Raw genomic sequence first — 473,764 nt, forward strand, 5'->3', positions numbered from 1 at the left:
GCACTTCCATGATACTCAGTCCCTTTTCTTGTCTCATTACAGGAAGAAAAGGCTCACAATTGGCCTGAGAAGGAGCTGATGGAAGGGGATTACCAGACACAAGGCTTCTCACTCCAGATGAGGAAATGATGGTGGACTGGTCTGGAGAAGAGAGCAATTGCTTAGCTTGTGATGTGGAGACTAAGGCAGCGAATTGCATAGTGCGTGTGCTATTCTCCCACCACCAACATTAAATCGTCCCTAACATAAAAGCTTTTATGCACTCACACAACTGATTCACTCTCTTTTCTTATGCAGTCTCGAGTGGCACTGGAAGAACTGTTGCCAATTAATGATTCCTCCAGCTCCATCTCCCATTCCGAGGATAAAGCCAGTCAATCTTCTGAAGATATACCACCAAGCTTTTCACTTGCATTCTCCACCAGCTCAGAGACTTTTACCTCTGTGGATTCTCTATCTAGATTAGATTCAGAAGCACAGTTCTGTGAGCACAACATTGTCCTATCTCTGCAGCTGTTTGAGAAAGAAAGACCCCAGGTCTATGGCATTCAGAGGACTACGAGAGATTAGGCACCTGCTCAAGTCCCATGCTGAAGATGATCCATAGTGTCAATCATAATGACTTAACCAAAATTCACAGACAGGTCCAATAGGCTGGTTTGTCAGAACTGGATTGTAGGAGTTCATCAATGTTGTTGGTAACATTTTGGCTATGACATGTGTGTGTCTGGTTGGCTCCATGGATAGACTGATGGCTGCCAACACTAAGTGTCTGCCAGGTACTCCATCATTATAGTCATTGGTGTTCAGTATTAATGGCAAGGTGAGAGGAGACAAGGGGCATTTACCAGATGTCCTTTCATCTCAGGGAGATTTGATGGAGCAAACGTAGCCCACATCCATCTGTAATTTTGACTGACTAGAGGCTATGTATCTATCAGAAAGTTGAACAATGAAAGAAAGTCTAAGCTCAGCTCATTCATCCTGAAAGTAGGTTACAATTAGGTTCTGTCTGGCTTCTTGTGCTTGATGGTACATAACTCTATCTCACGCTCTTGGATGTCCCTCTAGTCAATGTCCTGATTGCTGTCCTCATCCATAAAGATTTTTATGGATCCCCACTTCTATGCATCTAGGACATATTCCTTTGCCAGCTGCAGTTGTGAAGGTGGAATGATGTGGGACAAACTTTTTGGGCTATACTGCAAGGCCACACCAGAACAATTCAATCATTGAAATTTCATCTTAATGAGGCCAATGGTCTGTTCCATGAAAGCACTCGTGGAAAGGTGGACAGTGTTGTGATTTCTTTTAGTGGGCAGTCTGAGGATTTTGTAAAGGTGTCATGAGCTATGTTGGGAGGCTATTATGCTTATCTTTCAGCAACCATCCCTGTATGGCCCAAGGATCTTAGAAGGAGATTGGAATAGAGAAGTTGAACATTGATGGAGTGGAAACCTGATTCCTGATGAAGGGATTTTCCTGCTTCTCAGATGCTGCCTGACCTGCTGTGCTTTTCCAGCACCATACTCTCGACTGGAAACATTTTCAGTTGGCAAAGTCTGCACGCTCCTAAGTAACATGGCTGCAGCTAATAGTGCCCTGTCCCTGGGTGAAGACAATGATGTTGGAGAATCTCACTGTCCAAGCTGCTTCACATACCTCACCATAATGAAAGAATATTGACTGGAGTAATCTGATCAAAATGTCATCTGTGACACCCCTAGTGCCTTTGTGGGTAGAGGATTGGGAGATTCTCCACAGACTTAATTGTTCCTTGAAATGAGCCTCTGCTTTACAGATTCAAGATAGATGTGACTTCAATGGCCATTGGGATGTGATGGGCCACACAATCCCTCAGAATGCAAAAACATCAGGGTAATAATCTCTGGGGTCTTCAACTACCCCAAAAATTAACTGAGATGCAAACAATATGAAAGACACAGAGGGCACAAAATCCTTGAAACTGCATTAAAGAAACATTTTTTCCAGCACATAATGAACCGCTGAGAGAGAGCACAATTCCAGATTTCGTCTTAGGAAATGAAGCTGTGCAGGCTGGTGAAGTAGCAATGGGTTACTAATTTGGAGATTGTGATGATGATGTATTTAGATATAGCATCATTTTGTAAAGGAATAAAGATAGAGCAGGATGAAAATTGGAGTACAGCAAACTTTACGATGCTGAGAAATGATCTGGCAAAGGGGACTAGTCACAACTACTTAAGGCAAAATCAGTGAGAAATCAATGGGAAACATTAATAAGCAAGGTTCTATGGGCACAGTGTGGACACATCCCCACATTGAAAGAGCGGATTGCCAAATTTAAAAAAAAAACTTCAAGATTAGGGGAGTATAGAGATTACAGAGGTAAAGAGAAAAAGGAAATTAGAAATACAAAGAGAGTAATGAAAAATTATTGGCTATTAAAACAGAAGAAAATCTAAAGATGCTTCATCAGTGCATTAAGAGCAAAAAGATAACTAAGAGAAGAGATGGTCCTTTCAGAGATATATGTGGTCACTGCATGACTGCAGAGGATGAGGGCAGGGTTCACAATGAACGTTTTGTCTCTGTCTTCACAATGGAGGAGAATTTTACAAAGATTCTTGTTAAAGAAATGAAGTGTGAAATGTAAGATAAAATAAGCATAGTCAGAAGAGAAGTGCAACAAAGACTGCCCTTCTTGAAATTAGATATATTCACTGGACTTAGGCTAGATGCAGGTGACTTACCAGAGGATTGGAGGTCTGCGGAAATTGTGCTATTACTCAAGGAGGTACAAAGAATTGGCCAGATAATAACTGGCCTGTAAGACTGATGTGACTGGTAGACATAGTACTTAAATAAATATTGAGACATAGGTTGAATCGTTACATGGAAAGGCACAGATTAATAAGTAAGTGATAATCAGGATTTTGCAAAGTGAAGGTTGTGCATTACTAACAATCTTTTCCTTTGAGGAATTAACAAGGAGGATTGATGAAGGTAGTGCATCAGATGGTTCACTTACATAGATTTTAGTAAGGCATTTGACAAGGTACCACATGACAGTCTGCTAGAAGAAATTAAACCACAGGGGAATGTGACAAGTTAAATGTTTCCTCATTTACAGGAAACAATGAATAATGATTCATTTCTAGTTGTGTTCCAGAGGTTTGATTTGTGTGCCTTGCTGTTTGTGGTACATATTAATACGTTGGACTTAAATGAGGGAGGCATGATTGAGAAATTTTCAAATGACACAAAAAATGGCCAGATAGCTGCTAGTGAAGAGGGTGTCAAGAAAGTACAGGTCTCCAAGCATCAATGGTTTGGTTGAGTGAGCAGAAAAACGATAAATGGAGTGTGAGGTTACACAAATGGAGTAAGTAAACACATAAAAAGTGGGAAATTATTGAGAGGGGTAGAGAAAGTGACAGACTTTGGAATGCATGTCCATTGATTTGTGAAGCTGGCAAGACAGGTAGATAAGCTAGTAAAGAAGACACACAGGAAGCTTTTCTTCATTGGGTGATGGTTTTCTCTCTCTCTTTTTTTCCTTCTTTCTTCTTGGTTATGCCCTGAATTCCCAGCCTCAGTGTGGATTCTGACTCAGCATGGACCCGGTGTGCCAATCTCTTGACCCAGAGTGGTGGTCTCTCAGCATCCCAGTGTGGAAAGCATCGACTTCTGGTCTCGAGATGATTCCAGATCGGTGTCTCCACCTGAAAAGCCTTGAGGTAAAGCACAGCTCGGTCTGGAGTCAATTGAAGGCTAGGTGTCGGTGTGGACTAGGTTGAAAGGACTGTTCTTCTGAACTTATTATTTCTTTAGTTTTCTAATTTACTCCTATGATCTGTAATGCTGGACTTATTATTTCTTTATTTTTCATTTTACTCCTAAGAATTTCTACTTAAGAAGCTGTACCTATGTACCTTTCTACCTAAGATGGTGCCATAAGTGGTGACATTTAATGACATGTGACAACAAATCTAGTTCTAATTCTCATTCTAATTCTAATTCTAATTCTAATTCATCCAGGAACTGTGGCATAATACAAAATTAAATAAGATATTGTCAGTCCATAGCTAATGTTTTGTGTTCAGTTCTCGTTGTCACATCACAGGAAGGACATATTGTGTGTTAGTATTTACAATGGAGAAAGACATGTAAGATAGGGAACTTGAGGAAATTAATGATGATGTCTTGAAAAGAGTTCATATTACAGAAGAGGAGATGCTGAAGTGTTAAAACGCATTAAGCTAGACAAATGCCCAGGGTCTGATTGGGTGTTTCCCAGAATTTTGTGGGAAGCTAGGGAAAGGATTGCTGGGTCTCTTCCTGAGATATTTGTATCATTGACAGCTACAGGTGAGGTGCTGGAAGACTGGAGGTTGGCTAATACTGTAAATTTATTGAAGAAAGGCTGTAAGGAAAAGACAGACAACTATAAATCAGTCAACCCTATGTCAGTGGCGGTTGAGATATTGCAAGGTGTTCTGAGGGACAGAAATTACATGCATTTGGAAAGGCAAGGAGTGATTAGGAATATTAGCATGGCTTTGTGTGTGGGAGATCATGTCTCACAAACATTATTGACTTTTTTGTAGAGGTGAAAAGATTGACAAAGGCAGAGCAGTAGATATTGTCTATATGGACTTCAGCAAAATATTCAACATGGTTCCACATGGTGGACTGGTGAGTAAGGTTAGATCACATGGGATTTGGGGGAGCTAGCCAAATGGATGTAAAATTGGCTTGGAGATAGGAGACAGAGTGTGGTGATAAAGGGTGGTTTTTCAGAATGGATGTCTGTGATCAGTGGTATGCTACAAGGATCAGTGTTGGTTCCACTGCTGTTCATCATTTATAATAATGATTTGGATGTGAATGGTTTGCAAGTTTGCAAATGACACTAAAATAGGTGCTGTAGTGGACAGTGAAGGAGGTTATCTCAGAGTACAATGGACTTGATCAGATGGGCCAGTGGGCCAAGGAGTGGCAGATGGAGTTTAGAACATAGAACAATACAGCGCTGAACAGGTCCTTCAGCCCTCGATGTTGCGCTGACTTGTGAACTATTCTCAGCTTGTCCCCCTACACTATCCCAAATTCATGCATGTGCTTATCTAAGGATTGTTTAAATCTCCCTAATGTGGCTGAGGTGACTACCTTAGCAGGTAGGGCATTCCACGCCCTTACCACTCTCTGCGTAAAGAACTTGCCTTTGACATTAGTCTTAAATCTATCACCCCTCAATTTGCAGTTATGCCCTCTCGTACAAGCTGACGTCATCATCCTCAGAAAAAGTCTTTCTCTGTCTACCCTATCTAATCGTCTGATCATCTTGTATGTCTCTATCAACCCCCCCCCCCTTAGCCTTCTTCTTTCCAATGAGAAAAGACCCAAATCTCTCAGCCTTTCCTCATAAGACCTTCCCTCCAGACCAGGTAACATCCTGGTAAATCTCCCCTGCCCCTTTTCCAATGCTTCCACATCCTTCCTGTAATGGGGATGACCAGAATTGTACACAATATTCCAAGTGTGGCTGCACCAGCGTTTAATTTATATAAATGTGAGGTGTTCCGTTTTGGTAAGGCAAACCAGGACAGGACATATACACTTAATGGTAGGGCCCTGGAGAGTGTTGCCAAGCAAAGAGACCTGGGGTGCAATTGCATAGTTCTGTGAAAAGTGGAATGGCAGGTAGACAGGGTGGTGAAGGTGGTGTCTAGCATGCTTGCCTTCATTGGTCATATAATTGACTGGAGGAGTTGGGATGTCATGTTGCAGCTGTACAGGACATCGGTGAGGCCACTTTTAGAATATTGTGTACACTTCTGGTCACCCTTCTGTAGGTAGGATGTTGTTAAACTTGAGAGGGTGCAGAAAAGATTTTCAAGGATGTTGCCAGGACTGAAGGGTTTGAGCTACAGGGAAAGGCTGAATAGGCTGGGGCTATTTTCCCTGGAGTGTTGGAGACTGAGGGGTGACCTTGTAGAGATTTATGAAATTATGCAGGCATGAATAGGGTAAATAGACAAGGTCTATTTCCCCAGGATAGGGGAAGAGGGGAAAGATTTAAAAAGTATCTCAGGGGTAACTTTTTCACACAGAGGGTATTGTGTATATGGAATGAGTTGCTAGAGAAGTGGTGGAGGCTGGTACAATTATAATATTTAAAAGGCGCCTGGAAGGGTATATGAATAGGAAGTCTTCAGAGGGATATGGGCCAAATGCTGGCAAATGGGACTAGGTCAGATTGGGATGTCTAATTGGCATGGATGAGTTGGACCAAACAGTCTGTTTCCATGCTGTATGACACAATGACTCTATGACATAATTACTCTAGAGGGAGTACAGATGAAATTTATAAGAAAGTTGCCAGGGTTTGATAATTGTAGTTACATGGAAAATTGGATGGACAAGGGTTCTTTTCCTAAGAACAAAGGAAGCTGAGACTTAGTAGAGATGTACAAAATAATGAGGGGTTTAGATAGAGTTGACTGTTTCCCTATTGGAGAGCTCAATTATTAGGGAGTGTAGATTTAAGGTAGAAGGATTTGAAGAAAAATGTTTTCACCCAGAGGGTGGTGAATGCCTGAAATTTGCTGCTCAGTTCAACGGTTGAGGTGGATACATGAAACTCATTTAAAAGGAATCTGCATCTGCACCTGAAGCATTTTAACCTACAAGGCTATGCACCAGATGCTGAAAAGTGGGATCAGCATGGGCAGTTGGTTTAGTCAGCGCACACGGACATGATGGGGCAAGCGGCTTCATTCTGTGCTGTAAGTTTTCTGTAATTCTTTGGTCAAAACAAATTTAAACAAGGGAAGTCTGAATTTCTCATCTTTGTTGCCATTTGGGAGTGCAGAATCCTAAAACTTTCTTCACATGCAGGTGTATTTTGTTCTTCACATTGACTTTCCAAATATATCTCAGAACTGACACAAGAATAAGAATTGCAATGGTTGACACCAATGGGTAAAGCTGAAAATGTGTTGCTGGAAAAGTGCAGCAGGTCAGGCAGCATCCAAGGAGCAGGAGAATCGATGTTTTGGGCATGAGCCTTTCTTCAGGAATGAGGAAATTGTGCCAAGCAGGCTAAGATAAAAGGTAGGGAGGAGGGACTTGGGGGAGGGGTGTTGGAAATTTGATAGGTGGAAGGAGGTTAAGGTGAGGATGATAGGCTGGAGTGGGTGTGGGGGCGGAGAGGTCAGGAAGAAGATTGCAGGTTAGGAAGGTGGTGCTGAGTTCGAGGGTTGGGACTGAGACAAGGTGGGGGGAGGGGAAATGAGGAAACTGGAGAAGTCTGAGTTCATCCCTTGTGGTTGGAGGGTTCCTCGGCGGAAGATGAGGCGCTCTTTCTCCAGCCGTCGTGTTGCTATGGTCTGGCGATGGAGGAGTCCAAGGGCCTGCATGTCCTTGGTGGAGTGGGCGGGAGAGTTGAAGTGTTGAGCCACGGGGTGATTGGGTTGGTTGGTCTGGGTGTCCCAGAGGTGTTCTCTGAAATGTTCCGCAAGTAGTCGGCCTGTCTCCCCAATATAGAGAAGGCCACATCGGGTGCAGTGGATGCCGTAAATTATGTGTGTGGAGGTGCAGGTGAATTTATGGCGGTTATGGAAGGATCCCTTGGGGCCTTGGAGGGAAGTAAGGGAGGAGGTGTGGGCACAAGTTTTGCATTTCTTGTGGTTGCAGAAGAAGGTGCCGGGAATGGAGGTTGGTTTGTTGGGGTTGTGGACCTGACGAGGGAGTCACGAAGGGAGTGGTCTTTTCGGAATGCTGATAGGGGAGGGGAGGGAAATATATCCCTGGTGGTGGGGTCCGTTTGGAGGTGGTGGAAATGACAACGGATGATATGATGTATATGGAGGTTGGTGGGGTGGTAGGTGAGGACCAGTGGGGTTCTGTCCTGGTGGCGGTTGGAGGGGCGGGGCTCAAGGGCGGAAGAGCGGGAAGTGTAGGAGATGCGGTGTTCGGTATGGAACTGGTCCTCCTGGGAGCAGATGTGGCGGAGATGAAGGAATTGGGAATATGGGATGGCGTTTTTACAGGGGGCAGGGTGGGAGGAGGTGTAGTCTAGGCAGCTGTGGGAGTCGGTCGGTTTATAGTAAATGTCCGTGTTGATTCAGTCGCCCGAGAAAGAAGTGGCGAGGTCTAGGAAGGGGAGGGAGGAGACTGAGACAGTCCAGGTAAATTTGAGGTTGGGGTGGAAGGTGTTAGTAAAGTGGATGAACTGTTCAACCTCCTCATGGGAGCACAAGGCAGCGCCGATACAGTCATCGATGTAGCGGAGGAAAAGGTGGGGGGTGGTGCCAGTGTAGCTGCGGAGGATGGACTGTTCCACATATCCTACGAAGAGGCAGGCATAGCTGGGGCCCATGCGGATGCCCATGGCTACTCCTTTGGTTTGGAGGAAGTGGGAGGATTGGAAAGAGAAGTTGTTCAGAGTGAGGACAAGTTCAGTCAGTCGAAGGAGGGTGTCAGCAAAGGTGAAGTGTAGAGATGTTGTGAAATAAAATCAAAGGGGATACCAAATAAAGCAACATTAAATTTTTTAGAGCTATCGGTAAAGTGGAAAATTAAGAAAATCGCAGAGTATCGACATGAAACTAGAATCACAATTAGAATGTTTATGTGTACTTGTTAATAAATATAATCATTCTCTAAAGCTCTTGTTTAAACTACATCACAATACAAATCAATTGTGACACTGAGTACTAGGAGAAGGGTGATGACTAAGTGTGAGAAGTTGCTGAGTTCAGAATCATTTTAGAGATAAATGAAATATAAAATAATCAAGAAATGTAGTCCATGTGCTAAAGACAAATGCATGCTCTCCAGTTATTCACCAAATGCAGTTCAGTTGATAACATGAACTTAAGTTAGTGACATTCGACTTAATGACTGTTAGAATTAGGAAAGTGAATAAACATTACTTAAGAACGTGAAGCAGCTGAGACTGTTAATAGAACATTAGTGGATATGGGAGATATAAGAAGGCTGACAAAGCAGAGGAAGGAAATGGAGTCAGTAGTTGGCAAGCAAAAGTAGCCGAGATTGGAGAGATAAGAATAAATGTTGAAGGCGAGTCAGAAAATAGATAACAATCTGTGTAGAGTTAGCGAAATACATGTAATATCAAAAGATTAAAGTACAGATATCTTCAGACAGAAGCACAAGAACTAAAGTATGAAGACTTAACCACGGCAAAATAAAATACTTGTGAATTGTAAAATAAAAAGACAAATTCTAATCTGAAAATCTGCAGAATGATCAGGAGGTGGAGCATTAGTGAGCCATGTGCAACTGAGTCATGAGCAAATATACTAAATTAATTATGTTACAAAAACTGTCCACTTGTTAGGTGAGAAATAAACCTATTGTGACTGTATAATTGTTCTAATTTGAATGAAACTGTCAAAATTACTGGTCAAAATTAAATAAATTTTGGTGAAATTTCAAATTAAATAAATTTTTGCATTTTAGAAAGTGTTACAGTTTATGTTTGGAAGAAATTAGAATACAAATATAGCATAATATTAGATGAGTAAAAGAAAGTTAAGGCCAAATATTGGCAGCTTAATACAGTAGTTTATTAGTTTCTCATTGTAAAACAATCAAGTCAATTCTAAAAACATGTTTTTAATATAAATCCATTTCTTGGATTGTTCTGAGACAATATAGAACATAGAACATAGAACAATACAGCACAGAACAGGCCCTTCAGCCCACGATGTTGTGCCGAACTTCTAACCTAGATTAAGTACCCATCCATGTACCTATCCAAATGCCGCTTAAAGGTCGCCAATGATTCCGACTCTACCACTCCCACGGGCAGCGCATTCCATGCCCCCACCACTCTCTGGGTAAAGAACCCACCCCTGACATCTCCCCTATACCTTCCACCCTTCACCTTAAATTTATGTCCCCTTGTAACACTCTGTTGTACCCGGGGAAAAGGTTTCTGACTGTCTACTCTATCTATTCCTCTGATCATCTTATAAACCTCTATCAAGTCACCCCTCATCCTTCGCCGTTCCAATCAGAAAAGGCCGAGAACTCTCAACCTATCCTCGTACGACTTCCTCTCCATTCCAGGCAACATCCTGGTAAATCTTCTCTGCACCCTCTCCAAAGCTTCCACATCTTTCCTAAAATGAGGCGACCAGAACTGCACACAGTACTCCAACTGTGGCCTAACCAAAGTCCTGTACAGCTGCAACATCACTTCACGACTCTTGAATTCAATCCCTCTGCTAATGAATGATAATACTCCATAGGCCTTCTTACAAACTCTATCCACCTGAGTGGCAACCTTCAAAGATCTATGTACATAGACCCCAAGATCCCTCTGTTCCTCCACCTGACTAAGAACCCTACCATTAACCGTGTATTCCGCATTCTTATTTGTTCTTCCAAAATGGACAACCTCACACTTGGCAGGGTTGAACTCCATCTGCCACTCCTCAGCCCAGCTCTGCATCATATCTAAGTCCCTCTGCAGCCGACAACAGCCCTCCTCACTGTCCACAACTCCACCTATCTTCGTATCATCTGCAAATTTACTGACCCACCCTTCGACTCCCTCATCTAAGTCATTAATAAAAATTACAAACAGCAGAGGACCCAGAACTGATCCCTGCGGAACTCCACTTGTAACTGGGCTCCAGGCTGAATATTTACCATCTACCACCACTCTCTGCCTTCGACCGGTTAGCCAGTTTTCTATCCAATTGGCCAAATTTCCCTCTATCCCATGCCTCCTGACTTTCCGCATAAGCCTACCATGGGGAACCTTATCAAATGCCTTACTAAAATCCATGTACACTACATCCACTGCTCTACCCTCATCCACATGCTTGGTCACCTCCTCGAAGAATTCAATAAGACTTGTAAGGCAAGACCTACCCTTCACAAATCCGTGCTGGCTATCCCTAATCAAGCAGTGTCTTTCCAGATACTCATAAATCCTATCCCTCAGTACCCTTTCCATTACTTTGCCTACCACAGAAGTAAGACTAACAGGCCTGTAATTCCCGGGGTTATCCCTATTCCCTTTTTTGAACAGGGGCACAACATTCGCTACTCTCCAGTCCCCTGGTACCACCCCCGTTGCCAGTGAAGACGAGAAGATCATTGCCAACGGTACTGCAATTTCCTCTCTTGCTTCCCACATAATCCTAGGATATATCCTGTCAGGCCCGGGGGACTTGTCTATCCTCAAGTTGTTCAAAATGTCCAACACATCTTCCTTCCTAACAGGTATCTCTTCTAGCTTACCAGTCCATTTCACACTCTCCTCTTCTACAATACGGTCCCTCTCGTTCGTAAATACTGAAGAGAAGTACTTGTTCAAGACCTCTCCTATCTCTTCCGACTCAAAACACAGTCTCCCACTACTGTCCTTGATCGGACCTACCCTCGTTCTCGTCATTCTCAGGTTTCTCACATACGCATAAAATGCCTTGGGGTTATCCTTGATCCTATCCGCCAACGATTTTTCATGCCCTCTCTTAGCTCTCCTAATCCCTTTCTTCAGGTCCCTTCTGGCTATCCTGTATCCCTCCACTGCTCTGTCTGAATCCTGTTTCCTCAACCTTATGTAAGCCTCCTTCTTCCTCTTTACCAGACATTCAACCTCTCTCGTCAACCAAGGCTCCCTCACACGACCATTTCTTTCCTGCCTGATAGGTACATACATATCATGGACACGTCGTATCTGCTCTTTGAAAAAGTTCCACATTTCCACCACATCCTTCCCTGACAGCCTATGCTCCCAACGTATGCTCCTCAAATCCTGCCTTACAGCATCGTAATTTCCCTTCCCCCAATTATAAAATCTACCTTGTTGTGCGCACCTATCTCTCTCCATAACCAAGGTGAAAGTCACAGAATTGTAGTCACCATCACCAAAATGTTCACCCACTAACAAGCCCACCACTTGTCCCGGTTCATTACTGAGTACCAAATCCAATATGGCCTCCCCTCTGGTTGGACAATCTACATACTGCGTTAGAAAAGCTTCCTGGACACACTGCACAAACACCGCACCATCCAATCTACTTGATCTAAAGAGCTTCCAATCAATATTTGGGAAGTTGAAGTCGCCCATGACTACGACCCTGTGGCTTCTGCACCTTTCCAAAATCTGTTTCCCAATCTGTTTCTCCACATCTCTGCTGCTATTGGGGGGCCTATAGTAAACACCCAACAAGGTGACTGCACCTTTCCTATTTCTGACTTCAGCCCATACTACCTCCAGAGGCAGATCCCCCTCAAACTTCCTTTCTGCAGCCGTTATACCATTTCTAATTAGCAATGCCACTCCCCCTCCTTTTTTCCCACCCTCCCTAATCTTACTGAAACACCTGTAACCAGGAACTTCCAACAGCCATTCCTGTCCCTCATCTATCCACGTTTCCGTGATGGCCACAACATCGTAGTCCCAGGTACCGATCCACGCCTTAAGTTCACCCACCTAATTTCTGATACTCCTTGCGTTGAAGTATACGCACTTGAGCCCATCTCTGTGTCCGCAAGTAGTCCCTGTCAGTGCTACCTTCTCCACAGCCTCCCTACAGTCTTGGGCATCCTGACACACAGCTACCTTACTTGCTGGACTACAAGTCCGGATCCCATCCCCCTGCCAAATTAGTTTAAACCCCCCCGAAGAGTGCTAGCAAACCTACCCCCCAGGATATTGGTGCCCTTCTGGTTCAGGTGCAACCCGTCCTGTTTGTACAGGTCCCACCTTCCCCAGAATGCAGTCCAATTGTCCAAATATCTGAAGCCCTCCCTCCTACACCAGCCTTGCAGCCACGTGTTCAACTGCACTCTCTCCCTATTCTTTGCCTCACTGTCACGTGGCACTGGCAACAACCCAGAGATGACGACTCTGTCTGTCCTAGCTTTTAGCTTCCAGCCTAACTCCTTGAGCTCTTGAATGACCTCCCCACCCCTCTTCCTACCTATGTCGTTGGTGCCAATGTGTACCACGACTTCTGGCTGCACACCCTCCCCCTTAAGGATTCTAAAGACACGGTCTGAGACGTGTCGGACCCTAGCACCCGGGAGGCAACAAACCATCCGTGAGTCTCGCCCATGTCCACAGAACCGCCTGTCCGTCCCTCTAACTAGAGAGTCCCCTATAACTAGCGCTCTCCTCCTCTCCCCCTTTCCCTTCTGAGTCTCAGAGCCACAGACCCCTTCCATGCAGCTTACACCTGCAACGCTGTCCCCCCCAACAGTTTCCAAAGCTGTATACTTATTTTTTAGGGGAACGACCACAGGGGAACCCTGCACTGCCTGCTTCTTCCCCTTCCCACCTCTAACTGTTACCCAGCTACCTCTGTTCTCCGGCGTAACTATGTCCCTGTAGCTTCTATCAATCACCCTCTCAGCCTCTCGAATAATCCTCAGTTCATCCAACTCCAGTTCCAGTTCCCTAACTCGTTCGGTGAGGATCAGGATCTGACTGCATTTCCTGCAGACGAAGTCGGCAGGAGTATCGGTGGTCACCCCTACCTCAAACATCCTGCAGGAGGAACATTCCACCGCCTGCGCTGCCATGACTGTACACTTTCTCCAAAAACAAGAACACTGAGTCAATAACACTGAGTCACTTACCTGGGGTCTAGAACACACCCACTCAAATACTAATCACTTACCTTCCCGCCCAGCTATGCGCTCCAACCTCACTTCCGCTGCTCCCACTCAAATGACCGTTGGTGATTAAAGGGTAAGTATTTATACTCACAGTTCTCCTTCCTGGCTGCCCCTCTGTTTGCCGTCACTTCCTCTGCTGCTCCCGCTCTTTTTGTGAAGAGAGAAAAAAAAAAACACCGCTGCCCGCTACAGGTAAGTAATTTTGAAACAAACTGTCTTACCTTAGCTGTAGTCTCCCGGGTTCGCCTTTACTCGGCCGCTGCTCCCACTCAAAAATATGTTGATGCACAACAGGCATGTTATATCTTGTAACACACAATTCAATATTCTGCTTTAAATTGGCACTGTGTTCATTCTGATGTGTGTACTCTTTACATCACAAAGTCCCTTTCTCAAAAATTATCAGAAGGTAGTTGGTGTTGACTAAGATAGTGATTCTAAAGGAGTTAATGATCATATTGCATTAGCTGCGCCCATTACATTGATATTGCATTGTCTGTTGGTGAAGGTAAAGGGTTCTACTATAGCTTTGAGAGGGAGCAGATACATCTTCACCAACTCCCCAAGGTCCAATTACATCTGACCAAACATAGTTGAACTTATTGCTATCACGAAATAAACCTTCTTGTTAATTAATAATAACAGCTCTTCTGTAAATAGCTCACAGTGTGTAACTCTACTGCTGATTCCTAGATAGGTATAAGACAAAACAAAGGAGGATTAGTTGCAGTGGACTATCTCAAACAATTCTTCCTTGGTACCACATAGTGGTGGATGTGGGCAATCCCTCAAGGAGTGGTCAGCTGGGAAAATAACACAGTTGGTCCCAATATTTACTCATCTTTCTAAACACACAAATCTTCCACTTAAAGAGAGGCCCAGTCACCAAATTCAGGAAAGTCAAAATAAAATAACTGGATTGTAGTTTATGATGCTGCTCTGTTCTTATTTGCTCCATTTTGATGAGTGGATTTTTCAGCTAATAAGCTGAAAGCATGAAATAGATTTTCCATCAATAAAACTTCCAAATATAATAGATGCTCTAAATGTAAGGAAGATGCTGAAGTGTGTTCAATGTATTTTTTTTATCAGGAAGCAGTTGTTAAAATTGTAGTTTGCATTGAGCAATAGATATGGTCACAGATCAAGGTGCAGTGATTTAGGTATTATTTCGCTGTAAACACAGGGGCTTGGATCTTTTGGACACTGTATTTCCTGCCCTCAACAAAGATTTTGTTGAGGAATTTATGCATCAAAAATGCTGGCTAGCCAGCAGTATTTTACACTTAGAGGGGAGTTAATTGCCTTAGGGTTTAACTTCCAACCACATCTGGACACTAGTTTGGGAGATGTGACCAGTCTTGTGTGAGGGCTTCAGGACCCTGGAGCAACACTTCAATGATGTCAGGGGGATACACATCACTGACTGAAAGCGTGAGTGCAAACACTGTAGCAAAACACTGGACCAAACTACACCAGAACGTTTGAGAGTCTCAGGAGCACACAGCCATGAAGACATAGAGTCATACAGTCATAGAGTCATACAGCAGGGAAACAGACCCTTTGGTCCAACCAGTCCATGCTGAACATAATCTCAAACTAAATTAGTCCCACCTGACTGCACTTGGCCTATATCCCTCCAAACATTTCTTATTCATGTACTTATCCAAATGTCTTTTAAATGTTGTAACTGTACCTGCATCCCTCCCTTGCTCTGGAAGTTCATTCCACAGACTAACCACTCTCTACGTAAAATATGTTGCCTCTCATGTCCTTTTTAAATCTTCTTCCTCTCATTTTAAAAAAAATATGCCCCCTAGTCTTGAAATTCCCTACCCTCAGGAAAAGACACCTCCCATTCCCCTGATTTACACACCTCATGATTTTATAAGCCTCTATAAGGTCACCCCTCAACCTTTTACACTCCAGTGAAATAAGTCCTCGTCGATATGGCCTCTCCTTATACCTCAAACCCTCCATTCCCAGCAACAAGCTGGTAAATCTTTTCTGAACTCTCTCCAGCTTAACAATATTCTTACTGTAATAGGCTGACCAGAACTGGACACAGTACTCCAAAAACGTCCTCACCAACGTCCTATACAATCTCAACATGACATCCCAATTCCTATCGTCAAAGCTCTGAACAATGAAAGCAAGTGTGCTAAATGCCTTCTTAATCACACAATCCACATATGACACAAACTTCAAAGAACTAAAGTACAGATCAATGTATAATGAAGTGTTACTTTGAATTCTAAACTTGAAGATAATTTTTGTCTGTTCTTTCTCCTTGACCACTCTATAAGGAACCCAAACTGATAGTGTGGCATTAAACCACATGACAAAAGAACAACTACTGGAAACACAGACAGCTGCATTGAAGAGGAAACTATTGATGCCAAATTTCAGGTTAAACCAGGATAAAGACAATGCCTGGCTGGCAGACTCCAGCAAAGGGAGGTGTGATGGAATTGTGATGGATGGGTTATTGCTTTTGAGAATCTGGTCAAAGTGATGGTGCGGCCTTTGGGAGTTAGATTTCTCTGACAGGGACAGGCTCTCTTGGATGATGTCCGGTAAGGAGGGATTGTTTTATGAGCAAAGGTTAAACTGATTGGGACTCTACTCATTGGAGTTCTGAAGAATGAGAAGTGACCTTATTGAAACACAGAGGATTTTTAAATGGCTTGATCGTGTAACTGCAGAGAGGATGTTTCCCCTCATAGGTGGTCTAGGACGAGAGGGCATAGTCTTAGAATTAAGGGGTGCAAATTTAAGACAGAGTTGAAGAGAAATTCCTTCTCTTAGAGGGTTCTGAGTTGTTCAAACTCTTTGTAAACTCTTTGTGTATAGAGATAGATTCTTGATCAGTTGGAGGATCAAAGGATATGGGAAGAGGGCAGGAACGTGGATGTGAGGAATGTCAGATCAGTCATGATCCAATTGAATGGCAGTGCAGGCTTGAGGGGCTGAATGGCCTACTCCTATTCTTATTTCTTATGATCTTATGGGTGATCCCTAAAGATATCTCCCATATCTTGCTTGACAGCAGCACATCTGGTAAACATGTCAATAACTAACCAACAATAAGTTTAAGAACAAACTGACTGTCCCTTGCCTCAATAAAATGGAAGACATGTCAGGGCAAGTGAATAGGTGGAAAACTGGTGGTGGGTCTGTCTACTCCAGCCCAAACAGGAAAGCGTGTTAACTTGTTTTAAGTTAGGAAACTGCAAACACTGAAAAGGCAAAATTAGTATCAGACACGGATATCCTGTTGAAACTGTAATTATTTTGCCCCAGGACACAGCCTTTGAAAGGTCATTCAATGCCTGAGATCAGCATTGTCAAATTGCCAATCAACTATTATTAGACTAATATTACAATGTCAAGGTGACCTGCAGGAAAATCACAACAGGACAAACTAACAAGTCTGAACAAACCCATGTGTACTTTCAAGTTCACCATAGACTTTCCCCGTCCATTTTCATGACAAACCAAGGTCCCAATTGAAATTTTAGGATCAAACTTGTCAGAATATGTGTTATAATTAATAGTGGTAAAACCAAATCTAAACTTTTTCCACTCAGCTTTCACCCTACCATGATTATGACTTGCCCCCCAGGATTTAACTTACTGTTGGTTAGGTTGTCCTACACTACACTGGTCCAAATGAGCAAGTTGCAACAAGAGGCAATTGAGGCAAGGAGCTTGCTATTTTTATTCAAAATGAAACCTAAGTGAAAAATTGTCTTAGCCCTTTCGCTGAGGAATGAATGGTTACTGGAGTGCAGTTGGAAATGTAATGTGTTATTTAGATGCTTCTGATTGAGCAGAAATAGGCTTTATTGAACACAACTATGTATAAAAGATGGTAAGAGAGGACATTTTACTTGGAGCCTTAAATCATAATTCTTGTGATCTGACATCATAATGACACAACTCCTTTTGCAAATGTTCAGCTGGTAGACTCAGTGTAAAGGTACAATTCCCTTTCTATTACGTCTCCTGCAAATTCCTTTATAGTACCCCTTCTTTCTATTAACATTACACCACAATCATTTAAGGCTATCACTCCATTTCCAACCCTCCTACCTACAAGAGTAATGTGGTTAAAGAAGTAATCCTTACTTCCAGTCTCATCTCTCTTCGAAGGTGTGAAGGATGTGTGTGTTCTCTTGTTGCTCTCTTTGGAGTGTTCATACTGGGTGGATTGGAATGACAGCTCCTGCAAACCCACACAAAGCCTTGAATGTTGCAGCAGTGAAGACGAATCAAGGAAAAACTGATTCACAATTTGCAGGACTGCACATGATTGAACATGTCAAATTTTCATAGCTTCTTGAGAAGATATCCTTTATGCCTACCTTGCTGTCTGATCTAAAGATGATTTAATTTATCTTTCTGAGGTTGACAATATCACTTCAATACTTGCTGTGATGTAATGGAGGCAGGAACATTTCAGGGACTTCATGAGAAAATAGGACTGCACCCTCATGAACAACAGCATAATCTACCAAAGCAAGACCAATTGGAAACTCTTCTGTGGTACCCTCATTTATTGAGCTATTTGAAAGGGAAGCTTCCTTCTGCAGGTGTTCCCTGTCCCATGTAAGGGACTAAAGATTCTTGTTTCCTCCACTGCTTCTTTTTAAAAGGCTAAATTCTAGCTCATTAAATGTGGCAGTTTTCTTCAGGTATGTGGTCACTGTGATCTTCGAGTCTTAAACATTTCTGTAACAATTACAGTTTCTTCTCAACCAAAGCTACTTACTTCACGTCTAAGGTGTCGCCATAGATATCCGCACTGGCCACTGTTATACCTGTCTTTTTATGATGTACGTGGATCATTCTTTGTTCCAAACTTATTCAGATTCCTCCCCACGACTCTTCCTCTGTGCATTGATAATATCATTAGTGTTGCTTCCCTCTCTCATTTGGAATTGGAAAAATTGATAAATTTCACTTCCAATTTCCACCCTGCCCTCACCTTCACCTGGTCCATTTCCGACTCTTCCCTTCCCTTCCTAGACGTCTCAGTTTCCATTTCTGGGGATAGGTTGACCACCAATATACGACTCCCACAGTTACCTAAAATGTTCATCCTCACACCCTGCTTCCTGTAAGGACTCCATCCCATTCTCCCAGTTCCTCAGTCTCTGTCGCTTCTATTCTGATGATGTTAACTCCTGCAGGGGGGCCTCAGAAAGGTGCACCTTTTCCTCAACCAAAGATTTAAGCTTCCATGGTTGATGGAGCCCTCAGCCTTGTTTGACCCATCTCCCACACTTCTGTCCTCACCCCCTTCCCTCCCAGAACAATGATAGGATCCCTCTGGTCCTCACTTATGATGGCACCAACCTCTGTAGCCAAAGGATTGTAAATTATTTCCATCAGCTCCAATGGGATGTCACAACCAAATGTATATTCCCCTTCTGTCCTTTGTCAACATTCCACATGGACTGTTCACTCTTGGACACTTAGGTACACTCCTCTTCTATTCCCAACATCTTCTTACATTCCCACAGCACCTTCCCATGTAATGGCAGAGGGTGTACTATCTGCCCATTTACCTCCTCCCTCCTCATTATTCAAGGCCCCAAACATACCTTCCAGGTGATGCAGCAATTTACCTGTACTTCATTCCATCTAGTTTACTCTATTTGCTGTTCACAATGTTGTCTCCTCTACTCTGAGGAGATAAAACATAGAATGAGCAGCCACTTCGCAGAACACCTAGACTCTGTGCATACTAGTGACCCCAAGCTTCGAGTTGCCTGCCTCTTCAACACACCACTGTGTTCCCACAGCAACATTTCTAATGTAGGCCTGCTGTAGTGTTCCAGCATGCCTCAGAATAAGTTCAAAGAACAGCATCTTATTTTCCATTGGGGACCCTGTAGTCTTTAACACTCAACATTGAGTTCAATAACTTTAGAGCCTGATTCCATTCTTTCATGTCTTTTGGCCCACTCCACACCTACTCCTGTTATAAGATGGGTTGCTTTTAGCACAGTCACCCACTCCCACATATTCTTATGCCCGTTATCACATTACATGGGTTGCATTCAGCACTGCTAACCTATTTTATCACTCTTAGCTCTTATTATATCTTATTCAACTTTTCTTAGGTCCTGGCCTGCTGTCCATAATTTCCTTGTTTCCCTACCCCTTTCAGATATCTCTTGCTCACTGGGCTCCATCCACACCGATCCATTCACCACACCTGCCTCCCCCTCCCAGACTTCAGTTTCAGCATAAATTCCAAATTTTTTTTTCTCACTACTAACAGTTCTGATGAGGAGCCAATGAACTCAAATCGTTAACTCTGCTTTTTTTCCCATGGATGCTGCCAGACCTGCTGTTTCTGTTTCCTGTTTCAGATCTCAAACATCTGTAGTTCTTTGTTTTATATTAATATGATCCACTTTGGGATTTATGGATTTCTTTTACTCTTGATAACTTTAATATGTTGTACTTGGTTGGCCTTTACTGAGAATTGAGGTCTTTCTCTGAACTTGCCCTATTGACAATCTCTGTGCATCATTCTAAACATTTGCTGCACACAATTGGCTTCTGTCTTACAGGTATGGCACCAACAGCCTTAATGGACACTTTAATGGCCTTGATTTAGTTCTGAAACTCTGAGCACTATTTGTTGCAAAAGTCTAAGAGGTTCCAAGTTTTAGATTTGTGACAATGAATGACGTGCACTGGTTTTCTTTACTGTAAATGTATTCTGAAAAAAAAACAAATCATTGTTCAGAATGCTGGGTGGTGGTTGCCCAACTGCTTCTTTGGCCCTTCTTTTTCCCACTACTTTCAGTTTCTGTTTCAAAATAAATAGCACATCTTCCCCAGCCGCTTGTAAAGCAAGGCTTAAGTTCCTTCAGTGTCTGCTAACTGAACAATCTGTCAAGATATTCATAGAGCTGCACTTATGAAAAAAATTTAAATTGTGCAATTATGCACAAGGTCTAAATAAACTCCTTTCCAATGTCACAGAGCATAGCACATACCTGGTTCCTTACTCTGCTTCTTGCATTTCCTGAGCTCCAGAGTTTAATACAGGATGGTCGGAAGATTCCGAGCTTCAAATATGATATATCTTTTGAAAGTATTTATAGATTCATTCTAAATTAGCTAATTTAAAATCAAGCCTGTATGTCTTGCCCACGAGACATGAAAGATATTATAAATTGCTTTAACAAATATACTTACATGTTTTATTTTCATAATGTACTGTCAGGACAAGAATGGGTGCTGTTGATCATATGATTTGCAAAATGGTCACAGTTATAGAAATGTACAGCAGTGTAATTACAGAACTAAACCATCACCCTTGTTAAATTTCACAGCTATTATACTGAATGAACAATGGGATGATAGGAAACACAGACCTTTTATTTCTGAAAACAAAATAACATAATCTGTAACAACCCCACTGTCTTTGGTGGCACTAATAGCCTTTATCTAACTCCAGAAGTCAACAATGGATTTTGACCACAGGGAATTGAAACTTGACTTGTCAACCTAACTGATTCGTACATGGATAACATCTTATGTGCAAAACCTCTCTAATCTTTGAACAGCTTTAATTATACATTTCTGAACCCTTGACTCAGTATACCTTTAGCATCCACTTCTACAATGCTATAAAGCAGTACTCACAGTGGATAGATATGTCTGTCTCAGACTTTAGCCTCCTCTAAGGCTACTTCTAGAAGATCTTTATACTGCAGATTGGTTCTATGTCTACAAGAATCATCTTGCTGCATCATTTCCAAATTAAAAGCAATGCTGTAATAGTAGTTTTCAGCCATCAGGACCTGCCTGACTGCAAATTAATGAGGAAGGAACCCTCAATGCACTCTTATGTACACATGAATTAATATTTACACTTTTAATTTTAAAATATATAGTTGTAACACTCTTCCTTCCTGTGTGTATCATGTGTTCTCCCTTCATTTTGAAGCCTCTCCCTCTCAATTGTAACAGATTTTTTTTAGCATGTAGCTATCACACCTCAATTAAATTTAGCTAACTGATCAGAAATGAAGAAGAAATCATTCCAAGGCTTTCTTGAGGAGAGAAAACAGTTGGATCACCTATGAAACTCAAGAAAAATAAGAAAATGAGATTTCTAATACATACACACAAACATGAGAAATAAGCAATAACACAAGACTGGGAAGGAGGAGGGTGGCTCTACAAGTAAAAAAGGCGCAGGCAGCTACTGTTTAAACAGTCCTTGAAGTCAACAGTGAAACCAAATTCTTAGTGGTTGACCTATTGTCCTATTTCCTTAGGAAAGGCAATGCTTTAAGATAACTTTGATTTGTGTAGTGATGGTGGCTTTTCCAAATTGTTTTGTCACTGGTATTGGCTTCTGAGATTGAGAGAGAGAGAGAGAAAGAGAGAGAGAAAGTGAAGAGCTTTCAATATCCTTTATCCTGCTTTTTCTCTCCTTGGTCGCTCAAAGTAATCTATTTAAATGTGATTTTAATGTATGTTCCAAATCTCGCCTCTTTACCTTTTTCAAAATGGACATTCTTCAGCTAATCTTCCATCTCTAATTTCTTAATTTATCATACCAGTGTAACTAAAACAAGAAACATATATGCAATAATGGGCGGCACAGTGACACAGTGGTTAGCACTGCTGCCTCACAGCGCCAGAGACCTGTGTTCAATTCCTGCCTCAGGCAACTGTGTGTGTGGAGTTTGCACATTCACCCGTATCTGTGTGGGTTTCCTTCAGGTGCTCCGGTTTCCTCCCACAGTCCAAAGATGTGCAGGTCAGGTGAGTTGGCCATGACCATAGTGTTAGGTGTAGGGGAATGGGTCTGGGTGGGTTGCTCTTCGGAGGGTCGGTGTGAACTTGTTGGGCTGAAGGACCTGTTTTCACACTGTAAGTAATCTAATCTAATCATAACAGCTCTCAAAGTTACAGTGTTTTTTGAATAGAATTATAATACCATTGCGGTTGATTTTGTGTATTGTGTGTTGGTTGCCTGGAATTGAAGGTGGTCAAATAAACTATTTTAGGTCAGTCATGCCCTCTATAACATTATTTTTAAGTCTATGAAAGTCTCAGGTTTTAAAGTTAAGTGACGAAAGTTGAATATTGATAGTCCATTTACGCCACAATCATAATAGTGTGTGCATATGTGTGAAGATGTGTGGACTATTCTTTTTCACCTCCAAATCTTTATAAGATGCTATTTGTTATATCAAAAAGATCACCCAGATCATGGACTCTCAATAGTCAACTTGACATTAATACCTGAGACTTAAACATTTTTACCTAAATGTTTAAAACAGGTCACTGACAGATTACTTACCAGGGCTCATAACTATGATAACTGTAACATTGCTAAAAGGGATGTGGCATCAAAGCTTTTTGTCTCTTATTCTTCAGGACTGATGCACAATAAAACCAGTTGTAGAAAGTGAACTACAATTGAAACAGCATGAGAAGACAGTACTGATTTGATGGACTATTGTTGGCATGAGATGCAGCAGAAACTGTTAATCGGCTCAGTTGACAGTTAACTAGAAGAGATAACAGCTCCAGCAGCATTTCCTTGGTAACCATAACCCAGCATTCTCTCTTCATACTATACAATTGTTGTTTCTTTCCTAAATCCGGTTTTCTTGCACTTCCTGATGAGTGAAAGACAGGAAGTTTTGAGTACCTGTCTGTTATTGCAATATTTAAATTCTGGACGACTACATAATTACCATATACACTTGAGTAACAGTTACATTTTTTTGACTACTTTTTAAGGTCAAATTTATGGGGTCGACTATTACATGGATACTATTTTTGAGCGGCTAAACTTCATGCCCATCAAAATTCATACCGTATCATTAGCAGAAGCCCAATGGAGCTCTAAACGAATAAAGAGAAATAAAAGGAATAAAACAAATTACAGTAATTCTGAAAACCCGGAGCAAAGCGCAACAGCTGGCGACTGAAAGACCCAGAACGGAGCAGGGTGACCGGCAGAATGGAAACCTGGAGCAGAGCACAGTGACTGGCATGCTGACTCATCAATGTTGATTTGTCATCTGTGAAGATCTAGGGTCGACGTTTACACAAGATATATGGAAAATTGCAGATTTTTGGCCAAAAATAGGGGGTTGACTTTTACATGAGATTAACTATTACTTCAGTATATATGGTAAATATTAACTTTGCTTATGATGGTATTAATCAGAATGAGCAGGAATTGAGCTTTATGTCTCCAGCTGGCATCCCATTGGTGCAGAGTGCGGTACTTAATCTCCAATTATTCACTGTATTTTGCATTGCTGTAATTTTTCTGCTGTTTATCTCCTCATTGTGAGCTTAATGAATTCTTAGTGATTCTGGATACAAACATTACTGGTCATAATTGAGATCCAGTAGAAATTTCATGTTTCTTTACTACAAAGTTATTATCATTCTTCATGCAGAATCATAACTTGTTTGCATCATGTGGGAGCAGGAAATACTAGTAAAGTAGGCATTGTTATTGCAAAGATGAAGAAATTATAAATTAAATCTGTACATCAATTTTATGATTCAAAGTTATTTGTAATGATTAACTATGTTTGGACAATTTCCTAAAAACTCCCCATGCATTTCAATAAACCTGGCCTTGAGAAGTTTTGGATAGTGACCAGATTTTTTAATAAATTGATCAGACCACACTCTAATTAAGATAATTATAATTTTTCAGCAGTAATGATAAGAACAATACAGCATTACCAATTCCCTTCTTAAGGTGAAATGCAGCATTGTGTGCAGTTCTGTTGGCCCTGTTACAGGAAGGATGTTATTAAAGTGGAGAAGGTTCAGAAAAGATATACCAGGACGTTGCTGGGACTGGAAGGTTTGAGTTATAAGGAGAAGCTGAATAGGCTGAGACTTTTTTCACTGGAACGTAAAATTATAAACCTTATAGAGGTTTATAAAATCATGAGGGGCAAAAATAAGGTGAATAGCAAGGATGGGGGTGTTCAAAATTAGTGGGCGTATTTTTAAAGTGAGAGGAGAAAGATTTAAAAAGGGCACAAGGGGCAATCTATTTACACAGAGAGTGGCTTGTGTGTGGAATGCCAGAGCAAGTGATGGATGCAGATACAGTTACAATGTTTAAAAGACATTTGGATAAGTACATGAATAGGAAAGATTTGGAGGATATTGGCCAAATGCAGGCAAGTGGGACTAGTTTAGTTTGGGAACATGGTTGGCGCAGACTAGTTGGACTGAAGGGTCTGTTTCCATGCTGTTTGAGTCTATGACTCTATGACTGATATTTGCCACTACTTTACCTTTTACTTGTTCTGTTCTAAGAATCAGCACAATCCCAATCGTTGCAGCTGAACCTCAAGATGTGATTGTTATTTAAACAGAACAAGGTCAGTGAAGCTAGTGTTGATTGAATATAGTCCACATGGTGAGTTTAGGTAAAAAGTTTAGGGACAAAGATGTGAGCAGCTTATAGAACATAGAACATAGAAAACTACAGCGCAGTACAGGCCCTTTGGCCCTCGATGTTGCGCCGATCCAAGTCCACCTAACCTACACTAGCCCACTATCCTCCATATGCCTATCTAATGCCCATTTAAATGCCCATAAAGAGGGAGAGTCTACCACTGCTACTGGCAGGGCATTCCATGAACTCACGACTCGCTGAGTAAAGAACCTACCCCTAACATCTGTCCTATACCTACCACCCCTTAATTTAAAGCTGTGCCCCCCTCGTAATAGCTGACGCCATACGTGGAAAAAGGTTCTCACGGTCAACCCTATCTAAACCCCTAATCATCTTGTACACCTCTATCAAGTCACCCCTAAACCTTCTTTTCTCCAATGAAAACAACCCCAAGTGCCTCAGCCTTTCCTCATACGATCTTCCTACCATACCAGGCAACATCCTGGTAAACCTCCTCTGCACCCGTTCCAGTGCCTCCACATCCTTCCTATAGTATGGCAACCAAAACTGCACACAATACTCCAGATGCGGCCGCACCAGAGTCTTATACAACTGCAACATGACCTCATGGCTCCGGAACTCAATTCCTCTACCAATAAAAGCCAGTACGCCATATGCCTTCTTCACCGCACTATTTACTTGGGTGGCAATTTTCAGAGATCTGTGTACATGGACACCAAGATCCTTCTGCTCATCCACGCTACCAAGTATTCGACCATTAGCCCAGTACCCCATCTTTTTGCGACTCTTACCAAAGTGAATCACCTCACACTTACCTACATTGAACTCCATTTGCCTCCTTTCTGCCCAGCTCTGCAACTTATCTATATCCTGCTGTAACCTGACACATCCTTATCTCAATAATTTAACTTCTTTTTGAGACAGATGCAGTTCAGATCTGTAGTAATCAGTACAGTTCAAAGCACTTCTTAGCTCTGTGTGATACAATTACAAAATTGAGTACTAACCCAACCTAAGTTGCCACTCCAGTGTGCTACCTTTCAGTAAAGATGTTGAAGAAAGGCCTTGTTTAGTTGTTATACTGGTGTAGATGATCAAAATAAATGTGTAATGTCCTGAGGAATTATTTGAACAAAACTCAGCAGGTTTCTTCATATGTGGATCAATAGTCCTGAAGGCAGTCATGATTAACCAGTCAGTAATCTGTGCTGTCTATGGGATTTTGCTATGTGCATTATGGCTGTTATAACACTGTAATCAAAAGCTGTTAGTGATACCTGAAATTCTATAAGATACATCTGAGATGTGATCTGCTGTAATATAATCTCATGCCTTTCCTTTTTCTCCACTAGCTTAAAGGGAGTAAAATAAATTGATAGGAGTGGTTTGGAAAAGTTCCTAGCAATTAAACTAATACAAGACATTTGAGGTGTAATGGAGCATGGCAATCTTAAATATGATCTAAGGTAATTCTGTCACATCCTTATCACTGGAAATAGTTTTTTGAACTGTTTTAAGCAAGACTTCCATGATTATTACAATTATCAGTATAACTGAGTAAGTGATTGTGCTCTCCATAAAGTAATTATAGAAAGTAACATTCTATTTTAAATTTATCATCAATCTGATAGATTTAGTTTGCATACTCTATATAATAGGATTCTAAACATGTTTATAAAGATCTGCTTTGTCTTTGTAAGAAGTGAGTCAGCAGCTAAATATAATCTTCAGGTGGAGCCAGACTTCAGGGCAAAAGGTAATTAGACTGAGGTCTGAAGATGTAATTCAAACCAGGATTTAAAATCAACGAGTACAAAATTACATTTCTTTACCCCCAATTTTCAACTAAGAATGCAGAATTAAAATCACATGGAATACAAAACTGGAGATTTGCCACTGTTGACTTCCTGTTCGTAGGGTTCAAAGTGCTGCCACAAAAGGAAAATCAACTGGCAAGAATTATGCATAGCCTCTCCTTTCCTTAACTTCCCAACTAAGTTTATAATCCTAGGACAGCATAGCTACAGTTTGCAGAAGGGTAGTCTGTAAATAATTTGTGTTCTCTATGAAGGCTGTCACAGTCTTGTTTTGCCTAATGTAACAAGACCTGTAATCTACTGCCACAGATATTTCATCACAGCGTGTGGTACTCAAGATCACTGAAATCCTGAATATTTTTTCCTCCAGCTTGTTCAGGCTGCCATAGAGAACTCAGCAATATCAGTCGTTCATGGTCACTATAATCAAGAGACTCATGGTTAGAAACATGATAGTGCCCACAAACAGGGACACACACCAGCCTACATAACAGCAGCTCCGTATAATATTTTAAATAGTCATTTACAGTATAGACAGTGTTGCTGGAATTGACACATTTAGATGGAGACTAATGTTTTGCGGTCATCAAGACATTCACAAAAATATCAGCGTAAAGGGGAACAACATTTAATACTCAATGAGCAAAGAGAACTGATTAATTGATTGGCAAGTTGACTCTGATTGGTAGAGACATTGCCATGAAGATGACGGAAAAGGTCAATTGCCAAGATTGTTCAATTTTAAATTTAATTTTAGACTAAAAATTATGAGGTGGATGGTTAGGACTCAAAGCTGAGTGAGATATACCATATGTGCAAAGTAAATTAGATTCACATTGGAATTCAGTGCACAGCAGAAAGAGCTTCTTTAAGTAAGGTTTATTCCTAGTACAGTGTTAGCCCTAGCAAGCACAATGCAGAGTATCAGCACTAGGTGAGATTTATCAAACATTGTAAGGTGTGTTAAATCATGCATAAAAAAATGAAAAGTAGGTTTACATGATTGGAGAAAAGTTAAGGCACGGAAGCACTAAGAGCATCTTTAAGAATGTGAAAGGGAATGGATTAGCTTAGACAAATGCGCATCCATTGCAGGTGGGAACAAGAGAATTTATATGGGAGAACTGGGAAATGGCAGAGAAATTAAATAGTTACTTTGTGTCTGTCTTCATGAAAGCAGATGCAGAAAATCTCCAAGAAATAATAAGTGATCAAAGAAGATGTGAAATTGAAAAACTAAAAGAAATTCCCATTAGTAAAAAAAATTACTATTAATAGTTGAAAAGTTAACTGGATTGAACGTGGTCCTCTGGACCAGATTATCTTTTTCCCAGGGTGTTGAAGGATAAGGCTGGAGAAATGTTGTGCCAACCTGTGAAATTAATCTGATGCACATCTAACCTACACTGATCCATTATTGCCCATATGTGTGTCCAAAACCTATTTAAATGCCCTTAACATTGACAAGTCTACTACTGTTGCAGGCAGGACATTCCATGCCCCTGTTATTCACTGAGTAAAGAAACTAACCCTGATATCCATCCTAAATCTATCACCCCACAATTTAAAGATATGTCCTCTCATGTTAGCCTTCACCAACCAAGGAAAAAGGTTTCACTGTCCACCCGGTCTAACCCTCTGATTATCTTATACATCTGATTAAGTCACCTCTCAACCTTCTTCTCTCCAATGAAAACAGCCTCAGTTCCTTCAGTCTTTCCTTGCAAGACCTTCCTTCCATACCAGGCAATATCCTAGTAAATCTCCTCTGAACCCTTTCCAAAGCTTCCACATCCTTCCTGTAATGTCGTAACCAGAACTGTACGCAATACCGCACCAGTGTCTTGTACAGCTGAAGCATGACCTCATGGCTCCGGAACTCAACCGCCCTACCAATAAACGCCAACACACCATATACCTTCTTAACAACCCTATCAACCTGGGTGGTAACTTTCAGGGATCTATGCAGCTGGACACTGAGATGTCTCTATTCATCCACACTGCCTAGAATTTTACTATTAGCCCAGAACTCTGCATTCCTGTTAATTCTTCCGAAGTGAACTATCTCACCTTTTCTACATTAAACTCCATTTGCCACATCTCAGCCCAGCTCTGCATCTTATCTATGTCCCTCTGTAACCCACAACATTCTTCAGCACTATCCACAGCTCTGCTTACCTTAGTGTCATGTGCAAATTTACTAACACACCCTTCTACGCCCACATCCAGATCATTTATAAAAATGACAAACAGCAGTGGCCTCAAACCAGATCCTTGTGGCACACCACTAGTAACTGAGTTCCAGGATGAACATTTCCCAATAACCACCACTCTGTGTCTTCTTTCAGCTAGCCAATTTCTGATCCAAACCGCTAAATCACCTTCAATCCCGAAACTCCATATCTTGTGCAATAGCCTACCATGTGGAACCTTATCAAATGCCTTACTGAAATCCATATATAGCATATCAGCCACTTTGTTTTGTCACCTTCTCGAAGAACTCAATAAAGTTAGTTAGGCATGACCAACCCTTCACAAAACCGTGTTGACTATCCCTAATCAAATGATTCATTTCCAGATGATTTTAAATCCTATCTCTTATAACCTTTTCCAACACTTTACCCACATCTGAAGTAAGGCTCACTAGCCTATAATTACCAGGGTTGTCCCGACTCCCCTTCTTAAACAAGGGAACAACATTTGCTATCCTCCAGTCTTCTGGCACTATCCTGTTGACAATGATGACATAAAGATCAAAGTCAAACGCTCTGCAATCTCCTTCCTGGCTTCCCAGAAAATTCAAGGATAAAGCCCATCTGGCCCAGGGGTCTTATCTATTTTCAGATCTTCCAAAATTATTAAAACCTCCTCTTTGTCAATGTCAATCTCATCTAATCTAGTAGCCTGTATCTCTGAATTCTCACTAATATTGCCCATTTCCAATGTGAATATTGATGAAAAGTATTCATGGAGCACTTCTCCTATGTCCTCAGATTCCACACACAACTTCCCACTACTATCTTTGATTGGCCTTAATCTTACTCTAGTCATTCTTTTATCCCTGATATACCTATAGAAGGCCTAAGGGTTTTCACTGATCCTATCTGACAACAGCTTCTAATGTCCCCTCCTGGCTCTTCTTAGCCCTCTCTTTAGATCTTTTCTGGCTAACTTATAACTCTCAAGTCCCCTAACTGAGCCTTCACGCCTCATCCTCACATAAATCTCCTTCTTCCTCTTGGCAAGAGCTTCAACTTATTTAGTAAACCATGGCTCATTCTCTCAACAACTACCTCCCTGCCTGATAGGTATATACTTATCAAGGACCTGTAATAGCTGTTCCTTGAATAAGCTTCGCATTTCAACTGTGCCCATCCCCTGTAGTTTCCTTCATCATCCTATGCATCCTACATCTTGCCTAATTGCATCATAATTGCCCTTCCCCCAGTTATACCTTTTTTCCTGCAGTACATACCTGAGAATAGCCCATCGCTATTTTAAACATAACCGAATTATGATCACTATCGCCCAAATGCACACCTAGCTCCAAATCTAACACCTGGCAGGGTTTATGCCCTAGTACCAAATCCAATATAGCCTTGTCCCTTGTTGGTCTGTCTACATATTGTGTCAGAAACCCTCCTGCACACATTGAACAAAAACTGACCCATCTAAATTACTTGAACTATAGTATTCCCAGTCAAATTTGGGGAAGTTAAAGTCCCCCATAACAACTACCCTGTTACTCTTGCTCCTGTGGAGAATCATCTTTGCTATATTTTCCTCTACAGCCCTGGAACAATTCAGAAGCCTATAGAAAACTCCCAATAGAGTGACCTCTCCTTTCGTCAGCTGAAACTACCTCAATGGATGAGTCCACAAACATTATCTCAGCTGCTGTAATACTATCCTTGATTAACAATGCCACACACCCCTCCCCTTCTTTTACCATCTTCTCTGTTCTTGAAGAAACATCTAAATCCCGGAATCTGCAACATCCATTCCTGTTCTTCCTCTATCCATATCTCTGAAATGGCCACGACATCGAAATCTCAGGTACCAACCCATGCTGCAAGTTCACCTAGCTTATTCCGGATGCTCCTGGCATTGAAGTACACACATTTCAAACTAACAACTCTGTTTGTTTTGGCTCTCATGTTCCATCCTAGCTCCCTGAATTTCTGCCTTAGATCCCCACCTTTCTTCCTACCTATGTCGTTGGTGCCTATGTAGACCATGACTTGGGGCTGCTCCCCCTTCTCCTCCCCCTCAAGGAATCTAAAAACACGATTAAGGACATCACGAACCCTGGCACCTGGGAGGCAACACATTAATCGTGGGTCTCTCTTGTTCCAACAAAACCTCCTATCTGTCCCCCTAACTATGGAGTTTTTAGGAAGAGAGGAAGGAAAAAATAGATTTGTTTATTTAACATAACTAGTCTAAATCTAATCTGGAGCATATTCACAAGAAGGCTAAAGTTTATGTACTGGTGAAGGTTGCTAGGGAACTCCCAACATTCTCAGGGGTAGTTGGAGCCCAGTTTCACAGTAGGATCTTACAACCAGCAGAACAACTGCAACCAAGAGAATATAGCTGTAAGGGCAGCAGCACGTTTTGAGGATATAAACATTTTACTATAAATTGTGTTTGCAATCATGAAGGTAAAAAATACCGATAATTGATGTACTTATGATAATAGGACAATAAGATAATAAAGGCATGGCACGGTGACTCAGTGGTTAGCACTGCTGCCTCACAGTGCCAGGGTCCCAGCTTCAATTCTAGCCTTGGGCAACTGTCTGTGTGGAGTTCGTACATTCTCCCCGTGTCGGCGTGGGTTTCCTCTGGGTAGTCCAGTTTCCTCCCACATTCCAAAGATGTGCAGGTCAGCTGAATTGGCCATGCTAAATTGACCATAGTTGGCAGGTGCATTAGTCAGAGAGGGGTGGGTTACTCTTCAGAGGGCCGGTGTGAACTTGTTGGGCCGAAGGGCCTGTTTCCACACTGTAGGGAATCTAATCTAAAAGAAAGATATCGGGACATTCAGCTCATAGAGCCTGCTCCATATTTGATCATGGCTGATGTATTTCTCAATCCCATTGTCCTGTCTTCTCTCCGTAACCTATAAGACCATAATGTATGTAGAAATAAAGATTGTCGAGAAAGAAAAGGACACAGCTTAATTGAATTCTTGTTCCTAATGTTACATTTTGACCATCTGCAAGATTCAGCAATGAGATCACCCCACCCCAACACAAACAAAACAATTCAATCATTTATCTCCTGCCTTACTAGAAAATAATAATGAATCATGAATCAATCAATTTACTCTGCGAGGTGGCTTATTCTATAAATTTGTTTATGATATAAAAAGATAAACTTGGACCAATCCTTTTAAACATTAATAAATTCATCAAAGAACTATCTGACTCAAGCATGAATAAGCAGAACTGCTCATAAGGTGTGAAAGTAATTTATGGATTAAATTGAGTGAGAACAGTTGGAGAGATTGGGAGAAATATTCTGTTCCAGAATAAAAATATTGGGAGTGGGATCACAAGTGAGTATCACTTTTGCTCATGGGTGAGATTACTTTCCTTATATGATTTGGTGGTGAAATATACATGTACAAGGAGCACAGTGGATCTTGAGGCAGAGGTACTCAGGAAGTCAAAGTCCCCACTGTTACGTCATGGGGTAGAAGATCTGGATGTCATTGTTATAGACACCAGGACAGGCAGTAATTCCATTCAAGCCTGAATCCTCGTTGCACATCTGTGGAATTCTTTACCACAGAGAGCTGTAGAGGCTGGGACATTAAGCATATTCAAAACTGAGATAAAACATTTTTTTAATCAGTAAGCCTCCTCATTAGTCATGGTAACTGAGAATATCATATGTGTAGAATTAAACCTTAAACATAATTTGAAACATTAAAGCATTGGAACATATCTGGCAAATATCAGGTTTCCATCTGAAACTATTGTCTGTGCATCCTATGCAGATGTGTTATTGTGTTTATTGTTGGTGTCCCAAGTTATTTGCAACACATTGCCCCTTTTGGAGAATATGTCAATGAGGCATTAATATTCCAGACAAATTAAAGTAACATGTGGCTTCCAATGTTGCATGAATGTGGTCTTGCCTGTCCCGAGAGCCTCCAGCATTTTCCCTTCCAGGTTCCAGAGGTCATGGAATATGTGGTGTTATGTAGGCAATGGTACATTCCTGCTAGCACTGATGATCCAACATTGTCTGAATAATACATTTTGCATACGTGGAATATGTTTCAATTAAGATTGAACCATTTATAGGATCATAATACTCACTGCTACTCATTATCCTACTCATTCTCTTTATCATCCTTGAGCTTCCCTCATTTACTCTCAATTTACAGGACCTCAGGATTATCATCCCTCATGTATCCCTTTCTCTTCCCACATTCATTTTGAATCTCCAGGCTTACAATACCGAGATGCTCTGAATGGTCCAATACCCTTGCTATGTTCCCTTTGCTGAGCACTTGTAGTGCTGTCAATTCTCTCCCTCCCTCTCTTCCTCCATCATTTGCCAGTCCTTTAGGACATACTCTCCTCAAGTTCCTGATATTGCTGGAAGAAGGCACGTGAGTTATCCAGCATGCTACCGTTATTGGAGGGTGACCATAGAGAGAAGATAACATGTGAGCCTGGTTCTCAATCCAGCTAACACATGATCATTAGAATATTTCTTTACTCAGGCAATTGTGCTCATCTTGAACACTACTCATTCAAGAGGACTCTCTTCCCACTTTTGCAGTGGGATTGCACATTTTGAGTAATGTTATTGAGATAAATAACATGGTGAGCGTTAACTTCAACATGTGTGGCTACTTTCTCCCTTCCCCAAATGACCCACCAATTTTCCCCATCAGCTTCATTTCCTGTTATCCCTCTCCTATTGCCCTTGACCCTTTAACCATCACCTTCCATGTTTCTTCTTCCGCACTGAGCCTACACCCATTACTGTCTGCTCCATGACCCTGACACCTCCTGTGATCTATTCCACCTCTGCTGCCCATTTCTGTGAGCTCCATTGAGATCATCCATTAATCGCCCATAAATCTGGACCTGCCATCCTACTTTCTTTTTCATTGTCACTGTTCCCTGTAGTACCTACTATCATTAGTTTAACCCCTATTACCTAACCATTGACTGCATGACTTTTAGCACGATGTCTCTCCCACCATCTTTCATGTATAATTTACTCCCAGCAGCGTTTCATTAACTGATACAGCAATGTGTATATTATTTCTCAAAAGATCAGAAATAGGGTGTAGATAAAAATGGTATTGAAAGATTCAACTGACACAGCTTACTATTAAATGCAAATATTACATTCATAGGTACATCTCTGTCTGGGTGGATATTAAGCTATACAGTTACAACGATTAGCATACTTCCACCTGTATGTCATGCTTCAAGTGGCCTGAGTTAAGGTGGAATCTGGGACCTTTAGATCGTCAGGTCACATGTTGTGACACAGCGATAGTGTCACTTTCGTAAATGTATATTGACATACTAAATGTAAGATAACATAACTTGTCTCCTTTTCCAAGATTAAATAAATGCTTCTACCTCAACAGATGTCAATTCAATAATTATACAAACAATAAAAACAGAATTTATGTGATTAAATTTAATTATTCAGACTTTAATGGAACGCTATGGTGGTTTGATAACTCATCCTGATCTGGTGACCATGCAGCTGTCTATATTATTACTATTGCACTTGTTTGGCAGCATGGTTGTCTTGCTGCTTGTTGTTGTCACTCATCACATAATCATCAGAGTTTTCTGCCTCACTGTCTTTGTGAATAATTGATGCATTATGTATTGATTTGAGCTGACTTTGGTTACTTCAAAATGTAGCACCATGATCAGGAATGACTTTGTGTTATCTGAGCTAGTTATATATTGTAGAAATACTTGCTGCTATCCAAGTGTTTAGAATTGGATTCCTAACCCATTCTTTTTCCAGTGCACAGTTTTGATAGTTCAGGATAGTGAAGAAGACATTTGGTATGTTTGAAAGTGTGGTGCTGGAAAAGCACAGCAGGTCAGGCAGCTGAGGAGCAGGAGAATCGACGTTTCGAGCATAAGTCCTTCATCAGGAATGAGGATTGTGGGCCGGGGGACTGAGAGATAAATGGGAGGAGGGTGGGGCTGGGGGAAGGGAGCTGAGAATGCAATAGGTAGATGAAGGTGGGTGGAAAGGTGATAGGTCAGTGAGGAGGGTGGAGCAGATAGATGTGAAAGACAATGGACAGGTCAAGAGGGCAGTGCTGAGTTGGAGGCTGACGATGGAGGAGCCCAGGACCTGCATATCCTTGGTGGAATGGGAGGGGGAGGTGAAATGTTCAGCCACGAGGTACAATTCTGGCCTCCCTGCGATAGGAAGGATGTTGTGAAACTTGAAAGGGTTTAGAAAAGATTTACAAGAATGCTGCCAGGGTTGGAGAGTTTGAGCTATAGGGAGAGGCTGAGCAGGCTGGATTGTTTTCCCTGGAGTGTTGGAGACTGAGGAGTGAGATTATAGAGGCTTATAAAATTATCAGGTGCATGGATAGAATCAATACCCTAGGTCTTTACCCTGGGATGGTGGAGTTCAAAACTAAAGGGCATAGGTTTAAGGTGTGAGGGAAAAGATTTAAAAAGAACTTAAGGCACCTTTTTCATGCAAAGGTGGTACATGGAATAAGCTGCCAGAAGAACTAGTAGAGGCTAGTAGAATTACAACATTTAAATGTCATCTAGATGGGTACATGAATAGGAAGGGTTTAGAAAGGTATGGGCCAAATACTGGCAAGTGGAGCTAAACTTCTTTAGATATCTTGTCGGCAGGGAGAAGTGGGATTTAAGGGTCTGTTTCCATACTGTATAGCTCTATTGACTCTATGACTGATTTCTACTTGCTTACTCTCTGTAAATTTCTTTCATTCTCCTCTGTTTTGAAGAAGAATATACTGTGTCTTGGAACGACTAGACAATTGGTTGGTGGGCAGGGTTATTTTAATTTCCTTCCAAGCTAAGCTGTGCTGGGAATAGTCATCCCTTATCCATTGGTAATGTATAAAATTGCAGCAATGCAATATGAAAATCTTGTTTTGTTGATTAACCTTCAATGATAATTGTTTTGATTATATGTACTGCATGTTCTGCTAGAGCATTTGAACATGGATAGTGGGTTGACAATGTAAAATGGATCACTCCACTTAGTGCACAAGTATTGAAATTGTTTAAAAACTAAAAGAACTGTGAGTGCAATGAATCAGAAACAAAAACAGAAGTTGCTGGAAAAGCTCAGCAGGTCTGGCAGTATCTGTGGAGAGAAATCAGAATTAACATTTTGGGTTGAGTGATTCTTCCTCAGAACTGGTTGAAATGGTTTGCTGGTGAATTATAGTCCTTCGTCTAACATTATTTGCCCCAGGACACGAAATAAAGTGAAAATAGCATTCATCGTGTCAATGATGGTTGCACTTATTGTGTTATTAAATCATTGAACTGTGGAAAAACTGGGGAAGTAATCTGTAACAAGGATGTAATCTCCCCTGTGCACTCTGAATAGGTTTAAGTGCTACTTTCATTTAAGGTGTGGATAGACAGTCATGTCGTTATGGAGGCTTCCTCCACTGTTAGCATTGACATATGCGTTCACGAGTCATTGAATACCCTGATTCATCCCTGACCAGAACAGTTTCACAGGCATCTCATGCAAACAATTTTTATGTGCCCCTGCCGTAACATTGACATAACATCCTGATGCAATGCTTTTGGTATTATAACTTATTCACCAATGAAAATTATTTGCCATAATACACCAAATTCATCTCTGTATGGCAAGATGAATGAATGTCTTCAGGTACTTCTTTAATATTGCCAGGCCATCCCTAAATTATGATCTTGTGCAACTCTTGTAGTTCCTCATCTTCAGCTGATTGCAATTGTTAATCCTGGCTAATTGTCAAAGTGTAGCAGATCATCATTGAGTATGTCTTCAATTTCAACAGTTTTGATTGCATCATGTGTGGCCTGTTCCACCACAGTGGGTGTAGTTTGAATCATATAAATTGTGACTATACTGAGATCTGTCATATTGTTCATCAATACTGCTGTATTGTTGGCATCAACCAGGTGGTAGATTTGAAAAGCCAAGGTGAGCTTTCACATGATGTGGAGGTGCAGTTGTTGGACTGGGGTGGACAAAGTTAAAAATCATACAACAACAGGTTATAGAACAACAGGTTTATTTGAAAGTATAAGTCTTTGGAGTACTGTTCCTTCCTGAGGTAGCTAGCTGTACTTTCAAATAAACCTATTAGACACAACCTGGTGTTGTGTGATTTTTAACTTTCACATTGGCACTGCAGTGTATTTCTGCCAATTTATGGGATTGGTGACCCATTCTGTCCAGTAAGACCATTTATTATAAGCCATATCATGGAGTATCACTTGCTTAAGTACGTTTCTTTAAAAATTTCTAGTGGTATCAGCTTTTGTGTCAGCTATAGCTATTGTTCTGTCTTGAATTTTGTAAATGATTGTAAAACTTTCTAATCATATTCTATCATTGACATGGTGTGTAGGTTACCAATATGAAAAAAACAGGTATTTTTCTGAAATTCACCACATGTTTGATGGACTCAAATCTCATGGATGCATTTGCATTTGTGTATCTCCTGACAATTTTCCTTGCTGGCATTGTTGTGTTGCTGTACCATTTTGTTGGTCAACTGTATTTTGGTCTGAGATCTGACTTGGCCTTTGGAATGAGACTTCCCATGCTTGCGTGCCCAGAATACCTGTTTTGCAGATATCCAGAAAAGCTAGACAGTTGGGGGCATGTGCAAAAACCACATTTTTTAAACAGATTTTGCTGGTTTGCTGCATTTGCCAACAATAGCAATAATTAGAATGCAATTGTTGTTGGCCTGTCAATGTGGCTTCATATTTGTGTCTATCCTTAGAATAGAATAGAATTGGCTTTATTGTCATCCTCAAGTATTGCAGCAATGATGTAGCCCTTTTTCTTTCCAGAAGATCTTTCCTCAAGGAAGGTGTAGAAGGTAAATTGGTGTAGAACGTAAATAGTAAATCAATTCAGTTTTCTAAGAGATCCTCTATGGAAAAGTCCCACTTGTCCTTTCCTGCAGCAGTTTCCAAAAAACTAGTCCATCAACTCTTTGGATTGTCATCTATACAGCATGGCGTGTAGATTGTTAATCCTGAAGTTAATTCTCAACTTGAACTTGACTTCAATTACTTTCCAGATCTTTTTTGGGTCTTTTTGATTGTCTACATGAAGACTAAATGTATTAATTCTATAGATTTGCTCCCTGCCAATGGCAAGTTTCAGAACTTGCTTCTCGGAATCATTTATCACTTGATGTGAAAAATAGCAGTTTTATGTTGTTTGAATAACTGCAATTCAGTATCAGTAACATTGGTTGCTCAGTCCATAACCAACTGTTTGCCTTCCATTTCTCTTTGGAAATCTTCATTTTATTTAGGTAGACTGCAGTGCAGTGTTAATCTATTTCTTTTCCTAATTAAAAGTTTTGCTTCTCTCTCATTTTATTGTTTTTCTACCTTTTCTGCTTCCTTTTCCCTTAATTGTTTTTATTGGTGCTCTAGAGTTTTAATTTAATTAAGAATGTTTGTTGAAGAACTGCAGCTTGTAGTTCAATAACAGTAGGATTGTAGTTGTAAATTTGAGCCACTAGATGGTGGTTATGCCAAATAAGGAATGATGTGATGAGTTGGCTTCCCTCTAAATTTGTGCAGAATTGGAAAAAAGAAATACTTTATTAGTGTAGAACAATGGTTCCCAATCTGTTTAGTAACATGATACACTTCAATTACACAAACAAATCCATGGCACACCCACTTTTTTCAGTTGAATTGATTGCTGATAAACATCACATTTACTCGCATTTACCATGGTTACAGCCTTATTAGAAAGTTTTGCAACACAATACATTCAGCAAATTAAAGAGGGATCAAATACATTAATGCTTCCAATTCACCAGAAAAAAACAGTATTCGACTGCAAACACAGACACATTTACGATGCTTTTGTACAAAATCTCACAGCACATTTGGATAATTCCCAGAGCATACAAGTGTGCTGCAGCACATCATTGAAAACCACTGGTATAGAAAACTGCTTGTCAGATTTTCTTTGCAAGAAGGTGTTGGAACTATGTTGTGAGGAGTATTAAACTGCTGCTTCTTTCAAAATGCTGTAACAGCATTCTGTTGGATTGTTTATTTTAGATTGAGACAGGTCTTCAAACTGAAAGCAACTTTAATCCTGCCTTCACATGTCCTCCCCAAAGGCATGTTAAAAGGTGGAAGGTATTGAATTCACAGGGAGGGTGAAGTGTGGGCACAACACACTCTCCCCTGCTCTGCCCTGATTAAACAAAAGGAAGGAAGGCTTTGGTTGGCCTCCCATCCTGCTGCCAATTGGGGACCAGTCCCTTTAAAGGCCTCTATTCACTGCTGACAGTATTCAAGTAGCCCCAGGTGAAACAGTTGCCATGGTGGAAATTTGAAGACCAAATTCTATTACACTTACTGGTGGATTCCTGAGAGACCCCTTGCTCAGAGGTACTCAGTGCCTGATTGAAAGACCCACGATTAGGCTTCAGAAGGGGGAGGGGAAATGGTAGGTTTAGCCACTCAAAGGCTTTCTTCTATCCTGACTCCTTCCTCCCACTTCCTCGAGGGGCAGGTGATGGCCTAGTGGTAGTATTGCTAGACTATTAATCCAGAGACCCAGATAATGTTCCAGGGACACAAGTTTGAATCCTGCCATGGCATTTGACTTTAATAAAAACAAAAATTTGGAATTAAGAATCTAATGATGACCGTGAAATCATTAACAATTGTCCGAAAAACTCATCTGGTTTACCAATGTCCTTCAGGGATGGCAATCTACCATTTGCACCTAGTCTGGCCTATGTGTGACTCCAGACCCATAGCAATGTGGTTGACTCTTAATTGCCTTCTGAAATGGCCTAGCAAGCCATTCAGTTGGACCAATCACTACAAAGTCTCAAAGAAATCAAACATGATGGATCACATGGTATCAACCTAGACGCTGGAAAGACAACGTCAGAAATAACCCTGTTGACTCTGCAAAGTCATCCCCTGCAGACTAGTGCCAAAATTGGGAGAGCTGGTTAAGCAATAGGCTGACACAGTCATACCTTTCAAACAATGTCCCAGACACCACCAACACCATCCCTTGATATGTTCTGTGTCATCGGCAGAGATGGCGGCACAGAGGTATACAGTCAGGAGGGAGTTGCCCTGGGTGTCCTCAACATTGACTCCAGATCCCATGAAGTTTTGTGGCTTCAGGTTAAACATGGGCAAGGAAACCACTTGCTGATTACCACCCCTGTCCCCCACCCTTCCTCAGCTGATGAATTGGTGCTCCCCCCATGTTGAGCAGTACTTGGAAGAATCACTGAGGATGGCAAGGGCACAGAATGTACAGTGGGTGGGTGAGTTTCATGTTCACCACCAAGACAGCTGCTACTACTAGTCGAGATGGTCAGGTCCTGAAGGACATAGCTGCTAGAGGGAACCAACAAGAGGGAAAAACATACTTGACTTCATCCTTACCAAGCTGCCAGGTACAGATACATTTGTCCATGACAGTATCGATAAGAGTGAACACCGCACAGTCCTTGTGGAGCCGAAGTCTTCACATTGAGAATAACCTTCATCATGTTGTGTGGCGCTGTCACCGTGCGAAATGGGACAGAATTTGAACCAATCTACCAACACAAGACTGGACATCCATGAGGTGCTGTGGGCCATCAACAGTAACAGACTTGTAATCCAGCACAACCTGTAACCTCATGGCCCAGCATATCCCCCATTCAACCATTACGATCAAATCAGGGGATCAATCTTGGTTCAATGCAAAGTGCAGGAGAGCATATCAACAGCAGCACTATTGTAATTAGATCCCCCATTCCCTCTACATTTAATCTACCTTCCTGGCAGATTGTGATGGGCCAGAGCAAGTGGCATTTGAAAGTTCAAATCCAACCTTTCAGTTCACCTGAAGCATATAGGGACATAAGTTGGCTTTATCCCAATTTATATTTGTTTTCACTGGTAAATGAGTTTTGCAAAATTTTGTAGGATCCTCTTAGAAATAACAAAAGGGATGTTTGTGATTGCGGATAAGATGTCTTTTCAGGGTATGGCTAACTTCGATTTTCCTCTGACATTGAGCTTTTCTAAAATGGATGAGGTGTTAGGCAGAGTCAGAAAGCATGATAGTGTATTAGCTTTCAAGGTCTTTATGTTTTGATCCATTCTGTAACGCTGAAAACCCAAATAAGATGACAGGTAAGATAATTTCTGCCTTTTAAGTAGAAAATATTCAAACAGCCTTTATGTTTTTCTATAAATGCGCAAATTTGTTCCCAACTTGCCCAGCAACTTTGAATAACAAAAATGCTGTGTGTTTCAATGGCATCGTGATCATGAAAATGCGATTCAAATTGCAGATCTTATGTTAGAGCTGGATCTTGAAATGGTGACACATATCAACACTTAAATAATGAGGTGTCAGCATTCTGGAGTTCATTCATTTCCAGTATTTAAAGGTTACGATTAGATCCCCTACAGGGTGTAAACAGGCCCTACGGCCCAACAAGTCCACACCGACCCTCCGAAGAGCAACCCATTCCCCTATATTCACCCCTGACTAATGCACCTAACACTATGGGCAATTTAGCATGCCCAATTCACCTGGCCTGAACATCTTTGGATTGTGGGAGGAAACCGGAGCACCCGGAGGAAACCCATGCAGACATGGGGAGAATATGCAAACTCCACACAGACAGTTGCCCGAGCGGGAATTGAACCCAGGTCCCTGATGCTGTGAGGCAGCAGTGCTAACCACTGAGCTACCGTGTTATGAATGATTAATTGTTGCATTTTAAATTTAAAGACTCAGTGAATTAAGCAATTCTTTGTTTTGCAAAATTGCTTGACATATGATAATAACAGCCTTTGTTAGCCTGTGCAACCTGACTTTAAATTTGCATATATCATTTTTGTTTGCTGCCTCACAAAATTTCTGATGAAATATTCTAGGATTATCTAAGCATTTTTTGTGCTCGAGGGTCACCAAGGGACAAATCATATGGCGTCATGGATGAAGTGTATAGTTTAAATAAATATTCCTATTATGTTGCACAATATCTCAACCTATCATATTTTGGTGGTCAATGATCATAAAGAATTTGCAATCAGCTAATGTCTTTGAGGTTTTGCTGTCTTGCGATTCATTCTTAGATGCAGAGCTCCTGTTTGTCTTTCTCTCAGCAGCAGTCCATAAACATCATGACGACTATCTAAGACTTAGAGAAAATATAGACAAGTGATGAGTAGAAGGACACTATTGGTGAAAACAAAACAATGGCATGGACCTAGATGGTCTATTCTGTGTTGTAAATAGTCCTTTACCATTTTGAAAGGTTTCCACTTTTGGTATAATCAACAGTTCAGATCAAATAGGCCTCAGAACTGTCCCACAATTTGCAATTATAGTTTTATTTATAATTCTGGTTAAAGTTCTTTACATATCCCAAAATAGAGTCCTAGAGTCATAGAGTTGTACAGTCTGAAAACAGACCCTTCAGTCCAACTCGTCTGTGCCGACCAGATAACCTAAATTAATCTCGCCTCATTAAATCCTTTCTTTTCATGTACCATACAGGTACCTTTTAAATGCTGTAATTGTATCCACCTCCATCACCACCTCTGGCAGCTCATTACATACAAAGCACCATTTTTTGCATGAAAAAATTGCCCTTTAGTTCCCCCTCATATCTTACCCTTCTTACCTTAAATCTATGCCCTCTAGTTTACCCTGGAGAAAATACCTTGTTTATTCACTCTATCCATGCTCCTCATGACTTTACAAACTTCTATAGGTCACCCCTCAGCCTCTGATGCTCCAGAGAAAATAGCCCCAATCTATTCAATCTCTCCCTTTGCTGATCGATCTTCCATGATCCAATTTTTATCATGCAATATTTTAAACATAAATATTCTTTGATATATTTTAAGAGTAGGGACCTGATACGATTTTACCAGACAGCTGAAAATTAAGTCTACAATATTGGGACATGAGGACTGTAGAATCCAATCCAAATGGCAAGTCTTTTGACTTGCTGATGAATCTGCAAGGGGCAAACAGCTGACCTGGAAGTTGCTGTAGTTATGGCAACCATTCATTCAAATACACAAACAAATTTACACGACCAATTCAGACCGATTAAATGTGAGGCATCATAGAAATGTGTTAATTATTACTTCACAGAATGTATACAGGGTGAAACAACCATGAAATGAGAGCCATTGTTCGACAAGAAAGCACCCTCACGAGAACAGAGTCCCGAAGGATATATGTTCTTTCAAGGATTTTGAATGGCACAGAGACATTATTAAATACTTTAATTAATCTAGGTTCTTCAGTAATATCTTGAACTGACTGTTTTAACATTGCTACAAAATACTTGTATCCTTCATCACATGTGCAAGTGTTCAATAAAGGAGTGGACATATCTCACATCAGCACGAACACTAGTACTACAGTGAGTCATTATTTGAAGGAAGGTGTGGCAAGGCAAAATGTTGAGCTGAGAGAACTGCATTATGTAAAGACGTTTGTATTGTGTTCAATGACTCTGTTATGCATAAACTTTTGCATTGATCTGCACAAACAGGGGAGAATTTAACATTTTTGTGTTGGTGGACCTGAAGTGCATCACAGTGGCACACGGTTTGCACTGTTGCCTCACAGCACCAGGAACCCAGGTTTGACTCCAGTGACTGACTCCAGTGTGATGTTTGCATGTTCGCCCAGTGTCTGCGTGGGTTTCCTCCAGTTTCCTACCACAGTCCAAGTGCAGGTTAGGTGGATTGACCACACTGAAATTGGCCTATAGAGTTCATGGATGTGCAGGCTGGGTGGATTAGATTAGATTACTTACAGTGTAGAAACATGCCCTTCGGCCCAACAAGTCCACACCGACCCGCCGAAGCGCAACCCACCCAGACCCATTCCCCTAAATTTACCCCTTCACCTAACACTACAGGCAATTTAGCATAGCCAATTCACCTAACCTGCACATTTTTGGACTGTGGGAGGAAACCGGAGCATCTGGAGGAAACCCACACAAACACAGGGAGAATGTGTAAACTCCACACAGTCAGTCGCCTGAGGCGGGAATTGAACCTGGATCTCTGGTGCTGTGAGGTAGCAATGCTAACCACTGTGCCAACGTGCCACTATGGCTAATGTGGGGTGATGGGGTGGGTCTGGCTGAGTTGCTCTTCAGAGGTTCAGAGCAGATTTGATGGGCTCTCAGAATTGCACTGTGGGGGTTCTGTAATTCAAAGACATATTACAAGACATACATCTGTTGGTGATTCATAACTGGCTTTGAGACTATCCATTTCAATTGTTTTGAGGATGATTCACTGGTTACATCCAATTGAAATGTAATGTGTTTGAACTGACTGAATATATGAATAACATGGAAAAGAACCCCACCCAGTCTTAGCATAAAATATGACAGCATCATCCAACAAAATGAATGGTGATAACATCCTCTTATAAAATCCACTCCAAATAAATCACAACTTAATATATACAAGATCTCATTAGAGATTTCTAATTCTAACTCCATTCTAAGGGTTTTGAAAAGACTCAGTACAGAAAAAATGAAATCAATTTAACTATAATTATGGAATCTGTTAAGAAAATGCTACTTATTGCATTTGTGCCTTCACATTACACTTATATTCCAAATCAAACATTTAAAAGTTTTGTTTAATCTAGTGCAAGGCAGTGCAATCTAATCTTGTAGCTATAACAATGTTTTTATAGGCATTTATAATAGAGTGGGATGGAATTGTGAGCAAAGCTTATAACCTCATTTGATTGGTATGTGGACAATGGGTATAAAACTGGGTGCCATGCCCTGAATACCATTCCTTGAGCCTACTGGTGTGCCCTTCCCCAATTCTATCAGCACTGGGGGAGGATCAGGAAGCCCCCTTGCCTATGGGACAATTAAGTGCCTTAAGTGCCAATGAGGTAGCCAGCTCTTGAAAGTGGTGCTTTCTTCTCAGATGTGAATGGATAGCCCACCTCAAGCTAACTCTGCATGGCATGCCCTGCCAAGCAGGAGTGAGCTTGTGCCCAAATTTTATGCTGGCAAATGAGAACCATCCCATCTCCATCAAATGCAACCCATTGAGTTCTGCTTACACCTACACAGAGGCACCACCATTACTTAGGTTGAAAAATGGAGCTCTTGTTCCCTTTACAACCCAGGGGAGATGGATGTGCACAGTCATCAAATAATATAGAATGAATAAAGGACATTTGGTCCATCTCATCTGTTACATCCTATGAATGAGCACTGTACAAATATTGAAAGAACTTAGACTTAGTTTTATTTGGTATGGAATGGAGTCAAATAATTTTTAAATAGTGATGTATAACACATGCAGGACTTGCTGTGAAATTTTCAATGATAGAAGAAATGAAAATAATAGAGATGTCACTTTAGGCCTTTAATTTTTATATTTTATTTTTCTCATTGTTATACAGTGTCAGCTGATTTGATGATAGCAATCATTTTTGTGAACCAGAATATACCAGTTAAAATGGATGGTTAAATTTGAAATCAATTAATAAATTTGAAATTAAAAACTACACTCAGTATGGTGACCATGGAAACCATTGTTGATTATTGTACTTGCTTAAATGGTTCTGCAATGTCTTTCAGGGAAGGAAATATGCCATTATTACCTAGCCTGGCTGCATGTCACTCCAGATTCAGTCCCATCTTTACAGAGGGCAGAAGTGGATACTGCAGATGCTGGAGATTAGAGTCAAGATTGAAGTGGTGCTGGAAAAGCACAGCAGGTCAGGCAGCAACCAAGGAGCAGGAAAATCGATGTTTTGGGCAAAAGCCCTTCATCAGGGCTAATATGTGTCCTGCATGCTACAGTTTAGGCTTCAGGGCCAATCTAAAATCTGACTTTCACAGCCTTACCCACGACAATGCATTATTTATACCTTGCAAGAATAGTACTCAAAGCCAGCCATTTCCCATTCCCTTCTGCATTGTCGTAAACATCTAATAACGGAGCAGATCTGATTATCCCAATTTTTATGGGAGGTGAGGGAAGGAGATGGGCAGAACTGAAAATGCTTAAGGCATCTATGGTTAGAGGTAGGCTAGAGGCTAGGGCTTGGGAGTAAGTTGTGGGACTAGAAAGCGAGGTAGGCCTGCAAATGGGATGATGGGGGAGGTGTGCAATTGGGAAGCTAAAAACGAGGTTGGGAATGAGATGCCTGGGATGTGCAGGCCTGCAACTGAAGCTGGGAAATGTGGACAGCTTCCCTTGTGATTCTGGGGCAAACACTTCTGAAACCTTTGGTTCACTGTGGGAACTGTAATACTCATTTAATTAGATCTGACACATTCAACTTCTACTTCTGAGCTGAATTTCCCAACTTACAGAAAACTCATGCACCAGTGACAAATTTCAAATTTAGCTATCAATTACACCATGGTTTGAACAAACCACCAAGACCCTCAGGTTTCCTCATGTGTACTATTGCGTAAATGGCAGCTGACATTCGTGTAATGGATACTGAGGCTGTGATCTGTTCATTTCACATTTTAATATCCCTAGCCGGGATATGAAATATTTAATATTGGGGTGGCAACGTGGCTCAGTGGTTAGCACTGCTGCCTCACAGTACCAGGGTCTCAGGTTCGATTCCAGCCTCGGGCGACTGTCTGTGTGGAGTTTGAATATTCTCCCCAGGTCTGTGTGGGTTTCCTCCCACAGTCCAAAAATGTGCAGGTCAGGTGAATTGGCCATGCTAAATTGCCCATAGTATTAGGTACATTAGACAGAGGGAAATGGGTCTGGGTGAGTTACTCTTCGGAGGGTCGGTGTGGACTGGCTGGGCTAAAGGGCCTGTTTCCACACTGTAGGGAATCTAGTCTAATCTAGCTCCTCACACATCACCCTCTTCACCCTAATCTTCTGTCCAGGATGGCAGGAAAGGTGGGAATTATGGACACCCTTATGAATGACCACAGAATTTAAGCCTAATCAAGAAGGCCATTGCAGTTGTTCTAACACATCATTTTCACCACTTTATTCATTATTGCAATGAATGATTAACCTGTGAGCTGCAACGAAAATACAATTTCATTAGACCTGGTTACATTTATCTGAAATTGAAAAGGGAATATAGAATAGAAGTGGGTAGTAAATTTCTTTGAAATTTCCAAAAGAATGCATTCAGAATAAATCAATATCCTATACCTCTTACTTACTGATTTCCAAATAATCATAACCTAAGACTTTTGGGATCTGATGTGGGTTTTCATAGTTCTTTAAGGTAGACATATAATTATCTCCATGCACATATCCTAAATATTATCTCCTTATCTGAAAAACCTCTATCCTATAAGTGTGGTTAAGAGGTGTTCAGACTACCTGTAATATTAAGCACTATGTTCACTGTGTGGCTATTTCAAACAATGCAGTGGGGAAGGACCTGTGTCACTCAGGTCTGAGCATCAGGTGTGCACGAGTGTCACTAACACCTCCCAAAATATATTGATCCTTGTCATGTCATCTAGCAAATAAACAATGTTTTATTAAACTATGAACTGCTTTTGATGGTTGTGATCAGGTATTTCAACCGTTTCTTGAAGCAAAATCCAGTTGATAACTGCAACAAATAATTACTTGCAGATCCAGTAATTGTTTATTTAATGACGTCATTGGACTTTATTATTGCAGCTATTTGTTTCAACTTCATCTGCCATCTGTGGTTGTTAGTTGTAATTAAGATCTGCCCAGATACAGACACAGTGTCAAACTTTCACCCAATATTCACTCATGTGAAGCACATTGGAATGATTAATTACATCAAATGAACTACTTACATTTAAGTTTTTATTGTTGCCTCTGTCTGGTTTTCACTAAATTTGCTGCTTTTGTAGGAGAAATCAAAAAAGATGTACAATCCAGGTATTATGAAAGAGGAGGAATAGCTGAAAACCTGTCTCAACCACTGATAGAAATGGGCCCTGACTTCACTGTGAAGCTATATCCATGTAGCTTGTAGTTTGATAATGTGCTTGATGTTTCATCCTTGACATATTTCAGGGCTGACAGGACAAATGCATTAACAATACAAGTTGCCAAGCTAAAACATCGGTATGTGTGTACATTTGAAAACCAGCAGTTGAATTCAATGGTTATGGTGGTGGCTCCATTCACTGGCCAAATATCAATGACAACCTCACCATGGCCCGGATGGAAATAAAGGTAATTGAGATAGCTAGTCTGTGTCATGGGCATCTCCAGACCGTTGAAGGTGAAGATCCAACCTCCAGGAGCTGTCAGCCACCTGAATGTTCCAGCATTGTCAACAGGACCAATGGTCACTGCTGGACTTGCAGTAGGCCCCAAATCAGAAGCCAGCAAGCGGAGAGATTGGGGCACAGTGCAATGTCACTGGATGAAGCATCCAGAAGCTCAGCCAATGCTCTGTGGAGATGCATTCAAATCCTGCTTCATCCTTGCTTCTTTTGCAGATCATTTTATATCTATGCCCACTTGTTCCTATTCTTTGAACAAGCAGAAACCGTTTCTCCCTATCTACTCTATCCAGCCTGCTCATGATTTTGACAATCTCAAGCAGGTCTCCCCTTAGCTATTGAACACAGAAAGGGAATGTTGGCAATTCTAGAAATTTCCAGCAATCACCGGAACAAAAGCTAACTTATCATCTCTAAGGAATTCCACACTCTTTATTGAAATCTTACTTTGCTTGATATTTATAATTCAGCAATACAACCCTGTTTAAGAGTTGCAGGTGCAGCACAGAAAACTACATTGCTTCACACTCTGTGAACCATAAATGTAGCAAAACTGATAAGCAAAGTAATTGACTCCTTGTGTGAATAAAGTTCACTCATAATGTTATAGTAGCATGCACCATATAAAGAATACCGCTATAGTATGCACTAAGTGCCGAAGTACTTGGATATAAATAGTGGGGGGTTGCAATTTTCATTGTCCAGTTGCATTCTCTCCCTTTTTCTCCTGAAGTTGCTGACTCTTACAAGAATGATTTCCCAAGTGCTGGCAGTCCCACAGTACATTGTTCAAGTCGACATTTTTGACATGTGAGTTGTCACGCCTCCCACAAATATTGGTTTAAATTTGTGAAAAATGCTCACCTGGACAATCGAAGATAAGCCATGACCTAACATCAAAGCACTATCCAACCAGAGTTAATGAATTGTGTTGCAACTGAGTTAGGAGGAGTGAAATCATTCATTTCTTTATGTCTCTCTTCCACTGATCACAACAAAGTTTAAATTTAAAGATGAGGTGTTACTGCCGATTATATATATGTACATATAGACTGTATAGATCTCAGTATCCAAAACAAGTCAGTTCAGTTTCGCTAGGAACAAATAAAGAACATGTTTACTATAGCCAAATCTGACTCAAGCAGAGATGTAAAAATTATTAACGAAAGCTTTAAACTGTGCAAATATGTACAACATCCTTCTGGAAAAAAAACATATGTACGCAACCTTCAAGATTGTGAAAAAGATAAAACAAATCTCTGCAGAGCATTGTCTTAAAACACTTTAACCAGCAACAACTAAATTAAAAAAAATGTTATTCAACTGAAGTCACTTTCCACACAAGCTGTTGGTACTTGGATTTCTTCCTGGATCAGTTATCACTGGCTGAAGTCATTTTTTTCTAGCAACAGTGATGGTAGTTTCCAAATTTCACCTTTAAGAATCCTTGGTTCTGGTGATAAAGTTTGCCAGTGGGTTTCCAATTCACAAACCTTGATAAAAGGGGCTTCAGAGAAGAGAGGGAGGAAAGACAAAGGCTGGTACTCAAAACAAGTTATATTTCTGACTGTGTTCGGAACCAATATCATTTTCATGCACAAACCATGTCATGTGAACTCTCTCTCTGCAAATTTGACATCTCCATCCAAGTAGTTTGTTCATTGTAAATCTGACATTGTTGTTGCTACTGCCTGTGTTTTTTTCATTTGAAGTGTTCTCTCCAATAAAGTTCTATGCATATGTAATTACATGTCCAGTCATAGATATTCTAAATTGCCATTTCATACATCACATCTTCATAACAACAGTAACAGAAGGACGATGCTTGATTTTTTTTTCCAAGTTATCCTAGGGTCTCTTAGTTTGATTGCAGCACCCCAAAAACTGCTCCAGCTAAGATCAGCTAACATAACACAAAACAGAAATGTTTGGTTTCCAAGTACAGTGTGCTTTTTTAATAATGTTAAGGTAGCAGTATCCTTTGTTGAGAATACAAAATTGTACAGGTCTTTTGGATTTGAAGTTGTTTTACAATTAGACATTTCATTTGCACCCATAATTTGCCATGTTACGGTACAATTTAACCATTGCATTGGAAGCTGAAAGAACCCAAGTATTATACTAACAGCACTAACAAAGATTTATAGAGGGTTGAAAATCTCTTTCATAATCATACAGTATACAAACATTTTATGAATAAATGTTTCAACTTAAGAAATTTCTTAATGAACCTGAACGAGCATAAGTACAGGACCTTATGAAGCCTTTCAATGCATAATTGATTTGTTTGAAGTGGTTAATATAATGTTAAAGGTTTGGCAGTGTGACACAGTCAAAGGGGAGTGCGTCACTATTCACCATTCTAGATCTGGCTGATAAACCTCAATCAATGCAACAACAATGGCCTTAATTTCAATGAATAACTTACATCAAACATTAAGTTTTTATCTGAAGACATCAAGCTGGAGAGATTTCAGGACTCACAAGCACAAGCTGAAAAGGACAAGCCAGAGATATGCACCAAATGCTTACTGTAGTGATTGTAACACGGTCAGCCAGGTGAACCGCATAGTATATGAGGTTCCTGACTGGGGCGGTTAGTCTGGTCCAATCAAGGAACCCTGGCTGACAGATATAAACATTAGTGTCAGAGTTTCTGTTTACTCTGAAAGCTGACTCTGAGGAAACTGGACCAGTGTCTAGTCTTATTCACATGTTAATGAAGGGTGACTTGCTGATGGGATGCTGGCCTCTGTGGGGTTATTTCACTTACGAGAAGGGAAAACTTTTGAGATAGGTGACAACATTGCTAAATGTGATCTTTGAAATTCCAAATTCTGCTGGTGAGTAGACTGAATTATTGTGATAAGATTCCAATTAGTGACTGGACAATAGTGGCATTACAATGTAATCCAGTACATTTTGGCATCTACTGCAAACCCTAAGACGTGAACATCAAACTCAGAACAGAGCAATGATGACTTCCTTGGAGAAAGTACCTACCAAATTTCTAATGTGTGTGACTAAGATGAATGGTATGTTCAGTGAAATCATTTATAGTTTTCTATGAGCAGAATCGGTTTGTGCTACAGAGCAAATTGCATGAGAAGTCAGGCAAGATTATTCTCACTGTTGGATTTAACTTGATGCATTTCCAATCAAATTTCTGGGCAATGAGAAATTTGCTTGGGACTTGCTAGGGGACAATGTTCCCTCTAAGCAGTGCTCCAAGGTACATTCATGCTGATTGGCTTGCCAACACATTCACTTCAATCAATTCAGGAGAGAAATTATTCAGTCAGGGGGTCCTGTTATAGAAATCATAGGCAGATATGACACAGTCAGTTGACTACTTAGGGTGGTCAGGATCAGGACGCTCACCTTATTAGGATTGAGGAAACAATTGTTGGACAATCATCACCTATTATGGCTCTTTCAGCCTTACCAAGGGCTGCTGTTTCCTGGAATGAGAGGAAGGGAGAGATTGAGCAAGGTGAGAGTGGATGGTTATTAGTTTGGGGTGGGGGAGAGATAGTGAGGTGGCTGAGCAAGTGGGTGGTCAGTGCAGAGACTATGCAGGGTTATGAGGGAGGAGTGTAACAGCGAGTGAGAGAAAATGTTGCATATAATAATGAGAATGGTTAAATAGGACCTTTGGAGGGAGGTGTGTGCAATAGCAAAGATGGAGTGTGTGTGAATTAGCAGAGAGAAGATGGTGGTTCCTACTTTGACTGAGTAGAGAAGGTCTACCACCTTTTTCTTTCACTGTTGGGTGTTCCTCCAGATGCCTGAGTTTGCACTGACCTGCGTGGATCTTTGAACCAGACAAGCAAAGTCTGTTATTGTGGCCTCATCTGAATTCTGCAGAAAGTGTATTGCGCTTCTCTGCACTGCCCCATCTTTCAAGACCTCCACAAAGCGAGACACTAATTTACCCTTATCTGCCACATTCAGGGTAAATTAGACAAAGAAAGAACTGCTAATGCTGGAATCCAAAATAGACAAGCAGGAGGCTGGAATTTAAAAATGTGGTGCTGGAAAAACACAGCAAGCCAAGCAGCATCCGAGGAGCAGGAGAATCGATGTTTCAGGCATAAGCACTTCTTCAGGAATGAGGCTGGTGTGCCAAGCGGGCTGAGATAAAAGGTAGGGGGGAGGGAATTTGGGGGAGGGGCGCTGGGAATACAATAGGTGGAAGAAGGTGAGGGTGAGGGTGATAGGCCGGAAAGGGGGTGGGGGTGGAGAGATTGGGAAGAAGATTATAGGTCAAGAGGGCGGTGCTGAATCCAAGGGTTGGGACTGAGATAAGGTGGTGGGAGGGGAAATGAGGAAGCTGGAGAAATCTACATTCATCCCATGTGGTTGGAGGGTTCCTAGGCGGAAGATGAGGCACTCTTCCTCTAGACGGAACGTTTCAGGAAACACCTCTGGGATACCCACACCAACCAACCCAACCGCCCCATGGCTGAACACTTTAGCTCCCCCTCCCACTCTGCCAATGACATGCAGGTCCTTGGCCTCCTCCATCGCCAGACCCTGGCCACACGATGCCTGGAGGAAGAGCGCTTTATCTTCCGCCTAGGAACACTCCAACCACATGGATGAATGTAAATTTCTCCAGCTTCCTCATTTCCCCTCCTCCCACCTTATCTCAGTCCCAACCCTCGGATTCAGCACCGCCTTCTTGACCTGCAATCTTCTTCCCGACCTCTCCACCCCCACCCCCTCTCTGGCCTATCACCCTCACCCTCACCTCCTTCCACCTATCGTATTCCCAGTGCCCCTCTCCCAAATTCCCTTCCCCCTACCTTTTATCTCAGCCCGCTTGGCACACCAGCCTCATTCCTGAAGAAGGGCTTATGCCCGAAATGTCGATTCTCCTGCTCCTCGGATGCTGCCTGGCCTGCTGTGTTTTTCCAGCACCACATTTTTCAACTCTGGTACTCCAGCATCTGCAGTCCTCACTTTCTCCAAGCAGGAATCTGGAAGAACACAGCAAGCCAGGCAGCATCAGGAGGTGGAGAAGTCAATGTTTCGGGTGTAACCCTCTTCAGGACTGGGGGTGGGTGTAGGGACAGCTGCAGTTAAAGGGGATGCGGGGGCTGGGTGGAGAAGAGGGGATAGGTGAAGACAGGTAGAGGGTAGATCTGGTTGGTCAGTGGGAGGAATGAATCTGGTTTGTGGCAGAGAGGAGTGGATGGGAGAGGGAAGGTCTGGGAAGGGAATCAGGAAATGGGAAAGGAGATTATTTGAAATATGAGAACTCACTGTTGAATCCTCAGGGCTTAGGCTGCTCAGGCGGAAGGTGAGGTGTTGTTCCTTGAATTTGTGGTTTGGTTTGTTGTGGCAATGGAGGAGGCCAAGGATGGTCATGTCGGAAAGGGAGTGGGAAGGGGAATTAAAATGGGCGGTGACTGGGAGGTCCAGTTGGCCCTTGCAGGCCTAGCTGAAATGTTCGGCAAACCGTTACTTAAGTTTACATTTGGTCTCCTTGATGTAGAGAAGACCTCATTGGGAGCACCTGATGCAGTAAACTCTAGGTTGGAAGAGAGGCAAGTGAACTTGGTATAACCTGGAAGGACTGTCCAGGACCCTGGATGGAGGGGAGGGGTGGTGTACTGGCAGGTTGTGCACCTTTTCCAGTCACAGGGGAAGGTACCTGGGGGATTCGGGAAGATTAGTGGGGAGAGTGGCTCAAACCAAGGGAACAGTCCTTGCAGAAGGCAGAGAGGGGTGGCGAGGGGAAGTTGTGCTAGGTGGTGGGGTCTAGTTGGAGTTAGGGCAAGTGTTTAAGAATGATGCGTTGGATGCGGACACTGGTGAGGTGGTAGGTGAAGACGAGGAGGACTCTGTCCTTATTGTGTGGGGGGGTTTTGAGCAGTGGAATGGGGAATGGAGGTGGTGCGGTGGAGGGCTGTCTGGATGACAGAGGGGGGAAAAGCACATTGTTCAAAATATGTGCACATCTGGGATGCTGTGAGTGAATGTCTCCTCGTCTGAGCATATGCGGCAGAGAAATTGAGAGAATGGGATGGAGTTTTTGCAGGATATTGGGTGGGAGGAAGTGCAGTCCAGGTGGTTACAGGACACCTTCCCATCCCTGCCCATCTTTGCCTTCCTTAAGGACCATTCCCTTCAACAATCCTTGGTTTGCACCACTCTCCCCACTAACACCATCCCCCCATCCCGAATCCTCAGGTGCTTTCCCCTGCAACCGGAAAAGATGCAAAACCTGCTGGCACACCAACCCCCTCACCTCCATCCAGGGCCCCAAACAGCCCTTCCAGGTGAGACTGAGGTTCACCAGCCTCTCTTCCAACCTGGTTTAGTGCACCAGGTGCTCCTGATGTGGTCTTCTCTACATTGGGGATACCAAACATAAACTTTGGGAATGGTTTGCCGAGCATTTCAGCCGGGCCTGCAGAGGGCAACCGGACCTTCCAGTCACCGCCCATTTTAATTCCCCTTGCCACTCCCTTGGCCTCCTCCATTGCCACAACAAACCAAACCACAAATTGGAAGAACAACAGCTCATCTGCCACCTGGGCAGCCTACACCCTGGAGGACTCGACATTGAGTTCTCTAATTTCAAATAACCTATCCTCCCATCCCCCGACTCCCTTCCCAGTCTCTCCTCCTCCCTTCCACTGCTCCCTGCCACCAACTGGCTTCATTCCTCCCATTGACCAAACAGGTCATACCCTCTATCTGTCTTCACCTATCCCCACTTCACCACCCCCTTTTACTGCAGGTCCCCCTACACACACCCCCAGTCCTATAAAAAGGTTATATCTGAAACATCAACTTCTCCACCTCCTGTTGCAGCCTGGCTTGCTGTGTTCTTCCAGCTTCCTGCCTGTCTACATTTATGATAAATGTCAAGAACTGTACACAGCAGCTCTGGACCAACAATACTTGTCCAGGTGAACAACAGCCTTTTAAAGGTGGCACAGGCACAGAGGAAGTTGCCTATTCCGGAATATCCAGGCAGTGGCGAGTTCTTCCAGCTGTACAGCAAGTGGGAAAGGCAGGCTAGCATCATACCAGAGGAGTGCTGTAGGTGGGTGGAATGTAGTTAGTGAAGCCGGTGTGGTGCGTGAGAAAATCCACGAAGGTTAATCAAGAAAAACTCTTCCTGAAACTCAGCAAAATTAACACTTAGCCAAAATATCACAAGATTTAGGCCTATGTGTTTAAGGCTTCTAATATCATTTCCAAAGAATGACATTACAAAGCATCTACTGGCCATTCAGTCCAATAGGTCCAAGCCAGTGTTTGTTGTCCACTAGAATCCCCTCTAACTAACTTTATCTAACTCCAAGAAAATATCCTACCATATCCTACTCTAGATTATCTGCTTATCTAGGTTTCTTTCGAATGCATTGATGCTTATTGCCTGAACTACTCTTTGTTGTAGTGAGTTTCATAGTTTGAACCAGTCTCTTGGTAAGGAGGTCTTACCTGAAATCGCTATTGGATTTATTTGTGATTATTTTATATTTATGGCTCATAATCCTGGCCTTGCTTATTAGTGGAAAATGTTCTATGTTACCAATCATAAATTATCTTATCAAATCATTTAAAAGCCTTTTGGAAGCATAAAATCATAAACTAGTCTAGTATGAAAAGAGCCACACAAGTCCATACCGTATCTCTATAAAAGCAATTTAGCTAATTCCATTCCGAGGACGGCTCCCTGGACTGTTGCAATGTTTTTCACTTTGGCTACTTATCCAAATGAATTTATTTTAAAATGTGCATCCACCACACTGATATGCAGTGCATTCCAGGTCTTAACCATTAACTAATCCTAACCATGTAAAAGCGCTTTTCCTCACAATGTCCTTTTCTCTAAGGAGAAAAACCTCAGCTTCTAAAGTGTGCTGCCCAGAATTGGACACTATACTTCAGTAAAGGCTTGACTAGCTCTTTATAAAGATTTATCACATCTTTGTTTGTTTTTTGTACTCTGTGCCCCTACTTATAAAGGCTCCAGGATCCCATATGACCTTTTGAACACTTTCCAAAACTGCACTAGCATCTTAACAATTTCTGTACACATACAACCCAGCTCCCCATTTCCCACACCTTCTTAGAATTGTCCCATTTAAAATATATTTATTGATATCATGTCAATTCATACTTTTCTGCATTATATTTCATCTGCCCTTTGTCTGCCATTCTCCTAGCCTGGCTATGGCCAATGAAGTTTATCTTTCTCACCCTTACCCTTCTCCCATTTCAGCTTTCTGCAAAGCTTTATGTCACTGCAAATTTGAAATTGTACCCCCAAAACTACATCAATAATACATATCAACAAAAGTGATGCACCAAAATCATGGGGACTCTAATGTATACCTACCTTCAGTCTGAAAAGCATCAGCTCATTACTTTTCTCTGATTCATGTCACTCAGCCAACTTTATATCCATGTTGTCACTTTGCTTTTTATTCCATGAGTATCAATTTTGCTAGCAACCCTAATTTTTCACACACAATTTGGAAGCTGGTATTTGCCATATTAGCCATTATAGTCTCATCAAACATCTCTGTTACTACATTGAAAACTCAACCAAGTTAATGAAACATGATGTGTCTATTAACAACTCCATTCTGCCTCTCCTTAATTGATTCATACTTGTTCATGTGGTTATTAGTTTTGTCCCAGATCATCATTTCTAAAAGCTTTCTCAAAACAGGTTGAATTAATTGACTTCTTGTCATTGGGATTATCCTTCCATCCTCTATCAGGTCACCCTCAATCCTCAAATGTGTTGAATCTTCATTGATGGCCATAATGTCTCAGTTGGTATTATTCCAGTAGTTTTTTTTTGCACGATCTCCAGTGCCTCTGTATCATTTTTGCAAAACAGATGTGTTTCTGCCCTTCAGGTATTCTCCAACAAGGTACAATGTAAATTTAAATTAACTTTGCTGCTTTTTAATTTTATCTGTTTGGAAATAAACACCAGTACTTTGTTTATTTGATTGTAAAGGTCTGAGCAACCTGTCTCGCTATTATTGAGTCATAGAGGCATAGAGATGTACAGCAAGGAAACAGATCCTTCGGTCCGACTCGTCCATCCCGACCACAGATTCCAACCTAATCCAGTCCCATTTACCAGCACATGGCTCATGTCTCTCTAAACCCTTCCTATTCATATACCTATCCAGATGCCTTTTAAATGTTGCAATTGTATCAGCCTCCACCACTTCCTCTTGCAGCTCATTCCATACATGTACTAGCCTCTGCATGAAAACGTTGCCCTTTAGGTCACTTTTGTATCTTTCCTCTCTCACCCTAAACCTATACCCTCAAGTTCTGGACTCCCCCACCCCTGAGAAAAGACTTTGTCTATTTATCCTAACCATGCCCCTCAAGATTTTATAAACCTCGATAAGGTCACCCCTTATTGATCTCTAAACCTTTGTATCCAAAATCCTCTGGTTCCCTATTGCATTTGGACATTTCTTCCTACGGAATATTTCACCCCCTCATTCTTCAGACCACATATCGACTGTAAAATTCATTGTCAATTACATTGAATTGAATTGCATTGAATTTATTGTCACGTGTACCAAGGCGCCATGAAATGCTTTGTCTTGCGAGCAATACAGGCAGATCACAGAGTTAAGTAGCATAGGTAGTAAATAATAGGAAAACAACGGCAAAAACAAAAACACAGGTACAGGCGAATGTTAAGAGTTTGTGAGTCCATTCAGTATTCTAACAACAGGAGGGTAGAAACTGTTACGAAACCGGCTGGTGCCTGTGTTCAGGCTTCTGTACCTTCTCCATGATGGTAGAGGTTGTAGAAAAACATTGCCAGGATGGGATGGATCTTTAAGAATGCTGGCAGCCTTTCCTTTATAGTGGGCCTGGTAGATGGATTCTATACATAAAAGGTTGTGATTGTCCGGGATACGTGCAGACAGAATGCTCTTGAGGGCATATCTATAAATGTTGGCAAGGATATTTGCCGTCATTCCAAATTTCCTCAGCTGCCTGAGGAAGAAGAGTCATTGTTGGGCCTTTGTAACCAGTGCATCCACATACATACTCATTCTCCAAGTTTACCAATGCCATCCCTGCATAGTGAGGATTTCAGTACAAGTTGCTAAGCCAGTTCACCCTAGGAATTTGAGAAATGTTTTGAAATATTCAATATTTTGCAACATACACTTCAGGAAATAACAGAAGGGAAGCTGGGCTCCATGTTGAATATTCATGAGAAAAGACCATGGTGGCAAAGTTACTGCATGAATGATATTATAGGCAATATCATAATGTTACATAAATGTGGGCCCTCTGCGTCAGAGAGAATCCCAGCTGCATACATGTCTCAATTTCCAATGGCCAATAATTCTACTTGAAATGTGTTAATGTTAAGTGAGACACTTAATAACTGTCAATCGTTCAACTCTGTGCGAGTAAGAATTTCCCAAAATGAAAACTATCCCAACTTTTCACAAATGTACTTATTTCATAATTTTATGAAGCCGTGTTTTGATAATGATTGAAATAAAATTTTGAAATTCTACCAATTTGTTGTAGGCTACTTGTACTATTAAAAAACACTGTACACAAAAGTCACTTGATACAAGGGTTTCAAGGAATACAGCAGCAAGGAGGGACATGAGCTTATAACAGCTGGGAGGAGAGATAATGCGCATGGACAGTCATTGGCTATATTTCAGCTGGAGTATTGTGTTTATTTCTAAGCATTAGACTTTGGGAAGGATGCCAAGACCTTAAGGAGGGTCCACAGCAGGTTTAAGTAGATGGTATCAGGAATGAGGAACTTCCGTTTAGTGGAGAGATTGCAGATGTGCTACAAATGCTGGCCTTGCCACTGATGCCCAAGCTTTATGAAAAATATGAAGAAATAAAACATTAACTGTGGCTTTCTCCTTAGTGCAAAAGGGTTAAGTATATGTTTCATTAAGATGTTTACAATTATGAGAGGTTTTAATACAGCAAATAAAGCAGATCTACTTCACACAAATTTCAGGCAAAAAAGTCTCAAACAAGAACGCATCTTTCCTTGACATTCGATAGCTGAAACTCCTATGATTAACCTCCCTAGGGGTTACCATTGACCAGAAACTGAACAGCCATATAAATACCATATCCACAAGAGTAGGTCAGAGGTGGGGATGTCTGCACTCACCTCTTAACTCCCCAAAGCCTGTCCACCATCCACAGGGCATAGGTCAGGAGTATTATGGAATCCTGTTGCCTGGACGAATACATCTCCAATAACAGAAGATGCTTGACACCATCCAGGACAAAGCAACGCTTTCATTGATTGATCCACCACTTTTCAGGTTCACTCCTTCATCACTGATACACAGTGTCAGCAATGTGTACTATCTCCAAGGCGAAGTGCGGCAAGTCACGAAAGCTCCTCCTACAACAACTTCCAAATCTGTGATCTCTGCCACCTGGGGGGAACACCACAATCCATAAATTCCCTTCAAGTCACACACAATCCGCACTTGGAACTAGATTGGAATTCCTTAGCTGCCGCTGGGTCAAAAACCTGCAACTCCCTTCCTAATAATGCTGTAGGGTAACCAAGATCTGCAGCAGTTCAAGAAGGCAAATCATCATCATCATCTCCTCATTGGACAAATAAGGATGGCTTATAAATTCTAGCTGAGCCTTTGATGCTCTTATCCCATGACTTAGTGAAAAAAATGCAATGTGGGTCATTAATTTAATAAAATTGCTAAAAACAATGAGGGAAAATGAGGAGAAACTTACATAGAGAATTGTTAAGATCTGCAATGCGCATCCTGAAAAGGTTTTGGAATCCGATGTCACTAAAATTTTTAAAAGTGTATATGATACATACCTGAAGAGAGTTATTGAGGATAGCTGTAGTCTGCACCTAACTTAAATAGCTCAAAGTTGACAAAGACATGTAAGGCCAAATGGTATCTCCTTTGCTGTACAGTTATATGATTCTACTCAAGTATTATAAAGTCAAAATATAGTAAGGGTTTACAAACTAATGTATATGTTTGAATATTTGTCTGATCTAATCTCAATTTTCAAAATATTGTTCATGTTCCTCAGTAAATCTCTCACTGTCCCACACATTAACATATTGATTTTCTTCAGTCACCTTTGTTCTGTAAACTTCTCCAATGGTTGATTAGGAACAATGAAGATTCCCTCCAAGAAGTTGAAGAACAAAGCTGATATATTTTATATACCGTTTTTGTTCTTTTGTTGGATTAGAGACAATTTTGAAGGACAGAGAGCTCCCCACATCAATGTTTGAATCTTGCAAAGTAGCTTTTACTGTTACAAGATTATCAAGTTATTTGAGCTACAATTTATCTTACAGGTATACAAATTTGAATGATTGAATAAATGAGTGAATGAACCAATGATTTTATTGTTCCAAGAAGTGCTGGAAAATGAAGGGTAGCCTATCGGTTGCAACCCATGTCTATCTCCTAAGGAGGTCATTATGATTTCTCGCTGTGACACGTCGGAACGGGTGATTGCGTTGAGCATTGTACCCTGTTCTTATGGGGGCATCCTTGAGCACCCTCAAATGTCCGTCATGTTCCTCCTCATCTGAACAGATCCTTTGTGTTCAGAGAGCTTGTCCACAGGGAATGGCTGTTTTAATATATTCAGGGTGGAAGTTAGAGAAGTGTAGCATTGTGAGGTTATCCGTGGGTTTGCAGTAGACTGAGGTACTGATGAGCCCATCCTTGATGGAGACGCATGTGTCCAAGAATGAGACAGATACTGAAGAGTAGTCCATAGTAAGTCTGATGGTAGGATGAAACTTGGCGAGAGCATGCAGATGCTATAACGGATGACTGGACACCATGGAACAATCACTCGACAATGTAGAGTGGCCGAGCAGAGGCTGATCGCCAAGTTCGGTACCCATGAGGATGGCCTCAACCAGGACCTTGGGTTCATGTCACACTACAGGTGATTCCATTGCACTATACACTCTCTCTTTCTCTCTCTCTCTCACACACACACACACACACAAGCACACATACTCATACACTCATGCAGTCCCTCTCTCATACACACGCTCTCTCTCATACACTCCCCACACACTCAGCTTTGCTCACACCCTCAAGGATGCCCTCACAGGCTTGTACTCCATCACACCCACACACATATTTTACCAAACTTTCACACATGCAAACACACACTCTTTCAAGTGCACTCACACTCACATACACACTCTCTCTCTCTCATGCATGTGCAAGTGTATGGGGTGAATTTGTATTTACAGAATTATATTTGCAGATACATTCTATTTTGCTCAAAAAATGTACAACCTGCAGGCAGCCAATGCAGTCAGTCAATCCATGTAATACTTTGTAAATTCCACTTTGGAAATAGAAATGGTTTGACTCAAGATTGGGATACAGCCAGACTCTAATCTCACACCTTTAATACATTTTCTGAGCTGAGATGTCACCTTTTGTTACAAAATCTTAATTTATCTTGAGAAAGTGACCTCAAAGAAGATCTGAGATTTACATATTAATGAACCGAAACCTGCAACCCATTCTGAAAGATGAACAATCCAGGTTTATTCAATATAGCATTTCAGTTGCATGACACTGTAATCCTTGCGATAGATTCTGTGTCTTATGATCTTATTATCCACAACCACCTGATGATGGAGCAGCACTCTGAAAGCTAGTGCTTCCACATAAACCTGTTGGACTTTAACCTGGTATTGTGTGTTTTTTAACATTCTGATTAGCTATTGTAACATCCAAGGAATGTTGACAATAATCCAAATATTTACATAAACCGGTTTTGAACACAGTTCAGAACTAATTCCAATTGCCTATCTCTTACAAATTGGGACAAGAATTAAAACCAGCCAAACACGTTACACATGTACAATCAGAGGGACTAAAACATGTAGTTGTACTCAGCATAAAAAATCTGTTATCTGGAGAATGTAGCAATCATATCTATGGTGATTGCCTCAGGAATGCTCCCAGTTGGAGAAAACCAACTTCTTCTACACTTCAGTAATGTATAATCTGCACTCTTGTATGTGAGTAGCAGAGGGCTTATAGAACATAGTAATATTGTATGTAACGATAGTGATAAAATATGGACAATCATTTTTTGATTTTCAGCATCCACACCTACAGACACAAAAATTATATTAGAAAAGGAAGGCACATGGACTGAAATTGGTTGTGGAGATCACCTGTGAATAGATTGAGGCAGGTTCTGGAAATTAATGTCAAATGGATAGGATAAATAAACAAAGTCTTTTCCCTAGGGTGGGGGAGTCCAGAACTAGAGATGAGTACAGAACTAGGTTTACGGTGAGAGGGGAAAGATATAAAAGAGACCTAAGCGGCAACGTTTTCACGCAGAAGGTAGTACATGTATGGAATGAACTGCCAGAGGAAGTGGTGGAGGCTAATAGAATTGCAACATTTAATAGGCATCTGGATGAGTATATGAATAGGAAGGGTTTGGAGGGATATGGGCTGGGTGCCGGCAGGTGGGCCGAGATTGGGTTGGGATATCTGGTCGGCATGGACGAGTTGGACCGAAGGCTCTGTTTCTGTGCTGTACATCTCTATGACTCTAAATCAACAAAATAGTCAAAAGGACATTGATACTAGTCAACTGAGTCAAGTGTCAAAACTGTAGGTTTAATATACATTTGTATGATAAGGTTGCATATTGGGAGATGAAAGTTTGCCTGCCATTTTCTAGCTTGCAAGAAGACAATTAAGCCAGTCTTGTGAATACACATATCATCCATATTTCAGCAGCTGCTTTTGAGCAGAGCGGAAAGAAAGAAAATGAATTGGTAACAGCAAAGGCAAGAAGACTGTCTCTGTCTGTGTCTGTCCCATACCCTGTTCCACTTCACAGCATCTCACATGCCAGTAATGGTGTTAAAGCAAATTGGAGGAACTTGCATTCACTAAAAATTCAAGGATACTGGATTGGTAAAGTTTGCTCCTGCTGAGGATGCAAGACATCATAGTTTCAAATTGCAATTCCCTTTTCTCTACACATCTACTTCCAAGTTCTTTTATGGCATGCCTTTTTATTATTAATATTTAAACACACACAATGAATAATTTTCTCCAATCACACATCCTCACATTAGTGACTGAAGTTACTTGTTCTTGATGAATTAATCTCTAAAAACATTCTTGGTTCTCTTAGAAGATAGAGTCAAAAAGTGTGGTGCTGGAAAAGCACAGCTGGTCCGGCAGCATCTGAGGAGCAGGAGAGTCGACGTTTCGGGCGTAAGTCCTACATCAGGAATATGAAGAGCTTATGCTCGAAATGTCAATCCTCCTGCTCCTCAGATGCTACCTGACCAACTGTGTTTTTCCAGCACCACAATCTTTGACTGATCTCCAGCATCTGCAGTCCTCACTTTCTCTTCAAGGATATATCGTGTCTTTTCCACATCACTAATACATTGCTAGAGTGGAATAGTAGCTAGGGATGATGGCTGGTCTTTGGGAAGTGACAAACACAAGGACTTGAATTTGAAGCATTAAAGAACAATCAAGGGGAACTTGACTCTCAAGAGAAAATGTCAGAAGTTAAATGTTCACAGCCTCTTGAAAGGAGAGACAAGGAAGTGGAACTCTTTCTCACTTTTCAATCTGCGCTGCTTTCTGATTCAGGAATGTATCTAACAGACGAGAAGTAGATCCAAGGAGAAGAATTAAAGTTGTCCTAAACATCAACACTTCACCACGACTGCTAAGCAAGAAGTAGGCTGTGGTTCACTTCAACATGAAATTGCTGCGATGCAGGCAAGGATAGCTCAGGAACTCCATGAGAAAGTAGGATTATACATGGATAACAGAATGAATGCCCAAAGCAGGACTAATAGAAAAGTCTTGTGTGGTATCCTCATTTGCAGAACTATCTGAAAAGGTGGCTTCCTCCCCTGACCAAGCTCTGTCATCAGATAAAGTCCAAATGTTCTTCTCATTCTTTTGCTCTCCTTCCCTCGCTCGCTCTATCTATCTCTACCTATCTCTTGCTCTCCCCCTCTCTCTGTCTCTCTATCTCTTGCTCTCCTTCTCTCTCTCTCTCTAGCTCTAGTACTAATTTTCAAAGGCTAGGGTTCATTCATTAATTGTACCTGAAAGATGCAGATCTTGCAGTCGGTTTGCAGAAGTTTCTAAATTTTCATTTACTTCCATTATTGATTGTACTAATAAATGGTCACCTTCCTGCTTTCCAGCAGTGGTCTGGCTTTCCAGTCTGAAAATCACGTGTTCATCTAATTTAACTGTTGTTGATAAACCTGCACCTCGTTCTCTGTAATTATAATCTAGCAAAACAAACTGTTCAGAATGTCCACTAGTGGCTGGCTTTCTTTGGCTTCTTCTGAGAGGACTGGAAAGTCTGTTCACTTTCTTGAAATGCTGGGAATGTAGTGTCTTTGCTGCCTGTTGTGTGAAGAATGTCTAATGGTAGAGAGCAGCTCTATTTAATAAACAATTGTAATTATTAGAAATTATGTACAAGGCCTCCAAAATCACTTTTCCATTGAAGCCAAGTGTAGCATTCACCTTCCGTCCTACTCTGATGTTTACACTACCTGAATTCCAAGGTTTAATGGAAGACAGTGAGACGATTTCCAACCTGAACAATGACATCCAAAAGGATTAATGCCTCTGCAAATGCTTGCTGTGGGCTTGTCACATACTCCAGAGACAGTTATTCAGTCACTTACACCCTCTATTCTCAGGACTCATGCTGATTATTGTGGTAATTCAATTTTCTTCTGCTACAACCTTACCCTGGTCTGTCTCCTCACAGTCACAACTAACTATAAAGCTGGCTGGGTTAGATTCCTGCCAGTGCAGTTCCTTTAAGGCTTGAATGGTCCCGTGTTTTTTTTTACCTGCTTGTCATTGATATATTTTTACGTAACGGTTTCTTCCTCATCTCTGTAAATACTTTCAGTTATGTACTACTTTAATTATTGTGGTTGATTCATTTCTTGCTGATACTAACCACGTATTCTGCTGTGGGCCTTCTCCCTAGCTTTCTTCAACTTTTGGGCAGGCTTTTTCATTCTGTTGCTCAGTGCTTAGGTGGGCCTCGAAGTCGGTCACTAGCTAATCCCTAACTCTGTTGAGTTTCACTTTGGTTACCTTCCCACTCAATGTTAGGATTGCTGGGTAGCCTCACAGTTTACTATCATTGGTTTTCATTTCAGGATTTTACTGGCTGACTCAAGTTTCATGGTTTTGGGCAGCATTGCCACTATCTGATAATGGGACATCTACACTTCTGTGAATGAGCTTCCTTCAACCTAACAAGATACAGAAGATGGTAAGGAAGGGATCTTACCTGAAGTTCTATATCCTGAGGCTGCAGTTCCATGTGACCTGAGATCACAATGACAATTGTGCCTTTTGCACAAGCTCAGTAGCTATATCCATGCACCAAAACTTTGCAAAACACATATAGATAATCAAAAGTCACATGTTTAAAAAGACTGGCAAAAAGCCAAAAACCAGATGAGGAAAATTTATTTTATATGCAGCAAGTTGTTGCAATCTGGAATACATTCCCTGCAAAGATATTGCGAGTAGCTTCAGAATTTTCAAAAGGCAGTTGAATAAATAGTCAAAGCAAAGGTATTTATAGGACTCAGGGGAAAGGAAATGAAACTATAAAGCTGAAATAGGTATCATTGGCCAAATGGCCTCTCACTGTGCTCTGTGATTGAAATGTTGTCGATTTATTTCAGACAGTAAAATGCATAATGATTTGGTAAAACATACATAAGTACCCAGAAACAAAGAGATTCTATGTGTCCATATAATTAAATAACTGCAACAGATAGCTGACAAAGAGGGAGATGGGTGGGGAGGGGGGGGGGAAGGATAATTTTATGCTTTTGTATGCATGTGGTGGAATCTTCTAGCATAAGTCAGCATTGAATTTTACAAGGAAACAACCTTGTCTGAGGTAGCTGGAGCTTGAGTACTAATAATGGAGAAAAACCTGAAAGAACCACAGATGTTGTAGATCAGAAACAAAACAGAAATTGCTGAAAAAGCTCAGCAAGTCTGGCAGCATCTGCAGAGAGAAATCAGAATTAACATTTCAGGTCGAGTTACCCTTCCTCAGAGGGCAGCTTGGGAATTAATATAGGAGCACAGACAGGCTGTGATAGCTGAGAGATTGAATTCTTTCTCATGTTATATCTTGTTTTCACAGATTACTAACATATGCAGATGTTTTCTCAAAGGAACTGAGATGATAAATGGGATACATTGTTAGGATATGTGACAAATTGTTATTTTAGATGTTACTTCTGCATTGGTTTGTGGCTATGCATATAAACAAAAATTAGAAACACAATTAAGAACATAAATGCAAGTATTCTACTCTCAAGAGAAATTGATACAAAATGGGGAAAATGAAGACAATTTAGATCGTTGCTCAGTAACATAAGCACACAGACTGGATCTCTGGTCTTTCACAGATAAACAAGGAAATGAAAAGTGACAATGATTTTTTCCTAACACCACAGTCTTGGATATCAAATTTCTAATGGTGAGCAAGAATATACGGGTCATTTTTTAAATGATAGCATGTACTGAGTGAAGGTTCAGCGCTTAGGCCTCAGCAATTTACATAGTCAGTATTAATGACCTAGATATAAGAATCAAATGTATCCTTGTTTGCTGATGATACAGAGATAGTGGGAAAGCAAGCTGGGTGGAGATTGCAAAGGACACAGATAAACAATAGTGTGAGAATTGGGGAATAGTGTGAGGAAATATGGAATTATTCATTTTCGTAAAAAGAGTGGAAAATCTAATTCTGACCAGCAGAAGTTGGTATTTGATAGAATTTGAGTCCATTTTTCTTCAAATCACAGAATGTTTACGTGCAAGAACACCAGGCAGTAAGAAAGTTAAATGATATGTTCACCTCTATTGCAAGTGGCTTGGAGTACAAGATTAAAGAAGTCTTACTCAATCATACAGAGCTTTGGAGCAACCACATCAGGAGCATCGTGTACAGCTTTTGTTTCCAGTTGAAAGAAAGAAGTCCAAATGCTGGAAATCTGAAGCAAAAACAGAAAGTGCCAGAGAAACTCAGCAGGTGTGGTAGCATCTATAGAGAGCCAAAACGAGTGAACATTTTGAGTCCGGTGTCTATTCATCAAAATGCAAGTCTCTGGGAAATATATAAATGCCACCCTTTTCCAGCTACTGTAACTTAGTTTTCAAAATGCTTGCAAAACTGAGTTTATTATTTCTTGTAAATACTTTCCATAAACTTGTAATGCCCTATACATACTCAAGCATTTCACTTACTGTTTGTATCTCTCCTTTACAGGAGAATTTCCTTCTACTGTGGACACTATTAACACCTTTAACAAAACAAACAATTATGGGTGCTGGAAATCTGAAACAAAAGAATTGTTGGAAATTGCTGGAGAAACTCAGCAAGTCTGGCAGCAGCTGTGGAGAGAAAGCAGAGTTAATGTTTTGGGTCCAGTGGCCCTTCTTCTGAAAATGGACAATATGTCAATCCATAATCAGTTTTTAACCATTGACTGTCAATAACAAACAATAAGCCGCTGATAACAAACAAATCCAAATGTTAACACTGCTGTCACTTCACAATTGCTTCCAGACCTGCTGAGTTTTTCCAGCAATTTTTGCCTCGGTTTCAACAATTTTGCTGTACCTCTTTCATGTGCCTCCAGCTTACATCTTCCTGAAAAGAGCAATTCTCTCCATGTTTGTTTCTATTTCATATTTCACAGACTTAAACAACTACTGTGCAACTATTGCTATCCCAAAGCATTGCCTGATTCTGCCACTGCCTTAGCTCAACTTATCTCTAGACTTGACTATTCCAATAATACCTTCCAGTTTCCATGTAAACTCTGGAAACATAATGTAATTTAAAATCCTGCTTCAATGTCCTTGAGTCCCATTCTGGTCACCCATCACTCCTCTCCTCATTAACTGACATTGGCTTCTGGTTAAGCACTGCCTCGAGTTTAAAATTTCATTTTTGTTTTTGAATTGCTCTGTACTCTCCTGCTGCTCTTCAATCCTCAGAAACACTTGTGCGGTTCCAAATCTATAGTTTGACTACAGTCAGTTCTTGTGTAATGTGATGGTTGCATGCAACCCCATGTTACAGAAAAATCACACTTTAGAAATGGCGCTTAAAGTGTTGGCACTGTAATCACGTTACAGCTAACACGTTTTAAAAGCTCATGCTTTAGAAACAGTGTCCCCAATTTGTCAAATGCGTTACAATGAATTCATATTGATGAAAGGCGCGTTATATGAGAACAACCTGTGTTCTCAATTTTGTTCGCTTCATCATTGGTGATCACGCCTTTAGCTCAAAAGGTTCAAGTTCTGAAGTTCTCTCCCCAAATCCCACTACCTCACTTTCTTCTTTTCCTTCTCTAAGATACTCTTTAAAACCTATTCCTTTGCCTAACTTGTATTCATCTGTCATAGTAAACCCTTCCGTGACTTGGTGTCAAATTTTCCTTCAAAACACTTCTGTGAAATGCCTTGGGACACTTTGCTGTATTAAATAGTATATGAAGAAGATGTTGTTGTTGTATAGTTACAATCAGAAGTAAATTGGACAGATGAGCGAGAACAATTATTTCTCATAACCTTCAGACTTCTACTTAATTAGCCATCATTTCAATGGTGAACCACCTGTTAATAGCATTTTACTGCATGTTTTGAAAACAGCAGAGAAAATAATTGTACACAAACTTAAGTCCCAGTTTTGGACTGCACATCAGATTACTGTAACTTCCTCAACAGCTGCCTGGCGAGACTAATACCTAATCTGTGTGTACAGATAGTAAAAATGCAGAGAAGAAATTCTGAGCTCATAGGGAGAGAGTCCAAAATTAGTGTGAAGCTAACAAAGTAAATTTGATAAGGAGCTTCTCCCGTTCTTCAAACCAATCTCCCATCTTGCGAACTACTAATATGATCCAATTATTAGTTACCTTTTGTCAACACATTGCTTCTGCTGGCTGATAGACACAAGGAAATCTAAAGATTCTGTGTATCCAATGTTCACATTTTCCTACAATGAACATCAGGGTAGTTGTAGTTATTGAAATTCTGAGTCTTGACCACTCGAATAAGCGTGAAACCAATAGAGTGTTTAGTTTTAGTTTAAATGCTGTTTAACAGAATGTGTCATTATTTGTCATTAGCTTTTCTTCCCCAAAAATGAAACCGAAAATGCATTAAAAATGTTCAAATTAATTATAACTGAATGATTTATTAAGAGTCTAGAAGAGACTCAAACATGGCAAAAGTAAAATAAACATATTGATTGTTAATGAGAAACTATAACAGGCATTTTATAATGTACATTCCTTAAATTATATCTGAGCATGTTTCACCCAAGAGCTGATCATTTTCAAAACTGCAAATTGTTTAGATATGTATTAAGTTCACAGTACATATTTAAAAACAGACAATATATTGATTAATCATAAATATCCAATCAATTATTCAATAAAAACAGATTACAAGCAGCCAAGCCTGTCAACCACACATAAGAGCACGAGTTAAGCAATAACCTCTTCTACCCAGAGGAGGGTTGTGGTAGACCCAGAACCTGGACTGGGGAACTCAGTGGGTCATTGACTGTGGCAGTGTTCAGTGTGTCATTAGTTGTAGCGGTGGTTGGTGGGTTGTTGGCTGTGGCAGTGCTTGGTGGATCATTGGCCATGGTGGTGTTCGGTGGGTCATTGGCCATGGCAGTGCTTGGTGGGTCATTGGCTGTGGCAGTGTTTGGTGGGTCGCTGGCCATTGCAGTGTTCAGTGGGTCATTGACTGTGATGGTGCTTGGTGGGTCATTGGCTGAGGCAGTGCTCAGTGGGTCAATGGCTGTGGCATTGCTTGGTGGGTCATTGGCTGTGGCAGTATTTGATAGGTTACTGGCTGTGACGGTGTTCAGTTGGTTATTGGTTGTGATGGTGTTCAGTGGATCGTTGGCTGTGGCGGTGTTCAGTTGGTCATTGGCTGTGGTGGTGTTCGGTGCGTCGTTGGTTTTGGTGGTGCTCAGTGGGTCATTGGTCATGCCAACGCTTGGTGGGTCATTGGCTGTGGCAGTGTTCGGTGGGTCATTGGCTGTGGTAGTGTTTGACAGGTCATTGGCCATGGCAGTGCTCAGTGGGTCATTGGTTGTGGTGGTGTTCGGTGGGTTTTTGGCTGTGGCGGTGTACAATGTGTCATTGGCTGTGGCGGTGCTCAGTGGATCGTTGGCAGTCATGGTGCTCAGTTGGTCATTTGTTTTGGTGGTGGTGGTGCCCAGAAAAGGAAACCTGGCTGTGGTAGGCCCGCAGTGGGGACTCAGGGGTCTTTGGCTGTGGCGGTGGTGGAGCCTGAAGTGTGGACTCCACTGTGAGGGAGGCAGTGCTTGGTGTGAGGACCTTTGGCTGTGGGACCTTGCAGAGAATTTGCAAAAGCCATATATTTTATTTGTATCAGAAGGTGAAAGCTTTACTTATGAAGTTTCCTTTTCATTCCTTTTATAGTCTGGAAGCCAGGTGCTGGTGCAGACTAGGGTGGAAGGACTGTAATTCTGAACATTTTATTCCTTTATATTTCCATTTTATTCCTATAATTTTGTATTTTTCTAATTTATTCTTTAGAATCTATACTTAAGAATCTGTACCTAGATATTTTTGTACCTAAGATGGAACCGTAAGTAGCAACTTGTAAACTTTTCACTGTATTCTTGTGAGTACATTTGACAATAAAACAAATTCTAATTCTAATTCCTAACCTCTGACTCATCTTTCAAGGTGAAGGTGACCATTTTCAACATATGCAATGTTAGGGTGAGGCTCTTGTGGGTACCTTGGTAACAGTTCAGGTTGAAATGTGACCAGAAGCTTCCGTTGTGAGTAGAATAGGTTGTGAGCTTCTTGCTTGGGGATTCCTTATTCTTCCATTTTCTCTTAATATTTGATATTTTGGCAGAGGCTTTGCTTTCAAAGGAGTATGTAGCAAATTTTATCTTTGTCCAAAATGGTGCATTAACATAGAATATTTCTAAGTACAGAATGTTGAATTTTACTTCTTTTTTTCATTTAGACTGTTTATTTAATAAGTAATTTGATAATCTTTTTAAAATTTGCTATTAATTCCCTAAAATTGATTTCTTAAATTTCAGCATTCTTGATTACCTCAAAGTAATATTTGGAGTTTATCCTTCCACATTATTTTATATGCCTCAGTTAGCTCCTTCTGCAACTTGGTTCTTTTTTGACTCATAGCCTAAAATAAACACTTGAAGACAAAACTTGACCTTATCAATCACCACTGACAGAATTATGTCATCTTCTCTTTCACTCTTTTCACACTCGGTTCGTATCTCATGTGAGGGAGGTCTTGTAATGTAATGGGTCAAGCCTCTGCCTCTGAGCCAAAGGTTCTGGGTTCAAGTCTCACTCTTAGGCTTGATTGCTGTCATAACCTGACAAAACATGTTGAGTATCAATTTGTCAATCATTTCAAAATAAGCCAATAGCAGGAGAAAGGAAATTGGAACATCTACCTTTACTGTTCATAGCTCTCAGGTACAAATGCATATCAAATTGTATGTTGCTACACCAACTGGAAATCTTTGAGGTACCAAATGACTGAACAGCCATTGCGGATTAGATTGGCATCAACAGCACAAGGTTCAATCCCAGTTCTGGCTCTGGTGGATTTGGGAGGTATTTTGCCCTGGCACTGTTGGTTGGACCTACCTTCAGGTGGAGAATTGAAGAGAATGGAAGCTGTGTGACAACTTTGTTGATGTGAAATTATATATGTAGAGATTATAACGAGGTCAGCCAGGAGGCTAATTGGGGCTGTTAATCTGGTCCAATCACAGGGGGCATTGGCTGATAGATAAGAACAGGAGTGCGGGGCCCGGGTGTCCTTGGAGAAGGAGCACGCGGTGTCCACCAACACCCTGGAGTTGTTCAGGGAGAGGTGGGCGCCGCAGGGAGTGGAGTGCATCATTTCTCCCTCCAACACTATTTTGATTTAGTCCCTACCCTCCCCTTCACTGTTTTGATCACACAGCACTGCCCTTTGATGTGAAGGGCACTGCTTGTCACTGGCCACTTGGGTGTTTTCCTATCTTCCTGGTGGTGGAATTTGAATAAAGATTCGTGCACTTTGTGTCTTTCACTGTATCTCACACCTGCACACACACACACCATGGGTGCTGGGGAAAAAATAAGCACTACCGCACTTAGGTGGTAGTGTGGGGGTTAAAATAAAAGAAAAAGAACAGGAGTGCGGGGCCCGGGTGTCCTTGGAGAAGGAGCACGCGGTGTCCACCAATACCCTGGAGTTGTTCAGGGAGAGGTGGGCGCTGCAGGGAGTGGAGTGCATCATTTCTCCCTCCAACACTATTTTGATTTAGTCCCTACCCTCCCCTTCACTGTTTTGATCACACAGCACTGCCCTTTGATGTGAAGGGCAGTGTTTGTCACTGGCCACCCGGGTGTTTTCCTATCTTCCTGGTGGTGGAAATTGAATAAAGATTCGTGCACTTTGTGTCTTTCACTGTGTCTCACACCTGCACACACACACACCAAAAAAAGAAAAAAAAAGAAAAAAAACAGGTGTGCTTGCCCTTTGATGTGAAGGGCAGTGTTTGTCACTGGCCACCCGGGTGTTTTCCTATCATCCTGGTGGTGGAATTTGAATAAAGATTTGTGCACTTTGTGTCTTTCACTGTGTCTCACACCTGTACACACACACCATGGGTGCTGGGGAAAAAAAAAACCACTACCGCACTTAGGTGGTAGTGTGGGGGTTGGAAAAAAAAGAAAAGAAAAAAAAAGAACAGGAGTGCGGGTTATTAATTTAAAAAAATAATAAAAAAAGAACAGGAGTGCATTGGGATTCGGGGTTTGTCCTCATTTCCCTGTAAACTGGTTCAACGGTAGGGTTTGGGGCCTGGTTTTGCTGCTCCTCTCCCTTGTAAAATTGCTGTCCCTTGTATACAGCTGTAAATGTTAACTGTTTTTTGTAAACTGTTTTGTACTTGTTTCATAAAATATTATAACCAGTTAACAAAAGAACAAGAGTGTGGTCTGCTGCTGGGCCTGGCCAAACTGGCCATAAACAGGTCCAGGCAGAGGGCCGTTGAGGGGGTCGTTAGGGCCGACTGCCTGCCACTCTTCCGCGGTTACGTCAGAGCCCAGGTGTCCTTGGAGAAGGAGCACGCAGTCTCCACCAACACCCTGGAGTTGTTCAGGGAGAGGTGGGCGCCTCAGGGAGTGGAGTGCATTATTTCCCACTCCAACTCTATTTTGATTTAATCCCTGCCCTCCCCTTCACTGTTTGATCACACAGCATTGCCCTTTGTGAAGGGCACTGCCTGTCACTGGCCACTCAGGTGTTTCCTTTCTTCCTGGTGGTGGAAATTGAATAAAGATTTGTGCACCTTGTGTCTCTCACTGTGTCTCACACCTGCACACACACAACATGGGTGCTGGGGAAGAAATAAGCACCACCGCAGTTAGGCGGTAGTGTGGGAGGGTAATAAAAAAAAGAAAAAAATATAAACAGGAGTGTCGGAGGCCCTGTTCATTCTGAAAAATAAGAACAGGAGTGTGGTCTGCTCCTGGGCCTGGCCAAACTGGCCATAAACAGGTCCAGGCAGCGGGCCATGGAGGGGGTCGTTACGGGCAATTTCCTGTCCCTTTTCTGTGGTTTCATTTGAGCCCGGTGTCTACCAATACCCTTAAGCTGTTCAGGGAAAGGTGGGAATGCAGGGAATGGAGTGCTTTATTTCTCCTCCAACTCTATGTTGATTTAATCCCTTCTCTCCCTTCACTTTTTTGATCACGCAACATTGCCCTTTGATGTGAAGGGCACTGCTTGTAACTGGCCACTTGGGTGTTTCCTTTCTTCCTGTTGGTGGAAATTGAATAAAGATGAATACATCTGTTGTCTTTCACTGTGTCTCACACCTGCACACACACAAAAAAATAGATATAACTAGGAGATTTTGAATCTCCTCAGTTCAGGGGACTGACTCCGAACTGGTTGGTGCCACAGTCAGTATGTTCCTGCTGCTATTGAGTAGGAGAATTTCTTTTTCTTTCCCCTTGTTTAGAAAAACAGAAAAAAAAAATCAAAGAGCAGGAGTGTGGTCTGCTCCTAGGTCTGGCCAAACTTGCTATAAACTGGCCCAGGCAGCGGGCCGCAGAAGGGGGGGGGGCTTTATGGTTGATTGCCTGCCCATTTCTGTGTTACACTCAGACCTGGGTGTCCCTGGAGAAGGAGCATGTGGGGTTTACAAACACCCCCAAGATTTTCAGGGACAGGTGGACACTGCAGGGTGTGGAGCGGTTTACTCCCACCTCTGACTCTATCTTGATTTAATCCCCTTTCACTTGTTGATCACGCAGCATTGCCCTTTGTTGAGAAGGGCACTGTTTGTTAACGGACACTCGGGTGTTTCCTTTATTCCTGGTGGTGGAAAATGAATTAAGATTTATGCACCCATTGTTCATTTACTGTGTCCTACACCTGCACACACACAAAAGAAAGGAAGAGTGTCAGACATCCTGTACACTCTGAGAGCTGGCTCTGAGAAAGCTGGATCAGTGTCAAGGCTTTTCCACATGTAAATAAAGACTGACTGGATGATGAGATACTAGCCTCTCCGCTGTGATTTCAATATAGTTTGGTAATGTTGGCCAAAGAGATTCCAGAGAAATATTTCCCAAGCACTGAGATGAGTAGATATTTATGAAATCTTTACACTGAGCTTAGCCATCAGTTTATCGGCCAATCCCAGACCATGAAAAATTACCACCTGTTCGGTGCCAGTCATTAGAAACTTAGTGATAAGTAAAATCATTCAGAATGTTCCAGCCTTGGCAAGATTTTTGGATGTTTCATAGAAAATACAGGGAACAAAAACATCCTTTATAATCATGCATGTAGTTGGAAAAATGTCCCTGGGAGGAAAGTGGAAAGAATTAGCAAATTAAAAAGTTATTAGTTCGGGATAGCTCAAAAAACAATGATGCAACCAATTGAAATCAGAATTTTTTCAGTAAACTTCATATTGTAAGCAACCTTCTTCAAGTAGAAGGCAAATGAAGATAAATGGTAAAAATAAGGTGTCTTTCTATCAGTAATAATATTGATACTTTAAATTTGAGTTAGCTGTCAGGCATGCTATTTCAGTGTAATTATTGCATTGGCAATGTTTATCATGTTTAATCTACAGTAAGACTACAATACTAATCAGAAACCCCCACTACATTTTGTCAGATTTCCAGTAACATTGTGATGTCCACTAGCAATTTTATAAAATCAAGCTTATTACATTAGATTTAAGCAAAGTAAAGAAGCATGAGATGAGAAGAATGAATGTGTCCAGAAAAATTCAGGTATCTCGCAAGAAGAAAAGTTTTCTTTTTTCTTTATTTAAAAATGCCAGTATTAAAAAAAATGCCCAAGTGTAATCCCTTGATGATTATTCAATATGTTTACTTTGTCTTGGCATAAAGGAAGTCTAAATCCTAAATGTCACTTTAGCTTAAAAACGTGATCTGTCATTGTAATAAAATGATCAAAGTCTTGCATGTTTTACAGGATTTCAGAGTATTGTTGATGGATGAATACAAAATGTGAATAGATCTAACAAGGTTATCCCACAGAAACGTTATTTTATACAAGTGGGAAAAATGCTTGAAGATTGCCTGACATCATTTTCAGACAAGTTCTTCAAACGCTTTCATATTTTCAGGAATCTCCTGTGGGATTACTTATGTGTGTTGACCTGGAGGGAAACTGGCTTAATTGAGACAAGTCTAGCTGAATGTGAAGAGTTGAAAGGTAGACCTGGTTATTGATACTGGGGACTGACCAGTTCAGTCCACTGAAATGGATGGGACTCCAACCTGCTCAAGTTGCAGTGGAGTGACATGATCCAGAACAGACCAGCCCAGACCAAGAAGTTTGTTGGACTATGTGATAGAAGCAATTAGAACTGAATTAAGCTAGGTGCGGAAGCAATCTGGAGGAAGAATGCGTTATTGGAAAAAAAAGATATGTAGTCTATTAAAGCCTACACTGCTGACCTTAGAAATTGAGGTTGAAAATGCATGAAGAGGCCCAATAGAAGAATGTATGAGCGAGAGTTAAGAGTTGGGTTTCTGAGAGTCAGGAGGTCTCTGCATAAAATTGTATTGGATGAATTTCTAACGGCAATTGTTTGGATGAGGATGTGACTGTTGATGTAGTTTATATGGATTTCAGCAAGGCCTTTGGAAGGTCCAAATGGGAAACTGATAAAGAAGGTAAACTCTCATGGAATCCATGGTAACTTGGCAAGATGAACTCAAAATTGTCTTACTGAGAGGTGGTGGTAGAGGCTATTTTTGTGCATCTGGAGTCTTGTATTCAGTAGTTTATCACATGGATCAGAGTGTCCCTTATTATTTGTAATAGTCATAAATGATGCAGATAAGTATCTGGGAAGGATGATAAGTAAGTTTGCGGATGACACAAACATTGGCTGGGTGGTTGACAGTGAGGAGAATGGTGTTAGGTTACAGCTAGATATAAATGGGTTCGTCAGATGGGGCAGATCAGTGGCTCATGGAATTTAACCCTGATAAATCTGAGGTGATGCGCTTTGGAAGAAGAAACAAGAGAAGGGATTAGTCAATGATTGGTAAAAAATGAGGAAGCTCAAAGAAACAGAAGGAACTTGGGGTGCTTGTCCACTGATCCCTAAAGGTGGCAGGACAGGTTAACAAAAGTCATATGGGAAACATCTTTATCAGTTGTCGCATATATTTTAAGAGCAGGGAGGTCATGTTGGAGCTGTACAAAACTTTAGTTAGGCCACAGTGGAGTACTGTGTGCAGTTCTGGTCTCTACACTATAGAAAGAATGTGATTGGCCTGGAGGGGTTACAAAGAAGATTCAATAGGATGTTGCCTGGTGTGGAGCATTTCAGCTATGAAGACAGGCTGGATATGCTTGAGCCTTCTTTTGGAGCAGAGAAAATTGATGGTGGACCTGATAGTAGTGTGTAAGATTATGATGGGCATGGACAGGGTGAATAGAAAGAAAATGTTCCCTTTAGTTGAAGGTTTAACAACAAGTTGGCCTAATGTTAAAGTGAAAAGCAGGTAGCTTAGAGGGGATTGAAAAAACTTTTTTCACTCAGAGGCTGGTGAGGGTCTGGAATGCACTGCCTGGGTAACCTCACAACCTTCAAAAAGAAGTTGGGTGAGCACTTGGTCAAACACTAGCCAACATCTCTATCTCAGGCCAGCTGCAGTGCTCTAGTGAAGCTCAGCGCAAGCTGGAAGAACAGTACCTCGTTTTCCACTGGGGAACCAGCAGCCTTGTGGACTCAACATCAGATTCAATAACTTGAACTCTCCCAAGTTCTTACTCTAACCACTGCTCCCCTCCACCCCACCCCCCACCCTGACGTGGCCTTGTTATCAAATAGTCTGCTGTTGCACACATTGGCCATGTTAAATTGCCCATAATGTTCAAGGATGTATACGTTGTGTGCACTAGTTAGGGGAAATGTAGAATAATAGGGTCGGGGAATTGGTTTGGTGGGATACACTTCAGAGGGTTGGTGTGGACTTGTTGGGCCAAATGGCCTCTTTCCACACTTTAGGGATTCTATGATTCAACCCACTGCTAGCCACTAACAATCCCCATTATTAGCTATTCACCCTCCGAGTCAGATCATTATCCACTCCTTTGTCTGTCCAACTGTTCTTCTCTCTCTTTGTGCTCTATCCCCATCTATTATCAACCCCTCAACCCCTCCCCACCCTATCTAATGCATATAAGCAGACATTTTCTTAGCTATCATCAGTTCTGACGGTCACTGAATCTGAAATGTTAACTGTGATTCTCTCCCTTGATGCTGTCAGACCTGCTGAGCTTTTCCAGCAATTTTTGTTTTCGTTTTGTGTTGGATGAGCACTTGAATTTGTCATAACATTAAAAACTATGGGCCTAGAGGGGGAAGTGCGCTTATTGTAGACAGTAGTATACTTTTGGCAGTACAGATGTCATGGGCCAAAGGGCCTCTTCTGTATTGTATGATTCTATGGTTCTATACAAGGGTAACTTTCAGATAACCTGAAAGCATCGGGGAAATTATTTGAGTCAGGTTATGTATATGGGAGTTAGATATAGCTCTTGGCACTAAAAGAATCAGAGGGTATTGGGTGAAGGTCGGAACAATACACTGAGCAGAATTATCCTCTCAGATCATATTGAATGTTCCAGCGGGATAATGGGGTGAATGGCCTACTCCTGTTCCTGTTAATCATGTTTCTCAGGAAACAACATTCAAAGAACAGCATTTCTTCTTGGAATTATCTGATTGTTTATGTTTATCAGTGCCTCGTTGTTAGTTGACGAGGAAAGAAAGTGATTAGATTGCTTGGTTTCCCGTAGTTTGCTGGTTGGTGGATTATAGCCTTTCTTCTGCTCCCCCTTCCCAACCCTTGCTTGGTAGCTCGAGGAACCAGCATTTTCAGGTGGGCGGTTACTTTTGCTTCCTCCAGGTTGACTCCAGTTATGTTCCCAGCCCAGTGAACCTTTAGGGAGGGGGTGGAATGCAGAAGTAAAACTCTCACGGAAGTTTCTGACCCTGCTGAACATTTTATATTGTAGTATATTGACGCCCGAACCAGATTGTGACAATATGCCTTTCGCTTTAAATATCGACTTTTATTGAGACCGTCACTGTTTCTGCCTGTTTTATTATAACCAATGTTTGAACGTGAAACTCTGATACTTATTCTCCTGCTGGTTTCGCACTCGCATACAGGAGTTTTTTTTTTCTTTGTTTGGGGTTACAAAGAGGCGTTCCTAATTGGTGATAAGAAGTTTGCATCAGATACTGTAAAACTTCCTGTGTTATTTTCTCGCCTTTTTCTATTGGACGCAGGTAGTCATATAGCCGAGGGAGCGCTGATGCAAATGTTTGCAGCTCAGTTCTGATCTTTGCCTCTCACGCTGTGTGTTGACAGTGCGGGTGGAGAGGGACCAAGGCGCCGAGAAACACTGAGCTCTTCCACAAGTTGCACTTTCTGCGAAACTTTTGCGACTCGTTAGCAACTCATGAATTCCCCGCGTGGGCCGCTGTAGAGCTTCCAAGCAAAGACAGTCCAGACGGGAGAGCGCAATGTCTGAAATGTCAAGTTTTCTGCATGTTGGGGATATTGTCTCCCTGTACGCGGAAGGCTCGGTGAATGGCTTCATTAGCACCTTGGGGTAAGAGATCATTGAACCTAAAGTACTCACACACACACAAAAAAACTGTACTCTCTCCCCGCTATCTACAACCGTGCACTTTGCAAACCTTCAAGCAGTCCGTGACCAACTGTCAAGTAAATATGTGCAAATTCATCAGATCTCTCGGCAACCAGCTCAGTGACTCTACGAGGTCCTAACTTCCGCCAGGTTCCCGTGAAAGTCCGTGACACTTGAGTTGAAGCGTTGACGCCAGTTTGTTTAGGATGAATGTTTTTAAACTGTAGAAACAGTGTCGCTTTGAATGTATTTCTGTAGTGCAGCTCGGCCTAGCTGCAATGGATGTAACTATCAATTGAGCTGATCTTCAGATTTACTTTGCAACAATGCGATTAGAAATGCAAGGCTGGCTGTCCAGTAATGTAATGTTGTAATATTGCAGATGTTCTTGGTCTTTTTATATAGCATTGTTCCTGGATAAAAGGAAGTTTTATAGAAATCCCTGTTCTCTGAAATCTGTTACCATCTTTACATTTACACTTCCTGCTAACCTGATATATGCTTCACTCTCCTCACTTTCTGACACACATGGCACATTTTGAATACCAATGATTTTTGGAGAATGGGCATAAGCAAGTCCCAGACTTTGGAGCAGTGGTGATTTAAGAACATTCTCTCCAAGAAAAGATTTTGTTTGATCCATGGGGAGACAGCTCCTACCCTACTTCCATCACAGTTACCCTCTTGAGTAATAATTTGGACATGCCAGTGTTGGACTGGGGTGGACAAAGTTAAAATTCGCACAACACCAGATTATAGTCCAACAGGTTAAATTGGAAGCACACTAGTTTTCGGAGCGACGCACCTTCATCAGGTGATTGTGGAGGGCTCGATCGTAACAGAATTTATACCAAAAATTTGCAGTGTGATGCAACTGAAATTATACATTGAAAAATTGATTGTCTGTTAAGCTTTTCATCTGTTGAATACAGTGATAGTTTCACTTCTTTCATGTGTAAATCACAAAACCTTTTTTTAAAAATTGCATTCTCAGGTTAGCTGTTAACAATGGTGATAGCTAGACAATATGTTGAAGGTGTTAGCCCCCTGTGTTCTCTGTCTATGACCTGATGTTTAGATTGATTCTAATCTAAAAAGTGAGATAACAGAGTTTTACATAAATTCATGCAGTTTTTGAGCTCAGAGTTCTACATGAATGTATGCAGTTTTTGAGCAAAGTGCAATGTAACTCTGCAAGTACAAATTCACCCCACAAAATATATGTGTGCATGTGGGTCTTTGTCTGTGTGTGTGTGTATGTCTGTCTGGAGTGGGAGTTGTGAGTGTGAGAAAGTGTGTGTGTGTAGTGAGTGCAGAGTGTCTTAAGTCTGTGAGGGGGTGCATATGTGAGTGTGGGAGTGTGTGTGTCTATAAGGGTATGTGTGGGTGTCTGTGTGCGCGTCTGTGTGTACCTGTGTCCTTGTGTATGTGAGAGTGTGTGTGTGTGTAGGAATATCTGTGTGTGTGTGTGTGTGTGTGTGTGTAGTGCAATGGTGATCACCTGTAATGTGATATGAATCCAAGGTCCCGGTTGAGGCCCTCCCTATGGGTACCAAACTTAGCTATCAGCCTCTGCTCGGCCACTTTTCTCTGCTGCCTGTCCCGAAGTTTATCAATATTTTTAATACGTCCTGTCCTTAAAACCGAATTGTCCTGCATTTGACACAGTGCAAGCTCAAAAAAAAAATCCTGCTTGAAGAACAAAATAGTGGAAATTATAAATGGTCTAATCCACGATAATTAGAGAATTAAAAACTGGGATGTCCAGATAAAAATCACTATTTCTAGTTTACATAAAAGATCATGATAGCTTGCAGTGGTGCACTACAGATTTAACAAATAGCATAGAACGTATGAAATAAATTGTAAAAAAGCAAGATTTGTATGTATATTTCATGACCTCAGGATGTCTCAAAATGCTTATGTCATCACTTGTAGAAATTGGGAGATCCAGTTTGTGGGTAGCAAGCTCCTGTCAACAGCATTGTGCAAATGACTGGATAACCTGTTTTAGTAGGCTGCCTTAAAGCATAAGCCAAATGCTGATGTTTAATGTGGTTCCTTGTCAAACAGAAGCATTTTAACTTACAAGGTTCCAAAGAAGGGGTTTTTAACAAAAGTGAGAGAACACTGAATTGGAGGTAGCATTTGCATCGCAGTTGAAAAATGTTTGGGAGATAGGAGACCGAGGGTGGAGATAAATACGCACACTCTGTTTGAAAGCCATGACAAAGTGTTTTCTCCAGGCATATATTTTGATCCTATAATTATTCACCATATTTATTCATGATTTGGATGAAGGAAAAGAGATTTGCCTATCCAAGTATGCTGAGTACATTGTTAGTAAAGATAGTAAGTAGCACGTGTGCCCTTTTTTATATTTACTGGTTGCTCTCCTGTGGTAGCACAAACTAGAACTCTAGATGCTGCTTGACCACTGGAAGATTTTCAACATTTTCTGTTTATATTTATGATTTCTAGCATTTGCACTATTTTGCATCTGTGGCACTCTGGAGCGTAGTTATTACCCAAGACATAGCTTCAGAGTCACAGAGCTGTATAGCACAGAAACCAACTTGTCCCTACTGACCATATATGTTAAATTAATCTAGTCCCATTTGCCAGCATTTGGCCCATATCCCTCTAAACTCTTTCTATACATGTACCAATCCAGATGCCTTTTAAATGTTGTTATTGTACCAGCCTTCACCACTTCCTGTGGCAGCTCCTTCCAAATGTTCATCACCCTCTGTGTGAAAACATTACACCTTAGGTCCCTTTTAAATCTTTTCCCTCTCACCTTAAACCTATGCCCTCTAGTTTTAATTTAAAGAAAATATTCGTTTGTGGGATGAGAGCATCACTGGCTAGGCTAGCATTTATTGTCAGTTCCAGATGGTAGTTAAGAGTCAGCCACATTGCTGTGGGCCTGGAGTCACATGTAGGACAGGCCAGGTAAGCTGGCAATTTAAAGGACAATAGTGAACCAGCTGGGTTTTTCCTGACAATTGATTCATGATTAGAGTGGTGCTGGAAAAGCACAGCAGTTCAGGCAGCATCCGAGGAGCAGGAAAATCGACGTTGCTGGCAAAAGCCCTTCATCAGGTATGAGGGGCTTCCCGATGAAGGGCTTTTGCCTGAAACGTCGGTCTTCCTGCTCCTCAGCTGCTGCCTGAACTGCTTTTCCAGCTCCACTCTAGTTTAGAATCTGGTTTCCAGCATTTGCAGTTCTTGTTTTTTACTAATTGATTCATGGTCATCATTAGACTCTTAATTCCAGAGTTTTATTGAATTCACATTTCACCATCTGCCATAGTGTGATTCAAACCTCGATCCCCAGAACATTATTGGCATCTCTGGATTATAGCCCAGCAATGGTATTGCTAAGCTGTCGCCATGTTTGACATGGCTTGGATTTTTTTCAAAAAACTTCTGAAGCCTTAACTTAAAGCTACCTCAATCAACAAATTTTCATGACCCTCCTGTTTTATTTACTGAAGTAAGTAGCAGTAGATTGGCATTTGTCAATCCAGAACTCTATACTCTGTTGAGGACAGGCTAGGTCCTTGAGATGAGAAAACCCTTAAAATACTGTCAAGTTACTGAAATATGATGTTTAGAATTACTGTGTTTATAGATAAAATGTACCATGAGTGCCTGATGCTAAACAATGTGAGCCACTGATTATTCTGCAATTTGTTCCAGTTAGCTTGCTTGAACTGACCATACAACTGGAAGTTCTAAACTGCTATGCCATGTGATTTTTATCTGATTATACATTTAAGGACTTTGGGGTCTTTAAGTCCTTACTCATGCAACCAAAGCAACTACAATAAAAAAATTCTGGCCTTACATGAATGATACCATTGTGGAGATATAATGTGTGTTTCATAGCAGGCAATGGCAAACTGTATTCAATTAATTACTCTATCTGACAATATAAGGAAGCTGAATTAATTACATTTACTAATACAATTGGTCATGATTATCCAGTATTCATTAATATTAATATGATTTCCTGGGCATATAGAATCATGGATCAGTTTGAATCTGTGCTATTCAGGAAGGAGAACATAATTAAGAGGAAAAATGAAAGCCCTATTTTGTGGAATAAATGTCTCAATTGTCTGTATTAGTGCATCAACTTGTATCATCATGAACTAAACTGATGAGTCATTGGACATGAATGCAGGCTTCTTTGAAGGACTTATAATTATATTCCAAAGAAAAATTCAGAGGCATATAAAACATTTGTTGCTGAAAAGCGGAACTATGAAATATAAAGCACGCATTTAAACAGTTTTCAAGAAAAGTAACACAGCATTCACAGATTGACAATTGATTTTCTGAAGCAGCAATTTATTTGGGAAAGTTTGTAGATTTTTTGCGCACAGTATTTCTCATCATAATTATCCCTGCTAGAATTTTACAAGTTAAGCTGTCACAGTCAAGTTCACCGACTTATAATTGGTTGAATGTTCCATGAATTTAGCAAAATTATAGGACATGTAAAGTATTCTGCAGTTCTGGGTAGTATCTGTTTATATCATGGTTTAAGGATTTTAATTAAGTATAATTCTTTTTGCTAATGTTAGTTTTTCAGTTCTAAACATGTTGGGAAGTAGGAGCAAGAGTAGACCATTCAGCCCTTTGGGCCTGCTCTGCCATTTTAGAGCATCTACGTCAACACTATCATCTTCTCTTACCCCCATAGTCCCTTGATGGATTTAGTATCTGGAAATCCCTCTAATCTACACAATTCCAAAGGCTTGCCACCCTCTGAGTGAAGACGTTCCAACTCATCTCAGCTATAATAGGGTTTGCCATTTGTTCTGAGACTATGCTCTAAAAATGTAAAATAACATTGTTTTCTATTGATGGCATCGTTGTTAAATGTGATGCAACATCTGATACAAAGTTCTGCAGACTAGGTAAGGCTCACTTTCATTTCTGGCTGCATTGGATTGGACAATACCTGCAAGAGCAGCAAGAATATTATAAACGATGTGTGTACCCTTGGAGGAATGGGATGGGAGAGCAGGTGGAATAGGGGAAGCAGCTAAGACAAAGGCGACTTATTGAGGAAAGGTGAGAGAAAGTGATGGAGGGAATGAAAAGGAGACAAAGGGAGATGGACAGAGGGAGAGAACGCTAGGAAGTTAGAGAAGAAAGAAGGGATGGAAATTCCAGGGTTTTGAGTTCTTACTGTTACTCATTGATTCCTGCTGGAAAGTGCATATGTCTTAACATCGGACCAGAACTAAATTGGCGTGTGAAGAGGAGAATTTTCTAAGCTAATTGGTGACAGACTGGGAGGTAGGAATGCTGGCAAATAGTTGGAGGAGTATGTCAAGAGGTCCTGACATCTGCCTGCTGCCTTGTCATATTGCCAGTTATGGTAAAGTTGGTTGCTCAGTTGCCGACTGGATGGCCACATCCTTACTCTGTAGGCATTTTACTTACAATGGTCTGTTGTTGCATGAGGAGACAGCCAATGAAACCCTGTTGTCTCCCAGTCGGTTTTATAGGGTGGAAGCCTTACTTTGTTGGCACTCCATGTTATACCAAGGTGCCACCCCATCTTCCCACCCTCTAGTGACAATGGCTGCACTGTCAACAATAGTGCCCCCAACTTCACATTAGCTTTTCAAGAGCACCTTACAATTAAGTTGCTCTCTCCCTGGCGTTGAAGATTCAGCGATAGCCATCACTTATAATGGAGCTGCTGGCCTACTATTTGGGCTGGCTGCTCTGAGAGTGGGGGAAAGCTATGTTGCCAATCGTAATTAGTAGCTGCCAGTAGTATGCAACACCAAATCATTCAATTGGCCAAATTTGTTGGTTTCTGATTTAGGCTGTGGTGTCAGGGCTTCACCATCACCCACAAAATTCAAAGAGAAAAACTGCTGATGCTCAGTGTTTGGATTCACACTTGAGAGGATGTTCACTCTGTACTATGACCTAGAATGATTATTTCCCAACAGAGGAAATTAATCATATTGAGTTTCAATGGTCTTATTCATTGTGTGTAAACCCTGACAAAAATGAATTATCTCTCTTTCTGAAGTATTTGCTTGTAAGGTTACAACATAGATATAAGTAGATGACAAGGTACATAACAATTTCTTATTTGCTTTTTGCATTGGCCTGTCTGAATCTGTGTATGTCTAAGTGATCTGTAATATTACAAACAACCTTAAACTTGTTTAATCTTTAAGTCATAATTTTGACAAGATGGAACAAATTAGTTAATAATAACTTATAAGTAGTGAAATGTGCAGTATAAGGTCATTTGAACTTCTCAAAGGGGACTTGGGTAAAATATATAAAAGTGTTAGAATCCACAATTATTTTCAATCTGTGTTTGGAAAATTTTATTACTCGACTTTCATTTTGTCTTCTGATAAAAATGTCTAAATATGGTCAAATGTTGCACTGTGTATTTGATGCAAAGCATATTCATATGGTCATATATTTGTGAATATCCAGCACTCATTCACATTGGAATTTTGTTCCTTCATCTTGTAACCTTTTACTCTGATTGACGATTTAAAAATATTACGATAAATTTGTGTAAACCATGTATTTTGAATTAAATTGACTGAAGATGCTTTCATTTTATGTTTTCAGCATGGAGAGTTTAATGCATGAAGCAATAGCCTCTTTTTGATTTACCTTTAGTAGAGATGAGGTGCTTAAAGAATGTGATGGACAATATTTTTGTACATGACCAAAAATCTGGAGTTCTTCATTTCTCAAAGACTGAGGAATAGAACATGAATATTTCAAGGAGTTAAAGTTGTAGACTTAGAACTGTGAACTCACAACCCAGAGGGACAGGATTATAAAATTTAACTAGCTGCTGGCAAAGTTTTTAATAGGAGTGGTTCTATGCTAAAGAATAGTATTCTTGTATTGGAATTAAGTGAAACTAATTAATACTATTTCATTGAAGAATAGAGCTGAGAGCTGCAAAGGGAATGACACAACTAAGATGACGAGATACCTTGGGGTTTTGGAATCCCAAAGGTGGTGTAAATGTCATCACAGCAAAGGAAAAACTGAAACCAAAACAATTGAAAATTAATTACTCATGAAATAAAAACTTGAAATCAACTCAAGTTTGTTCTACTTGTATTCTGGTTACCCCAGTACAGGATATAACTGTGTCTTAAATGCCCCTGAAAATGGCATCTCTTAATTTTCCTGGCTGGTTACCTCAGACATTTGTTTCTTCTGTTACGTACCCTGAATTTAAATCTAAATCTGAATTGAATGCACAATCAAAACACTCTGGCATTTCTGGAGAGTGCAGTGTGGAGAATAATGAATGATCTTAGGAGAAAAACATTGCCAAGCTTTGCCAAGCTGGTCTGTTAGATTTTGTTCATGTTCCATTTTCACAAATGAAGACTAACTATTGCATAGGATTAATGTAAAACCTCTTTCCTCTTCTATTTGTTAATAATATCTTTTAGTTTTAAAGTACCTAGTTGTCAATCAAAAATCTGTGAACCAGAAAAAGGACTGACCAGTTTATTTACTTTTATTTTGCTGCTCTATATATTCGTTTGATTTCTTAATTATTCTAATAATCTGTGAATGAATTTCATTCAAAGTACCCATTCCTTTCCCACACTTTTCCCTACCCTCTCCAGCCTATACCTGCACTCATCAGCTTGGATGAAAGGAGACATTGCTTTATGTCTTTATTGTTGCAATTTGATGGAGCTACAGTTATGGATTGACATTAAAGCTTTAATGCCATCACTTTTGGCCAGTTGGCTGAGTAGTAAAGTCACTGAAAAAATTCAGAGTGTCACCAGTCACAAAAATATGTACTTATAAGGAAAAATCAACCTGCTTCTAAATTTTCAAATATGAATTTCATTTGTGAGGCTGGCATATTTATAGGATCTGAAAAGAAATGCATTGGAGTTGAAGGAAAAGAGAGTGGAAATATACCAAAGTAGTTTGTTGACCATATGGCATCTGAAATATATCTTTTTTCAAACTGGTTGACTGATTGATTTAAAAATTCTCTGATCAAAGGACATAGGACTTGATTTATAGCAAAGAAATTTTATAAAGCACAATAGCTTGATTCAGAAACTAATTTTAACTTTAAAGGGCCAGTATGGATTTAATTGTGAAGTTCTTCACGGCTAAAGTTTTCTGAGTCTCAACATTTCAATATGTAATTGAAATTGCTCATTAAATTCTATTTCAAAGTAATGGAGTGAAAATAAATTGAATGATTCAGCAAAACTTATGTATTCCATAAATTCTTTGCATTCATAATGGAGGTCAATAACTCATCCATCTTGAGTTGTGATAGTATGTTTGATATTTTACATCAAAACAAGTTAAAGAAAAAACATTGCTCAGAACTTATGTGATACAATATTATTATACAAATATTTTCTTAGGCATTTGATAACAAATGGATCATTGCCTCTGTTAAAATAGTGAACAGTTGAATATCTTTTAGAGCTTTAAGAATTTGCACAATGGATGCACAGCTTGCTTCCCCAGGGTTATACTACATTTCTCTTTGCTGACTTCAAATTCTTCTGAAAATCTTTACTTACCTGAATTTGTACAACTGAATGACATGTTGGATAAGTAAAGATTTAAAGGACATTTGTTAATTTGAGCAACTTGGGTATTGTGGCTCTAGTTGTTCCTCTGCTTTGCTTCCAAGGAAGGAATGGTTTTATGATTCTGTTTCAGCTGTTTTTGGAGTTTTTGTGGTCATATATCCAACTCTGGGCCAGGGCATTGTGCTTAAACCCATAACAGGACTTGATGGCTGTGGAATGTGTTGTACAATGCAGCCAAACAGGTTGACTGTCAATCTGTAAATCTTTTGGATGTCCTGATAAGTGATGTGCAGAACAATTCCTGATCAGCTACGAGTTGCAGTGCAATAACCTCTTCATGTTTAAAGACTCCCTATGCAAGTGTTAATTCTGAGGAACTACCACTCCCACACCAACACAATATTTGTGCTTTATATATCTAAACTGATGTAAAATAATTCCCTTTACAAACATTGGTTACTAAAGTAACTGCATAAAGGCCGCTATCCTGTTAGCAAGTCACCCTTTATTTATATATCCATAGTTCATGTGTTCTGACCAGCCAGGTCAAAGTTAATCCCTAGACTGAGGAGACTTTCTGAATCTCCCGTTTCTTTTATTTAAACCTTTTTTCGCCCAGAAGGTGGTGGAGGTCTGTATTACACTGCCAGGGAGGGTAGATTAGATTACCTACTGTATGGAAACAGGCCCTTCGGCCCAACAAGTCCACACTGACCCTCCGAAGAGCAACCCACCCAGACCCATCCCCTGTATTCACCTCTGACTAATTCACCCAACACTATGGACAATTTTAGGATGGCCAATTCACCTAACCTGCACATCTTTGGACTGTGGTAGGAAATTGGAGCACCCGGAGGAAACACGCAGACATGGGGAGAATGTGCAAACTCCACACAGACAGTCAACCCAAGGTGAGACTTGGACCTGGGTCTCTGGCACTGTGAGGCAGCAGTACTAACCACTGAGCCACCGTGCCACCACAATCTCCTGTTTCATTTTGTCAGACAGGGTGTCATGATTGGCCCAGGTTAACAACCCCAATCAAGGATCTCATTGTCAATGAAATCCTTCTGGTGCTGATTCCAATCACTACAGTTACCATTGCACTAGCTGCAAATTCAAAATGCTGCGTACGTAAACATTTGAAAGTTCATAACAAGGTCTTCAGATATTTCAAGAGATTCTTGTATTTTTCCATTTGTTAACTCTTGCATTATCTGCATTATAATGCACTAATAAAAATATTTACTGCAACAATAATTTGGTTTTCCTTTGGACAGCCAGCACAGCTTGACAGAGGTTATTAAAGGGGGCTGCAGGAAATCATCAGTACTTGAAATTGGAATGTCTGCCAACTGTAAAAACCATGCCACAATATAAATGCATGAGGTAGGATTTGCTGATTTAGTTTGAGGGGCCAAATTCAAAATAGACCCAAATCCCATTGCGTGTTAGGAACCTAACAATGATTTTTTGGAGAATTAGCCCGAGGGTGCAGGAAAGTTCTTGAATCTAGAGGAACAATAGGAGGCCTTGCAGCATTGAAGGAGCAATAGCTTGCCATAACAAGTAAGGGACCAAGACAGGGTAGCTCAAATTAGTGACTCTCTCCCAGCACTTATAACCCTTTTGTGGAGGGTTACCCCTTGACAGGATGGGCCATGACTGGAGTTCTGGGCTTTAGAAGCATCCTGCAGCCCTGTCCCTCCCTGGTTTGCCACCAAAAGTCTCCCTCCAGATATATGCTGTGCTGTTGATATGGTGGAGGACTAACATATTGATAACAAAATTCTAATTGATCCCTGATCAATGGCCTTAATTGGTCCTTTAACCATTTAGCCACGTCCTGCTTGTGGGTCCTGACCTGGCCTCCAGGGAAATGGTTCAAGATGGTGCTTATAAACTGGTATGCTACACTTCACCCTGACCTGTCTTTACTCTTACCCATAGCTGGGTAACATGTCTTGCCCAGAATGTCATGCTGCATTGCAAAAGTACATGACTTTGTATCTGAAATAAAAGTTCTGAAAATGTACTGATCTCCCTGTTAGCGCCACTATTCCAGTGTGTTGGGAGGTAAACAACTTCCTTATTTGAGTCAAATGCTCATCTGATTGACAAGGAGTCAGATGCGCTCCCCAGCCTGTGCTGATGTTAACTAATCTATGTTGACACAACAGTGGGGAATGCACCACTTACCATGGGAGAGTTGTTTCTGATTGCAATTCAATGACTCTTGTCAGAAAAGTGATGTATGGCTGTTCGGTGAGAACAGGATCAGACTTAACTTTGATGATGCCCCACCCTTTCTGAATAGCCTGTGGACACTCAAAGTCTAGACTTACCACTTGTTGTGTGAACTGCTGGAGATTGGTAGTTCTTTATTATGCGTTTCAACCTTATGGCTAAGGAGTAAAAATAAATATTTTTTACAAAATGTTTGCATCTTAGATTAGATTAGATTCCCTACGGTGTGGAAACCGGCCCTTCGGCCCAACCAGTCCACACTGACACTCCGAAGAGTAACCCACCCAGACCCATTTCCCTCTGACTAATTGACCTAACATTATGGGCAATTTAGCATGGCCAATCCACCTGAACTGCACATCTTTGGACTGTGGGAGGAAACCGGAGCACCCAGAGGAAACCCACGCAGACACAGGGAGAATATGCAAACTCCCACACAGACAGCTTCTTATGGAACAAATATTTTAGATGTTTGGTTTTCTTCTCTACCTCCAGCTTTGTAATATTATTAGAAATACAACAGTAGCCAGCTCAGAACTAGCTATAATTATTTATGTATCTACGTGCAAATAAATAGCTTCTTGCTTCAAAATGTTATCATCTAATGTTAGTACATTATTAAGAGAGGCACTCCATTTAATTTAACTGCTATGTCTCTTCTCCGTAACATTGTTTTATTAATGTTTAATTCTGCTTGCTTAAAAATGTGATTTATTGAAGCACCAGAAGCTGGGTGAAGAACTGGCACAAGGCTGATGGACAGTGTTAGGTGTTTGAACTATGAAGAAATACTGGAATCAACAACTGCTCAATAAAGTAGTGGAGACAAAAATGGATGCCAGCATTTTTCTTGGTTCAGAGTCCTTTATTGATGATTAGGAAGGACTGAGGTTTTATTTTACATGAAAGAAGCCACAAAAACAACTTGATCTTAAAGGTCAAGATGCTTAAAAGTGTATGACTCAATCTTATTAAACCAAATTTTTAATTTCTATTTAAGGTTTGAATCAGAATTCGAGACCAGATGATCTCTCTTTGCTTGTGACCTGATTTTGTCTGAGAATTCTTTCTAGCGTTTGTAATTGATGTCCTTGTTAAAGAAGAGGATAATTCAAAAGCTAGAAAAGTCTATTATATCCTGTGAAAAGCTATATACAATTACAAGGTCTGATGACAGTTTATGATATAATATTATGACTTGGAAACTTAGGTTCTAAAGTGGACAGAACCACATGCAGCTTTAAGTTTAAACTATAAATTGAAAATGTGGGAGAAACTCAGCAGGCCTGCCAGAATCGTGTGATGGAGAAAGAGAGTTGATGTCTCAGATCCAATATGATTTTCTTTGAACAGAAGAGGAATCAGACTGGACTCAAAATGTTATCTCTGTTTCTTTCTTCACAGATATCGCCAGACCAGCTGAGTTTATCCAGAATTTTCTATTTTTGCTTTAGATTTCCAGCATACACAGTCTCTTGCTTTTATTTAAAGCTTTATGTATAAAGTTTCTTTCAATATTGTGTCTGTTAAGGAGGACTGTTAGTTTTTAGCATTTAGTTTTCAGTGGAAGCAGGATGTCTGAAAATTTGCATGCATGCATTTAAATGCAGCTTTTAAAAACATTTGAGATGCTTCAGAAATAAAAGTAGAGTAGAGAAAAAAATTGATTGTTGCCTAGCGATGACATATCTTAGACAAGGGAGATAGAGAGAAAATGAAAACAAGTTTCTTTTTAGAAAAAAATCTAGAAAGGTAGTGAGTATGCAAGATTCTTTCAAAGACAAGCAGGTCACTCAGAGAGAAAAGGCCTGTAAGAGAGCAGTGCAGTTTAGCAGTCTCCTAAACACTCAGGGCAGAAGAAAAATTCTGAGTGGTTTAAAGTCTTTAAGGGAAAAAAAAGTCCTAGAAATAAAATTATAAGGTGTCAGAGAGGAAGTCATCCTACAAGGCTGGTAAATTCATGAGTTTAAAGAACACTTACTAATGAGTAATTAAACAATGTAAACAATTTAAGGGTCTCATGAAGAGATCGTTAAGTTAGAAATACTGCATCAAAATGAATGCAGATGTATGGCAGAAAGAAACCAAGTACAGCACTTGCACTGAGCAAAGAACTGTAAAGTGGCAACAGAGTGACCCTACACTGATGTTTGAGTTTCTGTAGATTGTTGTTGTGGGTAAAAAGATTGCACATTTATTTTTGATATTTGTAATAATACAATTTCAACTAGCTCTTATATATTGTAACTTTTTTTTTCCTTTCGATGTAATAAACTTTGATCTTTTGTTTGAAGTGCATTGTCAACCTCTTGTGAATATGTTCACTAACTGACAATCACAGTAACCAAATTGCAAAAAATAAATGTACAGTCTGTAGAGCAAAGTTTCACTCTGGGATATGACATTACCATTATTACCATAGTAACAGGCAACCATACAGAGAAAAACTGCAATATTAAACAATATTTGATCTCAGTTTATATGAAGAACAACTGTGCAGGGTTTCAGATTATAGGGAATCAAGTATTTTCATATTTTATGCCTAAAGCTTTTTGGCTATATCCTACAATTAACATATCCATGGAATCAAACTAATAGCTGTTTATTATTGTTGTGATTGTTTGAAAAATATTGCTATGATTGTTGAATACATTGAAAATAAATACAGTAATTGTGTATTCTGACACACACATGTTTACCCATCATTCATATGCTCAATGACCTTCATTAGCCTGCAGTACACCAAAGCCTTAATTTTAAAATTTTCATTCTTGTGTTTAAATCTCTGTACGGTCTTGCCATTCCTATCTTTAATCTGCCAGAACTCTGCACTCATCTAACTGTGACCTCCTGTGCACCTTCTACTCTCTTTGCCTCATCATTGATGATGGTGTCTTCAGTCATGAAGAATGTTCTTCTTAAATGTTTCCATTTTTCATTCATTCCATTCCAAATCTTTCTTTGGTTCTGTGTCAATTTTTGTCTGATGCTTATCTGAAGGGATTTAAGGTTTCACTACATTAAATAGGTGTTGTTGCCTATTATCCATCTCATCTGATTGCAGGGATTGCAATTCGATCATTCCAATATCTACTTCAGACTCACAATAGTTGGTTGTTGTGCTGCCGTCATTGATCTTTCCAGCTTTATAATCACGTATAAATGAAAAGATTTTGTAATGGAATTTTAAAAGTGACTCAAAGCAAAGTATCGTGTTTTTTTTAGATTAGATTATTACAGTATAGAAACAGGCCTTGTGGCCCAACAAGTCCACACCGACCCGCTGAAGTGTAACCCACCCAGACCCATTCCCCTTCATTTACCCCTTCACCTACGGGCAATTTAGCATGGCCAATTCACCTAACCTGCACATTTTTGGACTGTGGGAGGAAACCGGAGTACCCAGAGGAAACCCACGCAGACACGGGGAGAATGTGACAGCTTGACATCAACAACTTCCAGAGTGGACATGTTTACTTGCATATAATTTGGATTGCCCAAAAGAGTATGCTGTACAACTGTAATCCATGAAACATCTTTGTTTAGTCATGGCTATATTTGAAATAATTGAAAACGAGCCCATTTACTTGGTACAAAGTTGAGAAGGTGACTAACTATGCAACATAGGCTATTCTAATTAATTATCAACAAATGTGATAATATCCAACATAACTGAGTAACCTGGATCTTACTATTTCTGTGATTTTTTGAGATTTTAATCAGTGTGGTCTTCCAATGGAAACTGCCACCTTTTGAACATGAGTCTCCATGTTGGTTAGTCCAGCAACAACATCTTTATTCACATAGCGCTCTTAACACAGTAAAACAACTCAGCGTTCTGGTGGGCAGTTCTATGAGGGAAATGTTGGGCTTCCATTTTGGTATTTTTAGTTGGAATGTTAGAAAATTCAATCCAAAAGATTTGGACGGTGCTGCTCGAATGTATCTCTTCCAATTTTGATATAAACTTCATCGAAATGTCAATGTAGTCGTTGATTTAATTAAATGAAGTCCAATAATTTTAATGAAAGTTCTGATGGTGCAATTATATTGCTATTCCATTGGGTGTTTAATCATTTTATCTTGCAAAGTACTTTTAAAATTACTATCCGATGATTTAACTTCATTTACATGCTGTCAGGTTTGGGCAATCCTCACCATCTTGATTGTATCTGTTCCTTGTTAAATTGTGACCTGTTAAATTGTTTGCCTCAGTTATTCTTTATCTAAATACACTTGGCTTCAGAATGACAAAGGATCTAAATTACAACCTTAATTAATTTTTCAGCTAGATCATATCGAGCAGAAACTGATGTCCTTACATTTTAAAAATATTTATTGTTTTTGCAGATTGGTGGATGACAGATGTGTGGTTGAGCCAGGGGCTGGAGATCTGGAAAATCCTCCCAAAAAATTTAGAGGTAAATTTAGTTTTATCACATAACATTGCATGAAATGTAAAGATTGTAGATAATGTGTTGATAAGCAGGCCTGTTACCATATTATAGGGAATCTAATCTAATCTAATTAGTAGACAGGGTTTACTAATTTCTCTCTTTGGTTAAGCTGCTTTAGAGATACATTGATCTTAATCCTCTTGGACTTTGGGCCTTGTGGCTCAATGATGGGCGATGTTCCTTTAATAATGAACAAGTTGATGATCAGTCTCGTAGATGTTATCTTCTGCATGGATCAAGTAATACACACAACATATAGACCATCAGCCTGAACAATGACATAATTCAGGGGATGCCAATACTTTAATCTCAAATGTCTCCATGTGAGTTCCTATTTGTCCTCCTCGTAGAAGAGGGTGCTTGTTCTAATGAGGCCTTCTGAATCAATATTGTCAGCGGCAGGATGCCATACACATCTGCCATTGGCCTTCCAGATGGCAGAGATCACAGGTTTCAAAGACGCTATTAAAGGAGCCTGGGTGAGTTAGCATAGTGCGTCTTGTAGATGGTACACTGCTGCCACTGAGCGTTAGTGGTGGAGTGAATGAAGGTTGAAGGTGGTGGATTGGGTACCAACCAGTTGCACTGTTTTTGTCCTGGCTTGTTCTGAGCTTCTGGAGAGGGTCATTGTAACAATAGCCATCCAAACAATTGGAGAATATTCCATGACACTTCTGAGGTGGGCCTTGTAGGTGGTAGACAGCTTTGGGGTTTCAGGACATAAGTTACTTGCCATAAAATTTCTAGCTTCCAACCTGATGTTGTAGCTTCATATAACACAAGAGTAGGATTATGAAAAGTATTTAAGCAGATGCTATTAATGGGTAAGATTTAAATTATATCTGCAAATGCTGTGCTTTAGCATGAGCTAACTGCTGTTTGCTTTACATCATTCATGTTCAGCATTCAGGGTCACTTTGGGATAGCAAGGTTCAACTTGCTCTTTGTATTCAATGCTACTGTCCAATTTAATGACTTTGATAAGTTAGCTTAGCTTATACTTGTTGTAAAAGCGAGCAACTTTCAATCTTATCCACTTCGTATACTGACCTTCCCATTTTCTGCAGGCAGTAGTGATTGTGAGTATTGTCTCTTCTTGTCTGCCCTTTTCTTGTTCTTGTCAAACTAACTTTTCAAATGGAATTCCACTGTTATAGTATAAGGATCCTGTTCTCAGAGAATTAACCTGTTGTTTAACAGTGAGATACGTGATAAATGTGCTTTGGCCAAGTTAACTACTTAGCTGTTGTTACACTGCATTGCTGGTTCTTAAACTTTTATAATAGCCTAAGCATTGTGAGACCAAATGTAAACTGAAGGAATGTTTCACCAAGCATCTCAGCCTGGCCCAGAGAAGCTGACCTGACCTCCCAGTCACTGCCCATTTTAATTCCCTTTCCCACTCTCTTTCTGACATGAGCATCCTTGGCCTCCTCCATTGGCACAGCAAATCAAACTCCAAATTGGAGGAACAACACCTCATCATCCGCCTGGGCGGCCTACAGCCTGGAGGACTCAACATTGAGTTCTCCCAATTTCAGATACCATCCCTTCCCATCCCCCGACTCCCTTCTCAGCCCCTCCTTTCCATTCCTCTCATTGACCCTTCCTTCTAACCACCAACCAGATTCATTCCTCCATCGACCACCACGTTGTACCCTCGACCTCTGTTCCCCCATCCCCACTTCACCACCCTACCCCTCCCCATCCCCTTTATCTGCAGCTCCCCTTACACCCACACCCACTCCTGAAGAAGGGTTACACTCCAAGCATTGACTACTCCACCTCCTGATGCTGCCTGGCTTGCTATGTTCTTCCAGCCTCCTGCCTCTCTACCTAAGCATTGTGAAGCTTTCTAAAACCTTTTGGCATTGATTTAAAATTTCAGTCCTAAACCAAGACACCCAATCTTCTGCTACACCCCAACCACCATCAATTTTACCCTTTGAACAACCAAAGTGATCACGAGTTCCTTTGAGTTGTGGCATTCAATCAAGACACATGTCAGGGCCTAATTTTGACATTAAAGAAAAGGAAGAAAAAGCTTTCATCTCCACACATTTCATGTTCTCAGAATGTGCCAAAGGTCTTTAAAACCAATGAAGATCTTTGTATGAGTTAGTACTAATGTAAGTAGTTAATGAAAACCATATAGCCAGCTAGATGTTAAAAAATTCCTTTCCTTTCAGCCAGCAATCATGAAAATGAGACTGTAGACTAGAAAATAAGTCCCTGTGACACATTCTACTAATTATTATTTACCAAGATAGCATAATCAATTGACCACATCATTTTATAGGTAAAAGTGAGGACTGCAGATGCTGGAAACCAGAGTCTAGATTGGCATGGTGCTGGAAAAGCACAGCAGGTCAGGCAGCATCCAAGGAGCAGGAAAATTAATGTTTCGGGCAAAAGCCCTTCATCAGGAGTGGAGGCAGGGAGTCTCATTTTATGGCTCCTTGACCAATCTGAATCCAGTATTAATACTTTTGCTTCTCCAAGAATTCAGTAAAGACAGTTTTTTAGGCTAGCTTCCTTGTTGTTTAATTCTATTCTACTCTCATCCACACTTCGATTTTCAATTTAATAGTGACATTTAGAAAAATACTATACAAATTTTGTGGCACTTAATTTGTTCACTAATTTTATTCATGCACAGTATTTATCACAATCTCTCTGTTATTGCAGCATCTCATAATCAAGTTCTTGTATCCTGTTTAAGGCAAGATTTTTAAACAAAATTGCCACAGAACTTTGTTTGCAGTCATTCAAAAACTGACATCTTTTACATTAATACCAATACATAAATAGTGAATTTCCTGTCGTATTACCCACAGTGAGTCAGAGGATATGGAAAATCATAACCGATAGCTTGCCTTGGTGCGGAGGTTAGTTGGCGTGGAAGGGAGGTAGGAGGATGCCTAAAAACAAGGGAAAAGTAATTGTGCCACCCTGTATATATTTTCCATAATGACAAGCAGCTTGTGTAATTTTCTCCATGGGATTTAGTGGGGAGAGTTTAGTGGTTGCATACTATCTTTAGGAAGCCAAAAAAGTCTTTGCAGCAATTGGTTTGTTGTTAAATCAGTAGAGTTCTGGCATTAACTATTTAGAAGCTGGTGATAATCAAGACAAATTTATGGTACTCAGGTTTTGCTTTGCTATGCAACATCTCAGGATGATTTGCACTGTACTTTAATGTTTGTGCGAAGCAAGTTCAGCTTCGTGACAATGATAAACTAATTATAAATCTGTGGTCAAGGTCTGGCCTGGCTCTGGAGTGAGATTCCCTTGAGGTTGCTCTCACCTGCTGCTTTAGCTTGATATCCAAGCAGCACAATTCTAGTGCGAAACAAAATCTAATTTGCACTGTGATCAGAGAGCATCTGATTTCAATTCTGTTTTCTGTTTCAGCGGGCAGACATTCTCACCTACCTGCTGAACAATGTTGAAATTTCAAACTTTACGCTGCCACATACATGTCAAGCTAAACAGGTTAGTTAAAGTGCCAACTAGGAATCACAAAGTATACGCAGGTTCCATCTGACCAGACTGAATCTGCTGCTCTCAGGCTGCGAATCTGTTTGTATAACCAGAGGGACGTAAGGAGAGAATTCGGGCGTGGTCATAAATATTTGTAAGATAGTGAATCATGCAGTTCCTGACAGGAATGTTAATGAATAGCAAGACACCAAGCAGCAGTAAGAACATGGAGATCACATCCATCAAGAGTGGCTCCATATTGGGAATGAAGAATGAATAAAACAATGAAACATGTGAAAAAAAAAGAGAAGGAAGCAAAGTCTAATACTGAGAAAAGTGGAAGACACTGAAGGACGATGGTCATTTTTTATTAGTAAAGCATAAAATATTAACTTTTGTTTTCTGAACTATTCAGTTCTTCTATAATTAAAAATTGCCCTCACAGATGGCAATTTGATTTAGCATGCCAATTTTAACATTTACAATTGTACTCCAATTTCCTTAACTTTTGTTTCTACTGCTTTATATTTGAACTTTTCAAATACATTTCTAATTTATTTTCAAATGCTGCTGTCATACCACACAACAAAAGTCAGTACTCTATGTTCTAATCACCATCTGAACAAAGAGATATATTTATAGTTTTGCTTTAGTTTCTTCAATGACTAGTTTATGGCTCCATTGGTATTGAATGGGCAGGCAGCAGACATCACTCAGTACTGTCTTAAAATCTTTTATAATTTTGCAAGTGCCAAAGATTCCTATTCATCTTTGTTCATGTGAAAGAAAACAGCTCGTCAAGTCTTTCTTCAAATTTGCAAGTCTGTAATGCTTGGGCATGTTTTAGCTGACTATTTTTAAGTGATAAAATTCATTTGTAGGGTGGAGCAAGAAATATCATTACTGGTGAAAGGAGTTAGGAGGTATGCTGAGTTCAAGTGTCCAATTGTATTAATGTGTTGGTTGATGACTAATAAATGAGAATGACATGTCATGTGTGCTGTGCCTAAAGGCTGGCCCTTGACTCATCATCTGCTGATGCTTCATCCTGAGCTGGCTTCCTGGCAGTGGTGCTTTGTCATCAGCTTCCAATTTCAGAAGGAAGGGCAATGAGGCAAGTCCTAAGTCTATCTCAGATGGAATGAGGATTTGAACTTACATTGTTTGCACTATTTGGAACTAAATGCTGGTATATCTCGTCAACTGAACTAAACAGCTCCATGCACCCCCAGAAAAAGAGGGCAAAGTGGTATACGGAGGTGGCAGTGTTCATGGGCAAAGTTTCAGAGCTTACCGCCTAGATATTTCTGCAATATTGCATTCTAAACCAGTAAGTGCCAGTAATTAGCAACACTGGTGCAATGGACTCAATGTCAAGCCGCTAAACACGTTTTCAAAAAGACCTTTATTAGAACCAGGAAACGGTTTGCTCATTCAAGTGCAAATAACAATGGATTATATGTCATTGCTCATAAACCTTGACAGTTTGTGAAAAGGTGCATTGCAATCTAATGGTTAAAAATGATTGTGCATTCACAGTAATCTTTGGTTCTATGATATTAGAAGAAAGAACTAACCCGTGTGTTGACCAGTTTTCTATCATTATCTTCATTCCAGATTGTGGCTTTTTTTTTAGTGTCTGTCTACTCCCTTGCCTGAATTTTATTTTAAATTTCCTAATGCTGCATGGACATTGCTGGCAAGTCAGCATTTTAATATTGCTTTAAATCAGTCTGTTCAGACATGACCATATTGTTGGAACAGTGGGATTTAAACACTGGCCTAGAGTTCGGGAAATTGGCACTGTGCCACAAGATGAAAGTGAGTACTGCAAATGCTGGAGATTAGAATCAAGAGCATGGTACTGGAAAAGTACAGCAGGTCAGGCAGCATCCGAGGATCAGGAAAATCGATGTTTCAGGCAAAGGCCCTCCATCAGGAATGAGGCTGGGGACCTTGGGGGTGGAGAGATAAATGGGAGGGGGTGGGGCTGTGGGGAAGGTAGCTGAGAGTGCAATTGGTGGATGGAGGTGGGGGGTTAAAGGTGATAGGTCGGAGGGGAGGGTGGGGTGGATAGTTGGGAAGGAAGATTGACAGATGGGACGGGTCATGAGGATGGTGCTAAGCTGGAAGGTTGAAACTGGGGTAAGGTGGGGGGAGGGGAAATTAGGAAATTGGTGAAATCCACGTTGATGCCCTGGGGTTGGAGGGTCCTGAACTTCCTCCAGGTGTTGGGTGGTAATGGAGTGGCGATGGAGGAGGCCCAGAACCTGCATATCCTTGGCAGAGTGGGATGGGGAGTTACAATGTTAGGCCATGGGGCGGTGGGGTCGATTGATGCAGGTGTCCCGGAGATGTTCTCTGAAGCGCTCTGCGAGTAGGTATCCTGTCTCCCCAGTGTAGTGGAGACCTCATCGGGAGCAACGGATACAATAAATGACACGTGTGGAAGCGCAGATGCAACTTTGATGGATGTGGAAGGCTCCTTTGGGGCCTTGGACGTAGGTGAGGGGGGAGGTGTGGGCGCAGGTTTTGTAATTCCTGCGGTGACAGGGGAAGATGCCGGGAGGGGAGGGTGGGTTGTTAGAAAGCGTGGATCTGACATGTAGTCGCAGAGGGAACAGTTTTTATGGTAATCAGATAAGAGTGGGGAGGGAAATATATCTCTGGTGGTGGGGTCCGTTTGTAGTGGCAGAAATGGCAGAGGATGATGCGATGTATATGGAGGTTGGTGGGTGGAAGATGAGGACCAGGGGGTTGTGGTTGGAGGGGTGGGATTTGAGGGTGGAGGTGTGGAATATGGATGAGATGCATTGGAGGGCATCATCAACCACGTGGGAGGAGAAATTGCAGTCTTCAAAGAGGGAGGCCATCTGGTATGTTCCCGATGCAGGCTCGTCTACATTGGGAAGACAGGACGCCTACTCGCAGAGCGCTTCAGGGAGCATCTCCAGGCCACCTGCACCAACAAACCCCATGGCCCCGTGGCTGAACACTTCAACTACCCCCTTCCACTCTGCCCAGGAAATGCAGGTCTTGGGGCCTCCTCCATCACTACTCCCTTATCACCTGACGCCTAGAGGAAGAACACCTCATCTTCTGCCTCAGGACCCTTCACTCCTGGGGCATTGATGTGCATTTCACCAATTTCCTCATTTCCCCTCCCCCCACCTTACCCCAGGTCCAACCTTCCAGCTCAGCACCATCCTCGTGACCCGTCCCACCTGTCCATTTTCCTTCCGCTCCACCCTCTCCTTTACCCCCACCTCCATCCACCTATTGCACTCTCAGCTACCTTCCCGGCAGCCCCACCCCCTCCCATTTATCTCTCCACCCCCGAGGCTCCCAGCCTCATTCCTGATGAGGGGCTTTTGCCCGAAACGTCGATTTTCCTGATCCTTGGATGCTGCCTGACTTGCTGTGCTTTTCCAGCACCACACTCTTGACTGGGCCACAAGACCCCAGGCCAACATTTATTGCCCACCACCATTTGCCCTGAAGAATATGGTGCTGATCTGCCTTTCTGAACCACGATAGCCAACTTTAATATAGATGACTGGTAATTAAGCGTAACCTCGTTAATGTGTTCGGTTTGATCTATTGACTGTCTGAGCCATGCAAGATAGCTCTGGAAGAAGCAGATTCCCCCTGACCTTCCAGTCAGCAGTGAGGCCACCACCTCTGCATTCAATCCTGACCTACATTTCTGAACAGTGAACCTTTTCTTTACTCGGACGACAAAGGCTGAACATGTCATCTCATTTTATTTGAACTCTCCAGATTCTTTAAAGATTCTGGCTTGCTGCCTACTTAATCATCTTAATAAGTGAAACAGAAATAATATAACTTGGGTCACTTTTTGCAACCATTTCAACATGCTAATACTATGTAAATATCCCACCACTTCAACTGAAATGCAGTTTCAACAACTAAAATATCATGTTTCGTGAAGTAGAATTTCAAAACATAAGTGCTGTTGTTCAAACTTATTTTAAATCTCGTTCGTTGTTATGAGGTGAGCGTGGTTGAGGGAGCACAGTGTTTCTTAGCAACCCACACATAGCCTCAGCCCTACCTGAGGGCGGGTTTGGGGTGGGCAGGCTCCTCCAAACTGAGGGGGAATGGTAAGAGGTAGCCTCTGATCTCGGGGGTGGGGGTGAATTTGGGGGGACTGAAGGGAGGGATCCAGTCAGAGGGAGGGTTCCATCGGATGGGAAGGGTCAGGGATGGAGCCACCAGTCTGAGGGGGGAGGTTCATACTGAGGGCACGAGGGATTGGCTCCAATCTGAGGGGACACAGTTGATTGGTTGAAGGCCCCTTTCAGATTCTTACATGGAAAGGGGATGAGCATAAATCACAGGCAGTGACAACACTACCCACCCCGTTGTGGCCATACAATGTTTGCCATTAGTAGAGGAACAGACTGCTCTTTTTCATGTACTTTCCGGCTACCACTCACTATCAACTCAGGGAGGGTGATGGCCTAGTGGTATTATTGCTAGACCATTGATCCAAAGACCTAGATAATGTCCTGAGGACCCAGGAAGGAATCCTGCCACAGCAGATGGTGGAATTAGAATTCAATAAAAATCTGAAATTAAGAGCGTAAGGGTGACAGTGATGACAATTTTTGGAATACCCATTGGTTCACTAGTGTCCTTTAAGGAAGGAAACTGACAGACCCCATAGCAATGTGGTTGACTCTTGAGATGCCTTCTGGGCAGTTAGGGATTGGTCAGCGATATCCTCAATCCATGAATGAATAATAACCCTGAGACAGTTGCTGTAGATCTGTGGTGATGCAAATTTTATGATTGTGCTAATTAGTAGATTTCAGGATATTGAGCCTCAGACTGTGAGACAGTAGCACAAAACTAGGACTGGAATAGGAAATTTTATTATTAGATCATCGCAGTAAAATATTTTTCTAAATTTAGTCATAGGCCATGAGTAGAAGTAACTTTCTGGCTCTCTGTGCTAGATGATTTGGATAAGAAAAAGAAGGAAGCATTTATAAGGTATAGACAGGATAGATTGAGTGAATCCTTTAGAAGAGTATAAAGACAGTAGGAGTATACTTAAGTGGAAAATCAGGAGGGCAAAAAGGGGACATGAGATAAATTTGGCAAATAGAGTTAAGGAGAATCCATAGGGTTTTTACAAATACATTACGGTCAAAAGGGTAACCAGGGAGTGAATAGGGCCCCTCAAAGATCAGTAAGGTGGCCTTTGTGTGAAGCTGCAGGAGAGGGGGGAGATACTAAATGAGTTTTTGCATCGGTGTTTACTATGGAAAAGGACGTGGCAGATATAGAATGTAGGGAAATAGATGGTGATGTCTTGAAAAATGTTCATATTGCAGAAGAGGAAATGCTGGATGTCTTGAAATGCATAAAAGTGGATAAATCCCCAGGATCTGATCAGGTGTACCCGAGAACTCTGTAGGAAGCTAGGGAAGTGTTTGCTGGGCCTCTTGCTGAGATATTTATATCATCGATAGTCACAGGTGAGGTGCCGGAAGACTGGAGGTTGGCAAACGTGGTGCTACTATTTAAGAAAGGTAGTAAGGGCAAGCCAGGGAACGGTGACCATGATGTCAATGGTGGGCAAGTTGTTGGAGGGAATCCTGAGGGACAGGCAAGGCAAGGACTGATTAGAGATAGTCAACACGGCTTTGTGCATGGGAAATCATGTCTCACAAACTTGATTAAGTTTTTTGAAGATTGAAACTTTATTGCTGGAACAGCACAGCAGGTCAGGCAGCATCCAGGGAACAGGAGATTCGACGTTTCGGGCACAGGCCCTTCTTCAGGAATGAGCAGAGAGTGTTCAGCAGGAGAAGATAAAAGGTAGGGAGGAGGGACTTGGAGGAGGGGAGTTGGAAATGTGATAGGTGGAAAGAGGTCAAGGTGAGGGTGATAGGTCGGAGTAGGGTGGAGGCGGAGAGGTCAAGAAGAAGACTGCAGGTCAGGAAGGCGGTGCCGGGCTGGAAGGATCCGGCTGAGACAAGGTGGGGGGAGGGGGGATGAAGAAACTGGTGAAGTCCAAGTTCATCCCCTGTGGTTGGAGGGTTCCCAGTCGGAAGATAAGACGCTCCTCCTCCGACCGTCGGGTTGTTGTGGTTTGGCGGTGGATGAGTCCAATGACCTGCATATCCTCGGTGGAGTGGGAGGGGGAGTTGAAATGCTGTGCCACAGGTTGGTTGGGTTGGTTCGTCCGGGTGGCCCAGAGGTGCTCTCTGAATCGCTCCGCAAGTAGGCGGCCTGTCTCCCCAATATAGAGGAGGCCACACCGGCTGCAGCGGATGCAGTAGATGATGTGGGTGGAGGTGCAGGTGAATCTGTGGCGGATATGGAAGTTTCCCTTGGGGCCTTGGAGAGAAGTGAGGGGGGAGGTGTGGGCGCAAGTGTTGCACCTCCTGCGGTTGCAAGGGAAGGTGCCGGGAGTGGTGGTTGGGTCGGTGGGGGGTGTGGATCTGACAAGGGAGTCGCGGAGGGAGTGGTCTCTACGGAAAGCTGATAGGGGAGGGGAGGGAAATATATCCTTGGTGCTGGGGTCTGTTTGGAGGTGGCGGAAGTGACGGCGGATGATGCGCTGTACATGGAGATTGGTGGGGTGGTAGGTGAGGACCAGTGGGGTTCTGTCCTGGTGGCGGTTGGAGGGGCGGGGCTCAAGGGCGGAGGAGCGGGAAGTGGAGGAGATGCGGTGGAGGGCACCGTCGACCAGGTCGGGGGGGAAATTGCGGTCCTTGAAGAAGGAGGCCATCTGTGTTGTACGTATTTTGAACTGGTCCTCCTGGGAGCAGATGCGGCGGAGACGAAGGAATTGGGAGAATGGGATGGCGTTTTTACAGGGGGCAGGATGGGAGGAGGTGTAGTCCAGGTAGCTGTGGGAGTCGGTAGGTTCCCCCCCGCCGGTCTCTATCACCATGTCCAACTCCGCCCCCACGCCGACCTCTGTCCCCGCCCCCAGGCCTAACCCCGCCCCCGCATCCAGCTCCAGTCCCACACCAGGTCCTAGCTCCCCGCCCTGCCGTGTGTTCACCATCCCTCCAGACTTGCCCCTCTCTGAGGATGAAAGATCAGTCCTCAGCAGAGGTCTCACCTTCGTTCCCACACGTTCTCGGGTCAATGAATTCAATACACGGAGTGACACCGAACAATTCTTCCGCCGCCTTCGCCTCCGTGCCTTCTTCTTCAATCAAGACTCTCGCCCACCCTCTGACGACCCCTTCTCCCACCTCCAACACACCCCGTCCACCTGGACACCCCGTGCTGGCCTCCTACCTGCCCTCGACCTCTTCATAGCAAACTGCCGCCGCGATATTAACCGCTACCTGAACTCCCACACTCCCCCCACCCACTCCAACCTCTCACCCTCGGAACGCGCAGCCCTCCACTCCCTCCGTTCCAACCCCAACCTCACCATCAAACCAGCTGACAAGGGAGGCGCAGTAGTAGTTTGGCGCACTGACCTTTACACCGCTGAGGCCAAACGCCAGCTCGCAGATACCTCCTCCTACCGTCCCCTTGACCATGACCCCACCCCCCACCACCAAACCATCATCTCCCAGACCGTCCATAACCTCATCACCTCAGGGGACCTCCCATCCACCGCCTCCAACCTCATAGTCCCACAACCCCGAACCGCCCGTTTCTACCTCCTGCCCAAAATCCACAAACCTGACTGCCCCGGACGACCCATCGTCTCAGCCTGCTCCTGCCCAACCGAACTCATCTCGGCATACCTCGAAACGGTCCTGTCCCCATTAGTCCAAGAACTCCCCACCTACGTTCGTGACACCACCCACGCCCTCCACCTCCTCCAGGATTTCCGCTTCCCCGGTCCCCAACGCCTCATCTTCACCATGGACATCCAGTCCCTGTACACCTCCATCCCCCATCACGAAGGACTCAAAGCACTCCGCTTCTTCCTTTCCCGCCGTACCACCCAGTACCCTTCCACCGACACCCTCCTTCGACTGACCGAACTGGTCCTCACCCTGAACAACTTTTCTTTCCAATCCTCCCACTTTCTCCAAACAAAAGGAGTAGCCATGGGCACCCGCATGGGCCCCAGCTATGCCTGCCTCTTCGTAGGGTATGTGGAACAATCCATCTTCCGCAACTACACTGGCCCCACCCCCCATCTTTTTCTTCGCTACATTGATGACTGTATCGGCGCTACCTCGTGCTCCCACGAGGAGGTTGAACAGTTCATCCACTACACCAACACCTTCCACCCCGACCTCAAATTCACCTGGACAGTCTCGGACTCCTCCCTCCCCTTCCTAGACCTTTCTGTTTCTATCTCAGGCGACCGAATCAACACGGACATCTACTACAAACCTACCGACTCCCACAGCTACCTGGACTACACCTCCTCCCATCCTGCCCCCTGTAAAAACGCCATCCCATTCTCCCAATTCCTTCGTCTCCGCCGCATCTGCTCCCAGGAGGACCAGTTCAAAATACGTACAACACAGATGGCCTCCTTCTTCAAGGACCGCAATTTCCCCCCCGACCTGGTCGATGGTGCCCTCCACCGCATCTCCTCCACTTCCCGCTCCTCCGCCCTTGAGCCCCGCCCCTCCAACCGCCACCAGGACAGAACCCCACTGGTCCTCACCTACCACCCCACCAATCTCCATGTACAGCGCATCATCCGCCGTCACTTCCGCCACCTCCAAACAGACCCCAGCACCAAGGATATATTTCCCTCCCCTCCCCTATCAGCTTTCCGTAGAGACCACTCCCTCCGCGACTCCCTTGTCAGATCCACACCCCCCACCGACCCAACCACCACTCCCGGCACCTTCCCTTGCAACCGCAGGAGGTGCAACACTTGCGCCCACACCTCCCCCCTCACTTCTCTCCAAGGCCCCAAGGGAAACTTCCATATCCGCCACAGATTCACCTGCACCTCCACCCACATCATCTACTGCATCCGCTGCAGCCGGTGTGGCCTCCTCTATATTGGGGAGACAGGCCGCCTACTTGCGGAGCGATTCAGAGAGCACCTCTGGGCCACCCGGACGAACCAACCCAACCAACCTGTGGCACAGCATTTCAACTCCCCCTCCCACTCCACCGAGGATATGCAGGTCATTGGACTCATCCACCGCCAAACCACAACAACCCGACGGTCGGAGGAGGAGCGTCTTATCTTCCGACTGGGAACCCTCCAACCACAGGGGATGAACTTGGACTTCACCAGTTTCTTCATCCCCCCTCCCCCCACCTTGTCTCAGCCGGATCCTTCCAGCCTGGCACCGCCTTCCTGACCTGCAGTCTTCTTCTTGACCTCTCCGCCTCCACCCTACTCCGACCTATCACCCTCACCTTGACCTCTTTCCACCTATCACATTTCCAACTCCCCTCCTCCAAGTCCCTCCTCCCTACCTTTTATCTTCTCCTGCTGAACACTCTCTGCTCATTCCTGAAGAAGGCCTGTGCCCGAAACGTCGAATCTCCTGTTCCCTGGATGCTGCCTGACCTGCTGTGCTGTTCCAGCAATAAAGTTTCAACTTTGATCTCCAGCATCTGCAGACCTCACTTTCTCCTCTAAGTTTTTTGAAGAAGCAACAAAGAGGATTGATGAGGGCAGAGCGAGAGATGTGATCTATATGGACTTCAGTAAGATTAGATTTCATGGAATACAGGGAAAACTAGCCATTTGGATACAGAACTGATTCAAAGATAGAAAACAGAGGGTGGTGGTGGAGGTTTGTTTTTCAGACTGGAAGCCTGTGAACAATGGAGTGCCACAAGGATCGGTGCTAGGCCCACTACTTTTTGTCATTTATGTAAATGATTTGGATATGAGCATAAGAGGTATAGTTAGTAAGTTTGTAGATGACACCAAAATTGAAGATGTAGTGGACAGCAAAGAAGGTTACCTCAGATTACAACAGGATCTGGACCAGATGGGCCAATGGGCTGAGAAGTGGCAGATGGAGTTTAATTTAGATAAATGTGAGATGCTGCATTTTAGGAAAGCAAGTCTTAGCAGTATGTATACACTTAATGGTAATGTCCTAGGGAATGTTGCTGAACAAAAAGACCTTGGAGTGCAGGTTCATAGCTTCTTGAAAGTGGAGTTGCAGGTAGATAGGAGGTGTTTGGTATCCTTTCCTTTATTGAACAGAGGATTGAGTACAGGAGTTGGGAGGTCATGTTGCAGCTATACAGGACATTATTTAGGCCACTGTTGGAATATTGCATGCAGTTCTGGTCTCCTTCCTATTGGAAGGATGTTATGAAACTTGAAAGGGTTCAGAAAAAATGTACAAGGATTTTGCCAGGGTTGGAGGATTTGAGCTATAGGGCGAGATTGAATACATGCTGTGGGTGGTGCGTATGTGGAATGTGCTGGCAGAGGAAGTGGTGGAGGCTCGTACAATTGCACCATTAAAAAGGCATTTGGATGGATTTTTGAATAGGAATGGTTTAGTGGGAGGGCTTTTGCTTGAAACATCGATTTTCCTGCTCCTTGGATGCTGCCTGACCTGCTGTGCTTTTCCAGCACCACTCTGATCTAAACTCTGGTTTCCAGCATCTGCAGTCTTCACTTTTGCTTAGTTTTGAGGGATATGGGCCAGGTGCTGGCAGGTGGGACTAGATTGGATTGGACTATCTGATCAGCATGGATGAGTTGGACCGAAGGGTCTATTTCCATGCTGAACATCTCTAAGACTCTATGACCTTCTGGTACTTGATGCTGTTATTAAACAGTAACAGGAGAATGTTCAAATTTGGTTACTAATGTTTTTATTTTCCAATGAATACTTAACTCGGTAGCTTATTGACATTACAGCCTGTTCATTGTGCATCTTACAGGGTGCTATATTTGAAAATTGTGAACAGTTCAGCATCAGTTTCTCTTGGCAATTTAAATGGCAGATGGAAATTAGTGCAAGACTCTCAAATATGGAAAATACTAAAGGTTGTGATTTTGAAAAAAATATATCAATAGCTCAAACAAGGTATTAGATTAGATTCCTTACAGTGTGGAAACAGGCTCTTCAGCCCAACAAAGAGTAACCCACCCAAACCCATTTCCCTCTGACTAATGCACATAACACTATGGGCAATTTAGCGTGGGTAATTCACCTGACCGGCATATCTTTGGACTATGGGAGGAAACCAGAGTACCCCCACGCAGACATGGAGAGAATGTGCAAACTCCACACAGACAGTCACCCAAGGCTGGAATTGAACCTGGGACCCTGGTGCTGTGAGGTAGCAGTGCTAACCACTGAACCACTGTGCCACCCATATTAGCATTGAATCTGAGATTTATTTATCCAAGAAATATCTGCGTAACTGCTGAATTTCTTTGCAATTTGAATTATGCCTCCAACCCCTCGATTCTGCAGAGTCTTCCAAGAGATAATTGTATTAAATAACTTTTGTTTGCTGAATCATTGCCAAACTTGAATGGGTGCAGAAAAGATCTATAAGCATATTGCCATGATTGGTGGGTTTGAGCTCTAGGGAGAGGCTGAATAGTCTGGGGCTATTTTCCATGGAGTGTTGGAGGTTGAAGGGCGACCTTATAGAGGTTTGTAAACTCATGAGGGGCATCGATAAGATATAGCCAAGATCTTTTTCCCAGGGCAGGGGAGTCCAAATCTAACGGCGTAATGAAAGTGACCTAAGGGGCAACATTTTCACTCAGAGAATGGTGCGTGTATGGAATGAGCTGCCAGAGAAAGTGGTGGAGGCTGGTACAATTACAACATTGAAAGGGCATCTGGATGGGTACATGAATACAACGGATTTAGAGGGATATGGGCCAGGTGGTAGAAAATGGGACTAGATTAGGTTAGGGTATCTGGTCAGCATGGACGAGTTGAACCAAAGGGTCAGTTTCCACGCTGTACATCTCTATGAGTCTGTGATTTATATCATTTTGTTCTGTTACTTTCCTATGGAGGCAAATAACAAACAGTTCTTTAAATGCGTCCACAGGTCATATAAAAATATAAAAATAGAACTTTTTTTCTAGCAACGCTGAAATTTTATAAATGCTGTTGGCCCTATGCATTTTTAAAATTTTTGCCATTTCTTAACATGCAAAGGCTTGCTACAGTTTTTTGCGCTGGTAATGCCACATTTGGAGTATTGTGTATACAGTTTGGCCTTCTCATGTAAGAAAGACCATGATTGCATTAGCAGCAGTTCAGAGAAGGTTTGCTCGATTGATTGCTGAGATGAAGGGGTTAAATTGTGAGGAAAGGTTGGACAGGATTAACCCATTTCAGTTGGAATTTAGAAGAATGAGGGATGATCTTATTGAAATTATTTAAGATCCTGAGAGGACTTGACAAAGCGGGTGCTGAGAGATTGGAAAGTGGAGGCAGAACTTAAACTCAAAGGCCCTACTTAGATGGACTTGAGGATAATTTTATTTTTATGTCAGAAGATTGTTAGTCTGTGGAACACATCCCCAGAGAGCAGTGAATGCAATTTCACTAAATACTTCTAAGGCTCAGTTGAATAAATTCTTGATTGACAATGAGTAGAGGGGGGACAGGCAGGAAGGTAAATTTAAGACCATATTAGGTCAACCCTGAACTTATCAAATAATGCAGAAGGCCCCAGAGGCCAAATGGTCTATTCTTGCTCTTAGTCTGTATGCATGTAATGATAAATCTCTATAAAACTTTAAGATTAGGAGTATTATGTTCACTTTTGGACTGTATGCTGTGGTGAGTTAGACAGTAGCGAGGCTACAATGATTCATTAGAATTCTACATGTTCTGAGTAAGTACAAATTCAAAGAGTTGAAAGCATGTGACATTTTCTTGCTGGAAGAGGAAGGATTAATGTGTAATTTGATAGAGCTGTTTAAAATGATGGTGACAGAAGAGATCAAAACAGATCATGACAAGCAGTTGAATCTTGAAAGAGGTACCATCAATATGAGATTGAACATGAGATTTAGACCAAGATTTTTGAGAACATTTTGATACAAAGGGTATAGAATTTGTTACTGATGTTGGGGATTGAAGCATACGGTGTGCTAATATTTAAGAATGGTTTAGATGGGTTGTTCAAGGATGTGAGGAAACTAGGCATGCGAGAACCTTTTTAACCTGGTTTTAATCTTTCACACAGGTGATCTCTCAATCTTCTGACAAAAGACGTATTGTATGCAGTTTTTGTCTCTTTATTTAAGGAAGCATGTTCTGGCCATGGAGTGAAAGTGACAAAGGTTTATCTGACTAATTCCTGGATGGTAGGACTGACATATGAAGGGAGACTAGATTGGTTAGGAGTATGTTCACTGGCATTTGGAAGAATGGAAGGGGGATATCACAGAAACCTAAACAAATTCTAACTTTACTCGACAAGGCAAACATAGTAAGGATGTTCCTGATGAATGGGGAGTCCAGAACAACGAGTCAAAGTCTAAGGATACAGGATAGACTACTGAGGACTGAGATGAGGAAAACCTTTTTTTCTCCCAGACAGTAGCAAGCCTGTGGAATTCTCTAATACAAAAGGTGGTTGAGACCAAAACACTGAGTGTTTTCCAAAAGGATATATTGCCTAGGCTTTAAGAGATTACAGGGTCTGGGGAGAAAGCACGATCAATGTACAGAGTTGGATGATCAACCAAGACCAAGTTGTATAGTGGAGCAAGCTTGAAGGGCTGAATGGCCTACTCCTGCTCCTATTTTCTATGTTTGCAAGGCTTTCATTTTCTGCCTAGGGGTCAGCAATCACTTGACACTGGAGTTTAGCTCCCATTGGGGGCAAGCCCAGACAGCATGTCATTTCACAGAATCACAAAATTCTTGCAGTGCAAAATGAGAATATTAATATTAATTATCTTCAGCCTTTGGACAAGCTTTGTGTTCTTTTTAACTCAAACTAAGTAATCGATGTAGGATCAGTATCTTGTACATTTGCCTTGTCTTTGGTGAATGGTGAAGCACTGGTGGTTACAATTGACCTCAGGGAAAGCTGAACAGAAAGATCCAATGATCTCTGTCGCATGGATTGTTTTGTTTTTCAGTTAGTTTGAATCTCATGTCAAGTCAAAGGATTGTCCAGGCAGCCATTCAAATATCCTTGTAACATCAAAGTCTAAACTCCCTTGCTGGCATCTGTCAGATCCCCAAACTTGCTTTAGATTTAGGATCCATGCACTTTGTGTCCAGAGACTGCTTCTAGTCCCAGCAGTGGCTGCTATTCCATCCTGGCACTGCTGAGGCCTACAGAGCTCATGGCTAATCAGTCAGACTGGCAGTTCTCCTTGCTGGCACTTATTGTCCCTGAGGTGTGGAAGCCCCAATCTTAACGAAGACAAATTGCTTCCAGCATATTGTTATTGTGAGGCAGTTGCATTTTGATAGATGTGGTACCAACCTATTGGAGTGTGGGAAATCCTTCTCTCTCCACTCTCTCCCCAAAACAAAAATTTGGTTACAATTCATTTGACAAGGTGTGAGTTTTTTCAGGTGTTTTGAAAATGTGCAAGGGCAGAATCTGTCATATCTAATTGTTTGCAATCTGTGAAGACTTCCAAGCTGTGGAAAACTGTAGCATTATTGGCAACAACTTCTGAGTTTCCACGGAGTCATACAGCATGGAAACAAACCCATTGGTGCAACCAATCCACACTGGCCATAATCCCAAAAATTAGTCCTACCTGTCTGTATTTGGCTCATATCCTTTCAAACATGTCTTATCCATCTAGTTCTCTAAATTTCTTCTCCCAGGCAGTGGTGAGCCTGTGGAATGCTCTAATATAACTCAGTGGTTAGCACTGCTGCCTCACAGTGCCAGGGACCCAGGTTCGATTCCGGCCTTGGGCGTCTGTCTGTGTAGAGTCTGCACATTCTCCCTGTGTCTGCATGGGTTTCCTCCGGGTGCTCCAGTTTCCTTCCACAGTCCAAAGATGTGCAGGTTAGGTGAATTGGTCATGCTAAATTGCCCATAGAGTTAGGTGCATTAGTTAGAGGGAATGGATCTGGGTGGGTTACACTTTGGAGGGTCAGTGTGGACTAGTTGGGCCGAAGGGCCTGTTTCCACACTGTAGGGAATCTAATATTTAAAGTGATTGAGACTACAACATTTAGTGTTTTCAAAAAGGAGTTGGGTATATTGCCGAGGGCTTAAGAGATCATAGGGTGGGGGGAGAAAGCAAGATCAATGTACAGAGTTGGATGATCAACCATGACTACAATGGCTCAGTGGTTAGCACTGCTGCCTCACAGCACCAGGTTCCCAGGTTCGATTCCAGCCTTGGGCAACCATCTGTTCGGAGTTTGCACGTTCTCCCTGTGTCTGCGTGGGTTTCCTTCCACAATCCAAAGCATACAGGTCAGATAGATTGGCCATACTGAACTGCCCACAGTGTTTGGTGTGTTAGTCAGAGGGAAATGGGTCTGGGTGAGTTACTCTTTGGAGGGTCGGTGTGGACTTGTTGGGCCGAAGGGCCTGTTTCCACATTGCAAGTAATCTAATCTAAAAGCTTGAAGGGTTGAATGGCCTACTCCTGCTCCAATTTTCTATGTTTGCAAGGCTCTAATTTTCTGGCTAGGGGTCAGCAATCACTTGAGGCTGGAGTTTAGGTCCCACTGGGGGCAATCCCTGACGGCATGTAATTTCACAGAATCACAGTCTTTTAAACATTGTTACTGGACTCAATCCACCACTTCCTCTGGAAGTTCATTCCACACACGAACCATGCTATGTGTTAAAAAAAAAGGTTGTTCAAAATGTTTTGCTTTGCTTTGTGCAGACTCCAGAATTTGTGATCAGTTTCAGAGAATAAATGATGACAACTGCTAACAGTTCCACTGCCATTCATATCACAACATTCAAACAATTAGTTTTAGATCTACATCCTGGTAGATCTAAATGATGTTGCCTCGAGAACATTGGCGGAAATACTGAGTTCCTTGTGATGTCTCCTCACCACCCACCTCAGACAAGGCCAATTTAAAAGATACTGATGACATATTCATTACTTAGCTCGAGTTAAAGGAACACAAAGATTGTAAGTATTCTAGGATTACGGATGAAGATTAGGGATGTGAAGCCCAGGATGTCTAAATGTTCGCAGATGCATCCACTCTTCCATCAAAGACATAGACTGAAGGTGGTATTAAATCTCCCCATCAAAATTTGCATTTTTTGGTAGATAATTTCCATGGCATACAAAGGGTTACACAGTACTTTGAAGCCACTGGTGGAAATCCAGTCCCAAATGCACTCATAAAAGTTATATTCAAATACTTAGGACACTGGCCTAGCTGCAAATCCATATAAAATTGTATAACATGGAAACATTTACGATATTCAAAGTGAGTATAGAGTTAGCTACTTCTCCATCTCTTGCATGCTGCTGTCACAATGCTGCCAGATTCTTCATGCTCATTTGCAGAGAAATGGAGAAGTAACTTAAATAAAACTTGAGAATGCTGACTTAAAGTCACACCTTCAGGCAGTGCTTGCATTACATAATATTATGTGATGTTTGTGTAGTTGTATGAATTTCTACATCTAACTGAGTGCAGATTGGATCAGGATGATAGTATGAACACTGAGCCTCGAGGGGAGTTCTGAATTTGCTATTCTCTATTGTGTTAATGTTCTTCAATTGCAAAATCATCCAGGTGGCTTTCAATCATAGCAGCAAGACATTGTAATTTCGAGGTAAAAACAATGACTGCAGATGCTGGAAACCAGATTCTGGATCAGTGGTGCTGGAAGAGCACAGCAATTCAGGCAGCATCCAACGAGCAGCAAAATCGACGTTTCGGGCAAAAGCCCTTCATCAGGAATAAAGGCAGAGAGCCTGAAGCGTGGAGAGATAAGCTAGAGGAGGGTGGGGGTGGGGGTGGGGAGAAAGTAGCATAGAATACAATAGGTGAGTGGGGGAGGAGGTGAAGATGATAGGTCAGGGAGGAGAGGGTGGAGTAGATAGGTGGAAAAGGAGCTAGGCAGATCGGACAAGTCCGGACAAGTCAAGGGGACAGTGCGGAGCTAGAAGTTTGAAACTAGGATGAGGTGGGGGAAGGGGAAATGAGGAAGCTGTTGAAGTCCACATTGATGCCCTGGGGTTGAAGTGTTCCGAGGCGGAAGATGAGGCATTCTTCCTCCAGGCGTCTGGTGGTGAGGGAGCGGCGGTGAAGGAGGCCCAGGACCTCCATGTCCTTGGCAGAGTGGAAGGGGGAGTTGAAATGTTGGGCCACGGGGCAGTTTGGTTGATTGGTGCGGGTGTCTCGGAGATGTTCCCTAAAGTGCTCTGCTAGGAGGCGCCCAGTCTCCCCAATGTAGAGGAGACCGCATCGGGAGCAACGGATACAATAAATGATATTAGTGGATGTGCAAGTAAAACTTTGATGGATGTGGAAGGCTCCTTTAGGGCCTTGGATAGAGGTGAGGGAGGAGGTGTGGGCACAGGCTGTACAGTTCCTGCGGTAGCAGGGGAAAGTGCCAGGATGGGAGGGTGGGTCGTAGGGGGGCGTGGACCTGAGCAGGTAGTCACGGAGGGAACGGTCTTTGCGGAAGGTGGAAAGGGGTGGGGATGGAAATATATCCCTGGTGGTGGGGTCTTTTTGGAGGTCGGCGGATGATTTGGTTTATGCGGAGGTTTGTAGGGTGGAAGGTGAGCACCAGGGGCGTTCTGTCTTTGTTACGGTTGGAGGGGTGGGGTCTGAGGGCGGAGGTGCAGGATGTGGACGAGATGCGTTGGAGGGCATCTTTAACCACGTGGGAAGGGAAATTGCGGTCTCTAAAGAAGGAGGCCATCTGATGTGTTCTGTGGTGGAATTGGTCCTCCTGGGAGTAGATACGCCGGAGGCGGAGGAATTGGGAATACGGGATGGCATTTTTGCAAGAGATAGGGTGGGAAGAGGTGTAATCCAGGTAGCTGTGGGAGTCGGTGGGTTTGTAAAAAATGTCAGTGTCAAGTCGGTCGTCACTAATGGAGATGGAGAGGTCCAGGAAGGGGAGGGAGGTGTCAGAGATGGTCCAGGTAAATTTAAGGTCAGGGTGGAATGTGTTGGTGAAGTTGATGAATTGCTCAACCTCCTCGCGGGAGCACGAGGTGGCGCCAATGCAGTCATCAATGTAGCGGAGGAAGAGGTGGGGAGTGGTCCCGGTGTAATTACGGAAGATCAACTGTTCTATGTAGCCAACAAAGAGACAGGCATAGCTGGGGCCCATACGTGTGCCCATGGCTACCCCTTTGGTCTGGAGGAAGTGGGAGGATTCAAAGGAGAAATTGTTAAGGGTGAGGACTAGTTCGGCCAAACGAATGAGAGTGTCGGTGGAAGGGTACTGTTGGGGACGTCTGGAGAGGAAAAAACAGAGGGCTTGGAGGCCCTGGTCATGGCAGATGGAGGTGTAGAGGGATTGGATATCCATGGTGAAGATGAGGCGTTGGGGGCCGGGGAAACGGAAGTCTTGGAGGAGGTGGAGGGCGTGGGTAGTGTCTCGAATGTATGTGGGGAGTTCCTGGACTAGGGGGGTTAGGACAGTGTCGAGGTAGGTAGAGATGAGTTCAGTGGGGCAGGAGCATGCTGAGACAATGGGTCGGCCAGGGTGGTCAGGCTTGTGGATCTTGGAAAGGAGGTAGAACCGGGCAGTGCGGGGTTCCTGGACTATGAGGTTGGAAGCTGTGGGTGGGAGATCTCCTGAGGTGATGAGGTTCTGTATGGTCTGGGAGATGATGGTTTGGTGATGGGGGGTGGGGTCATGGTCGAGGGGGCAGTAGGAAGAGATGTCCTCGAGTTGGCGTTTGGCTTCAGCGGTGTAGAGGTCAGTGCGCCAGACTACCACTGCGTCCCCTTTATCCGCTGGCTTAATGGTGAGGTTTCGATTAGAGCAGAGGGATTGGAGGGCTGCGCATTGTGAGGGTGAGAGGTTGGAGAGGAGGAAGGGGGTCGACAGGTTGAGGCGGTTAATGTCCCGGCGGCAGTTGGAAATGAAGAGGTCGAGGGCAGGTAATAGGCCAGCGCGGAGTGTCCAGGTGGATGCAGTGTGTTGGAGGTGGGCGGGAGTCCTGATTGTGAAAGTAAGCTTGGAGGCAGAGGCGACGGAAGAAGTGTTCGATGTCACGGCGTGTATTAAATTCATTGATGCGTGGACGGAGGGGGATGAAGGAGAGTCTTTTGAACGCCCCTGGTGCTCACCTTCCACCCTACAAACCTCCGCATAAACCAAATCATCCGCCGACATTTCCGCCACCTCCAAACAGACCCCACCACCAGGGATATATTTCCCTCCCCACCCCTTTCCGCCTTCCGCAAAGACCGTTCCCTCCGTGACTACCTGCTCAGGTCCACGCCCCCCTACGACCCACCCTCCCATCCTGGCACTTTCCCCTGCCACCGCAGGAACTGTTAAACCTGTGCCCACACCTCCTCCCTCACCTCTATCCAAGGCCCTAAAGGAGCCTTCCACATCCATCAAAGTTTTACCTGCACATCCACTAATATCATTTATTGTATCCGTTGCTCCCGATGCGGTCTCCTCTACATTGGGGAGACTGGGCGCCTCCTAGCAGAGCACTTTAGGGGACATCTCTGAGACACCCGCACCAATCAACCAAACCGCCCCGTGGCCCAACATTTCAACTCCCCCTTCCACTCTGCCAAGAACATGGAGGTCCTGGGCCTCCTTCACCGCCGTTCCCTCACCACCAGACGCCTGGAGGAAGAACGCCTCATCTTCCGCCTCGGAACACTTCAACCCCAGAGCATCAATGTAGACTTCAACAGCTTCCTCATTTCCCCTTCCCCCACCTCATCCTAGTTTCAAACTTCTAGCTCCGCACTGTCCCCTTGACTTGTCTGGACTTGTCCGACCTGCCTAGGTCCTTTTCCACCTATCCACTCCACCCTCTCCTCCCTGACCTATCACCTTCATCTCCTCCCCCACTCACCTATTGTACTCTATGCTACTTTCTCCCCACCCCCACCCCCACCCTCCTCTAGCTTATCTCTCCACGCTTCAGGCTCTCTGCCTTTATTCCTGATGAAGGGCTTTTGCCCGAAATGTCGATTTTGCTGCTCGTCGGATGCTGCCTGAATTGCTGTGCTCTTCCAGCACCACTGATCCAGAATTGTAATTTCTAGGCTGACCTCCAGTTTAGGTTTATTCCTTTGTATTATGTGCCATCTTGGAGCCAAGTAGCAGTCTTAAAATATTGACGTATAACGACAAATTAGAGACCGACACCTACCTGGCCCATTTATCTCTCTGGAGGAGAAAGTGAGGTCTGCAGATGCTGGAGATCAGAGCTGAAAATGTGTTGCTGGAAAAGCGCAGCAGGTCAGGCAGCATCCAGGGAACAGGAGAATCGACATTTCGGGCATAAGCCCTTCTTCAGGAATGAAGAAGGGCTTATGCCCGAAACGTCGATTCTCCTATTCCCTGGATGCTGCCTGACCTGCTGCGCTTTTCCAGCAACACATTTTCAGCCCATTTATCTCTCTATCCTGGAGCGTCCCTGCCTTCATCCCTGTTGAAGGGCTTTTGGCTGAAATGTCGATTTTCCTGCTCCTCGGATGCTGCCTGACCTGCTGTGGTTTTCCAGCATCACTGTAACCTAGACTCTGATTTCCAGCGTCTGTAGTCCTCACTTTTGCCGACCTACCCTGCAGCCATCCTCTGTGAATGTAGCTTTTCATACAGCTAGGTTGGGATAATAATGACTGCTGCTAGAAACACTTACAAAGCAATAGTGTGCCAAAGTTGTTAGCTGTAAGTGTTTCTGTTGCTGAATTCTGTGTGTTCAATATTAAGTTCAACTCATTGTTGAGCCTTTATATCATCTCCCGCAGATATGCTGCACTTCTGCCCTCTGAATAGTGTACAATATAAGCAAAGACGTTTGAAGGGGAGATGACTTCAAAATGCTGCTGCTCCTCTTACCATGATTCCCGCAAATCATTCCACATCATATGGAGTTTGGTTACTGTCCTGTTGCCGGCACTTGTCTAGCATTAACCATCATTTTTGGTCCTTGCAGCTGCTGGTCAGTTTGTCAATTATTTTTGACTCTTAATATAATAATTTGCCTACAGAGTTGCGAATTCATTTAAGTACATCCACAGCTGTTTAAGAGCTACAGATGCACTAAATATTTAATCGTTGGCACAACTCAGACTTGGGATTCACACTGCATATTTAATTTGTATATTCTAGGCAAAGTGACCTTGATGGAATTTTAAAAAATAAATACAACATTTGTCCTGGTAGCCAAATAAGAATCTCTGATGCATAATCTTCTGAAAAAAATAGAAATTTCCTTAAAATGTCAGTGATTATATTGCAGAAGGGCTTCAGTAAATAATACTAGAAAGTTCAGTCTATCTGATAACTACATGCTGGCATCGGCAGTGTTGGGCATTTGGATATGAATTTGCATGTGTCCAATATAAACATTTAAAACTGACGTCCTGTGTCCAGTAATCTTCCCATTGTAAACTCTGTACAGCCAATAATTACATAGCTTTATGGTAGACCCATTGGTGCTCCAAAGCTGTGCAAATACAACTCACTCAATGAGTAAATACATCAGGAAGAACTCATGCATGAACAATACTAGGAAGCCGTGGTTTGAATTAGATCTGTTTCCTTATGGTTATTGTAGCAGTCGAGTTGCATTCCAACTGTTTGCTGCAGTGTGCAGCATTTGAATGGCTCATTTGTATGACATGTGTGACAAGGTTCATTACGTGGGACTGAAGTTGGCATGCTGTCCAAATTGAAGTAAAAACTGCACAGTGGTGCGGTGTTTTGGAGGTGGTAATAAGAGTGGAATGCAAACAGTGGAATTGCCATGTGTGCCTGAAAATCATTTATGAAATTGCTGCCTAGGATCATTGCAAATGAATACAATGGTCAATAGAAAGCTCTCTTAATTCATGAAGAGGAGATCCTTGTTATTGCAAAGGAACATCTTTATAAAATATTGTTTCTCAGCTGACACTAACCTGACATTTTCTTTCCTCAGTTATTTTTACCTTCCTGTATGTAGATCACCATTTTTTCATATGAGAAAACTCAGGGTATTAGACAAGGGGCAAATAGTAGTTGAATCAGGTACCTCTGTGTGTCTCCAGTTATAGCCTGTAACTTATCCCCATGTCTTTTCCCCCACATTTACTGGCAGTCGCTTTAGACAACTAGGTTCTACATTCTACAATTCCTTCCTTAAAGCTCTCCATTTCTCTGTCTTCCTTTTGTTCCTTGAATACATACCTTAGAGCCAACACATGGACAAAATGGCACATTTGTTGGTTTTATTAGTTAGTTCTGTCTGATAATGCTCCTGGAAGCTTTCTTGCTTTATTTTATTAAAGTAGACATACAAACTACCTGAATCACATCCTGTCTTGGACTGACAAGTCACAAGTAACATTCATGCCATGTATGTGCCAGGCAATGACTGACTCAAACTAGAGAAAATTTAACCATCTGTCCTTGATGTTCAATAGTATTACCATTGTTAAATCCCTCCCCCACCCCTTCCTCCCCCAGCAACTTCCTGGTGGTTATCAACAACCGATTAACCATATAGATACTGTGGTTATAAAAGCAGTCGAGCTGGGAGTATGTGGAAATACCTCACTTTTTGTCTCCCCAGTGTCTGTCCTTCATCTACAACCCACAAGTCTGGAGTGTGATTGAATACTGATCACTTGCTTAAATGTGTACAGCTTCAAAAATACTCAAGAAATTCATCATTACCCAGGACAAGGAAGAGCACTTGATTGACACCCCATCTACCACCTTCGACATTCACTCCATTCACCATTAATGCGTACTGACAGCAGTATGAACCATTTTTAAAGTTTTTTCAAAACCCACACCCTGTATCACATAGCTGGCATGGGAACAACGGCTTCTGCAAGTTCCACTCCAAGCCGTACGCCATTGAAACCTGGAATTATGTCACAATTTCTTCGTGATGCATGGATTAAAATCCTGGAATTCTTTTTCAAATAGCATTGTGAATGTGTCTACACTCCAAGTACCTCCGCGATTCAAGAAGACTGCTCAACATGCCTGTTCTCAAGCCCAATTTGGAATGTACAATGGATAATGCTGGCATAGCTAGTGGCACCCTCTTCCCATGAGCGAATATTCATTTTTTAAGTTTCCTTATCTAATTTTGCCATACATATAGTTCAGTAAGGGTTATCTTGATTGCTTTCTGGGAAGAAGGTGTTGTTGTTTGTTGAAAGATTGTGTGTTGCATGCTGTTTTCAGTTTAGCAGACTGACAGGTAGCATCATTGAAAGATAGAAAATTCTGAATGGTCTGTCAAGGTGATACTAAGAAGTTGCTGTCCCTGGAAGGAAGGCTGAAGGGTGCATCGCCTCCATATAGGATGATTAACTGGGGCTGAGATAAGGAGTCATTTCTTCACCTAGATGGCTGTAAATCTTTGGAATTTCTGACTGCAGAGAGCCATGGATGCTCAGTTATTCAGTGTATGTTCAAGATGGGATCAGTATCTTTTTGTACTCTTAAGTTATTCAAGGTATTTATCGGGTACGAAAGTAGAATTGAGATCAAAGATTGGCCTTAACCTTATTGAATTGTAGAGCAGATTTAAAAGACCGAAGGCCTACTAAGGCCTTTACCCGTTCTATTTTTATGATTCCATTAGAGTTATGAGGAAAGATCAGATAAATTTGAATCTAGACAGGTCGGTAAAAGGGATCCCATTAAGTTTTATAAGGTATTAAATCATAAAGATATAAGAGACGACAGAATATGACTCCAAGTTGTCCAGCATTTAATAAAATAGAGTCGTGGAGTCATTGAGATGTACAGCACAGAAACAGACCCATTGGTCCAATTCATCCATGCTTTTCAGACTGGAGGCCTGTGACCACTGGAGTGCCACAAGGATTTGTGCTGGGTCCACTGTTTTTCATCATTTATATAAATGATTTAGATGTGAACATAGGAGGTATGGTTGGTAAGTTTGCAGATGACACCAAAATTGGAGGTGTAGTGGACAGCGAAGAAGCTTACCAGACTACAATGGGATCTTGATCAGATGGGCCAGAGGGCTGAGGAGTGGCAGATGGAGTTTAATTTAGATAAATGTGAGGTGCTGCATTTTGGAAAGTCAAATCAGAGCAGGACTTATACACTGAATGGTAAGGTCCTGTGGAGTGTTGCTGAACAAAGAAACGTTGGAGTTCAGGTTCATAGCTCCTTGAAAGTGGAGTCACAGGTTGATAGGATAGTGAAGAAGTCATTTGGTATGCTTTCCTTTATTGGACAGAGCATTGAGTATAGAAGGATTTGAGCTATAGGGAGAGGCTGAATAGGCTGGGGCTATTTTCTCTGGAGCATCGAAGGCTGAGGTGTGACCTTATGGAGATTTATAAAATCATGAGGTGTATGGATAGGGTAAATAGACAAGGTATTTTTCCTGGGGTAGGGGAGCCCAGAACTAGAGGGCATAGATTTAAGGTGAGAGGAGAAAAATTTAACAGGGACTTAAGGGGCAACTTCTTCACACAGAGGGTGGTGCGTGTATGGAATGTGCTACCAGAGGAAGTAGTAGAGGCTGGTACAATTACAACAGTTAAAAGGCATCCAGATGGGCATATGAATAGGAAGGGTTTAGAAGGGCATGGGCCAAGTGCTGGCAAATGGGACTAAATTAGGTTATGATATCTGGTTGGCATGGACGAGTTGGATCTTTCTGTGCTGTACACGTCTATGACTCTATGCCGACTAGATCTTCTAATTTAATCTGGTCCCATTTGCCAGGTATTGGCACATATTCCTTCTAAACCCTTCCTATTCGTGATGCCTTTTAAATGTTACAGTTGTACCAACCTCCATCGCATCCGCTGGCAGCTCATTCCATACATGCACCACCTGTGTGAAAAAGGTTGCCTTTTAGCTCCCCTTTAAATCTTTTCCCCTCTCGCTTTAAACCTACGCCCTCTAAGTTTTGTACCCCTCTACCCTAGGGAGAAAAATGTTGGCTATTCACCCTATCCATGCCCCTCATGATTTTATAAACTTCTATAAGATCACCCCTCAGCATCCAACGCTCCAGGGAAAACAGCCCCAGTCTATTCATCCCTTCCCTGCAGCTTTAACCCTCCAACCCTGGCAACATCCTTGTAATGTTTTTCTGAGCCATTTCAAGTTTCACAACGTCTTTCCTATAGCAGGGAGACCGGAATTGAGCATAGTGTTCCAAAAGTGTCCTAACCAAAGCCCTGTACAGCTACAACATGACCTCCCAACTCCTATTCTCAATGCTCTGACCAATAAAGGCAAGCATACCATATGTCGTTTTCACTATGCTGCCTACCTACAACTCCATTTTCAAGCAATAATGAGCCAGCATTTCTTTTATCAGCAACACTCTCCAGGACCTTACCATTATGCCATCACCCTGATTTGCCTTACAAAAATACAGCACCTACCCTTTCTCTAGATTAAGGTCAGCATCTGCCATTTTTTGGCCCAATAGCCCATCTGATCGAGGTCCCATTGTACTGTGAGGTAACCTTATTTACTGTGGACTACATCACCAACTTTTGTGTGATCTGCCAATGTACTAACCATCCCTCCTATATTCACATCCAAATCATTTACACAAATGACAAAAAGCAGTGAACACAGCACCAATCAAATGAATAACAACCTAATTTATTGGAAATACAATTTGAAATCTAAATTGGAAATAATATTTTTGTTCAAGAGACAAGCATTTCAAATAATTTCATGCATACAATAATGGAATCAGAGATCGGGTGATTTAAAATGCTGTAATGCCATGTTAGCATATTTGTGGCATTGCAATTCTTGTAATCCAAAAGTCATGTGTTCAAATCCTACCATTGTGAAATTGGATGTGGTAAGATTTGGTAAATGTTGTAGTCACACTAAAAATAAAATGTCCATTAAGCCTCTGAATCACTGATATTCTTTGGGGAAAAAAGAACTAGCATTCCTACCTAGGCTGACATATACATGGCTTGAGTCTTAGTCCATGTGCCTAACTGTTAATGCCCTCATGGCAGCTAGGAATGAATAATAAATGATGACCCTGGTAGTTTCAGCTACATTGCTAGTGGATGGTGTTCAGTGTGGGTTTGACATTGGGCCAAATGGTTTTTGCTTGTTCTTGAATTTAAACATGTCTCTGGATGCGATTACAGTGCTACAGCAGGAAATCAAGTATTTACCACAAAATATTGCCTCTGCCACTATCTGAACTTGTGTAACAGTTTGAAGTACCTGATATATAGTCCACGATAAACTAGACATTGTTAAATTTCTGACATGTAGCATCATCTCAACCATATTGCTGCACACCTTGGTAGTTAGTCATTGAGCTTGCAATTTATTTCTGTAACACATAAATCAATAAGCAAGGACTTTGTATCATACTTTAAACAGAGTGGGTCACAAATAAAATTGATACTGTCAAAAATGTATACAGTTTAAAAAATATGTATTTGGGGAATCTTGGTCATATTCTTTTTGAAAAAGGTCAGACACTGGACAATATTTTAGACTTCAACCTATTTATCTGGTGATTTCTATTTGTGTAAAAATTCAATCTCGTGTTACATCATGTGTTATTTCTTGCTCTCTATTCCGTCTCCTCTTTAGACATTTGCAAACCTGCAAGATTAATTTCACACATCATACAATCTTGCAATAAAACTTACTGGACGCTCACAGAATGTTGTTCCGATTAGAAATTCAACTCATTGAGGTTTGATTATCTTATATTGATGACAGTCTACTGATATAATAAGCCCTCACAAAAAAAAGCCATATTAGGAGTTAGCTAATGGTTTGAGTTAAACAATGAGAATTTAGTTCTCAAAAATTTGATGAGACATTTTTAGATCAGTTTTATGCTATATAAAGGCCAGACAAAGGAAATCCATTTAGCATCCAGCAGAGTCTGAGATTCTGCTATTTGCTACAGCATTGAGTTCTGCTTCAGAGACCCACAAAGGTAGAAAATTAGTTGATAAGAAACTTGAAGCAGACACAGACCAACGTAACAGATAAGTTAGAAACATGATAATACTCTGAAAACTTGTAGCAACCCATGTTACTGCTCAGACCCTGGAATAAATCAGAATGAACAATCACCAGCTAATTGATCTTAGTTATAACAGGCGTACGCTTTGTATTTTCCTTCAATTATGCAGGAGGGATCTAAGTCCCTTTTTTAATGAAATACAAATTTAGGCATTTTATATAATTTGTAGCTAATTTTTAGTGTCAAAGTAAGGAGGCTATGCTTCAGTTATATAGCTCATCAGCCAGACTACATCTCAAATTCTGTGTGCGGTTTTGCTCTCCTTATTTAATGAAAGATATAAATGCGTTGGAGATGGTTAACAGGAGGATTTGTGAAATGGGTGGATTGCCTTACGAGAGTTAACCGTATGGGTTGAGCTTGTTTCCACTGGCGTACAGTAGAGTGAAGTGCAATTGATTGAAATTTCTGGGATCCTGCATAGTCTTGATAACATGGATATGTAAAGGATATTTCCTTTTGATAGCCATCCAAAACTCGGGGGTACTGGAGAAGCCTTTCCTCAAAATATTTTAGATTTGTTGAGGTCTGTGGAGGTGAGGAGGCTGATGAAGTGAGAATGTTTGAAAGTTCATCTTCAACATTTGACGAAAACACACACCCCGACTTCCTTCAGAAAGAATATGTTGTTAAAAATGGAATAAGACAGTCTTGAGATATTTCAAGTGCCAGGCAACTGCCTCCTTTTAGGATTAGAGAAGATGCTGTGTTGATGCATCACTGGGCATAGAATATTACATAGATCGATAAGTCAATGGGAATGGCTCCCAAACGGTGTCAAGAGGAGGATGGAGTATGTTCAAACTGAATGGACCACTCCTGAAGATATAGTCCGTCATCCACTGAAGTGAGTAAAATTAAACAAATAAGTGCAGATGCCAGGAATCTGAAAAGGAAACAAATTGATGGAGATAATTCAGGTCTGGCAGTATCTGTGGAGAGAAAACAGTGTTAACATTTCAAGTACAGTGATGGAGTTCTGAAGATGGTGTTAGCGCGGATTAAATGATATCAGTCCGAGCCCAGAGTGCGGTTCAACAATCGGTAATGTTTATTGATACAGTAACACCGGCGGAGACCAACCGAGGTCCGAATCTCGGCTGCTCTGCTGTTCCCGCGCGCTGCTACACATTATATACCTTTCGTTGTCAGGATGTGAGGATTTTGAGTATGAATGGGATGATAGTTCCCCATCATCGCTGGAGTAGGTGGAAATGGTGGGTTTCCTGCCGTCCCAGGAGAGTTGCAGTGTACACACAATAGGGTGCTAATTGGATTATGTAAACGGGTTCGGGTGCTATCTGCTTGTCTCTCTCTGTGAGGGCTGGGGGCTAGCACCCCCCTTTGTTCCCTTGGGGTGCTGGTGTGTATTAGTCTGTTTGTTCCTGTCTGGTGGATGCCTGTCCTTTGTGTCAGGATGGTTCTGTATTGATGAATATGGGTGTGTTTAAGTCAGTCTCTTGATTTGATTAGGAGATGGGTTTCCATATTAATTAGCTCCGGAGTTTCGGTCTATGAGTCATGGTTAGTATTTGGCCTAGTGTGGATTTGATCTGTCCTCTGGCTCCCATCTCCCGGTCATGTGGGCGGACCGGCAGCTGCTGAGTTCTGTGGGTTTAAGCTGCGGCTGCCGTTTAAAACACAAAATGAATTCCTATAGTTTTACCGATGTAGGCAGAGTCCTGCGGCTCTGATGCCCGCTTGCAATGGGTCACTGGATTAAAAGCGATAACTCTACTTTGTCACTACAGATATAGCCAGACATGCTTTATTCAGCAATTTCCATTTTTGTTACCAAAATTGATACTTGCTTTCTCCATTTTGAGTAAACATTGGAACCAAGATAGACAAACTCAGGTTCTTCCATATATCTGAGCACTGGGAGGCCCTGAATGTAAATCTGGCCATTGCTAAATTATTTGATCTCACCACCAGTATTTATACAGCATCTTTCTCAGATCTTTGAGGCATTGGTCAAGGACTGCACGTAAAGAGAACACAACCATTCTCATTCTTCAGTGCAACACATTTTCCACCAGTTACCCATCACTGACAGGCAGCTCAGAGGCTGCAGTGACATTTGCTGCTCACAATGCTACAGATGGTACTCAAACTGGAAAGATGTGTTACGACACAGTTCTGGAGCAGGTGGGATGTGAACTTTGGCCTTCTGGCTCAGAGGGAGGGACACTACCACTCCACCACATACTGTACAGTGGCCAGAGGAGACTGCATGTGTAGGTCAGTGCCATACCCAGCCTGTGACAATTTGGACCACACCAAGTTTCCTATTGCTTGGCCAATTCCATATCTGTATTGCTTCAGTCTCCTTTACTTCAAGTTACAAATTTTACCAGGAGTGTTTGTGTGACACTTTATGTCTTTTGGAAGTTCATGTACTTCACATTAATAACATTTATCCACATTAAGCTTCTCTGTTCTCTCCAAGCACTCAGGCAAATTAGTTAAAAAGAATATGCCCTTAACAAGTCCATACTGCTTTTGTTTAACCTGCATTTAGCCGACTGAGAATTACTTTTGTGCTGATTTATTGTTTCTGCAAGCTTCCCACCACTGAGGTTAAACTGACTGATAGGCAGTCACTGGATTTATCTAAACATCATTTTGTGAACGAGGGTGGAAAGTTTGCAACTCTCCGATTCTGTGGCATCCCCAGGAGTCTCAGGAAATCTGGAAATTTATGGATTAGCCCACATCTGCCAAGACGCCACCATCTACAACTGCCATGGACAAATAATTTAAAACAGGATTTTGATCTTTTGACAGCCAAGTGCAAAGAGGGGTAACCTGTCCCTATATGAGCCTATCCCCTATATGAACCTTTCATGCAGTGCAGGACTGACGCAATCATTCACAGTAATTAACAACTTGGTCTGATAAAATTAACTAAACCTCTTTGCAGACACACTTCAGTGCAAACCTTGCAGAGGTTATATGGGAGGTTATCCCTTTGTGCAAGTAATCATAAAATCAGCTGAGTGACAGGCAAAATCAGTTTCCTGCAGATTCATGTCAATTTGTTTAGTTTCCTTTCGCTTACCTTGTGTGATCGCAGTGAATGTCAGGATCTGCCGGAAAGAAATAGGGAGTAGGAGGGATCTTGGGTGGGGAATGCATCTCAGGTAATAGAAGATATTGAGTTATGACCCTCTTTACGTGATCAGTCACAGAAAAGAAAAATCACATTCCTGGCTGATTGCTGCTGTTTGAGATTATTAATACTGTGCTCATATAAGTAAGTCTTTACATTGCTTCTAGTTTGATATTTGGGTAGTGTATCTAAATCTAGACTAGAATTCTCTCAAGTTGACTTGTCACTATTAAAATTGTCATTGTTACAAAAACTTATACATCTGGGCCTCGATAATCTTTTCATTGAAGCTTTCTTCAGGCTGTGTTGAATCATCTATTAGCCTAAACCATGGAATTATCTGAAATGGGGTGTGAGCATACCATAGCTCAGATGAATCCTCATCATAACAACGCGCAATATGCTCTAATGCTGAAGATATCACAAATTGCTATTCACTCAGCCACTTTGTCACAAACATTTTGAACTTTCAGCCCTTCTAGTTTTTTTTTTGCAAATTTTAATGGAAAGTTGCAGACTAGCACCCAGACAGCTCACCAGGTTTATCCAGAAATAAAGACAGCAAGTGCTGGAGAAACTGAGCAAGTCAGATAGGATCTACTGAGAGGGAGACAGAGTTAATGATTCAAGTCCAATGTGACTCTTCTCCTTTTGAGCCATAATATGAGCTCTTGTTTTTCTCTCCACAGTCTGTCTGCGAATGTTTACAGAAGCTTGTTTTTCCTGCAGAATTCCACGATCTGGAGTATTTTGCTTTTATCGAGGAATAGTTAGGTAAACAAGATTAAACATATTTACTGCAAGCCAATGCATTTACTGCACATCTGATTGACTTACTTAAGCATTCCACATTTTCTCATTAAACAATCATTGTGAACGATGTCTGCCTTCCTAGATGCTTTGGACTCATCAGCAAATCGTATAGATGCTTTGTCCCAAATCCTCCTGTGCTTCACATTAGCTTTACATAATTCTTGACATCTGAGCCATTCACAATTGCACATTTCGGAAAGCAGGGAAATCAATATTTTATTGAATAGTTTAATATAAATAATCTGTTCTGGTTTACTACCAGTGTGTGTAACCAATGCTGAAGTGCATAGCTTTGTATAAAGTACTCAGATCCTACTTGCATGGTAGAATGCCCATATTCAGGACAGAAGTTAGGAAACTCTTCCATACATAAAAATGATGGTATAGAAACTCTTACACAAACAGCAGTTGATGTTAAATTGGCTGTTAATTTTAAATATGAGTTAGGTAATTTTTTTTGTCAAGCAAACGTTTTAAGGGATATGGGCCCAAGGCAAGCACATGGAGTTAGGTCATAGATCAGCCCTAATCTCACTGAATGGCAGGACTGACTCAAGAGGCTGACTGGTCCACTCCTATTCCTATGACGAGCATATGTAGGAATGTAGAGTTGAGGTTAAAATCAGATCAGCTGTGATCTTATTGAATGCTAGCAACAGGTTGAACGCATTGAGTGGCTTACTCTTGTGCCTTGGTCATATATTTATGATTTAGATTAGATTAGATTAGATTAGATTACTTACAGTGTGGAAACAGGCCCTTCGGCCCAACAAGTCCACACCGACCCACCGAAGCGCAACCCACCCATACCCCTGCATTTACTCCTTCTTACCTAACACTACAGGCAATTTAGCATGGCCAATTCACCTGACCTGCACATCTTTTGGACTGTGGGAGGAAACCGGAGCACCCGGAGGTTATAAATTAAGATGAAGAATAATATTGCTTCGTCAAGAAAAATATCAACTTTAAATGATGATCTGAGTTATATCGACATATAATAATTGTTTCTCATGTAGGAGTCAGCCCATTTTCCATTGGGAGGGAAATTTAAACAACACTCCTCTCTTTGGATTCAATCATATTGCTTATTCAAGCTGGCATTATCTTTTTAGAGACATTAGTTCTTATTTACATCTCAAGAAGACTGGAAATTAAATCGGAAAAAACAGTATTAACTCTTCAGGAAATTTGCAACATCTTCACATCCCATCCTTTATCCAGTACATGTCATGTTTTGTTTCCCACTTGAATATTCTAAACTTAAAAGGCCTCGACAGAATTATACTGTAACAGTCTAATCGTTAAACTCCAATCTTGTTTGCTTGCCAATGCACCAATGCATTGACATACTAGATGATGGTGTTTAACATTTCTAAGTGATTAAGAATCTAAATTGCTTTTATATGTTTAGTTTGTTTTTTTTCTTGACAATGATAAAGACGGGACTGAGGTAGATGGGTCTAATGCAAACCTAATGTATGGGAGTGTCTCAATTCCTAATTTAGGTGGAGAAGCAATTACTGTAGGAGGTATCTGGAATTAACTATATTTAAAATGTTATGACTAAGAGGCAAGAATTCTACAAATGAATTTGAGGTAGATAGGATAGTGCAGAAGGCATTTGGTATGCTTTCCTTTATTGGTCAGAGTATAGAGTATAGGGGTTGGGAGGTCATGTTACGGTTGTACAGGACATTGGTTCGGCCACTTTTGGAATATTATGTGCAATTCTGGTCTCCTTCCGATTGGAACGATATTGTGAAAGTACAAAGGGTTCAGAAAAGATTTACAGGGCTGTTTTCCCTGGAGCATTGGTGGCTGAGGGGTAACCGTATACAGGTTTATAAAATCATGAGGGGCATGGACAGGGTAAATAGACAAGGTCTTTTCCCTGGGGTGGGGGTGTCCAAAACTAGACGGCATAGGTTTAGGGCAACAGGGGAAAGATATAAATGAGACCTCGGGGCAACTTTTTCACACAGAGGGTGGTGCGTGTGTGGAATGGGCTGCCAGAGGAAATGGTGGAGGCTATTACATTGCAACATTTAAAAAGCATCTGGATGGGTATATGAATAGGATGGATTTGGAGGGATATGGGCTGGGTGTTTGCAAGTGGGATGAGATTGGTTGGGATATCTGGTCGGCATGGACAAGTTGGACCGAAGGGCTTGTTTCCGTGCTGCACATCACTATGACTCTATGACTCTAAGTTGTGTGTTACCTTGGCTCAGTCAGTAGGTCTCTTGTTCTGAATCAGATATGTGTAAGAGTAATGTGCGCTGCAGTCTAGGACTTGAGCACTTAATCCAGGATGCTTCAGAGTGGTGTTTAATCAGAAATACAAACTTCTTCATAGGAAGTGAATGAGACCTTCTTGCCTGTCCATTAAACCTCCTGTTACCACACTCTTTAAAAAAAAGATGTATGTATCATTTATCTCTATTTTCTTTGAGATTTTTCCACCATAGACAATGCATTTGAAAGTAATACATTGAATGTTAAACATTGGGGTCTTTGAGAAAGGGATTACAAGGGATTGTGCTAAGGTGAATCTTTCTCATTTCTGATTTCCATGAGTCAAATACAGCAGTTTAGATATCATTCTCTAATGGCTGCTTTACTGTTCTAAATTTTAGCATCTCTTGACCTTTTTCAAGGCAGGTTTGCTATCGTAATATCTCTTCCTCCATCTTGCATCCTCATTCCATTGATATTGAGATTCCATCACTATGGAACTACTTGACACCCTTGGTTATTTCTTAAAACAGCCAGTTGCTGAGTTTGAAAATCCAGGCTTATTGTTGTGAGATTACTATTTACTTATTTGCCTCTTCACTTTTATACTTTTTAACTGTGGTAATTGTGGGCTTTAAGCTTTTCATTTTGGTTTGTCAATCAACCGTGTTATTAGGCATTTTAAATTTCTATTACAAATTTATTTCTATTACAAATTTCTATTACAAATTCTGCTTACAATTTAACAACTTCTTGTAGTATTGAATGGAATGCAACATCTCTCAGAGGTTCCCTCTTGTCCCTTTTGTATCTGTGTGAGAACAACCCCACCTTCTTCGGTCTATTCGTATAATTGTAATCTCCTAGCCCTGGAACTATACTGTTGAATCTTCTCTGAATCTTTCTCATCCATCCCAACTTGTGACATGCAAAATTAGACCCAATGCGTGGATTCTTCTCAACTTAGTGTTAGTGCAATGGAGGGACCATTATCAGATTAGGAACCCAACTGCCTGCAAATCCCACCCAGCAGTTGCTCTTTGTCAGAGTAAGCCAGTTGTCACCCTACCAAATCCCACAATCAATTTAGGACGGCAGGTGAGATGATAAGTCCATTCAATCAAGGGAAAGATTTCTAAGGCTCTGTGACATGGCTAAGAAAAGCTCACCAGAACTTAGAGCCTCAGGGAAGATCACTCCCTGGGTGTTTCACTTATACCTGGAGGAACTGCTGCTGGATCTGAGGGGCTGCAGTGAAGACTGAGGACATGAGGAAGTGCGCAATTAGATTCCCTACAGTGTGGAAATCGGCCCTTCGGCCCAACAAATCCACACCGACCCTCCGACGAATAACACACCCAGACCATTTCCGAGGGGTTGGGACTGAGATAAGGTGGGGAGAGGGGAAATGAGGAAGCTGGAGAAATCTACATTCATCCCGTGTGGTTGGAGGGTTCCTAAGTGGAAGAGGAGGCGCTCTTCCTCCAGGCGTCGTGAGGTCAGGGTCTGGCGATGGAGGAGGCCAAGGACCTACATGCCTTGGGCGGAGTGGGAGGGGGAGTTAACGTGTTCAACCACGGGACGGTTGGGTTGGTTGGTGCAGGTGTCCCAGAAGTGTTCCCTGAAACGTTCCGCAAGTAGGCGGCCTGTCTCCCTCAACACAGCACCGCCCTCTTGACCTGCAATCTTCTTCCCGACCTCTCCCACTCCCTCTCCGCCTATCACCCTCACCCTCACCTCCTTCCACCTATCGTATTCCCAGCGCCCCTCCCCCAAATCCCCTCCCCGCCTACCTTTTATCTCAGCCTGCCTGACACACCAGCTTCATTCCTGAAAGAGGGCTTATGCCCGAAATGTCGATTCTCCTGCTCCTGGGATGCCGCCTGGCCTGCTGTGTTTTTTCAGCATCACATTTTTCAACATTGATAGCTAAAATACGATTGAACCTTTTATAGTGTTCAGGCTTAGCCCCGAATACCTTCTATGGACATCCTTAACACTGTGATCTTCACTCATAGGTCTGAGTGTTTTGGGCTAGATTTTCAAAGTTCCCTGATACCTGGTTAATTTCCAAACCCCAAACTGGAACTGCATGGCTTGCACAGTCCTATTTGGACAGAAGGTGAGCCCAGTGCCAATTAGTGATGTCAAGCATTTCCAGGAGGCAGGAGATGTTGGCATGTATGAATGACAAAGCAGATGGGCAGTAAGATGGGACCTGCTGCTTCTTTGTAGAAACTTGGAGAGCCAACAGCCAGCCACACATGAAAATATCCATTTGGCCAAATGGATGGTATTGCACATGATCTGGCACAAGGTCCCCAGGTCCTGAGTCTTCTGAGTGTTTAAAACATGGAGATCACTTTTCTGTGCACTGAACCTGACAGCTATACACTACAGTGCACCAGGCTGTTCACATTCACTGAATTCACCATTGAACATTGCATCCTCACCCTCCTGACCTAGTAACAATCTTTCAAGGAACTCAATGAGATGTTAATGGACATCACATGTCCCTCTTCTGCCCTTCTTTTGGAAATGGGAGTAGGTCATATTGGTTTTAGGATCTAGGGAACCCATCAGGCTCCACAATTTTCAAATTATGCCCTTACCCAATCCCAACTATGCTGACAGTTGAAAATCTGGCTGCCTTATTGTTTAAGAAAGGTGGTAAGGAAAAGCCAGGGAACTATAGGCCAGTGAGCCTGACATTGGTGGTGGGCAAGTTGTTGGAGGGAATCCTGAGGGACAGGATTTATATGCATTTGGAAAGGCAAGGACTGATTAGGGATAGTCAGCATGTCTTTGTGCATGGGAGACCATGTCTCACAAAGTTGATTAAGTTTTTTGAAGAAGTAACAACGAGGATTGATGAGGGCAGAGAAGTGGGCATGATCTATATAGACTTCAGTAAGGTGTTCGGCAAGGTTCCTCATGGTAGACTGGTTAGTAAGGTTAGATCACATAGAATACAGGGTGAATAAGACTTTTGGATACAGAACTAGCTTGATGACAGAAGACAGAGGGTGGTGGTGGAGGGTTGCTTTTCAGACTGGAGGCCTGTGAACAGTGGTGTGGCACAAGGATCAGTGCTGGATCCATTGCTTTTTGTCATTTATATAAATGATTTGGATGTGAACATCGGAGGTGCAGTTAGTAAGTTTGCAGATGACACCAAAATTGGAGGCATAGTGGACGGTGGAGAAGGTTACCTCCGTCAACAGGATCTTGATCAGATGGGCCAATGGGTTGAGGAGTGGCAGATGGAGTTTAATTTAGATAAATGTGAGATGCTGCATTTTGGAAAGGCTAATCATGGCAGGATGTATACACTTAATGGTTAGGTCCTGGTGAGTGTTACTGAACAAAGAGACCTTGGAGTGCAGGTTCATATTTCCTTGAAAGTGGAGTCACGAGTAGATAAGATAGTGAAGAAAGTGTTTGGCATGCTTTCCTTTATTGGTCAGTGCATTGAGTATTGGAGTTAGGGAGGCCATGTTGCAGCTGTACAGGACATTGGTTAGTCTACTTCTGGGATATTGTGCGCAATTCTGGTCTCCTTGCTATAGGAAGGATGTTGTGAAACTTGAAAGAATTCAGAAAAGATTTGAAAGGATTTTGCCAGGATTTGGAGGATTTGAGCTACAGGGAGAGGCTGAATAGGCTGGGGCTGTTTTTCCTGGAGCATTCGAGGGTGAGGGGTGACCACATAGAGGTTTATAAAATCATGAGGAGCATGGATAGGGTAAATAGATAAGGTCTGTTCTCTCAGATGGGGGAGTCCAGAACTAGAGGGCATAGATTTAAGATGAGAGGGGAAAAATCTAAAAGGGACCTAAGTGGCAACCTTTTCAAGCAAAGGGTGGTGCGTATATGGAATGAGCTGCCAGAGGAAGTGGTGGAGGCTTGTACAATTACAGCATTTAAAAGGTGTCTGGATGGGTATATGAATAGGAAGGGTTTAGAGGGATATGGGCCAAGTGCTGGCAAGTGGGACTAGATTAGGTTGGGATATCTGGTTGGCATGGACGAATTGGACTGAAGGGTCTGTTTCTGTGCTGTGCATCTCTATGACTGAATGGCTGTATGTTTGGTTGCAATTGAGAAAGCCATTGGATTTCTCTTTCTCAAGAGTGTGAATGAACACAGTGACAAATTCATTCAGGTCTTTAAAAGTAGAAGATGATATTTTAAATTGAAACGTCCACCTGGTTAAATTAAAGCTGCTTCGTAGTCATTGGAGAGAGTATGCATTGTAGTTTTTTCATAGCTAACCAAAGAAGTGCTTTTAGTTGAAAGATCCATTTCCATAGGTTAGCCAGTTACTGATGCCTTGTCCTTAGTATTTTATGCAGTAATCATTTGTGACATGACCTCACTTTGTGATTGGAAAGCATTGTTTGTTAAATCAATTAAATACCTTTTTTTTAATTGAAGCCAATTGTTCAATTGAGTTTTTTGTAAATTAAGAGTGAAAAGATTTAATATTCAGTCACACTCTTCAAATTGAGTTAAACATTACAGAAGACCTATTTAAATAAGGATCCCTCAAACAAAGAAAACCTGACAAATTAATACTAGTGGTCATTTCCTTTAATGTTTTGCACATTTCTTTGGACTGCTGCTATCTGTGTCACATTGTTAAGTACTGGGATTTGTTGCTATGTGACAGTGGAACCGGATTCAGGAACAGCATGTTTGCGAGAGGTAGGGAAATAATGTTTTGGCAGGGTTTCAAGGGAGTATCCATTGAAGAATGATTTTTTTTTGTTTGCACAATGATCTAAAGGAAACCAATTCAAAGTAAATGGGAAAATAATTCCTCAGCTGAACTGTTCATCCATAACTTTACTGAAAGAATTGAGAAGAAATTTGTGAGGTTTCTCTGCTTTTTTGTTGTTGCACTACAGGAAAATAAATAAATTGCACATTCCTTACCATCAGTGGATAGATATGTGTGTGTATATATATATTTTGGGTTCAAGTCCTACCTGCTCCAGAGGTGTGTTATAACATTTCTAAACAGGTTGGTTAGAAAATATATAGAGTTATTAACTAATCATAGTTATCAATCAGACATGGGGAAAACTCAGTGTTTGAAGACTTCAGGAACAATTGATTTGATGTTACTTGCACCTCCCGAACATACAAGATTTAATGTCATGTCTCAAAATACTCATATATTATACCTTAAAACATATTCTAGCAGAACTATTAACTGGATTATTCCAAGATTTGGTGTTCAAGAATGTGAAGGAGATAGAGAGGCAGAGGATCTTAATAATGTTATTCCAGAGTCAAGTCTCTCACAATACAGAGATTCAGCAACTCCTCTTCATGCATGGCACTTTTGAGTGCTTGGGAAATGAAACAGCTTGATAGCGCTGAAGAATAACTGCCTGCCCTTGCTGCCCAGGGCTGGATATTATAGGACACAGTTTCCCATTTGCTTGACTAAGAAATCAGTTACAAGCCGGTCCACAAAAGTGCTGGCTGCCCCGGAGTCATTTTACGCTGCGAGGGGCATTGAGTGACTTGAAGTGAGAATTGTGGCTGTGAATGGGGAGGATATCCTACCTTAAAAAGCTGTTGGTCAATCTGATTGATTTTAGAGATGACTAGATACTATGGGCACACTTTCGTACCTGGACATTGGCTAGGCCACTTTTGGAATACTGCATTGAATTCTGGTCTCCCTACTATAGGAATGGTGTTGAGAAACTGGAAAGGGTTCAGAAAGGATTTACAAGGATGTCACCAAGGTTGGAGGGTTTGAGCCATAGCGAGAGGCTAATTAGGCTGGGGCCACTTTCCCTGGAGTGTCAGAGGTTGAGGGGTGACCTTATAGAAGTTTATAAAATAATGGGGGGCATAGTTAGGGTGAGTAGCCAAAGTCTTTTGCCCAAAGTAGGGGAGTTTAAAACTAGAGGACACGGGTTTAGGGTGAGAGGGAAAAGATCTAAATGGGACCAAAGGGGCAACTTTTTCATGCAGGGTGGTGGATGTATGGAATGGGTTGTCAGAAAAGTAAGGTACCTAGATAATCCGTATTCAGGAGCAGACAGAATCTGAAAAAACAACCAGAGGAAGTGGTAGAGGCTGGTACAGTTGCCACATTTAAAAGGCATCTGGATGGGTACATGAATAGGAAGGATTTAGAGGCATATGGGCCAAATGCTGGCAAATGAGACTGGATTAAGTTAGGATATCTGGTGACATGGACGAGTTGGACCAAAAGATTTGATTCCGTGCTGTACATCTGTATGACTCTATGGTGGCTGAAGATTGAGACATTGGTAGTGGTACACTGATTGAGGAGACATGCAATGGTGTGAGTAGTGTGTACATCTGTGCATTCCATTGCTTGATCAAAGACTTAGAGGCATAGAGATGTACAGCATGGACATAGACCCTTCGGTCCAACCCGTCCATGCTGACCAGATATCCTAACCCAATCTAGTCCCACTTGCCAGCACGCGGCCCATATCCCTCCAAACCTTCCTATTCATATACCCATCCAAATGCCTCTTAAATGTTGCAATTGTACCAACCTCCACCACTTCCTCTGGCAGCTCATTCCATCCTCTGTGTGAATAAGTTGCCCCTTAGTCTCTTTTATATCATTCCCCTCTCATCCTAAACCTATGTCCTCTAGTTCTGGACTCCCCAGGGGAAAGACTTTGTCTATTTATCCTATCCATGCCCCTCATAAATTTGTAAACCTCGATAAGGTCACCCCTCAGCCTCTGACGCTCCAGGGAAAACAGCCCCACCTTGTTCAGCCTCTTCCTATAGCTTAAATCCTCCAACCCTGGCAACATCCTTGTAAATCTTTTCTGAACCCTTTCAAGTTTCACAACATCTTTCCAATAGGAAGGAAACCAGAACTGCATGCAATATTCCAACAGTGGCCTAACCAATGTCCTGTACAGCCTCAATATGACCTCCCAACTCCTGTACTCAATACTCTGACCAATAAAGGAAAGCATACCAAATGCCTTCTTCACTATCCTATCTACCTGCGACTCCACTTTCAAGGAGCTATGAACCTGCACTCCAAGGTCTCTTTGTTCAGCAACACTCCCTAGGACCTTATCATTAAGTGTATAAGTCCTGCTAAGGTTTGCCTTTCCAAAATGCAGCACCTCACATTTATCTGAATTAAACTCCATCTGCTATTTCTCAGCCCATTGGCCCATCTGATCAAGATCCTGTTGTAATCTAAGGTAACTCTCTTCACTGTCCACTACATCTCCAATTTTGGTGTAATCTGCAAACTTACTAACTGTACCTCTTCTGCTCGCATCCAAATCATTTTTGTAAATGACAAAAAGTAGAGGACCCAGCACCGATCCTTGTGGCACTCCACTGGTCACAGGCCTCCAGTCTGAAAAGCAGCCCTCTACCTCCACCCTCTGTCTTCTATCTTTGAGCCAGTTCTGTATCCAAATGGCTAGTTCTCCCTGTATTCCATGAGATCTAACCTTGCTAATCAGTCTCCCATGTGGAATCTTGTCGACGCCTTACTGAAGTCCATATAGATCACATCTACCGCTCTGCCCTCGTCAATCCTCTTTGTTACTTCTTCAAAAAACTCAATCAAGTTTGTGAGATATTATTTTCCACACACAAAGCCATGTTGACTATTCCTAATCAGTCCTTGGCTTTCCAAATACATGTATATCCTGTCCCTCAGGATTCCCTCCAACAACTTGCCCACCACACACGTCAGGCTCACCAATCTATAGTTCCTTGGTTTGTCCTTGCCACCCTTCTTAAACAGTGGCACCACGTTTGCCAACCTCCAGTCTTCTGGCACCTCACCTGTGACTATCGATGATACAAATATCTCAGCATGAGTCCCAGCAATCACTTCTCTAGCTTCCCACAGAGTTCTCGGGTACACCTGATCAGGTCCTGGGAATTTATCCATCTTTACCCGTTTCAAGACATCCAGCACATCCTCTTCTGTAATCTGGACATTTTGCAAGATGTCACCATCTATTTCCCGACAGTCTATATCTTCCATATCCTTTTCCACAGTAAATACTGATGCAAAATACTCATTTAGTATCTCCCCCATTTTCCGCGGCTCCACACAAAGGCCGTCTTGCTGATCTTTGAGGGGCCCTATTCTCTCCCTAGTTACCCTTTTGTCCTTAATGTATTTATAAAAACCCTTTGGATTCTCCTTAATTCTATTTGCCAAAGCTATCTCATGTCCCCGTTTTGCCCTCCTGATTTCCCACTTCAAGCAGTTGTTAGCCTTTGAACTCAAATTAGAAATAGAAAGTGCTGGTTTGAAGTTCTGAAGAAGAATCATATTGGACTTGAAACGTTAACTCTGTTTCCACGTCCATGTACACTATCAGACTTGCTGAGTTTCTCCAGAACTTTCTGCTTTGATTTCAGATCTCCAGTATCCACAGTACTTTGCTTTTCTTTACACTTTGGATGTTGATTGAGGACATGTGCTTGCCTGACTGATGAAACAGGGTGTTGGTTATGACAAAGTGATGTTCTAATTATGTCAGGAGGAGGACTTCACTGAAGTCAGCTTTCTCTGCTCCATTCTTGCCAATCACATCCTTTCAGAGATTTTCATCTTTCCTGACTACATGTTGAAACCTCTGAGGAGGATCATTTGTTGCCTGCTGGGACTTGGTCTGGGGTTTACTCAAGGTCAGTGTAGAATCTCTCTTTAGCTTTATCTGTTGACTTAGCTATGGAACATATACATTGATGATTCCTCATTGGGGTGAACTGAACAGTCAGAAGGTACTCGCTTATCCAAAGGGGGAAGACATCAGATGAATTAGTGTTTAATGTTGAAGCTCACCTGTGGAGGCCACTCCTCCTCTCAAAGACTCTTCTAGGAAGGGGCGCACTGTCATCCTTGCTCATTCACTTGGTCTTCTGCTGCATGTCATGTGCCAGTAAGGATAACAATGTTGATGTGAAGATTTCTGACTTTCATAGTAATGTGCAGTGCTCAGGTTTGTCAGTATTAGAATTGTCCATTACATGCTCACTGCACATCAGCTACCACACAGCAGAACAGGGCCTAAGTCCAATCATAGGAGGGTTGAGATGATTTTAAGCTAGACTTTGCTGTGCAATATTATCGTGGTCTGTGCATGATCATATGCAAGTAACTAGATAATCTGTACTGCATTCAGGAGCAGACAGAAGCTGAAGAACCAGTCAAACCAGTCAATCGCGCTGTGGCATGGCAGGACAGTGAAGTTTTTCAATCATAAGCAATGATTGGGGAAGGGCAGAACACTGATTCAAAGTATAAGATCATCAAGACAGAAATTACGCCATAGGCCTGGAGATTATCTCTGCTAAATTTAATCTAAAACTAAATCAGTCCAACCTCAGTCATTTGACATGAGAATGCAGATGACACTTGTTTTGGCACTCACCCAGAAGCTGAGCACCTGACCATTGTGGACTTCTCCAAATCCTATGTGAAAATGGGCCTTTCACTAACCATCCAGAAACTAAACAACCAGCTCCTCAGCAAATCATTGACCCATCAAAGAAGATCACCACTGAGATAATGGATTATATGATCCACAACTTGTGAGTCTCCTTTTGGCAAAAGTATGATGTGGGGGTGCTGGTGTTGGACGGGGGTGGGGGTGGACAAAGTTTAAAAAAACATAAATGGTAGGTTTATTTGGAAGTACTAACTTTCGGAGCACTGCTCCTTCATCAGGCTGGTATTGTGTGATTTTTAACTTTGACCAAGGCAGACATAAATGTTGAAATTCATTATTGTCTCCACTGTGGCCAAATAAAGACAAGAATGTTTAAGGACTAGAATCTCACACTGAAGAATGAAGTTATGCTTTTCTGGGCAGCAATGATCTCTATGTGCTTTGGTGACTTGAACAATCTACAGCAGACACCACAAAGTACAGGAGAAGTGCCACCAGTGGTGCATTCTAGAGATTCACTAAATCCAGTGGTAGGTCAAACAATCCTCTCCTAAGTCAACATGCCCAGCATTGGTCTCCACTGAGAGGGGTATGTGAGTTGTATGTGTGACACCAACTCATTACTTTGAACTCAGTAGCTGAAGCAGACTCCAGGAGGACAATGGAAAGACTTTTGGCATTGTTCTCAAAGTTTACTTAGGAAGATCAGACATTTCTGCCAATTCATGGCAGACCCTGGCCTGTGACTGACCAAAATAAAGAAGGTTTATTCAGGAAGACACCAAACAGATTTGAGAGATTTTGTCAGGAACACACAGATATTGTCAAAATACCAGAGAGCACAGACAAACCTCCAAATACCCGAGTTACTTCACCTTTAAACATTTGCAGCCTACATGTTGTAGAGACTGCAGTTCGTGCATTGGACTTTTCGGCCATATCTAATCTTGCGAAACCAGAGCAGAAGAAAGTAATTTCTGATCGCAATGGTCTGCCCAAAATATTGAGGAGCTGAATTTAAAAAAAAATAATGCCACCACTTATCTGTTCATGCGACATTAATAAAATTTTCTCTGACTATATTGTCATTGAGCAGTGGATATTGGGCACATTGCCTTAGCCTGATTTCCTATGTAAAGTGAATGACTATAGTGGACTAGGGAAAAGTAAAGAAATAAAAATATAAGGCAAAGTGATTTTTTTAACAGAAGTTAGTTTTATGAAAGGATATGTGCTTGCTGTTCCAGTAATACACCTCAGCTCCTCAAATGATAAATTACAGTGAAACATCCTTTATCCATCATAATGGAAAGGATCCCATGAGGATCGTTGATATTTTGTTTACCTGCCTGATGCAGTCATAGTCTAGCAATGAGAATTAAGCCAATAAAGATATCGGAAGATGCAGGAAATAGAGGAGATGAAGTGAAAATATCATAAGGTATTTGTGCAATAAAGCAAACTCTTGTAGAAAACTTGGATCAATTAAAATTCCGGCAAAGAATACAGATGACAGATAATCGAAATTTCACTAAAGGGGTTCCAAGGTATGGCGATCCTGCCAAATCTTCTTCATTCGAGCCGAGTGTGTCTAAGGACTTTCTTGGAACTTGGAATAAGAGAAGTTTTATTTGAATTAGATATGAACAATACTTCTCACAGTTTTACTTTCCAAGAAGCAATATGATCAATGCTTACTGCTCTTCCAAAGTTAAGGTGCCTCTTTCGAATTTAAAGGAATCATTGGTCTCAGCTTGTCAGACATAGAGCATGTCATGACAAACCTATGTGCCGACAAACATCAAAACACAGGAACTGCATTTTAGCTGCACTTTTTGGAAACCTGTTCAAATTCATTTGAAATGTTTTTCATGTTTTTAATGTTGGAAGAAGTGACTGTTTTATTGACTCCTTGATCGATGTTGGAATTGCGGCATCTGACACTGTTTAGGCAGCAAAATATCCACTGAATATGTTTAAAAGGCTCTGACCTCTAATCTATAATACAAATGAACAGCACAGGAATCCAAGCATGAAACAGACAGCCTAATAGCAACTGTTAGGGAATGAAATCTGCCATCCTTACACTTCTGGCCTACCTGTGTCTCCAGACGTGGTTGACTTTTAAGTGCCCTCTGGGCAATAAGTACTGGTCTCGTCACCAATGCTCACCTCCCACACATGAACAGTGAAAGATATTCAGATTGCGGAATTTTAGTGTCACAAATTGGAAATACAAACTGAGAGTGAGGTCAGCGATCTTGATCTGGGGTCTTGGTGATCAGTGGAACCAACATAAAACTTTAAAGCTAAAGAAGAGTATAAAATTAGATACAAAAAGAGGAACAATGTGGAATCATCCCTTTCTGATAAATGGCAAAGCAAGTCATGGAAGGGATCTGTCAAAGGGGACAATGAGGGATAGGGGTTGGTCATTGCAAGGGGCCCTTTGAGCTTGCTTCCAACCCCATTGACCCCTCTCCCTGTGAGTTACACCCCATGACCTCTTCACACCCCACCCCAAAGGCAACTTTTGTGCCTCCTGCTCATGCTCCCAGTTGCTGTTGGCTTCGTACTGACCGACTGTTTCAGGCAGAGTTCGACAGTAGTCCTGGGAAGCAAAAGGCAAAGTAAGAATGTAGTTTTTAAAAAAAATCCAGAAGCTGTTTATTATGTGCTACAGTGACACTCTACAGCTTTGGTTGTTCTATTCCTTGACATCAAACCAAATTAAATCTCATCAGGAATATAATCTCTTAAAACTGGAAACATTTCAAACATCAAACTGCTTGAGGTAATAGAACAGGAAATTTGAGTTTTTAGTGTCTGATTTTTAGTCTCAGAAATGTGTCAACCTTCTGTCCAGATATTAACACACTGCTGTCTATCCATTTGCTCTAAATTCCAATTGAGCCAGTGACTCAAAATGAAAACAGTACTATCTTTGCAGAAAACATTTTTATTAGCATTTCCCAGCAAAACAAAACTGTGCTGGACAACAACAAATGCAGAAAAATCCAAAAATTTGATGGTGTCCCGACTCTTTATGATCCAAAGGACTGTAATTTTAAAGCCTACGCGAGAGAGTAGTGGTTGATAAAGTATGGCGCTGGAGAAAGCGCAACAGGTCAGCAGTATCTGAGGAGCAAGAGAGTCCAAATTTCGGGCTTAACCCTTCATCAGGACTGGGGAGGGGGAAGGAGGTTGAGAAGTAAATGGAGGGTGTGGGGCTGGAGGAAAGACGGTTGGGATAGTGATAGGTTGGTGAAAGTAGGAGGTGATTGAGGTACGTCGGTGGGAAGTGTTGAGCAGATAGGTGAGAAGGAAAATGGACAGGTAGGTCAGGCTAAGAGGGCAGAGCCGGGTCAGAGGGTTGGTTCTGGGAGAAGATGGAGGGGAGGTTTGGAAATTGGTGAATTCAATGTTAATGCCACATGGTTGTAGGCTCCCAAGGTGGAAGATGAGGTGTTCCTCCTTCAGTTTGTTGGTGGCCTTGTTTATGTGGTGGAGGAGGCCCAGAATAGGCATGTCATGGTGAGGGTGGGAGGGGGAGTTGAAATAGGGTGGAGTGGACCTATCTCTGTCCCAACGATCTTACCCACAGCCCCAGCCTCCCTCCACCCATTTATTTCTCAGCCCCTGCCCCCTCTCCAGTCCAATGGTTCAGCATGAAGCATCAACTCTCTTGCTCCTCAGATGTTACCTGACATGATGTGCTTTTTCCAGCGCCATACTTTATCGACTCTGACGTCTCCAGCATCTGCTGTCCTCAATATCTCCTCAGAGAGTAGTGGTCACAATTGGCAGCCAATTTTAAAGATGCATTGACCACTTCAAATACATTGGACATTTATTTCCATTTCTGACTCTTTTAATGAAAACCTGATAGTTCCAGCTTATGTACACTATAATAGGTCAGGCACTTCCTGTATATTGGGCGGCAAGGTGGCTCAGTGGTGAGCACTGCTGCCTCTCAGTGCCAGGGACCTGGGTTTGATTCCAGCCTCGGACACCTGTTTGTGTGGAGTTTGCATATTCTCCCCGTGTCTGCATGGGTTTCCTCTGGGTCCTCTGGTCTCCTTCCACAATCCAAAGATGTGCAGGTCAGGTGAATTGACCATGCTAAATTGCCAATAGTGTTAGGCACATTTGTCAAGGGTAAATATATGGTTGGGAAATAGGCCTGGGTGGGTTACTCTTCAGGGGGTCACTGTGGACTTGTTGGGCCGAAGAGGCCTGTTTCTATACTGAAGGCAATCGAATCTATGTAATATCTTGAAACTTTATTGAGATAGATTGTTATGTTATCTGGTTTACAAAGAAAGGTCACAGAACAAGTGAGCAAAACAGATTATCACTTTTTTCACAGACATGGGAAAAAGCAAGTCCTTTCTATTTATCCGTACGTGTCAGCAATCATGACTGTGAATAGCAACAATCAGATTCTTTCCTATTACAATGAAGTTATTGTTTGGAGATGAAAGTTACATGGAATCAGTTTGGTGAAACTTAAATCGTTGTTTCCTTTTCTAACCTTGGACTGAACAACATGAAACCTGTCAAAAATACTGAGCTTTAAGGAATAAATTAAATGTCTTTGGATATGACCCTGTCAACCAGAATCTGAGGTGCATTTATAATACAGCAGTAAAAGGCAACAATTGAAATTTGCAGACATTATGCAAATTTAACATACATTCTGCAGAAAATAAACTTAAACATGTTGCAAGCTAATACAGATCTTTAGAGACAGACAAAATCTGTTTGCTGTTAGAGTGGATCTTTAAGATTTTCACTGAAGCAGAAACCATTCTCATTGTGAAAGCTGATCATGTTTGTGGAAAATTCTTAACTTGTGCATACTTGAATAAGAAATTGATTCATTTCATGTTCATATCTGCAAGATAAAATTGATTTTGCCCTTTTTGGATCATGCTTTTTATTCATCGACTTTTTATTCTAATTATTTCATCAGAATTTGAGGTAAGGAATGCAGATGACTCATAAATACTCGTAAATGAAACTGAAGACTGCAGCAAACATCTAGCACATAGAATCAATGAGCTGAGATTTTATGGTTTCATGCTGATGAATTAGAAGACGTGAAATTCAGCATTTGACCTTGTTACCTAGTTATCCACCCTCAACTCTGAGATTTAATGATAAATTAGGGGAGTGCCAGGCCACCTGTCTTCAGTTTACGGAACCCCTGAAGTGACTCATTCAGTCACCACCAGCATCTTAGTGCAGGTTGTGGTGGGAAGGCCGTCGGTCCATGCCATGTGGGATGTTCAGCTGTTTTTCTTGCCTAACTGGTGTTTGACAAAGTAGCGGAGTTCTTTACTTTGGGGACCCATCCACCAGAAGTCAAAGTGGTGGAGGGCTGCTATTGTCGGAGAGAAGCACGGGAACTCAGTTGAGAGGATTAAAGACATCAAGTTGGGATGCAGTTAGGATCACAGTTGTGAAGTAGACAGCAACTCAGTATGTACAATGGAGTGAAATGTTAGAGATGGGGCAGGTGTCATCGAGTGCCAGTAGCATCCTGGCTTTAATGGTGGGGAGAATCAAAGAACTGCTATATCTGGAATGTTTATGAAATGAATCAGTGGTTGTGATAGGAGGATCAGTAATGTGGGGAAGTGAAGATTTACATAGACAAGTTGGTAAGGACTGAGGAAAGTTCAAAGCTGTTGGAGATGATGAGGAGCTACCAAGAAGGGAACGTGTACATATTCACTAATAGTAAGCTGAGTGGACATTCATTGAGGAATGACTATTGTTTCCTTTCATTGTATTGTAAATAACAAGTAAGCAATGTAATTGAGAATGGCTGCCACTGTACCCAGAATATTTTGTTGTGTGAAGGAGTGAGCTTCAATTGTGAATGATGTTGCCCTTCAAAGAGCAACAGTATCACACAGTCCCTTGCCCACTAGTAAGAATCTCATGTTGCCCCTTGAACACTCAGCTGGAAAATGGGATTCTTTGCTCTTGACCTTTCTCCTTACTGCCAATCTCACGTGATTCTCCATATTATTGCAAGACAATTCTGCCTGTGATGTCTGAATAAACCATTATTTTTAAATGTTTAAAATCTCTATGTTGCAGATTGCCTGTTCAAAGTATGTCCTATGAACCGCTACTCAGCACAAAAACAATACTGGAAAGCAAAACAAGCAAAGCAGGACAAAGATAAAATTGCAGACATTGCATTGTTACAGAAGCTTCAGGTAAGGCATCTATTCCTTATGTTCCTTGCATGAATTTCTGATTTTTCAGCATCCTTTTTCAGAATAGATATTTAAAAAAAATGTTTCTACTGGATAAGATTCCAAAATTCTGGGTTTGAATTTTTGCAATTTAAATAGTGTATGGACTTGGCGTTTGTTTCCAGACATCTTCTAGAACTATTATCACCAGCATGCAAAGTCCTTGTCCACTAGATCTCCAGATCTCCATTGGCTAAGTAGGTTACTAATTATTCTCTGTCCAACATGTCTGTGGCAGTTGACGGGAAATGGGCAGGGCAGCTGCAAATTGTAAGTGCTTGATTAAGTGTCTAGCTGGGCTTTATCGGTTGTGCCAACACCAAGAATCCTGACAGCAATGTGTGCAGATGACTCAATACTTGCATCGATGGCATGATCCAATCATTTGAGAGCATTCTTTGTATTTGCCATTCAAACGCCTCATAGGCAAAGGTTCTACCATGTCCACCTTGTTCATAATAGGTGAATACACCCAAGTATGATGTGATTAGTTGAATCCTGCTTGATAGTTTGCTGAATTTTAGATAATATGGTGATCTGTCAGAATTTCTGCAGTGTAGTCAGCACCTTTGCTGAAAAGCCAATCGAATATTTACCAATCTTTTAAAGGCAAAGTTGAACTGGCCTTACTCAGGTCGTCTTAACTGTTGTCCTTTCCAGCTTCAGGTCAAAGCACAATCTCTTTTAATTTTAGAATAGTAATACATTTCTTTGAAATGTGGAAATATGTATGAAACCTAGAAATCCTGTCAAGAAGCTTCTGTTTGATGTCTGTTGGTCTCTTGTTTCATTGTCATTTGATAGATTTCTGAGAGAAACCTCATCCCTATTTGTTTGTTACTATGCTGGGTTATTCTAGCATGAAGTCATTTCATGAAGTTGTTTTCATATACTTGCCCTTTTCAGATTCTGATGATCCAATGGATTCATACTGATCTGGAACTCAAACCTTCAAACTCGTGTGCATTGGCCAATGATACTGAGGGTGATAGTGGGGGAAATACAATTTGCTTCACTGTAGCTGGGATACTGATTAGAAGTGTCACTGTATGTCTTGTTTCTGATCATTATTCATTGATCCAAGCTAGAATATTCCAAGTTATAACCAGGTCAGCAGTGATCTATTCTATGGTAGAATTTTGTCCAGTACCTCTTTCTAAAACCAGCCCCACCATCTTGACCAAACCTGACTGGCTTCCCAGAAGGAGAAAAACAGTTTAACTGAAATGATTAAAAGAGTTGCCAATTGGTATGTGAGACGAGTGGAAACAGGGTCATTCCAGTTGCTGAGCATTTAATGATTCTATTGGTAGGAATCAGTGATCAAATTTTGTAACTAGTCAGCACCTGCAAGTTGGAAATAGTCATTTTCCTGACCAATATTCTCGGATGCAAGTCATCTAGCTCTGGTGTCTTGTCAACCTTAAAGACAGACAACCTACCAATTACCACCTTATCGAATTCACACTATTCAGATGTTTGAACTACCTCCTGTTTCACCATGATCTATGTAGCATTTTCTGATTTGGTAAGTACAAATGCAAAATATTAATTTACTTTTATGCCACTGCTGTAATCCCTGGCTACAACTGTAACTACCCTTTGTAGACGATCATCAGCATCACTCCTCTTTTTTTATAATTTAAAGGTCTGTACAAGACTCTTGATTCCACTTTATGTTAGCTGCCGGTCTCTTCTCATATCCACTCTTTGATTCTCTGATTTGTTTTTTCAAGTCACCTCTGACCAATATTTGGACTGGTTCTCAATTCTCTAATCTACCTGAGATGTGTCATAAGCATTCATATTTTGTTTCATTTTAATCACTAACTACTTCATTGTTCATGAATGGTTTGCTATACTCCTTGAAAGGACTGTACCCTGATTGTACTTAATTTAACTTCCTTGCTATCTTTCTTGAAAAATTAAAAGAACCATCTTTAAAGGTGACAGATAAGTTACAGTTTGTCTGTTAATCTTTGATCACTATTTATCTTGCTCACGTCCATTCTGATCCCACGGAAATTGACTTTTCCTGAACGGATTATTTTTACTCGGGATTGCTTTTTCTCCTTTTCCATAGTCAGTGTAAATAAGCCTTGAGGTACAATGATCACTGCTTCCTAAGTGCTCCCCTGTTGACATTTGATCCCTTTGGCCCACCTCATTCTACGAACCAGGTTGCCTTTCTAGTTGGAAATAAGCTGCTATAGAAAATCACACTTTAGAAACTACCGCCCATCTCTGTCTTTATACTACTGCTACTACAGTCAATCTTCAGATTATTGAAGTCTGTCGTTAGAATTGTTCCATAATTCTTGCATTTTTGTGCAATTTCCTTGCAAATCTATTGCTCTACATTTTTTTCCACTAGCTGTTAGCCCAAACTCGATACTCAGTAATGTAGCTGCATCTTTTATTTTGTTCCTAAGCTCTAGCCAATTAGTTTCTGTCATTGATTCTCCGGGAAATCCTCTCCCTCTACTCCTGCCATATTCTCCTTAGTTAACACTGTCACCCCTAATCCTTTCTTGAACACTCTGAATCCAGGAATATTTAATACTTAGGCCTGCCCTTCTTTAAGCCAGATCTCCACTCTTGTCACAACATCATATTCCCATGGAAACTTTCATTTTCAATTTCCAGACAATTCCCATGGAGACTGCTGCGTCTATGATTCCATGGATTTCAATATGTAACTGTACTCTGTGCTGCTGCAATGATTTTCTGGCCATCACAGGACCATGATCTGATGATCCTCAACTCCACTTTCCTGCTCTTTCCTCCTAAAACTTGGTTCCCTTACTAATTAAAAATCTGTCTATCTCAGCTCTGAATAAGCTTAATTTCCCAGCCTCTACAGCCCACTGTGATGAAGAATCCCACTGATTCACTATCCTTTGAGAGAAGAAATTCATCATAATCTCTGATTTAAACGGGTGACCCCTTATTCTGAGACTATGTTCTCTGGTTCCCAGATGCTCCCACAAGGGGAAACCTCCATCCTGTTAGGTTCACTAAGAATCTTAGATTTCAGTAAGATTACCCCTCATTATTTTAAACACCAATGAGTAAAGGCCTATGATTTCTCCTCATATGACAGTCCCCAGACCTCGACTCAGCTTAGTAAACCTTCTCTGGGCTGCCTTCAGTGCAAGTTTATCTCTCCTTGGATAAAGGGCCCAAATGTTTCCACTATATTTCAACTGTGGTCTGACTAGAGCCTTGTTTCGTAATAGCAAGACCTCCTACATATAACTCTATTCCCTTTGAAAGAAAGGCCAACATTTCATTTGCCTTCCCGATCGCCTGCTGAACCTGGATTCTAGATTTCGTGATTCATGCATGAGGACGCCTAGATCCCTCTGTTCTGTAGATTTATCTTGTCTTTCTCCATTAAAATAGTATTCAGCTCCTCTCTATAATCTCTCTAAATTCTGCCATCCAATTGTTGGTAGGTGCTTAGCTTGAAGGAAAACTAATTGGTGGGGGTCAAAAGCCCACAAGCAATGTTTTCTTTGTGGAATGGAGCAAGGCTAAAGTTGTGGAAACTTGTGCTAACTTGATGATAAAGTTTGCAGTTTGTGAAAAGCTGGAGTTGTGCTTATGAGTCAGTGCTGAAGTGCACTTTCCAAGAATCCAGGGGATCGTAGCCCTAGGAAAAGAATGTGGACCACCAGAAAATGAGTTGTTGTTGAGGCAGCCTATTTCAGAATGGCTTTGCAGAGAATTTCAGGACCAGGTTGTTCAAAGTGAAGAATCATAATTTGTGAAGTTTTAATAACGTTTGCTGACCCATAGTGTCATTAATATTGGGGGTGATGGTGAGGGGAATTGCTGAGAAATCTATGGGATCTGATTGTTTGCATTTGCTGTTTGATTTATTCCATGGAATGTACTAATGACATTTGTTACGTATATTTGCCTTGTGTGATGTTTGACATGTTAGAATATATTTCATAGAGTCATACAGCACAGAAACAAACCTTTCAGTCCAACCAGTCCATGCCGAGCATAATCCTAAACTAAACTAGTCCTACCTGCCTGTTCTTACCCATATCTTCCAAACCTTCCTATTCGTGTATCTATTAAAATGTGTTTTAAACATTATAATTGTACCCACATCCACCACTTCCTCAGGAAGTTCATTCCACATGCACACCACCCTCTGTGCAAAGAAATTACCCCAATGCCTTTTTTTAAATCTCTCTCCTTAAAAATGTGAGAAATCCTAAGAAAAAGGCAACTACCATTAAATCTATCTAATTATCTTACAAACTTCTATAAGGTCACCTCTTAACCTTCTATGCTCCAGTGAAAAAGGTCCCAGCCTTTCTTTAAAAGTCATCCTGATAAATCTCTTCTGAACCCTCTCTAGCAAAATAATACCCTTCCCATAAATGGACCCAGTACTTCATAAGAGGCCTCACCACTGTCCTGTACAACCTCCTTTCCAACTGCTATCCTCAAAGGACTGAGCAATGAAGGCAAGTGTGTCAAACACCTCTTTAACCACCCTGTCTATATGTGATGATGCAAACTTCAAAGAATTATGTACCTTTACCCTTAGGGCCCTCTGTTCCACTGCTCTACTCAAGGCCCTATCATTAATTGTATAATCCCCACCCTGTTTCTTGTATCAAAGTGAAATCTTGCATTGATCCAGATTGAGCTCCATCTACCATTTTTCAGCCCATTGACCCATTTCATCAAGGTCCCTTTATAATCGTAGAAAATCTTCTTCGCTGTCTACCGTGCCACCGATTTTTGTGTCATCCATAAATATACTAACCATCTATCTTTGCACAACCTAAATTTTGTTTTGTCACTAAGTATTTTGTGTTTGCTTGAGTAAGCTAGTTATTCTTTGTTGACGAAAGAAACTGGCTAAACAGTTTCTACTACTCAATCAGATGCAGTCTAAAACCTGTATAATTGGCCATATCACTGCTCTGATTAAATATAAAATTAGTTCAGTGGAGAAGTGGAATAGGAAAGAGTAGATGTACCCCTCCAAAATTTATTTTATCAAAAGGAAATGACCTATTGACCTTTATTACAGTTGGTGGGGAGGATGGCGATTGAATTGCAAGATTAAAGAACGCTTCCTATGTTATGGGGCTTTGAATAGCACATTGAATATTGCATGAACTTTTAGTCTCCATATTTACAGAAGGCTAGTCTTGCACTGAAGGCATTATTGCAAACTTTGTATTGGTCCATTGGATGGGAAAGTTGTCCAATGATGAGAGGCCGAATAAATTGGATCTGCATTCTTTGGAAAAATGAGGGGGATCTCATTGAAACATTCAAGGTTATGGAGATGCTGTGACACAATGGATGCTGAAATATTGTTTATTTGGCGGGAGAATCTGGAACAAGAGACCACCAGTCCTAGAGTAAGGGGCTGATCATTTTGCACTGATTTGCGGAGAAATTCCTTCGTTTATCATGGAAAGTGTAGTACTTTAGGTGATTACAAACCTTTGGGGGAAAAAAAATCTATTAAACTGTTTGAAATAAATGCTTTTTCACATCATCATGATTCAGCAAAACTTCATTAGGATGATTAATTGTGGAGTCTGTCTTACCAGTGCCTGTTGTCTGTCAAATATGACAACTGTAAATACCTGAGGGAGTTTTATTCTTGTGTACCTCTCTGGTGACTGCACAAAAAGGAGCCATGCTGAGATCATCCTAACTGCTGGTGAGATGTAGCTGGAAGTCCAAAACACTGCTTGACTAGGATTTCAACGACATTGATTAATTATTCCTTAACAGGATAAGAGCATTGCAGACTAGGCCAGCACTTAGTGCCCATCCCTAATTGCCGAGGGGGTAAGAGTCAGTTACATTGCTGTGGGTCAGGAGTCACGTGTAGGCCCGACTAAATAAGGATGATAGTTTCCTTCCCTAAAGGATATTCATGAACCAGATGTATTTTTCCTGACAATTGGTAATGGAATTATAGTCATCATTGGACTCCAATTCAAAATATATGATCTGCTGTGTAGATTCAAACTCAGATCCCCGGATCATTATCCTGGTCTCTGGATTAACAGTCCAGCAGTTGGCCTTCCCCTTCCCATGAAAAGGACCCAGTAAGTTATTTTACACCTTCCCAATAGCTGAGGAAAGCCATGGAAGATGTATAGATTAGTTTATGTATGTAAATTACATGACAAAGAATAATTACTCTTCCAAATGCTCAAAAAATAATTTCTGGAACAATTGTTGATGAGGTGGTCCTGTATCTCTCCAGGTATTGGCAATGACCTTTTATGCCACCTTATTTCCCTCATTGGTGTCCATTTCATGCTGATGTGATGGAAACCCTCTGTTTTCTCTTTCTTTCAGAAAGAAAGAAGAATTGTACTTTCTATTTTTTTGCAGTTTCCCTGCATGCAGATGCTTGTTGTTGAAATCCTGGCATTTACTACAGAACTCCCTAAATCTATTAAGGCATCTGAAGTAGATCTCTAAAATACTGACTGACTACATGAAGTGTCCCAAGGGACTATTTGTCAACTGTTGAGTTTTGAAGCAAGATTAAAACAATTTGGTAGTATTATAGGGTGTATCCCCAGGTCAGCAAACAATAAGACAGGAATATTTCAGTGACTAAACAATGCAAACATTGTAGATTAATATAGAATAAACGAATCATGGCAGCTTCCTGAGTACTGACTAATAAACATTAACGTGTAAACTTAGTTACTTTGCATTGCACACTATCTGCTTGGGTGCATTTAATAGCACGTGTATGGGTGTGTGGTGGTGATAAATCATGTCTGCCACTGCTTGGTTAAAAGAGCCAGAGAGTTATCCACAGTTCCCCTCAATCAACATTACAAAAAACAGGCCATTTTGTCATTGTCACAATGGTATTTGGGTGGGTTTGCTGTTCGTGTGCAAATTGGTTGCCACATTTCCTACTTTCCAACAGCGACTGCACTTCATTGCTTCCAAAGTGCCTTAAGATTGATTTCCTTCCTTCCTTCCTCCTTTAAGATTACATAAAGACATAAATATTCACTTTAAGTTGGAACAACAATTTGGCACCTGGAAATAAAAGCCTTCAAAAACTGCTGTGCTGTTTACTGGATGAAAGATCTGCAGGTTTAAAGCATTTGTAAAAAGCTGTTCCTTCCATTGTATTCTCCTAACTCTGGTGGTGCTGGCTGTGGCGATTCCAGTGCTCCAATGTAGCAGCAATTGTTTTTTTTCAGATATAAGAGCAGCAACGAAGGAAAATGACAAGTGTCTGATAAACCAAGCTCACCAGATACCATTCACCTGTGACAGGGCAGATTTGGGATTTGCATCCTCAGTGGTGGGCAGGTTTTGCAGAAGAAGTTACTGACCATGTTTTTTGAGGAGATGTTTCAGCAGAACATATCACTTTTTAATTTTGTTAACAGTTCATCTCATTATTGAGTATTTCGAAAGTTATTCTTCAATGTGATAAATGTGCTTACTCATGACTTATTTGATGTTGGTGCTGAAGTTACCTTGTTCAATAGTGCTAGTAATTGAACAGAAAACATTCTGTATTATTGCAACTGCTGCACTGTCCCTGTTTTTCCAGGCCTGAGACTGAGAAGAACTGCTGTCACATTGAGGGGAAAAGTGAGGGCGAGAGGACCAAAATTTAAAATGACATTCCTTTTGCTTTCGTAGTTGTTTCAACACGAGGTTATAGGAATATATTTTGTAAATTAATAAGCATAGATACTTTTTGATATATCAAAGTTTTAAAATCCATGTTTTATTTCTCAGTCCACTTTTCTTTTCTTGGATCTATATCAAATGATAGAATTGAATTAAATAGATTCTTCACTACTAGACCTTTGATATAGTGGAATCTCAATTATTTACCACGCTTAACTAATGGCTAGAAATTTCAGAGACCTGATGATGCTGTTGGGTATTTCTAATTTAAAAGCGTAATTTGTACAGGCTAATGCCCACATAGCGTGGGATTTATATCAGATGTACTTCTTTGTTTATAATTATCATTATCTGGCAGAATTTTCACAGGGCAAAGTTTTTAGTTTTGAAAGACATCATGTGTTGGCACAGTCTTCATGTGTCAAAGGGCCTGTGCTGTACTGTTCTTTAACAAAATCTTGTGTGAGACAATCTGATTTTTTTCCATTATATTTAATTCTAATTTCTTTGTAGACTTCAGAATGCTTGAAAAAAAGTTGCTTTGTACCTTCCTTCAGTCCTTTACATTCCAGTGTTTCAACAGATAGAAATTTGGGAAAAGATTACACCAGTGCAAAGCATAAATGTAGAAGTAAAGTTTTACTTGCAGACGTGAAACTTCTACAGTACTTATCTGTGTTGTGGCGAGGTATTATCGTGTTGTGTGTACTGTACCTACTTCTGAGCCATAAGCTGTTAGTTCAAGCCCTGAATGTAGGCCTCAGGATATGATGCCTCATCCAGCAAGCACATTGTATTACAGACCTCTTTGCAGTCCCTGGATCAGGGTGCTTAAGTGGCCCTTTAGTAGTTTTTAACTGACTACAGAGTCATCGATTCAGAGATGTACAGCACGGAAACATACCCTTCACCTCCAACTCATCCATGCAGACCAAATATCCCAACCTAATCTAGTCCCACTTGCCAGTACCTGGCCCACAGCCCTCCAAACCCTTCCTATTCATACACCCATCCAGATGTCTTTTAAATGTTGCAATTGTAACCAGCCTTCACCATTTCCTCTGGCAGCTCATCCATACATACACCACCCTCTGCGTGAAAAAGTTGCCCCTTAGGTCTCTTTTATATCTTTCCCCTCTCACCCTAAACCTATGCTGTCTAGTTCTGGACTCCCCCACCCCAGGGAAAATACCTTGTCTATTTATCCTATCCATGCCCTTAATGATTTTATAAACTTCTAAAAGGTCATCCCTCAGCCTCCGATGCTCCAAGGAAAATAGCCCCAGCCAATTCAACCTCTCTCTATAGCTCAAATCCTCGAACCCTGGCAACATCGTCGTAAATCTTTTCTGAGCCTTTCAAGTTTCACAAATCCTTCCGATAGGAAGGAGACCAGAATTGCATGCAATATTCCAAAAGTGGCTGAACCAATGTCCTGTATAGCTGCAACATGACCTTCCAACTCCTATACTCAATATCTGACCAATAAAGGAAAGCATATCAAATGCCTTATTCACTATCCTATCTGACTGTGACTCTACTTTCAAGGAGCTATGATCCTGCACTCCAAGGTCTCTTTATTCAGCAACCCTCCATAGGACCTTAGCATTAAGTATATAAGAGCTGAAAATGTGTTGCTGGAAAAGCGCAGCAGGTCAGGCAGCATCCAGGGATCAGGAGAATCGACGTTTCGGGCATAAGCCCTTCTTCAGGAATGGGTTTGCTTTCCCAAAATGCAGCACCTCGAATTTATCTAAATTAAATTCCATCTGCTACTTCTCAGCCCATTGGCCCATCTGATCAAGATCTCATTGTAATCTGAGGTAACCTTCTTCGCTGTCCACTACACCTCCAATGTAGGTGTCATCTACAAACTTACTAACTATACCTCCTATGTTCCATCTAAATCATTTAGCGTCATAGAGTCATTGAGATGTACAGCACGGAAACAGACCCTTCGGTCCAACTTGTCCATGCCGACCAGATATCCCAACCCAATCTCATCCCACCTACCAGCACCTGGCCCATATCCCTCCAAACCCTTCCTATTCATATACCCATCCAAATGCCTTTTAAATGTCGCAATTGTGCCAGCCTCTACCACTTCCTCTGGCAGCTCATTCCATACACGTACCACCCTCTGTGTGGAAAAAGCTGCCCCTTAGATCTCTTTTATATCTTTCCCCTCTCACCCTAAACCTATGTCCTCTAGTTCTAGATTCCCACATCCCAGCGAAACGACTTTGTCTTTTTATCCTATCCATGCCCCTCATGATTTTGTAAACCTCTATAAGGTCACACCTCAGCTTCCGACACTCCAGGGAAAACAGTCCTAGACTATTCAACCTCTCCCTATAGCTCAAATCCTCCAACTCTGGCAACGTCCTTGGAAAGCTTTTCTAAACCTTTCACGTTTCACAACATCTTTTTGATAGGAAAGATACCAGAATTTTATGCAATATTCCAACAGTGGCCTAACCAATGTCCTTCTTCTATCAATGTTCTACAATTTTCATTGTTGATATGGGAATTTATATAAATAATGAAAAGTTGTGGACTCAGCGCTGATCTTTGTGGCACTCCACTGGTCGCAGGCCTCCAGTCCTTACTACCTTGAATAGTGGTACCACGTTAGCCAACCACCAGTCTTCTGGCACCTCACCTGTGACTATTGATTATAAAAATATCTCGGCAAGGGACCCAGCAATCACTTGCCTAGCTTCCAACAAAGTTCTAGGGTACATCTGATCAGGTCCTGGGAATTTATGCATTTCAAGACATCCAGCACTTCCTTCTCTGTAATGTGGACATTTTTCAAGATGTCACCATCTATTTCCCTACATTCCGTATCTTCCATATCCTTCTCCACAGTAAACACTGATGCAAAATACTCATTTAGTATCTCCCCCATCTCCTGCGGCTCCACACAGAGGCTGCCTTGCTGATCTTTGAGGGGTCCATTCTCTCCCTAGTTACCCTTTTATCCTTAATGTATTTGTAAAAACCCTTTTTACCAAAGATATCTCATGTCCCATTTTGCCCTCCTGCTTTCCCTTTTAAGTATACTCCTACTGCCTTTATTCACTCGATCTATCCTGTCTATACCTGACATATGCTTCCTATTTTTTCCTCACCAAACCCTCAATTTCTTCAGTCATCCAGCATTCCTTATACCTACCCACCAGCCTTTCCTTTCACCCTAATGGGACTATACTTTCTCTGGATTCTCATTATCTAATTTCTGAAGGCTTCCCATTTTTCAGCTGTCCCTATACCTGTGAACATCTGCCCCTAATCAGCTATTGAAAGTTCTTTCCTAATCCCCTGAAAATTAGCCTTCCCCCAATTTAGAACTTCAACTTTTAGATCTGGTCTATCCTTTTGTATCAGTTAAGGGAGGAGATTGCAGAGCCATTGGCCTTGATTTTTATGTCCTCGTTGTCTACAGGAGTAGTGCCAGAAGACTAGAGGCTAGCAAATGTGGTTCCCTTGTTCAAGAAGGGGAGTAGGGATAACCCTAGTAACTATAGGCCGGTGAGTCTCACTTCTATTGTGGGCAAAGTCTTAGAGAGAGTTGTAAGGGATAGGATTTATGAACATCTGATAGGAATAATGTGATCAAGGATAGTCAGCATGGTTTTGTGAAGGGCAGGTCGTGCCTCACAAACCTTATTGAATTCTTTGAGAAGGTGACTAAGGAGGTGGACGAGGGGAAAGCGGTAGATGTGGTGTATATGGATTTTAGTAAGGCCTTTGATAAGATTCCCCATGGTAGGCTACTTCAAAAAATACGGTGGTATGGCATTGAGGGTGAGTTGGAGGTTTGGATTAGGAATTGGCTGGCTGGAAGAAGACAGAGGGTAGTAGTTGATGGTAAAGGTTCATCTTGGAGTGCAGTTACTAGCGGTGTTCCGCAAGAATCTGTTTTGGGACCATTGCTGTTTGTCATTTTATAAATGACCTGGAGGAGGGGCTAGAAGGTTGGGTGAGCAAGTTTGCGGATGATACGAAAGTCGGAGGAGTTGTTGACAGTGAGGAAGGATGTGGCAGGTTACAGCGGGATATAGATAAGCTGCAGAACTGGGCAGAAAGGTGGCAAATGGAGTTCAATGTAGGTAAGTGTGAGGTGATTCACTTTGGTAAGAGTAACAAAAAGATGGGGTACTGGGCTAATGGTCGGATACTTGGTAGTGTGGATGAGCAAAGGGATCTTGGTGTCCATGTACACAGATCTTTGAAAGTTGCCACCCAAGTAAATAGTGCGGTGAAGAAGGCATATGGCGTACTGGCTTTTATTGGTAGAGGAATTGAGTTCCGGAGTCCTGAGATCATGTTGCAGTTGTATAAGACTCTGGTGCGGCTGCACCTGGAGTATTGTGTGCAGTTTTGGTCGCCATACTATAGGAAGGATGTGGAGGCACTGGAACGGGTGCAGAGGAGGTTTACCAGGATGTTGCCTGGTAGGAAGATCGTATGAGGAAAGGCTGAGGCACCTGGGGTTGTTTTCATTGGAGAAAAGAAGGTTTAGGGGTGACTTGATAGAGGTGTACAAGATGATTAGGGGTTTAGATAGGGTTGACCATGAGAACCTTTTTCCACATATGGAGTCAGCTATTACGAGGGGGCATAGCTTTAAATTAAGGGGTGGTAGGTATAGGACAGATGTTAGGGGGAGGTTCTTTACTCAGCAAGTCGTGAGTTCATGGAATGCCCTGCCAGTAGCAGTGGTGGACTCTCCCTCTTTATGGGCATTTAAGCGGGCAGTGGATAGGCATATGGAGGATAGTGGGCTAGTGTAGGTTAGGTGGGCTTGGATCGGCGCAACATCGAGGCCCAAAGGGCCTGTACTGCGCTGTATTTTTCTATGTTCTATGTTCTATTTTAAAACTAATAGAATTATAGTCACAGGCCCCAAAGTGCTCCCCACTGACACCTCAGTCACCTGCCCTGCCTTATTTCCCAAGAGTAGGTCAAGTTTTGCACCTTCTCTAGTAGGTACATCCACATACTGAATCAGAAAATTTTTATTGTACGCACTTAACAAATTCCTCTCCATCTAAACCCTTAACACTGTCAGTCCCAGTCTGTTTGGAAAGTTAAAAGCTCCTACCATAACCACTTTATGATTCTTACAGATAACTGAAATCTCCTTACAAAATTGTTTCTCAATTTTCTGCCGAGTATTAAGGGGTCTATAAAAGAATCCCAATTAGATGATCATCCCTTATTTCTCAGTTTCACCCAAATAACCTCTCTGGATATACTTCCGGGAATATCCTCCCTAAATTCAGCTGTAATGCTATCCCTTATCAAAAACGCCACTCCCCATCCTCTCTTGCCTCCCTTTCTATCCTTCCTGTAGCATTTGTATCCTGGAACATTAAGCTGCCAGTCCTGTCCATCTCAGAGCCATGTTTCTATAATTGCTATGATATCCCAGTGCCATGTTGCTAACCATGCTCTGAGTTCATCTGCCTTCCCTGTTAGGCCTCTTGCATTGAAATAAATGCAGTTTAATTTATCAGTCCTACCTTGTTCTCTGCTCTGTCCCGTCCCGCCCTGACTGTTTGACTCGTTTCTTTTCTCAAACATTCCAGTTTCAGATTGATCTCTTTCCTCCCTATTTCCCTGGGTCCCACACCCCCACCTTACTAGTTTAAATCCTCCCAAGCAGCTCTAGCAAATCTCTCTGCCAATTCAGGTGCAATCCATCCTTCCTGTACAGGTGACTTCTACCCCTGAGATTCCAATGATCCAAAAATATGAATCCTTCTCCTGTATACCAGTTCCTCAGCCTCCCATTCATCTGCTCTGTCTTCCTATTGCTACCATCACTAGCTCATAGCACTGGGAGTAATCCAAATATTACTACCCTCATGGATCTCCTTTTTAAATTCTTGCCTAACTTTCTTTATTCTCCCTCCAGAATCTCATCCTTTCCCCTTCCTATGTCATTGGTTCCAATGTGTACAATGACTTCCTGCTGGTCCCTCTGCCCTTTGAGAACATTCTGCACCCTCTCCCAGACATCCTTGATCCTGGTACCAGGGAGGCAACACACCATTCTGATTTTTCGCTGCTGGCCACAGAAACATCTGTGCCTCTGACTAGGAAGTCACTGAAGTGTTTTGCGTGAAGGTGGGGCTGGAAGGTCATCCATGGGTCCTTCTTCCTGGTTCTTAGTTCAGCAGAGGTGAGAAAGCATCAGGTCGTAGCAAGAACCCACCTTATTTTACAGGCCTCCCATCTCCTTCCTCATTTATGGCAGGTTGGACGAAGGTCTCCTAAGTGTTGATGGTCAAGGAAGGCACACACTCGCACATGCACACATGGACACCTCGCACTCCTTGGGAGGTTATCAGAACAGCTACTGTGGATCCAATTGGTCTAAAACAGTGTGGTGCTGGAAAAGCACAACCAAATAGGCAGCATCCAAGGACTCTGATCTGCCACGTGTTTTGATTCTAATCTCCAACATCTGCAGTCCTCACTTTCTCCTGGACCTGATTTGGTGCCAACAGCACTGTTTTTTAGTCCTGTTCTGGCTGGACTGGAGTCAGGGCCTGCCTCCTTGCCTTACCTGTGATGTCAATTGCTCTGCTGTAGATTACATGTTCCCTCAGCCAGACAACTGAAGAAGCATCTATGTTGACTAAAGCATATGAAAGTTTGCAGGTTGCAGTTTGATTCTTTTCAGAGTGATTTCAGAGTCAACCACAGATTTCCTTCCCTAAACCTCATTACCAAATCAGATGGGCTTTTCCAAGAATCAAGTATTTTCATGTTCACAATTAATGAGACTGACATTTCCTTCCAGCTTTATGAATTCATTGAATTTAAATACCATTCTTTGCCTGGAATTCCCTAGCAGCATTATGGTGGTCCTTCCACGACTTGGACAACAATAACTCAAGAAAGAGGCTCACCATCATTTTCTTAAGGACAATCAGGAGTAGGTGACAGCCCTTGCCATTTAAGCTGATTTTTCATAATAACTATATGTAGAATTAACAGAGGCCAGGAGCAGATGATACATCCTCTCTACTTTAAAGGTCTTATAAAACTTTTTCTTAGTTTTTCTCATTTCTTAGTTTGATGATTCATAATAGTTGGTCCATTGCAATAATTTATTTTAGATATATTTAGTTTAATAAATAATAGTTCTTCTCCTATGATACTGTGTTTAGAATAGCCACAAATACAGCTCATAATTGATCCGAGAACAGAAAAATATTGGCTGGGCTTTATTATCCAGAAATAGAAAAACCATTTGTGAGGTGATTGAAGCACTTAATATGGTAAGGTTGGAAGTTTAACACTTATGCTTACCTCTGACTGTAAGAACAGTGTATCAAGCTTGTTTAGTTTGTTCAAGGAATGGCAAATAATCAACAAATGAGAAACTGCATGCTTATGGTTTGCATCTGTTGTTGCATCCCTGTAACTGGTGGTACCGAGGCAGTAATATCAGTGACAGCTTTTCTGTTTACCGCTGTAAACCTTACAGGAACAATGATATGGTTTCATGAAAATGAAGTTGTCAGTTTCTGGCAATAGTTTTGAAATGTTTTTGATTTTAGTTTCTGAAATTATTATGAACTGATGAAGGTCATTTAATTGGGTGGTGGACTCAGCTTTACTAAAGGAGGTTGGTCTTGCTTTTGTGGGTTATTTGGCAAGTCAAGTTTCCTTTCACTTTACCTCAGTTGTTTTCCTATCTAAGAATCTTTGTTCATCAAACAGAGAGCTTTCTGATTTTTGTCATGAATTTTGTATACATGACATATTCTGAGACAGCTTTGTAATACTGTTTTTGGGACACAGATTACATTATTGCATTGCTGTTTATGAAGAGTCACAAGTAATTTGCAAAGATGCACCTTTAACCATAGTTGAAGAATGTCCATGTGTCTGCTATAATTAGCTGGGCAAATCCAATCCCTCTTGCCTACTGGGTTCAAATGAAACAATCTAATGAAAATTGTGCATGGTACAATTTAACCATTTTGATTCAGGAATGTTTAAACAGTTTCCCTTTAAAATAGTTTTCTACGACATGATTTAGAGATAAGACATTTAATAAATCTGAGATTTCAGACAAAGTTTGATTCTGGCAGTCCAAAATTAAGCATGCCTTTACCAAATCTCAGAATGTGTAAGCATTGAATTCTGTCGCAACACTGAAACTTATCCAATGATTTCATACCCACTCTATCAGTTGCTGTTGTGATCAGGAAAGTAATTAAGAAATTTTTGTTTTATTTTGTGTTGATGTGAATAAGTTTTATAAGACCTTTAAAGTAGAGAGGATGTATCATCTCCTCCTGGCCTCTGTTAATTCTACATATAGCTATTATGAAAAATCAGCTTAAATGGCGAGGGCTGTCAAGCTTAAGTGCTTGTCAACAAAAGTTGAAATGTAGCAAGTACATGCATTACGTACACACTCCGAGGATAAGCAGGTTCTTGCCCTAACGACAGCATGTTTGGGTATTCTCATGCTAAAGACCGTTGTTCTCTGAGTAGCTAATCAGTGCTCTTGAGTCATTGGTGTTGTCTGAAAAATTTGAGGAAAAATTGTTTCAGATCTAGGCTAGCAGTGGAATGCTTCATGTTCATTTTGTTATGAAAATGTGGGTGTACTGTACCTTTAAGAGAGTTAAAAGCTAGCAGAACTACCAGACAGTACCAAGTGCTCTGAATAAGATACAAGGTAACATGTAGTCCAGCAGCTAGCATAGCTGGTTGCTTGAAGACAAAAATGAATTCAAATTTAGCCAATTAGTTTAAATTATATCCCCAAAAAACCCAAACTCCAATCAAGTTTGAATTTAGTATATTGACAATATTAAAGCCAATGACACAATCTGATGCTTTGGGGGTAAAAAGCAGGAAAAATTGAACAGTTGAGGGAGAACTGCCAAAAGACCAACAAATGTAGGCTGCTGGTCAGAACTCTCTGAAAGGTATCTATGTAGACAAGGAGTTTGCACAGAGAAAAACAACAACACACACCTGGAGAGCAAATTTGCAAAGAGAAAATTCGACAACTATAGAGTCATAGAGTCATAGCGATGTACAGTTGGCTGTACAGCTGCACAGATGTACTGCTGGCTGGCTTTGAAATTTGAATTTTTCAGTAAATCTTAATCGGGGTTTTATCAGACGAGTATTATAGAAGGGAAAGTAAAAGATAGGTTAGAGGAAGAAGTTGTAAATAGTTGTTCGTTAATTATTCTCTGTTATAATTTAAGTAATAAAGTTGTTAATTTTTACTTTAAATAGTTCTTGGCCTCTTGGATTTTCAGAGGGATAAATCTTTACTGTGTTGCTGGTTTAAATTAAGCATGAGGATTTACACTGTAACTTTACCGTTTCAACAGAATGTTATAAATCTCTGGATGTCTCATTGATAGTAAGGAAAAGATGTTGCAATAACTTCATTTTCACCTCAATTTTCTTTTCACAGCATGCAGCTGAGCTGGAACAGAAGCAGAATGAAACGGAAAACAAAAAAGTACATGGAGAGGTGATAAAGTATGGCAGTGTAGTGCAGGTATGTGCCTTCTATAATAACACATTACAGTTACATTGCGCTTTTGCTTGAGAAAACATCCTTAGACATGAAGAGAATAAATGAATGATGAACAAAAAGTAGGGCCTTGGGGAAGCATATCAAAGCAGTGTCTTTTAAAGAAGGACAAAGGAAGAGTGGAATGTGTTAAGGCAGAGGCTTTTTGTGGAGCAAATAACTAAATGAGGAGATGAGATGTTTATAGCGGTTAAAAATGGGAGGCGGGTTGGGAAATAACTTGGGTTATTGAGCTTGAGAGACACAAAGACAAGAATCAATGTTTCATTAGCAGGTGAGTGAAGACAGGAGCAAATGCAAACTTTGTAACCTCTGTCCTCGCAAACCTGAGATTTTCTATGCTCCTCCAGTTCTGACCTCTTGAGCATTCTGCATTGTAATCCATGCACTATGGGTTATGTACCTTAAGCTACCTGAGTCCTTAGCTATGGAATTCTCTTCCTAAACCTCTTTACCTCTCTTTCTTTAAAATGCTGATTGAAATCTTTGATCAAGTTTTTGCCATAACCCCTAATTTCATTTTTTTTTTACAGTTTGCTGTGAAAGTTTGCTTTACAAACTTTCTGACAAGCATCTTTGGACATTGTGTTCAAGGCACTATATAAATGCAAATTTGATGTTCTTGAATTTGTTTGTTCTTTTGTAGCTATTAGTGAAATATCTGAGGTTGATATTGAATAAAATGGTGGCAATTGTAATCAGAGATGTGTCTCTGTAAGCATTTAATACCAAATTCTCCCACTTGTTGTTTGAACAGGATTCAATTTGCCAAAATGTTTCCGCATTTCAAACATATTTCAGGGTGTTTTAATTCTTAATGTTTTACACTGTTATTGATTATGAATCTAAACTGACATGTTTAGAATAATTCTCAATTCCTGAATGAGTGTGGCTGTCAACTGAAAATGTATGTTTGAGAAATGATGTTTATGTGTTACTTTTGCTCAATTTCAGCGTTGACTAATCCACCTTCTTGGCCTAATTTATGCTTCATGCAATTTTTCCCATTTGTGTCAAAATTAATGTGTGATATGCTCAACACTGACCGACTCCTGTCTTTTGGCCATAACAAGTTACAGTCAGCTGCATATTACAACCTTTTGAAATGCATACCGGTTTACACAATGATAATTATGTAGTGTTGGTAGCAAATCCTACCAAATGATACATGTCAAAGCAACTTCTATATAATAATACTTTTAAAAGCAATACAATTGCACTCAATTAATCATAAATATTCTGTACCCCTTTTCATTTTACTTAAAACTGGTGTTTTGGTGGTTACTGTTGCTGGTTTATTATACCAAATTAAATATTTAGTTTGTTGTTCTAAAACTCAATCTGCTGTCATAGTCCTAAATAGAGTAGAGAACAAGTGCTTTGGAGAATTGTTCTAATTTGAGAGCAGAGGGTTGATGGGAGTGGTCAAAGTTGTCAGTGGTGGGGAGAATAATGCCCTCATGCTAATCATTAATTGTTAAGCGATGCACATTAGATCAGTTATGACTTTGAAGCCATTCATGGTTCTGGTGTTATGGTTGGCAGATGTTATGGTTCATGAAGATATCGAGAACTTTAAAGAAAGAAACTTGAATCTTCAAGCTGAAAGTGAACTTTCACGTGTACATGGTGAGAAGTGAAAGTTGACAGAATGATATGGCAAGATGTTATATTTAAAGACTCTTAATGTAACAAACAGACTAACACCATCGCTGACTAAATATTCTTTTGTCAGCAACTTCCACTTTGAATTACAATCAGAACTTTGGCTTTTTAATTCTAACAAAACCAATAAACCCACTTCACATGTATACGCAATACTGTCCCTTTAGTAGTCTTTCAATTTTCCCTGAACCAGTCCAAAGTGATTTTTAGCTCCTGAGAGTTACTGCCATTCTTATCTTTTCCCAGTCTGATAACTTTTAATTCTAAACTGTCTTCCACAGTTTTCCAGATAATTCTCCCTTTCGCACAAATTAAATGAATCCTCCAGCTTTATTTCAAATTCTCACAAAGTTGATCCTTTGACTCCAAGGGTGTGTCTGAATGTTTCAGGAATACCTTAGGAACCCTTTGCTTTACAAAGCTCAACTCTGCAGTAAAGACTGTCACATTGGCTTTGTATGCTGGTAGAAAGACTAAAATTCCTTAAGACCCCCAAGTTTGTTTTATCTTGGAAGTAAATGGACAGTTTAAAGCATAATTGTTTACAACTTGATATTCTGAATACCTTTTTGAGATCTTGAAGACTAACAGGCTAACTAAGGTAAATACAAATGTTGCTGCCATTGTCTGTAAGTATGAACACCTCATACCTTCCTTCCAGAAAACGGACCCTTCCTCTCTTCAATATTTAATGTCCATGTCACAAAGGCCTGTTGCTATGCAGACCTCAGAACAAGTCATATAACTCCATGTTATCCTCGATTGATGACACGGCCCCCAAAAATAACAACATCATAAAGCTCATATTTATAACAGTAGTATGCCAGAATATTTATTTGAACCCCTTAAGTTTCAGTTCCTATCACTAACTGAAACTTATAAGATAGAGAATATCAAAGTTTCTTTCTTGTTTCATCGGGCAATGGAGAATCCTGAGCATCTACTGGTCTGCACAGTTGTTAACACACTCAGTGACTAAGAATATATTTGACACTGTTATCCAGGTATATGAAGGACACATGAGTTTGGAATAGGATTACCTATTTCAAAGAATAGAGACTTGCGTTAGTTCCAATGCAACTTTATTACACTGCAAATCTTGGGGAGTGACAGTGGTTGCAAAATAAGAGCTTTTACTTCTAGCACTGTTGCGAGAGTGATTTACAGTGGCACTAGTTTACATGAAAATTTTCCATATTAAATGTGCACAGGAATTCACAATTGAACTTCATATGCATAAGATTAATATATGTATGTAGCAACAGTCTCTACATACAGAGGAACATATGAAGACGGAACATGAGGAGGCCATTCAGCCCTTTGAGCTTGCTCTGACATTCGATGAGATTGTGACTGATCTGATTTTAATCTCAACTCTACAGTCCTGTATATTCCTGAGAATTCTTCAATTCCTTGATAATCAAGAATCTATTGACCTCTGCTTTAAATATAATTAAAGATTCTATATCCACTGCCTTTTGAGGAAAGGAATTTTAAAGATTCACAACACTCTGATGGAAAAATATTTCTTCATCTCTTTCTTAAATAGATGGCTCCTTATTTTTAAACTAAAACTCCGAGTTCTGCATTCTCCCACAGGATGAATTATTCTTTCCACAACCACCTGGTCAAGTCCTTTCAGGATTTTATATGTTTTAATTGTATAAACTGACTTTTCTAAACTCGAGAGAATACAGGCTTAGCCTGTCAAGCCTTTCCTCATAAGGCAATCTGCTTATTCCAGGCATTTGTCCATTAAAGCTTCCGTTAACTGCTTTCAATATATTAAAATCCTTCCATGAGTATATCTTCTATCCATGCCAATATGTTGCCACCTACACCAGGGACTTTTATTTTCTGCAAATTCTTTTAATTAGTAAATGCCTTCTGGAAATCTGAACACAATACATCCACTGGTACCCCTTTATCTACAGTGCAAGTTACTAATTCAAACGTTCCAATCTTGGGCATCATGGTGGCTCAGTGGTTAGTACTCCTATCTCATAGTGCCAGGGGCGTGGTTCAACTCCAGTCTCAGGTGACAGCCTTTATGGAGTTTGCAAACCCTCCCTGTGTCTGAGTTTCCTCCGGATGCGCCCGTTTCCTCCCATGGTCCAAAGATGTGCTGGTTAAGTGGAGTTGCCATGTTAAATTGCCCATAGTGTCCAGGGATGTGTAGGCTAGGTGGATTAACCATGTAAATGGTCATAGGAGGTGGGTCTGGGTAGAATGCTCTTTGGAGGATCACAGTGAGCTTGAGTGGCCTGCTTTCACACGGCAGGGGCTCTATGGTTCTCTGAATAATTTAGTTATACATGATTTCCTTTTGACTCTGTCTAATTTACTTGAACTTATAACATGCCCTGTTATAACATCTTTACTAGCTTCTAACATTTTCCCTATGACAGATGTTAAGCTAATTAGCTTGTAGTTTCCTGGTTTGTGCATCCCTCCCTTTTGAATTTTCCAATCTCAAGGAACCTTCCCCACATATAATGAGTTTTGGAAAATTAAAACCAATGCATCAACTATTTCATTGACTGCCCCTTTTTAAGACCTTGGGATGAAATGCTTTGTGACCTGGGGATTTGTCAACTTGCAGTTACAACAATTTACTCAGTACTACTTCCCTGGTGATTGTAATTTGCTTGAACACCTCCATCCTTTTCAATACCTGATTTACAACTATTTTTGGATATTATGTGTATCCACTCTAGCGAAGATTGACATATAATAACTGTTCAATTCATCTGCTATCTCTTTATCCTCTGAATACCCCAGACTCAGATGCAGGCATGTTATTCAAAAACTTCTTGAAAATATTTTGACTTAATTAAGTTTGTGTGGATAGTTTTTATTACTATGAATTGCAATTTACAACCTTGCCACAAAATATATGTCATGGGCTCTTGTGAAGTCTATGTTAAACTAAAATAAATAACTGCCACAAGAACTTGCTATTGTAGTTGACTATGCATTCTGGGTAGTTTTATTCTCCTAAAATATCTCAACAATCAGCAGGTGAGATCAAGTTCAGCAACGCATTTGTAGGGCCCTTACTTCCTGCATTCAACATCACAATAAAGGGAAATGTTTATCCAGATGTAAAATGTACTTGCTTGTGTTGAGTAATGCAAGCACAGCTAACTTCAGGAAATTTATTCAAGATGATAGGTGCATTTTCACCTCATGAAAATAAGCTTTTGACACGCGTGTAATAGACTTTGTGACAATTGTTTTGTCTAAATTCATTGTTGTAATTCCTCCAAATTATTGATGGAAGGAACTATTCTTTGAGACCCAGGAATTGCAAAATTGTTCGAATTTGATTGTAGTTCCTTTCATTAAAGACAGCTATCTGAATGATTCTCAGAAACAAATTACAAGTATTACAAAGTATTACAAATACTTGTAATTCTCAAATGCATGTTCAAATGAAGTGACCTTGTACATTTAGCCAGCCATTTCCTCAAAACATGTAAACGAAAGCAGCAGCTACTGAGATGAAGCACCATCAGATATTTTTGATTCACTACCTTTGAAGGAAAGCATTTGCATTGGCAAAATGTCAGACTTAAACCACAAGGGTCTATTTATAATTGCAGTTTAGTATGTTGTACTCAGTCAATGTGAATGAGCTCATGTTATTTTTGCAGATGACTTGTAATGCAACTATTGTTTACAAGTAGTAGAACTACTGAATAACTATCCATTATTGTGAAATTTACTTTTTCATTTACATAATTGCAAACAGGAAAGCTGCCTCCTGTATATGGGCAGTGAAGAGTGACTTTGGCTGTGTTTGAGGATTAATTAGGATAAATGCCAACAACATTCAGAGCTGTTACTGTACATAATGTCCTCAAATTGATTGGTAATGCCTTTTGACCTCAGTGTACACTCTTCAAAAGCATAAAGAACAAGGCTGCAGAACGTAAGAAGAGGAAGTATTGACTAACATGCTAAAGATAATAAAGTATGCAGTCAGATGCTTGCTCTAGTTTTCTGCTTCCTTCTTCTTTTAAGTCTCCTCCTTCCTATTTCACTAAATGGTTCCAAATCTTAATGGCTCCAGTTCAATCGAAAGTGCATTGTCCAAGTGATCAGTCATTATCTGAGTTTAGGCCAAGGGATGGTTTTTTTCCCACAGACCCACTAATGTGATTGTTGAAACTATGGACGATCTTGGAGAAACACTATAACTGGACAGAGTGTCAGGTAACATATCTCCAGGCAGCATTCCCCTAATCTTGCTTCTTCCAATCAGAAACCATGAAGCATTTCCTGTTGAATCTTTTCTAAAGCTATGTTTGTCGTCCACCTCCTTCTCACAACTAATTGCACCAACTATCCTCCAATAGTTACACCTCAAGTGCTTGTTTCCAGGCAACTCTACTTGAGTCTACTCTCATTTGTAAAATGAACTTGAGAACAAACTCCATTTAGCTCCACACACACATTGCTGGGAGACAGACAGCTTCATCCAGATATTTAACATCTTTATGAATGTGAGGATATTAATTCAAGCAACCACAGTCCATCAGTAATTCTTATACTTCGAAAAGATGTTGTGAAACTTGAAAGGGTTCAGAAAAGATTTACAAAGGATATTGGAGAATTAAGCTAAAGGGAGAGGTTGAATAGGCTAGGGCTGTTTTCCCTGGACCATTGGAAGCTGAGGGATGACCTTATAGAGATTTGTAAAATCATGAGGGGCATGGATAAGATAAATAAACAAAGTCTTTTCCCTGAGGTGGGTGAGTCCAGAACTAGAGGGCATAGGTTTAGCGTGAGAGAGGAAAGATATAAAAGAGACCTAAGGGGCAACTTTTTCATGCAGAGTGTGGTATGTGTATGGAATGAGCTGCCAGAGGAAGTAGTGGAGACTAGTACAATTGCAACATTTAAAAAGCATCTGGATGGGTATATGAATAGGAAGGGTTTGGAGGGATATGGGTCAGATGCTGGCAGGTGGGACTAGATTGGGTTGGGATATCTGGTCGACATGGGCGAGTTGGACTGAAGGGCCTATTTCCGTGCTGTAGATTTCTATGACTCTATGTGTATGTACAAACAAAGTAGTTTCTTACATCAGTAGTTTCATACAATTAATTTTGAGGCCTTTCAGCTACGTTCAACCAAAACATTTGCCAGAAAGCCTGTTGCAAGTGTATTTATAGAATGCCATTAGCATGAGGATTTTCAGAAAGGTGAAAATGCACTTATTCTCTTGAAGTAGATTTTTTAGGTTAGCAGTGCTTCCATTATTCCCTCTTCTGGTTAACCAAAGAACTTTTAAATTTAGATAAAACATTTTTCATTATTTTGACATTGAGAGTTCTTTTCAGGAAGTAAAGGTATTACATATCCTCACTGAACTTGATCTTACCTTCTGATAGCTTTGCTATTTTGGGAAAACAAAGCTACCAGAATACATGATCAACCGGAAGAACAATTTCTTCAGGGAAATAAAGGGTCATTTATTCTGGTTTAATATAGACTGCACAAACTTACATGACATTCAGTGGAATGTCTGCCAGAATCTTGTGTTGCAACTCACAATAATAAGAACTATTCACAAATTGTTAATGAAGTAATAATCAACCCAACCAGATTCCAGCCCATCAGTCTATTTTTAGACAGCAGCAAATCATAGAAGATGTTGTTGACACTGGTTTTCTCCAACAGCTTGTTGATACTCTGTTTGAGTTCCACCAGGATCACTCAGCTCCAGACAGTCATAGCATTGCAGCAAAAAAAAATGAATTCCAGTGTTGAAGCGTAGGTGCCCTTGAGATCCAAGCATTGTTCAGGATAAAAGGTGAGGTTGCTATCGTCCCAGGATACCATAGGACTGCTCTCTCATTAGACAGAGGCAACTGGTGATAAATTCAACCTAAGGGTCACTAGACCTCAGGTGAGGGATGAGGTTGAGAAGGTGGAACCTTCCCGGTGATCACTGTGGGAAAAAGGAGACCAAGTAAAATTGAAGCCATTTTGAAACTCTATTTGTTGTAGTCATATCAAGCTTAGAGGAAGATGGTTTGGTTGATGGGAAGTCAACTATTTCAGTGCAGTGACATTGCTGCAGGATTTCCCCATCAGAGTACCTGGGCCTAATCCATCTTCAGCTGCTTTCTTCCATCAGAAGGTCAAATTGCAGATGGTGACTGATAATTGCTCTTTGTTCAGTTCCACCATATCTTCTTGTAAAAGGAAGCACTTTGTGCCTGCACACAGAATGATATGGAGAAAATACAAACTTTGATTGAAAAGTGACAAGCAGCATTGACATACAGGCCCTGGGCAATGTCTATCTTCAGTAAGAGAGAAGGGTCTTACCACCTTCCCTTAATATTTAATAGCATTATCGTGACCAAATGATCCAGCGGTAACATTGTGGAGCATCAATATTGACTAGAAATGTAATTTGACATGATACACCAAAACACATGTCTACAAAAGTAGATCAAAAGCTGAGTATTTTGTGGTGCAAATTACTCACCTCAATAATCCACATGGTCTTAATGCCACCTGTGAGCAACAAATCAAGAGTCTGATAAAATGCTTGCTACTTGTATGGATGTGTGCAACTCCAACCACACGCAACATCATCCAGATAAAGCAGCTACATAATTAGAACTCACCACTTCAGTTATTTACTCCTTCACTGTTGGAAGTCTGCTAGCTACCAACCATTCCCTGTGTCAGTCCATCCTGTCACCATCCTGATGGGGGATGCATGGCTAACATCATGATTATGCCACCCAATTTAACATAATACTCTGGATTTACTCAAGTTGGCTATTGGCTCGCAAGGGTGAGTCTTCCTGCCCAGTCAGGGGCAGAAGGGTCTGGTTTAGGCCATTCAGCTCATCCACAATGTGTTATCATTGCAGGTCAGGCTTCTTTCTGGTCTCTTGTTTTGCTGTCAACTTTCCTTCTGGGATGGTGACCCGCCCCCATAAATTTCAGAGCTTGACCACTCCTGTGAATTTGGTGAGAGAGTAGTTTAGTGTTAAGAGCTACTCATTGTCTCTAACTATGCCCAGAATCTTAAAGGGGTCTGAACGACATTGGCAACAGTGAATCTTTGGCAGAATCAAGCTGATCAGGGCCATCTCAGTGTTGGGAGAAACTTGGCCCAACGTTTATACTTTTGACAAATGTCATGTTGAGTTTCTCACTAGATGGTGCTAAGTTGTCAATTAAAGGGGAATATTACCTGTTAAGTGCCTTAATGGTGAAATGTACCTCCATGATAGTCAGCATCCTATCTAACCAGCCAAACGTTAAGTACGGAAAGCAGAGTGGGAACCATGCGATTGCACGACCTCCGTGTTGGACACCGGTTAGCAACAACTCAAGGCACTTTCCATGGGCACTTGCTACATGCACAACACATCTACAGACATTGATATCCAATGAATGTCAACCTGTAAGAACTCTCATGGTTCATCTCAATCCATTTATAGGACACTTCTGTATTTCAGTGCTGCACCTCAGGCTGTGCCAGCAACTATCACTACAATATGATGTGCCCAGGGGTGTGCCCCCATTTCATGGACTGGACCAGGCTGCATTTTTTTAAAATAATTCAATTGTGGGTTGTAGGTGTCATTGGCTGGCCTGTTCTGGGTTGGCCTTGAGAAGATGGTGGTGAGCTGCCTTCTTGATCCGTTGCAGTCCACATGCTGTAGGTTAATCCACAATGTCCTGAGGGAGGGAATTCCTGGATTTTTAACAAACGACAATGAAGGAACAAATATATTCCCAAGTCAGGATGGTGAGTGCCTTGGAGGGGAACTCCAGGTGGTGGCATTCCCAGATATCTGTTTCCCTTGTCTGTATGGAAGTGTTGTGGGTTTGGAAAGTGTTGCCTAATGAGCCTTGGTGAATTTCTCTAGTGCATCTTACAGAGGTTGCTGCTACTCAGCATCGGTAGAGGAGGGAGTGGATGCTTGTGGATGTGATGCCAATCAAGCACTTTGTCCTGGATGGTATCTGCTTCGAGTGTTATTGGAGCTGCACTCATCTAGGCAGGTGTTCCATCACAGTCCTGACTTGTACCTTCTCGGTCGTGGACAGGCTTTGGTGAATCAGGAGGTGAGTTATTTATTGCAGTATTCCTAGCCTCTGACCTCCTCTTGTAGCAATTGTAGTTATATAGAGTCATTGAGTCATAGAGATGTACAGCATGGAAACAGACCCTTCGGTCCATCTTGTCCATGCCAAACAGATATCCAAAATTACTCATCCCATTTGCCAGCACTTCGCCCATATTCATCTTCATATTCATAACCTTTCCTATTCATATACACATCCAGATGCCTTTTAAATGTTGTATTTGTGCCAGGTTCAACCACTACCTCTGGTAGTTCATTCCATACATGCACCACCCTCTATGTGAAAAAGTTGCCCCTTAGGCCTCTTTTAAATTATTCTCCTCTCACTTTAAACCTATGTCCTCTAGTTCTGGACTCCCCCAACCCAGGGAAAAAATACCTTGTGTATTTACCCTCTCCATGTCCCTTTTGTTTTTATAAACCTCAAGAATGGTAATAGTGGGGGAATCAGTGACGGTAACACCACTGAATGTCAAGGTGCAGTGGTTAGCTTGTTTGTTTTGTATTGCCATTTGTGTGATGTGAATGTTACTTTTCACTTGTCAGCCCAAGCCTGGACATTGCCTAAATCTTGTTGCATTTGAACATGGACTGCTTCAGTTACTGAGGAATTGCAGATGGTGTTGAATATTGTGCAATCATCAGTGAACATTCCGACTTCTGAAACAAAAACAGAAATTGTTGGAAAAGCTCGGTAGGTCTGGCAGTCTCCGTGGAGAGAAATCAGAGTTAAAATTTCAGGTCCAGTGATCCTTCCTCAGAACTGAACCACTTCTGACCTTATGATGGAGGGAAGGTCATTGATGAAGCAGCTGAAGATGGTTGGGCCCAGGACACTACACTGAGGAGCTCCTGCAGAGATGTCCTGGAGCTAAGATGACTGACCTCTAACAACCACAACCATTTTCCTATGCGCCAGATATGACTCCAACCTGCAACCTCCACCCTGGGTAGCCATTGCTAGGGTTTTGCTAGATTTGCACAGTTTTGCTCAGGCTCCTTGATGCCACACTCATCAAAGGTGGCCTTGATGTCGCAATCACTGTCACCTCACCTCTGGAATCTTTGGGCTGTTCGCGCACTAACGTTATGCTCACTCACTTTGATCTGACCTGGATGCTCACACCATCCCTGCTTGCATTTTCTTATGCCTTTTTGTGCTTTGCCCCCTCTGCAGGTAATAGCAGGCTCATATTACTTCTAGAACATAGAACATAGAACAATACAGCACAGAACAGGCCCTTCGGCCCACGATGTTGCGCCGAACTTCTAACCTAGATTAAGTACCCATCCATGTACCTATCCAAATGCCGCTTAAAGGTCGCCAATGATTCCGACTCTACCACTCCCACGGGCAGCACATTCCATGCCCGCACCACTCTCTGGGTAAAGAACCCACCCCTGACATCTCCCCTATACCTTCCACCCTTCACCTTAAATTTATGTCCCCTTGTAACACTCTGTTGTACCCGGGGAAAAAGTTTCTGACTGTCTACTCTATCTATTCCTCTGATCATCTTATAAACCTCTATCAAGTCACCCCTCATTCTTCGCCGTTCCAACGAGAAAAGGCCGAGAACTCTCAACCTATCCTCGTACGACTTCCTCTCCATTCCAGGCAACATCCTGGTAAATCTTCTCTGCACCCTCTCCAAAGCTTCCACATCTTTCCTAAAGTGAGGCGACCAGAACTGCACACAGTACTCCAACTGTGGCCTAACCAAAGTCCTGTACAGCTGCAACATCACTTCACGACTCTTGAATTCAATCCCTCTGCTAATGAACGATAATACTCCATAGGCCTTCTTACAAACTCTATCCACCTGAGTGACAACCTTCAAAGATCTATGTACATAGACCCCAAGATCCCTCTGTTCCTCCACCTGACTAAGAACCCTACCATTAACCCTGTATTCCGCATTCTTATTTGTTCTTCCAAAATGGACAACCTCACACTTGGCAGGGTTGAACTCCATCTGCCACTCCTCAGCCCAGCTCTGCATCATATCTAAGTCCCTCTGCAGCCGACAACAGCCCTCCTCACTGTCCACAACTCCACCTATCTTCGTATCATCTGCAAATTTACTGACCCACCCTTCGACTCCCTCATCTAAGTCATTAATAAAAATTACAAACAGCAGAGGACCCAGAACTGATCCCTGCGGAACTCCACTTGTAACTGGGCTCCAGGCTGAATATTTACCATCTACCACCACTCTCTGCCTTCGACCGGTTAGCCAGTTTTCTATCCAATTGGCCAAATTTCCCTCTATCCCATGCCTCCTGACTTTCCGCATAAGCCTACCATGCCTACTTCTGTTAAAAATCACACAACAGGTAATAGTCCAACAGTTTTATTTGGAAACACCAGCTTTCAGAGCCCTGCTCCTTCATCAGGTGGTTGTGGAGTATAAGATTGTAAGACACACCGCATTTATAGCAAAAGTTTACTGTGTGATGTAACTGAAATTATAATTTGAAAAGGACCTGGATTGTTTGTTAAGTCTCTCATCTTTTAGAATGAACATGTTGGTTTCAGTAATTTCATGTGTAAATTGCAGAACTTTTTAAAAAGTTCCCTGCTCAGTGGACTTTAACAATTGGTGTCATGTCGGCTCATTTAAGGTGTGAGCAGCCCTGTGTGAGACTGTCTGTGCCACAATGGTCAGACTGATTCTCATCTAAAAAATGGATTTACGGAATCTTACATGGATTCATGCTGTGTTTGAGTAAAATAAAATGTAATTCTGCAAGACAAGTTTGTGGGGTGAACTTGTTGTGTTTGTGTGTAGGTGTATGTATGTATGTAGGGACAGAGTTATGAGTGTCTGTGAAAGAGTGTGTGTGAGTGTAAAGTGGTATAAGTTTGTGAGAGGGTGCATGTGTGAGTGTGGGAGTATATGTGTGAGAGTATGAGAGAGTGTCTGCGTGAGTATATGGGTCTGTAAGAGTGTGTGTGTGTCTGTAGGGGTTTGTGTAGGTGTGTGTGTGTGCGTGCATGTGCGCTACGGCAAAGGATGAATGGACACTGCACAACAATCAACAGACAGGAATGTTCCCTCCCATCGGAGAACACTTCAGTGTTCTGGAACATTTGACTTTGGACCTTCGGGTGACCCTCCTCCTTTGGGACAGGCAACAGTGAAAAGTGGCCGAGCAGAGGCTGATAGCCAAGTTCGGTACCCATGAGAATGGCCTCAACCAGGACCTTGGGTTCATGTCACACTACAGGTGATCCCATTGCACCACATACTCACGCACACACATGCACACACACTCTCTCATACGTTCACACATACACTCCCACACTCACACATGCACCCTCTCTCAGACTTATATCCCTTTACACTCACACACGTACACACACACTCTCACACCCCTACCCCCTAGCCCCTCACACAGACAGACCCACATGCACACATACACATATAAGTTTGTGGGGTGAATTTGTACTTGCAGAATTACATTTTATTTTGCTCAAAAACTGCATGAATCCATTTAAGATTCTGCAAATCTGTTATTTAGACTAGAATCAGTCTGACCATTGTGGCACAGACAGTCTCGCGCAGGGCACCTCACACCTTAAATGCACTATCTGGGCCGACATGACACCAATTGTTAAGGTTCACTTGGGAAGGTAACTTTTAAAAAGGTTCTGCGATTTACATATGAAAGAACTGAAACCAACGTGTTCATTCTTAAAGACAAAAGACTTAACAAACATTTCAGGTCTTTTTCCATGAATAATTTCATTTACATTACACTGTAAACATTTGCTATAAATTCTGTGTCTTACAATCTCATACTCCACAACCACCTGATGAAGGAGCAGTGTTCCCAAATAAACCTGTTGGACTATAACCTAGTGTTGTGTGATTTTTAACTTTGCCCACCCCAGTCCAACACTGGCATCTCCGAATCATATTATTTCTGTCTTGCTTTGCTGTTTATACAGAAACAAAGCCAGGACGTTTGTCATGGTGTATTGCATTCTCAGTCAAGAGAAGGGGAATAGTCTTCAGTCAGGGAGTCTTGGCGCAGTAAGGGTAGCCTCCAATATCAGCCCAGGGTGACACAGTGGCTCAGTGGTTAGCACTGCTGCCTTGTAGCACCAGGGTTACAGGTTTGATTCCAGCCTTGGGGGACTGTCTGTGTGGAGTTTGCATATTTTCCCATGTCTGTGTGGGTTTCCTCCCACAGTCCAATGATGTGCTGGTCAGGTGAATTGGCCGTGCTAAATTGCCGATAATGTTAGGTGCATTAGTCAGAGGGAAATGGGTCTGGGTGGATTAATCTTGGGCCAAGGGGTCTGTTTCCACACTGTAGGGAATCAAATCTAATCCTGTTTGCCATTCAAATGTCTCCGGTAACAGACGTGATTTCTTACACTATTTTTGCTCATTACTTCACCCTTGACAACTGTTTATCACGAACATTCTGAGTAAGTTTTATCTGCTTTTGAGTGGACAGTTAAATAATAGTCTGAATAGCAGGAAAAAATCTAGGTTTAAGATAGCAAAAAAAATTAATTAATAATTACAAATGACAAACATGTGAAAACAAATTCAAATTTTTAAACACACTCAACCACCTTCATCCTAAATTCCTGTTATTTTACGAGTATTTGTGTAATTGGTGCAGATTGGGTTATTGTTGTAGTCTTTATCCATTTACACTGCATTGACATTTGTGATCGAAATGGGGCCATTTCTGTCTTACTTCACGAATGCGCTGTATATCTATGTGAAGCTGGTGCACTTTACTCAGCATGTGGTTCTGGTATAAGTGGAAAGTATAGAAGTACCAAATGTTGCATGGAAAATGAAAAGTCTGAGACCTTGCCATGATTAGGCTTTTAAAAATATTTGCTTGTAACAACTTAATCTTTTGTGCCACAGCAAATTATTCAGTTTTCTATTGGAGTCATAGAGATGTACAGCATGGAAACAGACCCTTCGGTCCAACACGTCGATGCCGACCAGATATCCCAACCCAATCTAGTCCTACCTGCCAGCACCTGGCCCATATCCCTCCAAACCCTTCCTATTCATATACCCATCCAAATACCTTTTAAATGTTGCAATTGTACCAAACTCCACCACTTCCTCTGGCAGTTCATTCCATACACTTACCACCCTCTGCGTGAAAAAGTTGCCCCTTAGGTCTCTTTTATATCTTTCTCCTTTCACCCTAAACCTATGCCCTCTAGTTCTGGACTCCCCGACCCCAGAAAAAAGACTTTGCCTATTTATCCTATTCATGCCCCTCATAATTTTGTAAACCTCTATAAGGTCACCCCTCAGCCTCCAATGCTCGAGGGAAAACAGCCCCAGCCTGTTCAGCCTTTCCCTGTAACTCAAATCCTCCAACCCTGGCAACATCCTTGTAAATCTTTTCTGAACCCTTTCAAGTTTCACGTCTTTCCGATAGGAAGGAGACCAGAATTGCATGCAATGTTCCAACAGTGGCCTAACCAATGTCCTGTACAGCCACAACATGACCTCCCAACTCCTGTACTCAATACTCTGACCAATAAAAGAAAGCATACCAAACGCCTTCTTCACTATCTACCTGTGACTCCAATTTCAAGGATCTATGAACTTGCACTCCAAAGTCTCTTTGTTCAGCAACACTCCCTAGGACCTTACCATTAAGTGTATAAGTCCTGCTAAGATTTGCTTTCCCAAAATGCAGCACCTCGCATTTATCTGAATTAAACTCCATCTGCCACTTCTCAGCCCATTGGCCATCTGGTCCAGATCCCGTTGTAATCTAAGGTAACCTTCTTTGCTGTCCACTAAACCTCCAATTTTGGTGTCATCTGCAAACTTACTAACTGTACCTCTTACGCTCGCATCCAAATCGTTTATGTAAATGACAAAAAGTAAAGGACCCAGCATCGATCTTTGTGGCACTCCACTGGTCACAGGCCTCCAGTCTGAAAAACAACCCTCCACTGCCACCCTCTGTCTTCTATCTTTGAGCCAGTTCTGAGTCCCAATGGTGAGTTCTCCCTGTATTCTGTGACATCTAACCTTGCTAACCAGTCTCCCATTGTGAACCTTGTCGAACGCCTTACTGAAGCCCACATAGATCTGCCCTCATCAATCCTCTTTGCTACTTCTTCAAAAAACTCATTCAAGTTTGTGAGACATAATTTCCCATGCACAAAGCCATGTTGACTATCCTTAATCAGTCCTTGCCTTTCTCAATATATGTACACCCTGTCCCTCAGGATTCCCTCCAACAACTTGCCCACCACCGTCGTCAGGCTCACTGGTCTGTAGTTCCCTGGCTTGTCCTTCCCACCCTTCTTAAACAGTGGCACCACGTTAGCCTACTCCAGTCTTCCAGCACCTCACCTGTGACTATCGATGATACAAATATCTCAGCAAGCGGCCCAGCAATCACTTCTCAAGCTTCCCACGGAGTTCTAGGGTGCATCTGATCAGGTCCTGGGTATTTATCCACCTTTATGTATTTCAAGACATCCAGCACTTCCTCCTCTGTAATACGGACATTTTGCAAGGTGTCACCATCTATTTCGCCATTTACTATATCTTCCATATCCTTTTCCACAGTAAATTTTGATGCAAAATTCTTCAGTTGCACTGAAAAAGTCCCAGACCCTTGAACTGCCGCAGACAGTTTTTTTTAAAAAAAGGGAAACTGTATGTTGGAGAAAGTGAGGACTGCAGATGCTGGAGCATACAGTCGAAGAGTGTGGCGCTGGAAAAGCACAGCTGGTCAGGCAGCATCCGAGGAGCAGGAGAATCGATGTTTCGGGCATAAGCCCTTCTTCAGGAATGAAGCTTGTGGGCCAGGGGGCTGAGAGATAAATGGGAGGGGAGTGGGGCTGGGGGAGAAGGTAGCTGGGAATGCGATAGGTAGATGAAGGTGGGGGTGAATGTGTTAGGTCGGAGAGGAGAATGGAGCAGAAGGTGGGTGGAAGATGGACAGATAGGACCATATAAGAGTTCGGTGCCAAGTTGAAAGGTTGGGATTGGGATAAGGTAGGGAGAGGGGAAATGGGGAAACTGGTGAAATCCACCTTGATCCCGTGTGGTTGGAGGGTCCCAAGGCGGAAGATGAGGCATTCTTCCTTCAGGCGTCAGGTGGTTAGGGTTTGGCGATGGAGGAGACCCATGACCTGCATGTCCTTGACAAACGACTTGCTGTTTGTCCAATATCCTGCAATCCACCAGCGTCCCTGGTGCCTAGGGCCATATCTAAAAGCCTATTGTGCACCTGTCCAAGCACACCTGTCCAAGCACTGTCAGTGTAGGGCTGCCCTGTACCAATCCTGATATCTGCGCCAGAGTTGGCAGACAGGAGGATAACAGTTGTCTGCAGTGTGGCAGGGAGTTGAAGGCCCTGCCGATGGGATGGTACAGATATGGGACTTCTCTTCTCCCAGGCCATGCAGTGGTGGAAAGAGCATGAGAACTTACCGGCCCTGGTCCGAAGTGTCACCAGGGTTAAAGAAGTCTCAGCTGTCTCGAAGAATGACCAGCATGAAAGGAAGAAAGTCAATGTGTTTCTCCACTTTGTCAGCGTAAATGCCTTAGGGGACTTAAAGTGTTCAACCACAGGGCAGTAGTGTTGGTCAGTGCTGGTGTCCCAGAGATGTTCTCTGAAATGATCTGCAAGTTGGTGTCTTGTCTCCCCATTGTAGAGGAGACCACATCGGGTGGTTTCAGAGAACATCACTGGGATACCTGCACTGACCAACTCCACCGTCCCGTGGCTGAACACTTTAAGTCCCCCTCCCACTCTGCCAAGGACATGCAAGTCGTGGGCCTCCTCCATCACCAAACCCTAACCACCCTACGCCTGGAGGAAGAACATCTCATCTTCCATCTTGGGACCCTCCAACCACATGGGATCAATGTGGATTTCACCAGTTGCCCCATTTCCCCTCCCCCATCTTATCACATTCCCAACCTTGCAAATTGGCACCACTTTCTTGAACGGTCCTACCTGTCCATCTTCCTTCCCACCTTCTGCTCCACCCTCCTCTCTGACCTATCACTTTCACCCCCACTTTCATCTACTATCACATTAATGGCTACCTTCCCCCCAGCCCCACCACCCTCCCATTTATCTCTCAGCGCCCTTGGCCCACAAGCCTCTTTCCTGAAGAAGGGCTTATGCCTGAAACATCAATTCTCTTGCTCCTCGGATACTGCCTGACCTGTTGTGCTTTTCCAGCATCACACTTTTTGAAACTGTATGTTAGTCTTCATAGCGAGAGGATTTGAGTACAGAAACAAGGATGTCTTTCCATAGGGCATTGGTGAGGCCACACCTAGAACGTTGTGTGCGGTTTTGGTCCCCTTATTTCAGGAAGGAAATTTTTGTGACAAATGGAGTGCAGGAAAGATTGATCAAATTGATTCCTGGGATGACAGAACTGATGTATGAGGAGAGATTGAATCAGTTAGGACTGCATTCATTGGAGTTTAGAAAAATGGGGGGGGGTATCTCATAGAAATCTATAAAATTCTAATGAGATCGACAGGTTAAATGCAGGACAAATTCTATCAAGGTGGAGGAGCCCAGAACTAGGGATCATAGTTTAACAATAAAGCATAAACCTTTTTGAACTAAGGGGAAGGGAAATTTTGTTATCCAGAGAGTGCTGATCCAATGCCAGAGAAGGTGATTGAGGCTAAAATATTATGTGTTTTCAAGAACGAGGTATATATATCTTGTGGCTAAAGGGATCAAGGAATATGGGGGAAGATGGGATTTCGGTATTGAGCCCGATGGTTCCCCACGACCAGATTGAATGGCAGAGCAGGGTCAAGGAGTCAAATAACCTACTCCTGCTCCTATCTTCTCGATTTCAGTGTTTCTATTCTAATAGCTTGGGATTTGGCAAAGATTCAGGAGAACAGGAATGGACTGGACAGAAAGTCTGCCCCACCCTAAGACAACTTTTAAGAATTTATGGCTGCTAAATTTCAGAGAAATATTGGACATACTTTGGCTGGTTTACATGCACTCGTGTCAAATCTAGCACTTGGCTGCATCATAGGCTACATAGTTAAGATGTGTAATAATATATAGCTTCTCAGATATTCTTCCCAAAAAGTGGCATCTTATCTTTGATTAGAAAAGTGTCAATGTTAGAAATGAAATACAACTACGAGAAACTATGAATGGGTAATTTATTTTTTAAACAAGTCAGCATTGTTTTGAAATTCATACTTCTTTTGCAGGGTTAGTGACATTTCTGGATCACTTGTCTGTTCGCCCACAATGTTCTTTATATTATCTTCAATTGCTGTCTTTTTAAGTGAAAATAAGTGGGTATGCTTTCTAGAAAGATGCCTGTTTGAAACTGCATGCCATCATGTGTAGGGATACAATGTGGCTTTGTTCTGTTTACTTGTACATTCATATATTTTGGCACCAATTATGCATGAGCCAACTCTAGCATTTTGTGTTATTGTTCAAATTCCATTTGAAGTAGGTTCATAGTGAATAGGAGCTTCAATAATCAGGTCATTATTTTGTCTAAGTTGAAATGTCCATTCTTTTGCATGAACTGAATAGAGATGTTACCTTTACACATGGGCGGCATGGTGGGTCAGTGGTTAGCACTGCTGCCTCACTGCACCAGGGACCTGCATTTGATTCCACTCTCAGGTGACTCTCTGTGTGGAGTTTGCACATTCTCCCCGTATTGGCGTGGGTATCCTCTGGGTGTGCTGGTTTTCTCCCACAGTCCACAGATGTGCAGGTCAGGTGAATTGACCATGCTAAATTGCCCATAATGTTCAGGGATATGTAGGTTAGGTGCATTAGTCAGGGGTAAATGTAGTGTAATGGGTGGGTTACTCCTTGGAGGGTCGGTGTGGACTTGTTGGGCCAAATGGCATTACCACACTGTAGGGATTCCATAAAGGTGTATTTTACTTTGGAGGTTATATCAATTTCTTATTATCCAGAGCCAGAAAATTATACACTGTCAGACAACGGCATTTAGGCAAAAAGTATTGGCTAAATTTACTTACATACAATACAACAACACAACGTTATGATAATGAACATACTTGACTTTCACAAAATTTAAATTGTTCTGGAAATAATAATATACATAAGATTTTAAAGTCCTTGCCATTATTATTTAGTAGAATTACTTCTGCTGTTTTATGTCTACAGAATTCTACAATTTCCTTTCTGTCTTTATGTGGAAGTGGAATGAAGCCCTCCTATGTTTTACACAATTCTTTTGGGGGTTCAAAGGCAAGATATGGCATCCACCTTGTTAGGGGTTCCCTTCTCACTGGCAGACGCTCATAAAGTTGATCAATCTTACTTAGAGAGAAATTGAATTGATGGCAATATTTTGTTGTCTTGTTGAGTTGATTGTTCCTGACTTCTGGCCAAGGCTTTGAATATTGCACATTGAAATCCGGATTTGGTTGAAACCGGTTTGGTAATTATCAGTGAGAATCATATTTACTTACTTGGCATAATTGGTCATATTAATTCGAGGTGATGGTGTTATGTAATATGTATGTTATAGATTGTCCTTGTGCATTGCATTAAAATTTTACAACTAATTTCCTCAGCTGTCTGCTCCTCATAGGCCACAGATAAAAGATGAAATAGTTTCAGGTAATTTTTCAGATTGTTTCCAGCAGTTCTTTTGATGGTCTGCTGGTTCAGCTGCTCAGTGTCTGTATAAATTTCACTGTGGTCCTGTGTAAATCATAAAACAGGGCTTCACAGACTCAGCGTCAAGACCCCAGTTGGAGTTTCAGGTTGAGATATTGGGGTCAAGGGTCTGAGACAGGGATGGCAGATTCCTCTTCTTCTGTTCTAGTTAGCCTTTGCCCCTCCCACCACTCTCCAAAGGGTTGAGACAATTTGCAAGCCTCAAAATGGTATGACAGTGGGAAATGGCTTGGGAAGCATTTTTGAAAAAAATATCCTGAATTCAAAAATTATCTATAAGTAAGAAAACAAGTACAACACAGATCCCTACACACTTTGTAGAATGTAAAGTGGAATCTTGACATTCCTCTTTACAGCTTCAATCCAATTGCAACAAAATTACACGTTCTAATCATGAAAGAAAACTATTTACATTCCCATTCAGTCTAAGAGGGTATCTCAAAACTTAATCGACCCTTGTTATGTTTAGGCAGAAAGACCTTCAATAGTGGTCTTCCCTCACTGAGCATTGGGAACAAATGCACCAACCTTTAGTGTGCCCCTTGACACATAGTGCTGGACCTTGGAATGTTCCAGTCTGCAACAATTGTTGTAGATCAACTATTTACATTTGAAGACCAATAGATTTTGTACAGACCAAAGAGCGTCTTTCACAGAGTTGTTGGTCCTCCAGCTGCAGTTGATGATTGTCTAAGTGTGCATCCTCGGGAACAGACATATAGCATAGAGTCCTGCGTCACGGGAGCTGCTGGGGACAAACGTTGACAAAAACCACTGCACCTCTCTCCGGTCCTTCTTTTCATTATAGAATCTGACTTTCATTAAAATTGGCTTCCAAGTGAAGCTAATGAGCATACAGCATTTCTGAAGGCACTTATTTATTTGATTTATTATAGTTATGTGTACCTTGGTATAGTGAAAAGCTTTGTTTTATGAGCAGTGCAGGCAAATCATAGCAGACAAGAATATACAGATCACAAGGGTGCTTAGACAGAATGAGACATACAGGTTACACTGCACAAGGGGTGCACAAAGCAAGCTCAACATTAACAAGATTAACGTTAAGGGGGCATAGCTTTAAATTAAGGGGGGGTAGGTATAGGACAGATGTTAGGGGTAGGTTCTTTACTCAGCGAGTCGTGAGTTCGTGGAATGCCCTGCCAGTAGCAGTGGTGGACTCTCCCTCATTATGGGCATTTAAGTGGGCATTGGATAGGCAAATGGAGGATAGTGGGCTAGTGTAGGTTAGGTGGGCTTTGATCGGCGCAATATTGAGGGCTGAAGGGCCTGTACTGCGCTGTATTCTTCTATGTTCTATGTTCTATGTTATTTGAAGTGAGAGAGTCCATTCATCAGTCTGGTAATGGCTGGGAAGAAGCTGTTCTTGAACCTGTCGGTGTGTGTGTTCAAGCTTCTGTATCTTCAGCTTTCCGGAAAAGGTTGTAGGAGAGGATTACTGAGGTGGAAGGGGTTTTTGATGACATTGGCAGCCTTGCCATGGCAGTGAGAATCAAAAATGGAGTCCATGGATTGGAGGTTGGCTTCTGTGATGGTCTGCACTTTGCTCACCACCTTCTGCAGTTTCTCACAATCCTGGACAGAGCAGTTACCATGCCAGGCCATTATGCACCTGGATAGTATGATTTCTATGATGCATCTGTAAACGTTGGTGAGGGTCCATATGGACATGCTAAATTTCTTCAGCGACCTGAGGAAGAAAAGACATTGTTGTGCCTTTGTGACTGAGATGAGGTAAAAAGGGAAAAATTAAAAAATGACAATAAACAAATAAGAAAGTATATTTTGGTATTAGATAAGTCAGAATTATTTTAAAAAAATGTAAGAGATTTCATATGTATGTGGAAAGCAAGGGAGTAACTAAAGTAAATGTTGGTCCCTTCTAAGTAGAGAGAAGAGAAATGAATAATGGGGAAGAAAGAAATGGCAGAGACAGTGAGCAAATATTTTGTGTTTGGCTTTATAGAAAAAGATACAAGTTTCATTCCATAAATGGATAATCACTAAGGGGATGAAAAGTGTGAGGAAGATGAGGAAATTAATAAAACAGAGAAAGAGGTATTGGAGAAATGTTTGGGTCTAAAATCTGACAAATCCTGAGAATCCAATAGCCCACTCTCTGGGGTTTAGGAAGTATTGCTGCAGCGATGTTAGATGCATTAGTTATGATTTTGCAAAATTCTGTATGTCTGGAATGGTTGCAACAGATTGGATGTTGGAAATTTTTTAAAACATTAATAAAACAAACAGAGGATTACAGGCCAGTTAGCTTAACATGAGTGTTTTGGAAAATGCTGGAATCTATTCTTAAGAAAGTCTTTACAATACACTTAGAAAAACAGTATTATTAGAATTAATCAGTATTGTTTTGCTTAAAGGAAAGTCCAGTTTGAAAAATGCATTTTATTTTGAGAATGTAATGATATATTAAGGCAGAACAAAGTGAACCAGAAGCTGTAATGCAGCTGGATTTTCAAAAGGCATGAGGGGGTGCAGCACAAAAAGTTAATAAGCAAGATAATGGCTCATGGGGTTGATAACATATTAGCATAGATAAAGAATTGATTAACAGACAGGAAGCATAAAATGGGTAAAAATGGGATATTTTCAAGTTGAATAGTGAAGTATCACAAGAATTCATGTTCGGGCCTCAGCTAAGTCCAATCTATTTTAGGGACATGGGTGAAGTGACAGAGAGTGAGTTATCTAAGTTTGTTGATAATGCAAAGCTAGTTGGAAGGGCAGTTGTGGGGAGAATACAAAGAAGCTGAAAAGCAACAAAGACATGTTAACTGATGGGTAATGAGGTGGCAGATAGATTATGCTTAGGGAAATGTGAAGTTGCTCTTTTTGGTAGAATAATAGAACAACAGGATATTTTAAAAAGGCAGGAAACTTGTAAATGTTGATGTTCAAAGAGACTTGGGTGTACTCATGCAAGGTATGTGAAAAGCTGTAAGGTACAGCAAGCAATTAGAAAGGCAAATGGTAAGTTGGCCTTTATTCAAAGGCAGAGCAGTATGCTCTGAGGTTATGCTCACGTCAATTGGTGCTTCTGGTTTCAGGAGACAATATTGTGCAAAAATATTTGGAGGGAATATTACTAATAGGGTAGATGCTGAGAGAATTCCTCCACTCGTACAGTCTCAGGATAAGGTGCCAATTACTGAGGACAAAGATGCGGAGAAATGTGTCAACGCAATGCATTGTGAATCTTTGAAACTCTTTTGCATCAGAAATGTGGAGTCTCCATTGCTATAAAGTCAAAAATCCCACGACACCGGGTTATTTGAAAATGCAAGCTTTTTGACCTTCCACTCCTTTCACAGGCAGCTAGTTGGAGTGGGGGCTCCAAAAACTCGTGGTTTCAAATACTGTATGCCTATTGGATCATAACCTAGTGTCATGGGATTTTTGACTTTGTTCACCCCAGTCCAACACCAGCACCTCCATTCCATTGTTATAGTTATTGGGTCTCTCCAGGAGTTGGAAAATGGAGAGTGGGCAGGCAGGTGGAGCTGAAATCCAAGATCAGTCATGATTGTATTGGATGTCAGAACAGGTTCATTGGGCACATTGTCCACTAGCGGCTCCCATTTCTTGTATGTTTGGAATGCTGGTGTACAAAGTAGTAGGTAAGGGCTCATGCCCGAAACGTCGATTCTCCTGCTCCTTGGATGCTGCCTGACCTGCTGCGCTTTTCCAGCAACACATTTTCAGCAAAGTAGTAGGTAACTCAACATTCTTTAAAGGTCAGTATTAGCTGGTTATGCCAGGCATATTGACATCACATTGTGATAGACTGACTGCTATTGACAAAAATACGATGATGTTGGGAATCAATTGGATATCTGAAGGATATTGAGTACAGTCTGATTGAAAATAGCATGTTTGCCTCATTGATTTAATTTTGAAAGGTTGTCAGTCTTTTTTTGAAAATAAAAAGCAAAGATTATGGATATCCACTGATATGCGTGAATTCCAGGCTGGATCAAGGTTTCCCCAGACTTTGGCTAATGTTGCTCAATATTTTAGTGCTTTAGCAACATTGCCGCTGAACTCCAGCAATATTACTTTTGAATTCCAGATGAAATGCTGACCAGTTTCTAAAAGCTCCTGATTATTTATTGCAGGAATCATTTTTAAGCACTATCATGTTTGATGTAATTTCTATCTCATTAATTGATCCTCTTCCACTTCAAAATGCAGCATACAGTGCATCAGAAAGGAAAATAAAAGGAACAAATGTCGAAGGAAAATGAGTATTAAATTTCTAAATATTTACTTGTTATTCAGGTCAATATGTTAACATTAAATAGTCGTCCATACTACACAAGAAGTATAATTATAAAACAATGCAGTATTTGATGGTTGATGAAGTGTCTGAATTTTAATTGATGCTCCATTCTGTGCAGTCCAGAAGATAACCCAATGCTCCAGTGCATTTGTAAAACAGTCATTGTTGGCATTTCTAATTAAATGTCTCATAATATTGGAAACGCTTCTGAATAAATATTATTCTGTTCCCCGAGTTATAATTTGTTTTTCACTTTCAGCTGCTGCACATGAAAAGCAACAAATACTTGACTGTGAATAAAAGGTTACCAGCACTTCTGGAGAAGAATGCCATGAGAGTCACCCTGGACGCGACAGGAAATGAAGGCTCCTGGTTATTTATTCAGCCATTTTGGAAGCTAAGGAGTAATGGAGACAATGTAAGAATATACCTACAATGGCATAGCAGTACTGACTGTTTTGGTGGTAACTAAAATGAACAATAAATGTTTAGGATTTATCATGTTTTAATGTGTCAAAACAAACTACTAGTCAAGAACATGCTGGAATGCAAAGTTTGCCTCCAGCTTTTTCCCAATATCACCAGTCCCTTTCTCCCTTACCACAAGCAACACACCAATGGAGTTCATAGGCTGCTTTATCGAAAAATGGAAACCACCTATTCACCTACCTCTGCTTCTTTCCCTTTTGTTGTCTGTCAAACTAAACTTAATTAGACTCCTGCTATAGTCCTAATGTGCTTTGTCCTAGCTTTTCTCTGATTTACTTCTGCCCTTTCCAAGCTCTGTGTTCCCTGAGACTCATCTCCAACTCCCTTGACCCCAATTTCACTATACTCGTGGCCAGCTAACATCCTTTACTGGGCAAGATTCTAGTTTCCCCTGCCTAAGGTCCTGTCCCACTCCCTTTCAAAATGACAGCTTTCATCCTTTCCTCAAAAATCCTCAATTTGTAAATTGTTGCCTCACTTCCAACCTCCCTTTACCCTCAAGTCTGTCATGAGCTGTTGTCTTCCCTGTCAATATACCACATTTCCTCAGCCACTGAACTAAAATAGCTGTAAGTAATATCACAGATGAATATCACAGTTTGACTTCACTAAAGGTATCCTACTTCAAATCCTCTGTTCCATTATCCTGGTCTGAGGAATTATTTTAAATTCCAATTTTACCTCCTATTCCATTCAGAACATCTCTGGCAATTGCTTCCATTCCCATCCACCAACTATGACATGGGATTCTCGTAAAGATTTATCTTTGGTCTTTTTCTAGTCTCTAATTACATAGTGCTGCTATATTTCTGGCCCCTTTCCAACAGCTCACCCAATATTTCATTGCTGTGTATTGTTGCACTGCTTGTCAAACATCCAGAAACGATGTATTTCTCCAATTAAATAAAATTAGCTCAGAGCTATTGTCATCCGCTATAAATTTCCTGCCCATCTTACTGATTCTATTCATCTTCCCTGGTCGCTTATTCACAACCTTGGCATTCTGTTTGATTTCATGTTGAGCTTCCAATCCTATACCCTCATCATTACAAGACTTTTTTACTTTTGCCTATAGCAGGTACAGAGGAAGTTACAAAACTGAAACTTCTCTTCAAGTCACACATCATCCTGATATAGAACTATTTTGCTGTTCCTTCAATGTTAGTATCCTGGAACATCTTTCCTAACAGCACTATGGGTATACTAACATCATATCAGCTGCAGCAGTTTAAACTGGTTCACAACCACCTTTCAAAAACATTTAGGACTAGTAAAATAAATGTTGACCCAGACAGCAACACCCACATCTGTAAAAGAAGAAATTGTGAAAAATAAACTTTATGAACTCTGAAACCTCCTCAAGCCCTGCAAGAAAATGTCGAATGTTCCCTCTCTCATCTCTTGTCCCGCCCCTATTTTCATGCTGTTATTCATGGTCAAGCATTTCACTGCCACACTCTGGAATCCTCTCTTTAAGCCTCTTTTCCTCTGTCTTTAAGCTCTCCTTCCCCCACCTTTGAAGCAACTAATTTGGGCATAAGGTCTATTTTTATCTGATAATACTTTTGGATTTCTATTGCATTAAAGATCACAGGCCATTTGATTCCTTACATTCTTAGCTTCTAGCAGTTTGGATCACTCAATATTCCAAATTGGCAAAAGACAAGAACACCAGAAAGAAGGAATATCAGAAAATATGAGAGAACCAAAGATAGGAGAGAACTGAAAAGGTGCAGGGAAAATGACGGAGATAGAGGATCAAAAAGGTACTTTGAGGAAGAAAATTGAAAAGGAGGATCAAGAGCAATAAAGAAAATTCTGTTGGCGAGTTTTGAGAAGATTTGTAGCTCAGGTTGAGGTTCTGGATGTAAGTTTGCTTGCTGAACTGGAAGGTTCATTTTCAGACGTTTCATCACCATACTAGATAACATTTTCAGTGAGCTTCACCGGAGGCTCACTGATGATGTTAACTAGTATGGTGACGAAACATCTGGAAACAAATTTCCAGCTCAGCGAGCAAACTTACATCCAGAAAGTTCTATTCACAAGAGCAGAGAGAATGAACTGCTTACCTCTGCAGTATTTATTTAAACAGCTTCATGTGTGGGCACAAAATACTTATCCATTTCATGCCAAGTTCATGAAAGCAGACAATGATGTACTACTTTGGAGTATATCATGGTTGAATTAATAAATTATTTATTAATCGAGAATTGCAATGATTTCAAAACAGTTTTTGCATGACAGTAATTAAGTTTCATTTTAATTTTCACATTTTACTAGTAATGATTAGTGATTATATTATGAATTTACAAATTTTATGTTGGCAAATAAGTTTTCAATGGTGCAATTTTCTTAATGTGAAGTGATATTTGTGATTTGTAGTGAATACCAACATGATGCTGTGTTTCAGGTGGTGGTTGGAGACAAAGTCATCCTAAATCCAGTCAATGCTGGACAGCCGTTACACGCTAGCAATTATGAGCTGCTTGACAACGCAGGCTGTAAGGAGGTAAGAACCCAAAGGAGGAAGGGAACTTCCGAAGAAAAATAGTGAAAAGAAGAGAAAAGAACTGGTTCACAGTAAAAGATGGAAAGAATAGGCAGAGAAGGAGGCTTAAGGAACAAAAAACAAAGAATAGAGAGGAGCAGGAAAAATAAAGTTGAGAATAGAGAGAGAGGGAAAGCTAACAGTCTGTATGGATGCAGCACCCTGTAGTATTTCCTCATATTCTGATGTATGTATTTTAGTCTAACATTCTCATGCTGTCCTCATGTAAAATTTCTCAGACTTCTGAAGTTTCCAAAATTGGAGGGTTTGAAACCACCAACTCCCATTGCCTTGCTGTCACAGAGTTACCAAATTGGAGACCTCCTGCTAAAAAAATAGGTCAAAAGACACATTGGCATGCACAGAATGAGAAACTTCATGAGCCATATTCAATGGTGTGTCATTCTATGATCCTACCAAGGAGGTTTTCAATAGTGCAAGATTAACTTGAGAGTGAGTAGATGCTATGTATGTAGTATTGGGTTATTCTGGCTACAAGTCAGGAATCAGGTTATGCAATTGGTACATGGAAAAATGGATGATTTCTGTAACTAAATGTTAGGAATTGAATTTTATACAAAATCAACTATTACTTCAGCATATAGAGTATATTTTTGTTTAAGAAAGAAAACTTTGAAGAGACAATGTTTTTGAATATACTATGAAATAAAATGATAACATATAACATTTTTGTGCAAATATGAAATGTGTTTGGGAGTGGAGGTAAATTGTACTCCACTTCTTTTGATGCAAAATTCAATTGCAAGCAAGATTCTGCCACTCATAGAAATAATGCAAAATGATTTGTAGAGACAGGTAGTCAATGGGTTGTTTACAACAAAAGGTGATGATTGTTTTCTTTCAAAGATATTTCATTATCTTTTATCTTTTTTAACTGTAGGTAAACTCTGTGAACTGCAACACAAGCTGGAAGATAAACCTTTTCATGAAGTACAATGATGATATGGAAGATGTTTTGAAAGGGGTATGAGTTATGAAACTTTGTTGGGAAAAGTTATTTCTGCAGGATAATTGTGATAATACACAACTTATTAGGTTAAAAATTCTGATCACTTATTATCAATGGGCAAAGCAGATGACCAACATTATTTTTCGCAAACCTTTCTTGCAATCTTTATTTGAAGCAGAAGATACAGAAACCCCTTCCAATGGCTTTGTGGATGCATCTACACCAAATCAACTGCAGTGGTTCAAGAATACAGCCTACCACCACATTGTTAAGGGCACTGAGCAGTAGGAAATAAATTATGGCCCAACAGACGATGGACAAATCTCGTGAGACTGTGAGGAAAGAGCAAAATTATGGTATTAGTTTTGTGTTGATAAAGGAAAGAACCAGCAAAAACACAATAGGGAAATAGCCTCCACCTGTTACATTGCTGGAAAGGCGCAGCAGGTCAGGCAGCATCCAAGGAACAGGAGAATCGCGTTTCGGGCATAACCTCTTCTTCAGGAATAAGGAAAGTGTGTCCAGCAGGCTAAGATAAAAGGTAGGGAGGAGGGACTTGGGGGAGGGGCATTGGAAATGCGATAGGTGGAAGGAGGTCAAGGTGAGGGTGATAGGCTGGAGTGGGGTGGGGGCAGAGAGGTCAGGAAGAAGATTGCAGATTAGGAAGGCGGTGCTGAGTTCGAGGGATTTGACTGAGACAAGGTGGGGGCAGGGGAAATGAGGAAACTGGAGAAATCTGAGTTCATCCCTTGTGGTTGGAGGGTTCCCAGGCAGAAGATGAGGCGCTCTTCCTCCAACCGTCGTGTTGCTATGGTCTGGTGATGGAGGAGTCCAAGGACCTACATGTCCTTGGTGGAGTGGGAGGGGGAGTTGAAGTGTTGAGCCACTGGGTGGTTGGGTTGGTTGGTCCGGGTGTCCCAGAGGTGTTCTCTGCAAGTAGGCAGCCTGTCTCCCCAATACAGAGGAGGCCACATCGGGTGCAGCGGATGCAATAGATGATGTGTGTGGAGGTGTAGGTGAATTTATGGCGGATATGGAAGTATCCCTTGGGGCCTTGGAGGGAAGTAAGGGGGGAGGTGTGGGCGCAAGTTTTGCATTTCTTGCGGTTGCAGGGGAAGGTGCCAGGAGTGGAGGTTGGGTGGGGTGTGTGGACCTGACGAGGGAGTCACGGAGGGAGTGGTCTTTTCGGAACGCTGATAGGGGAGGGGAGGGAAATATATCCACCTCCAAATGGACCCCACCTCCAGGGCCACCTCCAAATGGACCCCACCACCAGGGCAACCTCCAAACGGACCCCACCACCAGGGATATATTTCCCTCCCCTCCCCTATCAGCGTTCCGAAAAGACCACTCCCTCTGTGACTGCAAGATCTGACCACTGCCAATGATATTTAAAGGGATCATCAATTAATTGTAGTTCAGCTGTTAGATGCTTTATTTGAGTTGTTGCTTTGATGCTATAAGTGTTCAATGCCTTCTTTGGTTTGTTTGAAATTGTAGCAGTCTCTAGTGAATAGTGTAGCGAGTGTTAAAGACATTTTTGCTTATTTGCAAGTTAGCTGCTCAAAGACATGGATCTGATTTACAGAATGACTTGGGAAATTACCAGAAGTTGCAAATACTGGATAAGCTACTTTAAAAAGGAAGGCAAAGGAGGATTTTCACAGGAGGCCATGTTTGTCCACGTTTTCAGGAAGCAATTTTCTTAGCTGATCCTCAGGCAAGAACGGAGTCCAAAATGTTTGTGTTTCAATAAGGGATCCTGGCTGAAATCTGCAGCCTGCAGGCAAGGAGCAAATTGCCAGTGGAAGATGTCAATAGCACCAAACATGTGTGCATCTGGCATATTGTGGGATGGCAGTGGAAAGATTTAGGTCATCCCACAATATGTTGTGCACTCCTGTCTTCCAGACCTGGACAAAACCCTCTGCTAAGTCAGTGCTGGACTCACCCATGCTCCTTGATACTGACTACAGGCTTTCTGGCAGGTTTCTCAATGTACTACGCATGTTGTTGCACATACCCATCAGCTTCTTCTGTAGGTTGCCTGATTGAAATCCTCAGAGCTGAAAAATGTGTGGCTGGAAAAGCGCAGCAGGTCAGGCAGCATCCAAGGAGCAGGAGAATCGACGTTTTGGGCATAAGCCCTTCTTCCTGAATAATCACAGCAATGATTGAGGTGGGAACTGAGTGGGCTGGGAGTGATATAATGATTGGAATACCGAGATGTAAGAGACTCCTCATCATTCCTGTAGATTGCATCAAATTTAATGACAGGACATGCTGAATTGTTCTCTTTCATTTGGGACCATAGTCAGTTTTGAGGCTGGATAGCAAATAAGTGGGAATATCTGCACTCTAGGCCACAGGGTCAGACATCAGAAGGGGAGTTGACATGAGGAGGAAGACAGATATAAGAGCTTGGATTAGAGGGTGTTCTTCAATCTCAGGCATCCATGTGAAGGGTGGTTTATAGGTTTACATATTCACTTGAGGGCTCAAAAGAAGGCAGTCCTGCTTTTCCTTGTAGTCAAGCATCATTCAGGAAACACCAAGCCATTCCATTTACTCATTCACTTCCCCTTTTAGCTGCAGAGTCTCCCAAGCCCCAGGAAATTCAGCATAGAATTTAAAATAATGGCACAGAATGCGTCATTCAGGCCATTCAATTACTTGAATTGGGAAATACTAAAGCACAGCAGGTCAGGTCGCATCTGAGGACTAAGAGAGTTGACATTTCAGGCAGGACCCTGATGCAGGCTCCTGCCCAAAACATTGATTCTCCTGCTCCTCAGATGCTGCCTGACCTGCTGTGCTTTTCCAGCACCACCCTTTATCAACTCTGACTCTCCAGCATCTGCAGTCTTCACTATTTCCTATCGACAACCAGCCTCCAGTGAGATTAGAAGTTAATGTGTTAGTCCAGAGTTGTCATCAACTATTTGGTCTTTTAAATTTTTAATCTCCCTCCACGGGAAAGCAATTATGTTCCTCCTGGCTCCACATTAAGACATGTTTTTTAAAAAAGTTAATTTGCAGGTCTTCAGCATTCCCTCGAGGTGATTGTTAAGCCACTGTAGAGCCAGTAAAACCAGTTGGGGCTTGCTATCTTTTGACTTGTTAAAACAAAACAAAAAGGTTCCAGGAGTTGTACAGGGACCTCTTAAAAATTGAAATAAGATCTGCAGCCATTACCCTAATAAATAGCCCATAATGAATTTTGTAGTAATCCAAATGCACGAGTAGATCAGACACATTAGGTTGCATTTCATGCTTTCCTTGTTACATCTGTGTTTCCACTGTCATTTACAACAATGTTAGAACCTAATGAGAAACAAAATAAAATTCAGTTTTTATTTGTAGAAGTCATGTAGTCATTAGAGAAATAAACCCGTTGTATTGGTAAGTGTTATTTATAGAACTTAGCTCCAGTGTGCAAAACCCTGCTAGACCATTGTTCCTGTCAATAAACCGTGTATATAAATAGGACAATGATTCAAATAATTGAAACTGCCTTTGTGATTTGAATTGTTGTTATTTTTCTGGTGAGTTATCTCACCTCTAGCACCCAATCTCTTGCATCTAACGGTTGCAACCATCATAGCCAGTCTGCATTTTGTGGTCAGGCTTCTGAACTTTTACTTTTGTTTCTACTTCCTACATCTGTCCTGAAGCCAAAATTTATTATAATCACATTCTTCCCCAAATACTCAAAAGCAAGAGACATTTTTGTTTAAACTTGAAGGGGAAATAACAAAGGAAGCTTGATGTCACCATTCCCTTCTTTGTTGTTTTTTAAACTTTAACACAATGGTCATTGATTGGCACATCCCTCTGGTTTCTCAGTTGTAAAATTGTTAATTAATTTGTTGTTAATTCAGTCACAATCTTCCAAGATTTTACTGGAGTGAGCAATTTCTAATGTGCTGTCTGGCTAAACTGATAAACGCCTGGTTTAGTTTTAGTTAAAAAGCACCCAAACTTTTGCTGGAAATGACAGCTAATAATGACGCAAATAGAGCACCCAGGAATTTAGAATTTTGGGTGAACAGTTGAAACAACAGTGTTTCTCCAGTTCAATAAGGATAAAAAAAGTGAGAAATAAATAAATTAGAGGGAATAAATACACTGTCAAATTGGATAAAGAACATAAAGGGAAAGGAAAGAAAGATTGTTTTGAAAAAGTGAGGAATAAAGGCAGAAAGGAAACATAAGAAGAAATCATTTTTTTAAAAAATGACCCTCTTTTAATTCCTAAAAAAATTCATAGTCTTAAGGAATGAATGTTTTCACTTGTAATGATTCACTTTCTGGGCCAGTGAGGTGAACTGATGGTAATTAATAATGTTCACTTTGTTAACAGGGATAATCACTCTTTTAATGACAAGAGATAATTCACAGCACTGAGTTAAATGAGCAATTTATGTGCAAATGCAGCAGCTTTATGAAATCTGTGCAGTGGTTGAATGTGGGGTGGGCTTTCTTTTTGCAAACTTTATGGTGGAATGGGATAAATCAGCCAGCAAATCAGAGTAATTCACAATTCATAGAATATTTCTTTCTGGGCACAATTTACATTACTATTTTGTGAATTAATGAAGCCATGTGTCATTCAGATGGCATTCATTTTCCAGAAATAATGCTGGCACAAAATGTTCTGTGTTTCTTTAGTGGAGAAGACAGTGTTGACAGGAGAGAATCGTTGTCCTACCCTAGAGCTTTCTTCGCTTATGTGTGAATGCTTTATTCTTGTCCCTTGCAGGGTGATGTGGTAAGGCTGTTCCATGCAGAGCAGGAGAAATTTCTGACGTGTGATGAATATAAATCGAAGCTGCATGTATTTCTACGCACAACACTGCGACAGTCTGCCACCTCTGCAACAAGCTCCAATGCACTCTGGGAGGTTGAGGTAATGTTGACTCGAGGGAAAATGTTCCTCCATGTGTTACATATCATCCACAAAGTCATATAAACATTAGTGTATTGGCAATAATTGTGATGACGATATAGCTCCACACTAGCATTTGGGTTAATTTAAAAATGAAATGCCATAAAATGCAATCACTTAGATTTAATGCTGCTTGGCAAGCCCACATGATATAGTGCATTTAGAAAATCAAATACCTTGAACCGTTTCTGTCCTAAACTTGTCCAAACTGGTTTCTAATGAGCTGCAATCCTCTTTCAGTGACGTGAAATATTTGTGCTAAAAAGTGAAATGGAGGATTTACTTCAGGCAGGTAGTTGTACCTTGCAGTAACATTTTTCAGTGACAACTGTGTCAGTGAGCATTGACGATAACTGAATGAAAAAAAATTCCTTCTACGCTTGCAACAATTTAGCTCAGCTATTTTGCAACAATATAGGCCATGGGGTGAAATACAAGGGTGCGTTAGCCATAAAGAATTCCTCAGAAATTGAAACAAAGAAACCTTTTGTTCAATAAGAACTTGACAGACATATTGTGATGTCTCATCATCAGTCAGGGAATTTAGGTTCTGCTGGAGTTAATTGAGGTAAAGAGAGAGAGCATTACAACAGTTAGTAGTTCAACAGATAGATAATTCCTGAGGAATTTCTTGTGATTTGAGATCAGTGCTCCTGTTAGATTGGAAAAGTTCTCAGTTTACCCCTACATCATTCTTCTCTCCCAGATGGGAGAGCAATGGCTAACTCCTACTAATCCATTCCCTGTTCTTGTTGTGTAGGTCATTCTGGCAAATGAACAAAGATGGATTTTGTCTTAATTTTGATAATATGTGATTTCTGTTATGATTTCTGTTATTAATATAGATGATGGAGTATGGTGATTTAAACACTTTTTTCACTTTTTTGTAACAATGTAAGTGACAATAAATTACTATTCTATTGTAAATGTGAAGTTAGAGTAAGCTTACTCAACCTTTTCTATAGGTAGCCATGGTTCCATTTTTCTGTAAGTCAGGGATTGGTGTACAAATGCCTGAAAGAGAAGGTTGGGGACAGCAGTAAACATGAGTTGCACAGGATAAAAAAATGTCCAATGAATAAATTGATCATTTAAAGGCAAAATTAACAAAATTAGCCACAAAAAAATGTGAACCAACAGAGCTAACTATTTGTTTTATATTTTGGTTAAAAAGAGGAAGTGGATAGACTAGATCTGTATCCTGGTCATCAGGGAAGGGATTGGGAATCAGGTTGAGCAATTGATTTCAGTAATGTGAAGCTTTCACCTCTGGTGGGGCACTCTCTGCATGTCTCTGTTTGGCTTGTCCTCTGTGGAATTCATATAAAAGTAGGGATCAGAAGCAAGTTGTTCTTCGGCCTGGGTTTTTCTTTTTTTCCAGGCTGCTGTGTGAATTTTTTTTTTAGAAAGGGGAGAGAGGGAGGGAGCGTGGCAGGCTTGATCTCTGGGCGAATGCACACACTGCCTTTCCTACATTCTTTTAATCTCTTTTCCTCCCTTGCAATATCAGCCTAACACTCGCACCCTCCACCTGCCATCCTCCTTCCATTTTTAATAATACTTCTCCCCCTCCTCTCTGCCTCTCTCCCTTCCTCACCATTCCTTCCTCACTCACCTCCCCCACTATTTCCCTTTGAATCCCCTCACATTTCCTGGGGCTTTACACCACTTTGGCAGCTTGATGGTGGTCCTTCAGGTGACTAGCGCCTGCCTGGGAAAGGCAGGGCCTTGTCTTTTGCCCAACAGTCACTAATATAGAGCCTCATCCCTCACAACCGCTGACAGCTTGGAGCTTCTTTCTGCACAGTGCAGGCAAATGTCCCATTCCTTGCAGTATCACTAGCCACTCCCACCCAAAAAGACACTCCAGTGCTGCTGTTTTAGTATGAAGGCCTCAGCCTGAATAAGGTACTTCTGTTTAAACAGCGCTCTTCTTTTCTAATCAGAGGTGTGTCTCCCGCATTTGCTGCTGATAATAAACTAATTAGGTGGAAATGCAGGAGAAAAGTAGCACCTGATTGAAGGACTGTTTCCTTCCACAATCTTCTAGCTTTTCTCCCTGTATTTGATTTGGTGGACTGGATAGGACCCTTTGGCGGGCTGTAGTTTGGCCTGAGAGTCACCTGTTGACAAGGTTGTTTTCAGGTTATGTTGCAGCGTTGTTAGGGTGCAGATGGAGGCTCTTTGACCCACAGTGGCTGTGCTGGCTCTCTGAATGAATGTTATAACCGAGTGGCACTCTTTCATTTTTTTCTCTATAAACCTGAATATTCTGGATGTAGGTTTGCTCGCTGAGCTGGATGGTTCATTTTCAGACATTTTGTCACCATACTAGGTAACATCTTCAGTGAGTCTCCGGAAAAGCACTGCTAATGATTCCTGCTTTCTATTTATATGTTTGGGTTTCTTTGGGTTGGTGATGTAGCCACCAGGATACATGAACATCAACTAGCCACAAAACAACATGACCCTCTCTTACTAGTATCTTTACATACAGATGAGGAAGGACACCTCTTTGACTGGGACAACACATCCATCCTAGGACAAGCCAAACAGAGACGTGCATGAGAATTCCTAGAAGCATGGCATTCCAACCGGAACTCTATCAACAAACACATTGACTTGGACCTGATTTACCACCCCCTGAGAAAAAAAAACAGGAAATGACATCACCAACCCAAAGAAACCCAAACATAAAAAATAGAAAGCAGGAATCATCAGCAGTACTTCATCCGGACGCTCATTGAAGATGTTACCCAGTATGGTGATGAAATGTCTGAAAATGAACCTTCCAACTCAGTGAGCAAACCTACATCCAGGACCTCAACCTGAGCTACAAATCCCAAAACCCGCTAACCTGAATATTGTTTGTATTCAAATAATTTTTTAATGCCTCAACTGTACCTGATTTCACCACACCCTACACCACATGGGGTGGCACGGTGGCTCAGTGATTAGCACTGCTGCCTCACAGCACCAGGGTCCCAGGTTCAATTCCAGCCTTGGGCAACTTCTGTTTGGAGTTTGCACATTCTCCCTGTCTGTGTGGGTTTCCACCAGGTGCTTTGGTTTCTTCCCACAGTCCAAAGACGTGCAGGTCAGATAAATTGGCTATGCTAAATTGTCCATAGTGTTAGGTGCATTAGTCAGAGGGAAATGGGTCTGGGTGAGTTACTCTTCGGGTGTGGACTTGTTGGGCCAAAGGGCCTGTTTCCACACTGTAGGGAATCTAATCTAATCTAATCTAATCAAACCCTAAGGCAATGCATTCCAGATCCTAACTACTCGTTGGGTGGAAAGCTTTTCTCTCATTATATTTTGTTTCCTTTGTGAACTATATCTGTGCCCTCACATTTCTGTCCTTTTCCAAGAAGGAACGGACTCTCCCAATCTACTTTGTCCAGCCCCCTTATGATTTTGAAAATTTCTGTCAAATCTCCTTTTATACTTCGTATCTCCAAGGAAAACAGCCCCAGCATCTCCAATCTCCCTTCATAATAGAAGGTTCTCATTACTGAAACTATCCTCATAAATAATCTACAGGTAGAAGCTTATTTTGGGTGGTGGGGAGAAATGGATGTTGTTGTGTCAGCTAATGCACAACCTATTTTATTCCATTGACTCCACTAGAACTGAATATTGGGTGTTATGTATGACTGATACTAACTGTGTACCTGTTATTCTAGAGGGAAGGTTGAATTTCTCACTTATCAGAACTTCTGTCATCATCCTTGGCCTGTTAACTTGTGATTTGTCACTTGATTCCTTCTGTAGGTTATATATAATTTATAAAATATTCACCTTGTTTCTTTACTTTATAATAATGACCTATATCTCACTTTTCCCTGTAGGTTGTTCATCATGATCCTTGCAGAGGAGGTGCTGGCCATTGGAACAGCCTCTACAGGTTCAAACATTTAGCTACAGGCCATTATCTGGCTGCTGAGGTATTTTGTTTTCAACAATTAATGCTATATTGGTGAGAAAAAAGTACTTTTCAGGAAACAGTACAACTGTGTTAGATGAAAAAAAATTAAATTATTTGCAAATTGAGAATCTGAAGCAATCTCTTGGACAACTCTGGACAATTAAAGAGCTGATTGGATGGATAATATGATGGATGTATCTCCTGTCAGCTGGCATTATTGTGAATGAAAACGGGAATGCTTACAATTTGACCCATTGATCCCAATGTCATGAAACTGTTATAAATCTTTGTGACTTCTGGGTATTATTACCAGATGGAAAGGTGTTTGATGGGTATCCAGTATGGTGAAAGATGTCATTATTTCAAAAAAGTAAATTGTAAACTCATATGTTGTTGACAGATAGAAATTTCAACACACTGTATCTTTTTTTTTAACTGATAAAACTATTTATTTCTCTAAAAGGGATGACACTTTTAAAATGACTTTGGAGGGAGTGGCTGGTGTTGCAAGTTGTGCCCCCTCTTCGCAGTTTGTTATTTTTCATTGGAGCAAGAACACTAAATGAAATAGGCACAAAGTCATAAATCATCTTTTGAAGATAAATGAATTACTTGCATGAATGCACAATTGCAAGGCCACAGGTTCATCTGCAGAGGGCAGCTTCTGCAGTGCAGCCTTGATATTCTGCTAATGACATAGCAAATTGGTGGCTTGTTCACTTTGTTCACTTCAATGGAGTTGGTTTGTCCAGAAATGTGGCAACTGGATTATTGAAATGATTAGGGTGGACAATCCATTGCTGCTGTGTCATTTTTCCCATTAAAAGCCATTATAAGGCCATTATGTTAATTTTTTAAAATCACATTGGCCCCACATAGTTCAAACATAGTAAATCTCTTCAGATCAATAATCTTTGTTGATTCAAATATTTGATCTTTTCCTATGGCTACAATGGAGTCCAAACCTGTTCACAGTAGATATAAGAACGTAGGTTTGAAGTGGCCAAATGGGCTGACGTCTGTTGAGAGCATTGAACTTTGAACTCAGATTGGCTCTTGAGTACTCTGCTCTGGCAATAACTTGGTAGGTAAATCAAACAGAAATTTAGCTGTGGTTTCGCCTTGGTTTTGTCATTCATGCTATTGCTACTTCTGGCTTTAGTAGGTTTTGCAATATTGTAAGTTTTGTTTGGATATGGCATGACATTAGTCTTTGAACTGGTCTACTTTTCATGTCTTCACTCGGTATATTGCTTTACTCAAGGATTGCCTTTTTGATGATACTATGGCTTTTAGAGATGTATTTTGTCCTAATTCTTTTTTATGGAGAGAGGTTGAGACAGAGGTACAGAATGGTCAGTTCCAAGCCATAAAAAGTAAACAGCTTGTGAGGCTTGGGTTTTTTAAAGTTGCGGCCCTGTGCCTCATCGCCCTGTGGCCCAACATTTCAACTCCCCCTCCCACTTTGCTGAGGACATGCAGGTCCTGGGCCTCCTCCACTGCCTGGAGGAAGAACGCCTCATCTTCCGCCTCGGAATACTTCAATCTCAGGGCATCAATGTGGACTTCAACAGTTTCCTAATTTCCCCTCCCCCCACCTTACCCCAGTTCTAACCTTCCAGCTCCACCCTGCCCTCTGACCTATTACCTCCATCCCCACTCCCATTCACCTATTGTACTCTTTGCTACCTTCTCCCCAGCCCCACCCCACCCCCACCCCCATTAATCTCTCCACTCTGGAGGCTTCCTGCCTCTATTCCTGATGAACGGCTTTTGCCCAAAACGTCGATTTTCCTGCTCCTCAGATGCTGCCTGACCTGCTGTGCTTTTCCAGCACCACTCTGATCTAAACTCTGGTTTCCAGCATCTGCAGTCCCCACTTTTGCCTTTTTTAAAGTTGCAACAATAGAAGCAGCATGAAGGGGTGGTGTCAAGCTCCCATCGAACCAGGATTTTAATTTAACTTTCAACAGTTGCTGGATTTTGAAGCTGGATGTGGAAGCTCTTATTCCTCTCTCTGTTACAGCTAAAAGCTGGAGTTCTTTTCCTACTCTGAGAATTGCATGTGAGACAATCAATTTTGCTGATCCTGCCTTTGCCAGGAGTGTCTTTATGGGAGGTTACTGTGTTGGAACAGCTGCTGTTTAATAGTAAATTAATCTATTGTTCTGTTAAGTTTTCTAAGAGTTAAGTTATTCCAATTCTTTTTTTTTCGTTTGTACTTAATGATAAGAGTAAAGTGTGTCTGCTTCAAGCCTGGTAGTTTGTTCAGAATTGCATCCAGAACATAGTGCTGCCTTCCACTTTCCTTTTAAAGAAAACTAAAGGTTGGGGTCTGAGCCATCTTCTTAATATATTTTGAGGTGTTTTGGACTGGTCCAAAACACATTGTGCATGTCTATAGTGGATTTGTTCAATTTCTATTTTCATTGCACCCTCAATCTTTATGGTTGACTGGAGATAATGTAAAGAGGATGTATGGTGTTGAATTTTGTGAAGTGCTGGAATTTGAGGGTGATTCTCATCTTTCCAGCTTTTCTAATGTGCCTTTCTGGCTAGACTTGGGGTAGCTGGAACACTCCTTAGCAGAAGCTGCATGGTCTCATGGTTTCATTGACTTCAAGATAATATTCACCAGGAAAGGTATTGAGAGAAGTATTGTTTTATTGTGTAGACTCACCCTTTTGTAGACTTCATTTTTGGGTCTCTTTATTTTATGATCTTGCACAGATGTATGAAACTAATGATGGTCCATGAAGTACTAGTGGCTGGCATTTCATATTCACCTGATGCTGTTGTTTTGCAGTCAGCATTCAAATTGTCACAAACCATTTATTGCCTTTAGACCTGACAATGCCAATCTGTTGCATGGTATATAGTGATTAATCAGAATTGGTGACTAACATCCATCTTTGTAGGCTTGCACTGCTACTTTTTAGTTAGGCATTTGTATGCAAAGGAATTTAGTTTCTTGCAGTTAGAGTATGCTTTCCCCACACCTGCGTTCCCTTCTTTTACATGGTGTACTCTACAACAGTTATATTCTTCAAAGTTTGTGAGAAGATTTGTAGCTCGGGTGCTCGTTGTTGTGGTTCTGTTTGCCGAGCTGGGAATTTGTGTTGCAGATGTTTCGTCCCCTGTCTAGGTGACATCCTCAGTGCTTGGGAGCCTCTTGTGAAGCGCTTCTTTCCTCCGGCATTTGTAGTGGTTTGAATCTGCCACTTCCGGTTGTCAGTTCCAGCTGTCCGTTGCAGTGGCCGGTATATTGGGTCCAGGTCGATGTGCTTATTGATTGAATCTGTGGATGAGTGCCATGCCTCTAGGAATTCCCTGGCTGTTCTCTGTTTGGCTTGTCCTATAATAGTAGTGTTGTCCCAGTCGAATTCATGTTGCTTGTCATTTGCGTGTGTGGCTACTAAGGATAGCTGGTCGTGTCGTTTCGTGGCTAGTTGGTGTAGGCTTCAAGAACAACAGTTAGGGAAGTAGTTCGATTGAAGTGAGTACTTTGGAAAGGAAATAGAGAGTAGTCTTTACTGGAATATTTTAATTCATCGCTATACAAAAAGCCACAACTGCTGTGGCTGAACAAGCCTGACTAGTTTTAACCATTAAGTTGTGGTCTGTGTGTCTAATGGAAACCAGGTCCTGAGGCTATTTCAACTTCTTACACATTTCAATATTTAACTACATCTTGAACGTTATTTCACTGTGTCATAATCAGCAACTTATATAATTATATTAAACTACTTGGAGCAGTTTTTAAAAAAATTCTTTCTATTATGTTCAAAGCATTCCTTTTTCTCATGTCATTGAACTTAATCCGATTAATCCACCTGTCTCACTGATGTGAACTGTTGTCAGGAACACAACTAACTTCACTTGAATTTCTTTATTATGTGTAATATTATATTTGCTGTAATTCTGTTTCCTGGGTAATTAAGACAGTGTAATTAAAATAATGTGAGCAAAGGTGATATTTGGGACCCGGAGTAAAACACTTTTGAATAACCATACCAATTAAAGGATTTGAAAAGCATGGTGGCAGAGGAATATGAATACCGTTCAACTGTTTTTTAATGGAATTATGGAAAATGGAGTCACGCTTACTGTTCTCAAAGTAACAAGTTTTCAATCACAAGCCTGATTCGGTTTTAAATGTTCCATACCTCATAGCTGAGCTAGCAGCAAGGGACTTTCTAAAGACTACCTAATTTTATTGAGAGAAGATTATAACATAAACTTTATTGTTTTATTTTTCTGGCTTGTTAATTTTCTGTGCTCTAAGATGGCACCAGAGAGTGGTGACACTAAACAACACTTTTCATTGTATTTCTAATAAAAAAACATTGACAATAAGTAAATGAAATCCAATCAAATTATTGAGACTAGATATCAAATGAAGATACTTTAATACATTAAATTTATAATTAATGGATATGCTACTGTGGGATTTCAGCTCGATAGATTCTTGATTGGTATAATTGTGACAGATTCTTGACAAGTAAGGGAGTCAAAGATTATTGGGGGTAGGCAGGAACATACAATTGAGGCCAGGATAGATCACTGTTGATCTTATTAACTGGTGAGGCAGACTTGATTTGACAAATGACCTACTTCTGCTCCTAAATCATATGCTCATATGAGTTTGTATCCTCCGAGAATTAGCTTAGACCATGGGATTACTCATCCAGTAATATCACTATGCCACCATCTCTCCATGTAAAGTACTGCTTAAATATTAATTTATTACTTTTTTGAGAGAATTGCAAATAAGCCACATAATAGAGTTGTAGAGATCTACAGCATAGAAATAGGCCCAACTTGCCCAGGCTGTCTAGTTTTCACAACTAAATTGGTTCCATTTGCCTGCATTTGGTCCATATTTTCTGTAAGATAACCTTCATGAGAAAAAAAAAGTCCCAGCCTATCCAACTTCTCCTTATAACTCAAATGTTCTAGTCTAGGTAGATCTTTTGTGCACTATTTCTAGTTTTTCTTATAGTAAGGCAACAAGGTCTGCACACAGTACACCAAAGGTGGCCTGACCAATATCTTGTTCAGCTGCAACAAAATGTCCCAACTCCGATACTCAGTGCTCTGGTCTATGAAAGCAAACATGCTGAAAGCATTCTTCTTCACCCCATATTCCTATGAATCCATTTTCATGAGGCTGTGATCCTATATCCCTAGATCCTTTTGTTCTTTAGTACTTACTAGGGCCCTACCATTGACTATGTAAGTCCTGTCCTAGTCTGCAGAAAGGAATTTGAAATGATCCAAGTGACTAATTACCATGTGGGTGATGAATATTTTCTAGTTAGAAATGTTGGTGGTAAAACAACGAAGTTTTATTACATTGTTTGATAATTTGCATCAAGAATTTGTTTTGGGGTGTGACAGTCAGAAGACGTTTTTTAGAACAAGTTGTTTGGTTTGAGTTGTCAATGCAAACCAAGTGGGAAGCTAACGAGCTGAACAACATTTTACCAACCTTATGTTCTTATCTATAAAATACAATGAAGTAACATTTTACATTTAAGCTTGTTTTATGATCTGCATTGTAAATCAGTGCATGCACATTGTTTTGCAATCAAAATGTAATTGGTAGTACATTTATGAAAAGTGTATTTACATGTACAATGGTGTGCTTGATCTAATGATCCAGTTGACATTAACAGTCTATTTTTTCTTTGCTGATTGTGATAAAACAATCCAAGTAACTTCCCTTTTAAGTGCCTAATGGTCCTAATGCAGCATTCCAAGGAAGCTGCCTGAGTTTGGCTATTGTCCTGCCATTTAGTAGTCACTCCAGATATAAATGGATAGACAAAGACATGACTGGCTATTTCATTGCACATAGCATCATTCTTCCACCGAGGTAGACTTGTTACAAAATAAATCACAGTAACACTGCAATTTTTTTTGCTGAGTATTTAATATTAATTATCATTTTTCTTTTAGGAAAACTCAGCCTACAAGGGAGACGCCTCAGATTCAAAATCTGTGGTAAGTTTTACTTTTAATGAGAGAAGCACTGAACTGACAGGAATCCCATGCCTCTATCTATCTCGGTTGAGACAGAAGCTTACTTGTATGATCAACTTTATTGTTCCTGGGAAAAGATGGGGAAATAACTGGGACTCCCTCTTGGCATAACTATCCTATTGATTCCTGTTGTCACATGAGGACAGGACCTGAACACAATTGTGTTGCTTTTCAAGATTGAATAGCTTTATGTCTATCTGTAGGCTCATGTATGAGGAATATTTGGGCAAAATGCTAATGGGTTGGTAACAACTATTGAACTGTGCCAGATAAGGGCCTGTACATTTAGGAAGGAAGAAAAAATCTTGCAGTTCTGAGAATGCTGGCTTCTCAGGTGTCCATGATTTGGAGGTGCCAGTGTTGAACTGGGTTCGACAAGGTCAAAAATCTCATGACACAGGCTGTAATCCAACGGGTTTTATTTGCTTTCAAATAAATCCATTGGACTATAACCTGGTGTTGTGTGATTTTTGACCCTTTCAGGTGTCTTTAAAATATTTAATTTGTGAAATGGCTTGTTTGCCTGTGGTACACTGTGCTGTTGTAGCAAGGTAGAAAGCAATTTGTGTTCCATGATTCCACATACAACATGAAAGTTTTAGATCTTAGCCAATTCAGATCGAGGAGCTGCTTGAATTGTAGCTTTAATGGACCTTGAAGTTGCAGACAACTCTCAGTACTGTGTATACAGGAATGCTGGCAAATGTTGGTAGCTTATAGTTAACTACTTGAATTACATGAAAAGACACAAAGAGCAGAAGATTTGGGTGGAGTGAATTTTATGAGGTAAATTAGATTATGTTTAAATTTGCCTTTTATAATTTACCATTATATGCAAAAGTGACTCTTTTCAGAATAGTTACGTACAGCTGTCCTCAGTATTTATTGAACAAACATTAGGTTGAAAACTTTCTGTGACTGCGTTGTACTTGGTGTTCAGAATGAACAATAGAAATGCTTTAAAATGAATTTTACATTGTCTCAGCAGGGAGAATCCAGAAGCTTAACTCGGAGCAGCAAAAGAAAAGGAGGGGATAATGTCAGATACAAACTAGTGGCTGTACCCCATGGTAATGACATTGCATCCCTGTTTGAACAGGATCCAACTACTCTGCAAAAAACTGATTCATTTGTTCCCAGGTACAGAAGCTCAAAGTTAAACCTTTTATGCTGTGCACGATCTTATACAGGATGTAGGCATGACACACAGTCATCTGATTCACTCTCATTTACTTAAACTGTCTGGCATGTCTTGCAAAAGATCTGGATGTTTCAAAACAAATGGTTTCTAAATTTCTAAACCATACAATTATAACATCTAAATGAGCTTAGGTTTAGTTTCTCTAGAATAAATGCTACAGGTTTGACTGATTTATTTTCTTTTAGCAAATGGAGGAATACTTCAGTTGAGTTGATTGAAACATTGCAGTCGCCCCATAAGGTTATAGTATCAACTTAACTTGGCCATGAAGATAAGGAAAACAGTGTTGTACCCATAGGGAACCTCTTTGACTTTTTTTGGCAAATGCTAAAGCAGTTCAAAGAGACAGCTCACCACCAATTTCTCAAGGACACCTGGGGATGGGCAGTAAAGCTGGCCCAGCCAGTAACAATGCCAGTCCCGTGAGTGAATTAAAGAAGAACCCTATGTTCTAAGCATACATACCTTTATTGGCTTATTATGTGAGTACTTGCTAATGCTGTCAAATCCCATGTGCAGCAACAAATAGGAACTTAAAAGTTTCACACATTCAATTCCGTGTAACAAATTGTATTTTATTTACTGCTGGCTCAGAAGTTTGCATGTGTTGGTGGGCATTGCTATGCTCCAGTAGAGCATTCATTTATTTTGAAATTCTGAGGGTGACTGTTTTGCAGGGGCATGAAGGATGAGTTAGAAAGTCTACAAATGTTCACGACCTCATCCGATTTCTGGTTTTCAGCATTTGTATGGATCAGGCAGGTGCCTATTGCACCAATTTAGTTGGGTACCTGCACTGGCAAACCCAAAGCTGAACGTGGCACACAGAGCTGATCTAAAGAAATCCTACATTTTTTAAAGGAAAATGGTTTATCCTCCAAGAAATAACTCTGTGATTGCCTTGTCGTAAGGAACCTTTAAACTTTAAAACATGATTGCTTCTGTCGTAAACTCATTAAAATATGATACCAGGGTTTGAAAAATAACCATGTGCCAATTGTTGCAAAGATGCAAATGAAAATAAAATATGCTATAATCTATACCCGCAACAATGTTACAAAATCCTGTACTCCCACTGCAAAGTTGTTTCAGAGCTCGAGTTCCACATATTGAAGTTGAAATTGTGAAAAAATGAAGTGAAATAAACTTTGACTGGGGACCTGTACACCATTGTAATTCAGAACATGAATAGTCAAATTTGGAGCATGTGCAGACAGAATTTTATCCTATTTGCATCTACATGCTGTACTTACTGACTTTGACAAAATAAAGTTCAATTGACAATTTAATGCAAAACTGTCCATGCAAAAGAACAACTGCAAATTAGAACTATGCTTTTGGGTATATCATGAGTTTAATTATCATTAGTTTCCTTTTCACTTAAATTAGAACATTTTCCCAAATACATTTATGTTTCCAAAAATTTGACAAAACAGTTTCAGTAACATATGGGTTTCAGTGCTGGTATTTGGAATAATATTTCACAACCACTTGCAATAATGGGTTAGACTTTTATTATGTCAGATGGATGTAAATAGCATTGGTAGCTGATTCTTGGATTCCCAACCCCCTTCTTAGGATTTCCATTTTTTTCCAATGTTATTTAAGAATATGGACTGGTTCAGATCACAAGTTTGCAATCTGCAGTCCTGACCTGGTTTGCTCTACATCTGAGCCATCCATTGTTTTCATGGAACTAGGCCAAATCTTGACGGACCCAAAGGACCCTAGTCTGGGTGTGGGATTTTTTAAAAGGGAAACTGAAATGGTGACATCTATGCTTCTCAATCCACAGTATATCCCACACTCAACCCCTTGACCCCTCATACCCTCCATGCCAAGTTATGCCATCCATCCACCTCCCATGGCCCTTCATTCCCTCCATCCAGAAATCCCCCCCCTCACTCATGACTCCTTTGAGCTGTGTGTCCAGAATACTTCCTGAGCTTTGACTAAGAGCCCAGACAACCTTAAAGTGTTGAAACAAGTAAGACCCAGCTGAGCCCCAGGGATAAATTTCTTGATTGATAGAGTTAGTTCTCTAATTAATTCTGTCAATTTTACAATGCTTATTTACAGAAGATAAAAAAGGTTTCAGATGTTTTCAGTTTCTGCTATTGATACTTTAATGGGTCTGGATGACTGACACATATTGGGCTGTAATAATGTAAATATTTTGTGAAACTTTATAGAGGGATGCAACCTGTTGTCACAATAGGGTTCAGAAACCAACGGTATGGTGGGTGAATTGGTATGGAATGAGCATAGCTTGGCATGGAAACCATGGGAGGCCATGGGGGTCTGCATAATGACACATAGCTTGGCGTGGAATACATGAGGTGCCATGGGATGAGTGGGGAGGTGAAAAGTATGAGGTGAAGTGGATGGGTCTGGGGAAAAGCAAGGGCTGGAGGAGGTTATTGTTTTCATTATAACTGGAATGGTACATACTGCCCCTGCAGCTGACTGTAACCCAGGACATGTCTTGACTCCTGCTAACTGCCTCAGACGTACGAATATAGTGCAATATGCCTACATTTCAAACCCAAACATGTTGCAAAATTCTTAGCTAGAATGTTCCTGTCCTGGAGGCTGCTAACTCAGAAGCAGGAAAGTAAGTTAAGTAGGCGAGATGGTGGTGTCCTAGAACCCCACTACTTTTCAGCTCAATTAAAATTAATTCTGAGGCAAGAAGACCGAAGCTCCACTTTTCTGCCCAACCTCCAAATGAGACCCTTAGATTGAGTCATATAATGACCACTTAAACATCTATTCCTGCTTGGCTGCAATTATTCTAGCTCCAGGCAGAATGAGACATGTCTGCCTTCCCAATTGGATTACCATTGTGGACAGGCTGTCAGTTGAGTGGGATTTCATTTTATCTGCATTAATCTGTGCACAAGTGAGGGGCTGACAATGGTTGGGCAGGAAGGGGTGCATGGTGAGATAGTGGTTTATACAGAGACTTACCATCTCTTTTTCATATATATAATCCCAATAGCACCCCTCTCCCCAAAAGCCCCATTGTAAGAGACATTCAAACAGCACGTTCCTTTTCTTTGGTCACTTTTCCATCCAGGGAGTCTGGGGATGTTGTATTGACAACAACCATGGCCTATTCTGTGGCACTGTTGACTGCTGGAACCAGCATTTTCTAATAGGTCAGAGGCTCTTGGCAGCCGGATCTTCCTCAATCAGGGTCCTAGTGGCAGCAGTATGCCCACCAGGAGCCTGATTGCCAGAAGATCTGGTGGCTTTTATGTCCTGACAAGCACTGGGTTTGCTCTTCTAATCTCTCCCATTTTCAGGTTAAATCCCACCCATTGTCAGTTTCAGGAAAGTGTTGAGTATTTTCAGTGTCAGTTCAGCTGCAGAATTCATGTGGGAAAAATCACACTTTGAAATCAGACTCTAAAATGGCAAGTGAATAGAAATATAATAAACACCGGAAAAAACGCCTGAAGGAACCTTCATAAGGTTGAGAGAAAAATGTGAAGATTCAGGAAAGTCTAACATCAACTATTTCCAGGTTTTACTCCTCATTTGTTCAAAGCCATTGTCTTTGGACTCAATAAAGGAAATAATTCCTGCTAGGGCATTATACTGCATAGATGGAGAACATTTGGCTTCATAAAATTCCAGTGCACTTGATCTTATTTCTCTTCTGCATATTCCTAATCCCTTTACAACCAATTTTACCCTCTCAATAAGCATCAAGAGGTGACCAGATCTAAACTGAAATTCTTTAGGGATCATAGAGCCATGATTGTTTTCCTGGACAGTCACCCACAGTGCATATTCAATCACAGAATCCCTACAGTGTGGAAACAGGCCCTTCGGCCCAACAAGTCCACACCGACCCTCCGAAGAGTAATCCACCCACACCCATTCCCCTACTTTCTTGTCCTATATTTACCCCTGACTAATGCACCTATATATTGAGGAATCATTCAGCTATTGCCCGTTATGTTCTATGAAAATAGGCTGAAAATCATGGTGGGATGTGTGTGTCTCCACGATTCATTCATAGTCAAAGCCAATGGGTGAACTCATCATCTCTGTTTTACAAGACACCAGATTGCTGAACTGCCAACTCAGAACAGAAGCTGGATATCAGGGATTTGTCACTGTTCACAACATTTCTCCTTATTTTGGCAGAGGATTACCATGATTATAATATCCCAAAATCTGTGGCAAATGGGAGAGACTTCTCATCGATTAGACAGAGAATGTCAGCCTTATTAAGCATGAATTTGTTATTTTAAATATTACAGCTGTATTTGTATGTATGCATGCCAGTCACTTCTTACAAGTATTCCTTTTGATGTTTCAGAAATTCGTTTGTGAGGTTGCGACACCTCTGTACCAATACGTGGATTCAGAGCACAAACATTCCTATTGATACCGATGAAGAGAGGCCAATAAGACTCATGGTAGTTATGGCACTCAGGTTCCTTTGCCTAATTTTAAGTTTAGAATGAGAATATATGTTTTCTGCAGCCATAAGTGGCACAATAGCTAGCACATTGATGCTAGCAATCTCTGCGTGATTACTAGGTTTGCTGAATCATAAAATTCTGACCAGACTTCAGAAAACAAAACAGAATTAGTTTCACTGAATGTATCCATGTCATAAGAGGAATGTATTGCTGAAAGTCCCCGTATTACTGTTATATTTTGGTTGTTTACATTGCAATTTCTGGTGAGGCTGAAAAAGAACAAAATTACCTTAATTTGTGTGCTAGGAGTAATTAAAACTTGTATGATACTTGAATAATGAATGAATGTTTTAACTTGGGTTGCAGAAACCTTTGAATTTAGCATGGATTCCATGAAATGGCATGAGGTTAGGAGGAACTAGGTTAGTTCAATGGAGTGTACTCAATGCTGGTGAATTAATGTGATCCAGTACAGTGGGGGGGAATGGATAATTAATATTTTGAAGATCAATATAATGAAAGGGAATGGCACTATTGAAATTGCTTATCTGTTTCATAAAGAAATCTTTCCTTTTTGAAATGTACTTTGTTTTACCAATGCCTGTGTAACATCACATAGCTGAATGAAAGTGTTTACATAAATTTAATGTAAAATTCATTGTGAATCTACAATTTTAAATTGATCAATGGGCAGGATAGTTTGAAATTCATTAAATGCCTCTAGATTTAGGCTAGATTCCTATCCTAAGTAATTGTAAATTCTTTAAAAGTTATCTTCTTTTATTTTAGCTTGGAACATGCCCAAGTAAGGAAGACAAAGAAGCCTTTGCCATTGTGTCTGTTCCAGTTTCAGAGATTCGGGATTTGGATTTTGCAAATGATGCCAGTAAAATCCTAGGGATAATTGTTGAAAAGATGGAGCAAGGAACCTTAAATCATAATGATCGAAGGTAATAAAGTGAGTTAGTGGTAATGTACAAGGAATCTAGAGGCCCAGGCTGATACCATATGGACATGAATTTAAAACTCACTGTGGCAGCTGGACTAATTTGAATTCACATCTAGAATTGAAAATTAATCTCTGTAATAGTGACTGTTGTGAATAGTCTTAGAAATGCATCTGGTTCACTCGTGTCCTTTAGGAACTCCTGCCATCCATTGCAGCCTACATGTGACTCCAATATGATTGGTTCCAAATGGCCTTGAAATTCAATGGAAATTAAGGCTGGGTAACAAATGCTGGCCTTCCCAGCAGTGCTTACATTGTATGAAAGAATATTTGTAATAAGTGCTATACCACAAGACTGTCATTCACAAGTTTAGTCCTATGATTCCCAATGTGTGATTTCTGATTTTACTTGGACTTATCTGGGGAAAGTGTTCAGTGGTGGTAAGAAGCTTAAATTGGAAAGGCTAGTGTAGTGTGTTTGTGTCTGTGCACCTTCGCCTAAGAGCTAGCTTGATTAATGCAGTGGTTAGAGAGTAAGGTTGCCCACTGGTCAGTTAAGTTTCATCCATTTGGAGAAAGTCCCATTAATGCCTCCATTGTAAAATCCTGGGGCATTGTAGATTAATTCTCCTGTCCAGAAAAGTTGTAAATGGTGAGCTAAGCGAGATTAGATGAATGGCTTGTTTGTGAATCTTTGCGTTCTTATCCTACAGTTGTGATTGCGGCAAGTTTGAAATTAATGTTGGGCAAAATCACAATCTTGCTCAAGGCAGATTTAATTTTGAACAACAGCAAAAATAATTAAGCTTGCTCATGTTAGCAAAACCAAAGCTGTGTACCTACCCGGCGAGGGGACAGGATGATTGTCCTTTGTTTAGTTGTTAAAAGCAAACTATTTCAGTATATTGTTTCTGCTTGGTGAGTTTCTAAAACAAAACATATATTTGGCAATTGGTAAGTATTTGTTTTCCCTGCAGCATTTAATAAAATATTTTCCTTGCTCTGCTGCAAATCTGTATTGCATTCTTATTTTGAATGACAATGAATAAGACTCCAAATTGATTGAAAGTGATTGAAATTAAATACTGCCATGCAGTGGCCAAAGTATTTTTTCAACAGTTTCTTGTCAGATTTTCTTAAGGGTTAATTTGATTTTCAGGGGCTTTTTCATTCTCACTATCTCCTTTATTAGATAATGCAGTTGCTTAATAACATTATGTTGTGTTTTTGTGCTAACATATGAAATTTTTAGACCTACACCCTCAATTATCAATTACTGACACTTTATTAAATTCAAAACCACAACATACAAAGAAAACATTAATTTCTGAGACATCATAGTATTTAATTTGGCATAACAGAATCCACATAAGTTAACAAAATTTTTTTTTCAAAATAACTGACTCATACCTACACACAAAAAGCCATCGCCCTAAACACATGTTCTACAGACTGGGGAGATCATAGCTAATGCATTTCTATTTCCTATACACAAAGCTGGAAGATATTAACCAGGCAGTTACTTCATTGTAGATCTTAATCTCAGACATAAATTTAACAATTAGCACATTACTCATTACAGTAGTAACTCCTAAATTTCCAGTCACTTTTGAAGGAATGCAGACTTAAGTGAAAGATACCATATTAGTTTACAAGAAATTCATTACTTCAGTGACTTCAAATATTTCTGGATGATTGCTCCTTTTACTGTTTTAAATTTATTCTCACTATTTTGCAGTTTCCACATTTCTCCTTATGCATGGCCTCTGGGCATTTTTTAAACTATGCATGGAGCACAAACAGTTCTGGGTAACATATCTGAGCAAGGATATATCGGAGTGAATGTGGAATAGATGTATCTGAATGATACTAGAATTCCAAGGATTGAATGACAAGGAAAAGTTACACATACAAGGTTTCTGTTCCTTAGAATTTAGAGGATTAAAGAGTGGGGTAGGCAAGACAAATACTGAATATAGAATCAAACCTTTCAGGGATGGAAATAGGAGCCACTTATTCTTGTAAAGAGTGCTAGAAATTTGGAACACGTCTACAAATGGCAATTGATGCTAGAGAGTTGTTAATATTAAATTGAGGTTGATAGGCTTCTGATTACCCAAGATAATAAGGGATATGATGGGCATAGGGAGTTGTTACATATTAGCCATTTAATTCATTAAATGATTGGAGCAATCTCAAGGGTCTGAAAAATCTACTCCTATTCCTAAAATACCATGCTCCTATAAAGGAAATGTAATTTTATATATGTATTCTTCTATATAGAGAGACAGGTCATATGAGAACAGCTGTAAATTTGATTTAGATCCTGTTTGCAGACTATCCTGATACTTAATAGCATCAAATCCACAATTAAAATAGAGAGGCTTGAATGAAATATGGATAACATCCTCTTTTGGAATTCTACTTACATAATACATCAAGCAAGCAAGATATAAATGCCTTCATTTCAGTGCAAACAGAACTGCTATATAGACTCACCCTGCGCAATCACCTTAAATCGGTTTTATTAGTAACATCATTATCGCCTTGAAAGATTGTATGTTTTCCTTTAACCTTCTGAAGATTACTTTGTTTTCTTATTTGTTTTTTATTACCTTTTTCTCTCCAGTCTTTTCTTTCTCTCAGTTTTTTCAATTTCATTTTGCTCTGTCTGAGGCAATCTGGAGGCTTTACTATCCAATTAGGAATCAGCTGAATTCTGGGATACAACAGGTATGGAAACTCAAGCTGATTCACTTCAAAACAAATGCAATCTGGTCTTGCTCCAACCATTGTAAAAACAGATCAAAATATCGGATTGTTCAACAGCAATTAATTTGGACCTGGCAATGTTAAAACACATTCTGGATTAGTGGTGCTTGAAGAGCACAGCAGTTCAGGCAGCATCCAAGGAGCTTCGAAATCGATGTTTCGGGCAAAAGCCCTTCATCAGGAATAAAGGCAGTGAGCCTGAAGCGTGGAGAGATAAGCTAGAGGAGGGTGGGGGTGGGGAGAAAGTCGCATAGAGTACAATGGGTGAGTGGGGGGAGGGGATGAAGGTGATAGGTCAGGGAGGAGAGGGTGGAGTGGATAGGTGGAAAAGGAGATAGGCAGGTCGGACAAGTCCGGACAAGTCATGGGGACAGTGCTGAGCTGGAAGTTTAGAACTAGGGTGAGGTGGGGGAAGGGGTAATGAGGAAACTGTTGAAGTCCACATTGATGCCCTGGGGTTGAAATGTTCCGAGGCGGAAGATGAGGCAACAAAGAGAAGGGGTAGCCATGGGCACACGTATGGGCCCCAGCTATGCCTGTCTCTTTGCTGGCTACGTAGAGCAGTTGATCTTCCGTAACTACACCGGCACCACTCTCCACCTTTGCACATTCTCCCCGTGTCTGCTGGGTTTCCTCCGGGTGCTCCGGTTTCCTCCCACAGTCCAAAGATGTGCAGGTTAGGTGAATTGGCCATGTTAAATTGTCCGTAGTGTTAGGTAAGGGGTAAATGTAGGGGTATGGGTGGGTTGCGCTTCGGCGGGTCGGTGTGGACTTGTTGGGCCGAAGGGCCTGTTTCCACACTGTAAAGTAATCTAATCTAATCTAATCTAAAAGCCTCTGTTGCACTGGTGGAGTCTGCATGCTCCCTCTCTCAGAGTGTGAACATAACCATGGAAGAGGAGCAGACAGTTGGAGGCTACAATCCTGTCCACAGCCCATTGCCAACAACTACTGATGGCCACTTTGGACAAGCCCAGGAGCAGGCACATGAGGAGACCTTCCATTCTTCCTAGACTAGGAGCATTGGGCAAGCAGAAATTTAAAAGCAGCTCTTTTAAGAAACTAAACAGGGACTGCAACTGAAAATGTTCAACACAAATGTGAAACACAGGCTGCAAAACTTACACGTGGACTGTCACCCGGTGAACATACTTAACCGTCTTTTGCATGGATTGCTGTGTATTTTTAGTTTCTAGACTTGCTTCTGGACCATAATATTTAAACTACTACCAAGCAAATTGTGATTAAGTGGTTGTACATTTTAAATATTCCTATTTAACAAGTGTTTTTCAATACTATTTCAATCATTCACCCTTATCATGTTGCCTTTACTATAAGTGACAAATACAAAAGAGCTGCTTTAAATGTATTACATATGCTCAGTGTTTCATGCAGTTAAAAGCCTACCAATTTTTAAAAAAAATATCCTGCTTACTTCAGGCCATCCCAGTCCTGTAAGCAGTTTCAGTCAGCTATTTACACATTTACTACTTAGCTGATTAAAACTGCCAGAAATCTCCATGATTGAACTCTCTCCCATCGCTGTTAATGTGTGACTAGCTGCTGGAAACTGTCAAGTGAGTTGGAGATAGTCTTCCAAACTTTCTTGATCTGTAGCTTCTCGCTTCACTTTCACAGCTCTCATGATTTCATGTACCGAGCATATTGGAGTGAATAAACCTTGAGGGTTAGTGCCAGAAATTCTGCTGCCTAATCCATGCACACCTCAATCACGTCTTCCAAATCTCCATTCCACATTGAGCTTCAAATGCTACATTCCATGTTCCAAATTGACAGTGTGACCAGCTGCTTAGAACTTCCAGAAGTCTCCATCAGCTATTTATGCCATTAACAGGTACAGAAGATGGACACAATTAGAGAATGGAGACTGTAACAGTCTCATTTAGCTGTTTACACTGTTTTACCATCCGCCAAGTATAATGAGCAATACATGTAAGCCTCAAAACACCCATTTGATGTGGTTGAGATAGATTTAGACCCTGCAAATTTCTCCTTGTGAGTAAATGTTGTTCCCCTGATCTTTGTGCTTTTTAACTGAAATCAACGACAAAGATTTTGAGTTGTTTTTCTGTCCATTGTAGGTTTGCAATCAAATTGTTGGAAGATCTTGTCTTTTTTGTTGTGGAGGTTGCAGACAATGGTCAGAATGTTCTCGACATTGTCATGACAAAACCCAACAGGGAAAGACAAAAACTCATGCGAGAACAAAACATCCTGAAGCAGGTGATTATCATCAATAACGTGTTTGGAATTTGTGTAGATGTAACAATACATTTGGTATGGACTACTAAACATTAGTGTGGCAGCTCCTATGGTAAACATGTCATGTAAAGTCAACACAATGGTTGCTGTTAGCCTATGTTAGAGTTCCTGTATGATTATGAGATCTTTATAGTAACCTTATTATAAATGTAGGAAAAAGAGGATTTATGTATTTGTTAGACTTTGAAGTAATCCCCTTACCCCCAATTTCTGACAACCATCACATAACCATAACCCTTTCCTTTGCAGAGACATATACATCTCCAGATTTAGTAATTTCCCCTTCACTTCCTTAATAAGTCTTTGGATCTAATATTATAAAATTACATGAGTTAATGCAGTAAGTTGCTGACCCACAAAGGAAAGCCTGATTTTTGACTAATGCACAAATAGCTGATGTCAGCATGAACACTCAGTTCTTTTGCATTATGAATAGTAAGCTGGCAAAGCTGCTGTCCTGATGGTTATCCAATGACTGCTGTTGGGATTATGTATGTGCAATCATTAGGCCCAATGCAGCTTGTCACTTATATTGCTTCTGCCACTGAGAATCCCTTGCAGTAAAAGATTAGAATAAGGAATATACTCTGCTGTAGATGTTGTGTTTATTATGTAGAAAATATGGCAAAATTATTGACTTTGTTGCCTCCTGTGCACAGATATTTGGAATTTTGAAGGCCCCTTTTCTGGATAAAGGTGATGGACCTATGCTAAGGTTGGAGGAGCTTGCTGATCAGAAGAATGCACCATACCAGTACATGTTCCGACTCTGTTACAGATTACTTCGACATTCACAGGATGATTACAGGAAAAACCAGGTATGGGGCTCTGACTTGTGTTTAATGGCTTGAACCCAATTCTTAAACATGACCTCAAATAGACATTACTTTCTTTAATGAATCTACATGAGGCAGACGTATAAAATAAGGTTTTTCAACTATCAGTGCTGAGATGGAAAGCAAACACCAAGTGAAGAATATAAGACAATTTTGTTCTGTGCAGCAGTGTGTGCACGGTGGCTCAGTGATTAGCACTGCTGCCTCACCGTGTCAGGGACATTATCAATTACTTCTGTCAGTGCTTTTGGGAATTCTAACAGGAAATAATTGCAATTCACCACTGTCGGTCGTGAGATATCCCTATAATCTTTATAGTTAAGAAAAGAGAAAAATGTAGGTACCGCCACTCTAAAGTTCAGTTCATCATTGATTATAGGAAGACTGTATTCTATCTTTTTCTGTCTGCGTCCAGCTCCTGCTGTTGTATGATTGGCACTGTAGTGCATTAGTATAAACCAAAATACTGCTAACTTAACCAGTGACAATGTAATTGGATTCTCCATGGAAGGCATTGCAGTGTAACCTGTGACATTGTCTGGGACACACTAATCTCCCATGTTCTGTTTTGGTGCTCACACCATGCATAGCCAGGATCTGAAGCAATAATGCATAAAAACTGCCTCACAAGCAACACATGAAAAGAATATTTTGTGACGTGCATGTTTCTTTTGAAACACTAATGGATTAATGGAAGGGGAAGGAAGTTCCTGCATTTGTACAAACCTGTACAGCAGAAAGAAACTTCCTGGTTTCGAGGGCACTAAATCAGTGACTCATAGGCTCTTGCCATGTAGGCTTTGTGAAGGAGAGGAACCTAGGCTGGAACAAATGGGGCTATAATACTAAAGATACTTTTGTTTGACATCTCCCCTTTGTTACTTTATTAGGAACATATTGCAAAGCAATTTGGAGTGATGCAGTCTCAGATTGGCTATGACATTCTGGCTGAAGACACAATTACAGCTTTACTCCACAACAACAGAAAACTGCTAGAAAAGCACATTACGAAAACAGAAGTTGAAACCTTCGTCAAACTAGTGAGGAAGAGCCGAGAACCAAGGTAGGGTGATCCACAGTTTTAGGATTGCTGTAACTGCTCAGTGAACATTAATCACATGTATAACTGCAGCACAGCTACTGGGTGAATTCTGTTTAGTCAAATATTCTGTGAGAGCCTCAGAAGCAGGTTCTCCCTGGGGGGATTCATCAAGCCATCAATGGGTTACAGATGCAGTGCTTTATTGTCAGGGGCACATTCTTTTAGATGCTGGATTAAAATAAGGCCCAGTCTGTTTATCCAAGTGAACACGAAAGGTCCCATTACACAGTTCAAAGAAAATGGGAGAGTTCTTCATGTGCTTTGCACAATGTTTGTGCCTCAACTAAAGTCACCAAAGTAAAATTAGTGATTCACTTTATTCCAATTTTTTTAGAATGTTATTGGCACAGAATGGTTACTATGTCTCCAAATAGCTATTTCAGCCCTTAAGCAAATAATTGGACGAAATGCTTTGTGATATAAAACATGATGGGCTACAATCTTAGTTTTGCTTTACAGACCTAAAACTGACACTGCATATAGAAATAACCTCATTTCCATTGCTTTTTATTGATATCTACAAAAATTCCAGGTAACCCATAGCATCTGCTTTAGGCCCCAATGCAACTTTGTAACTTAGCCCAATAAATCATGATGCAAGTTACTTCAGTATGACTAGAGAAAGTACCTGCAACTTTAAACAGCTGAATACGTTTTGACATATGTAATTGAGTCTTGCATGGTCTTGTAAATGGAACATGCAATTTGTGTCTTGGATTAGCTGCCATTAATTTTGAAAGGAAACAGAAGTGATAGGATTTAAAAAAAAAAATATGATGTAATCAAATTATTCTTAAAATAATTAAAATGAATCTTCACTGTTCATGGTTGCAGAGTTGAAATTTGTGGCTGATTTGAACCAGTCAGGTGTAAGTGTGAAGCAGAAGTATGCATATTGATGGTCTAAGCAACATAGATATGAAGTGAATGGTGAAATGATGTGGACAAAATCATGGCTAAAATAGATAGCATCCAAAAATGGTCATACGGATTGCAATGTAAAATTAACCTATTCAACATAATGCAAGCATTCTGCATCTTTGTATTGCCTGTTGATCGTCATAATTACTGCAGCCAGTTCTAATGTTACTGCTCATTAGTTACAGTGACAATAGAGGCCTTAGAATCATTACTTGCTAGCAGAACTCTGCCTTTTTAAATAGGAGATGTGTTGCGGCTGTTAGCATCATTCCATATAATATTGTCTGTAAGTACAAAGATCTGAAGAGTTAAAGGGCCAATGAAATAAACTATATTTTTTGTCAAACACCTGTCACTAATTCTTTCTGGTTTCTAACAGATTTTTAGATTATTTATCAGATCTGTGTGTGTCAAATCACGTTGCCATTCCAGTCACCCAGGAACTTATTTGCAAGTGTGTATTGGATCCTCAGAATGAAGATATCCTCATAAAAACTGAGTGAGTTACAGCTTCTTTTCTCAGCAGCATCATCAAAGATGTACCATATTCTTGTTTCTTTTTGGTTTATAAAGGAACAAAGATGATTCACATTTTGAATGAAACAAAGAGCTTTGTGTATAGAGCTTACATTCTTGAATGAAAAGAGCAAAAACATTCTGTAGAAAACAACTGATATAAATATCATCCTGTTTTCAGAGCATTCTTGATTACTGCAATTAATCAATATTGCTCCAGTTATTGTAGCTTGTACTTCTAATGAATATCTCATTCTGTTCACCAATAGTGGATTTGTTGTTGCCAATTTATGAATACTTCAATCCTTTTGTCCTTTTTTTAAAACAGCAGCAAAATAGTCTGCAGTAGGTTAGAAATTTTGGTCTCCCTGCTATTGGAAGAATGCTGTGAAACTTGAAAGGGTTCAGAAAAGGTTAACAAGGATGTTGCCAGAGTTGGAGGATTTGAGCGATAGGGAGAGGCTGAACAGGCTGGGACTGTTTTCCCTGGAGCGTCAGAGACTGAGGGGTGACCTTGTAGAGGTTTATAAAATCCTGAGGGGCATGGATAGGGTAAATAGACAAAGTCTTTTCCCTGGGGTGGGGGAGTCCAGAACTAGAGGGTATAGGTTTAGAGTGAGAGGGGAAAGACTTAAAAGGGATCTAAGGGGAAACTTTTTCACACAGAGAGTGGTGTGTGTATGGAATGAGCTCCCAGAGGAAGTGGTGGATACTGGTACAAATAAAACATTTATAAGACATAGGAGTGGATATATGAATAGGAAAGGTTTAGAGGGATATGAGCCAACTGCTGGCAAATGGGACTAGATTAATTTAGGATATCTGGTCAGTATGGATGAGTTGGACTGAAGGGCCTGTTTGTGTGGTGTAAACCTCTATGACTCCAGTGCCATTTGATCCATGATGAGATTTTCTCATGGGCTTTGTGCCCCAAAGCAGATTGAGTTGACTTTTCTGTTCCATAATGCTCTGACACCTCTTGTCCGGGGATATTCTCCTCTCCAGATAATGAAACACGTGAAAGTAAATTGCAACAAATAATTATGCAGGCTTTTTTTTGTTGTTAAGACACATTGTTAAAGATGTAGAATGAGTTCTGTGCTGCCATTGACCTGACCTGATTAGTCTGGGAGTGTCTGGGAGGTGTTTGTGGTTGTGATTTGTTTTATTCCTAAATGTTTATGCATTGGCAGAGTGCCAGTTAAAACATGTTTTTTCTAAGATTTTCAAGTCTCTTCCATTCTTGCTTACAAATTGAAGAAGATCCAACAAAATTACCATCTTTCAGTTTAGACGTGGCAAGCAAAATCCCTCGAAATGAAGGGGAAATTTATTAGGAACATAAGGCCAGCCTCTTGAACCTAATAAGCCATTCATAAGGTTGTAATTTTAACTCCAGCTATCTCCCTTTGTTCCATAACTCTTCATACACTGAGGGAATATTCCATTACAGCATTAAGATGTAAAGAAATATCCTGAACTTCCACATTTATTTATTTCTCCCACCTTTTTATACTTATGCCAGCAACTTGGAATGTTTTTAAAGCTTGAGGTTTTCTGTGCTGAGCCGTTCAGCGGTCTGTCGTGTCCACGTGTTTCAGTAATTTACAGTTGTATGTTTTCTTCAATTCAGGTAACTATGAACATTTAACCACTTCCAAGGGGAAAACATGGGATATTGCCCAATTACATGTCAGATGCCAATGTGATGTGGAGAAAGGAAACAGCAACTTCAAACTGCTCTTCAGCTTTCACCTTGGTTGACTATTCCCTTGCAGTTCAGTTCCCACTTGGTTCAACTCCCATTTGTCCCAATGCAGCTAGTGCAGTCCTTGAGATGCTCCCACAATGCAGGGGTGTTGGCAGTAGTAGAACACACAATTCTTCTGGAACTGACAGAAGCAATCCATCTCCTCACAGTTCCATGTCAGCAAGTCTAAATGTACCATTACTGGTTGACTTTGATTACATTCCCAAGGAAGCATGTACGTGCTTGCTCTGCTTGTTTATTTCCCAGATTGCTAAGTAGGTTCTGAGTATGTCATCAGATCCCCAGTTTGCTAGCTGAATCAAATGACACTCTCGTCACTCCAGAGGAAGGTGCATTTCAAGATGGTGTCAGTGAGCAGAATCATCCCAGGCTCTGAATGATGTGTGCTATGTTGAGAAATTTGGGAAATTGTGTGAGATGTTGAGCAAGGCTTTTCTCAACATCAAGACTAACAAGCTGCATTTTCCCAGAGAGAAAATTCTTGTTGTGAGCAGTGAGGAGCCTGTAATTGGGGATTATCACTCATCCTTTCCTTCATTACTACATATCTGATATCAGACTTCTATTCTCCTCACCTACCGAATAGTAACAGTAAGAAGTCCTGACATGAAAAGTCAGAGCGGATATATGGCGACTGTAGCTCACTGCTTTGGTATTTGGGCCAGTCATTGAGCTGCCTGATCACTTTGAGCTGGAGAGCTCCAGCCAAGTGCAGATTTGACAGTCACATGCCCCTCCTTATCTGCTTATGGGGTCCAGTCCTCAAAATGGGATTGATTCTTCCACCCATTCTATTTGGTGGCTGCTAACTGCATTTGCTGTCTGGCTGTATTATGGTTAAATGTACTAAAATGTAACTTTGGTTTACAGCAACATGAGGGCTAAGGTCAAAGGTATGGTCTCACAATCCCAGCCAACAACAATACTGAACAAGCCAGATCTCTGAATCAAACTTGGTTTGTTAGGCCATAAGTTTTGTTTTTTTGCAGTTTGGGTATGATGATAGTCAGTCACTGAACCTAGTCACAAGATGATGCCAACGTACTTTGAACAAATTTGAAATAGTCCAAAAAGTATGGATCACCATAATGAAAAATAGTCAATCTGAAGTCTGAAGAACAGTTGTGAAAGGTATGGAGGGATAATTTGGCAAGATTTGACTAGTACAGTCTCATAACTGTAAGCAAGGTGGGAGAATTTAACACAGAGTGCTTTATGTAGTTGCATGCCACTGCCAACACAGTTATACGAGACTTTGACATTTTGTCTCATGCTTGTTTTTGTTATTCAAATTAAATAGTTTGATTATGTTCTAGATTCAACATCACGTGGACCTACCCTGTTTTGTGAAGGAAAATGGATGGAAATCCTTCACAAAGCGGCAGTATCACTTCTCTCATGTTTGTCTGCTAAAAGAACTCACCTCAATTTATCCGACACAATGCATAATATCCAGAAACTGCCTAAGCAACATAATGTTCATTCGAAGGCAGATATAAAAGTTGTTCAGAAATCCTGAACAAACCATGAGCAAAATTTATCTCCTTATTCATTGTCAGCATAATTGGCTAAGCTTATGGATTTTTGGCATATTTCATTGTGGGGTGTTGTGACAACTAACAGGATGTGAGGCATCTCAAGTTGAAACTTTATTGCTGGAACAGCACAGCAGGTCAGGCAGCATCCAGGGAACAGGAGATTCGATGTTTCGGGCACGAAACGTCGAATCTCCTGTTCCCTGGATGCTGCCTGACCTGCTGTGCTGTTCCAGCAATAAAGTTTCAACTTTGATCTCCAGCATCTGCAGACCTCACTTTCTCCTGTGAGGCATCTCAACCTCTGCTTTCAAGTCCCTGCAATAGATCATTTTCTGAGACTAATAATGAGGTGCAGATCAGAACATTATAACTGGGATGTCACCTTGTTGGTGATCCAATGTCATCCTCAGTTTGAAGGAGAGCTGTCACTGACTACCAACTGCAACTGAGTTTGCTATTTAGTTAAAACCTTCTTTCACAGAGTTTCTTGTATGTTACAACTGAAAGACCACATACTGAAATATAAATAGAATAAATGTTGAGTTAAAACATCAAACTGAGGAATCATAATATATTCAGGTGGATATGTCTGCATTAAAAGAAAACAGTAAATTTTGTCAGTGCCTTAATATCCCTGTTTCAAGCAACATTGTCACAAAGGATTATCTGGCTTTTTTTTGTTAAATGTTTGTGGGGCCTTGCTGTGTGGAAACACAACTATGTGTTCCCATACAATATGAACTATCTTTCATTAGAAAGCATTCTGACACTTGTTGAGGGTCAAGATGCAATACACATGCGAGTAGAAGTATGAGTGTTTTAATTTTGCAATGCAGTGTAAAGCACAGAGAAGCTGAATACTTTGTTACATATTTTGCTTATAGGTTGAGGCCAGTGAAGGAAATGTCTCAGTCTCCAGAGTATATGAGTATGGAATACTTTGAAGACGAAGTTTGGTTGATCTGGACAGACAAAATGAACGAAGTTCAGGAGAAAAGCATCAGACAGTTAGCGCAAGAGGCCAGAGCTGGTAATACACATGATGAAAATGTCCTAACTTATTACAGGTAATTAGCATTATTTTTTGCAAAAGTACACCTTTGCATTGAGGAGCAGTAGTGTATGTAATTGTTAGTGAACTGTGTTTTAAACCCATATGTAATGATTAGATTTTATGAGGGTCATTTGGTAATTATTTTGTGGCAAATGTAAAAGTTGCTTTTTTATGTCTAAAGAATTTATTTAATCCTAGAATTGACCTTTCTGTCAGCGCTTGCCCTTCTGAAGGGGCATGGATGCCTGGCTAACAGGAACAGGCATCTTAAAGAAAACTACATTTTAAGAAGTGAACTACTGAATTTTTTAATGTTGCTTTATTGACATCTTCATTTTCATACCTGTTGTTGTTGCTCATACTAGACTTCTTTTGTGTTGTGACTGTTATTTTCAGCTCAATTTGTTTATGTTCCCTGAAGTAAATAGCTTTTAAGTGTTGACCACATTTTGTGTAGATATATATAAACCACATCTCTGAAAAGTATTAATTTTTTGAACCATTTAGCAGCTTTTGGGATCACTTTATCTGTTCCCAGCCTCCAACTTGCCACATCTATAAATATAACAGTTTGCTGCAATCTTCTTGAATATAGGACAAAAGGGTTGCTGGTCTATTACCATAGATGTCACTTTACTGCATTCACTCATCAACTATAAGAGATATACAACATAGAAAGAACCCATTATTCCATCATGCTTGTGTTGTTAGTACAAACCAAAACTAATTTTTATATCCTGCTCCTTTCCCATAAATTTAGCTTTTCTGTTTCAAATATTTGTTCCATTTCCCTGAGAAGATGCAACAGTTTTTTTGCCTCATTCAGTTTCTGTGACAAAGCTTCCATGCTACATTAACCCTGTGTATGAATAACAAACACTGAAAAAGGTATTCCCTGTTAATTTCTAAACAACACTCAAGAGGTTTAACACCATCCAGGTCAAAGCAGCACATTTGATTGATGCCTCATCCATCTTTACAGATTACAGTACTAATGTGTTTAATAACTTAACTCTTAATAACTCACTAGCTGTTGATAGCATACAAGCTTTGAACAACTTATTTATTTTTGATACTTATCCCCTGTTCACCAACCCTCCAGCCCACTGCTTCTTTCCTCAATACTTCTAGACAGTCCATCTCTCCTACTTGCTGCCCCTCCCATTTGCTGTTTCCCTTCCCTGACCATCATCTTGCTGAACCTTCCACTGGCCAACCTTCCTATCACCGCCTGTCTCCTACTTGTTGCTCCTCCCACTTGCTGCCTGTCTCTCCTTCACCACCTCTTATACATACAGCCTCTCTTGTTGATAAATTAAAGCCAATGATAATTGAGCAGTACTGAGTAGGCAACAAACACAGAAAAGGTATTTGCCAGTAATTTCTTTTCACAACCTAAAATCCCAGACCACATTTGGACATCACACCACACTCTCTTGAGTTTGAATATAAAATCCCTGAGCTTCTGTTGACTTCAACTTGAAACCTTCTCCTCATCTCTTCAGGGTGAATCTTTCTATGCGCAGATAGAAATATGCGCAATATCTGTTTAGACAATGTTCCTTTACTCAATTATCTGCGCATCGTTGAAGAGACTACTGGTAGTAAGCCAGCTCTGTCAGCTCCTTAGTCTTTTAATCTCCACAATTCTCATTTCTTTGAATTGTAATTCCTCACTAACACTCTGGTAGTTAACCCAAAAGCAATCCGACTGGAATAGCAGCACCTGTAATGGATCGTATTCACATCTGTCTGTCTGAGGGTCCTATGGTACAGTATAGCATTCCTACCTCCTAACCAGGACACACAGCTTCAAGTCTCACTTGCTCCAGAGGTATATCATAACATTTCTGAACAGGTTAATTAGAAAATATCTGTCTGACCGACTCTGAGAGTCTATATGTAGCAGGACCAGCTTCTTCCTACTTTGTCTTGAATTGTTAAAAGCCTGCACTTCACTTTCAATAAGTTTCACTTTGATTTCCTGCCTTAATAACAAACAGAACACAGCATGTTGGCTTCGGACAGACTTTGCATGAGGTCACATTGTCTTGTCTTTGGGCAGATTTTTTAAGTGATCACATACCTTCTCCAAACTACTACATTTTACATTAAATGGGGTAATTTAAAAATACAAACGACTTATTAAGTCCAGAATTCAAAACAGATCTTTATCCCTAATATTACCCAGTCATCTGTTCTCTGATCTTTTGTCTCTGTTTTCATCTTGTATACATTTATCCACTCAGCAAATTAGATATTTAGACAGCATTGATTGGCTCTTCTATGGGTTCTTTATACAAGCTGAGATCAACTTCTATTTAGTATACAGCAATGTTTATTAACAGATGATACATGATGGTAAGGTTACAGTGCTATATGCTCCATGCAGGATATGTTCTAACCTTTTAGCAGCGTACTAGCATGTGACTACTAAGGTCACAGTTACATCACAGCTTCCCTAAGGGGGCATCTACTGCACTTGTATATAAAATAAAAGTTCTGTTTGGACAGTCTCAGTTAAATTTTGAGTGGATATGACCCACAGTACAAGGCAACCTCAAATTCCACAACTGTTGACAGTATAACAGAGACTGGTATCGAAAATGCTCCTCTAAAGTTCAATTTGAAAGGCATTGCTGAGACAAATGAATGTTCCTAATATTTCCTAATTTTTATGTTTTAGGTATCAGCTGAAGCTCTTTGCAAGGATTTGTCTAGATCGTCAATATTTGGCAATTGATGAAATTTCCAAGCAGCTGAGTGTGGAGTTGATATTTCTCTGCATGGCAGATGAAACGTTACCATTTGATATACGGGCCTCATTCTGCAATCTGATGTTGCATGTCCATGTAGACCGAGACCCCCAGGAACTGGTAACGCCAGTGAAATTTGCTCGACTGTGGACTGAAATACCTACAACAATTAGTATCAGAGAGTAAGCCCACTTCTGTATGCCTGAATATGTTTACTTGAAGTTGTTAAATCTTGGGTTGAACAAACTCGGAGTAGGAATTGAGTAATCTGGGGAGGGTTATAAATTATAGAGCAGCATAGGTTATTATAGTCTGGATCTCCTTCGAGTGATGATCGCAAAGTGTATGTTGTTATTAAGCAACACTCTTCTACTGAAACCATTAACTCGGTAAATTGTTGAAAGTGTGAGCAGATAATGCAAGGGCAGATGGACATCTGGTAGCTTAATGAATGGATTTTGATAAGAACAGGAATGAGTCAGAAGGAAATGAAGTGAACTAATTTCAAAGCAGTTAGGGATAACAGGTTGGCCTGAGAAAAAGAAATAAAAGAGGGCCAAAGCTAAAATTTAAAAAAGGTTGCTTCATATAATAGCTGTCACCATTTGAGGCAGTCAGATTTCATACTTTCAACTGTTCCATCTTTAATAGACCAGATAGTTTATTGGCATTGCATTAACAATTATCACGTCATTAAAAAGATACCAGTACTACTAGTTACCAAATTGCACGTATTGCATTTAATGGCAAATTTATGTGCAAATCCAGAAATTCTTATTATTGAACAGGGTAAGGGCTGCTTGCAGAAAGCAAATAGCTGCGTGTTAAGTTCCAAAGTTTGCGACTTAGGCTATGGTGAATCTATTGGTCCAAGAGAGGGTGGGGTCAGGTAGGAAATGGAAGGTCATTTAACTAGAAGGTGATGGGGCCTTTAATCTCTGCCTGAATTAAGTTCTGGGTGGAAGGGTCCATGGCCAACATCCTGCTAATTGAAGCTCTGAAGTGGCCAATTAATGTGCACTCAAAGGCTTCAATCTGTCTCTGCTAGAAATAACCCAGCAGCAAGCGTGCTTTATGGAAGGTGGAAGATTGTGATTGCTTATTGTTTTGGAGGTTTAGGACATGATCAAAGACTCCTGGTGCTTGATGAAGGACATATTTATAGGGCAGCGACTCCCCCGCGCCCCCCCATGACTTTGCTTCCTATACCCCTGGAGCACCACCTCTCCATGCTGACCTGAATCCCTGGAAACCACCCCCACTGAAATTTCCTTTATCCTTGGTCTACTATTGTGTTCCTGACATCAGCTACGATCTTTAATGTACAGTAACCAAGAAAAGAAGCTGTCAGCCTCTTATCAGCTGAAAGCTCCTGCTGGGAAGGAGCTCTACCCCACTGATCTGATTCTGTATGAAGGCCAGCCTCTGTCCTCATAAGTACTTGAAGGACAGGAGATATTTTTAGTTAATTTGGTTTGATTTATTGTTGTCACATGCACTGAGATACAGTGAAAAGTGTTGTTCTGCATGCTCTACAGGCAGACCATACAATACCAAGTGCATCAGGTAGCAGAAAGAGTACACTATACAGAATTATAGCCATAGTAGTCAGGCTAAAGGTTTTGATGCATTTTCAGACAGTGCAAGACTCGGAGGATATTGTTCCCAGTCTCTAATCCCTTGAAGTTGATGATCAATTTGTCTGTTAAAGTCACTGTGCTGATTTAACATGTTGTAATTTGTCAGTAATGCTGTAATTTTTTTTACTTTTTTAAAATGATAACATCATATTTTCTGTCCTAATCTTAAAAAAACACCTTACTCTGGTTAACAAAGAATGAAACCCAGCAGCCATGTTGATGAGGATTAGTGCTAGTGAGAGAAAATTTGACCACAATTAAATTTTTATTTGCAGTTATGATTCCAATTTGAATGACTCACGGGATGACAAGAAAAACAAATTTGCTAATACAATGGAGTTTATGGAAGATTATCTCAATAATGTGGTAAATGATACTCTTCCGTTTTCTAACGAGGAAAAGAATAAGCTCACATACGAGGTAATTATTTTTTATTTGTTTATTTCCTTGCAATTATTTAAAGTTCTAGTAGTCTGAACAATTTTGCCAATCTCATCTACACAGAGAGATATTCTATTAAGTTTAGTATCTAAAGGACCAAATATTATTGACAAGAAAGGTTGCTATTTTTCACTGATTTTCTGCAACAGATAATATTGGAGTGTGATTGCAAGATCTAAAATCTATGTTCTTCAAACTAACTCTCAATGGTTCAACTGCTATTTTGATGCATTGAAGTCCTTGGGCTTGGTTAAAAAGAATAGGCAAAAGCTAGTTGCACCCCTCCCTCAATCTGCCCTAGACTTCTCTCCTTGAATCTTGTCATTCTGTTCTGCCTTTCACTACCGTCTATAATCTCTTCAAAAAACTTTTTTTTTCACCAATCCTTGCAGTCATCTCTTTAGACTCTAATGTAGTTTTGAGTTTATATCCAATTACACTTTATTGGTATATGTCACTGAAGTGAAGATGCTACATAGTAAACTGAAGTCTGGAACTGTACACCTAATGTGTGTCCTCGTTTTAGCTCTGGTACAAATTATAAACCTTGGAAAACATATGATTGCTATAGTAAATGGGCCAGCTTTTCAATAGAAGGTAAATGATTAATAGAAAAAACAAGTTTATTTTTCTGGCATTTCTGGCTCCTGTAAATGGTGCATGCATCCATATGTGTTTCTTTTGTAGCATATTTGGGGCAGTGGTGTATTAAAATATACATATAGTAAGAATTTAACAAAACGGTATTTTTACAAGAGGATGTTGTGTGCATTGGGAGCAGCTGAACAACTCAGGTTGTAAAGGCAATAACTTTATAGGATGTGTCACAACCAGTTTTATGGAGCAGTATGTTTTTGAACTGACAAGGGAATAGATCAAACTGGACTTGATGAGCAATAAGCTAAAACTAGATGATAATTTGACAGTAAAGGGAATATCCTGCCAATATTGCTTATAGTGTGTTTTAAATGATATTAGATTTGAGAGAGAAAGGAGAGTCATTAGAATGGTGTTTAAAATTTAAGGACTGCAAAATTAGAAGGACTTAGTAGGCTGGACAATACTTTTGGAAAAGCTTACAGATAAACAAGGGTAAATGTTAAAAAGAAGTATTCCATGCAATGTACAGATCTCTAAAAGGTAAAGGTTGTATTTTTATGATTCATTAGCCATGATCAACAACACTAAATGAGTGTATTTACACCCAGCAGACTGCAGTAGTTTAGGAAGGCAAATCCAAAGGGGGTACATTCCAACCATCTTCCTATGTGCCAGGTATAATTCCAAGCCACAGAACGTTTTCTCCCTAATTCCAATGAACTTCAGTTTTGCTAAGGCTCCTTGGACAAATGCTCTGGCAGAACCCAAATGGAGAGTCAGTGAGTCAATTATTATTGAGCAATTGCCACTTGAGCTGATCCACACAATTAGCAGGATAATATTCTGAGGACATGAGTTGATTGGTCATGGCAACTGGTGTTATTTGCATTTGATTAATTAATAAATATAACATTTTAAAGAAGTTAGTCTAAGGAAAGATGAGTGTAGAACTATCATTGATTGTCATAAAAGCCCATCTGGTTCACTAATGTGCTTTAAGGAAACAAATCTGCTCTCCTTATGTTGCTCAGTTGTGTCAAACCATGAGAAAAAATTGAATAAGAAAAAAACCCAAACAGACTACTGACACTGGCCTGGGTACTGGAAACGACAAAGGAACATCCTGCCTGGTCTGCTTTTCAAAATTCTGAACTGTAACATCTGATAACTTGTGCCAAGATTGTGAGAGCTGTTCCACAGACTATTCAAACAATAACCTGAAGAAATAATACTCACCCAGTCATTGGATCACAGAATGCCAACTGTGTGGGGACTTCAATGTCCACTACCATAAGTGACTTGGTAGTACTACTCCTGACCAAGCCAGATGATCTCTGAAGAATATTTCAGCTACACTGGACCTATGATGGGTGATAAATGCATTAATACAAATGAAATCCTATTTTTTTCCATCCTTTCAAATTTACCTGATGCTGATGCATCTGTCCATGACACTACTTTATTGAGATGAGGTCCTGTCTTTTCACTCAGGGTGCATTTACTCAGCTTGTGTGCTAGTGTCAGTTTGCTAAATGGAATGGATTCAGAACAGGTCTAATGACTTGAAACTGGACATTCCTAAGATGCTGAGTGCTCATTGTCATCAGCAGCAGAATAGTATTCAATTACAGTCTGTAATCCCAACAGATTCCCTGAACTACCATTTGTCATAAAATCAGAGGAACTACTCTAGTTCAATGAGGGTTGTAGGAGATCATGCCAGTAGTTGTGCCAAGCATATTTGAAATGTAGATGCCTACTTGGGAAAGTTATAACACTGGATTACATGCTTATTAAACCCGCAGTCTGTGGACCAGATTAGAGCTTTGTGCTCCTTAAACATCACATTATAGATGGTTGTGAGCAATACACTAGAGAAGGAAAAGCCAAAAATGTCCCGAAACTTATTGATGGGTGAGTTCAGTACGTCAGTGCGAAAACAAGGCTGCAGCATTTGCAACTTTTTTCAGCCAGAATTGCTAAGTGGATATTCCACCCTGGCCTCCTCCAGACACCACACCCATCATAGATGCCAATCTTCAGCTGGTTTGATTTGATATCAAGAAACAGCTGAATCCAGCAAATGTTGTGGACCGCAAACAACATTCTGGCAATATTTCTGAGGACTTGTGCTCTAATTTTATCCATACCCTTAACCAAACTGTTCCAGTACATTTCTGACAATGTGGAAAATTATCCAGTTATATCCTGTCCACAAAACGCAGAAGAACTCTAACCTAGTCAATTATTCTTAATCAAGGCAAATTGATGAAAGGTGTGGTCGACAGTGCTATCAGGCACCTCTCACTCAGCGACTGATGTTCCATCTGAGCTTTGCCAGAGTCACTTGGATCCAGATTCCAATAAACCTTCAGTGAGGTGTGTGTGACTGCCCTGACACCAAGGCAACATTTAACGGAGTGTAGGTGAAGAAGCCTGAGCAAAATCAGTCAGTGGGAGTGAGTAAGAATGATCCGCTGGCTGGTGTCATTGGAAGTGGATTATTCATTCAGGCTGAAAAAAGATAGAAACAAAAGCAGAAATTGCTGTAAAAACTCAGCAAATCTGGCAGCATTTGTGGAGAGAAAGCAGAAATAACGTTTTGGTTTAGTGACCCTTCTTCAGAGTTGATTTATGTTTTCGTATCTGAAATCCAGCATCTGTAGTTCTTTTGGTTTTTTTTAAAAGAGAGAGAAATTTTAAAGAAAATTATCCTAAATTGAGATATTAGCAGAAGGACTAGAGAATATAAGTACAAAATTTGAGTAGAGTATTGCTAGGACAGTGACCCATGGATTTTTTTAAAAAAAAGTAAATTCCTTGCAATATTGGAAGTGGCATTTTGTTCACTTTTATCTCAATAGGAAAGGTCTGACAAAATCTTGTTAATTATGGATTGGCACAGGCGAGACAAGAGAGACCCATGAGAGGTACTATTGTTGTAATGCCTCACGTGTACAATCATCCCTCAAACTGGAAAACAGAGGATGTACAGTCCTGGGCTGCACACAAAATGAACAATTGGCAGTGGTAGTGGTGAGGATAAATGGATCACCCGAAGCTCAATGGACAAAGGAAAGTTGTAGGCGATAACAGTAGGGGTGTGTTGTGAGTGAAATTAAAGAAAATACACACAGTATGGTGAGGTATGAGGAACAGGTAAGAGATAGATTGCAGAGAGTAGACTTCCAGACTATTAAAAATTATTAGCTCAACCAGTGACTGGAAAATCTAGAGACCATCAAAATACAGCAGTTACATTTATGGAACCATGTTTTAATTATAAGGAAGCACAGATTTGAAATAAAGAGAAGCTGGTGCAAATTTTAAAGACATGGCATTGGATATTCCCAGAATAATAGGTTGAGGTACCTGGTGAAGAGAGTGGTAAGTGGGCCCAAAGAGAGGGAAATTAAATGCAATACACTAAATGCGTTTTCTCAGCAAAACTTTCAAGGAGAGAAAGTCCAACACCTTAAAACAAATGCTCTGAAAATGTTAACAGAAACATAGCAATTACAGCTGTGAGGGTGAGCTGAACAGCCAGTGGTCTATTATAGACAGAGAATTGAAAATAATCATCACCTTTTAAACAAATAAAACCACGTTTGGAATTAAAATATCCTTACCACTTAAAGGATCACAAGACCAACTGTATTCCAGAAGGTGACCTTAGTTTGGTAAAATGCGGCAATTAATAAGGGTAGGCAATGGCCCAGTGGTATTATCACTAGGCTGTGAATCCAGAAATATATCTAATATTCTGGGAACCTGGCTTCATGGTAGATGGTGGAGTTTGAAATCAATTTTTTTAAAATATCTAGAATTAAGAATCTATGATGACCAAGAAACCTTTGTCCATTGTCAGAAAAATCTATCTGGCTCGCTAATGTCCTTCAGAGAAGACAATCTACCATCCTCTCCTAGTCTGGCCTACTTATGACTCTAGATGGACAGCAATGCGGTTGACAATCAAATGCCTCTGAAATGGCCAAGCAAGTCGCTTAGTTAAAGGGTAGCTGCGATGCTCACGTCCTACAAGTGAATTTTAAAAAAAGACTGAATGGTTCACACAGGCCTGAATGAATTTGTAACAGTTGAGCTATGGTGACCTTCATTCTGGAAATTTTTATTATATCACCTTACTGATGTGCAATTTATCACAAGAACAATAACAGGACCAAGCTTCACAAAACAAAATTGTTTAAGCGAGTTTCCCAGATCTTGAATTTGATATCCAATAAATGAATTCACAGAGGGGAGACAATGGCATAATGGTAATATCACTGCACTAGTAGAGTCATAGAGATGTGCAGCATGGAAACACACCCTTCGGTCCAACCCTTCCATGCCGACCAGATATCCCAACCCAATCTAGTCCCACCTGCCAGCACCCAGCCCATATGCCTCCAAATCCTTCCTATTCATATACCCATCCAAATGCCTCTTAAATGTTGCAATTGTACCAGCCTCTATCACTTCCTCTGGCAGCTCATTCCATACACGTACCACCCTCTGTGTGAAAAAGTTGCCCCATAGGTTGCCCTAGACAAAATTTATGGACACATGAGTTCAAATTGCACCATAACATGATGATGATGAAATTTGAAATCCATAACAATCTGTCATTATGGCTAGTATGTAAGCACTGCCAATTATTGTAGAAACCTACCTAGTTCTGCCATTCTTACCTGATCTGACCTACATTTGACTCCAGATCCACAGTAATGCGGTAGTCTCTTAACTACATATGGAGTAATGAGAGATGGCCTAGCCAGTAATGCCCACATTTCACGAAGGAAAGCTTTCACATTCCTTTTCCAACACGCATTCTCAATACTGAAATGTAAAATAAGAATAGGAAAGTTAGTTTTTCTGATATTCTAATGGCACTGTACCGAAAGGTTTCTATGATTTGCAGACCAATGCTTGATTACATTGAGCTTGAAATTCATTAAAAGGGTTATCCATTTGCATTTAATTATCTTAAAGAACCATTCATAATACTTGTTACATAGATTAGAAAATATTCTTAATTACTCAGTAGGGCAAGGATTCAAGTTTGCCCTGGGTGTGGGAATATTATAGTGTGTTGTTGATTATAAAATTACTGATCCTCATTTTTTTGCATCTTACTCTAGGTGGTCAGCTTAGCCAGACATCTGATCTATTTTGGTTTCTACAGCTTCAGTGAGCTCCTACGACTGACCAGGACACTACTTGGTATCATTGATTGTAATCAAGATGTCAACATTATAGATGCCATGGATCATGATGAGGGGACTGGTGAGTATTTTATTGCAAGAGTTTCTCAGGATTCTTAGTTAGTCAGTTTGGGACCGGTGTTTGATGAGATTTCATTTGCCACTGGGTAGGATGGGCAAGCCTACCACCTGCTCAATGAAAGCAAACTGAATTATTTTCATAGGCCTCAGTGTTAAAGTAATGAATGTTCATGCACTCAAAACAAGTCACAAATCAGCTTGAATTGGGATTGGTAGAAGAGTTCGGGAATAACTTGTCTTCTCCACAAAGGCTAGCCCATTTGTTAAAATGGGGAAGTGGAAATGTAATGTAAAGCTGCCACAACCCTAATGGACCTTATGGCTGCTCTCTCATTAGAGAGAGGTATGACTAGTGGTGATTTTAACCTGGGGGCCACCACACCTCAAGTGAGGGACAAAGTTGAGAACGTAGGACCTCATGGTAACCTCAAACAGGGTAGAAATTGAACTTATGCTGTTGACATCACTCTGCATCACAAACCAGCTATCCAACCTACTGAGCTAACTAACCCCAAGGGAGACAACAAAGAGTTAGACATTGGTTGTATTGATTATTGTGGAGACAGAAGAGGTATTAACATTTCTTCTGTCACACATTGCTAAAATGCATACCTGCCCAGCTTTGTGAGCAACTTTCACCAATGCCTTTAAAGGACTGCTGACTTGGGCCACTTGGTATTCTGTGTGTCTGGACACAGTGTAGGTTTTGCCCTCCAAACATGAAAATAGTCATGGGGCCCTGTTGTATTACATCCTGATTTACAATATATTGTATCATGAAGCTGCCAGTTGTTTATAGAGAGAGATTTGGCTGCCCATCTGAAGGCCCTAACCACAAGTTGGAACAATGGCAAATATTGGGTGCGGGTAAGGTGCTGAGCTGTCCAATTTTTGCATTTCCAGTTACCTGAAAAATGTGATATAAAGGAATGGTACTAAAATGTACACAAAATTTATAAATCTCAGAAATATAACATATAACTTCACCAGTGTTAATGTATTTTAGTTTGAAATATCCATACAGACACTTTGGAAAAATCAAATTACAAAAACACACAGCACAGAACACATCCTTTAGCCCACAATGTTGTGCCGAGGTTTAATCCTAATGTAAAATATAGTAACTTAACCTACGCACCAACATAAATATAGATATTTATAAAGCACTTCATACCTCTGCAGGTTGCATAGCTTGAATGAACTGTCTTATTTATTATGTATTCTCTACTTAATCTAAACAAAATAATGACTGATTATAAGCGATTATAAATTAGTAACTTTTGCATGAATTCTCATATCATACATAAGATATAACTGTCTTTCCAACGTCAACTCTTTATAAATATGAAAGGAGAATTCAAATTCTGTTGTCGAGGAAGGAAGAATTGCATGAACACTCAGCTCTGACCCAGTTTAAGGTTGAAATTAATTGCTGCAGTCATTGTTAACATCACCAATGTGCAATTTTAAAACTTGTTCCCCACTGTTTTAAGCCATTTATGTTAAGCTGATCAGTGTCTTTATTAAAATAGCAAAGAAATGTCATAAAAATATTTTAAAGCTTTTGGTACTAATGTTGCACAATCCCATTTAAATCCATATATTTTAATTGGAAAGGCTTATCATCTAAAATAAATGTCTCCTATTCTCAGTTCCAGTGCAGGCTTCCCTCCTGTGTTATGATGGGTGGTGCGAAAGCAGCTGCTCATTATGGCTTTAGTCATAATAACAAAGGCAAATGCTTCAGATAGTAAAATAAATTCTTATCATGCAATGACTGGGAGTCAAAATAATAGCAGAGGAGAAGAACATCTCATGTTGATATTTCTTTTAGTGGTTGTTGAATCTACAATAGTTTTGAGCTGTTCAGAGTCCTTCACCAGCTTATTATTTGTTGCTGCTCACTGATAAGAAATAAATGAATTTCTACCTTTTTCAAATTCCAATTTTTATTTTGAACATAAAATTACTTTTCTGGTGGTATAGGAGGAAACAAATGCCAAAAAAAGGTAGATGTTACCCCATATGTAAAAAAGAACTGGTCCCTGTAGTAGTGGATCACATAGCTGTGTAACTTTGCTTTAATATATTCCCATGACATTGTTTGGTTCTTGCTCTGCAAGTCCACCATTCATCAAAGTCCACCTCTTTCCTGTGTTTTAGGGAGAAGTATGAAGAAATCAATCCATGGAGTTGGACAGATCGTGTCCACTATGGTTTTAAGCAGAAAACAGTCTTTGTTTAGCTCTGTTCCACGTTCCAATGTAAACATTGAACCCCAGATAAAGCCGAAAGATATACCTGACAGTAAGAACATCACTGTTATGGATACAAAGCTAAAAATCCTGGAGATTTTGCAGGTATGAGAAACCGTTGAATATACAGTTCCCATGGCAGCCTGTTGTTTTTATTCTTGTTTCAAGGTTCTAATCCCAATGCATTTTTTTCCAGTGAAGGTCAGAGTTAATTGATACATATAGTGTGTTTTAAGTATGCTTAAGAGTCCTGCTGTGTGTACAGATTGATTTGAATTTTCCTAGCTTGAGCAATCTCTCATTAACATCTAAGTGACTCTTAAATGCCACTGTATTGCCACCTTACATTAGAAGAACAGAGTGGCCTACAGTTCTCCTAATATTAGCTATAACCATCATGACACAGAAGTTGAAATTGAAGGAAGCTGAAAGTTTGACCTGCAGAAAAATATACGACTGAGAATTTGCTGTTTGATTGATACTGGAATCAGTCCATGTATTCACACTCAGGATTGGCAATCAATACATAAAGAAAAGAGGGAAAACAGAACCAAAAGGAGCTGTGTCCTGAAATGGAAGCAAATAGAAAATAGCATTTAAAAAACAATAGAATTGTCTGTCGAGCCATTCCTAGTCTGCGTAAAGAAATTAACTCCCTGATGTGAGGGGATATTTGAGAGAATCTGGGGGCTGTACAACTGTATTTGAAATGAGCAGAGGTCACATTTGTAAAGTCAGGAGGAGTGCTTTGATCTGAAAATGCGTGTTTGATGAGTTCTTCCTTTGGAATAAATTGGAATTTGATTAGTGGGTTGAAACATGTCAAATATGTGAAAATCTCATTTGAACATTTTGAACATTTTTTATTATTTGAGTCCCAATAGAAAATAATACTTGCTGTTCTGATAATGCATTTGATTCCCCCTCTGAGATATTCATCGAAGGAAGCAATTCAGTACATTCAAGGGATCAAACTGCTTATGTCAAACATTGCGTTATGTTGTGAGATAGCATGCTATCTAGACATTACAGTAACATCCAAATTATTTTTATGACATTTACTCAACTACATTGAGCTAGTGTTGAAAGGGAATCTGAGGACGATTTAGTCAGAGATTTGAGACTTCTCAGAAGAAACAGAATTGGTGAAAACGGGAAATTGCTTAACTACTTCCTCTTCCTGCATTTTTCTCCTCCATCTCACCTTCCCCCAGTCTCCAAATCCTGCAATTAATTGAAATTGCTTATTTTTCAGTTCATCCTTAATGTCAGGCTAGACTTCAGGATTTCATACCTTCTGTCAGTCTTCAAAAAGGAATTTGTTGACTGCAATCCTGTACCAGAGAGTACGACTGAAGGCACCATTGCAGCATTCATGGACTCAACAGGTAATAAGCAAAAACTTACTTCTCAGGAGCGTATAATTCTTGTAGAAGGACTTTGTTTGTTCAACATGAATGTTTTATAGGTGTCGAGTAGTTTTTCGACATTTTGTTCCCTATAGAGAGGCTTGTTGTGCTTATTGTGCACCTTCAGTTTCATTTTAAAGGAAGCCTCTTTAAAAAAATTGTAGCAGGCATTTTATTAGCTTGTCAGGCAAGATTTCCAGTGGTCACTGACAATCAATGACATGAGAAAGAGCTTGAAGATTTCCTCTGAGTAGTGCAGATATCACCAGCAAGGTTGCCATTTGTTGCCCAGCCCCAATTGCACTGGAGAAGGTGGTGGTGACCTACTGTCTTGAACTGCTCCATGTGAGACAGATGACAGATCAAACAATTCTAATAATATAATATTTACAAAGTTATAATATTTACAAAGTTGATAACCATGCAGTCCAGGAGCAGCTACCCATTTGAGAAACGTCCATAAACTATCCCAAGTAGTCAAGTTGTAGGATCATAAAATCCCTACAGTGGAGAAACGGGCCATTAGACCCAACAAGTCCACACCAACCCTCCGAAGAGTATCCCACCCAGACCCATTCCCCTACCCTCTTACTCTACATTTCCCCTGACTAATGTACCAAATCCACACGTCCCTGAACACTATGGCCCATTTAGCATGGCCAATCCACCTAACCTGCACATCTTTGGACTGTGGGAGGAAACCGGAGCACCCGGCGGAAACCCATGCAGACACTGGGAGAGTTTGCAAACTCCACACAGACAGTTGCCCGAGGCTGGAATTGAATCCTGGTGCTGTGAGGCAGCAGTGCTAACCACAGCCATCATGCCAACCATGCAGTAGGATGTGGTATTGGAATCAATAACTTGTAAACCATTTGTCTGGAATACAGAATACTTTACTATTTTCAGTTTGTCTCAGTAGCAGAACACAAATTCAGTTGGCTCACTGGTGTGGGAAAGGAATTTGAATAGTGACCCTAAATATGTCAACTTATGATTATTTTTCAAATATTCCTAGTTAGTTTGCTGTAACATTTATTGTGGCTAGTTTTTTTTAAAGCTTGCAATTATTGTGCCGATCTCTTTGCTTTTCTCCCATTCTCTAATGTTTTATGTCTTTACCTTTCTCTTTGGCTTTCTTTGCTTATCTCTGTGATAGCTTTTGCTACTATTCCTGTATTTCTGTTTGCCCTTCACTCTCTTTAATATTTTTCTTCTTTAATGCTGCCTCCTCTGCTTAGCATGTTGGCAAGTCTCCTAACTCTTCTGTGATTTTCTGACAAGCTTTGCTTTCAAAATAGTTCTGCATGACTTATTAAAGCAAACCTATCTTCTGCTGATTATGGTTTCGGATCCCCATTATGATTGTAGAACTCCCCTCCCACTCTTCTCCAGCCACTTACCCCAAACAAATTCCTCACACCTCCCCAATTACACCAACCCTACCAAATCCAGACTGCCAGCTTATCCACTGCCTAACTGCTGGCAACAGTTCCAAAAATCTCCAACTGCTTTCTCCTGCCTCTGATTTTCCTATTTATTATTTGACTGCTATTATCATCTGATTGTTGGGAAGCAAAATAAGTAAATTGTAATGAGGTTATGCTAAATTCCACTAGACCTCTGCATCTCAGGTATTGCCAAATTCTTCGACTGCATTCAGTCTCTTCAGGCTCCTCCCACCTCGCAATAAACGTCAGAGACTGTGTGTCTCAACGTTACTCCCTACATATCTCCTGAGCTTTATTATGTCTCAGTCTCTCACTTTCATCTCACTTGACCTGAATGTTTGAACTAAGAGCTCTACATCTCTTAATATATACAGAAATACAGACGTCTGAGGGAGGTGCCTCCAATATTGGGATGAAATCGACCAGGACCTTTTAAAAAAGCAGTGAAATGTAGAATCTGATAGTGAGAATGGAGATAGGAAAAATGATAGGGTGTGGTAAAACAGCTCTGGCTCTATAATTAACTGGCAAAACTACTGTTGTTTTCTCTCTGTAATTTATTGTTACAAGCATGCAGTTTTGATTTAATTGCATATTATTGTGCTGTTTTATAATTTGTTGTTTGGTAATACAGAACTTTACTCTCACTGAAAAGACATATCGTATTTCATCTTGCACTCATCAGTATAATTCACAAGAAATACCAATGTAAAGGGAAGACTATCTTTTTGATATTTATGAGAAGAAAGTGTTAGTTGGTTGACAAATGATTCTGTTAGATGCTGGTCCAGCCAGCGATACCCACAACTCATGAGTAAATTTTAAAAAGCGACTTTGTCTTGGAGAATGCACCATTTAGATGATTGCAGATAATAAACTTCCAACTTGTTTAACTTTAAACCAGACAGGGTGACTCAATTAATCAAGAAATTGCACTAAGAACTGAATCAGAGAATTGCTGAAACAGGAACAATGTGAGTGCATGTTCTTTCTGTCCACAGAGAACAGGACCCTGCATCTTCATATATTTAGCTTCCAGCACTCAGAAATGCACTGCACTGCCAGCCTGATTGACCATCTTAAATTAGTTGTCAGTATAATTCTAACCACCCTCAATGTTTTGATTAGATTAGATTCCCTACAGTGCGGAAACAGACCCTTTGGCCCAGCCAGTCCACACCGACCCTCCGAAGTGTAGCCCACTCAGACCCAATGTTATTTAGCAAATGTTGCTAAATGGTAGAAGCATAATTAATATTGGGCACTGTTTCTTGAGTTTTGAAGTGCAGGTTGATTAGGATGATCAGTACCTTGCTTTTTGGAAACAGCCAAAGAGATAAGCCAATCTTTGGGAAATAGATTACATTTGGCACCCCACCAGAACCGAAATTAATATGTTACTAATGGGGACAATTTTTTTTGGCTTAACAGCAGCACCCTGTTGTGGCAAGCATTTTTTAGGTTACGACTACAATGCTTACGTCAGTGTAATTCGTACCACCCAAATTTTGAGGACTTGGTAGGAGAATAAAGTAGGATTTTATTGGAGACAGGCGTCTAGATTAGAGTGGTGCTGGAAAAACACAGCAGGTCAGGCAGCATCCGAGGAAAAGGAAAATCGACGTTTCAGGCAAAAGCCTTTCATCGGGAGTGATGAAGGGCTTTTGCCTGAAATGTTGATTTTCCTGCTCCTCGGATGCTGCCTGACCTGCTGTGCTTTTCCAGCACCAGTCTAATCTAGACTCTGATTTCCAGCATGTGCAGTCCTCACTTTTGCCTTTTATCATAGACAGGCCTAAGGCCAGGTTCTTCCAAGTGTCTTGTCGCAAAATGTAGCTTATGACCTGTAAATAATTGCAGAAATGCATATTGTTTAATACTGAGAAGTTGTAGCACACACAATATGGCGATCAGTATAGGATCTGAATTTAGTATAATTTCCAATGAGACAAATAAGATGGTAACACAGAAGACTTCAAGCAATAAAAACAAACTACTGCAGATGCTGGGAATCTGAAATAAAACAGAAAGCACTAGAGAAATTTAACTGATTTGGCAGCATCTGTGAAGAGTGAAACAAAATTAATATTTCAAATCAGATATGACTCTTCATGAGAACCCAGACTTCAGATTCCAAAAAAAACAGATATTGCTAATGCCCCAGTACAACAAGCCTCCAAAAGACCTTGTGACAACACAACACTGAAGAGTGCTTCAAAGAATGTCAGAACACCTTTCAAACTTGATAAAGAGAATTGTGGAAGATGAAGAAATCTTCAGCTCAAAGGCAGAGATGTTGTGAGGCTGTGGTCTATGGGAGTGATCCCAAGTCTGAGTTCAGCCAGTGAGTAAACAAACATTGTAGATTTCAGAAGACAAGACTAAAAGTCCCTGATACCAAGGGAAAGCTTTAAATGGCACAGATGTTCAAGCAAAAAGAATGAGAATTTAAAAAAATTAAGTCACAGCACAGATCAGGCATCAATGCCATTCCATGAGGCATCACTGTAAACATAAGAACATAAAAAAGGGAGCACGAGTAGGCCATCTACTGATCTTTTTGTGGTCTCAGTTTAACTTACCTCCCCCTGCTCTCCATAACCCTTAATTCCTTTTCACGTCTATCTATCTATCTATCTATCTATCTTTGCCTTAAAAACATTCAACGAGGCAGCCTCAACTGCTTCCCTCGGCAGGAATTCCATAGATTCTCAACGTTTTGGGTGAAGAAGTTCCTCCTCAACTCAGTCCTAAATCTGCTCCCCCTTATTTTGAGACTATGCCCCCTTGTTCTAGTTTGACCCACCAGTGGAAACAAACTCCCTGCTTCTATGTGATCTATTCCCTTCATCATCTTATACATTTCTATAAGATCCCCACCCCCACCCCCGATTCTTCTAAATTCCAATGAGTATTGCCCCAGTCTACTCAGTCTCTCCTCATAAGCAACCGGTCCAACTCCAGAATCAACCTAGTGAGCCTCCTCTGCACCCCTTCTAGTGCCTGTACATCTTTTCTCATGTACGGAGACTAAAACAGTACACAGTATTCCAGGTGTGGCCTCACTAGCACCCTAAACAGCTGACACATAACCTCTCTATATTTAAACTCCATCCCTCTAGTAAGGAAGGACAATATACCATTTGCCTCCTTAATTACCTGCTGCACCTGCAAATGAACTTTTTGTGATTCATGCACAAGGACACCCAGGTCCCTCTGCAAAGCAGCATGCTGCAATTTTTCACCATTTAAATAATAGTCCATTTTGCTGTTATTCTGACCAAAATGGATGACTTCACACTTAAATAAATTGTACTCCATCTGTCAGACCTTTGTCCCCTCATTTAACCTTCCTATATCCCTCTGCTGACTTTCAGTGTCCTTCGCACACTCATCTTAGTGTCATCTGTGAACTTTGACACACTACATTGGTCCCCAACTCTAAATCATCTATGTAAATTGTAAACAGTTGTGGTCCCTTCACTGATCCCTGAGGCATATCACAAACTGCTGATTGCCAACCAGAAAAACACCCATTTATCCCCACTCTTTGCTTTCTCTTACCTAACCAGTCTTCTATCCATGCTAATACATTACTTGTAACACAATGTATCTTTATGTTCTGCAGCAGCCTTTTGTGCATCACCTTGCCAAATGCCTTTGGGAATCTAAATACATCACATCCACCAGCTCCCCATTGTCTACCATGCTTGTAATGTCCTCAAAGCATTCCAGTAAATTAGTTAAACATGATCTGCCCTTCATGAACCCATACTGTGTTTGCCTGATGGAAGAACTTCTGTCTAGATGTTTTGCTACAGATTAATTTTCCCCATTACAGAAGTTAAGCTAATAGGCGTATAGTTTACCTGCCTTTTGTCGACCTCCTTTTTTAAACAGTGGCATAATTTTTGCTGTTTCCCAATCTGCCAGAACTGCCCCAGTGTCCAGGGAATTTTGGTAAATTACCACAAGCACATTTGCTATTTTACACATCATGTTTTTTAGTATCCTGGGATGCATTCCATCAGGGGAGATAAAAAAAAGCAGAACTAACAGGCCAGGAGAGATGCTCATAATCTGGGAGGAGTGAATTAAATTCCTTTGGTATTAGGCAAGTTGGGAGGAAAAAAGACCCTGTGATTCACAGGAAAAGAAGTCAGTAGCTGGAAGGTTTCAATATGAGTGAATAAGGCCCGTTCATACCTGACACGGAAAGATAATTAGTCTTTGTCTCCTAGAAATGCAGACTATGCTGCAACCTGGAGCTTTCTGCTCATTGCTCAAGTAAATAGAATCAGGAGTTTTATCATTGGACATGAGAGACAGGACCAGGCCAGCACCTAGACAGGCACTGTGCCCCCAACTCTTTCGCCATTACATCGATGACTGCATCAGAGCTGCATCCTGCACCCAGGCTGAACTGGAGCAGTTCATCAACTTCGCCCACAGCTACCAACCCACCCTTAAATTCACTTGGTCTATCTCGGACACCTCCCTCTCCTTTCTTGGCCTCTTTGTTTCCATCTCTGGTGACAGTCTACAGACGGATGTTTTCTATAAGCCCACAGACTCCCATAACTACCTGGACTACCTCCCATCCAGTATCCATGCAAGAATTCCATCCCATTTTCCCAATTCCTTCATCTCTGTCACATCTGCTCAGACAAGGTGAAATTACACTCCCAAGCATCCCAGATGTCCACCAATTTTGAACTACATGCTTTTCCACCCTCTGACATCCAGACAGCCCTCCACCACACCACCTCCATTCCCCATTCCACCACACTAAATTGCCCCCCCCACCAAACACAATAAAGACAGGGCCCCCTCATCCTCACATACCACCGCACCAGTCTCCATGTCCAATGTATCATCCTTAAACACTTCTGCCAACTCCAATTAGACCCCACCACCAAGAACATCTTCCCCTCCTCACCCTTCTCTATCTTCTACAAGGACCGTTCCCTTCGCCAATCTTGGGTTTGCCCCACCGTCCTCGTCAACCCCGCCCCAAACTGCTAGGTACCTTCCTCTGCAACCGTAAAAGATGCAAAACCTGCCGGCATACCACCTCCCTCACCTCCATCCAGCGCCCCAAACAGTCCTTCCAGGTGAAACAGAGGTTCACCTGCCTCTCCTCCAACCTAGTTTACTGCATCTGGTGCTCACGATATAGGCTTCCCTACATTGGAGAGACCAAACGTAAGTTAAAGGAATATTTGACCGAGCATTTCAGCCGGGCCTGCAGGGGCTGACCTGACCTCCCAGTCACCGCCCATTTTAATTCCCCTCCCCACTCCCTTTCCAACATGACCATCCTCAGCCTCATCCATTGCCACAGTGAATCAGACCACAAATTTGAGGAACAACACCTCATCTCCTGCCTGGGCAGCCTACAGCCCGGAGGACTCAACATTGTGTTCTCCAATTTCAAATAACCTCACTTCCCATCCCCTGACTCCCTCCTCCCTTCCATTTCCTCTGACTGACCCTTCCTTCCAGCCACCAATCAGATTCATTCCTCCCATTGACCGACCAGGCTGCACCCTCTACCTGTGTTCACCTATCTGAACTTCACCACTCTGCCTTTTCCCCCAGCCAAAATACTCCCAGACTCCACCCCTCCACTTCGCCCCCATTTATCTGCAGCTCTCCTTACACCCATACCCAATTCTAAAGAAGGGTTACACCCGAAACGTTACGACTCCTGATGCTGTTGGTTTGCTGTGTTCTTCTAGCCTCCTGCTTATCTACTAGACCTGTTACTGACTGTGCAACAGTAGAAGCTCATTGCTTGATACAAATTTTGCAGATCCCTGATCTGATAGCTCATAGAAATTCTGTTCTTTGAAAAATTGACCAACTTTGCTATATTTGCACATTATTTGTTGCAAATCCAACATTATATTCTGGGGCCAAATAGCTGGGTGTAGTTAATCAAAATATGCATCAAGAGTCCAATGGGATATGTTGTGCAGCTTGTGGGAAAGAGAAAGAAGTTCTGGAGCCAAGTTTATGGGTTGGTTTTTTTTTGTGTAGATTTAATTTTAGCACCATGTAGTGCAATGGGAGCTATTGACATTGTTTCTCTTGGAAGCAAAAACTGCATTATAAATCTTTCCTCTAACTTTACCTTGTGCTACAACTTTTCTGATCGCTGTGCAGCTATGTGAGTGCTTACATCTTATTGGGAATGTTGGTTGTGTATGGTCTGTTTGAGTTATCTGGTGCATTCCAGATGATGTAGCAAGACAGCTTGGTGGAGGCTGGTACAATTGCAACATTTAAGAGGCATTTGGATCGGTATATGAATAGGAAGGGTTTGGAGGGATATGGGCCGGGTGCTGGGACTAGAGTGGGTTAGGATATCTGGTCGGCATGGACGAGTTTGGACCGAAGGGTCTGTTTCCATGTTGTACATCTCTATGACTCTATGACAGCTGAAACAATGAACCTGATACTTTTGTCACTGCGACAACACAACCCAGATGGTTGTAATTGGTACCATCCTGCATGGTTCTGGCATCTATTTTATTCCTAGTTCTGAAATCTGATAGTTTGAAGTCTGAATACATCTTTGGAAGAGATTTGTTAAAGGAACAGCAGTACATATTTTTAAAATCAAACCGCTTTCCCGGGTTATAAGATTTCAGTCACCAAGTATCAGTAAACATCTTAGATGGAACATATTGGGTCAAATTTTGCTCCTGGTGTCAGAATCAAAGAATCCCTACAGTGTGGAAACTGGCCTTTCGGCCCAACAAGTCCACACCGATCCTCTGAAGAATAACCCACCCACACCCATTCCCCTACCCTATTATCCTATATTTACCCCTGACTAATGCACTAACCTACACATCCATGAACACAATGGGCAATTTAGCATGGCTAATTCACCTGACCTTCACATCTTTGGACTGTGGGAGGAAACCAGAACACCCGAAGGAAACCCACGCAGACACGGGGAGAATGTGCAAACTCCACACAGACAGTCGCCCAAGACTGGAATCAAAACCCGGTGCTGCAAGGCAGAGGTGCTAACCATTGAACCATCATGCTGTCCCTGTGGCTCAGTGTTCATCATCATTTCCCTTATGAAATTATCCACAACTTAAGAATATTGGCATGGAAATTGGCATGGAAATCCTAAAGTTGCAGTCTATCACTGAGGATTCTAAAACAGACAGTGTTTTAACCTTCCCCTTACCACACCCCCTTCCCTCCTAACCTCCCCACTCCCAAGAGCAGGTGATCTTAAATTTAGTGCAAATTTTAACTTGACCACCACCTATCCCCACCACGACCATTTAAAACCCATTTAAAATTGGTGTAATTTGGTTTTAAATAGTGAGATGATTAAAATTTGTGAAGAACAGAGAATTGACCCTGAAAACTAATTCTATAATTGTGTAGTGCTGTGCTGTTCTTCAGCTCAGACCTTTTTGTGGAATATTTTAGCTTTTTACTTTTATCCCATTTTAATATACCTAGCTTTAATTTTATTTATGTAACCATTATTTTAATATTCCTAGTCTTCCATTTGAGGGTCTGTGAAAATTTTTAATGTACTTGACGGCTTGGACAGACTGGTGATATTACTGCAACTTCAAACTAGGAATGCCCGGTAAAAATACTATGAGCACATATTGTATCACTGCACAGTGAGAGATGAAATTCTCTCAGTTTCACCTAATCCATGTTAAGTGGTCCTTGCAACACCATTAATCGTAAACTGTGGCCCATAAACAGATACCTTTTATCTTAGCAGATTTCCTATCCAATTATATAACTGGCAGAAATCTCAGCATGGAATTGATTTACGTTAAGTCCCATCTCTGGTTAATTTGAATCTTACCGTTAGTAGCTTGAAAGTAAATTAAGGAGAAGGTCTATCTTGCTCACAAAAGTAATTGGATGTTACTTGGTCTCTATCTTTCCAGTTATGACAGTAAACCTCGACCGTATTGGTGAGCAAGCAGAATTGATGTTTGTGGTTGGGTAAGTGCCCCGACAATTAATTTGATTTTATTTTCTTCTAAGTTTTCAGTGATTGGAGTTGTAAACATAAAGGTAGAGTAAATAATCCACTTGGTGATGCATATATTATACCACAAGTATAACGTTATAGACTTTTGATTATGCCATTTTGTTACTCAGCAGTTTCTCGTTTCCAAACAAATTCCCAACCACAATTCTTAGTTAAGATCAGAATATGGGCACCAATAATGCTCCTTTATATGTCATAATTTTTTTTAAAAAGCATGTAACTTATTTTTCTAATCAACCTGTTTAGAGATGTTCTGGAGCTGGAGGGACTTGAACGTGGGCCTCCTGGTCCATGTGTAGGGACACTACCACGATACCATAAGAGTATGCCCAAAAGCTGACAAAAAACGATGATACTGTGCCATTAATTGATTCTTTCAGATGCCTTTTCACTGGGCTGATGTTTCTAAAAGGAAAGCCTCATGTGACCAGCTCCAAGCCTTTCCAATGTTCTTCCTGGCAACTGAAAGCTACCATTCCTGGCCGTTTCACATTTGGCTTGTAGCTGACTGAACAAGACCTGCACATTGGGATATTAATTGCACTAGTTTTGCTCTCATACAGAATAAAAACATTTACAATCTACTGATTCACTGATAATTAATCCTTTGTGTAACCCCAGACAGCAGCTTCAAGTTGTATTTAACAGTTACACTGCTACAACCTATCAATAAGTCTTTTCAATTCCACTGTGTCACTAATCCTTAACTTCACACCTGAACAGAGTGAATTAAGAAAATGGCAAGGAGGCTTGCCTCAGTGGTGTGATGGGTTCATGCTCTACATGATGGAGAAGCAACTTCCAAATGTAATTAAGGATATAGTTGCACTAAGACTCCCAACCTGCTGTGAAAATGCTTACTGTCTTGAAGATGATAATTAATGCTAGAGATCAAAGGCAACTCTCTCACTGCCATATCTCAAGTGATTTTAAATAGGGCCACATTCACAGCGCTACTTAACAATTCCACAAGTGCACATAGTTCTAAACGCTGCAGGCGTTCATTCTCAGTCTTCTCTCTGTGACAGTTGTATTAGATCTTGATCTTGATTTTGTTCATAATTTCATTTATTCTTTGTAGAGAGCCATGTGCTTTGTTTGAGCTCTACCAGGACTAAGCTTAACATAAAGAAAACTGGAACCAGTGTCAAGAGATAGCATGGAGATTCTAGACGAATATTGACAAAACCTTGCCATAGATAGCCAGTTACACCATGAGTGAACATTAACTGTTACCCCTAACAATTGTCAGGATACCATCAGAATAAATATATGACACTTCCATGGTTAATTCAGCAGACCTGCCCCTTATTGATTTCATTCTCAGACTCTGGGCTCTTGTCAGTTTGCTTTGTCAATGCCTTGACTTACTTTTTGATTTTGTATCTAAACCACACCTTAACCAGTACTAAGTTTCTAACTGGCATGTGTCCAACAATAACACTTGGGTGTGGTGGTCCATATTTCAGCAATGGATAGTCATAGGCGTTGTAAACTAGTGCTTTTCAGTGTTTCTGATTTTGTTTTATTTATACATTTTTATTTTATTCAGCAAACACAGCAGTCCACTAGAGGTGGATGATGAAGGGGGCACAATGTTTCTGCGGGTACTCATTCACCTTACTATGCATGATTATCCCCCACTCATTTCTGGATCTCTGCAGCTTCTTTTCAAACATTTCAGCCAAAGACAGGAGCTGCTGGCTACTTTTAAACAGGTGAGAGATGGCTTGTCCTAACAGGGACAGATAAATAACTAAGTTGGGTTTGGGCTTGAGGCAAGAAATATAAAATAGAAAATGCTGGAAACACTCAGCAGGCCAAGCACCATTTGTGGAGAAAGAAACAAAGTTGATCTTTTAGGTTGATGCCCTGTCAGCTGATATTTCTTTTGTATTGAGACTATAGGAATTAGCCTGTTCATTGGTTTGTATATTTTCATTTGGATGTTGCCAGACTACATAAAGCAAAGCGGCTTGTTGTGGAGGAAGGTCAAAAAGGGCACACACTTTGCACAATTTTAACGGGGATGCAAAGGCTTTTCCAACTTCAACAGCTGCACTTCATGCCATAAACTTTCTGCAATGCCAAGCAATGAGAGAGGGCAGGAAATTTGGGCAGCTAGATGGTATGGCATTGGCAGTAGGTCCAGATAAAGATGGTGGTGGGCAAACACAGTGTGGAAGTTGGGGCAATCGCATCATCTATTGTCTCCTGATAGGTTTGACCTGATCTTGCTCTTCAATTAAAACTGTAGATGGGGTCCGAGTGACCTCACTGGTCTGTGAGCTACATATTTATACAAGATGTCGAGATGACGGAATTGGACTGGAATGGACAAAGTCAGAAGTCACACAACACCAGGTTATAGTCCAGGTAGACCTGACAAAGGAGCAGTGCTCCAAAATTTGTGATTTCAAATATTGGAATATAACCTGCTGTGTTGTGACCTCTGACTTTATTTATACAAGAATAAGCTGAGCTAATTGAGGTTGATACTGTTGAGTGGGAAAGACTTATGAGGGGCTAAAGACAATAGTTTGGAAGGGTTCAGGAATGGGAAGCAAGTGAAGTGGGGATAATTTCATAAGGAACCTGTGAAAGGTCAAATAATTTTGTTTGTTTTTAAATAGCAATGCTTGAAAATATTTAAGATCAGTTTTGTAATTCATTTTATACATTGGCATCAAATCATGTTTTTCATATTTCACCAAGAAGCACAAATATTAGATCTCCCAAATTAACATCCAAATTCAGATTTGTTTTGTAGTACCACAAGTCGTATCAATACCAAAACCTTGTTGCTCATCAAAAAATTCAAAATCAAGACTTGTGCAAACCTGTGCAGAATGTTATTGCAATTTTCTACTGTGTTATTTTAACTGGGTTGGACCCATCTATTTTTAACATGTGCTGTATTAATAGCATTCCAGTAATGTAGGCATGCATCTCAAAACGTGAGTGCATTCTTCCTGACAACACTTATGGATGCAGTATACACAATGAAACACAAGCCTAGATGTTCGAGCTGACAGTTTTTTAACATTATCAATGTATTTTGTGTCTTCTTGAAACGTTCTTAATCAAGGCTGTTCCAGCTCTGATTTATTGAATCTCTCTCCCAGTTGCATCCAAACTCCCCTATCTGCGTGAGTGCTTTTGTCTTTAGATCTAGCACAGCCATGTCCAGTACAAAGACTGTATTTTCCTTACTTTTCTGTAGTTTGTGTTACTGACTGAAATGGTTAAAGAACCGTTTTTAAAAACCATGGCTTGTTGAAGGATTGCTGTTCTTTTTATTAGCAAATAGTCTTGCACTCATTGTAAGTGCTGTTGCACAGCTGCATTTTCAAACAGTAGTGAAAGTCCTGGCTAAAGTCTGTATGCAAATGAAGGTTTAGCTCGTAAAAAGTAATCTGTGGACTAATGACCAGATATTGATGTGAAAGACCTCCTGTTAACCAACAATTATGTGATCAGCTATAACGTAGCTTAACAACTTCAGGTGCGAATGTTCAGGAGAAACTGTCAGACCTTTGGATAGGAAGAAACATTTTTTGCTCTGCAGTGGAAAGTATCACATGTCTCAAGATAGCCAGTTTATTTCCCTTTTTCAGTTGCTGTAAGCTGTGACTTTTAATTGATGGGACAAAGACCTTTATAATTATGAATCAGTCACCTTGCAGGCAGAGAACATTGAACTGTCTTCCATCCAATACCCATCTTTCTTTCTTCCTTGTCTGTGTCTGACTGTATGTGTGTAGGTAGCGGGAGGTTTATAAGACAGTTAACATTTAACTACTAGAGTTATGTGTTGATGGTTTGTAATTGTGTATCCATAATTAGAATCTATTTACTTGTAATAAATAGTAATTTTTGTTAAGAACAGAAACCTTTCTGTCAACTTGGGTCTGAAAGACAGGTAAATTGGGAATTCTGTATACTTTTTGAAAACTTTAACTTTAGTGTCGATTCTGGGAATAACAGGACTTGATTTCTTGCATGGTACCCCAATGAGGCCGAACTCAGATAAATAAGAAACAAAATCCTGTTTGATGATTAGTGTTAGCTGCTAAAGAATTTAATGTCCCCTTAAAGTTCCACTTTGGAAACAGTCACGCATCACATCAGGTATTGTTTCTAAATTTAATATATTTTAAGATTTCAAGCATATTTATTTAAACCATTATGAACAAATAATGGGATTGACACAAGCAATTATATATTTACAATAGAACATGTTTCAGCTAACTTGCCAAATAGGCATGATAATAGGCACAAAATTGTCTTTTGTTTTCTGCGATGTTTCCAATTATTTAAAGTACACAGTGAACAAATCCAGTGATTTCAAATTCCTTTCACGACTTGTCATGGTTTGTTTGTTTCCTGATATTTGGCTGTCAGATTTAAAAAGCATTGCTGTCACGCAGTTAACCAAACAAATCACGTTGTCTGTGTTTTCTTCCTTCAAGTCACAAATTTTCCACAGGGATCTGAACTGAAGTCCATGATTAAAATGCTTGAATATAGTGACTGGATTTAAAGAGACATTTGCTAATTAAAACTGGAAAAATCTGGATATTGTTGCCATCACAAACAGAAGCCTGACAATCACACTATATGTTATTATCATAGCAAAGGAAATCATTGAAAAAGTTGCTTAAAATATTCCAACATCACGATTCCATTGTTATTGGTTCTCTTTCAAAGAACTTTTACATAGATGAAATAAAAGTGATGCCTTTGTTTTTGCCCTCTATTGGAAGGGTATTATTAAATTAGAGAGAATTCAGAAAAAATTTACCAGCATGTTGCCAAGTCTGGAGGATTTGAGTTATAAGGAGAGCCTGGATAGGCTGGGACTTTTTTTCACTAAAGCATAGGGGGTTGAGGAGTGACCTTACAAATGTTTGTAAAATCATGAGGGACATAGATAATGTCAATGGCAAATGTCTCTTCCTTAGGGTGAGGGAGTTCAAAACTAGGGTGCATATTTTTAAGGTTAGAGGAGTAAGATTTAAAAGGACCTGAGGGGCAACTTTTTCCATACAGAGAGTGGTTCGTATGTGAAGTGAACTGCCAGAGGAAGTGATAGATACAGGTACAGTTACAACATTTAAAAGACATTTAGATAGGTACATGAATTGAAAATGTTTCGAGGGATATAGCCCATATGCAGGGAAGTGGGACTGGTTCAGTTCAGGAAACATGGATAAGTTGGACTGAAGGGTCTCTTTCTGTGCTGTAAGTCTCTTTGATTCTCCGATTCTATGATTTTACCCTGTTAGGTCCAGCTTCTTATATCACCTCAAGATGTTGATAACTACAAAGTGATCAAATCTGATTTGGATCGCCTTCGTACAATGGTGGAAAAGTCAGAGCTCTGGGTGGACAAAAGAAGCAACAGAGGAACAGAAGGGAAAAAACCAACATCAGAGGTAACTATCCTCCTACTGACTATTGGTTCCCTGTCTGACAATGTTTCATGTTTACAAATTCTTCTTCTTTTCAAACCTCTGTGGCTTTAGTCCTCCCCATCACTATAACCAACTCCAGCCTTCTGAGATCCCTGCACTCCTCCAAATCTAGTCAATGACCTCAATTTTTATTGCTCAATCATTCATGGGATGTGGCTGCTCATCCATAGCTGTCCTTGAGAAGGTGATGGTGAGCTGTTTTCTTCAATCACTATAGTCTACCTGGTGTAGATTGATCCACCATGCTGTTAGGGAGGGAGATCTAGGATTTTCACCAAGTGAGTATGAAAGAACAGTGATGTGTTTCCAAGTCAGAATGGTTAGTTGCTTGAAGGAAACCAAACACCTGCTGCCTTAGTCATTCTAGATGGTAGTGGCTATGGGTTTGGAAGGTACTTATAAGAAACTTTGGTGAATTTTTGTAATGCACCTAATAGGTGGTACATACTGCTACTACTCAGCGTGGAAGGAATGAATTTTTAAGGATGTGGTGCTAATCATGTGGGCTGCTTTGTCCTGCATGGTGCCAAGCTTTAGCTCAGTTGACTGGATGACTGGTTTGCACTGCAGTGATGCCAACAGTATGTCATCTGATGGGCCCATTTGAGAAGGCCTTATCTTCTCAATCTTGCTCAATGCACGGTGATTTTCAGGTTAAACCAGCACCAGTTTTCTCTCTCTGATGTGAGAGTAGACCTATGTTTATTTGGGTCTATGGTGATTTGGCTATACCAGTATTCTTGGAGTTGCACTCATTCAGGATAGTGTGGAGTATTCAATCACATTCCTGATCATGATGGTGGACACGAGATGGATTCCTTATTGCAGGATTCCTAGCCTCTGACTTGTTCTTGTGGTCACAGTTTTTATGGCTGTTCTAGTTCAGTTTCTGGTCAGTGGTAACCCTTTAGGTATTGATAATTGGGAATTCAGTGATGGCAATGCCATTGAATGTCATGTAGTAATGGTTAAATTGCGTCTTGTTTGGTATGGTCATTGCTTGAACTTGTGTGGTACAAATGTTACTTTCCATTTGTCAGCCCAAACCTGGATATGGTCCATGTTTTTTCTGATTTTGGCCATGGACTTCTTCTATATCTGGAGAATTGCGAATGGTGCTAAACTTTGTGTAATCATCAATGAACATGCATTATTCCAACCTTATAATGGATGGAAGGTAATTGTTAATGCTGAAGATGATTGGTCCTATGACACTCTCCTGAGGTGCTCCTGCAGAAATGTCCAAAGCTGAAATGACTGATCTCCAACAACCAAATCCTTCTTCCTCTGTGTCATGTATGACTCCAACCAGGAGAGAGCTTATCCATTGATATCCATTGATTCCAGTTTTGCTAGGACTCCTTGATGCCATGCTCAGTCAATTGCAGCCTTCATGTCAAGGGCAGTCACTTTCACCTCACCTCTCTAACTCAATTATTTTGTTCATGTTTGAACCTAGTCTTTAATAAGGCCAGGAGCCGAGTGGCCCAGGAGAAATCCAAATTTGGCATCAGTGAGCAGATTATTGCTAAGCAAATGTTGCTGTAAAGCAATTTGATGACCCCTCCCATTTCTTTACTGATAATTGAGAACAGACTGATGGGACAGTGATCGGCTGGGTTGGATTTGACCTGCTTTTTTGTGTATAGGACACAGCTGGGCAAATTTTGACTTTGTCAGGTAGATTCCAATATTGTAACTGTACTGGAATAACTTGGTTAGGGGCAGAGCAGGTTCGGGAACATATGTCTTTCGTACTATTGCTGTAATATTGTCAGGGCCCATACTTTTGCAGTATCCAGTGCCTTCATCTGTTTTGTGATATAACATAGACTGAATTGAATTGGTTGATGACAGGTATCTGTAATGCGGAGGACCTTTGGAGGAGGTTGAGATGAATTATCCACTTAGCACTTCTGGCTGAAGGTTGTTGCAAATACTTCAGCCATAGTTTTGCAATGGGTACCCCCTTCATTGAGAATGATGATATCTGTGTAGCCTTCTCCTCCAGTGAGTTGTTTAATTGTCCACCATCATTCACGACTGGATGTAGCAGGACTGAAGATCATAGGTCTATTGGTTGTCAGACAGGTTAATGATATCTTTCTATGTCAGTAATTAAACTGTGCTGTGTTTTGTCATGATCTGTTTCAACATCAGAGTGTCAGTGTCTGGGCATTGATGGGCTATGAAAAAGTCATTTTGTAAGCTGTTTAAGCCTGAGGAGAATTTTGCCATTTTTCTAATCTCTTAAAAATCAAACACATTTTTATGGGAGAGTCAAATCTTAGCTTGATGACAAAATAAATTGTGCAAGAAAATTTACCAGTGTTAGTTAAAACAACTGCAAGAAAATGACACATTTACACAAACCCACGATTATCTTCATTTTCTCCTCAATGTAAGGTATTTGTGATTCATTTTCTGATTAAAACACGTTCTATATTTGCACCTAATTTTGGGGCCATGTGTTCCAAGAAGAAGGGAGCTCTTAGATGGGGCGGCGGCGGGGGGGGGGGGGGGCGGGGGGTGGGGGGGGGGGGGGTGGATAATTATTGCCCTCCCAAAAGAGGTGAGTTTGGACCAGTTAAAAGTTAAAATGTTCAGAATAAGAAACAGGAACATACTCTCCTACTTCAGAATTTTAACAAATGGAGATCTGGCACACATGGCCAACCTACTTGAAGGAGATAACTTAAAACCTACTAAAGAAGGTGTATGCCTTCATTTTAACCCATTAGGAGAAAGTGAGGACTGCAAATGCTGGAAATCAGAGTATAGAGTGTGGTGCTAGAAAAGCACAGCAGATCAGGCAGGATCCGAGGAGCAGGAGAATCGATATTTCGGGCAAGAGCCCTTCATCAGGAAATCTTTCCTGATGAAGGGCTCTTGCCTAAAATGTTGATTCTCCTGCTCCTCGGTTGCTGCCTGACCTGCTGTGGTTTTCCAGCAGCACACACTCGACTTCATTTTAACCCATGTCAGTCAGCTTTTCCAGTCCTCTAGAAATCCAACAGATTAAAGGAAGTGAGAAGACCTGGATCAATCAGATCAACAATTGTTTCAGCACTGCTTGTAGGTCAGGAGGGACAAGGAGGCATTTCTTCCCAGTCCATCAAACTTACTTAAACAACTCCTCCTTCCATGACCTCTGTCACTCCACCATGCTGCTGTTTCTTTTTCCTTGACTCTCCCAGATCTCTAATCTACTCCCAGCACCTCTCCCCAAATCCCTGTAACCTTTGATCATTCTGACCATCCCAATCATGTTCTACCCACCAGTCCCATCTTCAGAATCTCTACCACTAGGCCAATCAGTAGAAGACAGAGGCCTTGCACAACAAAACTTTCCAACCTGATAGGTACCTCAGTTTATCAATTACTTCTCAGTGGCTGCATCTGTTTATTATAAAGAGCACATACACTACTGAGGAAAGTGGGAATTTGGATTCTAGATCATAACTGATGTCCACATTAGTTCCAAAAACCTCACTTTGTGAATATCAGGGTCATTGTATCTTATCTGGGCAAATCCTTGAATGAAGATAGAACAGATGACTTTTTTTTTGTCTCATTAACATGATTAGATTTGCTGGATATTTGGAAGGAATGTTTGATAGATGAATAGAAAAGAATAGGGATATCTGGGCGTACTCTATTCCTATATGATACTCACTTACACTGACAAGTTATGATATTTTAAACCAGTTTGTTTGAGTCTAAGCTAAGTGCATATTTGATGCAAATGTAGAGGAAACACCAGGTCAGGAATTCAATATTAGTTGAGTTTCTTTTATTATGCATCATGTTGCACTAAATAAAAGCCAAAAAAAACTTGAAGGAAAATTTTGTTCAGCTGTAATGTTTATAATTGTAATACCATCCCTGGGCCAACAAGTGGTGATGTTGTACTGTAACTCAGGATATGTACAGCAGAAGAGATCTCAGCTTCTTAAAAGGATACAAACAGAAATCGTTATTCATCACAAAATTCCTAGTTTAAGAGAACACCGAATACCCTTGTGTTCCATTGGATAATTCATGATGTTCAACAATAATTTGCACCTTTAATGCCCCATATGGATAATACTGTTGATTGAAGATGTGAAATAAAAGAGTGGGCCAGAACAATTTGACTGAAAGTTCAATAGACAAAAGATCCCAGAATGGGGATTGGGCATCTGCATTTATAGGTAACAAATATTGGGCTGACAGCTAATAGACAGTGCACAAATGACTTTTCATGTTCTGCAGCTGGTGGGCAATGTTAGAAATGCAAACTTGGAAAATGACTCCATTTAGGATTTCCTACCTGGTTCAGAATTAATAATTCCTGTTGTGATGTATTAGTAAAAGCCAATATTCATGGATGTGTGTACACTATTGTTGGATCTGTTGAATTTCTGGGTGTTACTTTTCCATTTGATGCTGCCATATTATTGTTCATGTTTTAGGAGCCTGCTGATGATGCAGCTATGGAGAAGACATTAGGAGGGAAAACTAGTGGCAATTATCAAGATGTCAAAGAGGTGAGCCTATTTTGGAAGGAGTGGGATAATAAACAAAGTCTGTCAATCCCCCTGACCTCCCAGCACTACAGACAAACTGCCATTATACCTCTTCCTAGGTCTCACACTATTTATTTTTGAACCATCACTTGGAGAAGATGCAGAAGAATATTTCCAAGATGACTTGCTTTTTTTTTCCCTATCCTACTCATTCTGTAGGATGAAACTTACATGCTGACTAATTCTTCTATATGGTTAAGATGGAACCTGAACAGTGGATCTTATCTGCTACTTGTCTGCTAAATCATCTAGTTTGTTTGGGTCTAAGTGATGTGCATATCTGACGCAAATGCAGAGAAAATTCCAGATCAGGGATTCAGTATTAGTCAAGAGTTTCTTTTATTATGCATCTTAAATAAAAGTAAAAAAAAAACCTTAAAAGAAAATTTATCTACCTTACCTACCACACTGCTTATTCTAATAGGCAACGCAGGAATGATATTGCTAAAGTTTTTGAGTCAAGCTAACAGCCAGGCCTCTCATCAGGGAAACCAAAGCAACAAACTGGGGAAATTAAAGGAATGAGCAATGGAAAATTGGTAAGAAAGAGACTGTTTGTCAGTTGCCCCAGTGATATAGCAGTTTCACATCGAAGCAGTTTTATAAACCTTTTAGTAAAGAAGGTGAGAGTTACCCAGTACACATGCTGTTGTTAATTCATGTTGTTAATTCCATACAAATTTATCCGTACTTTCAGATTTTGGAGCGACTGAATAAAATGTGTGGAGTTGGAGAACAAGTTAGAAAGAAACAGCAGAGGCTGCTGAAAAATATGGGAGCTCACAAAGTGATGTTGGATCTGCTGCAGGTACCTTATGACAAGGTGAGAAAATCATCACATACAGAGCTGATTTTGACAATGTTTTCATGAGAAAAGTGAACAGGACTGATAACCACGTAAGTTAACTGCTAGGCAGTGAATGGTTAACTTTTGCCAGAGTTATTTTTTGCTGTCATACTTTTTGACTTGATTTTATTCCAAGGTTATGCTCCTTAATTTTCCTAATCTCTGAATCATCCCTCTCTGGATCAGGAACAGTTCTGGGGTGAGTGAATCAGCTAGTCCATTGCTCATCCCTTCCTCAATCCATCTTCAATATACATTACACATCAACCACATTTACTCTCCTTATCATTTAGGATTCTTTGATTTCTTAATAATGAGTCCATTGCTTCCCTCATGCTCAATGTGATTCCGAATGAAAGTTCTGTTTGATCCCTTCGGGCTATTAGTCCACCTCATTGCTTGTGTACGAGGTGAGGTGAGCTTTTCTGGGGTGTTAGTTTTAATCAGCAGAGGGGTTCAACCTCTGTGTGTAACAGTTTGGGTGCTCTCATTCCAATAAAACAACATCCAGGCTTAATCCTCTCAAAGTTGCACAGGGACAAAAGGAAGTGATACGATGCTCAACAAAGACATCATTGAACCAAGTCAGAGTGAGTGGAGTTTGCCAATCATGTTAGTTTCCAAACCAGATGGGACTCAATGATTTTGTGTCGACTATTGGAAGGTCAACATTGTAACTAAATTGAACTCATACCCAAAAGCAAGGTTGGAGAACTCTGTTGAGAAAGCTGGACAAGTCACTTGCATCGCAAAGTTGGATTTACTGCGTGGTTATTGGCAGGTACTTTTATTGGAGAAAGCGAAAGAAATTTCTGTGTTTGTGGGCTATAGCAATTCAAAGTGATTCCCTTTGGAATGAAGAAAGCACCAGCCACATTGTGAAGGCTCGTGAACTGAGTTGTGGCAGGATTAAGTAATTGTGCTGTCTGTCTTAATAATTTAGTGATCTTTAGCCATTCATGGAAAGATCACATGTTGCAGTTGGTAGAGCTTTTTGCAAGATTACAGAAGGCAAAACTGGTTATCAATCTAGCAAAGACTGAATTCACGAAGGCAGAGGTGATGTTCTTGGAATATAACATCGAACATGGAAGGATGACTCCAAGGAACACAAAGACAGTATGGTGGCACCACTAACGGATTTGTTAAAGAAGAACAAAAAGTTTTGGTGCACAGAACATTTCCAGGAGGCATTTGAAAATCTAAAAGCCACACTGACCACCACACCAGTTTTAGCCAAGCCAACCTTTATAAAATCCTTTAAAGTTGCTGTCAACACGAGCGATATCAGGGTTGGATGTGTATTGTTGCAGGAACATGATGATGGAATTGAACGGCCCATTGGTTACTTTTTGAAGAAACTCAATATTCCTCAGACAAAATATTCCACTGTTAAAAAGGAGTTATTGATGTTGTGGTTCTGTTCGCCGAGCTGAGAATTTGTGTTGCAGACGTTTTGTCCCCTGTCTAGGTGACATCCTCAGTGCTTGGGATCCTCCTGTGAAGCGCTTCTGTGATCTTTCCTCTGGCATTTGTAGTGGTTTGAATCTGCCGCTTCCGGTTGTCAGTTCCAGCTGTCCGTTGCAGTGGCCGGTATATTGGGTCCAGATCAATGTGCTTATTGATTGAATCTGTGGATGAGTGCCATGCCTCTAGGAATTCCCTGGCTGTTCTCTGTTTGGCTTGTCCTATAATAGTTATTGAGTTTATAACTAGCCTTACAGCATTTTAAGGTTTACATTACAAACAATATTTTGGAGATGGTTCTATACACCAATCACAACTCTTTCATTTTTTGGAAAGAATTAAGGACAAAAATTCAAGACTATTTCGATGGAGTCTGATATAAGCTTTTCATTTACAAATTTTGCATGTAGTAGTTTAGAAAAATGGTATTGCAGACACGTTATCACAGGCTTAAAAGAAAATGAATATAGATAAGATAGAACTGGTACAGTCCAAATGATATACCTATATGCATGCAGAATCCGTAAAGAGTGTGTAACTTTAGATTACTGACATATGCATTTCATAATAATGGTATTAAGAGTTAGAGAAAAAAAAGAAAAAGGAAGGTATCTTTTCATTATGATGGTTCATATTTTTCCTAAGAGGGGAGGTGTTATGAGGCGAGGCAAGCTTTTCTGGGGTGTTAGTTTGAATTAGCAGAGGGGTTTGACCTCCGTGTTGTAATAACTTGGAGATTAACATCTATCGTCTTTTCAATTCCTTGATCTCTTCCACAGTTCTTCTCTGATTGACACCTTCCTTTATCTTGCTGATGCCCAACAGTAAGTGAAAGGGCAATAATTGATCAGATTGGATTTGTCCTGTTTTCTGTGGACTGAACCTATCTGGGCAATGTTCTGCATTGTTGAGTGTGTTCTCAAATAATGGCTAGGGATTTGGCTGATTCTGGAGCCAAGTCTTCAGTACTACAGCCAACATGTTGTCAGGTTCTGAGTCTTTTTGCAGTCTTCAATAAGTTATATAATTTACCCACAAAACGCTGTTCACTGCATTTTCAGTATAATCATCAGTATATATTCTTTGAATAAGATTGAAGATTGTGTTTTGTTGCAGAATGATACAAAAATGTGTGAGATTTTGAAGTACACTCACCAGTTCCTTCAGAAATTCTGTGCAGGAAGCCCTGAGAACCAGTGTCTACTTTACAAGCACTTGAACCTGTTCTTGACTCCTGGGGTAAGTTACCTCAAACTAGATTTTTTTTTAGCCACTATGCAAAAGCAGTTATCCCTTTCAAAGTGCCTGTATCTCAAGTTTTGTTTAAGTAAAAACTGTCTCTGAAATGAATTTCATGATAAGTCTTTGTGCCAAAATGTACATTTGGACCAGATTTTCCTGCAACAATGAGGTTAATGCTAACTGTCTCCAAAAGTCCCTGTTTTTCTATTTAGAGTAGCCCACAGCAAGCACAGAACAAATTAGATGCACAGCAGTGATCTAAAGAGTTGTGATGATAGCAAATTTATTACCTGGGGACATGGGAGCATTCCAGTGAGCAAAACCCTGACTTCTTAAATTAATGTTACTCTTCAGCCCACAATCAACTGACATTCTGTTGAGTGCTTGCCTGCCCCTGACAGAATGATTGATAAATAGTTGACTGGGAGGCAACAGTTCAGACATTGATGACCCTGCAGTAATGAATGAACTTTTATATCTAGTGACTCTTAGTTAGGATTACCAATTTTGGCCTGCTGGATTCCTGGAACATTTCTTCACTTTAATAATCACGTGTTTAATTATGTTGTTTTCTCCCCCCACTGTTCTCAAATATTATTGCAATTATTTACTGTCTTGGCATTACCAAATCCAAATAACATTGAACTTGTCTTATACTGAGCATTTTTAAATCAAGGAAATAACACCAAAGAATAAAAAGATGCATGGGGTAAATAGTGTTTGAATGAAATTTATTTCTGGGATATTTCTGCAGTACTGACAGTAATGAGAGTCATCTAGTAAATAGCACTGATTCCACAAAAACATCATCCATGTAAATAATTAAAACAGAAAATGCTTAATAAAACTAGCATCTGTGGAGATTTAACGGGCACCATTGTCCATTTACAACTGGGTTAATCTCAACATTGGCGTGGCTGATTCCCATTTAACGGTCCTTAACTCACCATTTTAGGACCTCAGTTGGTGGTGGGGCAGGAAATGCAGTTATGGCCCTGAAGTAGTCAGAATTTAATTCTGGCAGATGCAAGAAGACACCAGGGTTTGGGTATGCCATCTCCCATGCCTAATTATGTGCTTTTCTCACCTCCAAGCTTACCATCTCCAGTAGCACAAGATACTTCCCTTTTTGTTGTTTTACTGCTGTTATGAAAGGACACAGACACAATTCCCAGTAGATGCTTACATCCTTTGTCTATTTCTTAATTATACCCATAAAAACTTCAAAGCCTGCTTATTTCCTGCTATCATCTCATATCCTTTTAAGTTGAGTATCCCCTGAAATTAATTCAGTAGAGTGTAATATAAATGTTTATATAAACAATGATTATGCTACACATTCTAAAATATCCTTCTTCTCTCATGTTATCTTGACTCTCATTTTCGATCTTTTTTTCTCCTGGTTTAATTACTTTAGGTTTCCCTTTGCTATAATCCTGAGCTGTAGGGAGAGGCTGAATAGGCTGGAACTGTTTACATGTAGCATCAGAGCCTGCGGTGGGTGTGGGGGGTGTGGTGACCTTATCGAGGTTTATAAAATCATGAGGGGCATGGTTAGGGTAAACAGACAAGGTTTTTTCCCCAGGGTGGGAGAGTCCAGAACTAGAGGGCATAGGTTTAGGGTAAGAGGGAAAAGATACAAAAGGGCATCTTTTCAACGCAGAGGGTGGAGTGTGTATGGAATGAGCTACCAGAGGAAATGGTGGAGGCTGGTACAGTTACAACATGTAAAAGGCATCTGCATGGGTATATAAATAGGAAGGATTTAGAGGGATATGGGCCAAATACTGGCAAATGGGATAAGATTTATATAAGATATCTGGTCAGCATGGATGAGTTGACCAAAGAGTCTGTTTCTGTGCTGTAAATCTCTATGATTCTGTGACATGAAACACAATTTCTGCCTATTAAGCTTTTCTGTTCCTTTTCTTTTATCTTAGAATTATTGAAGGAGTTGGAATAGCACTTGGGGCTAAAGGGATCAAAGGATTTGGAGGGAAAAGCAAGAGTAGACTATTAAATTGGATGATCAGCTGTGATCATAATGAATGGAAGAGCTGAATGACCTACTGTGCTGCTATTTTCTGTTTGACCTCTGCACCCTCTTTTCTCACCATTTTAAATCGTTGTAGCTGCCTTATTCATGCTTGCCACTCAGACAGACTGAATTGAGCCCTATCGAACAGAACAGTTCTTTCCTGTCTTACAGCTGGTGCCGCAGTCCCAGGAAATGAACCCCTCTTTCCACACCTCTCCTTAAGTCTGAAGTTTATGTATCTGAAATGCTTATCTCTAGGTTAATTTGAACAAGAGATCAACCTATTGAGACCTTTAAGGAAAAGCTCCTAGCTGTCTCTGGCAGGAGATCCTTCCTACTCTTTCCTGTGGTGATGATCCCAAAATGGAAGCAAACAATTGAGTCCTCCATGTTTCTCTCCAATATCTTTTCAAACCAGCTCAAGATGTACCCTCATCGAGTAAGCCATATATTATGTGGGCCAATCAATGCTGCTTATCAAAGGATGCTTTGCTGCATTAATTAGTGAATGTTATGCGACATCATTACCTCCTTTCTTCCTCCAAAGTAATGTGATCAGTATTCTTGCTATCCTTCCTTCAGTCTTCATGTTCTAAATGTCCCACTTAGTTCACAATCCTCTCTGTTAATATTGGACTCTCCACTACGCAGAAAAAATCCACTTGTGCATACGTCTTGAGCCACACCTAAGTACACCTTAGGAAACCAATTGACTATCCTGGTAGACTCCCACCAAAAGCAAGAGGATTGGGAACCTGCCATTTCACAGGGTGTTGTCTGCTGTGGTTACACCAACAAACTCTTTGCACTGTTTTGTTTCTTTAATGCACAAGCTATGAAAGTCTTTGCTTAACTGCAAAGAGATCTACATCAGTACGTTATGGGCACATAGCTTGAATATTTCAATATCACAAGAAAAACAACTTCCACAGCAGCTGCACCAGAGAATTAACTTGCTTGTATGAGTTAGGTTATTTAGAATGTTCTCTTTGTAATGCTAAACAAATGCTTTTAATAGTTTATTTTCTAGGAACCTGTAGAAACTTTGATTCCAAACTAACTGTATTTTGCTTCAAAATATGGTACAGAAAATAAGTCCTAACATCAGACTGAAGAAACAAATGAGCAAAAACTGCCTAGTTGCCTTTGTGACCTAAGGCAGGTGAACTATTCCCAGACTAGTCACCGTTAGAAAAATGTAGCAACAAACATCCAAATAATGGATAACCAACACCATGAGCTACAATTTGATTTTTGCTCTCATAATTTATGGTCACCAGCACTGTAATGCAGGAAAATCATGATTGCTGTCAATTTCACTGTGGACGGTTCTACATTTTTGTCTTTCTGTTAGGTTAATGGGGGGTGGGGGGTTACAACAGCCCCAGAGAATGGTGCAGTTAACAGCAAGTTAAGTGATACATAATTCCTTTTGTTCCTTTCATGGACCCCCTAAGATGAAATAGCATATGTCCCCAGGAATATCTGGGACAAGGCGATTATTTATTGTGTTCCCCATTGAGTTAAGTTTCAACACAACCTGCTGTTAAAAGAATAAGCAAGCATACTGGACTCCATGGAACCCAAAGGCAAAAGGAATCACAATTTGAACTAGACACGAACTATTAGTATCCTGCCAATATCAGCCAGATGAGATTTTATCGAATGTATTTCACACAGGCTCAATATTACTGACGGCGTGTTTCATTTCCATTGATGTTTAGCACTCACAGCTAAGTGTTGTCTCATTGCCAGCTAGGGGACATGTTCAGATCAAATCACTCAGTCTGATAAGGTGAATCTGCTGTGATAGGATCTTGGTTTACCTGGTTTCATTCAGGTAAAACAGCTAAAGAATAGGAATCTTTGACAGTACAGCTCAACAATAACCACAAAGATTTAGATTAAAGGCAGAATGTAAGTATATTGAAACATCCTGAACTGCTTCTTAGGGAGCATTATGAAACAAAGCACACACCAAACCAAAGTTCAGGTGAAAAGGTTGATCTAAGAGCTGGATTTTAAGAACATGGAACCTAGAACATAGAACAGTACAGCACAGAACAGGCCTTTCAGCCCACGATGTTGTGTCGACCACTGATCCTCATGTATGCAACCTCAAATTTCTGTGACCATATGCATGTCTAGTAGTCTCTTAAATGTCCCCAATGACCTTGCTTCCACAACTGCTGCTGACAACGCATTCCATGCTCTCACAACTCTCTGTGTAAAGAACCCGCCTCTGACATCCCCTCTATACTTTCTTCCAACCAGCTTAAACATATGGCCCCTTGTGTTAGCCATTTCTGCCCTGGGAAATAGTCTCTGGCTATCGACTCTATCTATGCCTCTCATTATCTTGTATACCTCAATTAAGTCCCCTCTCCTCCTCCTTTTCTCCAATGAAAAAAGTCCGAGGTCAGTCAACCTCTCTTCATAAGATAAGCCCTCCAGTCCAGGCAGCATCCTGGTAAACCTCCTCTGAACCCTCTCCAAAGCATCCACATCTCTCCTATAATAGGGCGACCAGAACTGGACGCAGTATTCCAAGTGCGGTCTAACCAAAGTTTTATAGAGATGCAACAAGATCTCACGACTCTTAAACTCAATCCCCCTGTTAATGAAAGCCAAAACACCATATGCTTTCTTCACAATCCTGTCCACTTGGGTGGCCATTTTAAGGGATCTATGTGTCTGCACACCAAGATCCCTCTGTTCCTCCACACTGCCAAGAATCCGATCCTTAATCCTGTACTCAGCTTTCAAATTCGTCCTTCCAAAATGCATCACCTCGCATTTATCCAGGTTGAACTCCATCTGCCACCTCTCAGACCATCTCTGCATCCTGTCAATGTCCCGCTGCAGCCTACAACAGCCCTCTATACTGTCAACGACACCTCCAACCTTTGTGTCGTCTGCAAACTTGCTGACTTATCCTTCAATCCCCTCATCCAAGTCATTAATAAAAATTACAAACAGTAGAGGCCCAAGGACAGAGTCCTGTGGAACACCACTCACCACAGATTTCCAGGCAGAATATTTTCCTTCTACTACACTCGCTGTCTTCTGTTGGCCAGCCAATTCTGTATCCAGACAGCTAAGTTCCCCTGTATCCCATTCCTCTTGACCTTCTGAATGAGCCTACCATGGGGAACCTTATCAAATGCCTTGCTGAAGTCCATATACACCACATCCACAGCTCGACCCTCATCAACTTTTCTAGTCACATCCTCAAAGAACTCAATAAGGTTTGTGAGGCATGACCTGCCCCTCACAAAGCTGTGTTGACTGTATTTAATCAAGCCATGCTCTTCCAGATGGTCATAAATCCTATCCCTCAGAATCCTTTCTAACACCTTGCAGACGATAGACATGAGACTGACTGGTCTGTAATTGCTGGGGATTTCCCTATTTCTTGAACTCAGCACCGCCTTCCTAACCTGCAATCTTCTTCCTGACTCTCCGCCCCCACCCCACTCCGGCCTATCACCCTCACCTTGACCTCCTTCCACCTATCGCATTTCCAACGCCCCTCCCCCAAGTCCCTCCTCCCTACCTTTTATCTTAGCCTGCTGGACACACTTTCCTCATTCCTGAAGAAGGACTCATGCCCGAAACGTCGATTCTCCTGTTCCTTGGATGCTGCCTGACCTGCTGCGCTTTTCCAGCAACACATTTTCAGCTGTAATCCTCTCGAGCTGAGCTTGACCCTAGCTTCCTCCACCTTATGTAAGCTACCTTTTTCCTTTTGACGAGAAGCTCCATCGTTCTTGTCATCCAAGGTTCCTTTATCTTACGCTTCTTGCCTGTCTCAGAAATGTTTCTGAGGAGGAAGGCAAGGGAGAGAAACCAGTGTAGAGGAGTATTGCAGAATCTGGAGCTAAGGCAACGGAAGGCACCACCAGCAATGGTCGAATACTTAAACTGGGTATGCTTATGAGACTTAAATTAGAATGCAGATATCTTGGAGACTTTGGTATCCAGACATGATGATAGAGAGGAATTTGAAAATAAGGATGAGAAATGATGTTAAGACGTTGCTTGACCATGAACCAATGTAGGTGAGCAAGCACAGGGTAAATAGGGGATGGGACTAAATGAATTTATGACTGTTTCTCTGCTCAAGTGCTAAATTTTAGTGGATTGTTTGTACCGAAGCAGAATCTTTGAAAGATCCTGTGGGGCAATTTAAAATAGAAGTTGAAGAACTGAAGAGCTGCCTTACACCCATTTCAGTAGGCTGTGCTGATGAGGAAAGTGATGCCAATATTGAATCCAGGATAAACAAGACAAAATCAATCTTGGTGATGATCTAGTATCAATGCGACTGACCTTAATTATATTTAGAGTCATAAGGATGTACAGCATGGAAACAGACCCTTCGGTCCATGCTGACCAGATATTCCAATCTAATCTAGTCCCACCTGCCAGCACCCTCCAAAATCTTCCTATTCATATACCCATCAAATGCCTCTTAAATGTTGCAATTGTACCAGCCTCCACCACTTCCTCTGGCAGCTCATTCCATGCACGTACCGCCCTCTGTGTGAAAAAGTTGCCCCTTGGGTCTCTTTTATATCTTTCCCCTCTCACCCTAAACCTATGCCTTCTAGTTCTGGACTCCCCCACCCCAGGGAAAAGACTTTGCCTATTTATCCTATCCATGCCCCTCATAATTTTGTAAACCTCTATAAGGTCACCCCTCAGCCTCCGACTCTCCAGGGAAAACAGCCCCAGCCTGTTCAGCCTCTCCCTATAGCTCAAATCCTCCAACCCTGGCAACATCCTTGTAAATCTTTTCTGAACCCTTTCAAGTTTCACAACATCTTTCCGATAGGAAGGAGACCAGAATTGCATGCAATACTCCAACAGTGGCCTAACCAATGTCCTGTACAGCTGCAACAAGACCTCCCAACTCCTGTACTCAATACTCTGACCAATAAAAGAAAGCATACCAAATGCCTTCTTCACTATCCTATCTACCTGCACTTCAAGGTCCCTTTGTTCAGCAACACTGTCTAGGACCTTGCCATTAAGTGTATAAGTCCTGCTAAGATTTGCTTTCCCAAAATGCAGCACCTTGAATTAAACTCCATCTGCCACTTCTCAGCCCATTGGCCCATCTGGTCAAGATCCTGTTGTAAATTGAGGTAACCCTCTTCGTTGTCCACTACACCTCCAATTTTGGTGTCATCTGCAAACTAACTAAGTATACCTCTTATGCTCACATCCAAATCATTTATGTATTTGACAAAAAGTAGAGGACCCAGCACCGATCCTTGTGGCACTCCACTGGTCACAGGCCTCCAGTCTGAAAAACAACCCTCCACTATCACCCTCTATCTTCTACCTTTGAGCCAGTTCTGTATCCAAATGGCTAGTTCTCCCTATATTCCGTGAGATCTAACCTTGCTAATCAGTCTCCCATGGAGAACCTTGTCGAACACCTTACTGAAGTCCATATAGATCACACCTCCCGCTCTGCTCTCATTAATCCTCTATTTATTTCTTCAAAAGCCTCAATCAAATTTGTGACACATGATTTCCCATGCACAAAGCCATGTTGACTATCCCTAATCAGTCCTTGCCTTTCCAAACACATGTACATCCTGTCCTCAGTATTCCCTCCAACAACTTGCCCACCACCAACGTCAGGCTCACTGGTCTACAGTTCCCTGGTTTGTCCTTACCACCCTTCTTAAAGTGTGGCACCACATTAGCCAACCTCCAGTCTTCTGGCACCTCACCTGTGACTATTGATGATACAAATATCTCAGCAAGAGGCCCAGCAATCACTTCTCTAGCTTCCCACAGAGTTCTCGGTACACCTGATCAGGTCCTGGGGATTTATTCACCTTTATGCATTTCAAGACATCCAGCACTTCCTCCTCTGTAATAGGGACATTTTGCCATAAACAAAGAAATACATTTCGAGAAACTCCTACCTGGATTTCCCTGGAATCACAGAAAGTCTGCAGCATTTTTAAAGTGGCAGATGGATACTGGATACTGGCACAAACTGAGAGAGATCCAGCAAAGAATGTGACTCATTCGTGGAATCCCAAACTCACCAGGCCCTTTAAACGCCATGCTATCCCCAAACAGACCTCCTGTTCATTGCAACAAGGACCTTTTCCTGATGTGTGTGAGTTAGAGATTTTGAGAATAAACATAAATTTTCTTATCTATGGAATTGTCAAGTCACTTAAATCTCCTGCCCTTGAAATTTGAAATAAAATGTGCCTATTTGTGCTGGTATGGTGTGCCCAACATGAACCTTGTTGATGATATTACTGGTCAAGCAATTACTGGTCCAGACTGAAATCTAGCTTGAAAAATCATATTTTTCTAATTTAGTATGATAATGTTGCACTGGAACACAAGAATGCAATGCTGCAGATTTGGGTTTAATAATAAAACATACATTTATTATAAAAAGCAATGAAGATGAAATAGAACAACGAAGTGTCCTATCAAAAATAGTTTGTTTTTAGATGCTGAATGACCCCTTGCCCTTATTTCAGTGATTGCTGTTGCTGTACAACGTTCATTGTAATAAGATACATTTTACATCATGTGAATTTTTCACTCTTGCAGCTATTGGAAGCTGAAACCATGCAGCACATCTTCACAAACAATTATCAGCTCTGTTCAGAAATAAGTGAAACAGTCTTACAGCATTTCATACAGTGCTGCGCAACACACGGCCGCCACGTGAAGTATCTGGAGTTCCTGCAGACCATAATAAAAGCTGAGGGAAAATATGTCAAAAAATGTCAAGACATGGTGATGACAGAGGTAAAAGCAACTAAAGGCACCTGACAATCTCTGACTGTTTTATTTTCTCTGTTACTCTGAACCGACTCCTAAAGATTACTGTAATTCTGAGCACCATGTGTCTTATCCCAACAGCTGAGCAGTGCCGGGGATGATGTTGCTGTCTTCTACAATGACAAAGCGTCATTTCAGACCATGTTGGAAATGATGAACGCTGCAAGAGATGGTGTAGAGAAAAACAGTCCACTGGCATATCATATTTCACTGGTAGAACTACTCGCAGGTTGTGCTGAGGGCAAGAATGTTTATACAGAAATCAAATGTACCTCACTGTTGCCTTTGGAGGATATTGTGCGAGTGGTAACTCATGAAGACTGTATAACAGAGGTATTGCTGGCTGTTTAGTAATATGCAAAATGAATTAAACGTATGTTCTAGCAATGGTTCCAGTAATCTGGTTAGGATAGGGGATGCATCAGGAAAATCAAGGAGACAAAAAAATAGAATTTGGTAACTGATTTGAAGGTTTTTGCATTTGAGAAAAGAAATTGCAATGAAGTAAACTAGTATGGAGCAGGGTGGATCTGAGTGAGTTATGATTGACATGCAGAATGTAAGAAGGATGTCAGTTAGCTCAGATGACTTGGTAGTGGTTTGCCAACAGTATGGGTTCAGTTCCTATAACAGCTGAGACTACCCTGATGGTCTGTTTACTCATCTCAGACCATCAGGTTAAATTCACCATTAGTTATCTCTCTTTCGAATGCGAGAGCAGCCCTGTGGCCCTCTGGGACTATGTCAACTTAACCTTTAGCTTAGAGTTTGAGAACCTGACTCACCAAACTGAGCATTACAAGAACAATGTACATTGAATGTGACCAGCTAGAACAATCCTTGGTATTTTCTCAGGTCAGTTGTTTTAGCATGTGTTATCAGGAAGACAGGTAGTGCCTATATGGCATGAGGACACTGAAAAAACACTGATAAATTTGATGTTGTTCCTTTGTTTAAGCGTAAATTTGGGCATGGTAGTGGTATTTATAAGTTGGAACCTTAATGCTTGTAGGTTTCTGGATCTAAAGCATAGGGTAAAGAAGAAAGTTGTCCTCGACAAATGTTAATGATTCCCATAGATTTGGCATGTAAGTTGACTCATTTATAAGACAACCCCATCTCTCTGGCCTCAAAAATTATGTTTTGCTTATGCTCAGTCTGTCGGTCACTTCTTCCCTACTCCCACACAACACTTTTAAGCCATTACATCCCATGATCCCATAAGTAGTGAGGCTCAAATTTTCACCCCACAAAAGGATGTTCTTCTTTCTGGTACCAGATAACTGGATGCAATGGAACAAGTAGGTGATACAGGACAGACCGCACATGCTGAATGACAAAGGTGGTGACCATCCATCCTCATGACAGCTGTTCAGTTCTACATGTGGAGTACAAAACAAACCCCATTTTAGAAGTATTTTTTAAGGCTTCAAATGTCGACTTACATGTCAGCATCAATGTTAATGCGCAATTCTCCGACATGAATTATGTACCGGTGTGATTTACAGACCTTTACAGAGGCACCACTCATTAAAGATGAACAACATTTTCTTAGAAACTGCAGACTGCAGTTGCATTTCCCTTTCAGCTGGCAGGAAGCCCTGTTTAGCTCATAAAATATGTTTAGACAATATTTTCTTATTTTTGCTGGCGTTAGCAAAGCTAAAGTACAGGAATATAGAAGTGGCAAGGCCATACCCATCTACTGTTAACTGAGCATTGCAAATGCAGAGAAACAAAATTCTTAAGGGAAAGGATTCAATGGTAATTTTGAAAGACAAAAGTCATAGATTCATGACATGACCGTAGTCTGCTTTATTCCTGTAGATATTTCAATTGACTTATCATTTGTTGTTTTTCTGTACTTAGGTGAAAATCGCCTATGTTAATTTTGTGAATCACTGCTATGTGGACACAGAAGTGGAAATGAAGGAGATTTATACCAGTAACCACATCTGGAAGCTTTTTGAGAACTTCACAGTGGACATAGCTAGGGTAGGTCTGTGAAAGGTTGCCGGAGATAATGCTGAGCATAGAGTGATAATAGAAAATACAATATACCAGAGACTAGGAAAGTAATATGCCATTGCTTGGGAATGTTCTTGAACAGAAGTCTCTGAGGCTTTTTACCTGTTTAGGGCATACAGATGGGCATCATGAATGTGTGCTGGCCATGCTAAAAATAGAAAACACAACTTTATTCATTTGCATAAGTTTTCTTATCTACTCACCAATTAATTATTAAATAAATTCATCTGTAACCTCCACATGCATAAAACCAAAATAGTTTGACTTTTTTTTGACTATGTTGCAGCATATATTGACCTGGGCATTGAGGTTTTGAATGCCAGAACTTAAAGGCTATCATTGGTTGGAAGGCTATGTGCTATCAAAATTCTAGTAAAATCCCTGAGAGTTAATAAGACATGACTCCGTTAACAGATTGTAATTTAGTCCAGTTTAATTCTTACAGAAACATTAGCATTTTTAACAAAAGAGGCAAACGGCAGAATTATTCTCTCTCTGGAGGTGGTGGGAAGTGATAATAATTGCAAAAGTTAACCCTGGAGAGATACACACCCCCTTCTCAACATTCCTTACTTCTATTATGGTGAGAAGATCCATTGGGGATTTTCTTGTCTCACCAGCAATCGATGTCCTTCAGTGGTCAATTGATGGCCACCTAAGGGCCTTAACATACCAGTAGCTAAATTGCCTGATTCCTCAGCAGGCACCAAAAGGGTAACATGTCTGCTAGTTTGGGAGAGGTCTCCATTTACCTTGATGCTGGGCAATCAGAGACAAAGATGTTGTGGCAAGGGAATGGCCTCAAAAGATTACCAGGAGAAAGTGAAGTCTGCCGATGCTGGAGATCAGAGTCAAGAGTGTGTTGCTGGAAAAGCACCATAGGTCAGACAACATCCAAAGAGCAGGAAAATTGATGTTTTGGGCCAGAGCCCTTATTCCTGATACTGCCTGACCTGCTGTGCTTTTCTAGCAACAAAGTCTTGACTCAAAAGATTACCACCCTGCCCTTGTCTTTGACCCTTCTGACTTCTTCCTATTCCCAATATCCCATTCTGCAAGAAGCAAAAGAAAATTAATCTTCTTGCAGTTGCGCCCTAAAATGTAGACCTTGACTTACCATATCTAGGACCCAGAAGCTCCCAGTCTCTGACTGGCCAGCAGTTACTTGCAACCCAGGACTGTTGAGTCCTGCAGTAACGTAAAGGCTTGACAGTCAGTTCTGGCGCACACAGTCTTGTGAGCATTTTTAACTGGTCGGAGCAACATGTCAATCGCGACTGAAAATGGCCCATGCCCTGTTTAGATAGAAAACTGGAGAACCCTCGCCGAAGTTCAACCACTGATTCACAGAATCCCTATAGTGTGGAAGCTGGCCTTTCAGCCCACACTGACCTCCAAAGAGCATTACACCCAGACACTGTCCCCGACCCTATATCTGTCGCCCTGCATTTACCATAGTAATCCAACTAGCCTGGACAGTACAGGCAATTTAACATGGCTAGTCTACCATCCTGTACATTTTGGACTGTAGGAGAAAACCAGAACACCCAGTCAGAACCCACGCAAACACTGGGGAAAAGATACAAACTCCACACAGAAGCCATGCAAGGGTGGAATTAAACTCGGGTCCTTGGCACTGTGAGGCGGTGGTTGCCCTCTTCACTTTTAATTGTTGGTTTTTGTGACCAGTTTGCACATATCTGTTAGGTTTAAATTCAATCAGTTCCACAATTTCATCCAAGTTATGAAAACTTGGGGAGATTAACTGCTGAAGTATTTCACTGCATTATCAGCTTGTTTGCATTTACTTATCGAAAATCAAAAGTAGACATTTCAACGTTGTTCATCAATTATTTAAAGCTTCATTTCAAATTCTGCAAATAATAATTTAAAAATTAAATTTAAAAGCTTTACGCATGTCATTACCATTGTTTAAGTAACTTATAGTTGAAGATTCCTGTAATACAATTTTGACTATAAACATGAAGCATAATTAATCTTCATTATTTGTTCAGAGTCCCAATAAGCTAATTCAAGAGTGAATGCAAACCGTCTTTTTTTTAATTTTAATCATGTAAGGTTTGCAGCAAAAGGGAGAAAAGGCTTTCAGATCCTACTATGGAGAAATATGTAGTGACTGTTGTCATGGATACCTTCAATGCATTCTTCAATTCACCATTCTCTGAAAACAGCACATCACTGCAGGTAACCCATTGAGAAATCTTCATTATTAAGTATCAAGCAAAACAACAATTAGCATCTTTTCACTGATGCCTCTACCTTTGCCTTGTTTCTATCTTGTTCAAAATCTCACAGATGTAGGGTAACAGTAGGTTTCTGGTGGGTTTATGGTTGACTTTTTCCATTGGCTCCACTGATGAAGAGCACTCATCAGTAGCTTCAATAATTAGCTCCTGCCCAATACTAGATGTGTAATTAGCTGGCAAATGGATCTTGCCATCGATAAAAAAAACGAGACCGTACATTCCGTCTTTCACGTAGGAATGCCAATCAGTCTCCATCCAAGAAATGGATTAACAATCGGCAAATGATGCCATTATATATGATTTGAAAGAAGTGTGAAGCAGGTTTTGATTTTATGATTGCACCATCTCATTTCATGCATGATGAGCATTAGGGGTGCTGTGGTGGCAGAATTTTAACTTCTTGAGTCCAGAACTAGAGGGCATAGGTTTAGGGTAAAAAGGGAAAGATATAAAAGGGACCTAAGGGGCAACTTTTTCACGCAGAGGATGGTGTGTGTATAGAATAAGCTGCCAGAGGAAGTAGTGAAGTTTGGTACAATTGTAACATTTAAAAGGCATCTGGATGGGTATATGAATAGGAAGGGTTTAGAGGGATATGGGCCAAGTGTTGGCAAATGGGACTAGATTCGGTTGGGATATCTGGTGGACATGGATGAGTTGAACCGAAAGGTCTATTTCCATGCTGTACATTTCTATGACTCTATGACCAGTAAGGTACGTGAAATGTAGAAGTCAAGATTGTCCCACATGCTACAAGGTTTTAACACCTCAGTGTCACTGACATGTCTCTGCCTAGGAATCTACCTTTTGACAGGTTCTGATTCTAGTCAGACAGGGCCTGCTAAGCAAGAGAATACAGGACTAGGTAGGTCTAATCTCTAACTTCTGGAAGGAGAGAGACTCATGGCTGGCGACTGGTGATTTTAGGTGGAGAAACATGGGAGTTTGGAAGCCTGATGGGAGAGACCAGAAGCCTTGAGAGTAATGTAAAGCTGTCTGATCTCAGGTGTTGACAAAGCAGGTATGTTGGATGCAGCAGTTAACACTTAGCTCCTGAATCAAGCAGTCCTTACCTTCCTTCCACCAGTTCATTCTGCAAGGCCTGACCAGGTAGAAATCATAGATCAACATGAAGCTGCCAGTCTCATGGTAATATATAAATTGCTGACCCTCTTCCAGAGAGCGCTTTGGTTGCTTGGCCTCCCTCCTACTTCTGTAAAGCTGGAAATAGGCACACTGAAGGCAGGCCGAGGTCAGATTGCAGATTTTACAAATTTAACCTTCCATCTAACCTACAGTCAACAAACCTATGCAATTAAAACCCCACCCTCAGGTCTCTGTATCATGAAATTGACAAAAATCACCCTGAATAAAAAATGTGCTCAAATCCTCTTTGCAGCTATTCATGGTGCAGTCTTGGCAGGTTACATAACTGGCAAATAAATGTAAGGAGCTTGTGAAGAAAATGGAACATTTCACATTCTTGCTTCAGCAATGTATTACTGATTGCTTATGGGTGAAATAACAAAATTAACTAATATTGACATATTTTTGTAATTAATTTAGTGCCTCATGCCAAAACCTCTGTAGAGTAATAAACAAATGAACAATTTCTCCAGTTTTCATCCTTAATATGGATAGGCCCATACAGTAGGTTGTTTTATTTTCACCTATGTGCACAACAACTGAATTACTGCTTCTGATTTCTTGTAGACACACCAGTCTATTGTTGTGCAGCTTTTGCAGTCCACATGCCGGCTTCTGGATTGCTCATGGCTGCAGCAGCAGCAAAAGTCATCAGTGGAAACCTGCATTCGGACATTAGCTCTAATGGGTAAGGCAAACCATCGTTATGGTAAGAAATCAAACTTCACAATCAACGAGTTAGGTTATCCAATACACAGCCCATGAACTAGGAACATTGGATCTTAGAGCTAGGAGTAGGAATAGGCCATCCGACCCATCTAGCCTGTTCTGCTCGTCAGTCAGAAAGTTGCAGATCTGGATGTGGTGTAAACTCCACGTTCCTAATTACCCCTCATAACCTTTGACTTCCTATCTGAATCTATTAATTAAATCATGCATAAATTTCATGACCTGCTGCTTTCTGGGGAAGAGTCCCACATAACCTTTTGAAAAGAAAAAATCTTCTCCTGATCATACTATAATTTTTGAAGTATCCTTAACTTCCCTGTGACAGATGTCAAGTCCCCTGGCCTATAGTTTCTTCCTTTTTGTCGCCTTCTTTTCTTGAATAAAAGTATTATATTAGCTATTTTCTAAGATTGTAACCAATGTCTATGCTATTGCTGTGGCCATCTGGTCTTGGGGAGCTGTGAGCCCTGAGATCTAATAATTTTCCCAGTATGTTTTTTTATGCTGGTGATGGTGATTGCGTTAAGTTCCTCTGTTCCATTCACCTCTTGATTGTAAAGCACCTTTGGGAGGTTTTCTAAGTGTTCTATAGTGAAGACAGACACAAAATATCTGTTCAACACCTCTCCCCAAAGGTCCAGCACCAGATCTGGTTATTCTTTTTGAAATACTTTCAGAATTGTTTACCATCTGTTTTTCAATTATTCGCTAGCTTTCTCTCACTCTAATCTTCCTTTTTTTAAAGCAAAAACATTCATTGCTGGTTCTTAAAATCAACAATCTTCTGATTTAGCACTAAATGTTTCTTTCAATTTGATACTGTTTTTAAATTCCATATTCAACCACAGAAGATGCAATCCTTATTTCGTGAGTCTTTCTTTCTTTATTTCTTTCGCACATATTATTGCTGAGGGATATTAAATATCTTAAAAGTCAATGACTGCATTTATACTCGTGAACCAAGTTTCCCAGTTCAATTTAGGTAGCCCTGCTTTCATACCTTCAGGTAAACCAAAGGAGTGTATTTCTCAATGGTAGAGTTTGACATATTGTAAGTAATAGTTTCTTGCATGAACATGCCCACTTGGACCACTATTCTGAACAGGCGGTGGCTGTTTCCTTTTCTCTCCCTGAACTGTTCAGAGATGACATTGTACACCTCTGGAGCAGGTGGAACTTGAACCCAGGCTTCCTGGCTCAGGGGTAAGGACTATAGGCTTTTCTTCCTGCCTTCCCTAATCTGGACATCAATAACCCAAAGCTGCTCCAACAACGGAGTATACCCAATTGTTGTTTATTAAAGCTAGGTACAATACAAACTACGGCAATGATGATAATAGTACATCACAGGCTAACCCGTACAATACATAACAATTGCAAGTGATCCAGTTGACAGGGTCAAACCAAAACAAGTGATCAGCCTGTAAGAACAAATTACTGGAGATGCTGGAATCTGTACTAAAACAACAAATGCAGTGGGTCAGACAGCAAGCTAACATTTTGAGTCTAGATGACTCTTCATCAAAACTGAAGTGAAGTGTGGAGGGAACAGTGTTTATGCTATAGTTTGTGGGGGTAGTGGGTGTAGGGTGCTAGTGGAGAAAAGCTGTCGATAGTTCAGATGAAGTGATCAAAATGTGAGAATGGCAGAACAATGGTGTGTCTAACTGCCAGCCGTGAAATGGCAGTCAGTCCCACTGGGATGAGGGGAAGGGAGAGAAGATGTGATAACAGAATGTAACCAGTTAAAAGGGAAGAAATATTCACAATTTGAAGGTGTTGAACCAATATTACATCCAGTAGGCTGTCAAGTGCCTGGTCTGAAGATGAGATGTTGTTTCTCCAGTTTGTGTGGTGATTCACTAGAAAACTGCACCATACCGAGGACAGCCATGTGGGCTTGCGAGCAGGACTCTGGGTTAAAATGATTGGCTATGGGAAGGTAGGGTTTATGCTCGCACATTAGATTAGATTAGATTAGATTACATTACAGTGTGGAAACAGGCCCTTCGGCCCAACAAGTCCACACCGACCCGCCGAAGCGAAACCCACCCATACCCCTACATTTACCCCTTACCTAACACTACGGGCAATTTAGCATGGCCAATTCACCTGACCCTGCACATCTTTGTGACTGTGGGAGGAAACCGGAGCACCCGGAGGAAACCCACGCAGACACGGGGAGAACGTGCAAACTCCACACAGTCAGTCGCCTGAGGCGGGAAGTGAACCCGGGTCTCAGGCGCTGTGAGGCAGCAGTGCTAACCACTGTGCCACCGTGCCGCCCACATGGACCGGAGGTGTTCCGCAAAGCGGTTGTCCCAATCTGCGTTTAGTTTCTCCAATGTAGAGTAAGGCCACATTGGGTGCAGGGACTACAATACACAAGAGGAGGAACAGGTGAAATGCTGCTTTACCTGGAAAGACTGTTTAGGCCCTTGGATGGGGAGCAGGGAGGAGGTGAAGGGGCAGGTGTTGCTCCTTCAGTGATTACATAGGAAGGTGCTGTGGAGAAGGGGAGTGACATTGATGATTATGGAATGGACCAGGGTCTCCGAGAGGGAACAATCTCTGCGAAATGCAAATAGAGAGAGTGGGGGGAAGATGTGATTGGTGGTGGCATTCTGCTGGAGTTGTCTGAAATGACGGAGAATGATCCTTTAAAAGCAGAGGCTGGTGGGATGAAAAGTGAGGACAAGGGGAACCCAATCACACTGTTGTGAGTGATGGGAAGGGGCAAGGGTAGAAGCACGGTGATAGGTCAGATGCTGTCGAGGGTCCTGTCAACCACAAGGGATGGGAAACCACTGTTACGGAAGAAGCAAGCCACGTCAGCAGTGCTGTTCTGGAAGGTGGCATCATCTGAACTGATGCGATGTCGGTGAAGGAAATGGGAGAATGGGATGGAGTTCTTGCTGGGTGTGGGGTGTGATGAGCTGTAGTGAAGGTCACTATGGGCTTTGAAGTAGATGGCAGTGTGCAGTTTGTTCCCCGAAATGGAGATAGAGAGTTCAAGGAAAGGAAGGAAGTGTCAGAAATGGATGATGTGAAAGTTATAGAGAGGTGGAAATTGGACGCAAATGAATGAAGTTTTCAAGGTCCTGGTAGGAGCATGAAGCAGCACTGAAGCAGTCATCGATGTACTCAGAAAAGGGTTGTGGGAGAGAGCCAGTGTAAGACTGGATCAAGGATAGTTTCCCATAAAGGGGCAGACATAACTGGTAGAATGTGAGGACTGCAGATGCTGGAGATCAGAGGTGAAAAGTATGGTGCTGGAAAAGCACTGCCGGTCAGGCAGCATCTGAGATGTTTCCGGCATAAGCTCTTCAGCTGGACTGGTGCCCATAGCCACTCCTTTGGTTTGGCAGAAGTGAGATAAATTAAAGGAGAAATTGTTCATTGAGAGAACAAGTTCAGCCAAGCAGAGTAGAGTGGTGGTGGATGTGGATTGTTCAGGCCTCTGGTCGAGGAAGAAGCCAAAAGTGCTCAGGCCATCCTGGTGGGGAATGGAATGTAGAGGGCTTGGTCATCCCTGGTGAACAGGAGGCAGTTAGAGCCAGGGAACAAGAAATTGTCAATATGATGGAGGACATCAGAGGAATCACAGATGTAAGTGGGCAGGGTCTGGACAAGTGGAGAAAGGATGGAGCCAAGGTAGGAGGAAATGAGCTTAACAGGGCAGGAACAGGCTGATACAATAGGCCTACCGGGGCAGTCTGGTTTGTGGATTTTGGGAAGGAGGTAGAAGCGGGCTGTCCAGAGTTGAAAGACTACTAGGTTGGAGGCAGTTGGGGAAAGATGTCCGGAGGTAATAAAGTCAATAGCAGTCCTGGCAACAATGGCTATATGTTCGGATGTGGGGTCATGGTCCAAGGGGCAGTAGAAAGAAGTGTCCAAGGGCTAGCATTGAGCGTTTGCAATGTAAAGATCAGTGCGCCAGATGACAACAGCACCACCTTTATTGGGTTTGATAACGAAGTTAGGGTTGGGCCTGAGAGAGTGAACTGTGGGCAATTTCAGGGGGGAACAGGTTAGAGTGGATGAGAGGAGCAGAAAAATTGAGCAATCTCCAGTCATTGCTCAGTTGACTCCAATTCCTGAACTACCCAGCTATCATGCTTAAACATGATCTTTTCCATTGCCTTCGATGCAAGAAGCCCATGTGATCAATTCTGATACTATCCAACCTTCAATGAGTGATCAGTTGACCACTGGCAAACTTCACAAGTATGTCATCTTTGCTGCGGTCAATTGGCTGTTTACCCATTAGGTTCTCCAGTTGTTTTCCTTGGAAGGAGGCTTTTTAAAAGTCTGGCTATTGTCTGTGATGCATAAGTCAGGAGTGTGATGAAATATTCCCCACTAGCCTGGATGGATGCAGCTCCAACAACACTCAAGAAGCTTGACACCTTCCAGGACAATGCAGCCCGCTTAATTGGCACAACGTCCACAAGCATCCATTCCCTCCTCCACCAAAGCTTAGTAGCAGCATTGATTAATATCTACATGATGCATTGTAGAAATTCACCAAAAATCTTCAACCAGCATCTTCCAAACCATGACCACTTCCATCTAGAAGGACAAGGGCAGCAGATATACTCCAAGTCATTTGCCTTCCTGACTTGGAAATGTATCACCGTTCCTTCACTGTTGCTGAATCAAAGTCCTGGAATTCCCTCCCTAATGACATTGAGGGTCAACCCACAGCAAGTGGACAGTAGAGATTCAAAGAAAGCAGCTCACCACCACCTTTTCAAGGGCAACTAGGGATGGACAATAAAAATGCCAGCCAGCAGCCAATGCCCATATCCCATGAATGATGTGGGCAACTCACAGCTGCTTATATAGGCTATTTCTTTGCAGCTTTCATGGGGGTGAATATCAGCCACATCATATTTACACAATACAACACTGTGGTCAACCACACATTGTTTTGCTATCAAATGGTCAACTATCCCCCTGTGTCTGAACACGACCTGACCCAGACATACTGTGTCATCTTCCTGATGAAGGGCTTTTGCCCGAAACATCGATTTTCCTGCTCCTCTGATTCTGCCTGACCTGCTGTGCTTTTCCAGCACCACACTGTCAACTCTAATCTCCAGCATCTTCAGTCCTCACTTTTTCCCAGACTGTGTCTTCTTGCCCAGTTGTGACACTCAACAGAACATATTTCTTCAGAAAACACTAAGTTAACATCAGCCTGATTGACCTTTCAATAGGGCAGGCTTCCCATGACGTTTCTCATCTTAGCTGACCCAGCAAATTAAGAATTATTACCTACAGGACACTACCCATGCTTTCAAGAGCCCTGAACCGATTGCATCTGTGAAAACCAAGCAGTCTGCTGTCCAAAGTACTCACCAAGCCTGGGTCAACTTAGTTTCTGGGATCAGACAAGGCTGAGCATTTTCAGACTATGATTGCCTGACCCCCCCACCATTGACAGACATTGTTTTGTATAAACCTGAAGATTTAATTAAATTATTTGGGTAATTATTTGTTGATGTGGTAACGTATTTGGATGGTACATTTCATGATTTTAAAGGGCCTGATGTCAGTGCGTTTTATTACACCAGTGCTTAGATTGGCTAAATGCATAGGAGTGTCTCCAGGAACTTGTGGAATCCTGCTGCTTAGCTGATCATGCTGGAATAGTTTCCCAACTTGTATAATCTTGTGGTTTCTCCTTTTTAGCAAAAAACCGTTCATTGCCCCTTCCATTAGACTTAGAGAGTCTCGTCCGTACCTTGTTAGACAACCAGTCGTTGGCCTCTCAGAGAGCTGCTCCAAACTGGAAGACGAGCACCCGAGCTTTCCCTCGTGCCACAGGCACACAGCAACAGTGGGACTACAAGAATATCATTGAGAAACTGCAGGTTTGCTATATCTGATAATAGTTGTGTTTTAAAAAAGAAAAACATTTTTTTAAAAACTGAATTGACGTCCATATTATGATTTACCATGCAGTGCCCGATTTTAAAAATGCCTCAAGTGAACACCTAAGAAATCATTGGTGCATCATCCTCATTCTCAAACCTAGAAAATATTGTTTTTTGACGTTTGTTGAATTTTCTGAGATTTTTCAATTCACTGTAATGGCAGTCGAGATTCTGGGCTTTTGTGCATTCTTGGAAATGTGTCCCTTTTATAACTCGGTGAAGTTTTAATTATGTTCATGTCTGTAATCGAAATCCAGCATTCATACAACAGTGTATACCAGACTGAAAGGAGTGCAAAACAGCTGGAATGGTGGCTCCATGTTTTGTGGTCCTCTTTTAGGAATAAAGCCAGGTGGTTCGCTTTTGCTTCTTATAGAATTATTTTTCTTTTGCTCCCTCCTAAATTTTCTTGCTGTTTTGAGTATGTTCTCAATCTGTCATACAAATTCTGTCTGGGCTCACTCCCCTCCTATATTTAGATAGTTGTCATATTGTCTGAACTACTCCATATTTATAGAATAGTGAAAGCTGGTGCTGTGGCAATAGGGATTATTTGTTTTCTGTCCCGAATTGCACATCCTTTAAGAGCACTGTTCCATGTACTTCTCCAATCAATCGTTAAAGCAACTGATTAACACAGTAAAGAGTCAAAATCAGGTATAGATAATCAAACTGTTTTATTTTGCAAATGCCAGGTCAACATGCAGAGTAACAATTACAACAAGCATCACCTAATTTAATAATGTAACTTCAAATCCTTTCTTCTAAGCAAACAATATACTAAATCACACCAACCCATTCTCAAATATTATGAAGGAAGGAATCTGGAATTTGCACATCATCATCCTTAAGTCATTTCAGGTGGGCGATGTACCTTTAAAATACAGTCAAGTTTGCTCACATCAAGGTTCCCTAATTAAGATCAGTGAACACATCCATTTTGATGACTGAAACATAAAGGTTGGCTCGGGCACTAGCAGAAATCCCCTACTTTATTTTGATTATTGCCATGGAAGCTTTCTGTTCACTTGAACAGTTCGAATTGTTTAAGATTCCATCCGAGTACAGTGCTGTTTTATTGTTGCGCTGTATGTTAAATCTGTGAAAGGGAACTAGACCCCAGAATGATTCGAGTTAGTGATGAAAGTGGTGCTGTCAGCACACCTTGGCAACTCAACTCTTGCATTTGGGTTTTTTTTTCATTCTCTGCCTCACCTGGAATTGATGCCCTGAATGACTCAGCTCTCTCTCTAGCTGGAGCTCAGTCATGGTACCAGACTCCCAACAACGGAACGATGCAAAGCCTAAAGAGTAAGTGAATGGTGGCTGCTTCTGAGTAGAAGTACCAAATCTGGTATCATCCCACTTAGTTTTCATGATTTTCCTTACCACACTAATACTGACTAACTTTTTAATTAATAGTGCCAGTGTGAGGTGAATTTTATACTTTTTTTTATTCACTCCAGTTCGAAAACAATTCTTTCGCATAAACAACTTAACTGAATTAATTAATCTAAATTTTTCTGAAGCTTTAAAAGATTTAAAAGGGACCTAAGAGGCAACTTTTTCACGCAAAGAGTGGTGTGTGTATGGAATGAGCTGCCAGACGAAGTGGTGGAGGTTGGCACAATTACAGCATTTAAAAGGCATCTGGGTGGGTATATGAATAGGAAGGGTTTAGAGGGATATGGGCCAAGTGATAGGATATGGGACTAGATTTACGATATCTGGTTGGCGTGGATGAGTTGGACTGAATGGTCTGTTTCCATGCTGTACATCTGTGACTTTGACTCCTATGACTGTCACTATTTGCCAAACCTATCGTTGTGTTATGAGCAAGTTCTGAACTTGTGTTTCTGATAGGTAAGTCCAATCAGTTATGTTGCTTTATCAGTATATAATACATATTATAAGATCACCTCATGAAATCAGTCTTTCTGCATTGCAGAATAGACTGGTGAAAATTAACAATTTGTTCAATACGCAATGGGTTTAAGATCCTCAAGTTAGAAGTATATTATAAGTGATTCAGTGTGGATGTGGCGATGGCACTTGGATGTTTATTTCACCTGAAGAACTGGTTTATTCTTGTTTAATTCTTGGCAGGATATCATAACGACCCTGGAGGATCGCCTCCAACCGCTGGTGGAAGCTGAGCTCTCTGTTCTTATTGATGTCATTCATAAACCAGAGCTTTTGTTTATGGAGGGAACAGAAGCCAGATTAAGGTGTGAAAGTGGTGGATTCATCTCCAAGTAAGTGGGAAAAGCACTATAAATGATTTGAATGACAAATTAATTGTTTATCATTTTGCTGGTGTTAGGTGAGAGAAAATGCTAATCAGGACAGAAGGGGAACTTCCTAGTCTTTGAACAGTATTGTGAAACTTTTACATCCCCTTGTGAAGGTAAATAGGTCTCCACACATTTGACAATGTAGCATTGATTTGTTATTTTGCAGTGTGGAAACCTTGAAGTCCTCAATTGAAGTTTAAATCCTTTCATGAGAAAATGAAATAATTTGCACCCTGTAGTGGAGCAAGTTCTTTCCTTTAGAAATAAGCCTGAAGAAAATTAATGCTGATGTATACTTCAGTGACAATGTAGCAGATTTTTTGCTTTGAGTGACTGATCACTGGATAAAGATAATGGTTGAGTTAGAGTTATTTCTAATGATCTATCACAGTTTGGATTTCATAAAGTTGCAAAGTGAAGCGTGAAGGTTTGTGAACATCATCTGAAATCCAAGAATATTTTACGATCAGTAACTCACTTTAACATGGCCATTATTTTCTGTGATAAGATGTTTTTTTTTATTTTTGAATGGCCAAGCAATAATATTGCTACAAAGTCTGCAAAAGTTCTGCAGTTGTACTTTTGCTCATAATGATCTGGAAGGGAACAATTGTTACTTTTTCTAATTGTTAACAGTACAACTAGAGATCAGGCATTACAGTGGTTTAAAAAAAGACAATTATTAATGTAGTATATACTAAAACATTTTTTAAAGTGTAACATATCAACTCTAGGATACTCCTGAACACACTGTACATATGGTAGCTGAACATGACAATATTGTGAACAACAGAATAGCTTTGATGAAATGATTTTCATCAGGTGGAATTTTTTCCATATTTTAAAAGATGACGACTAGTGACAACTAACAGGCTGAGAAAACTTGCCATTTGCCTTCCATCAGCTCATGAAAAGATGAAGGCAGAGCATAGTCAAGTTTCTTGTGAAATAACAGGCCTTAGTCCTGAGTCACTAGAAGCTGCCACCCAATCGGAGGTCAAAAGCTTGTGAGTCCTAAAGTTAAGGGGTTCAGTGGCAAGAAGGTGAATACGTTCTATCCTTTTCTCGCAGGAGTGAATTTGCAGGGAAGGTGAATTAGGGGCTTTCTGATCCCCTAAATTGTCTCTGATTTCCTCGCCAGGGACTATTGATTGGCCCCTCTCCAACCCAGCAGGATGCTGTCCCTGGTTTCCCAGTTGGGAAATTAGCCATCTTTCTAATCCAACAGGGAGGTAGATGATTGAGTGGGTAATGAGTTGAGATTCTTAAGTGGCCATTAATTATCTAACTAAGTGTCTTAGTTGGTGACTGGTCAAGAAGGTGGCCGATGGTCCTTCTCACCCAGAATTTAATTAGGTAGTATAAGAATAACATGAGTTTCTCTCTATGGCCAACTTACCTCATTGTTTCCCCCCCCCCCCCCGCAAAGGAGGAGTAAAGCATGTCCATAGTACTTAGAGTCATAGGGATCTACAGCAAGGAAACAGACCCTTTGTTCCAACTCATCCATGTCAATCAGATATTCTACATTAATCTAGTCGCATTTGCCAGAATTTGGCACATATCTTCCAAACTCTTCCTATTCATATATCCATCCAGATGCCTTTTAAATGTTGCATTTGTACCAGACTCCACCACACCCTTTGGCAACTCATTCCATACATGCAGCACCCTCTGCATGAAAAGGTTGTCCCTTAGGTCCCTTTTAAATCTTTCCCCTCTCACCTTAAACCAATGTCCTCTAGTTTTAGAATCCCCACAACAGGAAAAGACCTTGTCTATCCATGCCCCTCATGATTTCAGAAACCTCTGTATGGTCATCCCTCAGCTTCTGATGCTCAGGGAAAATAGCCCCAGCCTATGCAGCTAGGAGAAAGTGTGGACTGCAGATGCTGGAGGTCAGAGCTGAAAAATGTGTTGCTGGAAAAGCGTGGCAGTTCAGGCAGCATCCAAGGAGCAGGAGAATCGACATTTCGGGCATAAGCCCTACTTCAGGAATGAGGAGGGTGTGCCAAGCAGGCTAAGATAAAAGGTAGAGAGGAGGTACTTGGGGGAGGGGCATTGGGAATACGATAGGTGGAAGGAGGTCAAGGTGAGGGTGATAGGCCGGAGAGGGGGTGGGGGCGGAGAGGTCGGGAAGAAGATTGCAGGTCAAGAAGGCGGCGCTGAGTCCGAGGGCTGGGACTGAGATAAGGTGGGGGGAGGGGAAATGAGGAAGCTGGAGAAATCTGCATTCATCCCTTGTGGTTGGAGGGTTCCTAGGCGGAAGATGAGGCGCTCTTCCTCCAGGCGTCATGTTGCCATGGTTTGGCGATGGAGGAGGCCAAGGACCTGCATGTCCTTGGCGGAGTGGGAGGGGGAGCCAAAGTGTTCAGCCACGGGGTGGTTGGGTTGGTTGGTGCGGGTGTCTCAGAGGTGTTCTCTGAAATGTTCCACAAGTAGGCGGCCTGTCTCCCCAATGTAGAGGGGGCCACATCGGGTGCAGCCGATGCAGTAAATGATGTGTGTGGCGGTGCAGGTGAATTTGTGACGGATATGGAAGTATCCCTTGGGGCCTTGGAGGGAAGTGGGGGGGGGGGAGGTGTGGGCGCAAGTTTTGCATTTTTGTGGTTGCAGGGGAAGATGCCGGGAGTGGAGATTGGGTTGGTGGGGGGTGTGGACCTGACGGAGTCGTGGAGGGAGTGGTCTTTCTGGAACACTGATAGGGGAGGGGAGGGAAATATATCCTTGGTGGTGGGGTCTGTTTGGAGGTGGCGGAAATGATGAAAGATGATACAATGTACCTGGAGGTTGGTGGGGTGGTAGGTGAGGACCAGTGGGGTTCTGTCCTGGCGGTGATTGGAGGGGCGGAGTTCAAGGGCGGAGGAGCGGGAAGTGGAAAAGATGCGGTGGAGAGCATCGTCAACCACGTCTGAGGGGAAATTGTGGTCTTTGAAGAAGGAGGCCATCTGGGTTGTTCGGTATTGGAACTGGTCCTCCTGGGAGCAGATGCGGCGGAGGCGAAGGAATTGGGAATATGGGATGGCGTTTTTACAGGGAGCAGGGTGGGAGGAGGTGTAATCTAGGTAACTGTGGGAGTCGGTCGATTTATAGTATGCAGCCTCAATCCTGTAGCTCCAACCCTCTAAATCTGGCAACATCCTTGTAAATCTTTTCTAAACTCTATCAAATCTCATAATATCCTTCCTGTAGCAGGGAGACCAGAATTGCATGCAGTATTCCAAAAGTGGCCTAACCAATGTCCTGTATAGCCGCAACATAACCTCCCAACTCCTAGAGTCAATGAAGTGATGAAGAAAGGCAAGCGTACCAAATGCCTGCTTCACTCGAGTTTAAAAGGACACAATATTTACCCTATTAATACAGTTGAAACTTTATTGCTGGAACAGCACAGCATGTCAGGCAGCATCCAGGGAACAGGAGATTCGACGTTTCGGGCACAGGCCCTTCTTCAGGAATGAGCAGAGAGTGTTCAGCAGGAGAAGATAAAAGGTAGGGAGGAGGGACTTGGAGGAGGGGCGTTGGAAATGTGATAGGTGGAAAGAGGTCAAGGTGAGGGTGATAGGTCGGAGTAGGATGGAGGCGGAGAGGTCAAGAAGAAGACTGCAGGTCAGGAAGGCGGTGCCGGGCTGGAGGGATTCGGCTGAGACAAGGTGGGGGGAGGGGGGATGAAGAAACTGGTGAAGTCCAAGTTCATCCCCTGTGGTTGGAGGGTTCCCAGTCGGAAGATAAGACGCTCCTCCTCCGACCGTCGCGTTGTTGTGGTTTGGCGGTGGATGAGTCCAATGACCTGCATATCCTCGGTGGAGTGGGAGGGGGAGTTGAAATGCTGTGCTACAGGGTGGTTGGGTTGGTTCGTCCGGGTGGCCCAGAGGTGCTCTCTGAATCGCTCCGCAAGTAGGCGGCCTGTCTCCCCAATATAGAGGAGGCCACACCGGCTGCAGCGGATGCAGTAGATGATGTGGGTGGAGGTGCAGGTGAATCTGTGGCGGATATGGAAGTTTCCTTTGGGGCCTTGGAGAGAAGTGAGGGGGGAGGTGTGGGCGCAAGTGTTGCACCTCCTGCGGTTGCAAGGGAAGGTGCCGGGAGTGGAGGTTGGGTCGGTGGGGGGTGTGGATCTGACAAGGGAGTCGCGGAGGGAGTGGTCTCTACGGAAAGCTGATAGGGGAGGGGAGGGAAATATATCCTTGGTGCTGGGGTCTGTTTGGAGGTGGCGGAAGTGACGGCGGATGATGCGCTGTACATGGAGATTGGTGGGGTGGTAGGTGAGGACCAGTGGGGTTCTGTCCTGGTGGCGGTTGGAGGGGCGGGGCTCAAGGGCGGAGGAGCGGGAAGTGGAGGAGATGCGGTGGAGGGCACCGTTGACCACGTCGGGGGGGAAATTGCGGTCCTTGAAGAAGGAGGCCATCTGTGTTGTACGTATTTTGAACTGGTCCTCCTGGGAGCAGATGCGGCGGAGACGAAGGAATTGGGAGAATGGGATGGCATTTTTACAGGGGGCAGGATGGGAGGAGGTGTAGTCCAGGTAGCTGTGGGAGTCGGTTGGTTTGTAGTAGATGTCCGTGTTGATTCGGTCGCCTGAGATAGAAACAGAAAGGTCTAGGAAGGGGAGGGAGGAGTCCGAGACTGTCCAGGTGAATTTGAGGTCGGGGTGGAAGGTGTTAGTGTAGTGGATGAACTGTTCAACCTCCTCGTGGGAGCACGAGGTAGCGCCGATACAGTCATCAATGTAGCGAAGGAAAAGATGGGGGGTGGGGCCAGAGCGAAGGAAAAGATGGGGGGTGGGGCCAGTGCGAAGGAAAAGATGGGGGGTGGGGCCAGAGCGAAGGAAAAGATGGGGGGTGGGGCCATCTGGACTACACCTGGACTACACCTCCTCCCATCCTGCCCCCTGTAAAAACGCCATCCCATTCTCCCAAAGTTTCAACTTTGATCTCCAGCATCTGCAGACCTCACTTTCTCCACTCTATTAATACAGACAGGGTAAATGGATTCCTCATTAAGATAATCAAAACTGCTCTGTATAATGGAAGTTGATTGCTAATCATATAATGTAATATTGTGTAACAAAGTTTTCCTATCGACTGCGACTGTCATAATTCTTAAAGTATTAGTTGAGGGATGCAGTAGGCTACAATATATTTCTTCTCTGCTTCTCCCAGTCATCTACAAGGTGATGGAAGGTAGTCATAAAAAATCCAATAGCATTGTGCAAGGAAGAGCAGAGGAGTTCCGATAGTGTTCTGGTTCCAACATTTATCATGCTAACAACTCCAACAAAGGATTAACAAATTAACATCTGCATTCACCTGGATAGCAATAGTGCCTACACTCCGAAATACATCATTAGCTGCAGATAGCACTATGTAAATGTAAGTTCTTCATTTATGCATGAATAACATGCTCACTGACATTCAGTTTGGGTTCTGTCTGAATCAATCTGCTTCACACATCATCATAGCTTTGATATCGAGAAAGAGTGAATTGCAGGAAATAAAATGATTGCAGCTTCACTCAACATCAAGGGGCATTAGACAGACTGTGGCACCAAGAACCTTAGCAAAATCACACTTAATGTGAGTTCAGTGGTTTGAGTCACATTTGTCATACAGGGAGACTTCAGTTGGTTCATCATCACATTCCATGGATTCTGCTCCAGGAGATTCTCACATTAATGTTGTTTAGTCAAATATTTTCAGTTGTTTCCACAATATTCTTCTCTGCACTGAGGTCAAGAATGGGTCTGTACATTCATGATTTCACTCAATCACTTTGATTCATAACTTGATAGCATGCGGCAACCTATAATAAGTCTTGTACAATGTACAGTTTCGGGTTGACAGTTGGCGATAATACCTGTGCTACATAAATGCCATTCAATATCAATAGCTAACTTGAGAAATTCCAACAGTCTCCCTTTGATGATAACTGGTGCCACTATTCTTGCATTGAGGCTATTACTAAGTTAAGTGAGACCTGAAATTTATCAATACACTGGCTACAAGAGCCAAGAAGAGGCTGGGTACTCTGGGATGAATGGCTCACTTCAAGACAGTCTTTGCCCTCAGGCTATGTTGGGAATACAGTGTAACATTCATAACTCACCTGGTCAGGGGAATCTGCAACTTGCAAAAAATCTCAGGGACAGACAAGTTACCTTAATCGACACCCTGCTACTAGACTCTATATGCAATGGTACACCATGGATGCAGGAATTACAATATGCCAAGGTGGCTTTGTTGACATCTCTTTTCTGTGACCTCCATCACCACAAGTAACCAAGAATAGTGATTGTGAGTGCACAAGGAATACAATGTTTAGAAATAATGTCGACCATCGTGATTTCAGCATAACTAGGGGTGGGCAATATGCATGATGTTGGCAAGTTCAGCCACATCCTCTAAACAAAAGAAATGTTTCTAAGTCCTTTCAAGCCTAGACCATGACAGTCACTCTGACAGCTGTTAAAGGATCAGGGTGAAATGAGTTTGAGCAGAGGTACTAGGAGTATTGAAAATGAGACACCCCTGTGTATTAGATCCCAGTTAAATTATGCAAAATTAAATGAATTATGAATGCTGTTCAAGGTGTTTTATAGCTCATGCTTTAAGAAAAAGCAAATTTCTCACAGGAGAATTAACTCTTTAATCACAGCATATTGGGCTACGTGCCCACTCCGGACATTTCTGTATTGAAACAAAACCAAAAAAGTTGTTTTAAGGGCCTGTGTAATTTTTTAAACTATTACAAATCACACACAAGAATATATTAATAACCGAAATAAAGATTTGCATTTATGTAGCACCTTTTGTAATTTTGTTACTCCAAAGCATTTGATAGCCAAGTAAGTATGATTTGTAATTTTGCAACTGTTGCAACATTATGGTCAACACCCATGATATTGTGTATCAGCATCATACATTAAATGTGCTGTAAAAACCATCTCATCCAGCAGGAACCACAGAACTGATTCCAATAGTGTTTCCACAAAGGTAGGCAGAATTATGACGATATTATTGATGCTTGCTAGCCAGTGAATAAAGGTTCTAATGTGCAGTGCCTATGTAACTGTGGCTCACTTTAAATTGAATCTCACAACACCACAGAAAAATCACGAATAGGTTCCAGTATGCTCATGCACATTTACCAAATCAATGTGCAGAATTGCATCTTAGTGAAGTCAAGTACAAGGCATCCTTTCTTCACATCTGATCATTTGTAGATGGAAATAAATGGCCTAACGTCTGTTTATGGCCACTGCTAAAACTTTGGTTTACCGCGAGGCATCTGTTACCAGCGCTGTTTGCCTCTCGGAATAGCAGCACTAAACACCACAAATAAGCACAAAGTAAGCACTCATCATAACTGCTGCCACTCATGAGATCACCATTCTCCCTTCTGACACTAGCACCTGATAAAACTCCCCAAATCCTCAACAGTAGGCTTGCAATCTTCCAACCCAAGCTCCCACCAAATCAGAGACTCTGCAGCCCACCTATATCTCCTCCTGCAGATTCCTGCAATACAACCTGACCTGTTGACCAGAGCCTACCTAAAGCTGTGCATTTATATTATGATGCCAACCTGAGGCTAAAACGTTAAGACACGTTAGAACACAGCAGTTGAGTGAAAATTGCTGACATTATTTTGGTGAAGAGCTCTCTGATTGATTCCTTTATCAATCTGTTTAATTTTCCAGGCTGATTCAACACACAAAGACTCTCATGTCAACAGAAGAGAAGCTCTGCATTAAAGTTCTCCGCAGCCTCCAAGCAATGTTGGTCAAAAAGAGTAGCTATGGAGACAGGGTAAAAACAGTGAAATCTAACTGCATTCCTGAAGGATTATTGCTTATACAAAGCGCTGAGCACTGGTTCAATTACTTCACTAATTCAAACCTGCATGCACATTTTAGGAAGTTTTAATCTGCATTTCATGTTAACTGCATCATTTTTTTGGTGTAAATATCTTAAATCTCATCCAGGGCAAAATTCAAGGATTCTTTTTGCCGAGGGTTTTGGATGAAGATAAACATCAAATGATTTGCTTCGTGGATCAAACTAATTTTGGAGAACTTACTCTCATGAGATTTAATAAGTGTCCCAATCAATGACTTTTTAGATTGTACAAAATCTGAGAAATGTGTCGAACCTCTGGGAAAATGGCCTTCTCTCAATAGTTTATTTATATATTTAACATGCATCACTGATGTTTTGTTCACAAGTACTGATGGGACATGAATTAGGTGGAATTTTTAGTGACCTGATCCACAATGAGTGGATTGGTCAGCGGTGGGTGACCCACAATTCGAGATCCCAGTCTTGACTATCAATGATCCTTTCTCCTGTCCAATGTGCACTGTTCTGCAATTCTTCCCCACTGAAAGTCTGTTCTGTCAATGATCCTTTCTGTATGCAGAAAGCATCATTGTGATCTTCCCAGCATTTGTTAAGTCTGCATGAGATCAATCTGGGATGGAGAGGGGTGTGCAGCCTCAGTTATATCCAAAAGAGGGCAGTTTGAAGGTAGCTGAGGTCAAGAAATCCATCTCTGAAACTTTAAGCCCTAATCTGAGCCAAACCTGCCCACTTCCAAAGAGATCAAATTTGGAATGTTGTGTTTGTTGGAATTATATTACATACTTGAGTGGTTTACACATCTAAAGACTGGGACGTAGGATTGTTCTTACTAGTGTCTTCAAGAAATTGAGATATAGTCAGTTCTGCAATAACGTTAATGCAAATTGGCTGTAACGCAATTGGTGAGTAAGGAATGCTGTGTCTAAAACACGAACATGTAAAATGTGTGTTGGCTATAACACGATTAGATCGCCAATACTTTTAAGTATTATTTGTATTGCGTGATTTTGTATAGAGTGGGGTTGTACAGTAATGCGACTATTGCATTACAGAAGAAATGACTGTACTTAGTCATAGTCATGCAGCGTAGAAACAGGCCCTACAGCCCACCATGGCTATGCTGACCAACAATGCCAAACTGCACTAACCACATTTACCTGCACTTGGTACATTGCTTATTATTCCCTGGCATTTTAAGTGATCAACCAAATACTACTTCAAGTTGGAAGAGTAACTCCCTTCTCTGGGAGCATTTTCCATATTTCTACCTCCCTCTGGGCAAATACAATTTTCTTCACATCCCCTCTAAACCAATCTATTCCTCACCTTAAGCTTACTCCATCTGGGAAAAAAATTCTCACAGTCTACTCAATCTATTCCTCTCTTAATTTTGTATACCTCAATCAGATTCCCTCTGCTGCCCCCCCCAGCCTACTGTCCTCCAGGGAAAACAAGCCCAGCCTATCCAGTCTCTTCCCATAACCGAGACTTTTCATCCCAGGCACCATTTTGGTAAGTCTCCTCCGCACCCTCTCCACTGCAATCATATCCTTCTGATAGCATGGCGACTCGAGCTGCACACAATATTCCATCTATGGCCTAATCAATGTATTATAAAGTTGGAACAAGATTTTCTTGCTCTTATATTCTACATCCCAGCTAATGAAGGCAGGCGTCCCATATGCCTTCTTCACCACCCCTGCTTACATGTGCTGACATCTTCAGAGATCTATGGACTTATACACCAAGATGTCTTTGATCCTTAGTACTCCCATGGGACCTACCATTCATTCACCCATTCAGTTTGGCACCATTTTGTGTATTAAATAGCATGTTACCCACATTTCAAATTAGGAATCAATATTTTCCAGTTGAAATACAGTGATTATTGTTCTTCATTTTAGTAGCCGGTGCCTTTGGTAAAATATACATGTGTCTTTCTTGGAAAGAAATCCCATTTTCTAGCAATTTCGAAAAGGTTCTGGTGACAGAATTTGAGTCACCTCGTGCGGAACTCACCTCAGTTTATCACACGTACACTCAACAGCTGAGGGCTCAGCTTCTCTGGACTGAATTGTGGCTGAAGTAGGGTCAAACAATATATACAACGTTCTAATTCAATGGAACATTACTATTAAGATGAGACATTTCTTGATCCAGGTAGGAATGGCACTGTGGGGGTTGTGGAACTGTTTGTATGTGCAATTGCAATGCTCATCACATGATTATTTTTCTGCAGGGTAACGAATTGAGAAAAACTCTTCTGAGTACCTACCTCTACAGTAAAAAGTCAAGCTCAAAAGGCGACTCCAGCGATTTGTACTTTACAGGTACTTACTGCCCAACATACAAGTAATTCGCATTTACTGAGGCTACATTTCATAATGATATTCCACAATAGTGGAGACTTGATTATATACCATAGTGGGAGAACCCCCACTACCTATATGTAGTGAGTCAACACACATAAGGGTAAAGGATAAAGTATATATCAGGGGACTTTAGAAAATTACAACCATTTTGCTATATGAAGTGTGGTGGGCATGGCTCCCTGGTCTCATTAGATAGTTTGGTTCCTAGCAAGGAGATGGAGTGAATTTCTTTAGAAGTCCAACAAGAAACATAGAACATTCCAGCACAGTACAGTCCCTTCGGTCCTTGATGTTGCGCTGACCTGTGAAACCAATCTGAAGCCCATCTAACCTACACTATTCTATTATCACCCATATGTTTATCCAGTGATCATTTAAATGCCCTTGAAGTTGGTCAGTCTACTACTGTTGCAGGCATGGTATTCCAGTCCTTACTACTCTCTGAGTAAAGAATCTACCTCTGACATCTGTCCTATATTCTCGAGTAGAGTGGTGCCCTTCATCAGGAATACAGGATGAAGGGCTTTTGCCCAAAATGTCGATTTTACTGCTCCTCGGATGCTGCCTGAACTGCTGTGCTTTTCCAGCACCACTCTACTCCAGAATCTGGTTTCCAGCATCAGCAGTTATTGTTTTTACCCATCTGTCCTATATCTATTACCACACAATTTAAAGACTCCTCATGCTAGCCATCACCATCTGAGGAAAATAGCTGTCACTGTCCACCCTATCTAATCCTCCGATCATCCTGTATGTCTCTGTTAAGTCACCTCTCAACCTTCTCTCCAACGAAAACAGCCTCAAATCCTTCAGCCTTTCTTTATAAGACCTTCCCTCCATACCAGGCAACATCCTGGTAAATCTCCTCTACTCCCTTTCCAATGTTTCCATATCCTTCCTACACTGCAGTGACCAGAACTGTTTGCAAGACTCCCAAGTGTGGCTGCATAGAGTTCTGTACAGCTGCAATATGACCTCATGGTTCCGAAACTCAATCCCTCCACCAATAAAAACTAACACACCATTTGCCTTCTTAACAACTTGGGTGGCAACTTTCAGGGATCTGTGCACATGGATGCTGAAATCTCTGCTCATCTACACTACCAAGAATCTTACCATTAGCCCAGTACTTTGTATTCCTTTTACTCCTTCCAAAGTGAATCACCTCACACTTTTCTGCATTAAACTCCATTTACCACCTCTCAGCCCAGCTCTGCAGCTTATCTATATCCCTCTAACCTGCAACATCCTTCTGCACTGTCCAAAACTCCACTGACCTTGGTGTCATCCGCAAATTTACCAACCCATCCTTCTACGCCATCATCCAGGTAATTTATCAAAATGACAAAACAGCAGTGGACCCAAACAGATCCTTGCAATCCACCACTCATAACTGAATTCCAGGATGAACATTTCCCATCAACCACCACCCTCTGTCATCTTACAACTAGCCATTTTCTGATCCAAACTGCTAAATCACTCTCATTCCCATGCCTCTGTATTTTCTGCCGTAGTCTACTGTAGGGAAACTTATCAACACTTCTTACTTTTCCCAGTTTTCTTGGGGTAACTTGTTTATCACCTTCATAATTCCATGTTGTTGCTGTCTTTATTTTTAAAAGTTCATTCATAGGATGTGGACATTGCTGTCTGAGCCAGGATTTATTGCTCATCTCTAGTTGCCCTTGAGAAGGTGATAATGAGTTGCCTTCTTGAACCGCTGCAGTCCATGTACTGTAGCTAGATCCATTGCATTTAGGGAGAAGGATCCACATTGATTTGCCTCCACCAGTGACAAGGTTGTTCTGTGGCCATCAAATCCTGGAGTGGGAAGTGAACTGCAGGCGTATTGCCTCAGAGGCAGGAGAGCTAATCGGAATCAATCCAGCTCCTGTCCCATGGAAGTATTTGTCCAGTGAAAATTCTGCTGGATCGTATATCTAATATTGTACAGAGTGTGTTTTAAATTTTTAGATAATAGATATTAATAAGAAACTGCATTTACAAACAACTACATCAAGTGTATGTGCTTTTTTTTCATTCATTCATGGGATAAGCGCATCACTGGCCAGGCTAGAATTTATTACCCATAGGGTAGTTAAGAGTCAGCCATGTTGCTGTGGGGTTGGAGTCACATGTGGACCAGACCAGGTAAGGATGGCAGTTTCCTTTGCTAAAGGACATTAGTGAACCAGCTGGGTTTTTCTAACAATCAACTCATGGTCATCGTTAGACTCTTAATTCCAGATATTTATTGAATTCAAATTCCACAATCTGCCACGGTGAGACGTGAATCTGGGTCCCCAGAACATTATCTGGGTCTCTGGATTAACAGTCCAGTGATAATACCACTAGGCCATTGCCTCCCCGTTATGCTAATCCAATCTTTCATTTGTAATGAACATTAAGCATTTCCAACAATAGTTACAATATACCTTTAAGGAACCTTTACTTATTTCCATTTTCTGCATCCTTCAGAGTTGGAATACAATTTATAAGCTATTACAAGATGGTCATTGCGACCTAAAACCTTTCTTCTTGTATAAGATCCAGATAAATATCAAGACTGGAACTCGATTGCTCCAATCCAGTGTCGCCTGGACAGGGAAGGAGCCACAAAACTGGTTGCAGATCTCATCACAAGCTCTAAAAGTGACAAGGTTTTCCAGGAGAGTATTTTATTAGCTATTGCCTTGCTAGATGGAGGAAACACTGAAATTCAGGTAACAATCCAATCTGATGATAATAGCCTGAACTTTGTGGTTATAATGAAGCTCATACTGTCAGAACTTATTATATTCATGATTTGTAAAATTGTCAGCAACTTCTGGGACCTGCTCGATCTCAGTTTCAGGCAGAAATCTAGGAGTTGCTGTTGGTGATACTCTGCTGTGCCCCAAGGTGCACTGTTAGATTTTACAGGTGTAATCAACACTGAAACTTCAATTTGATGTGAACTTTAAGTTTTCCACACTATTATTGCTGGAAAGAACCATTGGAAATATTCAGCCTTGCTGAATGAGGTGTGACTGAGTTTTTACAAGCATACTAAATCAGGATTATTGTGAAACTGTGTCTCTGACGCAAATGAAGTGCTTTGATATGAATGAATAATGTTCCTTCACAATGATATTTAAAAATCCCTTGTTTTTTTCTTAAAATAGCTTTTATTTTTCACATTCGTTATGACATTTAAGTTTCTGCATGCTGAATTTCATTTCCCTTTATGCAAAGTGACTTGTAATCCATATGGTTTACTTCTTGAAAGCAAAATACTGTGGATCCCAAAAATCAGAAAAAAATATGTTGAATGCTGGAGAAAGTCAGCAGATCAGGCAGCATCTATGGAGAGAGAAAACAGATCGGTGTTATTCTTCCTCCCAAACCTGAAACATGAACTCTGTTTCTTTCTTGACAGATGTTGCCAGACCTGCTGAGTTTCTATCGCATTCTCTGTCTGTTTACTTCCTGGTTTGCTGGCTCTGTAAATTCTCCAGTCTGAGTGAATGACCAGTCCACTTGTAAGGACGCTTAAATCTTCCACAAAGCAGCCAAGTTAAACCTGGGACTTGGGTTAGATATGAAAAGTACCTCTTCATTCAAAAGACCATCCTGCCTCCTTTGAGCAGATTTGTTGCCTGTCCCTTGTGCTGAGCTTCAAATGTACTTGTGCTGGCTACCTTGGTGGTAGAATTCCACAGCAGCAGGATGAGACCCTTAATTGACCACCTCAGGATCTATATTGGCCTCTAGACACAGGTCCTTGACCTGCCATGATTGACTGATTTAGATGGAACTGAGAAGGTGACTGCCATTCTACATTCCAATCCCACTGAACTTTATGACCATCTTCCTCCTACCATCCCCTAACCCCCCCCCCCCCCACCTCCCTATTTATCTCTAAGCCCCCTTCCCCTCCACATTCTTGATGAATGGCTTATGCCAGAAACATAGACTCTTCTGCTCCTCGGATGCTGCCTGGCTTGCTGTGCTTTTCCAGCGCTACACTTTTCAACTCTGAATCCGTCTCCTATTCCACCTCCTTGTCTGTTTTTGAAGATAGACTCAAATTATAAACAATAATGATGTAATCACATGTCCAGCATCATTCCCATAAACTATCTTCATTAGTCTGAGCCACCAGAATCAGTTCTTTGCTTCATCAGTGTTTCGGTTATGTGGCAGACTGGTAACTGTGGAATATTGTTTGTGCTCTTGCCCCAGACCTGTGGCCTTCCATCTTTTCAAGTATATGGTGCTGTCTCTGAGCTAGTGCTTGTCAGGATTAGATCAAGTGACACTGTACTTTCAGGAACGCTGGTATTGACCAGAGGGAAATGGGTGGCAGCTGGCAGGAGTTATTCGACATGTAGGGTAGAAGAAAGCTAAGAAGGGAAATAGAGGATAAAGTTAAGAGAATTCCTGCATAACTCCTCCTCCGTGCCAATTGCTGGACAGTGTTGGACAACATCTCTTCCTCCGGAGTTGAAAGGGAGTGCAGGTCTCCTCCATTCACCACCTCTTATCATATTGTGCTTGAACCTCCCAGCAGAAAGAGAAGGGTATGTGAAAAGCTGGTTGTACAGTGTATGGAGGAGCGTGAAGGAAAACAGGAGAGGTGAGAGCTGTCAGTCGTGAGGCTGCAGAAAGTGGAAGAATGCAGAGAGAACAACTGAACAGTAATGTAATAATGCTGATGGTATCATTGATCATTTTCCAACATTGCCGCAATGTGTATTGGACATGAAGCTCTTGACATTGAAGTCCTTCTATATGGAATGTTCTTCACTATCAAAAAACAACACATGGCCTCCAACTGCTCCCACTTGGATTTGCATCCTCCAAATGGCATTTTAGATCCTAGGGTCTGTTAAACAAATCTTGCAGTCAGATTTGTGTTCACAAGTGTTCCCTCCTGCTTGTAGTGACCCTGCACCTCCTCTTTGAAGTGCACTGAATGCTTTCAAGTTCAGTCAAAAATACTTTATTTCCCATCTGTTTCCCACATCCATAGATGTATAACTAATATGCAGTGCTGATAATGCTGAACGTGCACATGATATGAAGGTTTCAACACATTTTCATCTGCCCCCAAGTGAACAGTCACAGGAATCCCATGTAGCACCTATTCCATGTCTATTCTTGACTGTGATCAAATTTATAGACTCAAAACCATCATGAAGTTTGTTTTTGATGATCATTAATGCTATTTTTATGGGGTAAAATAGCAAATACCACACATGGTGTCATCACCAAACAAAAACTCTGTTGGAAAACAAACACTCGATAATTGATAAGGAATACAGTTATGACCTGAATTGTCCCCATTAATAAAGCTTTTATACTCTAGGACTGTGTCTGGCTGAACCATGCACTTAGATCAAACCGAAGAATAATTTTGCTTCATTTCACTCCTGGAGACCAGAAAGTGATAGTAAATTTCAAAGCTTGTGATTTATGTATAGGTGTTGACAGCATGAAAAGAAAAAAAGAACTTTTATTTTTCCCCAGAACAAACTGTTCTTAAGAACTCTGCTTGATAGCAAACAGATGCAATAACTCTCTTCTATAATGACTGACAGATTACAAGTTCTAAAAATACAATCTGTGTTGCGCTGATTTAAACTTAGAGCAGATTCTGGATGGCAGGTGGCAGCGAGTGGTAAATACACAGTGGTATTTGTTTTACACCAATGGCTTTTAATTCCTGGGCTTTGTTTAAATGCAGCTAGTCCACTTCACATCAATAATGGGCAGCACGTGGCTCAGAGGTTAGCGCTACTGCCTCATAGCGCCAGGGACCCAGGTTCGATTCCAGCCTCTGGTGACTGTCTGTGTGTAGTTTGCACATTCTCCCCGTGTCTGCATGGGTTTCCTCCGGGTGTTCCGGTTTCCTTCCACAAGCCAAAGATGTGCAGGTTAGGTGAATTGGCCATGCTAAATTGCCCACAGTGTTCAGGGATGTGTAGGTTAGGTGCATTAGTCAGGAGTAGTTATAGGGCAGAGGAATGGGTTACTCTTCAGAGGGTGGTGTGGACTTGTTAGGCCAAAGGGCCTGTTTCCACACTGTAGGGATCCTAATTCAAAGAGGGCTCAAAGTGACTACCAGAAGACAAAGATCAGATGGCACAAATACAGAAAATTCTGGAATGTCTCAGGCAGGTCTGGCAGCATCTATGGAAAGAAATCAGAGTTAACATTTCAGGTCCAATGACCCTCCTCCAGAACTGAGAAACTAAGAAATGAGTGGTATTTATGCAGAAGGTGGGATAGAGAGTAAACGATAGGTGGAGATAGAGCCGAAAGAGAGACAATAAAAGTTGGATAGACAAAGGAATGGTTAATGATCAGTCTGGGAAAATGGGGACTATTAGTGGCTGACAATGGGCAGTGTGTAGTAGCAGCCCATGTGATGACAAGGCCTGCTGTGTCAGGGTGGAGCAAAGCATGAAGAAAGGTGCTCAAGCTCTCAAATTCTTGAGCTCAGTAATGAGTCCTGAAGGCTGCAGAGTTGCCAAGTGAAACATGAGGTGCGTACATCCAGCTACACTGAGTTTTGCTAGAGCACTGCAGCAAGCCTGAGACAGATGTTGGCCAGGGAACACGGTGGGGTGTTGAAGGGGCAAGTAACTGGAAGCTCACGGTCTTTTTTGTGGACAGAATGTAGGTGTTCTGCAAAGCAGTCACCCAGTCTACGCTTCCTTTCCCCAATGTAACACACCACATTGTGTGCAGCAAAGCAATAGACTAGATTGAGAGAAGTGCAGGTAAAGCGCTGATACATCTAGAAGGTGTGTCTGGGGCCATGAATGGTGAAGACGGAGGAATTAAACAGGCAGGTGTTACACCCGATGCGATTGCAGGGGAAGCTGCCATGAGGCTATGGGGACATGCAGGGAGTGACGGAGGAGTGTACCAAGTATCCTGCAGGAAACAGTCCTTGCGGAATGCTGACAAGGGAGGGGAGAGAAATATGTGCCTTCTGGTGGCATCCTGCAGAACTGTCAGCTAATGATCCTCTGGATATGGATGTTCGTGGGATGGTAGGTGAGGACAAGGGGGACCCTATCCCTGTTGTGGGAGGGGAGAGAGGGCATGAGGGCTGAAGTGCAAGAGATGAGTCAGACACAGCTGGGGGCTCTGTCAACCACAGTGTTGGGGAATCCTTGGTTGAGGAAGAAGGTGGACATTTTGGAGGTCACCTTCTTGGAGAAGGAGTAACTGGGAGAAATGGAATAGCATCTTAACAGAAAGCAGGGTGTGAGAATGCATATTCTAGGTAATTGTGGAAGTCAATTGGTTTGTAGTGGCTGATCTATCCCAGAAATGGAAACAGATGTCAAAGAAAGGAACATAGGAGTCAGAGATGGACCAGGTGAAGGAAAGAGTTGGGTGGAAACTGGAAATGAAATAAATAAACATTTTTAATTCCGGATGAGAGATGGAAGCAGCACCAATGATGTCATCGATATAACAGAGAAAGCGTTATGGATGGTGACTGGAGTAGGACTGGAACAAGGAATGTTCTACATACATATCCACAAAGAGATAGGCATAACTGCAGGGAATCCCTGACTGACCCCACAGTTACCTTAACTATATGCCACCACCAGACACATTCCCCTCCCCTCCCTTGTCAGCCTTCCAACAAGGATAATTTCCTCCAGGACATCCTGATCCACTCTTCCTTCACTCACAACAGATCCCCATAGCCTCCTCGCACCTTCTTCTGCAAGCACAGAAGGTGAAACACCTACCTGTGTATTTCCTCAGTATCCAAGGACCCAAACATACCTTCCAGTGAAGCAGCACTTTACCTGCACTTCACTCAATCTCATCTCCTGCATTCGCTGCTCACAATGTGGTCTCCTCCACACTGGGAAAAGGAAGCATAGACTGGGTGACTGTTTCGCAGAACATCTACATTCTCTCCGCAAAAAAGACCCTGAGCTTAGAGTTGCTTGCCACTTCAACACCCTACTATGTTCCCTGGCCAACATCTCTGTCTCAGGCTTGCTGCACTGGTCCAGCGAAGCTCAGTGCAAGCTGGAAGAGCAGCAGTTCATTTTCTGCTTAGGAGCTTACAGCATTCAGGACTTAATATTGAGTTCAACAATTTTAGCACCTGTCCCATTCTTTCCCCCACCCCGCACACCAGGCCTTGTCATCACATGGCTGTTCCCACACACGACCCATTGTCAACCGCTAATAGTCCCCATTAATAGCTGTTCATTGCCCCAGCTTTTAATGACCTTTTAATCTGTCATATATCTGTCCAACTGTTTTCCTTCAGTATAAATACCAATTGTTTCCTAGCTTCTCAATTCTGGAAGGTCATTGGACCCAAAAAATTAACTCTAATTTCTCTCCACAGATGCTGCCAGACTGGCTGAGATTTTCCAGCAATGTTTGTTTTTGTTTCAGTTTCAGATTTCCAGCATTCCCAGTTCTTTCCGTTATTTTTGCCCAAAGATGAGGTGGTCGCTGCTTGCAAGTTTCTTTTGAAGTGGCAGCAAAAGGGTTTTGGGAAGATCCAACATGGAGAGAGTTCATGGTCATAGCAGATTGCCAATTTCCTTATGGAGTCCAGAGAAACCTTCCTGCTCGGGCTGCAGTTAAAATGATAGCAGCATCCCCTAACTTAATAAGACCTTGATTCACATAAATTCAGGAATCTTCAGAGAGGCACCTCATCCCCTCCAGAACTCTGGAGGTTTCTATTAGACACAGTGTGAAAGGGTTGAATTTTGAGTGGGTAAATAACTATTCTTGTTTAACTGCTCAATTACCTGATTTCCATCAAGCAGGGAAGGTTTAGATCAACTTCTCGTAAAATTTGGAGATGAGGTAGCAAAGTACAAATTAAATAGAAATTTTTGTCAAAAACCTGATGAGATACTTGGAGTCCTGGGATATTACAGGCCTTCGCTGTACTGAATAAAATCAAAGTTAAAAATCACACAACACTAGGTTATAGTCCAACAGATTTAATTGGAAGTACTAGCTTTCAGAGCGCCGCTCTTTCATCAAGTGGTTGTGGAGTACACCTGATGAAGGAGCAGCGCTTCGAAAGCTAGTGCTTCCAATTAAACCTGTTGGACTATAACCTGGTGTTGTGTGATTTTTAACGTTGTACTCCCTAGCCCAACACCGTCATCTCAAAATCATGACTGAATAAAATCAGTTGTCACAGAACACTCAAATCATGGGGCAATTACTTGCTCAAACTCCAAAAGTCTCCATCCTTCCAATCTTCTTTATTATCATAATCATGGTCATTTTCTTTAATCTTGCCTTCAGTCTCTCAAGTATCATCAATCAATTGTTCAGTCACCATTTTCATGCTGAAGAATAGTCTGGACATCTGGATGTCAGAGGAAATTGCTTTTGGTTTTTAAAGCTTACAATGGATTCTTCCTCCAAGCTATGGATGAATGATTGACCACAGCCAATGAGTGTTAAGACAGATGAGATTAATATTCACCCAGTTCCATTCCTTTTCTGAATAGGTTTCTTAAACAGATGTAAGTAACAGGAGCTGACTTCTGACCTGACCAGAATCTGAATCTCAATTGCATTTTCAAAGTAACATTTATTGCTTTTATAAAATATCATATTATTGCTGTCTGCTGTGTTTTTCATAATTTCACTATCTTTTTACACCAAACTGCCTGTGAATGTATTGGTGACATTTTCTCATTTTGTTTTGCTTGTCATTTCTGATTTATTTCCATCTTACCAAAGTCTTAACTTATATCACAATACATTTAATGTCTACTTTTGCATTTTTGCTATTTGATCACACTGTAAATTAAATCTTTTGTGTTTTTGAGTTATTTTGTAGGAGAAGTAAGGGAGTTTTATCTCCATCTACTGTCAATCAAACATGTCTTCACAGATATTGCTGCAGAAAGTGACCTTTTGGGTTGAAGCTTATGACCTTTAGCTTTCAATTTCCTGTATCATGTGAATGTTTGTGATTTGAGATACAACATGTTTGCTAATATGTACAGTCAATCCATATTTTGTTTCTAGAATTCCTTCTACAGCCTTATGACTAGCGACAATAAATCAGAAAAGTTTTTCAAGGTGCTTAATCAACGTATGAAAGTTGCCCAGCAAGAAATCAAAGCAAATGTTTCAGTCAACATGAGCGATCTGGGAGGCAAAGTGGCAAATGTGCATGAGAAAATGAATCCTATCCTTGCAGCTGGTCATAAAGGTTAGAGCATCCTTATTGATACTTTCACTGTCCTGTTAAATCCAACACAAACTATGAAGCTGGGAAGGAATTTAAAAAAAAACAGAAAATGCTAGAAATACACAGAAGGTAATATTTGTGGAGAAAGAAACTGAGTGGATGTTTTAGGTCAGTGGATTTTCATGAAAGAAGAAATACATGTTTAAAATTCATTTGAATACAGATGTCATGAATGACATCTCCTTTCCTGAATTAGCCTGAGGCAAATCCAGATTGTTCACAATCTTGGATTGATTTGACCCTGAGGTGAGTTTCTGACTGCAAATCCATGCCGTCATTAAATCCAATTCTTTCCACCTCAGTAACACCACCTCAGCTTTAGCTCACCTGCTGAAACTGTCATCCATGACGTTGTTACTCCTAGACTTGACCATTCTAATAAATCACTTATGTGAATGGAGTCTCATTGATATCCATCATTTAGGGTATTCTAGGAACCAGCTCCTGAAAGCTGCTGGCCTACCTCTATCCCTACTGACCTCGTCAAAAATTGCTGAGGTTCCCATGCATCCTCCTAGCTGGTAGAGATCACCGGTTTAAATGTTGCTGTCAAAGGAGCAGTGGTGAGTAGCTTCAGTGAACTTTCTACATGTTGTTTTCTGCTGCTACTATTTGCTGGTGGTGAAGGGAGTAAATACTTAAATTGGTGGATGGCATGCCGATCAAGTTGTCCCCTTTGTTCTGAATGGTGCTGAGCTTCCAGAGTGCTTTTTGATGCCACACCTATCCAGGTAAGTGGAGATTATTCCATGACTTGTGCCTTGTAGGTAGTGATGGACTTTTGGGAGTTAAGAAGTGCATTAATCTCCACAGAATTTCCAGACTCTGACCTGCTCTTATAGCTACTTTATAACTAGTCCACCTCAGGTTCTGGTTAGTTGTAACTTCCCAGTATGTTGATAGTATTGAATTCAGTGATGGCACTGCCATTAAATGTCAACGGAAGATAGTTGGAATCTCACCTGTTGGAGATGTCTAGCACTTGTGAGGCACAGAGATTTATTGTCACTTACCTGCCCAAGCCTAAAATTCGTTCAGAGTCTTCCTGCTCATGGACAGATGTTTCAATATCTGAAGCATTGCAAATGGTATTGAACAATGTGCAATCACCAGTAAAGATCCCCATTTCTGACCTTATGATGGAGGGAAGCGTTTGTATGATTATTGAAGCAACTGAAGGTTGTTGGGTTGAGGGCACTATATTGAGGAAATTCTGGAACCGAAATGATTGACTGCAGTCAGTCACAACTAATGACTAGTATAATTCTAACCACTGGAGAGTTTTCATTCTGATTCCATTGACTTCAACAATTTTGCTCAGGCTCCTTAATGCTAGACTTGGTCAAGTGCTGACTTGATGTCAAGTAGATGTCAATGGAGGAGTGAGGGATATGCCAAGCCACGAGGTTATAGATTAGATTTTATAGAGAGGAGTGATCATGTACAGTTAACATCACTAGTCTAGTTATTCAGAGATTCAGACAAATACTCTGCATATATCTCAAATATCTGATACACCTACAAATCCCACCAGTTGGTGGCATTTAAATTCAACTATTAAATTTGGAACATACAGCTAGTCCCAGTAATGGTGGCCAAGCTGACTATCATTGACTGTTGTATAAACCCATCCAGTTTACTGAAGTCCTTTAGGAAGGGAAATCTGTCTGAATAAAACAAAGAACTGCTGGAAACCTGAAACAAAAACAGAAAGTGGTAAAGAAACTCAGCAGGTCTGTTGGCACCTGTAGAGAGAAAACCAGAGATAACATTTTGAGTCCAGTGATGCTTTGTCAGAATCTGCCATCTTTACCTGGACTAGCCTACATATGACTCTAGACTCACAACAGTGTGGTTGACTCCTAACTGGCCTTTGGAATAGTCTAGCAAGCCACTCAGTTCAGGGGCAAAGGATGATCACAAATGCTTGCCTTGTCAGCAGTACCAACATCCTGTGTAAGGATAAAGGTAAAAATGTTTGTGGTATTCTGCTGTTGCTGATAGCCCTTATGTATGCCCAGTTTTGAGCTGCTATATCTTTTCTGGATTTAGCACAGTGGTAATGTCATAAAATCCATTGAGGATATCCTGAGAATGCAAATGGGACAGAATCATAACAAGAAAATTGAATTGATAATTTTTTCCTATTCTTTAAGGGCAGATGCATATGTGCTGGGTTGCATTGTAAAGGCAAGATCCAGTAGGTTTGTATTTCCCATCTGCTGCAGGATCTGCTTTACAGAAATGTCCTTCAGGACTCAACCAGCTCGGTTAGTAGTGGTGTTAATAAGGCAACATTGGGGTTGGACGTACCTCATCCTGAGGATACTCTATATCTTGCCTTCCTCAGTCCTTCCTCCAAGTGATGTTCAACAGGGCAGAGTACTGGACTCGTTGACTGATAGTGTAATGTGAATCGTGATGATTTATTTATTGTCACTTGCATTTTGTAGTGAATAATACAATAAAATACAGTGAAAAACTTCAACAGTCAGCACAATCCAGCACTATTTTGAATAGTTTAAGAGTAAAAAGGATAAAAGACATAACTGAATGAGAGTCCTTGATCCTGAACCAGTTCACCGACAACACCTGAGCTGCCACCCCTCCTCTTTGGCCTGCAGGTGTCCCCGCTCTGGGCCTACTGCAACACGGAGCCCCTGGACTATGCTGCCAGACCAGATCACTGCTGTCTCACCAAGAATCTCACTCTGGCCACCCTCCTTCAAGCTGTTGCCTCACTGGCACCACCATCTCCGATCGCTTTGCCGCCACTGCCGCTGCTAGCCCCGAATGCTGGGAGGATGCCCCAGCTGCTGACACAGCCTCCAATCACCATGAAGAGCCAGATCCTCCACAGCCTCTAGCTGCCAGGATAAGCCACAATTCTGCACATGGCCTACTCTAGCTGTCATGTTGATTTCCCAGCTAACTTGCCACAAAAGGCTCCAAAAGAAAAATGAAAGAAAAGAAATGAAAAGGAAAGAGCAGAAGTAAAAAGATAGCACGTGGGGTAGATGAACCCCAGGCAACAGCCTGCCTGCAATCATGCTACTCTGCCGCCATTTTGAATCCTTGTAGTCAGCAGGAGCTCCTTGGCTGTGTTTGACCTGAAACCTTGAGACTTGGTTCAGAATCAATGTTGAGGACTCTCAAAGCGAAAAGTACCACTCTGCCTTTTCTGGGTCTGTCCTGCCAATGGGACCAGACATGTCAAGGTGATGGTTCTGGCTGTCATATTGTTAGGGAGTATTTGGTTATTATGACTGTGTCAGACTGTAGCTTCGTTCTTCTGTGGGAGAACCCTCCAAATGTTGGTATAAATCAGAGACATTAACAAGGTGAACTTTGCAGGATTGAAAGGGCTAGTTATCCCAATAAACTGCAGCTTGCATAGATTCAGTAAACTCTGTCTCAGGAGTGACTAGTTTTCCAAATGATAATTTTTTAATGAGTAATATGACTTTGTAGTTGCTGAGGCTATCTTGATCTAAGTAATCATAATAAAGAAGAAATAGGCAATTAAATGGAATTATATCATGAAATCCTCAATGCCTTGGACTCATACTGTGCAATATTAGTAACAAACACATTAACACCTTACCATAAAACTCCTCTTTTAATGAAGGCATTAACATCTGTTCTTGTAATGGATGAAGAAGTTTCATATAGACATTTAATGTGTTTGACAGTAATATTGGATAGTGCCAAAGGATTTTGTTTCTGTTGAATTTCAATCATTGCTTGTTTCCCCTTAGGAAAAGATGTCCATCTTTTGATGGCAACTACTCACAACAGGTCACAGATGAACACGTTAGGAGATGCAGCGCATGGACAAAAGGATGCTGAAATCAGCCCAGCGGTAGCAATAATGCAGCCCATCCTACGCTTACTCCAGCTATTGTGTGAAAACCATAATAATAACCTCCAGGTTAGAACACCTGTTCTTTATAAGTTCCCTCAGTGATGCTAAAATTGTGATTAACTTTAATGTCCATGGTGTTTCGGTCAGGGTCTTCAAAAGTTTTAGTGGACCGGTGGACAAATTATAAGACGAGTCACATTAGCAGATAAATAATTCATGTGACATTGGATGGTGTGCCGCGTCTTGAGTGTTGTTAGAGTTGCACCCATCCATGCAAGCGGGGATATTCCATTACATTCCTGACTTGTGCCTTGTAGATGGTGAACAGGCTTTGAGATTCAGAAGGTAAAGGATTCCTAACCTGTCACCTGCTGTTTTCAACTTTCCATTGGCATCTATGATTCCCCATAAGCATACTCTTCATCACAGTTGTGGCTTTGTACAATGTTAGTACAAATCACAGAATCAGAGGCACACTGTTGACAATTCTCTTTTCTTTGAAATCAATGGCTATACAATCATGGGTAATGTGCCGGTAACACTTTTGAGAGGCTGCCCATATGGGCCTCAATGCACTTGTCAATGGGTTTCCCATGAACATATTTATGATGTTACCATAATGCAGCAGTGTAAACTAGTAAATGTAATAACATTTCTAGCAAAGTTTGGCATATGAAACAAAGTAAGAAACAAACAGAGCCTATTTCGATTACTTGGTCACTGGCTTTGCCACTTAAGCATATGCATGAATGTTAAAAATTATTCTCTTGATACTAACATTTTAGTTTTAGGAATTACTTAAGAAGTTTAAACAACATCTTGGTCAGCATCTAAACCTTGCACTTGATCAGTGGTAATCTTTTTTCTTGATTGATAATGCGTTTCCTCAATAGAATTTCCTCCGTTGTCAACACAACAAGACAAATTACAACTTAGTCTGTCAGACTCTGCAGTTCTTGGATATTATGTGTGGGAGCACCACTGGAGGCCTGGGGCTGCTGGGGCTGTACATCAATGAGCATAATGTGCTACTCATTATACAGACGCTGGAGACACTAACAGAGTACTGTCAAGGACCATGCACTGAAAACCAGGTACACGTTAAGTCGAGCATTACTGAACTGTGCGATGTGGTGCAGATGTGAGTGTCAGTTTCCATTTGAGATATTGGTGCATCGTAAGCTGACACAAACTGTAAAACAAAAATCTGTTTTGCGTCAACATTGCTTACATGGACTCTGATTTTCTTACCTGGGTCTGGTGCACAGAGGCAGGAGAACTCACGGCTCCATATGCCCAACATTCAAACCTGCCTACCCATATACTCTCCCTTTTGGGTCCAGAGGGGCTGGCAATCTGGATCGCATACCAGGCTAGCTGGCCCAGGAAATGCTGTGGACATGCCAATTACTAAAGCAGACTGTTCCCTGGAGCTGCAGCTTTGTGACCAGAACAAAGCAAAAGCATAACATATAAAAGCGTCCTCCAATTCTCACCTCTTGCAGCCCCTCCCCCACTGCCATTCAGTTCCCAGGTCACCCATAACCCCATGCCCTGTCCATGCTGACCAATGTTGACTCTTGCCACCTTAGCCTTTCTATCCATTTCTCATGACACTTCATACTCCCTACACTACCCTACTGGCACACTATTTAACCAGACCAACTTAATGCCTACTTCTAGCCACCATCTATTCCCTTTCACTGGCCTTGTCTACTCACCTAAGTACCAACTCATGCAGGAGAAAAACTTTAAAGATCTATAACTCAATGTTCCATTTGCAGTTAAGATATTTAGAAGAGCACACTTTTCATAGAAAACAGTTTGACAAATCTTGACAATTTTGCCACTTCTTTATAGACATAATGGACCTTCTACAGATTTTCCAGTTCTAATAGACTTATGTACCTTTTGATGCATGATCTACTTTATAGTTAACAATGCCAAAGGATACCTGACAACCCCCCTCACTCCTAAGGATGTCTGGGAGATATATTGGTACCATATCCACAGGGATAGCAGCGCACCAAAGGATACACTGAATACCTTGAAGATATGTGTTAATCACAGACCCACTCAGCGCTGGTCTGCTCTGCACACTCCAGGTCCCATACTGCAGAAATACTGAAATGGGTTGTAAGTGGCAGCTGGTTATTTAAATGACCAGTTGTCTCCAGGAACTGCACATACTTGAAAGCCGAGAGGACTCCATTCCTGCCCTGTAGAAATGGGAAGTTCTATGTTTAGGGGAGGGACTTGTGATTTCAGGCCACTTCTACCATTTTCACCGCATCAGAGAAGTCTTCCATCATGGTGAAAATTTGGGCCTGTGTAGTACCATCGGGACATTGCCTGGATTCAGCAGACAAAGACGGATGATGAATATTTCTGGCACATTAATGTAAGATTTCTTTTTTTATTTTTGTTGCACTATGAAATTCAGGATAGGGATTAATTTGTTTTTAACAAGGACATATCATTATTGTGAGAGCCACTTTTGGAAAGTTAGCCATAACAGCAATGTCTTAAAGAAATACACATGAAAACATATAAGAACAAAATATACTGGAAGCATTCAGTGGGTCAAGCAGTATCTGTGGAGAGAGCAGAATTAAATACAGGCAAGAACAATGGCACTTGGTCCCACTTAATTTCAGGAGAGGCTGCATCAGTTTTCTGTTGGGGAAATAACCCCATTCCCCCATTTGATTAATTCAGAAGTTGGAAGGAGTTGATGTATGATACCCAGCTCCTGCTGCATTGGGTTTAATTAGGCTCGTTATTGAACCACTGGGCACCTATTATCCCTGAGACCTCAAAGGGGTACAATTTTAAATGGGTACAAGAACAGTGGGACCTGACTATATGTGCACAGAACATTGAACATAGCAGGACAAGGTGAAAGTAGTCAATAAGGCATCCAGTGTTCTTGGCTTTATTAATAGGGGCATAGAGTACAAAAGCAGGGAGGTGATGTTGAACTTGTGTCAGACACTTGTCAGACCTCAGTTGGAGTATTGTGTATAATTCCAGATGCCAAAGTATTTCAAGGATGTTAAAGAGAACGTGCGCGAGTGATTTACAAGGTGAATCCACAAATAAGAAACTTCAATTATAAGGATAAATTAAAGAATTTGGGACTGTTGCTTTTAGAGAGAAGAAGGCTGAGATGAGATTTGGTAGAGGTTTTCAAAATCATGACTGGGCTAGATGGAGTAGTTAGGGAGAAGTTCCCACTTGTAAAACAAGAGAACATGGTTTTAAAGTGATGTGCAAGAGAAGCAAAAGTGTTGTGAGAAAAATCTTTTTTCATACAGCAGGTAGTATGGGTCTGGAATGCACTGCCTGGAATGAGGTGGGGGCAGGTTTAATTGAGGCAATTAAGAGGGAATCAGATGACTGTTTTGATACAAAGAGTTGGCAATGGGATGGGGAAGAAAAAGCAGGAGATTAGCATTTGATAAGATACTTTTTTGATGGTCCAAATGGCAAAAATCACAATACTGTGATTCTGGCAAGGTCACTATAGTTCAATTGTAGCTCAGAGTCCCTTGTTATGAAGTGCTTTGCCCACTTAGAGTGTGAGTGGGGTGCTGAAAAGTATATCTTGTTCTTGCCTTCAAACCCTTAGCTCTACCCTCTCCCATGGCATTCATCCCACAATTCCCATGCTTCCTTCACCTTTGGCCTGGGTCCCTTGGTAATCTTTTACATTACTGGCAGTTGCTACCACTCTCACTCGCACTCCCAACCTTGAGGCACTGGCATCTGATTGTTTTATAGCTCTTGGAGGGTAGGACTTTTGCTGTCCGGATACTGGATCTCAAGCTGGCCTGCCAAAGGCCATCTAAAATGCCTGAAGAACTCTTATTTCTGTCAGGGATATCCCTGTTGGCCCACCCAGTTAATATTTCATGTCACATGCAATCAATGGGGCAGCTTGTTAATTGATTGTTTAAATTTAATCTTCACAAAATGGGAAATTGCTGAGACATAGTCAATGTCAATCAATGTTGTAATCCATATTAGTTTCATAGTCAAAGTGCTTGCCTGTGAGTATTTTTGTTGAATGTATGCACGTTAAAATGTTTAAAAATATCAACTCTGGTCTTTTGCTTGTATGAGGAGAAAGCATGGCTTTAGTAAGTAATATGTTTCCTATGTATTGCTGTAAGCTACTTTAGCAGCTTGTTTGATTTTTCACTGTTTAGACTTGCATCGTATCTCATGAGAGCAATGGCATTGATATTATCACTGCACTGATCCTGAATGATATCAGCCCACTCTGCAAGTACAGAATGGACCTAGTACTACTGCTAAAGGTAAGGAGAGGTCTCAGCCAAAACATTGATAACAGATTCATCCTATTTTTAATGTAATCCATGCTAATATATTACACTGTAAAATATGTTGGTCCAAGTAGAAAATGAACAAAAAGGCAATGCCAAATTCAGTACCGAACATAAATCAGAACCGATATTCATTCGTTCAGACCTAATCCATTGAAGTCAGATTTATCTTCTAGTTGTGAATGATCTGGCTTCTCAATTACTGCAGCAAATAATATTTAAGATCTTTGCAGTTTTTTTGACATTGGTGTTGGTATAAAATGGGACTTGTTTTATATATTTCCTGTGAAAAATTAACACAATGTCTACCAGTTTCTACCTATAGAATCTTTGCCAAACAATTCGTGTATCAGTCATGTCTTTGGGGCTGATTGATTAAAAAAGCTATATTTATACAATGCCTTTCATGACCTCTGGAACTCTCAAGGCACGTTATAGCCAATGACATGGTGTTATAGGGTAGTCACTATTGTAACATTGGAAACAAAGTAGCCAATTTCTGGACAATAAGCTCTCAGCAAGGCCTTTTTAACTTATTTCTTGTCATTTTGAGTGAGGGATAAATATTGATCAGGTCACAGGAAATAATTCCCTTACTATTTTTTGCACTAGTGTCATTGGAGCTTTTATGTGCATCTGAGGAGGCAGACAGGTCCTCAGCTTATTGTCTCATCCAAAAGGCAGCATCTCCAAGATGCTGCATTCCCTCAGTACATCACTGGAATATCAGGCTTAATTTTTGTGCTCAAGTCCTGGACTGGGGTTTGAACACACAACCTTCAGATTCTGGCAAATGCATAAATGATCCAAAAAAAATCACCCCTCTCACCTTTTAAAAGGTTAGCTTTCTGATGATGCATTGAAAGTAGGAAAATTGTCAACTAAATCTTAGAAATAGTAATATAACTCATAAAATCATTGGAATTTTTGCTTTCAAAATGAAAAGTAGATTCATGAAGTTTGATTCCGCAAATGTTTCGTTAAAATACATTTATCATTTCTTTTTGACAGTAATATTAGTTACATTAATTTCTCAGCTATGTGTTTAATATCTTTACAATAGGACAATGCTTCAAAGCTTTTACTTGCTCTCATGGAGAGCAGACATGACAGTGAGAATGCAGAAAGGATCCTCTTCAATTTGAGGCCTCAGGAACTGGTGAGAGCATTAAACTGTTGTTTTCAAAATATTTGATTTACGGCCATAAATCTCTAACTCAAGCATATCACTTTGCGAGGATTTGCTATTGAACTCTGCCTGAATATTATTGAAATGTGTTAGCTAAACGTGTGAAATACAACAGAATACACTAGAAACACTCAGCAAACCATGTAACATCTGTGGAGAGTGGAAGATAAGGGTTAGTGCTTCAGGTCTATTATCTTTTATCAGAAACTTGACTTCTGATGACAGGTTCCTGATCACTGCAGATGCTGCTTGACTAGCTGAGTGTTTCCAATGTTTCATGGTTTATTTCAGTTTTCTAGCACTGCAATATTTTGTCATTTGACTGACTGAAGAGCTGTCTGCACAATGCAACACTTGTGAAGAAAAATTGATAGTTACGAAAAATTGTTATGCAAATCACATTGGTATTGGAGAAGGCACTTGTATTTATGTACCTTTCACAGGTTCAGAGCAATCCAAAACACTTAACAAATTAAGTACTTTTTACAAAAAAATCTAGTCACTGTCACATAGGCAAATATGACAGCTGATATTGCTTGTAATAGTGTCCTGCTAACAGTAAATTAGATGTTATGTAGTGCCATAAGATCTTTAAGATTCACTTCAACAAACAGATAAGGTGCAGTTTAATGTCTCATCCAAAGGACGCAACAATCAATCAGTGCAGCACTGTAGTAGTAGACTAGATTAAATACTTAAGCAATGGCATTCTGTCTCAGAGGCAAGAATTCTAATATATCAACATTGTTGCATGCAAAGCACTTTCTAAATTTTATAAAGGTGGAATTTTTCATTTGTCTAACAGTATGTCTGATAAAAAAAACCTCATAAACAAAAAGCTGTGCCATTCACATGAACTAAATTAGCCCAGTAAAAGGAATCCTATTACTTTGAGAACACATTTCACATCAAACAAACTCTCCAGTCTAGTGGCTTCAATTAAAGCTATATACTTATTGGAATGTACTTTGTGACACCATTTGCTATTAAAATCTTTGGCTCTAACTAAGTTCTGATGTGTCATTGCTATGACAAAAGATTGTATGAAAGAAATAAAAGTCACATCATGCTACATGTTGATGTGACTGCAAGCATATTTCTGTTACAACTATTTAATTATTTCCATCCAAATGATGCTTTTTAAGGTTAACGTGATTAATAAGGCTTACCAACAAGAAGAAGAATGTGAGAATTCAGAAGTTTCTCCAAGAGATGTTGGACACAACATTTATATTTTAGCCTTGCAGGTAACACTGTTTCCCTTTGGTTCTTTGAAAATTGCTGTTTACTTCCTTTTCTCTTTGCTTCATGGGTCTTGAAACCCAGTGGAGGGAACAGACTGTGTAGTATCAAGTAGAGCATAACATAGGGATCAATGGGAGAATACAGACTAGTTGCTGTTAGTGGAAGATTACACTGTTCAAAGGGCCGACTATGAAAGTGCCAGACTCACAAAATATCTTTGATTTGTAGTGATATATTCATTAATCCAATTGGCTGCGTTATTTGCAAAATTTTTTCTGGGAAATATATATCTGCAAAAATGTGAATTCTGCAAGAATGAAGTTGGATGGGGTGGGGAAAAAGTTATTCCAGATAAAATAAATTTGCGCAAGTTGCTACTGAACACAGGCAGCAGTATTTCTAAATGATCAGTGTTCCCAACATCATGTTTGTGTCTGATGACTACAGGACCGTTTCAGCTGAGTCGCGATGTCAGATTCTTCTTCCACATTTCGTTGTTCATTTAAATATCATATACAATATGCCAGTGCCATTACACCAGCATTAATAGTTGCACAAGTAAGATCAAAGGTTTATAAAGCTTTTACTGTTTATTTCAGTTGTCCCGCCACAATAAACAACTGCAGCAGTTACTGAAGCCAGTCAAACGGGTACAAGAGGAGGTGGATGAAGGCATTTCAATGGTGAGAAAATTGAAGTTTCATGAACAGGAATCATTGCAAAGAAAATGTTGACCAGTATATGCTCTAAAGATTTCTCATTGTTCAATAAGAATTTATAAACATGCGAATTAGGAGCAGGCCTGAGCTATCCACCCTATCTAGCCTGTTCCACCATGCAATAAGATCATAGCTCACTTGATTGGGGCTTCAACTCTATATTTCTACCTACCCCAATAACCATTAATCCCCTTCTTTGTAGAAGATCTATATACCTTTGCCTTAAATCTATTCAATGACGCTGCTTTCTCTGGCCAAAGGCAAAAATTATATGAAAGTTTTGTCGGTTTCAGAGTTTGCATCTCCTGATATCAGGTGCAGATTGCCTTTTTTGTTAAGTCCTATTGGCGTGTTATGTTTTGGCCAGTTGTGTAACCCATATACAATTTGAGGTGCCCAGAAATCATTGGGTATTAGGAAAGGTTTTCCACGTGTATTTGTGTTGGATAAGGTTGGACGGTATTTTAATTGTTTTAATTGCAAGATTACCCATTTAGCACTATAATTAATTACCTATGAACAAAATTAGATTCTCAGCAATTATACCTTTCAAAATTGTACTTTTAATTACAGAGGAAGTTAGACCAAGTGAAGAGGGTTGAATCATTCCCCTTCCTTTTGGTCCTCTCAGCCAGTTACAAAGATATTTTAATTTCTTTTTCAGAACACAACTATTACACTTCAATTAAAATGTAGTATTTATCAAAATTAGGCAGTCAATTATGGAGTTTTCTAGTGTGAAATAAAGAGAAAGTTTATTATTTACTAACTTCAATGAAAGTACTAAGACATGTCATTAAACGTATACATACACACACACGTTTAAAAAGGAGAGAGAGTTTCTGGTTCAGGCTCAAAAATCCCTAGCATCCTGGAGAAGCTAAATTCTAACTAGAAACTACGGTTGTTTAATTGATGACTGGAATCTTCATCAAATTTTCATCAGTGAAAATTTTAGATAGCTTGAGTTCTACATAAATGGTTGATTCTCCAGTTTGCTTTCTCACTGGGCCCTACTTGTGAGGAAATGAAGAATAATGGAATGAATGAATGCAGTCTTTGCTGTTAGGAATCCTTATTTCTTTAACTACCTGCGCTGTATTATCAGGTAACTCTTCCATGTCCAGTATGTGCAATTCCCACTCAAGTGCAAACCAAGAGATGTGAGTTTCTTAATGGCCAATGCATTTGACCACTTTGATGTCTTTAGATAAGACGGCAATTTTAGTTCAGATGACTTTTTAAATTCTACATTGATTTCCTGAGCCTGTCTAAATTTGTGGTCATGTGATCATTGAAGCCATTTTTAGATCAGTTTTTGTTCTTTTAAAACCATTTTAGTCTGTGAAAGGCACCAGGTAATAAACTCTAATGATGGAAGTTGAAGATTGATAGTTCATATTTTACTACCAACATTATAAAGAAAATAGGCACACTGTCACTCTTCATTGTAAAATGAATGTTGCCACCTTCGTAAACAGCAGCAGATATTTACAGTACCCAGCAGAATGCTTATTATCTTAGCCTCACCACATAAACAAATTGCATTTTTACAATGCATTTACTATTCTCCAACAAACATTCCAAGGCACTCCACAAAGGCATAATAAAACTAAATTAATGTTGGACCAAAGGAAGTACTGCTGTACTGTTATACATCTTATAATAGGGAAAGTAGGCAGTCTGAAAAGAAATAAGAAACACTGGGAATTGGTGGAACCTTGGTAATTTGAAAGCATAACATGCCATCTGAAAACTGGCATCTCCAGCTGAATGATGCTTCAAGTTTCCAAGTGCATGAAAGGTGAGAATAACTTATACTTAAAAGATCAGTTTCTGTTTCTTATAACAGAACTTCTCAAATGTTAGTCATGTGTAGCAAACTCCAATATTTCTTCACATATGTTGTGCACTGTTGATTATTCACAAGAATGCTAATTTTCATATTTTGGCCAACCTGTGGTAGAATCGTGAAGGATTCCATTGAAATGAGGGAAATGATATTTAATTAAGAAACAATCCATTCATTATCACAATTTGGCAGGAAATTCTTAGTAGTTTAGCTAACCATTTAATTTAAACAGTGCCTTTGCGAGCAAAAGCTATGTAGTGATTATGTAAATCCTGTCTGCAGAATTGCTGGTTTCTAGGCTATAAGCTCAATCAAATTAAATTCCCATTAAAGCCAAATAATATTTGAGGCTGAAATATGATTCTGATCTCCAAAATAGCTTGCAACTGACATAGAATTACTCTTTTGAGGATAACAGCATTAGAAATGTAATTCCTAATTTTATTGTAAAGTTGCCCTGTGTCTGAGCTTTACTTAAATAATATAAAATAAGCACAACAGAATTTTTTTTTAAAAAGTTACAGATAATATTCCAGTGTGCTGGTGTTACTGAATCTATCAGATGTCAGTGATTATTACACAATGGCATCTTGGTTTAAGAAACACTCTTCCTCCATAAAGATTTCCATTTGTTTATTGCCTGAAGAAGTAAAATATGCAGTTTTTATAGAGATCCTGATCCAAAAATAATTAGAAGAATAAATGAAGCAACAACTGTTGGCATAAAAACAGCAGAGACAAAAGTTTTCTTTAATTCAGAATGTCAAATAATCAGCAACAATATCTCACCCGACAGTTGAATTAATGGCTTTTCTTACATTTTTCCAGCTTATGTTGAACAACATGCAAATGCTGAAAGCAGGTCATCAGGAACAACAAGAAGAGGAAGATCCTTTGACCTACTATTCAAACCACACAGCACAGATCGAGGTAAAATTTTTAATGCATGTATTTTCAGTTTATGGGCCTAGTGACCTCCAGTTGAGAGTGCAGTGCTAGAAAAGCACAGCAGGTCAGGCAGCATCCAAGGAGCAGGAGAATTGAAGTTTCAGGCATAAGCCCTTCATCAGGAATGAAGCGCTTATGCCCAAAACGTTGATTCTCCTGCGCCTTGGATGTTGCCTGACCTGCTGTGCTTTTCCACCACCACACTCTCGAAACTGATCTCCAGCATCTGCAGTCCTCACTTTCTCCCAGTGAGCTCCAGCTGAGCAACTCCACCAAGACCAGTAAACATTTTATTAGTGGTCAAGATGAAATCTGAAAAGTAGCATTTTTATACCAGTAAAAACCATATTAAGTGCAGATTTTAGCATAGATGTTTAAAAATGGTGTCATATCCAGTTGCTTGATAAAGGAACACTATAGAACTGAAATCATTTCTGGATTGTGTTCGGGTAATATGTGGAGCTGCCTGTTTTTATTATTTCTATGAGATTTGTTATATCATTTCAACATCAAAGATAAATGAATTTTCACTCCAAACTTCTTTTGCTTATTCACATAAAAGCTGATATAGTTAAATGGGGTTATCCATTCTGCCATTGTTCTTGAATTTTATTGTTTAAAATAATCTCAAAGTATGTTTTATTCTACAATGTCTTCTAATCTTTTCAAAGTAATCAATCCCAGGATGAATTCCACTGGGATGTTAACTTTAACTAGTTGTCGATAAAACAAAACCTTTTTTTTTAATGCACACAGTTGTAGTTTGGCTTATTTAATATCTAGAAGGGTGCGCTTTCATCATTTGTTTATTGCATTTTTCTTGGTCAAATGGATAGTTGACGATAATGATCCATAACTTGTCAGTTGTGGCATAGATTATAAGAGCGTTATAAGAGATTGTAAGGTCCTAGGTAGTGTTGCTGAACAAAGAGATCTTGGAGTGTAGGTTAATAGCTCCTTGAAAGTGGAGTCGCAGGTAGATAGGATAGTGAAGAAGGAGTTTTGTATGCTTTCCTTTATTGGTCAAAGTATTGAGTATAGGAGTTGGGAGGTCATGTTGTGGCTGTTCAGGACATTGGTTAGGCCACTGTTGGAATAGTGCATGCAGTTCTGGTCTCATTCCTACCGGAAAGATGTTGTGAAACTTGAAAGGGTTCAGAAAAGATTGACAAGGATGTTGCCAGGATTAGAGGATTTGAGCTATGGGGAGAGGCTGAACAGGCTGGGGCTTTTTTCCCTGGAGCGTTGGAGGCTGAAGGGTGACCTTATAGAGGTTTACAAAATTATGAGGGGCATGGATAGGGTAAATAAGCAAAGTCTTTTCCCTGGCGTCAGGAAGTCCAGAACTAGCGGGCATAGGTTTAGGGTGAGAGGGGAAAGATATAAAAGAGACTTAAGGGGCAACTTTTTCACACAGAGACTGGTACAGGTATGGAATGAGCTGCCAGAGGAAGTGGTGGAGGCTAGTACAATTACAACATTTAAGAGGCATTTGGATGGGTATATGAACAGGAAGGGTTTGGAGGGATATGTACTGGCAGGTGGGACTAGATTGGGATGGGATATCTGGTCGGCATGGACGGGTTGGACCGAAGGGTCTGTTTCCATGTTGTACATCTCTATGACTCCATGACTCTAGCAGGGAGGTCCCATTTGAGCTATACAATAGTTTGGTTAGGCCACAACTGGAGTACTGTGTGCAGTTCTGGTCACCACATTATAGGAAAAGTTTGATTGCACCGGAGGGGTTGCAAAGGAGATTCACCAGAACATTGCCTGCGATAGAGCATTTCAGCTTTGAAGAGACACTAGATATGCTTGGATTGTTTTCTTTGGAGCTGAGAAGGTTGAGGGGGAACCTTGATAGCGATGTATAGGATTGAGGGGCATGGACAAGGTGAATAGAAAGCAGCTGTTCAATATAGTTGAAGGATCAATAACATGTAGGCATAATTTTAAAGTGAAATTAAGAATTAGACAGGAGTTCATAGAATCCTTATAGTGTGGAAGCAGGCCATTCGGCCATTGGGACAGACCCTCTGAATAGCATCCCACCCACTGAACAGTATCCCACCCAGAATCACCTATCCCTGTAACTCTGCATTTCCCATGGCTAATCCACCTAGCATGCACATCCCTGGACACTATGGGCAATTTAGCATGGTCAACCCTCCTAACCTGCACATCTTTGGACTGTGGGAGGAAGCCAGAGCATCAGAGGAAACCCAGAGAGATTTGAGCAAAAAAAACATTTTCCCAGAGGGTGATGGGGGTCTGGAATGTGCTATCTAGGTGGGTAATTGAGGTTGGGTACCTCACAACCTTTAATAATAACTTGGGAGAGAATTGATATGTCATAACTTTTGGGACTAGTGTAGGTAGTAGTATATTTTTGGCAGTACTGACTTTTGATGGGCCAAAAGGCCTTTTCTGCATTGTATGATTCTATGAACTCATAAATCTGCACACCTCTTAGATGCTTCTCTTAGAGGATTATTTTAAATCAACCCTAACAGAGATTAATTACTGCTCTCTTAGTGAAGCGAACGATTTGAATATATAAAGTAGTGAGAAAGCAATATCTCCAAAACCTACCTTAATCCTTATGTATGTTATTGACTGGCAGCTCATCTAAGCTCATATGTTATCTGGTGTGTGTTCACTCCCAAATGTATATTATTAACTATTTTGTGCAAGCTGCAATCCTTAACTAAAAACTAAAATCGACAGTGTGGAGTGGCTGGAATCATATGGCAAAAACTGGTAGGACTGCTTAAAGAGCTGTCAGAGTAGCAGTGTTCTTATAACGACTGATTTCAGCAATTTAGGGTCAATGAAGGCATTTTGGTGGTCATAAGTAACCAAATCAAAATATATCTAGTTAAATAGTAAAATATAATGTAAACATTTTGAATGTTTGAAATGTAAACAGAAGCTTTTAAAGTTGTCTGTTTGGGTTTATTTCACACATTCTTAAAGTAATATAAGTTAGTGGCCATGCAGTTGTATGGCTGTGTGATTTCTGTGTGTTTAACAGCATTTTCCTACTGTGGTTCTGGTCACTAGATTATTCGGAATGACCGAAACATGGAGCAGATTGTATTCCCCGTGCCAAGCATTTGTGAATACCTAACAAATGAGTCAAAGCACAGAGTGCTCACCACCACAGAGCAGGATGAACAAGGCAGCAAAGTCAGCGATTTCTTTGAAAAGACCCATTTTTTATACAATGAGATGAAGTGGCAAAAGAAACTCAGAAGTAAGATCAGTTTGAAAGCATTTCTTCGCATTTTACTGCCAAAGCAAAGAATTGTTTCTAAAATTTGTGTTCAGAAAGAATTTGCTGCACTGATACTGTACTAATCTATCTTGTGTGAATAAAGGGAGGAATTATGCTGTTGTACTTTTCAATTGTTTTACGTTGAGAAGGTTTCAAATTCTAGGGCAAGTAAATTAGAAATTAGTAGTTTAGAACTTTAAAAAGGCAATCTCACAAATTTAATTTCCTCATTAGATAATTGCAGCACAACATTTAAGGCATAGATGATAGTTCTCATCTACATATTTTACAATAGTACAGGAATTAATATTAATACATTGAAGTGTTTTAATGATTGACTACATAGAAAATTGAATCCCAAAAGGTTAATTGTGTGAACCTAGCAGACAATGCCATTCGATCAAAATTGTCTCTGTGAAATGACAGAAATTAAATTTGAGAATGCAATATTGAAATCAAACTTGAAATGAAAGAAAAATAATTTGATCGTAGATACTTTCTGAATAATTTCTCTTTGGAGAGTCCTTCACAACAGCTTCTCCATTCACGCTGCCTGGGATCAACACCTTTTTGCATTTTGGAATTTTATGAATTGTGCATTGACATTAGAATGTCTAACCACAAGTGTATGAATATTTACCTGGAATAAACCGTACTGATAAAATCATATAAACAAATTATGAAGATTGTTTTATTTATCCAAATACTGTAACTTCTATATTTCCATTTCCAAAGTACTGTATTAAAATAGTGCTCTTGATGAACCAGATGGTTCTGCTGAATATATTTCTGGAGTTTCTGAACAATAGATTTCCAGATTATAGAGAGCCTACATTAGTTTAAAGTTAAAAATCACACAACACCAGGTTATAGTCCAACAGGTTAAATTGGAAGCACACGAGCTTTCGGTGTTGTGTGATTTTTAACTTTGTACACACCAGTCCAACACCGGCATCTCCGAATCATGACTACATTAGTTTAGCTTGTTTATTTCAAGTTGCACATGTTTGTTATTTCAAACTCTCCCTTAATTCTTGAACACCAAATGAATAATTTTGTACTGTTTTAAAGTGGAAACTTTATAATTTACTCAAGCTCTGTTCTCAAGTCTCATTATAACACTTTATATCCTACGTGTAAGTTATTGAAGAATAGAGTGTAAATTGCAAAATTATTTTCAACATAGAAGTGTACAATAATGTATTTTCAGTTTGAGAATTAATTGGCCACCTACACTTGGAAAATAAGAGTGTAAAAAGGAGAAAGACATAAAAGAATCTGAGCAGGAGTAATTAACTCTGCCACAAAAAGCAGAAAGCGAGCACTAGAAAAATAATATAATTGAAACACAGAGAAGTTATTTTGAATTAAAATAGAACCTTGTATAGATTGCATTTGAAGCACTGTGCACAAGTCCAGTCACCATATTACAAAAAGGATAGAGAAGCCATTGGAAAGGTGCAATAGAATTTACAACTGTGACACCAAAATTAAAGGGTCCAACTGTCGGGGAAATCTAGCAGTCTCTAGCTCTTTTCTGTTAGAAATAGTATATTACAGAGACTACTCAGTGCAGAAGTCTTCTAAGTTATGAAAAGAATTGATAGGTTAGTTATAGAAAATAATGTTATACTTTATGGTAGTGTCTGAAACTAGAGAATAAATAAAAGATGGGAATCAGAAGGTGCGGTGCTGGAAAAGCATCCAAGGAGCAGGAGAGTTGATATTTCGAGCATGAAGAACTTATACTCGAAACGTTGATTCTCCTGCTCCTCGGATGGTGCCTGACTGGCTGTGCTTTTCCAGCGCCACACTTTGTGACTCTGGTCTCCAGCATCTGCAGTCCTCACTTTTTCCTATAAAGTACTCGCTAATAAATCCAAGAAGACTTGAGGAGAAGTTCCTCTACTTTGTGGACTGATGAGGCAGACAGTTGCATTTATGAGATATGTGTGACTGAAATAGAAAAGCAAAGGTATGCTGATTGGTTCAAATGAAATAAATGGAGTGGAGGGGACATATGTGGATGATAAATAATGGTTCCCATATTTTGGTGTTGTAAATCCTGTTGTTAATTTTGTAATAGGAATTCAGCTTTCAAGAGGTCCCAGTAATTGGTAAAATTAAATTTTAATAGTCAGGTGAATTGGTAAGCCTTTGTGTTACCACTGATTAAGTAGAATGATTTCCAGTGTGTTTTATTTATATATTGCATTGGCATTGTCTTTTTTTTTATTAGATATGCCACTGCTGTACTGGTTCTCCAGGAGGATGTCACTTTGGGGCAGCATCTCCTTCAACCTGGCTGTGTTTATCAATCTGGTCATTGCCTTCTTCTATCCTTATGCAGAACCTACATCAATGGGTATGTTCATGGATTAATGAAGTATTTGAGTGTTTGAAAATGCTTACCTGGATAGATTATGAATGATGGTGAATAATTAGGTGAACATTCAATCAAGAACTTTGACATTCAGAATTTAAGTCAAAGTCCAAATAATTCTCTATCTGATTAAACAGATTAAATTACAAAGTTTAATTTATTATTATCCCATGTTGATTTGTGCAGTATGTGTATTCCTTGTGTTTTGCCTTGACAAAGTCCTACAAGTGCTAATAAGTTAATAATAGTGGAATATCATACTGCTAAAGATTTAAAGGCCAATAATGCTATCATTGTTGTAGAACAGTATGGCATATTCTTCTAAGCCAAACCACAGGCTTCTCTTGTTCAATATTGACCCATAACATAGTGTACCGTGAAGCTTGTAAAGTGTATATGAAAAGGAAAGTAAAGAAAACAATAAAGTTAAATGACATCAAGCTTAAATTTTAAAAGCTGTTGAAAAGGTGGTCACAGCTTTACTAACCAAATTTGTTTTGGAATCAAAAGAATGTAAGGTACATTTAACTGCTGTCAAAATTATATTGCAATGACCTACAGTCAAAATGAGCAGACACACTTGAGTGAGCTAACAGAAGGCTATAGCATGCTTTGTTATATAATTAAAGCATAAAGTGAAAAAAACATAGTAATAACTTGTTTTCTACTTTTCTTCATACAGGGGCCCTGGATTCATCCTTTCTCTCACTTGTTTTTTGGGGTGTAATATGTTTCTCTGTAGTTTCTCTGCTTTCCAAGAGATATGGCCTAAGACCATTATTAATAGCATTGATAATCCGATCAATATATTACATTGGAATTGGCCACACTTTATTAACACTAGGATTGCTTAATGTGAGTATAAAGCTGATTATTAGCAAACTTGAATGTTGAATTATGCAAAACATAGGCTCCCTTGCTGAATTAAATAAGTATGAATCTGTTTTGATTCAGTTGACTTATCTATTATTTGATGCAATTGTTGGATAACTATCTAGAAAATACTGAAAAAAAGTCATTACAAGATGTTCTCACATAGCAATGGGTGGCCATAGAAATTACATCAAAATTGATGTTGGCATTTACTTGTTGTTGACAAAAGACTCTAACTTGCAATTTGTTTGCTGAAGTAATTTGGAACAGTTCCAAAATCCTTGTACACATTTCCATTTAATTACTTTGAGGATTATCTGACATGTGGAGGTTAAGTGAACAAATAATGATCCACCCAAATAATCAAATATGCAACAAGAGAGCATATGAACAAGAATGTGAATTAATTAATGGTTTAAAAGGAGTTGCTCAACATGCAAGATAAACTGAATAATTCTAATATATGCATGCATTGGCCTGCATATATTAGAATGATGTTATAGAAAATTAAAAACCCAGCACTAAGTTAGATGAATTACTGTGGAAAAGGAAGTTCTGAAGCTCTGAATTCTGAAGAAGAATCATGCTGGTTTTGAAACATTAACTGTTTCTCTCTCTGAGTTTGTCCTGCATTCTTTGTGTTTGTTTTGAATTATTGTAAACATTGGCTGGTGGGAAAAGAATGAATGAGATCTTGAAGTATTATATTTAGCTGTAATAACTCAAAAGGGAAAAGATGGTTGCATTCATGTACTATAATGCTTCTCTCACAGGAAGCCAAAACAGTTGACTGTTGTTATGTAGATAAACTTGGGATGGGTTTTCTTTCTATTTGCAGTCTTGTTGAGTAAGATTCAAGGCACCTGGTTCACCATGCACAGAGCAACTCTGCTCACTCAATCTTCTACTTGTCACCTCATTAATTATGTAACGGCATACATCTTGTGGCACCACTTAGGAACAGAGATGGAATTGCTCACCATTACTGGGACCTTCTGGTGTACACAATACTAATGCTGCACCAAAAGCCCAGCTGCACACCATTTCAGGTGTTGAAAGCTAGGAACTGCTCCTCAAACTTGCCCATGAAGACACAGAGGAGCAGAAAGCTCATACCACTTTTCATGAACAAGAACCTGGAGGTGGTGGTGAAAGGGGTGGTGGAGAGGACTGCCAAAGAAGGTTAGACCATCCGATCAAGCCAGCTAGAGCCCATTGTGACGATGCTGTTCCTTTGACAAGGTTGTTCTGTTCTTGATTTTATTTGGGGGTGGTAAACACAGAAGCTGCAATGTGTCTGGTTTGGAAGGGTCTTAAGGCAAATTTGATTACAGCTAACAGGTACTGTCTCAGGCAAAAGGCTTTAAAGTTTAAAAAAACCTGTACAATGAATAAAATTGAGGAATAAAAGGATGATTAGAGTAGGAATAGGGCCAGTCAAAGACAGAAGTGGGAAGTTGAGTGTGGACCCTGTGGAGATCAGAGAGGTGCTAAACGAACATTTCTCATCGGTTTTTACTCCAGAAAAGGAGAATATTGTAGAGGAGAAGAATGAGGTATGAGATATTAGACTAGAAAGGATCGAGGTTAGTTATGAGCAAGTGTTATCAATTCTAGAAGAAGTGAAAGTAGACAAGTCCCCTGGGCGAGATGGGATTTATCTAAAGATTCTCTGGGAAGGTAGGGAGGAGATAGCAGAGCCTTTGGCTTTGATATTTGAGTTGTCATTGTCTACAGGTTTAGTATCAGAGGACTGGAGGATTGCAAATGTTGTGCCCTTGTTCAAGAAGGGCAGTAGAGATGACCAGGTAATTATAGACCAGTGAGCCTTACTTCTGTTGTAGGAAAGGTTTTGGAAAGGATTATAGGAGATAAGATTTATAATCACCTAGCAAGCAACAATTTGATTTCAGATAGTCAAATTGGTTTCATCAAGGGAATGTTGTGTCTCACAAACCTCATTGAGTTTTTTGAGAAGGTGACCAAGCATGTAGATGAGGGTAGGGCAATTGACGTGGTATACATGGACTTCAGTAAAGCCATTGATAAGGTTCCACATGGTAGGCTGTTGGAGAAAATGCAGAGGCATGGAATTGAGGGTGATTTAGCAGTTTGGATTAGAAACTGGCTTTCTGAAAGAAGGCAACAAGTGGTGGTTGATGGAAAATATTCACCCTGGAGTCCGGTTACTAATGGTGTGCCACAAGGATCTGTTTTGGGACCACTGCATTTTTATAAATGACTTAGACGCAGGCATAGGTGGATGGATTAGTAAATTTGCAGATGACACTAAAGTCGGTGGAGTAGTGGACAATTTGGAAAAATGTTACAGGTTGCAGGGGGACTTGGATAAACTGCAGAATTGGACTGAGAGTTGGCAAATGGAGTTCAATGCAGCTAAATGTGAGGTGATGCACTTTGGGAAGAATAACAGGAAGGCAGAGTACTGGGTCAATGGAAAGATTATTGGTCATGTGGATGTGCAGAGGGATCTTGGAGTCCATGTACATAGATCCCTGAAAGTTGCCACCCAGGTGGATAGTGCTGTTAAGAAGGCATGCAGTGTGTTAGGTTTCATTCGTCGAGGGATTGAGTTCCAGAACCACAATATCATGCTGCAACTATACAAAATGCTAGTGCGGCCACACTTGGAATATTGTGTACAGTTCTGGTCCCCATATTTTGGGGAGAATGTCGAAGCATTGGAAAAGGTGCAGAGGAGATTTACCAAAATGTTGCCTGGTCTGGAGGGAAAGTCTTATGAGGAAAGGCTGAGAGACTTGGATCTGTTTTCATTGGAAAGAAGAAGGCTAAGAGGGGATTTGATAAAGATACACAAGATGACCAGAGGATTAGATAGGGTATGACAGTGAAAGTCTTTTTCCTAGGATGATGACATCAGCTTGTACAAAGAGGCATAACTACAAATTGAGGGCTGACCGATTTAAGACAGATGTCAGAGGCAGATTCTTTACGCAGAGAGTGGTAAGGGTGTGGAATGCCCTACCTGCTAAGGTAGTCAACTCAGCCACATTAGGGAGATTTAAACAATCCTTAGATAAGCACATGGATGATGATGGGATAGTGTGGGGGGACGAGCTGAGAATAGTGCACAGGTCGGCGCAACATCGGGGGTCAAAGGGCCTGTTCTGCGCTGTATTGTTCTATGTTTTATGAAAGGGAAGTTCCCAGTTATTCCCAGCTCAGCTTTTCTCTGGTTTGGTTGGGTTTTAGCAAGCAGTCAATTTTTCTTTTTGAGGCTGCTGGTCATAGAGTCATAGAGATGTACAACATGGAAACAGACCCTTCGGTCCAACCTGTCCATGCCGACCAGATATCCCAACCCAATCTAGTCCCACCTGCCAGCACCTGGCCCATATCCGTCCAAACCCTTCCTATTCATATACCCATCCAAATGCCTCTTAAATGTTGCATTTGTACCAGCCTCCAACACTTCCTCTGGCAGCTCATTCCATACCCGTACCACCCTCTGCATGAAAAAGTTGCCCCTTAGGTCTCTTTTGTATCTTTCCCCTCTCATTCTAAACCTATGCCCTCTAGTTCTGGACTCCCTGACCCCAGGGAAAAGACTTTGTCTATTTATCCTATCCATGCCCCTCATAATTTTGTAAACCTCTATAAGGTCACTCCTCGGCCTCCGACACTGCAGGGAAAACAGCCCCAGCCTGTTCAGCCTCTCCCTATAGCTCAAATCCTCCAACCCTGGCAACATCCTTGTAACTCTTTTCTGAACCCTTTTAAGTTTCACAACATCTTTCCGATAGGAAGGAGACCAGAATTGCACGCACTATTCCAACAGTGGCCTAACCAATGTCCTGTACAGCCGCAACATGACCTCCCAACTCCTGTACTCAACACTCTGACCAATAAAGGAAAGCATACCAAACGTCGTCTTCACTATCCTATCTACCTGTGACTCCACTTTCAAGGAGCTTTGAACCTGCACTCCAAGGTCTCTTTGTTCAGCAACACTCCGTTGGACCTTACCATTAAGTGTATAAGTCCTGCTAAGATTTGCTTTCCCAAAATGCAGCACCTCACATTTATCTGAATTAAACTCCATCTGCCACTTCTCAGCCCATTGGCCCATCTGGTCCAGATCCTGTTGTAATCTGAGGTAACCCTCTTTGTTGTCCACTACACCTCCAATTTTGGTGTCATCTGCAAACTTACTAAGTATACCTCTTAGGCTCACATCCAAATCATTTATGTATATGACAAAAAAGTAGAGGACCCAGCACCGATCCTTGTGGCACTCCACTGGTCACAGGCCTCCAGTCTGAAAAACAACCCTCCACTATCACCCTCTATCTTCTACCTTTGAGCCAGTTCTGTATCCAAACGGCTAGTTGTCCCTGTATTCCATGAGATCTAACCTTGCTAATCAGTCTCCCATGGGGAACCTTGTTCATTACCTTACTGAAGTCCATATAGATCACATCTACTGCTCTGCCCTCATCAATCCTCTTTGTTACTTCAAAAAACTTAATCAAGTTTGTGAGACATGATTTCCCATGCACAAAGCCATGTTGACTATCCCTAATCAGTCCTTGCCTTTCCAAAAAAATGTACATCCTGTCCCTCAGGATTCCCTCCAACAACTTGCCCACCACTGAGGTCAGGCTCACTGGTCTATAGTTCCCTGGCTTTTCTTTACCACCCTTCTTAAACAGTGGCACCATGTTTGCCAACCTCCAGTCTTCCGGCACCTCACCTGTGACTATCCATAATACAAATATCTCAGCAAGAGGCCTAGCAGTCACTTCTCTGGCTTCCCACAGAGTTCTAGGGTACACCTGATCAGGTCCTAGGGATTTATCCACCTTTACCCTTTTCAGCACTTCCTCCTCTGTAATCTGGACATTTTGCAAGATGTCACCATCTGTTTCCCTACAGTCTATACCTTCCATATCCTTTTCCACAGTAAATACTGATGCAAAATATTCATTTAGTATCTCCCCCATTTTCTGTGGCTCCACACAAAGGCCGCCTTGCTGATCTTTGAGGGGCCCTAGTCTCTCCCTAGTTACCCTTTGTCCTTTGGTCAAAGAAATAATTCCATGCTTACCCTCTCTGACATCTCTCCTGTAAGAACCTGTTTTTGATTTTACCTTTTTTTGCTAAGGGAATGTTGAAAGTATTTGGAACAGCATCATTAGGTTCCGATAGAGTCGATTCGGTTTTTAAATAGTCAAGTTATTGTGTATTCTGTTCTCTTTTTCATTCGGTAATCTTGCAAATAAATTCTATTTTGTTTAAAATGAAGTGGTTGGGCCAGGTGCATCACTCCTGGAATATCCACTCCACACCTGCTTAAAACCTGCTGGAAAGTTATGGTTTCGGCTACTTTTAGATTAGATTAGATTAGATTACATTACATTACAGTGTGGAAACAGGCCCTTCGGCCCAACAAGTCCACACTGACCCGCCGAAGCGAAACCCACCCATACCCCTACATTTACCCCTTACCTAACACTACTGGCAATTTAGTATGGCTAATTCACCTGACCCTGCACATCTTTGGACTGTGGGAGGAAACCGGAGCACCCGGAGGAAACCCACACAGACACTGGGAGAATGTGCAAACTCCGCACAGTCAGTCGCCTGAGGCGGGAATTGAACCCGGGTCTCTGGCGCTGTGAGGCAGCAGTGCTAACCACTGTGCCACCGTGCTGCCCATTGAAATGTTTTGAGGGGTTCTAGCCTGGTTCATAACACCATGTTGCAATCTGAGTCAGTACTGTGTCTGGAGTTAGAAGGATGCCCAACATAACAGGAAAAGGTCAATAATAAAGTCAATGTTGTGTGACTTGCAGATCTATGGCCTATTCCACTATTGTCCTGGTGGAAGTGTCAGCAATGTTGTATCTTCAGAACTATGGTTTCATAAAGATGTCATCTGCCATGTTTGAAGGAATTGGCCTTTTTTTCTACCTGCATGGCTGGAGATCTTTGATAGAATGAAGAAACCTGTGCCTTCTCTGTCTAAGTATCATGGCAGCTCCCAGGATATCTGGCTCTGAGCTGCAAGATTTGGCCTTGATAGTCACATATAATGAAGTGGAAGGTTTTTCTACTGACAAACCATGCAGCATGGTGATAGTGTTCATTTCTGATTAATCTTTGGTGAATGTTAGAAGGAGAACCTCTTCAATAACTACTCCTGATCACTTACATCAATTATAATAAAGCTTGTTGTTATGTCTTGACATGGCATGGCACAGAGGCCTCCCAAGGAGGTTAATGTTGTACTTTCATAAGTTACACTAAGCTATATTATCTTATTCAATTGTATGTTGGCACAACTAATGCATTCATACTACACTGGGGGAATATAATTCTGTAAGAAAGCCAATAAGATAGGCCTCTAGGGTTTTTAAGGCAGATTAAGTTTCAAGATCAAATAATCTCCTCCTATCCCTAATTCATCTGTTCACAACTGATGAACATTTGAAAGTTTGGTCCCTGCTACTTTCTTATGGATGTGTTTCCAGTAATACCCTTAACACTGACAGCAATATATGTACACATTCAGTGGAAGGCAACTATGGTATTCAACATTAAAATCGCCATCACCTTCAACAGTGAATCTCCAAGACATTTAACAGAAATGGTAAACTACTTCAAATCAACAAAAATAGTAGTTGCTCATTTTGCAATGCAATCGGAATATTGGAATACATTTGATGTACTTTATTCTCATATTAATTATTATTTTCTTTTCCTTTTGTTATATTTAGCTCATCAACAAAATAGTGTATCTGGTTAGTTTTGTGGGCAATGGTGGGAAATTTATCATTGGATATAAGGCCATGATTATGGACATGACATTCCTTTACCATATCGGATACATAGTGACAAGTGTACTGGGGCTCTTCGTGCATGAGTTTTTCTACAGCATCCTGGTATGTTAGATCGTCATTTATCACAGCTTCAGCCAGAATGTTTCAAATTTTAATCAAAGCATTTCAGCTAATTCCTGTTTCATTTTGTATCGAGCTCTAGTTGTGTTACATTGCTTAAGTTAATTCTCAAAAAAAGATTGCTTGAAGTGAAAAGAGCATTGGAGATGTTGTGCCTTTTTCCAACTAAAGGCAGACACTATGTTGTTCGGTAATTGCACGTTAACTGTATTCTATGCTTCACTTGGAGCTAAGCATAGAAACTGCTGGAGAAATTCTCTCTTCAGAGATATTACTGACCTAGTATTTATTTGCAGTATGTTTTTGATTGCACTTTTTCCCATTATCTTTTTCTTGTAATATTATTTCTTATTTATTCTCACATGGGAAATAGGAATTGCAGACAAGTCTAGCAATTCTTGCTCATCCACATTTGCCCTTGAACTGATTGGCTCTGTCAACCATTTCAGAGAGCAGTTGAAGAGTCAATTATATTTCTGGGGTGTGGTCTCCGATATAGGCCAGACCAGGCAAGGCTAGCAGATTTCCTTTCCTAAAGAACATTAATGAACCAAATGGGTTTTATGATAATCATCAAAGTTTACTTCGGCACCATTAGACTAACTTTTGTTATGGTTTCAGGATTTATTTAATTTAGATTTACGATCTATTACCGTGAGATTCAAACCCATACCTCCAGTGCATTAGTACTACTCTTGTTTACTAGTCCATTGAAATTACCATTACATTACTGCTTTCCCTCTGGTCAATAAATGATCATTTTCCTGAATTATAGGCACTGTCCCAATGTGGACCTCAGGCCAACTAGGAACTGGGTTATGGCTTCTCAGCTCATTTCAAGTAGAAGTTTTGTAGTTAACAGAAAGAAGGGACCCTACATGCTGTAAGATTAAGTTAGATTCAAATCCAAGCTCCAAAGAAGAAGGGACAATTCATTAATTCACTATACTGCCCAGTCTCTATTTAAGTTTGTTCCTCAACCTTAACTGAGCAAACTGTAAGCTAATGTAGAAATTTAAGGAGTCAGTATAAAACATTGGCCTGCTTTAAAGACATGCAACATGATTATTTTAATCTCAGAAGTATTATGGCAGAAGGATGCTATTTGGCCATTGTGTCAGATGAATCTTGATGAGATGTGTCATCATGCTTTTCAAAATGAGCACCATGACTTAGCGCCCTTATCCTTGTAAACCCCAAATCCTTGCACAATGTATTCTATTTAAATAATCATTTTATGCCCTCTTGAATTCCTCAATTGAACCTGCCTCCTCCACACTACCAGACAGTACATTCCTGATCTGAACCACACATTGTATGAAAATCTTTTCTCTCACCTCACATTTGCTGCTGTTTCAAATCACTTTAAATCCATGCTGTCTGGTTCTTGATCTTCATCTCTCCAAAGACAGCCGTTCCAACCTCTCAAAGCTAACCTTACAACTGAAGATTTCATTCTTGAGCGTGTGATGGCACTCTTACAATTAGAACCATTCTTTTAAATCTCTTTCACACTTTCACTAATGTGTTCATATCCTCCTATGGTGTTTCACCCAGAACTGTATATAATCCTGCAACGAAGACCGAAAAAGTGTAGAAGTTCAGCATCGTCTTGCTCTTGTACTCTATGCCCCTAGTAATAAAGCCCAGGATGTTGTATGTTTTATTAACTAGACTCTTCACCTGCCCTACCATCTACAGTGATGTGTACTTCTGTACCCCTTTTGAATTATACCACTTACTTTGCATTGTTTACTGTTTTGTTTTATGTTTCATGGGATTTGAGGGGAGATGTATTGGGTGAATATAAATTTAAATGACTGTTTGATCTTTCTTGAAACAAAATCAATGTAAAATGTAGAAAATGTTTGTATTTACTCGAATGAGAACCAAGTCCAAATCAATATTATCATAAAGACTTTCCGTTTAAAAGTTTTGTCTTGCTGTTCTATAAAGTTCAGGCCATGAAAATGAGACAAAAAACTGATAAATATAAACTTACCATATATCTGACTGTTTTATTTCAGCTGTTTGATTTGATCTATCGAGAAGAAACCTTGTTTAATGTCATAAAAAGTGTTACACGTAATGGTCGTTCCATCCTCCTGACAGCTGTGCTTGCCCTTATCCTTGTTTATCTTTTCTCAATCGTGGGCTTCCTTTTCCTGAAGGATGACTTCATTCTAGATGTTGAGAGGTTACCGAGCAGCAAGACATCAGGTAAATATAACTTGAGACTTCACTGTCTGGACAGTGCGGTATTCAGTTGTAATTAAGGTGATGTTCAGGCATTGTCTTTGTCATCGGGCAGGGTTTCTTGATTTTGCACAAATTGTAGATTTACCTACTGAATGACTTTAATGGACATAAAAATGTAGACTGACAACACAGAAAAGGAATATTGTCCCACATGCCTGGCATCAACTGCTCAGCCATTCCATTATGTGCAAGTTGACCAGAGTGTCAGAGACTGGTGGCCATTCACATTTATTTGTTCATAGAACTAATAATGTAGCAAAGGAGATCTGGGCATAAAGTATGTTGCCATACTAAAGTGTATTAAAGATGAACAAAAACAACTTCATCCATAATAACTTTCTTATCTTGAACTTGAGATCATGAAGCATTCTTGAGTGTGTGATGACATTCTCTTTCTCTGCATAGAGAAAATGAAATTGCAGAATTAATTGCCAGATCACCCTCTGCATACTTCATAGGTGCTCATCCATAAATACTGACAAAGGCCTGAGGGATGGTACATGAAACATTGATATCTAAAGAGGGAAAATTAAATAATTTGAAAATTAGAACAAGAATAACCCAGTAAAATGGGAAGATATTGTTAAGAGCAAGAATTTTATACAAATCTTCAGTAAGGCAAAGGTTACAATTTTAAGCGGACTATTTCTTTTGTCATTAGGTTCGTTTGCAGTACCAGGAAGCGTTGTAAAGGATTTCATTAACACATGTGCTGCTGATGATGTTCATTGTTCTGCAGGCATCCAAGACATTGAGTCACCAGGTCAGCATATTAACATTTAATTTGCAGAAACAAATGAGCAAAAATCTGCATATCATTCTACAAATTTAATCCATTATCCATTCCAGAAGATACAAGTTTTTTCTTTTCTTTTTCCCCAGTTTCCTCCCATCTTTTAGTTCTTTCATTGGATATGGATCCCACTAACTAGTCCAGTATTCATTGCCCATTTCGAATTGCCCTTGAGAAGGCAGTAATTCTATTGAAGGTCAAAGGGTGATGGTTAGATTCTTTCTTGTTGGCAAGAAGGGGAAGTATGGTTCTGGTGGTACTGGCATTCCTCTGCCAACTCATCCAAGTATTTTCTGTTGCATGAGTCAACAAGAAGTGCTTCAAACATAATACATTGTAACCTTTATTCATTCATGGGATGAGGGCAAGACTTGAGAGTGTGGTGCTGGAAAAGCACAGCTGGTCAGGCAGCATCCGAGGAGCAGGAGAATCGACACTTCAAGCATAAGCTATTCACTAGGCATGCAGCCTGTGGGCCAAGAGGGCTGAGAGATAAATGGGAGGAGAGTGGGCCTGGGGGGAAAGTAACTGAGAATGCGATAAGTAAATGGAGGTGGGGGTGGAGGTAATAGGTCGGAGAGGAGAGTGGAGCAGATAGGTGAGAAGGAAGATGGACAGGTAGGACAGGTCAAGGGATGGTGCAGAGTTTGAAGATTGTCTCTGGGATAAGGTAGGTGGAGGAGAAATGAGGAAACTGGTGAAATTCACATTGATCCCATTGGAGGGTCCCAAGGCGGAAGATGAGGCGTTCTTCCTTCAGACATTGAGTGTTAAGGGTTTGGTGATGGAGGAGGCCAAGGACCTGCATGTCCTTGGGGGAGTGGAAGGGGGAGTTAACGTGTTCGGCCATGGGGCAGTGGGGTTGTTTTGTGCATGTGTCCTGTAAGGCCAAGATTTATTGCCCATCCCGGAGGGCAGTTAAGAGACAATCACATTACTGTTGGTCTGGAATCACATGTATTCCAGACCAGATACCACCAGATGTATTCTCATCTGACTCTCATACGTCTGTATTTAGCAGCAGAAGTAATTGTCATCAGCAATGGGAATCTGCATTTTTCCATTCTCATGCCCAAGTGACAGAGTAAACAGGTGTTTTCAACAACATCTGTACAACTGGTTCCATAGAACACAGAACAGTACAGCAAAGTACAGACCCTTCAAACCTCGATTTTGTGACGACCGTTTATCCTACTCTAAGATCAAACTAACCTACATACCCTTCATTTTACTATCATCCATGTGCCTATCCAAGAGTTGCTTAAAATATCCCTAATGTATCTGATTCTACTACCACTGCTGGGAGAGCATTCCATGAACCCACCACTCTCTATATAAAGAACCTACCTCTGACATCACCCCCAAAACTTCCTCCAATCACCTTAAAATTATACCCCGTCATGATAGCCATTTCCTCCCTGGGAAAAGGTTTCTGGCTATCCACTCTAACTATGCCTCTCATCATCATGTATGTCTCTATTAAGTCACCTCTCATCCTTCTTTGCTCCAATGAAAAAAGCCCTAGCTCCTTCAATCTTTCTTCATAAGACACGCCCTCCAGTCCAGGCAGCATCCTGGTAAATCACCTTTGCACTCTGTCTAAAGCTTCCACATCCTTCCTGTAATGAGGTGACCAGAACTGAACACAGTGTTCCAAGTTTGGTCTAACCAGGGCTTTATAGAGCAGCAGCATAACCTCACAACTCATTCCCCCCTGCTAATGAAAGCCAACATACCACATGCCTTCTTAACAACCCTATTAACTTGGGAGGCAACTTTGAGGGATCTATGGACGTGGACCCCAAGATCCCTCTGTTCCTCTACACTGCCAAGAATCCTGCCTTTAACCCTGTAATCTGCATTCAAATTCAGCCTTCGAAAATGAATCACTTCACATTTTTCCAGGTTGAACTCCGTCTGCCAATTAGGTAAAAGTGAGGACTGCAGATACTGGAGATTAGAGTCAAGAGTGTGATGCTGGAAAAGCACAGCAGGTCAGACAGCATCCGAGGAGTGTCTGAAATGTCGATTCTCCTGCTCCTCGGACGCTCTCGACTCGCATCTGCCAATTGTCAGCCCAGCTCTTGTGATAAATTTCAGGATTAGTGCCTGATCTTATGAATGCATTTTAATTCTTCAAAAAAGGGTTGTATTTAATAGCACAAGTATTTTACACTTAAAACCCTGTTTTCAAATAGTAAAATTTTTGAAAAATTAAGACATAAACTGTTGAGTTTTATTTTAAATTTTTATTCACTAGGGAAGTTTTGAGAATATAAAGTCCACATTGGAACACTCCGGAATAAAGTATGAATGATGGACTTCTAACCGTCTAACCAAGCAAATTCTTCTCTCATGCTCACCTTACACTACTTTAGGATTCAAAAATCTTCCCTCTGTGCACAAAATCAAATGTGCTCATGATCTAAAAATGGAGAGAATGTAAAGGAAAGGAGTTAATGGTCTTCCTCCTATGTGTTGATTTTGTAATCATGTGTGAATAATAGAATGCAAGTATACAAAGGTTAAACTTTATTAATTAATGTGTTATAATAGATCAGTGAGGCCACTTTTGGATGTGATAAAATAGTTATACTCATGTTTGAAATATTTACAGGAAACAACCACAAGATAGATCTCAAGTGCAAAGCAAGATGAGTTGAAGAACTAAAAACTGATTGGAATGGTGGATACAAAAAAATTTTTTGTACAAGTGGATAAAGTTATTGCCTGTGCAAGACTCAGAACTGATTAACTTTCATAAATGCTTGTCCAAGAACAATTGGCATAGAGCTCACACTCTAATTTTTCAAAGAATATTGGAGGGAAGCTTTAATTTACTTCTGCTGCTCCTTCTGTCATTACAGATGAGGAGAATGACAAAGAGCGAGCCTGTGACACTCTATTGATGTGTATAGTAACAGTATTAAATCATGGCCTACGTAATGGAGGTGGTGTTGGAGATATACTCAGACAACCTTCAAAAGATGTAAGTAAATCTTGATAATGAGACATCTGGAAGCATTTGTCTCTCACCTCTACAGTTTCAAGTTTAAAACTGAGCAGTAAGCAACCATAATTACTCACTGTTTTTATGTATGTGTGTATGCTGTTTTATTGAATTTTCTCTTGAACACTCAAACTCACCAAAATGTGTCAGTAACATACCTCCAGTATATGCTATATTTTACAAAATTAAAGTAAGTTCAATTTTTAAAAAAATTATGTAACTTCCCTGCCCAAATATTTTATCAATCCTTTTACGAACCCCCATACTACTGTCCAATTCTCATTATCAAGACTGAGATTCCAGTTTCTGGAATTTATTACTATCATTTATAAGCTAGTCACTTAAAACTATTAAAAGTGACAGGTGATTTAATATCTCATGTCCAGTTTCCCTGTGTAAATTTGACTGTCCCATTTTGGGCATCTCATCTGACAGCTCAGATGGGAATTGAACATAAAAGGATTATCAAGTAATCCACCATCCCAGCAATGTGCTGCACTATCACTCTGTATGATCTAACTTTCATCATTGTTAAATAGTAACCCGCATCTTTAAATTAATCTTGTGATGATGAATTACCCTGAGGCACGTACACATATATTAGAGAATAGGAAAATCAGAAAGGCTCTCTTTGAATGTTTTCAATACGGTTTTTTTACGTATTATCTGACTCCCAAAAGAAATTAGCGAAAAAATTTCAAGGAATCCCTACAATGCAGATAGAGCCATTTGGCCATTGAGTCTGCATCAACCCTCCAAACAACATCTTACCCTGTGCACATAACCCCTCATTTACCATGGTTTCTCCACCAAGCCTGCATCCCCCTAGACTTTTGGAGGAAACTGGAGCACCCGGTGGAAACCCACACAGACATGAGGAAAATGTGCAAATTCCACACAGTCATCTGAGGCTGGAATTGAACCCAGGTTCCTGATGCTGTGATGTAGTAATACTAACCACTGTGCCATTATATTACCTGAACAGATTAATTAACTTTTTTGATGAACTATACACAGCACAGAAACAGATCATTCAGACTAACAAGTCCTTAACTAACTCACACATCTTCCCATCTATTTTTCCCAACCCATAAACATATTCTTCTACTTCTTTCTCTCTCGTCCCTTGAATGCATTTTTGGAATTCGCATTAACAACATGCTGTTGTAGTCAGTTCCACATTCAACAATTCTCTGGGTAGCAACATTTCTCCAGAATTCCTGATTGATTTATTGGTGACCACCTTTTAATTATGGTTCTGGACTTGCACACATGTTGAAATAACTTCTACCTGATTTACCTTATCAACCTCTTTCACAATCTTGAATACCTACCTCAGGATATTTCTTTTATGTCCTAATTTGGAGAAAGAAGCCTTATAATTTTTCCCCATTCTTCAAGGCCTCTGTTAGTCTTTTTATAAGAAGAACCCCAGAACTGATCGCAGTATTCTGAATGTAACCTAACCAATATAATTTTAACCTAAGTTAAAACATAACACAAGACAGGGAGCTGGGAAATAAAATCACAACTGGAGATTGAGATGTAAGTCTGGATAAAATAATTTATTTCAAACAACATGAACAAAATAAGGTAGAAGTTAATTAAGGTTGAAACTTTATTGCTGGAACAGCACAGCAGGTCAGGCAGCATCCAGGGAACAGGAGATTCGACGTTTCGGGCACAGGCCCTTCTTCAGGAATGAGCAGAGAGTGTTCAGCCCTACCTTTTATCTTCTCCTGCTGAACACTCTCTGCTCATTCCTGAAGAAGGGCCTGTGCCCGAAACGTCGAATCTCCTGTTCCCTGGATGCTGCCTGACCTGCTGTGCTGTTCCAGCAATAAAGTTTCAACTTTGATCTCCAGCATCTGCAGACCTCACTTTCTCCTAGAAGTTAATTAAGAACCACTTACATTATAAGGAAAGAACGTTAAATATACACAGAGGAATAAAATGGAGAACATTAGTTTGGAATGTGGAGGTCTGACAAAAGCTTGGTTGTTTCAGAGGGAAATTTTTCAGGTATTAAATAATAAATGTTGGAATTCAAAAGATCAGAGGAACTTTCAAATAAAGAACTTCTCCCTAATATGGTGTCTGAAAATTGTTATGTATACATTTCAAGTTAGTTCAAATAATTTTGTGGAAGCATAAGAATATTGAACTTGGAGATTAAATGTAATTCTGCAATGATTGATGTATTCCAGGAAGCTCTCTTCCCCGCTCGTGTTATCTTTGATCTGCTGTTTTTCTTCATTGTCATCATTATTGTATTGAACCTGATTTTCGGTGTAATCATTGACACCTTTGCTGATTTGAGAAGTGAGAAACAAAAAAAAGAAGAAATCCTGAAAGCGACCTGCTTTATCTGTGGTAAGTGCTGACATCCAATAGGGAAAGTGAGGACTGCAGATGCTGGATATTAGAGTCAAGAGAGTGGTGCTGGAAAAGCACAACAGCTCAGGCAGCATCGGAGAAGCAGGAAAATCAACATTTCGGGCAAAAGCCACTCAGCTCCTCAGATGCTGCCTGACCTGCTGTGCTTTTCCAGCACCACATTCTCGACACTGACATCCAATACTTGTTCACCAGATGAATAAAAACGTTTGTAAAATGTCTGCTGCAATAATTACATTTTCTGATTGAAAATAATACATTGACTTGGTTCAGTACTATTTTTATATGTTAGAAGAAACTGGTAGTGTTACCTCCATTTTAACTAATCATCCCATGGCCTCTGAAGATGCCATGTGGAGAAATTAAGTGCCTCTTGCTTCACATCTTAGTGGGTAGCTCATGTGATATGTTTCATGGCCTAAGACCCATGGACATAAATCACACTTCAGTTCATCCCTCATTCTCTACTTATTTCAAAACTAGAAAGCATATGTTTAAGGTGAGAGAAGAAATTTTTAACAAGAAAAGGAGGGGCAACTTTTTTTTAACAGAGTGTGGTTCATGTGTGGAATGAACTGCTACAGGAAGTGGTGAAGCAGGTATAGTTACAACATTTAAAAGACATTTGGATAAGTACATAAATAGAAAAGACGAAGAGGGATATGGGCCAAATGCAGACAAGTGGGATTAGTTTAGTTTGGGAACATTGTTGCTGTGGACTATTTGGACTGAAGGTTCTGTTTCCATGCTGGATAAGTCTTTGGCTCTGTTGTTGTTCTTCAGTGGTGAAGAGAATGAATGTTGAAGGTAGTGAATGAGATGCCGATCAAATAGGCTGCTTTGTCCTGGATGGTGCCAAACCTTCTGATTGTTTTTGGAACTGTACCTATTTTTGCAAGTGGAGAGTATACCATCACACTCCTGACTTGTGCTTTATAGATGGTGGACAGACCATGGGGAAGCTGGAGGTGAGTTACTCTCCACAGAATTTCTGACCTTGACAGCTGTGTACCACAGTATTTATGCAGTTGGTCCAGATCAGTTTCTGGTCAGTAGTAGTTTCCAGAATGTTGATTATCGGGGATTCAGCAATGGTAATGCTGTTGAATGTCAAGGGCACATATTTTGAGTCTCTCTTGTTTGAAATGATCATTGCCTGGCACTCGTGTAGCACAAATATTACTTGTCATTTATCAACTCAAGCCTAGTTATTGTCCAGATCGTGCTGCATGTTGGCACAAACTATTCAATATCTGAGGAGGTGCAAATTATGCTGGACATTGTACAAACATCAGGAAACGTACCCACCACTAACTATATGATGGAGAGAAGGTCATTTGATGATGCAGTTGAAGATGATTGGGCTCAGACACTACTTTAGAGAATTTCTGAAGAGATGTCCTGGGACTGCGTAGGTTGACCTCCAACAATCACCACCATCTTGTACCAAGTTTGACCCCAACTAGTGGAGACTTTCTCCCTAAATCACATTGACTTCCATTTTGCTACAACTTCTTGCTGCCACATCTGAGCAAATCCTGGCCTGAAGTTAAGGACAGTCACTTGTTTATGAGCAAGTGGTGTTTGTTAGCACTATCAAACAATCCTGCCCGTAACTTGGCTAATGAACTAGAGTAGTAGTGGTAAGTAGCCTTTTTGGATCGGGTGGTAAGTAGCCTTTTTGGATTTGTCCTGCTTTTTGTGGACGCAGCATACCTGGACAACCTTTTCACATTCCAGATAGATGCCAGTGTTGTAACTGTGTTGGGACTGCTTGGGTATAGGTGTGTCTAGTTAATATCACAGATTGACATAATATTGTCAGAACCCATAGCCAATATCTTCGTCTATTTCTTGAAATGAATGGAATTGTTCTAAGACTGGCAGCTAGGGATCAGAGGAGGAGGCTGAGATAAATCATGCACTTGGCATTTCTGGCTGAAGATGGCCTTATCTTTTGCTCGATGTGCTAGATTCTGCCATCCATTCATTAAATTTCACCACTATTCAAGATTGGCTGTGACAGGACTTCAGGATTTTGATCTGATCCATCGATTATGGGAGCACTTTGTCCTAGGTAGCATTCAGGAGGTGTCCAGCCTATGTTTGACCTGATTCCATGAGACTTCAATTGTTCCAACATTAGTGTTGAGGATTTCCAGTTTCACTCCCTCTCAATTGTATACCATTGTGTCTCACCTTTGGTGATTCGGTCCTGCTAGTGGGTCAGGAAGTAGCAGAAATTGATGATGCAAGAGTCTGGACATTGGATGTTAAGGTTTAATTCAATGTGTATGATTAATTCAGGATGTTATGTGACTAGTCTGTAATCAAGTGATCTCAAGTTTCGCACAAATGCTAAAGGTTAGGGAAGAAATCATTGCCAAATCAACTGGGCAGGAGTGTCTTCATTGTCTTCGATGCCTAGGTCATTATCAGGTGGTTCATCAATTTTACTCTCTTTTTAATTCTGACAATTTGCAATGACTAAGTGATTTGCTAGGCCATTTTAGAAGACAGTTAAAATCTGTTGGTCAGGAGTCACAAATAGGCCAGATTGGGTAAAGGGACAAGATTTCCTGAACAGACTGACATTTAGGGTTTTGCAACAGTTTTCTTGTTTCATGATTAGCATTTACCAAGGGTTAACTTTTCATTCAGGACCTACACAATCATAGAGCTACAGCATGGAAACAGACCCTTCAGTTCAACCAGCCCATGCTGACCATAATCCCAAATCAAACTAGTCCCATCTGCTTTCTGTTGGCCCATATCCCTCCAAACCTTTCCTATTCATTTATTTATCCAAATGTCTTTGAAATGTTGTAATTGTTCACACATCCACTACTTCCTCTGAAGTTCATTCCTCTGCATATGAAATTGGTCTTTTTAAAATCTTTCTCCTCTCACCTTACAACTGTGTACCCTCGTCTTGGAATCCCCCAACCTAGGGAAAAAAAAACAACTACCATTAACTGTATCTATACCCCACATTATTATATAAACTTCTTTAAGGTCATCTCTCAAACTTCCCTACTGCTGGGGTAGAATGTGATGTCATGACTCCAGAGAATTGGTCCAGGCCTTCGGAGATTACAATCATCACATTCTCAGTATGCAACCTTGTGTCAGTGGTAAGCTGCTAGTTCTTTACACTGTATTGTATATTCCTCTAATTGTGGGAGTTAATGGTAACCTACTCATGGTCTCCCTCTGTGTGCTAATTCATCAAGAACCTGCCAGGCTATGTCATCAGAAAAGACCAAATGCCCAAAAGTGGGCTTCCACTCTGAAAAGCATGAAACCATTGAACCCAGTTTACTAGCACAACAAAACACTTTCCAGAGAATACATTGAATCTTTTCATTCTATCAGTCTTACTTTGGTATCTGTATGTTTTTCAGAAATTTCAGTTGTCATAAAAAGCAGGTAGAAAATAGATAGAAAAGAAGTAATATAACTTTCAAGATTAAATAAAGTACAGAGTTGACAGTTTGGAAAATGAAGTAGAGATGCATGTTCAACAATAATTAAAGCAACAATCCCAAACATATTCAAATATACAGGACCACATTTATTTTTCAGTGAATTGCATCAAACTTTCCTCAATTTCAAGCTAAGATAAATATGTTTTAGTTATATTGATACTTGGCAAGCTGGATCTCTGTGTACCAGACTTAGTATAAAACAATCACATGTGACAAATAAGTATTTGAATTCTGTTGCAATGTTGTATGTAATGCACCCATGAGTATCCTTAATATTCTCAATGCATATGGCATAACTGAAGAATATACTATCCTCTTCCCTTAACTATGCCCACGATTTTCAAAGAGCTTTTATTTAAGGTTCCCCTGCAACCACATTGGCCTTGCATAGCAGTTTCAATTTCCTCTGAAGGATGGGACTTCCGAATTCCCGATAGTATCAGTAGAAGAAGTGTTCATCACAGTCTTGCAGGCCAGATCACTTCTAATCCCCTGCTCAGTCTCCACTGGGGTGTTTGGGTAGAAGAAACAGTTGATCTGATTATCCTTTGGCTTAAAAGGGGAAGATAAACCAAGCTAGTGACTCCTGATTGTTATCCAGCAACCACTGTTGAAACAGGTATGGTAGAAATGCTGGATAAAGACAGAATTGAGATAACAGGCCATGTCCCCTCTGGTACATGGTTTATGGATTGTTTACTATGCTGAAGTCACTGTATAACCCAAATCTTTGTTAATTTCTTACTGTTTATGCTGAATTGCGTAAAAATATAATCAGCCAGATGTTACTTGAAGTTATTGGAATAACATGATAGCTTGTGAAATTTTAATGCAGTCTAAGTCATTGTCTTCAATCAAGGTGGAATGGGTTTTACAATAAATACGCACTGTCTATCAAATGAAGTGCCTATTTCAAAACTGTTAGAAATCATAAGAATCCATCTTTTAAAACTCAATTTACTTATGTATGCAAAGAAACTCCTTCCTTTTCGAGCTGACTGGTTTTCTTTCTTTTCAGCACTGACACCAAAAGAAATATCAATATTACAGATATTAAGTAACATCCAACACCTCAAGTAGCTATTAACTTCAATAAAAACAGAGCTATAGATGCTGTGAATCTGAAACAAAATTAGAAAGTGCAGGAGAAACTCAGCAGGTCTGGTAGCATCTGTAGAGAGGAAAACAGAGTTAATGTTTTGAGTCCAGTGACCCTTTCTCAGAACTGAAAATAGCTGGGAAAGGGTAGTATTTATCCTGATGATGGGGTAGTGGGAGTGAATAGAGTATCTGATGGAAATGAACACTGCAGATGCTGGAGATTAAAGTCGAGAGTGTGGTGCTGGAAAAGCACAGCAGGTCAGGCAGCATCCGAGCAGCAGGAGAATTGACATTTCGGGCAAAAGCCCTTCATCAGGAATGATTCTGTGAGGCAAGGGGATGGTGAGATAAATGGGGGGGGGGGGGGGCTGGGGGAAAGGTAGTTGAGAGTGCGATAGGTAGATGGAGGTGGGGTAATGGTGATAGGTCAGAGAGGAGGGTGGAATGGATAGGTGGGAAGGAAGATGGACAGGTCATTAGGGCGGTGCAGAGTTGGAAGGTGAGAACTGGGATAAGGTGGGGGGAGGAGAAATGAGGAAACTGGTGAAATCCACATTGATGCCATGGGGTTTGAGGGTCCCGAGGTGGGAGGTGAGGCATTCTTCATCCAGGCATCTAGTGGTTAGGGAGTGGAGATGGAGGAGGCCCAGGACCTGCATATCCTCGGCAGAATGGGAGGGGGGAGTTGAAGTGTTCGGCCATGGGCCAGTGGGTTTGGTTGGTAAGGATGTCCTGGAGATGTTCTCTGAAGCGCTCTGTGAGTAGGTGTCCTGTCTCCCTAATGTTTCTCCAATCGCAACAGGGACAGAACCCTCTGGTCCTCATCTTCCACCCCACTGTGGTTTTATTTCAGTAATTTCAGACAAAAATCAGCCAGAACCCCATTTATATGAGGCTTATAAAACATTTTTATATGTGGATGTAGGTTTGCTCGCTGAACTGGATGGTTCATTTTCAGACGTTTCATCACCATACTTGGTAACATCTTCAGTGAGCCTCCGGACGAAGCACTGCTGATGATTCATGCTTTCTATTTATATGTTTGGGTTTCTTTGGGTTGGTGATATCATTTCCTATGTAATACACAATGAATTCCTAGCAACAAAAATTCAAATACATTTCAGTGCTCCACCAGTAGGCAATGCAAGTATTACTTTTCACCCCCTGATCCACCACATGTTAATGGAACTTCCCAGTCACCATAATTGTTTGCTGCCATTTCTTTTCTCGAAATGAGCAGGTGGACATTGAGAAATGCCCCTATTTGAATTTTTAAAATTGCCGTTGTGACAATGAATATGGCTTTATTCTTGAATTTCCTGCCACAGTGGAATCGAGCCACATTAGCTCAGCGGGACATAAAATTGCAGATCAAGAAATATTCCACAATTTGAACAACTATTTTCCAGGATTGGTAATTTTTTTTTGGAAGTAATGTCTGATTTTGTTTTGTGCAGGCCTTGAGCGTGACAAGTTTGATAACAAGACTGTATCATTTGAAGAGCACATTAACAATGAACACAACATTTGGAATTATTTATACTTCATTGTATTGGTTCATGTCAAAAAAAAGACTGAATATACAGGTCCAGAGAGCTATGTTGCTCAAATGATAAAGGTAATGTATTAATTAAGCGATTTATATATGATTTAATCTTGAAGCTCACTCAATACAACTCACAGCTACATAAATTTGTATACTTAATCATGGAAAAATCTGCCTGAAGTTCTATGACCTCCTGGACCTTGGTTCCCATCCAGCTCATGCCAGGTACTTGATGATATTTTTTTCTGTTAGCTGAAATGATTTTGTGTATGACCAGGGGTACAAAAAAGTGTCCCTAACTCTGTGAAAACCGCCACAAAATACTTATTTTAGACAGTGGAAAAAATCAGACTAATGCATTAAGCCCTCTTCTGAGTTAGCCAAGTTGACGGAAGGTTTATTCTATAGCTGACCATATGATAGTTGAACAACGAATAATCAATGCCAACTCCAAACTGAAAATCAGCAATCGTAGTTTGTGCTCTATTTAAAACTGCTCAAGTCAATGGGACAAACAATAAAATGCCATCTTTCATTTCTTCTTATTCTTACTTCCCATTTCATATACTAATCTAGGTTTATTTTGTATTCATATATGAATGTGGATGCCACTGGTGAGGCCAGCAGTTACAGCCCATTTCTAATTGTCTTTTGAGAGTTTGGTCATTCATTGTCCTCTCTGACCACTGCATTCCTTTTGATGTAGGTACACTCTCAGTGCCATTTGGAACACAATTCCCAACTCTGATCCTGCCTCAGTGAAGGAATGGCAATATATTTCCAAAGTTAAAAATCACACAACAACAGGTTATAGTCCAACAAGTATATTTGGAAGCATTAGATTCTGAAGCGCTGCTCCTTCATCAGATAGCTATGGAACAGGATCATAAGACACAGAATTTAAACCAGAAGATTACAACTGAAATGATATATTGAACAAACCTAGATTGCTGTTAAGTCTTTCATCGTGTAGAAAGGTTTGCAGGTTTTCAAAGAGTCATAGCAATGTACAGCACAGAAACAGGCCCTTCAGTCCCACCTTGCTTCATTAATATGTAAATCCCAGAACTTCTTTTCAGTCACATTCTCAAATGACTTAAGGTTTTATGAACAAAAGGTGACATCTCAGCTCAGACCAATGCATTAAAGTGTGAGGTTAGAGTCTGTCTGTATCCTAATCTTGAGTCAGGCTGGTTCTATTTCCAAAGTAGAAAGTTATAAAATATTACATGGATTGACTGCCTGCAGATTGTGTGCTTTTTGAGCAAAATTGAATGTATCAGCAAATATAATTCTGCAAATTCAAATTCACCCCACAGACTTATATATGTGCACGTATGCATAAAAGAGAGAGAGTGTGAGTGTGTGCATGTGAGCGTGTGCGCGAGAAGGTGTCTGTTTGCATGTGTGCATGAGTGTGATGGAGTACAAACCTGTGAGTGTGAGTGTGTAGGGGGTCACCTGTAGTGTGACATGAACCCAAGGTCCCAGTTGAGACCATCCTTATGGGTACCGAACTTAGCTATCAGCCTTTGCTCGGCCACTCTGCATTGCTACGTATCCCGAGGTCTGCCTTGGAGGATGGTCACCTGAAGATCGGAAGCCGAATGTCCCTGACTGCTGAAGTGTTCCCCAACTGGGAGGGAACACCCATGTCTGGCGATTATTGCGCGGTGTCCATTCATCCGTTGTTGTAGAGTCTGCTTGGCCTCGCTAATGTACCATGCCTCAAGGCGTCCTTGCCTGCAACGTATGAGAAAGCCAACATTGGCCAAGTCACATGAGTACATGGTGGGTAGTGTCCTTACGTGTAATGGTGGTATCCATGTCGACACTATGACACGTCTTGCCTGACACCTCTGACCAATAGGGTGCCCGTCATTGTCCAATACTTCCTGGGAGTGGAGAAACTATGCCATGTTCTTCGCAGCCTGCAACACATTATTGATGAGGATGAGCACCTTGCCAAGACCTTCCCTACACAACCACTTCTCACCTTTAAACAACTGCCAAACCTTAAACAGACCATTGTTCGCAGCAAACTGCCCAGCCTTCAGGACAACATGGACCAGAACACCGTACAACCCTGTCATGGCAACCACTGCAAGATATGTCAGCAATCTAGCTTTGTTCAATATATCATTTCAGTTGCATGACACTGTAATCTGTTGCTATAAATTCTGTGTCTTATGATCTTGTTCTACAGCTACCTGCTGAAGAAACAGCGCTCCGAAAGCTAGTGCTTCCACATAAATCTGTTGGACTTTAACCTGGTGTTGTGTGAATTTTAACTTCGTCCACCCAGGTCCAACACTGGCTCCTCCACAATGTATTTCCAAGTCAGGATAACATTTGACTTGGAAGGGATCTTTCAGTTGATGTTATCCTATATACATTAAGCTTTATATTTGTAGCTGATGAGGTCATAGTGTTGGAAGATGAGTCAAAGAGCCTTGACAGCTTGATTATACCTTGTAGTTCGTACACACAGCTGCCGTTGTATCCTGGTGGTGAAGGAATTGAATGTTAAGATGTGCCACCAGTTTGGCTCCTGACTTACCAAAGCCATAATATTAATGTGACTGGTTAGTTGAATTTCTGGTCTCTGAGGATGTTGATGTTGGGGGAATTCAGTGGTAATATTGCTGTTGAATGACAAAGGGAGATAGATTAGATTCTCTCTTGGTGGCGATAGTCATTGCCTGACACTTGCTAATGCAAATATTATTTTACTATTGTGTTGTATAGTTTTAGCAACACAGCCCTACTTTTATACTCAATTTCCTTAGAAATAAAGGTCAATGCTCCATTTTCCTTCTCTATTACTTTCTGAACTTGGCTGCTAGCTAGTTAGCTATCTATTTTGTACTGACAGAATTCCACAATATTGATGGGTTTGATTGTGATGTTAAACCAAGGACCTATTTGCCTGCTTGGGTGGTTTAAAATATTCCAGATAAAATTTGACTAAATGAGAGTTCTATCTGTGTCCGTCCTGTCATTTATTGCTCGACCAGCAACATTAAAAGAGGTTATCTGCTGATTCATTTCCTTACTGTTTGTGGAACTTTGCTGTATGACATTTGACTGCCACATTTACCTGCAATGGTGAACACACTTCGAAAATACTTAAAATAGAAAAAATACAGTTGGAAATACTCAACACATAAGACAACATCTGTGGAGAGAAAACCAAAATTAATATTTTGGATCTGAGCTTTCAACAGAATCGATCAAAAATAGTTAATTGTTTATGAAAAACTTTGGAATATCTTCCTAAGAAAATGAAAGGCACTAACACGTGCAAGTTATTTTCTTTCAACGTGCCTCGTTCACGCTGGAAGTTTAAATGTAATAACAAATGCCAAACATTTTGTGCAATCCAGGAATATAGATAACCAGAACACCTGCTGTTTTTTTACTCCTTTTTGTAGACTAAAAATTTGGATTGGTTTCCACGTATGCGTGCTATGTCTCTGGTCAGCAACGAAGGAGAAGGAGAACAAAATGAACTTCGAAATCTACAGGACAAATTGTTCTTGACAATGAAACTTGTAACAAACCTCACAAACCAACTTACAGAACTAAAAGAACAGGCATGTATTTATCCAATTTATTGTATCAAAGGACAAATTTGCATATGAGGAAATCAAAGTAATTTTTCCAAGTATTTTTCGCTTATTGCTCTGGATTTCCTTTTCTTCTGACCCTTTTCAAGAGTTTACATGGTTACATAGAGGTATTGGAGGATTCTGACCATGATATTCCAGCCATCACAACTGGTAGTGGATGTTTTGAACTATTCTCTTCCCGTATAATCTTTCAGTTTGTATGAATTCAAATTGACATAATACTGTAAACTGTGAACTTTAAATGTCAAACTCTCAACCTCACTAGGAAATTTAGAATCCACCCAATTTCTGTGCTGTAAAATGCCAGAATAATTATGCTGTGTATACTTTCTCTGTTATAAATTACTTTATACGTGCTCATTTCCCAAGCAGCCATTTCTCTCTATCTGCCTTCTTTAAGAATAAGAAGTTGGCCAAATAAATTGTAACAAAGAATTTAAAAATTTGTTTAATTTATTTTCCCCTAATAAAGTGTAATGCGCAAAAACTATTATGATAAGCAAGTGGTTGATACAATCAAATGCAAATGTTGTCACTAAACAATGTTTTAGATTTTAAGAAATTATAATCTATCATTTGTTTTATATAGATGACAGAACAAAGGAAACGCAGGCAAAGAATGGGATTTGTGGATGTGCAAAGCAATATATCAAACACAAACCATCAGATGGCGAAAGCATGAAAATCTCCAGTGCACTACAACTTAATATTCACGTCACTGCCTAATGATACTGTTGTGTATTGACATAATTTGTTACAACAAAATACATCTGATTCGTAAGTTAGATTGAAACAAGGTATTTTCTCTGGGACTGTGGAAGAGATCTTAAAGCAAAGAAACTACACTTGCAAACTGCATGAAGATTAAAACAATTTGTAAATTAAAAACGAGTGCAGTTCTTGGGAAGGGAAATGGGGTTTTATATTACAGTTCTGGTGATGATGTCACTGTGCAATATCTTAAAAATGTGATTGTTGCTATTTTCTAACTGCAGGTTATATATATATATATATATATATATATATTGAAATTATGATGTACAAAGTCATTCATTTCTGTGTTTTACGTTTTGGTAAAATTGGAAAACTTGAAGAAATCTATTGATTACCTGCTTCAGGCAGGGAAACAATATCACTTTATGAATCTTCCACTTCTAACCTCCTCAGTTGGTTGCAATAACAGGTTTGAATCAAAGTTATTAAACAACAGCACCTACCCACAGCTTTAATGCTGGAATAGGAGACTAAGCAGAATCACTTCATAACAATCAGCATGAACAACTCATCCCAGATTTCAACTTACATTCACTCTCTGCAGTCTCACAAATAAATACTTTGACACTGCAGAGCCAGTGTTAACATTTGCTTTACTTACAAAAAAAATGTACTGGCTACAACACTACCATTAAAATTAATTCTCAGAATGTGGAATCTACAAGAAATCAATGTCCATTTGACAAATGACAGATTGTTGGATTCTAATAAACTTTTTTTTAGTTTTAACCTTTGTTGTGGTGTAACTTTTTAATGCCACTCTTGTGCTGAACCCAATAAAATAACCAAAAAGTCTCAAAATATCTTTCTGTCTGTCTTTCACAAGTCTGTGATTAGCCAACTGCTATTTATACAGCACAAAATATAGTGACATTTTCAATTTCCTGATTCTTTGTGTGTTGAACCTATCCTATGGATGAATTAATAAACTCAATTAAACAGCAATTTAGCCAGTGATTTAAAATGGTTTGATATTCATAGTTTAGCAGTTCTAACACCTTGAAAATGTAATCAAATGGAAACCTAAGAATTTTTGTCTGCTTGAAACAGGTCAACTCAGTGGCACTGCGCTGGGTGGTTATACAAGATAGGATGGTGAAAGTGAGGGCTGCAGATGCTGAAGATCAGAGTGCTGCTGGAAAAGGGCTCCTGATGAAGGGCTCCTTGGATGCTGCCTGACCTCCTGTGCTTTTCCATCACCACTCTAATCTTGATACCAGATAGGATAGCTTATTGCTGTTCTGAGACCTAATGCACTGGTGAACTTCGAGTAAGATCATCTATGCGCCCAATGATTTTCCCAATGCCTTCCATGACACTGCAGACTTTTGTCTACCTCCTCAACAAGAGAGAAAAATATCTCGTGATGTCTTCTACTGACAGGATCTTGTCTTGCTCTCTTCTGAACAGTTGCAACAAATTGAGGATCAAACAGACGCATTTAATAGAATAAATATTTCTATTTTAAGTAATATACTGCTTCTTGCTAGTAATTCATCCCAGTAAAAGATATATTTTTAACTTTTTTTTCTTTGGGACATCTCTTTAATGGAAGGAATTAGTCATTATTTATTTCTTTATAATTCAGATAAATTATGGCTGAACAATGCAAATAATTTTGGCAGTTAATCAACAGACTCCAAAAAACATACAGTACTCCAAAGAGGTCTTCATGCTCTGTTCAATATTACTGCTATTATCAGCTAGTCAATATATTCTCTGTTCTTGCAAATGGTAGCTAACTAAGAGGTCAAATTTGTATGACTAAATGGTCCTTCCACACCTGCACAATTATTAATTTGATCAGTTTGTTTTCAGACAGTGCAAGGCAAATTATGCCTATATTTTTGAGAATTAGAATATAAGCAAATATTTTCTGCAGTTATATGAATGTAGAAATTTCAGCTATTGTGCAACAATCTGGCAATTGAACATCAGAAAGGATGTAGTGACATTGAAAGGAATGTAATGCATCATGTTATCAGGGCTCTGCATCTGAGTTTATAAAGAAATTTTAGGATATAAACTTGTATTTCCTGATTAATGTGTTTTTTTAATCGGAGCTGGGTGGCCCTTGGCTGCATAAATAAAAGGAAGACTAAATTTCCACAAGAAATGTTTCATGGACAACTCATTTTGTACCAAATTGTTCAATTTTGGAAAAATCTACTTCTTCACAATGGTCAGGTACTTCCAGTATATTTATCAGTTGGTCACTTAGGAGGAGAATTCGATTCCAAAGCAACTGTTTCATTAATCATCCTCTCCACACATCTTCAACTAAAACATTGTCTGTATGAAGCCTATGTTTTAAAGATTGAAAACATCATTTTCACTTGCTAGACACAAAAAGTGACTGCGGATTGACAGTAAAAATATAGTTTTCCTGGTGTAACTGCTATCTCAAAATATTGGAATACATAATTATAAAGATGTTTAATTTGATCTGATTCGAATACACTGTAAGCCTTAACAGAGTAATACACAATGCATCCAGTTATGTTTTGGCCAGGTGTTTAAAGGAGTACACAATTCATCATCGTTGGACTTATTTCTAAATACAATGGTGATACATTAACATGAGGCTGAATAACCATAATCCAATATAAGCTCAGGATGGGGAGGTGGGAAGTACAGTGGAGGGAAGGTGGGAGGTACAGTTGGGAGGGTGGGGGTGTTTGTCCTAACAAAATAAACTAACTAAAGCTTGTGTGAGCATAGCACTGGCAACCAAAATTCATTGTGGTTACTGTAAATCTTTTGATTTTATTTTGTTTGTGGACTAAAGTGAGAGAAGAACTGTTTTAAAAGCAACAACTGAGGCAGAAATTGCTACACGTTTGAAAGCAAGCTACTGGAGCTCATGAAAAGTTGTTTACACTGCTGCTTTCCAAATGGTGGGACGAAGGTTAGACCACACAGCATGGAGCTATGGGTGCAGTGTGACCAGTTATGGATGCCAGACGTCATCAGCCTGACAACTCTCCCACTGGTTCCTGGGCCGAGCAACTTGCGCTTGGGAATGATGGAGAGTTGGGGTAGAAAGTTTCCAGACAGGAAAGAGGGTCTGTCTCTAAATTCCTGCAGCAAAATAATACAAGCCTGAAGATAGTTGTATACTCTCACTGTTTGCTGTAAGCTATTGCATCAAACCAATGATTATGAAGCTGAACAATTAATGTGAAAATCTGGAGTCTTCAGTGAATATGGAAGAACTTTGGAGAACAGAATGTCTTGAAGCAAAAAGAATACCTTAGTGAGGGCTCTGGTCTGATGATTTGAGTTGTGCTTTCTTTGTTTTTTCTCCCTCCACTCATAAACAAACTAAAATTTGTTGTCATCCGCCTGTGTGAGAGGTTTTAATAGGGTGTTAGAATTCTCCCTGTGTCTGCGTGGGTTTCCTCCAGGTGCTCTGTTTTCCTCCCATAGTCCAAAGATGTGCCGGTCAGGTGAATTGGCCATGTTAAATTGCCCATACTGTTAGGTGCATTGGTCAGAGGGAAATGGATCTGGGTGGGTTACTCTTCAGAGGGTCGGTGTGGACTTGTTGGGCCAAAGGGCCTGTTTCCACATTGTAGGGAATTTAGTCTAATCTAATAATTAGCCATTGATGGTTTGTATTTGTTTAAATTGTGGTTAATTCTATTTATTTGTAATAGCAGTTTTTGTTAAGTACAGAAACCTGATTAGTGTTTTATGTTAAACTGAATTTATCAGACAGCTAAATTGGGGATTTTGTGTACTTTGATTATTTTTTAACTTCTAAGACAAACCCAGGATTAGTGGGGTTCAAGCACCAGTGCATCTTACCAAGTTGGTCATAACAATACATCCATTATATTGCACATAAGAAGAAAAATGATTTGGAGATGCCGGTGTTGGACTGGGGTGTACAAAGTTAAAAATCACACAACACCAGGTTATAGTCCAACAGGTTTAATTGGAAGCACACTTGCTTTCGGAGCGACGCTCCTTCATCAGGTGATTGTGGAGGGCTCGATCGTAACACAGAATTTATAGCAAAAATTTGCAGTGTGATGTAACTGAAATTATACATTGAAAGATTGATTGTCTGTTAAGCCTTTCATCTGTTAGAATACAGTGATAGTTTCACTTCTTTCATGTGTAAATCACAAAACCCTTTTTTTTAAAATTGCATTCTCAGGTTAGCTGTTAACAATGGTGATAGCTAGATAATATGTTGAAGGTGTTAGCCCCCTGTGTTCTCTGTCTATGACCTGATGTTTAGATTGATTCTAATCTAAAAAGTGATAACAGAGATTTACATAAATTCATGCAGTTTTTGAGCTCAGAGTTCTACATGAATGTATGCAATTTTTGAGCAAAGTGCAATGTAACTCTGCAAGTACAAATTCACCACACAAAATATATGTGTGCATGTGGGTCTTTGTCTTTGTGTGTGTGTCTGTCTAGGGTGGGGGTTGTGAGTGTGAGAAAGTGTGTGTGTGTGTAGTGAGTGCAGAGTGTCTTAAGTCTGTGAGGGGGTGCATGTGTGGGAGTGTGTGTGTCTATAAGGGTGTGTGTGGGTGTCTGTGTGCACGTCTGTGTGTACCTGTGTCCATGTGTATGTGAGAGTGTGTGTGTGTGTGTGTAGGAATATTTGTGTGTGTGTAGTGCAATGGTGATCACCTGTAATGTGACATGAACCCAAGGTCCCAGTTGAGGCCCTCCCTATGGGTACCGAACTTAGCTATCAGCCTCTGCTCAGCCACTTTCCTCTGCTGCCTTTCCCGAAGTCCACCTTGGAGGATGGTCACCCGAAGGTCCGAGGCTGAATGTCCTGGACCACTGAAGTGTTCCCCAACTGGGAGGGAACCCTCCTGTCTGTTGATTGTTATGCGCTGCCCATTCATCCGCTGTCGTAGCCTTTGCTTGGTTTCCCCAATGTACCATGCCTCCAGGCAACCTTGCCTGCAACATATAAGATAGACAGCGTTGGCTGAGTCACATGAGTACCTGCATGTACAAGGTGGGAGGTGTTCCCACCCGTAATAGTGGTATCTATGTCCACAATCTGACACGTCTTGCAGTGTCCACCATGACAGGGCTTTATGGAGTTATCCTGAGAGCCAGGCAGTTTGCTACGAACAATGATCTGTTTGAGGTTTGGTGGTTGTTAAAGGCAAGTAGTGGAGGTGTGGGGAAGGTCTTGGTGAGATGCTCATCCTCATTGATAATGTGTTGCAGGTCACGAAGAACATGGTGTAATTTTTCAGCCCCTGGGAAGTACTGAACAACGAAGGGTACCCTGTCAGTTGCAGCACGTGTCTGTCTCCTGAGGAGGTCATTACGGTTCCTTGCTGTGGCACGTTGGAACTGGCGGTCGATGAGTTGAGCATCATACCCCATTCTTGTGAGGGCATCCTTGAGTACTTCCAGGTGTCCGTCACGTTCCTCCTGATCTGAGCAGATCCAGTGTATGCGTAGGGCTTGCCCATAGGGAATGGCTGTTTTAATATGTTTTGGGTGGAAGCTGGAGAAGTGTAGCATTGTGAGGTTGTTTGTGGGTTTTCCCAGGGGCTGAAAAATTACGCCATGTTCTTCGTGACCTGCAACACATTAACAATGAGGATGAGCACCTCACCAAGACCTTACCCACACCTCCACTACTTGCCTTTAAACAACCGCCAAACCTCAAACAGTTCATTGTTCGTAGCAAACTGCCCAGCTCTCAGGACAACTCCAAACAACCCTGTCACGGTGGACGCTGCAAGACGTGTCAGATTGTAGACATAGATACCACTATTACGCATGGGAACACCTCCCACCTTGTACATGGCAGGTACTCATGTGACTCAGCCAACGTTATCTATCTTATACGTTGCAGGCAGGGATGCCCGGAGGCATGGTACATTGGGGAAACCAAGCAAAGGCTACGACAACGCATGAATGGGCACCGCACAACAATCAACAGACAGGAGGGTTCCCTCCCAGTTGGGGAACACTTCAGTGGTCCAGGACATTCAGCCTCGGACCATCGGGTGACCATCCTCCAAGGTGGACTTCGGGACAGGCAGCAGAGGAAAGTGGCCGAGCAGAGGCTGATAGCTAAGTTCGGTACCCATAGGGAGGGCCTCAACCGGGACCTTGGGTTCATGTCACATTACAGGTGATAACCATTGCACTACACACACACACACACACACACACACACACACAGGTATTCCTACACACACACACTTTCACATACACACGGACACAGGTACACACAGACGCGCACACAGACACCCACACACACCCTTATAGACACACACTCCCACACATGCACCCCCTCACAGACTTAAGACACTCTGCACTCACTACACACACACACTTCCTCACACTCACAACCCCCACCCCAGACAGACACACACACAGACAGACAAAGACCCACATGCACACATATATTTTGTGGGGTGAATTTGTACTTGAAGAGTTACATTGCACTTTGCTCAAAAATTGCATACATTCATGTAGAATTCTGAGCTCAAAAACTGCATGAATTTATGTAAATCTCTGTTATCACTTTTTAGATTAGAATCAATCTAAACATCAGGTCATAGACAGAGAACACAGGGGGCTAACACCTTCAACATATTGTCTAGCTATCACCATTGTTAACAGCTAACCTGAGAATGCAACTTTAAAAAAAAAGGGTTTTGTGATTTACACATGAAAGAAGTGAAACTATCACTGTATTCTAACAGATGAAAGGCTTAACAGACAATCAATTTTTCAATGTATAATTTCAGTTACATCACACTGCAAATTTTTGCTATAAATTCTGTGTTACTATCGAGCCCTCCACAATCACCTGATGAAGGAGTGTCACTCCGAAAGCTAGTGTGCTTCCAATTAAACCTGTTGGACTATAACCTGGTGTTGTGTGATTTTTACAGAAGAAAAATATATGCCATAAACTGTGCTGAAGTTTAACATATTAAAGGATGGTTTACTTGACGTACTGTTAGAGAATCAGCAAAAGAATGCTGAATTCCAAATTGTTTGAATACAAACTAACTATCATCCAATGACTGTACAGTGATCCAAAAGTCCTCTTTTAATGTTTTGGCTACTAAGGAAAAATTAAATCTCAGAAGAGCCTCAAAGCTGGCAATGACTGAACAATAACAAATTAGGCAGCTCTGACACTTCTACCTCAAAAGCTGGTGATTCAGAAACAGAATATTAGGCACAAAGGTAGTTAACAATGCATAAAAGGATCGATCTCGATCAGTATGTCGTGTACGCACATGGGTTTAAACTGGCAAAAGCATGTCCAGAGGCATTATTAGACAAATGAAAATTAATTGGAAGTGGCAAAGGAGGAACATGTTGAACTTTTCTTTATATCAGCTCAAATGTCTGAATGGCATTTATGCATCTCTCAATCTTGAAAAATTAACCTACACTGTTTCAAATAGTTATAATTCATTGGCTGTTCATTGTTTAAGGTGAAATTTCTTTTTTATAGAGGGAAGGTTGGGAGAGGTGCAAGAGAACTGGGGCAAGAGAGAGAGAAAATGAGATGTAGAAATTGTTTGAGAAGCACAGACAGGTGTTTCTGTGGCCATGATAGAGACTCCGCGATGGTATGTTGCCTCCCTGGTGCCAGGGTTGAGGATGTCTCTGAGTGATTGCATGACATTCTTAACAGGATGGGTGAGCAGCCAGAGGTCATTGTATATATTGTTACCAATTACATAGATGGGAAAAGGGACGAGTCCCTGAAGAGTGATTATAGGGAGTTAGGCAGAAGGTTAAAATGCAAGACCTCAAGGGTGTAACGTCTTGACTATTTCCGGTGCTATCTGTTATTGAGAGTAGGAATAGGATTTGGTGGACGGATGTATGGCTTCAGAACTGGCGCAAGGGTCAAAGATTCAGATTCTTGCCTCACTGGGTTCTCCTCTGGAGTAAAAGGAGCATGCTCAAGAGTGATGGTTGCACGTGAACCACAGAGGGACCAATATCTTGGCAGGGAGATTTGTCAGAGCCACTCATCAGGGCAAAGGTGGTGGTTGTGGTGGGAGGGGTTTAAACTAGTCTGGCAGAAGGTAGGATTCAAAACAGTAAGGAGATGAAAGAGAAGGTTAATGCCAGTACAAAAGTTAATGAGAACAAGATAAATAGTAAAGGCAGTGTTAGCTATCCTAGTACTAGACAGGGCAGGCAGGAGCCTAGCAGGAAGCATGCGAAGTCTGGGTTAAACTCCATTTATATCAATGCAAGACTCTTGACAGGTACAGCAAATGAACTCAGGGCATAATGGATACATGGGATAGGGATATTATAGCTATTCCAGAAACATGGATGAGGGAGGGACAGGACTGGCCGCTTATTGTTCTGGAGTACAGATGCTGTAGGAAGGATAAGAAAGGGTTGAAGGAAAGTAAGGGGAGTTGCTTTTTTGATTAGGGAGAACATCATGGCTGTACTGAGAGAGGATATTCTTGAGGGTTCATTCACGGAGTCTATAATGGGTAGAAGTGAGAACCACAAAGGGGGAGATCACTTCAATAGCATTCTGTACGTACCCCAATAGTTAGCGGGAGATTGAGGAGCAAATACGTAAGGAGATCACAGACAGCTGCAAGAAAAATAGGGTTGAAACAGTGGGGGATTTTAATTTTCCTAACACTTACTGGGACTACCATAGTGTTCAGGGCTTGGATGGAGAAAAAAATTATTAAGTGTGTTTAGGAAGAATTTCTCATGCAGTATGTAGATGGCCCTACCAGACAAAAGGCATAACATCACCTTCTCTTGGGAAATAAGGCAGGGCAGGTGATGGGAATGTTAGTGGGCGGGCACTTTGGTACCAGTGACCATAATTGCATTAGCTTTAAAATAGCTATGGAAAATGATCGGTCTAGTCCACAAATTCTAAATTGGGGCAAGGCCAAATTTGATGGTCTTAAACAGGAACTTTCAAAATTTGACTGGGGGAGGCTGTTCACAGGCGAAGGGACATCTGGTAAGTGGGAGGCTTTCAAAAGTGAGTTAATGAAGGTTCAGGGTCAGCATGTTCCTGTAGTGAAGGGCAAGGCTGGCAGGGGTACAGAACCCAAGATGATGAGAGTTATTGAGGCTTTGGTCAAGAAAAAGCAAGCATATGCTCTGTATAGGCAGCTGGGATCAAATGAATTCCTTGGGGAGTATAGAGGGTGTCAGAGTACACTTAAGAGAGAAATCAGGAGGGCTAAAAGGGGACATGAGATGGCTTTGGCAGGTAAAGTAAAGGAGAATCCAAAGAGATCCTACAAGTACATAGGGCAAAAAAATCTAGGAAGAGAATAGGGCCTCTTAAAGATCAACAAGATTGTCCATGTGCGGAGCCACAAGAGACTGGTGAGATCCTAAATGAATATTTCTCGCCAGTATTTACCATCCAGAAAGTATGGATGCTAGGGAATTTGGGAAAAAAAATGATGTCTTGAAGGGTGTTCATAATACAGAAGAGGAGGTGCTGGAAGTCTTAAAATACATTTAGGTATATAAATCCCTGAGATCCCGCTGAAGCATATCCCAGGATTTTGTGAGAGGCTAGGGAAGAAATTCCAGGGTTCCTAACAGAGATATTTATATCAATGACAGCCATGGACGAAGTGCCCAATTTTGTGGGTTTAAGAAAAGCTGCAGGAAAATGTGTGGAAACAGGGGATTTTGAGAGACAGGATCTGCAGGTATTTGGAGAGGCAATGACTCATTTGGGATAGTCAGCATGGTTTTGTGCATGGGAAATCGTACCTCATGAATTTGATTGGGTTTTTTGAAGGGGTAACCAAGAAAGTAGATGAGGGCAGTGCAGTAGACATTGTCTACAAGGACTATAGCAAGGCTTTTGGCCAGGTACTGCAAAGTAGATGAAATCTCCTAGGATCTAGGGAGGGCTAGCCAGTTAGATACAAAATTGGCTTGAAGGTAGAAGACGGACTGTTGTTTTTCAAACTGGAGGCCACAGGGATCGGTGCTCGGTCCACTGTTATTTGTCATTTATATAAATGAGTTGGATGAGAGTTTAGAAGATACGATTAGTAAGTTTGCAGCTGACATCAAAATTAGTGGTAGAGAGGACAGTGAAGGTGGTTATCTAGGAATACAGCGAGATCTTGATCAACTGGGCCATTGAGCTGAGGAATGGCAAATGGAGTTTAATTTAGATAAAAGCAAGATATTGCATTTTGGTAGGTCAAAAGACTTAGAGAGTATGGTCCTGGCGAGTGTGATGTAACAAAGAAATCCAGGGGTTCATAGCTCCTTGAAAGTGGCACCACAGATAGACAGGGTAGTGAAGATGGCTTTCAGCATCCTTAGTTTCATTGGTCAGAGCACTGAGTATAGGAGTTAGGACATAATGCAGCTATACAAGACATTGGTAAGGCTACATGCACTTCAGGGCACCCGACTAGAGAAAGGATATTAGTAGTGCAGAAAAGACTTACTAGGATGCTACCTGGACTGGAAGGTTTGAGTTATAAAGAGAGGATGGATAGACTGGGACTGGAGCGAAGGAGACTGAGAGGTAATCTTGTCGAGGTCTATAAAATCATGAGAGGCACAGAGAAGATAGCCAACAGCTTTTTCCCATGGTAGGGGAATCTAAAACCAGAGCGCATCAGTTTGAGGTGAGAGGGGATTTTTTTCACCAGAGGGTGGTGACTGGAACAGATTGTCAGAGGGAGTGGTGGAGTTGAGTGCAATTTTACCATTTAAGAAACATTTGGACAGGTACATGGATTGGATAGGTAGGAAGGGATATGGACAAAAAGCATATGAAAAGGACTAGTTTAACTTGTGTAAACTGGATGGTATGGACAAGTTGACCCAAATGGTCTGTTTCCATGTTGTGAACCTCTATGAGTCTATCAGCTATTACTCTAAAGTAGATGCACAAGAATATTACAGTAGTAGCAATGTTTTTGCCACAGTTGAAATTGCTGGCAATATTATAGGGAAGTATAAAGTTGGGTAAAATAAATCAGCCAGAGAAAGAGTTTAAGCAAAACTGCAGGTATTAAAAGACAGTGAGATTGAATAAATATTGAAGACAAAGGAACAATTTAAGTATAATCTGATAGGAAATTTTAACATTAAGCTCCAATATCTGCCTACTAATGCTGTTGTTATCTGGAAAATACTAGGGAATGTATGAATGAAAAATCAGGCAGAGAGCCATTATGCAAATCCCTTATTACCCAACTACTGGGATTTTGTGTAAGAAGTATCTTTAAACATATCATGCATTCAAATAAAGAACATTAATTATATACGTAAAACAATTGACCTATCCTCAGTAGTTTACTTGACAGCCTTCTGTCAATGGTTTGTGTCATGGTGGATACCTCTATAAAGCATCACCTGCTCAAGCACCTTCTCTGTCCACCTGGGGCTCACCTGCAGTTTCAAAGCTGCGAGTAGAACACCTGCTTGAGGAGTCTTGTGGCAGTCATGCGGATGACGTGCCCAGCCCATCGCAGCTGATCAAGAGTGATCAGTGCCTCAATGCTGGGGATGTTGACCTGGTTGAGGATACTAGCGCTGGTGAGTCTTTTTTCCCAGATGTGCAGGATCTTGTGCAGGCAGCATTGGTGGCACTGTTCCAGTGCCTTGAGGTGTCTGCTGCAGACATACCTCATCTCAGAACAATATAGGAGGGCAGGACCACCACAGTTGTGCAAATATGATCTTGGCATCAGGTCTGATATTGCACCCTTTCTCCAGGTGGTCAAAGGCTGCACTAGCATATTGGAGGCAGTGCTGGATCTCATTTAATTCCCTGGGATTCTGGCTAATGCAAGATGGAGGACAAGAAAAATTCCTGGCTGTAACAGACTGCTTTTTTTATAAGTATTTTAGGTGTTGGAGGTGACTTCCTCGAAGTCCAGAGGCAACAATTACTATTTTATATGCTGTTGCAATTGTTTTGGAACTTGGAAAAAAAAAGTCATAAAAACAGCACTTTTAAAAGGGAAAAAGATAGACAAAAGCAGCAAGCACGTGGTAAGGGAGAGAAAGAAACCCACATTGCTACCTGACAAGCGGTGAATCAACAGTTACTGCCTTTGCTGTTTGAATTCATGTATCGCCGGACATAGGAGTGTGTGCACAAAAATTTACAAACAGCAAAATTCACAACTGATTTTGGAGGAACCCATTTGGGAGAGGTCACAGCACAGAAACAGATAAATAAATAGTTTTAAGTATAGCCTTGCTGTAAATCTACAATAGTGAGTAGAGTGGGTTCTTTCTTGATTATATAAGACCATAAGACATAGGAGCGCAAGTAAAGCCATTCGGCCCATCGAGTCCACTCCGCCATTCAATCATGGTTGATGGGCATTTCAACTCCACTCACCCACATTCTCCCCGTAGCCCTTAATTCCTTGTGACATCAAGAATTTATCAATTTCTGCCTTGAAGACATTTAGTGTCCCAGCCTCCACTGCACTCTGCGGCAATGAATTCCACAGGCCCACCACTCTCTGGCTGAAGAAATGTCTCCGCATTTCTGTTCTGAATTTACCCCCTCTAATTCTAAGGCTGTGTCCACGGGTTCTAGTCTCCTCGCCTAACGGATACAATTTCCTAGCGTCCACCCTCTCCAATATGTTTTTATTGGCATAGTGTTAATGGTTTAGATGGAGAGGAACTTGTTAAGAGTGTACAACAAAGTTTTCTGAGTTAGTATGTGGATGTATCCACTAGAGAAGGTGCAAAACTTGACCTACTCTTGGGAAATAAAGCAGGTCAGGTGACTGAGATGTCAGTGGGGGAGCACTTTGGGGCCAGCAACCATAATTCTATTAGTTTCAAAATAGTGATGGAAAAGAATAGACCAGATCTAACAGAAGGAAGTTCTAAATTGGAAGAAGGCTAATTTTGATGGTATTAGGCAAGAACTTTCAAAAGCTGAGTGGGTGCAGATGTTCACAGATAAAGAGACGGCTGGAAAATGGGGAGCCTTCAGAAATGAGAAAATGAGAGTCCAGAGACAGTATATCCCTGTTAGGATGAAAGGCTGGTAGGTGTCGGGAATGCTAGATGACCAGAGAAGTTGAGGGTTTGGTTAAGAAAAAGGTAGCATATGTCAGGTATTGACAGGAGAGAGTGAGTGATTCCTTAGAAGACTATAAAGGCAGTAGGAGTATACTTAAGAAAATCAGGATATCCAAAAGGGGATGTGAGATAGCTTGGGCAAATACAATTAAGGAGCATCCAAAGGGCTTTTACAAATACATTAAGGACAAAAGGGTAACTTAGGGAGCGAATAGGGCCCTTCAAAGATCAGTAAGGTGGCCTTTGTGTGGAGCAGCAGGAGATGGGGAGATACTAAACAAGCATTTTGCATTAGTTTTTACAGTGGAGAAGGACATGGAAGATATAGAAGGTGGGGAAATAGATGGTGACATCTTGAAAAATGTCCATATTACAGAGGAAGTGCTAGATGTCTTGAAACACATAACGGTGGATAAAGCCCCATGACCTGATCAGGTGTACTTTAGATTAGATTAGATTAGATTAGATTAGATTACTTACAGTGTGGAAACAGGCCCTTCGGCCCAACAAGTCCACACCGACCCACCGAAGCGCAACCCATCCATACCCCTACATTTACCCCTTATTACCTAACACTAAAGGCAATTTAGCATGGCCAAATCACCTAACCTGCACATCTTTGGACTGTGGGAGGAAACCGGAGCACCCGGAGGAAACCCACGCAGACACGGGTAGAACGTGCAAACTACACACAGTCAGTCGCCTGAGTCGGGAATTGAACCCGGGTCTCTGGCGCTGTGAGGCAGCAGTGCTAACCACTGTGCCACCGTGCCGCCCACACTCTCGAACTCTGTGGTAAGCTAGGGAACTGATAGCTAGCTAGGCCTTTTGCTAAGATATTTGTATCATCAATAGTCACTGGTGAGGTGCCTGAAGACTGGAGGTTGGCTCACGTGATACCATTATTTAAAGGAGGTAAGGACAAGCCAGGGAACTATAGATCAGTGAGCCTATGTCGGTGGTGGGCAAGTTGTTAAGAGGGAATCATGAGGGACAGGATTTACACTTATTTAAAAAGGTAAGGAGACTGGTTAGCAAGATTAGATCTCTCAGAATACAGGGAGAACTAGCCATTTGGATACAAAACTGGCTGAAGGTCAAAGAAAGAAGGCAGAGGTGGTGGTGCAGGGTAGTTTTTCAGACTGGAGGCCTGTGACCAGTGGAGTGCCACAAGGATCGGTGCTGGGTCCACTACTTTTTGTCATTTATACAAGTGATTTGGATATGAACATAGGAGGTATAGTTAGTAAGCTTGCAGATGACACCAAAATTGGAGGTGTAGTCGACAGCAAAGAAGGTTACCTCATATTACAACAGGATCTTGATCAGATGGGCCAATGGGCTGAAGAGTAGCAGAAGGAGTTTAATTGAGATAAGTTAGAGATGCTGCATTTTGGGAAAGCAAATCTTAGCAAGACTTACACACTTAATGCTAAGGTCCTAGGGAGTGTTGCTGAACAAAGAGACCTTGGAGTGCAGGTTCATAGCTCCTTGAAAGTGGAGTCGCGAGTAGATAGGATAGTGAAGGTGGTGTTTGGAATGCTTTCCTTTATTGGTCAGAGTTGTGACTGTACAGGACATTGGTTAGGCCACTGTTGGAATATTGCGTGCAATTCTGTTCTCCTTCCCATCCGAAGGATGTTGCGAAACTTGAAAGGGCTCAGAAAATATTTACAAGGATGTTGCCAGGATTGGAGGATTTGGTCTATTGGGAGAGGCTGAATAGGCTGGGGCCGTTTTCCCTTGAGCGCGAAGGTTGAGGAGTTACCTCGTTGAGATTTATAAAATCATGAGGGGCATGGATGAGATAAATAGACAAAATCTTTTCCCTGGGGTGGGGTGGTCCAGAACCAGAGGGCATAAGTTTAGGATGAGAGGGGAAAGATATAACAGGGACCTAAGGGGTAACTTTTTCCATGCTAAGGGTGGTGAGTGTATGGAATGTGCTGCCAGAGGAACTGGTGGAGGATGGTACAATTGCAACATTTAAAAGGCATCTGAATGGGTACATGATTGGAAGGGTTTAGAGGGATATGGCCTAAGCGATGGCAAATGGGACTAGATTAGGTTGAGATACCTGGTCAGCATGGACGAGTTGAACTGAAGGGTCTGTTTCCGTGCTGTACAAATCCATGACTCTTCATCAATAGCTGCTTTGGCTGACAGGGCATTGCTAAGATAGTGAAGGTGTTCAATGTTCTCTCAGGCCTCCCTATGGTCTTTGGTGATTAGGATCTACTCCACAATTCTTGGCCAGGTTGGTAGAGGACCTTTGTCTTGCAGATGTTCAGGGTGAGACCTATGCTTTTGTATGCCTCTGTAAAAGTAAAGATGGCCTGGAGTACAGCCTCCGAGATTGCACATACATAAGCATCATCTGCATATTGCAGCTCGATTGCACTGGTTGGGACGACTCTGATTTTGGCTTGAAGACAGCGGAGGCTGATAATTTTCTGCAGTCAAAGACCTGGAGAAAATAGCCTCATACAACCAACTCTTCTCCACAAACCTAGCGATCCTTGGTGACACCGAGTCACAGGATCCCAATAGCTTCTGGTCCACCCTCAAGAACACCATCATCAATATGCTTCGAAATAGTCAATGACCAGCAGGTGCAACTATTACCCAGTAAATTACTTGTATTAATTACCCTGATCCAACAGCAGCATTAGTTACATTTACAAAAAATGCCTACATTTCTCTGCAGAAGAAGCTGAAGTTACAATTACTCTTTTACATGCTTTAAACACAAAACAATTTTGGAAACAAGAAATATAAATCTTGACAGCGCTGGATACCAAGGTTTTGATGTTAGACATTGCTTAGAATTTGCTTACCAAATTAGTCAAATAAACAGGTTGGGCAAACTGCAGAATTCTGTGGTGTAGGGTATGAGATGTTAAAATGGTGTGGTCAGTAATTAGCTTAGTTGCACATTTATCAAAATTTTGAAGTTCAAAAAGTTCAATTCTGTGCTCAGTACATTAGCACAAAGATTATTCTATGTTTTGTGGATTTTTAAAAATGTTTCCATTACTTGGGAAACTTGAATATGGCAACATTTTTAAACTTCACAAATTAATCTGGATTCAGAATCAGATTTTAGAAAATGTACCAAATATAATTCAGTCATCCAAATATATATTTTTAACAATTTTTTATTAATTTAACATTTTATTTCCATAAACATCTACACAATTATAAAAAAGGTCTACCTAGAAATGAGATATTTATTATTTAGAAATTGCAGAAAATAAGATTAGGCATTAATGTTTCCAACGTACAACTATTAGACATATTCCTTGGTGGCATCTTCTGGCTTGCCCGTGAACATCTCTCTTATCTTTTTCCACATACCTTTCTTCATTTCTTCCATTTGTTTCATGTTATCTACAAAGAATAAAAGAAGAACCGACAAAGTATTGCTGTCTGGTTATCTTGTGACGAGCATATTTAGTCAATAACACCAACCTAAATAGCATCGTGTATACAGTCAGAGATGTACAGCATGGAAACAGACCCTTCGGCCCAACCCAGCCATGCCAACTAGACATCCCAACCCAATCTTGTCCCACCTGCCAGCACCTAGCCCACATCCCTCCAAACCCTTCCTATTCATATACCTATCCAAATGCCTCTTAAATGTTGCAATTGTACCAGCCTCCACCACATCCTCTGGCAGCTCATTCCATACAGTCAATTAATTTGGCACAGACCAGGAAATGAACCCAGTTCTTGTATATTAACTTATCAACTGCACCAGGGATCCTGGTAAAATTCCAGCCTTGGGCGACTGTGCAAACTCCACACAGACATTCTCCCCGTGTCTGCGTGGGTTTCCTCCCACAGTCCAAAAATGTGCAGGTCAGGTGAATTGGCCATGCTAAATTTTCCATAGTGTTAGGTGCATTAGTCAGAGAGAAATGGATCTGTTGGGGGGGGGGGGTTACTCTTCAGAGGCTCGGTGTGGACTTGCTGGGGCAAAGGGCCTGTTTCCACACTGTAGGGAATCTAATCTAATCTAATCAAAAAACTGAGTCAGTTGTGTAAGTATTGCATTTCTTTAATATGGCGCAATGAAATTAGAATCTATTAAAATTGTGAGCAAAAATTTACAATTTACACTATGAAGAAAATCTAACCAGAAGTGTTTAAACTCAGCTCATGTCAAACACATAAGTCTTTGAAAACTTACTTAATGCAAATTGGAATAATTGGAGATGGGGGCAGTCCAGTGAAGAATTTTGAACATTGAAGAGGACTTGTATGCATCTTCACAAACATTGCCTAAACGTGCTTTATTTTCAAAGACTTTAATTCAAATCTCAAATTTTCACAAAAACTGAATGTATACTCCAATTTAATTTATTCTATAAACATTCATTCCCCACCAACTTAAATATTGGTTTATAAATATAGTGATTAATTTATGCCAGAAACCTGACATTTATTATATTCTTGAATCTTTACTGGAGTCATGTCGCAATTAATTACATCAGCAACCCATTCAAATTGATGGTGGTATTGGTACATAAATTTTGATCCAGGAGTGCAACACACTTCATATAGGTAAGAACTCCAGCTGAGACATTCAGCATCAATGGCTGAAACGCTCAGTCAGTTTGCATGTGCAAGAAGAGAAATCTAGGACTAAGATGCCTCTCCTCTAAAACTTCAGTTGCCCCAAATGCAGCATCATGAGTACTGCAGCATTCAGAGTAACAATATTCACTTGTAGTTAAACCAACAGGCCCTTTTAATTACTAAGACACTTGCTCATTTGTCTATCTAGGAGGCTTCGCATTCAATGGCACAACCAAAAGTGAATCCCCCATGAACAACACTGTTGTTTATGCTTTGGACTTCTATCAGTTTATGTATGAAAAATACTTTACCCAAGCACTCCTGTTGGTGAGGCAGACAAAGGGACACAATTCAATTTGTGACTCAACTGTTTTATTAACAAAATTTTCCTTGTTAAAAAAACACCATGTGAGAATTTCCAGGCTGTTGAAATCTTTTTCATCACTGATATATGGATGGGTCTCTTTCACGTAGATAAGTTTCACAAATGAGGTGGATCTTCTCAGCTTGCTGCACCATCCTCAGCTGAGTCTTCACTGGCCAATGGCCTGATGAGGTTGGTTAAAACCATTCAATGAGCTTGCATCAACATCCTTCAACTATTGCTATGCTGAGGATGTGCAGGAAGCACAGTTTCAGGCACTGGCTAGAAGTCAAGATGCCTGGAAATCTGATTGAAACTTCTCCAATACACAACCCTTAGGCTGGTTGTAAATGGCTCCCCTGAAATTTTGGGACCTTGGTTTTTACCATTTTCTGTGGCCATTTGTTATTGGCTACTCCACATGGTATCACAAAACAGTTGGAGGTACTGGATACTGGCCCTGACAGATTCCAGGAACAGTACTGAAGAAATGTGCCCCAGAACACATTATGATCCAAGCCAAACTATTTCAGGAGAGCAACACTGGCATCTACCCAAAGTGGAAAAATGGCCAGTTACAACCTGGACAAAAAATGCATGACAAATTCAATCCTGACAGTAACTCCACCCACCCACCAAATCAGCATGCTCTCGATCAAAGTAACAGAAAGGTCATCGACAACACTAGCGAGCAATACTTGCTTTGCAATAACCTGCTCATTGACACTCGATTTGAGTTCTGTTAGAGAGCCTCATCTTCCCGACCTCATTACAACCTTGTTACAAATGTGAAAAAAATAATTTAATTCCAAAGCTGCAGTGAGATGAACTGCCCTTGGCATATTGGTCACATGTGACCAAGTGTGGCATCAGGGCACCCAAGCTAGCCTAAAGGAGTCATACCTCGCCTAAAGGAAGATGGTTGACGCTGTTAGAGGTCAGTCAATTCAGCGCCAAGACATCTTTGCAGGCATTCCTCAGATGAGCGTCCAAATATTCTTCAACTGATACATGAACCTTAAGATCAGAACTGGGGATATTTGTCGATGACTGCATAATTTCAGCACCATCCACAGCTCCTTAGATACCGAAACAGTCCATGTTCAAATCCAGCAAGATCTGGAGTTACAAGTATAATTTGTACCACACAGCTACCAAGCAATCACCATTTCAAACAAGAGAGAATGTAACCATCATCGTTTGATGTTCATTGGCAGTACTGTCACTGAATTCACCACTATAAATATTCTGAGATTTACCAATGACCAGACAATGAACTGGTCTAGCCATATGAATGTTGTGGCTAAGAATTCTATAGGGAGTAACTCACTTTATTCCCCAAAGACTGCCCAGGTCCCGAGTATGATGGAAAACTCTCCTCTTGCCTGGATGAGTGCAGCTCCATCAACACTCAAAATGCTTGACACTATCCCGGATAAAGCAGTCATTTAATTGATCCCACATCTACAAATATCCAGTCCCTCTACCATCACAGCTCAGTAGCAGTGTGGGCCATCTGTAAGATTAGCAAGGCTTCTTAAATAGCGCTTTCTAAACTTTTGAACACTACCAGAAAAGGAAGAAAGATGGCAGGTGTACTTGGAAGCAAAACCACTTACAAGTTCCCCTCCAAGCTCTCACCATTCTGACTTTGAAGTGTATATATGTACCCATCAGTCCTGCTGGTTAAAAATTTTGGAATTCTCTCCCAACTACATTGTGGGTGTACCTACATACACTGCAGCACTTCATCACCGCCACCTTTTCAAGAGCAATTAGGGTGGGCAATAAATACTGGCACAGCCAGTAACCCCTACATGCCACAAAAAAAGCAAACAAAAAATCTGCCAGTTCTCCTCCAAGTTATACATCATCCTGAAATGATCACTGTTCCCTCACTGCTGCAGCATCAAACTTCTTGAATGTACTTCCTAATAGCACCAAGGGTGTTCCTACACTCCAAGACTACAGTGGTTCATAAGGTCAATTTCTCCACGTCCACACCCCACACAAGAACTAATATTAAAGATACCTGAACCTCAAGTTTCTGGTACACAATTCCAACATACAATTAGTTCAGGGCAAGAGACCAGCTGAATGAAAAGCCTAACTCGTCATATGCTATCATATGCAATGTGCACAATATTACTTTTAACTTGCTCTGATATTTTAAAGGCAGGAATCTTCTATCAAATAGTATAAAGTCTGGAGCAGTTACCTGTTGCAAGAACCATTCGGCACTCTTCCACCGTTACACCAGTAAAGCTTGTGTTTCTGAGACGAGGGTACTGAAAAGAAATAAGTTACTACATTTAAAATTATTTGTTTATGCGCATTTGGACAAAAGCATCCCGATGCCCTGTGATATTCAGAATTTGGACATAACTGACTTTGGATATCTTTGGAAAGAATACTGCAAAAAGTTCAATTTTCATGGGCTGCATGTGTACAGAAGACAGTTCTGATACAAACAACCTTCAGGGAGCAAACAAATTGATAATTACAGGCTATAATTAAATTGCTTGCCAAACCTAATCAAACTCAACTGTACTCAGAATTATTGCAATGGAATTGTTTCAGAAATAAGTGATCAGCTTATACTAGTATTCACTGAAAGTGAAAGTAAAGACTGCAAATGCTGGAGATTAGAGTGGTGCTAGAAATGCATCCGATGTGCAGGAAAATAGAGTTTTCGGGCAGGAACCCTTCATCAGGAATGAAGCTCCTTAGATGCTGCCTGACCTGCTGTGCTTTTCCAGCACCACTCTAATCTTGACTCTAGTATTCATTGAATATCTATTCTCTTTGAAAAATTCTTGTTAAACTTCATTCAAGCACAAGCTAGTACAGTCTTTAGCACGGATAACTATCCAAATATTTTCTGTTAATTTCAATGTACACTTGGCATGGTTATTTTACTTCATTCATGGGATGAGAGTATTGCTCAATGGACCAGCATTTGTTGTCCATGAGAAGCTGGTTGTGAGTTGCCTTGAACTACTGCAGTCCATTTGATGTAGATACACAAACAATGCTATTAGTCAGAGTTCCACGATGTTAACCAAATGACACTGAAGGAATGGCAATATATATCCAAATCAGAATAGTGAAAGGCTTGGAGGGAAACCTGCAAGTGGTGGCATTCCCATGCATCTAGATGGAAGTGGTCAAGGTTTTGAATGGCACTGCTTAAACAGCTTTGGTAAATTTCTGCCATGCATCTTCTAGCTGATACACACTGTTGCTACTGAGCTTCAGTGATGGAGGGACGAGACATAAGGCTAGTTAAGCAGTCTGCTTTATCCTGGATGATGTAGAGTTTGTGTTGCTAGGACTGTATTCATTCAGGCAAGTAGAGACTATTCATACTCCTCACTTGTACCTTGCAGATGGTGGACAGGCTTTGAGGAATCAGGAGGTACGTTGTGGACAGTTAGGTTGTCTTAATGAATGGCGGAGAAGGCTTGAGGGACCAAAAGGCCTACACCTGCTCCTACTTCTTTTTATCTGCCTATACAGGATTCCTAACCTCTGACCTGTTCTTGTAACCACAGTACTTACAAGGCTCGGCCTGTTCAATTTCTGCTTAATGGTTGGGGTTGTTAGTAGTGGGGGATTCAATAATGACATTGTTAAATATCCAAACTTGACAGCTAAGAGTCTCTCCTGTTTGAGATAGTCATTGCCTGACATTTGGTGTGAATGTTACATGCCACGCCAAATCTGGATGTGGTCCATGTCTTTTATCTGAGCAGTCTCGAATGGTGCTGACCATTGCCCATTGTATATCGCCACTTCTGACCCTGTACCTTCATCACAGTCATTCATCGATCAGTGGAAGATGTTTGCATCTAGGACACTGGGATATTTACCATCATAGCAAACAAAACAAAATGCTTAAGAATTTGATATGTTGTGACAAGAATTGAAGTTTCTGAAAAGTATTGGGTTTCAACAACTTTTCATTTTAGTCATCCAGATTTGGGATATTCCATCCAACTGCTCTTCTTTCTCCCTCTAATTATTTCAATCTAAGCCGATTTCTGTCGAGTTGAGCTTCTAGAATGGAATGCTTGTCTTAGCCCATTTTGATTCAGCAATATGGTTCATGTGCAAATACAAGAGGAAGGACAAAGATGTCAAAGCATCAATACCTTGTTTTTGTAATAACCAGAATTAATTCTGGCTAAACTTTCATACATCCGGTCACATTTCTCTGGATCTGCAATCTAAACACAAAATGTTTAAACAAATATTACAAAAAGTCAAAAATCATGAAAGCTAATGGTGGTAGACAAATCCTTTAGGGATCTCTGGCCCAAATATTTCCACGAAGACAGGAAGGGGTCTCAGGTAGGAAATCTGGAAGCTTATTTTCTTCTTTAAACCAAATTTCCATCTAACAGCCAGCCTGATTATCTGGTGAATTTCCATTGAGATGGGCAGAAATTGGCACAAGGATGTAGCCAGGAAGACAGAGAGAGAGAGAGAGATTTTGCTACTCAGGAATAAGTTCGCGATTTGCAAGATAGAAGGTGGAAAGAGTGATATCAATTTAGAGTGAGGGATACTCAAAAATAGTGACTGGCAGACCCTACTAACCTAAATTCAGCAAGATAAAATCACACAATCATGATACATAGTCGCAATCTTGGCCCCTCAAGCTCAAGATTCTCACTCCTAAATTATTTATTTAACTAACAGTATTGCCTATTTAGTAAAATAGTGAGCTCAGAATTACGAATATTGGGCTCAATTTCTTCTACATAATCACAGATTTAATCTACTGTTGAGATCTCCTTATTCTCAAATACGTGCTTTATAACTGCAACCAGCAACATGGAATCAATTGCCTTATGTATGACGACGACATCAGATTTATCTGTCCCCTCACACACAATCTTTTTGACAAAGCATTAACAAGGCTAAGGAGTTTTTTTTAACCTTTTTCATGCAACGCAGAGCACTGCCACTAATGTTTCCCCTCTTTGGTCATTGTACAGTGATCCAAACTTTTCTAACTTCAAGCTCATTTTCCAATCCTATATCATACAATTTCCATAATTGAAGTTTCCTTCCAACTGTGTAAGACTAGCGTTTCCATCTTTTTCCTCAGCCCATAAAACTCTTAAAATAGTCTTCTATTCTCACCTCAAAACCAGTTCTGCCAGTGTTTTCCTGGAATACTGCAATCTTCAATTTATTCCAAATTCTGGTTCCTGTATCCTATCCTGCACTAGTTATCAATCTTCCCAATCTCCTCACTTTTTCACATTAGACCTTAACCCTGTCATCTCAAAATTAAAAATTCTAGACTTGTTTTAAAGTACCTTCATTACCCCATCCATTTCCAACTCTAATTCAACCAGCTCTACAACTTTCCACCTTTCCACTTTATTCTTTTGAATTAATGCTATAATGCACCACTTTCAAAAACAAATGATTGTATGCAATGCCTTCAACTGCTTAGACCCAACATTAACATTTTGAACTCACTTCATACTTTACAATCCTTTTCAAAGTTACACCTTTAGCTAGGATTTTATTCAGCTCATTTAATATTTCATGTCCTTTTTAACTTAAGCTTGAGGGAAGCAAGTTGAGACGTTTGACTAAAAGACTCAAATACAGGTAGTTCTCCTATAAAGCCGTAGTTGGGTTCCAGCGAAACCTCACTTAATAGAAATAATGGGGCCTATGGGAAAAGTGGCCTTAGGGTAGACCAGCAAAAATAACACAATTGCTCAAAAATCACCCAAAAGTCTAATGAGAAGTATAGCATAGCCTGAATGAAGGTTAAAATCATATTGATTAACAAAACAAAAATAAATTTAACACTATTACTTAATACTTAACAATATAAGAAAGCTGCTCTCTGCAAAGTACCTCTCTCAGAAAGCTGCTCTGTCCAGCAGCTCACATCGATGAATGTGCAGAATGGCATGAAAACCGGCGTTGACATTGCGCATGCGCTGAATAGCACGGAGACTTCGATGTGGACATCAGCGCATGTGCAGAATAGTACACATCACAAATGTGCGGAATGGCACCGATATCAGCACATAAGTAGAATGAAGCACGCAAACCAATCCCCGTTGGAATCATGCTATTGCGAACAGAGGTAAGCATTCTTGAAAATACCATTCCTTAATTCTTCAGTGACATTACAGCCAAATCGCGCTGCCGAAATGTGCATTATCCTAGAGCTACCTTAGGAGCAATTTGCTACATGGCCCCAAAATTGCTCCACCAACGAATAAGCTCAAAGCTTGTCTGCCCCACATTAGAGGACTTGGCAGGACAAGTTCTATGTTCTAAGATGTCGAAATATTGTTTCTTCTTGTGGGAGAGTTAAGGACACAACTCAGAATAAGAGGTCACACATTTAAGAGAGATTAGGAGGAATGCTCTCACAAAGTTGTGAATCTGTGGAATTCTTTTTTTTTTAAACCACAGAGCTGTTGAGGCTGAATCATTAAATACATTCAAGGCTGAGAGATGTTTTAATTAGTGAGAGAATTCACATTATGTGGAAAAGGAAGGAACGTGCAGCTGTCAATTATCGGTTCAGCCATGATCTCCTGAACTGACATTGCAGACTCTGAGCTGAATGGCCTACTTCTGCTCTTATGGTCGTATTAACTCAACTTTCCTGACTGATTGTCTTATCTCTTTATTCCCTTTAGAGTTGAAAACTCTAGTGATGTAAGCCTTGAATATTTCAATAACTAAGTCTTCATAACTCTGGGGCAGAGGAATTCCAAAATTTCACAATTCTCTCAAGTGGAGAAATTCTCATTTTGACCTTGAGTTATGGCTTCTTGTTCAAGGTTCTCCAGACTGGAACATTAGACACTACAGCAAAGGTCATACATAAAGGCAAGTTTGTTTCTCAACTTAAAAGGATGATCAGATAAAAATTTCAGATAAAAAGTGAACGCAGAATTGGCAGGAAGTTAAAAATATAAACAAGTATGCTGCTCATAAATCTAGGCCGATACTTCAGAGCAATACTGTGGTATTGCTGCACTGTCTGATCATCGTTCAATTGAGACATTAACAAGTCTGATTGTTCCGAGTATTTAGGTAGATGCTAAAATTTCCACAGTAGTCCTTATACCCGTGTGCTAGTGAATATTTCCAACATATCAACCTAAACGTTGACTGATTGTTCATCTAACTCACTGCTTTTGAAATTTAAGGCAGCTAGTCCCTTTCATTAACAGGGAATCAATAATGCTATATTGTCTGCATCCACTGGCAGGGCTATATTTATTGTCCATCCCTGGCTACCCAACAGTAACAATCAAACACCATCTGGAATCTCACAGACCAGACCAGATACAGCTTGCATGTTTCTCCCTGAAATGTGTTAGTGGACCATCTGGTAATTTTATTTTTTAATACAATCTGGCAGCTCCCAATCATGTGTTTTTTTCTGCTGAGAGCCTGTATGTTAGCTACATTTCTATATTCAAGTTCACAAATATATCATAAATATCACAGAATCCCTACAGTGTGAAAATAGGTCATTTGCCCAAAAGTTCAACACAGACTTGCCAAAGAGTAACCTACCCAAACCTATTCCTGTACTACTCTACACTTCCTTTGACTAATGCACCTAGCCTACACATCCCTAAATATGATGCAATTTAGCATGGCCAATTCACCTAACCTACATATCTTTGGACTGTAGGAGGAAATGGGAGCACCCAGAGGAAACCCACGCTGACACAGGGAGAATGTGCAAACTCCACACAGACAGTTGGCCAAGGCTGGAATCGAACCCAGGTATCTGGTACTGTGAGGCAGCACTGCTATCCACTGAGTCACTTTGTCGCCCCTATCGTTGGATTTAGACTGTCAAACTCCAATAATTACCAGGCTTTCATAACTCCCATTAGTTAACAACTGCATTTAGTTAAAATAAGTGAACAGTAAGTCCAAGTCTTTTAAGCTATGAAATCCTTTCCATTGTTAACTGATCAAAATAGTATACATTATGTAGTTTTAAATTCAAAGTACTGCAGTGAATTTTTTGGTAAATTGTAAAGAAGATACAGGACAACATGCATTTGAAATTTTTAAAAAGCCAGCTTTTTATAGCTCCACTTGTTTTTCAACTGAATTCTCTAAACTGATCAAATACACAGATTCTGTACCATTTTGATACTGTGTTAATTGAAACTTAATTAAAGAAGGAAATTAAAAATTCTGGCACAGAAATGCAGCCACTGTGGAATTTAATTGCGCTATGCAATATGTACCATTACCAAATAAAACTGGAAGAGACAGTAGGTAACCCAGTGAGCAATTGGAAACAATTAAAATTAGGATGAAACCATGGTGGTAAATAGTCCACATACTTTCTTTCCACCAAGATTCCAAATGCTAAGATCGTCAAATACAATAGTTATTGGGATACAGAGAAACAAATATAAACAGCAGAGAAGTAGTTTTCTAAGAACCAAAAAGTTAACATTGACTTTACAATAACTGGGGAATTGACAGCAAGATACTGAAAGAAATAAATTAGTGAAGAAACATGCAATTTCAGCAGAGAAAAAAAGTGACTTGCAATCCAAAAACCCTAGGGCGTCTGAAATACCGTTCTCCTGAAATGGATTGCAAAAAATGCTGAAAATGTCAAACTAGAAACAAGGATATCCGTTCTGCTTGAGATCAGAAATATAATACTTGTGGAGAATAGGATCATTTCTTCGCCAAGTGTCTGAAGCTCAGAAATTGAACAAAGACAAACGGTAGTTACAAAGCTGTTTGCAACTCAGGTTCTGTTCGCTCAAAGGAATTTGTTGAAATTGTAAAAGGCCAAATGATAAATTATAAGCCATTATTCATAATAATAAGAAAGTCAGACTTCAGCTAGACGGTCATTCTTGCTACTCCCACTGTTTTACTTGGGAATGAAAAACAGACTATTAGTTTGCTAGTTCCTAGGTTCTCATGATGGTCCAAATATCAGAACATTAACATTGTAACATTTCACTGCTCTTGTTCCACAAAACAAAGTTAAGCTAGTTGGGACAGAATCAATGTTAGAAATCACAGAACAACAAAAAGAACACCTTGACTAAGTCCACCAGATGTACACATTTTGGCTTCTGGAGTCAGCTAGCAAAATTAAATATAAATGTTAGATAATATTTTTACAAAAAGATCACCATATTTCAGAAACATTAAGTATAGACAAGGAAAAATGTTACGAGGCATTGCATTTTCAAAGTAGCTCCAACTGCAATCTAGGCAACTATATTGAAAGGTAGTAAATTAGAATGTCCATGCAGTAGTCTGTGCCTCAACTTATTAATTTTTCTCAACGGCCATCAGAAACATCTGCTAATGTATTGATAAGAGTCAAGCAAGCAAGGTGCTAATGTTAGGAAAGATCTTGTAACAGTCTCTTTCAGGGCTCATGTGGCACAGTGACACTGCCCTTACTTCTGAGTATCCTGGATCCAAGTCCCACCTGCTCCAAAGATGCATCTCTGAACAGGATGATTGGAAAATGTCTGTAACAGTCTCTTTCACAAGGGACAAAGTATTTGATAAACTAATAGCACTAAGGGGAGACAAGTCGCCAGGACCTGATGGCTTACATTCAAGAGTTTTAAAGAAAGTGGCTGCTAAAGACAGTGGAGGCATTTGGCAAAATAATCCAGAGACTCACTAGATATTTGGGTAGGGCTCCAGCTAATTGAAAAACTGCTAATGTGACTCGCCTGCTTAAAAAGGGAAAGCGAAAACAGAAAAATATACATTAGTTCACCGAACATCTAGGACAAGGAAATTGTTAGAATTCATTAAGAAAGAAATAGTGGGACATTTAGGAAAGCTTAATGTGGTCAAAGAGTCAAATTTGTTCGAGTGTGGGAAATCATGTTTAACAAATTGGCTAGAATTCTTTGAGGACATAACAAGTTCATAATGGGAGACCAGCAGATGTATTAAATTTTCAGGAATCATTTGACAAGGTGCCACATAAAGACTTTGCAGAAAATTGGAACTCAGTATTCAAAGCAATGTATTAGCAGAGCGAGGACTGTTTAACACCCAGAAGAGAATTGGGATAAATGAGTCTTTTTTCAAAAAAGATATAGTGATTTACAACAAGTATCAATCCTAGAACCTCAATTAGTTACATCTATATTAATTGCTTGACGGAGAGGGCAGAGTACATTGTATCCAAATTTGCTGATGATAGAAAAATAGGTGGGAGGACATGTTATGATAAGGATATAAGAAATCTGCAAAACAATCTGGGTAGTTTGAACGAGTGGGCAGAAACTTGGCAAATGGGATTTAATATGGGAAAGTAAGAGTCATGCACTTTGGGAGGAACAATCAAAAGGCAGACCATTATTTAAATGGTCTTCAAAGAAAATGCAGCACACAGGGATCTGGGTGTTCTTGTGCATGTCACAAAAAGTTAACATGCAGGTGCAGCAAGTGATTAAAGAGGCCAGTGTAATTTTGGCCTTTATTACCAGGGATTGGAGTTTAAAAGGAAGAAACTCTTGTCATGTTTTCCATAATGCATGTTGCCTAACCCTCGTAATTTGGAACAGATCTGTCAACTGTCATTTTAATCTTTTCTGTTCTCAGGAAAAGGCCTTCAGTTTCTCTTTTGTGGCGCTTCCCAAGCTCTTGCCTACTGTGACCCCAGTTGAAGTTTGAAAATGCTGGCATTCTTTGGTGAGAACGATGAGAGTGGTAGGTAGTGAGGCAGAAGCATATACCTGTGAGAGTTGGAGGGGGTGAGGGGGGGGCAGAAGGGGAGTCAAACTCCACATTGACCATTGCTACCTCAGAGCTCATGGCCCAAAATCTCAGCTAATTTGGGGTCCTGGTACCTAATTTGAGAAGTTCTGGCACGGTGGCTCAGTGGTTAGCACTGCTGCCTCATAGCACCAGTGCCCCCAGGTTCAATTCCAGCCTCGGGCGACTGTCTGTGGTTTGCACATTCTCCCCCTGTCTGTGTGGGTTTCCTCCAGGTGCTCCGGTTTCTTTCCACAGTCCAAATATGTGCAGGCCAGGTGAATTGGCCATGCCAAATTGCTCATAGTCAGAGGGAAATGGGTCTGGGTGGGTTACTCTTCGGAGGGTCGGTATGGACTGGTTAGGCCGAAGGGCCTGCTTCCACACTGTAGGGAATCTAATCTAATCTAATCTAAACAACTGTCCAGTGTGCTGGTGAGGCCACACCTGGGGTATTTATGTACAGTTTTGGTTGCGTGTTTGAAAAGGGATAAACTGGCATTGAAGATTCACTCAATTGATTCCGAGGATGACTGGGTTGGCTTATCAACAACAGCTATTCAGATTATACCTTTATTTACTACAGTTCAGAATAATGATTGGTGATCTTACTGAAACAAGATTCTGAGGGAGTTTGACAAGGCAAATATTAAAAAGAGATTTCCACTCACTAGGAGACTAGATAGAATAAGGGGACATTCATTTAAAACTGAGATGCAAAGGAATTATTCCCCTGGAATTTTCTATCTGAGGAAGATTTGTGGTGGTTAGGTCTCAAAGTATTTAAAGAACAGGTAAACCTGAAGTAACAAAGAAAGAAATCATTCAACGCTGCATTGGCAAATGACAGGCTTTTATATAGAGTCACAGAGATGTACAGCATGGAAACAGATCCTTCAGTCCAACCCATCCATGCCGACCTGATATGCTAAACCAATCTAGTCCCATCTGCAAGCACCTAGCCCATATCGCTCCAAACCCTTCCTATTCATATACCTATCAAATGTCTTTTCTATGTTGCAATTGTACCAGCCTCCACCACTTCCTCTTGCAGCTCATTCCATACACGTACTACCTTCTGCATGAAAAGGTTGCCCCTTAGGTTCCTTTTCTATCTTTCCCCCTCACCCTAAACCTATGCCCTCTAGTTCTAGTCTTCCCCACCCCAGGGAAAAGACTTTGTCTATTTATTCTATCCATGCCCCTCATAATTTTGTAAACCTCTATAAGGTCACTCCTCAGCCTCCGACGCTCCAGGGAAAACAGCCCCAGCCTGTTCAGCCTCTCTCCATAGCTCAAATCCTCCAACCCTGGCAACATCCTTGTAAATCTTTTCTGAACCCTTTCAAATTTCACAACATCCTTCCGATAGGAAGGAGACCAGAACTGCACACAATATTCCAACAGTGGCCTAACCAATGTCCTGTAAAGCCGCAACATGACCTCCCAACTCCTGTACTCAATAATCTGACCAATAAAAGAAAGCATACCAAACACCTTATCCTATCTATCTGCGACTCCACTTTCAAGGAGCTATGAACCTGCACTCCAAGGTCACTTTGTTCAGCAACACTCTCTAGGACCTAAAGTGTACAATTCCTGCTAAGATCTGCTTTCCCAAGATGCAGCGCCTCACATTTATCTGAATTACAATCTATCTTCCACTTCGCAGCCCATTGGCCCATCTGATCAAGATACTGTTGTAATCTGAGATATCCTTCTTCGCTGCCCTTTACACCTCCAATTTTGGTGTCATCTGCAAACTTACGAACTGTACCCCTTATGCTCGCATCCAAATCATTTATGTAAATAACAAGAAGTAGAGGACAAGCACTGATATTTGTGGCACTCCACTGGTCACAGGCCTCCAGTCTGTAAAGCAACCCTCTACCACCGTACCTTTGAGGCAGTTCTGAATCCAAATGGTGAGTTCTCCCTGTATTCCGTGAGATCTAACCTTGCTAACCAGTCCACCATGAGGGACCTTGTTGAATGCCTTACTGAAGTCCATATATAATACGTCCACCATTCTGTCCTCATCAATCCTCTTTGTTACTTCTTCAAAAAACTCAATCAAGTTAGAGGGAGACACGATTTCCCATGCACAAAGCCATGTTGACTATCCGTGATCAGTTCTTGCCTTTCCAAATAAGTGTAAATCTTGTCCCTCAGGATTCCCTCAAACAATTTGCCCACCACCAATGTCAGGTTCACCGGTCTATAGTTCCCTGGCTTTTCCTTACCACCTTTCTTAAATAGTGGCACCACTGTAGCCAACCTCCCGTCTTCCAGCACCTTGTCTATGGCTATCAATGACAAATATCTCAGCAAGGTGTCCAGCAATCACTTCCCTAGCTTCCCACACACTTCTAGGGTACACCTGATCATGACCCAGGCATTTATGTATTTTAAGATGGCCAGCACCTCCTCTTCTGTAATCTGGACATTTTTCAAGATGTCACTATTTATTTCCTCACATTCTATATCTTGCATATCCTTCTCCACAATAAACAGTGATGCAAAATACTCATTTCTTATCTCCTCCATCTCCTGCGGTTCCACATGTAGGCAGCCTTGCTGAACTTTAAGAAGCTCTATTCTCTCCCCAGTTATCCTTTTGCCCTTAATGTATTTGTCAGATCCCTCTGGATTCTCCTTAATCCTTTTTCCAAAGCTATTTCATGTCTCCTTTTTACCCTCCTGATTTCCCTCTAAAGTATACTCCTACTACCTTTATACTATTTAGGGATTCACTCAATCTCTGCTGTCTATGCCTACATATGTCTCCTCCTTTTTCTTGATCAAAACCTTGTCATCCAGCATTCCCTACACCTACCAGCCTCTGGACTCTCATTATGTCATTTTTGAATACTTCCCATTTTCCAGCCATCCCTTTACATGTGAATATCTGCCCCCAAACAACTTTTGAAAGTATCTTTTCAGGGAAAACAAACAGTTGCTTGAATCAGAGGAAGGTCAAGTTGCAGAAAGAGAGAAGATAGCAGGATATTTAAAATTGCACATCGTGTGAGCAAAGGGCCAGAACAGACATTAAAGCTAAATGATCTCTGCTGTGATCCCCATAGACATGCAAGTTTTAAAAAGAAATTTAAATTTCTAGTTAATACTAAGAAGGATGTTATGTCAAGATTCCATTATAAAGCATTTACAGAAAACAGCAGCATAAAAACATGACTGAAAAAAACACTGTAGCAAGTTATACTTTAAAGCACAGAATGGACAATCTCTTTGTTCCACATATCCTTTACAAAGAGAAAACGTGAGGACTGCAGATGCTGAAGATCAGAGTAGATCAGATTCTCCTGCTCCTCGGATGCTGCCTGACCTGCTGTGCTTTTCCAGCATCATATCCTTTACACAGGCATTCAATTCCCCAGAATCAACTAGAGTGATTCTTGGATCCCAAGGTGGACACTTGTTTTTTCTTCCCAGTTGTAATTTACAATTTTAGAACAGCCCTCTAAACCAGAGATTTTATTTTCCTAACCCAAGTTCGGTGACTCTTCCAGCCTTGTTTCAGCTCCCTAATTTAGTTTTGTTAATTCATATCTGAGGTTCCATCTGCATTCCTGCACGGCTAAGTATTGAGACTTTTTTGGTCTCAAATTGCGCATTCATTCCGAAATCAAAGATGACTCAAAACACTGTGACATTCCAAGAAAGCCTCCATTACAGTTCTGTACATCCACTCCTCGTCTGAACCCAACCCATTTTCCCACCGCCACCTACTCCCCCCAATTTCCCCACCTCCGCCCGCACCCCCCACTTGCCCCACCTCCGCCCGCAGCCCCACTTGCCCCACCTCCGACCGCACCCTCCCCCTTGACCCATCTCTGCCCGCACCCTCCCCCCTTGCCTCACCTCTGCCCACAACCCCCACATTCCCCACCGCAGCGCCTGCACCCTCCCACATTCCCTTGCCCCACCTTCACCGGCACCCTCCACATTCCCCACCTCCGCCCGCACTCTCCCCCTTGACCCATCTCCGCCCGCACCCTCCCCCCTTGCCTCACCTCTGCCCACAACCCCCACATTCCCCACCGCAGCGCCTGCACCCTCCCACAATCCCTTGCCCCACCTCCGCCCGCACCCTCCCCCCTTGCCTCACCTCCGCCTGCGTCCCCCACTTGCCCCACCTCCGCCCGCACCCTCCCACATTCGCTTGCCCCACCTCCACCGGCAACCTCCACATTCCCCACCTCCGCCCGCACCCTCTCCCTTGCCCCACCTCCGCCCGCACCCTCTCCCTTGCCCCACCTCCGCCCGCACCCTCTCCCTTGCCCCACCTCCGCCCGCACCCTCCCACATTCCCCACCTCCGCCCGCACCCTCTCCCTTGCCCCACCTCTGCCCGCACCCTCCCACATTCCCCACCTCTGCCCGCACCCTCTCCCGTGCCCCACCTCCGCCCGCACCCTCTCCCGTGCCCCACCTCCGCCCACACCCTCCCACGTTCCCCACCTCCGCCCGCACCCTCCCACGTTCCCCACCCCCACCCACACCTCCCACATTCCCCACCCCCACCCATACCCCCCACATTCCCCACCCCCACCCATACCCCCCACATTCCCCACCCCCGCCCACATTCCCCACCTCCACCCACACCCTCCCACATTCCCCACCACCCTTTTTCTCCCCCGCCCCCTTCTGCCCCGCCCCTCCCCACCCCACCCCACCCCCTTCTTCCCTGCCCCCAATCCCTCCTGCCCCTCCCCCACCCCTCCGTCTTCCAATTCCCCCCCTCCAGCCCAGTCCCCCTCCCGGTTTACCTGGGAACTCTCCCCTTCTCGGAAACATTGCGCCACTCTCTGCCGGATGAAAGCCCCGAGATCTCGCCCCTTCTTGGTGTGATCGAGAGGCCACTCCTCACAGAGTTTCAGGAAGCGGCGGTACCGTGTTGCGGCCATGCTGAGGGCCCTGAGCCCGGTGTACAGCTTTCACCAGCCCCACCGGCACCAAGCCTCCAACCGCCAACAAATCAAAATGGCGCGAGCACGTGTGCGCATGTGCGGTCCCGGCAGCCTGGCCCCCACCTGAGCAGCAGCTGTCAATCATTACGCATTTCTGTCCACCCAGCTCTTGGAATTATTTGCATGAGTCGGAGTACAAGTTAATTTCGCAATTAGATTTTTTTTCAGTCAATATTTAGTGAATCTCCTGTGAAGTTGCTCAGAATCTCTCTGGTCTGGATTGGTTTCTAAACAGCTTGCAAAACCTGCTAGATCTATTGGAAGGCAACATGCATAAAGATGGCTCACAGGAACCTCACCCAGCCTACAGGGTTATTGGACTAAACTTGGATGTTCCTGAGGCACAATGCAGATCAGGGCTATGTTTCAACAGGCAGGCTATAGTTGGTCTAAGCATCCTCCTATAGCGGCTCCTGCTGCCCACTGGACCAGGAGGCTGAAAGAACACAGCAAGCCATGCAGCTTCAGGTGGTTGAGAAGTTCACGTTTCGGGTGTAAACATTCTTCAGGACTGGGGGGGGGGGCTGCAGATAAAGGGGATGGCGGGGTCAGGGTGGTGAAGTGGGGATAGGCGAAGACAGGTAGAGGGTACAATGGTCAATGGGAGGAATGAATCCTGTTGGCGGCAGGGAGCAGTGGAAGGGACTGGGAGGGGCTGAGTTGGGGGATGGGGAGGGAGGATATTTGAAATTGGAGAACTCAATGTTGAGTCCTCCAGGCTGTAGGTTGCACAGGTGGAAGATGAAGTGCTGTTGTTCTTTTTGGCAATGGAGGAAGTCAAGGATGCTCATGTCGGAAAGGAAGTGGTTGGGGGAATTGAAATGGGTGGTGACTGGGGTGTCCGGTCAGCCCTTGTCGACCCGACTGCGAAGCTCAGTGAACTGTTCCCTACGTTTCGGTAGAGAAGACCACATCTGGAGCACTTCACGCAGTAAACTAGGTTGGAAGAGAGGCAGGTGAACCTCTGTCTCACCTGGAAGGACTGTTTGGGACCCTGAATGGAAGTGAGAGTGGTGGTGTACCGGCAGGTATTGCATCTTCAACTATCCCCACTACAACATCCTGCCCCTGCCACCTCCTTTATCTGCAGCTCCCCCACACCTAACCCCAGTCCTGAAGAAGGGTTACACCCGAAACGTCAACTTCTCCACCTCTTGCTGCTGCCTGGCTTGCTGTGTTCTTCCAGCCTTCTGCCTGTCTATGCTTATAGTCTGTGGCAATCTAAAAGCTTTCACCAACTTTACTATGAGGGCATTGCCTGCATTTCATAACCTGAATTGTACATCTGAATTTCTCATTGCAAGTTCAGATTACGGGACTTGGATTTGGCATGGACAAGTTGGGCCGAAGGGTCTGTTTCTGTGCTGTGTGACTCTATGACTCGAAAGGAGAGCAGGGTTGGAAGTGAACAGGTAGATTACGAGAGTTCTGGTATTTAAGGCAATGAAATTAAAGCAAAGTACTGTAAATGCTAGAAATATGAAATTTTTTAAAAAAGTGCCAGAGAAATTCAGCATATCTGACAGCATCTGTGGAAGTTTTGAAGAAGAATCATTCTGGAGTTGAACATTTGCTGTGTTATTCTCCTCACAGATGCTGACAGATCTGCTGAGCTTCTGCAGCACTGTTTTTATTTTATTTATTTAGACACAATGGACTGCACTTGCCTTGCAGGATTCCTCACTGGGGTCCATAGTTAGGAATCATCCCATAAGTAACATGGACTTGTCACCCATTTACACTGTTTATATAAACTGTCAATCATGCAAATACCAGTGCCACTGAAGGAGGGTTCTGTTTGTGGGGACTTTGTACAAGTTCACTTCTGCATTTGCTTGTGTAATATGTCTGCAACAGAAGAGGAACCAGAAGCTTATTTGAACAGGAAACCTATTATTCCATCAAACACAAGTTGGTATGTGATCATGACAGAACGACAACAAAACCGGATCAAGATATGTATCAAATATAATATGATTATATCTGATATTGATTTTTAATTAATCAGATGGACACATGAAACTAAGAAGAAAAAAATTGTTGAAACAAGAGATTTTAAATCAGCAAGAAAGGGTGCAGAATGTTCCCAAAGGGGCGAGGGACCAGTAGGAGGTCATTGTACACATCGGTACCAATGATATAGGAAGGGAAAAGGATGAGATTCTGAAGGGAGAATACAGAAAGGCACATCTGTCAGGGTACTCGTATCTGGATGACTCCTGGTGCTACGAGCTAGTGGGGGTAGGAATAGGAGGATAGAGTAGTTGGATGCATGGCTGAGGATCTGGTGCATGGAGAAGGGTTTACATTTTGGGATTATTGGAACCTCTTATGGGGTGAAAGTGACCTGTACAAGAAGGATGAATTGCACCTGAATTGGAAAGGGACTAATATACTGGCATGGAGATTTGCTAGAGCCGCTCAGGAGGATTTAAACTTGCAAGGTGGGGAGTGGGTCCCAGGGAGATAGCGAGGAAAGAGATCAAACTGAGTTTGGTACAGCTGGGAAAGGGAGCGAGTCAAACGGTCAGCACAGGAAGGAACAAAGCAGAGAACAAGGTAGTACTAATAAATTAAACTGCATTTATTTCAATGCAAGAGGTTTAACAGGAGAAGCAGATGAACTCAGGGCATGGTTAGGTCCATGGGACTAGGATGTCATAGCAATTACAGAAACATGGCTCAGGGAAGGACAGGACTGGAAACTTAATGTTCCAGGGGACAAATGCGATAAGAAGGAAAGAAAGGGGGGGTGGGGAGGAGAGCAGGGGGAGTGGTGTTTTTGATAAGGGATAGTGTTACTGCTGTACTTAAGGAGAATATTCCTGGGAATATATTCAGGGAAGTTATTTGGGTGGAACTAACTGAGAAATAAGAATGGGATGATCACCTTGTTGTGATTGTGTTATAGACTCCCCTAATAGTCAATGGGAAATTGAAAAACAAATTTGTAGGGAGATTTCAGTTATCTGTAAGAAAAATAGAGTGCTTTTGGTAGGAGAATTTAACTTTCCAAACATACACTGGGACTGCCATAGTGTTAAGGGTTTAGATGGAGAGGAATTTGTTAAGTGTGAACAAAAAATTTTTCTGATTAAGTATGTGGATGTTCCGACTGGAGAAGGTGCAAAACTTGCTCTACTCTTGGGAAATAAGGCAGGACAGGTGACTGAGGGAGCACTTTGGGACCAGCGACCATAATTCCATTAGTTTTAAAATAGTGATGGAAAAAGGTAGACCGGATCTAAAAGTTGAAGTTATAAATTGGAGGAAGGCTAACTTTGACAATATTAGGCAAGAACTTTCAAAAGCTGATTGGTGCAGATGTTCGCAGGTAAAGGGACAGTTGATAAATGGGAAGCTTTCAGAAATGAGAAAATGAGTCCAGAGACAGTATATTCATGTTAGGGTAAAAGGAAAGGCTGGTAGGTGTAGGGAATACAGGATGACTAGAGAAATTAAGGTTTTGGTTAAGAAAAAGAAGGAAGCATATGTCAGGTATAGACAGGGGAGACTGAGTGAATACTTCAAAGAGTATAAAGGCAGTAGGAGTATAATTAAGAGGGAAATCAGGAGGGCAAAAAGGGGACATGAGATAGCTTTGACAAATACTGTTAAGGGAACCCCGCACTGCCCGGTTCTACCTCCTTCCCAAGATCCACAAGCCTGACCACCCTGGCCGACCCATTGTCTCAGCATGCTCCTGCCCCACTGAATTCATCTCTACCTACCTCGACACTGTCCAATCCCCCCTAGTCCAGAAACTCCCCACATACGTTCGGGACACCACCCACGCCCTCCACCTCCTCCAATACCTCCGTTTCCCCGGCCCCCAACGCCTCATCTTCACCATGGATATCCAATCCCTCTACACCTCCATCCGCCATGACCAGGGCCTCCAAGCCCTCCGTTTTTTCCTCTCCAGACGTCCCCATCAGTACCCTTCCACCCGACACTCTCATTCGTTTGGCCGAACTCGTCCTCACCCTTAACAATTTCTCCTTTGAATCCTCCCACTTCCTCCAGACCAAAGGGGTAGCCATGGGCACACAGATGGGCCCCAGCTATGCCTGTCTCTTTGTTGGCTACGTAGAACAGTTGATCTTCGGTAATTACACCGGCACCACTCCCCACCTCTTCCTCCGCTACATTGATGATTGCATTGGCGCCACCTCGTGCTCCCGCGAGGAGGTTGAGCAATTCATCAACTTCACCAACACATTCCATCCTGACCTTAAATTTACCTGGACCATCTCTGACACATCCCTCCCCTTCCTGGACCTCTCCATCTCCATTAGTGACAACCGACTTGACACCGACATTTTTTACAAACCCACCGACTCCCACAGCTACCTGGATTACACCTCTTCCCACCCTATCTCTTGCAAAAATGCCATCCCGTATTCCCAATTCCTCCGCCTCCGGCGTATCTACTCCCAGGAGGACCAGTTCCACCATAGAACATACCAGATGGCCTCCTTCTTTAGAGACCACAATTTCCCTTCCCACGTGGTTAAAGATGCCCTCTAATGCATCTCGTCCACATCCCGCACCTCCGCCCTCAGACCCCACCCCTCCAACCGTAACAAGGACAGAACGCCCCTGGTGCTCACCTTCCACCCTACAAACCTTCGCATAAACCAAATCATCTGCTGACATTTCCGCCACCTCCAAAAAGACCCCACCACCAGGGATATATTTCCCTCCCCACCCCTTTCCGCCTTCCGCAAAGACCGTTCCCTCCGTGACTACCTGGTCAGGTCCACGCCCCCCTACGACCCACCCTCCCATCCTGGCACTTTCCCCTGCCACCACAGGAACTGTAAAACCTGTGCCCTCACCTCTATCCAAGGCCCTAAAGGAGCCTTCCACATCCATCAAAGTTTTACCTGCACATCCACCAATATCCTTTATTGTATCCGTTGCTCCCGATGCGGTCTCCTCTACATTGGGGAGACTGGGCGCCTCCTAGCAGAGCGCTTTAGGGAACATCTCCGAGACACCCGCACCAATCAACCAAACCGCCCCGTGGCCCAACATTTCAACTCCCCCTCCCACTCTGCCGTGGACATGGAGGTCCTGGGCCTCCTTCACCGCCGCTCCCTCACCACCAGACACCTGGAGGAAGAACGCCTCATCTTCCGCCTCAGAACACTTCAACCCCAGGGCATCAATGTGGACTTCAACAGCTTCCTCATTTCCCCTTCCCCCACCTCATCCTAGTTTCAAACATCCAGCTCAGCACTGTCTCCTTGACTTGTCCGGACTTGTCCGACCTGCCTAGGTCCTTTTCCACCTATCCACTCCAGCCTCTCCTCCCTGACCTATCACCTTCATCTCCTCCCCCACTCACCCATTGTACTCTATGCTACTCTCTCCCCACCCCCACCCTCCCCTAGCTTATCTCTCCACGCTTCAGGCTCTCTGCCTTTATTCCTGATGAAGGGCTTTTGCCCGAAACGTCGATGTCGCTGCTCGTTGGATGCTGCCTGAATTGCTGTGCTCTTCCAGCACCACTGATCCAGAAACTGTTAAGGAGAATACAAGGCGTTTTTATAGATACATTAAGGAAAAATAGTAACCAGGGCGAGAATAGGGCCCTGAAAGATCAGCAAGGCAGCCTATGTGTGGGGGCCGCAGGATCTGGGGGAGATACCAAACAAGTATTTTGCAGCAGTGTTTACTGTGGAGAAGGACATGGAAGATATAGAGTGTGGGGAAATAGTGACATCCTCAAAAATGTCCATATTACAGAGGAGGAAGTGCTGGATGTCTTGAAATTAAGGATAGTGAGCATGGTTTTTGCATGCAAAATCATGTCTCCTAAACTTGATTGAGTTTTGTGAAGAAGTAACAAAGAGGATTAATGAGGCCAGAGCGGTGGAAGTGATCAATATGGACTTCAGTAAGGCGTTAGACAACGTTCCTCATGAGACACTGGTTAGCAAGGTTAGATCTCATGGAATGCAGGGACAACTAACCATTTGGATACAGAACTGGCTCAAAGGTAGAAGACAGAGGGTGGTGATGGAGGGTTGCTTTTCAGACTGGAAGCCTCTGACTAATGATATGCCACAAGGATCGGTGCTGGGTCCACTACTTTTCATCAACTGTTATGGACTGGGTCAGACCACTCAAAACGTTCTTAAGCAGGCAGCTCCAGACCATAACTTTGCAATTTGTTTCGGTAAGTGTATAGTGAAAATTACCCGGAGTAAGATAGCGAGTTGGCAACTCGATTTTAAAACAGACAAAATTTTATTCACAAGATTACACAATGAAACACGAAGACCAGAATAAAGAACCCCTACAGAACTCGACCTATCCAACTCAACCTAATTATGCTGTACCGAATATACAAAACAGTCCCAATAAGCAAACCCTCTTTAAAAATCAGTATAAATGGAACACATGCTTACAGGTTGAAGTTGAAGATCAGAAAAGAAAGAGAGTTTCCACACAGCTCCCTGTTGAACTTCCCAGTTCAAGACTGAACTAAAAACTGCTCAGCCCAGCTAAAGAGCTGACCACTCCCCTTTCATTATATAGGTCACTTCTAAAACATGACCACTTTGGCCTAAAGTCTCATCTATTTACATACGTACAAAAGGCCTCTCAAAATCCTTTTCATCTCTGTACCAAACCAGACTGATAGGAACCTGGCCTGGTTTATTGCCCCTCTGAAAAAAACAAGGACAAAGTCTCCTTGAGCCAAGGAATAGCTCTCAGAAAAAAAGAGACTAGCTTTGTGACACCTCTCCCCTTATAAAAAATGAACCACCAAGTTTAAAGATGGCTTCATTTCTGACCCTTCAAAACCCCGTTAGCAGTCTAAACACACATATACTATAAACTATAAACATGTAAACATGCACAACCACATGCAAATGGAGGTCGTGGTACAGCCACCACCAAATGCCTCCATATCTCATTTGAGTCTCGATAATGCATCAGCAGTCACGTTCTCATGACCCGCCACATGGACAATTGTAAAATTGAATGGCTGCAACAACAAGCTCCATCTAAACAGTCTGGCATTTTTGTCCTTAAATTTTTCCACAAATGTAAATGTGTTATGATCAATGTATACGATTGTCTCAGATGCATTGCTGGTAATATAAACACTGAAATGTTGTAATGCCAACACCAAGTTTAAAGTCTCTTTCTCCACTGTTGAATATTCATTCAACTTCCGAGAAAAATATCCAATGGGTCTTTCTATTCCCTCGTCATCCTCCTGCAGGAGCACAGCACCAACACCCACATCACTGGCATCGAAAACCACCTTGAAAGGCTTCATGTAATCTGGTGTGACTAATACCGGAGCAGTGGTTAAAAGTTTTTAGGCTGTCAAGTGCCTTTTGACAGTCTGCTGTTCACTGAAACGTCTTGTCCTTTCGGTGATGAGAGAAGCCACACTGTTAAAGTTCGGCACAAAACCTCAGTAAAATCCACTCAACCCCAGGAACCGTAATACTGCTTTTTTTGTTGACAGTGTGGGAAATTCCCCAATTATTTTCATTTTTGCATCTCGTGGGGCCATTTGTCCTTGTTCAATGACATGGCCCAGGAAGGTGACTTGGAGTTTGGCACATTCACTTTTAGCTAGGTTACCACAAAGCCTGCCTTCCGAAGCCAATCGAATAAGTCCGATAAATGCTGTAAATGTTCCTTCCGTGAGTGACTAAAAATCACCAGGTCATCAGTGTACACCACACAGTTGGGTAACCCATCAATGACCTTATTAGTCAGTCTTTGAAATGTGGCTGGAGTGTTTTTCATACAAATGGCATAACTTTGAACTGACATTGTCCATTTGGTGTTACGAAAGCTGATATTGCCTTTGCTGACTCTGACAGAGCTACTTGTCAATAGCCTCTGAGGAAGACCAGTGAGTCTGATGTCAGTGGTGGGCAAGTTATTGGACGGAACCCTGAGGGACAGGATGTACATGTATTTGGAAAGGCAAGGACTGATTAGGGATAGTCAACATGGCTTTGTGCATGGGAAATCATGTCTCACAAACGTTATTGAGGTTTTTGAAGAAGTAACAACGAGGATTGATGAAGGCAGAGTGGTAGTCCTGCTGTGATCTATATGGACTTCAGTAAGGCGTTCGACAAGATTCCCCATGGGAGACTGGTTAGCAAGGTTAGATCTCATGGAATACAGGAAGAACTATCCATTTGGATACAGAACTGGCTCAAAGGTAGAAGACAGAGGATGGTGGTGGAGGGTTGTTTTTCAGACTGGAGGCCTGTGACCAGTCGAGTGCCACAAGGATCGAAGCTGGTCCTCTACTTTTTGTCATTTACATAAATGATTTGGATGCAAGCATATGAGGTACAGTTAGTAAGTTTGCAGATGACACCAAAATTGGAGGTGTAATGGACAGCGAAGAGGGTTACCTCAGATTACAACAGGATCTGGACCAGATGGGCCAATGGGCTGAGAAGTGGCAGATGGAGTTTAATTCAGATAAATGCTAGGTGCTGCATTTTGGGAAAGCAAATCTTAGCAGGACTTATACACTTAATGGTAAGGTCCTAGGGAGTGTTGCTGAACAAAGAGACCTTGGAGTGCAGGTTCATAACTCTTTGAAAGTGGAGTTGCAGGTAGGTAGGATAGTGAAGAAGGCGTTTGGAATGTTTTCCTTTATTGGTCAGGGTGTTGAGTGAAGGAGTTGGGAGGTCATGTTGCGGCTGTACAGGATATTGGTTAGGCCACTGTTGGAATATTGTGTGCAACTCTGGTCTCCTTCCTATTGGAAAGATGTTGTGAAACTTGAAAGAGTTCAGAAAAGATTTACAAAGATGTTGCCAGGGTTGGAGAATTTGAGCTATAGGGAAGGCTGAACAGGCTATGGTTATTTTCCCTGGAGCGTCGGAGGCTGAGGGGTGACCTTATAGAAGTTTATAAAATTATGAGAGGCATGGATAGGATAAATAGACAAAGTCTTTTCCCTGGGGTTGGGGAGTCCAGAACGAGAGGGCATAGGTTTAGGGTGAGAGGGAAAAGTTATAAAAGGGAACTAAGGGGCAACGTTTTCACACAGAGGGTACGTGTATGGAATGAGCTGCCAGGGGAAGTGGTGGAGGCTGGTATAATTGCAACATTTAAGAGGCATTTGGATGGGTATATGTATAGGAAGGGTTTGGAGGGATATGGGCCAGGTGCTGGCAAGTAGGACTAGATTGGGTTGGGATATCTGGTCAGCATGGACGGGTTGGACTGAAAGGTCTGTTTCCACACTACATCTCTATGACTCTATGACTCTAAGTGCAACTTAGAAATGTAAGTTTCTTGTTCTACTTTTTCAACATAGTCCTCCAACTGTGGAATTTGAGATGCATCAGTCTTTGTAACGGCGTTGACTTTGCGATAGTCCACACATAATCATTGGGTACAATCTGTCTTTGGCACCATGTTTATGGGTGAGTTGCAGTCACTGTAATTCACTTCAATTATGCCATCTTGGAACATGCATTCTATCTCCTTTTGAACCTATGCCAACTTTAGAGGGTTATACCTATAAGGATGTTGCTTTAGCGGAACAGCATCTCCTATATCTACATCATGCACAATTAGGTTAGTACTTCCCAGTTTATATCCGCATATCTCCCCATGTAATAGCAATGAGTCTTTCTGATCATTTTGATTTTCTTGTGGAAGTTAACTCAATAATTTATCCCAATTTTTGACAACCTCCTCATTGTCCAATTTGATTTGAGGAATGTCCAATTCAGGATCCTCTGAATTTGGTTCTTCCTTCTGTGCTGTAATCATTAACAACTTCTCCTCTTACTTTCCTTATCAAAATACCTTGAGAGCATATTCACATGACATACTCTGTGAGCTATTTCCTGTCTGGAGTCCTTATCAAGCAGTTCACCTCACTCAATTTCTTCTCAATTTGATAAGGTCCACTAAACCTGGCTTTTCAAGGCTCACCCGTTCCTGGAAGTAACACCAATACCTTATCCCCAATTGCAAAATTGCGAATTTGTGATTTCTTACCTGTTTCTTGTTTCATTGTATGCTGTGATACTTTTAAATGCTGTCTAGCCAACTCTCCAGCTCTATTTAATCTTTCTCTAAAACTTGACACATAGTCCAAATGGGTGGTCTCTAAATTCTGACTTATTAATTTCTTCTTCATCAATTTTAATGGTCCTCTTACTTCATGCCCAAAAATTAATTCGAATGAAATTAATTTGGTCAATTCATTCGGTGCATCTCTGATTGCACAAAGTACAAACAGAATTCCCTTATCCCAATTATCTGGATAATCCTGACCATAAGCCCTCAACATGGTCTTCAGTGTTTGATGCCATCTCTCTAGTGCTCCCTGCGTTTCAGGATGGTACGCAGTAGATTTGAATTGCTTTATTCTCAAGTTATCCATAACCTCCTTGAATAGTTTGGATGTGAAGTTTGACCCTTGATCTGACTGGATCTCTATTGGCAGTCCGTATCTAGTAAAACAAATTAAGTAATTTTTCTACAATTCTTTTAGATGTGATGTTGCATAATGGGATTGCCTCTGGAAATCGAGTCAACACTTCCATTATTGTTAATAAATGCTTATTCCCACTTTTTGGTTGAGGTAGGGGACCAATGCAATCAATCAAGACTCTTGTGAAAGGTTCCTCAAATGCTGGAATAGGTATTGAAGTTGCAGGTTTTATTATTGCCTGTGGTTTTCTGATTAGCTGACATGTATGACACGTCTGGCAAAATTCAACTACATCTTTGTGCAATCCAGGCCAGTGAAAATGTCGTTGTATTTTAATCTGTGTTTTCCTAACTTCTAAATGACATCCAAGTAGTAGCTTATGTGCTACTTGCAGCACCTCCTTTCTATACCTTACTGGCAAAACAATTTGATGAATCTCTGCCCATTTCTCATCTGCTTGAATGTGTGATAGTCTCCATTTCCTCATCAGGACATCATTTGTTAAGTAATAACATAGAGCATTACAGCACAGTACAGGCCGTTCGGCCCTCGATGTTGCACTGACCTATCATACCAATCTGAAGCCCATCTAACCTACACTATTCCATGTACATCCATATGCTTGTCCAATGACGACTTAAATGTACTTAAAGTTGGTGAATCTACTACCGTTGCAGGCAAAGCACTCCATACCCTTACTACTCTCTGAGTAACGAAACTACCTCTGACATCTTTCCTATATCTATCACCCCTCAATTTAAAGCTATACCCCCTTGTGCTCACCGTCACCATACTTAGAAAAAGGCTCTCCCTGTCCACCCTATCTAACCCTCTGATTATCTTATATGTCTTTATTAAGTCACCTCTCAACCTACTTATCTCTAACGAAAACAGCCTCAAGTCCCTCAGCCTTTTCTCGTAAGACCTTCCCTCCATACCAGGCAACATCCTAGTAAATCTCCTCTGTACCCTTTCCAAAGCTTCCACACCCTTTTCATAATGCGGTGACCAGAACTCCAAGTGCGGCCGCACCCGAGTTTTGTAGAGCTGCAGCATAACCTCATGGTTCCAGAACTCGATCTCTTTATTAATAAAAGCTAAAACATTGTATGTCTTCTTAACAAACCTGTCAACCTGGGTGGCAACTTTCAAGGATCTGTGTACATGGACACTGAGCTCTCTCTGCTCATCTACACTACCAAAAATCTTACCATTAGCCCAGTACTTTGCATTCCGGTTACTCCAACCAAAGTGCATCACCTCACACTTGTCCATATTAAACTCCATTTGCCACCTCTCAGCCCAGCTCTGCAGCTTATCTATGTCTCTCTGTAACCTACAACATCCTTCGTCACTATCCACAACTCCACCGGCCTTAGTGTCATCTGCAAATTTACTAACCCACCCTTCTACGCCCTCATCCAGGTTGTTTATAAAAATGACGAACAGCAGTGGACCCAACACCGACCCTTGCGGTACACCACTAGTAACTGGACACCAGGATGAACATTTCCCATCAACCACCACTTTCTGTCTTCTTTTAGCAAGCCAATTACTGATCCAAACTGCTATATCTCTCAGTCCCATTCCTCCGCATTTTGTACAACAGCCTACTGTGGGGAATCTTATCGAACGCCTTGCTGAAATCCATATACATCACATCAACCGGTTTGGTCACAGGAATGCATTCACTTTCTTTATTTGTAAATGCCTTTTGATATAACTGTTTTAACTCCTCATCTTTCTGCTGTAATTCAATCAGCTTAGTAGAGCTAGATACTGGCATGTTTGCCTATTTGCTCCTTCTCTGTTCCACTTATGTGATCAAAGAAAGTTTTGGATAACTCCATGTCAGCTTCCTTATCTGTGCCTTTTGATCTCTCCTGCAGCAGCTTGTGCCTCTGTGCTCTTGTGACCACACAATCAGGGAAAGTTCCATGTCTTCAGTTTCCTGTGTCTCCACGGCTATTCAACTAGAGTAAGCAACACACCTACCAGTGAATCAGCTACATCATTTGCAAGGTCAAATTGTATTCCTGGAGCTGAGAGTTTGTCCAGTACTCCTACCACAAATTCTCCACTCTTCTCTGGACACTCTAGCCTCACTTTCTATAACTGAGCTCTTTTTGTTTCACACTACACTCTGTTATCAATACCTTCTCTGGCAATAGTCTCTCAGGGAGTGCATATCTCCTCATCCTTCAGCATTACAGAGTGGATCCTGTGTCCCTTAATATTGTAACCTCTTTACCTATTACTCCTGGCCCATGTGAATAAACTTTACCCTTGCATGTATATTTTTTAAGCAGATCTGACACTTCCTCCTTCATCAACCTCTGACCATCTTGTACTCTCTGAGGCAGTTGTCTAGTTTCCCTTGTTTTTATATTTTAACTAGTCCACCAAAACTTCCAGGCTTGTCTGGTTTTCCTACATCAGGCTTTCTCCTAGCCCACCAACACTGTGATTTCGTGTGGCCCACTTTATTACAATGAAAACACCAGAGCTTTTTAATGTCTTTGTTTCCCTCCCCCCCCCCCCCCCCTCAAGGGTTTACTCTGTGGTAACTTCTCCTTATGATCTTCACTGAGATCTATCTTTCCCTTTTCACGTGAGGATTTCTCTTTGCCCCAATTTCTATCCGTACTGAGTTTTGTGGACCAGCTCATAATCATCAGCCACTTAAGCTGCTAACCTTACTGTTTTAACTCTCTGCTGTTCCATATGAGTTTGCACTACTTCAGGCAGTGAAGTTTTGAATTCCTCCAAAATAATTACCTAAGGGCATCATAGGTTTGCTCACTTTTTAAAGCTCTTAACCATCTATCAAAATTACTCTGTTTGATCCTTTCAAACTCAATATAGGTTTGACCAGGGTCCCTCCTTAGATTCCTGAAATGTTGAATATAGGCTGATGGTTCAAGCTCATATGCACTTAAAGTGGCTTTTTTCACCTCTTCAGTACCCCCCCAGATACCTCCTCTGATAGGGAAGCAAATACCTCACTAGTCCTACCTACAAGTTTTGTTTGGATCAACAAAACCCATATTGCCACTGGCCACTGCATTTGTTTTGCCACCTTTTCAAATGAGATGAAAAAGGGCAATGTTTAAACATACTTAAACAGTTGCTCACTCGCCTTCTGACTACCAGGGGCTTACTCATCCTCACTCTCTTCCTCACTAAGCCTATCCTCACCCTTTAACTCCAGCCTTTTAAGTTGACTTTCCTTTTTAAGTGCCAGTTTTTGAAGTTCAAAAGCTCTCTCTTTTTCTTCCTCTGCTCTGTCGTTTTCCCTCTTCTGCTTTTAATCATAACTCAAACTGTTTCATTTCTGCTGCTCTTTTCTTATCTCTTGCCTCTAACTCAAGCTTCTTCATTTGCAATTGAATTCTTGCCATCTCTATAGATTCTGATGGTTTCTCCAGCAAATTTAAATGCTGAGCTACTGCTGTAATGATCTCTCCTTTGCTCACAGAAGCAGGCAGTTCCAATTCCAGCTTCTCTGCTAATTCTTGCAACTTGGTCTTATTCACTTTCTGCAAAACTTCCAGTCACCACATCCAGAAAACGTTTGGTGACTGAAAGAGCCATTTCTATCCCAAGCTTTGTCTACCCAACCAAACCAACATCCGAAATAAAGACACTAACACCTATCACTCGCTGTTTAAGATCCTGCAGAGAACCACCAATCTGTTATGGACTAGGCCAGACCACTCAAAACATTCTTAAGCAGGCAGCTCCAGACCATAACTTTGCAATTTGTTTCGGTAAGTGTATAGTGAAAATTACCCAGAGTAAGATAGCTAGGTTGACTATTAGATTTTAAAACAGACAAAAATTTATTCACAAGATTACACAATGAAACACAAAGAACAGAATAAAGAATGTCTGCAGAGCTCAGCCTATCCAACTAGACTTAATTATGCTGTTCCGAATACACACAACAGTCCCAATAAGCAAACTCCCTTTAAAATCCAGTATTAATGGAACATATGCTTACAGGTTGAAGTTGAAAAGCAGATAATGAGAGGGAGTTTCCACACTTCCCAGTTCAAGACTGAACTAAAAACTGCTCAGCTCATCTAAAGAACTGACCACTCCATTTTCTTTATACAGGTCACTTTTAAAACATGATCACTTTGACCTGAAGTCTCATCTGTTTACATATAAACAAAAGGCCTCTCAAAATCCTTTTCCTCTCTGTACCAAACCAGACTGATCAGAGCCTAGTTCGATTTATTGCCCCTCTGAGAAAAAAACCTTGAGCAAAAGAACAGCTTTTAGTAAAAAATAGGGACGAGCTTTGTGACACATTTATATAAATTATCTTTATGTGAAACTTTGGAGGCGTAGTTAGTAAGTTTGCAGATGACACCAATATTTTAGTTGTACTCGATAGCGAAGAAGGTTACCTCAGGTTATAACAGGATCTTGATCAGATGGGCCAATGGCTGAGGAGTGGCAGATGGAGTTTAATTTAGACAAATATAAGGTGCCTCATTTTGGAAAAGCAAATCTTAGTAGGACTTACACACTTATTGGTAACGTCCTAGGAAGTGTTGCTGAACAAAGAGACCTTGGAGTGCAGGTTCATCATTCCTTGAAAGTAGAGTCACAGGTTGATAGGATAGTGAAGAAGGTGTTTGGTATGCTTTCCTTTACTGATCAGAGCATTGAGTATAGGAGTTGGGATGTCATGTTGCGACTGTAAAGGACATTGGTTCGGCTATTTTTGGAACATTGCATGCAGTTCTGATCTTCCTATCGGAAGGATCTTGTGAAACTTGAAAGGGTTCAGAAAAGATTTAGAAGGATGTTGCCAGGGTTGGAGGGTTTGAGCTATAGGGAGAGACTGAATAGGCTGCGGCTGTTTTCCCTGGAGCATCGGTGGCTGAGGGGTGACCTGAGGCTCAGGTTTATAAAATCATGAGGGGAATGGATAGGATAAACAGACAAGGTCTTTTTTCCTGGGGTGGGGGAGTCCAGTACTAGAGGGCATTTTTTAAGGGACCTAAGGGGCAACCTTTTCATGCAGAGGGTGGTGCGTGTATGGAATGCGCTGCCAGAGGAAGTGTGGAGGCTGGTACAATTGAAGCATTTAAAAGGCATCTGGATGGGTATATGAATAGGAAGGGTTTAGAGAGATATGGGCCAAGTGCTGACAAATGGGACTCGTTTAGGTTAAGATATCTGGTCAGCATGGATGAGTTGGACTGAATGGTCTGTTTCTGTGCTGTACATCTCTATGACTCTATAAGATGAGCACATTTACTTTACCTTATTACATATTCCACATAATTTGGCCAAAGACATCTACCCCTATCCTGTACGAGAGTTTTGTTTAACCAGGCTTATATTAAAGAAAATTTAGAAGCATAAGAGGAACCTGATTGACGTGTTTGCAATTTTAACAGGATTAGCCAGAGTAGATGCAGGAGGATGTTTTCCTGGAAGAGTCGAGAAGCAGGGGACACAGTCTCAGGAAAAGGGGTAGACCTGTGAAAGACATGTGGAGGCCAAGTCACTGAATGTATTCAAAAATAGAAAGACAGACTCATACAGTATGGAACCAGACCCTTCAGTCCGACGAGTCCACACTGACCATGTTCCCAGACTAAACTTGTCCCACTTACCTGCATTTAGCCCATTTCACTCCTAGGAGAAAGTGAGGACTGCAGATCTGGAGAATTAATGTCAAAAGGTGTGGTTCTGGAAAAACACAGCAAGTCAGGCAGCATCTGAGGAGCAGGAGAGTCAATGTTATGGGCATAAGTCCTTCATCAGCAATCCTGATGAAGGGCTTATGCCCGAAATATTGACTTTCGGACTTCTCGGATGCTGCCTGACCTGCTGTGCTTTTCCAGGATGACACTTTTTGACCCATATCCTTCCTCACCTTTTTCATTCATGTACCTATTCAAATGTCTTTTAAATGTTGTAACTGTAACTTCATCCACCACTTCCTTTGGCAGTTCATTCCATACACAAACCATTCACTGTATAAAGAAGTTGCCCCGCATGACCTTTTTAAAGATTTCTCCTCTCACCTAAAAATATGCTCCTTCGTTTTGAATTCCCCCACCCTCAGGAAAAAGACCCTTGCTATTCACCTTATCTATACCTCTCATGATTTCATTAACCTCTATAAGCTCACCTCTCAAACTCTTACGCTCCAGTGAAAAAAGTCCCAGCTTATCCAGCCACTCCTTACAATTCAAACCCTCCATTCCTGGCAGCATCCTGATAAATCTTTTCTGAACTCTCTCCAATTTCTTAATATTCTTCCTAACGTTGGGCCACCAGAACTGCACATAGTACTCCATAAGAGGCCTCACCTGTACAACCTCAACATGACATCCCAACTCCTATGCTCAAAGGTCTGAGCATTGAAGACAAACCTGTTAAATATCTTCTTAACCACCTTGTCTACCTGTTTAAATTTTAAAGGCATAATGAGTACAGTGAGAAAACAGGAATATGGAATTGAGATAGAGGATAAGCTATATTCATGTTGAATGGAGGAGCAGGCTCAAAAGTCTGAATGATCTACTCCTATTCCTAATTTCTGTGTCACCTATTATTTTGTGCGTAAGAGCTTCAAGTGCATGTACATGTGTGTATGGGAAGTCAGGGCATTTTTTATTATTTTCCCAGATTAGGTTTATCAGAATAAAACTAACCTCTTTATTTGTTGAACTCAAGAAAATTAAGTTGATCAATTCCTTTAATAATGTGTAAACTGTTAAGTACTCAGATTTGGCAAGTATAACCTTCTTTAAACAAATAAAAAAATGTCGTGATTAAACAAGCAGAGGGAAAGGAAGGGAGCCGTTTCATCACCTGGTCATAATAAAAGTTTGCATCAATTTTGCTGATCCCGCCACCCATTCTTCAATCCAGGAACACCAGAAGATGGAGCGCATTTAGCTGGTGACACTCCCTTAGAAGCCTACCATGCCTGTGCAATACTGATATAATGAGAGTCATAACCCTTTAGAATAAATTCCTTACAGTGTGGAAATAGGCCCTTCGGCCCAACCAGTCCACACAAACCTCCGAAGAGTAACCCACCCAGACCCATTTCCCTTTGACTAATGCACCTAACATGAAGGGCAATTTAGCATGGCCAATCCATCTGACCTGCACATCCTTTGGACTGTGGGAGGAAACCAGAGCACTCGGAGGAAACCCACACAGACACAGGGAGAATGTGCAAACTCCACACAGACAGTTGCCCAAGGCAGGAATTGAACCTGGGACCCTGGTGCTGTGAGGCAGCAATGCTAAACACTGAGCCACTGTGCCACCCCTTTAGGAACCTCATAAAGCATACATTGGGCAAGTCGGCTGAAAATTTCAGATATTGTCATCCCATTTCCCTATCCTCATATTAGTTGATGCAAAACACTCAGTGATACAGTATGGCTTTACCTATTTCATTGTTTTCTGGGCCCTGGAGGAAGAAAGAATGATCACTCATGTGCACAGAGTCATAAGTTCTCAGTCTTCTCTCGAACTTCAGTTTTTTTTAATGAATTATATAGTGATTTACAGAGAGGAGGATCCAGATATGGCAACAAACATTGTTTGGGTGACCGTTACAGTCAGCAAGTGTCAATCGTAAAGATTTTGCCATTCTCTGTTACACAATGCATGCTCTTAACCTTAACTTGTTTCACATAAGGAATGCTTTTCACATTCTTAACTAACTTTACATGCTGAATGCTTCTTCATCTTGTTAAATGGCTTCACATAATGAATGCTTTTTCACTTCGTTAACCACTACCCTTGCCTCCAGCATCTCACTGTTTACTGCAAGTTCTTATTTGATCTGAGTCATATTTAGCTGAACCTTTTGTTTCACAAAACTCAAAACCTAACTCTTTCCCTACCTGCTCATACCTTATACACTTTCTCACAGATACCTAGGTGAATACAATGTGTTCATCCACAATGGGCCATGATATTCTAATTATTCTGCATACTGCTTAAAATGGCAATTTGAAGAGAATTACATGAAAGAAAAACAATAGCAGGCTTTATCCAATGATAAGTTGGAAAAATTGAATGAAGGTGAAGAAGAGTCATAAGATAGAAGGCCATCAAAATATGGTGCAAGAAGATATTCAGGGACAAGTGCTTTTGGTGATCTCCTCACTGCCTTATCTGTAAAATCAGGAAAAATAACATATTGTCACCCCTTTATTTTTAACTAAATGGAAGTCTCTTTTTAACAATTGAGACAAATAAACTAATCCAAAGCAACTGCAGACTGAACTAATGTAATAAATCTGTTGATTTTAATTCCCAACAGAATATTGTTGCAGTGAATTTTTTTGTCACCCAAGCGATTAACTGATTGTGCTTTGTTAAAAGAGCATGTTTACTAACTCATCTCTTCTATGATATGACCTTTGAATAGCTTCAGCAGTGCTCATGTAAGGCTGCTGTTTCTGAAATGAAGGTCCTTAAGATTCTTTTGGCTGGCATGTTTGAGACCTTGAGGCTTTGATCACCTCACTGCAGCATTTTAGCTGCTGTCAGGGCAATCTGGCACAATTGACTTGTAGGCACTGCAGTTGATGTGGATTGAAGATGAGGCAAGAAAAAAGACAACCGTCCATTCTCAGAGGTGTAATGCATGCCATTACTGTTGAGCCATTAGCCCTTCCATGGGGCTTGGGCTTAGTATTCCAGCTTTGTCTGCATTACAACAGGTTGCCAAAGAGTGACACTTCGAAAATAACTATTCTTTCCATCTATTAATCTGTCAAAAGCAAATCTCTGCAACTCCAAGACAGGTGCAGGTTTGAGCCCATACTCTGCTTGGAGGTCATATATGATTCCACCAAAACTTCAAAGATTGTAAATATGTTGTGAAGACTTAGTTGCGGTGTCAACAATGATGGTCACGGTCTCCAAGATAGTTTGCTGATAAAGAATTTTTGGCTGCAATTTTTATTTATTATGAGGAGATTTTAAGCATTGGGCATTTTAGATAATTTGTATTACTCATAGATGAGTTACGCCACAGTTAAATATCAAGTAGCCTCCCTCTTTTATCAACCTCTCAACAATGTAACTTCAACCTCAGACTTTGAAAGATATTTTTCACCATTAGTCATTTTCTGATCTTTATGAAATTGTTAATTAGTGGAGGAAACCATCTGATGTCATTCTCATTTTACAAAATGGCATTTTTGCTACATCAAGGACTTTTATTATTTTGACATGGCTGTCAAAATGTGTTGGAAGCTGGACTGTTTTGGTACTTGTTTTGTCCCTGGAAATTGCTTTTCCTTTTATTTAAATTTTTCCCCTCCTACTTCTTTTTAGTTTCATTATTCGACCATGACAAAGGTGCCATTAAACATCCAGAGGCTTTCCAAAGATTGTAAGCAAGTTTTTCCCACCGACACTGCCCACTTACCTTTACATGCGTGCATCCCATTAAATATTGCTTGAATTTCACCTTGTCCTCACATCACTCTCCCACAATTGAATTATGTTTCCTTTCATATCTTTCCCCTCTCAACCTAAACCTATGCCCTCTAGTTCTGGATCATCCACCCCAGGAAAAAGACTTTAGACTTTGTCTATTTATCCTATCCATGCCCCTCATAATTTTGTAAACCTCTATAAAGTCACCCCTCAGCCTCCGACGCTCCAGGGAAAACAAACCCAGCCTGTTCAGCCTCTCCCCATAGCTCAAATTCTCCAACCCTGGCAACATCCTTGTGAATCTTTTCTGAACCCTTTCAAGTTTCACAACATCTTTCCAATAGGAAGGAGACCAGAATTGCACGCAATATTCCAACAGTGGCCTAACCAATGTCCTGTACTCAATACTCTGACCAATAAAAGAAAGCATACCAAACGCCTTCTTCACTGTCCTATCTACTTGCGACTCCACTTTCAAAGAGCTATGAACCTGCACTCCAAGGTCTCTGTGTTCAGCAACACTGTCTAGGATCTTACCAGTAAGTGTATAAGTCCTGCTAAGATTTGCTTTCCCAAAATCCAGCACTCACATTTATCTGAATTAAACTCCATCTGTCACTTCTCAGCCCATTGGCCCAGCTGATCAAGATCCTGTTGTAATCTGAGGTAAACGTCTTCACTGTCCACTACACCTTGCATTTTGGTGTCATCTGCAAACTTATTAACTGTACCTCTTATGCTCACATCCAAATCATTTGTGTAAATGACAAAAAGTAGAGGACCCAGCACCGATCCTTGTGGCACTCCACTGGTCACAGGCCTCCAGTCTGAAAAACAACCCTCCACCACCACTCTCTGTCTTCTACCTTTGAGCCAATTCTGTACCCAAATGGATAGTTCTCCCTGTATTCCGTGAGATCTAACCTTGCTAACCAATCTCCCATGGGGAACCTTGTCGAATGCCTTACTGAAGTCCATATAGGTCACATCTACTGCTCTGCCCACATTTTGTTACTTCTTCAAAAACCTCAATAACGTTTGTGAGACATGATTTCCCATGCACAAAGCCAATTTGACTATCCCGAATCAGTCCATGCCTTTCCAAATACATGTATATCCTGTCCCTCAGGATTCCCTCCAACACCTTGCCCACCACCGAAATCAGGCTCACTAGTCTATAGTTCCCAGTCTTGTCCTTACCACCCTTCTTAAACAGTGGCACCACCTTTGCCAACCTCCAGTCTTCTGACACCTCATCTGTGACTAACGATGATACAAATATCTCAGCAAGAGTTCCAGAAATCACTTCTCCAGCTCCCCACAGAGTTCAAGGATACACCTGATCAGGTCCTAGGGATTTATTCAACCTTTACCCGTTTCAAGACATCCAGCACTTCCTCCTCTGTAATATGGACATTTTGCAAGATGTCACCGTCTAGTTCATTACTTTCTATAGCTTCATATCCTTTTCCACAGTAAATACTGATGCAAAATACTCATTTAGTATCTCCCCCATTTTCTGCGGCTCCACACAAAGGCCGCCTTGCTGATCTTTGAGGGGCTATATTCTCTCCCTAGTTACTCTTTTGTCTTTAATGTATTTGTAAAAGCCCTTTGTATTCTCCTTCACCGTATTTGTCAAAGCTATCTCATGTCCCCTTTTTGCCCTCCTGATTTCCCTCTTAACTATACTCCTACTGCCTTTATACTCTTCGAAGGATTCACTCAATCTCTCCCGTCTATACCTGAAAAATGCTTCCTTCTTTTTCTTAACCAAAACCTTAATTTCTCTCGTCATCCTGCATTCCCTACACCTACCAGCCTTTCCTTTCACCCTAACATGAGAAAATGAGAGTCCAGAGAAAGTATATTCATTTCTGAAGGCTTCCCATTTATCATCTGTCCCCTTACCTGCGAACATCTGTCCCCAATCAGCTTTTGAAAGTCCTTGCCTAAAATTGTCAAAATTTGACTCGCTTCTGTCCTCAACTGTACCAGTCTCAGATTGATCTCTCTCCTCACTATCTCCCTGGGTCCCACCCCCTCCCCCACGTTACTAGTTTAAACCCTCCCGAGCAGCTCTCGCAAATCTCCCTGCCAGTATATTAGTCCCCTTCCAATTTAGGTGCAATCCATCCTTCTTGTACAGGTCACTTCTACCCCAAAAGAGATTCCAATGGTCCAAAAATGTGAATCTTTCTCCCATACACCAGCTCCTCAGCCATGCATTCATCTGCTCTATCCTCCTATTCCTGCCCTCACTAGCTCGTAGCACCGGGAGTAATCCAGATATTATTACTCTCGAGGATCTCCTTTTTAAATTCCTGCCTAACTCTCTGTAATCTCCCTTCAGAACCTCAACCTTTTCCCTTCCTATGTCATTAGTTCCAATGTGGACAATGACCTCTTGCTGCCCCCTCTCCCCCTTGAGAACATTCTGCACCCTCTCTGAGACATCCTTGATCCTGGCACCAGGGAAGCAACACACCATTCTGATTTATTGCTGCTGGCCACAGAAACGTCTGTCTGTACCTCGGACTAGAGAGTCCCTTAACACAATTGATCTCTTGGAACTAATGTGCCCCTCATTGCATTAGAGCCAGTCTCAATACTAGAAACCTGGCTGTTCATGCTCCATTCCCCTGAGAATCCATTACCCCCTACATTTTCCAAAACAGCATATTTGTTTGAAATGGGTATAGCCACAGAAGGCTCCTGTACTAGCTGCCTACCTCTCTTATCATTCCTGGAGTTAACCCATCTATGTGACTGTATCTGAGACTTTCCCCCTTTCCTATAACTGCCATCCATCACATACTGTTGCTGTTGCAAATTCCTCATTGCTTCCAATTGTCTCTCCAACTGATCCATTCGATCTGATAAGATTCGCAACCAACAGCATTTATTGCAGATATAATCCTCAGTAACCCTTAATCTCTCTTTAACCTCCCACATCTGACAAGAAACACATAACACTCTACTAAAGGCCATTTTTGCTCCTTTACAATCTGCAGACCCAGAAAATAACACCGTCTTATTCCTCTACAAAACACTGCCCCAGGTTAAATTAATAGTTATGGCTTATATTTTAAGTTTAATCAAGAGACATATCTCAAAAAACATATAATCAAGTAAGAACCCAGTCTACTCACTACTGCAGACTTCCTGTAGGTCTCACTTAAAAACAATACACTTATCTTCTGTGCTGTGAACCTTGTCTAAACAGTTCCTCCAAGATCAGTTGTGTTTGTTAATTTTCCCAGACGCACTCCGATGTCCAGCGATACATGAATTCAAACAGCAAAGGCAGTAACTGTGCAGGTCAGGCAGTAACTGTGCAGGTTATGTGGAAATCTATCCAATTCTGTCTTGACTGACTTCACTGACTAAGCTGCCACATCCCTCTGACACAGAGAATTCCGAACGTCTGCCACATTCTGAGTGAAGATATTCTTCCTTGGTCTAAAATGGGTTGCTCCTCAAAATGACATTGTTGGCACTCTTTCTGGATCCCTCTCCAGCAAAGACAAATATTCTATGAGGATCTACACGATTGATCCCTGTAAAAAATGTGTATGTTTGAGTGAGATCAGCTTTCATTCTTTTAAACTCCAGAGAATATGTGCTGAGTACAAGTAATTTTTCTCAATGAATAATCCCTATATCTAAGGAATGAGTGAATCTTTGTTGTACATCCTGTGTTGCAAGTATATCTCAGATAAGGAGACCAAAACTACATTCTGCATGTAATTGCAGGCAGACATCTTAATTCTGACAGGCAAGTTCTACATTCATAGAATTCATTCATAGAATCCCTACAGTGAAGCAAGCCATTTGGCCCAACAGGTCTATACCGACCCTCTGAAGAATATCCCAGCCAGACCCATTCCCCGATTGCTCTTCATTTCCCCTGACTAATGCACCTAACTCACTCATCCCTGAACACTATGGGCAATTTAGCATGGCCAACTCACCTAACCTGCACATCTTTGGATTGTGAGAGCACCTGGAGGAAACCCATGCAAACTCTGGCAGAATGTGGCAAACTCCACACAGGCAGTTCCCGAATATGGAATTGAATCTAGGTCCCTGGTGTGGTGAGGTAGCAGTACTAACCACTGAGCTACCATGTCACCTATATGTCTTCTTTGTCATCCGTACTTTGAATAATTCGACCATAACTCAGATTTCTCCAGTTTCCTCATTTCCCCTCCCCCCACCTTGTCTCAGTCAAATCCCTCGAACTCAGCACCGCCTTCCAACCTGCAATCATCTTCCTGACCTCTCCGCCCCCAACCCACTCCGGCCTATCACCCTCACCTTGACCTCTGTCCACCTATCGCATTTCCAAAGCCCCTCCCCCAAGTCCCTCCTCCCTACCTTTTATCTTAGCCTGCTGGACACACTTTCCTCATTCCTGAAGAAGGGCTTATGCCCGAAACGTCGATTCTCCTGTTCCTTGGATGCTGCCTGACCTGCTGCGCTTTTCCAGCAACACATTTTCTACTCCAAACAAAACCCAAAGTATAAACTACAATTTAATAGTCAGAAACCAGCAGAAAATCTCCAGGAAACAAGGACATGCCTTATTAAAAATAAATTCCAATGTCCTTTCATTGACCTCTTTCTAAAGAAAAATTGGGTATCCACAATCCTTCAAACACAAGTGCATCAAAAATTAAGAAATATAAACATAAATGTAAAGCCTTCATAACACCATCCACCTAGTTTTGTGTCACTTGCAGACTTAGAAATATTACATTTAAACCTCACATTTGAAAAATTGATACAGATTGGGACACAAGCATTGATTGTTGTGATCCTCCACTTCTCACCGTGTGTTAAATATTCCTACTCTTTATTTTCTGTTTGTGACAATCAGGTAAGAAGGGCTGAATTGACATCTCCTTTTTGTAGCTTCTTCTTTAATTTAATCACAGGCCAGTATTTATTGTCCATAAGTCAACCACATTGCTGTGGATCTAGAGTTATAGGTAGACCAGACTGGGTAACAGCAGCAGTTTCTTTTGCAAAAGTGCATGAGGGTGGCTTCCCCCCACAATAATTGACAATAGTTTCATGGTCTTATTAGACTCTCAATTCCAGATTGTTATCGAATTCAAATTCCACCATCTGTCATGGTGAGATTTAAACCCAGATTCCCAGAACATTACTTGGATCTCTAGATTAATAACACCATTAGGCTATCACCTCCCCAGGCACAGGGTAGGCCATTCCGCTCATCCAGTCTGCTCTGTCGTTCAATTAGCTAATGTCTGATCATCTACCTCAATGCCACTTTCCTGCACTATCTATATATCTTTTGATGGCATTGGTCGATTGAACATGATGATTGAACTTCCACAGCTCTCTCGGGTAGGAAAATTCAAAGATTCATAACTGTCTGAGTGAAGACAGTTCATCTCATTCTGAAATAGTGCATCCCTTATCCTAATATTATGTTGCTTTGGTTTTAGTCTCATCAGCCTGAGGAAACATTTTATCCACATCTGCTCTGTCATGCTCTCTCTATGATTTTGCATGTTTCAATGAGGTCACCTTTCATTATTCAAAATTTGACGGAATTCAGACTCCGTGTACTTAATCTTTCCTCACAATATAATTCCACCATCAAAGGAAACAATCTGGAAAACCTTTGTTGCTATCGCTTTATGGCAATTACATCCTCCTCTAATAAAGCATCCAAAAATGTGCACAATCCTCTTGGCAAGGTCTCACCCAAGGCTCGAACGAATTGCAACAAGACATCTTAATGCCTGTAGTCAAATCCCCTTACCATCAGTGATTTGGAGGTTCTGGTGTTGGACTGTGATAGACAAAGGCGAAAGTGAGGACTGCAGATGCTGGAGATCAGAGTCAAGATTAGAGTGGTGCTGGAAATGCATAGCAGGTCAGGCAGCATCCGAGGAGCAGGAAAATTGATATTTCCTGTTGAGGAATCCTGATGAAGGGGTCCTGCCAGAAGTATCATTTTCCTGCTCCTCGGATGCTGCCTGACTTGCTGTGCTTTTCCAGCACCAGTCTCATCTTGACTGTGATACACAAAGTAAGAAATCACATGCCACCAGGTTATAGTCCAACAGGTTTATTTGAAATCACAAACTTTCAGAACATTGCTCCTTCATTACTTCATCTGTACCAAATCCCAAGAAAATGAATTTGTGGAATGTCTACAAGATGGCTTTTTTGGAGCAACTTGCAATAGAACCCACGAGGGAACAGGCATTTCTGAATTTGGTGATGTGTAACGAGGCAAACTTGATTTGGGAGCTTAAGGTGAAGGAACCCCAGGAGACAATGGCTATGATAGAATTCATCCTGCAGTTTGAGGGAAATGCTTGAATAAAATGTAATAGTCTTACAATTGAGTAAACATAACTACAAAGATATCAGGAAGGAGCTGGCCTGCATTGAGTGGAAGGGGAGCCTGGCAGGGAAGATGATGAGGTAGCAATGCAGGAGTTTTTGGTAGTAATTTAGGAGGCACAACAGAATTTCATCCCAAGAAAGAAGACATTTACTAAGGCAACATGCCTGACAAGGGGAGGCAGGGACAGCATAAATGGAAAAGAAAAAGCATACAATGCAGTGAAGATTAATGAGAAGCCAGAGCATTGGGAAGCCTTTCAAAACTAGCAGAGAACAACAAAAAAGCAATGAGGAGGGAGGAGGTGAAATATAAAGTTTAAATAGCTAGTAATAGAAAATAAGATTGTAAGGGTTATTTCAGATATGTAGATATATATATATTTAAGATATATAGATTATAAAAGGCAGAAATTGGCATTAGACCACTGGAAAGTGAGGTTGGAGAAGTAGTAAAGAACAACAAAGAAATGATGGAGGAATTGAATAGATAGTTTTCATCAGTCTTCATGTTGAAAGACATCAGCAGCATAGCAGACTTCAAGAGCATCGGGGCAGAGTTGTGTGCAGTAGTTATTACTAAGTGCAAGGGGAAGTGGGAAGGTCTGAGCGTGATAAATCACTGGACCAGATGGACTGCATCCCAGAGTTCTGATGGAGACAGTTGAGATTGGGGAGGCACTGGTGCTGATCTGTCAGGAATCACTGGAGTCAGGTAAGATCTGAGAGGACTGGAAAGTGGCTAATGTGACACTTTTGTTTAAGAAAGGAGGGAGGAAGAAGACAGTAAATTGTAGATCGGTAGACTAACCTCAGTCATTGGTAAAATTTTAGAGTCCATTATTAAGGAAGCGATTGTGGAGTACTCAGAGTGCATGGTAAAATAGGGCTGAGTCAGCACAGCTTCATCAAGGGGAGGCCATGCCTAACAAATTTGTTAGAGTTCTTTGAGGACATAATGAGCAAGTTAGACAAAGAAAGCCAGTGGTCATGATATATTTGGATTTCCAGAAGACCTTTGACAAGGTGCCAGATAGGAGTCTGCTAAATAAGAAACGAGTCCTTGGTGTTAGGGGCAAGGTGCTGGTGTGGATACAGGATTGGCTGACTGGCAGAAGGCAGAGAGTGGGGATCAAGAGGTCTGTTTCAGAATGGCAGCTGGTGGATACTCCATTTCCACAGGGGCCAGTGTTCTATTCACATCATACATTAATGATCTTGATGAAGGAACTGAGGGCATTGTTGCTAAGTTTGTGGATGATACAAAGAGTTGATCATGGGACAGGTCAGGCAGAGGAAGCAGGAGGCTGCAGAAGGACTTCGACAGGCTAGAAGATTGGCAACTAAGTGGGAGAAGGAATACAATGGGGAAAGTATGTGGTCATGCACTTTGTTAGGAAGAATAGAGGCGTAGACTATTTCTAAACAGAGAAAAGTTTTGGAAATCTGAAGCACAAAGGGACTTAAGAGCCCTAGTTCAGGATTCTGTTAAGGTTAACATTGTTCACTGGCAGTTGTGAAGGCAAATGCAATATTAGAATTCATTTTAAGAGGGCCAGAATACAAGAACAGAGATGTAATGCTGAGGCTGTATAATGCTCTGGTCAGACTGCATTTAGAAAATTGTGAGCAGTTTTGGGCCTCATATCTATGGAAGGATGTGCTGGAGTTGGAGGGGGTCCAAAGGAGGTTTATAAGAATGATCCTGGCAATGATGGGTTTGTATATGAGGAAAGTTGTAGATTCTGGGTCTGAACCACATGGAGTTTAGAAGGATGAGCGGGGATCACATTAAAATTTACACAATACTGGGAGGCCTGGATTGAGTGGATGGGGAGATGCTTCCACCTGTAGGAGAGACTAAGACCTGAGGGCACAGCCTCAGGGTGAAGGGAAAACCTTTTAGAACTGAGATGAGGAAGAGTTTCTTCAGCCAGAGGGTGGTGAATCTGTGGAACTCATTGCTACTGAAGGCTGTGGAGGCCAAGTTATTGAGGGTATTTAAGACAGAGGTAGATAGGTTCTTGATTAATAAGGGTTACAGGGAAGGTTACAATGGCCACAGGAGAAGACAGGAGAATAAGATTGAGAAATACATCAGCTATGATCGAACGGTGGAGCAAATCTGATGGGCTGAATCTGCTGCTATATCTTGTAGACTTCCTAACTGTTTGTTACAACTGAATGCTAAATTTAAGTGAGTCATGTACAAGGAGACCCCAGTTCTTTTGGATTCTGCACTTCCTAATTCTTAATATTTTATTAACATTCTACATTTCTGTTTTACCTACCAAAATGAATAACTTTATGTTATATTCCATCTGATCTAGCCTATTCACTTCGCCAGATCATACGCTTTTGAGGCTTTCTTGTATCCTCTTCATATCTTCCATTCCTGCCCAGTTTGTTGTCATCAGTAAATTTGGAAATACTACAATTAGTCTCCACATCCAAATAATTTATATTGTGGATCTAGTGGCTCTGGTATTGATCTTTGTAGCAGCCCAATAGTAACAGCCTGTTATCCTTAGAATTTTCATTTTGCACCTACTCTCTGCTTTCTGTCTGTGAACAATTTCAGTCCATACTGGTAAATTTTCCCCAACATATTTTATTTACTAATTTCCTGTGTGGGATCTTTTCAAAAACTTTCTGAAAATCAAAATAAACCACATCCACTGATTTCTCTTATCGTTGTTACAAATAATTTTGTCCAAAATTACTATAAGCTTATCAAATATGATTTTTATTTTATAAATTAATATTGACTCTCCCCAACTTTTCCTGATGAAGTGATTATGCTTGAAACATCGATTCTCCTGTTCCTCGGATGCTGCCTGACCTGCTGTGCTTTTCCAGCATCACATTCTCGACTCTCTCTAATTTTACTGTTCATTTCTAAATAGCTAGCTGTCACATTCTTTATCAGAGATTCTAACATTTTCCCTACTAATGGTATCCAAGCAATAGGACTGCATTTCTCCATTCTCCCTCTTACTCCCTTCTTAAGTGGGCTGGCTCCACTTGTTGTTCTCCAGTCCACAGCAATCTTTCCAGAATCTGAAGAATTTTTAAAGATAATCATCAATGCATCAACCACCTCTCTCCTTTAACACACTGGGATGAAGCTCATCTGATGTAGGGATTTATCAGCCTTCAATCCAGTTAACTTTTCAAGTAATCCCCCTTTAGTAATACTAATGCATTTTAGTTCCTCAGTTTCACAACTCCCTTAGTTCCCTAATATTTCTTGGAGATGACTGCACTTTCCTTCTTGAAGACAGGCAAATTAATTGTTTGGCTTCTCCACTATTTCTCTGTTTCCCACATTAAGTTCTCCAGTCTATACCTGTAATGGGCCCAGGTTTGTCCTAATTAGCCTTTTCTTTTTCACAAATATAATAAAGCTTTTACAGTTTGCCTTTATGTTTCTTCCTATTTTGCATTATTTTTGTTTCTTAGTTATTCTGTTGGTCCTCTTTTGCTGGGTTCTGAATTGATCCTAATGTTTCATTCTGAATTGATCCAAATCCTTAGATTTACCAATCTTTTCATATTCGTATGAGTTATTTCTTCACTCTAATACAAGTTTTGCTTCTTTCATTAATCATGGTTGATTTACTTTCATTTTGTATGTATCTGCCAAGGAGAAATGCATATCTGTTGTAGACTGTGTTGATGTCTTTAAATATTAGGTATCCCTTGTCTATCATCAAATCTCTAAGCACATTTTTTTCAAATTACTCAAGCCAAATTTCCATTCACAACTTCTTTTACAATAAACTGTACTATATTCAAGCATAATGCACAATTCTATTGTATTATGATCTCTATTTTCCCAATGCTCCTTCCAGCAAGTGTATTCAGTCGCCCTTTCTCATTACACAACACTAAATCCACAATAGCCCAATTTCTAATTGGCTCCTCAATGTACTACTTCAGAAAGCTTTCTCATATATAGTTTTGGAATTCATCCTCCACAAAATTAGTGCTGACTAATTAATCCAGTCTATTAAATTGAAGTCACACATTGTAACTGTAAACTTATGGTCCGTGCACCTCTAACTTCCTGATTTATATCACATTCAACATTATGACTACAATTTCGTGGCTGATGTACAATTCCCAACAATATTTTCTGCTCCTTGTTGTTTCTTAGCTTCACCCAAATTGATTCTATGTGCTGATTTAAGACCCTTCTCACTAATGTAGTGATGTCATCCCTGATTTGAAAGGGTTACCTCAACTCATTTTCCTTTTTGCCTATTCTTACTAAATGCTAAATGTCCTTGGATATTCACTTCTTAATTGTGGCCACCCTGTAGCTATGTCTCAATAATGGCAACAGAATTATTCCCATTTTCCTCAATTTGAGCATTCAATTCACCAACCAAAAAGGATGAAATTATGATGAGGAGGCTGAGAGATACCAATCTTTATTAACAACAGTAGCACTGATTATTAATAATTAAATTTTCAATGGCACTTGAGGTAGGTGAAACATCAGTACAGAGTAATTCATTGAGGAGAAAGTGAGGTCTGCAGATGCTGGAGATCAGAGCTGGAAATGTGTTGCTGGAAAAGCGCAGCAGGTCAGGCAGCATCCAGGGAACAGGAGAATCGACGTTTCGGGCATAAGCCCTTCTTCAGTGTTGTGTAATGAGAAAGGGCTGAATACACTTGCTGGAAGGAGCATTGGGAAAATAGAGATTCCTGAAGAAGGGCTTATGCCCGAAACGTCGATTCTCCTGTTCCCTGGATGCCGCCTGACCTGCTGCGCTTTTCCAGCAACACATTTCCAGCAGAGTAATTCAACATCATGTAATTCCCATTTTAAAGATACTGCACTCTGCAACAAAACAATTATCTCTGTGCTGGGATTTACTGCAGCTTTACCTTTGCTTTTTTTAGATTACATGTCACAAGTTGAGGAAAGATTATAAGTTACTGTTTAAACTGTCCTTACAATTTTGTAAGTAATTTTTACATCATTTTACTTTTAGAGCTCAAGAAAGAGAATTGTAGTCGTGAAGAAAAACATTTTAATCTGTGATGGCAAAGTTTCCACCAATAACTCAAAACAAATGGTTAATGATAGATTTTCCATTCCAATCTTTGATTTAATTCTAATCAATAACTTGCTATACTGACAACTTACGAGCAATGTTTTTTTTTCTAAAAGGCAGTAAATTATTGTTGTCAGAATAGTATAATGATTCAAAAACCTCGACAATACAAAATACATCTCTCCAAGATATTAAGTAGTGTATAATGTCTGGCTATATGCCACTGGTCCTGGCACGATAAAAGCTGAATATGGGCAAATGTCGAGGATTACACCTCTTCCTGCCTCTTCAGATGCATGGCCAGTCATTTATGCAAGCTTTGTGTACTGTACATGTGCTGCAAGCATCTGAAAATGTCCCGTGAGAATGTTGTGCAGTAATTCACACTCATCTCAGAAGGTTAGTTCAGAGAAAGTTTATTAGGTTGATTCCAGGTGTAGAGGGATTTTCTTGTGAGCAGACATTGAGTGGGCTGAAACTGTATGCTTCCAATTTTAGAAGAATGAGAGGCAATCGTATTGAAACATACAACATCCTTAGGAGTTTTGACAGGATAGATGCGGAGAGATTGTTTCCTTTTTTTGGAGGGCCTAGAAGCAGGGGGCATAATCCCAGAGTAAGGATCACCAAGTTAAGACAGAGATGAGGAAAATTTTTCTCTCATCTGATAGTGAATCTATAGAATTCACTACCACACAAGGCTGAAGAGGGGTAAGCCAGTAATGTACCTGAATGTTTTTGAGAACATTCATTAATATAAGCTTTGTTGCAGCACAAAGTTTGCGTAATACCTGCTCCATAGATACAGGAGTGGGCAGGACTTCAATGACAAACACTCATATCTGAAAATGTGCCTTAAGGTACATTTTCCCCTGTATGACTTACTCAGAATATGGCACGATCCAGGGTTCTTTTGCAAAACATTGTAACAGAGCCAATGGAACTGAGGTGATGTGATAACTCCTCCAAGGCACATGGGGAATCATTATTTCATCTTCCTATGGAGCTTGCTGAGTATAGGTTCCGTTGGTCACAGACAATGGCCTACCCAGCTGGAACTCATCACCCGAGCCCTTTATTGCAGAACTGTAGGGCTGTCTTGTGGTGCTGGATAGGCTGGGACGTTTTGCACTGGAGCATAGGAGGCTAAGAGGCGACCTGCTAGAGGTTTATAAAATAATGAGAGGTATAGATAGAGTTTATGTTAACATCATCAGAAACACAATAGAGGAGGATGAAGTAATGATTTCATTTGATGTAACAGCACTCTTTATATCTATAGACATTGACGTAGCCAAGAGTACCATTACCACATTATTAGATGAAATGGTTGCTAGGACACCCGACGACACCAGCAGAATCAACAAGAACAGCATATTAAAATTATTGCACCTATGCCTCATTACTCATTTTATATTCAATGGACATGTGTACAGACAAATCAACGATAGATCAGTGGGGTCACTGATATCAAGACTGATTGCAGAAGCAGTAATGCAACACTCAGAATGGATATCCTTCCCACCATCCAACCCAAATTTTTGAGCCAATGTGGAGATGATACCTTTGTCATTATTAAACATACACAATTAGAAGAAACCCACCAATACATCAAGAATACCCTCACCTAAATAATGTTCACGAAAACAAAACAGTCTCCCCTTCCTGGATGTAATAGTGAAACACACACCTGCTGCAGTGTGTAAGGAAGAACACCCGTACAGACAGACCAGATACCGAACTATAAAGCAACCACCCCAGCACCCACAAATTTCTATCACTTTTAGCCAGTGCCATCATTTGAACGTGAAAAATACCCTAGTAGGAAAGCTTCATGTTTCATATTGGGATAATTAGTAAACTGCTTATTTATATCTCACAAATGATAAACATTAGTGTACTCCATAAAGAGTAACACTTTAATTATATTTAGGTTAGTTTGTGATGAGCTGTCCATGTCCAAATGCCACATGGTTCAGACAATATCTAAATTTGTGCTGATAGTCAACATCATGCCACAGAAGTGCCAGAACATGATCATCTAAAACAAAAGAGAATGTAACCATTGCCCAATCACATTTCATCGCATTGGCATCACTGAATCTCCCATTATCAACATCTTGGACAGTTACCATTGACCAGACTTGTAATTGAATTAGACACTACTGTGGCTATCAGAGAGGCCAGAGGCATGTAATCCTGATGCAGGAAACTTATTTCCTTTCTCATACAAACAGATGAACAAGGACCAAGCATAGGCACTTCGGCCTTTAGAACCTGCCTCCTCATTCAATAAGATTATGACAGATCCGATTTTAACCTGAACCATACATTCCTGCATATCTCCAATAATCTTTCATCCCTTTGGTAATCAAGAATCTGTCTGCCACTGTCCTAAAAGTATTTGAAGATTCTGTATCCACTGCCTTTTGAGGAAGGGACTTCTAAAGACTCAAATCACTCTAAGAGAAGAAATGTTGCCTCATCTCAGTTTTAAAGAGGTGACCCCTTATTTTTAAACTATGACAGCTCATCCTAGATTCTTCCACAAGAAGAAATATTCTTACAACATCTACCTGGTTAAATCTTATATGTTACAATTAAGTTACTTCTGGCTCTTCAAACACTAGAGAGTACAGGCCTAGCCTGTCTAGCTTGTACTCATAACTTAATCCACTCATCCTACATATTCCACAAAGTTTGCCTACCATCTATCAGGCACAAATTAGGAGTGTGATGGAATACTCCCCACTTGGCTGGATGAATGCAGATACAACAATACTGAGGAAGCTTGACACTATCCAAGCCAAAGTAGCCCACTTAGTTCAACACCACATTCACAAACATTCACTGCCTCCAGCACTGACACACTGTAGCAATGGTACATACCCTTTATAAGATGTACTGCAGAAATTAATCAAGGCTCCTTAGACAGTACCTGCCAAACCCATGGCCATTACAATGTGGAAATACAAGTGCCACAGATACATTGGTACACTACTATCTGCAAGTTTCCTTTAAGTCACTCAAAGACTTGGAAATATATCACTGATCCTTCAGTGTTGCTGGGTCAATATCGTGGAACACTCACCGTCTACCTTTACCAAATGGAGTGTAGTGATTCAAAAAGACAGCTCACCACTATCCTCCCACAGGCAACTAGGATTGGGCTGGTAGAGCCATCAACATGTCCCAAACATGAAGAAAAATAATTGCAAAGTCTTATTATTGATAACATACAAAAATATTGTCCTAATATGCTTTGAATTTGAATATGAAGTTTCTCTTAACTTTACTTGATTTGACCTTGGAGTTTTCAAAATTAAGGCATACATAAATGATCACAATGAACCTACAACCATACTAATGTAAACTTTGTTCAAAAACTGAAGGTCAATGATGAAAAAGACGCAAATTCTGAAACAGGTACATATGAAATCAACATGAAAATAAACTGCAAGATACCCTTTTTCAAATTAACTTATTTTTCTAAGCAATCTGTTCAGCGATGTTAAAGGTAGCCATCTTTAGAAGCTCTATAACATGTTTTATACCTTTAGATTCTGGGACTACAGAAATGTTCCTTTCATTCCCTGCCACGCATCCATAACATGCTCAATGAATATTCAAAGCTTATAGCTAAAGTTCTGGCATATGCATTGGTAAAATTGAATATATCAATACAGAGAAAATTATTTTATTGATACTGTAACCAGAGAATTCAAAATTACAAATATTTTTTGCAAGTCCATGCAAATGTATAAGAATCTGTGGCTCTTACCAATTAACATCTGTCAAGGTCCAGCCAGTAGAATATGCAAATTTACCAACTGCTCAGTAATAAATGTCTGTGAGCAGCACTAAATAAACATATTAATACTCTGTCATGAATATTAATTTCAAATGTTCAGTTGATTGCCATTCTTCAATGTCAATGCATTATTCAGACAACAAAGTTTCAAACACCCAAATCTATAAAGCATCATAATTTGGATAATTCAAATTTCAAAGAGGCATTTTACTGCCTGGAAGTAGTTTTATTTAATTGAAACAAATGACACAAATATCTTGTAGGAGCAATCGAGTACACCTTGTAGTGAAATTGTGTTGTATTTGTGCATATGATTTGAGGAAATAAAGCCACAGATTTCAACATAGTAGGCTGTGATCCACAAAGATGCCATGCAATTAACATAATTACTGATTGGGAATATTTTCCGATACAGCTTATACAAAAGCTCTTGTGTTCATTTGATTAAAATCTTACAGATATGAATGAGCTAAACTCTTCCAATCATATTTTACTTCCTATCTGTTTTCCCAATAAATGAACTAGCATTAATATTCCATCGAGATTGGTTTGAAATCATGATGGATGTTTTGTCCATTTGTACCACAACATGGATTCTTGTTCCATTTTATAATTTCAAATATAAATTTATCACGTGTAAATAAATCATAATTACAGTGATGTTTATCAACTGCAGAGTTTTGTTTAATTGTCAATGCTCACCGTGGGCGGCATGGTGGCACAGTGGTTAGCACTACTGCCTCACAGCGCCAGAAACCTGAGTTCAATTCCTGCCTCAGGCAACTGTCTGTTTGGAGTTTGCATATTCTCCCTGTGTCCGTGTGGGTTTCCTCCGGGTGCTCCGGTTTCCTCCCAAAGATGTGCAGGTCAGGTGAATTGGCCAGGCTAAATTGCCTGTAGTGTTAGGTGAAGGGGTATATGTAGGGGAAGAGGTCTGGGTGGGTTGCTCTTTGGAGGGTTGGTGTGGACTTGTTGGGTCGAATGGCCTATTTTCACACTGTAAGTAATCTAATCTTCAATGCGTAGGTTGAGTTTGAGGTTATCCAAATGAGAGTCAAAATCATTGATGTCATCTTTTAGCTTATCTTATGATTTGTGCCTTATATTAATTATGGATAGATATTTGTATGTATAAATAAAAAGGTACACCTGGTGTCTCAGGACTCCCTGAGAGCACGATGTGTACAATCTTTATTTTATCTCTATCCCTGACTGCTCATCACTGTCTATCGATTTTCTATCCAGAAATGAGAAATAGTCTTCTGTCAGATGGCCACATATTGTGCCTGCTAATCCTAAATTAATTCCATAATACTCTCAAAAGTAGCACTTCTTAAATCTCTAACGTAACGACTTTAAACTGATTCTTGTCTGATTTTCTGAGCAATCTCTCTTTGCGTGAATTTGAAGCAAGTGATGTGTTTTTACACTCTGGAGTCTGTTTTGACTATAATCTTTGACCAATAAACATTGCAGCAACTTTTACAAATAAATCAGAAGATGTCAGCAATTGTAATAATATTTTCAATCAGAACAGCTCAAAGATAGTCATGAAAATGTGCAAAACTTGGGATTTTCCAAATGCTGTTTTAAGCTCATATGGGTTTTGTGTAAAAGCTTGCATTTGATCTGTTGTACACTGATCTGTGGGTTGGTGAAGCTGAAATTACGATTGAGGAAGAAAAAAAACAGATTTTGGCCTCAGCCAAACAAAGGATAACCTGTTTAAAAGAAGTTTTCAAAGGAATTTGTGTTTCTTGGTGTCGAAAAATTGGTAAACTTAAAACTGGGAGCTGGTGTGCAAATGAGAAATTACGTTCTGATTTATTATTGCAAGTAAGTATAATATTCAGCTCTCAGTGTTGGCATTTGAACATTTTAACATTCATTAGAAAAGCTTGATTCTGATTATCCTGATCCTGATGAAATAGGGCATAAGAGAAAATGGACAGTGGAAGAATGTGTCCTGCCTCTGTAATCATCCTTTACATTTTCCTGAAGATGAGGAAGAGATTGGGCTTTTGAATGTGTCCACTTCTTTTAATGACGTTTTGAGCATTGTTGTGAACTCAGAAGGAAACAGTCTTCAGTAAGTTTTCAAATTTTTGACAAAGTAGCTGAACTTTTGCAGCTCATGGGAATTAGACCAACTCAATGGATGTTATTAAAGTGTTGGCTGTAAGCTCATGTGAGAAAATACAGCTTTATGTGGCACTAAAGAGACTGAGCATGGCAGAAGAATCCTACCTCTTTATATAAATATTCATTGGTTTCACATTGGCTCAGGGCCAGAGAGAGTGAGAAGTAATAGGGTCTGATGCTCCTCCTGTTCTAGATTCCCATTTACCCCTGCCCACTCATACTTCCCTCAACTCTCTCCCTTAATTAAATGGAGCCAATTTACATATAATTGTTTCAATGATTCTTTGCATTGGAAACTGTATCAGTTGAAGTCAACTGGATTGTCTCACGAACAAAACGACTACCTGACTTGAACAATTCAATAAACATAGCCTCTGGATGTGGGAGAACCATTTCATGATTTTATTGCTCCAAGGCACTGTTGGAAAAAAACGATAGACAGATGAAGATTACTATGTCACAGATCTTTGCCTCTAATAGAAATTTTCTGAGGTAACTGGCAATATTTTTGCAGCATGGTTTAGCTCTCAAAGATCTAGGACACCTTTGCCTGTTAGGAACATTATATATCACACTGTAGAATCCTGCATAAACACATACAAAAAATACCCTAACAGGATTGATAACCGAAAAGGATTCCTGAACTGAAGCCTTTGTCAGCCCCACACTCAGCAACCAAACTTTCAGACCACCTCCCACTCTTTGTCTGATATTCCCAACCTCCTCCCATTCCTTAGCTAAGCTTCTTGACCTCTTCTCATTTCTCAACCATGTGAGTTCGCAATCTGAAACCAAACTTGCTTCCTAATGCACACTTTCAATTGTAAATTCCAGCTCTTTATGTCTATCAACATCCCCATTAAATTAGAGGAATGAGAACTTTGCACACCTTCCTCAATCCTTTATTTGCCAGCATATTTCAAGATCTTAATTTTAGGTATAAGCATTCAACTTATATCAAAGTAATCTCTCCTTCTGGTTATTCAAAGATGTAACAAGATAACTGGATAATTTAGAAGTTACCATTTTCAAGCATTTACTCTGGTGTGTCATGATTTACATGCATACTTTTCAAATTGAATTCATAATTCTTTGATCATGTTTATACATAACACTGTACTATTCATAGAAAAAATGTCATTTATAACCAGAGTTTGCCAGTCCAAACTACTACATAATAAACAGCATTCCTCATTTGTCATTCCAAAAAAGTCTCATGAAAAATGGTTTCCCCGCAATTCTTCAACTTTGTTCTGGCAAAATATACATTAAAGCAGTTTTAACTGTTATGACAGCATTTTGACAGAGGATCTCCTACAGGTAAATCAGCCCTGAAGGTTAGGCTTTCTCATATGCAATTGCAAGACTGTCATATTTTTCAATTCTTTCGGTTATTCATCTAGGATATAGAAATCTTAAAAACATGGGAGTCTTACTGGTGAGATTATTCCCATAAAACATATTGTATTCCAAGATTTATGTACTTTTATGACATGACTAGAGAACTGAAAGTGGAAATGAATGAATAATTTTGGAAATTTTCTACACAGTTAAGGTGAAAATGGGAATGGGATGTAGGTGCAGAGGTGGATGGCAAGGGACACAGGTAGTAACATAAAATAATATTTCCCCTCATGTTTGAAAATGGAGAAAACCATCGAATGCTTCACATAAGATTATGTGGGTCAAATGAAGTTTAAAATGTACTTCTAATATAATCTTGAATCCTAACTTGAAAAGGGTACCTCCAGCTGACAAAATTTTCTGCATGAAGCACATCTGGAGGCTTGTGTTTGAGATAGATAATTTATGTAGAAGTGTGATGTGGATTTATATACATTCCAATCAGCAGCATTCAACTTGCCAGAATTTATCAATAACACTTAACCTTTATAAAACAAGCTTAATATCATTAAAACAACATTTAACAACACGTTACATCAACGGACCATATGCTTGTTGAAATAAATAAATTTAAGGGAGTGGAGATTCACCAGCACATTGCCTGGACTGGAGTGTTTTGGTTATGAAGTCAGAGCTTATAGATTGGGGTCATTTTCCTTAGAGCAGAAAAGACTAGGTCGCTAGGTGGGGTGGGTGAGCCTTATTGAAGTATACAAAATTATGAGGGGCATAGATAGGGTAGAGAAGATGGAACATTTCCATTTTATAAAGGGGTCAATAGCCAAGGGGCCAAGATTTAGTGGAAAAGGCTGGAGGTTTAGTGGGTATTTAAGTGAAGATTTTTACACTTAGAGGGTGGATGGCCAGAGGGTATTTGGAACTCGCTGTCTGAAAGGATGGTAGAAGTGAGAATCCTCATAACATTTACCAAGTACTTAGATGAGCACTGGAAATGCAATAGCATACAAAGCTGTAGGCCAAGTGCTGGGAATTGGGACTTGAGCAAGCAAAGTAACATACTGAGGTAACATATTATCAAGTGTTGTATGTACTTGAAGTGTATGTCCTTCAATGCCCTTGAAGTGCCTTGGAACATTTTAACAATGCTAAACTTTGATGACTGACATGGACACAGTGGGCTGAAGAGCCTATTCTGTGCTGTAAAACTTAATGACTCTGTGAATGTCTTAAAGAAGGAAAGACAATGCAGACACATTCAATGGAGAGTAACTGAAGGTCAAAGGCAATTGCTAGTAGGGGAATGAATAAAATTTGGAATGATTAAAAGACAAGAATTTGAGAAGTACAGAAATCTTGGTAAGTTGATATTGATTGCAGAGATAAAATGAGGCAAGAAGTGGAGAGATGTTATGACCAAAGCATTGTTTAATTTTGGGAACTGGTTAATCTGTGAGCATAAGAAAGATGGGAGAATGAAAATTTGTGTGAGCGAGTGACAGTATTTTTGACTATTTTATGAATGGTAGAATGTAGAATTAGCCAGTAGGATGTTGATATTGTGAAGTTGAGAGATAATAAAGACATTGATGAGGGTTTTGACAGCAGATTAAATGCTGCGGGTGGAATTATGAAATGTAACTGAAGTAGAAATAAGCACAGATATGTGGTCAGAAGCTCATCTTCAGGCATGATGGCTCAGTGGTTAGCAGTACTGCCTCATAGTACCAGAGACCCAGGTTCAACTCCAGCCTCAGGCAACTGCCTGTTTATGCATTCTCCCCATGTCTGTGTGGGTTTCCGCTGGGAGCTTCTGCTTCCTCCCATAACCCAAAGATGTGCAGGTTATGTGGATTGGCCATGCTAAATTTCTCCATAGTATTGTTATGGGAAAAGGGTAGGGAGCTGGGTAGTCTTTGGAGTGTCGGTGCAGCTTCGATGTGCTAAATGGCCTCTTAAAACACTGTAGGGAATTCTATGAAAATATGATCCTAAGATTAAGAATATTTAAAAAAACCACAAAAACTGTGGATACTGTAAATCTAAAATGAAAACAGTGTGCTGCTGAAACACAGCTGGTCTGACAGCATGTGTGGAGAAAGAAAGCAGTTAACATTTAGAGTCCATTGACCCTTCATCAGAACATTACAAATGGACTGGTTCAGCCAGGGAGATGGATGGAGTTAGTGTCTAAGGAATGGTGTTTGGGACAGGCTGAAAAGACAATAGCTTTGGAATTTCCAATACTTAATCAGGGAAATTTCTACATATCCTATACCAGGTATCAACAAGCAGTCTGATATTTTTGGAGATGGTGGATCGATCAAGATAAGTGGTGGTAATGTAAAGCTGGGTGTCATCAGTGTACATGGAAATTGATGACGTGTGGAGCAGGAGTAGGTAAAGAAGCCATTGCTAGTGAATCTTTGGCATTTGGATCGATAAGTATGAAACTGGATAAATTGTAGACAACCTAACCGGATGGCAGTAGTGAAGCATTGGAGTGGTCATCCATCAATTATGTAGGATATCATTTGTGAATTTGATGAAAATTGTTTTGATATTTTGGCATGGGCAGAAACCTGAAAGAAGGGATTTGACATGGAGTTAAGGTAAAGAGCCATCGAGTCATACAGAATGGAAACAGACCTTTCAGTCCAAATAGTCCATGTTGACCATAATCTCAAACTAAACTAGTCCCAATTGCCTACGCTTGGCACATACCTCTCCAAACATTTATTTATGTACTTATCTAATTGTCTTTTGAATGTTGTAACTGTACCCACATCCATCACTTCCTTGAGAATTTCATTCCACACATCAACCACTCTCTGTGTAAAAAACGTTTACCCCTAATGTCTTGTTCAAATTTTTCTCCTCTCACCTTTCAAATATGTCATCTTGTCTTGAAATCCCTCATCTTCTGGAAAAGGCACCTGCCATTTACCCCTCGATAAGGTCACCTTTCAAACTTCTATGCTCCAATGAAAAAAAGTCTCAGCCCATCCAGTCTCTCCTTATAACTCAAACTCTGCATTCCTGGCAACAGCCTGAACCCTTTCCAGCTTCATAATATCCCTCCCATAACAGAGAGACCAGAACTGGAAACAATGCTCAGAAGAGGCCTCACAAATGTCCTGTACAACCTCAACATAATGTCTCAACTCCCATACTCAAAGGTCTGAGAAATGAGGGTAACTGTGCTAAATGCCTTTTTAACCAGACAGAAGTGGGTACTGCAGATGCTGGAGATGTTTCAGGCAAAAGCCCTTCATCAGGAATTCCTGGTGAAGAGCTTTTGCCCGAAATGCCGATTTTTCCTGTTCCTCGGATGCTACCTGACCTGCTTTCCTTTTCCAGCACCACTCTAATCTTGGCTTCCTTCTTAACCACCCTATTTATATGTGATGTAAACTTCAAAGACTTTTGGACTTGAACCTTTAGGTCTCTCTGTTCTATAATACTACCCAAGGCCTTATTTTTATTGTATAAACCCTGCCCTTGTTTGTTTTGCTAAAATGCAATACCTCACATCTATCCAAATAAACTCCATCTACCACTCTTCAGCCTATTGACTTATTTGATCAAGAACACTCGGTATTCTTAGGTAACCTCCTTCACTGTCCACTATATCACCAATTTTGGTGTCATCCATAAACTGAAGAAAAAGTTTGGTTAATGATATCAGCCAACATTACCAGCAAGAAAAGTTAAATTATAGAATCCCTATAGTGTGGAAAGAGGCCATCAATCCAGACTGACCCTCCGAACAGCACTCCACCCAGACCTAAACCCCCACCCTATCGCCATAACCCGTCACTTACTATGGCTAGCCCACCTAGCCAACACACCCCTGGACACTATGGGAAATTTTATCCAGGCCAATTCACTTAACTTGCACATCTTTGGACTATGGAACAAAACCAGGGCACCTGGAGGAAGCTCACACAAATATGGGGAGAACATGCAAACTCCACACAGGCAGTCATCCAACTAGAATTGAACCCAGGTTTCTGGTAGTGTGAGGTGGCAGTGCTAACCATGGAGGCACCATACCACCCCAACAGTCAGCAATTTACTGGGAATTGAGCAGAGGGAGAAGCAAGTGGTTTTCTGCTTGACGAGATTAGTTCAGAGAAGGGACAAGGGAAGTTAACACTTGTCTGATGGGAAATTTAAGAGACGTGAATCACTCAGAGAAAAAGAAAAGAATCTCATAACAAGTTGGGCATATTTCAACACTGTATGTGAAAGTAAAATTTGAATGACCTGGTTTATCTTGAATATTGGAACTTACTATCAAACAGGACCAAAAGTTGAATTGTTCTTTGCAAACAAAAGAAAAATATAAAAATATACCGCTTGGTATTTATGACTGGATGTTTTGTCTGTGTTTGTGGAATCAGAATATAATTCCAAGGGACTTTGTCAGCCCAAAACAAGGAAGTTGTTTTTTTTTAATTTAGTAAGAGTTAACTGTGACAAATTACATAGTGTTTAAAAAGAGTCAGGTTAATTTGCAGGAACTACAGACAGTCCTGTTCCTTGACAATTTCACTTCAGTCAGTCTCAACAATCAATAGATTGTGTGTAATACCCACATACATCATTTGCTCACGATAAAGGTTTGATCACTGGGAACCTTAAATGATGTACTGCAAAATGATACTCCGAATTAAAAACATTTTACTCCAAAGGAAATTAAATCCTGACCAAATTTCTTAAAATGCATTTCAGAAAATAAGAAAACAGAAACTGCAGGAAATTCAAAGTAGAGTTGCCTATAACTTTTGCCACCAGGTGGAAAACTGGCAGAAGCAGACAGATCAGCCACCCGTTATGCATCATGCTTAATTTTTTTTCTATCAAAGTCAATGTGTTATGACAGAAGGTCAATTTGACACTGCCATTTTAGTGACTGGCTGTGAAAGTTAAAAGCTATCCCAACAGATCTGTCAACATCAGTAAAGGAGAAAAAAAGACTTGAATAGATCAAGTGTAGAGTCTTTATCAGACCTAAAGGATGAACAAGCCTGTCAAATAAGTCTGGAAACAAGCTATTATAATCACAAAGGGGAAGATAATCTGCTTAATGTAGGAATCTGCTTGGTGATAGCCCCTCACTAGAGGAAAAACATGGCCAAAATTGTTAAAATTTGTACATTTGAACCTCCTATGTGTTTCCAGTATTTTTATTTTACAGATTTTCCATTTTGTTTCTTTTTACTTGCTCATCTTGCTGACTGTTAATTTACTGCAGATATTTCTCAGGTTCTTGCTAAAGCTGGAAAGAATTTGACGGCCAATTACTTTAACCTGGATTGTGAACAATTTTTTTAACTCACTTGTGAATTGAAGAAAAGTCTGTCAGCCTTCCAGGCCTTTGTGCGTAAACTCTACTGTCATTACTACTCATAGTAACGGAACTATTGAAGACTACAGCACTCCTACTTTTCACAATAAGTTATTGGCCCGATACTGAATATTTGGTGGGGAGTGCTGAAGAATTTGCTTTCTGCTAACCTACAGCAGACTGAAACTAAGGTGATCTTAACAATTAATTAATCTAAATCTAATCTTATCTAAATTCTGTCAACCCATGGTGCTGCTGAGAACAAGTAAGGGATTGATGGGCATTAACAAAAAAAATCTGCCTGGGTCCAGCCACCATCACTAGGGGAAAAGATTGGATTCCAAGACTTGTCTTGCATACAGGATGCAATGGGGTGTTGTGTTGGGCAGGAGAGACATGCTTTCAAAAGAATAGAACAAGCAAAAGAAATTCACATAACCTTTTTCAGTCTCGGCTAAGAACTCTTTCCTTCAGTTCTTGATTGAAAAGGAAAATATATGACATTGTCAAGTAGAACAAAGGGAATAGGACAAAGGAACAATTGCTCAAACAAGTGAAAGATGAATTTAGGAATAATTAAAGCTCTTTTAGACAATGAGTGATCAAACGATTAAAAAGACTTCCAGATAGGGTAATGGAGTCTTCTTGGATGAATTAAGTAAATCTGAACAATTGGCACCATTCTTATGTGACCTTGTAAGCTTACACTTTTTTCAGTCCCAGGATAGCTGCCATGCTATCTCTACATGTCAGGTTGACTATTTTCCTGGTTTGCTTATTTATACCTTTATAATTGTTTCACAAATTGTCAAAAGCATAGGAACAGGCCATTCAGCCTGACTATTACCAATGTTACTGCTTCATCTGCATTTCATTTCAGCTAACTCTAGCAGCATATCTTTATATTCTATTTTCCTTCGTGTGCTGTTCTAGCTTCCCTTTCAGCGGATCTGGCAATTTGTCTCAATTACTCCTTATGGTAGAGACTTCCACATTCCAACTCTCTAGTGAAATAAGTTTGTATTGTATTCCCTTATGCATTGATTAGCAGTTATCATATATTTGCAATCTTTATTTTCCAGCTCGTAAAAGCAACCTTTCCTCATCTGTTTCATCGAACAATTTTGTTATTTTTAAGACTTTAACGAGTTTACTCCTTAGTGTTTTCAGTTTATTAAATGTGTTTAGTTCCTGCAACATTCTTTTCTGTAACTTTTCTTGTGCCTCTATATCCATTACACAAAACGAACACCACAATTATGCATTTAGTATGGTGTAACCAGGTTTCAAATTGAACATGGGTTCTCTATCTTTAAATTCTATTACTGTTGAAATGAAGCCAGTGCTTAGGTTAATTATTTTAACCATCATTGTTAGAACCCCTAAAGTGTGGAAGCCCATCAAATCTACACCAACCCCAAAGAGCATCCTACCCATCCATGTAACCCTGCATTTACCATGGCTAATCCTATCTGCATATCCCTGGACACTATGGGCAATTTAGCATGGCTAATCCACCTAACCTGAACATCGTTGTGCTGTGGGAGCAACAGGAGAACCTGGAGGGGATCTACGCTGACACAGAAAAAAGGAGCACACTCCACACAGTCATCCGAGGATGGAGTCAAACATGGGTCTGGTGCTGTGAGACAGCAGTGCTAACCACCGAGCCACCATGCCGTCCTTACTTTTTTACTTTTTTGTCATTTAGATGTGTCCCGAGATTACTTTATTTAAACTCTTATTATCCAAGCATAATGTGGCTCTTTCACTTTTTCACCTAAATGTATCACCTCACACTTGCCTATAAGATGAGGAGACTTGACAGGGTGAATCCTGAGAGTAAATTTCCCCTTATAGTAGCAACTACAGTTAGGGGACACAGGTTAAGAAGACGAGATCTCAGTTTCAAGACAGAGAAAGGACTGGAATCTTATGAGAATGTGAGCAATGTTGGCTACAGTGACATTTGTGGCAGGATTGGATGACAGATCTGATGAGGTCAGTATTGAAGCTCATATTTTATTTTGCATCATCTTACTCCCTAGCTTAGTTGTTTCAGAAAGAAGCTGGTATATCTCTTGTGGTGACAAAACCTTAAAAAAATTCGACATATCTTGGACTGAGCCAAAAAATGTAAGATTCAGCCCAAGGAAAGATTTTCTTCTCAGTGAATTGTTGATTGATGGAATTCTCCTCCCCAGAAAACAGAGATGGCTGACTCATTGAATGTATTCAAGGCCAAGTTAAAATGATTTTTGAAAGGCAGTGGGCTGCGTCTTGTTTGTTTTTATATTAAGTCCAAGTTGTGCATTTTTTGGAGGGTTTTTGTAGTTTTTTTGGAGATATAGTGAATTCTTTCACCATATCTTACCAATCAATCTGCATGAATTATCTGCCATGGTGTATCACATCGCTGATTCTAGTCTTATCTTACCACGTGTTGTTCCCAGAACAATTCACGACTCAGGGGATATCTTCCAAAAGACTGGCATCTCTTGTTCCCATGCCATCTTTGAAAGATTGCTGTGTTCCTGGAAAAGCACTGACAATCCAAAGGTGCTCTGCTTGTTGACGGACAGAATCTGAATGTGTTGAAGAAGGGCAATATGGCACTACGCTTCTGGAGGTATTGGTTGAGAGGATGGTGCTGGGTCGAGGAGTCCGCTTCTAGGGTGACTAGCAGAGAAGGCCTCGCCACCAAATCTTGGCAGCCTGGTCCAAAGAGACCACTCAGGTCCTTGAGGTTTTCCTATTACTATTGCCTGCAACATCCAATCTAAATTGCTCTCATCCACCCCAGCCTCCCACAGCACTAACCTATATGGCCTCTGTGCTGGCTACTCACTTGCTTGGAACACCTCAACATCTTTTCACCACCTGTACCAGCACGCACCGCTGTGTCACCCACTTTCACCTCACTCAATCTTCCCTTTTCTCTCATTGCAGGGGAACACAGTCCATTACAGGGTATAGCAAGTCCATGTAGGTGGGGGGGAGGAGCGCCTGACATTTGGCTTCTCGGCCCCTATGAGGAGAGAATACTGTCCCTTGCAGAAGACCAGAACCAATGCTGCAGCGATGCAGATATATCCATGTCCCACCAACTGCATAAATACCACACTTCATCCCACTGCAACTCTCACATTAACTCCATTTTCAGTCTTACTCATTGTACACCACTTCTATCCATTTACCGGTGCACTCTGCAATGCAGGTTCATGCTTCAGGAATGCACCGCTGTTGTTACAGAGAGATGCTGTGATGGTCGTGAGCTATAAGGAATATTCTGAATACTACAATCTAAGATGTTCCAAAAATGTCAATCTGCTTTATCTCTTAACCTTAATTGAATTTTCAAAAATCCAGGATCTGGATCTGCACCTTCACCAGTTCTTCCTTGGGCCAAAACCAATCTGTGCATTTTTGTATTTACTCATGGGACGTGGGCATCGCTGCTTGGCCAGCATTTATTGCCTGGCCCTAATTGTCCTTAAGAAGATGGCAACAAACTGCCTTCTTGAACTGCTGCAGTGCCCTGTCTTGCATTGAAATCTGTGCAGTAAATTTTGTGGTATGTTGTTTACAACAAACTAACAAACAGGCATAAAGCTATTTTTTCTGAATTCAACTTCAACTGAACACATCTATTCTTTGAGTTTATTACAGCCTATTGAATTATATAATGACTAGGACGTGCATAAAATTGGCAAATTACATGTCACAGGTGGGTAAATGAAGATGGGTAAGGAGAATTTCCCACAAGCTGGAAGCTAACGGTTTTCCTGAAAATAATTGAAATACTCAAGGGTAATAGAAATTCTCAAAACATGCCTTGGAGAATTTATTTGTTCTTTGCCTCTAACTGCATTTATTGGCTATCCCTCGTTACTCTGAGAAGAGGGTACTGGTGGACCTTTTGCTTGTCTTTTATAGTTATTTGAAGCTCCAACAGTACAAAAACAGGATTTCTAGCTGGTCGGTGCCAGTGCTTATACTCCACATAGCCATCCTTTCACTCATGTTATCTTTTCCCACACAGTTTCACATCACTGATTTCCTTCTCCCTTGTGTTTTCTTCTAGCCTCCTCTTCCATTTATCAGTTATTGTTTTTAGTTATTCCATATGATACTGACTGTCACATTCTCTCCATATCACACAGGTTCCTCCTAAACCCTCTTAATCTGTTAACAGCTACCTTATATTTTATTACCTTGTTCTCAGCTCAGTCACGAGAAGAAACAATTTCTCCACTTCCACCTTAATGAACCAATGCATAATTTGGGAAATCTTTGTCAGACCCTCTCTTAAATTTCTCTTTTCCACCGATAAGAACCACAGCACGCTAAATCTTTGCTGATCATTGCATCATTTCAAATCCAATAATATTATACCTCCTTGGTGGAGATTACTGGGGAGAAGAAGCTTTAAAATCAGTTTGGTAAGTTGTTTTAGTACACTGATTGAACAAATCTTGAATGATATTCTTGGCTGTTGTGGCTCCATCCATTCAGGTCAACAATCAACATTGTGGAGAAATTAGGCATCCTGATTTTGCTCCTAATGGCTATGCGTCACCATCAACATTCTATCACGCACTTTATTTGAAACTTTTGGTTGAACCTTATGGGCTCTGGAGGTAAACCATTTACCACGGAGTAGCCAGCATCTATTGAAATGACTGGTCCAGTGGTCCTAAGATGTTGGTGTTGAGGAAATTGATCAAGGTATTGCCATTGAAGTTCAGTGAATTGTTGTTCATGATTTTCATTACTCAGCAGGAATGCGATATATGTGTTACATATCTCTCATAAGCACAAAGCGAAACATTATCCAGGCCTTGCAGTGGGTTTGGAGGTGTAGTGTCATTACTCAAGGAGTTGTTGAAAGGAGTGGAAATGGGAGATGAGTGGGTGTTAGGTGAGACGACGTGGTGGACTGGGATGGGAAGAGTGATACTTGAGGCCAGATGGTCATCTTACTGTTTGTTGATAATTCTGGATTCCCATCTGCATTACATTGAGCAGGCATGGGTGACTCATGCATCCCCAAGCCCGTTATTGCAGGCTATTCAATATAGCTCCAGTCTATGATACAAATAATAAATAACTGAAAGTAAACAAAGGTGTGATCTTATATGTTGGTTCAGATGGTGTCTGACAATCATTTTATCATCAATTCCACACTTCAAAATATAATCTGTACCTATTATAATGGACCAGATCAGACCCCATCAAAATATTTTAAGAAGTTTGCCTAAAGCCTAACTTTTTCTTATTTGAAAGACAAATATAAGGTGTTGTGTTTCAGATGCAATGCAACAGGTCAACTCCTCAATGTTAAACTTAATACAATTTCTTTAAACACTATAGTTGAAATACAATCAAAGAAAGAGGAATTTAGAATATTTTAATTCTATTGTGAATCTTAACAGAATAGAGTAACTACTGTGGTCAGCATGGATGATTTGGACCAAAGGGTCTGTTTCCATGCTTTGCAGGACTATGACTCTATAAGTGTTCCAATATAGTAACATCACATGAGCACACCTTTGGTAAAAAGGAAAATTCAGAAAAAAACAGATTTTGTCTCACATGCAATCCAGTAGCATAGGAAGAGAATCTTTGACCAAAATGAGGGAGAGAAAAATGACTTCCACTTCTTCAAGCCCACAACAGTAAATGCTTAAAGCTAAACCTAAAAACTAAAACAAAACACTGGAAATCCTGGTCCATAAGAGCTGGCTACACCCATCCAGGCTGTTTCTATTGTTCTAACTTCTAAAAAAAAATCAAGGCTTCACAAGCTGTTTACTCTAGTGGTAGACTGCGCTTCACCTCTGTCTTACACCCTGTCTTTAAAAAAAAGGACAAAATAATCTCTTAAAGCCACATCATGTCATACCTTTATTTAAATAATTCTCTCATTTTGTACTTGAAGTCACCTACAATACTCTATATACACAACAAATCAAAGTATTTTATTGCTTACAAAGCTAATGGCCTGATAATTGATGGCAAGAGAAAGTGAAGAATAATTGATGGTAAACCATTGTTAACGTTATACTATGGCTCGAATGAGTTATACATCATGAATCTCAAACATTTGAAATCACCGATCAATCATCTACATGGAATTTGGACTGACTGGAATTTGGATCTGCATTAAATCTCCAAAAAAATGACTATACTGAGAAATGTTAACAACTTTTGATATTCTTCAAGGTTCATTACATGTACTGTGTGGTGTATGACTCATTCTGTTCTCATGTTATGTATTGCCTTTACATTACAAGTTTTGGCAGTATTATTTTAGACAAGAAATAATAAAATAAAAAGTTTTATTTCTTTGAAACTTCCAAGAAACCTTTAAACCTACAAAATCAGAGGAATCTACAATTTATTTTTCTTAAATTTAATTCTCAACTCATTAAGAAGTTAATCATCTCACAGAACTCTTTATATTATTGAATAACTTTCTACATTTTGTATTATGTATTTGTTTTATAAATGAAGAAGGCTTATGGATCATTTCCATTTGGTACAGCAAGTACATGAGGCATGACACTTTAATGAAACACTTGAGAACATCAATTAACACTCTAGCTAGTTGATTGCTATTTTTATTTACTGAAAACTCTGCCTTCATATTGCTGTCAAAATCTGAAATTGATAAAGGCATGCAGCTCAATAATAATCTCCATGAAAATGATAGATAAATACTTCAGAAATACCAATTTTCAAAATCCACATTTAATTTTATACAAAATTCATTTTGCTTCAATTTTGAGGTTTTACTGTCAAGAACGTTATTTGTTTTTCCTTTTTATACATTTTGTATCAAAATGTCTTCTGATCTCTTTAGTTTTTTCTAATTAATATTTCAGAATACATGTGGAAGACGAGTAATCCAGAGGACCAGACTACAGTGTTAGGCACATGGGGTTGGATTTTATGCTTTTTGATGGGCTTAAGGGCATGAAAAAGAAGTCCACAGTCAGCTCCTTCCTAGCCCTATCATTGCCTCACACTCAATCAAGCTTCAGGAATGTTAGCTGATTAGCATTCTGTAGGCAGGCAGCTTGGCAAAACAAGATGATATAAGAAAGGGATCAGATTATGTACTGGAAGACTATTCTGTCCCCTGATGTAAAGGCTTGTTGTCATCTGATTGTTGGCACCCTGAAGGAGTTAACAGTGTTTGTTCATTTGGAATTTTGCAGGAAGACAGCATCAAGGTCTGAGAGTGCAACAGTGGAGTGGCAATGGGTCAGGACAGTTTTGCTCACTGCATTGACCAATGTACATTATTTATGGGCCCATAAGGAGGAAGTAGTGTGTGCATAAGTAGGAGAGCATCCTGATAATCTCTCTCCACACCTGATAATTCTGACCATTCATCCTGGAGCTTCTATCAGTCGCTATTAAAGATTCTAAAGTCTGGATAACTCAGTGGTTTACAATGATTTCCAATGAGGTTCTAATATCAGAGGACAAAACAAGGAGACCTTCCAACTGATTAAACAAGCCTGGATGTTCAGCAGATGAAATTGACAAATAAAAATAACACTATAAGTGTCCACATTAATACATCAATTGCAATATCCCAAGGTGGTGTTTACCACCACATCTTGAAGGCAGTTAGGAATAGGCAATAAATGTCAGTGATGCCTTGGGATCTGAATGAATAAAAAGGATAGAGCAGAAAATACAAATGTTCAAAGTAAGACATCTATGGGGCATGAGTCAAGATTTCAGTTTGATGACTTTTCCTGGACTTTTTTAAGTTGCGCAGCTTAGTGAACAGGTAGAAGGCACAATAAAACAAATGGTCTATGACTAGGTGGAGGACAGAGGATGATTAAATGACAGAAATGATAGTTTGACAAAGTGAAGCAATAATGAGAAAAGTTAAAGACATATTCAAAACTCAGAGGATAAGCATTCTCATCTATACTTGGGAGATCAATAACAATCAGGATAATCATCTTGTTCAACACCTCTGTTCCATTTATAACTCCAGGCCTAAGCTTTCAGTTACATGCTGCTTTGATTCTCTGTTCCATTTCCTCTCTGACCTCTCTGTACTTGCCGTCTTTATTGTTCCACTACAGTCAATGCAAGTTCAAGGGGCAGAAGCTCATCTTTTCACCAGGTACTTAACAGTGTCTAACCTTAACAACTTCCACCTTAACTACAGGTCCCATTTCTTTTCTTGGATTTCAGGTTTTGGTAATGTAGAAAATGTACACCAGCAGTTTAAGGAATGAGAGAGTTTGACATTTTTGAATAGATTAACATGTGGGGTGGGCTAGCCTGCACCCCTATCACCTGTCATTTCTTCTTCACTTATTGACCACTTTGTCTGATTTTCCATGCTTCCTTCCTCCTCTGCTGCTCTACAAACATCAATTATATTTCCTCATTTTTTGTAACCACCTTTAACTTTTGTTGTTATTGGTGCAACACTCCAGGGATCAGAGCCTGCATGCTCCTGGACCAAAGGCTTCCATCTCCTGAATGCCCATTTAGCACTGTTGAGTTCCACGTCCACTGTTGTCTCTTCAAACGGCCTGTGATCTTATAATCACCCCCATACAAGTCTTTATCCTAACTGTAACATTCCCCTGTTGTTGGCAAGAGACAAAATGAAATTGTAATGGCAATGCCCAAATCATAAAAACTTACCCATTTTCCTTGTTCTTCTCTCTATTGCTTCTTGCTCTGTTGTTGCATGACCATATTGTGACCATAAAATCACTGATGTTATGTCTCATACTTTAAGACATAATGTTGTAACATGAAAACTAAAATACCATTTTGGTATATATCTGGGTTGTGGGTGTCCACACTCAAACTATCATTGAGTCTGTTTGCTTCTTATCGCTAAGTAAGGTTCTTTAACTCCCTATGTTCCATGACATTCCTTTTATTTGCATCTGGACATAGTAGATAACCAATTACAGCTGTCCAATGTAGTATCTGAGACCTCCCTCTTTACACGTTTACTTTAGACTGACACTTTCCATCTTACTGATATCAGAGGATTGTGATCACTCACATCAGTGAATCTCATGCCACATTCAGAATACAACAGTACTTCTTAAACCTTTTTGCCCACTGTGACTCTGTTTCAGGACTTGAAAATTGTTGTGACCCCCCATTGGTGAGAACAAAGAGGTCAGGGCTGGGGCAGGGGTGAAGCCCTTGGAGAAAAGGATTGGGGGAGAGAAGGCCTGTGAGAGTGGGAGAAAATGGAATGGAGTTCCTCAGAAGCCATTGTTGCCTTAGATCATGTGACCCCAAAATTTCAGTTCAAAGCTTCACTTGAGGTCTTAACCCCCATTTTAGTGTCAGCCTTCCACTCAGTGTGTGTAGTGTGTCTTCTGTTTCTACTTTGCCTATAACATGTGGGCCAAGTGCTTTATCAGGAGTAACAAAGCCATGATGTTGTGTGGGGTCAGAACATAAACTTCAGAATTGCCTTCCCCTATAGCCTACTTTGACACTGAGCGTGTTAACCTTCCACAAGATTTTTGCAAGTTTTATGAATTCTCTGTAATTGGTTTATGATTGTATTTTACACCACAGGGTCAGTGTTGGGACCAGTTAGCAGCTAAAAGTCCAACTTTGCTGTCGTCACCAAAACGATCCTCCAGATTAAATTTGAGGTGAACATGATAATGCTGGGTTTGATGCTATGCCCACATGATGGAGCTGTTAACTGCTTTTTCTTTTGTGTGAATATAATTACTGCTGGATAAATTCCCCTGCCAACTGCACATACACTGAACATTAATACAGATCAGCACATAAGATTTCCACAAGGGCTTTGCTAAAGCATAATGACATTTAGCTTTTTCTCACAGTAATTGTGGTGCCTGAGTGGAACATAAATGTATCAGAAACATTTTTGTGAAGGATTCTGACTAGTCATTAGTAATGAGCCATTGGAACATTAGCAACCAGAATAGCCTGTTCAGCCCTTGAGCTGACTCTGCCATTTAATTAAATCATGACTGAAATTCATCTCTACTCACCTTTGTTCCACGTCCCTTGATACCTTTGCCTAATAAAAATATATCTGTCTCAAGTCTTAAAAGCTCCAATTCATTCCCACCACTTTCTGGGGGAGAAAGTTTCAGAAGTTTACCATGCTTTGTGGAGAAATTATGCATCCTGATTTTGCTCCTAATGGCTATGCGTCATAATAAAAATGTAATATCCTTTTAAAAATGCTAATTGTACCATTGTTGTAATTATATCATCACTGCATATGAACTTTTGTATAAAGGTCTCAGTTTCCTTTTTACTGGGGCCATTTGCAACATGACACACTGAGAAGTGTGTTTGATAGTTCATAACCAAATTGTTCAGCACTAGCCCAGACACAGCAGTGCCTGTGATTACAACATATGTACAGACCAGGAACTGTAATAAAAGTTTATTGAAGCTTGTGGTACTATGTTAGCTACGTCTCATTCTTACGTTGCTGGCACTACCATAAGTGTTGCCTATTAAGTACAAATACTTAGGTACAAAGGGAAAAGGTCCATCACTGCATCTTTGGCACATCATAAGACTTTGCATATTCTGTTCCTTAAGATTGAAAGCATCCTTGCAAAATCCAAACAATTTAAACAATTAGACTCTTTCCCTAGGCTTATCTCTGATCATTTATGTAATGAATTGTTAATGTTTGAGTAAGTCTTTACTAGGTACTTGGAGATTTTTTTGAAATCAAAATGCATCATGTTGGTTTACAATGAATGTCACAAATGAAATGTAGTTTGCCAAATATTTTGAAAATTGCTAGCACTCCAGAGAAAGTTACTCAAACAAGTCTATCAAGAACCTTGCATTTAGCAAATAACTATTTAGTTACAAAGTGATCATCCAACTGATCAAGCTGATGTTTAAATTCTGAATGTGTAGAATTTGGTGGATGAATATTTAAGCTTGACAGTTTCAACTTTGCCAGTTTTACGTAAGTGCTATTCTAGATCCTTTGGATATGGTGATTTAATGGTGATAAATGAATCCTGTTGCAAATGTGAACAATTATAATGGTAGTTGCAACATCTCTCACTTTAAAAGTTAATGTACCCCATGCATTACCGCATCCATCTAGAGAGTCAGTCAGGATCAATGAAAACTTCAGGCACTATTGGAATTCAGTCTATAATGCACGGTGCCTAGATCTAGTAAAGAATTGGGAAGAGAAACATTCATCACAACGTATAATGCATTGATCAAAGAGCTAATTATTCCTGCCAGAGAAAGTCTTTTATTTTAAGTTTGGGGAATCTGAAGCATGAAGCTTCTTTCAGAGGAATTGGAACATCTCTGAACTGCATCCAACCTGCTTTTAGTCTTGACCTTGAAATAGTTAACACTGCCAATGATACAAAGAGTAAAGAATGAAAATATTGTGTTGCTGAGTTTGTGGAGATACAACTCTGTAAGAACAATTCCACAAAAAGGCATATCTTTAAGCAAAATCTTTCTTGTATTTTCCCCAAAGAAATACAAATAATTTAATCTGGATCAAATAAACAACAAACAAAAAATTCTAATTTTATCCCCTGAACCTTGGATCATTTTGTTCCTTTATGATCCATAATTGCAAACATTATCTGACTCTATCCAAACAAAAAATTCCACAACAGCTGTCACTGAATATTGGCATTTTCAGTTATTTTAGCACTAATTATCAGTAACCTCTTTCCAATTCCTAAATTGATTTCATTATCACTGTTTCAAGCATGGTCAGAATTTAATTGAAAAGATAGCATCTGCCATCAGGGTTTTAAGATTGGGAACAAGACTAAGCAGAGAATTTTATCCACTTTATCTTAGACCAACATTCAATTTCCATGTACTCATTGAAAATGCATTGCTGAATTTCTTCTGTCAAATAGCTAGAAGCTTTGTTTCCCATGGTTAATGTATAAAATACATTCAGGGAGCTGGTAAGCTCTCAAAGCTAGGTATCCAATATGTGGTTCAGAATAACCTCAACAGGATGTGTTCACTTCCCATTCTGGCTGGGCTAGATTTGGAACATGGCTACACACTATCTTTCACAAGAATTGCTCAGGATGAACCCATCAGCAAACAATGAGCCAAAGACATTTTTTGAGAAGAGCACATATAATGAAACATGAGTCGTCTGTGAACCTCAGCGTGATATGCTGCTTGCCTTTGTTGTTTGGACTAGTTCATGGAGTAGCTGGAAGGATTTATGCCATAAGAGAAGGGGAAAAAAGCCTCATTCTCTGATTGTTAATCCAACGTAAGGTGTTCACATAGGGCTGACGATTTTCTTGACTAAGCAGTGGTTGTGTTGAGTTTTTTGGAGGTTTTTTTACTGAGGTCTATTTAGTTTTAGAATATAGATCATAGAACATAGAACGTTACAGTGCAGTACAGACCCTTTGGGCCTCGATGTTGCACCAACCTGTGAAATTAATCTGATGCCCACTGAACCTACACCGCTCCATTATTATCCACATGTATGTCCAATGCCTTTAACATTGGTGAGTCTACTACTGTTGCAGGCAGGCTGTTCCACGCCCCCACAACTCTCTGAGTAAAGAAACTACTTCAGATATCAGTCCTAAATCGATCATACTTCAATTTAAAGCTATGTCCCCTCATGTTAGCCTTCACCATCTGAGGCAAAAGGCTCTCACTGTCCACCCTATCTAACTCACTGATTATCTTATACATCTCAATCAAGTCACCTCTCAGGCTTCTTCTCTCCAATGAAAACAGCCTCAGGTTCCTCAACCTTTCCTCGTAATACCTTCATTCCATACCAGGCAACATCCTAGTAAATCTCCTCTAAGCCCTTTCCAAAGCTTCCACATCCTTCCTATAATGTGGTGACCAGAACTGCACGCAATACTCCAGGTGTGGCCTTACCAGTATTTTATACAGCTCAAGCATGACTTCGTAGCTCTGAAACCCAATCCCCCTACCAATAAACGCCAACACACCATTTGCCTTTATAACAATCCTATCAACCTGGATGGCAACTTTCAGGGATTTATGCATCTGCACACTGAGATCTCTCTGTTTATCTACACTGTCAAGAATTTTACGATTAGCCCAGTGCTCTGCATTCCTGTTACTTCTTCTGAAGTGAACTACCTCATACTTTTCCACATTAAACTCCAATTGCCACTTCTCAGCCCACCTCTGCATCTTATCCATGTCCCACTGTAACCCACAACATCTTTCGGCACTATCCATAACTCTGCCTACCTTAGTGTCATCTGCAAATTTACTGACCCATCCTTCTACGCCCACCTCTAGATCATTTATATAAATGACAAACAACAGTGGCCTCAAACCAGATCCTTGTGGCACACCACGGGTAACTGAGCTGAACATTTCCCATCAATCACCACCCTCTGTCTTCTTTCAGCTTTCCAATTTCTGATCCAAACCACTACATCACCTTCAATCCCGAAACTCCTTATTTTGTGCAATAGCCTACCATGTGGAACGTTATCAAATATCTTACTGAAGTCCATATACACCACATCATCGGCTTACATTCATCCATCTGTTTTGTCGCCTTCTCGAAGATGCACGACCTACCCTTCATAAAACCGTGTTGGCTATCTATAATCAAATTATTCCTTTCCAAAAGATTATAAATCCTATCTCTTATAACCTTTTCCAACACCTTACCCATCAGTGAAGTAAGGCTCACTGGCCTATAATTACCAGGGTTGTCCCGACTCCCCTTCTTAAACAAGGGAACAACATTTGCTATTCTCTAGTCTTTTGGCAATATTCCTGCTGACAATGATGACATAAAGATCAAAGCCAAAGGCTCTACAATCTTCTCCCAGAGAATTTGAGGGTAAATCTATTTTCAGATCTTCCAAAATTGCTAAAACTCCTCTTTGTCAACACCAATCTCATCTAATCTTGTAGCCTGTATCTCCATATTCTCACTAACATTGCCCTTTTCCAATGTGAATACTGATGAAAAGTATTCATTAAGCGCTTCGCCTATGTCCTCAGATTCCACATACAACTTTCCATTACTATCTTTGATTGGCCCTAATCTTACTCGAGTCATTCTTTTATTCCTGATATACTTAGAGAAGGCCTTAGGGTTTTCCTTGATCCTATCCGCCAATAACTTCTCATGTTCCCTCCTGGCTCTTCTTCGCCCTCTCTTTAGATCTTTTCTGGGTAACCCATAACTCTCAAGCCTCCTAACTGAGTCTTCATGCCTCATCCTCACATAAGCCTTGGTCTGCCTCTTGACAAGAGCTTCAACTTCCTTAGTAAACCACCACTCCTGCACTCGATAACTTCCTCCCTGCCTGACTGGTACATACTTATCAAGGACCCACAGTAGCTGTTCCATAAATAAGCTTCACATTTCAAGAGTGCCCCTGCAGTTTCCTTCCCCATCCTATGCATCCTACATCTTGTCTAATTGCATCATAATTGCCTTTCCCCCAGTTATACCGTTTTCCCTGTGGTACATACCTATCCCTGCGTATTGCTATTGTAAACATAACCGAATTACGGTCACTATCGCCAAAGTGTTCACCTACCTCCAAATCTAACACCTGCCGGATTCATTCCCCAGTACCAAATCCAATATGGCATCATCCCTTGTTGGCCTCTCTACATACTGTGTCAGAAACCCTCCTGCACACATTGATCAAAACTGACCCATCTAAACTACTTGAATTATAGCATTCCCAGTCAATATTAGGGAAGTTCAAGTCCCCCATAACAACTACCCTGTTACTCTCGCTCCTACTGATAATCATCTTTGCTATCCTTTCCTCCATATCCCTGGAACAATTCGGATGCCTGTAGAAAACTCCCTACAGGGTGACCCCTCCTTTCCTGTTTCTAACCTCAGCCCAAACTACCTCAGTGGATGAGTACTGAAATGTTATCTCAGCTGCTGTAATACTAGTCTTGACTAACAATACCACACCCCCGCCTTTTTTACCATCTTCTCTGTTCTTGCTGAAATACCTGAATCCCGGAATCTGCAACAACCATTCCTGTCCCTCCTCTAGCCATGTCTCTGAAATGGCCACAACATCGAAATCCCAGGTACCAACCCACACTGCAAGCTCACCCACCTTATTCTGGATGCTCCTGGCATTGAAGTACACACATTTCAAACCAACATCCTGATTGCCAGTGCCCTTTTGCGACCTTGTAAACCTATCCCTGCCTTCACAACCCTCAACCTCCTGTTGGAACAATTCAGGTTCCCATCGCCCTACTGCATTAGTTTGAACCTTTTCTGTTCATATCCTAGCAAACTCACCTCATGGACTGTCTATTCTGCCCCTATGGCATCTCTCATGTTTGAATCAACCACCCTCTTACTGTATGCCATTGCTGAAACATATCAGCACTGCTTGGATTTCCTGGAATTGACCAGCATCCCTGGCACCATCATCCTCTTTAAAAGTGTAATGTCCACTTGGGCAAACACTATCAGTCTGGACCTGCCCTGCACAGTTCCTGACACTTGGCACTAGATATAGCAAAGAGAATTTTGGTGTCTCGCTTTGTGGGCAGGAACTTGGAGATCTTACAGGTCAGGGTGGTTCACAGGTGGGATATTATCTTCCTCCAGGATTAACAGAGAAGACCACATCACCAGTCTGTACCAACTGCGCTGGCGCAGTGCCAACAATCTGGAGGAGTGCAGACCACGTAGGAAGGTTAATGGCCTTCTCCACTCGTCCTGGGTAAGTGCCACAATTTTTTCTCACACTAACTCAACCTCCCACCATATTATGCTTTACCACACTCACTATTGTCTGCAACATCTTTCCTCACTTGCTGTCAATCACCCAATTCCCTCAGACCATCTACTGTACCAAGCCTCCTGACTAATGGGTACCTCCATGGATTTGAGTGAGGATTACTTTGCTAAAGGTTTGAGACAAGGCTGCCTGCCTGCTGCACATGCGGTGTGTTTGCTGCATACCTCATGGTGCAGGTATGAGATAGACGTGGACGTTGCATACAAAAATAGAAGGCTCCCTTGACTGAGGTCTACAGACCGCAAAACGTCAACTGCCTGCTTGTTTGATAGTGCGAATAGACGAGGTCAGGTACTAAGCGAGGCACTAAGTGAGAGAGCGCTATGAGAGCAAATAAGTATCCCCGAGATGTAGGAGAAAATGGGGATTGGAGATGCTGGAGATTAGAGTCAAAATGTGTGGTGCTGGAAAAGCACAGCTGGTCAGGCAATATCCGAGGAGCAGGAGAGTCAACATATGCTCAAAACATTCACTTTCCTTCTCCTTGGGTGCTGCCTGACTGGCTGTGCTTTTCTAGTACCACATTTTCATCCCTGAGATGTAGTCTGGTTTGATCCTTGAGATGGATGTTCAAAAGTCTTATCACAGTCTTTAAATGATAGCTGCTGCAATGCATGTCTATACCTGTTGGCTATCCTGCAAATAGATTGGAGAGGTGCCATGTTATAGAACGGAGAACATAGAACATTACAGAACAGTACAGGCCCTTCGACCCTCGATGTTGCACTGACCTGTGAAACCAATCTGAAGCCCACCTAACCTATACTATTCCATTCTCATTCATATGCCTATCCAATGACCATTTAAATGCCCTTAAATTTGGTGAGTTTATTACTGTTGCAGGCAGTGCATTCTATGCCCCTACTACTCTCTGAATAAAGAAAGTACCTCTGACATCTGTCCTATATCTATCATCACTCAATTTAAAGCTATGTCCCTTCATGTCAGCCATTGCCATTGGAGGAAAAAGGTTCTCACTGTTCAACCTATCTAACCCTCTGATTATCTTCTATGTCTCAATTAAGTCACCTCTCAACCTTCTTCTCTCTAACGAAAACAGCCTCAAGTCCCTCAGCTTTTCCTTGTAAGACCTTCCCTCCATACCAGGCAACAGCCTGGTAAATCTACTCTGAACCCTTTCCAAAACTTCCACATCCTTCCTGCAAAATGGTATCCAGAACTGTACACAATACCCCAATGTGGCCGCACCAGAGTTTTGTACAGCTGTAGCATGACCTCATAGTTCCAAAACTCAATCCCTCTACCAATAAAAGCAAACACACCGTATGCCTTCTTGACAACCCTATTAACCAGGGTGGTAACTTCCAAGGACCTATGTACCTGGACACCGAGATCTCTCTACTCATCTACACTACCAAGAATCTTACCATTAGCATTGCTCTGCATTCTTGTTACTCCTTCCAAAGTGAATCACCTCACACTTTCCCACATTAAACTCCATTTGCCATCTCTCAGCCCAGCTCTGCATTTTATTAGATTAGATTACATTAGATTACATTACAGTACGGAAACAGGCCCTTCGGCCCAACAAGTCCACACTGACCCGCCGAAGCGCAACCCACCCATACCCCTACATTTACCCCTTACCTAACACTATGGGCAATTTAGCATGGCTAATTCACCTGACCTGCACATCTTTGGACTGTGGGAGGAAACCGGAGCACCCGGAGGAAAGCCACGCAGACACGGGGAGAACGTGCAAACTCCACACAGTCAGTCACCTGACTGACTGTCCCTCTGTACCCACAACATCTTCAATACTATCCACAACTCCACCGACATTAGTGTCATCTGCAAATTTGCTAACCCATCCTTCTCTGCCCTCATTCAAGTCATTTTAAAAATGACAAACAACAGTGAACCCAAAACAGATCCTTGCGGTACAACACTAGTAACTCAACTCCAGGATGAATATTTTCCATCAACCACCACCCTCTGTCTTCTTTCAGCTAACCAATTTCTTATTCAAACCGCTAAATCATCCTCAATTCCATGCCTCTGTATGTTGTGTAATAGCCTACTGTGGGGAACCTTATCAAACACCTTACTGAAATCCATACACACCATATCAACTGCTTTACCCACATCCACCTGTTTGATCACCTTTTCAAAGAATTCAGTAAGGTTTCTGATACGCAACTTACCCTTCACAAGACCGTGTTGACTATCCCTAATCATCTTATTCCTTTCTAGATGATTATAAATCCTATCTCTTATAACACTTTCAAACAATTTACCCACAACAAAAGTAAGGCTCACTGGTCCATAATTTCCAGGGTTGTCTCTACTCCCCTTCTTGAACAAGGGAACAACATTTGCTATCCTCCAGTCTTCTGGCATTAATCCTGTGAACAATGACAACATAAAGATCAAAGCCAAAAGTGATGTAATCTTCTCCCTGGCTTCCCAGACAATCCTAGGATAAATCCCATCCAGCCCAGGGGTCTTAACTATTTTTACACTTTCCAGAATTGCTAACGACTCCTCCTTGTGAGCCTCAATCCTTTCTAGTCTAGTAGCCTATATCTCAGTAGTTTCCTCGACCACATTGGCTTTTTCTAGTGTGAATACTGACAAAAAGTATGCATTTAGCACTTACCCTATCTCCTCTGACTCCATGCACAACTTCCCACTACTATCCTTGATTGGCCCTAATCTTACCCTGGTCATTCTTTTATTCTGATATACCTATAGAAAGCTTTAGGGTTTTCCTTGATCCTATCTGCCAATGACTTCTCATGTCCTCTCCTGGCTCTTCTTAGCTCTCTCTTTGGGTCTTTTCTGGCTAACTTGTCACTCTTCAGCACCCTAACTGAGCCATCACATCTCATCCTAACATAAGCTTTCTTCCTCTTGACATGAGTTTCAATTTCCTTAATAAACCGCAGCTTCTGCACTCGAGAACTTCCTCCCTACCTGACTGTACATACTTATCAAGGACCTGCATTAGCTGGAATAAGCTCCACATTTCAATTTTGCCCATTCCATGCAATTTCCGTCCCCTTCCTACGCATCCTAAATCTTGTCTAATAGCATCATAATTGCCTTTTCCCCACCTATATCTGTTGCCCTGTGGTATATATCTATCCCTTTCCATCACTAAAGTAAACATAACTGAATTGTGGTCACTGTCACCAAAGTGCTCACCTACCCCCAAATGTAACACCTGGCCAGGTTTATTGCACAATACCAAATCTAAAGTGGCCTCATCCCTTGTTGGCCTGTCTACATACTGTCTCTACATCCTGCACACATTGGACAAAAACTGACCCATCTAAAGTACTTGAACTATAGTATTCCAAGATAATAGTTGTAAAGTTAAAGACCCCCATAACAACTTCCCTGTCACTCTCACTCCTATCGAGGATTAGCTTTTCCATCCTATTAATCAATTATCAGCTGCCAAAATTCACAGATGAGGGGTGTGTGTGACTGCAGCCCGAGGACACTGTTTGGGTACTGAGCACCATGGAGGCTCTTCTCAGTCAGCAGTGAGCTGAAGTCACCAAATACCTGCTCTGACATCTAAGTCGAGAATTCTCAGCATCTAGTTTGTTTGCAGCGGATGGTACAATAGAAAGCTACATATTAATGAGATGAAATGTGCAGTTAATAAGGTCAATAACAAGCAGTAAAATATATTAACAGATAAATTGCTGCTCCCTGGCGAGTATCTCACCTCAACACCTGGTGAAAAGATGTTAAAAAGTAAGTTATTTCCAATTTAGACATAGGACTTGCTCGATTACTTGTATAGTTAGAACCATAGAAATCATGTGGCACAAAAAGGGCCATTCAGCCCATCATGAGCATGCCAGCCTAATGACACCCAGATGAATTGGGTAGAGGTGAGACAACAGTAGAATGCATTGAGGGAAAACTCGAATGTGTTTCCTCAGATCCAGGATACTATAAGAAGTGAGAAAGGCAGCATCTCAGGCACCAGAATTAGGCAGTCAAGTAAGTAATTAATTGGCCTATTTCACAGCTATTTTATGACCAGCATAGGAGTGCTCCACTCCATCACATGGCGAGTACCCCATTTCATCAAGGTGACTGTGGTCCACTGTCATAAAGAAGGGGACACTTTTCTTCTTCAACTCCATGGCCAATGGAGAGATCCATTTGTGCAAATGGTTGCCTTTGCATCCCTGAAGTCACTACTAGAGGGCTCAGTGCTCTAATTGCTGGAAGCTGCTGATGTGGACCTGCACATCACTACTTTTCCTGCCAGCCTTTCAAAGGCACTTCAATACGGAGGTGCCTTCTCCATACATTTACAGCCTCAGTGGTGGTATCTCTATCAGCGGTGATGCTAATCTGCTAGCCCTTTTATTTCCCAGTAGCTCAGATAGATGGACAGTTGTGCTATTACCAATCTTTTAATTGGTTGCCCTGTAAAATTATTGTTGCAGCTTCCCCATTCATTCACACAGGACCGGTATTTTGCATTGGCAGGATCCATGGTGCACTGTTTAAATTCTGGTCAGGGTGTCAAGAATATCAAGATACAAATTTATTTTAACTTAAAATTAAAAGGAGCATCTGCTTTCGATTTAACCAGTGTGACTGAGTGCATAGTGTAAATGCAACATTTGTTAATATTACCTCTCGAAGAATACAATTGTACTCTTTAAGTTTCATAAAAGCAAACTAACAATATCTGAGGAAAGATTACTTTTTAATGACACACTTTGCAAAGAACTTAGTTTCCTTGAGTGAAAATACAAAAAAAGTTCATCTGTAAAATTGTCATAACTTTTGATGCTCAATATTTTACTGCTATATAAAGCGATAAAAGTAAAAATAAAAAAAAGATTTAAAATAGGTGTTCATATTGCATATTTTTATTGCATAGAATTTTAATCTTTTTTAAATGGGATGTGGGCTATGCTGGCTAGGTTAGTATTTCATAGAACTATAGAACCCCTATGCAGAAGCAAGACATTTAGCCCATCAAGTCCACATCAATCCTCTAAAGAGTATCTCACCCCGACGACCCTATCCCTACAACCCTACAGTTCCCATAGCTAATACACCTAACCTGCACATCCTTGGACTGTGGGAAGAATGCCCAAACAGACACAGGGGCAATTTGTAAAGTCCACACATATGGTTGCCCAAAGATGAAATGGAACCAAGGTTCTTGGGGCCGTGAGGCAGCAGTCTAACCACTGAGCCCCATGTCATCTATTTATTACCAAATTCTACTTGTCAGAAGACAACTGAGAATCAATCACATTGCTGAGAGTCTGGAGTCACATCAGACCAGGTAAGGGTGGCAGATTTTCCTTCCCCAAAGAACGTTAGTGAATTAAATGTGTTGTTACAACAATTGCCAGTAATTACATAGTTATCATTAGGCTGGCTTTTTATTTCAGATTTCTTTTTTAATTGAGTAAAAATTTCACTATCTATCATGACAGAATTCAAACCCAGGCCTCCAGAACATTAATCTGGTGTTCACTTTTAACTAATCCAATTGATTTTATCACCATGCCACATCCTTCCCATGTATCTTTTCAATGTAGTGAAAACACAAACACATGCAATCTTTCTGATGTAATAATTTACAACAGACAAATATTTTCATGTTATCATCATCATCATCATCATCACTGTCATCAACAAAGCCCTACGTGTATAGGGCCATTAATTTAGCAGAGATTATTAACAGACGGGGAGCAATTTTTGACACTAAAGAGGGGATTTGAGGAGGTAAATGAAAGACAGGTTAAATACCTTTTCTCTGAGCAAGCTTTTGAAGGTGAGGAAAATTTATGGTTACCTGTAAATGCTTGGAAAGAGAATTTCAGACTTTAAGGATATGATGATAGAAGAATAATGGTGGAATTAACATGATCAATAGTTTGAGAAACAGAGAATTTGAAAGGAGCTGTAGGGTTGCAATTCTTTCTCGAGAAAAGATTGAGCATGTGCAGTTCAATGGGAAGATCTGTGAAGGATGATGAAGCTCTTAATTCAGCTGACTTGAAGTTTATTAAAAATGGGCTAAATGCCAAATTTATGGAGATTCATGGAAGGCTTCTCTCCATGAGATACAGTGAATTTTCTCATGTAACTTTCTGCAGCTTGCTTTATTAGATATACACCACATTCTGGCATTCTGCTCATACTATTGTGTGTTCACCAGTTCATGGAGGTACTCATGTGTGCGAGGACATCCTAAGATTCCTGGCATCTTTCTTAGGTGATGTGGAATTTGGGATTTGGGGGACATATTATCAGTAATCCTACTGCACACATTCTCAATTACCTGCTATATTCGCACCGCATGGCTTGTGCTGCATTCATTGGAATAAGATTCCACTGTATCAAAGATCCATGTAAATGCCCTCCTTGTCAGAATTCACCATGCCCCAGTGTGGGGGGGAAAATTTTATCAAACTTGGTGATCACTTGGGTTGAGTATAATTCTCCTCCATAACAGTGTCTATTTGTGGGTCTTCAGATGGCTGAGGATGCCAATCCAGGATCCACAGATTCTATAACAGTGTGGGCACTGGTGGATGGTAATGGTAGATGGAGGTGGTGGTGGCTGGACCTTCTTGATGTTCTGTCTCTCCACGTGCAAAACTTGCTTCTGTTCAGCGACGCAGCGGAAAGCGTTCCTGTGGCTTTTAGCTCCCTGCTGGATAATTTTTCTTTAGTGATTCCAGTTTGTAGCCATGTTCTCCCAGTTGTTGATGTTGAGTTGGGCATTCAGATGACATGGCTGGTCCTTTGGTGTTGTTGTTGAATTATGATGGTGGTAATGTTGGCTATGGTGACCTCCTCCAAAACGCTGGTGTTTGTGTGTTGTCTTCCCATGTGATGCGCAGGACTTTTTGAAGCAATCTCTCGTAGTGTTAATCCAGTACTTTAAGGTGCTTACTATAGGCAGTCCATGTTTCAGCTCCATGTGGGAAGGACAGACATTTATTAGAAGTTTAGGCTTGTAGACCTGAAGCTTAGTTTGGGCCTGTAGGTCATGGTCTTTAAAAACCTTTCTTCTGAGTCAGGCACAGGCTGCCTGGGCAGCTCAGATGATATATTTCTTCATCAATGTTGGCCTTGAAGGAGAGAAGGCTGCCAAGGTATGGGAAATTATCCATATTTTGAAGGGGATGGTTGATCTTTATTGAGGGAGGGGTGGAGGGACTGTTGGGTGGTGGTTGATGGAAAATGAGTGTCTTTTTTATGTTAAGGATAAGGGCTAATACCTTATATGCCTTGGCAAAGCATCCAAGATGCACGGTAGATCTTCTGCAGAGTATGACGTGATGGTGTTGTCATCAGCATATTGAAGCTCCAAGATGGAGGTGGTGGAGATGTTGCCCTTGAACCTATTAAGGTTGAACAGCCTGCTGTTCATTTGGTAAATGATGCAAATTCCCTTAGGCAGGTTTTGGCCAGTGAGGTGGAGGATTGAGACAACAAAGGTAGTGAATAGGGTGGGTACAATGATGCAGCCCTGCTTGACCCCTGTCTCCATGGTGAAAGGTTCAGACTCCAATCCACAGTTGCTAAGCAATGTCATCATGCTGCCACCTCAGCATCCTGATGAACTTATCAGGGGCAACCGCATTGTGACAGTATCCATCAGAAAGCCTGGTGGCTAATTGTGTGAAAGACCTTAGGTCGATGATGCCCATGTAGAACTGACACTCACTGTCTAATGTGTCAGTTTGTAGGACTGGTGCCTCTTGAGAGAACACCTGTGTGTGACGTCTTTTAAAATGGGAAGGCTGGTGCACAGACAGCCACCACACAGACCTTGGCAGATTGGAGTGGAAGCCCAGTAGCATGGAGATCAAGATGACTGGTAGGTCTTCTATGTTGCAGCATTCATTCACTTTTGCAACTGTTGTGATGCTCTAATTTAAGTTCAGCTATCATCCTCTACCTTCTCTGCCAGTGAGGTCTTCATGGATCAGGATCGTTCCCCTTGACCTTGCTGTCATGAGTGACCCTGTCAGGAGTTACGCTGCAGAAGGTTTAGCTCTAAGGTTCCTAGGTATGCAGAAACATCTCCACCAGCACAAAATGGCAACCCTTGGAGAGGTGGAGAGGATTATACTGAACATGATTGTCATTTCTGTGTGATGTGATTGCTGACTACTCACATTTCTAAGGACCTGTTCTGTTTTTGATATCCCCACACAGCTTCATTGGAAGTATGACCAACGGATCCAGCCCCAACGCAGGTTATTGTGATTGTCGCTGCCATATTATCATCATTCATTGACTGTACATTTGTTGTCTTTGGAAAGTTAAGCAGTTCCTGACTGTTCCCAGAAGCAAATGTAACTATTTTTCCTTTGTTTTTATTTTCTTCACTTTTGATGTTGCTGAATAAAAGTGAATGTTTCAACTGTTTGCCTGTTCAACTGTTTCAAAATGTTCCTGGTGTGTGTGATGATTCCAAATTGGGCAATGAGAAGATACTATACTATGCTGAGCATAAAGAAAAGAGTGATGTTCCCTCAGGTCACTAAAATAGCATGAGTCTCAGGATGGGGAACACATGTAGCTTGATTCCTGCACCTGCAGTTCCAATGGCAGTCAAGCAAACAGATGATGTATACCTACAATACATTTACAAAGGTGAGCTTGTATTTGCAATGAAGTGTCAGCAGAGTCACTCATGTGCCTGTCAAAGCATTCCTTTGTGTTGTTCTCCCACTATGTGCACGGTGAAAGAGAAAGCACAGAACCCTGAGGTGCACCCTTGTCCAATTGATGAGATGGGTGCTTGGCCTGCACACAACATTTCCTGACAGTAGCATTGCAATAAAAGGTGTTGTTATGCAGCCTTGAAGTGGAGAACTGCATTGTAAGTGTGTCACAAATGTGCCATGAAGATGGGGTGAAGCTGGTACATGTCCAGTGCGAATCTCTGTGGGTGGGGGTCCAGGTGATGCTGCCCATGGAACATTCTCTGAGTTGCTGGGGACTGCTGTCCAAGATGGAGGCTTGGAGGATCAAGCAGCGAGCTGGAACCACCAGTTACTTCCTCTGACTTTCAAGTGACCAATGTCATGGTCTAATTTCTATCTGGTGCATGGGAAATTAGGAAACTGCATGTTAACAAATTGAGATTAGGTACTAATGGCATGCACATAGCCACTGGGAAATGAAGCAGCATATGTGGTACTGGTGACAGAGCATATGTGTGAGATATATAAGTGCTTTGAACCAATTTCCAACTTCCACCACCATCATCCTTCTACAATTTACTGGGAGCATTTTGCTGCACATCACTGGGCTAATGAAAGGCCCAGGCTAGGAGCTCTATCTCTTTAAGGTGGCATTCATACCATGCAAGCTAATGCCTGCATGCAATTGCTTCATTAACATATTTGTTGCTCCAGTCATTTTGGCTGCTCTTTCCAAGGAAAAACAACTCTCATTACAAATATCTGTAATATAATGTTTCTTGTGCTTCTGAAGACTCCTTCAACACTGCATCAGTAGACCTTCCCACTACATTGCCCACTATCTGCCGTAGTTCAAAATTACTGTCTTTGTTGAAACTGAGGGATAACAGTAATGTCCAGCTGAATTGATTTGGAGTGTCCTGTGCTCTTTATACAGACTCTTCACTGTAATTCATGACTTCACTATCTGCTTCTGCTCACTTGTAAAGTGGAACCCATCAAATGAAAACTCAGCTTAAATTTTTCTCATGGAAAAGCAAGTATGTATTCTGATACATTGGATGTGAAGATGCACTCTCAAAGAGTGAGGAATTGCAATTGTGATAGACAGTCTGTACCTCCTCCAATTAGATGCAGGAAGGCTAAACATTAGAGAAAAAAAATGAATAACTATTCTGAAGGAAGCGATGCTCGATATTATCAATATGCATGTTTATTTATCTGTGGGTATCACTGACAACACCAACATTTGTTCCATCCTTAATTGTCCTTGAACTGAACAGCTTGTTAGACTATTTCAAAAGCTCATTAAGAGTCAACCACATTAATTTGATCATGGAGTCAAATTTAGGCCAGACTAATAAGGAGGGCAGATTTTCATTCTTAAAAGACCTTAGAGAACCAGATGGATTTTTATGAAATTTGAACTATAACTGAGACTAGCTGCCCAATAGTTCACTGTATTGTCAGGTAGCACCACCACCCTCACCCCTACTCCCCACCAATCTCCAACAGCAGAGGTCACCAAAACCTTGCTGATCTTCAATGACTGCATCATTGAGAAATGACTGGAGGGCAACATCTGGTTACTTGCCTCTCTCTTAAATTCTCTGTTCCTGCAAAAAGCAAGAAAAAGGGAACAATGAATGAGATTAATTGTGTTTACCCGATGGATGGAGAGCATTTGTTGAATGTGACTGAGAGAGATGAGTATAACATTGAGAAAAACAGAGACAGATGCATTACATCTACCTTCAGATTTTCCACATACTATTGCACCTTTGCTGCTCACAGCATGTCTGCACATTTAAAATCAAACAGATACATTAGTTTCCCAGCTTCGGGTGGATAAAGCTAAGTTTTACAAGTTCCTAAAGCACCACACTTACTTCTGGAAACAAAAAAAAATCCAGAAAACCTATAAATCCTTGGGTGAATTTCTGTATTAGATATATCTTTTTGGTCCAAAACACAAGCAGATGCCAAACATGGTCACAAATCTTGAACTCTAATGTCAGCTCATGAAGCAGTGTCAAACTGAGAAATTATCCTGAAAACATATGTATCATTTATTGGAATATATTTATTGCAATATATTTATTATATCTTATTATTTATTGTAACAGAATACATAAAATTCAGGAATGAGTAAAACCTCTCAGCTGATCAAGCACAGTGGCTGACACTGAAGCTGAACAGCATTTGCCACACCATAATCGGTACTTCATTTTACTGTTTCACAAGTTTGTAAAATATTAGATAAGAATTTTTGCACACATTCTAAAGAAGACAGAGCGAGGTGGGCATTGATCTTCTGGCTGCTTGTAATGCCAAAGCATTAGTAGCTACAGAGATGAAAACAATTACCGGCTAGAAATGAATGTTTGCAAGAAAGAAACCATCAAAGTCAGTTTCAGGATGATTGAAAATATTGCTGGTTTAACAAAAGCAAAAGCATTGCAAAAAAATGTTCATCGGGGCAAGAAAAAAAAAGAGAAATGAACCTCAAATAATTTATCCCAGCATTTATCTTTCTGATCTCCATCCCTAAAATGTCCTCTGCTAAACCTGCACTGAATTCCACTATCCCAGCCTAAAACCTCTCCAGTATTTTTGAATAACGTTCAAATGCCTCATTCATTAAACAATGAGTTACTTGAATCTTCATGAAAGAAATTAAAAGACAATAAGGTGAACTTAATTTAAAAGTATTTTCTGAAAACTAAAATGGGTAGCTGAATGTTTTGATAGTTACGGTACTTATTGTAGGTATAGGTTCAAATGGGATGGAGGAGTGATTAGGTTAGGTCTGACTTTATTTCACTGCGATGCTTTTATATGGCACTTGTGTGGTTTCTTTGATTTTTTTTCTGAATTTCCTGAAAGCAGATCAGATACTGCGAAACAAACTATTTCTCTGTAATCTCATCAGATTTTATTTCTGTGTATGACATTTAACTAAAAAAAACTGAATGATAATTCATGTAAAATAAAATGATATGGAAAGTGAACCTGTTGTACATCTTTGGGTATAGGAATGAGTAGAATAACACCAAGCTCTTGGGAGATAATGGCTTCAAGGTCCTGAAAAGTGGGCCCCTCTAAAGCTGAGATCCTCAAAAGCCTGTTCCCTCTTCCAGTCCTCCTTCAATAATTTGAGATATCACATGCTCTCCAACCTTTGCATCCCAAACATTCCTCATTTTCGTTATTACACTATTGAATATGGTATCTCAGGCTGGCCTTAAGATACGTTGTTCCATATCTAAAACTTTCTGTCTATCTCTTTTCTTCATGAAACATACCTCTTTACCACACATCTTAATGTGCAGTTCTGTAGCTGAGTATTAAATGGTGTTTACTGATGCAGCTATGAAGTATCTTATTATAGAGTCACAGAGAAGTACAACATGGAAACAGACCCTTTGGTCCATCTTGTCCATGCGGACCAGTTATCCCAACCCAATCTCGTCCCACCTACCAGCACCTGGCCCATATCCCTCCAAACCCTTCCTATTCATATACCCATCCTGATGCCTTTTAAATGTTGCAATTCTACCAGCCTCCACCACTTCCTCTGGCAGCTCATTCCATACACATACCATCCTCTGCGTGAAAAAGTTGCCCCTTCGGTCTCTTTTATATCTTTCCCCTCTTGCCCTAAACCTATGACCTCTAGTTCTGGACTCCCCCCCCTCCCCCCCCGCAGGAAAAATACTTTGTCAATTTATCCCATCCATGCCCCTCATGATTTTATGTTTTTGCTAAAGTTGTTATAAAAATGTGAGAAGCTTTGGGCATATGGAATGTTAATCAGAAAGTCCTGGTAAAAGTCTTTTCCTGAAGTATGGAAGTAGTAGTTGTTAAAAATGGTGACAACTTATCCATTGTGCTTGGAGTCACAATTGCTAGTATCTTCCGGTTCTTGGAATAAGTCTGAAAGTGGGAGAGATTAGTGAAGAGAAACTCATGACCTGGATGCTAAAGCCTGTCAGATCTTGCATCAGTAAGGTAGTTGATTGGCAAAGTAAAAAGTCTGCTGGTCACCAATCAGAAGCCTACAGCTCCAGAACTTGACAGTGACGTGGAGGAGGCCATGGTTGCTACTAGTACAGCATCCCTCAGGATCAGGATCGAGGATTACCCATGGAAAATGTAAATTTTATTTGGCGAGGTTCTGGCGAGGTGGCTTTTGTAGAGAGCTAGGGACATGGTGTCCAAAAGCAAAAGGCAAGAGTATAGGTGTTAGCCACAACCTCTCTACCTTATTTCTAGCCCATCAATTAAGCACAGATCGCTGCATATTAAGAAACTCCCCCTCCCTGAACCACTGCATCGGGCAGCCTGCCAACACTGATTAAACTATTAGGTTGGCAAACTCTTTCCTGTTGCTCCTGCAGCCAAAGCAATTGCAGCCCAGATAGGAACAACCCAAAATGGTTATTGGCTGAATCTTTAAGCACCTCAATTAATGGCAGGATTGTGAAACTTGAGCATACTTTACCAAATTTAATTAGAGTGCAGGCAAGAAGGTGGTGTGGTTCCAGTCCATACAAGTGCATAAAAATGAATCAAAGCAGTAGCAAAGAAGAAAGCATGCCAAATTTAATACTCTGGATCTCAGTACCTCATGGGACATGCTGGTGCATGTACCTACAGACCTACAGGTCAAAAATTATCTTATTCTGTGAGGTAGAGTCTTGGCAAATCGCTGCATAAACATCATCCATGAATCAAGAAATGGTCAAAAGTAAGATCTGGAAGATCACAAATCCACTGACTCTCACACAGAATTCCATTATTTCAACTCTATTTTTCAGTTAAATCTAATGCCACTTCCCCATTAATTACCATTGGTTCTACATTCAGTATCTTCTACCTGATGTCACATTTTGTTATCTTGTGATTATTATTGTGAAATTTTAACGTATGTTTGTACCTATCAGTGTGTTACAGTCACTCTAGTTGAATATACGTATTGGAAACACTGAAAGGGGTGACACCTAACATAGTATGTCTTACAAAGGAGATTAGATAGAGGGTTAGATAGGGTGGACAGGGAGAGCCTTTTTCCAAGTATGGTGACGGCGAGCACGAGGGGGCATAGCTTTAAATTGAGATGTTAGAGGTAGTTTCTTTACTCAGAGAGTAGTAAGGGTATGGAATGCTTTGCCTGCAACAGTAGTAGATTCGTCAACTTTAAGTACATTTAAGTAGTCATTGAACAAACATATGGACGCACATGGAATAGTGTAGGTTAGATGGGCTTCAGATTGGTATGACAGGTCAGTGCAACATTGAGGGCCAAAGGGCCTGTACTGTGCTGTAATGTTCTATGTTCTATATTAAAGCTGTAGTTGCTAAAAGGAAACAACTGATAACTATTGAGCCACCATGCCATCCATGTCAAGGTATCACTGCTACCTCACAGTATCAGAGACATGGATTTAGTTCTATTCTTGGGCAACTGTGTGTGGAATTTACACATTCCCTCTGTGTCTGTCTCCTTTGGTTTCCTTCCACAGTTCAAAGATGTGCAGTTTAGGTGGATTGCCATGTTAAATTGCCCATAATGTCCAGGCTAGGTGGACTATTCATGGGAAATGTAAGGTTAGAGGAATAAGTTTGGGTGAGATGCCTTTTGGAGGGTCATTATGGGCTGAATGGTCTGCTTCCACAGTAAAGGATTCTATTAATTTTATTTTGAAATGTTCTTCTTGCTTCAAAAAAGAACTTTGAACTGAAACTTTTAGGCATAGGACCTGACGTTCAGACAGATAAACTGGAAATAAATAAAATATATAGTTTGGTTATCTTGCTGGAAGAATATATCAATTATGGTGTGAACAAACAATCAGGCAATGGAATATATTTTTAAACCGATAGTTAATGTACGCATGAATTAAAAACCAAGCAACTGAACAGAAAATATAAGGTTCCAGTTAGCACAAATCAATGTGAGTCATTCCAGCATTGACACAGACAGTTCATCAGTAGACGCCTCCTTTTCTATTGAACTGAATAGTAAACGGTCAACAGGGAGTGTGCTTCAATGGTGTCACAAATTCAAGTGCAATTTGAAAATACTTCAAGGATTTCAATGTCACTTTCAACCATCTTTACTAATGATATGGAAAAGCAACGGAAAATAGCTGCAGCAAAGCTGTGCAAATTCTGAGATATACTTCAATGTATTATGCTGCTGAATTATAAATTATATTATTATTGTTCAAGTCTTTGTAAGAAAGAATAGGAGCCAAAATATGAATCAACGTGCAAATGTATACATACAAGTTCACTTTTCTGATTCCTTTCTACTGTTTGGATAATTAGAACCAGGGAAGGATCCATATTGTTCTCTATGGTTCTGTGTTTCCCTCAAAAAGGTTATTTTGAAAATTTAAACTATCTGATTGCTATGGACCTTTACAATGAGACACGATGATCCAGAAAATCCGACTGTGCTTGGAATAATATAATAATGCTCACTATAAACCACAAGTTCATTTCCTACAATATTGACACTCAGCAATTGACAAACCTCCCCCCAGCATTGCCCCTGCCCACCCTTTCCCACCATCACAAAACATGTGGTTTGATTAATTGCATCTATGTGCCATAGTGATGACTGAGGTGCTAAAATGTGATTCTTGAATTTCAATATATCTTCAATCAGCTGTCTCAGCCAGGCATTCTGTATTCTTTATGACTATCCAGAAAAACGTGGGTCAATTATTTTCACTGTATTTTATTAACATTCTCTGATGTATTGAAGGCAAATTCAGAAAAATAATACTACCTGGGTATGACATCGTATCTTAACAATGGTAAACTGAGTTCAGCCATGAAAGAAGAAAATTCTTTTGAGGAGAAATTTCTTTATTTATAAGTGAATGGATTGTATATTTATCATAGAAGTTTGTCTAATATGCACATGGTTAAAGCACACAAATGAATAGTTTCCAGATGGAGACAAGGCACATTGTAACAAACACAATTACACATATTAAATTAATGTTTCACTCACAGAATGATTTGGAGGCATTAAAGAAATCCCAGGACATATGTAATTCACATTCTACCCAGTGTAAGTATCTATTTTTAACGGTTGCAAACCTATGGTTATGTCGATCTGCTTCAATTGTGATTCTCTTACCACCAGCAGGGAAGATGATTTTCTTTTTGCATTACCTTTTGCAGGAGAGATCACCATTTGTAAGCATCGATAGTTGTTTTGGTCAACATATAGACAGAAACAGATTTATCAATAGTTTCAAGCAGTTAAATCATATTAGACATCGGCAAGATTTGGTTTGCTGCTTAATGAATACTTGCAGGCTAAACCTGGAAGATTAATTGAGGATCATGACAACTGGGTAGAAAAACAATGGGTTATTAGTTCTTACTTTGCTGTGACAAATAATTCCTGGATGATATCTTTTTGGATTTTCCTGAAATAACAGAGCTTGAAGGAGTTCATAGATTCAACTTTGGTAAATTGAATAATATGGACCAACAGAAAGGGCCTACACCATTTTGGTGTTTTCCTAGATGCAGGGGAATTTGAGTAAATTGTTACTGTTCAAATATGCACATGGTCAACCTACATCAGTCATGATGTTTGAGACCACATGACAGCAGGCTGTAGAGACAAATGATTCTGTTTACAACCTGGTGATAAGCTTAAAAGTGATTAGATTTGATTCCCTACAGTATGGAAACAGGCCCTTTGGCCCAACAAGTCCACACTGACCCTCTGAAGAGTAACCTACCCAGACCCATTCCCCTACCCTATATTTACCCCTGACTAATGCACCTAATGCTATGGACAATTTAGCATAGCCGATTCACCTAACCTGCACATCTTTCGACTGTGGGAAGAAACTGGAGCACCTGGAGGAAACCCACACAGACGCGGGGAGAATGTGCAAACTCCACACAGACAGTTGCCCGAGGCTGGAATCAAACCTGGGTCCCTGGCGGTGTGAGGCAGCAGTGCTAACCACTGAGCCGCCGTGTCACCCTTAAGTGTTAGCAATATGGTAAATAAAGATAATCTTACCTACAGCTTAAACTCTGTTTGTGTCTGTAGATCACAACCTCCCCTAAACCTACCAACAATGATAAACAAAGTACAGCCTGTGCACCTTCATACTAGCATCAGTCACAATAGACTTGGATTCTCTAGCCACCATGAATGTAATGATGCATGCAGCCCTATGTTATGATGGTTCATTTATACTAGATAAAGTCCACATTTTCATTTCTGAACAGTTGTATTTTCTACACGAATTTAAATCAAGAACAGTTCACTGGTGATTGGTTAAGACAGGTCTATTGTAAACAGGAAAGACTCACCCAATATAATTGCTGTAGTGGAAACAAATTATGGTTCTCTTTCATAATCCTGACAAGGATGTTCAAACTTCATTGCACTGGAAGTAGTTTACACAATTACTTTAATAAATAATGTCAGATCTAAAAATATTTAATATGTAAGGCAATATTTCTGATAGCTTCAGAATGTCATTTGATCTCTCAATTCTGCTTATTTTTACTCCACATGAACCATCTAATATAATCTCATGTTCTTGTGTACTTGCTAGCATTACTCTTTAATACTCCTTTTAAAAGGTTGTGTACAGTTTGCTTAAACAATGGCATGTAGCAGAACATTCCACTCCATGGAAAAAACATCTTATAATTTCCTCAAATTTTGGGGATTATTTAAAACTTGTGGGAAAAGAAATTTGCTGCAGTACTATGCAGACTTATGCTGATTCCCTGGAGCAGCCAGCACAGTGGCAGGTTATGTGTACTATGCCATTCACTGATTCATTGAAATGTTGAGTAAAGAAGCTCTCTGAGCATAAATATGATCTCATCTTCGTCATCAGGAAGGAGGACGGGAATATGCCAACAGACCGCAGACCTGCTATAATTATGACTACCTTCAAGAAAGGAGATAAGACAGATTGTGGTAACTACAGAGGGGTCTCCCTGCTGCCTGATACAGGAAAGGTCATTGTAAAAATTCTTCTAAATCACTTTCTCCCAGTGACTGAAGAGCTGCTATTGGAATCACAATGTAAATTCTATCCACTAACAAGCACGGCAAACATGATCTTTACAGCAAGATAGCTTCATGAAAAGCTTCAGCAGAAAACAGAAACAACTGAAATAACTCCACAGAGACTGGTATGCCGTCACCAAGTCACCTTTTATTTATACGTAGAGAGTTCTTGACACTGATCCAGCTCCCTCAGAGCCAGCTCTCAGAGTGAACAGGATGTCTGACACAACTGTTCTTATCAGTCACACAGGGCTCATTAATCTATGAGGTCCACCTGGCTGACCTCATTACAATCACTATATCCTTCTTCTTCTGTGTCCAAGGATATAGGACGGTTCTTTATGTAGCTCCTCCTGGGACATTTTAGCAATGGGTCAGGTCCCTCCAACTTTGCATGTGATATGGGTGGCGTGTAATGTACAGTAGCTCATCTCTTGCACCTGGAGCCTCTCGGAAGAAATTCATTCTCTTCTTCAGATGACAAAAGCAACGGGACAATGATTCGGAAGTATCTTCAATGCTTGTCAGAGAGGTAGAATCCATGGGTTTCAGCACAGTTGGCAAGGTTGTTGAGGAGCTGGGCATGTTTTGCTTCCACATCATTTGAGAGTTTGCAGTTTTCATATGGTCCATGTGCTTGTTCAGGACCGTTGCACCTATCTAAACTTTAAATGTCATTGGTCCTGACCTCACATTGACCATGCCTCTGACCCATGCAGGGCCATTTCTGTGGTTCTACACCAATCATCATCCCCTGAAGTAAGTTCTCTCTCTCACTTACCGGAGTTTTGTGTCTGGCATTGGCATTCCTGATGCTGTTTCAAACCCCCCCCCCCCCAATTAAACCCCCCATCAAATTTAACCTGGTGCAGAGTTTTCTCCCCATTAGCAACTCTGCTGGAGCTATCCCTGTAGTTGCATGAGGGCTAGTCCTATTATCAAATAGGAACTGGGACAGTTTGGTATGGAGTGAAGCTGTAGGTTGTTTCTTTAAGCCTGCCTTCAATGTTTGGACTGTTCTTCCTGCCAGACCATTGGGTAGTGGTTGCTTTGGAGCTGTCCTTATATAATACCATTCAACTTTAGGAAGAAGTGAAGTTCCCTGCTGGTAAACAATATCCTGTTAGCTGTGACCAACACTTCCGGGAATCTTGTATTGCAAAAGATGCATGCAGTTTTTCTATCGTCGTCCACATGTTTAATAAATGAATCCTATGCATGTCCAGCCACTTTGAGTGTGTGTCCACAATGACTAAGAATATTGAGCCCATGAAAGAACCTGTATAGTCGACGTGTAACTGAGTTTGGGTTTTACCTAGTTAGTCCCACAAATGTTGGGGAGTTGCTGGCAGTAATTTTTGTCCTTGTTGGCACTCTGGGCACTGCCTCACCAACACAGCCAATCCTGACCACCAGGAGTTCAGACACACCTCGGGGTTCAGCACCTAGCAATGACCTTTGCTCGGGACAATCATTCTTGCTTCTCATAATAATGTGCCATCCCCTACGGTGATCTGGTCTCTCTGGGTCCAAAAAGGGTTCAATTATGTTTGTTACCGCCTTTTGTTTCCCCCATCACCACCAGCTGTTTCAGTTTTTCTCTGTCCAAAGTCTGAGATTGTTAGCTGTGACTTGAACCGTGTCCGGAAAATTTAAAACCGTTACAGACTCTTCCAGTGGTGGGTCTGCTAGTAGAAGGTTGTTCAGTGCACTTGCATAACTCCAACTTGCAATTATACTTAGTAAACACTTAGTGTTCAAATCCACCAGTGAATTCGGCCTGAAGTTATGGGTGGCACTGCCTTGTCCTCTTTACGTAGACATAACAGGGGCTTGTGATCTTTATTATTACAAATTTAGCTCAAAAAGTTATTGACTCCAAATATGACCGCCAAACATTCCTTCTCTATCTGGGCATATTTATGATCTGCAATTATCCAAAATCCTGGACACATACGCTATTGAGTTTTCATTGGGCCACTTATCATAGAATCACAGAATCCCTACAATGTAGAAACAGGCCATTTGGCCCAAAAGTCCACACCGACTCTCTGAAGATTTAACCATACAGACCCATTCCCCTACCCTATTAATTTACATTTAAATCTAACTAATGCACCTAACCTACACATCCCTGAACACTATAGGTAATTTAGCATGACCAATTCACCTAACATGCACATCTTTGGACTGTGGGGGGAAATCAGAGCACTCGGTGGAAACCCACACAGATATGAGGAGAATGTGCAAATGCTACACAGACGGTCAGAGAATGGAATTGAAGCCGGTTCCTTGAAGCTGTGAGGCAGTAGTGCTAACCACTGAGCAGCTATGCTGCCCCATACCATACGGGGGAGGCATCACATGTCAATACCAGATCTTGCTTGGGATCGTAGTGTGCTAACACCTTCGAGAATGACAGCTGTTTCTTCACTTCTCTGAAAGCTATGGCTTGGCTACAGGACTATTTCTAAGGCTGACCCTTTTTTAAAAGAGTTGCTGCAAAGGTGCCAGAATGGAGGCCAGGTTGTGTGTGAACTTTCTGTAATACTTCACCAGCCCAAGGGAAGACCTGAGCTCTGGTACAGATGTGGGGGCTAGGGCATCATTGATCGCCCTCACTATATCTTCTAACAGGTAAAATCTGGTCTTGTCAATTCTGTAACCCAAGTGGGTGCCTGGAACACACATTTTTGTCCCTTCTAAGATGTACACCTGCTTGGAATAAATGTCTAAGGACTATTTTCAAGTTCTCTGTGCTCCTTATTGGTCTTTCCTGTTATTAGTGGTGACCTGGGGTACAACTTGTGAGATGTTCTCCATTGTTCACTGAAATATTGCACAGGCTGATGATACCCTAATTTGCAGTCTCATACGTTGGTACAAACCCTTATGGGTATTAATTGTGGCACACTTCTGGGAATCCTTATCTAACTGCAATTGCAAATATGCACGGCTCATGTCCTTTACGAAGCTGGAAGCTTTGCATATAAATCCTCTGTGCGAGGGATTGGGTATTTATCCAGCTGAAAAAGCAATTTACCATTTGTTTAATGGCCCGTCAGGCTTCACAACCAGTATGACCAGTGCTACCCATTCCACAGCCTGGACGGGTTTGATGATTCCTTTACTTTCCATCCTTCTGATTTCTGCCTCTACTTTTGCCCATAAGGGAAATGGCACTGGGCAGGCCTTGCAGAATCTTGAACTTGCGTGTTGAGCAGGAAGCAAGGTTGCCTTGGCTTCTTTTATAGACCTTCCTGAAAAACCTCCAGGTATTCAATTAGGACTTCACTCGGGCAGCTGTTTTCTAATTAAAATATTTTGAGGCAATACAAGTTCTCAATCAATTTTGTCCCATAAAGGTTGGGTCTCAGCCTTTTACTACCATCAATGATAACTGAACCAGCCACTCCTCATAAGGGACTGGAACTGAAGTTGTATCCTTAATCTGTAAAGGTTCCCTGGTATAGATTCTCAGTTCAGGCAAAATCTTGCACAAACGTAAGTGTTGGGGTCTAGAGTGACTGGTTTTGTTAAAGACTGGTTCTGCAATCACTGAAAATGCTGCGATAGTATCGACCTCTAACAGAACCAGATGACCATTTAACCAGACATTTATTTTGATTGGCCCTGATTTGGAAGTTGCTAAGTAACAACACTTCCAAACCAGATGTAAGTCCACTTTCCAGGGTGTGCACTCTCCTGGATATTGGCCTATGAATTCTCTTACTTATTTTAGGTCCAATGGGACTCTTTTGCTGTCTCAAGTTTGTATACTGGCAGCAACTCAATGGCTTGCTGGTCCAGGTGGTGAAGAAAATTTTAACCATTTGGCCGAGGCTTGCCTTTGCTTTGAGGTTTTGCTGTAGGCTGATCTAGAATCCCTCTGTTCAAGATATGTCCTGAATGAGGCTATGCAATTGCTGTCATTCAAGTTCCCAAGCTTTGGTGGACTGGGGAGGGTGTCCACTTCCATCAGAATACCCTGCAACTCATATGCTCCACGTGCTGCATTTTGCAATAATAAAGCCAGTTGTAGTGCCCGTTTTGAAATCCAGGTAGGCTTCAGTGAGATGCTATTGCATGGCTACATCATGAATCTCACATACCAAACAATCTCTCAGCATCTCATTAATGGTTAAATGAAAGTTACCTGCCAGTCATCTTCACCTCGTCAAAATTCCCAATACAGATTCCCCAGTTCTTGAACTGCTGAGTAAAACTGACAACATCTCTGAATTAGAGCAGCATTGGGGTCGTAATATTCCTTAACTGAATCCATCAATGCTGAAAAGGATTCAGATTTGGTGCCTCAGGGAACGTTAAGTTCCTAATAACCAAAAATACTGCAAATCCACAAGCTGTCAGGAGAATTACTCATCTGCCCCAATGATATTTGCCAAGAAAAATAACACATTCTCTCCACATGTTGGGCCCAGGTCATGAATGTGCAGGTGTCAGATACAGTGAAGAACAACAAGTGCATAAATCTTTATTTATATTCCACCATCAGGAAGAAAGGAAACACCCAAGTGGCCAGTGACAAGCAGTGTCCTTCTCCACAAAGGGCAATGCTGCCTGATCAAAAAAGTGAAGGGGGGGCAGGCAGGGCTTAAACCAAAATAGTACTCCAAATTCCAAAAAGGTAAAAATGGAAAAAAGTAACAGTAAAAGTCAAAAAGAAACAACAAGTTTGTTGTAAGTTGCTATTACAGAATCTACCAGGAGGGCAATATTCATCTGGGTCATTGATGAGATTAGTCAGTCAATGTCACCATTCTAACCATTAAGTTCAGGTTTCACACAGAGACATTGAGATAACAATCATACCAACAGCAATGGATGAAAATATCCAGAAAGAGAAAAGAATCAAATAGTCTCAATTGAAGGTATGAGAGAAGGAAGTAAGAAGACATTGTTTATTTGATCATTTCTTGTTAACTGATATCTTTGTTTAACACATACTGGGGTTAAGGAAAACAATTTTTATTCCACGTAAATTACACAGATGGTATTGGACAAATATGTTTTAGTTGTCATTACTGTAAGAAACAGGAATGCAACCCAAACAATTTTTCACTATCTGTTTAGACATTCTACATTTGGAGGAAAACTTTAACATGTATCATTTTAGTGCGTAACATTGACTTTTTCCAAAGTGTGGTTAGGAGTGTCATTCAAATCTTGAAATGTACATTTCTTACATTGTCACCTCTGCTGCCCTCTGTGTTGCATAGCTGTAATGGCTAGTTACAACAAGTCCATGTTATGAGCATTCTTCAATTTTTTTTCCCTCATCAACGCGTTCAGAGATGTTATTATAAACCTCTAGAGCAAGTGGGACTTGAACTGGGGGGGGAAGCTCCTGATCCAGGGGTGCTTAGCTTCCAAGATCAGATGTTTTCATACTGTTATGGCAATAGTGATGAGTGCAATTATGTCACAATATTAGCCAGTTGAGGTTCAGGTGTAATCAAGAGACAACAATTAATGAACAAGTCAAGCAAACAGCCGCCAAAGCACAGATGCAATATGCAAAGTCTGGTGAAACCTTTCAAGTGTTTGTAACATATAGTAAGGTCAGGTCTGTGCTCAGGTAAGTGAATATTAATAGCCTTTATTTAAGACATAATTGTACACTAGAGGGGGCAGAATAAGTATATCAGAGATCCTATACACAGTTTTCATCAACCCTAATAATCAAAGCATCTCACTGTACTACATGATATGTGTCAGTCTATACATGTTATGGAACATTAACAGTAGCCACAGTACAGGCTCTTTGGTCCTCAAATGTTTGCCGACCTTTTATCTTAAGATCAGACTAATCTACATATCCTTCATTGTACTATTTTGTATATGCCTATCCAAGAGTCGCTTAACTGTCCCCAATATCTGATTCTACTACCACTGCTAGCAGTGCATTCCAAGCACACACCACTGTGTAAAGAACCTACCCCTGACATCTCCCCCCAAAACTTTCTCCAATCACCTTACACTTATGACCCCTTATGATAGCCATTTCTGCCCGGGGGGAGTCTCTGGCTATCCACTCTACCTATGCCCTTCGCCATCTTGTACACCTTTATCAAGTCACTTCTCATCCTCCTTTGTTCCAATGAGAAAAGCCTTAGCTCCATCAAACTTTCTTCACAATACATGCCCTCCAGTCCAAGTAGCATCCTGGTAAAGCTCCTCTGACCCTCTCGAAAGCTTCCACATCTTTCCTATAATGGGGTAACCAGAATATGGTCTAACCAGGGCTCTGGAGAGCTGTAGCATAACTTTGTGGCTCTTAAACTCAATCCCCTTGCTAATGAAAGCCAGCATGTCATATGCCTTCTTAACAATCCTATCAACTCAGGTGGCAACTGTGAGGGATCTATGGACATGGACCCCAAGATCCCTCTGTTCCTCCACACTGCCAAGAATCCTGCCTCTAAACCTATATTCTGATATAAATTCAGCCTTCCAAAGTGAAGCACTTCACACCTTTCTAGGTTGAATTCCATCTGCCACTTAGCAGCCCAGTTCTGCATCCTGTCAATGTTTTGTGACAACCTCTAACA

General features: G+C 40.9%; 2 protein-coding genes across 3 annotated transcripts; one reads left to right on the top strand and one right to left on the bottom strand.

The window, feature by feature from the left end:
* Positions 1–79,185: 79,185 nt before the first annotated feature.
* Positions 79,186–356,615, top strand: itpr3 (inositol 1,4,5-trisphosphate receptor, type 3). 2 transcript variants are annotated; one of them, XM_043716798.2, is made up of 58 exons: positions 79,186–79,752; positions 94,992–95,062; positions 147,381–147,502; positions 164,682–164,768; positions 189,859–190,017; positions 192,502–192,600; positions 193,541–193,624; positions 198,372–198,518; positions 202,409–202,504; positions 208,447–208,491; positions 209,516–209,670; positions 214,065–214,164; positions 214,960–215,120; positions 219,994–220,135; positions 220,834–220,992; positions 221,901–222,073; positions 223,413–223,532; positions 227,743–227,925; positions 230,599–230,850; positions 232,584–232,728; positions 238,491–238,635; positions 240,798–240,994; positions 242,145–242,277; positions 251,693–251,750; positions 253,352–253,517; positions 257,088–257,237; positions 261,731–261,805; positions 262,542–262,667; positions 265,275–265,397; positions 274,036–274,236; positions 274,351–274,602; positions 276,139–276,264; positions 278,377–278,502; positions 280,278–280,398; positions 286,137–286,318; positions 288,488–288,636; positions 296,375–296,483; positions 298,774–298,864; positions 301,454–301,629; positions 308,942–309,128; positions 312,926–313,098; positions 313,926–314,126; positions 317,244–317,354; positions 318,445–318,540; positions 319,716–319,817; positions 320,415–320,498; positions 323,215–323,316; positions 326,401–326,593; positions 328,854–328,979; positions 329,680–329,852; positions 336,632–336,796; positions 338,842–339,034; positions 339,735–339,836; positions 342,734–342,855; positions 345,084–345,249; positions 351,320–351,480; positions 354,843–355,004; positions 355,630–356,615. In XM_043716798.2, the coding sequence occupies exons 1-58, from the start codon at positions 79,664–79,666 to the stop codon at positions 355,720–355,722; spliced, it is 8,007 nt and encodes a 2,668-aa protein (XP_043572733.1). In that variant the 5' UTR covers positions 79,186–79,663; the 3' UTR covers positions 355,723–356,615. The 2 variants fall into 2 exon arrangements, with proteins under 2 accessions (XP_043572733.1, XP_043572734.1); XM_043716799.2 differs by having other exon boundaries at positions 209,519–209,670.
* A 15,400-nt stretch (positions 356,616–372,015) lies between these two features.
* uqcc2 (ubiquinol-cytochrome c reductase complex assembly factor 2) lies at positions 372,016–389,598 on the bottom strand. Its single transcript, XM_043716800.2, has 4 exons — positions 389,387–389,598; positions 377,976–378,050; positions 376,040–376,109; positions 372,016–372,263 (listed from the first exon to the last, which is right to left on the bottom strand). Exons 1-4 carry the CDS (start codon positions 389,522–389,524, stop codon positions 372,163–372,165), a joined length of 384 nt encoding a protein of 127 aa, XP_043572735.1. The 5' UTR covers positions 389,525–389,598; the 3' UTR covers positions 372,016–372,162.
* Between the last annotated feature and the right edge of the window lie 84,166 nt (positions 389,599–473,764).

Source organism: Chiloscyllium plagiosum, unplaced genomic scaffold, assembly GCF_037043375.1.
Source record: "Chiloscyllium plagiosum isolate Xiang-an unplaced genomic scaffold, Cpla_swu_hap1 HiC_scaffold_26, whole genome shotgun sequence".
Classification (NCBI taxonomy): domain Eukaryota; kingdom Metazoa; phylum Chordata; class Chondrichthyes; order Orectolobiformes; family Hemiscylliidae; genus Chiloscyllium; species Chiloscyllium plagiosum.

Excerpts from the sequence above, each read along its gene's own strand:
- itpr3 (XM_043716798.2), top strand. The coding sequence starts at position 79,664 with ATGTCTGAAATGTCAAGTTTTCTGCATGTTGGGGATATTGTCTCCCTG. Across the intron at positions 220,993-221,900 it reads ATGATTACAGGAAAAACCAG|GAACATATTGCAAAGCAATT; the intron begins GTATGGGGCTCT and ends TTACTTTATTAG. Across the intron at positions 317,355-318,444 it reads ACCTAGTACTACTGCTAAAG|GACAATGCTTCAAAGCTTTT; the intron begins GTAAGGAGAGGT and ends TCTTTACAATAG.
- uqcc2 (XM_043716800.2), bottom strand. The coding sequence starts at position 389,524 with ATGGCCGCAACACGGTACCGCCGCTTCCTGAAACTCTGTGAGGAGTGG. Across the intron at positions 378,051-389,386 it reads GAGAAGGGGAGAGTTCCCAG|ATTGCAGATCCAGAGAAATG; the intron begins GTAAACCGGGAG and ends TTTTGTGTTTAG. Across the intron at positions 372,264-376,039 it reads CCGAATGGTTCTTGCAACAG|ATAACATGAAACAAATGGAA; the intron begins GTAACTGCTCCA and ends TATTCTTTGTAG.